Consider the following 500,867-nt stretch of genomic DNA (forward strand, 5'->3'; position numbering starts at 1 on the left):
TCTTAAAAAGAAAAGAAAAGAAAAGAAAGCACATAGTGTCTAGTGGTCTCTTTCTAAAAAGTTAGCACCCACTTATGCTCCATGCCTCAATCAATTAATTCATCAGAGATTGCAAAATGTGGATATTCTAAAAAAAGAAAAATTAAGTACATTATAGAATGGGATACTACACAGAAATAAAAAGGAGCAAATGTTGTTACACACGTTGGATGGATCTCAAGGACATTATGCTGAGTGAGAAAAGCCAATCTCAAAGGTCACATACTGTATGATTCCATTTACTTAACATTCTTAAAGTGACAAAATTATAGAGTTGGAAAATAGAAATAGATTAGTAATTGCCAGGGGTTAGAGATGTTGGGGTGGAGGGTGGTCGATGTGACTATGAAGAGGTGCCTTGAAAAAATCGCTGTTGTAATGTAATAGCTCTGCATCTTGACTGCAACAGTAGTTCCAGGAATATGCACCTGGGATAAAATGACATTAAATGATATGCACATTATAGCAGCATCAATCTATGGTTTTGATATTGTACTAGAAGGGCATGTTGGAACTTTCTGTGAATCTATAAATATTTCAAAAATAAAGTTTAAAACAGTGAATGTATAGAACCTTATGTGTAGTATGAGTCCACTTACATAAAAACATTTTAAGTAGCAGTTATTATTTATTATTATCCTCATCTTGTATTTGAGAAAACTGAGGTCCAGGTTAAGGGGTGATTGTCAAAGTCAGCTTGTATTCTTTTTTCTTTTTTTTTTTTAAGATTTTATTTATTTATTCATGAGAGACAGAGGCAGAGGGAGAAGCAGGCTCCCCGTGGAGCAGGGAGCCCGATGCGGGACTCGATCCCAGGACGCTGAGATCATGACCTGAGCCGAAGGCAGACGCTTAACCGACTGAGCCACCCAGGCGTCCCTTCAGCTTGTATTCTTAACCACTATGTCATACCGTGTGTATATTTAGCCATACAATTGTTACATTAAAAAGTCTGGACAGGGGCGCCTGGGTGGCTCAGTCGTTAAGCATCTGCTTTCGGCTCAGGTTATGATCCCAGGGTCTGATCCCAGGGTCTTAGGATCGAGCCCCGCATCAGCCCCGCATCGAGCCCCGCATGGGGCTCCCTGCCCCGCGGGAAGCCTGCTTCTCCCTCTCCCACTCCCCCTGCTTATGTTCCCTCTCTCGCTGTGTCTCTGTCAAAAAAATAAATAAAATCTTAAAAAAAAAAAAAAAATCTGGACAAACATGCCCTCAGCAGGGAGGCCGCTTGAGACTCTCCCTCTGCCCCTTTTCGCCACTCCCCCCACCTCAAATAAATAAATAAATCTTTTAAAAAAAGAAAGTTTAGACAGACACACACCATTTGTTATGGTGGTTACGCCTGGGAAGGTAGAAATGGGGGAAGCGGGCTTTAATTTTCAGCTCATGGGTTTCTGTATCGTTTGACTCGTTTACAATACACATGTTACTTTTATAATAAACCTATTAAAGAAATTTTCACTTTGGGGGAAAAAGGTAAAGCCCGTGAGGCACCCCCTCTTTCACGCCTTAATGATGGACGTGGGTTATCCACTAGTCACCACCATTATTCTGAAGCATAAATCTTGGCAGCGTGCGGCCCCCGTGCTCCTCTCTTTGGCTATTCAGCTTCCTTTGGGACCAACCATCCGTCTAAATCCGCGTGGCTCGTGGAGTGCACGGGGGACCGGCTGCAGGGGGCACCGGCTGCAGGGGGAGGGCGCAGTTCGGGTGGGGGCCCGCCCCACCCCTCCCGAGCGCGGCAGTTGCCGGCGACCGGGGACCGGGGACCGGGCACGGGTCGGAGCCGGAGGCTGGAGGGAGGGGCCGGGCGGCAGAGGCTGCTTTCTCCCGCGCGGCTGATCCTTCTCAAATCCAGCCTCGCCTACCAGGTCCCCGTGCCTGGCGTCCCACATGGCTTACTTCTACTGGACCAAGAATCTTTCCCAAGGAATGCTTCTAGGGCGTCGGTCACAATAGACGTTTAAAATGTGATAACGTTCACGCGGAGCTTCACCGCCGAATCCCAATTCTTTCCCCCAGAGGAGTGCCGATGTTACAAGGTCGTGAGCCCATAGCATTAAAGTTTTGTCCGCTTTCTTGTTTAAACAAGATGGACTTCAACCAAGAAGTTCCATTTCCTCAGTGTAAATTGGAGGGCCATCAGCAACACCATCATCTAGACTGGGCACAACTGGCCTGAAGCCTTTGGTATGTTCTCACTTCGTGTTTTTTTTTTTTTTTAAAGATTTTATTTATTTATTTGAGAGAGAGAGAGAATGAGAGACAGAGAGCATGAGAGGGAGGAGGGTCAGAGGGAGAAGCAGACTCCCTGCCGAGCAGGGAGCCCGATGCGGGACTCGATCCCGGGACTCCAGGATCATGACCTGAGCCGAAGGCAGTCACTTAACCAACTGAGCCACCCAGGCGCCCTCACTTCGTGTTCTTTACCCACCCACCGAGAGGGAGGTAAGGCAGCATCAATGGGGTGATTTAGGAAACCCCAATGAAGACAAAGAATTTTTTTTCTATTTCTTTTGTTGTTGTTGTTTTTAATAAAAGCAAATCATGCTTATTATTTTAAAATGTAAATAATGTTTTACCTAAGTGGACTCATACTACACATAAAGTTCTATACATTCACTGTTTTAAACTTTATTTTTGAAATATTTGCATGGGACAAGTGAGGAATAAGTAATCACTGTTAAAAATTCGGTCTTCATCTGTCTAGATCTTTTTCTTTTTTTTTTTTTTAAAGATTTTTTATTTATTTGACAGCGAGAGAGACAGCGAGAGAGGGAACACAAGCAGGGGGAGTGGGAGAGGGAGAAGCAGGCTTCCCGCGGAGCAGGGAGCCCGATGCGGGGCTCGATGCGGGGCTCGATGCGGGGCTCGATGCGGGGCTCGATGCGGGGCTCGATCCCAGGACCCTGGGATCATGACCTGAGCCGAAGGCAGACGCTTAACGACTGAGCCACCCAGGCGCCCCTAGATCTTTTTCCTAAAATTTATTTCTTTAATCTCTGCACCCAACATGGGGCTCAAACCCACAACCTGTAGGTCAACAGTCACGGGTTCTTTCCCCTGAGCCAGCCAGGGGCCTCTGCTTAGCTAGATTTTTTCTATGCACATTCTAACATATATACATACAGACACACACAACAGAATTTCATGAAGATAAAAAAAAAAAACCCTTTTATTGAGGTATAACTTAAATTGTGCAAATCTCAAGTGTACAGCTCCATGACTTTTATATACATATAACATTGAGACATTTTTTTAATCCACCCAAAGGGAATTATATCAACTACATTTCACTGCAGTTTTTTTTTTTTTTTTTTAACTCAACAGTACTGTGCTATTTCTTCTGTAGTGGGACATACAGATCTAAGATACTTTTCAGGCTGGCATAGTATTCTATAGGCTGAATCTGTGATCAGTACTCTAACCTCTCCCAGTTGACAACTAGTTAGGTTGTATCCAAGTTTTTGCTTTTACACATTATTAGATTTTAAAACTTTTACTTTTTTACTTTATGTAAGAATAATACATGCTCAGTATAAAACACTGGACGTTTCAGAAATGTGTGGCTTAGAAAGCAGAAGTCCTTCATAATTCCCTCTCAGATAACCACCAAATACAGATGTTATTCTCTATGTATACCACATATATCATCTATATTTTGTCATCGCTATATGCTATTGAAAACACAAGCAGGGCTGTACTATACATCTTGTTTGCTGCTAAAACCATTGGGTCTTGAATTCTGGGTCTTCTCCCACTTCCCAGCAGTGAAAAGGCTGGGCCCTTTTAAGCTACAGATTGTGAGAACCAAATCCTCAGAACTCAGGACTTTACTTGGCTCTGCCACCTCTTCTGCCTCATTGTCCTTAGACATTCCCCCTCCAGGACAGCCCCCCTCTCCTTCTCTCCCAGGATCCCATACTCCTCTGGAATTCGGAGTCCTTTTCTGTTCTTATCTTTACAAATCTCCCCACCCCCTGCCATGCCCACAACATGCATGCTTGATATATATATGACCTGTGCACATCCTTTGCTATGTAAGCCACTTTTACAGATAGGTAAATCCTTTATTTATGCAGTAGGCTTAAAACCAACAGAGTCACATTTTAAAATTGTTTAATCTTTCTCTTTGAATAATACCAAATAATAATGAGTAAGAGAGGGGCACCCGGGTGGCTCTGTCGGGTCAGCATCTGCCTTTGGCTCAGGTCATGATCTTGGAGACACGATCTCGGGGTTCTGGGATTGAGCCTCGGATCTGGCTCCCTGCTCAGCGGGGACCCTGCTTTTCCCTCTCCATTTGCTGCCCCCCGCCCACTCGTGCTCTCTCTCTCTAATAAGTAAAATCTTTTTTAAAAAAGTAAATGACTGGGCGCCTGGGTGGCTCAGCCGGTTAAGCGGCTGCCTTCGGCTCAGGTCATGATCCTGGAGTCCCAGGATCGAGTCCCTCATCAGGCTCCCTGCTCAGTGGCGAGTCTGCTTCTCCCTCTGACCCTCCCCTCTCTCATGCTCTCTGTCTCATTCTCTCTCTCAAATAAATAAATAAATAATCTTTAAAAAAAAAAAAGTAAATGACTAAGAGAGTTGGTGGACATCCTGTATATGCATAGCCTTCCATTCAAGTGTTCCTTATCTTCCCACCTCCTCTCCAGGACATGGAGTTTGGGGGGACTGTCTTTAGATTGAATGACCAGTTGGTTTTCCAGGCTGAAAGCCCCCAAGAAAACCTTAGGGAGTGCTTGAGAACAGCTGAGATAAATTACTGTCAAAAAGTCTTGATAAGGTCTTCCTGATGAATTGTATAAGGATAAAACAGAGTGTAATTGGATAGCTAAATATTATAAGGAGGCAGAATTTAATCTTCAGAAAAGAGAAACTGTTGGTTACAACGAAACTTTTTGAGCTCCTTTGACTCTTCTGGCTCTCAAATCCTTCAGCACATTATTGATATTTAGTGTAAGAAGGTAGTCCTTATTTTATATTTAAAATAATATAGGGGCACCTGGCTTGCTCATATGGTAGAGTATGCAACTCTTGATCTCAGGGTTGTGAGTTTTAGCCCCACATTGGGTGTAGAGATTACTTTAAAAATAAAGAAAGAAGGAAGAATAATGAACTTAGTAATACAGTGCTTTATTTTTAAATATCCAGATTTTAGTGTACCATTACATTTTTTCCCATTTTTCTGTGAAGATCTGGTAAGCAGGAGAAAGTATAGGCCCTGAAAGGAAAAGTAAGCCAAAGATTTATTGGTCATACAATAAATCCCACAACTCACTATATATTATTTATTTTAAAAGTAGATTATCAAGGGGCACCTGGGTGGCTCAGTGGGTTAAGCATCTGACTCTTGGTTTCAGCTCAGGTCATGATCTCAGGGTTGTGGGATCAACCCCACATCATGCTCTGCACTGAGTAGTGAGTCTGCTGGAGATAATCTCTCCCTCTCCCTCTGCCCCTCTGCTCCTCTCTCCCCCCAGCCCCCGCTCTCTCACTCACACTCTCTCTAAAATAAAATATATAAAATCTATAAAAGTGATTATCAAAGATCTCACTATAAAAAAAAAGCAAGGCAACGGATATGTTCATTATCTTGACTGTAATAGTCATCTCACTATATATATTTTGTTTTTTAATATTTTTTTATTTTTTAAAGATTTATTTGAGAGAGAGGGAGCGGGTGCGCATGAGCGGGGCGGGGGCAGAGGGAGAGAGAGAATTTCAAGCTGACTCCCCACTGAGTGTGGAGCCCAACACAGGGGTTGATCCCACAACTCTGAGATCATGACCAGAGCTGAAATCAAGAGTTGGGCACCTAACTGACTGAGCCACTCAGGCGCCCCTAATATTTTATTTTAAAGTAATCTCTACACCCAACTTTGGGCTCGAAGTTACAACCCCAAGATCAAGAGTTGCATGCTCTACCAACTGAGCCAGTCAGGTGCCCCTATGTTTATGTATTTCAAACCATCATGTTGTAGACCTTAAATACATACAGTTTTGGTTTTTTTTTTTTACAACAGGCAGATTACCAAATAGTATTATGGCATGATTCTACTTTTTTCAAATAAAAGTATGTATTTATATGTAAGGAAAAAGACGGGAAGGCATAAACCAAATGTCCAAAATGGTTAATCATTAAATGATGAGAGTATGGTTGGCTTTATTTCCTTCTTTTTGCTCATCTATATTTCTTGCAAAAAATATATGGTTTTTCTAATACAAAAATGTTACTGTTGAAGAAAAGATTTAAAAAATCTGGCCAATGGGCATTTTTGTACCTATTCCATCACAATTCTTAGGATGAAAAGTTTTGGGACTGTGTAATGTTCATCTTCACCTCCAAGCTCAAATATACCCACCTTGGACGACTGGATGCAGTTTTTCCCTCCTTTGATTTGCTGTGCCCACTTGGCCTGCCCTATTCGTCCAACCTTTACTCAGTAGGTGAGGCAATATAAATTTTGCCACTGACATACCGTGCAACATTTGGCAGGACTTTTCCCTTAGGAGCTCCAGTTTCTAAAATCTGTCTAAGTTCAGGTTAGAATCAATGACCTCCAAGGTCCCTTCCAGATAGAGGAAAGAACACAGTTTTAGAATCAGAAACGCTTGGATGGGGATGCCAGTGTGGCTGTCAGTTAAGTGTCTGCCTTCGGCTCAGGTCAGGATCCTGGGATCCTGGGATGGAGCCCTGCATGGGGCTCCCCGCTGGGTGGGGAGCCTGCTTCTCTCTCTCCCTCTGCCTGCCGTTCCCCCTGCTTGTGTGTGCTCTATCAAATAAATCTTAAAAAAAAAAAAAAAGAAAGAAAGAAAAGAAAACCTTGGGATGTTGAGAATGTGGGCATCACCCACCAGGAAAATAATCCTTATTCTCCAGTGTGTCTCCAGGCAGGTAAGTACCTCCTGGCCTAGGCCTGGTCTTTTATCTCACAGGTCGTGACCTATGGCTCAACACATACTAGTTGCCCAGTGAATTAATTTTTGCCTCTACCTCCTAAAAAGCAACTGCAGAATAGGTTTTCTACGCTTGCTCCTTGACAGTGATCTGAAACCGTTTGTTTTAACTCCTGCGTGTTTTTTGAGGTGATTGGTGCAGTGCTTGTTTGTAACAATTCACCATGCAGAGCAAGGGCTGAGTACCTCTCCTATAAGTGACACGTCTGTGGCTAAGAGACATTCAAGTTGTCATCCTGCTGGGGCCTTGGTTAGAAAGGTCATCTCAGGGATGCCCGAGACATGCTCAAGGAAACACATTCCCAGCAGGTGCCCAGGTTGTTACCACGAGGCTTCTAGAAAGGGATCTGACAAGACCCTGGACTTCAGGGAATCCCAGCTTTGCCTCTGTGGAGCTGTGTGACCTTGGACAAGTCCCTTCCTTCTACGGGAACGTTGCAGTGGATCTAAGGACCTCCTTCCGGGTCAGTCTATGCTATGGCGCTGATCGAGTGATCAGGAAAACATTGGCCTTTAAACGTTTGTGGATCTTCGATGACACACGCGTGCGGTACCAGAGGCAAGGGACTCAAGGGTCCCCGCGCGCGAGCATCTACAGCCCGCTCCACGAATCTCGCGAGACCTCTCCCCTGCGCTTCGCGTCGTCATCCTCTCGGCAGCCGTGGCGGCGAAGGCGACCGCGCGTCAGATACTCACAGGGGCGGCCCGTATCCCTCCGCCGCCGGCGCGGTCCGGCCCTCCCTCCCCTAGCCCGCCAATCCCCGCGCCTCCCGACCTGCCCCTCGGCCTGGGCCCACCCCGCGCTCCGGCGGCCCCACCCCGGCGGCGCCGCCCGCCCGTCCGCCCGCGCGTCCCTCCGTCCACCTGCAGCAGACAGTCCCTCTGGCTGTCCGACTGAGCGGCGCCGGCCGAGCCCGAGGCCTGGGCTCTTGCTCCCCGGCGGAGGGATCCGCGGCGGCTGAGGAGGCGGCGCTGAGATTAGGTGGAAGAGGCAGCTACGGCCGCGGCGGCGGTAGCGGCGGCGGCGGCGGCGGCTCGGACGGCAGCGCATAAAGGGGCCGCCGCCGGGTGATGCGGTGACCGCTGCGGCAGGCTCAGGAGCCAAGTGGGCCCCGGCCCTCAGTCCGTCCTGCCGGACCCGCGCTCCCGAACTCCCCATCTTCTCCGGCCGACCCGCGATCACCGAGGCGGCCTCGCGCCCCCTCGCCCCTTCCCCGTCCCTCCCCTGTCCCCGTCCCCGCCCCGGGGGCCACCGCCACCCGCCTCCCACGATGGCTCTGAAGAGAATCCACAAGGTAAGCGGCCGGAGGTCGGCTGAGGGTTCCGGTTGCTGGGCGGGCCAGCTGAGCAGGCTGCGGCCTGCACTTCCCGCCGTCGCCTCAGCCTGGCTCGCGGCCTCTTCGGACCCGGCTGCCGGCGGCGATGGTCCTGCCGGGCGCCCTTCACACCCCACTCCCAGTGATGGCGCCCGTGGAGGCCCCGGCGCGCAGCCCGCGCTTAGGCAGGAGGTGCGCTAGCCCGCTCGGCGTTCCTCCCTGGCCTCCTTTCTAGGCCCCGCGTGGTGTGGAGTCCCGGGGCCTCTCCCCGGCTTGGGACTGCTGCGCTAGAGGGCCATTGTCCGGTCATGCCGGGAGGGGGAGCCGGGGCTGGGGCGTTGAGCTGCCCCATTGACAGAGGTCGAAAGGGCTCCTCGCCCCGTGTCTGCCCGTGTCCCCCTGCCCCCTCCCGCCCACACCCGCCCACCTGCCCTGGTTCCCCCCACAACCGCCTGAGCTTGGAGCCCATGTCTCAGGCAGACGGAGGAAGCCTTTTTGTCCGATCCACAAGTATTTCTTGAGTTCACTTACCCCTTGGCGGTCGCACACTTCAGTCCACTCTACTCGTCCAGAAACTCAGAGTAGGAAGTTCAGAAGAAAAACAAAACCTAACAGGACTCTTCTGAGGGAGGAGGGAAGTGGAAAGAGAAGCGTTTTGTTCTTTGAGGTTGCCAAATGTAGTGAGAAACTACACTTTCACAAATGGATCTAATAGAAAAGCTGTTAAATTTTCAAGGGTAGAGGTAGAAACCTGAACGTTGAAAACCACTGAAGGAATTACACAAAGTTTCCTTTTACAGTCTCTTCATACAGTGGATTTTAACGCTTAAATTACGTGATATGTTCAGGGAGATCGTTTTAATTTAGAAGGAATTTTGCTCGATTTTTCCATTTGAAAGGATGTCTTTGCCCTTTAAGATGAAGGGTTATTTAGTTGTATGAAGGTTTTCCTTATACTGCTTCTATATTATGGGCTTGGCTTAAAATTTAGGGGCCCCCCCAATATTGTAACACTCCTGGTGCCTCTTACTATCATGTCTTTTTCTTAAAGTTGGGGAAGTACTACTGGTGATTTTTGTTTGGTGTTTTACTTGACTACTTGGAGAAGCTCTATTAAATCTCTAGCCACTTACGAGTAGATTCTGGGGTTATCCATAGGGAGGAATGGGATGGAGATGCAAGGGGAAGAGAACTAATATTCACCTTGCCCTAAACTCAGGGAAAATGCGGACTGTGGGACAATTAAAACACCTCAGTTGGCAGTCGATCTTCATTTCACTCATGATCAGAGACCTTTAATGTGGAATTAATCCCAGTGGTTACTGGAAATTAGGTTAGATCCTTACCAACTTGTTTGGACTTATTTGATTTCTAACAAATGAAGAAGGGCAGACTTCAGACAGAGTAAATCTTGTATTAAAATGAAGCAGGTTATTTGTTAAAAGGAGCTTGAAACTTCACCGAAGATTTCTTAACTATTTAAGGGGCAGGAGCACAGTGAGGAATCATCATCCAAATAAAAATATATATGGATTTTTAAGACTTTTAGTAGTTAACTCAGTTCTTATACAGGCTAATTGGGAAGTTATCAATTTGAGATTATAACTGTAGAAGACTGTGCTTTTTTTTTTTTTACTCCCCTTCTCCCCATGTTCTTATTTTAAAACCTGAAAGAGAGTAAGTATAGATCAAGAAGTATACCCTTTAATCTCTACATTAATTGATACGTGTTACATTTTTTTGGAGAAGAAGGTAACTTAAAACAGGTATTTTAATCTTCTAATATACTTGCTCCAGTAATATGGTTTCTTTTGAGTTACTGCATATTCTGTAGACCTTCTCTAAAATATCTTCTTATAAAGATTTTAATAGGGAAAATCAAGTTTAGGCAATGATACTTTGAACTTTTAAAACTCAGTGTTAGCCTTTTTCCCCCTGGTTTATAACCTAGAGCCCTCCGCAAAGTATGGCTCAACTTCGGAGACTGCCAGGGATTAGAAAAATAAAATTTATTTTTAGTATACTGGTCAGTAAGATTTTGAAAACAAAATGGATATTTTTTCCCCCAATTTTTTGTGTAATACCAATTTTAAGTTGAATGCAGACTTACCTAGGTATGGATAAGACTAGTCCTTCCTATTTTCTTCTTTGCCCTAGTAATGTATCTACAATGGAATCCCCCAAAAAACTTAGTTGGCTTATATAATTGATGTTGGTCTTGAACCTTCCCAGTTATCAGTCTCTGAAAAAATAGTTCTACTTAAATACTCTGTTAACTTTAGATTCATGAACTGCTGCATCTTGGTTCTAATAAAATTTTGCTGAAAACAAACAAATTTGACATGTGGCATTTTTAGGAATTCAATATCTTGTTTCTTTGACAGGGAAATAGTGTTCTGTGAATTTGACAGTCCTTTCAGTGCATTGTCTTTTTGGCAGAAGCTTTTGATGGACTTTATTTTGATACACACTTTAAAGTCTCCTGACCTATGCTTTAACAGAGTGTACCAGAGAAGGTCATTATGAATATCCAGTATAGTTCTGTGCAGGGATTGGGACCTCTGGGCTTGTTTGTATCTACACCAAATGGTCCTAGCCTGCTGTGTTTTGAGGTTTTCTGCTGACTTTATAGGTCTTCAGCTTTGATTTTGATGCTTTGAGTGTCTGCCTCTTGCAGCACCACCCCCAGCCCTTTTCCAGTTGGCTGCATCTCATCTGTTGTGGGCTGGGAAACCAGATCACGGAGCTTATTAAAATTATGTCTAAAATAAGATCCAGTAGGCCCTGAGTGACGAGGGCTTCATGTGTTCTGTGAACTGTGTGGTCTCTTTGACTGATCAGAGACCTTTTTTACTTCCTGTTTTTCTTCTTTTGTTATACAGATGCAGGAGGCTTTGGGGTACTCTTAGAGTGCCATAATATTGAAACGGTTAATTTCTTTATTCTGTGGAAGGGTAAAAGACTGAATGTCTTGCTTCATTGAGGAGTTGAAGACAGACCAAAGTTAGGATACTAAAAGCTATTTTTTTTTTTTAAAGATTTTATTTATTTATTTGACAGAGAGAGACACAGCGAGAGAGGGAACACAAGTAAGGGGAGTGGGAAAGGGAGAAGCAGGCTTCCCGCTGAGCAGGGAGCCCCATGCGGGGCTTGATCCCAGGACCCTGGGATCATGACCTGAGCCGAAGGCAGACCCTTAACGACTGAGCCACCCAGGCGCCCCTAAAAGCTATTTTCTTAACAGAAGTAGTGCCTTGTATATTTTAGTGGTATCCTGTTATTTATAATTAACATTTAATATATATGGCTTTAATGCCGGGATAGTCACTTGATTTATTCTGTTTCTGTGATAAAGATTCTTATATGTAGCTTCTTTTTTTTTTTTTTTAAAGATTTTATTTATTTATTTGACAGAGAGAGAGACAGCGAGAGAGGGAACACAAGCAGGGGGGAGCGGGAGAGGGAGAAGCAGACTTCCTGCTGAGCAGGGAGCCCGATGTGGGGCTCGATCCCAGGACCCTGGGATCATGACCTGAGCCGAAGGCAGACGCTTAACCGACTGAGCCACCCAGGTGCCCCTCTAGCTTCTTCTAAGACCCCTCAAAAGATACCCCACCAAGGGGGGGAAAATCCCCAACACCTCAGTAGAATAAAGATTTCAAACTCTAATAGCTCTAAAGGCCAAGCAGGTAACCAAAGTGAGCAAAGAGAATTGGGCAGAACTAGAAATTACATGTGCTATCAGAAGAGGGCAGCTGCTACTCCACTCTCTCCAAATGTTGCTATTACCAGGATCTGTGGGCCCAGTGTTCCCAGATCTTCCCTGTTTCCCCCTTTAAAAGGAAACCCACAAATCCAGATTTTTGGCAACCAATTCAAATTAAAAACAATAACACATTTCTGGTAGGTTGGTAGGCACCAGTTTAATTTGTGAATTAAAATTAAAAGATGGAGGTTCAGTAAGCAATCAGGAGTATAAGGATTAAAAAAAAAAAGGAGTTTAAGGATTAAATCATTTAAACCATACTTGGTATCTTTTTTAAAGTTTCAACAGTTTATTGCTTTATGTAGATGGGTAAGATTAAGTAGTTTTTTTGTAAACTGTTAATTAACTTCCTTGCTGAGGTTTTACTTGGTTATGTGTGAGGTCATAGGGAAAGCCAATTTAGTAGATGCATTGATCCCATAGTAAAAGTTTGTATCTTACTCTTCATTATGCTCTTTGATGTTGTGACTCATCTTTCTGTATACTACATACTTTCAAAATGTTTTAAGATTAGGAGATTACAAAAGGATGATTCTTACCATTGTAACACTGTAATAGTACTAAATATAAAAAATAATTATTTTAGGAGTGCATGGTGGCTCAGCTGGTTAAATGTCTTTTTAGCTCAGGTCATGATCCCTGGGTCCTGGGATTGAACCCAGCAGGGAGTCTCCTTGTCCCTCTCCCTCTGCCCTTCCCCCTTCTCATGCTCTCTCTCTCAAATAAATAAATAAAATCTTTTTTAAAAGTATTATTTTAAGGGCGCCTGGGTGGCTCAGTCGGTTAAGCGACTGCCTTCGGCTCACGTCATGATCCCAGTGTCCTGGGATCGAGTCCCATGTCGGGCTCCCTGCTCAGCATGGAGTTTGCTTTTCCCTCTGCCCCTCACCCCGCTCGTGCTCACTTGCTCTCACTTTCTCTCTCAAATAAATAAAATCTTAAAAAAAAAAAAAGTATTATTTTAAAATACTGTACTGAAAGTTTTATTAGATGTAATGATAAAGTGAATTCCTGTAAAAATGGCAAAACAAATTATCAAACTGTTCTGTGGAGTACTGTGAACTTTAATAAATGGTTGAGTGAAAATGGCTGTTTGAATTAGATCTATCTTAGAAGGCAGATATACCTTCTTACTCCAAAAGATAAGGTTCTTAGAATCTCTGGAAAGATTTTTTTTTTTCCATTAAGAAATGATTCTTTGCTTTACCTAAGTTCATTGGATTGAGAAACTTTCTTTGGCTCTTCCAGGTTGCTATTTACAGCCATCCATTGAAGGATAACTGTTAATCTAGGTTTGCTTTAAACTCTCAGTGTGTATACTGTACTGCTGACTGAAAGGAAGAAGTTTTGACAAAGTCCAATTCTGGATATTTTAGGCCAGAGAGAGGGCTGCTAAAATATCCTAGGCAGTTCCCAGGATAGGAATACCTGACTCATGCCTGATGCTGCCAGAAACCTCTGCAGCCTCATCCCAGAAATGCAGGAGCATACTTGTTTTTTCTGTAGAAATAAAGTTTTGGTGGTTAGATTCCCAGGCTAACCTTCAAAATCATATTTAACTGTGACATAGGAAAATAAAGTACCATTTGTTCTTCTGTCTCAGAGTCAAGTGAGAGTTCAATTAATAGAATCATAAAATATTAGAACTGCAACACATCTCAGAGCTACTGTCTGAAAAGGCCATGTGACTTTCTAGGGCTGGATCAAGAACCTGGGTTTCTTGACTATGTCCAGTGTCTTTTCTGGCAGACAATGTACCTTTATGTAGCTGTTAGATACGTAAATCCAAGGATGCAGTCTTTTTCTTTTGTTCAAACAACTGGGTATTCAAACTGTGCCTTGGAACCAGAAGATCTTTTCCTCAACATCTCTTATTATTGAAGAGGTGTGTATGAACTCCCTTAAAACTATACAAAGTTTGGATGTTCTGTCCTCCATATATCTTCCATCAGAGTTAAATGGGTTTTTTAATCTCTGCAAGATTAAGAATCACTCTCTCTCTTTTTTTTTTTTAAAGATTGTATTTAATTATTTGACAGAGAGAGACACAGTGAGAGGGAACACAAGCAGGGAGAGTGGGAGAGGGAGAAGCAGGCCTCCTGAGGAGCAGGGAGCCCGATGTGGGGCTCGATCCCAGGACCCTGGGATCATGACCTGAGCCGAAGGCAGACGCTTAATGACTGAGCCACCTAGGCGCCCCGAGAATCACTGTCTTACGTCTTTAAACACTCTGTTTTAATGTGAGTTGGTGACCCAGTTACCTATTCTACAGAGAAAATAGAAATCTTCTATGTGAATTCTTTCAGATTTCCTTTGAGGCCTTTAAGAACAAAAACTAAACTCTACAGCTACCATCTTTATAGTACTCACTCAGTTTCAGAATTACTGAATCTTCTGAACAACCCTGTGAGAATTCTGTTCTCCCCAGGTTAGATGGGAAAACAGACACTTGGAGAAGTAAATGAATTTGCCTATGATTATATGATATGGTAAGAGCCAAGATTTAGATATATGCAGTCTTGACTCTAGCCAGCCATTACTCCAAATTTACCTTAGTCATCACTCTTCTTCCTTCTTGTCTCTGCAGAAGCTATACTTTTCCCTTTGTCAAGCTAACTTATGCTTTCCTATTCTTCCTGCCAGGTCCTTGCTCTTGACTATTTTTCTCCGCTCTCCTAGTTCCAGTCTCTTTTAAGTCCCCTCCGCATCCAAGCTTATTCAAGATTACCGCATCCTAAAAAAAAAAAAAAACCAACAACAAAAAACTTTTTAACTTCCCTAGTCCACTATAGCTGATTCCTTCCTCTTTATCCCTCCCATCTCTGGCATTCCAGTGCCAAAATTCTTAAAAGAATAGTCTATTCAGGGGCGCCTGGGTGGCTCAGTCGTTAAGGGTCTGCCTTCAGCTCAGGTCATGATCCCAGGGTCCTAGGATCGAGCCCTGCATCAGGCTCCCTGCTCAGCGGGAAGCCTGCTTCTCCCTCTCCCACTCCCCCTGCTTGTGTTCCCTCTCTCCCTGTGTCTCTCTCTGTCAAATAAATAAATAAAATCTTAAAAAAAAAAAGTCTATTCACTGTTCTGGGACTGCTTAGTAAGGCAATTACTTAATTGCCAGATTCAGTGGACACCTCCTCAGTTTTTATTTAATTTTTATAAGTCACGTTGTTATCACTCATTTCCCTTAGCTTCTGAAGATAAACTGCTGTCTCCTTCATATGTAGTGTTTCCTAACTTTATTAGAATGCTTTTCAAACTAATACTATTGATGGATACAAATAAGAGTTTGTGAAACAGTGTACACTTGGATTAAAATTGACAGGTCCTGGGTAAATTAATTAAAATATGTAATCAAAATATTATATCAGAAGCACAAAATTTGGTAAATTAAAAAAATATATTAAAATGAAACATCATTGTCATTTTGCTGTGAAGGAGCAAACTAAAAATGGTATTTTTTTTTTTTTTTAAAGATTTTATTTATTTGACAGAGAGAGACAAAGCAAGAGAGGGAACACAAGCAGGGGGTAGTGGGAGAGGGAGAAGCAGACTCCCCGCTGAGCAAGGAGCCTGATGTGGGGCTTGATCCCAGGACCCTGGGACCATGACCTGAGCCGAAGGCAGATGCTTAACGACTGAGCCACCCAGGCACCCCATAAAAATGGTAATTTTCTTAAATGATAAAAGAGATCTTCATCAAGGGCTGCATTAAATGTGTTACTGTATATTGTTTTCATTACAGTATAATATGAAAATTGGTTTCAAACAGGTGTACCGTAGCAAAAGAATACAAATATATATTTGGCAGTATTTGTGCAGTTAGGCTATTATCAATATTAATTGTCTCATGGGTAGATGTAGACGGGTCACCTAATTAAAAAAGATATGCTTTGCTCATGTTTGTTTCAAAATAATTTTATTTGGGAGGCTTACGAATCTGAAGACTTTTTCTTTTTTTAATAAAGAACTTTTTTTAAAAAAGATTTTATTTATTTGACAGAGAGATAGAGCCAGAGAGCACAAGTGGGGGGTGGTTTGGGGGGATGGCAGAGGGAGAGGGAGAAGAAGGCTCCTTGCCAAGCAGGGAGCCTGACTCAGGGCTCGATCCCTGGTTTCCCAGGATCATGACCTGAGCTGAAGGCAGACGCTTAACCAACTGAGCCACCCAGGCACCCTCGAAGGACTTTTTCATTTTAAACTTCCATATTTTAGGGACGCCTGGGTGGCTCAGTCGTTAAGCATCTGCCTTCGGCTCAGGTCATGAACCCAGGGTCCTGGAATTGAGTCCCATATCGGGCTCCTTGCTCGGGGGGAGCGAACTGCTTCTCCCTCTGCCTGCTGCTCCCCCTGCTTGTTCTCTTCTCTCTGACAAATAAATAAAATAAAATAAAACAATTTCCATTTTTTTTTTAGGGGCACCTGGGTGGTGCAGTCGGTTAAGCATCCAACTCTTGGCTCAGGTCATGATCTCAGTGGTGGTGGGATCAAGCCCTGCATTGGGCTCTGTGCTCAGAGCAGAGTCTGCCTAAGTGTTTCTCTACTTCCCCCTCTGTCGTCCCCCCTCCCCTTTGTGTTCTCTCTCTGGAATAAATAAAATCTTTAAAAAAGAACTTTGATATTCTAGTTATAACTCTATGAGGAATGGGTTAGTATAGTAGGAATACTTAGTATATAGTAAGCTTTGATTAAATCTCAAATATATATTGAATTAGGGGGGCGCCTGGGTGGCTCAGTTGGTTAAGCGACTGCCTTCGGCTCAGGTCATGATCCTGGAGTCCTGGGATCGAGTCCCACATCGGGCTCCCTGCTCAGCGGGGGGTCTGCTTCCCCCTCTGCCCTCTTCCCTCTCGTGCTCTCTGTCTCTCATTCTCTCTCTCTCAAATAAATAAATAAAATCTTTAAAAAAAAAAAAAAAAAAAATATATATATATATTGAATTAGGACAAGAAACTAGATAGATCAGTGGAGTCAAATAGACGATAATACCCATGATTAAATGCAGTTTGTGCATCACAACACAGATGGACACCGTGTGCTTTGTGTTCTAGTGTCTTGAGGCAAATTATTGCCTTAAATCTGTAGAAATATGTAGTATTTCTTAAAAACATGTATTAAAAGTGGATAAAATTTAGGACAAAAAATATTGCCACCTTTATTCCTGTAATACATATTAGTGTTTCATGAGAAATACTGCTGTAATTCAAACAGTTCTAATTGATCCTTTTCAGAATCATTTTCCTGTAGTCTTTGTGCTTTTCCTTATACAAAGAATGTCTTCTCACCCCACCCCCTCCTCTGAATTCTTTATTCATCCTTGGAGACCTAACAGAAATGGCTTTTCTGTGTAGCATGCCCCAGGCATGCAGGCAGTAGAGTTCCACTATAGAACTATTTCTTAGTACGTAGACATGATTAATTATTCTCCTTCTCTGGACTGAGCTCTCCTGGGCAAAGTCCTTGTCTTACTCATTATATTCCCAGTATCTGATGCATAGTAGGCATTCAGTTTTTGTCAGCAACATTCAGTGAATGCTGACAGCAAGTGATATGGTAGAAAAAAAAAAAGGATTTTGGAGTAACATGCCTATTGAGTCATGTGCTAGCTTCCTTGTCTATAGAATGAGGATAGTGTCACCCTGCAAACCTGTGGGGGATGAGTAGAAAGGAAATATGGACTATATAAAAAGTAGTTTTTAATATTAGTTGTTAACATGATGTCTCATCGACCCAAATACTTTAACGTATATTTCTTAGAAACAAGGACATTCTGCCACATAATCACAATATAGCATTCAAAATTAGGAAATTTCCATTTAGATCTTATTGCCATATAGTCCTCAGACCCCATTCGAGTTTGCCAGTTGTTTTATAGGAAAGGATCCAATTCAGAGTTATTTGTTCCATTTTGTTAGCTATCTGTGGTCTCTTTTAATTCCTTAGTCTTTTCTTAGCTTCATGACTTTGACACTTTTCAAACATTAGAGTCCAGTTGTTTTGCAGTGTCCCTCAGTTTGGGTTTTTTTCCTTCTAATCAGATTTAGGTCATGGGTCTTTGGCAGGAATGTGACAGAAGCGATGTTGTGTCGCTCTCTTTCCATCCTATCAAGTGGTGTGTGATTTTGGTTGGATTCTTCTCGTTGCATCCTGTCAAGTGGTATGCAATTTCAATTTGACCCACTACTGAGAATTTTCACTTCCATCACTTGATTAAGGTAATGTCTACCAGGGTTCTCTACTATAGAGTTAATTCTTTTTCTCTTTGTAATGAATAAGTAATTTGTTGGGAGGTACTTTGAGAATATGTACTTATCCTGCTTGTATTATTTATATATTGCTATAGAAGAAAGTACCCCAAAACTTAAACATTTACTGTCACACAGTTTCTGAAGATCAGAAATCTGAGTGAGAATGGCTTATAGCTAGATGATTCTGTCCCAGGGTCTTTTTTTTTTTTTTTTAAGATTTTTTAAATTTATTTATTCATGAGAGACAGAGAGAGAGAGAGAGAGAGAGAGAGGCAGAGGGAGAAGCAGGCTCCCAAGGAGCAGGGAGCCCGATGTGGGACTCGATCCCAGGACCCTGGGATCATGACCTGAGCCGAAGGCAGACACTTAGCCATCTGAGCCACCCAGGCGCCCCCAGGGTCATTTTTGAGGTTGCAGCCAAGCTGTTGCCTGAGGCTGCAGTTCTCTGAAGGCTGGAGGATCCCCTCTAAGCTCACTTCCATGGTTGTTGGCAGATCTCAGTTCCTTGTGGGTTATTGGACTAAGGGATTCATTTCCTTCCCACATGGGTCTTTCCATAGAGCTGCCTGAGTATGCTTAAGACATGGTTTCCTTTAGAGAGAGTGTAAGAATGAGCAACCACAGTATCTTTTATAACCTAATCTCAGAAGTGGCATACTATCACTTTTGCCATATTCTGTTGGTTTCAGAGACCACTCCTGATACAAAGTGGGAGAGATGACTAAAGGGTATGAGTACGAGGAGTCAAGGATCATGGGGAGCTGTTCTGGAGTCTGGGTACCACACCGTTATGCAAAAGTTTTAACTTACTCATTTTTAAATGTATATTTGTATGGACTCATGATTTCTTATGTTATTCAGGTAGATTATAATAATTTATTTATTTTAATGCTCAAGTTTTCTTTCTTTTTTTTTTTTTCTCATCATTCTTTGAGTACTTTGTTTTGGTACCACAAGATATCTCTGGCTTTTTCTTTTTTACCCTGCTCTAGTCTTGTAATTATCTATTTTTCCAAGGATTCCTAGTTCTGTTTACTGGAAAATGATATTTAGAAATCAAGATCTGGATGCTAGGTGTGCTCATTGCTCTTGGAATCTCACTGCTTTCAGGGTTTCTCAGTGTAATCAGTGGATGTAGTTAGGGAATATGTGTATGTATATACAGATACACACATAACAGTATACACATTTCCATGTATATTTACTTTTCTCTTTATATATAAAAAAACCCATTAGTTCACATTGGTACTTCTAATTCCTGTCTAATATCGTAGGGTTCACCCTATATTTCTTCCTTTCAGTATTCCTTTTTTTTTTTTTTTAAGATTTATTTGGGGTGGGGAGGGGCAGAGGGAGAGAGAGGATGTCAAGCGGAATCCCCACTGTGGCGCCTGATGTGGGCTCGATCCCACAATCCTTAGATCATGATGTGAGCTGAAATCAAGAATCAGACGCTAAACAGACTGAGCCATCTGGGCACCCCCCTTTTGATATTCCTAATTCTTTTCTGACAGTGAGAAACCTGGCTTCTGTTATTCTTTTTTTTTTTTTTTTTAAAGATTTTATTTATTTATTCATGAGAGACAGAGAGAGAGAGAGAGAGAGGCAGAGGGAGAAGCAGGCTCCCAAGGAGCAGAGAGCCCGATGCGGGACTCGATCCCAGGACCCTGGGATCGTGACCTGAGCCGAAGGCAGACGCCCAACCATCTGAGCCACCCAGGCGCCCCTGTTATTCTTTATATATTTACTCATTTGATCAGTTTCCCAGTATATAATCAACCTCCCACCGCTATAGTGCACCTGCATACATACCATTCTTGCTGTCCCTTCCCTGGGGATGCCCTTAATTGTCCTGACTTGTACATCCTGCACTGGGTCATGCCCATCCCCTTGTAGATGCTCGCAGAATTAAAAAATAATAATAATAAAATAAAGGGCTTCTTATTTGGCATAAATATTCAGATAAAAACTATTTAAAGTAATAGTGCCAGTCATGTAGAACATTACTTAAAATAGATACAGGAAGTTCAACCCAGTAATTGTAACCACATAGCACTTTTTCCAGTTAGGGAATATGGCTCTTCCTTCCTTCCTTCCTTCTTTCCCTCCCTCCTTCCCTCCTTTTTGCTTCAGTTTTATACCTTTATTTGATAATCAGCCATTAGTTATCATCCATATTAACTGTTTGTAGATTTTTGAAAGTGGTGACAGGTACATAGGGAACCAATGTATAGAGCTTGTTTGGCAAATCTTCATCTTCCTGTGTTTTCTGGGCAACTGCACACAGATACGGTATTGAACATTCCTTATTCCTTTGGCCCAGATAGCTTTGTTGAGCCTGGTATCAGTGTGCACATCTGGAGTTCCCATCTCCATCATGGCCAGTTTCCGGATCTCTCTACATGCCCAAGGGGCTTGCTTTTTGAAACCCACTCCATTGATGCGCTTGTGAATGTTGATGGTATATTCTCAGGTCACTACCTTATTGGTGGCAGAATGGCCCTTCTTGCCACCCTTCTTTATGGGAGCCATTCTGCCAGGCCCTGGTTGGAAAGGGAGAGCGCAAGGTATTGTGGGGTGGCCTTTTCTACAGCTATTCTTGGAGTAAACCAAGACCATAATTTTAATTTAGTGTTATTCTGAGCTAATTTTGATAACTCTGGTATCCTATATAAATACACTAATCTCTATTCTTAGAACTATTTGGAAACAACTGTAAAGTCCTGAAACTTATCTTTTATTATGAAATACTTTATGCAAAAGTATAAAAGATTTTAGACACTCTTATGATCGACACCTGTGTACTTGCTATCCAATTTAACACTCAGAAGAACTATCTAATTTAGCTCTAGTGTTAAAGTTTATTTAAAACTAGAATCTAGTGTTAAAGCAATAACTTCTCTCTTTTTTTAATATTTTTTTTATTGGGCACCTGGGTGGCTCAGTCAGTTAAGCATCTGCTTTCGGCTCAGGTCATGATCTCAGGGTCCTGGGACGAGCCCCACATCAGGCTCCCTGTTCATCAGGGAGTCTGCTTCTTCCTTTCCCTCTACCATTCTGCCTGCTTGTGCTCACTCTCTCTCTCAAATAAATAAAATCTTAAAAAAATATATATATATATATTTTAAGTAAACTCTGCCCATCTTGGGGCTTACACTCACAACCCTGAGATCAAGAGTTGCACACTCCATGGACTGAGACAGCCAGGTGCCCCGATAGCTTCTCTTTTTAATTTATGAGCTTAGCATCTTTGCATATTTAGAAATATTATTTATGTTTTGATAAGGGTGGTTATTATAGGTGATGGGGAATTGCTTGTGGAACCACCCCTACTTCAATATATCATCACTGAGTTTAGTAATAGGCCAGTTCAGTAGTAGACCAGATTATTTCTTTTTTTTAAGATTGTATTTATTTATTTGAGAGAGAGAACACACACAGAGGGAGAGTGAGACAGAGAAGCAGACTCCCCGCTGAGCAGAGAGTCCGATGTGGGGCTCGATCCCAGGACCCTGAGATCATGACCTGAGCCAAAGACAGACACTTAACCAACTGAGCCACCCTTGCGCCCCAGATTATTTGTATCTTTAAGCATTGTGCTTCAGTTTTGTTGACTATAAATAGTAAAATCCACTTTGAAATTATTGAGCTTACCAGCAGTATATCATACATATTTGTGAGCTCTTTTTAAAAGTGTGAATTACCATGATATTTAGTATATCTACTTCAAGGGTGATTTGAAACCATTTTCCAAATGTTTAAAATACTGATTAAATTGGTTTAAAACAAAAATTAGAATTCTTTCTCAAAACAGAAATAGTTATACTCTTTATTTTCATCACTAGGACAAATCTTGAATAAATAAAATCTGTTTAACTTATAGTGGCAATCCCAAAACATGCTTATGCAGTCATTTGTTTTTTAGTATACGTGTCTTATTTTAGTTCCTCTTTTGTTGAATCTACAACTTGATGTGGAAATTAAATTGAATGAGGTCACATGCAGCATTAATATAAGGTTAAGAAAAATTGTCCAGACTTTGAGGAACAACTTGAAACCAGCAGTGTTTATTGGCGTTTGGAAAGGAGCTGTTAGTTTCTTAGGCTGGACTGTAGACATGACCTGACCTGTAATCTTGGAGTCTGGGGTAAGGCCACTACTGTGGCACTGTTTTTACTTTTACAGTCAGTATTTTCATTGTCTCTTAGCTTCCAGTATTGCTGTTAAGTCCAAAACTATTCTGATTCCTGATCCTATATATGTGGCCAGTTTCCCTTCTGGAAGCTTATAGGTTTTCTTTGTCCCACATGTGGGAAATTTCGTAAGTGGTGGTGTAGGGCAATTTTCATTTGTTTTGCTCAAAATTCAGTTGGTCTTTTTGAGATTTATTTTATAAGATTTATTTATGTATTTGGGGTGGGGCAGAGGGAGAAGGAGAGACCATCTTAAGCAGACTCCACACTGAATGGGGAGCCCTACATGGGGCTAGATCTCATGACCCTGAGATCGTGACCTGAGCCGAAACCAAGAGTCGAGGCTTAACCCACTACACCACCTAGGCACCCCTCTTCCTTTTTTTTTTTTTTTAAGATTTTATTTATTTATTTGACAGAGCTAGAGAGCACAAGTGGGGACTAGGGGGGGGAGGCAGAGGGAGAAGGAGAAGCAGGCTCCCCGCTGAGCAGGGAGCCCGATGTGGAGCTTTATCCCAGGACCCTGGGATCATGACCTAAGCCAAAGGCAGATGCTTAACCAGCTGAGCCACCCAGGCGCCCTTCTTCTTCCTTTTTTAAAACTTATTGGATGTTGGACTTCCTGGACTGCTCTCCCCCTGCTCCCCCCACACCCTTTCTACTCATATGGATTTCCCTATTCTGGACATTTTATATAAATGGAATCATACAGTATGTGACCTTTTGTGTCCGGCTGTATCCAAGTTACAGTTTATAGAAACTATGTCCAAGTTACAGTATGTATCAGTACTTAATTCTTTTTTTAAGAGAGAGAGAGAATGTGGGTGTGTGAGGGTAGGGGGGAAGGGAGGAGCAGAGCGGGAGGGTGAGGGAGAAAGAGAATCTTAAGCAGGTTCCACAGGAGAGCTGGAGGTGGATGCTGGGCTCAATCTCACAACCCTGAGATCCTGACCTGAGCTGAAATAAAGAGACACTTAACCAACTGAGCCACGCAGGCGTCCCCTTAATTCCTTTTTATGACTGAATAATATTCTTTTGTATAGGTATACCACATTTTCTTTTTTCCATTTATCAGATGATGGGCATTTGGGTTGTTTCCTTTTTTTTGTTTTTTGGGTTTTTTTAACTGTTAAGAATGATGCTGCTACGAACAGTATTTTTCAGATACTTTCAATTTTTGTCTGAACATATACTTCCATTCTTCTTGGATATATACTTAGGAGTGGAATTGCTGGATCATGTGTTAATTCTGTGTTTAACATTTTGGTCTTTTTGTTGTTTTTTTGGGGGGGATTTATTTATTTGAGAGAGAGAGAGCGTGTGCTCTTGTGCACATGTGAGTAGTGTGAGGAGCAGAGGGAGAGGGAGAGAGAATCCTTAAGCAGACTCCCCGGTGAGTGTGGAAACCTTCACAGGGCTCTATCTCACAACCCTGAGATCATGACCTGAGCCGAAACCAGGAGTCAGAAGCTCAACCCACTGTGCCAACCAGGTGCCCCCCCTCCCGCCGTGTTTAACTTTTTGAGGAATAAACAGGCTGTACTATTTTACATTCCCATCAACAGTGTATGAGGTTTCCAGTTTCTATACATCATCATCAACACTTGTTACTTTATTATTTTGATTATAGCTTTCCTAGTAGGTATCAGGTGATATAGTGGTTATGATTAGCATTTCTCTTAATTACTGAATGATACTGAGCATTTCTTCATGTGTTCATTGGCCATATATATATCCTCTTTGGAGAAAAGTATATCCTTTGCCCATATTAAAATTAGATTGTCTTTATTGTTGAGCTATAAGAATTCTTTGTATATTCTATATATTAAACCATTATCACATAATTGATTTGCAGAATTTTTCTCCCATTTGTGGGTTGCCTTTTCACTTTCTTCATGGATATACAGAAGTTTTAAATTTTGATGGAAGTCCAGTATATCTAATTTTTCTTTTGTTGCTTGTGCTCTTGGTGTCATAGCTAAGGAGTTGTATCCAAGGATACAAAGATTTACATTTATGTTTCCTTTTAAGAGTTTTATAGTTTTAGCTCTTACATTTAAATCTTTGATCTATTTTTTCAAAAATTTTTTTAAAGATTTTATTTATTTATTTGACAGAGAGAGAAATCACGAGAGAGGGAACACAAACAGGGGGAGTGGGAGAGGGAGAAGCAGGCCTCCCGCTGAGGGGAGAGCCCGATGCGGGGCTTGATCCCAGGACCCTGGGACCATGACCTGAGCTGAAGGCAGATGCTTAACGACTGAGCCACCCAGGCGCCCCCCTCTTAGCCGTTCTTAAATAGACATTTCAGTGGTATTAAGTACACTCATATTGTTTTACAGCTGTTACCATCATCCATCTCTAGAACTCTTTTCACCTTTCAAGACTGCAACTATACCCATTAAACAATAACTCCCTATCCTCTTTCTCTCCATCCCCTGGCAACCTTCCTTCCACTTTTTGTCTCTATGGTTTTTTACTAGGTTCCTCATATAATTGGAATCATACAGTATTTACTTTTGTGTGACTCTCTTCTTTCACTTTAGCACAGTATTCTTAAAGTTCATCCATGTTATCAGAATATCCTTCCTTGGGGCACCTGGGTGGCTCAGTCGTTAAGCGTCTGCCTTCGGCTCAGGTCATGATCCCAGGGTCCTGGGATCGAGCCCCGCATCCGGCTCCCTCTCGGCGGGAAGCCTGCTTCTCCCTCTCCCACTCCCCCTGCTAGTGTTCCTGCTCTCGCTCTCTCTCTGTCAAATAAATAAATAAAATCTTTAAAAAAAAAAAAAAAAGAATATCCTTCCTTAAGGTTAAGTAATACTCCATGCCACATTTTACCTATCCATTCATCTGGTGATGGACACTTGGGTTGTTTACATGTTTTAGCTATTCGGAGTAATGTTCTTAGGAACATGGGTGTACAAATATCTCTTCAAGACTCTGCTTTCAGTTATGTAGGTTTATACCTAGAACTGGAATTGCTAGATCATATGGTAATTCTATTTTTAATTTTCAGAGAAACTGCCATACTGTCTTCCACAGTGACTGTACCATTTTACACTCCCACCAATACAAGGGTTCTAATTTCTGTACATCCAGACAATACTTGTTACTTTCTGTGTTTTTTTTTTTTGTTTGGGTTTTGTTTTTTGTTTTTTTAATAATAGCCTTCCTAATGGGTGTGAGATTGTGGTGTCCGGTCCATTTTTAGTTAATTTTTGTATATGATGTGAAGTAGGGGTCTAGGTTCATCTTTTGCATGCGAATATCCAGTTGTCACAGAACCATTTGTGGAAAAGACTATTCTTTCCCCCAAGTGAGTTTGACAACTGTGTAAAAAACCAGTTGGCCATAGATGTATGGGTTTATTTCTGAACTTTCTGTTCCATTGATAAATATGTCTATTCTTATGCCAGACTGTTCTTATGTCATACTGTCTTGAATACTATGGTTTTGTATTGTTTTAAAATCCTTGGGGCGCCTGGGTGGCTCAGTCGTTAAGCATCTGCCTTCGGCTCAGGTCATGATCCTAGAGTCCTGGGATTGAGCCCTGCATTGGGCTTCCTGTTCCGGGGGAAGCCTGCTTCTCCCTCTCCCACTCCCCCTGCTTGTGTTCCCTCTCTCACTGTGTGTCTCTGTCAAATAAGTAAATAAAATCTTAAAAAAATAAAGTAAAATCCTTAAGTGTGAGTCTTCTAAATTTATTATTTTCCATGATTGTTTTGGTCTTTGGGTCCCCTGCATTACTATATGAATTTAAGGATCACCTTGTCATTTCTGTAAAAAAAGGGGGGGGCATTTGGAATGTTGATAGAAATTACATGGAATCTGTAGATCAAGTTGGGGGAGTATTTGGATTACTCCTCCTATATTTTCTATTTTCCATCTTTGTCTTTTATCTATTTCGTAGAAGACTTTCTCATTCTTAGTATGTTTTAAGGATTTTGCTCTTTCATAGAAGCAATAACTTCTCTTACCTTTTAGGATATTCATGATAGTTTTTCTTTTGTTTTGACTTTTTGTCTTTGCATGGTCTTTGTTTTCTTTTGCTTTTTTCTATACATTGTTTTGGTATTTATCTTTCTTTCTATTCTTTTTTTTTTTTTAAGATTTTATTTATTTATTTGACAGAGAGAGAGAGAAACAGCGAGAGAGGGAACACAAGCAGGGGGAGTGGGAGAGGGAGAAGCAGGCCTCCCGCCGAGCAGGGAGCCCGATGCGGGGCTTGATCCCAGGACCCTGGGATCATGACCTGAGCCAAAGGCAGACCCTTAATGACTGAGCCACCCAGGCGCCCCTTGGTGTTTATCTTTCATGTTGAAGATGAATGATCAGATGGCTGATTTATTTCTTCATTGTCATTTATACTTATTAGGATTGGAGTACTAAAAAATTGATGAAAAAGTCTGAGCATATACAGGTGAGGTTTGGCAACTGTGGAGTTCAGTTTACGGTTTGCTGGCTGGGCTATTTCTCTGGATGAACTATTAATATCAGTGAATGGTAAAGCTCTTTATCTTGTGCTGGTCACATTTTCCTGAGGATCTTGTAATCTCCTGCCTAGACAGTACAGGCCCAGCTTCCAGTTTTCTCAGAACCACTGGAAACAAAGTTTGTATGTAAATGTTCACTCAACCTTCCCGTTTTTTGTACATCATCCATCCCCTTGATTGTGCTTATAGTTTCTCATTCCTGAGGCGTTCTGTTTTATTCTTTCCAGAGAACAAACCTCTAGCCTGTGGCTTGAGAGGAGAGGCATTCACTGGAGGAGTCCAGAGTCAAGGAAATGATCTAGACATTACTCTTATGAGTTTTAAGTTTTAAAGTTTTATCTTTATTATTCTTAAGATTTTTAGCCATAAATAACATTAACTGTTTAGTTGTCAGAATTTATATAGATGTTATGGAAATGTATATATTTTCTTTTATTTTATTTCATTTTATTTTTTAAAGATTTATTTATTTGAGAGAGCGAGAATGAGAGAGAGAGAGTACATGAGAGGGGGGAGGGTCAGAGGGAGAAGCAGCCTCCTCGCTGAGCAGGGAGCCCGATGTAGGACTCGATCCCGGAACTCCGGGATCATGACCTGAGCCAAAGGCAGTCGCTTAACCAACTGAGCCACCCAGGTGCCCGGAAATGTATACATTTTAAAGAACATGCATTTTCAGTGCATACAAAGGTACCAACAAATTATTATTTTTTTAATTTCTTCCGCTGTGATAGGCATTGTTTCCAAGTTTTTGCTACTACAGACACTGAAACATCAACATTGGTGCACATAGATGAAGGTTTATTTTTATAGTCATTAGAGTTGTTCGGTTATAGAGTGTGAGCCTTTTCGTTTTGGTAAGATACTGAGGAATTGTTTTCCAACGTTTTTAGACACCCAACTAACAAGGTACAAGAGTTTCTGATTAACTTTCTTTCTTTTAAAATTTACCTTATTGGGGCGCCTGGGTGGCTCAGTCGTTAAGCATCTGCCTTTGGCTCAGGTCATGAACCCAGGGTCCTGGGATCAAGCCCCGCATCGGGCTCCCTGCTCCGTGGGAGTCCTGCTTCTCCCTCTCCCACTCCCCCTGCTTGTGTTCTCTCTCTCTCGCTGTCTCTTTCAAATAAATAAATAAAATCTTTAAAAAAATAAAAATTAAAAAAATAAAATTTACCTTATTATGAATATAACACACTATAGAAAAATGCACAAAGTAGATGTCTAATAAATTTCCAAGCACCCCATCACCCATCATTTTGTGTTATTTCTCAGTTAACTCTTCTACCCTCACTGGATTATTTTGAAGTCAATCCCAAATATCACATCATTACATCTGTAAATAATTCAGATGCATTACTAAGAGATAAGTCAGTGGTTTTCAACTCTGGGTGATTTTGCCCACTAAGTGACATTTGGCATTGTTTGTAGACATTTTTGGTTCTCAAAACTGGGAGGCTACTGGGTGCTACTGGCATCTAGTACGTAGAGGCTAGGGAGCTGTTAAACATTCTACAGTGCATAGGACAGCTTCCAACAACAAAGAATTACCCAGCCCAAAATGTCAATATTGCCCAGATTGAAAAACCCTGAGATAAGAACTCTTTAAAAATCATGTGCATGGTATAGTTATAACATCTTTTTTTTTTAAGATTTTATTTTAAGTAGTCTCTACCCCCAACATTCATCACTCTTGCCTTTTACTTTCCCAAAATTTTGTTGCTATTGACTCTTCTCCCATTCTTTGTCCTCTAGTGGGTTTAAGCCTTTTAAAAAAAGGTGTTGACTTCTTAAATATAGAAAATAAATAGGTGGTGACCAGAGGGGAGGTGGGTCAGGGAATGGTTGAAATAGGAGAAGGGGATTAAGAGTACACTTATCTTGATGAGCACTGAGTAATATATGGAATTGTTGAATCTCTATATTATACACCTGAAAGGAATATAACACTGTATGGTTACTATGCTGAAATTAAAAATTTTTTAAAACTGTTGACTCTTTTAATAGGATTTTGGAGAGAGTAAAAGTTACATGTTCAATCTGTCATTTTGCCTGAAAGTTTGAGATACTTTCAGTGGTTCTTATCTTTCTAAACACATGCTGTATTGTTAGACCAAAATCTGTATTTCTAGGAATTGTAACTTAAACAGATACTTCAAAAGTCATAAAGTACAGAAACCCTGTAGATCTAATTATTTTTATGTAGCAGATGAAAGTATTGGACATGTACAGTATTCTAAAAATATTTCATGATTTCCTTCTAGATCAATATATAACATTTAAAAATGGCTGTCTTCTATATTTAGCTAAGATGGCTAGCCTATTATTTACTTCATTTGAGGTTTTAGATGAATATTTATATCTACCAAGAATATTGTTTGGTGTTGTAAAGGACCCTGGATAATTTATTAGGATGTCAAATCTGGAGGGAAGTGGAAGTGGATCACTGGAAATAAACTACTTTTATCATAACTTCCTACCCTTAACAATATTTTAAAATATTAACAATTTTTCTTTTCAGCAAGTAGCTTTTGGTAACAAGGCAGTTGTGGGTTGGTTTTGTTTTTTTATTGTTTTAGTATTTAGCAGAATTAGAAATTTGTGACTATTTTGGGGCACATGGGTGGCTTAGTCGTTAAGCAGCTGCCTTCAGCTCAGATCATGTCCCAGGGTCCTAGGATGGAGCCCCGTATTGGGCTCCCTGCTCAGCAGAGAGCCTGCTTCTTCCTCTGCCTGCCGCTCCCCCTGCTTGTGTGTGCTCTCTCTCTTTCTCTCTGACAAATAAATAAAATCTTTAAAAAAAAAAGAAATTTGTGATTGTTTTGCTGAGAAACTGCTGTGGTAATAATTGGCAGGATCTATATTCAGAGTCCTATTTTTTTTTTTTTAAGATTCATTTATTTTAGAGAGAGAGAGGATGGGGGACGGGCAAAGGGAGAGAGAGAGAGATTCCCAAGCAGACTCCCTGCTGAGCATGGAGCCCAACGTGGGGCTTCATCTCATGACCCCCAAATCAAGAGTCGGACGCTTAATCTTAACCGACTGAGCCACCCAGGTGCCCCAGTGAGGGAGTTTTTAAAAGTTAGATTATTTGTGTCCTTCTCTTTATCCCTTCCCTTATCCCCCTCACCCCCACCATCTTCCTGGTTTCCTAATCTCAGGTTCTGACACTATCAGCCCACCTCTGTCAAAGCCAGATAGCAAGGAGGAATCAGTCTACTCTTTCTCCTTTATCCTCATGCCTTGCTCATTTGCTCTTTATGCTCAGATCTATTTTCTTACCTTCCTCTACTTTGCTCTTCCTGCAGAAGGCAAGCAACCTTTCTCAAGCTCCCTTGCCAACCAGCTCCTAGTCAGGGTTGGCCAGTGGGATTAAGAAGACCAGGGGAGGGCATTTCTTCCCTTCCCTCTTGTTGCTTGAGATCACTGCATCTCTTTCATGGTCCAGCTCCCTCTAGGCAGTCACAGCTCCTGGGTCCTGATGATACGACCTGCCTCTTTGGTCCCTCCAGTCTCAGGGATAGTAGCCCTGCTCTTCCTAATCTCGGGGTTTTCAACTGTTTCCTATTAGCCCTTTCATTTTTCTGACACCTTCAAAAATAGTTCCCCATGTTAAATTTCTTCTGTGAAACTCACTGGCATGGGTTCTGCTTTCCTGATTAGATGCTGACCAATGGAGTCCTCTGTATCCAATTAGTGACTGTGCCTTGCCAATTTTTGTCTCTTTCTCTTCATCCCTTTCTCAGTGCCCTAATTCAGGCCATCGTCTCTCACCTGGACTAATCTATTGTCCCCATTTCTAGTCTCTTGATTTTCAGTCTAGTTCCCTGTAAAGACTTTTTCCACATGCTGCCAAAGCTAGCTTTCTAAAACACAATCACCTTACTGTGACCTTGTTACTAACCTTCTTAAAAACCCCAGAGTGGCTCTTTATCTCATACAAGAGCTTTGAGCACCTTTGCATGGTGAGCAAAGCTCTTCATAACCTCTTGACCCCTGCCAACTGCATCTCTGGTTTCTCAGTCTTCTGGTAACACCAAATTGCTTATAACATTGAGTCACATATGCATTCACACATATGTATGCACCCAACTCCTCACACACAAACATCCTGCTTTTCCCCCTTTCTGGTGTTTCTCATACTGTTTCCTTCCTACCTGTCTGGCTGACTAACTCTTCTTTAAAGCTCAGCTCAAACATGTCTCTTCCAGAAAATTTCTGTGATGATCCAGCCTGGGCTTCCTCTGAGCTTGAGTAGCATCTTGTGAATACTTTTATGAGTACAGTTACCATATTTATTAACATACCCTGCTTATGCATCTCCTTTACCCACATGGAGTGCCTCAGGGGCCTTGACCATGCCTTCCTCATTCCTACTCTCTTTAGAGACTATATAGGGATATTTATCAGTTAGCTTTGCTGTGTAATAAATGATCCCAAAGTTTAGTGCCTTAAAACAACGACTTACTATTTCTCAGGATTCTTTGGATTGATCAGGCAGTTTTGGCTCATGTATTGTCAGCTAGGGTAATTTCTGTGGTTGTATTCAGCTGTCACCAAAGTTAGAAGGTTCAAGAAGTCATCCCCCACATGTCTGGAAACTTGATGCTCGCTGTAAGCTGAAATGTACATTCCCAGCCCTCAAAGGGTCTTTCCAGCAAGATGGCCTGGACTTCCTATGTGATGGCTCAGAGCAAAAGAAGAAAAGCTGTCAAGCCTCTAAAACACTAGACTTAAAACTGACACAGTGTCATAATTTGCTCTACTTTTTTGGTCAACCAGGGTGCTCAGCCAGCCTGGATTCTAGGGGAACGGAAATGGATTTTTTTTTTTTTTTTTTTTTTTAAGAGAACAGGAGACGGGAGGGGGCAGATGGAGAAGGAGAGAGAGAATCTCCAGCAGGCTTTCCACTGAGCACAGCACTCAACGCAGGGCTTTATCTCACAATCCTGAGATCATGACCTGAGCCGAAATCAAGAGTCAGTTGCTTAACCGACTGAGCCATTCGGGCGCCCCTAGATGATTTGTTGATTAGAGGAATAGTATGTTCTTATAGGGACGGAGAGATTGTCGATAGCCATCTCTGGAGATTATTTATTGCAGGAGAAATTATAATAAATGTCTTAATGTATTTACTTCTTGGATAAGGTCATGTGTTATAAATTTAATTTAGTTGAATTTTTTTTTTAATTTTTTAAAGATTTTATTTATTTATTTGACAGAGAGAGACACAGCGAGAGAGGGAACACAAGCAGGGGGAGTGGGAGAGGGAGAAGCAGGCCTCCCGCCGAGCAGGGAGCCCGATGTGGGGCTCGATCCCAGGACCCTGGGATCATGACCTGAGCCGAAGGCAGCCACTTAACCGACTGAGCCACCCAGGCGCCCCTAGTTGAATTTTTTTTGATTCATTAAAAAGAATTATAATGGTTGAGTAATATTAAATTAACATTTTCCCAAATGTTAATTTGAAAGTTTTTCTGAAGATTTGTTAAGCCAGGGCGCCTGGGTGGCTCAGTTGGTTAAGCGACTGCCTTCAGCTCAGGTCATGATCCCAGGGTCCTGGGATCGAGTCCCACATCAGGCTCCCCCTGCTCTGCCGGGGAGCCTGCTTCTCCCTCTGCCTCTGCCTGCCACTCCCCCTGCCTGTGCTCTCTCTCGCTCTCTCTGTCAAATAAATAAAATAAAAGCTTTAAAAAAAAAAAAAGATTTGTTTAACCAATCAGTAGTAGGAAGAAGGAAAGGAGGAGGAATAGATGAGAAGGGAAAGGCTTGTTGGAATAAAACCTAAAAATGTGATTGTTTTGAGGAAAAAGATAGTCATTTATTTATAGGGGCCTGTTTTTTTCCTGTCAGAATAACTTCCTAAATTGCTTTAGTTATTTTTTCTTTTTTTCTCAGCTTTATTGAAATAGACAAATAGATAAACTTAGACATTAACATTGTCTAAGTTTAAGGTATACAGTGTTGATTTGATACACTTACATATTGCAAAATAATTACCACCATAGTGTTGGGTTACCATCCCCACATGTCACATAATTACCATTTCTTTCTTGTGGTAAGAACATTTAAGGTATACCCTTTTAGGAAGTTTTAAGTATATAATACAGTATTACTAACTATAATCACCTTGCTGTACATTAGATCCCCAGATCTTGTTCATACTATAACTGGAAGTACTCTAACCAACATCTCCCCATTTCCTCCATCCTCTCCCTCCTCCAAGTTGCTTTGTGTAACCTAGTGCTGGGAGACTAAGAAAAGGAATTAAAAAGATAAAAGATAACTAGCATTTAAGTTCTAAAAAGCTATATAGGTATTGGAATTAAACTATTTCTTGTAGCATTAAAATGTAATTACTAGGCTCTTTTGTGTTTTTTCACCTTATATTCTTTAAGTTTTTTCTGTAAGACTTTAAAAGCCTAAAGATCAAGGAGGTGGCTCTCTTCATGGTTGCCTGTTTGGAAATTGTTGGATAAAATTTGAATTACAGGGAGAAGGAATTTCATACTACCAGCCTTGTTCCTACCAAAACTGTCACTTAACTCATGGTCTTGATAGCACATGTGTATTGAGAAACTTGAGGCCGCACCTGAAACTAATATTACACTGTATGTTAACTAGGGTTTTTTTTTTATTTTAAAGATTTTATTTATTTATATGACAGAGACACAGCGAGAGAGGGAACACAAGCGGGGGGAGTGGGAGAGGGTGAAGCAGGCTTCCCACTGAGCAGGGAGCCCGACGCAGGGCTCGACCCCAGGACCCTGGGATCATGACCTGAGCCGAAGGCAGACGCTTAACCAACTGAGCCACCCAGGTGTCCCTAACTAGGGTTTTGTTTTTCTTTTTAAGATTTATTTATTTACTTATTTTAGAGAGCAAGTGCAGGAGGAGGGAGAGAGGGAAAGAACCTCCAGCAGACTCCCCACTGAGTGAAGAGCCTGCCGCAGGGCTTGATTTAACAACCCTGAGATTATGACCTGGGCTGGAGTCAAGAGTCTGAGGCCCAACCGACTGAGCCACCCTGGTGCCCCCAACTAACTAGAATTTAAGTAAAAACTTAAAAAACAGAAAGAAACTTGAGGCTGACTAGCTGTCCTTTTTTTTTTTTTTCACTTGATTCATAATGTTTTCATACTCTTCCTATTGTCATACCAAAGACCTGCTGCTCTGCTTGCTACCCCTCTTTGTTAATCTCAAAAATGCTCTCAGAATCCTCAAGTACACCTCTGTAATAATTAGATGGGTTAAACATTCCCTGCAGGTTGCTTGGTCAGATCTGCCATGTTAAAAACTGCCTATGAGAGTTCTGCTTTGTTCTTAATATCAGGAAGTATAAAATGTTCTTAAAACAGGTAATATGGGTGCCTGGGTGGCTCAGTCGGTTAAGTGCTTGTCTTTGGCTCAGGTCATGATCCCAGAGTCCTGGGATCAAGTTCCGGGTCAGGCTCCCTGCTCAGTGGGGAGTCTGCTTCTCCCTCTCCCTCTGCCCTTCCCCCTTTCTCATGCAGTCACGCTCTCTCAAATAAATAAAATCTTTTTAAAAATAAATAAAAAATAAAACAGGTAATATTTATTGGTCCCAAACCTTTCCCCAGCCTAACTATAGACTTGAATTTTGTCTGGCCTTTTCCCAACTCTTGCTGCTGATGAAGTGGAAATTCTTTTATAGAGTGTGAATTTCATCATTGGAAAACAGGAACTGTTCATTTTTCTTGTGATGGTTCTGTAATATCTTCCCCCAAGACACTAATAAATGCTTCTATTACTGTGTAGAAGATACTTGATTAGATGGCATCTCAAGTGATTTCAATGTGGACAAAGAGCTCCTATCTCTAAGCTTACATAAAATGTAATTTTGAAAAGACATTTCTTCAGATGTACCTATTCACACTTTTGTTAATACTGTCTAGTGTCTAGTTTTGAAGGTTGGACTATTACATAGAGACACAAAAATCTTTTTCTGTCACTTGGTATTTTGAATAACTTGGTTTGGGCTTTTTTTTTTTTTTTTTTTTTTAGTGAATTGTATTTTCTGTGCCTCGATCATTACATGAGGCAGCTTTGCAAATATGTAGCCAGTCTTCTAGCATAGTAAAATTTAATAGTTTAGTTGACTTTGATCATCCATTTTATATCAGAGATTGTCAGTCTGTAGGAAGGCTGATTTAACTGGACAAATTCACCATTTTGAACTCCCTGGGTTAGTGTTAGAGAACTTGTGAAATGGAAACTGACTATGCTTTGGGATTGAAGAGTAAAGTCTATGAGTATTACTTTTAAATTTCAAGGATTTGGGGTGTCTGGATGCCTCAGTTGGTTAGGCCTCTGCTTTTGGCTCACGTCATGATCCCAGAGCCCTGGTATTGAGCCCCGCATCTGACTCCCTGCTCACTAGGGAGTCTGCCTCTCCTTCTCCCGCTGCCTCTCCCCCCTCCTCGTGCTCTCTCACTCTCTCTCAAATAAATAAGTGAAATCTTTAAAAATAAATAAATTTCGGGGCCCCTTGGTTGACTCAGTCATTAAGCGTCTGCCTTCAGCTCAGGTCATGAGGTCCTGGCTCCCCGCATCTGGCTCCCTGTTCCACGGAGGCCTGCTTCTCCCTCTCCTACTCCCCCTGCTTCTCCCTCTCCCACTCCCCTCTCGCTGTGTCTCTCTCTGTCAAATAAATAAAATCTTTAAAAATAAATAAATAAATAAATTTCAAGGACTTACAGTTCTAGGTTAACAGTTTTTATATATTTCAAAACATCAGAGAACCAAAACTTAATCATATGCTACTTACTAAAAATAGTACATGTATTTTTTTAGGGGGTGGAGCATAGTTTTACAGAGTATAATGGGACAGGGCACCTGGGTGTCTCAGATGGTTAAGCGTCTGCCTTCGGCTCAGGTCATGATCCCAGAGTCCTGGGATCGAGTCCCGCATTAGGCTCCCTGCTCCTTGGGAGCCTGCTTCTTCCTCTGCTTCTCTCTCTGTGTGTCTCTCATGAATAAATAAATAAAATCTTAAAAAAAAAAACAAAAAACAGTATAATGGGACATAAGATGTCATTTTTACCTCTTTTTGAGGTCCCCATTGTTCTGCCACTGGAAGTAGCACAGAAATACACCAAGATTAATTATATTAGTATCAGTTCATTTCCCTATTTTCTGTAGCGTGGGACTATGGTACATGATTATTGTTATGGAAAAGTGTGGTGGTGATCTTTGACAAAATAAGTTCTTTAGGTTTCTAGTTTGCTACATAGTTGTCAATTGAGGTGGAATCAGCTGGTGGGGTGTACAAGATTCTGGTTACCTGGACGCTAGGAAGGGAGCTTTTCCTGGCCTTTCAGTATTTTCTTTGGAGCAGCTTAGTGAGTGGTGGAATCTTTTGGCATAGGTGCTCTACTAATTGTCTTTTAGCTCATAGACCCTTCCCATCTACCTGGCTATCTGCCACCCTCATTTTGGACATAGAGTACTGAAGAGCATTGACCACTGCTTTAGTAACTGAAAGGAGAGGAAATTTCAAACTCTGATAGGTACCCTGTATACAGTCTAACCTGCCCCGACAACCTAACTACCACTGCTCCTCAGCTCCAGGAGTTGTTAACTGTTTTGCTTTTGGTACCATGTGTGCCTCCTTAATATTTTTGTCCCCCTGTTACCTAAGTAGTCTTGTAGAAGAGTTGTGCTTTCCCTGTCCTAACTCTGTCATTTACTAAGTCATTTTCTCCTTTGGCCCTGATTGCCAAAATTCTAAACTTGTGCTTTGTTAGGTATAGGATCCTGTGGCTGCAGTATCAGAGAATATTATTGCTTTTCCAAGTACTTTACTTCATTGAATCTGATGCTATCAATTGAAAGATGTATCGTTATTGTATATACTACTAAGAAAGAAAACATACTGCCAATTAAGCTGACATGCCATTGATTGTAATATGCAGTTGGATTTCAGATATATGTATTTTTAAGTATCTTACAAAGAAAGATCTTGTGTTTCTCCAGCTACTTATAATTACTTTGTGTAATTGTAACTATTCTTCAACAGACACTTAGTGGGCGCTTCCAGTGGACCAGGCATTGTGCAGAAAGCTAGGTCAAGTCCTTATTTTTCATTTAATGTCAAGAGACATTAAATAATCACACAGATAAAAATGAAGTAGGATGAGTTACTAAAGCAGCTTGCACTTTTCCATGATAGTATTTAACAAGAAATTGAATGGAAATGGGGGATTTCCTAGAAGCACTTCTCCAAAGGCAACATTTGAGTGACGACTAAAGATGCATGATGTGGGGGATGCAGATTGTGGAGTATTCCAGACAGACTGTTCCTAGGATCTTGGACTGGTTGAAATTTTTTTTTCCAAGTTTTGAAATAAGTAAATGGTAGTTCATAAAGATAAAATATGAAGTCTAGGGGCACCTGGGTGGCTCAGTTGGTTAAGCGACTGCCTTAGGCTCAGGTCATGATCCTGGAGTCCTGGGATCGAGTCCCACATTGGGCTCCCGGCTCAGCAGGGAGCCTGCTTCTCCCTCTGACCCTCTCCCCTTTCATACTGTTTCTCTCTCTCAAATAAATAAATAAATAAAATCTTAAAAAAAAAATAAAGTCTAGGGAAAGTTCTTGATCTTCAATAATGAACAAAGAATATTGTCTTTACTTAGAACATTTCCATCTAAGTGGTTGCTGCCAAAGTGCTCAAAGAAACTTCTTGTTCTTTGGTGTCATCCAGTCTCACCCAAAAATACCTGTTCCAGGGATGCTTGGGTGGCTCAGTTGGTTAAGTGTCAGCTCAAGTCATGATCTCAGGGTCCTGAAATCAAGCCCCACGTCAGGCTTCCTGCTCAGTGGGGAGTTTGCCTCTCCCTCTCCCTCTGTCTCTCCTACCCTTCCCCCGCCACTCTCTCTCTCAAATAAATAAGTAAAATTAAAAAAAAACAAAAACCTGTTCCATTCAAGTTCAGTAATTAATATATTTTGTGTATCACTGTGGACTATTTGGTGACATTATCATTGACTAAGCCAAATAGACTAGACTTCCTCTGGAAGTTTATGCGCTTTTGTTTATCTTCCCATTTGCAAGTGATTCTGTTTGGTACTGTGCTAGGCATTCATCCATTCATTCAAGCATTTGAGTGCCTCTTACATTCTAGTCTCTGGAAAATGGAGTAAAGAATATGATACATCTTATCTCTCACTCGAGGAATTTATAATTAAGGATTCAAGGGGTAGATGTGGGGGTATATGGAAGTTAACTTTTGAAAGTTACAGATGAAAAATTGAACATGAAATATTACTGTATGGTACTATATATGATACTAGATTTGTATAGTACACTTAATGAATAATATAGCTGCTTGGAGAAAAACGGTTGTCCCTGGGAAATAAAAAATATTTTTTCATCCTGGGGTGCCTGGATGGTGCAGTCAGTTAAATGTCCTACTCTTGGTTTCAGCTCAGGTTGTGATCTCAGGGCTTTGAGATCTAGCCCTGCATCAGGCTCCACACTCAGCTCAGCATGGAGTCTCCTTAAGACTCTCTCTCCCGTGGGGTGCCTGGGTGGCTCAGTCGTTAAGTGTCTGCCTTCGGCTCAGGTCATGGTCCCAGGGTCCTAGGATCGAGCCCCGCATGGGGCTCCCTGCTCAGCGGGAAGCCTGCTTCTCCCTCTCCCACTTCCCCTGCTTGTGTTCCTTCTCTTGCTGTCTCTCTGTCAAATAAATAAATAAAATCTTCCAAAAAAAAAAAAAAGGACTCTCTCTCCCTCTTCCCCTCTCCCCCTCAAATAAATAAATAAATAAATCTTTAAAATATGTGTAATGGTGCGCCTCGGTGGCTCAGTCGGTTAAGTGTCTGCCTTCAGCTTGGGTCATGATTCTGGAGTCCCGGGATCGAGCCCCACATCAGGCTCCTGCTCAGCGGGGAATCTGCTTCTCCCTTTCTCTCTTTCTCAAATAAATAAATAAGATATTTAAAAAAAAATAAAATAACAAAATAAGATATATATTTTTTTTTCATCCTAAAAAAAACCCAGTATGTGAATATTAATTTTCTTAATTGGAAGTGTTTAGTGTTGTTGTGTTTTAACAAAACCATAACTGTGCTATTGTGAAGACAGGTTAAAGTAAACTGAGTTCTTGCCTTTTTAAAAATAATTTTTAGGGACACCTGACTGGCTCGATTGTTGGAGCATGTGACTCTTGATTTTGGGGTTGTGAGTTCAAGCCTCACTTTGGGGGTAGAGATTACATTTAAAAAATAAATAATTATTTTTTAACTTTTTTTTTTTTTTTTTTTTTAGATTTTATTTATTTGACAAAGAGAGACAGCGAGAGAGGGAACACAAGCAGCGGGGAGCTGGAGAGGGGGAAGCAGGCTCCCCACTGAGCAGGGAGCCTGACCTAGGGCTTGATCCCAGGACCCTGGGATCATGACCTGAGCCTAAGGCAGACGCTTAACCGACTGAGCCACTAAGGAGCCCCATAAATAATGATTTTTAATCATAGACTTATAATTGGGTTAATTATATACATTATCAGAATTTCATCTAGGTTTCTCCTTTGTGAGACTTTTTTTAAGTTTATGTAAGTAATCTCTACACCTAACATGGGGCTTGAACTTGCAACGCCGAGATCATGATCTGAGCTGAAATCAAGAGTAGGTTGCTCAAAATGAACTACTAGGACTTCATCAAGATAAAAAGCTTTTGCACAGCAAAGGATACAGTCAACAAAACCAAAAGACAACCGACAGAATGGGAGAAGATAATTGCAAATGACATATCAGATAAGGGGCTAGTATCTAAAATCTATAAAGAACTTATCAAACTCAACACCCAAAGAATAAAGAACCCATTCAAGAAATGAGCAGAAGACATGAACAGACATTTCTGCAAAGAAGACATCCAAATGGCCAACAGACACATGAAAAAGTGTTCAACATCACTCGGCATCAGGGAAATACAAATCACAACCACAATGAGATACCACCTCACACCATAAGTCAGGAAACAACAGATGTTGGCGAGGATGCGGAGAAAGGGGAACCCTCCCACACTGTTGGTGGGAATGCAGACTGGTGCAGCCACTCTGGAAAACAGTATGAAGGTTCCTCAAAAACTTGAAAATAGAGCTACTCTACGACCCAGCAATTGCACTACTGGGTATTTACCCCAAAGATACCAATGTAGTGATCCAAAGGGGCACATGCACCCCAATGTTTATAGCAGCAGTGTCCACAATAGCCAAACTATTGAAAGAGCCGAGATGTCCATCAACAGATGAATGGATAAAGAAGATGTGGTGTATATATACAATGGAATATTATGCAGCCATCAAAAAAAAAAATGAAATCTTGCCATTTGCAACTATGTGATTGGAACTAGAGGGTATTATGCTAAGTGAAATAAGTCAATCAGAGAAAGACAATTATATGGTTTCACTGATATGTGGAATTTGAGAAACAAGGCAGAAGATCATAGGGGAAGAGAGGAAAAAATGAAACATGACAAAACCAGAGAGGGAGACAAACCATAAGAGACTCTTAATCTCAGGAAACAAACTGAGGGTTGCTGGAGAGGGGAGTGGGAGAGATGGGGTGATGGACAGTGGAGAGGGTATGTGTTGTGGTTAGCACTGTGTATTGTATAAGACTGATGAATCACAGACCTGTACCCCTGAAACAAATAATATACATTAATAATAAAAAAAAAAAAAGAGGTTGCTCAACTGACTGAGTCAGCAGGCACCCCAGACTCTTGAATTTTCTTATAAGGATGTGGATTATAAAATTTCCCAAACTTTTTGACCCCTACACTTATAATTAAACCATCCTGTGTAAATTTCTGTTACAGTTTAACTTCCTTGTTTTACAGTTGTAAAACTCTGGTCTGGAGAAGTTGAATGACTTGCTTAAAGTTATCTAAGTTCAGAATAATGAAAAAGCATCAAAGAATGTTAATTAAGACTTAGAAAACCTGAATTCTGCCTTTTGTCCCTACTAATATTGTCAAGAACATAAACAGGTTATGGGATAACTGTTATCATTCTTACAGAAATTTATTTTCATTAATATGCTTACACATGAGATGGTTGGTTTTCAATACTTGTAGTATAAAAATATCCATGTGATTTTTTTGGTAGACCTATTATTGAAGGGAAGGACATGTAGAATTTTTTACAAACTTAGAAAATAGCCATCCGTGTAGACATTTAAAAGAAAATTCCACTTTAGTCATTGAAACGTTAACTATAGAGTTGATAAGACATTTATAATTAAAAAGAAGTTTCCCTCAAGCACCAACACATTTTCTGGTGATACCTAAGAAACATATATCCCAGATATCTGTAGTAGAACGTGATGATTAAAGTGTTCTTACACATTTAATGATTGTGGGCAAGAAATGTGCTGCTAATCTGGACCTGAAGAAGGGTTACCAAATGGTGGTGAATGAAGGTTCAAATGGGGGACAGTGTCTGTCATGTTTATCTCCATGTTTTTGGAGGTGAGCAGATGAATTGGTCTCCTAATTAAGCATGTTTTAGGGGTAATTTTCCCTTCTCTAGACATTGATCAACTTTGCAAGTTCTAATTTGTTGAACAGTGAGTACAGCACACTTATTTTTGCATATGTGTATAGATTGAGGAAATAATTTTAAACACCCATACATTATAAAGAGCATTATTGCATGGTTTAAAGTGAGACGTGGTACTTTTTCTAGTTAAATTGAAGCAGTATTTAGAAAAATTTGTATATGCAAGAATAAGAATATTTACCAAAGCATTGTGATAGTGAAAAATAGGAAATAAATGCCAGTCATCTAAAGAAAGAAACTATTGGGGTGCCTAGGTGGCTCAGTCAGTTAAGCATCCAACTATTCATTTCTGCTCAGGTCATGATCAGGGTCATGAGATTGAGCCCTCCTCCGGCTCTGCACTGTCTCTCTCTGTGTCAATTAAATAAATCTTTTAAAAAAATAAAAAGAAAAAAATACCCACCATGAACCTACCAAGTTTTGCCCAATATTAATATTGCCATATTAACTTTTTTAAAAAGATTTTATTTATTTATTTGGGAGAGAATGAGAGAGAGAGAGCATGAGAAGGGGGGGGATCAGAGGGAGAAGCAGACTCCCCGCTGAGCAGGGAGCCCAATGTGGGAGTCGATCCTGGGGCTCCAGGATCATGACCTGAGCCGCTTAACCAACCGAGCCACCCAGGCGCCCTGCCATATTAACTCTGATCTTTAAGAAGCTCCCTGTGTATCTGTGAAGTAATGATCACCTTGAATTTAGTATTTATCATTTCCTTGCATTCTTTTTATTCTTCCATGTGTCCTTAAACAATGTAGTGTTGTTATCATGTTTTTAAATGTTTATTTTATTTTTTTAAAAGATTTTATTTATTCATTCAAGACACAGAGAGAGAGAGAGCACAAGCAGGGGGAGAAGCAGAGGGAGAAGCAGGCTCCCCGCTGAGCCAGGAGCCGGATGTGGGGCTCAATCCCAGGACCCTGGGATCATGACCTGAGCCAAAGGCAGATGCTTAACCATCTGAGCCACCCAGGCGCCCCTAAACGTTTATTTTAAAAGTGTCACATTGGGGCACCTGGCTGGCTCAGTCAGTTAAGTGACTGCCTTCAGCTTGGGTCATGATCCAGGAGTCCTGGGATCCAAGCTCCGCGTCAGGCTCCCTGCTCAGCGGGGAGCCTGCCTCTCCCTCTCCTGCTCCCCCTGCTTGTACTCTCTCATTCTGCCAAATAAATAAATAAAATCTTAAAAAAAAAATTTTTTTTAAAGGAGTATAGACTTTAATCTCGAATAAGGTTACCACTTCTACTTATAGAAGGGAAAGATTGAAATTGTTAAATGTTTGCATCATGTCTGTCTTTATAGTAGAAGGCAGCACTAGAAAAGAGAAATAGAAAATATTTGACAGTGCCAGGGAATTAAGTCTATCATACCAGATAATTTGAGATTTTATAATTTGATATTGTCAGAAATTACATATTTCTCTTTTAAACTCATCTAGGATAACTATGAGTTAATACCTCCCAATTTTTTTAAAGATTTATTTATTAGCGCGAGCAAGGTGAGGGGCAGAGAGAGAGGGAGAGAGAATCTCAAGCAGACTCCATGCTGAGTGTGGAGCCTAATTCAGGGCTCGATCCCATGACCCTGAACCGAAATCAAGAGTCGGGTGCTTAATGGACTGAGCCACCCAGTTGCCCCAATAATATCTCCCAAGTTTTAAAAATGTGTAATTTTAGGGGCACCTGGCTAGCTTAATCAGTGCAGCATGTGACCCTTTTTTTTTTTTTTTTTTAAGATTTATTTATTTGAGGGACGCCTTAGTGGCTCAGCTGGTTAAGTGGCTGCCTTCGGCCCAGGTCATAATTCCAGGGTCCTGGGATCGAGTTCCCCATTAGGCTCCTTGCTCAGCAGGGAGCCTGCCTCTCCCCCTGCTTGTGCATTCTCTCTCTCTCTCTCTCTGACAAATAAAAATCTTTTAAAAAGAGAGAGAAAGAAAGTGAAAGGAAAACCTACATACCCCTTGCAGGACTCCATCCCGTCTAAAAGTTAAGAAGGTTCCTTCCTTTCTGCTATAGTTCTATAATACAGAAATATCTGAGGCTTTCAGAGGTTTTAGTGTTCTATTTAGTAGTGATTCATTTTAAATCCTCTGGAAAATAGATAGTCTTCAGGAATACTGTAAGTCACTGTTATCCCTGTATATCTCTTCATTGGAAATCCTATTCCGGAGCCAAAAAAGATAGTAGTAGGAAATGTATTAAAAAGTCCATAGAAGGGGCGCCTGAGTGGCTCAGTTGGTTAAGCGACTGCCTTCGGCTCAGGTCATGATCCTGAAGTCCTGGGATCGAGTCCCGCATTGGGCTCCCTGCTCGGCAGGGAGTCTTCTTCTCCCTCTGACCCTCCTCCCTCTCATGCTCTCTGTATCTCATTCTCTCTGTCTCAAATAAATAAATAAAATCTTTAAAAAAAAAAAAAAAAAGTCCATAGAAGAGCTCCTGGGTGGCTCACTTGTCCTGGGATTGAGCCCAGGGTCTGGCTTCCCCACTCGGTGGGGAGTCTACTTCTCTGTCTCCCTCTACCCCTCCCCTTTCTGCTACATGCATGAGTGTTCTGTTTCTCTCCTCTCTCTCAGATAAATACATAAAAATCTCTTTAAAAATCCACAGAGAATTAAACTTTAAAATAATTGGTATAAGGTTATAGGGCTGTTTGAACTAAGATGAAAAACACTTAGGAAAGTTGCAGAGAATCAAAATTGTTTATAACCTTTGATCTTTAAAAATACAAGTTCTGCTATATACCTAGAAATAAGGGGAGTATATAGCATCAAATAATTTTTTTAAATTGAGAACTATACAGTAAGATCTATAGTTTGCTCCCATAATAAGACTTTCTTTTAATATTTTTTAGATTTCAAGGGGTGCCTGGGTGACACAGTCAGTTAAGCATCCAACTCTTGGTTTTGGCTCAGGTCATGGTCTCAGGATCGTGAGATTGAGCCCCACCTTGGGCTCCATGCTCTATGTGGAGTCTGCTTAGGACTCTCTTTTCCTCTCCCCCACCTCTCCCCACCTCTCAGAAATAAATAAATAAATCTTTACTATTTTTTAGATTTCAAGGAAAGTTCGAATATAAAATCTTTTTGGAAATGAAGTATTCTTGGGGTGCCTGGCTGGCTCAGTCAGTGGAGAATGCGACTCAATCTCAGGATCATGAGTTCAGGCCCCACACTGGGCATGGAGCCTACTTAAAAAAAAAAAAAGGAAGAAAGAAAAAAAAAATTGAGTATTCCCTACCTTAACTGTCAGAGTTTCCTCCACCCTCTTTTCCTTAAATTTTTAAATATATGCTTTATTCCTCTCTTGTTCTTTCTACAGAAAAGTTTTTCAGTAAACAGATTCCTTGATTTTTGGTTTTGTCTTAGCCCCACTTTCATTCCCAGTAATGTATAATTTGCTGTTTGATATATAAGATGAATCTAAATACAGTTTCTTTTAGAATAAGAAGTCAAAGAAATTAATATATAGATATAAAGCCAAATGTTAAAAAACTCTCTGATATATTATGGTATTTCTTCTGCCAAAGTTATCTGTTTAGATCAGTGCCTTTATTAAATTTTAAGATTCAATTTCAGTTTCATCTTGATGCAAAGACATCAAATTGTGTAGCTTCTATATTTATTCAGTGTAACTGGGTTTTCACTATTTGATTACCCTCTAAATGGTTACAACTTTTAATAGCTGTTTTATTTTAATCCAGATTTACAGTCAAAACTGGTAATTTCTTTTTCAAATAGGCAATAAATACACTTGTTATACAATTTAAAAGGTATAAAGGAAATACATAGAGTTCCCATTCTTACCCCTAAAGCAGGCTTTCCTTCCCGAAGGCAAATACATAATTAGCTTTTGGGGGCAGACAAAATTTATGTGCAAATTTTCAGCTGTGCAGGGGGTCGGTACTCCTAACCCCCAAGCTGTTCAAGGGTCAGCTGTACTGTTAACTAATTTCTTGTGTATTCTTAGGAGATATTTTATGCATATAGAAAAATGGATGGAGGAGTGCCTGGCTGGTTTAGTCGGTAGAGCATGGGATTCTTGATATTGGGGCTGTGAGTTCAAGCCCCATGTTGGATATAGAGATTACTTTAAAAAAAATAAAATCTTTAAAAAAAAAAAACAAAACCTTTGATTTATATATATTACATACAATAAAATTCAACAATTTTAAGTATACAGTATGTTTGAGTTTTGATAAATATATACACAGTTATGCACTCTGCCAAAATTATCATATAGAACATTTCCATCACCTCCCAAATTTTTCTCATGTCCTTTTGTAGTTAGTCCCCTCCAACTCCCTCCAGCCCCTGGAACTATTGATCTGTTTTCTGTCTCTATAAGTTTGCCTTTTCTAAAATGTCATTATCAGTAGAATAATATAAAATGTAGTCTTTTTATATCTGATTTCTTTCACTTAGCATTATGCTTTTGAGATTCATCCATATCAGTGCCTTGAACCAAGGAAATGTTGAATGAGTGTTAAGTGTCTATTAGCATAAGTTTGGATGAGGTTTTTAAAATTAATTATATCATACTGGCTCATGACACGGACTGATGGATCTTATATTCAACTTAGAGAAGTCTTAGCTCTTGGTGTTAAACCTTGCTGTTCCTTCAAGATGGAAAAAGATGACTTAATGTGAGAACAAAATACTAAAGCACAAATAAAATTCCATTTAATGTACATGGTAGGACGTCAGAATAACTTGTTTGGTTCAAGTTTTATTTATTTATTTATTTATTTATTTTTTAAGATTTTATTTATTTATTCATGAGAGACAGAGACAGAGAGAGAGGCAGAGGGAGAAGCAGGCTCCCGAGGAGCAGGGAGCCCGATGCGGGACTCGATCCCAGGACGCCGGGATCATGACCTGAGCCGAAGGCAGACGCTCAACCATCTGAGCCACCCAGGCGCCCCGGTTCAAGTTTTATTTTAATAGCAACTTATTACTATATTTAAAAAAATGGGCACCTGGGTGGCTCAGTTGGTTAAGCGTCTGCCTTCGGCTGAGGTCATGATCCGAGGGTCCTGGGATCAAGCCCCATGTCGGGCTCCCTCCTCAGTGGGGAGTCTGTTCTCCCTCTCCCTCTGCCACTCCCCCCGCTTGTGCGCACTCTCTCTGTATGTTAAATGAATAAATAAAATCTTTAAAAAAAAAAAAAAGATAACTGGGACACCTGGGTGGCTCAGTTGGTTAAGCATCTACCTTTGGCTCAGGTCATGATCCCAGGGTCCTGGGATTGAGTCCCACATTGGGCTTCTTGCTCAGCGGGGAGCCTGCTTCTCCCTCTGCCTGTCACTCCCTCTGCTTGTGCTCTCTGGCTTGCTCACTCTCTCTCTCAAATAAATAAATAAAATCTTAAAAAAAAAAAAAAAGGGTCGCCTGGGTGGCTCAGTCATTAAGCGTCTCTGCCTTGGGCTCCCGTCATGATCCCAGGGTCCTGCTTCTCCTTCTCCCACTCCCCCTGCTTGTGTTGCCATTCTCTCTCTGTCTCTCTGTCAAATAAATAAATAAAATCTTTAAAAAAAAATAGATAATTTTCGGGGCATCTGGCTGGCTCAGTCAGAAGAACATGCAACTCTTGATCTCGGGGTTGTGAGTTTAAGCCCCGTGTTTTGTATAGAGATTACTAAAGAAAATAATTTAAAAAATAGGTGACTTTATGTTTTAAATCAAGCAAGTGTTCTTAGTTATACTGACCTGTATTAGAAGTAACATTTGGGAATGGGAACTGTACAATGGGTTTTTTCTTTTTTTAAGACTCTCTCCCCCCAACTTAGGGCTCAAACTCACAACCCCAAGATTCAGAGTTGCATGCTGTTCTGACTGAGCCAGCCGGGTACCCCAGTTATTTTTCTTGAGATGGGCAAGGAAAAAATAAATAAACTTAAAAAAAAAATACAGAAGTAACTTTCTTTCTTTTCTTTTCTTTCTTTCTTTCTCTTTCTTTCTTTCTTTCTTTCTTTCTTTCTTTCTTTCTTTCTTTCTTTCTTTCTTTCTTTTAAAAGATTTTATTTATTTATTTATTTGACAGAGAGAGAGAGACAGCGAGAGAGGGAACACAAGCAGGGAGATTGGGAGAGGGAGAAGCAGGCTTCTGGCTGAGCAGGGAGCCCGATGCAGGGCTCGATCCCAGGACCCTGGGATCATGACCTGAGCCGAAGGCAGACGCTTAACGACTGAGCCACCCAGGTGCCCCCAGAACTTTATTTCTGTAGTCTATGCTTTGTCCTCCAAGCTTACAGGTAGGATACTACAGAATAACTGATGTACCAAAATGACTGGTTGAGTAAGTTAACTCAGAGGAAGGGGCTTATAGAAATAACTATGTGCTGTACATTAAAAGCTATATAATATTTGGAATGTTAAATCATACCTTCATAGAACTCATAAGCTTCTAAATAGTTTTTTTTTTTTTTTTAGATTGAAGTTTAGGCGACATACAGTATTATATTAGTTTCAGGGGTAGAGCATAGTGATTAGACATTTAAATGCATTATGAAATGCTCACCATGATAAATGTAGTTACCATTTGTCACCATACAAAGTTATTACAATATTATTGCCTATATTCCCTATGCTGTACTTCACATCCTTGTGATTTATCTGTTTTATAACTGGAAGTTTGTACCTTCTAATCACCTTCACCTATTTTGTCCACCTCCCGCACAACCCTCCTCTTACAGCTTCAGGTTTATTCCCTGTATTTATGAGTCTGTTTCTGTGTTGTTTTGTTTCTTTATCTGTTTTGTTTTTTAGATTCCATGTATAAGTGAAATCATATGGTATTTGTCTTCCTCTGTCTGACTTATTTCACTTAGCATTACTACTCTCTAGGTCTGTCCATGTTGTTGCAAATGACAAGATTCCATTACTTTTTTGGCTGAATAATACTCCATTGTATATATATATTCCACATCATCGTTAGCCATTCATCTATTGATGGATACTTTGTTCGTTTCTATATCTTGGCTATTGTGAATAATGCTGTAGTAAACATTAGGGGAGCATGTATCATTTACAGTTAGTGTTTTCATTTTCTTTGAGTAAATACCCAGAAGTGAAATTGCTAGATCGTATGATATTTCTATTTTTAATTTTTTGAGGAACCTCCATAATGTTTTTCTTAAAGTGGCTGCATCTGTTTACATTCCTAGCAGCAGTGCACAACAATTCCCTTTTCTCTGCATCCTCACCATGTTATGTCTTGTCTTTTTTTGTTTTAGATTTATTTGAGAGAGAGAGTGTACAACACACAGAGGGAGAGGGAGAAGCAGACTCCCTGCTGAACAGGGAGCTCTGTGTGGGGCTGGACCCCAGGATGCTGGGATCATGACCTGAGCTGAAAGCAGATACTTAACGGACTGAGCCACCCAGGCACCCCTGTCTTGTCTTTTTGATACTAGCCATTCTGATCAGTGTGAGGTGTTAGCTCATTGTGGTTTTGATTTGCATTTCCATCATGATTAGTAATATTGAGCATCTTTTCATGTGCCTGTTGACCATTTATATATCTTCTTTGGAAAAATACCTATTCAGGTCCTCTGCCCATTTTTTAATCACACTGGGGGTTTTGTGGTGTTGAGTTGTATGAATTCTTTATATATTTTGGATATTAACCCTTATCAGATCAGTCATTTGCAAATACCTTCTCCCATTCAGTAGGTTGCCTTTTTTGTTGTTGTTGATGGTTTCCTTTGCTATGCAAAAACTTTTAAGTTTGATATAGTCCCAGTTGTTTATTTTTGTTTTTGTTGCCCTTGCCTGAAGATACAGATCCAAAAAATATTGCTAAGACAGATGTCCAGGAGTATACTGCCTACGTTTTAGGAGTTTTGTGGTTTCGGGTCTTAATCTTTTAAGTCTTTAATCCATTTTGAGTTTATTTTTGTGTTTGGTGTAAGAAAGAGGTCCAGTTTCATTCTTTTGCATGTAGCTGCCCAGTTTTCCATTTATTGAAGAGACTGTCTTTTCTTCATTGTGTATCCTTGCCTCCTTTGTCGTAGATTAATTGACCATATAAGCATGAGTTTATTTCTGAGCTCTGAATAGTGCTTTGTTGTTGTTGCTGTTGTTTTAGAGGGAGAGGGGGGCGGGAAGGGGTAGAGGGAGAAAGAGAGTCTTAAGCAGGCTCCACGCCCAGCACGGAGCTTGATATGGGGCTCAATATCACAACCCTGAGATCATGAACTGAAATCAAGAGTTGGAAGTTTATGGGGCGCCTGGGTGGCTCAGAGTCGTTAAGCATCTGCCTTCGGCTCAGGTCATGGTCCCAGGGTCCTGGGATCGAGCCCCACATCGGGCTCTCCTCTCAGCGGGAGGCCTGCTTCTCCCTCTCCCACTCCCCCTGCTTGTGTTCCGTCTCTTGCTGTCACTTTGTCAAATAAATAAATAAAATATTAAAAAAAAAAAAAAAGAATCGGACGTCTAACTGAGCCACCCAGGAGCCCCACAGGCTCTGAATACGTTCTATTGTACTTTTAAAATGTTAGATTTTACTGTTTTTACTTTTGTCATTTAAAAATATAATCTGGGGTACCTGTCTGGCTCAGTTGGTTGAACATGCAACTCTTGATCTCAAGGTCATGAGTTTGAGCCCCACGTTGGGTATAGAGATAACTTTAAAAAAATTTTTTTTTAATTAAAAACATAATCCAGGGCACCTGGGTGGCTCAGTCGGTTAAGTGTCTGCCTTCGGCTCAGGTCATGATCCCAGAGTCCTGGGATCAAGTTCCGCATTGGGCTCCCTGCTTGACGGGGTGTCTGCTTCTCCTTCTACCCTTCTCTCCTGCTCGTGCTTTCTCTCTGTCAAATAAATAAATAGAATCTTTAAAAAAAATCGGGGCACCTGGGTGGCTCAGTCAGTTAAGCGGCTGCCTTCAGCTCAGGTCATGGTCCCAGGGTCCTGGGATCGAGCCCCGCATCAGGCTCCCTGCTCGGCAGGAACCCTGCTTCTCCCTCTCCCTCTCCCACTCCCCCTGCTTGTGTTCCCTCTCTTGCTGTGTCTCTCTCTGTCAGATAAATAAATATTAAAAAAAAAAATCTTTAAAAAAAATCATAATCTAAAACTAGCCCTTGTTTTTAATCTCTAATACCAAGCCAAGAGGGAAAGGAATAGAATATGATTTCCTGCTTTGTGGTTTTTTCAGGAATTCCCACCCAATAACAATTCTCAGGTTTGTGGGCTCTTAATGTTAAAATGGCGAAGAAGCTGGTCTCTGGTTGTAGAGCATTACTACAGGTAGATCTGTCTCTGACTACAAAATTTTGTGATGGGCTTTATTACTTCAGCCTTTTTAATATATCCAGCCTTTTCAATATATCCCTTTTTAAATTTTTTCAACGACCTTTGGGACCCTGGTAGTCCCTATCAGCTGAAAAGATACCAACATCTTGTCAGATTGTCTCATATCATTTGAAACATTGATGACTTCAAGAACTCATCCTAAGGGTAACCTAATAGTTTTCTGGTTCAAAAACTAGCCTTGAAATGCAACTTCTTTTTTGAAAACTAGTAATTTTTTTACTTTAAAACCATTGTTATAGCTCTTTAGTATATGATACATGTTTCTTTCCTTATAGTTACTTATTAAACTCTGAACAAAGCAAAGATGACCCACTTTTAAACATACATTTGCATTCAAGAATCCAAAATACTGGGGCACCTGGGTGGCTCAGTCATTTAAGTGTCTGACTCTTGATTTCGGCTCAGGTCATGATCTCAGAGTTGTGAGATCGAGCCCCGCATTGGGCTCTGTGCTGGGTGTGGAGCCTGCTTAAGATTCTCTCTCTCTGGGGCACCTGGGTGGCTCAGTCATTAAACGTGTGCCTTCGGCTCGGGTCATGATCCTGGGGTCCTGGGATCGAGCCCCCGCATCGGGCTCCCTGCTCAGCTGGGAGCCTGCTTCTCCCGCTCCCCCCTGCTTGTGTTTCCTCTCTAGCTGTCTCTCTCTCTGTGTCAAATAAATCAATAAAATCTTTAAAAAAAAAAAAAAAAAAAGATTCTCTCTCTCCCTCCCCCCCCCAAAAAGAAGAAGAATCCAAAATACTCTGGTTTCTCTTCAGATCATATAAATCTTTCGCCTTTTCCCAAAATGCTTTAACTTAAAGATTCGCAAATCCATCCCTGTCTGACTTTGGAGGAGTATTCCTTAAAAAAAATTTTAATAGTGGGATAGACAATATTGGTATGAGTGAAAATTTTATTAATTGGTTAAAGTTACATTTATGTTGAATATATTTCTTTCCTTTCTATTTTCTTAAGGAATTGAATGACCTGGCACGGGACCCCCCAGCACAGTGTTCAGCAGGTCCTGTTGGAGATGATAGTAAGTATTTAAAAGGAATGATGGAGTAAAACTGCATAACCATCTGCCTCTGGGGAACTCTGGGACTGATGAATATATCTCAAGATTATTTTTTGTGTGAAAAAACAATTATGCTGCAGGAAGAGGCAGTGTTTACCCTTACTTATCCACGAAAGATGCAGTTCTATATGTATCCCATCTTCGGGGCACCTGGGTGGTTCAGTTGGCTAAGCGGCTGCCTTCGGCTCAGGTCATGATCCCAGGGTCCTGGGATCGAGCCCCGCATCGGGCTCCCTGCTCAGCGGGAAGCCTGCTTCTCCCTCTCCCCCTTCCTCTGCTTGTGTTCCCTCTCTCGCTGTGTCTCTCTCTCTCAAATAAATAAAACCTTTAAAAAAAAAAAAAATACTGTATATATGTATCCCATCTTCTTCTGTAGTATTAATTTTGAACATTTTTTGCCAGATATTGTCTGTGTAGTTGTTCTAACCCCTTCCTACGTATCCTTCAACTCTTCTGGGTATTTTCCTGGGGTCAAATATTTGAGGTTTTACTTATAACTAGCTCTTGTTCTTTAAGTAAAATAGTAACAGGATGATGGGGGGTAGTGTAGTGTGTGTGTGTGTTTGTATATGGTGTTTGTCCTTCCACTGGTTCATGCTTGTGAAGACAGGTAGTTTATTTCTAATGTCCAGTTTATCTGCTTAATCCTATATAAAATAATTTATCACACATGTTGGATAATAATTATCCTTTTGTTTAACTTTGTCTCAACAGTTTTTCCCCTTATACCATCTTCTAGCCTCTTTTAAAAGGAGGATATTTGAACCAGACTGTGCTTTATGACACAAAACTGAATCACAAAAAAGTAATATTTAGCAAATAGGAAAAAAGAAGATACTTGGAAACAATTTTGTAAGAGAAGTATATACATTAAGACAATAAGTAAGAGGTTATATTAGCTTGTGTTTAACATTTTTTCCTGATTTTGCTTAAGAATGTTGGTTTTGGTTTGCTAAACTTAAGAATCAAAGCAAGGGGACAGGAAGGAAAAATAAGATTAAAAACAGGGAGGCAAACTATAAGAGACTCTTAACTATAGGAAACACAGGGTTGCTGGAGGGGAGGGTGTGTTGGGGGGAAGGGATAATTGGGTGATGGGCATTAAGGAGGGCACTTGATGTAATGAGCACTCGGTGTTATATGCAACTGATGAATCACTAAATTCTATCTCTGAAAATATTATAACACTCTATATGTTAACTAAATTGAATTTAAATAAAATTTTCATTTTTTTAAATAAAATTTATTTTTTTAAAATAAAATTTTTTTTTAAGATTTTTTTTTTTATTTATTTGCAAGAGAGAGAATGAGAGACAGAGAGCATGAGAGGGAGGAGGGTCAGAGGGAGAAGCAGACTCCCTGCCGAGCAGGGAGCCCAATGTGGGACTCGATCCCGGGACTCCAGGATCATGACCTGAGCCGAAGGCAGTCGCTTAACCAACTGAGCCACCCAGGCACCCTAAAATAAAAAAAAATAAAAAAAAAAAGAAAAAGAAAGCAAGGCCCTTTTACAGGGATTGCTTTACATATAAACAGATAGGTGGTAATAAATTATAAAGCTAACTACATATGATAAAAAAATCCCATTTACATTATCCATATTTGTCCAGTATGAGTAACTATAGTGTTTGATACCAAACGGATAGGCCAAGTAATTTAACATGCATTATCTCATTTAAGCCTCACAATTGGTCATTTAGGTGAGTGGAGTAGAAATTGTAAACTATTTTAGAGAAGAATCTGTGAGTGAGAGAGGCTCATGGTGGTTTCCAAAGTGGGCTCATTCTCAAGTTTTCTTTTTTCTTCTCTCTTTTTTTTTTAAGATTTTATTTATTTATTTGACAGAGAGATAGAAGAGCACAAGCAGAGGGAATGGCAGAGGGAGAGAGGGAAGCAGGCTCTGCACTGAGCAGGGAGCCCGATGCGGGACTCGATCCCAGGACCCTGGGACCACGACCTGAGCCGAAGGCAGACGCCTAACCATCTGAGCCACCCAGGCACCCTCTTTTCTTTTTTTTTAAGATTTTATTTAGGGCACCTGGGTGGCTCAGTCTGTTAAGCATCTGCCTTTGGCTCATGTCATGATCCCAGGGTGCTGGGATAGAGCTCCACGTTGGGCTCCCTGCTCAGCAGGGAGCCAGCTTCTCTCTCTCCTGCTCCCCCTGCTTGTGCTCTCTCTTTCCCTCTTTCAAATAAATAAAATTTTTAAAACATTTAAAAAGTATTTTATTTATTCATTAGAGAGAGAACATGAACACATGAGCAGGAAGGGCAGAGGGAGAGGGAGAAACAGACTCCCCACTGGGCAGAGAGCCCGATGTATGTCTCCATTCCAAGACCCTGAGATTATCTGAGCTGAAGGCAGATGCTTAACCGACTGAGCCACCCAGGTGCCCCTCATTCTCAAGTTTTCTGATTTTAGTTTTGTCGTTTATGGTATCATACAATCCACCTGCATCATTGTGGTCTTTCAGTTGAAAAAGTGATTTTATTTCCGGTACATTCCTCAAAGTTGAGAGTGGCTTATCTTTCTTTTCTTTTTTTTTTTTTTAATTTATTTATTTGAGAGAGAGAGAATGAGAGAGAGAGCACATGAGAGGGGGGAGGGTCAGAGGGAGAAGCAGACTCCCTGCCGAGCAGGGAGCCTGATGCGGGACTCGATCCAGGGACTCCAGGATCATGACCTGAGCCGAAGGCAGTCGCTTAACCAGCTGAGCCACCCAGGCGCCCGAGAGTGGCTTATCTTTCATTAGAAGTGTTTGAAGTCTGGGGGCGCCTGGGTGGCTCAGTCGTTGGGCGTCTGCCTTCGGCTCAGGTCATGATCCCAGGGTCCTGGGATCGAGCCCCACGTCGGGCTCCCTGCTCCGCGGGAAGCCTGCTTCTCCCTCTCCCACTCCCCCTGCTTATGTTCCCTCTCTCACTCTCTCTCTCTCTCTGTCAAATAAATAAATAAATAATATTAAAAAAAAAAAAAGAAGTGTTTGAAGTCTGGGGCATAGAATTCATTTTTGAAGTTCTCTTCAGTGTGCTGAATAATTGGCCTTTGCTTCACATAGTTGTTATTATCACATTCCTTTCTCAGATAGAAAAGTTATTATCCTTGAGAGTTAAATAAAACTCCCCCAAAGCATAAGCAATTAAAAGAAAAAATAGGTAAATTGTACATTTTAATGAAGTCTAATTTAGGTGCTGCAAATGATACCATCAAGAAAGTAAAGAGACAACAGGATGAGAGAAAATTTGTGCAAGTCATCTCTCTGATAAGGAAATTTATTCAAAATATTTTAAAACTCTTTGTAACTCAACAATGTAGAGATAAACAATCCATTATTGTTTTTAATAAGCAAAGGATCTGCTAAAGAGGATGTGCAGTTGGCCAATAAGCACATGGAAAAGATGCTCGGTATCATTAGTCATCAGGGAAATGCAAATCACATCTGTGATGAAATAGCACTTTTTATGCCTTCTAGGATGGCTAGAATCAAAAAGTCAGATAATAAGTGTTGATGAGGTTGTGGAGAAATTGGAACCTTCATACATTGCTGATAGTAATGTAAAATGGTACAACCAGTTCAGAAAATGGGTGGTTCCTCAAAAAGTTAAACAGAGTTATCATATGACCCAGTGAGTTCACTCGTAGGTATATATCCAAGAAAAATGAAAACATGTCCACACAAAAACTTGTGCATTAATGTTCATAGAAGCAGCAGCTGTAATAGCCAAAATGTGGAAATAATCCAGATGCCCACCATCTGATGAAGGGATATAGATGGTATGTCCATACAGTGGTATATTACATGTCAATAAAAAGAAGGGGAGTACCGATATATACTACAACATTGATGGGCCTTAAAAACATGCCCAGTGAGAGAAGCCAGATATAAAAGGCCACATACTGTATGGTTCCATTATATGAAATATTCAGAATAAATTCATAGGACAGAAAATAGATAATGGTTGCATAGAACTAGAGATTTGGGGGGAATGTGGAGTAACTGCATATGGATATGGGGTAGGAATTCCTTTGGGGGTGATGAAAATTTCTAAAATTGTGGTGATGTTGCCCAACTCTGTGAATGTTCTGAACACCACTGAATTGTACACTTTCAGTGGGTGAATTATATGGTATATGGATTATCTCTCTACAGCTATTTAAAAAATAATAGCTCTCCTTTAACTCCTAGCCTTTCTACTTAAGTGTCTTGATTCACCTACCACTGAACTGTCAACAGTACCTACCTTCTAAGAGAATAAGGAAAATCTCCTTAGGAACAGAATAACTTCCTTATACATGGTCATCTAGATAGTCTTTGCTGATATAATACTGAAAACTTCAGGGAGTGCTTGAGAACAGTTGAGATAAATTACTGTCAAAAAGTCTTGATAAGGGCGCCTGGATGGCTCAGTTGGTTGGGCGACTGCCTTCGGCTCAGGTCACGATCCTGGAGTCCCGGGATCGAGTCCCGCATCGGGCTCCCTGCTCGGCAGGGAGTCTGCTTCTCCCTCTCCCGCTCACCCCTCTTGTGCTCTCTCTCTCTCTCAAATAAATAAAATCTTAAAAAAAAAAGTCTTGATAAGGTCTTCCTGATGAATTGTATAAGGATAAAACAGAGTGTAATTGGGTAGCTAAATATTATAAGGAGGCAGAATTTAATCTTCAGAAAAGAGAAACTATTGGTTACAACGAAACTTTTTGAGCTCCTTTGACTCTTCTAGCTCTCAAATCCTTCAGCACATTATTGATATTTAGTGTAAGAAGGTAGTCCTTATTTTATATTTAAAATAATATAGGGGCACCTGGCTCGCTCACATGGTAGAGTATGCAACTCTTGATCTCAGGGTTGTGAGTTTCAGCCCCACATTGGGCGTAGAGATTACTTTAAAAATAAAGAAAGAAGGAAGAATAATGAACTTAGTAATACAGTGCTTTATTTTTAAATGTCCAGATTTTAGTGTACCACTACATTTTTTCCCATTTTTCTGTGAAGATCTGGTAAGCAGGAGAAGTATAGGCCCTGAAAGGAAAAGTAAGCCAAAGATTTATTGGTCATACAATCTGCTTCATTTTCTTTTGTTTTGAAATTTTGGTGAATCTGACTCCCTGGAGATCTGTACTTGAATTCAAATGTAGTTCTCCTGAGATTCAGTCTCAAACTATAACAAATATTCTTGTTCCCTTTTAGCCTTAAAGCTTCATCTTTGAGTATCCTAAAGAGTAATCATTGAGCTGTGAACTTCACATTTAAACTCTCATAAAAGAGGTTGTAGCTTTTAGTTTCTGTAATTTGGTTTTCATCGTCAAACCAGAGTGGAGTTTTTGTTTGCTGGTTTTGGAACTAACAAAACTTTGTAATTCATTACCATTTTTTATTTCTAACAGCTGCTAAGATTGATCCTTAAATGAAAGGTTTTTGAGGTATAGTTGTTCATATAAAATACAACAATATTTTATGCTTATGGCCACATATTTTGCTTAGTAACTATTTCTGGAGAGTTCTTTCTACTTGGAACCTGTAGTGATTTTTTTTTTTAATTTAAAAGATTTTATTTGAGAGCACGAGCGAGGGAGCACAAGCAGGAAATCATGAACAGGGAGAGCAGCAGAGGGAGAGGAGGAAGCAGAAAGCACGATGTGGGGCTTGATCCCAGGACCCTGAGATAGGAACCTGAGCTGAAGGCAGACGCTTAACCGACTGAGCCACCCAGGCACCGCATAATCTGTAGTGATTCTTGGAACTATTTACCAAACCATAGAATTTGAGTCAGGATTAGATATTCTCCCACTACCTTCTTCCCTTCTTTTTGATACTTCCAGAAGGAGATCTAGGAGTGTAGGAGAGCTCCAGAGAGAAACCTAAGTCAGTGATTCCAGTAGGTATTCTTATAATTGACCTGTGTAGCAGAATACTCAATTAAGATTTTAATGGTAGGTCTTCAAATGCTTTTGTTAATTAAATTCCATCTTAATGTGGTTTTCGTTTAGTTTGTCTTTCTCTGCTTTGTTGATGTTGTAGATTCTAGATCATTTTAAAAAGAGACATAATTATTGATCTTTCATCTATTAGTGAGGGACTAGTAATTCTAAAGACCAATACATGAGTGCTCTCAGAAATTTTTTCTTGCTGTAAAAACGAGTCCTAATTTGAATATTATCTACTTTGACTTTACAGTCCTCCTCTATACCAGTATTATAAAAGGAGTATATTATATACTAATGTGTTGGGGAAATGACATAACAAGTTAAAGAGTTGAATCTTTTGGTTCTTTTTTACCCTTATAGGTAAGAAATGCCTGTTTAAAAGTGAAACCTTGGGCCTTGTCAAGAATTTTGTCTCCCTGATAACAAATTTTCATGATGTTCTAGCCAAAATACTTTCTCTTTGAGTACCTTATCAGTGTTCTAGACTATACTAGTCATTTTCTTTTCTCTCTTCAGACTCAAACTTGATTTAGATTCCTCATCTTGCCCAGGACTTATCATATTGCTTATAAATGAACTGGGTTAGACAGGGAATGATATGTCATTATGGTGTAGGTACATCGGAGATATTGCTTCATGGTGATTTTTTGTTCTTTTTCAGTGTTCCATTGGCAAGCTACAATAATGGGGCCAGTAAGTATTCAGATTGATTTTAGAATAAATGCTTATATAATTCACTCATTTTAATCCCACTTTTCTTGTTATCAACAGAATGACAGTCCCTATCAGGGTGGAGTATTTTTCTTGACAATTCATTTCCCAACAGATTACCCCTTCAAGCCACCTAAGGTAATTGGGATATGGCACTTGTTTTCTTAATGTACATTCTATGATATTAATAAACCATTTTACCAAAAGTTTTCCTTTTTTCTGTAGGTTGCATTTACAACAAGAATTTATCATCCAAATATTAACAGTAATGGCAGCATTTGTCTTGATATTCTCCGGTCACAGTGGTCTCCAGCACTAACTATTTCAAAAGGTAATGGAATGGGTATCTGATATTAAGATAAAGCAGTAGTGTTTTTTGTCTTTTATTTTTTACTTACTTGTTTTTAAAGATTTATTTATTAGAGAGAGAGTGTGTGCACGATCAGGGGGAGGGGCAGAGAGAGAGAGAGAGAGAATCTCAAGCAGATTCTGCGATGAGCATGGAGTCCTACGCCAGGCTTGATCTCACGACCCTAAGATCATGGCCTGAGCTGAAATCAGCAGTCGGACACTCAGCCAACTGAGTCACCCAGGCGTCCCTGTTTTTTGTCTTTTAAAGGTTACTTATTTTTTGAAATGATTATTCGTATTCCTTTTAAGAGGAGGTAGTGGTCCCTGTTATTTTTTTTGAGTAGACCTCGAGACCACTGGAGGGAGTTGGATTTTCAGGCATAGGTATTCTGGTGTCTTGACAGCTCTGTCCGTTACGCTGTTCAGGCATAGGTTGGAAAATGGCCACTTGGTTTGAATTTCTTCTAGAGCAAAGTTAAAGTAGAAAAAATTAATGCCTCTTCCAACCTTGAGATCCGTAAATGATAAGGATAGATACTGTTCCATAAGAGGAAATAATAGCCCTTTTAGAGGAATGCTTGTGATATAGATACAGACTTTAGGTTCTTGAAGAACAAGGTATAGGTAAATTCATATTCAAACTCTGTAAGGTTTTACCAGCTCTTGTCTTGAGGTTTCTGTCAGAAACAGATTCATTCTCTTAAGGTGACCAGTTTAATAAAAAAAATTTTATTTGATCCTCTTAATCTTTGTGGTATATAGTCTTGTGTGTTTGAAAATGTGTATTAAAAATTAGTTACTAATTTTGTGATGAAATATCCAATAGTTCTAAATAAAACCTAATTACTTGAGTAGGTTGGGGATTTTTTTATGTCCATGAACTGAGTGGTTAACAAACATTTTCTTATATGCTGATTTGAAATTGTACAGCCCCTCAACATTATATCCAAATGAAATCACAAGTGAGATAAAAATTGTCAAAATACAAATGTAAGAAGTAGGCTGCAAATGAGATAAATGGGCTAATATGTTTAAAATATATATATAAATATATAAAAATCAGTAAGAGAAAAAGATCCCAACAGATGAATGGACAGAAAGGAGCAAAATAATCAAAGAAATGAAAAATTTCTTTTTTGGGGCGCCTGGGTGGCTCAGTCGTTTTGCTTCTGTCTTTGGCTCAGGTCATGATCCCAGGGTCCTGGGATCGAGCCCCGCATTGGGCTCCCTGCTCGGCGGGAAGCCTGCTTCTCCCTCTCCCACTCCCCCTGCTTGTGTTCCCTCTCTCACTGTGTGTCTCTCTGTCAAATAAATAAATAAAATCTTAAAAAAAAAAATTTCTTTTTAAAAAATTCCCATTTTTCACCTTTTTAAATAACCAAGATCTTGTAAAAAGAAAAGCAAATGCTGGTGAAGTACATTGAAATGGGTGCTTACATACTACAGACAGAAGTATAGATTTGTATAGCCCAGTCTGTCAGTATGTATTTCAAGATAAGAGATTTAATCATTACTTCCCTTTGATCCAGTAATTCTAGTTTCGTTCATTTGTACTAAGAAGACGGCCTCAAGTGCTAAAAAAAATTTTGTGTCTTGCCCGCATCGGGCTCCCTGATCAGTGGGGAGTCTGCTTCTCCCTCTCCCCCTCCTACCTGCTTGTGCTCTCTCTCTCTCAAACAAATAAAATCTTTAAAAAAAAAAAAAGTTTTGTGTGGAAATACATTTGTGACAGTGTTATTTCTGAAAATTAGAAGTTATAGGCCCAACAGTAGAGGAAGAAATAAATCAATTCTAGGACACACATTTAAAAGAGTATTGATCATTACAAATGTTGTGAAAAATACTGTGTTTGAAAAAAAGCAGAAAAGGGGCACCTGGGTGGCTCAGTTGGTTAAGCGATTGCCTTCGGCTCAGGTCATGATCCTGGAGTCCCGGGATCGAGTCCCGCAATGGGCTCCCTGCTCAGCAGGGAGTCTGCTTCTCCCTCTGACCCTCCCCCCTCTCATGCTCTCTATCTCATTCTCTCTCTCAAATAAATAAAATCTTTTTTTAAAAAAAGGCAGAAAAGAGCTAAATTTGTATACATTGTAGATTGAGTTATATAGAAAAGTATGTTAAGTAGCTAGAAAGAAATAATTTGGGTAGCTAGAAAGAAAAAATTTGCTGTATGAAAATTCTTTTTTATCCTAAGTTATATTTTATCTTTTCTTTAATGTATAGCTTTAGACAAGAGGCAACATAGTTCTGGTAAAGAACATAGATTCTGGACGAACCATGAGAGACGATGGACTCTGAAAAACAAACTGAGGGTTCTAGAGGGGAGGGGGGCGGGAGGATGGGTTAGCCTGGTGGTGGGTATTGAGGACGGCACATTCTGCATGGAGCACTGGGTGTTGTGCACAAACAGTGAATCATGGAACACTTCATCTAAAACTAATGATGTAATGTATGGGGATTAACATAAGAATAAAAAAAAAAAGAACGTAGATTCTGGGGGTGCCTGGGTGGCTCAGTCAGTTAAGCATCTGCCTTCAGCTCAGGTCATGATCTCAGGGTCATGGGATTGAGCCCTGCATCGGGCTCTCTGCTTGGTGGGGAGTCTGCTTCTCCTTCTCAGTCTCCCTCTGTTCTCTCTCTCAAATAAATAAATAAAATCTATATTAAAAAAAAAAAGAACATCGATTCTGGATCCAACTGCCTCTATTTGCATCTCAGCTCTATCTCTTATTGGATGAGATTTGAGACAAAATAGCTTCTCTGTTCCTCACTTTGCTCATCTGTAAAATAGGGACGATGATTCTAATTAATTCATCATTATTGTAAAGTTCTAAAAAAACAAAATGCACAGTTAATTGGTTTCTTGTAAGCACTGAAATAACTAGGGTAAAGACACTGTTGTAAAAAGTGTTGGATATTTATCATGTTAACTTTGATGTTATAAATGTGATAAGACTTGTATGCTTTGACAAATTTTTTAAAGGAAACAAAATATTCTGGGGGCATTAAATTAAAATTTATGGGATCCTAGCCAAAAATATAAACAAAAAACTAGAGGAACACATTTTTAAAAGTCGTGGCTGAGGGGCCCCTGACTGGCTCAGTCGGTAGAGCGTGCAACTCATAATCTTGAGGTTGTGAGTTGGAGCCCCACGTTGGGTGTAGACATTGTTTAAAAAAATAAAACCTTTAGGGCGCCTGGGTGGCTCAGCTGGTTAAGTGACTGCCTTCAACTCAGGTCATGATCCTGGAGACCCGGGATCGAGCCCCACGTTGAGCCCCACATCGGGCTCCCTGCTCAGCAGGAAGTCCTCTTTTCAAAACTCTGACCCTCCCCCCTCTCATGCTCTCTCTCTCTCAAATAAATAAATAAAATCTTTAAAAAAAAAACAAAAAATAAAATCTTTTTAAAAAAAAAACTGTGTCTGAAATAGTTTTCCAGATAAGTGGGTCCTTTTCTTATGTAGGCCCCCTTACAATTCAAGGGCTGCTTATGAAAATCTTGTTCTTATGATTTACTGGCGTGGTTATTCTTCCTTCAGCAAGTAGCAGTAAAGATAGAAATCTAGTAAGGGACCAAGAGAGGTAGAATTGTGTGTGTGTGTGTATGTGTGTGTGTGTGTGTGTGTAGGAGTGAGAAGTTCTAGTAACTGGAATTGTTACCGAACATTTTTTCCTTCCCCCTTGTGTGCCTAATGTTGATTTTTCAGTTACTCTAAATCATAAGGGCTCTTAGTTTATTTGACTTACGTTCTATCTGGAAAGCTATCTTTAAAAATAATTGCAGTTCCATTTTGTTGAATTTGATTATATCAATGTACCTAAGTTTAATGTTTTAATGACTCCCTTTTGTAAATTGAATGTGTGGGCAAGCCGGTCTGTGAAAGGCCTGAATCCTGTATGTGATGATAATTACTCCTTTTTTGAGGGCAGTAGCTTTGACCTAAAATTCTTTCCACTTTGAGTATATATGTTAGGGATCTAAATACACAGAAAGCTTAAAAGAAGCAGTTAAGTGTGCCATAAAGCCACTTGATTATATGTTTTTAGAATTGTAAGTGACAGTGGGTTATGACACTAATGAAAATGAGTGTATACTGATGAAAAATGTATATGTAGGTAAAAATTAAGTCACTTCAGTGGAGAGTCTCTGCAGGTTATAGAAATAGGAGTAATTCTCTTTATACAGAAATAGTACTTTATAAAACAAAATCATTTTTTAATGAAATAAAGGTCCCTGAGTAGTACAGTAAGAATCCTTTTACCATGTCCAGATAACCATCACCCCACCTTTCTTTCCTGGAAAGAAAGTTAGAAAAGTTATCTCTTCAAAAAAAATTTTTTTGGGGCGCCTGGGTTGCTCAGTTGTTAAGCTTCTGCCTTCGGCTCAGGTCATGGTCCCAGGGTCCTGGGATTGAGTCCCACATCGGGCTCCCTGCTCGGCGGGAGGCCTGCTTCTCCCTCTCCCACTCTCCCTGCTTGTGTTCCCTCTCTCGCTGTCTCTCCCTCTGTTAAAAAATAAATAAAATCTTTAAAAAAAAAAAAGTTTTTTTTAAGATTGCCTTATTGGAATAATTGGAATAGTAAATAAGGGAATTTGTAACAAATACTAACTTAGTAGCATGTCTGATTTTAGGTGAAGATTCAGTTGAACTCTTGCCAATTTGATGGGCTGGACAGGTTTCTTCTTTCTATAATCAATAATTTCATGAACATTCAAAAATCTGTAACTTCCTGTTGTCATTTCCAGGAAATACATGAAATCTTTCCTTATTGCTGTTAGAATGTTCTGTGCTTGAAGAGGGCATAGGTGATACACCTGACAATGGGAAGAGAAGATGTTTTGGGAATGCCATCTGCCAGAATTGTGGGCAACAGGAATGAAGAGTCAGAAAACATCTTTCCTGATGTTTTTTATTTTCCATATACTCTTAAGGCAAGGAAATAGCTTTTTTGTTAACAAACTGAATGATTAAGGGCATGTGAACTTTTTCTTCACCTCTCAGAAGCCCTTGATCTCTATAGAATAGGTTTGGTAGGAAAATGAATAAATTATATTCCTGGTGAATTTGATGTTTTGGGAATAAAGTGGGCTCAGAATCATTGTCTCCTGCTGCAGAATATTAGAGAGAAATAAGACAGCTAAGTTGTGTTGCATCAGAATAGAAGAATTGGAATTTATTTCAGTATGTCAGAGGCTCCTGGATTTAATGTAATTAGTGGCCTTGGCCTCCTGTTTGCATCCAATAAGGAATATATAAGTTTATAACAAATTTGAACAGAGGCAATTGTACTGTTGAGATTTGTCTGCTATGTTTGAGCTTATCACTGAGGAAATGGCTTCGTTGAGATTCTAAAGTGTCACTGAAAAGAATTTGAGACCTTGGTATGTTGTATCCTGTGTAATGAGTGTGGCCAGCCCCATTTGGGGGCAAATACTGGCCTTCATGTTCTTAGACTAAATTGTTTTCAACTAAAAATGAAATAAATCTATTGCATCTGAATGTAATACTTGTCATTGAGAAAACAGTGATTGTTGGGTTTCATGGTTGTCAGTTCTAAGAGCATTCAGTAGTGTGGTTGTCTTTGGAAATTTGAGAACCATTTATCTTTGTACATGGATTTCTAAAAATTGAATTTTACTGCCTATGAAAAGTATTGTTGGTCTAGGATTTGAAAGACCTGAATTCTAATTCCACTCTAATTACTCACTAACAGGAACATTGTGCAAATCACTTCATCAGCCTGGGCCAGCATCCTTAGGGGTTCAAGAGAAATCTTACATGAAAAAAAAAAACAACACAGCTTACTTTATATATAGATATAGATATATATAGATAAATCTTATATGAGTTTTTGTTGATTATTGTAACTATCAAGTTAGGTAGAGCTCACAAATCTACTAGGCACTACAATATGAATAGGTTCTTAGAATTTTCTCATGTGTTGTTATCTCATGTTTCTTTCAACCTTTTGCTTTTATCCTCTACTAATTTATACTTTTTTTTTTTCCCCATTACAGTACTCTTGTCCATCTGTTCTCTGTTGTGTGATCCCAATCCAGATGATCCTTTAGTGCCTGAGATTGCTCGGATCTACAAAACAGATAGAGAAAAGTAAGTACGACTAGAAAAGTACCTATGGTGGGATGCAGAGGTTTGTGTCTCAGATCTTAACTCAGGGCTGAGTATGGGTCAGATATTTAAAATGAAGTTCTAGTATACTCACCTGGGGACAGAAAGAAGAGTGTTTGCATTGGATATCATTATAAGTTGAGGATGCTGATCTTATTTCTAATTTTTTCAAATGACTCCCACTGTCAAAAAAACTCTATAGTGTATTTTTTAAGAGCCTTATGTCTTTTGCTTGGCTTTTTAAAGATTTTTATTTTATTTATTTGAGAGAGAGAGAATGAGAGAGAGCACATGAGAGGGGGGAGGGTCAGAGGGAGAAGCAGACTCCCTGCTGAGCAGGGAGCCCGATGCGGGACTCGATCCAGGGACTCCAGGATCATGACCTGAGCCGAAGGCAGTTGCTTAACCAACTGAGCCACCGAGGCGCCCCTCTTTTGCTTGGCTTTTGACATTAAAGCATTTTGCATCAAGAGCCCATCTGTCTTTGGTGTAGGTATTTGTAAATTAATGGGAATTGATTTTCTGCCATTTGGCATAATCTAAGAAGAAAGGGAGTGAATGCAACAAGACATGAAAGCCCCAAATTTCCTTTAAAAACAAAACTTAAGGTAGAATTTACATATTTTAGAATTGTACTATGAATTATTGAAGAGTGGTCAGGATATCGAAAAAGATAGTAACTGAAAGTGTTCTAATTTTTTTATTTTGTGTATTATTCGTTCAGACTATAGGAGAAAATAGGTGGGAGAGAGTGGATAATTTTCTAAAGTTAAAATATAAAGGATTAAGAATTACTTCTGTTGGATTAGAGAGGCTTATAGATGGTATGTTTTTATTTTTTATTATTTTTACTTTTTTTAAGTTTTTATTTAAGTAATTGCTATACCCAGCGTAGGGCTTGAACTCACAACCTCAAGATCAAGAGTTACATGCTCTTCTGACTGAGCCAGCCAGGCACCCCTAGATAGTATATTTTTAAATGGAGCTACACCAAGAGTGGGGGATTGGAACAGCAATTGGTTCTTAGTTTAGTTTTGTCTGTGTTTAGCTCTGAATAGTATCTATAGTCCTGTATTTCTGGCTGCATTCAGAATAAAATTAGATCATACTTTTTTCTATTTGTGTATACATTCACAAAAAATTTTTTCTAAGATTTAAAAATTTTTTTTTTATTTTATTTTTTTAAAGATTTTATTTATTTGAGAGAGAGCGAGCAGGAGCGGGGTGAGAGGCAGGGGGAGAAGCAGACTCCCCACTGAGCGGTAAGCATGATGCGGGGCTAGATCATGGGACTCCAGGATCATGACCTGAACTGAAGTCAGACACTTAACTGACTGAGCCACCCAGGCGCCCCTTAAAAAATTTTTTTAAAGTAATCTCTATACCCAACATGGAGCTTGAACTCATAACCCTGAGATTAAGAGTCACATGCTCTGCCAACTGAGCCAGCCAGATGCCCCACACAAATTTTTTGATGAGAGAACCATTTTGTCCAGTATCTAGGTGAGCATGAATGCCTTCCAAAAGGCATTTCCCAAGTCATTTGCTCATTAGAAATTCAGAAAGAGGGGCACCTGGGTGGCTTAGTCAGTTAAGCGTCCCACTCTTAATTTCGGCTCAGGTCATGATCTCAGGGTCGTGGGATCAAGCCCCGCATCCGACTCTGCCCTCAGCACAGAGTCTACTTGTCCCTCTCCTGCTTTCCCCCACACACTCTCGCACTCTCAGTCTCTCTTTTTCTCTCACTCAAATAAATAAATAAGAAGGCTTTGCTTGAATAGTACTAGTTGCTCCCCTCAAGTTTCAGATGGGATAATGAATGAAATCTGTTGCTTTCTGACTGACTCCTCACCTGTGTTAAGCCAAGCTTCTCTTTGTGTGTACAGGTACAACAGAATAGCTCGGGAATGGACTCAGAAGTATGCGATGTAATTAAAGAAATTATTGGATAACCTCTACAAATAAAGATAGGGGAACTCTGAAAGAGAAAGTCCTTTTGATTTCCATTTGACTGCTTTCTATGAGCCCACGCCTCATCTTCCCCTGTGCACATGTTTACCTGATACAGCAGTGCTGCGTGTTGTACATACTTGGAACAACAAACTAGAAATACTGTACTTCTGTACCAACATTGCCTCCTAGCAGAGAAGTGTGTGTGTGACAAGCCAGTTCTCCAGGCGTAACCTAGGTGTGAGACTAAAAGTTTTCCTTATTGACTTAAATTTGGATAACGGCAAGGTGAGGGGTGGTGGGTATGGTGTGTGCTTGGATGGGGAAGAAAAGCTCCACTGACCTGTAGGAGATTGTTTTTAAGTGGAATCCTTTTAAACTCAGAACAGTTATGAAAAGCAAGGTGAAGAACACGAAGCTGTTTCTGTATTCATTTTTTTCTGAAGGACCTACGTCTTAGGTGAAAGTTATGACCAACCAGATTAAACTCTACCCACATCCTGTATTTTAAGGTCTAAGTTTAACTGGTCAACATTTAAATGGATTGGAGCTATTAGTACATAAAGTGTGATGGGCTTTGGTCCCACATCTTTTGCATCTCCCCACCCTTCAACCTTTGTCCTTTCAGCCCCTTTTTCTCTTCCACATTCTTTGGTTTGTATGTGGTTTCTCAGTTAATACATAGCTAATAGCTCTTATTTTTCTTATGTTTTTAACTGCTTAGGTCTATCTGGATGTAAGGGTGAAAATTCATTTGATGGAAATACTTGTGTATATTTAAAGACCCAATTGCTCCTCTGGAGCTTGTACGTTCAAGAATGATTAATCTGTGTAATAAACTGATTACTACAGTCATTACATATAATTTTGTGTGAATAGGCTTTTTGATTTTAAGAACTTTGTCTAGCAGAGATTAGTGGTGGGTTTTCCCCCCAGTACCTAAAATGTTTTCATTTATACTGGTTGCATTTCAAAATCATGAAACAATTCCAGTTTACATAGTCAAAAGGATATCTTGAAAGTAATTTTACTGAACAAGATAAGGGCATAAGCTTAAAAGCATTTCCATGAAACTTACATGTGCAGTATTCCAGGAACATGACTGTTAAACTAAATAAGAAATCTGCTTTATTAATGAAACTAAGCTGCATTTCACCAAAACCTTGTGACATTCCCTTGGTACATAGGACATAAAACAAAGGCATTGCTATTTGGTAAGTTAAGCTTCTGTGATTGTGATTGTAAAAGAGCAACATTGACCAAACCTGGGAAACATGAGCACAATCTTGTATTGGAGAGTCTACATAATTACTTTGCACTGACATTGCAGGATATTCATCCAATTTTAAATTGTACTGTATGTGGCTTTTGAAGTCTTCCCTTGACTCTAGTAAATTGTAGTTTGAAACTTGTAAACAACTGTGTTTGCCAGAAACATCGTTCATGTGAACTAGGCAAGTTACCTTTTTTTCCCTCCTTCTCTTAATCTAATTGTAAACCAGGCCAGCCTGAAGGCCATGGCTGATGCTCTCTAGCCATCAGGTTCTTTCAAATGCATCTTTACACTCTTGCACAAAAATTGAGGAATAAATGTCCACTGCTTTTGGTTTTAAACTTGTTTAACTTGTCTTATCTCTCAGTGTCACTGTCCCTCCATCTCGGAACTAAGGAGTGCTACAACCTGAAACCTCTAACTGCTGCTTCGCTGATGGCTAGTTACTAGCATTTCTAGCATTCTTGACCTTGCAGAGAAGGTTTGACTGTTAACAGGTGTGGGGAAAGGAGTTAGAATTGAGCTCTAACCTAGAATTACCCTGTATTGTCAGTATCATGGGCAGATGTGAATTCATCAGTTTTGGACTTGGTATTAACTAGACTGGTGACTGAGGTCAGTTGAACAGATCCTGAAAGCCCGCTCTTTGTCATCTTAGAGAGTGTAGCTAGCACATTACCAATGATTAGATCATAATGTAGATACTTTCACAGGAGTGCTCTTAAGTATTTTTAAGTGCTAAATAAAAGCCATCGTAGTGGCGTATAGGTGCCAGATGAAAGGGTTTGAATGGTCACAGACACTATTAGGCTCTTGAATGCAGTTTGGTTTTGCGTATTTGGATATAGAGCATATTTGTTCCAGTCTGCATGCATATGCCTTGGCCAGAACAAAGGCTCGGTGAGGGAGGCCACGTTCCCCACTCATGAAGAAAAGTGTGTTAATCCGGGGTGGTTCTCATCTGGGATCACATTGCTTTTTTACGGGAATGTTTCTGGCTTTATCACATGTGAAAGCTTATTTGCAGTAACCTTGATAATCTTGGTGAGGCAGTGGTTACCAGGTGTATCAATATTGGAATATATTGCTTTGCCTCTTAATTCTTAACATGGAGTGTTGGGACAAGTTAGAGCTGGAGCAGTCCCTTTTGGTTACATGATTTCAGATACTTGCGTGCTCTATTGGCCAGTGGTTAAAGGTTAGCATTGTCCTGGTGGTTTCTACACTTTGGATAATACATAGACTTGGAAGGAGGGTTCTTGGGTTAGGGAATGGCAGGGAAGTATGTAGAGAGAAGGATATGATAGTGGTCAGAGTGAAGGGACCGTGTCCTCTGCCCTGACCTAGCAATGGAGGCATTCCTTTCCCGCTTCCATTGTCTACAATATTCCACTTTTTGAGTCATTCCTCTTTTCCTCAACAGGTTATTTTGAGCCTTAGGTAGAGAAATGAGTTATTTCCAAATTACAGTTGGAATGCCTATAAACTGTCCCTTGTCTGCAATTAAGGTGAAACTGGCTTTTGTCTCAGTCTGCTGTATGATCCCTCCTAACACCCAATAGCTTTAATAGAAGAACTTTAGTTCCTGGGTCTTCTGAATCATGACCATATCTTTCCTTCCTTCCTACTCAGGAATAAGCATCTTTATTACCCTGCAGAAAATTGTCACTAGTGTTAAGGACCCATCTCCTTTTAATTCTCTTTGTGAAACACTTTATTTCAAGTGATGGGCTATTTTGATGGGTGTGCGGTTATACAAGAGAAAGATTTTTTTTTTTTTTAAGATTTTATTTATTAGACAGAGACACAGGGAGAGTGGGAGAAGCAGGCTTCCCGAGGAGCAGGGAGCCCGATGCGGGGCTTGATCCCAGGACCCTGGGATCATGACCTGAGCCGAAGGCAGATGCCTAACTACTGAGCCACGTAGGTGCCCCAAGAAAGTAGATTTTTTTTTTTTAAGATTTTATTTATTTATTTGAGAGAGAGAGAATGAGAGACAGAGAGCATGAGAGGGAGGAGGGTCAGAGGGAGAAGCAGACTCCCTGCCGAGCAGGGAGCCCGATGCGGGACTCGATCCCGGGACTCCAGGATCATGACCTGAGCCGAAGGCAGTCGCTTAACCGACTGAGCCACCCAGGTGCCCAGAAAGTAGATTTTTAATAGAAAATAACTGAAGGTAGCAAACTTCCCAAGTATATGTTCTTAAATGTCCAAGAAGAGAAAATAAATTTCCTTTGGGGTGCTTCTGGAGCCTTTTTTCCTATTTAATTTTATCTTATGTTGTGCACACACTTGGATAAATGTGGCTGTGAGTTCTCTGTGCCCCACAAAAACCTGCCTTAAAAGCCTTAAAAGCCCAAGCTGCTAAATAGTTGGTATTCAGGCTCCTCTGAATATTTCCAGGCCAATTCCTGGGATGGGCCAGTTCCTGGGACTGGCTGTGGGATCACTTTGTCATGTTTAATATTCATTTTTGCCATATTTTCCCTTAGTTGATACAAGTGGGAAAGCTCAAAGGTTGGACTCTCTAAACCCTTAAAGCCTTGGGCCTTAGTGGCTCAATGTATAACATGATCACCAGCCAGCTTTGGCCTTTCTCAGTGACTGCTCCTGGGCTGGTTGAGTCAGAGTTAGACAATTTTTGTGACAAATGGTCACTTCTCATCTTTGAATTATTTGTGGAGAGCGGCACCTGATTAGAGGCAGAGTATAATCTGCCTCTTAACACATGTAAAACTGTATGAATATCTTAGCACCAAGAGAGCCGCTTAATAGTTTTTAATTGAGTGGGATTTATTTGTTTTTAACCTCCTGTGTAAGTTGCTACTCGTAGAACGGCCTTTTCCAGGGCTGGGGGTCCTGAGTGCCCAGAGTAAGCTGCCAGTGACTGCTGTCCAGGAAGAGCAGCGCCAGCCTTGATGAATATGCTCTGCTCCTTTCCAGACAGAATTCTAAGGATATTAGGGGATGTAACTACCATTTTCTCAGGCACCTCTCTCCTTGCTTTGAGCTACTTGTTCTATTTGAATGTCTTCCTAAGTACTTAAAAATCTTGACTTTTAAAAGGTATTCCCCTGATCTAAATTGTAGGGCCTCTAGTGAATGAGAGTGAGTAGGGAAGGTTTAGTTTTCCTGACCATAGGATCAACTGCTCCCCCAAATTGTGCTTTCTCAGCTTTTAAATTTTCCATAGGAAGTAAAGTTAACTTTGGAAGCTCCAAAGCTCCTTGGGCCCCCTTACTTGGAGGTTTCTAGAAATAGCTCCCAAATACAATCTGACATTTGAGCTTCAGAATCAGCACCATCTCATGGGTGAGAGAGACGTGCCATGCTTGCGGTAGTTGGCAAAAGCTAGGCTATCTACTGGACTGCAGGGGTGTCTGGAGCTTCCCCCAGCTAAATAAGGAGCAATACTGTTTAGGTCCTTCTGGGCAGTTTCCCCAGTCAGCACCTGCTACCATCTTTGAAAGGTGTGGCTGGTTAAAGAGGGCATCCAGGATTTCCAGTCACCTGTTCCCCTGTGATGGAACCAAGGCTTTCTCAGACCTGCCAGATAAATGGAGCTTTTCTAGAATTATGGCCCCAGGCCATCTCATCCGGGTCCTCTTTTGGAGGAAACAAGAAGAGGGCATAAGAGAAGAGGTGAAGAGAGGTTCTGGTGCATTGTAACAGGTTATGGGGCAGGTATTCTTTCCATGAGGGTGGGTTCAACCTCTAAGTTGGATAGAAAGGGCACTTCTTTTGAAGTTTAGGATATAAATTTTGTGGAGGTGGGGGGCAGGATTCCTTTGTGATTTCTCCTCTGACACACTGTCCCTGCTTATCCTGCCCGCCTGCCACCCTCTAACTTTAGGTGACAGTTGGATGGGTTTAAATTTCTGTGCCCACAGATGGAGGTGACTAAAATGCATTTGCTTGGGTAAGGAGTGAGTTGGTATCTAGAGTGGATGCTAGTGCCTGAGTGGCCAGCAGAGGGCAGCGGTGACCCACGGCTGTGACAACTGAGAGGCGGGTGGTCAGTAAATCTGCTTGGACAGAACCTGAGAGGGGCTTTTGTTGGGGTGGGGAGGCCTCTTTTGGGCTTGGCTTTGTTCACAGTTTATGCAGAACTGGATGGGCCAGTGCCTAGCTCAGTCAGGCTCCATCATAGCCTTAATCACAGTGAGGGAACAGGGCCCAAGGCCTGCCAGAAGTGTCAAGCTACCAGCTCCTCTCTATCCTTCCCATTGGTATAGTAGCCATATCCCTGGGTTGTGGACAGATGAGTAGGGTCTAAGCCACGGCCTTTGCCCTTTGCCCACCTGGCTACAGGTTGCATGGGGGCAAAGGCCTGTCCATCACTTCATATGAATAAGGAGATCTCATATTTTTTGGCAGCTCTCTGCCTGGTGCCCACTGTTGCCTTTCCCCAGAGGCAGGCAGTCCCTGTCACCCTGGCCAAGCAGCCCAGTCTCATTTACCTGCCCACCTACTCTGGGCAACTAGGACATAGTTTTTCATACCCTGAGGGATGGAGGCCTGGACACAGAAACAGGGCTGTCTTGTCTTACCTTGTCCTTTTTATCCTTTTTAATTTCTCTTGTATTTTGGGGCTCCAGGCTCCCCAGTCTTCCATCCCAACAGCTGTGAGCCTCCAGGGCCACTACCCAGAAGCCAGCTGGCTCTTCTTGGGGAATTCTTTGAAATTCCAGTCTTGGCCATCTGGATATGCAAATATCTCCAGAATTGCTGAACCTCCAAGTGGCTACACCCCAGACAGAGTTGTGAGAATTAACCACCACTATCCCCAGATGGGGGAAACTGCCTAGGGGTTGTTGGTGCCTGGAACCCAGGTTTTCACCTACTGAGAAACCCACTGTAAGAGTGGGGGAGAGAGAGGAGTCTTGATGGCTCCCCAGGTCCTGCTCTAGTTCCTAACTATGTAAGGAATTTTGCATTCAAAGGAGGAAGTGGGAGACCCCTGGGGTCCCTTTCTGGAGAGTGAGGCTCTGGGCCTAAGAAAGTCCCCAGAATAAGGACTGAAGCCTTGGGTCTATACTGGCCAGAGGGGTGGGGGCTACCTGCAAGGAAAGCTCCTGACTTCCTACCAGGCCAGACCCAGGCAATAGAGCTGAACTTAGGCAACCCAGAGTAGGGCCAGCAGCCTGGCCCCCAGAATGCCTCGCTCTCCCCCAGGCCTCCCCCTGGGGCTGGTTATCTGGCTGCAGCAGGAGGAATGTGTGCTCTGAGTGGGGAAGGCGGGGGCTCAGGGTCAGGGCGGAAACCTGGGAATGTGGACTCCCTGCCTGCCCCTGTCCCTGTTGGAGGGAGGGAGCCATGGAGAATGTGGCTGACAGGCCCCAGGCGTGGGAGAGTGTAGGTCCGCTTGTGTATGTGAATATGTGCAGGAGGGGGCTGCCCATGTGTGTATTAACTTGTGAGAGAATTGTGAGCAGGGACATTCCTTAGTGTTTATGCATATGGGTGTGAGCCTAAGCTGTGTAGACTTTGAGAAACAGGAGTCAAATCTGTGTTTGAATCACAGGCCATGACTTTTCAGTTGTATATTCTTGGGCAACTAGTTTTTCTCTCCTTTGCTTGGTTTTCTCGTCTAGAAAATGGGCAGTTGGCCTCCAACCTGGCCCTTAGGCAATGCTTGGTGGAAAATGGCCTTACCAAGTTGAAGGCTATGGGTTTTGGGTGTTTATGGGTTCTCAAGGAGGGTATGCATGGACAATGGGACATCTTTCCTGGATTTCTGTACAAGCCAGACCTTTTCCCCTCTTTGAGCAGGGCCTGCTCCTGGGACACCCAGGGACTTGGGGTGGGCTGTGCGGGCCTCTTTGGGGCCCGCAGCTCACACACCACTTAGCAATGCCTGTAAAAATGTACCAGTAAACAGAATGGGTAGACTTTTGGATGGACATGCCTGGCCAGCCTGTGTGTCCCTGCCCAGGGTTTGTCCCTCTACTTCTCTTGGGGGTCAAAAAGGGGGTCCAATTACCCCTCTGGTGAATAAAAGCCTAGAGAGATGGTGGAAGGTGTTGCCCCCAGCCACCTGGGAGTGGGAGGTCCTGTGGAAGGAGGCCAGATCTCTGCCAGGTGTTTTGCAGCCCTACCTGAAGGATGAGGGTGAGGGGTGATTATAGATTTGCACACAGCCCAGGATCCCTAGTTTCCCCCATCCTAGGTCAGAGGCTACCTAGTAGTCCTACAACTCTCTCCCTAAAGAGTATGTGCACGCACGCACACAAGAGGATATATGCATGTATATGTGCTTGTACACACACGGGATTTGGGGGTCACGAGGTTATTGGAGTCTGCAGACAGAACTTGGGATCCTAGCACAGAGAGGTTAGGGAATTAGCCAAGGCCACACAGCTGGGCAAAACTAGGGAGGGAATGTTGGGAGTCTTTCTGGGTAGAACCTTTAGGGGGAGCTCCCTGGCTGCAAGGGATTCTTGAAAGCCCCTGGGAGGGCCCAGGCTTTCACTGGAGGAAGTGAGGGCTACAGCCCAGCTGGCCCTGTACTGGAACCACAGGAGTGGCCTATAAGGGTGTGTTGAAGGAATGACAGATCTTGGCCCTGCTCCCACACACATGCACTGCTGGGAATGGGGGTTGAAATGGCTGAGATCAGTGGCCAGCCCTGTTTCCTGCTTTGGATTTGGAGTAGAGAGGGCTTTTCCGAGGGCTCTGGAACTGATGTCTCAGTTTCTGTATGGGGAAATGGAGAAATGGAGAAATGGATTGATTAGGGATGGGCCTCAAGGAGCTTATGTAAGAGGTCTGGGACCCTATGTAACTAAGTGGATCACTGCTGGGTGGGGGGTTCTTTGTGTTCTACAACTTTGTGAGAGTGACAGGAAATGGGGCCAGTAGCTATATACTAGTTGAGTTGCACCTGGTGAGAGATTGGGGGTGGTTTCCCTGCCAAAGCCCCAGAGCGTGTGGCAGGTCTGGCTCTCTAGTAGGGGAAGTGATAATGTGTGGCCCCTGTTGTGACTGAGTGTAGCAGTGTTAGTTGTGTTTGTGACACTTGAGTGGTGTTTCCCAGGTGTGTGTAATGGCAGAACAAGTTTGGTTGCTGGGGTGAATCAGGTTCCTGGAGAGGAACGGACCTATCTGGAGAGCGTGAGCTACTATTAAATAGTTACAGTCATTATATTGATAGGCCATACTCGTAACTATTAATGCTCCTAGGACCCTCTTTGTTTCGAGTGCTCACGCCCTGCCTGGCCCTGTGCTTTGCCCGTCCTGTCCGAACCCTGTGAGTTCACGCTATTCTGCCTGTGCCGCAGTGTTTGTTGACTGTGCCACATTATACTCACGTTTGGGGATGTGATGTAGCTGCATCTGTGTCTTATCCGCTGAGGTGCCACCTGTAGTGCTGTGTGGACTCGTTACGTGCTCGGGCTCTTGATCCCGTTCTGTTGCCAGGATGGGTTGTTGCCTAGAATGACACCCAGTTTGACAGCGTTCTTTGAAGTGGTGGTGAAGACATATAATTTGGCTGTGTGACTTTTTCGCTTTGTTGTGTGACTTTGTTGTGCAGCCAGAATATGTAACTCCCTCCTGTTGCCTGGTTTGAGACCAGCAAGTGGAATGGATGACTCATTTTGTGTCCTAGTGATATTGTGGGTGTCTAGTGTAGGGTCATAGGTGGTGGTGGTGGGAGGGCCTGTTGTAGCAGGGCGAACTGGTGGTACGATGGTGTGTCTGACTCTGTGGTTGTTACGTATCTGTGACACTACTGTGCGTGTCCAAAGGAACCATTTGTTTGACCCCGTTGTGTTGAGACTTATGGCACAAACTGTTGTGTGGTGTAACTCCCGTGTAGTGAGTGTGCCTCCTTTGTGGTGGCAGTGGCCCTTAGTGGTGGTTGCCTGTACGGATTGTGTGTCCGTGTGACCCCTCTGTGCCGCTGTCCCCCTGAGCAGGTCTGTGTGTTGTTTGACCTCGGTGCGGATGCCCCCACCTCCGCCGGCCCCGCCGCCCCTCCCCCACGCCGTCCGCCAGCGCCGCTCGGCGATCGATCGCCATTGATTGTCCCTGACGAGCTGCTCCACTTTCCAGCCAATGTCAGGAGGGGGGATCTCCGCCGCCCTGGCGGTGTCATTTCCACACACTCCCTGGGCTGCCGCCAGCGCGGGCGCCGCCAAGAGCCGGCCTGGATCGCCTGGAGCGCGGACCGGACCGCCCACACCTAGCCAGGACGCCCCCGACGGGGCGGCCCAACCCCCCCGCTGCCGAGCCTGTGGCCCTGCACCCAGGCCCCCCACTCCCCGGGTGGGTGGATGGTGTCACTGCCGGAGTTTGAGCTGAGCCCGAGGAAAAGGAGGAGGGGGGCCCAGTCGGTGCGGCCCGGGGGTGGGGGGCACCGCCGTTTCCTGCGGGGCGGAGGCGCCGGCGGGCCAACTTTGCCGGGGCCCAAACAGATGCTAATGATTTTCCGGGAGGCGCCGGTTATCTCTGGCCCCAGCCAGCCGGCCAGCGCTGCCCAGGCACAGACACCTCCCCACCCTCCCTCTCACCCCCAAGAGGCCCGCCAAATGACCGCCTGGACACTGGGGGTCGTAGACTCTTTGAGGAGCCCCCAGAACTCTGGCTGTGGGGTAATGCTTGCTCCCTGTCCACCCAGGACGTTACTATACATTCTTATGAACCCTTTCCCAAAGCCGCTTTTCCAAGCAGGGGAAAGTAAGGCTCAGAGAAACCCTGCCCAAGGTCACACAGACCTAGCAGCTGCTCAGCTGAGTGGGTTACCCTCTCTTAGAGCCACCCTGTTGGGGACTCGACAGTCCCTCATCACCCAGGGGCTGAGCCAGTTTCCAGACTCCCCGGTGGAAGTGCTGACGTGGCTCTGGGCAGCTGTCTGGGGCCGGGAAGCAGGGCAGATGTCACAGAGCCCAGGGGAGGAGGCGGCTCCGCGGGGAGGGCCAGGAGGGGGAGGGCAGGCAGGGCCTCTAGCCTGGCCAGACACGCCTCCTCCCCCTAGGCCTGGCTGTCTGTCTGCGGCTGGGGCACAGCCATGGGCCTGGCTGACCCGCCTCCAAGTCTAGCTCCAGGTCCTCTGTGTGGCTATTGACAAGTGCTGCAACCTCTCTGGGCCTCGTCCTCTCCTGTCAGAGCATAACAGCACCTGCTTTGCGGGTGTGAGCCTCATACGAAAGCAAAGGTGTGCAAAGCCTCCAATCCAGTGCTGGGCACACTGTTCCTGCTCAATAAAAGTCAGCTATTATTGTTGTTGTTGTCTTTGCAAGTGGGAATTCAGTGTGTCCAAAGGCAAAACTGAGTCCTGAGGGTGCCAGCTGGCTTCAGAGGTCATTCCAGCCAGCCTCCTGCCTTGCTGCCCCCGGCCCTCTGCATTTCTCATGCCTGTCTAGCTTTGTTCCTTCTTACTGAAGTGTCAGCCCCCCTCAGCTCTGCCTGCTGCCAAGCTGCCCCCACTCCCTCTTGTTGGTGTGGTTCCCTCCTATCTGGCCGCCACATTGGGTCCCTCAAACAGCACAGCCCCCTGGGAACAGCAATCGATGGGGCGGAACAGCCTCCCTGACAGATGGACCCACGGAGGCTGGGCTGCTTCAGCAGAGCTCCCTAGGAAACCAGAGATAGGAGCTGAGCCACCATGGCTGCCTCCTAAATAGAAATGAGAGGGAGCGGGGAGATGAGGAGGAGGCCAGAGCTTCCAACCAGCTCCAGACTGGGCCAGGCCTCCGGGAACAGGCTTGGAGGGGCAGGGCAGCCCCTATGCTTTGTCTTGGGCCCAGAATCATCTTGGGGAGAGGGCCCTGTGGAGCTTACTTGGTAGGTGGGATGTGTCTGAGTCCCCCTTCATGGGCAAGGGAAGAGTTTTTCCAGGCCCCCTATCATGGGCAACAAACCCAGAGGATGGTGGGTATGTAGGTGGACAGGCAGGAGGCTAACCACCATTCCTCAGGCCACAAGGGGCTTTTAAAGCTAGAATGGCAGAATTACCTTCTCTCCCCCCGGCGGGGGGGGGGGGGAGTGTGATAAGCCTTGACCTCAGAGAGAGAGAGAGGGGTGTGTGTGTGTGTGTGTGTGTGTAGAATGACTCCTGCCTCCTACCAGGCTCCCAGTTTAGTTGGGGAAGGTCTTTCCAGGGTTTTTTCAACCTCAGCACTATTGACATTTTGGGCCATTTAATTATTTGTCCCATACATTGTAGGATGTTTAGCAGCATCCCTGGTCTCTACCCATTAAATGCTAGTAGCAGCGGTTGTGACAACCAAAAATGTCTCCAGACATTGTCCAATGTCCCCTGGGAAGCAGAATCAGCCCCAGCTGAGAACCACTGGTCTAACCTCAGGGCCAGCCCCCTAGGTTGGAAGGGGTGGCCAAGACCCACGGGGATGCCAGAGATCCTCTGCAATAGTGGAAGGGGAGGTTTCCAAAACGGCTTTGTCCCCAGCTGTCTCAGGCCCAGGAGGGTGGGAGACACCCCCCCCCCCATGGCCCTAACTGCCAGGTTGGAGGGAACCATGCTCGCCTGAGATGGCAGGGCTGTTGGCGTCACTGCTCAGCTGCGCCAGGCTTCATGCCAACACCTCACTGCTGAGACTACACAGCATGGGGGCGGGGGAGCGGGTGCGGTCATGGGGGGTACTCAGGCTGCCTGGGCAGCCTTCTGTCCAGCCAGTTTGAGATGGGGGGAGCCAGTTTAGATGATCAGCCTCCTCCCTTCCCTTCCCTTGGTGTCCTGGCAATGTCTCTGCTGCCTCCTTGTAGGCTGCTGTTGGGCTGGGGGTGGGGCTGGCAGGCCTCAGAGCCCGTGGGGGCTACTGCCTGGAGTAGGAGGATTGTGGACACAAGTCCAGTGGGCCCAGCCAGCTGACAGCTGGTCCACCTGAGTGCTGAGCAGGCCCCTCCAGGAAAGGGAGGGAGGAAGGCTCTGTGGGCTGGCTAAATGGTGCCTGAGTCTCCCAACCCACAGGCCCTAGAGCCAGACGACTGGGGAGGGGGCTCCCTCTGGAGTCATCTTCTTCCTGCACAAGCAGGCAGGCAGACAGGCAGACAGGCCTTGAGGTGAGGGAAAGTTCTCTGGCGCAGTCTCACTGCTGGGAAGTCCCTACTTATGTCTAACCTACTTCCTTTTCTCCTATAGCATCTGCCCTATCCTGGACTGTGTGCTCTGGGTCCGGCAGAATAAGAGCCCAACATTTTGGGTTCTCTGGCCAGCATGTGTCCTTATTCCCGGGGAAGAGAACCCTTACCTATAGGGAAAATTTCATTCAGAATACAAGTCAGCGGGTCCTTGTGTGGGTAGAAGAGGGTGCCTAAGGGGCACGGCAGAGGGGATGGAGAGAGGCATTGGTGCCAGTTGACATACCAAGGCCCACAGAGAGCAAGGTTTCCCCAAGGCACACTGAACCCAACACCCAGCCTAGGGGGTCCCGGAGTGGGGAGGAGGAAGTGGCTGGGAGAGGGGCAGTGCCTTTGTAACCAGAGATGACCCAGGCGGGCTGAGGTGGCAGCTTGGGGCTGGGGTTTAAAATAGCGCCTCGGCCTGGCCGGGATCGGGTTCGGGTCACCCACAAGGCAGCGTGGCCACAACCATCCAGCTCGGGTTTCTTGCCTTTCTTGATTTGATGGAGGACAGGACTACACAGGTAGATGGGCCTAAGAAAAGGGGTCCAGGCACTGCCACAACAGTCCTGACCAGTCTGTGGCCTGTCTCCTTTCTTCTCCACACCCAACCCCATGGGACACATCGTCCCAGCCAAATTCTGATGCCCTCCCTCCTCTTCAAAAACCATTTATCACCAGTTGGGGCCCAGGCCCTTGACAGAGCATGGAGATGAGTAAAGCCTGACCCTGTCCCAGGCCCTAGGAGTCCTGGCCCCCTGGGAATGCACAGAAGGGGGAGGGTGATTAGTATTTAGCAGAGACCCTCCATGTTTCACTGAGGTCCTAGCCTCACCCTGGAAGTCCTAGGACAAGGGAAGCAAGGGGCACAATGATCCCCACAGGCTGTAAGAGAAGAGGGTTAGACTTCAGATAAGCCTTCCATTGGAGAAATGGAGGCGGATACGATGGGGAGGGGAAAATGTCCTCTCAAAAGCTAATGATTATCCTTGAAAACTCCCAGGGCAGTTTACTCCCCCAGTGTTCCCTGGAGAGAGGGACCAAAGAGAATGACTTGTCCCCTCCCTCAAGGCAGAGAGCCCTCAGACACAAGTCTGAGAGGGCATTCTGGTCCAAATAGGGTGTCTACTTCCTCAGGCTGACCCAGGGAATAGGAAAGGGGTCAGGAGATAGGAAGGGGGAAGTCCCCTTTTTAGTTTTTCAAAAGAAGTAGTTAGTTCTAGCCCTGCCACACCCCATAATGCTATTGGAAAAGGGGAAAGCTACCTCGAACAATGAAAAGTTCTATCTAACCAGAATCCTTTCTGCCCCACTCTCCCTTGCTAGAGTTTCTGGGCCCCTGGGGGCACTGGCAAGCTCTGGGCAGTGGCTCCTGGGGCCTGGCAGGTAGGCTTTCTCCGAGCTTTCCCTTCCTTCCGCAGCCGTGGGTTTGAGTGGGAGGCAGTGACACAGGAGGCCGTTAGCTCAGGGCCCAGTCCCCTCTAATGGAGCTCACGTATGTCTAAAAAAGTCTTGTATATCTTAATGATTTCTCAACAGCCCCTGATTGAAGCATGCCCAATTTAGCCGTGCCGTAAGTAACTTTTTATATTTCCTTGGGGAATCATTTCACTTATGAATCTTTTCTGAATCTGCAATCTCGATTAAAAGTTGACTTTTTTTTTTTTTTTTTTTTTTTTTGGTCTCCATCTCCTAGCGAAAGGGGTGGTAGCACCATCAATCCTCCCTCATTAGCCTGTCTAAGGCAGGAGAATTCTTGGGGGGGGAGTTGTGTGTATAACAAACAGCGAAGTCTCCCTTGTTGTAGCACCTGGGGGGTATGTGGCCTGAGAGGCAGCTGCAGGAGGGGCTCACAGAGGTGATGGGGGGCACTGCCGGTCTCCTGCCCAAATCACACACATACACGCCCCCCCCCATTGTTTCACTGGGGAGGATAGTCCAGCCCATTCTGCCTTAAGGTTGTCTCTTCACCTGTAGCTTAGGAATTTGAGGAGACAGAGAACCCTTCAAGGGCTCAGCTTGAGAGCACAGAGCTGGTTCAAATCCTGGCCCTGTTCCTGTATTGCTGCCTCAGCTTCAGTAAGTCCTCTCTTACAGCCTCCGTTTCCTTATTTGCAAAACGGGAATGTGATTACTAAACGGATAACCAAGCACAGCGCCTCCAGAAAGGCAGCCTTTCTTATTTCCCTTGGGGGACCCCACCACCAGGAAGCAGGATGGGAACAGTGCTGAGGGTCCTATTCCAGTTCTGAACAGTATCTAGCTCTTTTCCTCAGCCCATTCATTATCTAGTCCTGGGGACACTCCTTGAGGTGGAGTTGGTGGGACTAGCATAATTACCTCCCTGGGGAGAATAAGGTCTGGCGAGGCTGGGACTCGCCCAGGGGCTGCCCCAGGAGGCCCACCCCGAGCTCCTGCCTCTCTTCCCTAAGAGGCAAAGGTCAGGGCTGCAGCAGGAAGGCTGGAGGGCAAACAATGGGGAGCAGCTCTGAACTTTGAGAAGGGCCTCCCCATAGACACCCTCCTTGACACCCCCCACACCTCCCTCCGGATAGTCAGGGGAGGGACTTCCCCAGGTGCTGGGGCCTCTGGCTCTGACCTCTCACCTCTGACTTCTGGCCCCAGGTAGGCGCTCTGAGAACCAGAGTCACGACTGAGGAGACCGGAGAGCAGTGGCTGTGGCTCTGGGAGTTAACGATTTACAAGGGGCCCCTTCCTGAGGCCTCCCTCCTCCCAGGCCCGGCAGGCAACCCGTGACTGCCCAGGCGGCTAGACACAGAACCAGTCCCGCCAGTTCAAAGAGGAGTTCGTCCCAGGCCCATCCTCAGGCACTTGCCTGAGCACCCCATTCTCTGGAGTCTGAAGGCGAAGGCAGAGTAGAAGTTGGTGGGTGGGGTCCTCTGGTCTGAGGCTAGGTCCTGTTCTCAAAAGTCCCAGTGTAAGGGGCATTTCTGACCCTGCTTTGCTCTCAGGGCCAGGTCTGTGAGCCCCACCCCTCCTCCTCTAGCAGGGCTTCCCCATACCACCCCACCCTAGCCCGCAGCTCTTGGGTAAAGCATTTTCAGGCCAGGCTGGCTTCTGGATGCCGAGGGCACCCCTTCCTTTGGGCTCCGTGTAGGGCCTCCAGGTTTAGGACTCTCTGCCCTCCCCCCTCCAACAAGGCCCCATTCAGTCACCTTCTGGCCCCTCCCTCTTCCTGATGGGGTGGGGAGGGTGCAGGGAGCCATAGCTTTGGCCTCAGGGACCTCGCAGTCACACTCCCATAGTAGAGACAGTTGAACCATGAATGTGCCTAGAGAAGTCAAGGGCGACTCTCAGAGGCCTGATGTTCCCCAAACTGTCTCCACTCCCTTTCTTCCCTCCATACACAGGCGGAGTTCCCTGTGCCTGGCAGAGAATGGGCCTATGTCTGGTTGTCTGGCATGTGCGTAGCATGTCTGCAAGTCTGTGGCAAGGGAAAATACAGAGTGTGAGTGTGTGTGTTGGCCTGGTCTCTGCTCCCTATCAACTTCACCCCAGAGTTATTTTGTTCTGTGACTGGAGTTCCCCCTGCCCCCCACAGTGCCCTCCTCCCTTCTCGCATTTATACAGCTTAGGTCCCAGCTGGGGTCACCAAACTGACTTCTCAGGGATGAGTGGGCCTTGGCCCCCTAAGAGATAGACCTGGCTTTTCTGAAATTTCTTTTTAGTTTCACACCTCTCTTGTTCCTTCAAGGGTCATGGTGGCAGGACCTAAGGGCCAATAGTCACTACATGAGGGCTGAGACCCCAAAGGCCCGAGCCTATGTCTCAGCAGTTAAGCCTCTTTCTTCCCCTGCCCATGTCTGCACCCCCCAGTCCTGCCCTGGGATTTTGGTTGAGGTCACAATCCAGTGTGACCCCACTGAAGGTTATCCTGTACCCTGCCCTGAGATAGGGCGCCAAATGCCCTTGCTCCATCTTCTTTGATACAAGTGAGGGAAGCAGGGCCCAAAGAGGGACAGACATTAGAGCAGGCTTAGGATTGGCCATCTTGATTGGAGACCCTAAGGCCTACACCCCTCCCTGCGCAGCCACTTCCTAGTCTTTGGGTGTTTAATCAAGGACCATCATTAGTTGATAAATGACAGTCCTGGAAAAGGCAGATCCCTCAGACAAGGCATGGATTTAAATCCAACTTTTGCTACTTTGTAACCTTAAGCAGGTGTCTGAGCCTGAGGATTAAATAAGCATATGCCCAGAAAGCAATTGGTGTGGGGCCACACACATAGAAGGTGCTCAGAACGATGTGGGCTACGATTGTTACTACTGTCACCAACTTAGTGCCAGGCTTTAAGTGCAGGGCAGATAGAAGATTCTCCTTTTCACTCAGAGCTCTCATGGGTGCTGGTAGTGAGGGGACAAGGAGACAAAGGAACAAATAAAAACTATGTGCAATGTGGTCACTGTGGCCGCAGGAGGGGACAGATGAGGGGCCCCGAAGCCAGGCCACAAACTACAGTTCTGCACATGCACCGCAAGAAGGCACCTGGTAAAGAGAGTAGCGACACTGAAAGACAGTCCATGATCTGCCTTCAAAAGGGTGTTCCTCAGGTGGGGCAGCTGGCTGGCTCAGTGGAAAGAGCATGCGACTCTTGATTGCCGGGTTGCGAGTTCAAGCCCCATGCTGGGTGTAGAGATTCTAAAAATAAATAAATAAATAAATCAGAGATAAAAAATAAGTAAATAACAGATGTGTACCTACATCTGCCAAAGGAGGGTACTTCTTTGCGTGTGTGCTAGGTAGCCCTGTGAATACGGGGCCAAACTGAGGCTGGGAATGGAAGTCAAAGAAGTGGGAGGTGACACATGCTCTCAGTCTTCCGTGAGGAGTTCCTGAGATAGGCTTGATTAAGACCCTCCTGGCCGGAGGGAACAGTACATGCAGCCACAGAAACTTGAATGGGACTTTTGGGGAGGCTGAGGGGCACCACCAGTGTTGGGTGGTGTTGGTCAGCGGGGCTGATTAGGGAAGCCAAGCTGTGCCGGTGTTGAGGGGTGGGGGGTAGGGGCTTGGGCGGAGCCTTATGGGTTCTGAGGATTCACTATAGGAAGCGATGCAGGTGAATCCCAGGGCAGATGTGTATGCAAGAAGCTTCACTAGGAGCAACTTTGGGGCCAGTCTCATGTACAGTTCCTCATCAGCTACTACTGCTGAGACTGAGGCAAGGATTAAATGAGCTAATGTACCTTAGCTGTTTAGCCTGATGCCCTGCCCAGGGTAGGGCTTCATAAACACCAGGTAGGGATATTATAACCAGGATCCAGGGGAGCAGTATGCAGGGTCCTGGACTGATAGGGAAGGGTACAGGGCTCCTTTCTCTCCTCAAGGTGCTGGAGACTTAAGAAATTTGATAGCTGAAGCTAAGCTGATTGGTTGAGTAACACTGTGAAACCTAAAGATTCCTCTTTGGAGGCAATGAGAGAGAATAATGAACCAGGGTAGCTTCAGTTCTTGTAGAAAGGGTCTGGGGTAGGGATGATATCCCCCAAGGCCAGAGACCTCCCAGCAGTCCTTCCTGGGTGCCCCCACTTGTCTCATTTGTTATGGGGAGAGTTCTATGTGGATGGCTTGTGATGTTTCCTCTTCATGTTGTATTCTCCATACGGATGATTCTGCCCCTCTCCTTTCTGGTCCTACCTGGGTTGAACTGGTGAGGGTCTGACCAAGTCTCCCTGCAGTTCTTAATTTCCAGGAGAAGGGGAAGGCTCCAAGATCCAACTTCTAAACTGGGCCTGGCATATGCCAATACCCCTTGCCTGAGAAAGTCACCATCGGGATCATTTGGCTCATCTTCATTGCAGCCTGCAGCCCCTTGGCCTTTGCCCTCCTGACTTGGGAGGTTGGGGGGAGGGAGAGGGTTGCAGAGGTCTTTAAAAAAAGGGGGGGGATAATTAATAGTAATTCCCTTAGTTGGGGCTACTACCCACTCTCCCCCATGAAACCCAGCATGAAGCTTTTTTGGGGTGTGCAGAACCTGATTCTGCACTGACCCTTGACTGGAAGAGCCCTGCAGGATTGAGTTTCATTTCTTTGCTCCTACTCCTCTGAGACCTGCTGCTAACTCCTGGGGAATAGGTCTCCCCTCACAGTCAGTGCTCAGCTTCCCCAGAAAGGTAGGTAGAGGTAGGCTAAGTACTCGGAGATCCTGGAGCATCCAGACAGGGGACCCTGCCTCCTTTTTCCTTAAATGGTCACTGCCCAATACAGTACCTGACATTCAGAGTGCTTAAACTCTTTAAGCAGTTTAGGGGTGATAATCTGGAGGTGTTCAGTTGTCTTAAATCTGTGTTCCCATAGCAAGTACCTTGCTTTTTACTTACATGGTATGTTTGCTTGGGGTGGCTTTGAGGAAGGGTGCTGGAGAGAAGAGGGGAGAGGAGTGGAGAGGAGAAGAGAGGAGGGGTTAAACACCTTCCTTTGGTGCCATTCTTGGCATTTGGTTAAGGGTAGTAGGACACTTCTCAGCATTTGTGGAAGGGAGGTAGTGTCCATGATGCGTGGAGAGGGGTCTCTGCCTGTGGCTTGGGAGGCCAGGATGAGTAGAGAAGTAACACATTTCAGATGAACTCTGCCCTTGGACACCTCCCTAACTCCCCTATGCCTGGCTGGGTCAAGGTCCCAAGGCCAAATTTGGAATGCTTGGAGAATGGGCACCAGTGGCTGCTCCCGGAAGACCCAGGCCCCAAGGCCCTCTCCAGCCTTGGGGACAGGCTGGCCACATAGAGCAGGAGAGGAAGCAGTGAGGTAGGAGCTGGTTTCGGTTCTCCCACCAAGGCCGTGCCTGTGGCTGGAGGCACCCAGTAGAGGCAGTTAACTCCCTGTTATCTGGGCCGCAATCGATTTGGGGCTGTACATTTAACCCTAGGCAGACTTCCCCAACTGCCCTGCCCCTCCCCCATTAGGGTCTCCAGTCTTTTTTTTTTTCCTGCCTGGAGGAAACATAAACCCACCCTAGGAATTCCACAGATTCAGAGAAACTTCCCACTTTGGGATTATCTGCAGTTTGGGATTATATGAGCCCGGGTGGGGCTTGCTCTGTGGGTCCCTGAGGTGAAGAGAAGACATCTGCAGCTTGAGGATTAGCCCAAGCTGGGCAGATACAGGGGGCACTGAGTGAGGGCAAGGATATTCGGGCACAAATCTGTACCCACTGGGCTTTTGTTCTCTTTCAACCAGTTTCTATTGAGTGCTGCTTTGTGCCAGGCACTGTTTCAGGCTCTGAGTTTGTAGGCCATGGTCTCAGGGAACCACAAGGTAGTTGCCTTAGCCCCAGGAGTCAGGGCTGGGGCTGGGGCTAGCGTAGGAGACAAATTGTCCTTCTCAGGTCGGTTTTCTCATCTGTAAAATGGGGACAGGAATCTCCGCCCCTTGTCTCCCAGGGAACTAGAGCCCACTGAGTCCCAGACAGCGCTAGGGGAAGGGTGGGGTCTTTGAACCCAGTGTCGCTCCAAGTGCCCTAGGCTAGGAGTTCCAGGCCCATCGCGCACCTGAGCTGAGGGGCGCGGCCAAACCCTCCCTACTGGTCCCTGTCGCTTCCGGCCCGCCGAAGAGAGGGGCCAGAGGGACGGCGGGTTCCCCCGTAAGGTAGGTTGCCAAGCCGTGCATCCCTCACAAAATAGGGAAGGTCCTTTTATTTTTTGTAAAGTTGCGGAGAAAAGAGAGGAAGACGGGGCGCGCTGGGGGAGCTGAGCCTGGGCCGACCTCGTCAGAGCGCGGGGAGCTCGAGGCGCAGTGGCTGCGGCTCCGGCCTCAGAGCCTGCGGCGTCCAAGTGGCCAGAGCTGCGCTGGGAGGGAGGCGGAGGGAGGAGGGAGGGGAGCTGAGGTGGAGGGGGGGGAGGAGGGAGCGTCGAGTCCGGTCCGGGTTTTGCCGGCAGCCCCCGGGCAGCGTTCAGAGCTCCTGCCCGGGCGGGCGCGCGGCGGCGGCGGCGGCAGAGGCGGCGGAGCCTGAGCGGGGATGTAGAGGCGGCGGCACTGGCGGCAGCAGAGGCGGCGGCGGCGGCGGCGGCGGCGAGAGCAGGCGCCCGAGCCGAGCGAGTAGATCGGCCAAACCTTGCCCCCCGAAGCCGGGCCCCGCGTCCCAGCCCTGCCCAGCCCGCGCCCAGCCATGCGCGCCGCCTGCTGAGTCCGGACGCCTCACGCTGCGCCCTCCGCCCGCCGCGCCGCGCTTCGCTCGGGGGTGATTAGTTGCTTTTTGTTGTTTTTTAATTTGGGCCGCGGGGAGGGGGAGGAGGGGCAGGTGCTGCAGGCTCCCCCCCCTCCCCGCCTCGGGCCAGCCGCGGCGGCGTGACTCCGGCCCCGGACCCGGACACGGCGGGCGGCGCGGCTGGAGCGGAGCGCACCGCGGCGGCGGTGCCCAGAGCGGAGCGCAGCTCCCCGCCCCACCCCTCCCCCTCGGCCTCGCGGCGGCGGCGGCGGCCGTGGCGGCTTGGACGACTCTGAGAGCCGGTAGGTGTCGGGCCACGGCCCTCCCCCGACCCCCCCGGAGGCCGGCCCCCTCCCCTTCCCCGCCTACCTCCCTCTCCTCCCCCGGGGCCCGGTGCGCGGCCGGGGCCGGAGTTCGCTGCAAGTCGGCGGAAAGTTTGGCGGCGCGGGCTCCCCCGAAGTTCAGGTGCGGAGAGCCAGGGACGGGGAAGGAGGGGTCCGTGTTTGGGAGGGGCGGGGGGCGCCCGCAGCCTGAGCCACGGAGCCCTGGAGCCCGGGAGCCCTAGCGCCGGTGATCGCTCGGTGGCCGCTGCTATACCCAAGCCTCCCCAAGCCGCAGTCGGCTCGGTCGCAGATCACTGAGTACAGACAAAAAGAGGGGTTTTAGGGTCGGGGACTGCGGGTTGGGCGCCGTGCGTTGGGGCCGAGGCTCTCCCTGCGGGGTTCTGTCCCCTCCCCAAGTACCCGAGCTTGAGGGCTCTGGGGCGGCGGGAGCTCGGGTCCTCACCTCTCGGTGTTGGGCGGGCGCTCCGCCTGCGGGGGCGGCTGATTGGAGATCTGCGGCGCACACTCCCCCCGTCGGACCCCTCGCAGCCCTGTGTTTTGGGGGCTACGGTAACTGCTGCCCTGGACCACGCGTGGCTGAGTCTCTCCCCCCCCCCCCCACTTGGAGGGGGCGGCGGCCACTTCTACATTTTCCCTCCGGTTCCTCGCCCCCGCTGCCCGCGGGGTGCCTGGCGGGCTGATCAAGTTTGACCTTTTTTTTTTTTTTCCGTCAAACTATCACCCCCCCCCCCCCACCTCCGCTCCCCGCGGCCTCTCTTTCCCGTCCTCACTAGCCTTGGGGAATCTTTCAGTCTCCCGAGCCCCGCGTGGCCAAGCAGCGTGCAAAGCCAGGGAGGGAGAATGGGGGTGTTCCTCTAGCTGCGGAGTGTGGGAGGCGGGTGTCCCAGGCGCCTGCTTCGCTGCACTGGCCCCAAATTTACCCATGAAGTTCGGCCCCAAGCCCCCCTCCCCTTTGCTTCCCTAGAGCGAGGGGCTGAACCACCGCGAGAAGAATGTGTTAATTTTCTTGCTGGGGGAAGTTGTCCTCTCCCGGAATGGGCTGCTTTCCGGCGGGGAGCGCGGGGTGCGCCTGGCTTTGTTTATTTGTAGGATCGACAGAAAGTGAGTGACCCCAGTTTATAAATGGGGGGCTGCCTCCGGGATCTGTCAGAAAAGCTGAAGCGCCTAGTGAGGGAGCAAGATAGCTTCCCCCCCCCCCCCCCAGCTCGTAAGGGGTGCGCGGAGTTGGGCTGGTGCCATGGGCTGCAAGGAGGCAGCAGCAGATTTGGGGGGTTCTGTAAGGGACTCATCCGGAAAGACCCACACCTTCCTCCAACTGAGACGGGGGTCTGAAGGGCTGGCAGCCGCGCCCTACTTTGCCCCCTGGATCCTGGGTGGTCTTCGAGTCGCATCTTCGCGTTGGGGGAGAGCTGAACCGGGATCCCGCGAGCCAGCCTCTTGACCTCCGCCTTTCCCCGAGCGGCGGGCGCTGTTCGGAGTCCTCGGTTTTGTGGTGGGCCCCCCCCACCCCCCGCGCTTGCTCAGGAAGCGCTGGGGAGGGGGGCTTGTGTGATCGTTCGGCCCTCGCCCCCGCCGGAGCCGCCCCGGGCGGCTGGCAAACAGAGTCCCTTTCAAGTTTTCCGCTGGGGCCGCCTGGCGGGGGCTGCGTGCGCGGTCGCTGCGGACTTGTTTGGAGCGCTATTTGAACGCCCGGCGCCACCTCAGCTGCCCCGGCCCGCGGGGGCGGGGGTGTCCTTCCGTGCAACTAAGAGCATTTAAATTAGAGGTTTTTACGGGTCGTACTGGCCTAAGCTTGGCGTGAGCCCCCCTCCCGAAAGACCCCGTATCCTGGGTCCCAACTGCCGCAGGAAACCTAGGAACTGGTACCCCAAATCTTTTCCCAAACCCCTTTTTGAGAGCGATGAGGGGGAGACTGAGGTCGGTGCTACCTACTACTGCGTAGTGTTGATTTAGCAGTTTCCCTGGATGAGACTCAAGCAAGAGCTGGGGGGGGGGGGGTAGTGGCCCGCTCTGCAGCTGTCACCCCCCTCCCAGAACGGAAATCGTTCTCTCCTTGGGGAGGAGGGAGAGGGGGTGATTTTTGTCCTGGGAAGGAGTGGGAACAGCTGAGGAAAGGTTGGCCTCTGAGTTCTCAGTCAGCCCTGGGGAGCTTGGTAGAAGCACCCCCACCTCGTCTTGGCATGAGCTGGGGCTCTCCCAGGGAAGCGCCTAGCCAGCCTTGTGGCTCCCTTTCCCAAGCCCCCTCCCTTTCCGAGGTGGGGGCAGAGGTTCCTCTGCAGAAGACAGACCCTTGGCTGACTGGCTGTCCGTTGGCGCCTTATTTATGTGTGTATTTGGGCCCCGCTGTTTTCCCGGCTCAGCAGGTGACCCTGGCCTGGGCCTCCTATCTCTCCCCCGACAGAGCCTGTTGACTTACCCGTGGGCCAGCGGCCTCGTCTTTATCACGTGAGGCCTGGAATGTCCACCCGGCTGGGCTGGGCCGGGTGGGGGAAGGGAGAAGGAGGGGAGGATTCTGCATCCAGGGCCCAGGCCAGCCCAGGGCTCTGTTCCATGGGCTCCCACTGTGAGCCCCCACTCTTGATCCCTCCTTCAGCTTCTTGCCTGCCTTCTACCCATTTGGCAAGTATGAAACTGAGGCTTATAGGAGTGTGGCAAGCAGGGTTGTATCTGGATAAAGAACCAAGTCTCTGGGAATTAAATACCTCCACCTTCTTTAGAGCCCCACCTAGTTATTTATGGGAGAGTGGAAGGGAATGGGGGGTCTCTCTGGGGGGTAGGGGTGTGGGCTGGGCTGAGGTCAGCTGACTTCTAGGATGCAGAATAGGGTGGAGGAATGAGGGGGTGTACCGATGAGCCAGGCCCAGGCCTGCTGTCTGGTGGGGTGACCATTAAGGCAGAACTAACTCCCCAGTCATGGTGCTCTGGAGCATGGCCTTATTGACCAAGGATGGGGCAGGGCTCACTTATTGTTGTTACTGTTATCATTACTGTCTATTTTTTATATGTAAATAACTTATTCATTGCCCCAGTGTGTATTTTTTGAGCACCTACTGTGTGTCAAGCCCCACCTTTCTGGGGCTGCTGAAATGAATCACTTACTGGGCCCTGCTCTGGAGGCCGGCCCAGGGTAGAAGCTCCTCCCTCTTTCCCCACCCCCTGGGGCCTGAATTGGGGCTTCCCCCCCTTTATTCTGGTGCTCTCCCTCCCTGATCCCCACCACCTGGTGCTGTCCTAGCCTGTGTATGTGTGCCTGTGTGTGTGAAGTGTCCTTGATTAAGTGTATTAATAGTTAAACTCTCACTCATAGCTGGAACTCACCAGACCACAAAAAGCCTCCCCAGTTACTCACGCGCTACTGCCCAACAAGAATATCCCACTCAAGTTTTTTTTTTTTTCTTTCTCTTACTTTCCCCTTCATTCCCCCCAACTCTGAGCCCACCTCCCAGGCTACAGGCAACGAGAAAGGGCTGGCCCCCTCAAAGACCCAGGAATCCCCCAACCAGTCCACCTGCCCCCTAAAACCCAAGGCAGTGCTAGATGAGGTTGTGTGAGTCTAGTCTGTTGGTCTGGGATTTGGGAAGCTAGGTGGTATGTGGGCTTATGACTCAGGGCATGTCCTATCTGTGAATCTGTGTGTTGAATGTGTGTCTGTCTTGCGAGGTGGGAGTCTCCGCCTATGTATATTTGTGCATCAGGGCATGTGTATCCGTGGGTCTCAGAGTTGTGTGGGTCTGCATTGCATCTGTACTTGTGTGTTTGTGAATCTGAGTATCTGTCTGAAAGTTGGATTTACCCTTGTGAATCTGGGAATGTGCATATTCTGAGTTGCATGTGCTTAGAATTTTGGAGTGTGTACTCGTGATTTGTGTATATCTGTGTGATTTGTATATTCTTGTAAATCTGGGAGAGTCTGACTCCCTGAGTAGTGTGTCTGAATTGGGAAAGTGGTGTGTGAATCTGGGAGTGGGCATATCTGAGCTGTGCGGGCTGTGAGTGGTCTGTGTCTTTCTTTCGTGGCTGGTGTCTGTGTTCCTTTCTCTTTCTCTATCTGTCTGCCCGGCTGTCTTTCTGAGTCTCTCCCTCTCTGGTTGAGGCCCTGAGTGTGTGTGTGTAGCATTGAACCTCTCCCACCCCGTCCTTCCCCTCCTCTGCCCTCCCTGGCAGTAACTGGGCAGCCTCCCCGTCTGCCTGCCTGCTGGGAGTTTTGGAAGCTGTGGAGGGAGACAGGCTGGGGCCGGGGTGACAGCGCGTATCCACGGCGATGGCAGCCTGTGATTATGGGAATAAAAGGATTTTAAGGTCATGGGTGTATTTTTTTTGTTCTGTTTTGTACCCCCTCCCCCCCCGCCCGCTTTGGTGGAACCGGTGGCAGCAAAGGGCCAGAGCTGTGTGTCTGCAGGTTGGGAGTCTGTCCCCATACAAGTGAACGTGGATATGTGGTGCTTTTCTGGGAGCGTGAACACGTGTGTACATGCGTGAGCAGACCCTGTGAGAGTGTATGTTCTTGGTGTGTCTGTCTGCCTCCTCCCCCTGTGAGAGTCCACAGGGCTGCCCCCTGGGGGGAGAATTCCCAGGAAAACTTCTTGCTTCTGGGTGTGACATGGAGCTGGAAGTCTACAGTCCTCTATGTCCTGAAGAGCTGCCTGGCCCCAGTCCTTGCCTACCCGACCTTCCCTCCACAGTAGGGTGTCTTTTGCCAGAGACTGGCTAGGCCCGGTCACCTGGGCCAGGCCACATCTTGGGGTGTCAGTGCCCCTGGACCCGCTCCAGCCCCTGTAATTGCATTCTGCTGCCTAATCCCCCGCCAGCTCAATTAGATCGCAAATTCTTCTTCATTTCCTGCCTCTGATGCTGGCCTCCCTCTGGGCTCGCGGGGCCTGGGAGAGAGGGAGGGGATCCTGCCCCCTTTCCGCCAGCACTGGGGGCTCTTACAGGGGTGTGATTAGTTGCTGGCACACTGGCCCTGGGGTGCAGGTTGGAACCCTGGGGACCAACAGGACGGGCTTCCGGTGGCCCTCTTTGGATGAGGCTCAGTATCCCCATGCTGGGGGAGGGGCTTGCGTTATCTGGTACCTGGGCTCTAGGTAGACCAGGCAGATCGCTCTATGCCAGGCCCCTAGGCAGTGCCCTCACCCCGGGTTCCCACGGGCTCCGCTCATGTTCTGTTTCCAGAGCAGTTGCCGGTCACCCCCTAGCACAGCAGTTGTAACCTTGTTTTCGACCTTTTAATGGTGTGTGTTCTCGGGGTCAGTAGGACCACTGAGCTCTTCTCTACTGGGTCCTCTTTAACGCCCTCCCTTGACCTCACCCAGACAAGTGTGTTTGAGCACTGGCTCTGGAGCCAGATGTGGCTCCCAAGTTCTGGCCATGCCACTGTCTAGCTGGATATGTGACCTTTGGGTGGGTTGTCTCACTGATCCTCAGTTTCCTTGTCCCTGAAATGGGATAATAAGAGTGCCTGCCTCACAAAGCCCTTTTCAGGTGGACACAGGGACGGTTGCTTAGTGCCCAGCGCCAGCGGCTAACCCACAGCATGCAATAAAAGTTGGCTTCTTTGGTGACGAGGACTTCACATCCCCCAGTGAAAAGGAAGAAAATAATATGTGCCTCACCCTTAGCATTTCTGTCTCCGTTCCGCTCATTACCAGGTGTGTGATGTTGGGCACATCACTCTGCGTCTCTGGGTTTCTCTTCCTCATCTGTAGAATGGGACTGATAAAGAGGCCTGACCTCACAGGACACAGGGGAGGGTTATCCACGTGCAGATGCTTGGCCCCAGGGGCCCGCCCTCGCAGGTTTTCAACATATTGCTTGCCCTCTTTCTCCTTTCCTCACACCAAGCCTACGGTGGTATGGGGCTGGCAAAGACACAGGCTCAGGAACAAGGGGACTGGCCAAGGTCATGAGGCTGGTAATGGGGCCTGGGTGGGGTGGGAGGGCGAGGGGATGACCTGCTGGCTTGCTCGCTCGCTTACTCGCTGGCTCAGCTGAGCTGTGAGGCATGGACTTCCCTCCCCGCTGGTCTCTGTGGAAAGTGGTGGCTTGGCTGATTTTTTTCTGTAAAGGGGAAGCTAGATGTCTACCCCCTCCTTCCCCAGGAGGCACCCGTGCCAGTGGCTGTGCTGACAGGCCTCCTGGCCTTCTTGCTAGGGTAGCTGGCAGTTCTGGAAGGCCGACTGCACACAGACCAGCCAGAGGGAAGAGGGAACCGCAAAGGTCCCCTGCCATCCCTAATCCCCACGGCCCCTTCCACCCTCAGCCTGTTCCTTTTGGATGGGAAGACAGAAAGGAGCCCCAGCAGGAGAGTTGGGGAGACTGGCTCTGCTGGAGGTGGTGGGGAGGGATGGGGTGGGGGTGGGGAGTGAGGCGCCCTCTGCTTCAGGGTCCCGGTAGCTCCCTGGCTAGTCTCCTTATTTCTATGACCTCTGTCCCTCACTGGCCTAGGCTCTTTAATATTTCATGGCCCATGGAGCCAGCCCCCTGCCCTAGCCCCCTTTGTCTGTCTGCCGCCCCCCCCCCCCCTTGGGGCATCCCTGTCGCTGAATTGCTGACCCCAAGAGGCTGCCTCTGCCTTCCCCCAACTGGCCCTAACACCTCTGTCCCTCCTGACCTGCCTCCCCCACACCTCTCCTGGTCACACCTTCCATCTCTCCTACACACCGTCTCCCCTTTTCTGACATCTCTGACCATCTCTCTGCCCTTTTCCTCCATTTTCCTCTTTTGTTGGCCGCCTCCTTCTCAGCGGAACAGAAACCGTGGCAACTGGTCTGTCTGCCTGCTCCCCTGTCCACCCCTTCCTGCCCCCTCCCCCTGGCTGCGCTGGGCGTGAGAGCTGGTTTTATTTATTTTTCTGTTTGTTTGGGAAGAGGGCAGTGGCAGTTCTGGGCCCTGGCAGAGCAGCGGGCAGGCGGGCCGTGCTGGCCTCCCAGGAATGTGGCCGGGACGCCCCGCGCTATATTTACTCCCCTCCAGCTGCCGGCCCCAGCAGGGCAGAGCCAGGCCTGCCCGGTGGCCCTGGGGGAGCCCTGTACCCAGCCTCCCCCGTCCAGTAGACCCCACGTAGCCCTGGAGCCCCGCCCCCCCCCCCCCCCCCCCCCGCCGTGACCTCTCCCGGCCTGCCGGCAGGGACACCCACATGCCGTGCTGGCCTAAGTGTGGACGCTTGGGCCTGATCCCCGTGGGGCAGCACCTGGCAGCCCCACGCCCCCACCCAGGGGCCCAGCCCAGGCCTGTAGTCTGGTGGCCAGAACTATGCAAAGCATCTTTCCGGGGCTCTCCCCGCCAGGCCCGGTCCCTGCTCTTGCCGCAGTCCCCTCGGCTCTGTGCTCAGCTCTGCTGGCCGGGGGTAGGGGTGGGGGGGCTGGGGCAGCCTTGAGCAGCTGTGCTCCCCGCACGGAACTTGCCGCCTGCTGGACCTCCCAGGTTCCTCACACGGACGTAGGCGTGCACGCCCAAGCGCTTGGACGTACGTGTGCAGCACCCATGAGCACGTGCTGGAGCGCGCCTTCCTTAGAGCAGGGCCATGCCTCCTGTCATTGGTTCCCTCATCCATCAGATGCTTGGAGGGTTTTGTGAGCCCGCTCCTTGCCAGGCTTGCGATGGGACGTGGCAGTGACTGCTTCCTGTACCCCCAGTGCCTGGCACCAGCTGAGTGTTTGAAGAGCTTTAGCTGCTGCGCTCATCAATTGCTGTCCTCCAATTATTACTATAATAATAATAATATGTTGTCGCAATGGTGATGGCCACGGCTAACATCCTAAACCCTGGCTGGGGCAGGCACTATGTTCGTGGCTTTCGAGCCTTCGCTTCCTTTAAATCCCCACAGCAGCCCCGTGGCTGGATGCTGTTAGCGTCCCCATATACAGATGAGGAAACTGAGGCCAGAGAGTTCGTGACTCGCCCCAGGACTTGCCCTGTGGGATTGGGTCCTGGGAGAGCCCTTGACTGGCTGTGAGCACCGTGAGCACAGCCGCGGTTGGTCTGCTTGGGTAGGGCACCTTCCACGCTGCCGGGCACACGGCGGGCCCTCCCGTGAGTTTGCTGACTAGAAGCCTTGCTCTCTCCTTCTTGAGGCCCCTCATTTCCCTGGGGAGGGGCCTGGCATATGGTGGGGGGGTGATTGGCCAGTTGGATGAATGAAAGAATGAACGAACCAACGAATGGCCTGGGAATGAGTGCTCTCAGGAGACCGTGGGGTAGGAGATGTGCTCGTGCTGGTGATCCCACTGGTATGTGGAGATGCGCTGTGCCTGCCGAGGGTTCCCATAAGTGAGGTGGGGGCGGGGCTGAGAGATGCGGCCAGAGACCAACAGGCTGCTGGGGCCTAGCCCTTGAGCACATCATGTCATCTCCCAGGACCTCAGTTTTTCCATCTGTCAGATGGGCTCGAGAGCCTTTGTCCTGGCTGGCTGTCAGCTGGCCTGGCCGGGATTGGCCTGGGAGCCTGAGAGGTGAGGGCCGGTGGTGGGAAAGAGGAAGCGCAGTGGGTGGTGAAGACAGGAAGATGAAGCGTGGAGCTTGGCTTGGAACCTGAGAAGCAGGGAGACCAGCCCCGACCTGACACCCGTCCTCCCTCCGAGCTGCAGGGTGGAGGTGCAGGTTCACAAACCCCTAGCTACCCGCTCTCGTTCTGGCAAGGGCTGGGCTTCCTGACATCTGCAGCGTCAGTGGGTGTGTGTGCCATGAGGGGGTGGCCTGCCCTCCGGGACTAGACCAGCTCTGTCTCCAGGCCCAGAGGCTCCCCCAGCCTCATTTCCAGTTCCTGTTGACCCTGATGGGAGAGACCCAGGCCCTCTCCTGCCTGACCCACCTTCTCCAGAGCTGGATGGGGAATCGGTTAGCTGGGCCCATAGCTCCAGGTGAGAGTGGGCTTGGCCCCCTTTCTTCCTGGGAGTGTTAAGATCTGGGTGGCCTAGAATTTTTAGTCACAGGAATTTACAATCAGAATGCTTGGAGCAGAGGGATTCTTTTCAGGATTCTTGTCGTGTTGGGATTCTAGAATCACAGAACCATGAGTTTTACTGCAAAGGAAGCGTGAATGGTCATGTTTCAATCTTGTTTGACGCTAGGGGACATTGAGGATCTGAGAGGAGGGGCTTCCCTGTGGTGCCCTCAAGTGACATGAGTGTATATACCTGAGACAGAAACCCAGTTCTGCCTCTGTCTGCCCTGCTTTGGAGATTTGGCTGGCGTGGGGAGTGGGCTGTGCGGGCCCAGTCAGGGAGCAAGGGGTTGCGGCTGGCCCGTAGGCACAGGAGGGGTCCTCACGGCGGTGCCCACCCACCCGCTGCCCACCGCCTGCTGCCCACGCTTCCCGAGGCACCAGTGTGAGGAGGAAATGCCGGCTGTTGCTTCCAGCGACAGCCGGCAGGGCCGGGCGGCTTCCCAGCTCCCCCTCTGATTCATGGCCGCCTGCAGCTCCCCCCTCCCCTGGGGGCCTCGGCAGCCCCATCTGTGCAATGGGGACAGGAGGCTCTACCCCAGAGTCTAGCGTCACAAAGACAGTATATTGGGGGTTCTTTTCAGGACCACCATGAAGCTTTGAGAATGTTGGGAAGCTTTGGGAATGTTGGCATTTGGACCCAAAGCACTGAGCAGTTCTGCATGGGGTTACCCTAATGCCTCCAGGAGTCTGGGGATGCTGAATGGGTTCCTGGGGCAGAAAAGTGTGGTGGTGGTAAAAGGAAGAGCACTGGATGGGAGGCCTAGGTCACCGGGCTCTCTCTTGACCTCAGTATACCCATCTGCAACATTCCATGAGGTCCCATTCAGTGTCAGCTCTGCCTGGGTAGGTGCCGGGTGGTGGAGATACTAGGGAGGCCGAGGCAAGTAGCAGAGCCGTGGGGCAGGGAGGGGGCCTCTTTGGCTGCAGACACGGGGTAGGAGTGTGATTTGGCTGCAGGGGTGGCTCTGGGAGAAGGAATGAGGTAGGGGGGAGATAAGGAGCCTGCCAGCGAGGCAGTGTCCAGCGGAAAATCCCAGCCATTCTCAGGAAGTGTTTCCTCCACTGGTCTCCTGGGAGGGAGGCGAGGCAAAGCCGGAAGGAGGGTAGTTGGGGGCAAACAAAGTCCTCCAGCCAGTCCAAGGCCCAGGAGATGGCCCAGGCCTGGCAGCTGGGCGGGTGTGCCCCTCGCACTGCGGGAGGGCTGGAACGCACCCCCCACCATGCTCTAAGGCTGGGCCTGTGGTGGGAGGCCAGGACTGCCGGGGGGGGCCGGGCCATAGTCCAGATTTCAAAGCCTTCCCCAGGGGCCTCGTGGTGCCCTCCGCCCTGTCCTGAGCTGCCGCCGCGGGGGTGGCAGATGCTGTTTCATCGGCTGAGGCGAGTGGGAGGCCTCCGGAAGGTCCTCCTGGGAGGTTCCGGGGGGCAGTGGGGGTGTCGGCAGCTGCCGCCCAGCCAGAGCTGGCTCACAGTGGCCTCCCAGGTCCCTCAGTGCCCCAGGCTTGGGGGCCGGGGGTGGTGCTTTGGAATTGAGACTGGTCCTCCCTGCCTTTGCTCCCCTCCTCCCCTACGCCCCCCCCCCCACTGCCCACCAAGCTTCTTGGCTCTGGCCCCCTCCCATCCCTGGCTGCGTCTGCAGAGCCCCCCGGGGAAGGCAGGGGAGGAGGCGCAGCGGGCTCAGAACAGCGGGTGCCCGTGCAGCCAAGTATTTGCGCGAGCTGTCAGAGACAGACAGGCATGTGGGGAATTTGGTGCGTGTGGGGCTGGGGGAAGCAGCCGGGTGGGCAGGCAGGCAGGAGGGAGGGAAGGTGGGGCCGTCTCCCCCGCCTGTTGAACCCTGCGGAGACCACCATTCTCCCCAGCCCCAAGCAGAAGGTACATCTGGCACTGTCTTCCTGCCTGTATCGGTACAGCGAGATGGGGCCCCTGGCTGGGGTCTGATAGGGTGCTGACGCCGGGGAAGGGGCTGCCATGCTGAGGACCGGAGCCCGGGAGAGGCTGTCTGGTGGAGTGTGGAGCCAGGCAGGAATCCGGGTTGTGCCCGACTGTGGCCTCCAGGAAATAGCAGCTGTCATGCTCCCGTGTGTCCCCCCCACCCCACCCCCCAAGCCTGGCACAACTTGTTTCCTGGCCGGGGTCCGGCTGGGGCAGATTGGAGGAGCCTGGTATTGCCCAGTCTGGGCAAGGAACAGGCTGGGGGGAGGGGGCTGTGTTTATAAGCCTACAGGTACTTGGAGTGCTGGGGAGGGGTCCCCCGAGCCATTCTTTTGCGGAAGCAGGTTGGAGTCACTTGGAGGAGGGGACCTTGCCCCTTATTTCCCTGGACAGAGACCCCCAATTTAGTCACCTCTGTGGTCTGCTCTCCGCAGCAGGACCAGTTAGGCGTGTTAGGGCCTAGAGCTGAGGAACGCTTGAGGTTTCCTATCTGAGAGCCCAGAGAGGGGGATACGCTGGCCTAAGATCACACCTTCTCCCTGCCCTCATGTGGGTGGGACCAGTGGGAAGAGGTGAACTTTGGGGGTTTGCTGGAGTTGGGGGGACTATATTTAGTCAGCCCTGCAGAGCCAGGGGGCCCCTGGGAGCAGCTGTTAGTGGGGGGGGCAGACAGAGGCCTGAAGCTGCATTTAGTCTGGACAGAAATATCCTCCCCCCACCCACCACCCACTGGCTGGGCGGCCAGGCTGCGGGCTTGTCCCCTGAGGGGCAGCTTGCCTGGGCCTGGCGGCCGGCGGGACAGGCAAGATGACCCGATAGGCTTTTCCTAGCTCAGGTTTCGATGAAACAGGAACCGGAGCCGCAGCCTGGGCTGTGGGGGCCAGGGCAGCCGGAGCCGTGCGGGCCGGGGCCGCCTCCCCCTGCTCCCCCCCTTCTCCCGGTGTTGCAGCCTCCCATTCTCCAAGGCCTGGGGAAGCAGCAGGTTATTTATCAAGCCAGCCTCCCTGCCGTGTCTGCCTGCGCCTCCCCCTACCTTACCCCCCCCCGCCCCCCCCCCCCGCCCCTTGCGCTGGCGGCCATGAGCCCAGCAGAGCAGGGTGAGCTGGGCGGGCAGGCGGCAGGATGAGCTCAGGAGACGTGAGTCACCCCATCCCTAGCAGCCCCACGAGGCCCTGCGGCCTGGCAGGCAGAGTGCACTCACGCACTCCCCACACGGCACACCCCGGGGCACACGCTTGGGACAGACACGTTCACTCAGCGCACGTAGGCCCCCACAGCCCGGCACACAAAGCTGACACCCACACGGCGCGGCCCGGTCGCATCAGCTGTGGACACCCCGGGAGCGCGCACGCACGCCGGCACGCACGGAGGCAAATGGCCCCGCAGAGTCGGGGTGGGCGTGCCGCGCTGCCGGGAGGACCCCAGACCCCGCTCCGGCAAAGCAGCGGGAGGGCTGCTGCATCCTCAGGCCGCGGCCGCTCGCTTCCGTAGGGTTGGGCCGGGAGCCCCGACGCCACAGCGCCTGGTGTGTGCGCGCGCACGTGTGCACGCGCACACACACGACGCAGTGGGGGCTCCACTTACCCACATCCCCCCTTTAGGGTCACACACAAGAGGCCTGATCCTTGGCCATGTAGAGTCAGCTGGGTTCTGTCGGGCGGGTGCGGGAAGGGAGCTGTTCTTTCCGCCATTCCCCGGGCCGGCTTGGCCTTCTTTGGGGCCGAGGCCCAAGTCTCGGGTTTGGAAGTGATTAAACCCACCCTGCCCTCCAGGATGGGGAACTCTGACCTGGGCAGAGCAGGTTGGGGTAAGTGGGGGAGAGGTGCAGAGGAGCCAGGGAGAGGAAAGGCCTGGCAAAGAAACGCCGTGGAGAATCCATTTTCTGGGGAGTGCCAAGTGGCCAGCTGCTGCCCCCAGTAAGGGGGCCGGTTCCTGGGGAGATTGGGGGGTGCTGGAAATTGGGGAAGGGCCCTCCTTGACCTACTGGGCTGTGCCCCAGGAGCCTGCCTGCTCACCCTGGCACCTGCTTTCCTCAGTTCCCTTGGCTCCCACGTCTCTCATTATCTCCCCCACCTTGCAACCAGTACCCTGAGACTTAGAATTCAGACATATTTCCTGGTTCTTAGTCTACTGGCCTGCAAAATGGGTATAGAGCTGACCTGAATACAAGGAGGGGCTGAGCTGCTGGGTTGGAAGGATGCCCTCAGGGGGCCTGTAGACTTCTGCGCAGTGGGTCTGGGGCTTGCCTTCCCTGGACTGGGCAGAGCTGGGGGCATACCTCTTTTTCATACACTGAAAAAAACACCAGTTTTCAGGTGAGAGAATGGAGTCCGATGGGTCTGACCTCATGGTCATGAAGGGCTTTAGACACAGCCACCCAACACCCAGACTACAGATCATTCTGCATCTACAGGATTGAGAGAGCCCAGGGAGGGAGGTTCAAGGGGCGGGTGACTGTTAAGGACTCAGGCCCAGGCCAGCTACCCCCCTCCTGGCCACACATATCTCCCTCATAAAGGCCTAGACAATGGTCAGGGAGGGGAGAGGGGCCCAGGCATGCTGAAGTAAACAAACAGCAATGGTCAGTCAGGAGGACTGGATGTCCCCTGAGCCTTGGACTCTGGAGTTGGACAGGCCTAGGCTCCAAACTTGGCTTGATCACTGCCTACTTTGCAGTCACGGGCTGCTCTGACCTCACTTTTGCCACCTATAAAATGGGTATGAGCCTTATCTCTGTGTCTCAAAGCTGCAGGACCTGAAGTAGGTGGTGGGGTATGGTTCTCACTGTGTCACACACCTGGATCTCCAGGTGAGTCCGGACCTCCTCCTGACCTGACTGCTCCACCAAAGCTGGCATTTTCCTGGGAGTGGTACCCCACAATACGGACTCCTTAATTAGACTGTCTTGGATTTAGTCTTCTTTAGGGCTGTTCTCAGATGGGAATGCTCAGATGCGGGACTGAAGAGGCTGATCCTGGGGTCGCAGAGAGGGGGGAGCATGGGAATGGGTTGGATCCAGGGAGAGGAATGTGGAGTCCTTGGGTGTCTGGACATTCCTGGGGGCTTTATGATATGGGAGGAAACAGAGCCAACCGTAGATCCCAGGCATTCTCAGCTCCCCAACCCTCAATACATGGCAAGACCACAAGTTAAACTCAGCAGGGACTTCCAGGTGCCACATGGGTTCTTTGCAGTGTGGTGAGGGACTTGGCACACACCTGTGTGAAGGGGCGGTTGGGACCATTGGAGATGGAAGAAGGAGTGCTGACATAGAGCGGGCTGTGCTAGGGCCTGGGAGGTGGAAGGAAAGGTTGGCAGGATGTATAGGTGGGTTCTTCCTGTGGCCAGAAAAGGCATGCAAGCCTGGGCAGCGGAGTGCTGCCCTCCTTGCAGACTTTAGACCTCTACCAGCCACTCCTCTTCCTATGTTCCTGCAGGTAAGGGGACGGGGGAGGAGTGCTCTCCGCGGGGCTGGGGAAACCGAAGCACAGGGATTGGCTCAGACTCAAAGGCAGACAGTGACAGAACTGGGGCCACAACCTTGGTTACCTGGCACCCCTGGCTTGAAGCGTCCTTGCCACTCTTTTGCTGGCTTATGATGGCGGTAAAAATAATAACGGCCATCATTTGTTGAGCACCTTCTGTGTGCTGCCCTGCATTGAGAACTTGTGTCCTCTCCAGGACCCTGACGAGGGTGGGGCTGTCATCGTCTGCATTTCACAGGCCAAGGAATGGCCTTAGCAAGGTCAAGCAAATTCTCTGAGGTCACCTAGGCGGGGAGCTACAGAGAAACCCTGATTCCAAAGCCCACTTGGACCCTTTTGTGACCCGACCTGTGCCTGGGGGCGGGGGTGGCAGGTCCTACCCATCCTCCATAATCACATGATGAGTAATGTTCCTAGTTGGGCCAGCCTCCTCCCCACCTATGCCCAGCCTCTGGCTGTCCTGGGGACCTCTGCTGTCTCAGGGCACTCCCCAGGTTTGGACCCAAGGCCCTTGGGACTGCTGACTCCTTAGGCCTGGGAAGGGTGAGCCTGATGCATTGGGAGTGCGGTAGGGGGCCAGGGGATGCACCAGGGAGCAGATTGATACCCCTTAGGGTTTGGGGGATCTCCTTGCAGATAAGTTCTGGGAAACTTAATTACTAGGCTTGTGGGAGCCACTTGGGGGCCTGGTCAGGGTCTAATACCTCCCCCATCCCCCAAGCTCCCATCTTCCTGGGGACTCCTTTCCCCTCTAGGGAGCCCTGCACAGAGTAGTTGAGAAAGTGTCCTTGAGCTGGAGATATCTTCTATATACAGGGGCAGCCCCGGCAGTGACCCCAGCTCCCCCTCCCCCCAGCGGTGTGCCAGTTAGCCAAAGAGAGCACCAGGCACAGTGTGGCCCTAGGTCGGGGCTCACTAGAGGTCACTGAGTCAGGTTTGTGTTCTCTCAAATGGAGGGGCAGACTCTGGGTTTAGGGTCCTGGGCTGTGTGGTAAGTCACTTCCCCTTTCCGGTCTGTTTCTGCATTTGTGAAATGACTGAGAGTCTGCCATGCACGATCTCTGGGGGAGGGGAAGTTAGTCAGACACACACCCACATGCCTTCGCCTGGCGTTCCCAGGTCCCCCCTGCATAAGGCTCCTGCAGCCCTCACACTGGCCAGGGGATCCAGGGGGAGCAGGGCAGCCTCTAGAGTTGGGCCAGCCTGGATTTTTTAGTCTCCCCTCCACCATCCACACTTACTGCCCCACTCCGCTCTGAGAATCAGTGTCCTCATCTGTGAGATGGGTGGACCATGGTGCTTACCTCTTTGGGCTCCTGTGGGGATAAAACAAGATCGTGTAGACAGAGCACCTGGCACAGACTCCGCTGATGGTGGTGACAGTGGAACCCCCACATACACCCTGAGCTGTCCTCTTGGTACCTCGGTCCTCGGGGATTCTGGGAAGGAGACAGCGCCAGTCTGCTGGCTCAGCCGGCTTGGCCACTGACCTTCAGAGCACCCAGGCTGTCAAGGCCGCCTGCCTGCCGGGCGGGCAGGGAGGGGCGCCAGCCAGTTCCTCGCCTGGTGCTCCCCGCCCCTGCTCCCACTCTGCTCTCCCTCTCTGCGCCTGTGTGTGAGCTAATTAATCTCAGCCCCTTTGGGAAATTAGAGCGCTGCAGCCGCGGCCTTCTCAGCCTCGCATTGCCTGTGCTGCTTGCTGCCGGGCCCTGCGAAGACCCACCGTGGTTTGGGGGCATGGGGTGGGGGATGGGGGCAGCAGGATGAGCTGGGCAGGCATGAGTCTCCCTGAGGCCCCCCACCTTCTGACTGGGGGGTGGGTCGGGTGGGCTCTGACTTCTCACCTCTCTCCCCTTCCAGACGGCAGTCATAAGGACATCAGGCAATTGCTTTGCTGGGGTGAAACCCAACCCCCAGCACCTCCCTGCCCTGGTCCTGGGGCTGGTGTGGTCATCCCTCACCCACATCTGATCTCATTGCGGGGTCCTCTTGCCTGCCCAGTGTGGCCTGATGGAGATAGATGTAATTATGGAATTTTGCTTGGGAAATTAATTTGAAAAAGTTAATTAATTGGTGGTTCCGGAGGTGGCAGTCTCCACGCCCAGCCAGTCCTAATGACGTCAGTGCTGACCCGCCTGAGACGCCGCTTCCTGGGCAGACTGGGGGGGGGCGGGACCCCAGTGACCTGGTTGGGTGGTCGTGGTGGACCAGGCAGAGGCACGGTGAGGACGAAGAGGCGGACTAGTACCCTGCCTCAGAGTAGGCACCTGGCAAGTGTTTGTTGGCTGGGCCAGCGAGATGCACTTGGGCATCCTGAGAACTCAGCCGCTTGTTAGCATGTTCGACAAGCCATTGTCAGGCTTCTGTATACCAACTCCAGTGGCTCAAGTGCCCGCAGCCAGCGCAGACAGCTGAGTGGTGTGTCCACTTCTTACAAATCCCTTTTTTCGAAACCTCTAAACTTCTACCCAGAGGGTTCAAGGGACGGTATAGGTCCATTGTGCAGATAAAGTAACTGAGGCCCAGAGAGGATATGACTTGCCCACCTCTTCAGCTCTGTCCTCCAGCAAGGTGGTGTAGGGGGTGTATAAAGCTTAGGCTTCTTCCCAGGGGAGGAATGCTCCCACAGGCAGCCCTATCCCAAGTGTGGGTGATAGGGGCCTTAAAGTTGACTCTGTTCCCAAAGGAGAGGGCCAGAGAACGTGGCCAGCCCCCCAACCCTGGCGCGCCTGGTACCGTTGTGCCTCCTCCCCCAACCCTACCATCAGACATTTGTGTTGCCCTGTGTGTCCAGTTGGCTGAGCCAGGGCTCCCCTGGTACATAAGGACCCCATTGCTAGGACCTCCCGGCAGGGCCCCTGACCACAAGAGTCTGACCAAGTTCTAGCGTCCGGAGGAGTGTGGGCTCTGTACAGGCTTTGTCCAGACTGAGGAAGGGTCAGGACTGGGGCAAGAGGTGGCCATCTATAAAACAGGGAAAATGGAAGCCCTATGGATCCCCATAGGACACGTCAGGGATACTGACCTGCGGGAGGCCAGCAAGGTGAGGAACATGGGCTTTCAAGAGGTTTGGACCTGGGTTCCTTCAAGCTGTGCGGCGTTAGGCAGGTACCTTAGCTTTTCTGAGATGTTTTCCTCATTTGGGAAATGGGGATGATCACATAAGCCACTCATAGGGCTGTGGTGAGGCACAAGGAGGTATCATCGCTTGAAGTGTCTGGCCTTGGTACCAGGCTGAGTGGGAGAGCGGGGAGCCAATGGGACGGGGCTGGCACCAGGGCCTGAGAAGGCCAGCGGGTTTTTGGAGGGGAGTGTGGTGCATGTAGAGTTGGGGCAGAGGAGCTAGGGGACTTGAGAGGAGATGGTACTTGTGAGGCCCCCAAAAGCCAACAGCTAGCGGCCCAGAGCCCTGGGGCCCTCTAGGGGGAGTCATTCCGTACAGCATTCACTCCCAGATTGGTCTAGCACATTCCCTCAGGACGTCCCCAGGGTCCCAGTGGGCCCTGCAGTTAATTGTGTAAGCCTCACCTCTGATAGCTTTTCAGAATAAAAGTGACCATCATAAGGCAGGATGAGCTGGGCACTTTGCATCGCACATCACTCCGATGTGGTCTGTAGTTCTGAATTTCTTCAAGGCCTGACTCTAGGCTTGGGTTTAAGCGGCCACACCCATTCCCGGAGCCTCCCGTGGAAGCTGGCTATAGGGTCAGAAGGGAGAAGCTTTTTCTGCCCACCTCACCTCCAAGAAGCTCTGTGGTACTGCCCTCCAGCACATTAGGCCATAGGCTGAGTGCTCAGGGCCCTGTACAGGCTGTTAAACCCTTCTGCGTGTGTGTCTGTCCATTTGTCCCCTAGACTGGGAGCTCTCTGAGGGTGGGGTCCATGGCATCTCTGTGTTTCCCATGCCCAGCACAGAGTTAGCACTAGACGGGGCTCATAGGGCTCCTGTGTTCCTATTTTACAGATAGACTAGTTAAGGCCCTGTGAGGACATCGCTTAGCCAAGACCACCACAGCCTTTTGAGGGGCAGAGGTAATCTGGCCCAGGTGGGTGTGGGGCTGCTGGTGCATCCCGGGGTCTTTCTGCAGGCCTCAGCACCTTCCCCGACCTCACTGGGGCCTGCAGCTCCAGATCCACCTGGCAGGCAGCGTTCCCACTCTCCAGCCTTGAGCCCTGCGCTCCTGAGAGCGGGGAGTGAGGAGTTCTGGCATCACAGTGTCAGAGGGCAGACCTTAATTTCTCCAAGCCTCAGTTTCTTCATCTGTAAAATGGGGGTCTTGGTACTTCTCCCTGGTGCTTGGGGGTGGGAGAGTGGTTAAAAGAACGCATTTGTCCTTAGTTCCGTGCCTGGAACTTCTTAGTAAGAACTCCTTAAGTGTTTGCCATGGTTATTATTATTGTTGACACTGTGACTGTGTTATCATTACATTATTATTCATGCTCCCAGGGCCCCAGCAGCTGCAGTGGCTCTGGGCCTGGACACAGAGCTTGGTCTGCAGAGAAGGAGTTGCAGTTTCTAATTAGTGCCCCAAGGAGAGGGCCTGGGTTTTTATTTTTGCTGGAGGATCCCACCTGCCCAAGGCTTCCCCAGCTCCTGTCATCCCCTCCCCAGCCTCAGGTAGGGGGCCTGGCTCCAGGCAAAAGCCTCCCCAAATTTCCCCTGCCACTCCCCCCACGCCTGGCAGACCTCCGGGGCCATGAATCATTTATGAGGCAAAAATGAAACCAATTAAGGACAAACTTTGAAAGCCTCTAATTGCTGCGCCTGGTGGCCCCGAGGAACGAGGGGAGGCAGGCCCGCTCGGTGCGGAATCTCCTCGGCCCAGTCCTTCCCAGGCCGCCTGTCCCACCGCGTCTCGGGGCGCCGCGTCCTCCCGGCTCCCCGCCGCCTCCCGGCCGCCGACGTGCCTGCGCGGCTCTGGCTGCGGCGTCTGCCGCCCCGGCGCCCGCCCCGGGTCCCAGGCCGACTAATTAGGCCCGGCTCCCCTCCCCGCGCCGCCCGCCGCCCGCTCCAGGCCCGAGGTGATGGCGGCTGTTCCTGCCGTCCTGGGGCCTCTGCCCCAGAGCTGGCCGCGCTTCGCGGGGCGGGAGCCAGCTCTGCTCGCCTGGCTTAACCCAGACGAGCCCAGGACGCCCTGTCCCCGAACGGGGAGGCTGGGGCGCCCCCACGCCCCCACGGTGGGGTCCAGGGGAGGGGGGCAGCTCTGGGCCGGGCCGGGGCACACGGTCGGACAGCCCCGACAGTCCCGTTCAGTCTCAGGGAGAGAGCCACTCACCGAGCGAGCGGAAGGAGCTGGCGGGGAGGGGGGGGGGGGCTGATGAGAGAGGGAAGCTGGGAGATGCAGGGGAAGGGGTGGGGGGGGTTACTGAGCTCCTGAGGGGTTGTTGCACCCGGGCGGCGGAATCCGGTTCCTCCTCCGCTTTGTCAGGAACACAGTGACCTTATGCAGATTCCTTAGCCTTAGTTTCCCTGTTTGTAAACTATCAGGACTGACCAGTTTTCTCCTGGATTTGGGATTTGAGGAGCTGGGTTCGCCATGCCCCTACTCCCGTCTCTCGTGAGCTGGGAGAGGGTGGTCCGGGTCTGGAGTATGGACCCAGCAGGGCCGGCCTCACTGCCATGAGCTCTGGGCACGAGCGGCCGGCCTGCTCACTGTGCTGATGGGCCAGGCAGGCCCCGGGCACTCAGGCACGTTGTTTGCTGAAACCAAATTTCTGTGCTTGTGTTTTTCCATAATTATATTAGCAGGTGGGATTTTTTCCTCGGGGAGGCAGTGGGAGGGGGAGCGCCATGGCAGTGTCCCCGCCTGCTCTGAGCGTGAGCTCACACTCGGCTCTGCCCGCCCGCCTGTAATGATTTTTTAATTATGCAGCCAGTGCTCGGAATTGTTAATCCGCCTCCAGCCCAGCATCCCCTCCCGCAGCTCACACCCAGTCCCTCATGGGGGTCCCCAGAGTCGTGGTGCCCAGCCCGGTGTCCGTCACTGATGCCCAGGACCACCACCACCGTGGGAGGGAGAGTAGGCCAGGGAGGGCCGCAGGGGCCGCTCGGCTCCATCCGCATGTGACAACTTGGTTGGGGGGGGGGCTGTGGCTCTCTTTGTCCTCCTTCCCTCTTTTGGCCCCAGCGTGGCTTGCACCCTCCAGGACAGCTGTGGCTCTGGAAGGGGGCAGGGGAGGGGTCGGTGCCCACCCCTGAGTGGTGTGGCCACACCCATTTCAGGGACCTCAGCCTGACTCTCCAGCCTCGTGTGACCCCAAGGACACACACAAGTATGATCTTTGTCTCTGTCACACACACAGTCACACTCTGCTTCCCTCCCGCGCGCACACTCAGCCTCGCAGCTACGCAAGCACAACAGCACGCTCTGTGTGTCTCACACACACGGCCACACCTGAAGGCCACGGCGCCCTCAGGAGACCGCACTGCTGCCTCCGGGCCCCGCCGCGCCCTGCCCCCACTCCCGCGCCTCCGGGCCCTCCCACCGCCACCCCCCCCAAGCCGGGACGCACTCTGAGGCCTCCCTTCTCCCACCTGGTGGGGTGGCTGCCTGTGGCTGGGGCCCCCGCCTGGACGTCCATCGACCTGGCCTGGGGGAGGTGGCAGGGGGTGGGGGGTGTTGTGCTGCACCGTGGCTCCTCTCCCCGGCGCCCAGCTGTGGCATCTGTCAAGGTCAGATAGCGACTCCGGAACCAGCCGGCTCGGCCCCATGCCCCCTCTCGCCTCATTATTTTTGTGTTCCGGGGCTGCGGCGACACCTCCCTCCTTCCTCCTCAGCCTCCTGCCTCTTGCCTGCTTCCCCCACGCCTCTGCAGGGAGTGCCTGCGGTCTGGGGGCTTTTGTTTTCCAGTTTTTTCCATGCTCAGGCCAGGCGGGGCGGGTAGACGCTGGTCCGAGCTGTTCCGTCTTGAACAGCACACAGGCAAGGAAGGTGCCTCCCTCGTGGCTGGGACGGGCTTTCGGCTGCTGGAACCCTGGCTTGGTTTCTCAGGGGGACAAACTGAACGTGGGTGGAGCCCAGCCCCCACCACAGCCCAGGCACACCTGTGGGCAGCTTCCTGTTTCCCTAGGGGCCCCAGCACCTGGCATCAGTTCCTGTCTGCGCTGTCCCCATCCCGGTTGGGCCCCACACTCACACCTCAGAACCCCCCGAAGCCCTGATACAACTCACAGTGTGTGTGCACGTGCGTGCACGTGCACACCCACACACCCACACACCCACACACCCTCGTATACACATGGCAACAATGTGTTGACGCTCACGGACCAGCAGAACCCACAGACATCCAGCCATCGTGTAAACCACTGTAGCGCGCACACATGCGCACTCAGGCGTATGCTTACATCCGGGGATGTAGATGGCACGCACTCCACGTGTACACACAAGGGGGTCACACAAAGACCTTCACCGACACTGGCATGTAAGCCCTGTGTAGACATCAGTGTTCAAACCCACCGGGTGCCATCTGAGTCTGTGCACATACACTTGGGCACACGCACAGCCCCCACCCCCAGACACACACACACGCACACACACTCGTGCGTGTGGCATGTACGGTATCTGACGCACCTTCTGGGTGGACACACGCAGTCCTACCGGTCTGTGGTGCTACTCTTCACGATACGCGCTCCAGCCAGAGCTCACTCCCCGGGGCCCAGTGTTCCTTGAGCACATTTATACCACCCAAGAGGCTTTTGTCCCTGACATGCTGAAGGAAGCCTGAGGCCTCCCCCTCGATGTGCTCTCTGTGTCCAGGGAGCCCCTGGAGAGTGGGAAATGGTGGTTGGCAGACAGACTGCCCTACCATCCTGGCCAGCCTCTCCATGTACACCAACCTGGGCCCAGTCACCAAGATGGAGTGAGATGGGGGGTTCCAGGTACATCAGGTGGACACGTGGCTTCTGGCAGAGAGGCCGGCTCAGGGGGATGGCCTCTCGGGTTCTCCCTGGGTCCCTGCCCGCCGCCAGCCCCCCATTAAGGTGTGTAAGTGTTGGGGGTATGAGACGTGGGCAGACTCGGGGCCCCCCAGAGTCTCTGGGCTAGCCCTGGCCATCCACTCCCTTCCTCCACCAGCTGTGGACCACTGTGGCCACCCTTGAGAGGGGGAGGTAGCTGGAGGTTTAGCAGTGACAGGGCCCCCACCCCCCCAGGAAACTCAAAACCCTGGGCCAGCCGCGGGTGGCGGGTTGGGGCAGGCACAAAGAGGGCCTCTGTGCGGCCCGGCTGGGCTGCCCACAGGATTCTGGGGGAGGAGGCAGGAGCCGGTTTCCGTCCCATTCTGCTTCCTGCGGAGGCCGCCGGAATGCCCGGAGCTCTGGCCCAGCCTGGCCCGTCCGGCCCACCCGCAGCCCCTTCCCCTGTCTTTTCCTGGGCCTTAGGGTACAGCTGCAGACTTCTGCAGCAGTGCCTTCACGTGTTTTGCCCAGAGCCTGAGAGCCACTCCCCCTCACCCCAGAACCCCTAGGCTGGCTGAACTGGTCCTCAGCCTCCCGCCATAAGCCCTCCTTCCGTGTCCCTCAGAGCCCTTGGCCAGTGTGGGAGAGCCAGGCCTTGGAGGCACACACACCTGGTTCCAGATCCTCGCTTTGCTGCTTATTGACCTTGTGACCTTAGGCAGGTGACTTGACTTCCCTGAGTCTCAGTGGCCTCATCTGTAAATGGGTGACAATATGAGTTAAAGAGTTACAGAAAAAATTCAGTGAGAAAATGTGTGTAAAGTGCTTAGCACCATACCGGTAGAGTGAGTGTGTGTTATGAGGACCTGCTATCATCATTTCTTCTGGGGGGATGGTAGCATTGGGAAGGAGCTAGATGCTCCTCTCCCCAATAAGCCTGACAGGGTCTCAACCCTAGGACCTGTTCAGGACCTTCTCTCCAGACTTCAGTTTCCCTGTCTGCAGATCACTTCATGGGCAGATTCAGGTCCTCTGGGATTTGGAGGGTGGGAGGGGGTCACTATCTGGAGTCTTTTTTTCCTGTGTGTCTCTACTTTTTTCCTCATGGACCCCCTCAGGGATCTACAGTTCGGGGTAAGAAGTAAGAACCATTCTCCATTTTACAGATGGGAAACTGAGACTCGTTGTAGGGGAAAGGCACAGTCAAATCAACAGGAAGAGACAGGATGGAGCCACAAACCTAGACGTTAGGATTCTAGTCCCCTGGATGGTCCTGTTAACACCCTTGCTCCTCACACGCAAGCCCTAAGAGGACAGATCCCCCTCTAGTTCTGTGGCCCAATTATCTCTGAGCTAACCTTCCTGCACTGTCCACCGGGAAGGAGGTCCTAAGTCAGTGTGTGGCTCTGACCCCAGGTTGATGTCAGCTCAGACATTACTTTGGGAAATGTTAGTCTAGATCCAGAGGGTCCCCAATAGAGAGGGCATCTGTTTTCCCTGCCTCTCAACTGCTTATCGAATTGCTTGCTCTAAATGGGCCAATAATCATCTTCCTTCGGAAGGTGTGTAGGAAGACTCATTGAGACAAAGCATATAGCGTCTGGCACACAGGAAGTCCTCCTTAACATAGTAACTCTTATCCTCCTGGTTCCATGTTACAGATAGAGAAATAGACTCTGAGGCCATATGCCAAGGTCACACAGAGGAAAGGGCCCTCCTGATCCTTTGACTCTTGTAGGGAGGGAACCTGGCCTGAAGGAGGTGCCTGGTGAGGAAGCCTTGGTCTTTATCAGAGGTGTCTGGGATCACTCCCTAGAACCCCAGGTCAGGGCATACCTCCTGCCTGGGCCCCTCAGTGTTCCTTTGCATGGAATGGGCTGACCCCCTCCTCCAGCTGTTTTTTGGGAGCTCTGTAAGGGAGAATAGAGCCCCATGGACTCCTAGGGTTTTCTTCAGCATATTTCATTCTTCAGGCAACGGGGTTGTGCCTGCCTTAGGTGGAGGGGTCTAAGAGGGTCAGGGAAATAGGACTCCAGCCCCCTGTTCTGTCTTGGGGAGAGTCTAGTGGTGCTGAGGGCATGCCCTGCCCCGGGCCATCTGCTGGGTGTCATCAGGGGTGTGTGCTTTTGTGTATGTGCTCGTCTGTAGCTGGGTATGTGCCCTGTGCTCTCGGGCGAGGGCTGCCTTTCTCCCAGCTTCCAAGACCAGTGTCTCCATGTGCATCGCCTTGGGCCTGAGTGGAGCTTTTTTTTCTTCTGGAAACTCCCTAGGCTGAATCATGGAAATCAGAGACGACGCCCCCACCCCCTGACCCCCGCTTGCTCAGCCTCAGCTCCGCTCAGCCACCAGAGCCTGTGGTCTGTTCTCTTCGCCACCACTGGCTTGCCCACCATCCGTCTGTCTGTCCATCTCACCTCCCTTGGAGGCCAGGAAGGCCAGCCACCAACGTGGGTGGAGGGGCGTGAAGAGGATGTAACAGGGATGTCAGGAGCGCACAGGGGAGTGTGGGGAAGAGTGTGAAGAGCTGGAGTGTGCAAGTCGGCAGTGTTGGCCCGCCCAGACGATGGCGGAATGGTGTGCCCTGCTGGGCCAGTGGCTCGGGCTCCTCAAGGCCCCGCCAGAATGCACCCTCCTCCAGGAAGCCTTCCCTCAAGCAGGAAGGACGGCTGGAAGTTTGTTCTAGCCAGCAAAGGAGCAAGAGAGGGATGGTGCCTTGCTCAGACTCTGGCCTTGGCAGCGGTGGTGGTGTGGCACGACTCTGTAAGCTTATTAAAAATCACTGAATTGCACACTTACAAATGGCTAAATTTTATAGTGTGTAAACCATGCCTCAGTAAAGCTGTTTGAAAAAAATCCTACCCTTGGCCCCAGTGCCCTGCCCAGTTGGGACCCTGCCAGCCTCACGACCATACCTCACACCCTCTTACCCCTTTTTTTTTTTTTTTAAGTAAACTCTGCCCTCAGCGTGGGGCTCAAACCCGCCACCCCGAGATCAGGAGTTGCATGCTCTACCGACTGAGCCGGCCAGGCGCCCCTCTTCCCCTTTTCTTAAGAACCGTTTCAGGCTCATGTCCCCTTTGGTAACCACTCCTCATCTTTAACTCACAGGCTAACATTTCCTCCTCCAGAAAGGCCCCCAGTGCTCCACTTGGTCACCTTCCCGCTCTCATTTCATACTGGTTCATGGGACCTTGGGCCCAGCACCTGTGTACTCCTCCAGGGCAGTGCCGAGTCCGGATCCTGCGCTGTCTCCCCCGTACCCCCGGGCATGGGGCAGCTGTTGGGGAAACGGGAGGGGGATGTGTGCAGCTGAACTTCTAGAACATCTCACTGTGGGCCACCTGTGTGCGTGTCTGTGTGCAGACGGCACCATCGCTCCCACTGGGGCCCCTGCCCCCACTGCGGTCTGGCCCGAAGGGCTCAGGCTCTGTCTGGGGGTGAATCTTGGCTCCCCTGGGGCTCAGGGTGGGAGTGAGGGCATTACTATCACCTCTGGTGACCTCATTGTCGGCTGGCATTATGATGTCACCGGCCCAGCATTCTGGGTTCCTGCCTGGGCATCTCCAAGTCCCCCAGGTGAAGACACTCCCTGGGGTCTGTGACAACTCGCCCCCCCCAATCCACATAAAGGTGACAGGCACGGTAACAACCCTGGGGTGTGGGGGCAGCCTTGGGACGGCTGGGTCACCTTGCCCTGGGCTACTTTGTCAGTTGCATAGGTAGAGCAAAGGTGGTCACACAGCAGGGTGACACACTTGGGCTCTGGGTTCAAATTCTAACCAGTCATTTGACCTTGACCTGACAGTTTGATCCTCTTTGAGCATCAGTTTCCTCATCCCTGAAACTGCTTAATAGTTTCTATTTCCCTGGTTTCCATGTAAAGCTTAGGAGCACAGAGCCTGAGATCTAGTCGGTGCTCAATAAATGCTGACTGATAGGGTTAGTAAGTTAAGGGACCCTGAGCATCGCTTGGTGCTGGGAGCTGGTTGGAGAGGGGTGGGTCTGTGTCTTCTGGGGCTAGCTAGAGCCTGGGAGGAGAGGCAGGGGGATGGTCCCAGTGTCAGGAGAGAGGCCCCAGCTTTGACTTCCTGCCTTCCCAGCTTAGCCTGTGAGCTAGAGCCCATAGGAGGTTGGGTCCCATGGCCAGGCCCTGAGGCCAAGAACCCGCTGACCCTCAGGCTCCTCCCTAGCAATCTCTGCTTCCCCTGCCGTGGGCCAGAGTGGGCTGGGGGCTCTTAGAGCCATGGGCTCTGCATGTCCAACTGCTTTCTCTTGGTCCCTAGGTCCCTGAGTCTAGGATTCTCCTCAGCGCTGTTTCCGTGTCTGTCAGAACCTCAAGTCTCCGAGCTGGGCTAGGAGCCTTGGATCTCTCTGAGCCCGGTCCCTCTGTTTCCTGCTTCCCATGAGGCTCTGTTCTCTAACCTTGACCCTTTGCCCTGTCCTCTCCAAGTTCCTCTTTCTCTGACCCGCCCCTCGAGTTCTGTCTCATGATCCTCTATCTGCACCACCTGTCTCTGTTCTTCTGCACCCCCCCCCGTGTCCCCCTCTACCCCCCAGCTCTCCAGGACTGGTTCCCCCCCACCCCCCTCCCTCTGGGTTCTGTCCCCGCCCGTCAGCCCCTGGTCCCAGCTCCCGGCCGGCCCGGCTCCTGCATGGACAAAGGGGTCCTTTGTGGGCTGACCGCGGCTGGCGGGGCGGCGGGGCGCTGGCTCCGCATTGCTGATGAAACGGAGCCCTTTGTTGTCCCTCCTCAGGCGCAGTATTTCTTTTTGGGGGCTGGATGCGTTCCTGGCAGGGCCGATGATGGATGCGCCCGCCGCCGCCCGCCTGCCCGCCAGCTTTCCCTCCCGCTCATTCCCGCTCCGCTTCAACGCAGCCCCAGCTCCTCCCCTGCTGCCTGGGCACTGCCAGGCCCTTCCTGGCCTGCGAGGGGGTTGCTGTGTGCCTTGCAGTAGAGGGCTGGGGCCTGGGAGAAGGTCTTACGTCCTCTCTGCCATGAGGAGGGCAGACAAGCCCTGTGGTCCATGGTCCACTGGGACCAGGGCATCAGCTCTTCCCAGGGTCTAAATGAGATGAGCCAGGTATAGGGGCAGATTTTGAACAAGCTTAGAGACCGGGCCTTGGGGACTAACTAGATGTTGGTATCTGCCCACTCTGGGGTTTGAGGACAGAGTTAACCTGGGTGCCAGTCCCCCTTGTGTACTCCCCACCTTCAGTTTCTGTGGCTGACAAACCAGTGTTCTGCCTGCGGCACCTGTTTGATGACATATCCCGTCCTCTGCTCCATAGCTCAGTAGGTCCCAGGACCTGGGGGGCTCGGAGAGGGAAGTCCCTGAGGAAGGACAAAAAAAAAAAAAAAGAAAGAAAAGGTTAGAGAGATTCAAAGAAGGGGCCACAGATGAACAGAACATGAGGTTTGGTCCCTATGACGAGACTCAGGATGGAGACAAAAGCAGAGAGAGACTCAGCCAGAGCACCAGCCCTGAACGCCCGCCCGTGTTGGAGGGAGCTGACTTCTAATTGACCTGCCCGCCCTGCACACAGAGCCAGATCCTGGAGCTGGGAGGAGGGAGGGAGGGAGGAGAGCAAGAACAGCGTTAATGCAGCTATCGATTTCTGCCACCAGCCAGCAGGCCGCAGAGGCGGGGACACACAGGGGGGCTAGGGCACGGACTGCCCCCCTCCCCACCTCTCCCCCACCTCTCCAACCCAAGGGCTCCTGCCTTCTCCTGTCTTCTTCCCTCACCATGTCTGGGCCTGCTGGCACCGTGCGCTCCAGGGCAGGGTAGTTGAGCTCAGATGGGCTGATATGGTCACTGGCCCTAGTCTCCGACACCGCGCCAGGGTCACTGCCACCTAGAGGGGTGCTAATTTCTGAGGGAGGGCCTGAAGAGCCACCCTGGGCTTAGCTCTTAGCAGGTGGGACAGAACACGGCTATTGTACCCGATCCCTACCTCTCAGTACAACTCTGACCTCTGTGGTACCCCCAGCCCAGCCTGGACACCCTGCCAGGCCTTCCTGGGTTTGTCCTGGTAGAATCTGCCAGCTTGCCCAGCTCTTCCTTGCCACCCATCTGCCTTCACTAGAAAGGAGTGTACGTGGGCCATTGCCCTCTGGGGAGAGGCAGGGAGCGTCTGGCTGTCTGCTGATGCCTGCCATTTTTGCCTCACTCAGGAGACAGAGCTTTTCCCTCTCCTACACTCGCTCCTCCTTGTGGCCACTCCTTAGCAGTCCCGGAGCAGGGGGCCCTGCCGGCTTGGGCCTCAGTTTCCCCCTGTGGAAGCGCAGAAGGTTGGACTAGATGACCTCCTGGGACCAGGGACCAGGCCTGGAAGAGTCCTGTGACTGGGGGATGGTGGGGTTGCCTGGGGACAAAGATGTATGTGTGCCGCCCCCAAGCCTAGGGCGGGACAGCCCTGGCCAGATGTGCGTGCCCCTCCACCCCCCCGAGCCACCAGCTGCTCAGGCTGGGCCCTCCCTCCCGCCCCTCTCCCAGGGGTTGCTGGGCCAGGCAGGCAGGCAAGGAAGGGATGCTAGAGAGCCAGGGCCGATGAGGAAACTGCCATTCCACTCCTTCTGGACAGTTCGTTCCAGAGCTCCTGACCAAGGAGCCTGGCTGCTCATAAGCCTTGATCCTGGGGCTTGAGCAGAGCAGGCTCTGTCCTAGGAAGGGCACCTCAGAAATGTGGATGTGGCTGAAGAACAGGCTCTGTTCCCTGGAGGGTCACACCCACTCTCAGTCCAGCCTGCACCAGCCAGAGGCCCCTCCTGCCCACAGCCTACCCCAGCTCTGGGCTCTCGCTGGGACCTCATCCCAGACCCATCTGGGAGCCAGGCCGGAGCACAGCAGGGAGGCCTGAGTAGAGACAAGAGTGGGGTCTGAGGTAACGACGACTGTGGTTTGAGAGTGAAGAGGGGGCGCCTGGGTGGCTCAGTCGGTTAAGCATCTGCCTTCAGCTCAGGTCATGATTGCAGGGTCCTGGGATCGAGCCCCGCATGGGGCTCCTTGCTCAGTAGGGAGCCTGCTTCTCCCTCTCCCTCAGCCTGCTGCTCCCCCCTGCTTGTGCTGTCAAATAAATAAATAAAATCTTTAAAAAAGAGAGAGAGAGTGAGGAGGAAGCGTGTGCCGATATGTGCACAGTTTGTTCTCCCACTCTTACAGGAGAAGGCTTATCCTCTGGCACAGTGCTGCCTGCTCTCAAGCAGGAGGATACATGCTCCTTGAAATACGGATTCTGTGCTCTATTTGGCAACCTCTTTAAGTCAGTTTCCTTTCCCTGCAGGACTTGTCAGAGCCTTGAGATAATCCATATGTATTAGGAATTGCCAAATGAGAGTCTGGGAGCAGCTTCCCAGACTTTTTTTTTTTTTTTAAGATTTTTTTTAATTTAGAGAGAGAGCACTCACAGGAGTGTAAGCAGGGGGAGGGGCAGAGAGAGAGAATCTCAAGCAGATACCCCGCTGAGCGCAGAGCTCAACGCAGGGCTGGATCCCACGATCCTGAGATCACGTTTTGAGCCGAAATCGAGTCGGATGCCCCTACTCAGCCACCCAGGCATCCCAACTTCCCAGACTTCTGGTCTAAACCTTCAAGCTTTGCAGAGGCTGTTCCAAATCCTTTTGTAGATGGGTCAGGGAAGGAAGATTAGGAAGCAAAATGTGACTCTGTAACGCTCCGAGGTTAATAAACATCTCAGTTGTTTCCTACCCCCCAGCCCAGGAAGAACGGGCCGGAGATCTGGGCTGTACAGACCCTGGCTGAGCCTCCACCGTGACACTCGGCAACTGTATATCCATGGTCAAGTCTTCTAAACCTTGCATTCCTCATCTACAAAATAGAGAATTATTAGCCACCACTTCAAAGGGTGCTTGTGAGTCTTCACTGAGATAGTACAAATGGGGCGTCTGGGTGGCTCAGTCAGTTAAGCGTCCGACTCTTGGTTTCGGCTCAGGTCATGCTCTCAGGGTTGTGGGGGATCGAGCCCCGCATCGGGCTCCGCGCTCAGCGCAGTCTGCTTGTCTGCTTGTCCCTCTCCCTCTGCTCTCTCCCCACTCGTGCTTGCTCACTCTCTTTCTATCTTCCCTCTCTCTAAAATAAATAAATAAAACCTTAAAAAAAAATAGTACACAAAAAATACCTAACCGTGTTGGGTCTGGCGCGTAATAAGTGCCCAGCAGGGCTTGCGGTGGTTACAGTGGGCTCTCGGAGATACCGTTGTTGGTCGTGGTGGTGGTGGTGGTGATGTGGGGGAAGGAGATGTCTACCGCCGCCCTGACTCTGTCCCCTCTTGTCCCAACAGAGTGAAGACCCTTCCCGTGCACACCTGACCATGAGCCTGCCCTGAGCAGCAGGGCCCACCAGGCATCTGTGCTGTGGGCAGCCGGGCCGGTGCTCGTCTGTGGACGCCCCGCGGTTGGCAGCCCCCCCCCCCGCCCCCAGCAGTGGGCTCTGGGCCTCGGCCCCACCATGTCGAGCCTCGGCAGCAGCCCCCAGGACAGCGGTGGCAGTAGCAGCAGCAACAGCGGCGGCGGCCCCAAGGCGGGAGTGGCCGACAAGAGCGCGGCGGTGGCCACGGCCGCGCCAGCCTCGGTGGCGGATGACGCTCCGCCCCCCGAGCGTCGGAACAAGAGCGGCATCATCAGCGAACCCCTCAACAAGAGCCTGCGCCGCTCCCGCCCTCTCTCCCACTACTCTTCCTTCGGGGGCGGCGGCGGCGGCGGCGGCGGCAGCAGCCTGATGGGCGGCGAGTCTGCTGAAAAGGCGGCCGCCGCCGCAGCTGCCGCCTCCCTGTTGGCCAATGGGCACGACCTGGCGGCGGCCATGGCCGTGGACAAAAGCAACCCTACCTCAAAGCACAAAAGTGGTGCTGTGGCCAGCCTGCTGAGCAAGGCGGAACGGGCCACGGAGCTGGCAGCCGAGGGACAGCTGACGCTGCAGCAGTTCGCGCAGTCCACGGAGATGCTGAAGCGCGTGGTGCAGGAGCACCTGCCGCTGATGAGCGAGGCGGGCGCCGGCCTGCCCGACATGGAGGCCGTGGCGGGCGCCGAGGCCCTCAACGGCCAGTCCGACTTCCCCTACCTGGGCGCCTTCCCCATCAACCCGGGCCTCTTCATCATGACCCCGGCGGGCGTGTTCCTGGCCGAGAGCGCGCTGCACATGGCCGGCCTGGCCGAGTACCCCATGCAGGGAGAGCTGGCCTCGGCCATCAGCTCGGGCAAGAAGAAGCGGAAACGCTGCGGCATGTGCGCGCCCTGCCGGCGGCGCATCAACTGCGAGCAGTGCAGCAGTTGTAGGAACCGAAAGACTGGCCATCAGATTTGCAAATTCAGAAAATGTGAGGAACTCAAAAAGAAGCCTTCCGCTGCTCTGGAGGTAACGACGCCTTAGAGGGAGGTGTGTGGGCTCTTGTGTCTGTCTGGCAGTCCAAACCCACCCCACCCCCCCAACCCTCCTTTTCCTACCTGGGCCAGTGTCTGGGGGGTGCTCAGCCAATCCCTGGGCTCTGGGGTTCTGGAGCAGGCTCCCAGACACCAGTTCATCGCCCAGAAAGTCAGCACCACATCCTGAGATCTCATTAGGTCGTAGTTCGCAAGGCAAGCATCGAGTTCCAGGCGGGGGCCTCGCATTTCCGGCCAGGCCCAAGGATTCTGAACCCCTTCCTGGAGTTTTGGGCCAGCCATTGAGGTCCCAAGTTTCTGACTTTCAGACGTATCCTAAAGTTTCCAGTCTGTGCCCTAAGATTCTGGGGCTTTCCCTTGCCCCACCTGAGGGGTTCTGTCCTGTGGGCCATGTGGCTTTAAGGGGTAAAGCCCCTCACTCACCCCTTCAGAGCCCAGCCTTTCCCCTAAGGCCGCCCCGGTGCTCACTGCCCTGCCCCGAGGCCTGGGAGAACCCTGCGTCTAGATATCTCGTTGACGGATTTGGGGTTTCTTGGGGCCCTGAGGTCAGTCTGGCTGTGTAGGTAAATGGCCAGGGGTCCTATGGGCCTAGGGTGAGGGGGTGGTTGTGATCTTGGGGTGTAGGCCAGGCCTGTCCACTGTGGGATGATTGGCTTTCCGGGGAAATCACCACATAGCCGCATGGTCTAGGCCAAGGCAGCCTGCACAGGAAGGGGCTTAGAGCAGGCAGAAGGGTTCCCATGCTGCTTTCTCTCCACGCTCATGGCAGAGCTTGTCCCTGTGCCCCCAGCCGTGGCAGCCTAGCGGTGGTGCCAGGCCTGGTACAAAAGCATCTTTTCAGCCTGCTGTCCCGGCCCCGGCCCCGCCCCTCTATGAGTGGGCTGGACGCAAATGTTCAGAATGGTTGGAAAACAATGACATCCCAGCCGTGGCTACTCCCCACCCCCAAGGCCCAAACCTCATATATCTGCTCTCCTGCCCAGAGAACACACCTATATGCACGCAAAGGCACCCGCTCTCATCTCTTGTAGACAAACACACACACACGCACGCACACACCCCTCCCTGCCCAGTCCACAGTCTTTCTATAGACGTAGCCTCTTAACACAGCCGGTCTCCCTCGTCCCCACCCCAGCCGCACACGCACTAGCCACCGTGGCCCAGCTCGGGGTGCACATCCACACGGGCAGCCGGTGCGCACGCTGCCACGCTCGTTCGACAGAACCACGCACACAGCCCCCAGACGCACCACAGCCACCTGGCGCGCGTGGCCTCTGGACCGGGGGAATGGGTCTTCCTGTTTGGAAGGAGGAGGGTTCCTGGACACAGTGGCTCAGGGGGCCTCGGGGTGCTCCGGGCCCTGCAGCGGCCCCGCGGGTCAAGGCTTCTTCTCTGGCCCGGTCAGGATGGCAGGAACTCCACGGGGTGGCTGCCTTTACTCCAGGCCCGTCCCTCCGCCACGAGGCCCTCCACGGGGGAGCGTCTTTGCACCAGGCCCCGCCGGACCCTGACTGAACTCTCTCCTTGTTTTTGTCTCCCGCCCCCGCCTTCAGAAGGTGATGCTTCCGACGGGAGCCGCCTTCCGGTGGTTTCAGTGACGGCGGCGGGAACCCAAAGCTTGCCCTCTCCGTGCAATGTCACTGCTCGTGTGGTCTCCGGCAAGGGATTCGGGCGAAGACAAACGGATGCACCCGTCTTTAGAACCAAAAATATTCTCTCACAGATTTCATTCCTGTTTTTATATATATATTTTTTGTTGTCGTTTTAACATCTCCACGTCCCTAGTATAAAAAGAAAAAGGAAAAAAAAATTTTAACTGCTTTTTCGGAAGAACAACAACAACAACAAAAAAAGAGGTAGCGACGAATCTATAAAGTACCGAGACTTCCTGGGCAAAGAATGGACAATCAGTTTCCTTCCTGTTGTCGATGTCGATGTTGTCTGTGCAGGAGATGCAGTTTTTGTGTAGAGAATGTAAATTTTCTGTAACCTTTTGAAATCTAGTTACTAATAAGCACTACTGTAATTTAGCACAGTTTAACTCCACCCTCATTTAAACTTCCTTTGATTCTTTCCGACCATGAAATAGTGCATAGTTTGCCTGGAGAATCCACTCACGTTTATAAAGAGAATGTTGATGGCGCCGCGGCGAAGCCCCTCTGTACCCATCCACGCGGGCCGAGCTGCGGCCAGGAGCTCACAGAGGGGGAGGGAGCAGCCCCCCCACCCCTGCGCCCGGGCTGCCCACGCTGCACTCGCGGTCCCCAGAATGGGATCCCCCACCCCGACAACAATGATTTTGCGAAAATGAAAGTTCTGTTCCTTTATCCATTGAGATCTGGGGAGCCCATGTCTCGATATTTCCGATCCTGGCTACTTCCCTTAGAGAAAATAAGTCCTTTTTTTCTGGCCTTGCTCATGGCCACAGAAGAAAGGGCTTCTTTGCGTGGCCCCCTGCCGGTGGGTGTGGGTGCCCCGGGGGGGGGGCCCTGCGGCCTGGGCCCCCTTGCCCACGGCCAGCTTCCTGCTGATGAACATGCTGTTTGTATTGTTTTAGGAAACCAGGCTGTTTTGTGAATAAAACGAATGCATGTTTGTGTCACGAAGCACCGCTGGCTTCTTGCTCTCCGGTTTGAGGGGGCTGGCTTGGGGGCTGTTGCTGGGCAGGGGTGATGTGGAGCCACCCTGGGAAGGAAGAAGGATGGCCCGGGGACACTGAGAGTCGGGATCTCTTGGGGAGTCAGGTCTGGCAGATCCTGAAAGGGGGGGGGTCAAGCAGAAACAGCCAGCCCGGCTGGCGTGGTGAAAGTGCTGTTAATCGGGAAATGGCTGGTTCTGGAACATTCTTGCCTGCCCGATTGTACCCTCTGCCTCAGAACCCGGACCTCCAGGGACCTTCTCTCACCTGGGGCCACCTTCTCTACTGTCGTCAGGGCCTGGCCAGTGCAGAGCAGCCAGCAGGACAGGAGGTGGGGCCCGAGCGGCCTGTTCGCTTTCTTTCGTTCTTTCTTGCAGGGATCTGTTGCTCCCCCAACCACTGAGGTGATCCCCAGGGAGCAGTTTTAACCCACATTTGTAGGGACCTGGCTGTGCCCAGAATGCACACAGAAAAACCCCTACCCCCCCGCCGCCCCCCATATCCCTCTTCGGGCCTGAGGGCGGCTGGACTGAAGCTGGGAGGGGGGTATCCTTGAGCGACTTTCCCCACCCCCAGAAAGTTTGTTGGCTCAAGGTTGTCTGCGACCTCGGAGGCCAGATGTCTGGGGAAATCACCACATAGCCACATGGTCTAGGCCAAGGCAGCCTGAACAGGAAGGGGTGACAGCTGCATGGCCCCCACCCCTGCACATCACAGAGGCCGGCCTGCAGGATGAGACCTATCATCCACTTGACGGGCAGACATTCTTCCCACCCAGCTGCTTGGAGCCTGGCTGAGATGGAGGCTAGACTGGAAGAAGGACTTCCTGACAATGTCAGGGGCCTCGCTTCAGGTGGGTGAGGGCTTTCTGGGATGAGGGAAGGGGCAACTTGTGAAGGTGAGTGGGCAGTGAGCTGGGGCAGATGGGCTGCCCGCCTCTGCCATTGTTCCTGGGAGGAGGAAAAGCAGCCTGTATTGGGTGGGGGCTCTGACCCCCAGCCCCCTCCCTGTGTCACAAACTCCCTTAGAGCACCGGGAGCTCAGCAGCCTGGCCTGGCACAGCGGGGGCAGGCGGGGGTGGGGGGAGGCAGCTTTCAACTCCAGCTCTGCCTGGGAAAAATTCCCTTTCATGTGGCTGCCTGTGATCTCTCCAGGCGGCTCTGCCGGAGGGGGGCGTCCAGCGGGGAGTAGGGGGAGGTGTTGCAGCCAGGGGCACCCTCGTCCCTTGCCCAAGGCACGCTGCAGCACCTCCGGATCCTCGAGTGGGCAGGGGCGGTCGTCCTTGGGGTCGGCAGGGTGGGCAGCCTGGCCAGCAGGGGGCACCCAGGCAGGAGGCCCCGGCCTGCCCCCCGCCCTGCTGCTGGCAGTCCACAGGCCGCAGATGGCCTCGGCCAGCCCTCGTTGGCATGCCTACAGGTATGGGGTGGACGGCTCCAGTGCCAGCCCGGAGGGGGTTGCTGGGACTCAGCCAGCCTGTACCTTTTGAGTGTGCCAACCCACAGCCCAGCCATGGCTCCTGGGCCTCCCCCTTGACACGGAAGCCCCTCACGTCTCCCAGTTTGGCCTCTGTGCTCCGCTTGTGGAAATGGGAGGCCAGCCCCTCGGTCTGGAGGAGGTCCAGGCAAGGGTGGGGATAGCTGTGGGCTGAACACATGATGAGACCTCAGTTACCTCATCTGGGAAACGGGGACAATAATTGTCTCTCCTCCATAAAGTCGCCTGAGGATGAAATGAGATCACTCTAGGGAAGGGCCTGGCTCATCATAAGCACTCGGTCAAATGGCAGCTGGTGCTGCTATTTTAAAGCTATTCACCTAAATCTCACCAAGATGTCCCCCCCCTTCTGCCCAGGCTGTGGGTCCTCCCTAAAGCCCTGGCCGCCTCATCTTCCGCTCCCACGCCCCCCTCCAGTGGGCTCGCTGCCGCCCCGTCCCCCCGCGGGCTCCAGCCCTGGCCAGGCCCTGCTCCGGCACGTCCACCTCTAACCATTTCTGTCTGGCTCGCTGTCTCTGAATCTCTCTCTTGATGGTCTCCTGGTTTCTGACGCTGTGTCTCTGTGTCTTGTCATCCTTCCACGTGTCTGAGTCCGTGCGTGTCTCTCCCTGTACCTAGCACCTCGGTGTCTTCTGTTGCGGGCTCACCCCTGCTGCTCTCCTGCTGACGGAGAAGTACTCAGAGCCAGGCTCCCTGCGGAGCTGTGCGCCCAATTCCCCTCCCTAGGGGTGCCCTCCGCTCCGCTCCGCTACCGTTGGGAGCCTGACCTCCTGGTGACCTGAGAGCCTTCAGCCCGTGCTCTCCTTCCGCCCCCCGATGGCAGGGGTGGGGAGGGGTTATGCGCAGCCATGTGCGCGTGCGTGTGTGTGTGCGTGAGAGACAGATTCCAAGGCCCTGACAACCGTGTGAGGCCTTGTGCAACAGTGTGGCTGTGTGTGACACGAAAGCAGGTCTGTGACTGTGTGGCAGGCTCTGGGAGACCTCATGTGGCTGCGGGTTAATGCACGATGTCAGTAGCCGCACATTGGGGTGCTCGGTGACATGGCACGTGTGATCCGATGACATTGTGCAGTCCTGTGGCAGAGCCCGTGTGATGTGTGCGACACGGGCCAGCTCCGTGTGTGTGACATTGGATCTGTGACACTGATGTGCGGCATGCATGGGCCTGTGACACACTGGGTGAGTCTCGGTGGTTTGTGACATTGTGTCTGTGTAACCATCATGGGTGTGGCCCTGAGACTGACGCCGGGGATTCCATGGCCGGTGACCAAGCTGAGACCCCGGGACACCCACTTGCACAACCCTGGGTGTGTGCTTGTGACATCGTGTGTCAACGTGCACCTGCGACCCTCTCAGGGATGCTGACACTGTGCCGTGTGTGGCTGGACGTGCAGCATTGCCTGGGCCTCTGCCCTCACAGCATGCAACTCTAAGGACAGAGTGGTGTCCCCGGCCGCCCCTCTTCCCTGCAGCCTGGCCCTGAGGCCCAGTCTGGGGCGGGGGGGGGGGGAGCTGGCGTGGGGGCAGCAGGCGCAGTTCCCACGGCTGCCACGGCCCCTCTCCCGGCCCTACCACCAGCTCCAGCTCCACAAAATCTCCTGGCAACCCCAGCCTCTTTGTTCTCTGTGGCCGCCAAAGGCCTCTCCCCACCCCAGCCTGCCCAGCGCCTGCCAGGCGCCCCCTCCCCTCCAAAGCCGCGGGGCTCGGCCTGACCTGGTCCCCCGGTGTCCTTACACCGCCCCCCGGCGCTGGGGCCCCTGTCTCATACCCTGACCGGACTCGGCACCCCGGCTGGGCCCCAGGCTCTGCGAGGAGCTTGCTGCAGTCCTGCTGTACAGCAAGGAGGAGGTGGCCCGGCCCATGCAGCGGCCAGGTGTTTGCGGGCCGGGAGCTGGGCTCTCCGCACGGGCACGTCCCTTTGCCCCAAGGCTGGCTGGGGGCTGTCTTCGGTCTGGAGTGGTGTCCGATTGTCGAGTAAGTTTGCTTCTTTGGCTTCAGAAAATCATCAGGATAGGGATTGTTACTACCTATTTTACAGATGTACAGCTGAAGCCCAGAGAGGGTATGTGACGTGCCCAAGTCACACAGCAAGATGGTAGCAAGGGTCTGATTAGAACTCGGGCTTCTGGCCTCCACCCCTTGCACCAGGCAGCTGTGGGAGGACCGTGTGCCTCCACAGAAGGGAAAGGGGACCTGGGAGTCTGAACACATGGGGCCTCTTCACTTCTTGGTCACCATGTGTCAGTGTGTGTGTGTGTGCGCGCGCGCACGCACGTGAGCACGCATCTGCATGCACCCTTGATGGATGACCTTGGCCAACCACCCTTGCCTGTCTGTCTCTAGGAAAGAAGGGATTGTGGGGTGGGGCGGGGCACTTGGCGGGGTGCTTTGCAGAGCAACAAGTTCGCCTCACGTGCCAAGACCCACAGCATCTCCAGCAGGGACAAGGGGCTGTTGGCCCAGGGGGCAGATTCCGACTCGGGGCCTTAGCCTCTCTTCCCAGGCTCGACTTAGCTCTATGCAGTCACAAAGGAGGTGGCGATGGCCACCTGGCATGGCTGCAGTCAAGGCTGCTTAGGCCTGACCTGATTGCAGCAGCAGCTCCCAGGTGCCAGAGATGGATGGATGGAGGTCATTGTGCAGCCCGCCCGGGTCCCCCACTGCCCACCCGTGGCCCTATGCTGACAGGCCGTGCTGACAACAGCCAAGGTGAGGGAGGGACAGGCAGCCACCAGCATGTTAATGATACAGATCTTGGCCCAGGCACCCTGCAGGCAAGTAATGGGCACAGAGAGGCCCAGCTGCCCCCCAAGGTCACACAGCCCTGCAGGGAGTCCCGTCCCCAGAGGTCCACATCTTCCCTGAGGGCCCCTTGAGGGCTCTTCGTGCCACACAGAATGGAGAATGGCTGGGGAGGGTGGGGGGGGCTGCAGGAGGGTCCCCCCGAGGCCCCGACCCGGCTGCCAGAGCGGACACTTTCATCTCTCTTCGCCTGTCGACCTGCCATCCCTCAGCGGCATTAAATTCCCCTCCTGCCAGAGAACAAGGGCTGCCTCAGATTCCAGGCAGCAGGGCGTGAAGATGGGGCGGGCCCAGGGGAGGGGAGCGGAGGTCCTCCAGGGCTCCAGGCCTGGGTGCGGAGTGACTGGGGGGAGGGGGGAGGCTGGGGCTGGGGGCTCTGGCAGCCAGCTCCCCGGGCCTCCTGATGCCCCACGATGGGTCAGATGCAGCTCCATTGCCTGCTGCCTTCTCCCTTCTGACTGATGCCTTCCTCTTCGGGTGCTACCTCCTCCGGGGCCCTTTGGACCCCAGCCGGCCAAGTTTAGTGCCCCTGCGCCACCCCCATCACCGTCCTGATCACTCTGGGTAGCATCACCTGGCTTCAGGGCTATGGCCGGCAGTTGAGTGGGGGTGGCATTGGAAACCTCTGTGGGCTGAATAAACACATGATCTCTTCTTTCTGGGGCTTTTTTTTCCTCTCATGCATTTTCAACCCTAATTGGAGTGCTGTTCACAGGTGGGGGAGACTTACTAGAAAGAGCCCCCTTTCCTTAGCCCCTTGGAACCTCCATACTCTGCATCTCTACCCTTGGTTAGAGGTGCTAAAGTCTCCTGCCTCACACTGCATGGAGCCTGTGGCCCCGTGTGCCAGGCCTTGGGCCGGCCCACGGCACTTACTCGCTCACCTAAGCCCCCCAGTAACCCGTGAGGAGGGCGTTGATTACTTACCCCATTGTTCACATGAGAAAGTTGAGGTTCAGAGAGGTAGAAGTGGAAAGACACACAAGGTCACCCAGCTGGGTTCCTCTGGTCTCAGAGGCTAGCCCTTAAACACCTGGTTATGCTTCAGGCTTTGGCTGGAAGGAACCTCCCACCCCCACCCCACATGCTGCCTGTGATCATGCCCAGATGTGGGATTAAGGTCAAGCATTACTTCCTTAAACTTTTCTGCACTTTCTGACTTTTTTTTTTTCCACTCTTTTTTGTTTTTGTTGTTGTAATAAATATATACTGCTTTTCAAATCAGAAAACCCCCCAAAATTCTTTAACCAAGAAAGGTTTGGAAACAAAGAGCACTGTGTGGAGTGAGGGTGGAGGATGAGAGGGTAGCCCAAGATCACTGCCCCCTCCCCTGGAATGACAGGGTTTGGGTATTTGGGGGGCCCGGAGTGGGTGCAGCTTGAATCTACGAGGTGGTGGCCTCGCGGTGACTTGCCACCACGCTCCCAGCCCCTCACCCGGGTCTGAGGCCTGCCCAGATCGGGGCACTGCCTGTGGCGGAAACTTGGCCCTGCTGCAGCAGGATCCGTAGGCAGCTGCTGGGGTCCGGGGGGAGTGACTGCGAGGGTGAGGGCCAGGGCAGTGCCCGCTGTTGATAAGGCGACAGATCCCTCGGGAGCCAGGACTCAGTGAAGCCATGGAAACGTGGCTGAGGTGTGAGGCTGGCTCAGCGCTTCCCTCAGGTGGCCACCTCCCAGGCCTGGCTGGGCCCCAGCAAGACAGGCCCATCCACTCCCTGACCTCCTGAGGACCAGGCTTGGGTCGGCCGCTGGGCAGGCTTGATGTTGCCCCTGGCCACCTTCCCCAGGGCCAGGCTGGGATCAAGCCTCGGGTCTGAGAGGGGAGAGCTGAGGACAGAGGTGAGGGTGCTCTGAGTCCTCTGCCCCAAAGTCCCCTGACCCCATTCAATCCCTCCCACCTTCTGTTGCCCGCTTCCTTTCCTATAAATTGTGTGCATTATTTACCTTAAGCATTTTGATAAATCATAATAGCAGAGACATCTGCTGTCAAAACTGCAAACTGCATTTGGGGCTCAGCTGGTGGCCGAGGGCTAGAGGCTGGGGGTGCAAGGGTTCTGATGGTCCAAGGGAGATAATATGGATGCCCCCCACTCTTCATCCAGGGCAGGGCCTTGAAGGGGGCCCCAGGCCCCATCCTTTGGGACCCCATCCTTTGGGACTTCCCAAGGAGGCTATCCACCCCCCCCCCATCTGTGTTCCCTCCTTCCTGCCTCCCTCTGCCTCAGAATTAATGCAGCCATGACAGCGGCTGAGAAGTCCCTGGAGCTGAGATTAACTCCCGGGGCAGCAAGGTGGGGTTGACCATGGGAGGCTCTGGAGGGGGGGGGCTGATGCACAGTCCTCATGAGATTAATCGCCCTGCAGCCGGCTTCATCACGACGGTGCCCAGTGCCCTGACCCCCCACCACTGGCAAGGGCACTGGACTCTGGGTCGGGAGACTGCCCTGCCTCCTGCAGCCCCCATAGCCCCCAGTCCAACTGGTGGGAGGATTTTGGCTGCTGGGACTGAGTCCCCTTCTCATTTTCTCTTGCCTTCCTGGTGGCCATCGGGAGCCCTGAGGACCAAGCGGCAATCCTGTGGCTTCTTTCTCTCCTGTTCCCAGCTTGGCTCAGCAGCCCGGGGAGGGGGAGGCTTTGACCCTTTCCTACCTCCTGCTGGTTCTGCGGGCCCTACTGTTCTTCGGAGAGCAGAGCTGGGGGATGGGGGGCCCCAAGAGGAGTGCGGTGGATCTGCCAGCTTTAGCCTAACGAGCCTGCTGTCCAGCCAGCCCCTCTACCCATCCCGGGAGTCTGTGGAGATGGTGGAGAGAAGGGATCGATTCCGGGCAGATAACAGAGTAAGGTTGCTGGTTGATAAAGCACGGGGGTCAGGGACCTGGGTATTGGCCTTTCTCAGCCAATCACCCACTTAAACATCTTCTAGGGCTGCAGCTAGTGGGACTGAGGTTGGATAGGGGAGTAAAATTCCCAAGGCAGGCAGGACCTAAGGGAGGCAGAGCTGGTTGGAATCTGCCTTGACTCTGCAATTCTGGCTGAAGAACCCTCGTCTGTGCACCCACTGCCCCGGGTGCCCCCATCACAACCCTGCTGGGACCATACTTGTTCACTTGCTGGCCTACCGGGCTAGAAGGTGAGCTCAAAGGGGGAAGGGCTTGTCTTGTTAGCACCTGTTAGGTGCTCAGTAATGCTGAAGAACTGGATGAGTTGGAGGCGGAGGACATGGGTTGGCCCTTTGTTTAAGGAGCGGGAGGAAGAAGCTGTTGGGTCTGAGCTTGAGGATCCCAACTGCAGTCCCACAGGCTGGGAACTGCCAAGAGGGGACGCCAAGAGAAAAAAGGGCTTGCAGCCAGGTCCCAAGTTGATGCTCACAGGCTGTATGACCTTCTCTCTCTCTCTTTTTTAAGATTTTATTTATTTATTTGACAGAGAGAGACACAGCAAGAGAGGGAACACAAGCAGGGGGAGTGGGAGAGGGAGAAGCAGGCTTCCCGCTGAGCCAGGAGCCCGATGCGGGGCTCGATCCCAGGACCCTGGGATCATGACCTGAGCCGAAGGCAGATGCTCAATGACTGAGCCACCCAGGCGCCCCTGTATGACCTTCTCTATGGAGATTCTTCTCCAGGCCTCAGTTTACTCATCAGCAAGTAACATCACTTTTCCAGAGATGCTAGGAGGATGGAGTGAGAAGTCATGTGTGCAAGGGACATGTGAACTCTTAAGCCTTGTACCCGTTGGTGAGTAAGAGACCTGCGTGGCTGGGAAGAGCCGAGACGGCTTCTTGAAGGAGTGTGAGTGGAGCTGAGCCTCGAAGGACTACGCTGCTTACCTAGGAGGCACGGAGACTGGTACTTTTGGAGCAGTGAGGAGACCATACCAGAGGGAGCCCCAGGGACTGCAGAGTCAAGCCCAAACTCCAGGATGAGTGTATATGTTCTCTCCTGGGGACAGTGGAAGCCAGTGATGGTGCTGGAACCTGGGCAGCCTTTGAAGGGACTTAGGTCTGGAGTGAAATCTGCAGTCAACCTGGGTATGTGGGGCAAATGCCTGACCATCCCCCAGCCCCTGCACCAGGGGTGGGGAGTCAGCAGGGGGTGTGATCCTTGTCAGGCCCCCATCCAAGGAAACTGAAACATACCCTGTGCTAAAAAATGGGGGGCTAGGCTTGACAAGAAGTGATCTGTCAGTTTTGGGGCCCTGACCCCTCATTAGAGGATAAAGAATCCAAGCCAGGCTGGTTGGAGGGCTGTAGAACCTGTTCACTTCCTGGAGATGGGGATATAGGGTCATCTGGACCCCAACTCTTACTGCCAAGACCCTAGAGGCAGCAGAGTGCTGGGCTGGGAGGCAAGGGGCTAGGATTTCTATCCAAGCCATACCCTCTAGCTGGCTTCGTGATCGCATGACCAAATGCATAGCCAACCCTTCCTTTGCCTGGCTTCCCCAGTCAGTGCAATGGAGTCCCTTTCGGCATCAATCAGGCAAAGTTCTAGGCCTTTCCTGGGGTGTTAGGCCTCAGGAGGGAGCTGTAATTTCGGGGTCCTTCACTCCAGCCCCCTCCCCCACCGTTGTGCTAGGCCCCCTCCCTTCTTCTGCTCTGCCACCCACACCCCCCTCACCCCTGACCCTGTGGCCAGCAGCCTCTGCTGCTGTCATCCGTTGTCATGGGAACCTTGCAGCTCTGACCTGGCAGCGCAGGAGAAAGCTGGCCCGGAGCTCCTAGCAGGGGAAGCCAAGGGTAGCAGGGGGTGAGGGGGGGGGTGCCTATCCCTGTCAGGTTGGCTGGGTTCTGATGCACCCCATGGGAAGGGGGCATTGGAAAAATAACTCAGATTGGGGTGGGGGAGGTGCAGGGTCTCAGGGTCTGACTGCTCGCACTCCCTGGGGTCTCTGCCCCTTTCCAGGCTACCCCCCCCCCAAACCTGGCTCCAGGCTGGCGGTGGTAGGGAGGGGTGGCGGGGACCTTCCCATTTCCCTCACTGCCGATGGTTGTTCAGAGCCCTGAGCTCAGCTCATTCTCAAGGCTAAAAATACCAGGGAGGCGGCAGCGGCAGCTCCCCTGACACCCTGTCCGCTGCACCCCCCCGCCAGCAACACACACACACACACACACACACACACACGCTCGCACGCGCACAACCTGGACCAGGTGCCAAGGTTCAGCTTAACCGGCACAGTGCAACAGTCCATGGAGTTAAGTGCAGTCCTGCCCCCGTGTGAGACCCAGACCCGGGTTCCACTACCGCCTCTGACCTCAATTTGCTGGGTGATCTTGGCGTAGTCCTTTGGTCTCTCCAGGCCTTGGTTTCCCTTTCTGTGTAATGAAGGAGCTACCAAGGAGAGGGGGTGCTCAGGAATGGAGGAGAGTCTGCCCCATCTCATTTAATGATCATAATAGTCCTGGCAGCTCCCTGAAGTATGCAGTGGGTCATAATCTCCCTTTTCTATCAAGCACATGGACGCTGGAGAGGGAGGGGTGGCTCAAGGGGTGCTAATTGGGCCTTCGTGTTCCAGGGTGGCCCTCTCCTATCCTGCAGTGGCGAGCTGAGCTTTTAGGACCACAGGCGTTTGGTGGAATACAGGTCTATGTCCCCACAGTAGGGTGGGGGTTAGATGCCTCAAATCTCACAAGAGTTCCCAGTTCTGTGAGCCTGATCTGGACTGAGGAGGAGTTCACACTGCCCTCCGCCCAGGGTCTGGCAGAGGCTTGAGTTGAGGATCCACACTGCCCACCCAGGGTGTGGTTGCCCTTCAGGTGAGTGTCTACATTGTCCATTTGCTCAAAGCCTGGCTGAAGCCTGGTGTCACTGTCCATAGTGCTCACCCCTTGGGCTTGACCAAGGCTGGGGTGAGTGTCCATGCCACCTCTCAGCCCAGTCTTGGCTAAGGCCGAGGTAAGGGTCCAAAGTGCCCACAAGGAGCTGGGTTCCAGATGAGTATCCGCACTGCCCATTTGCCTTGGGCCTATGTCTTCTTTCCACCAGCCCTGGGCTCAGACTTCATTTTGGATTTCACACTCTCTCTTCTCTCCTGGAAACCAGAATTTTTGCTCATCTCTTCTGCTTTAGAGGAGGCCCAGTGTCATCGGTGGACCAATGTGGGAAAGAAACACGGGTGCCCCTGCTATTTCCAGGACCTTCCTGGAGCCCATGGAATCCACCATGGAAGTCACAGCCTTTAAGTACTGAAAGGCCTGGAAAACCAAGCCCAGCTCTCAGGGAACCCTGGGGGTCCGCTGTTGCGATACCGGAGTCACTGAGTCCTTCTCCTTCCCTCTCGCCCTGCCACCCAACTCCACTGACATCTTGAGAACCACAGGGCATACTTCCCCATAGATCCAAGGTCTCCTGCAGGAGCAGGGCATGGAATTTCAGAGGGGCCATCCAATCCTGCAGTGCAGAGGAGACTTTGAGTCATGCAGTCTAGGTTTGCGATGCCAGCTTGCCTTCTATTACTGTGTGACCTTGGGCAGGACACTTCGTCTTTCTGGGTCTCTTTGTCCTCCCATAGAACAGGTGTTTTTCTCCCTTTCTTTCTTTCTTTCTTTCTTTCTTTCTTTCTTTCTTTCTTTCTTTCTTTCTTTCTTTCAGAGAGGGAGTGAGAGGCCACCTGGGTGGCTCAGTTAGGTTAAGTGCCCGACTCTTGGTTTCGGCTCAGGTCATGATCTCAGGGTCATGAGATTGAGCCCCATGTCGCTCTCCATGCTCAGCGTGAAGTCTGCTTGGCATAAATTAAGAGTCAGACGCTTAACAGACTGAGCCACCCAGGTGCCCGGAACAGGTGTTTATAGTATCTATTCATAAGGGTTGCTGCGAGGATTAAATGAGATATTTCTTTTTTTTTTTTTTTAAGATTTTATTTATTTATTTGACAGACACAGCGAGAGAGGGAACACAAGCAGGGAGATTACGAGAGGGAGAAGCAGGCTTCCCGCGGAGCAGGGAGCCTGATGTGGGGCTTGATCCCAGGGCCCTGGGATCATGACCTGAGCCAAAGGCAGACGCTTAACGACTGAGCCACCCAGGCGCCCCAAATGAGATATTTCTATGAAGTGTCCAGCAGAGTAAAGCACTCAGTAATCATCCTTTCTGGAGGCTAGAAGGGGAGATGCATGCTCTGAAAGGGTTCTGGGATCTTTGTTTATTAATTATTCCAGTGTCAAGAACTACGTTGATTGCTAGGTCTCAGGGCTCAAGGCCCCAGGTGGGGTCCCCCACTCTGAACTAGGGGCCTCCAAAAGAGAAGCATTACCCATTCATTTTGTGAACATATTCTCAGCCCATAAATGGATGCTCTTAAGTAAAACATCCATGAACTGCATCACATTGGTGGGGAAAATTAAATGTAAATTAGATAATTAAAAATGAAGCTGATGCCCGCTGCTCGACACTATTACCTCTTATTAAAAGTTATGAGGGACGGACCTAGGAGAGGTGGGAGGTCGGTGGGAGGCATCTGATAAGGGACGGGGGCTGCAAGGGATTGCCTACTGGAGCTGTTTGCTCTTTGGAAGAGTCAGACCTAGGGGACGGTCCTGCATGGGCTCTGGAGAGTTCTGGAGGCGCTGGGACCAGAACCCTGGGTGGGGGCCTGTGTTCTGAAGACTGTGGGTCTCCGGGTCAGTGCCTTCCCCTTGACAAGCCTCAATGTTTTTTCATCTGTAAAAGAAGGCTAATAGCAAAACCTACCTCCCAGGGCTGAAGGAGGGGTGAGGTGAGATAACATCTAGAAAGTACCCAGCCTGGGACGTGGCACATAGTAGGTGTTCACTGAATAGCTGTGATGAGGAGCATACCATCACTACCAGCATTGCGAGTGAGCCCCTCTCAGCAGCAGGCCCTGAGCTGAGGACTTTGCAGGCAAAAGCGTGTACCCAGGTTGCCCCTGTTAGCGCATGGGGAGGGTACAGTTATCCCTACTGCATCTGATGAGGAAAGCAAGGCGCCCTCAGGAGAGTAAGGGATCCAGGGTCACACACCCTGTGAGGTAAGTGGCACTGTTTATTATTCCCAGGTCAGAGAGGAACCTGAGGAACAGTGCTCTGCATACAGTGCTCTGCTTCCCAAACTTAACAGGTTACATGACTCCTTCCTTTTTTTGTGCACCTGCCCAGTGCTCTTGGTCCAGGCTGGGTGTGCGGCCAGAGGGGAGTCACTCTGGAGTGAGGAAGGCAGCCGGAGAGGCTAAGTCCCAAGGGAGTATTCGAAGTCCCAGAGCAAGAGTCCAGAGAACACACAGGCCTGGGAAGGGGGGTCTGAGGACTCCCGGGGAGGTGCCGTCGGGTTCAGTAGCACAAGAGATTGGAGGAGACTGGAGGATGGGCAAAGCAGGTAACAGGAGCAGCCCGAGCAAAGGCTGGGAGGCTGGAAAGCCGGCGGCCAGGCCTGTGGTGGGCTGTGGAGGGTGCACGATGAGGGGGTGGGAACACGGAGCGGGTGAGTCACCGTTTCTGAGCCAGGCAGGCGGCTGCTGCGGAGCGGGGGGCGCATTCCTGGCTGGCAGGGCGGCCGGCACTAATGTCTTTCCCACATGGCCCCGAATTCCCGGCTCTCGGCACGATCACACGGGCGAGACGCTCCCGCGGCCACCCCCGCCCCAGCTGCCTCCTTCCCACAGAGAGGGGAAGGGGGAGGGAGTGTGGTGCAGGCGGGCGGAACTGGCCTCTCCCGGGAGGGCTAGGGGTCTGGGGGGCGCGGGCTCGGCCTCCCGAGGGGCCTGCGCCCACAGCGCACCCTGCGCCCTGCGAGCCACTAGCAGCGCGGTTTTAATCAAAATAAGAGCGGGGCTGGGCCTGGGAGGCGGCGGACGGAAGGAGGCGCGGACCGGCCATGGGTCCCTGGCCACATCCCTGCTTCTCTGGCCCCCATTCACCCACCCCCGCCCTGCGAGGAGCCCTGGCGGAGAGGGAGCGTCGCTGCAGGGCGCCCTGGCCGATTGGCGGCGGGACCGGCCGCAGCTCCGGCCGCCTCCGATTGGACGCCATCTACACCCTCCCCTCCTTCCTGACCCTTGGGCCCTGGCTGGGGTGGGGGCCTATCGGAGGCTGCGGTGCATCCGGTGGGGGACTGGGGCGGGGGTTCCTGGAAGAGGCCACACCCAGGCTCTCATTCTGTGGGGCGGACAGCCCGCGCTCAGACGAAGGCGACCGTGAGCCACTGCTCTCCCACGCAGCCCCTGTCGCTGGGCCAGGCCCCTGGGGGGAAACTGAGGCTGCGAGGGCGGAGGGGCCCACCCAGAGCTCCCTGTCTGCTGGGGAAAGTTGGCGGGTGTCCCTCCCAGCTGGGCTCATAGGCGCTAATGAGAGTTAAATGTGGGCCGTGAGTCACCTCGGGGGGAGGGGGGGGCTGGAACCACCCCCAGATGTGGATCCTGGGTGGAATGGAGGTTTGTCCAGACCATTCAGCGTTTCCCTCACTTTCCCCCTACTTTCCCCCCTACTCCTTGGCAGATGGGACATGGATTCCTGACCTAGCAGATCAGGCCCTGTCACCAGGGTCAACCTCTCCCAAAAGGACAGCTGCCTTAAGGAGTAGGATGGGTGTGCGTGTCAAGAACTATGGAACCACAGGGGAATTCCAAATCCCAGGATGGGGTCCAGTACCCCAGGACTTGGGGGTTGGACCAACACCCGGGATTGTCTAGTGGCTGTGAGCCTTGGGGTATAGTGATGTATCTTGGGGTGGGGGGGTGGGCAAAGGGCCCAGGCCACCCGGGAGGAGCCCTTCAACCCGCTACGGCCCATCTGGCCTCACTCAGACCACCAGGCTCTGACCACACAGGGTGTCTGTCCCCCCCACTTCCCAGCCCTGACCTCAGGCCAGCACAGGGACTCCAGTCTATGGTCCTTATGGCAGGGCAGACCGTGTGTATGTATGTGTGTACATGCATGTGCCCCTGTGACTGGGTCTATTTGTGCCGCTGTGTGCATTTGTGACCGAATGTGCAGTTGTGTGTATTTATGTGAGACTGGCTGTCTGTGTGGGTCTTAGCGTTGCAGGTGGCTTGAGAGGGAATGTGGGTTTCTGCATGTCTATATCTGTGTGTCCCCTCTGTGTCTCATGTGGGTCTTTCCGTGTGACTGTGTCTGTGTCAGCCTAGCCCCATCCACAGGATCCCTGGCTCCTCCTTGAGCACCCTATCACCACCACCACCACCACCACCATCACCACCGCCAGGAGTCACAGGGTTAGAGAAGTGGATCTGGAAGGGAGCTCTGGGGAGATGCGGTGCCCGCTGTTCCCAGAATGTAATGGCCTGGCTGGGTGGGCAGCACCAGGGGGTGGGCGTAGGCGTGGGCAGCCACGGGAGAGAGAGAAATGTGGACAGGGGAGGGCCCCTGCTCAGCAGTCCCCTCCCAGCTCCCTCTGCTCCCAGCCCAGCGCCTCCTGGCAAGAGCTTATTTGCATGGTATTTACATTTCATTTGCATCGCGTTCAATTAAAAACCTGACCAGCTCCCGCCTGCCTGGCGCTGCCCGCCCAGCCTGGTGAAAATGTTGGTTGGGCATTGCCTGCCGTCTTCCCACCCCCCCACCCCCCCACCCCCTTGGGTTGACTGATGTGGGAGGGGTCTTCCCCTCAGTGAGATCATCCAAGTCACCCATCCTAGGAGTGAGAGGACTGAAAGTACAAATGGAGAAATTGAGATCCAGAAAGACTGCCGGGATCTCCGGGCTAAGGACCAGTCTTGGACAGAACTGGAAGAATGTTAGTAGTAACAGCTGCCCTTTATGGAAGAGTCGTTGTGCCAGGAGGGGAGCCAACACCTGGACACAATATCTCATTTGAGCTTTGCTACCTGTTGAGGTCAGGCCTTGCATTATTTCCATTTTGCAGATGAAAAAACTAAGGCTGGAGAGGGCAAGCCCAAGGTCGCTCAGCTGATCCAGAATTGAAATCTCTGTCAGTATGACTTCCAAGTCCGTGCTCCAGATGCTGAGCATGACCGCCAAAAGTACAATACACTCCTCCTGGTGAAGCAAACTCACTACCTCCAGAGTCCTTAGTTCTAGGACAAGCTAATGCAGCTTTCACCCTAACCTGGGGGCTGGCCCAGTCGTTGCCGGTTCTTTTGCTTCCTCACACTGACCGCCATGCCCATGCCTGGTTACAGGGTGCAACGCTCTCCCAGTAGAAGTCTTTCCTGGCACCGGACCACAGTCTTTACTGTTGCAAGATTGCCCTTTTTGGCAATCAGAGCACTGACTTTGTAAAAGACAGTTAAAGACCCTGATAATGAAACCAACTTTGGGGGAAACTTAGAGCCGGGCTGAGAGTGAAGGATGGGTGGAGAGATCAGGCTGGCCTTTGGAAACATCAAAGGCACCAGAGCCAGCTCGGGCACTGGGAACCCTCAAGGCCTCTCCTGAGCTGGATCGGGAGCATTCTTGGAACCCCTCTCACCTGGCCACAGCTGGTGGATGTCATCTACACAGGTAGGAAGTGGAATTGGGGAGAATAGTTTCTCAGGCTGTCCATGGAGGCGTCATCCAAGCCCCAGAATCCAGCTCTGGAACTGGGGAGCCGTGGTGTTGACAGGCCCAGTGCCCTCCCTCCAACAAGCACCATCTTTCCCTTCCCCCACCACCTTTAGGGCTCTAGAGGGACTCCACCTACCCTTGTACTGGGAGGGGGGTAAGGGGGGGCTGGCCAATCAGCAGACACCTCCCCTGCACCCGGTGATTAGTTCAGAGATGGACACATGACCTGCGCTTAGCCAATTAGGTTGAATCCCAAGGTTTGGGTTGGAATTATTGTGGGGGGCAGGGGTGTATGATCTGGTAGTGGGAGAATTTTTGGCCACCACTGCTTGAGAGCTATCCATGACTGAATCCAGCAAAGGGAAACTGATCCTTGTATTTGAAGCCAAACACTCCTACTTGACCCTCAGAATGAACCAATAGGTTCTAATTTTGCTTCAGCACGTGTGTGTTGGGTTTCTGTCACTTGTGACCTGAGGTCCTTATCATTTAGCACATGCCTTGCCCATTTCTGCCTTGATGCCTTTGCCCGTATTTCTTTGCCTGGAATGCCCTCCTGTTGCCTTCTCCCAACTAGTCATGCCTTTGTGTCAAGGTCCAGCTCACCTCTTCTTCTCTGGATAGCTCACTTCCATTCTGTACCCACCTTTCCTGTCTGCGCCCTCCTGGGAGTGTTACCTGCAACTTCTGACCCTTAGCCTGGCACTTAGTGTCTATGCTTCTTCTTCTTATTCATAATGACTGCTATGCTAATTCTCTTTTCCAGGGCTTATGTCTCATGGCCCCAAAGTGGATTGTAAATTCCTAAATGGCATTCCTAGGGAGCGGAGTGATATATAGTGCAGTGGTTAGACCCTTGGCTTTGGAATCAGATAGCCTCAGTTCAAATTTTAGCCCATCTGTATGATCTCTGAACCAGTCCCTCCACCTCTGAGCCTTAGTTTCCTGTTCTATAAAATGGGGATGTTGTGAGGATTGAATGAGTCTGAATGAAAAAAAAATTATTTAGCACTGTCAGTTCAGAAATGTTTACCGCACACCCACTCTGTGCCCAGGACTGAGGGTGCCGCGTGAAACACCCACGGTTCCGGTGTAGCCCCTTGCCCTCAGAGCTGCTGGGGGTGGAAGTTGGGGCAGTGGGCCCAGCTGCAGTGGCCAGTCAGGAGAATGGGGGCCGCCCTCCCCAGTCTGCTGGCACTTCTTTCTGTGCACGGCCCCCCCACCCCCAGCCCCTCTTCCTTCCAGGGCACTGGGGGCCCTGGGTAGGGGGAGGCCTGGTCATCCCCTCCCCCTTCTTCTCCCCTCCCTGTCGTCCCTTGGAGCCAGTGCCGCTCAGAGTTAATCTCCTCGCCCGTCAGGGGGTGACAGGAGGTGTCTGTCATTCGGAGCCGAGGCCGTCAGCCTTGCTGGCTAATTGGGGCGCGGGCGCCGGGAGCACGGGAAATGGCCGGAGGGAAGGAGCTGGAATGAGGGAAGGGAGGCTGCCCTCACCTCCTTTCCGCTAGGCTTGGGGCTGATACACAGGGCTCCTTAGGGGAGGGGAAGGCCAATCAAAGGAGGAAGGGGCTGTGGGATGGGGACTCTGTGACCTTGGGCATATTGCTATTCCTCTCTGGGCTTCTTCTTATTATTCATAATGACAACAGCTAGCCTTTATTGAGCAATTACTGTGTAAATCACTTCCCAGCATGCCTGCCAAAAACCCTCCAATGGTTTTCTATGGCCCTTGGAATTAAAGCCAGACTCCTTCCAAGATCCTTGAGGACCCCTAATACCCAAACCTCTGCCCCCGCTGCTCCCTCTCTCTAGCCACAACAGCCTCCCCACAGGGCAAGCTCTTCCTGCCTCAGGGCCTTTGCACTTGCTGCTTCTGCTCCATGGAACCTCCTTCCTCTGCCTCTTAGCATGACTGACTCCTCCTCATCCTTCAGGTCTTGGCTCAAATGGCACCTCAGAGACAAGGTTCCTGAGTTCCTTATCCAAAACCCACCCTCCCCTATCTCCGTTTACACTGTCATCCTAGTACATTATCCTAGTTATACTTTCACAGTATTTGTGATGATGTGAAATTCTCTCATTTACATATTTGTGGTTTATATTCATTCTCCCTCTCTAGAATGGAAAACCCCGAGAACAGGGGACCTTTTCTCTGCGATTTACTGCCGAAACCCCAGTGCCTAAGACAATGCCTGGCACATGGAAGGCACTGAATAATGAGTAAGTAAATGAAGTTCAGGCATTTTATTAAGGACTTCATTCAACTTCTCGCCAGAATCTTAGACAGTGGTTATTATTTCCATCTGAGGTGAGGAAACCGAGGCTCAAAGAGAATCTGTGACCGTAAGTTCTGATAACTGGAGTTGCCCCAGGACTGTGACCCTTGAGGTATAAGGGCCGTGGGGATAATTTTGAGGGGCTCTGCCAGCCCGGTCCCTCAGCTGACCATAGGCCAGTGATGGGAGCATGCACAAGGAGAAGAGGCTGGGGGCCAGGAGAGGCCACACTGGCACGGAAAGTTCTGGTCTGCTGAGGGCAGCCTTGGGCACCTCTCCTGGGTATGGGGGCTTAGTCCATTCAGGCTGCTATAACAAAAATACCACAGATTGGGTGGCTGAAACAACATTTTATTCCTCACAGTTATGGGGACCAGGAAGTCCAAGATCAAGATTACGCTGGCAGATTCGATGTCCAGTGAAGACTGCTTCTCAGTTCATAGCTGGCTGTCTTCTTATTATGTCCTCCCATGGTGAAAGGGACGAGGCAGCTCTCTGGGGTCCTTTTCATAAGAGCACAAATCCCATTCATAAAGGCTCCACCCTCAGGACCTAAACACCTCCCAAAGCCCCTACTTCCTAATACCGTCACACTGGGGGTTAGGATTTCAACACATAAAGTTTTGGGGGACACACACATTCAGTCTATTACAGAAGTAGAACCCAACATGCTTTGCAGTGAGGTGGGTACAAGGAGTTGGTGGTGCATGGGGGACCTTCTCACAGTACTAACACTCCCCTGCCCCGGGGCAGGGGTGAGGTGTGAACTGTGAGTTAGGGTGGCAGTTAGGGTGGCAGTCTTCTCAAAGTCTCTTTCTCCCATCCTACCTTGTATGCCCCTTGCTGCCTGGCACAGTGCTGGCTCCTGGGCCTGGGACTCAAGGCCTGGCACAATCTGGCCCTCGCCTACCTTTCCCTTCTCCTCTTCCCCTGCTGTCCCTGACACCCTGAAGCAGCCCCTGCCCACCTGCCTTTAGGCACATACCTTGTCACTTTCTCTACCAATCCTTTGAAGCCCAGCCCCTTGTGCTGCCTTCTCGGGGAAGGGCTCCCAGGGGAGTGTTTGTGCAGTGGTCGCTGTCGGTCTGATGTCTGCCAGGCTGTCAGCACCCTGTGGCATCCTCAGCGCCCACCCCATGGCTGGCACAGAGCCACTCGGTAAGTATCCTGCTTTCCCCCTATCCATCCGTGGACCCCAGGTGAGCCCCCCATTCTAAGTTCCCTGGTCTCTGGTTCCTCTTCAGCTTCTAGGTGCCTCCAAGCCTGAAATCTCAACCTGGAGTGGAGGAAGGGACATGTTTGGACTGCAAGACGATGTCTCTGCAAATCAGTCTTCAACTGCTGATACCTCACAGCCAATCAGACCCCAAGACACTCCTTACAATGATGTCTGGGTCCAATGAGGGCAGGTTATTGGCCTCTCTTAACTCATGTGGGTCATGCCTCTGGAGCCAATCACAGCTGCTCCCTCCTCCTGCGTTTCCCCGTCAGGATCTCTCAGGAGGGCCTGACCTGGTGCGAGGTCCAGGCTGAGGCCCGGCTGGGCCTACTCTCCCCTCCTCCCCCATGATCAGGGCCACAGCTTCCGTCTGTCCAGTCCTTGCTACGGCCCCATTCCTGGCATCTAGTTCTTTCTGTCCCTGGCGGCCCGTGTCTCCAGCCCCAGTAGCCGTATCAGGAAAGTGTATAGATGTGAGGTGAGCTGTCAGAGAGGCAGGCTGGCCCCATGTGAGGGGAGGCTGGGCCCGAGATCCCACTGGGGGCGGGGGGGGGGCAGCAACAGCAGCGCTCCAGCGGCACCTCCTTTCCCTTCTTCTCTACCTCTGTCACCACGTGGCAGGCACCCGACCCCAGATGTTTCCTGCTGCACGGCTCTCGCACGCGTATGTGTGTTTGTGTGGCTGTGCGCGCGCATGTGCATGCACGCTGGTGTCTGCCCCAGGCTCCCCTGCCCTGACCCGCTACCCTCCCCGGGAAGGGATGGAGGGGAGGTGGGGATGAGGGCAGGCAGGAATCTTCTCATCCCTGTCCCCACAGCACTGGAAATAGACAAGCTTAGGTGAACCCTGAATGGGAACACTCAACCCCCACCCCCTGTTCTGGATCAGTGGGTATGTGTGTGGGGGGGACACCGAGAGGGGGAATAGGGTACCAGGGCCTGGCCTCTCTGCCTTTTAATGTAATGTGAACAGCATGCAAAGCAGATGCAAATATTATGCAAACTAGAACTTTTCTTTTTCTAGTCAACAGCTCTGACAGACTCTGAAATGGGCTACAGGGGGTCCAGAACCCAAGGGGAGGTGTGGAAGTGAGGGCAGCCATCATCACTGCTTTGTCGAGAGAGAGCATGCTCTGTTCAAGCAGTACCCGAGCACCTACTGTATACCGGGCAGCACGGTATATGGTATACTGGGCTCCTGAGGATTCAGATGAAGACTAAGGCATACAGGGAAGTTTAGGGAAGTGAGAAGAAAAGCCAGCTCCACGGGACTTTGATTGAAGGCCTTTCAGAGACATCCTAACATTTATTTATTTATTTACATTTTTTAGAGGGGGGAGGGGCAGAGGGAGAGGGAGAGAGAGAATCTTAAGCAGGTTCCCTGCCCAGCACGGAGTCCAACACGGAGCCCAACACGGGGCTCGATCTCACAACCCTGAGGTCATGACCTGAGCTGAAACTAAGACTTGGATGCTCAACCATCTGAGCCACCCAGGCGCCCCGAGACATCCTAGCATTTAATAGCATGTGAGACCAGATAGCAGAATGGTTAAATTCTCCTGTTCTGGCCTCAGCTACTCCTGGGTTTGATTCCCCGCTCCACCGTTTAACTTCTCTGTGATCTCAGGCAAGGCACTTTACCTCTGTTTCTGTTTATTTGCTCATAAATTGAGAACAGTAATAGTATAGACCTCATTGGGTGGTCATGAGGACTCAGTGACACGTGTGGACCAGGGCATGGTGCCTGGCCATGTTACCCAGGAAAGTCTCCATAAAAGGGAGTTGTGATTATAGGAACTGCTTCCCCAAGGGAGCCTCCCACCCCTTCACCCTCTCCTGCCCTGCTGAACTCCTAGAGCACAAAACGTCATAACCAAGCATCTGTCTGGGGGCAGGGCTTGGGTTTGCTTTTCTCTGTCCACAGAGCAGTCTTGTCTGGAGGGTCACTCAACTGGCTGAATGATAATTGAATGGTCTCAACGTCTCTGGCAGAGGCAGGGAGGGCAGGCCACAATTGAGACCACTGAGGGGTTCACAGGATAATCCCAGGGTTGGGGTCCTGGGATGAAAAGGGATTCCAGGGGTCACTGTAGTGAACACCCACTAGGTGAGTCTCTTCCTAATGATCCCCACCCCAACATCCCTCCAGACAAAGGTGTTGGGGGGAGATGGGAGGAGGCGGAGCTTCTGCTCTCAGCAAATGAAAACAAGGTCAGAGGTTGGGTGGAAGGCCAGGGGATGGTTCTGGTACAAAGAGGTAGGTGGGTGTGTGTGTTGCCAGGTCGGCCTGGGGGGATGTGGTGTTCAGGGCAGCCGTGGTGGAGTAGTAACAACACCCATACTAAGACCCAAAATTTACTGAGAACCTAACATCCAGTAACCTGTCCTCCACCCCCTTGCTCCCTCCAACCCCACCCTTTTTCCTCCTCCCTGCTTCTACTTTTGCCTTCCTCTGATCTATACAGTAGCCAGAGGGATCTTTTAAAAATTTAAGTCAGACCACGTCACTCCCAGCTTAGAACCCACCGAAGGCGCCCATTGTACTTTGCATAAACCCTGACCTCTCACATGGTCTACCAAATCCTGCTCCCTTTTGGTTCCCTTTTGGTTCCCCTTTGGCCTAAGGTCACACCCAGAGGGCTATGTTCTGCACCCTCTCCTTTGCCTGGCTGGTTCCTCCCAATCTTTCGGCCTCAGTTCCGATGTCACCCCCTCAGAGAGGCCCTTTTGACTACCGTAGCTAATACGGTCCCCTCCGTGAAGTCAGTCTCACATGGCCTATTTGAATATCTTCATGGCACTTCAGACTCTTTGAAATGATCTTGTTCAACTATTTGTTTACTTGATTATGCTCCATCTCCTTGAATTAGAATGTAAGTTCTGTGAGTCTGGGGATGAGAGTATTTGTTTTCTGGTGGCTCCCCTAAACAGTGCTGGACACTTAGTAGGCACGCAAAAAACCCCCAACAAACAAACAAACAAACAAAAAAACCACCACCACCACCAACAAAAAACATCTGAAAGGATGTGTGATCTGGATCAAGAAGTCCTGGCCCCTCTCTACCTCAGTTTCCTTTTTCTGTTGGGTTCTGCCTCACTTAGCTCAGCCTCCCCAGGAGTGCTCTGGATGAGATCAGAGATGGCAAAAGGCTCCCTCCCGGGGAGGGAGGGCACGATGCCCGCCTGAGGATGAGGTCAGCGCGGCGGGCACTTCCCTGCTGTGCAGGAGGCCAGCAGAGCCGGAAAGATCCTCTTGGCTAGACCCCTGCCCCGGCCTGGGATCCTTAGACGGGCAGGGGAGGGCGCGCAACCCCTTCCTCCGTTGGGAAGCTCCTCCCGGTGGGGCCTCCTCTTTTCCCCCTCCCCGGGGAGGCAGGTGGAGCTGCGTCTTCATCTTTGTTCCCATCTGGAGCGCGTTTGGCGCGGCGTGGCGGGGGCGGGGCTGCGCCCCCGCGGTGCCCGGAGAGACGGGCCCGCCCGCTTATCTGATCTGCGGCTAATTGAAACTCCCTGCTCGCGAAGGTCAGCTCGGTCCCCTGACAGCTGCCGAGCCGAGCCGGGCCGGATGGAAAACCCGGGCTGTGCAGGGCCCGGCGGGGCGCGGTGGGGAGGGGTTATGGGGGGCTGCTTCTGCGGCAAAGTAGACAAAGGCGGCCCCTCCCTCCTCGTGCGCGCTGCTGGGGGTCCCAGAGGTAGCGGCCTTCACCCTCACCCAGCGGGGCGCTCCGGCCGGGTCACAGGGCCGAAGGCCACAGAGGAAGGGGGGGCGCCCTTAATCCCTACGCGCCCGCCCACCCCGCTCCCACGCCGGGGCCCCGTCTGGGGTCTCTGGGAGAGTCACCCCCAACTTCCTGCCCCTACCCCGCCTCCACGCCCCGGCTCTGAGACTTCCTGCCTCCCCGGCTCCGGGCAGCTCAGGCTGTGGGAAGCCGGCGGGGCGGGGGCGGCCCGGTCCCCTCCCCCTGCGAGCTCGACGGGGCGCTGGGGGTCCGGGAGGAAGTGTGCGCGGTGGGGGGCACGGCCTGGCCCCGGGGAGGCCATCCGGTGGGGCAGGTGCGGTCTTAGCCCTGGGAGGGAGGGCAGGCAGGCTTGTTGCTAATGGTGCTGCTACGGGGGGAGGGCACCGCGGGGAGCCCCGTTTCCAGGGTTCCGGGTGCGGATGTGGCTAGCTTAGGAGACTCCAACCCCGCCCGCCGCGCGCTAGGCGGGCCCAGGTCCTGAGCAGCCTGCACGCGTCCCCTCACCTCCCACTTTCTGGGTCTAGGCTGAGGTGCTGGGAGCTTCCAAGGTGTAACTCCCGGCCTCCAGGCAGACCGCGCCCTTGAGCAAAGCCTTCCGGGCCTCGGCTTTCCGAGCCTGAAAAAATAAAATAAAATAAAATAACCCCAACCACTGCTAACCATTTTTCAGAACCTCTTGCCAAACACAGTGTTAAGCGTTTAACGTACTTTGTCTCAAGGCTCACGATTCCATTTTGCTGATGAGCAAGCTGAGAGGCAGAGAGGTTGTGACTTGCCCGAAGTCACAGAGCTAGTAAGTTACCCCGGAGGGACTCGGCTGACTCCAGAGTCCTTCACCACGGGTGGTCTCATTTTAGCCAGAGCCCTGGAGTTGTGCGCCTATATAGGTCGATCCCCCAGGGTATTCACAAGCGCAGTGAGCCCCTCGGCGGCGTCTTGCCGCACATGTTCCCGTCTTGGAGCTAGGCACGTGTTTCTTGGCGCACTCCCGCGTGCTAGAGCCCGGGGACAGAGGCACAACAGCCTAGCGCGCTGGTGCCCAGGTGCGCCGTTCCCGGTTGGGACCCGGCAGAGTCATATGGCTTGAGCCGCGGGCTGACTGGAGCGGGGGCGGGGAACTCCGAGTAGAGTCCACGCGGGCCGCGGCGCCTGGGAGGCCGCAATCCGGGCGCCTGCAGCCGGCGAGGCGCGGGGTGACGCGCGGGGGCCCAGCTACCGTGACCTCCTCCGCGGTTTCCATGGAGACGGTGCACTATAAATAAAAAAAAAAAAAGAGGAGGAATTTCAAACCCGTTTTCTACGGCGCTTGGCGGGAGGGGGGAGGAAAGCTCTCTTTGAATCGAGTTTCCCATTTCACCTTCCCAGGCGGTGGGAGCGCTTCCCCCGCAGCCCAGCCGGGAAATTGCCGCCCCTCACGCCGCGTGGCGCCCCCCGAGGAAGCTAATTAGCGCTGCCCGGGGAGCTGGGGACTGGGGACCTGGCCCCGGGGGGCCGGGTCCCGCCTCTTGGGGAGGGGCGCCTACAAATTGTCACCCCCCCATCTCTCTAGGCGCGCACGCAGCCCGGCGCGGGCCGGGGCACAGGGCGCAGGCGGGAGGTCGCATCTGCAGCTTTGGCGCAATGAATCAGGCGCGGCCGCCGCCGCCGCCGCGGAGCGCGTCTGGCATCCGGAGTCTCCCGGGATCGAAAATAATTTGGGCAAAGCGGTGGGAGGTGTGTGCGCGCGCGCTCCGAGGGGAGGGCGGGGGAGCAGGCCGGGCGGGGTGCGCGGGGCGGGGGGAGGTGCCATCCGACAGCCCCGCTGTGGTGAGAACAGAGTTGACACTTCTTTCCTTTCCACTTACTGCGGCAAGTACGAAGAGGAAGCTTAACCCTCTCGCTGCTTGGAAGATTAGAGGCGCCGCGAGCGCCCTCATGAGGGCGCGCCGGGGTTGGGGGGCAGGTGTGTAGGCTCTTTTGAGACGGGTCCTTGCTGCCTCTTGGGTTCAGCATTCTAGCTCCTTAGACGGGCGTCCCCACCTGAACATTCCTCAAGGCATCCTCCCCGGGGCTTTTCTCGATCCCTCCTTTTATCTTCTCCAGATCTGGCTAGTGTCAGCGCTATGGCCTCAGTTTCCCAACCTATGCCAAAGGGTGGGGGGGTTCTTCTGTAGCAGTTTCCCTGTCTGGCGACCCGTTTTGTGACCCTCTGGGTTGGGCACTGGGCAGAGGCAGGGGTGGGCGTTTAGGGCAACGGGCGCAGGAGTGGGAACCCCACCCTCCTACATCTCCCGCTCGCACTCTGGTCGCCCTTCATCAAAATGGCCGGGTTCCTGTTTTTGCTTCTGACGGCAGAAATGTCACTGCCGCCGCTGCATTAAGCACACTCGGTGGGAACTCGGTTTGGCTCCAGGAGCTGGCGCTCAGCACTGCCAAGCTGCCTGCTGCAGGGGTTTGGGTGGGTCGGCTGGCCAATTGGCCTGGCTGGGGTCAGCCTTTGTGTGGATCCCCACCTTCCTGCTTCTCGGCACCCCAGGCTTCCCCTCCCTCAGCTGTGCTCAAGTTTCTTGGGGAAGGAGGCATCCGTTAAGACCTTGAGGCTATTTGGCTCAAGGATGGCAGGGAGAGATGATTGGGGCAGAACTCTCTTCTTCCTCCCCATCATCCCCATGATGGGGAGCTCCTCTGGAATTCAGTCATCTCCACACTGGAGGAGGTTTGCCCATTGGATGAGGAAGTGATAGCCAAGCCTCAGAGCTTCCTCAGCCTTGTGACCTGAAGTTCCCCCAGCAGGGCCTAAGCAGGGGTGCTTTCCACTTTCCTTTACCTACTTTCCAGCCAAGGGATCCCACCACTCCAGGGATTCTCAAGCCTTGGTGCACAGCAGACCACTTGGCCTTGTGAGCTTGTAGATATGGGGAGGGAGGGCAGTTGTGGGGGATATGTAGAGAGCCTGATTCACTGGTGTGGGGTGGTCCTGTCACTGCATGCTTCACAAGACCCCAAAGGAGGCCTTGGCTCTCACTTTGAGGCTTGACCCTTTATGACCTCAACCAGGAGTCAGAGCTGGGAGTCCTACAGAGATCAGAGGTCATGGCAATTAGCACCCTCACTGCACAGACAGGGAGATTGAGAGAGGAGAAGGGACTGTCTAGGGTCACCCCATAAGGTAGGGTTAAGAGTGTGGGCTCTTGGGGTGCCTGGGTGGCTCAGTTAAGCACCTGCCTTCAGCTCAGGTCAGGATCCCAGGGTTCTGGGATTGAGCCCCGCATCTGCCTCCCTGCTCAGCGCGGAGTCTGCCTCTCTCTCTCCCTCTGCTGCTCCCCCAGCTCATGTTCTCCCTCACTCTCTCGCTCGCTCTCAAATAAATACATAAAAATCTCAAAAAAAAGGAAAAAAGAGTATGAGCTCTCTTGGCTCTGCCACTCATCAGCTGCATGCTGGAGGACAGATGAGCTAAGCTGTACCTTGGTTTCCTCAGTTGTAAAATGCAGATGACACTGCTGGTTATAACATACCAAAACAATGTGCAGCTTCAGGGGGGCCCTGCATGGCAAGTGCTGAGTGCAGGTCCAGGTATTTAGTAATTGCGCGATAAATGTGAGCCTTGATTATCACTGTTAGCACTATTAGAACCGGGACTGGAACTCAGGTCTGTGGTTCAGATAGTAGTTTTGGGGGCAGAGAGCCAGGCCCAGCTGTCTCTGGCTCCCCATGTCTGGTCCTTCGGGGACTCCACCTGGTGCTGGGCAGGGAAGAGTGGGTGTGGGGTAGGAGGCAGTCCCCTGGGGGTGGTCTCATCTGTGGGTCTCCGCCAGAAGCCCTAGTGCCTGTGCACAAGGGTATCCTTTTTCACTCTCAGGAAGTCTTTCCCTCACGCAGCTCTAGCAGTTACAGATGACCATCCGGCACTGGCCGGGTGAGTTCTGGAAGCCATGCCCCTCCTAGACCCATGTCCAGCTGCACTCCTTCTCCTCCTCCTCCTCCCCTTCCCCCTCCTCTTCTTCTTCTTCTTCAAGTTTATTTATTTATTTACTTCCTTATTTAAGTAATCTCTTCACCCACCATGGGGCTTGAATTCACACCCCCAGGATCGAACATTCTTCTGACTGGGCCAGCCAGGCGACCCCCAGCTATGCTTCTCTGTCGGATTCTGTGCTGGTGGGGAAAAGCCCAGGTAGCTGAGCCACTTCCCAAGGGATGGTGGTGGGACCGGGAGTGTTGATGTTGGGCATTTTGGGGGCAGGAACAGGGTGGGAAGAGGGTACCTAAATTGGAGAGGCCTTTGGGGATGTAGGATCCCACCTCCCTTTGGAGCTGAATGAGGACATTGGACCAAAATATGCCTGGAACATGGGGCTAATGTCTGCTTCATTCGGGGGCTTTGGGCCTACTGGTTTCTGAAGGAGGGATTGTGGTCAGAACGCTGGAAGGACTTCCTGTAAACCAGGGCTATGTTCCGGAGAGGGTCCTTAGGTGGTCCCTGGACGCAAGAGCATTCAAGTCTGACTTTGGGAAGGGGGTGTGTGTTTACTTGAGGCTGGGGGATGGCTGAGATGAGCTCTCAGAGGTCCTTCTTGAGCCATAGTCAACAGAGGGCACTAGCTTTGGGCACTGCTTTGCTCACACACAATTGCCCACACATCTACCCCTGCTCAGCCATACTGGTCCAGTTTCACAATGGCGCACGTGTTCTCATGCGTCCACAGGCACATCTGTACACACACACATGTGCGACACACGCATGCACACCTGTGCATGAGCACACACAGGTGTGCACTCGGGTACCCAGATGCACAGAAAATACCGTGCACGTGCACATGGGTATCCTGATGTCCCCATACACACACCAACACCTGTGTGCACACGTATGCCTACCTTAACACCCATGTGCAGACACGTGAGCACACCTGCGCATAGGCCTAGGCATTTGTTCTCTCATCAGCTAATTTGTGTGTATGTGGTTTGTCTGTTTCCTGCGAGGATACCCCGGAGGACAGAGATTTGTTTGACTACGCCTAGTGCTCAGAAGGTGTACGATACGGTGTTATTTGGAACAGATGAGTAAATGTATAAGTGTGTACGGTCAGTGACAACCAGAGAGTAAAAGCACCCCCCATTTACTGAGCATGTGCTCTGTGTCTAATCCTGGCCTAAGTTCTGTCTTCGCAGATACCCTCTCATCTGAGCCTTGTAGCAAGCTAGGAAGCAAGTACTATTACAGTTTCTGTGTCGGCCTATGGGAACTGAGGCTCTGAGGGCACCCAAGGCACCCCGACAAAGTACCACATGCTGGGTGGCTTCACCCACAGGCATTTATTGTCTCACAGTTCCGGAGATTAGAAGTTCGAATCAAGATATTGGCAGCCTCCTTTAAGGGCTGTGAGGGAAGGAACTGTTCCAGGCCTCTGTCCTTGACTCGTAGATGGCCATCTTCTCTGTCTCTTCATATTGTCTTCCCTGTATGCGTGTCTGTCTCCGAATTACCCCTTGTAAAGACACCAGTTGGATTGGATGAGGGCCCACCCCAATGACCTCATTTTAACTTGATTATCTCTGTAAGGGCTCTTTCTCCAAATAAGGTCACATTCTGAGGTACTGGGGGTTAGGGACATCAGCATATGAATTTTGGGGAGGACACAATTCAACCCATAACACTACCCAATGTCACATATCTAGGAAATAGGGTAAGCAGGATTTGATCCCAGGTCTGGAATGCCGGAGCCCAGGGTTTCCTCCTATTCTGTCGTGCGTGCGTGCGTGTGCTTGTGGTCACTCTCCGTGGTGCCCCATCTCCCACCAGCGTGTGGGCACCTAGTGCCTGCTCGCATGAAGGAGTTGGCCCCTTGCGGCCCTGCCTCACGGGCATGCCGTAGTTTTAATGCTCCTTTGGCCATGATGTGGGCACCCGAAGCCGTTGGGCAGCAGGTATCGACCCTGGTGGCTGTAGCTGCTGCCCGACAAGTCCCCATTGAAAGGGGTGCTTGGAGATGCACACAGGGGGCCAGGGGCTGCCTGGCGTGCCCACCAGCTGCCATCTCAGATGCTGCGGCCTCATTTCAGAGGCTGCTGGCTTTGAAGCGCTCAGCCCAGTCAGGCGGGAAGCTGGAGCCAGTGTGGGGGCAGGGGGCAGTCACGAGGCCTTCCTGCGTCAGCTGGGGCAGCTAGGACCAGGCCGGCCCTGTGCCGACCTTTGTCCACAGCCTGAACCTTTCCTTGTGCTGCAAGAAGGCAGAGGGGCTGGACCTCACCCCCTCCTGCTCCTCTGAGCTTGGCTCGAGGTGCTAAATAAGAAACATGGCCCTCTGGCCAAATGAGGGAGAAAAAACCGCCAGTCTGATGGGGGAGGCGTAGCCTCAATCTTACAAGGACCCCAGACTTGGGAGGCATGGCCTCTGCCTTCAGGGATTTTTCAGTCTGAAAAGTCTTAGTTTTTCTGAGTCTCAGTTTGCCCTTCCGGGAAGTGAGGATGATAGTCCAGTTCTCTGTGAAGGTTCTGGGAGTAACTATGGTACAGAGGGACCAGGATTAACATGGGCATCTTACCCCCTGCATAGCTACAGCATTCAGGGGGATGGTGATGATGATGATGATACAGCAATGGGTAATAGTGAGCACATAGGGCGCCTGGGTGGCTCAGTTGGTTAAGCGACTGCCTTCGGCTCAGGTCATGATCCTGGAGTCCCTGGATGGAGTCCCGCGTCGGGCTCCCTGCTCGGTGGGGAGTCTGCTTCTCCCTCTGACCCTCCCCCCTCTCATGTGCTCTCTCTCATTCTCTCTCTCTCAAATAAATAAATAAATAAAAATCTTTAAAAAAAAATAGTGAGCACTGACGGGGCCTCAAGCTAAATGCAAACTGCATTCTTTACTTAATTATCTCATTTAATCCTTCTGAAAAGTCCAGGAGGCAGCGGCCATCATCATGGCCATTTGCTAGATGAAGAACCTGAGGTTCGGTGAGGTGGACTTGCCCAAAGTCACCCAGTGAGGGAGTAGAGGTTCAACCCTGCTCTTACGGTTTCACAGGAGGTCTTTCAATTGCATGAAGTTGGGGGTCCCCAGATGGAAGGCCTGGGGGTGAGACTTGACCTTGACTGGTAATGGTTCTGGTTTTGGGGTCCCCGCCCTCCGAGTCCTTCCTCGCCTTGGTGGGGGGAGGGCTGAGGTATGTTCATAATGATGGTGATATGTATCCTGCATCAAGGTGAGCCAAGCACCTGTTTCCACAACTTTGACCTTGGTCCTCACAGCAGTCCTGTGGGAATTTTCATTACAGATGATGATACGGTGTTGGAGTCAGTCTCTGGAGCAAGTCAGAAGGGGTGTGCAGGTCTCAAACTCAGATCTCCTGACTCCATGGGGATATTCTTTCTTCGAGAGGCAGGCAAGTATCTTTGCGTCGTTTCAGAACAAAAGTGTTTTCTGGTTCCCTTTCCTACCCCTGGGTTGCTGGAACTGTGCCTGAAGGTAGGGGCAGGTAAAGAGAGCTCGCGGGTTCCCAGGGACCAACTCCCAGTAGCAACTCCAATGTTAATAGTTGACATGTAATGAACCCTCACTTTGTGGCAAGTGTGATGCTTATGTGCGTTTTTGCAGCCTCAGAATCCTTCTTAACAGAATTCTTGAGGCGGCCACTGCCAGCCAAGATGAGTAGACACAGGAATTCAATTCAAATAAGCCAATATTAGGGAGCACCTACCATGAGCCAGGCACTGGGCTGGGCCCAAGGGATGTAGGGGAGATCAAGGGCAACATCTGGGAGGCAGATGTGAGACATTGTGATAATGTAGGGGAACAGCAAGACTGTGGGGACACAGACACTGGGGCTAGAAAAGGTTCACAGAAGTGATGTTTAAGCTGAGAGCTGAGAGTTAATAGGATTTGGCCAGGCAAGAAACGGTTGGGGGGAGGGAGAGAGTTCAAGGCTGAGAGAACAGCCTAAAACCAGAAGCCTGAAGGTGGCAAGAAAACAGCCCATCTGATGAACTTAAGGAGGCTCACTGTGGCCAAGGGGGGAGTGTGCGAGGGTTGCGGGGAGGGCAGGGCCTTGGTTCAGGGTACCGCCGGCCAGGGTGAGAGGTCTGGTTTCCACTGTGTGGTGTGAGATCCCCTGATTCAGCTTCTGTGCCTGCTTCCACATGGTACGTTCCTATCTCCAGGACCCTGGCACATCGATCAGATCTGCTTAATACTCTGAGCAGTAGGTGGAGTAGGGGTCACTGTGCCCATTTTATAGATGAAGAAACTGAATCTTAGGGGTTAAGGGTCAGTCCATTTTACCTGGTAAGGCTGGTAAGAGGGGCACTGGGCTGCGGCCTCAGACATCTTCAGTCTGGGACTGAGCCCAGGACCTAGACTATTTGCAGGACATCATTGTGGATTCTGGGATGATGGTTGCGGGGTGGGGTAGGGGCACAGTTCAGTTTGGGGAAGCCCTGGGGCTGTAGAGGGAGGGTGGGGATTCCTCCCCCTGAAGTTCCAGGCTGGAGAGGACTGCCGCCACCTCCCTCTTGCAGTCCATCCCCAGTGGCTGGCGGCGGGTGAGTCAGCCTGGATGAAGTCACCCGCTTCCACGCAGCCTGCGCCCCCTGACCTGGGAGGCGCCTGCCAGGGGCACCAGCCGAGCTGGAGGACAAGCTGGGCAGCTCTCCAGGCTGCTCCCTTGCTGTTGATTTAGGGGGGCTGGAGGTGTCCGGAGCCATCAGAAGCAGCTGGATGTCTGGGGCTGCGAGGCCCATAAGTCATGCTGCCACCCGACGTTCCCTGCAGTGCTCCCCGAGAGGTCTATGATGAATCGCTGGGGACTGGGCTCATCAAAATCAGTTTATGCCAAAGGCAAATTAATTTCTGTTTCTCTGAGATGGGGTGTGGGGAAGGGAAGGGCAGCTCCGGAGGCAGGCCTGTGACAATGCTGCAGGGAGGGGATGGAATCCTCGTGTGGCCACGGCGGTCCCTGGGCTAGAGGCCCTGCCCATTCTGCAGAGCGGGTGACTGAGGCTTCAAAGGAGCCTCTTAGTCTTGGGAGCAAAACCCAGGTTTTGTTCTTTATTAATTCTCTCTCTCCTCCTCCCTTCTCTATTTCTGTATTTGTCGAGCACCTCCTCTGTACCAGGTAGTGGGAACAGAGTAGTGCATAGGACTGGGTCCTGCTCTCCTGGAGCCCCCCCTTCTGGTTAGGCAAGACACACAGACCGGTAACAGACACATGGACGGCATAAGGGGAGAGTGCCAGGCCAGCATTCAAATAAGGTGATGTGACCAACTTACCTAGCTGATCCAGTGGTCAGGGAAGACCTCTCTGAAAAGTTAGGTAAGCTGATACTTGAGTTTAGGGACGAAGATAGCCCACCAGTGGTTAAGCAAGTTTCCTCAAAATCTAGCTCTCTTGGGGCTGGGGCTGTGGTAGGAGGAGAGTGCGTTTCAGAGGAAGGAACCAACTCCTGTAGGGGCAGGATCTTCCAACCAAGCCGTCCCCTGGTGAGGCCGTGTGCTCAGCCTGGGGCCTGGTTGTGTTGGTGGCTGGGGGGCAGGCCCCGTACATGGCTCTGCTTCCTGGAATGTCTGTCTTACTAGGAGGAGAGTTCAGTAATTGAATACATTATTTTTATTAGAAACAAGCATGAATTGCTCATAGGGAAATTCATAAGATTCTTTAAAGATGAAAGAGGAGATGTCAAAGAAGCATTGGGTGGAACAGCTGGCCCGGGCCCACCGATCTGGTTTCACTGCTCTTGAGCCCCGGGGCTGGCTTGTGGTAAGTTATGAGCCGTGGTGCCAGACCTTTCCTCGCCCAGCTTTACTGGGGTCCCTCTCTCTGTTAGGAGCCCTCAGTGGCTCCCCAGGGCCCAGTACCAAGAACAGCAGTTGTCAGTTCTTAGCCTGGGCAGAGTGCCTGTCTGAATTCTCAGAACAATGCTATTAGGCAGATACTTTTATTATTTCCATTTTGCAGATAAGGAAAGTGAGCCTCAGGGAAGGGAAGAGACTTTCCCAAGGTCCCCAGCTGGTCAGTGGCAGTCAGGATTCAAACTCACAGCCTGAGCCATTAATCTCCTCCGCTTCCTCCATAGCCGCATCCCTCTCTTACCTACTCTTGACCCACTTTGCCGTGATCCTCTGCTCCACCATCCGAGCACACGGCCCCTTGGCTGCTCCCCAAACATGCTGCACGGGTTCCCACCTTGGAGCCTTTACCTGTGCTGTTCTCTCCGTTTGGAGTCCCTTCCTTCTCCATCTCTTTGTTGTAACCCTAACCATTCTTCATGGTTTAGGTCAGCTTCTTCCACCCCCGTGAAGTCACGTGTTTATTCTCACAAACACGGAGGCTGCCCTTTATCTCTTATGTCCCACAGTCCTATTGGGGCTATTCTCTGGGCCCTTATCACACGTGGTTTGTGTGCCCAGGGGTTGGAGTATGATAGTCCAGGATTTAGATTCTAGTCTCATTTCTGTCACATATTGACTCTGCAATCCTGGGAGGGCAACAACCTTTGTCAGCCTCAGTTTCTTTATTAGTAAAGTGGGGTTATAGTGGGGAGCAAATAGATGATGAATTAGAAGCTCAGCTTAGGGTTCAGTTAGCACTGAATAAATGGTGACTATTTTGCTACATAGCCGTTCCCAGCCTCAGTTTCTTCATCTGTAAAGTGGGGGAAATAGGGAAAATGCCGTAATTCAATGCTCCCTTGTAGGGTGGTCATAAAAGGGCATCCAGAGTGTCTGCCCCCCAGCCAGTTGGTGCTCAACCAGAGAGGGCAACTCTAGTGACTCTTCACATCTCTTTCCCACCCGGGCTCAGCCCAGGGCTCTGTGGCTTGGAGAATATTTTTTTAGTAGAAGTTGAGGTAGACTTACATTTCCAAGGGATGTGGCCTCCCTCAGTCCAGGCAGCCCTCCCACCCAGCGTGGTGGGAGAGAGGGAAATGACTTGGTGCCCACAACATCTCTTCTACCATCATCATCATCATCATCATCATCATTATCATCCTTAATTTTTTGATATGGGCAACTGGTATTTTCTTCATTTGATGTAAAGCATTTGGGAGAACTTTGCTCTTACCGATCTGTAACCTGGTATTTAAGTACAGTTCGTGCTTGCACTTCAAGCCAAACCTCCAGGTCCCTTCCAAACAGCTGCCTGAAGTCCTTCCTAAGTTGCAATTTGGGGTCGCCCTCTATCAAGCCGTCCCACTACCACTGGCTTCCCTTGGTTATGAAGCAAGTTCTCCAGAAACTTTGTGTTTTTAGTGTCTGGGAGTGGGAATGAGGGAAGACCCCAGCTCCTCACAGAAGGAGGCCTTGTCTTTAGCCACCTTCACAGGGGAGACTAGGTGGGAATAGCATTAGCAGAAAGCTGGGCTGACCCAGGGACAGGCTGGGAAATCTACTTTGAGGTGGGGGAAGGGGCTCTCCTTAGAAGGCCAATGGGGCCTCCTTCCCTAAAGACCTGCAACCTTTCCTACCCATTCTTTGGGGCACCTGTCAGTTCCCTTTCAGAGCTGGGAAGACTAAGTGCCAGTGGTCCCCATCTTGGGGCTATTTCTCTAGGGAGTGGGATTGATCCTACTTCAGAAGTACAGAGACAGCCAATGGGAGGCATGACTGTGTCTCCTTTTTGGGTCACAGCCATGGAAATGGAACTTTTCAGAGGAAGAGGCTCTGTCCAGAGGGCAACTCTTGAGTGTGGAGGTCCCTGCAGACTGGTTGGTCTACTGGATGGATGCCCAGGTGTCCTTCTCTACTGGTTGGGGTCTGGGCATCAGTTTGTAAACATTGACTAGGAGCCAGGGAAACTACCTAATAGTTTGGCAAATCATATTCGGACGAGAGAAAGGGGGCAGCAGATCCTGTGAACTCTATCTTCTTGGTTCATGGTGCCTGAGAATTTTAACAGACCTTTTGCCTGGAGGGACATGGAGACCTGGGAGCAGCTGGGCCTCCAGGTGGCCCTGTAGGCCTGGTAGCCTCGTCCTCCCCTCTCCAGTGTTCCGTAGCCCCATGTACCCAAGGACGGCAGAGACTGCAGTGAGTGACAAAGCAGATGTTGTGTGGTATCAGGCGGAGAGAGAAGTCCTTGAGCCTTTATGAGCAGCCTCTACCTCTTCTGCCCTTGGGCATTGGGAGCCCAGCCATCCTTATTGTATATTCGGTTAGTCAACAGTGTTTCTTGAGATCCCCATGGCCCAGGTATTGTGCTAAGGGCTGGACCCCTTGGCCCCCCAACCCCCAAAATATGTCCTCATGAAAGCCCTCAAGGGGCTCACCAACAAGAGAGATGGGTCTGAGGTTGGAGATGCTCACAGCAAAGGCCCTGATCTGGGTAAGAAGCCACGGTTGATTGCCTGGAAGTGACTTGCTGGGTTCCTGTTATTAGCACCACCACTTACTAGCTGTGTGACCTTGACAGAGTTCCTTGACCTTGCTGTGCTTTATTTTCCTCATCTTTAAAATGGGAATAATGGGGCGCCTGGGTGGCTCAGTCGTTAAGCGTCTGCCTTCGGCTCAGGTCATGATCCCAGGGTCCTGGGATCGAGTCCCACATTGGGCTCCCTGTTCGGCGGGAAGCCTGCTTCTCCCTCTCCTACTCTTCCTGCTTTTGTTTCTGCTCTCGCTCTCTCTGTCTCTGTCAAATAAATAAATAAAATCTTAAAAAAAAAAAAAAAGAAAAATCAACTTACTCTTAAATAAATAAATAAATAAATAAAATGGGAATAATAGGTGCCTGGCTGGCTCAGTTGGTAGAGCATGTGGCTCTTGATCTCAGGGATGGGGCCCCACGCTGGGTGTAGAGATGACTTAAAAGTAAAATCTTAGGAAAAAAAAAAGAAAAGAAAAGAAAATGGAAATAATAATAGTACCTACCTCAAAAGGCTGTTGTGAGGATTTAATTAGTTAATTCCTGTAAATATCCCTTAGAATAGTGCCTGCCACACAGTAAGTGTTCTGTAAGTATTAAATAAAAAATAAAAACTGCTGCCACTTGATGAGTAAGACTTGGCAAACAGATGGGAAAGGGTGTCTTCGGCAAAGAGAACAAAGGCCTGGATGTGAGAAAGTAGGCTCCTCCAAGGAACTCTGCTCTGTGTCACCTGGTGGGGATGACTGATGGCTGGTTGAAAATTGGGGCTGGTAACTCCTCTCGCATCCCATCCACCACCCTGGTGTGGTCTTGGGGCTGGTCAGGCTTGGCCCGGCCACACCCTCCCACCCGGTCCTCTGCCAGTCCTGCAGCTGCGGTCTGTGAGCTCCGCTCTGGCTGGGTCCCGGTGCTGGGCATTCCCTTGTGGGCCTCTGGGGCTCCCTGTTTGGTAGGGAAGCCCCAGGGGCAGGAGGGCTTGGGGGAGCTGCTCTCTGAACTGTGCCCTGAAGGAAAATGAAAACTTGCCCAGGCAAGGGGAGGAGGGAGGGAGTTCCAGGCCGAGGGGCCAACCTGAACAAATGTTGGGAGGGAGAGATCTCCCCTCAGAGGAGAAACAAAGACTTTGGGTCGAGTTTAAGCTCTGGGCTTGGGGGGCCCTCTTTGGGTCTGTTTTACCAGGAGGTTCGGATTGTCCTCACCTTGCCTTCTGGCCCCAGCATGGGTGGTGGCCTCCGAGGTTAAAGTCCAGTCTTGTTCCAGGGCCAGCCCAGAAGCTGGGGGTAGGGCTGCCAGTTGCCTGGGTTCCTCCCTCCCACTCCAGAGCCAGGAGGGGTTGGCAAAGCAACAAGGCAGCCTTTGTGTCCCTCCGTGGGTCTAGGCAGGTCTGGCCCAGCCTAGGCTGCTGCTGGTTTTAGTGCCCTGTGATCCTGTCCAGGCGGTGCAGAGCGGGGCGGGCCGGGCGTCCTCAGGGTTCCCGATGGGGCTGCCTTGTGTCCCCTGCACCTCCACCAGGGCTCCCCGGGGGAGGACACCTGTGCCATGGAGTACATGGGTGTGTGTGGGGGGTGGCAGTGAGGACCCAGAGCAGGTCGTGCGTGGGCGGAGGAGCTGTGCACAGAGGTGGGGGGTGGGAGCTGGGTGCATGGGAAGGCTCCTGGGTGCCACAGCGTGTGCCTGAGCGGTACCCCAGGGTGAGTCTGTGAGTGCGCACCAGGGTGAGGATGTGCTTCTGAGTGTGAGGGTCTGGGCTGCAGTGCGTGAGCAGCCCCCAGCCTGCTCAGAACAGAGCCCCGCTGTCTCTCAGCCACGGCAACAACGAGGCCTCTCTCTTGGCACATAATGTCCCCTCTGTATTGTCTGCTGTGCAGTGGTGACGATAATTTTAAGGCCTAAATCCTTTTAGTGGGGGTGGGGGGGGTGGGGGAGGATGGAGGCGTCTGGGGAGGGCTGGAGCTTCTAGGCGGGTTTCAGCCTGTGTGCAGGGAGGTCTGTTGTGTGTTTGAGGCCTCCCCCTACAAACTGACAAACCCCTACAGGGGCAGCAGAGGGAAGTACGGACTCCCAGAAGCCTCTGCCAGAACCCCCACCCTGAAGTCATACCCTTCCCGCTCATCTGCCTGGACTTCAAGGCCTGGGGCCGGGACCTCTTCAAAGGAACTGGCTCTGATAGCCCCTTTCACTCGCTGCCTGTGTCTGCTGATCCAGATGTTTCTTCATGTCTACCCCTAGTCTTTCCTGCTGTGGAAGCACTAGGCCAGCAGTTGTCAACCTTTTTGTTGTCAGCACTCCTTTACAGGCTTAATAATTACTGAGGACCCCAAAGAGCTTTTCTTTTTTCTCTTTTTTTTTTTTTGAAAGATTTTATTTATTTATTTGACAGAGAAAGAGAGAGGGAGTGAGCTCAAGCAGAGGAAGCAGCAGCAGAGGGAGAGGGGGAAGCAGACTCCCCGCTGAGCACGGAGCCCGATGGGGGGCTTGATCCCAGGACCCTGGGACCACGACCTGAACTGAACGCAGACGTTCAATGGACTTAGCCGCCCAGGTGCGCAACCCCCCCAAGAGCTTTTCTTTATGTGGGTTATATCATCAAGATTTACCATATTAGAAATTAAAACTGAGAAAATTTAAGAATGTGTATTTATTCATTTATTTTAAAGTAGCAGTAATGGTTCATTACATGTTAACGTAGATAATACACTTTCATGAAAAATAACTTTATTGGGGCGCCTGGGTGCCTCAGTTGTTAAGCGTCTGCTTTCAGCTCAGGTTATGATCCCAGGGTCTTAGGATCGAGCCCCGCATCGAACCCCGCATCGAGCCCCGCATCGAGCCCCACATCAGGCTCCCTGCTCAGCGGGGAGACTGCTTCTCCCTCTCCCACTCCCCCTGCTTGTGTTCTCTCTCTCGCTGTCTCTCTCTCTGTCAAATAAATAAATAAAATCTTAAAAAAAAAGAAAAAAAAGTAAAATAACTTTATTTTCCAGAACAAAACAAAATTAGCAGGAAGAGTGGCATTGTTTTTACATTTTTGCAATCTCATTAATATCTGGCTTAATGGAAAAAACAAGCCCCTTGAGGTTGGATTCTAGTATCTGCTCTTGCTTTCAATTTATTATGGTATGTTTGTTTTTCTGTTGTTGAAGTATAGGAAGAAAATCTGGCCTCACACACATCTCTGACTGGAAAAGTGAGGAGTATTTTCATAGCCTTTTCAGATAATTTGATAGTACACCAAAACTTGACAAGTAGCAGTTTCTTAAAGGTCAGTTGCCATGTAGAATCTGAAACCTCATCAATGAACTTCTCATATTCTGTTACATGAAGCTCCATTTGTCTATCTTGCACTTTAAATGGATCTCCTGCCCACGCATGATTTTATAACACCATGCACTGGCCATTTAGAGAACATTGGGTCACTGGGTTATGCAAATCTCTCAAATGTTAACACATTTCATTATATAATATTTAATAATCACATCCATTGATACCACCACAAATTTCATCAGAAATGTATCAGGAAGCAGTCAAGCTTATGGTGACCTATACAAGTATTCCAAAATTCAAATTTTTGCTTAAAAAAATAGAATTTTATCATTGGCAATAAATACTATAGTTATTTTCCTTGAAGTGACAGGCTCACTTGATTACTTTTGAGAGAATATCTGCCAAATACCCAAGTCTAAAGTTTGTCCGTCTTTATTTATGGGTTTCCATAAAAAAAGCAGCTAGTTCAGCTTGTAACTCAAACAACTGCATGATTGCTTTTCCTGGAGGCAACAGTCATACTCTGGTATGTTACAGAAGTACTTCGTGTGAATTTCCCACACACAACATTAAATAGATATGTACACAAGCGTTGAGATTTAATATAATTACTAATTTTATTGCCTCACTTCAACAAGGATATTCTCTCTCTCTCTCTTTCTTTCTTTCGTCTTTTTTTTTTTTTTTTTTTAAGTAGGCTCCATGCCCAATGTGGGGCTCAAATTCATTACTCCAAGATCAAAAGTCGCATGCTCTATTGACTGAGCCAGCCAGGCACCCCCAACAAGGACATTCTTAAGTGAGACTAGCTATTTTTTGTTTTTTTAATGGATGCTTCTAACACTGTCAAGTATAATGACTCCTAGTATAGTTTGGTGTTACCCTCTTGATTTGTGCTAAGGCACCAACAGTTTTACCCACCATTGCTTTTGCACCATCGGTGCAAATCTCAACACGGTAAAAAGGTCAACTAATGTCTCAGTATTATTAGTAAAATAATTTTGACTTCACCTACCCCTGAGAAGATCTTGGAGACTCCCAGGGCTTTGAGAACTGCTGCACTAGGCTATGCGGCCTCACGTTGTTCCTCAGTGGCGATGGGCACGTCTCATGTATATTTCACTGATTAGGACACTGAGGCCCAGTGGAAGCCCACATGGGTCCTCATCTCTCATTCCAGCACTGGAGTGAGAATTTTTTTTTTTTTTTTTTTTTTCTGGCAGGCACTAGGGAGGCTTCTCAAGGGAGGTGGCATAGATCTGATGAGTGGGCAGGATGCCAGAACGTGGGGGGTGGGCGCCTGGGAGTGCATTCTCTGTGAAGGGAACAGCATCGGCAAAGGGCTAGGGAAAAGAACACAGGATGAGTCCAGATGACAAGGGCTTCAAATGCCAGCCCCAGGCAATGGCACCATGGAACATGTTGACAGGCGAAGCAGCAGATGAGATGTCCCCAGAGATAAGGAGGGCCCCGGTCCTCACCAGCTGGCCTTCCCAAGTCAGCTGGCCTCAGGGTTGTGTCCTTAGGGTAGGGTTAACATAGGGCTACTCAGATAGACTTACCTTTCGTGCCCATGCCTGGCAGAGTGTGGGCTCCTGACCAGAATTTCCTGCTGGAAAGTGTCTCCATGGGTTTCTGCGCCCACAGTCAGCTTCTCTTTTCCTTTGTTTTGGCTTTTGTGGTGAGAGTAAGTAGCCTCACCCAGTTTCTTGAGCCAGGCATGAATGTGTCGGTGACTTGGGCAGAGGTGGCCGCAGAAGTCCGTAGTGGGGGTGTGTCCGTGTGTTATGAGGGCCTTGGCCACAAGGCTGTGAAAGTGGGGTCTTCAGAACTGACCCTGGGCAAGGGACTGCCTCTTCTCTCCACTCCAGGCCTGGCCTGCCCTCCTCCTCCTCCAGCAGGCCTGTGTCCCTGCCCTCCCTTGTCCCCCTGAGCTGCAGGAACTCAGGTCCTCGCCAGGTCTGACATGAGGAGCCAGACCTCAGTTTCTTGCAAGACAGGCCTCTACAGCCTGCCATGCACATCTGTGCTCCTGGGCTGGGGGCCTGGGCCTCTGTGGGTGTGACACACGTGTGGTCGTGGCTGTGCTGTGGGGGCGTGTAGGGATGCCGTGTGCCGTGTTGTGTTTGTGACTGTGGCATATGATGGGCTCCGCAGCACACGTATTTGTGAGCTTGTGCACCCTGCCATGTGCACTGAGTCGTGCGTGTGTTTGTGCCTTTCGTTGGGTGGCGTGTCTGTGTATATAGTCTTGTATATGTTTTGGGGGTGCGAGGGCCACTGCGAGGGGTGTATGTTCCTGTGCGATGGTTTGTCAGTGCAGATCTTGGCCCCGCCCCAGAAGAAGGCCCGCTGAGGCGCTGGGGGTGGGGACTGTGCCCGGACAGGGAGCCCACAGCCAGAAGGTCTGACCGGGAAAGGACATGTCCTCACTGGCCCAGAGAGCATTGCAAGCCCTCAAAGAGCCCCTGTCCAGCTTTCCTGCCCCTGGCCAGGCAGGGTGGGTGGCTGGAAAAGGGGTGTGAGGGAACCCAAACAACCTCGGTCCACCTCCCACACCTTGCTGGCACTTGAGCCTAGTGGGGGTGGCCTGGGGCCCTGGGCCTGCCCTCCTGCAGCTCCAAGCCCCTTGTGGCAATAAACACTATAGTTATTTGTGGTGTGGGGGGTTGGGCAGGGGCCAGAGACACACTCAGCTTGGCCCTTGTGGCCAACTTCAGCTCACAATGGACCACAGAGGCAAAGCAGGCCCCAGGCGTTGTTGGGCCCTGGGGCTGGGGCTGCCGGGAGGACCAGCCCCACTGAGCCAGGCCTGATGCTAAGTTCATTCTGCGTGTCATTCATTCAACAGATATTGATTGTACGTGTGCCCCGTTCCGGGCCCGGCTTTAGGGGTTGGGACTATAGCAGTCACCTCACTGAATTAGCTGGGGAAGGAGAGACTGCTGCTGTGTATCTCACAAATGGAGAAACAGATCCTGAGAAGTTAAGTGATTTGCGCAAAGCCACAGCAATGCTGAGATTTGAAACCAGGCCTGTCTCATGCCAGAGCACCCCTCCCCCTGCCCTTGATTTTCACAATTACAGTCCATGTGTCCACTGAGCTAGGAGCAGCAGGGTGAGGGGCTGGGCAGCTGATGCTCGGCTAGCCTTAAGCTCCAAGCTATATTGGCTGATGCAGGAGAGTGGGCAAAGCAACTAAATTGGCTCCTAGTTGCTCTGCAGGGAAGGCGGTTTGCCTGGGGTGGTCCCTCCAGGTTGTGCATAGAGGTGGTCAGGTAGAGGTTCAGGTGTGGGAAGGGAGTGGAGAGTACACCTTGTGCCTCTAGGATGCATAGGACCCAAGGGAACACCTCGTCGCTGGCTGGGTGAGCTGGGCTGCTTCACTCTGAGCCTCAGCTTCCTTATCTGTGAAGTGGGCACAATATTTGCCCCTCCCAGTGGTACAATGCTCATGGCCCGCTACCTGGTGCACAGTAGGGCAGCTGGGGGGACTGGGCAGAGCTGGAAGTTGGCAAGGCCTCCCCAGGGCTCTCTACTCAGTCCCAGGAAATGGGTAGGGGGTAGGGAGGAGGAGGAGCAGATGTGCCCATGGCTCACAAGAGCAGCCACATTTAGCCACCGAGTCGGGATTGAAATATTCCTGAGGGAGAAGAACCCTCAGGCTTCAGGGCTGCAACAGCTCGTCAGTGGGGAGCGGGGAAGGGATGTTGTCACCATCTGCCTCGTGTCTGTCTGCGACTAAAATAATACTGGGGTGAGACTCGCCGCAGGCACGGGCCCAGCCGCAAGGTTCCCCGGAAGAGGGAGGGGCCAGGGGGTGCTGGCAAGCTCCTGGCAGGGGGGATCAGCCTCCTGAGTGTAGGGCCAGGGGACCCCCGACACCAGGCTGGGGTCTGCTCCAGAGGGGAGACGGAGCATGTGCTGAGATCCCAGTAAAGCAGGGGCAACAACAGAAACAAAACAGGAGGGACAGACAAATCGCCTGATTCAGCTTCCATGAACTGATCCAGAATATTGAAACCAGAAAACGTAGCAAGAATCTATTTTAATTTCAGCCGACGTATAAGTTTTGGGTCTATGGTTTACTGTGGTTTTTATTTTGAATCAAATATGGAGAATGCTCCATAATCTCTTCAGAGCTCAGGGCTCTGGGGACTGAGTGCCTGCCTTTCCCACTGGGCACAGGAATCATGTGCCAGCTGCCTCTGGGTGTTGGTGCCCCTGGGCCTGGGCAGGTGCCCCTTTAGATTGGGACCTGCCCGGGAGCCTGATGCTTGGCCTCTGGGTGGTGAAGCAGTCACGTCTGGTCTTTTGCTGTGGGTCTCACCAGACACGAGCAGTTGGATATTTTTGTTTTTACAGAGAGAACAGACCCATGACCTCAGAGGTTTATTTTAACTGCGGAAGCACCCTAACTGCTGGTGGCTGTGTGCTGACACGGTGCTGGGCTGTCAGTTCAGCAGGCAGCCCTCGATTACCTACTGTGCGCCGGCCGTGAGCTCGGACAGGCTGGGACCGCTCAGCATACAAGGCCAGCCACCTGAGTGCCTGGGAGGGGGCGGGGGATGTCACTGAGGGGGGCAGGATATGGCAGGAAACCATGTTGTTGTCCTAGAGAGGTGACAGATGTACTCAGGCTTGAAGAGGAGAAATGTGGTGACAGCAGAGGGAGAGGGGAAGGTGCCCCAGGCAGAGGGAACCTCCAATACACAGACCCCCACCACTCTGTGGCTGTCTTTTTGTGGCAAGGCTTTGCATGTCTTCTCTGCAACGTGGAGCCCTTCCTGCGGGTCTGACCCCATGCTAACTGCTTTACATGTGTTTTCCCAGTCAGTGCTTACCAACATCTCAGGAGGTTGGTACGCTTAGTGCCCGTCTTGCAGATGAGGACACTGAGGCTCAGAGATGTCTCTTCTCTAGTGGTGGAGGCATGGCCTCGAGTCCCGGTGTGCCACCCCTGCACAGTGTCCTCGTTCAGCGGGCAGCACCTGAACACCTGCCATGCCCTGAGCCAGGGTGCTTCCGGACGCACACTCCAGAATGTCCTCGGATGGCTGGGGTCTCTCATCTCCCTCTGGGCGGAATGACCAAAGGAAACTCTCCAGGGTGTGTGAGTGTGTGTGTACATAGGGGAGAGGGTTGCAGGTGGGAGCCTGGAGACCCCCGCTTTACAACCTTTCGTAAACCTCTTTATCCTCTGAGCCTCAGTTTCCTCATCTGCGAAATGGGGCTATAGTACCAGTTGTGCAGGCTCCTGGAGGCGATTAAAAGTGGAGGCAGGTATGAGAAGTCCTCTGTGAGTTCAGTGAGCCTCCAATCAGGACTGATTCTCCTCAAACACCAGGAGCCATCTTCCCAGAACAATCCAGCCACCAAGATTTCCCTGCAGCTGACAGGCTCCCGCCACCACAGCAGCCACCACCCTGAATTATTCAGGACCCTCCAGGCCTCTGTGGCAGCCCCTCCCCTCCCCCTGCACACCAGGCTGTCAGCACCAGCCTCTGAGCCTCTGCCAGGGCTCTGCTGACTCAGGGCCCCAGAACTTCAGCTTGTTCAGGTGTGGCAGTGAGTGTGACAGGGTTCGAGAGTGTGAGGTGGCTGAGTATGAGAGAATGATAGTGAGCGTGTGGTTGCACACCAGCGTGCGAGCGTGCGGGTATGAGCGCGTGATGGAGTGTGTGATTCACCCGGTGTGGGTAAGGCTGGCAGCATCTGGAACTGGGCCCTCCTCAGGTGCAGGGAAGCCAGGCTCAGGGCTGGGGTCCCTCTGGCTAAGAGCACACAATGACCTAGGAATCAAATTCCAGCCTAGAGAGGGAGGGGGCAGCTCCCCTCTACTTCCAGAGTCCCTTAAGGGTTGGGTACAGGGGGGGAGAGGTTTGGGAGAGATTGGATCATGGACTGGAGCTGGAGTCCACTACCTTGTGGGGCTCAGACCATGGCCAGACTATTCCTGGTGTGTCTCATTTCCTGACGACTTGAGACCCTCAGAGGACAGGCAGTTCTGTCTCCCTGTCCCTTTCCTCCCCGTGAGCCAGGGGAAGCTGAGAGCCCCTGGGGGTGAGAGGTGGGAGACTGTTCTCTTAGATCTGTGGCCAGATGGCAGCACTCCAAGTCTTAGGGGGGCTGGGGAGGGGGCAGGTGTCCACTGATGCTCTTGCTGGAGGGCCCCCACCCAGAGGCAGGAAAGACAGAGCAGACTTCTATCTGCTCGACCTCCACTCCTCCCTCCGCACTGGCCTTCCTGGAAGGTTACTCTCTGGTGTGTGGCAAGGTGGGGCACCTGGGGGGTGGGAGTGGGACTGAGGAACTAGGAGCCTGCAGTGTGGAGGTTGGGGGTGGTCTGTGTGTGAGCTTTGCCGTGAGTGGTGAGGTCTATGTGTTGGTGTGAGGATGTGGGTGGCTGTCTGAGTTTGTGTTTGTATCTGAGAGTTTATATGTGTATAAGCACTGTATGTGTGACTGCTTATGTTTACCTATTCATTTGTGTGTGAGTACCTGTTTGTGTGGCTGAGTGTGTGCCCTCTCTGTCGGGGCCTGCGTGTGTGTAGAGGGCGTGAGAGCTGACTGACAGGGAGAGGGGCAGGTGGGGGCCACACTCAACCCCACAGCTTCATCCTTCCTCGGGGCCTGTTTGGTGTGGCCTGACATCCTGTCGGACTGGCTGGGACCATGCCCCTAGCAAAGTGATTGCCTGGCTTGGGCTGGAAGAACCTTGGAGATGCATGGGGGCAGAGCTGCAAGTAGGGGAGTTGAGGCAAGTGAGAGACTTGATGGCTGTAGGGGACAGATACAGATAGAAATGGGTACAGAGGGAGGGTTGCTGGAGCCTGATGCCTGGGTCCTAGTCCAAGCTCCACCCTGCACTGGAGTGAGGTGGGTAAGTCCCTTCCTTCTCTGAGCCTCAATTTCCTCATGAAAACAATGGGGATTATGGTGGTCACTAGACCTTGGGGTGCAGGGCCCACACACCAAGCATTACCCACCAAATATTCTATGAGCCTCTCTTGTGGCTCTGGGAGGTTGGTCACTTGGTGGCCTGGACACTGGCCTGCCAAAGGCTGGGGAGATGGTTCCTCCTCCCCCTCCCCAGGCGCAGAAGGCCTGACTTGTCCCTACTGCACCCTTTTAATCAGAGGGACACGTATGCATGTACTTTTGGAGGGCTCATGGGAGCGTAAGTCAGCAGGTCACCTGTCCATCCCCCTGCATTTTGGGAGGGTCAGTCCCCAGCCCCTGGACCAGGGAGTCTTTTCTATTCCTCTCCTCCTCCCGTGGTCTGAAGCAGGAATGGAGTAAGTCCTGTCCGCCCCCTTTCTGGCCTCACTTTCTCCCCTCTGGCAGGTAAGGCAGGAGTGTGTGGAGTGGGGGGACCGAATATGTCTGCTGCCAGGGCCTGAGCTAGCTAGCTCCCCTAGCGCCCCACACCCGCTCCTCTGCGGAGCTGTGGCCCGGGCAGCTGTCCACTGGGCTGAGCGGGTTAGCAACACAAGACAGATGGCGAGGGATTATCTCTGCTTCTCAGAGTGCAATGGCGGCAGTGGTTGGGGGGTTGGGGGGGAGGCTCTCACACTCTCCCCATGTGTGTATACATGCACATTCACCAATGCATGCAAGCACATACAGTTCCCCACTCCTGCCCCCGCCCCAGCCCGGCCTCCTGATATTTATGAGGTGGGCAGGGAGACAGGAGGAGGGATGAGATTCTGAGAATTGGTGAGAACCGTGGGACCTGGCAATTTTGTCCCTATCCCACTTGACTCGGACCAGCAGGGCCTCTGAGCAGGCCCTCCCAGGCCCCTCCTGGACTCTGCCCTGCTTCCAGGGTTTTCTCTGCAACTGCCTCACTGAGAGTGGTATGTTTAGGAAAGCACAGACTTACAGAGAAGCCTGGGGTTCAGAGATGTGTGAGCTGCGCCCAAGTCACACAGTAAGTTTGGCACGTCAGTGGGCTGAGCTCTGGGGCTTGGCAGGTATCTGCACGGGCTCTTCAGTCCCTGGGTCTTCTGCACTTGCTGCTGCCCAAGGTCCAACAGGGGTGTGTGCATAGCCCATTGTAGGAGCAGCGGCTACACTGGGGACTCAAGTGGGGCCTCTCCTTTGCATACACTTCAGTCTCTGGTGAAGGCTATTTGGAGTTGACTGACAGAGCTGGGTCTCCAAGACATGTCACTGGGAAAGAATTAGGGTGGGGTTAGGGCCCTACCAGAGTGAATTCTCCCACCTGTCCCCCAGTTTGTCATAGGCAGATGGTGGTGGGGCTTTCTCTTCAGCTTCAGCCACAGATTCAGTCCCCCCATCCCATCCTCCCTTAGACACCCTCCCCTCCCCCCAGGTCTGAGTCATCTGTACTGGGCCCCAGGGAGGGGTGTGGGCCGTGAAGCTGGGCTGGATTCGCACATGGTAACCCCAGGGGACTCTTTTCCCAGCATGGGCAGGAGGGGGAGGGCAGAGTGGAGGCCTCAGGACAGAAACTGGTTCTCTACTCATAGCTGCCAAAGTCCAGACCTCTTCTCCCGCCCCCAGAGTGACTCAAGGCCTGCAGGGCCCAGGAGTGTGGATTAGGGGCAGTGCAAGGCTGCCAGGGTGGCCTGGTCCCACTCTCTGCAGAGTGAACTCACTCCTCTAGGCCTCCCAGGCTTCAGCCTGTCACCGGGATCCCATGGGTTCATGTGTGCCTGTCTAGAATTCAAGGTCAGGCTGGCTTGGGGGTGGGCCAGGGAACCAACTCGGCCTACCTTTGAAGCTCCATTATTTGAGAACCTGCAGAGCTTGGTGACACCACCTACACTGTTCCTGTCACAGACAAGACTCTCTGCACCCCAGGCTTCCCACTCCCAAGCCAAGCCAGGCCTTTCTCCTTACCCCCTCCAGTCTGAAATGACCTCAGACCACACATCTGGGTATCTGGAGGTGGGCACATGGAAGGGTGCAGGGTGGAGCCCAGGCGCGGGGTTCAGGCCAAGCTCCACCCACCTTTCTGACCATACAGGCTCAAGTGGGTTATATGTATCGTGAGGCTTGGGCGACACCATGTCTAAGCTCCCCACCTCTCCTTAGAGCTTGGCCTGGGGGGCCCTACATGAACCTGAGGGGTCTGAGCTTCCCGCATCTCTCCTCGGTGGGATTTCTCTCTTCGTTTTCTTAATGTTTCAAAGTAACATTCTAAAGAGGCTCCGTGAGAGCCAATCAGAGAGCCTATGTAAATGAAGACTCGCTGATTGGCTGTCTCTTTCACGCCCTTTACGAAACTTCAACTTCATCAACTCAGCAAAGATTTTTTTCCTCTGGCCTCTGGTGCCCCGCAGGAGGTGGGGCTGGGGGTGGTCACCGGGGCCATCCCCCTGCAGCAGGCAGCCTGGCCCGCCAAGTCGGGCCGCTTAGGGAAAGGAGTGCGCAGCTCCGGCGGGGGCTCTCGGGGATTTATTCTGGCACAGAATCGCCACCGGGGCGGCACGGGGAGTGAGCCCCCTCCTCTTTGTAGGACCGCTGCAGAGCGGGCTGCAGGCCGCGGGTATCGAGCTTGGCTGGACCAGATCGATATCTGCCCGCTGGACTGATGCGCCGGGGAGTCGGCTCGACAGGGTGGGCTCTGCGGCAGAGTGATGGCTGTGCAGGCCTCCCCCTTCCGCCATCCTCTTCACCAGCACTCCTGGGGAAACCGAGGCGAGAAAGCGGTGTTGGGATGGAGGGCGCGGCCTGGGGCAGCGACTGTCGTTCTGGGTCGCAACCCTCATGGTGGGGGCGGGGTTAGACCAGGGCCGCGCCCTGCTCCCCAACTCCGCTCTTCTCCTACCCCCACGATCGCCCACGGCTAGAGGTGGTCCCTGCCTGTATCTCGTCCCCTCGTCCTATCCTTCGCCTTCCTCCCACTCTCTTTGTGTGTCTCCTCTCTGGCTCTGAGGTCTCTCCCTCCCTTCTCTCTCTGTGGGTGTCTCTGTGTCTGTCTCTACATCTCAGTCTCCATCTCTTTCTCTGCCTGTCTCTGTCCCTCGGTCTCAGCTTAGGTCTCTCGCATCTTGCTCATTTTCCCTTTCTCTCTTTGTTTGTCTTTTCTCTCTCCCTTCAGCCGCCCCCCCCCCCCGCCCCAACACACACCTCACATCCCTGTTTACGACATCCCCAGGGTTGGCAGGTGGGCGGGGCTGCAGCAGAGAGTGGGTGAGGGAGGGAGACGCAGCCTCCCCCCCAGCTGTTAACCTTCACGCTTCAGGCCTCTGCGGATGGCAGAGGAGGGGGAAAGCCCAGCTGCCAGCTTGGCGGAGGTGACCAGGCGGGGGCTGGGGGCTGCCCCTCCCTCTGGGCTCGTCTCTGGGGAGATCTAGGGCCGGAAGGAGTGCGACGGAGGGCGCCTCCGGCATAGAGAGGCTATTGGCAGATGAGTGGCCTCCCGAAGGTTTTTGCTGGCCGGGCGGGTGCCCAAAGGGGGCTCTGAGCGGCGCCGGCCCTGCCCGCGGCCGGACCGGACGTGGGGGCCGGCGTGAGAATCCCGCCCATCTGTGAGCCGGCCTCACGCCGTCAGACCCAATTTATCTCGCCGCCAAAGTTTCACAGCCATCTGCTCGAGTGGAACGGCTTCCAGCGCTGGCCCCACCGGGCCCCCCAGCCAGCGCGGGGATGTTTTCCAATACGGCAGTATCGCAGCCCCCCCCCACCCCGAAGCAAGGAGGGGGTGTAGGGGGAGGCGGCAGAGCGCGGTGCGTGGGGCTGGCAGGCAGCCCTCTCCGGCGAGCAAGCCGACCCTGAATTTTAAGCGATTGATCAGGAAGCGCAGGCCGTTCCCATCACTTAGAGCAGCCAAATGCGACGGCGCAGGGATTTCAAGGGGCCTTTGCGGAGGCAGTAATGAGGTCACCATCACCGCGCCAGCCTGAGGGCGGCGGGGGCGGCGGGGGCGGGGGGGGGGGTGCGCCTGCGGGTGCAAATGCCTGTGAACACAGCCACACCTGTATCCACATAACCCCTGAGGCCCCAGCACTGACCCAGGAGAACTCAGCATTTGGATATGAGCTGATCACTAGCCCCCCTACCCTCACTAGCACTGTCAGAGGGACCAAGCTAGGGCCTGGTCCCTGTCCCATCCATGATCACCTCAGACAGCTTCAGCATAGGAACCCCAGATCTCCTCCCCTCCCCTCTATGTGACTAAAATACAAACGTCTGGGCACCTGCCCATTGCACTTCTGAAGAAGCCTGCAGAGACAGGTGTACCCCAGGCCCCAGGTAATCACACAGGTGCATACATTCCGATTACACACCTGACCTCAATACTCATGCAATGGTACAGTCCTATCCCCCCCCCCCCAAACACACACACAAACATGCACACAGGAGCTCCACCATTCTCAGCCAGTACCAGGGGACATATGAGCCCCCACACACCCCTCCCCAGGACATGCACATGTGCACACTGGCTCCCACGACCCCCCAAGCTTGCTGCTGTGTCCGCAGGGTGGGCGCCTTCACTGCCTGCCAGGCAGCTCGGGTGCAGACCTCAAAGAGAACAAAGGCCGGCCGGGTGGGTGGGAGGGAGGGGGGCTGAGCCCCCGGCCTCGTCCTCCTTGGCGATGCTCGTCTGTCTCAGCTCCCCGGCCACTGCATCGAGCGGCTCTGATTGCCAAGTAAATCACCGCGATGATCTGAATAATTATCGTCTCCTGAAAAGGGGGGGGAAAACTGGGAATAAATAAACAGAGGAGAGAGCAGCCACCTGATTTCTCAGAGCCCTGGGTGGGGGGGAATACATTGGGGTGGGTGTCACTGGTTCCCTGCAGATCATCTCTAAGGGCTTCCTTGGGATGCAGAGCAGGTGTGGATGGGGTGGGCCTCAGGGAAGAGTTCTTCCACAGAGGTGGCATGGGGTACTGTCCCCTCTCTTCATTCTTCTCCTCAGGCCAGCTCCCATGCCCACCACACCCCATCTGGCCTGTCTCTGCTTCTCACAAAATCGGGCCCACTTGCCCTGTAGAGCTCCCTCTTGTCTCCAGAGCTTGGCTGAAGTCCACCTGCCCCCTGGGACACCCTCTCACTTCCACTTCAGTTTGTCTGACTCTCCGTTTCTGCAGGATGAACCCTATGCCATTTCCTCTGGGAGGTTCTTCCTGACTGCCCAGCCCTCCAGCGTCCTCCTCTCCTAACATTCCAGTGTCTGATTCCACATAGCCTGACTGATTTGGGGGTGTTCACCCAGTCTCCTCAGCTGGATGGAGAGCTTTGGTAGGAAGCAGCTAGGTTTTAAACAAAATAATGCTAATAAAAAGAGAAGCTGCTGCCCTGTCCCGAGCATTGTGTATGTGCTGACCCCATGCTAAAACATCCTTTCACCATGGATCCTCCCCAGAATCCTGTGTGTAATATTCCCATTGTGGTAACTGAGGCTTAGCTAGAGTAAAACTTGGCCCTGCCCTTTTCTCCAGGATTAAAATTCTCTTCATGGGGCCCCTGGCTGGCTCAGTCTGTAGAGCAGAGTTGGTGATTCTTGATGTCAGGGTCGTGGGTTCAAGCCCCACATTGGGAATAAAGCTTGCTTAGAAATAAATAAATTAATTAAAATGCTTATCATCTTCTGGATCCTTTCTGGAGTCCCCCTGATCCTACATGTTGGAGGGGCACCATGACATAAATACCTCAACCCCATCCTACCCATTCCTGCTCCCCCCTTGCCCCCATTTTCCTATCCTCAGGAGGTATGCCATCCATGAATTGTGACCCCCGACCTCCCAAAGGGCACGACCCTTCCCCACAGCCCCAACATCAAAGGAGGGGCAGCTCAGTCCTATGCTTCTCCTGCCTGAAATGGTTCCAGATGTGGGGCCTGCAGGGGCCTGCAGAAGACGCAGGGTGATGTTTGGCACATGGCTAGGTTTCTTCCTGGAGGCTGCCCTGAGGGAAGCCCATCTACCTCCCTCCCCTGGCACCTGGTTAGTAAATGGGAGCAGAACGTGGTTTAAGGAGGAGGTCTCCCAGGAGGTTGGGGCAGGAGAGAAGCTGAACCCATTGTGAGTTTGTATTCTACCTTCCATGGGGGGTAGGCTGTTGGATCTGGGGCCTGGGAGCCATACCCATGGCTGGTTCTCCAAGCTGTACGGGGAGGCCCAGGACTTAATGGTTTAGCTCCACCACACTCCTCAGAGCAATGCCATTGTAGATGGGGGAAACTTTTCCGAATCAGGGGTCCCAAACTGGCTCCTGGCTAAGGGTGCCTGTGCAGACCTCTCCCATAGGGGTCCTGATTCAGGGACCCAAGTGTTGCTAGAGGAATGGGGAGGGGGATGAAAATCTTTGTCCGTGGGTTGGGTAGAGAAGAGACAAGTGAGACATAGTGTTATCTGGAGAGACATCCAGGTAGTCCCATCTCTGTGTGTGGGTGAAGATGAGGCAGGGCCCAGCCTGGCTCTGGGAAACTCTCAGCCCCTCCTCTGCAACTTCTCTGGAGCAAAGGGCAATCCCTCCTCTCTGGGAGGGAGGCAGAGGTGGCCAGTGCCCATCCCGTGGTTCATAGGTAGTCCCACCCCAACACCTTAGTCAGCTACTCTTAGCTTCAGAACAAAACGGGGTGTCTTGGCTCCCTGCTTCCTCCAACAAATAGATACTTCTTTGGCATTTGCTATGTGCTGGGCACTGGGGACACAGTAATTGGGGTTCAGAGAGTACTTAGGTAGATGGGGAGGCATACCCACCCACCCACACATACACACTCTCCTCCCCTTTTCCCCCAGAGTGTGACCACTGGGAACCTCGGGAGAGGCAATAATGAATGTGGTAAGAACTTTGGAATTAGACAAACCTCGGTTCAGAGTCTGGCTGTACTACTTGTTAGCCATGAACAAGTCAATGAACCTCAGTTTCCATATCTGCACAGTGGAAATTCTAGAAGCCCATGTTTCCTAGGTGTCTGTGAGGGTTCAGGGAGATAATCTGGCTGAAGGCTGTAGCATAGGACTCAGCCCATGGTGACAGCTTACTAGAGAGGGCGGGAGAGGGGAACTTCAGGCCGCCCCTTGGCCACACTAGGGCACCCCCTCCATGGCATGGTTGGCATCCAGCCTCTCTGTTCAGGGTTGGAGGTTGTTGGTCTTGGCAGGTCATCTGAACTGCACAGAACCCCCACTCTCATGAAAGCTTAGTTGTCCTATCTGTCACAGCTTCTCCCTCCTGGCCTGGCCCGGCTCTCACTTTCTCTCTGCCTGCCCCTAATTCCATCTCTCCGTGTCTCCCCCTCCAAACATAGAGCTCTCCCCCACACAAGAATATCCCTCTGCCCCCACCCCCATGTCCAGCTCAGCTCATCAGGCCAACCACATGACAGTCACAAACATATGCACTCTCAGCCGGGTGCACACAGGCAAGGGGACATGCACAGCAGTGAAGTGGTGGAGAGATACAACCATGCACACCCTTGTGCTCGAGTGCACGTGGGCACGAGGGCACGTGCCCCAACATACACACACACAGGTGTACACACAGCACAAATAGGTACAAACAGGTCCATACAGATACGCTCAGTGACAAACACACAAAGATATGCGAGCATATTGCACACGCAAGAATTCACAGGCGTATGTGCTCACCACCACGCACATGCATACGTGGAACAGACAGACACAAACAGGTACATGAGGACACACACACAAGGACACACAAGCATGTCTGCACAGTATGTCACACACACATGGACACACACATAGGCACACACCGGCTCTCGCCCCCACCCCCTGCAGGGAGCTGGCTGTCTGCCAAGCTCAGCGCTTTCTGCTGGGTGTGCACAACCTTTCACAGGCTCTAATTGAGTTGAGGGTGATTTATAACACGGCAGCGCCCCTGCCCGAGTGGGTTGCCCCCTCCTGCTGCAGCCTTGGCCAGAGCCTTCGGCCACCCCCACCCCAATCCTCATCACATTGGGTCACACACACTAGTCCCTTAGAAGGAGAAGGGGACCTTCCCTTCTAGCCACCCTTTCTTTATTCTTGCCTTGCTCCTGGGCCAGGCACTGGCTTCTGAGAGGTTTTGCCCCTCCCCGCCCCCCCCCCCCCCCCCCCCCCCCAGCCACCAAACTCATTACACAGCCCAGCTACCGGGAGACCGACCACAGCCTTTCTAACCTGCCTGTTTAGGGACAGCCAGGACCTTGACTGCAGATCCCATGTGCTTCCTGAGCTACAGCAAGAGAAACTGGATTTAGATGTGAGAAGGGACTTCCCCAGTGAGCTGGGTGTGGGGGTGGGCTTTGGTCAGCAGGGGCTGGGGGAGCCTGGATTCAGGGTGATGGGGGAGGGAGAAGCCATTGAGAATCTTGTTTCCTGCTTCCCCATCCTTTTGGGTAAGTGAGCTGACTGTCACCCCCCTCCCAGCTGTCCCCATGGCCTGTGCGGCTGGGCTTGTGATTAATCGCATTAATTAGGCCTTGAGGTTTGGCTCATAAAGTCCCCATGTCCACCTAAGAAGAAGCTGCAGGGAAGGCCTTTGTCCTGGTGTGTGGAGGGGAGTATGAACCCTGACCCCTCACCTCTGACCCCAACATAGACTAGCAGCTTTACCTTGGCCTATCAGCTCAGCCTGAGAGCTATTTCATCCTCCCAGTCTCCTGTGTTGGATGCTGATGCTTTTAACCCATTTGACATTGAAGGCACCCCAAGACTCAGGCCAAGTCTTTGCCCAAGTTATACACCTGGTTCATGGTGGAACTGTGATTTGAAATCAGACAATAGAGCAAGGCATGCCTGACCCAGAGCCTGACTTTATGATGAAGCCCTATTCGGGGTTCTGGACTCCTGGTGCTCAGTGTGCTGGTTTTTGGAGAAGAGGCTTCTTGGAGGGGCTAGCCCTCTCTATTCTCAGAATTGGAGTTAGCTTACAGCATGAGGGACTCAGATTAGACTTAAGAGGGACCTCCCTGGCAGTAAAGTGATTGGGAGCCAAGAGATGTATGTGTGTGTGTGTGTGTGTGTGTGTCTGCATGCGCGCGCACACGTGTGCTGGGGAGATGTGCAGTGGAGAACCTGGGCTGCCCCTAAGGGAGTCCACATGGTAGTGGCATTCAACATTTCGTACTTTCCTATTGCCTATTGACTCACACAATCCCTTGGAGAGGAGTTGAACCCCATTTTATTTTATTTTTTATTTTTTTAATTTTTTAAAAAGATTTTATTTATTTGACAGAAAGAGAGATAGCGAGAGCAGGAACACAAGCAGGGGGAGGGGGAGAGGGAGAAGCAGGCTTCCCGCCGAGCAGGGAGCCGGATGCGGGCTCGATCCCAGGACCCCGGGACCATGACCTCTGCCGAAGGCAGACACTTAACGACTGAGCCACCCAGGTGCCCCATGAACCTCATTTTAGAGATGAACAACACTGACATTCTGACCATTTAAACCATCTGCCCCAGCCTCATGGATTCAAGGCAGCCACACCCCCTCCCCTTCCCCCACTGCCATGTTGTCTGGCTTCTGTGGCCCAGTGACCCCACTTCATCTCTGTCTCTGCTATGGGTCCACCTAACCCCTGGCCCTCCTGAACCCACTTGAACACGTTTGAACAGTTGTTAGTGAAGGTGTGAGATGCGTGGCCTTGAGGGCATGGGGTGTGTTTCAGAGACTTTGGCTTGGATGCATGTGTCACTGTGTGTGCTTAATGCGACGCAGGTCTGTTTGTGTTTCGGGCTGCTGTGTGGCTGTGTAGCTATGCGTGTTTGTATTTGTCGGTAGATCTCAGTGTCTATCAGTGTGTCTCTCTCTGCATGGCTTGTGTCATGTGTTTGTGTATCTGTGAATTTCCTCCAGGTTCGTTCAGTGTGTGTGTGTGTGTGTGTGTGTGTGTGTGTCTTTGTATGTCTGTCTCCGTTCCAGCTTTTGGGTGTATCTCTAGGTGAGTATCTCTGTAGGCCCTGCTGGGTGTGTGTCCGTGTGGTTCCGTGTTGGTTTCTGCGAGTGACTTCAGGTGTGACACTGTGTCCATGTGTCTATATCTCTGTGTGACTGTCTTTCCTGTATCTGTGTGTATGAGGCAGCGTGTGTGCGTGTCACTGAACAGTACTGTCTGTGACTGTTTCAGAGCTGGGACTAGGGTGGGCACAAAATTTCTCGGTCATCAGAACAATCATTTCAGGGCAATATTTTTCAAAAAATCACAATTAATGCAGAAAATCCATGATGAAAAAAATTACAAATGTTAAAGGCAGGATCGGCATGTGTGCACGTCTGCGTGACTGTGTGTGTGGCGGCGACTGTGTGTCCTCCCCCCCCCCCCCGCTCCCCGCCAGGTGAGCCCACCCCCCTCCAGTCACGCTGCGCTGGGCTGAGCCGCGGTAATTTCCGAGTCGGCGGCGGCTTTGTGTGCACTGGCCGCTGTCTTGGGGGCGGGGATGGAAGGGAGGGTTATTTCTCCCCCCTCTTCCTTTTTATTGGGTCATTAACAACGGCCCGGACTGCCGCTGCGCCCCCCCCTTTCATGTCTGCCGCGCCTCCCGCCATTATCTCCCTCCGCCGCGCGGCGTAATTCGATGCCAATCAGGTTTGGGACGCGGAGGCAGCCGGATCAAAGACCGGGCCGCGGCGCTGGAGGGAGCGGGGTCGGGGGCAGGCTGTGCTCCCCCGAGGCCGCGGCACCCTCCGTGGGTCCCGCCCCAGCGCCCAGGGTCAGACGGACGAGGCCCCGCCCAACCTGTGGGGGTGTGTGTGTGTGTCACAAGACCTCGTGGGGTGACGAGGTGGTGGGTGGTGGCCGGGCCGGAGCCCCCTGGACCGGTCGCGGGGTCCAGCGGGGCACCGGGGCGGCTCGTGGGCTGGCAGGTCTCGGGGCACGCTCCCTGGAGGGCGTGGCCTTTAGGCGGAGCCTTGGAAGAGTTCGCTAACAATTGAGGAGCTGGTAGAGAAATGGCATTCTAGGCGGAGGGACCGGCTTGGGCAAAGGCTGGAAGGCAGGAACCAGCAGTGTTTTAGGAATAGAGGAGAATTCTTCCGGCTGGACATTTGTGCTGTGTTCCATGGACACGGAGGGTTCTTGAGAGGGGAGGCACAGAATCTCAGGTGGCCTTCAGGATAATTTATCTGATGATGTCTTCTGCTCGCTGGAAGCTCTGCCCACTCCGTTTCTTCCTCTGGGAAATGGGGAAGCTATCAGCTCCCCCCACCTCTTCTGCAAGAGATTAGTGAGAAGGTGAACATGACAAAACAAACGCAACTCACGTTTCTTGAGCACTTACTGTTGGCCAGGCCAGGCCCCACTCGTGGTTCATCTGCATAACCAGCCCTACAAGGCTGTAATTCACGTTACAGAAGTGCAAATTGAGGCACAGAGAGCTAAAGTGGCCTGCCCAAGATTCTATAGCCGGTGGAGGGCATGGTTGAGATTTGAACCAGGCTTACAGATCCAGAGCTCACAGTCAGAGGGTCTTCCCCTGGGACGGTCCCTGCCCCAGCTATCTGCCCTATTCCCATCCCACCTGGGCCTTGGGGAAGGATGGGGGCAAAGGTTTCACAGCCACCTGCCACCTGTGTGGGGACACAATGGTTCCACAGTGGGCTGGGGGAGGAGTGGGACCAGAATCATCCTCTGCAGACTCACAGCCACTTCCATTGCTTACAGCCCTTGGCCTGGGGCAAGTCACTTGCCACCTCCCCCAAGTCTTCTTCATCTGTAAAATGGAGCTAACAGATTTCTTTTGTCCCTGAGGAGTCAGTGAATGAATGCAGCAAAGGGTGCTTTGAAAGTAAGATGCAGAATAAATCAGAGTTTTTATTATCACCATTAGCCAAAGACTTGGAGGGTGGGTGTCTGGAAAGCCCCGTTCTCCCCCTAAGAAAATGCCAGTGTTTAGTCCTTGGTTCTGGAGAGAGTGTTCCCCTACCACCACACCTGAGACACAGAGAAATAGGTTTTTCTCTCCCAAATAGTACTGGGTCTTCACAACTCTAAGTATATATCAGACCTGAGAATGTTCTGAGCAAACTGCAGTGTACGTAATCCATGCTTCTGTTCTGAACAGGACGCAGGCCTCTGGATTGCCACGGTGCCTGCCAGGAAGGGTCTCCACCTCCGCCCTCTACTCCTCAACCCTCAGATCTGGGCTCTGGTCAGTGGGTATTGGGAGTTGGGGGGAGTGGGGAGTCAGGGCCCTGAGTCCTTGGCGCCTTCTAAATAGTTTCCCCGAGTAGCTGCTTGGGCTGGGTGAGCACCAGCGCCCGGGAGATGGAGGTGGAAGGCCCACAGCGAGTGGTCCTTCTGGCGCAGGAGGCCTGTGAGAGCACACTTCTTGCACACGGGAACACCCTCTTTTCCTAGAGGGACAAACAGTTGGATTGAGAAGAATGAATAGAAGTTTACCAGATGAGGGCTGCGGAAAGAAAGCCTGGAGGCCTGCACCAAGAATGGTGCACAGTGAGGTTTTCTGGAGGTGGGGAGGATGAGCAGGGGGGCTGGACTGGAAAGGGCAGGGCCTGAAGGCACTTGGCAGTAATCCTGAGGGTACTGGGGATCCAGGTCAGCTTCAGGCAGGAAGCCACCCTACCTCAGCCTCTTCATCTGTGCTGTGGGTACAAGACACTTGCCCTGCCCCTTCCCAGGGCCTAGATGAAAGGTAAATGAAAGAGAGGAAGGGTGGGCACCTGTGCTTTCATATCCCCTTCCCATTCAGGGAACTGAGGCATGGTCAGGGGGTGGAGGGAGGAGGCAGGGATGGGGGGCTCTGTCCCCACTGTTCTCCATGCACAAGGAGACAGACCAGGGATCCAGAGCCCCCTCCCGGACCTGATGTAGACTGCCAGACGGAGGTGGCCATGATTAGCAGCCCCAGATGACATGGGCATGTGACTTTGGCAGTGTCTACCGCTGAGGATGTGGGAGGTTGGTTCTCGCTCTTGGGTCAGGCAAGCTGCTCTCACTGGGAGGCTCCGCAGGGCAGGCCTCAGACCTGACCACGTTCTTTTTGCCTTCTCTTGGTTCCACATCTCCTACCTTCCTGAAGGAGGCCCACTGCCCCCTGTCCTCCACCGTTCTTGGGGAGGCCCTGCCTGGCTGGAGCTGGGTGCCTGTGTGTGTTGGGGAAGGGGGTGGTGGCTGCGCCACACACGGCAGATCCCAGCTGCCTCTGGACGCTGAAAAATCCAATTTTCTTCCTAATTGCCACCGCCCGCGCTCTCTCTCCCCTCACAGCCTACTTCTGCTTGGCGGCGCCTGGTCCCCCACGCTCCCCCTACTCCTGCCTCCCGCTGCCCACCCCACGGCGGACGCTGCCCCCCCCTCGCGGTCACCCGTGTCGGGACGCACCATATATCATGTCCGCAGCCGGGAGGGGCCGGGGGGGGGGGGAGCGGACAGGCCCCTGCCCTGGGCTCCCTGACGAAATCGTCCTTTTCCACGGCGGCGGATGACAGGTTGTGGGAACAACAGCTTGAATTACGGAAAGAAGTTTCCCCACTGAGTTAATCTGCAGTGGCTGGAGGTGACCTTCTGGAGACGGCGATTAATCACGGGCCGTGGCGGGCGCCGCGCCACGCCGGGCCCTTTGGGGGAATACTAATTCCACTACAAGATAAATCATAATTTGACAATAATCATCTGCCCTAATCACTCCAATTCTTCTGTTTAATTATTTGTATACACCGTGTTTCTTCCGCGAGGACCCCTGTGCCTGTGGGTGGGGTGGGGACAGCCGCCTGGGTGCAGACCCCTCTTTGGCCCCTCGGCCTCTTGGCCCTGCTGGTATGCCCGGGGAGGCCCGACTCTGACCTGCTGGGCAGAATGTTGGAGCTCAGAGTTACGACAGCACGACTGGGGAAACTGAGACTCAGAGAGAGGCCAGGCCTCGCCCGAGGTCCCACGGCAAGCTTCGGGGGGGGGGGGCAGGCTGAAGACTAAGGCTTCAGTGTTTAGTCCTAGGCTGTACCCCACCCCACCCCCACCCCCCTGCTGAAGAATGGCTCAGAGTGCCTCCCTTCCACTGCCCTACTCCCTGACCTCTGTGCCCAGTCTCCTGTGAAACCTGGTCCTGCCCTCCATCTGCCAGTGGGGACAGGGGTGCTGCAGGCTTCCATTCCCCTTCCCTGAGCCCCGGGCCTGGCGGGCCACTCAGGACATGAGGATGGGGGTTGTGGGCACCTGAGCAGGCGTCGATTGCCCCCATCTACCAGGTACCATGTGGCCACTGCAGTTGATGGGACCTCTCTGTAGCCTTTATCTGGGAATTGGGTGCGGCGCTCTCTCTCCCAGGGTGATAGAGACCTGGCCCCATGCCAGATCCATAGGGGTTCTCACAGATACTTCCTGCGGCCCCTTCCTGTTCTGCCAGGTCCCAGCCACTAGCGTCTTAGGTTTTCTACCTCTACCCACCCTCCCAAATCTGGCTCCTGGGGCTGCCATGTTCACCCCTTGGGTTGGGCTGCCTGGAGAGTTCCAGGGGCCTGCCTCCGCCCCTGACGTCCCCCCATGGAGGGGCTGGCTGGGCTGCTGCCGGCTCTGGCTCCCTGAAGCAGGGATCAGAGTGACTCCCTTTCTTTTTCCAGGCCAGCCCCTGGCACCCCTCATGGGGGGTATGGGTGAAAAGGATACTATGGGGGCTGTTGGACCCAGCGTGGCCCCCTGACCTGGGGCTCATGTGGGAACTTTGGTGTGCCTTTGTGGCAATGTCGGGGGGTGGGGATGACTTCCTTCAACAAAAGCCAAGAGCCTAGCTGGGTGTGTGCTGCTGGGCCTACAGCCGTAGGGAGTGATATACTGATGATAATGGAAGTACTGATAACGGCGGTGAACATTCATTCCCGACAGCAGCCTGCCCGGGTACCTTCTGGTCCCAAGGACAGTTGATGAAAGGCTGATGGTAGAAACAAAGCCCTTATCCTCAGGATGCCCCAGTCTTGGGGAAGAGGTGTGGCCCCTTTGCTCAGATCAGAGAGAGAGAAAAGCAGCAGGGAAAAATACAAACCTGCCTGGGTTTATGGAGCTCCTGCCATGTGTCAGGCCCCAGGCTCCGTCCTCTGCCTGTTTCACAGCTCGAAGTTCTCATGACCACCTGTGAGTGAGGTGTGATGTCGGCCCAATTTACGGATGGGGAAACTGAGTCTCAAGGAGGAAGAATCACTTGCCTTGTGTCACCAAGCTTATGAGCACAAGGCTGGGATTTGAACTCCATCTCCTGTTCCATCTCCTCCTGTTTCCTAGAAATCCTGACAAAGCCACTTCATCAGTATGGTAGAATTTCTGGTCAGAAGACCGGGGAGAAGCTGAGCTAGTGTCTTCACTTGTCAGAGTCCGTCTTCCCAGCTGTGAAAAGGAGCCTGGAGCAGTTGAGAGGCTGGGGATGTGGAAGGGCAGCTGGTCTCTGCCTTGGCTCTCCACACCTGTAAGTCCCTCATGGAGTCTGACTTCCCTCCCTTTTGCTGCAGTGTCCCTTCACCAATCCTCTGTGGTCCCGGGGTTCCCTTCTTCTCTGTGTTTGGCTACCTCTGCACCCTCCCACTCCAGTTCCTCAGTGACCCCTGCCTGGAGGAGGGGATGTGTGTGGGATGGGCAGCGTCTTGGACTTACTGGCTTCCATCTGATGCTCTCCCCTGACAACCCTGGGGCAGATCAGCCATGGCCTTTGGCCAACAGGGACACAGCTGGCTTTCTGAGAGGTGTTTCCATCAGGCACCCCCTAGCTATCCTGTGGGCCTTACTCTACCCAAAATGCCTTTTGGGGTATTCCCGCACACTGGGCAGGAGCACCCCACCTCAGCTGTAAAGATCTGATTCTCACAGATGCTTCCTGTGGCCCCTCAGAAAGGCAGTAGCCTTTCTGAGCCTCAGTTTCCTTATCTGCAAACCAGAAGTAGTAATACCTGGCACACGTTAAGTACTCAATACTTGTTACCTATTGTTAGTGTAAGTATCAGACTGCGTGGTGAGATCACTGAGGCACTCTCCCTTGGCCTGGTCCCACCTTTTGGGGGTGTCCAAGAGGGGGGGCATCCCCCTGCAGACAGCACTCGGCTCAGAAAGCCGCTGGGTCAGCCCCCTCCCACCTGGGCTGCCTCTTTCTTGGGGAGGGGGTGTCCCGCCACTGCTTGGGGATTGGGGACTGATAAGTGAGGGGAGGGCTGGCGGGAGGGGAGCTGTGGCAGAGGAGAGGGGAGCCAAAGGTTGGCCGAGTGGGGGAGAGCTGGCCTGGGGGGAGAGTGGCTGAGTCGCTGGGGAGGGTGGGAGGCTGTCGTGCTATAAATACCTCCCAGGTAACAGGACCCATAAATGAAGGGAGGGAATTAGTCACATTCCGCGGCGCCTGGGAGAGAGGACAGGGAGCAATGACCTGAATCCACGGAAGGGAAAAAATTAGGCTAACCTTGGGGGGGGTGGTTAGGGCTGGATACTGGGCCTCCTCAGAGGGGTGCCCTGGACTCCATATGTTGGACAGGGTCCAGGAAGGAATAATCTTGGCAGGAGGGGTCTGGAAGGGACAGCTTTCTACCCCATGCCCAGATGTGTGAGGGGCTCCTTTCTTCTCAAGGATTCCTTGGCCTCTCTCACAAACTCAATCCTATTCCTCTTGGAAGTTCTTCCTGGGGTCTGTCTAGCCTTGGTCTTTCTTCATGTCCCTCTGAAGCGTGTTCCCATTTGCTGCCCTCCTGAAGCCCTTGCTCTCCCTGAAGCCCCTGCCTTATCATGCATATACCTCTGTCATTCCCTGGGTTCCTGGTTCAGGCAGAAGATTCTTTGCTTGGGAAGGCAAGAAGGATGTGTCCTGCTTCCTCTCTGGACCCCACTGTTGGGGCTGGGTCCACTTGTCCCTCCCTGGGCTGATGACCATGGCTGCTCTCCAGTCCCCCAGCCCCCTGCCCCTTGGTTGCCAGAGCAACAGTCCATACATGTCCTGCCTTGCCCATACCTTCTCCATTCCTCTAGGAATGGAGTCCAGGCCCCTTGGCTTGCACATTAAGCCTGCTGGATCCACCTTCAGGCTGCTTGCTAACCACGTCTGCACCTGCTCTCCCTCACACCCAGCCCGCCACTCTCAGTCCTACAGGTCTTTGCACGGACTGGCCTTTCAGTTGAGGGTGCCTCCCCTGGCTCTGCCTGGCCGACTTGAGTTTGCTCCCAGGCCCCAAGTTCTGATTCTCCCAGCTGCCTCCCCGGCTGAGTTGGGTCCTCCCTCATCTATGCTCTGGAAACACTTCTGGCAGGGGGAGTGTGGGAAAGTGGTTAAGATCCAAACGGGAAGGCCAGCCCTGCCTCATACTATGCAGCCTCTGGTGAATAAATGAGCTCTCCTATGCCTCAGTTTCCTCATCTGTAAAAAGGGGTTCTCACAGTGGCCTCCCAAGGGTGGTAAACTTCGGGTGAGCCCCTACATGAGGAGGGCTTAGCACACATTCAGCGGGTGGCTGTTGTTGGGGTCACAGTATCGATCGCACTGTTTCTGTGTCTGTCTCCTCTGTGGGCTGTGAGATGGGGGGGGTGGCGCTGCGTCCCCGTGTGACTCGTCGCCGAAGCCGCAGTGGCCAGCTCGCGCCTGGCACTGAGACGGTCGGCAAATGTTTGCTGAATTAATGAGTGGGGGCTGCAGGGAGGGCTTGGGCTGCAGTTCCGCCTGGGCTGCTGCAGCTGGGGCGCCTGTGTGCATGTGTGTGCGGTGGGAGCGTGAGCGAGGGGTGTCTGTGGGTGGGGGAGCCGTATCCGTGTCCCGTCCCGGGGGTCTGGAGGCGCCGTGGGCAGCCTGGCGCGCCCGCTCCCTGGGGTCCCCGCCCAGCGCCTGCCTGGCTGCGGGACCCCGTTGCCAGGAGCAGTCAGGATGCGGCAGCGTCTCCATGGCAACGCGGCATCTCGAGCCGCGCGCCGCCCTCCCCCGGCGCCCCGCTGTGGGCAGGAGGCCGAGCCTGGCAGCCCCTCCCGGCCCAGCAGCCAGCAAGCTGGGCCAGGAGGCCGAAGCCTGGTGGGAGGGACTGAGGAGGGGGCTCCTTATTTTTCTAGAGATGAGGGGCTGACCTGTCTTTACTTCCCTCTCCATCTGGGGGAGGTAGACAGCATGAGGGCTCTGTCCTCTGTCCATGTGCAGCGCCCCCCCACCCCTTCTGGCCAGGAAATCAGGAACAAGTCCTAGTCAGGGCAGGAGACCCTCACTGGGCAAGGGACATCTCTGATCTAAGTCCTGTCTGTGAACATGACACAATGATCCAGGCTCGAGGGGCTGTTGTGAGGGGGCACTGAGGTCCTACTGGGGAATTGCCATCCTGGTCCATGGTATGAGTGCAAGCCTGGTGACTTCCAGTACCTACCCGATGTCCACCAGAATCCCCACTTCTTACCGATAATGCCCAAGTCCCCAGTACCTTCCAAGAACTGTCCTAATGGCCTTTACCCTCTCGGTCATGCCATATTCCCGAAACCCACTCAGAGCTTCCCACTGCGGGCTCAGTGACACCCCCAGTTCCCATCCAGTGCCTCTTGTACTCCCCCAACATCTTTCCAGTGCCTCCCAGTACTTCCAAGTACCCACTTGCTGTCTAATTGTTGTCCACTCTCCCCTTACCTTTACTTAGTATTTTCAAATATCCATTTAGCACCCTCCCCAATTACTATCCAGTAACCATATGGTGCTTTCCTTCCAGTTTAGGCTTGGTGCCCCTTAATATTCCCCAGAGATGACCCACTGCCCCTAGTACCTGCCTATTTGGCCCCTAGTGCCCTTGTTATTCACCCAGTACCTTGCATATCCAATGTGGATCCCAGTACCTTCCCAGTACTCCTGTTCACCCAGTGCCACTACAACCTCAGTCTGCCCAGTACCTACCCAACTCTGCTTCCTAGTAAATCCCTCTTATCCTCCTGCTCCCCCACTCCCCCAGCCCCAGCTCCGCCAGACCGCAGTGTTCACTGAGGTCAGTAGGGGGCGCACGAACGGTCAGCCAAAGACGGAAGCTCGGGGCGCGGCCGGGTGGAGGTCGAGGGGCTGCATCCGAGGCTCTTGTCTTACGGAGCCTAAGTCCAAACCCAGGATGGGGCTGCATTTCGGGGGAATCCTGCCAGGAGTGACGCACCAACCCCCCCCCCCCCCCTCAATCCTCTGTTAGCCCCGCCGGGTCCATCGCCACAGCCGTCGTGGCTTCGGCTCTGGGAGGGGGCGCGCGCCCTCTGGTGGCCACAAAGCAGCGCAGCTCTCTGGGTTGCTGCGTGGGGACAGGGAGATGCGTTCCTTCCCTCCCTCTTCCGCGTCCTAGTTTATTGGGCCTGTCCTTGAGCTGGTACGCAGAGGGGTCGGGCGGGGGCGGGGGGGGAGCGGAGCGTTGGGGTTATTGGCAGTCTAGCCCCCTCTATGGGAGCAAGACAGAGGGACTGGAGCTTGGGATGAAGGGAGAATATTGGTTAGGGAGCTTGGGACTGAGGGTCCCTGAAAAGGGACTGTGGGAGCAGGATGGTGGGGAGGGGGAAGGGGAGCACTGAGTCTGCCAAGAAATGGATCTCTACTCATGGATCAAGCAGTTTGGGCTTTTATCCTCGTGTGCTGCCTGCAGAAGGGTGGGGGGATCACATGGGGGTGGTGGTAGGGTGAGGCGTCTCCATTCCAAGCCTGGCAGATCCTGCCTGGCCCTAAATCCATAGCATTGGCATCTGCTTTGACCTACTCCCAAATGACCCCATTATGGCCTCTGCCCACCTACCAGCCCTCAGTCCTCTGCCCACCTGTCTGGACCTGTTCCCTAATCTTCCACAGTCCTGGAGGGGTGGGGGTACCCTCTCCCCCTCCCACAATGTGAGGTTTCCTCTCCTCTGTGTTTTGCGGAAATAGATGGAGCTACAGCAGGAGGGACCCAAGTTAGACTCCTGCAGTCCGTACTGGATTGGGGTGACCTTGGCCTGTGGGACCATCCATGGTCAGGTCTGTCATCTCCTGTCCATATGTGGTCTGGCATTAGGACAGCACTCAGCGAGCCTCTGCTCAATGGATTAGTGAGTGAAGTCCTTAGAGATGTCTCCTCCCTCCTTCTCCTCATTGCATGGATGAGGAAACTGAGGCACCGAGGAAGTAAAGAATTATTCCAGGATCACCAAGAACGGAGGGTTTGGTGGTGAAATGATGAAGGGCACTGGCCTGATCTGAGTTTGGTCTCAGTTCTGATACTTGCTGAAAGAGCTTGACCCACCCCTTCTTTCTAAGTTCAGTTTCCTCATTTATGCACGGAGAATAACCACTCTATCTTCTTCCCAGAATCGTTGTGAGGAATCTGACGATGCTGCTGCTGGGGAGAATTATAATGGTTCTAGGCACTGGTGGCTGACTGCTCTGTGCCAGGTGCCATGTCAATTGACTCAGCACATGAGACCCAAGACATTATTATCCTAGGTTGACAAAGGCTCAGGGCCTTCCTGAAGAGGCTCTTAGGAATGACCAGCTCACAGGCAGAATGACAAAGCCCCTACCAGGCCTGGTGCCAGACTCCAGGCCCCCAGGAGGAGGTCCCCCCTACTAGTGCTTGGGCTGGAGGTGGGGCGAGAGATGAGATGACCTTGGGCTGTCTCCTGTGCAGTCCTCCCATGTTCCCTAGGCCTGGATCAGATTTCCGGCCCCCGGGAGGGCAGAGGGGGCTAGCTGATGGAAGAAGCATGTGTCCTGGCCAGGGCAGCTGGACCGAGGGGCCTTGCCCCGGAACCTGGGGCCTTTCCTGCAGAGGGTATATCCAAGAGCAGGAAGGAAGGAAGTGGGGAGGGGGAGGAAGGCGGGGAGGGAGAAAGGATGGGACAGGCCCCAGCTGGGAGTGAGTCCTCTCTGAGACCGGCCAAGGAAAGAGGCCATCTGCATTGGCTGGGCTGAGGCTGTTGGGCTGGTCACCCTGGCTGGGGCTTGGATGTGTGTGTGGTGGGGGCGAGAAAAGAGGATGAGTCCCCTCATTTGTGTAACAGGTAGAACACTGCCTTCCTGGGCTGGCTGGGAGTAAATAATAAAGTCAGAATGTAAAGGAGATGGGGCCTGGAATGGAGCAGGTGCCTCAAGTCTCTCAGCTCCTCCTGGCCGCCTGCTCTGGGAGACAATAAATAGCTCAAACAGACTGCAGGGTTTCCACAGCCTGTGAACTCATGCATCCACTCAACAACCACTGCTGAACGCAGGGGCTCTTAACCTGACTACAAGTCAGTCCTTGCCCTTAGAGAGCCCATTGGTGGTGAGGGAAAGGATGTGATGGGGGGAGGCAGGCCAGGCAGTGATGGGGGGAGCATGGGGCCTGTGACAGGCCAGGGGAGGTGGCTGACCCGGCCTGGGAGGTGAGAGAAGGCTTCTTAGAAGAGGTGATATTCATGTCTGCACCCAAAGGATGAGTATGCATTAGCCAGAAGAAGGGACGTGGTGGGGAAGAGGGTTCTAGGTAGAGGGAAGGGCTGGCCCCGAGCCCATGGTTCAGGGAGAACTGGGCTATGGCTGCAGTGGAAGGTGGGGCAAGGAGCGGTGGTGGGAGGGAGGCAGGGCCTTGGTGCTCAGGGATAGGGCTGGGGATTTCATCCTGAGGGCGTTGGGGAGCCACAGAAGGTTCTAGGCAGGCATGGCATGGTGAAAGTTGGAATACGGCTCCATGGAGGGCACTCAGGGCCTCCGTGCTGTAACCTGCCACCTCTGGGCCCTCATCTCTCATGGCTCCTTTATGGGGAGCAGGCAGGCTGGAGCATTCTAGCCCCCTAGTAACTCCTCAGGTTTTCCTACCTGCTTCTTTGCCAAGGCTCCTCCCCTACCTGGATAAGCCAAAACCTTACTCTGATCAGGAAGCCACAGCACAGGGAAAGATCAAGCAACCCACAGTTCCTTTTCCTTTCAGTCCTTCTTACTTATCAGTCAGCCAAAGGTAGAGAGCGTTGGTAGAATGTGCGTGAGTCAAGTGAAATAAAATCAATTGAGTTAGTTTGTGCAGTGTTTCCACTGCTCAGGTAAGAATGAAATATGTGGATATGCATAAACTTCAAAATACAAATTGCATAATTTTGATGATTCTGCATATGAGTGCAATGCTCTTATATTTGCATTTTAAAACTGGCATTCACGATGTATAGATGAGTGGTAAAATTCATGCTAGTGGTTTAAATTTTTAATTTTTCTTTACTTAGAATGACATTATATAGCAAATAAACATCATGGCAAGTCGAGAGACCACATAGGAAAGGAAAAAGCTTTATATATATTTAGGGTTTTTTTTTTTTTTAAACATTTGATTTATTTATTTGAGATAGAGAGAACAGGAGCAGGGGGAGGGGCAGGGGGAGGGGAAGAAGGGCAGGGGAGGGGCAGAGGGAGAGGAGAAGCAGGCTCTCCACTGATCAGACTCTGTGGGGCTCCATCCCAGGACCCTGGGATCATGACCTGAGCTGAAGGCAGATATTCAACTGACTGAGCCACCCAGAGGCCCCTATATTTAATTTTATATTTGAGTGCCTTTAATATTTGAGTGCCTTGAGTGCATTCCCTTGCTTTTTGGACAAGGGGCTCCATATTTGCATTTTGTGCTGGGTCCTGCAATGTAACCAGTCCTGGGTGAAAGACACCTCATGTCCACCTTAGGGTGTGGACCTGTGAGGGTGACACCTGGGACTGCCCACCCCTGGGCATTCCCTCTCTGATGCAGCCGGTGTGGTGGGTCAGGCCCTTTATTCCTGGAGCCCAGGACTGCAGGTTGGAATGGATGCGCCTCCTTTTGTACAACATACCTCCCAGCTGGTGAAGACCTAAGCCCTCCCTGGGGTTCTGCTCTCTCCTGGTGTGTCATGGTCCAGGCTTTGGGGCAGTGGAGGCATTTGGGGGAAGCCAGCCCCCTCAAGCCTGAAGGTGATGCCGTCTCTGGCCTTGGAGGGCATTTTCACTGACTACCAAGCTGCCCTCCAGCCTGGCAATCCCCATGGGTTCCTGGTTCCCTCCCCTTAAGATGGGCTACCCAAGGTCAAGGCCTACAGATGGGCCTCAGAAAAAGGCTGTGAATAAGCTGGAGATGGGTTTCTGTCCCCAACTGGGTGAGGGAGAGGAGGGGGTTCTATCTACTTGGCTTGCTTTTGAGGGACAGAGAAGGGAGGAAGGAAAACCCCTTGGCAGGGATCACACCTGGGGCGGGGAGCTAGGTGGGAAGAAAGAGACCCCTCAGACTGGGTCCTTGAGGAAGGCAGGGGAGGAGTGGGCCCCACAGTGTGGTTAAGACTCTTTTGGTGTGAATATACTCTGAGGTGATCTGCAGAAAGCATTTTTTTTTTTTTAAAGATTTTATTTATTTGAGAGACAGAGAGAGCACAAGTTGGGGAGAAGGAGAAGCAGGTTCCTCGCAGAGCAGGGAGCCTGATGTGGGGCTCGATCCCTGGGATCACGACTGAGCCCAAGGCAGACGCTTAACTGACTGAGTCACCCAGGTGCCCCTGCAAAAAGCATTTGGTGCACTTCGAGGTTGCCATTCACAGAAGCTCACTGGTTGAGGAGGAGGAGGTTGGTGAATTGGTGGGGCCTCCCTCCTCTGCCACCAGGATGCCCTCCATCCCCTCTTCCTCTCCCAGGTCTTCCTTCTTTCCTCTCTACCCTGGCTCCCCCTTCCTCTTGCTGTTGTTCCTTTAGCTCACCTCAGGGTCTTTGCTTTTCATTTTGTCTGCAACCGTGGTCTCCCAGATATTTGATGACGGACTTGATTGTTTCTTGGGCCTTTGCATAAATGTCACCTCCTCCAGGATGGTGTGCCCCCAGGCCCAGCTGACCTGTCTCTGGTGAAGCCACTCTGACGTTTCACTGTTCTGTTTTTCCTCACGGTACTTGAGAGGTGGTGATTTTGTTCACTTGTTTGTTCGGTGTCTTTCTCCCCTTCCCGAAGGCTGTGAGCCTTAAGCCTTCACCTTGTCCATCTGGCTCCCCATGTCCTCAGTGAGTGGCAGCACAAAGTAGGTGTGCCCCACAGACACAGCCCTGCTTTAATGGGGTTCCCAGTTTAATGAGTGAGGTGGGATGGAACAAGCAAACGCATGTTTGCTACATAATTTTTGTTATTTTTAATTGTGGTAAGATACAACATAACATAATAGTTACCATCTTGGGGAGCCTGGGTGGCTCATTAGGTTCTGCCTTCGGCTCAGGTCATGATCCCAGGGTCCTGGGATCGAGCCCCGCATCGGGCTCCCTGCTCGGCGGGGAGCCTGCTTCTCCCTCTCCTTCTGCCTGCTTCTCTGCCTACTTGTGCTCTCTATCTCTCTGTCAAATAAATAAATAAAATCTTAAAAAATAAATAAAAATAAAATAAAAATAAAATAATCACCCTTGGGTGCCTGGGTGGCTCAGTCGTTAAGCGTCTGCCTTCGGCTCAGGTCATGATCTCGGGGTCCTGGGATCGAGCCCCGCATCAGGCTCCTTGCTCGGCGGGGAGCCTGCTTCTCCCTCTCCCTCTGCCGCTCCCCCTGCTTGTGCGCTCTCCCTCTCTCTCTCAAGTAAACAAATAAAATCTCAAAAAAAATTACCGTCTTAAGAATTATTTTTTTATCTTAGCTGGTTTGCAGTGTACAGTTCAGCTGTATTAAGCACATTCACGTTGTTAGGCAGCCATCACCGCCATCCATCCCCAGAACTTTTCATTTTGCAAAATTGAAACTCTGTCCCCCTTAAACAATAACGCCCCATTCCCTCCACTTCCCTAGCCCCTGGCAACCGCCATTCTACTTTTTGTCTCTATGAGTTTGACTATTCTGTTTATTTATTTATTTTTTAAAAAAGATTTTATTTATTTATTTGACGGAGAGAGACACAGCGAGAGAGGGAACACAAGCAGGGGGAGTGGGAGAGGGAGAAGCAGGCTTCCCGCTGAGCAGGGAGCCCGATGTGGGGCTCGATCCCAGGACCCCGGGATCATGACCTGAGCCCAAGGCAGACGCTTAACAGCTGAGCCACCCAGGGACCCCTATTCTGTTTTTTAAAAAAATATTTTATTTTTGGGGCACCTGGGTGGTTCATTTGGTTGGGCATCTGCCTTTGGCTCAGGTCATGATCCTGGAGTCCTGGATCAAGTCCCGCATCGGGGTCCCTGCTCAGCGGGGAGTCTGCTTCTCCCTCTACCCCTCACCCTGCTCATGCTCTCTCTCAAATAAATAAATAAATAAATAAATAAAATCTTTAAAATAAATAAATAAAATGTTTTATTTTTAGGTAATCTCTACATGCAACGCAGGGCTAGAACCCACAACCCTGAGATCAAGTGTCCCACGCTCCACAGACTGAGCCAGCCAGGCACCCCAAGTTTGACTATTCTAGAGAGTTCATATAAGTGGAATTATACAATATTTATATTTGTGACTGGCTTATTTCACTTAGCATCATGTCCTCAGGTTCATCCATGTTGTAGCCTGTATCAGAATTCCCTTCCTTTTGGGCGCCTGGGTGGCTCAGTTGGTTAAGCGACTGCCTTCGGCTCAGGTCATGATCCTGGAGTCCCGGGATCGAGTCCTGCATCGGGCTCCCTGCTCAGCAGGGAGTCTGCTTCTCCCTCTGACCCTCCCCCCTCTCATGCTCTCTCTATCTCATTCTCTCTCAAATAAATGAATAAAATCTTAAAAAAAAAACAAAAAACAAAAAACAGAATTCCCTTCCTTTTTAAGACTGAATAATATATCCATTTTCTGTATATGCCCCATTTCGTTTATCCATTCATCCATCGATGGACACTTGGGTCGTTTCCACCTCTTGGCTATGGTGAATAATGCTGCTATGAATGTGGGTGTGCAAAAATCTCTTCGAGACCTTGCTTTCGATTCTTTTGTGTCTATACCCAGAAGTGGAACTGTGGGATGGTATGGTAATTTTATTTTTAGCTTTTTGAGGAACCACCATACTGTTTTCCACAGCAGCTGTGCACTCTTACCTTTCTACCAATGGTGCACAAGGGTTCCATTCTTTCCACATCTTTGCCAACACTTGTTCTTTTCTTTTCTTTCTTTATTTTTAATAGTTGTCACACCCTAGTGAGAGTGAGGTGGTATCTGTGGCTTTGATTTGCATTTGTCTAATGATTAGGATACACTTTTTGAAGTAAACATGTTTTGAGAGAATGAAGGGGAGGGAGCCTCCTAACTCTGGTGGTCTGGAAGGAGGTAGTATTTGAATTAAGGAGGCAGCCAGTGGTGGATCTGGAGAGGAAGGACATTTCAGGGGGAAGGACGAGTCAGAGCAGGGGACCCGAAGTGTGAGTGAGTGCTGCATATTTTCGCTGGAGAAATAGTGAACAAATAATGGGCAAGGGGATGGTGGCGGGAGAAGTGGTCTGAGGGGCGGGGAGGGCTTTAGGCCATGGAGAGGAGTTTATATTTGCAATTTATAGTATGGTCAGTTTCCTTAAGTCCTGGGGAGGAGGGGAGACACAGGGGACAGAGGGATGGATGGACGAAAAATGGGCTGATTGGGCGGCCGTGTTGCTGTGAGTAGGAGGACAGTGTGTGGGCTGGGGGCGTGGTGCTTGTGGCTGTGTGCACGCGTGTGCACACGGAGGCCTGACGTATGTGGGTGCGTGTGTGTGTGGGGGGCACCCCCAGAAGCTTCGGATCACTGTGTGATCTGTCTCGAGAATGTACTGTGTCTACTTCCCTCCGGCCCACAATGGCTGTCCCAGCCAGGGCGGCGCAGTGCGGCTTCCCAAGCTCCTACCGTCGGCCTGGAACCAGCAAGAAGGATGCGGAGCCATACCTAGGGGTTGAGGCTCGTCTCCGAGAATGGCTACCAGTATTTGACATTTTGAAGGCGAGGGCTTGCCTGCCTGAGACCAGGAGACACGTCCAAGCCCCACCTTTGCGAGGCCCAAGGGGCGCGCGGGCCAAGGCCTGGGCAAACCGGGCCGGCTGCTGCAGTACCGATAAGGGCCGCACGGGGGCAGCAGAGGACGCCGAGTCGGGGAGAAGAGGCGGGTGGGTAAGGGCTGTGCGAGGAAGGGTCGGGTGGGCAGAGGGGCGGGGCTCTGCGGTTTGTTTCCAGGTGGCCAGGTGTGAGAGAATAAAATGAAGCCAGGAGCTCGTCGCCGTCCCAGAGACGTTGCATTTTATCTTCACGGGCCCAGAGAAGTGGAGTCACTTGCCCAGGGTCTCTCAGCACGGGGGGATTCAGACCCAGCCTGCCTGACCTCTCTGCTCTAACCACTGCCCCCCCCCCCATGATTTCATCCGCAGGTGGGGTGTCGGTTTGTTCATCTGTCTCCTGGCCTCACCTGGCCGTCACCACTCCCTGCTTCATCAGAGCACCCTCCCGCTTTGGGCAGGGCCATACAGGCTGGGGAGGGGGGCTGGGGCTTGAGACCCCACCCTGAGGCCCCTGGGGAGGAGGGGTTCAGGGGCTCTAGGGTGAGCTCAGCTGTATGCCCCCATCACCAAGGTAACAATGGCATAGTAACGTCAGGTCTCTTCCTGACCTTCCCCCTATGCTTTGAGCTGGGGAGGAAGTTCTAGAAAACCTGACTGAACCCCTGGCCTGCCTCTGGGGCCCCTGCCATCTCTGCTGAATCTCCTCTGAGCATTAGACCCAAGAAGTCCCAAGGACTGTAAGCTGGGTACAACGAGGTTCACCTCAAAAAAAAAATACACCAACCAGGGGCGTCTGGGTGGCCCAGTCAGTTAAGTGTCCGACTCTTGATCTCGGCTCAGGTCATGATCTCAGCAAGATATTCAGCCCCGCCTTGGGCTCTGCGCTCTGCTTGGGGCTCTCTCTCTCTCCCTCTGCCACCCCCTCATCCACATGTGCTCTCTCTTTCAATCTCCCTAAAAAAACCAAACAAACACAAAAACACCAACCCTCACTCCCCTTTTTTCCCACGTAAGTGTGTGACTAGGAGTTTGGCCATCCCTGGAGAAAAAAACATGGATGGTTTCAGCTGAGACCATTGAAGAGACGGGCAGACTGAGGCCCAGAGAGGGGCAGGGAGTCATCCAGGATCATGCAGCAAGGCAGAGACTGAGACCCTATTCATTTTTACCCAGAAAGGACTCCAGATAAGGGAGTCAGTAAAATATTTGCCCACAGGTTGGAGATTGAGGGGCCAGAAGGACAGTGACCTGGCTTTCTCCTCCAGGAAATCCACCCTGACCACCTCCTCTGCAACCAGTATGAACAATAGCCTCAGAGTTCCCTTGACCCTTTGTCAGGGTGGCTGACAAGCTTGTCTGAATTGCTTTAAGTGACCTCAGAGACCTTCAGGCTGTTCTCTTGGTCAGCCTAGAAACCCCCTCTCTAGCCCTCCTAGCAGACAGCTGCCCATCTTGCTTGCATGCCTCAGATGATAGGGAGCTCACTGCCTTAAAAGGCAGCCTGTTCCACTGTAGGACAGCTCCTTTCAGTGAGACCCGGCCTTCTTGTGCTGTCCAGTTGTTGGAACTAGCGCCCCCTGTGGAGCACAGAGCACGTACCTCTGCTGCTTGTAAGCTCCAGCTGGCTGCAGAGAGGTCTCTACCCTCCCAGCCCCACGCTAGCCTTCCCTCTAGCTTAAATGGGCCCAGCTCCCCATAAACACCTTTTCCAGGCCTGCATCCCCTGAGCAGCTCTCCCCTGGGTATACTCTGGGTGGGTATTCTGTGGTGACTGTTTTTTCCTCAGTACAGAAGAGAACATGTGTTTGTTATAGAGGAATTAGAAAATACACACAAGGAAAAATTACTCACAGTCCCACCACCCAAAGGCAGCCCCCTTTAGCTCCTTGGAGCCTTTCCTTTCAGATTGCTGCCAGTGTGTGCTAATAAAGTGGGAGGCAAAAGCTGGTGGGACGGGAGGCCCTTTAGGGGAGGAAGGTAGTTTCTGTTTGACTTAATACCTTCCAGGGTCATCTGCTTGTGAAGACAGGTTTTCTCTGGAAGACTAAGGGAAGGGACAAAGAGAATGAAATCGTTCTGATAATAAAGAACAATGTTGACTTTCCGAGGGCCATGCTAGAGGGGTGGGGAAATTTTCCTGGAGCCCTGCCCTCCCCACAAGCTCCCAACAGCCATTTGCCCTGCAATCACCTTCCTCCTCCCAGCTCCTGGGGCAGATGCCGTGGGAACAAGCCAAACCCAGGTTCCAATGGGCAGCTGCCCCCTTCAGAAAGGAGGAGTGAAGTCTGCAATCCTGAACCCCCAGAGAAGACCCCCAAAGATCCAGCTACACCACAAACTCTCCCCTTACTCCAGCCTCAACTGGTGGCATTGGAGGCGTGAAGGAATAAGGGGGTGTATCCCCAGGGAAACCACAAGGGGAAGTGGGACAGTGTGTGGGAAGGGGAGGGGCAGATGGGAAATGGAGATTTCCATGGAAATAGGACAGCAGAGCCAGTTGTGATCAGGAGAAACTAAAGCCCCCAAGAACTCCCAGGGATTAGGATGGGGTGGTGCGAGTATCCTATGTTACCGGATGGGGCCTCTAGTGAAGGGCAGTAACCCCAGAGATCTGCTTTTCCTTCTCAACTACATACGTAGAGAGAATGTCTTCCCATTTCAGCAAATATGTGTGATGTACCATTTTAATTGCTGCATAATACTCCAGGGCATAAAGACACCATGATTTCTTTAACCAATGCCCTATTTTAGGACATTGAAGTTGTTTACAACTTTTTGCCATTATAATTGATTTTGTAGTGAACATCCTTATAGCTACATCTTCGCCCACATCTGTCTTTCTTTTCTTTTTTAAAGATTTTATTTATTTCTTTGAGAGAGAGAGAGAGAGAGTGAGTGGGGGATGGGGGCAGAGGGAGAAGGAGAAGCAGGCCCCCTGCTGAGCAAGGAGCCCCTACAAGGGGACCGATTGATCATGAGATCATGACCTGTGCCAAAGGCAGACGCTTAACCGACTGAACCACCCAGGTGCCCCAGTAGTTTGTTCCTTTTTATTGTCGAGTAGAATTCTATTGTATGGATGTGTAACAGTTTGTTAATCCGCTTGCCTCTCAGTGGACACAGGTCTGGTTTCAGTTTGGGGCCATTGTAAATAAAGCTGCTACGAACATTCCTGTACAAGTCTGTGTGAACATATGTTTTCATTTCTCTTGAAATAGAAGTGGAATTGCTGGGTCATAGGGTAGTTGTATGTTTAGTTTTATTAGAAACTGCTCAACTTTTCTACAAAATGCCTGTCCCCCGCGCCCCGCCCCACCCCGACAAAGGATGATCTCCACCACTGAGTTCGAAGCTCATAACACGATGGGGTTGTCACCTCCTTGGTTTTGGATGCTGTATCTCAGTGAATACCACTGAAGGTCATAATAACAGGGGTGGATGCAATTGCCCTGGAAATCACTGGACACCTTGGGCTGTTTCTCATGGACAGATGAATGGATGGATGCCCAGCCAAGTCTTCTTGACCCTGAAACTGTACAATTGCTTTGTTGGAATCTGAATGTCAGCTTTTCTATTTGTCCTCATTAAATTCCATCTTGTTAGTTTTGACTTAACCCTCCAGCCAGGCCTGATAAGGATGAGAGTAGCACACTCCCATACACTTACCTCATGGAGCTACGTCACTCAGACTTCTGAACAACCCTACCAGCGGGCTGCTGTTAGCCCCATTTTAGAGGTGAGGAAATGGAAGCACAGAGAAGTTAAGTGACTTTCCCAAGTTGACCCAGTCATAATTGAGCTAGGATTAGAACCCAGGTAGTCTGGATCCAGACATTATGATCTTAACCACTCATTCTGCTGCCTCTTTCTGCCTTCTGATGTCATATCCCTCCATCTTCCAGTTTCTGCAAACATGTTGAGCATGCCTCTAGGTCTTCATCCAAGTTATTGGTTAAAAAAACAAAAACAAAGGACGCCTGGGAGGCTCAGTCGGTTAAGCGTCTGCCTTCGGCTCAGGTCATGATCTCAGGGTCCTGGGATTGAGCCCCGCATCGGGCTCCCTGCTCAGGGGGGAGCCTGCTTCTCCCTCTGCCCGCTCTGCCTGCCACTCAGCTATCCTTGATTGTGCTCTCTCTCTCTGACAAATAAATAAATAAATAAAATCTTTAAAAAGTAAAAACAAAAAAACTATGGACCAGGTAAGTCCACAGAGCTTGGTGGTACGCTTCTAAAGATCTCCTTTTGTGCTTGCCCTAGTTTATTTCCCCCTAATCTTTGATGGTGATGACTCCACCAGCTGCAAAGCCATGGAACTTGGATCCAGCTGTGGTTTTCCACCATGGTCTCAGGACAGCATTCATCAAACAGCCTCTGGAATCCCCACACAACCAGCATTTCAAGTCAGTCCCCACATACTTGCCCAGGGGCCCAAAGAACAAAGGGAACAAAGATGGGGCTGGGGTAGCACTTGTTTGAGCCCATATGGGCACCCAGTGGCCCTTTACAGCTCCCAGGTCTTGGCCCAGTGTCTAGCATACAGTAGGTGCTTAACAAAAATTTTTTTTGATTATTTTTTTGAAGGAGGCCACCTTGTTTTTTATTGTGGTAAAGTATACATAACATAAAAGTTAACATTTTAACCATTTTTCAATGTGCAATTCAGTGACATTAGGTGTGTTAAAAATGTGCAGCCATCACCACTATTTCTAGAACGTTTTCATCCCAGCAAAAACTCTGTACCCGCTAGATGATAACTCTCCATTCCCTCTCTCCCAGCTCCTGGTAACCTCTATTTTACTTCCTGTTTCTGTGAATTTACCTATTCTAGATATTTCTTATAAGCAGAAACATACAATATTTGTCCTTTGGTGTCTGGCTTCTTTCACTTCACATAGTGTTTTCAAGGTTTGTCTCTGTCTTAGCATGTGTCAGAATTTCCTTCCTTTTTTTTTTTTTTTTAAGATTTTATTTATTTGTCAGAGAGAGAGAGAGAGAGCACAAGCAGGGGGGGTGGCAGGCAGAGGGAGAGGGAAAAGCAGGCTCCCCACTGAGCAGGGAACCAGAGATGTGGGGCTCCATACCAGGATCCCGGGATCATGACCTGAGCCAAAGGCAGACGCTCAACCGACTGAGCCACCCAGGCGCCCCAGAATTTCCTTCCTTTTTAAGGATGGATAATATTGCCTTAGACACCACATTTTGTTTCTCTATTCATCTGTCAGTGGACACTTAAGCTGTTTCTACCTTTTGGCTACTGTGAATCATGCTGCTCTGAAGCTTGTTAATTGTTATTTCATAGTCTCTTTCTAATCAGGTTGCCCCAGCCCTTCCCATTCAGATGGCTCTTGCAGAGGCCCCCGTGACTTCATGTTGTTAAATCCAGTGGTCTCACTCGATCCATCAGGACCGTTTGACCTGGTTCATCTTCCTTTGGCTTATAGGACCCCCCATTCTCCTGCCGTCCCTCTACCTCTAGATGCTCCTTCTCAGTCTCCCTTCTTGTTTCTCCCCTTCCTCCTCCCCGACCTCTGAATGTGGGAGGCTCTCAGGGCTCCATTCTTGGCCCTCTGACACATGCGCCCCCACTCCTGGGTGGCCTCATTACTCCTCCCAAATGTACACCTAGCCCAGACCTTTCTCACGTCTCTATCTGCCTACCTGATGTCTCCGCTTGGGTGACCAGTTGATACCTCAAATTCCACCTACCCGAAACCGAGCACTTGCTTTTCCTCCTCAGACACAGTCTTCCCCACGTCTGCACCTTAGTTCCTGGCAATTCTGTCCTTCCCATTGTTCAGACCCTCAAATTTTGCTTCACTCTTGACTTCTCTTTCTCTTATACCTCACACCCAATCCCCCAACTCATCTTATTGGGTTTACCTTCAAAATATATCTAGAATCTGCTTACTTCTCCCCAGCTCTGCAGCTACTACCCGGGTCCTGGGATTTGGCAGTAACCTCCTAACTGGTCTCTAGGCTCAGCCCTGACCCCTCCAGTCTATCCCCAACACAGCAGCCAAAGGGATCCCTTAAAAATACAAGTCACATCAGGACAGTTCTTTGCTCCAGATTTTGGGTGGTTCTCCATGTCACTAAGAGTCAAAGCCCTAGCCCTTACAGAGCCGACAAGGCTCTACATCACGGGGCCCCCGCCATCTCGGTGACTCGTCTCTGCCTACACTCTTTGCCTGTTCCCTTTGCTCCTTGCTGTTCCAAGAACATGCCAGCTCAGAGCATTTGTGCTGGTGACTCCTGGTCCTAGGAAATCACCCCCCTCCATATATACATGACAAATTCCTTTACCCCTTTCTTGTCTTCACTCAAATCCACCTTCTTAAAGTCTTTTGGTAGTGTTCTATCTGAAGTTGCCATACCTGTCACTCTGTCCACCCTCCTTATCCCCATTATGCTGCCCTATTTCCCCCTGTAGTACTTGTCACTGTCTCTATTATAAATTTTACTTATTTCTTGTGTTTATTGTTTCTTTTCTACTCTCACTCCCACAAGAAATGATCCTGGGGGCCCCTGGGTGTCTCAGTCGGTTAAGCGTCTGCCTTCGGCTCAGGTCATGATCTCAGGGTCCTGAGATCGAACCCCACATTGGGCTCCCTGCTCAGCGGGGAGCCTGCTTCTCCCTCTCCCACTCTCCCTGCTCATGCTTGCACGTTCTCTCTAACACACACTCTCTCTCTGAAACAAATAAATAAAATCTTTTTTTTAAAAAAGAAATGATCCCGGAGGTCATGGATTTCCTTCTCTTTTGTTTACTGATATGATTCACCTGGAACAGTGCTTGGTACATGTAGGGCCTCAATAAAAATTTGTTGAAAGAAGGAATGAAGAAAGAAAGTGTGATAATTTGGGAAGTGGCCTGCAATCTAAAAAGGCGTTGGGGCCAAGAGAGGGTGGGCTTTGGCGTGGCTGGGTGTCACAGACATTAGTGCTGTTCGCTGTGTAGCCACGGTCCTCCTGCCCCTGGTAATTCTCCCCTTGTGGGCCTTTGGGACGTATCTGCTCCCCCCAGCAGTCCACATGGATCTCCTGGGCTGACTCCACTCCTCCCTCCCAGGGGAGCCACAGTGATTGGTTCAGGGCCTATTTCTCTGGCTGGGCCAATGAGACTGAATTCTGAGACTTTCGCTTATATTCTTGGGATAGGGAAGGCTGCTTTCCTCAAAGGTTGACGTAAGCTCAGAGCTGCCTTACCCATTTTGCTACTTTGTCGGAAGATCCTGCCTGGAAATGGAGCCACCACAGAGAAATACTGGGCTACAGATTTGGAGAGAGACATTTGGGAGCCTAGATGCAGTGCTACCTGCAGCTGGATCTGCCCCCGGACTTTTCAGTTACTTGAGCCTCTTTTCAGGGAAGCTGGTTTGTGTCCCTTGCAATCACCTACACCCTACTTGCCTAAGCTCATGAACTGAGAAGCGAGGAAGGGGCTGAGTAGGGCCTGCAGCGTGTAGGGGTGGGTGGCCCCAGGGGCAGTCTCAAGTGAGGGGGCCTGAGCTTTCAATTATTAGTGCTGAGTGGAGGGAAAAAGGGAACAGATTTGCCTCGGCCTGCACTAGAGGAGTCTCAGTCTGTCGGGGGACATGGGCATGGACCCTACTGGGGCAACACAGACGGATCCTTTTCTGCCAGCAGCAAGCTAGGCTGAGAGGGATTGGGTGGGAAGCAGGAAGGCGGAGATCTTCCCCATAGAGCTCACTCCTGATCTGCCATTTCCCTCCCGCCCCCGTGCACGTGAAATAGGCCAGCTCAAGTACACACTCGGGCGCTGCCACTTACTAGAGGTGTGTTCTGGGGTAGGGCACTAAACTTTCCCAGCTTCAGGGTCCTCACAGGCAAGATGGAAGGCATGCTGTCCACCTCATCGGGTTTCTGCGTGGATGAAATGAGATAATGTGTGAAATGAGATAATGCCAAGAACTCAGTATGAACCTGGCTCCACGGAACACTCTTAATAAAAATCAGCTGCTGTGATTATTATCGGAGGTTTTTGCTGCCTGGCCAGTGATCGTGCCTGGCGGGGCAGGTGCAGTTCTTGTAGCCACCAGCAGGTGACGCCCTGACCCCAAAAGAGCTCATTCTCGGCTAGACCGCTTTTAGAAGGGCTCCGGAACGGATTGGGCAGGGCGGCCTGTCGATCTCGGCCAGTTAGACTCCTGCTTTCCCGGCTGCGGCGGGGAGAGGTATCTGCACTCCCCTCAGTTCCAAAGAAGAGGGGGCCTGGGTCTCCATGGGATAGTCAGTGGAGCCTCAGTTTTCCATCCGTATTTTGGAAGAGCGTGGCCTTCGGGGACAGCTGGGTCAAGTTGAGAAAATACTCAGGTTGGACCAGGTAAAGGACTGCCAGAAAGAGCGAGCGTCCCAGCACGGAGGCTGGTTAGAGAGCCTGCGGCTGGACTTCGGGGCACGGCTGGGCCTGGTGCTGAGGCAAGGGGATGACCCATACGACCTCGAGTCTCTTCCTTTCTTGGTAAGAGATTGGGAGGGGGGCTGCCCGCCGCGGAGCGCCCAGGACCCGGCTTGGCCTGGTGACGCGGGACGCTCTGGTAATTCTGGATCCTGCCAGCAGAGGGAAGCAGAGAGCCTCCTGGGCTGCGCACGGCTCCGCTCCCAGCCCCGAGCTCGCCCTCCCGGGAACTTGACGCTTAAGGCGCCTCCCAGGCCAGGAGTCCGCGGCTCTTAGCTCGCCCCCCTCTCTCGGGCTGGGCTTCCTGAGGGGAGTGGGCGGGGGGAACGCTGGGTGAGGGGAGGGTCAGCTTCAAGCCGAACTTTGAGCATCCTCTAGCGGAGCTGCATCTTCCCTGGGCCTCAGTAACCAGGATGGGATCTGCTGGCCTAATGCTATAGGTAGTGCCCCGACTTCCTGGGATAGGGTGGTGTTCTCGCCCCAGGGATAAGGATTTGGGCGGCAGATGGGGATCCTCCTTCTAGCCCCATAACCCAGCCCTGGAGGGTCAGATGGACCTTGGGAAGCAGGACAGTGCTCACCCCATAGCACCCTAGCCAGTTCCCGGCATCCTCCTGGACAGGCTCCCAGAGGCCCACAAAGGCCTTCAGACAAAGTTCTGGGCCAGGCTTTGCCTGTGCCCTGGGCCCGCAGCCGACTGGCTCTAGGTACTCCAAGTCCCTGGCACTCCTTATGGGGTTTTGTCCACTAGCCCTGGGCCAGTGTTTTCACGGCCCTGTTTGCTGGGGGGTGGGGGTAGGACAGGCAACTCTCAGAGGTTGAGCAGTCTCCCTTCTCCTTTTCCTCCTGCCCCTGGCCTTGCTGTCCTCCCGGAGACCTTCCTGCATCTCAGGCCTGCTCAGCTGTGTGGCCTTTCCCATTGTGTCCTTCGCTTGGCTGCAAGCCCAAATCTTTACCATCCTTAGGTCCTGCTTATATTCTCCCACTCATTTCTTCATTCATCCATTTGTTCAGCAAGTATGTATTGAGCTCCTACAATGCTCCAGGCCCTTGCTAGATGCTGGGGACCCAGCAGTAAAAAGACCCAGTTCTTGTCCTCTTTGGAGTTCCCAGTCCAGGGAGGTAGTAGGTAGGAGACTAGTAAAACTCATACTTAAAATTTGATCTCATTTTGTGATAACTGGCGTGAAGCAGAGAAGTTGCCTGTTCCCGGCAGCTCTACCTACCTATAGATAGATAGAAGAGGGGCTCTTTCCTCTGGGAAATCATCTGATAGGCTGTGAGCTGTAGAAGGAGGGACTTTGTCTGGGCCCTGCCCACCCTCCTCCCATGGCCTGGCACAGGGCATACAGTAGTTGCTCAGTAAATGTTTGTTGAACAAATGGATGAACCATCATCCTCATGGCCACAGGATGGCCAGTGAGAATGGCTTTTCCTCCCCACACTCCCACTCAGCTAACAGAGGAGTCATGGGTGATGCGGGGGATTATACAGAGAAGACCCCGAGGTCCCAGGGATTCCATCCTAGGCCTCTGTGGCTTCCTGCCTGCTCCTCATCACACAGCTTCCCTACCTTGGGCTCTGTCAGAGTCCTATGGCTCATGCATGGATTTGTCCATGATCTCTCATCCATCCATTCTTTGGCTTTATCACCCTTTGAGTGCCTACTGTATGCTGGCCCTGGGCTCTGGAGGAAGTGGGGATCCAGAGAAGAGTGGGAAGGGTCCTTGCCCTCATGGACTATCCAGACAGGAATGGCAGAGCGTGATGTGTGCTGTGAAGGGGGAAGGTGGTGTGTGCTGGGACTGGGTGTGCCCAGTCTGGGGGCACATCCTCAGGGAGGCCTCCTCTGGCCACCTGGCTGAAGGCGCTCCCACTCTTCTAACTAGGGGCCGTCACATCCCCGTTTCTGTTTTCAGAGTACACTTTAGTATCTGTAGTTATTTCCTTTCTTTATCTGCTGGTGTGTTCATTATCTGAGCACTTTACTGAGTGCCTGCTATGGGCCAGGCAATGTTCTAGGCCCTGGGTGTACAGAAGTGAAAGAACAAATTTCCAGCTCTCCTGGAGCTTATGGTCTAGTGATGATAGGGGTGGTAGGAAGACAGACAATAACCAGCATAAGCAAGTAGGCATGTAGGATATAAAGATGTCTTCTGGAGGAAAAGCAAGCCTGCCAAGGGGAGACTCATATTTTAGGCAGAGAGCTGAAGGGGGTGAGGGCTAAGCCATGCAGCCACCTGGGGGAGGACTTTCAGGCAGAGGGCATAGTGAGTGCAAAGGCCCTGAGGTGGGAATGTGCCTGATGTGTTAGAGGATCAGTGAGGAGGCCCCCTGTGGCTGGAGAGGAGGGAGGTCAGACGGGTGGCGGGGCCCACATCATGTAGGAACTTATAGCCATTGTAAGGCTTTGCTTTAACTCTCAGTGACATGAGAGTCGTTTGAAGATTTTGAGCAGAGGAGTGACATGATCTGGCTGACATTGAACAGGATCTCTTTGGCTGCTGTGTTGGGAATGTCGGTAGCGGGGCTGGGGGCAAGCAGGGGGACCAGTGAGGGGGCGATGGCGGCTGCGGCCAGGTGGTAGCAGTGGAACTGATGGGCAGTGGCCAATTGGAGACCTGTTTTGAAAGTAGATCCCATAGGGTGTGTTGAGGGCTAGCATGTGGGGTGTGGGAGGCAAGGACGGCGCCTGAGTTTCAGGCTGAGCTGATGGAAGGAAGGTGGTGGCATCTGCAAAGAGGTCACTTTTGGTTGGGATGAACTGGAGCTGCTCTTTGCATATCCTTGTGGAGACCTTAGGTCAGCTGTTGGGTATGACCTGAGAGGGACGAGGTTCAGGCTGGAGAATCACATGGGAGGATCCTTGGGGTTTAGATGGGCTTTGAGGCCAGATGGGATCACCATGGGAGAGGGAGCTGGAAAAGAAGACAGAGGACTGACACCTGGGGCCTTCGGTACTTGTTGGCCAGGGAGTGGAGGAAGAATCAGCAAAGGAGGGTGAAAAGGTACAGCCAGGGATATAGGAGGGCAGTAGGAGTCCTGGAAGTCAGCGGGAGGAACCGTTTCGAGGAGGAAGGCTGATCAAGTGTGGCAGATGCTGGCAATAAGTTAAGATGAGGTGTGAGAATTGACTTTTGGTTTTGACATCACAGTGGTCCCTAAGGACCAGGCCCCAGTAAGTCTATCTAATCCCTTTGTATAAAAAGGAGAAAGAGCCGGCTCCTCTAGGTGGACCCAGTGTACGGGCATGCAGAAGGGAGATACCTTGGTATAAAGGAAAAGGTGTCTCCCCCCAGCCCGATGTTGCCTTGTTCCAGGTACAGCATGGTGAGGGGACAGCAAGCTGGATTTTAGCTCCTTCTCCACCCCTTGTGTACCCCAGGTGCCTTTGTGCAGTGCCCAACCTGTACATCCGTACTCATTAGCTGTGTTGGTGACCTTGATGAGCAGTGTCAGTGGAAGAAGTGTGGGTGAAGGGATGAGAGTCAGATGGGAGTGAGTTCAAGAGAGAATGGGAGAGAAATTGGAGAGCATGGACAACTTTCTTCAAGGAGCTTTGCTGTGATGGGGGAAAAGAAATGGCATAATAGCTGGAGGGGGGCTGGAGGGTTGAGAGGAACTAGCGAGAGAAAGTGAGTGAAGAGAAGTCATCCTAGGCAGGGGACCAGCATAAGCAAAGTAAGGTTATTAGAAATGGTCAGGGTGTATGAGGGTGGGTGGGGTCCTAGGGCATCACATTTGAGGTGTGAGGTGTTGGGAGAGGACACTGGACAGGTGGGCTGGGGCCTTTATGTTGGGGGTGAAGGGGCAAGGGCAGGGTTGGTGCATGGCTGGGCACACAGTAGGTGCTCACCGAGTACTCCAGGATTGGCCTGGGGAATCCCTACACAGCCTCTCATCTCCTGGCCTCAGTCCACCAGGTGGAAGATGGGAGCATTGGGTGTTGCAGATGCTCTCTGGGCCAAGCCTCCTCTGGATCCATATGCTTTCCTCCAGGCGGTGGGTCTCAGGTCCTGGCCTCTTCTCCTCCCGGGATGCCCCACTCTGCTCAGGCTGAGGAAGAGGAGGAGGCCCTGCCTGGGTCAGGCGGGGCAGGAGGTCAGGTAGAGGTCTCACTGTAGCAGGGGCTGTGCTGGGCTAAGTGGGCTGGGAACTGGGCCCCATGCCCCTGTCCAGCCTCCAGCACCCGCCTTCCTGAAACTCACCTTCAGGTGGTGGGGAAAGGTGGGGGAGGAGGAGGGGGGAGAAGCTGCTGATTTTCTTTTCCCCTGGAGGGATGCTGAGGAATGTAGTGCATTTTGGCTGCTGGGTGGGGAGATGCTGACCCTGTACTCTTTCAGGAGGCAAAAGTACCTACGCGGAATAAGAACCGTAACTCTGTCTCCTGTGTCCAGTGCACCACAGCACTCTCTCTCACAGGGACCTTCCGTGGGCTTGCGACGGCCCTTCGAGCCCTTGGGCTAGTTGCACTTCGCATGGGGCAGTGAGTTACAGGGAGGGGATCTGGCTGCCCGTGGTCGCACAGCCAGGAAGCAGCAGGGTTAGATTAGAGCCCAGGCCTCTGGCCCTGGCCAGCCCATGCCTAGTGCAACAGGCTCCCAGAGCTGCCAGCGATGGGGAGCAGACCCAGGCCAGGGACTAAGTTCTGTGCGCCAGATGAAGCAGGGAGACAGCTGTATCTCCCTCCCTGCCTCTATTCTTTGCTCCTGCGTATAGTTATCGCATTAGGTACTGACCACACATGGTGAACAAGAAAGACCTTGCCTTCAGGGGGCTCACAGTCCATCTAGGTGGACAGAGAGTGAATGATCCATCCCATGAGTAAGTCACTCATTATGGTTGGAATAACCACAGCCTGTTGAGTGCATCTGGGGGTCAGGTCAGGTGGGTGGGCACTGAGCATAACAGCTCCTTTCATCCCACCCCAGGCCCACAAGAGAGGGGTTATTACCATCCTTACTGGGTAGTTGAGGAAGTGGAGGCTCAGAAAGGTTGTCTGGCTGTGACTTGAGGTCATGGTTCCAGAGCATGGGGAATATGGAAGCAAAGCCTTGTCACCTCTCCTTCGCTCACGGCTCCTGTTGGTTGCCACCCATCCCTGCCTACAGGTAGCAGAGGGCAGAAGGTTAAAAGGCAGGACCGCAGAGAAGCCGTGTTCCCTCTGTGCCCTCCAAGAAGATCCTGGGCACTTGCAGTAGAGTGGACCCCTTGTTTTTGGGCTCTGTGGCAATCTCCTTGGGTTTGATGGGCAGGAAAGCGGTGTGGCCCAAGTGCCCTCTCAACTACCCAGCTCTGTCCACAGGGTCAGACCTCCTGGGACCTTAAGCAAATGGCCAGTGCTTTTGGGCCTCAGCTTTCTCATCTGTAAAATGGGTTGCAGGATTGTTCTGGGGGTTAAATATAACACATGGAAGGCATTTACTGTGTACTCTGGCACATGGTGGATATACAGGTAATAACAGAAGTGTCTACCATGGTTGATAAAACCCCAGCTTCAGCTGTGGCCCAGCTTGAAGAGGGAGGAGACTAATCACAGCTCACACCCTGAATCTCCAATTACTCCATCCTGGACAGCTTAGACACCCCGAATAGGTCAGCAAATTCTCTCCCTTCTCTCACCCTCTGCTCTCTAAGAAGAGGGCCCCTAACTCTGTGTGTGTGTGTGTGTGTGTATGTGTGTATGGGTAGAAAGAAGGTCACAGAAAGCTTCTTGGGGGAAGGGGCGTTTAAGCAGGGATTTGAGGACTGAGTAGGAGTTCATTGAGCACAGCAGGATCAAGGCCTGACCTGGCAGAGGGTGGAACGCCTGCAAAGATCTGGAGATGGGAAGGAGCCCAGGGCAGTGAACAGACCCTGGGGGCTGGAGTGGAAGGACAGTTGTGGAAAGTGGCCTTCGGTGGTAGGGCTGACTCTACCCTGATCTCTCTCTGTAGTGGAACTAGACCTGCTCCCCCTCCCCCGCTCCCCCCAGCTTCTGGTCTCTGTAGATCCCTACGGGTGGGGGCCCATTATTACCTGTGTGAGAGGTGGAATCTTGCCCTGTATGAGCCTCATGGCTAGGAAGTTCTTCTGGGTGTCTAGTCCAAATGCATTCTTGTCACCCTTCTTCTTCAGAGCTAGTGTCCTGAGTGGGGAAGGTCTTCGAGGTAGTGACCAGCATGGAGGGAACTGGGGGGCAGATCCCCTGGGAGATGGTTTTTACAGCCCACAGCATCCGTATCTCTCTGCCTAGGTAGCCTTCCCCTGACCTGGCGCCGGGAGTCTGCATTCTTGACTGGATCCACCTTTCCCCTCTCCCTCCCTCAGTGTATCTCTCCTTTGTCTGATCTTCTATCCTGAGTCCCCCTTCTCACCCCAAACCCCAGGTCTGTCTGTGCCTCCCTCTGTCTCTGTAGGTAGGTAGGTAGGTAGGGCAGGCTCAGTTTACTGATCTCTGAGATGGGCCACCATGTCCCGCATTCTGGGTGGGGGGAGTAGAGTTAGTGGAGGAATAGACCTTTGGAGCAGGGCAAGGACCTGTTCCCTCCTTCACCTGGAGGAGGGCTGAGCTGAGCCTGAGGGCTCAGGGTCTGATGCTGAGGGTCCTGCCCCTCGCCCCCCAGCGGTGGCTGGGTCTGACCCGGGGTTAGAGGACAGCTGGGGCCCGGCTGGAAGGGGGGGTGGTGGTGCGGAACCTCGCAGCGCTCCCCTCCCCCACTTTCTTAAAGGGCCGGGCGCGGGGCTGTGCGGGAAGGGGCTGGCCGCACCCTCCCCGACCGGCTCAGGGCGCACATTGGGGACCTGGGAGCGGAGGCGTGGCGGGCGGGCCGGCCAGAGTGGCCGCTGTCGCCTCGGGCTCCGCTCCCGCTCCCCGCCCGCCTGCAGTCCCCCCGCCCTTCCCCGCCCTTCCTGCTCCTCCCTCCCTCCTTCTCTCCTTCCTTCCCTCCCTCCTGCCGTCCGTCCCCCCATTTCTGCTCAGCTTCTCCACAGCCTCGGCTCTGACACCTGAAGGGACTGGAGCGGGCGCGGGGAGTCCCGACAGGCGGCGGCGGAGCGGGACGGTCAGTCCAGCGGAGGCCTCCGCATGGCCCCGCCATGAGAGGCTGGACCCAGCGACTGGGAGCAGGAGCGGTGAGTGGGGCCGCGGGGCCACCTCGTCCCCAGGGCCCTCGTTCCCTGGGACCCCGCCTCTCCCGAAGTCGGGTTGGGGGCCAGGAGGGGATGCTGGGGGTGGGGGAGGTAAGGCATGCTGGAGGGCGCCGCCCTCCGCCCTCCATGCCCGCTGGGGTCTGCTAACAAAGCTACATTTTGAGATCAATTCCGTGGCGGCTGGAGCATCCGAAGGATACGGTTGTCATGGAGATGGGGCCGTGAGAGGAAGCCCGGGCCTGGCCGGGTCTGGGCCAGGGAGTGGGGGCGCCACCAGAGAACCCCAGGCCAGCCTGCAGGGCCATTTAGGGCCAGCCGGCCCGATTGCCTTCTGGGCTCTGCCTCCGGATCCCCCCTTTTGTATAATCTGAGGTACATGTGTGCATTGATGGGGTGCCAGTGGCAGCTTGGTGGCAGGGGACCCAGGGTGTTGGGTGGTTGCCGGGGCCTGCTGGCAGCTACCTTTACCACGGAGCAGCTTTGAGGATTTATTTCTGTTTCCAGTTTCCTAACTTTGACAGCCTGGCTTGGCGGCCAGGCCTTCCCCGCTCTGGACTCTGCTGCTGGAACAGGGGCTTGCATGGGGGCGTGGCAGGCAGCGGGCAAGGCTGAGAAGGCACATAATGGCCGTGGCAGCCTCAGGGAGGGAGGGGTCCTTAGAGCCCGCTGCTGGGGCTGGGTGGGGCAGGGAATCCAGATGTGGGGACCACCCTGCCCAGCTGGCCCCCTCCTAAAAGGAGGTGTTCTGACTGTTGCTGTCCCTGGAGGATCTGGGGACTCCCTGAATCAGAACAGGGAACATTGTCTCCACACAGGCCCCGGGGGGGGGGCACTGCCCCAGCCTACCCCTTTGTCTTGGGGCCGTCTTGGGGGGACCCTGGAAGGAAACTAGGGACAGAAGCACTAGCCACAATGGAAGTGGGTCTGAAATTCCTGGCAGGCTCAGGAGAAGCCAAGCTGAGCTTGATGGGTGGGTGAATGGGGAGCAGGGAGAGGGCTCAGGGCTTGGCCAGGGCAGATGGGCAGCCTGGGTCCAAGAAGAGGCATTTGAACTTTCTTAGGTTCCCTAGCTCCTTCTTCCAGACCCTGGATGCAAGAGCTACTTAATGGGGGGGTATTCAGGCAGCTTGAGGGAGAGTGGGTACGAGGCATTATGACTACCTCCAAGCCCACCCCCTATCCCTGGGCAAATACAGTCATTCTCCACCCTCTTCCCTGGAAGGTTAGGAGCCCTACCTCCCAGGGAAGCTACAAGTTCTGTGACCTGGGATCTCTGAATCAGTAAAATGGGCCAGCTGGCCTCCCCTACTCACCTCCTGTCTCTGGAGGAGAGGCCTGCCCACCCAAGAGCCCCCTTTCCCCAGTGTATAGGAAAATATATTGACAGCACTGAGAGGGAGGGGCTCCGAGGGGGGGGACATTTCCTTGCCGAGTTCCCATGCATGGAGCACTACCACTGGCCGAGTACTCTCATACAACCACGTTTAGAGGGAGATACTACCAGTATTCCCATTTTGTGGAGGTGGATACTGAGGCTCAGGATTTGTACCTGGGCAGAACTGTCTGCTGCTTGGAACTGTGTCCCCAATCTCATTCTTCCCAGAGATGCAGTTTAGGAGGGAGGTGACTGCGTGCATTTCCACGTGGAGCATGGGAGTGACCTTGGGGGAAACTGAGGCACTAAGCTAGGGTCTTCTAGAGAAGAAGTCCCATTCAGGACGTTTGCCTGCAGGAAAATGACACGGCCTCCCGTGACAGAAGATGTTCTAGACATCCTTTGCCAGATGGTCTTTTCCAGGAAAATCTGTTTTGAGCAGCATCTTAATGTCTGGGGCTCCATATTTAGCCTGGCTCCTCACACAGGAGGATACACTTAGACTGTTGCCCCTTGAGGGGTGTTTGGGGGGAGTAGTGAGCCTGGGCCGGTCCTGGCTTCTTGCCACAGCTCAGGCAGAGGTGGGGCAGGGCTGCGTTGCTGGTCTCCCTGGGACCCAGCTGTTTCCTGCAGGGTCCTTGTCCTTCTAAGTGGGTTTGCTCACGGGTAAGTCTTCCTAGGGATCTGATCCTTTTTAGGTGGTGAGCCACTCCAGGGCTGTGCTGGCCCTGACTGACTCTGGCATCCAGCCGTGGCCTGCTGGAGTGCAGGACTGCCTCTCTGACTCATGCCCAGGCAAGCGGGGCCTTGAGCTCCCCTCTTTGGAGTGTGTCCCTCCACTCCTTTCCTGCCCGCCTGGCTTTTTGTCTCGTCACACCTGGCAGTACAATGAACACCCACCTATATACCCTTCACCTAGAGACCTAGATTTGCCAACTGTTGACATTTTACCCACATTTGTGTTTCTCTGTCTGAACCTTTTGGAAGTAAGTTGTAGACATCATAACATTTCACCTCTGAGTAATTCAGCATGAATTTCCTGAGACAGGGACGTTTTTCTATATAATGACTATATATTGTCATACTCAAGAAGTTTAACAATGACGCAGTTTCACCTAGTATGTAATCCATATTCAAATTTCTCTCGTTGTACCAGTAATATCCTTTATAGCTGTTGTAAAAATAAGTTTTGATCAAGAATCACACATCTCATTTAGTTACTTCTCCTTTAATCTGGAACAATCGCCCTGCCCCCCCCCTTTTTAAAGTCTTTTATAACATTGTCAATTTTAAAGAGCCCCAGTCACTCTTCCTGTAGAATGTCCCACATTCTGAATTTGTCTTGTTGTTTGCTCATGAGTAGATCCACCTTAAACATTTTTTGGCAGGAATATCCCATAGGTGATGTTTGCCTCCTTCTCAGTGCTTCTCATCGGGAGGCAGATGTCCTCAGCTTGTCCTGTAATAGGTGGTCAGTGAAGTGAGGCCACTTGGCTAAGGAATCCCTTTGTTTCATTCCATTCCTCTCTCTTTCCGCTTCCAGAAGCTTCATCCACTTGGTCATCCACGCACCAGGTCAGCAAAACTGACTGAACCCCTACTTCAGACCACATACTGGAGAAGGGTGATTCAGCAGAGCCTGATGAGGTCTTCAGGGAACTCCCAACCTCAGGGGTGGTGTGGGGGTGAGCCACAACTGGGGGCAGGAAGTAGTGAGGGAGAGGGGATGGAGGGGGCCAAGGCAGGAAGGAAGGGGGCGGGGCCTGGAATGGGGGATGATGAGCTAGCCCTTTCTCTGAAGACCCTGGGAGCCACCAAGGGCTTTAGAGAGGAGAGTAATGGGACAGGTGTGTGTGAGGAGGATGGAGGGGGACTGGCAGGGCCAGTGTGGTGGACAAGGACCGGTCCGGCTGCCATGATGTGGCCCAGTATGAGAGGTAGGGCACTGGATTCGGGGCTGCTGCGTTTGGCACGCAGAGGGAACAGAGTCGGTGGTGTGGTGGCCCTGCTAGGACCCAGATGTGGCAGGTGGGAGGTGGGGAGGAGGATAAGGAGAGATTGAGGAGGCCGAACGGATAGGCACTGGCATCTGACTGGCACTGGGGGGGAGAGCTGTCTTGGATGGCCTGGGAAGGGTGATGGAGGATGCAGTTTTGAATGTGTGGGGTCCACGTTACTTTCCAGGTTAGGGGAACGGTGTGTGAGAAGCTCATTTCTCAGGTTTTGGTGACCACCTGTGACCGCCCTCTCAGAAGCTCATTTCGGGATGCGGGCAGAGGGAAGGCCACTCATGACTCACAGCAGGGGACAGGTGGGGGGCTCTCAGGCCCCAGCAGGGGAGGGAGTTTCAGCGTGGGCCCAGGGGCCACCATAAAACTCAGGATAATCCCTCCTGTGCAGACCCCCAACTCCCTTACCTCATTTGCTTCTTCATACTTCCTTGGTGAAACCCCAGCCCTGGTTAAATCCAACATCCCGCCTGCTCCACATCTGTACCTGTGCAGCTGAGCGGGGCTGAGAAAAACCACTACCCTGCCTGCTGTCACTTGAAGTACAAAACTGTGAGCTTCAGGAGAGTCCTTAGTGCTGTCCACATTCCCACCATGGGTCCCGAGTCCATCTCCTCTCTCCCTACCTGCCGACTGTTTCACACTTTGCCTTCTACCCTCCATCCTTGCCCCTCTTTCCCCATCCTCCCTCTCAGCTGGTGATACTGCTTCCTACTTCTTTGAGAAAATAGAAGCAATCAAGACTTTCTCAGACTCACAGTGCTGCAGTCACCCATCTACCGCACCTGCACCCACAGCTCTGCCTTCCTCCTGTCGCTGGGGGTGAGGCGTTCCTGTCCCTGGTTAAGGCTACCCCTCCCCTTGTGCGCTAGATCCTGTCCCCTTGTGCCTACTCGAGGGCATCGCTGAAGCCAGGGCCCCCTCCTGCATAAGTTCCTCCTATACTGGGTCCTTCCACCAGCAGATACTTGCTCTTGTCTCTCCTGTCTTACAAGATGGCTCTCTTGTGTTCTCCGTCCAGCTGCCACAGCATCTCTGCTCTCCTTTGTAGCAAAGCTCCCCAGAAGGGTTGTCGGGACTCATTATCTCCTGGTCTTCTCCTCCCATTCTCTCTCTCTCTCTCTCTCTCTCGACTCCACTCCAACTGGGCTTTCACCTCCTTCCACCAACTGTTCTTTTTAAGGTCACTGCTGACCTCCATATTGCTACCCTCAGTGGCCAAGTCTCAGTCCTCATCTGAAGCATCTGACACATTCAGTTTCTCCCAATTCTTGAAATATCCTCTTTCACTTCCAGCACATCCATTCTTGTTTGCCTCTGGCCTCATGGTTGATCCTACACAGTGCCCTTCTGCTCACCACCCCCCCCGCCACCTCTGAACCCTGCAGTGTCACAGCACTCAGCCCCTGCATGGCTGGTCTTCCTCATCTACATCCACTCCTGTGCTGATCTCATCAGGTCCTGTGGCTTTAAGTACACCTACCTACGTGCTGCCAGTTCCCACATTTATATCCCCACTTTTGAGCTCTCTCCTGAGCTCCAGTAGTTCTTTTAGCATCTCAGCTGCCATGTCTACTAGACCCTTCAAACTCAACTTATCCAAAGTGGAGCTCCCGATCTTCCTCCCCAGACCAGCTCCAGCCAGTCTTTCCCATCTCAGGAATGGCAGTTCCACCCTGCCCAAGTGCTGTTGTCATTCCTGACTCCTCTCTTTCTCTCCTGCCCCATGTACTGTCCATCAGGGGGTGAGGCTGTTTACCAGGCACCACATCTTCTGGCAGTGGGCTATGGCTGAATAGGAGGGACTCTCTCGACGATGGGCATGGGCGGCAATAGTGGAATGGCCCACTACAGCCCATTTCACACCTGCTGGCTTCATGCACATGCTGCTTCCTTCATCCAGCCTCAAGGAGACCACAACCTTTGTCACACCCTGTGCTGAAGTCCTAAAGCAGAGACAGGAGCAGGCGGGCGAAGTGGGGGGGAGGGGGTACTCCGCAGGGGTGGGGTCAAGTGGGGCAACAACATCAAGAGGTTGGGGAGGGGTGGGGGAAAAGTCAGAGGGGAAGATGCAGAGAAGTAGAGAGGTTTTGGGGAGTGGTGGACAGACAGAATATGAGGGTCTAGGGAGTAGGGGATAAGTAAAACTTGGGCAAAGAGAAGGGACGATGAAGTTTCTTGGTTCATCTCTCTTGGCTGTTGAGCCAGACTTGGAGACAGCAGCTGCTCAGAGATGGAGGCCCTGAGATCTGCCCTCAGTCAGGTGTATCAGCTGAGGCAGGGCTGACTGGGAGGACTTGTGCTTGCTCAGTCCATTATAGCCCTTGGTGTTGAACTCTCAGTCTGCAGGCTCATGGGTCAAATGGGGCTCAAGAAGCAGAGTGAGTCCCAGGTATCCTATGAAGCTCCAATAAGACAGAGCAATGCCAGTCACTTAGCCAGAACAGCCAAGTCCCACGCGGTCCCAGATAATGGAGGGCTCACCCTGTAGGGAAGTCAGCTGGGGGTAGAGTCCCCAGCTACAAAGCTAACTTGGGATTTGACAGCAGATGTGAGTTTCATCAGGGTTGAGGGCCCTCCAAACCAGCATGCAGATGTATGCAGATGCTAAGCAAAGGAGGGTGCCAAGTGGCTGGGGAGTGGGGAGAGAAGCACATGGGGAGATATTAAGGAATGACTTTTGCAGAGTTGGGCCCAGGGGCGCTTGAAAGTCCCAGCAGGCTGAGGGGTACATACAGATAAGATGCAAATGTGCACCCTGCCCTGGGGACCACTGCCTGCCCAACCATGAGAAAGAGAAGGCCGTCCAGATACCCACAACCCAAGGCAAAGCTGGTTCCCCAAAGGCCAAACTGAGTGGAAGAAAGCAGGGTGATGCTGGGCTCCTTAATAACCCCTGGCTGGCACCACCTGAAGGGCTTGGGCACCTTTTCAGGGAAGCCTGAGGCCCTGGCCTTGCCCTGTACCTAGGGTTGCTCTTTTGCCTTGAGATGGAAACGAGGAGGGAGCCTGGCCTGGGGTGGGAATGTTGGACTATAGGGTCCTCACCTGCCTCAGGAAAGGGTGGCACTCTCTCTGGCCCACTTCCTGGGCCCTGAGGGAGCCATTCTCCTGCCTCCATCCTCAGGCTGGGCCCCTGAAGCCCTTGCCTCAGAAGCCACTTGACAGGCTGCCAGGGACCAATGTCTGCAGGGCCCACTGAATGTCTAGTGCTGCTCTCTGCGCATTCCATCCCCAGTGGGGGCAGCCAGCCCTTTCCTCTGCAGGCCTGAGAGAGGGTTCTGGGAAGCAGCGCTTGTGCCCGGCTCTGAGCTGAGCGCTGCACCCACACCATCTCCTTCAGTCCTCCCTGCAGCCCCACAAGGCAGATGCTCTTAGCACCCCGCATTTTACAGAGGACGGCCCTGAAGCTCTGAGAGGTGAGCTGCTTTCCTGAGCTCACACAGCCTGTGGGTAGTGGAGCTGGGGTTCGAAGGCAGGTCTTTCTGACTGTACAGTCAGGGCACTGACCCACTGTCCTGGACTCCCAGTCTGAGGCCCTTGTCGCTGTATGAGGTGCTCCAAGTTGGGCAGACCCAGTAGGTTTGGAGATATTAGGGTCACCTTGAGGAATGGAAGGGGGAGGTTCCCAAGGCTCACCCCTTCCTATTATCCTGGTTACTCCTCCTGCCCCAAGCAGCTGGGACGTTGAAGAGGCATGTGACCAGGCTGGTCTGTGCCTGGAGATAGTGCTTAGAGCTCGGACCTCCAGACTCCTTGGCTGACAGAGGCTTGGGGGGAAGCATGGTGAGCATGGGGGACCAGGGCCTCCACTGAGGCTGTGAACTTCCTGCTGTCAGTGGCCCAGCCCTTTCCTGGGGGAGTCCTGGAGCTTAACCTGGACCCCGTGAATGGCATGGGGCACAACTGGCCAAAGTCTGTTCTGAGCACTCACCACATGCCAGCTCTTTTCACTGATCATCTTACTTAACTCTTCGTGTGTGTATGTGACAATCCCAGCCCATGTGCAAAAATCTAGGTGAGCTAGGGAGTCCATGTAGTAGGAGTTTGGGGAAGGGCAGTGGGACTAATGGGGGTGTCCAGAGTGGGCTCCCAAGGGGCTGGGAATAGCTCTGACAATGGAAGACTTCCAGCATTTTCTTTGTCTTGCTAGTAGCCCTTATGGAACTCACTGTGAGTGTCCAGTGTCAGAGGTGGGAGGTCTTTGAAGACTGTCCTATTTGTGGAGTTCATGCCCAAGGCATATGGATGGGCTTCAGGGGTCCTCGAGCCTCTCAAAAATACTCAAAATCTTGCGCACGTATGTGAGAGTCTGGGTGGGATCCGCAGCGCCATCAAATGCTCAAAGTCCAAGACTTGAAAATGGTTCAGAATCTCTGATGTATATGGGAAAATGAGGCCAGAGAGGGATTTCGTTTACCCAAACTCTGCTAGCACATTGGAGGCAAAACCTGTGTCTCAGATTTGCCACTATAATGACATTCCAGAATGATTTTCTCTGATCCCACTCCCCTCTACATATAGCCTGCCTGGCCTCTAAGTACCCTTGGACATCCCCCAGGCTCTTAGATTTTGCCTGTTCTCGGTAGTACTCAGCATGATGGGTTCCCCACCTCAGCTCTGCCTCCTGTGTTCCCATCTCTACCAAGTGGGCCTGTATTCCCCATCTCCTCCCAAATCCACCCAGCCACCTGAGGCTACTGGGTGCTGCTGTGGTCAATGTGGGTGCCTATCTTCCCCAACCCCCACCCTAACCTGAAGCAATGAGTTGTCTCTTTTCTGCTCCTGGCTTCTCCCAAAGCAGAATGATTTTAATCCGAGCTGCCCAGTGATGTTGGTCTAGCTGGCCTGAACCTTGCCCTTAGGCCTGTAGGCTCCTCATCTCTACCCCATCACCCAGGGGGACTGCCTCATGAGTGGCTGCCCAGCTCCCGTCATGTGTGTTTGTGTGTGTGTGCATGTATGTTTGTGCCCCAAAATGCCTGCACCCTATGCTTGCTCACAGACATGAACACAGGCCTCAGTACCCATGCATTCTCCCCTCTATCTTATAGAGCATGTTGGGTCCTGGAACCTCTTTGCTGGGCCCCCTTCTCCAGACCTTCCCTTGGGCTTCCCACAGTCCCTGGCTTGGATTTCTACATGGAAGTGACCATACAAGGTATTCCTATGAGAGTCCAATGTCATTCCAAGCAGAATGCCTTGCCACTTTCCAGCTTTGTGACCCTAAGCATGTTCCTCAACGTCTCTTAGCCCCTGTTTACAACAGTGATGATGATAATCTCCAGGTTATTCATTCATCAAATATTTAAAACAGTGCCCGCTGTTTGCCAGGCTTGGTGCTAGGCTCTGGGGGAGACAGTGAATGTGACATAGTCCCCACCCTCCTGAACTTACATCCTACTGAGGGAGATGGGCAGGAAATAAGGAAGCAAATAGAAAAAGGAGTTTCGGTTCTGCTAAGTGATGCTTAGCAGACCTGATGCTCGGTGGAGTAGTGTGAGAGTGCAGGGTGGTGAGAGAGGGCCTCTCTGAGGAGACAGCACTGGAGTTGAGCCCTAAGTGACAGGAGGGGCAGTCACTTAGAGATCTAGGGAAAGAGCATTCTAGGCCAAGGGTACAGCTGGTGCAAAGGCCCTGAGGTGAGAATGAGCTCAGGGAGCAGAAAGAAGGCCAGTGTGGCTGATGGGGTGGGGGCCGGGGAGAGGGCAGTGAACCAGCTTAGACAGGCTTTTTTAGGCCATGCTAAGGAGAATGAATTCTAATCGAAGGGCAGTGAGAGACATTGGAGGGTTAAGAGTGAGAGAAGGATATAATATGATTTATGTTTTCACTGTTCATTCCAGCTGCCATGGGGAGAGTGAGGAGGGGGACAGGGTTGTCTTAGGCACAGCTGAGACCCAGAAAGTGGCTAGTTTGGCATTTAGCCCTGGCCCTGCCAGTGTTCCATTATCATCCCGGGTCCACCTTAGTTGGAGCTGAAAAAGAAGCCACTGAGCCCAGGGTCATCTCAAGGGCAATGGGTAGCAGGAGCCCCTGCTTGGAGCAGGGCCTGGTTTATGCTGAGAGAAAATGCAGGGGATCTAGCCACTGCCAGCCTGTCATTTGTAGGCTTCTGCTTGGGATCAGTGCCCTGTGGCCCAGCTGTACTTCCTCCCTTGCTCTTGCCAGCCGGGTTGGAGGGGGCAGGGTCACTGCTTTGGGCAGAGTCTCCTGGTTGAAGATTTGAGCCCTTGATCTTGTGGGAGGATCTGATGGAGGGCCTGGGAAACTGGGGGCTCATCCTGCACCTCCAGCTCATCCAGGTGCAGAAGGAAGTTATTCCTGAGTTCTAGAGCCAGCTCCTCAGCTGTGTGACCTTGGGCACAGCCTTTCCTGGTTCTGTGCCTCAGTCTTTCCATTTGTCAAATGTAGTGGTGGAAAGAGTGGATCATAGCTGCCTTTTCCCTTGATCTCTATAGGAGTTTCTTCTTCCTTGGATTTCTGCTTTCTTTGCATTCATGACCTTAAGCTCTCCTACCAGCCTTGGGGAAGGAAAGCAGAGGTGATGCTCGCTCCCACTCTACAGATGGGTTCATAAAGGCCAGTGATGCATCTCAGGCACATGATGGTTCAGAGTGAAGGCTCGGGGTATTGTTTCGCACCTCTGACCTGAAGCCCCCCTTTATGCACCCCTCTCTTGGGCTCAGAAAGAGAGGGGGTGTCCTGGCTCAGCTATTTCTGGGCTCAGCTGGCCCTCAGCCCAGGCAGGGACTCTGGGCCCCCCGCCCAGAGTGGAGCTCAATGCTGCCCCTTGTCTGCCCACCCCCAGAAACTGAGGAAACGGCCCAGTGCCCGGTGTTGGCAGAACCTCTATCCCACTCCCAGCTGCAGGAGGACAAGGCAGGGCAGGTAGGGCTGGAGCCAGCCCAAGGCAGCTGCTGGATGTTGTGGGGGTGAGGTAGGGGCCTCCCAAGATGTCCTTGATTTGTTCATAACCTTGGCTTTGGGGTTGGTGTAGCATGAGTATAAGGGGAAATCACTTATGCTTTCGAGTCTCAGGCTTCACTGAGACCTCAGACAGAGCCCTTGCCAATGGGGAGGCACTTGGTCCTGCTGGGCTCAACCTCCATGTGTGGTGTGGGAGCTTGAGGCACCCTGGTGGAATTGGGTTGAAGCCCTGTGCCCCAGATCCAATGGGCATCCAGGCCCCTGGACTAGAAAGCAGGCCAGAGGACTAGAACGCAGGCAGCAAGCCAAAAGTCCCCACTCTCCCTCCTCTTTCCTTTAGAAATTCTCCCCCCTACAAAGTCTCAGTTGAGGAGGTGACCTCCTGTTCTCCCCGCTCTGAGTACACAACCGGAGGGAACAGATTGAAATAGCAACTGCAGCATCAGGGATTTAGGGCAGACCAGAAAGAAACCCTCACTTAGGGCCGAGCCCCTTGGGGTCCCCGGTGTCCTAGGATCAGGGCCCAGATAGCCTACCGCCTGGATTCTTCAGAGTTTTTTTGAATCTGTAGATGTTCTTTTTTTGTTGTTGTTTCATTTTCTTTTCTTTTGTTTGTTTTGTTTTGTTTGAAGTAAAATCTTACACTCGTGCACTCTTCAAAACTCTAGGAGAAATGCTCAGGGTGGGTGGGCTGAGGCCCCAGATCCCTGTCTACCCTGCCCTCTTTTCTCCATGTGTGAAAACCGAGGGTTAAATGAATCTTAAGTGGTCCTGTAGTGGCAGATCTCCCCTCCAGGGCCTGGAAGCCCCCAGAGAAGTAGACTGACCTTCCTATCCAGGCTCATCTTCTTTAAGGGGAAAGTTCCTCTTGGAGTCTAACTCATTGTTTACTAAACTCTTTTTTTTTTAAAGATTTTATTTATTTATTTGAGACAGAGAGAATGAGAGACAGAGAGCATGAGAGGGAGGAGGGTCAGAGGGAGAAGCAGACTCCCTGCCGAGCAGGGAGCCCAATGCGGGACTTGATCCCGGGACTCCAGGATCATGACCTGAGCCGAAGGCAGTCGCTTAACCAACTGAGCCACCCAGGTGCCCCTGTTTACTAAACTCTTTAAAAACAATAACAGAGTGCTGTATCTGACCCCTATAGATTATAGTTTAGGAGGTTTGGGGGAAGGCCTCATAATCTGTATTTTAACAAGTCCCTCAGGTGACACTTCAGACCAGGCAAGTAAAAGAGGGATGCTCCTCACTTAAATTCTTATTGCTGTACTTGCAACTTATTCTGCTGCAGCCCAGAAGGCTGACCGGTCCCTCTCCTCCAGACTCTCCTGAACCCTCAGGACCCTTTCTCCAGAAGAGCCTGGGGGTATTGGAGGAAGCTGAGGCCTGAAGAAGGAAGGAAGTTGTTTGGAGGGGCTGGTCTGTATCCCTGATAACAAAGGTCATGGGTAGGGTGGGGTGATGCAGAAATAGCTTACACTAGGTGGGGCCAGGGGCAGAGACAGGGTTGAGGGGGAGCCAGAACGCATCCCATTGCATCTGCCCTCTCATCTGGGCAGGAAACCTCTGGGAAATGTGGGCCAGTTTTGATCAGCTTTAAAAGGGGGAAGGGATGGAGATGGCAGGTGAAATGCGTCTCCTCATTTTAAGAGGAGGTACAGACCCAAAGCAGGGTGGAGGGGAGTGGGGCTGGCCTGGCTGGGGCAGTAAGGAGGCCCAACCTGGACCCACAGGCGGTCACACAGTGAGTCAGGCAGAGCAGGGCCCAGCTCCCCTTCCAGTGCTCTCCCCAGAATGCTCCATGGCATCCCTCCTCAAGGCTGGGTAAGCTCTGGGGGCCCCGGTGTGGAGGGGAACCCCGGGCCCACTCCTCCTTTCTCCTTGCACAGCCAGGGCGCTGGGCTCCTGGCGGGGAAGTCAGGCTGGCTATAGGCGAGGAGGGTCCTGGGTGGCGCCTCACCCGCCCAGCACCCTGGACAGCGCCTCATGCTGTGCCTGGGGATGGCCGCCGCGGGGCCTCAGGTTGGTTTCTCTGGGTTGGCGTCTGGTTCTGACGAAGCTGTATTTCTGTTGACTTCTTTGCCTCCTCTCTTAAATCTCCCTATAAAGGCAGCCCCAGCTCAGTTCCCTCCATTCACCCACAGATACGCTCTTTTCTGGCTTCTGGAGTTAGGGTGAGAACATGGAAAGAAACAAGGGGACTGGCTGCTGTCAGCCTGGAGTTTTGTCTGCCTCACACACCAGCAGGAAAGGGATGGGGTTTGGAGAAGTCCTGGACCCTTCCCTAGCTCCTCCCAACCTGGATCTTTCTCACAGGGCTTTGGTGGATTCTGCAGGGCACAACAGAGACACGTAAGAGGTAACAGGGAGGGCAGGACTGGGGCACACAGGCTGAATGCGGGTCAGGGAGAGGTGAGTGGGGCTGGCCCGAGCGGGGCTATTGCCTGAGGACACCACAGCCCAAACCCATATTCCAGCCAGGAGGTCCTGAGATCATCTCCGCCATCCTCCTGTCCCCAGGCAGGCTGCCTGGTGCTGGTTCTGCTGGGCTTTAGACCCCTCAGCACCTGCCCTGTCTGACTCACCTCTTCATCTCTTCATTCGCTTCCAGATCTAGGCGAGTCCCGGAAGCAGTCAGCACAGGGAGGAAGTAGCGGCTACCATGGATGAGGATAAGCTTCCATCTGTACTACCTGGGGAAGGTGGTGCTACCTGGGACCCCAGCTTGGAGCCTGAGGAAGAACCTGGGGTCCAGAATGGAATGGCACACAGTCAGGACCTGAACAGTAGCTACAACAGCCCAGGGCATGAGATGAGGGGCACTCTGGTGGACACTGAGGAGTCCACACAGGGCCCGGACATGGCCCTCCATGGCCTCAGCCTTGGCCTTTCCTTCACCAATGGCCTAGTCCTGGGGCTAGACTCAAATATTCTAGAAGATTCTGCAGAGTCCAGGCCCTGGAGGGCTGGTGGGCTGGCAGAGGGGGACAATGCTTCCAGGAATCTCTGTCTGGACACTGAGGACCCTCAGCTGGGGTAAGTGGGTGCCTTGGGTTGGGGGCTCACTACATTTGGCTGCTCCAGTGTTATGTGGCCTGGGTCTAGCTACTTAGCCTCTCTGGTTCTTGTTTTTCTCCTCCATAAAATGGTAATTTCATATTCCTGTTTTGTCCAGCTTCTGGGTGTTTTGGAAGGATAGAGCCGTTAGATTTCAAAGGCCAGCAGGCCTGTTGTGCCTCCCACCCCCAAAGCCCTCCAAACCATCATGGGCTGTATCCGTGTGGGTTTAGAGGACCATACACCCTCCAACCCAGGCTGGGCAGTAGAGTTCCAAAATGCTTTGATGTGGAAGGTCATCTGGTCCATCCCTCTGTTTCCCGGAGATGAAGATCCCCCAATTCTGTAACTGACCTCAGAAGAGTAGGCTTTGTGGATTAATCCCTGCCGGCTACCTCTCACTTGAGTACCCTCTGGAGGTTCTACCAGGAATCTCACTTCAGTCCTACTTACTGGAGTTACTGCCCTATTTCTATTATCGTCAGCAGGAGATGGAGAGACCTGCATGTCTTGGAGGTGCTAGTTGGATGAGGAGGAGGGGATGGGACAGGGGAATGTCTAGAAGACCTCAGGGTGGGCTGAGAAAGAAAGTGTATAGAAGTCTTAGTGTGCACAGCTGTGGGTCCTGGCCTGGACAAGCAAGAGTGCACAGGTGGCATGCACATGTATGTCTGGCCTGTGCATTGTTGTGGATATAGGAGTGTGTGAACAGGTGGATGTGCATGGGTCTGTGTGGTTTTGTGGGGGGGGGGGTTGTGTGTGCCTGGCGTGTGCAGCTGTGGGTACACACTTGGGTCTGCACGTCCAGGTCTGGGGCTGAGTGTGGCTAGCTCTGCGGATAGGAATGTGAGTACATGAGGTTGGGTGCCTGTGTGTACCGGGTATCCCGTGGCCGTGAGTGTTTCCATCCAGACAGGTCCTAGGAAAGCCACCTGGCTGGCAGTGGGGTGCAGACAGGGGTCTGGGACTTCTTGGAGCGTACTGTTGGTGTTTAGGTGGCATATTTATTGGAGATGGCTGAAGGTGGGGGCAGATGGAAGTTTGGAGATTGGGCTAATGGTCTTCAAGCCTGTATCAGAACCACCTCTCAGGTCTGCTCAGGTGCATGAGAGGGTGGGAGATAGTGGGGTGAGGGAGACCATTCATGGCTCTGATAGCGAGATGAGAGCTCCCCCAAGGGCAGAGATATGTATCTCTTGATCTCGCTCTTTTTCAGTGTCTCCTCTTCCTTAACTGTCTTCCCTGTACATCTCCCCTGTGGATAAGAATCCTCCCTGGATGCCTCAGTTTATCTCTGTGTGATGCTCTATTCTAGGTGCTGGGGATACATCAGTGAACAGAACATACAAAAATTCCTATTATCACAGAGCTTATGGTCTGGGGGGTAGATAATAATTCATAAAAGTAATAATTATGTAGTATGTAGGAATGGGGGGTAAGTGCTTTGGAAAAAATGAAGTAGGAAAAAGGGGCTGAGGCGTTTGGAGGTGGGTCCCAGTTATAAATAGGGTGCTCAGGGCTGACCTCATGGAGAAAGGGATGAGGAAGGAGGGCTTCAGCATGAGGGAAGGGCACTGTGGCAGAAGAACTGCCAGCCCAAAGGCCTCTTGCAGGGACAGGCCAGGGCCCTGCAGTGGCTTTGGTGGTGTGGTGGGCCAGGGGGGTGACAAACATCTGTGCATTCAACCAGCACACCATTCAGCAGGGTTTACTGAGCATGTGCTGTGTGCCGGTGTTCCCTGGCCTTGTGGGGGGTGGGGCTGGGGAACAGATGGGAAACAGGGAACACACCATGCGACATGCTGACGGGCTGGGAGGAAGTCAGGAGATACCCTAAGGATGGAGAATAAGGAAAGGGGCCACTGGGGCGGGTGACATGCTCCTGCCCTCCTCAGTCTCTCTGGGGAGGTGACGTTGAGGCCAAGCCTGAGAGCTGCAGGGTGGTCGGCCATGCCGAGAGCCTCCCAGGCTATGTGGACAGCAAAATTTTGAGCCAGCATGACCCTAGTTGTGCTGGGGGATATCCACATGGCTCTGGGAAGCCTGGAGGCAGAGCCCCCGGGCCACAGTGGGGGAAGAGGCCTCCCATTCATTCATCTAGACAAATAAATGATGCCTACTCTGGGCCAGGCACAGGGCGGGCACTGGGGAGGACCACCCCTGTCTTTTTTCATTGCTGTACCTTAGTACCCAGCCCAGCATCTGGCACCCAGTGCCCAGTAAGTATTGGCTGAAAGAATAAACAGGACACAATCTATGCCCGCTCCTGCCCCCGAGGAGCTCCCAGACACAGACTGGTGCAGTCCCAGCCCCTGTAACGGGGGGCCCCACAGCAGGATGGTGACTGGTCCTTGCCTCCCACAGGCTGGGCGGCCCCGGAGAGCCAGATGTGCGGGATGGCTTCAGTGCCACGTTTGAGAAGATCGTGGAGTCCGAGCTGCTGCGGGGCACCCAGTACAGCAGCCTTGACTCCCTGGACGTGCTGAGCCTCACGGACGAGAGTGACAGCTGCATCAGCTTTGAGGCCCCCCTGACACCCCTCATCCAGCAGCGGGCCCGTGATAGCCCTGAGCTGGGGGCTGGCTTGGGCACTGGGGACATGGGGTCCGAGGGGGACATGGGAGCAGCTGGTGGTGATGGGGGGCTGGGCAGCCCCCTGCGGTGCTCCATCTCCAGCAGCCGATCAGAGAACGTCCTGAGCCGCCTGTCTCTCACAGCCGTGCCCAATGGCTTCCATGAAGACGGACCCCGGGGTCCAGGTGGGGACGAGGAGGAAGAGGAGGAGGAGGAGGAGGAGGACACAGACAAGTTGCTGAACTCAGCCAGGTGAGGCAGAGCCTAGGCTGGGAACTGGGAGAACCTTTGAGCAGATGGGGAAACAGACTGAGAGGAGGCACAGCAGGTCAGGGCAACCCAGTGCCCAGAGGAGCAAGCCCTCTCCAAGGTCGTGGTGTCCTTCCTCTATACCCAGACTCCCCACCCCGGTCCTGAGGTTCCAGTCTGCCCTTCCAGGCCTTTCCAGCCCGGGTGGGGCCAGGGAGGTGTGCTCTGTGGGTTGTGTAGCTTGTAGTGATTTTGTTGAGGGACTCTTCTAAAAGTCTGACTTGATTCCCTCCTGATACAGTGGAGCTTCTCCCCCTGCTCTGGCCCCTGCATGGATTTTCAGAGGCCTGGGGAGACTTCCCAGACTCTTCCTGGGCCTCTGACCTTGGGCCTCTGATCCCCTTCTCTCTGCTCCCACCTTCCTTGTGCAGCGACCCCAGCCTAAAGGATGGCTTTTCAGATTCGGACTCGGAGCTGAGCAGCTCGGAGGGGCTGGAGCCTGGCAGCACAGACACACTGGCCAACGGGTGCCAGGGGGTCAGTGAGGCTGCTCGCCGGCTAGCCCGCCGCCTCTACCACCTCGATGGCTTTCAGCGCTGTGATGTCGCCCGGCAGCTAGGCAAGAAGTGAGTCGTCTCCCGTACCCCCCACCCCGGGCAAACCCTGTGTCTTCCTCAGCCTGAAGGAGGTGTGGGTGACTTCTGTCAGGGGGGTCTGATGCCTGGGTGGGGCTCCCAATAGTCCCAAGAGCTCCTCCTCCTGCCACTGTCCTCATTCCTGGTCTTGCCCTAAATCTGTTTCCTTTCTGGGCTGCCTGGGTGAAGGCCCAAGCTCTCGGGGAGGGGAGGTGGTGGCGGGGTGGTCCCTCAGGGCTGGGGGGTGCAATGTGGCCTGGGTTATGGGACCATGATGATGGTAGTGAGGACAGAGCAGGGGGGTGGGGCCGGGAGGAGGAGAACCTGGGCCTGGGCTGGGTTCCTGGCCCTCATTAGACCCCATTCTCAGTCTGTTGGGACTGGCTCAGGGGGCTGAAGCCGCCAAAGCACAACCCTGGCCTTGGGACTGGGGAAAGGGAACTAGCCAGATGGGAGTGCTGGGGAGGGTGCGGGAGATGGAGTGGGGTGGGGGGACAGACAGGGCCTCTGAGACTGAGGGAATCAGCAGGCACCCCCCGAGTGTTTCTGACTATCAGGATGGCCACCTGCCTTTGCCCTTCCTCCAGGGGGCCTCCCATCCCCACATTTAGGTTCTGGGATGGGGAGGCAGTCACCGCTCTCAAGGCAAAGGGGCAGTCTAGCCCCTAGGCCCCAAGTCCAAACTGACTGAAAAAGCTGAGGTCAGCTCTGCTTGGGACCCTTCCCTAGTTTCTCTCCCCCCTTCCTCCTCTACCCTTCTCAGCCTCCACGTTGCTCCGGCCTGCCTCCCAGCCCCAGCCCAGACATCACATCTGACTTCGAAGCCCTACCTCTCCCACTGGGCTGCGTCCCCCACCCCCAACCAAATGACATTCTCCAGGAGCCTAGGTTATGGTCGATCTGCATCCTCCGGTCCTTCAGCCTCTCCTCTACAAGAGTAGCCATCAGCACTTAACTGCGCCTAAGTCTCTCCCATCTGAAAACAAGAATTCTTCCTCAACTCCCCCAGCCCCTTGGCAGCCAGAATTCTTGAGTTTTCTGCCCTGGGTGGCCTCGGTCCACTCCCCCTCTCCACATTCAGCCCCTGGGGCAGGCTTCTCCCCCACCCTCTGCCTTCAGCAGCCGGTCTAGGCCAGGGCCAAGTTAGCAGCCTTTGTCTTTGAATCCGGTGGCTGCTACCTGGCCTCAGTTTACCCCTCCTCAACATTGCAGACACACCCCACTCCTTTCTTTTTCCTTAAGTAAAATTTTTATTATGCAAATTTCAACCATACACAAACAGAGAAAATATATTAAACCTCCACATAACCCATTACTCAGCTTCAAAGTTAACAACATTCCCCCCCCTGCCATTTTGCTGGAATATTTTAAGGCATATTTTAGGCACTCTATCATTTGATCCATAAATACTTTAGTATGTGTCTCTAACTGATAAGGATTTTTAAATATGATCATCATTCCATTATAATTTTTAACAAAACTAATGAAAATTCCATAGAATCTCTAATAGTTTAATATTCTGTCTCAGAAATGCTTCTTCCTATCAGGATGCAAACAAGATACATGCTTTACCTTTGGCCAATATGTCTCTTGAGTCTCTCTCTCTCTTTTTCCTCTTACGTCTCTTAATCAATAGTCTGCCAGGCTGCCTCCTTTTTCTTAAGGCCATGTATCTGTTGAAGAAATGGAGCCATTTGTCAGGAAGAATTTTCTACGATTTGGATTTGGTGTCCCCATGGAGTTACGTCATGCTTTCCCTGTTTCCCCAGTCCCAAGTCTCCTGTAAATGGGAGGGAGAGCTCCGGGCTTGGGTAGGTTCAGGTGGAAATTCATTCTCTTTTCCGACAAGAATTCATCACTCCAATCTTCTCAAAACACACTCTCTCTCTCTCTCTGCCTCTGGGACACTGCATCCCTAGCTCTCTCCAGCTGCTGTTCCTCAGTCCCCTTCAGTGGCTCCCTCTCTCTCCTCAGTTGGCCTCCGCCCTAAGAGGGGCTTCCTCTGATCTCCGTCCTGGGTCTGCACCCTCCTCTCGCTTGGGCTCATCCCCGTTCTCCAAGTCATTAACCAGCTGACATCTCTCACGTGGGTACATCCGGCCCCACCTGATGTCTAGCTCTGGATACCTCCCCCCAGGCCCACCTCCTGGGTCATGCACTGCACCATTCCCTCACCCATGGATTCTGCTTCTGAAATCCCTCTCCTCCCCAAACTCTGTCTCTCCAGGAACCCACCCCTGCAGCCCCCAGGAGTTTCCACTCAGTGGGCGTGTTGCACACACAGATCTGATCCACTCGCTCAACTCCTCCCTTCTTCACACCCTTCCCAAACACTACTGATCCTTCCCTTGGCCCTTGGGCCCTGCTCCCTACCTCATCTCTTGCTGCCACCGGTCCTGCTCTCTGGCTCTGGCCACATGGCCCTGCTGATAGCTACTTGGACATGTGCAGTTTCTTCTACTGGGGATGCTTTGCATCACCCCTCCCCCTACTCCCTTCACCTCCCTGGCTCTTACTGGCCTATATTATAGGTCTGCTGTCTTCACAGAGACATTATCTCCTTTAGGAAGCCTTCCAGATCCCCCAACCCAAGGCAGGCTGGACTGTCAGAGCCCAACTGGCTGGCAGGGGGAGGCAGCCTAGGGACAGGCAGGTCGGATGGGTGGGTCAGGGTGCCCCAAGGCTCACTGCGCATGCGCCCCTGTTGCCGGAAGTGCTCTCTTCTAATGGACACCTCATGCTCTCCTGACAGCAATGAATTCAGCAGGCTGGTGGCCGGGGAGTATCTCAGCTTCTTCGACTTCTCGGGCCTGACTCTGGACCGAGCGCTCAGGTCAGTGGGGCTGGGATGGGGCGGTGTCCCCATGGGGTACAGGCCACACACCTGGATTCTCATGCCAGCTCTGTCATAAACTTGCTTGTACAACCTTGGGCGAGTGTCTCAACCTCCCCGGGAAGGCTGTGGAGAAGGGGCCATGAGCACGGCAGCAGCCCGGGGCCCCAGTGAGTCCTGGCTCTGTGGTGGGCTGAGTGCAGGAAGGTGGGAATGCCATGATGTGAGGCTTTGGGAGCCGAAGGGCATAGGGCTTGCCTGCATGGAGTGCTTCCTGTTTGCCAGAGGCAATAGGTCTTTCCGCACCCTTCCGACTTGGCCTAACTACACCCCTGGAGGGTAGGTGTTATTGCTGTTCACAAATGAAGAACCAGCCATTAGGTGAAGTGATTCCCTGCAGTCACTGAGGGAGGAGATGGCAAAAACGGGATTTGACCTCAGGTCCTCTTGGTGTTTGGACACAGACAGTAGCCTTCAGGAGGGTCAGGTGCAGGCTCCGGGGGGTGGTGGTGGTGGTGTGTGTGTGCGTGGAATAAAGTGCAGCCCGGTGTCTAGCAGCCCCTGGTGGCAGGGCCCACAGGAGACAGCATGCCGTGGTCCTTGGGGTGTGGGGGGACAGCGATCTCTGAGCTAAGTGGTCCCCAAATGTTAGATCTTCTGTGTCCCACACACATGTCTCTTACACTTTAAAAAATGTATTTTCCATTCTTGTTTCTCTACTTCACTTGGGATATTTTCTGTTGACCTGCTTTTAGTTCACTTACGCTTTTTTCTGTGTCTAATATGCTGTTAAGTCCACTTACTGAGTTTTTACTTTTTATTATATTTTTCAGTTCTAGAATTTTCATTTTGTTAAAATTAAAACAAAATAGATTCTAATTCTCTGGGGGAATTTCTCATTTTTTCACTCATTTGCTCCATCTTTCCCTCTCTTTTTGAACATATTAATCCTAGTTATTTCCAAGTCCTTATTTCAAAGCCTGCTCATCCCAATATCTGTATCATTGGAATCATCTATATCTGTTTCTGTTGTCTCTTCTCTTAGTTTTGTGTCATACATCCTGTCTCTCTGCAACCCAGTAATTTCTTTATTAGATGCTGTGTGCTTTGTATAGAATTAGGCTCGAGATTATTATATCTTCCTCCAGTGAGGGCTTACCTTGTCCTTTGCTAGGCAGTTAGAGGGGGGCAGGGGTTGCACTCCTAATCCAACCACGGCTGAGCTGAGGAAAGGCTGCACCGAAGTTTGGTAAACTCAGGGATCCCCCATCGTCTTTCCACTAGAAGTCTAGTGTGTTCACTGGGGCCTCTCCCTTTGGTGGGTCCTGAATCCTAATTGTGTTTCCTCAGTGTGGCAAGAATGTCAAAAAACAAAACAAAACAAAACAAAACAAAACCCAGTCCCTTTACTTCTCAGAGGCTTTCTGCTTAGTTTTTTAGCATCCTGCCCCTCACATCTTCAGAACTTGGCAGACGTCTCAAAGGGAAAACCGGCTGTATAGTCACGGTCCCTTAGGTCTCCAGGTTTGTGTCTTCAGCTCTGTGAAGCCACCAAGTCTTCTGCCTCTTGCCTTTGCCCATAATCAGCAATGCCCCCAAGGAAAAAGCAGCTATAGATGAACCCCTCACCTCAGCTCTCTCCTCTCCAGAAGTCTAGCCCTGTGGTCCTTATGGCACCGGTGGCTTCCAGAGAGCTTAAGAGAGATGTATTCTGTCTGGCTCATCTCGGGTTCTCAGGGGAGGTGTTGGTCTGCTGCAAGGTGCTCTATCCTGAGCTGAGTCTGAAGTTTGCTTTGGGATGAGGGAGAGTGGTGGGAGAAGATGTTCAGTGGGTCAGGTCATGATCAGAGGCCTGGGTGCTGTGCTGGAGAACCTTGTATGCCAGCCCAGGAGATACAGGCTCAACCGCAAAGGCACTGGGGAGCCACAGAAGGTATTGGGTGTAAAGCAGTATTTTGGGGGGTAGTGCTGGCAGCCTTTGATCTGGAGGCATGCAGGCTTCTGAAGAAGGTCTAGTGGGAGAGGATAGGCCTGAGGTGGGCAGTGGGGCCAAAGGAAAAGATTGGTGTGAGAGGTCATTCAGAGGATTGAGTAGAGGGATGGGTGGTGCCAAAGAGCAGGGGAGTGGGTAGGCAGTGGTGAGGCTGACCCTGGGGGCCACCTCAGAGTTTGGTGGTGGCTGTGTTACACTGGGGCTTGGTGAGGACCCTTGGGGAAGGAATGTTTGGACTGGGGAGTGGGAGCTGGGATGGATGGCTTGTAGAAAGGACAGGTCAAGGCTGGGATGGGGGATGGATTTTAAAAAGTCCTAGTGGAGTGTGGTTAGAGGAGGGAGGGGCAGAGCTGGGTGCCAGATGGGAGGAAGAGAACAGGGAACAGGAGAGACCAGGGCGGGGAAGGGGGGGCTAGATGGCAGACAGCGTGTTTTTGTATGGCTGTTAACTGACTGGGATTGAAGAAGAGCGTGGTCTGTAGTTTGGGATGCCTTGGGAGGCTCAGAAGGTAAGGGTTGGCCAAGATGGGCTCATAGGGCCCAGGGTGCCTTAGGAGCAGCAGGAGAGAGCATAAAGCAAAGTGGGCTTTCCAGAAACCAAATGAACCATAGTGAAATTAGGAATGAACTAGTCTCAGGAACCCTGGATAGATAGAGGCTCAAATTCGCGCAGTTTGCAGTTTTTCTTTCCAAGAAGTGTGCCTAGGCCCCATCTCCCAGCCCCTGTGGTTTTGGGATCAACTCTTAGGGCCCCTGAGAGCCAGTGGCTTTTGAAGTGGGCCAGGAGAGGGGGGCAGAGCTGCCCAGGAGAGGAGGGAAGGTCCTTGCAGACAGCTTCAGCCTCCCCAGAGGCATGGAGCCGTGAAGGTGCCTGTCCTGTCCAGGGTGTGAATATGGTACGGGAGACAGGTGAGGGGGAGGTTGGAGGGAGGGGAGGGTGGTGGGAACATGTCCTGGGAAGGACAGAGCAGGAGGAGCTTGGTGCTATCCTGAGTGCTCTGGGGAGCCAATGACAGGTTTTAAGCAAGGGTGAGTCTCAACTGCATGTGTGTTTAGAAAGGCCACTCAGTGTCTGCAGGGAGGACGCATCGGGGAGGTGCAGGGGTGCCCCCGTCTGGAGGCCGCTGTGAGTGTGCTGGGCATATGATGAGGGCAGAGGAGGAGGAGGGTTTGAGATCAAGGATGAAGAACAAGTCACTGGCAGCTCAGACTTGGGGTGGGGGAAGGCTGAGGGAGGCCCAGATGGGGCTTGGGGCTTGGCCGGTGGCACATCTGGTGAGGAGCAGGAATGACTGAGGAGGAGCAGTCTGCGGGGACAGGTGTGGCCTGTGCAGACCTCGCCAGAGAGGAGGGAGAGAGAAGTGGGCATTTATCCTGAATAAGGGCTGACGGCAGCGCTGAGGGGCTCATCTGCCTTTGTTCTTCACACTCTGTCCCCTGCCTACTTCCTGGAGGACATTGAGGGCTGAAATTCTAAAGCCCCCTAGCCTCCACACCCCAGAAGCTATCCTGGGGAAGGTGCTGGGGCACGGGAGCCCTGGCTCCTTCTGGCGGGTTTATGTGGGGTGCGTGCGTGCGCGCGTGCGCCTGGTGGTGGTGGTGGTGGTGGTGGTGGTGGTGGTGGTGGTGGTGGTGGGGATTCCTGCCCTGGGTGAGGAGCCGTACTGACTGAGGGACTCTAGAGGTCGTCAGCATCCTTGAATTGCCCTCCAGAACCTTCCTGAAGGCCTTCCCGCTGATGGGGGAGACGCAGGAGCGGGAGCGGGTCCTGACGCACTTCTCCCGCCGGTACTGCCAGTGCAACCCGGAGGACAGCACCTCGGAAGGTACGGCTGCCTGCCCTAGCTGCTGCTCCGCGGGGCCGCGACTCCCCCCCACCCCCGCCAGCTGCCACTTCTGTCCTGCTCACTATACATGGAATACAGGAACTGCGGCACCTGGAATGGGGTCTGCTTGCTGGACAAGAGACCTTCCAAATGTCTTGCCTGTGGTCATTCTCCGTGCCTGGAAGTCCTCTGTCCCAGATTTGGTCTTGTGGTGTTTCGTTCTCCCTGGTCCTCCCCATCGCGACGCTGATTCTTGGTGCGGTGGGAGGCCTGGTGCGGAGGCCTGGGGTGGGGCCCTCTTAGTCCACTTAGCAGCAGGACTTTCCCTGTGGACGGACCTGAGTCCCAGGACCAGGGGGACGGGGCCACTTATTGGAGGAGACACAGGCCACGGTAGGGACATAGTCCAGGACCCAGAGCCACTCCCGGGTCTGAGTGTCAAGATGAGTTCGGTCACAGGAGGCAGGAGTCTGGCCTATGGCAGGCCCAGGGTGCTCACCTCCCTCTGAGGGGAGGGGTTGGCCCTGACCTGGGGCAGGCAAGTGACTCTGGTGCTGTGGTGGGTATGGGGCAGGGAGCATCCCATAGGTCCTGGGCCCTGAGGTGCATTTGGCTGGTGGCTGGCCTCTTCCTGTCTCCAAGGCTACCAGGTTGGCTCTGTCAGGAGACAGTTGGGTGGCTGGGTTTGGAGAAGAACTGGGTCCTTACACTGAGGATGCCACCATCTCTGATTTAGATGGGATCCACACACTCACCTGTGCTCTGATGCTGCTCAACACGGACCTGCACGGACATGTGAGTTGGGGGAGGCAGGAAAGGGGCGTGTCCTCTCACTGACCCACCCCATGTTGTCCTGGGGCTCGCCCTTTCTCCAGCCCCCTTCCTGACACCTGCTTGCTGGCCATGGTTCTTTAAGCAGACCTGGGAGTTGGGCAACTTGGCTTCTAGACTTGGCCCTGTCTTTATCTATCTGAGATCTGCCTGGGTCCCTGCCCCCAAGCAGGACAGTGAGAACAGCTGAGGCACGGGGGAACTAGGGTGTGCTAGATAAGATGTGCCCCCCGCCCACAGCTGTGTCGACTCCAGGCATTGCTAAAAGATCTCGTGCTCTACCCCTACCTACAAGAGCCACCCCCGGGGCTACCCTGTCCTGCAAGTCCGAATGTGGCCCTCCTTGGCCCAGGCAGCCCCTACCCGTCAGATGGTAGGTCATGACCTCCCACCACCAGGCAAACAGTGATGTGACAGGTGGGTGCTCCAGGCTATGAGGCTATGTTCTCTCAGCCCCGGGCTTCCTCAGTTTGCTTGTGGCTCAGTAACTCCTTCTTCTTTCCTCCATCTGCTCCGGGGACCCCCCTCTTTGGGCTCTCTTGCCCTCCTTCAGGTGGTAAGTGTAGCTGGTGGTGTGCATGCCCTGTGAGCCCAGACCCCCCATCTCCATGTTCCCCTTCTGTGTTCCCCATCACCTCATCTGGCCCTACCAATCACTGCCCCGTCATTGCTCACCTAGCAGTACTCAGAGCCCCTCTGTTGGGTTGGGGATCTTTCATTAACTCCTGGGGACAACAGGCCAGCAAGTCTGGTTCTGGAGTTAACCAAGAAAGCCCAGGGCACAGAGTGGAAGAAAGAGCTAGGACAGACCCAACTTCAGATCCTACTCTTGCCTCCATGTGGAAGCTCTGTGACACTGGCCCTCTCTGCGTGTCAGGTGGGAATAATGATTTCCTGACAAGTGTCCTGGGCAGAACGGAGAGAATTAATATGCACAACACCAAGTGTCAGGGTCTGGCACCTAGTGAGGATTTTATCATGAATAATGTCATTACATAAGAATAACAGTGGTATCCATTACTGATATTAAAATTTGAATGATGGAGAGCCCCAAGGCCTAGCCTCCAGATCCCTGCAGGGTCACGAATATGAAGACTGCAGCCTGACGGCAACCTCAGCAGGCCTGGGTACAGTGGGACACCTGGCCTGGGAAGGGTGACAGCCTTGGTGACCTCAGCATAGTCATCCTGTGATGACTTCCATGTGTCTGCCTGGGCTGGCAGCCTGAGCGTGGAACAGGAGAGGAAATGTATATACTCCATGGGAATGTCACCGGAGCTACTGCCCATCAACCAGCTAACGTTCTCCCAAGAGGGCTCACTCTGTTTATGGAGAGCAGGTGTCGCTAGCATACCTCAAAAGGAGCCCTAAACATGCCTCCTGCCCCCCAGCCCCATCTTTGGCTGAGCTTGAGGGCAACCTCAAGACCCAGTTACAGCTGTGCTAAGTTCTGGAAAGCCTGCTCCATGGTTAAGAACGGCAGTAGCCACTATCCAGTGACCCCTCAGGCCACGGATACCCCTAAGCTGGGTGGGCCCTAGCTGCACCACCCCCCTCCCCCCACCCCCCTGCCCCACATCATTGCCTGTGGCTGAAAAGAAACATCAGCCCCTTCCCAGAGCAGAAGTGGGTGGGACAGGATGGTGGTATCTGCAGCCAATAGACCTTGAGGATCCCCGCATTGTCTCTTGAGGCAGTATTGCAAAAGGATCAAGAGGAAGGGTTTTGGTCAGAGTCCCCCGTATTTCCCCACACAACAGCTGTCTGGCCTGGGGCAAGTTACTTACCTCACTAAATCTCAGATTGCCCATCGCACACTTGCTGTGGCTTCCGGAGACCGCAGGTAGCCCAGGGCTTGTTGCAGTTCTGTGAGCTCTCCAGAGGCCCCCCGCGGGAGCAGAGCTCTCCCCTCTGCTCTCGGCGGCTCTTCGGCATCTCAGGAACGTGGGGCCTGCGAGGGCCCCAGAAACAGCTCCGGTCAGAGAGGGAGGCAGTAAGGCCGCTGACGGAGGGTTGGGTGCATGTTCTTCAGATGCACAATTTTAGTAGATGTTTCATGTGGGCTTGAAAAGAAAGTCCATTCTGCAGCTGGTGGTTGTCATGTTCTGTATGTGTAGATAAGGTCAAGTCTTTTAATTGTGTCGTGCAAGTCTTGTACATCCTTAATAACTTTTTATTGTGGTAAAGGACACATAATATTCCGTTTTAGCCATTTTGGAGTGTGCAATTCAGTGGAATTAAGTACATTCACGTGGTGTGCAATCATCGCCCCTCTGTACTTCCAGAACTTTTTCATCACTCCAAAAGGAACCCTGTGCCCATTAGCAGTCACACCCCATTCTCTCCTCCCTCCAGCCCCTGGCAACCACTGATTTGCTTTCTGTTTCTATGGATTTGCCTCTTCTGTGTATTTCATGTGAATTCAGTCATACAATATGTGGCCTTTTGTGCCTGGCTTCTCTGACTTAGCGTACGTTTTCAAGGTTCGTCCATGTTCTAGCATGTGTCAATACTTCATTCATTTTTAGGACCAGATAACATTGCACTGCATGGATAGACCACAGTCTGTTTATGCATTTACCTGCTGATGGATATTTGGGTTGGTCTGCCTTCTGGGTATTGTGAATCGTGTTGCTGTGAACATTTGTGTACAATTTTTTGTTTGTTTGAACACCTGTTTTCAATTCCTAGGAATAGACTAGCTCCCTCACATGTGAATTCTGTGCTTAACTTTTTGAGGAACTGTGAAAATGTTTTCCATAGTGGCTGAGACGTTTTAAATTCCTGCGGCCAGTGCACGAGGCTTTCTGTTTTTCCACATCCTGATTAACACTCCTCCCTCCCCCTTTTTTTTTTAAGATTTTATTTATTTATTTGACAGAGAGAGACACAGCGAGAGAGGGAACACAAGCAGGGGGAGTGTGGGAGGGAGAAGCAGGCTTCCCGCAAAGCAGGGAGCCCGATGCGGGGCTTGATCCCAGGACCCTGGGATCACGACCTGAACCAAAGGCAGACACTTAACGACTGAGCCACCCAGGCGCCCCAGCACTGCTTTTCCTTTTTACTGATTGATGTCCTAGTGGGTATGAGGCGGTATCTCATTGTGGTTTTGGTCTGCATTTCCCTGATGACTAGTGACGTTGGAGTATCTTTTTGTGTTTTTGTTGGCCATCTGTACATCTTCTTTGGAGAAGGATCTATTTGAGTACTTTGCCCAATTTTTTTTGGATTTTAAAAAATTTATTTAACAGTTGTAGTAAAAAATATTTTAAATTGTGGTAAAATACACATAGCATAAAAGTTACCATCTTACGTAGTTTAGTTCCGTAGTGTTAAGTGTATCACGTTGCTGTGCAACTAATCTCCAGAACTTTTTCATCTTCCTTGAAACTCTCTACCTAGTAAACGACTACTCCTCAACACCCCGCTCTACCTTGCCCCTGGCATCTACCGTTCCACTTGATGCTTCTGTGAATTTGACTACTCGAGGTTCCTCAGACAAGAGGAGTCAAAGAGAATTTATATTTTTGTGACTGATTTATGCCACTTAGCATAATGTCCTCGTGGTTCATCCATGTTGTAGCCTGTGACAGAATTTCTTTCCTTTTTAAGGCTGAATAATATTCCATTGTCTGCATGTATCACATTTTGTTTGTCCTTTCATCTGCTTATGGACACTTGGATTGCTTCTACCTTTTGGGTTCTGTGACTAATACTGCTATGGACATATGGATGTGCAGATATTTCTTTAAACCCTGCTTTAAATTCTGTTTGGGCAGGGGGCACCTGGGTGGCTCAGTCCTTAAGTGTCTGCCTTCTGCTCAGGTCATGATCCCAGGGTCCTGGGATTGAGTCCTGCATCAGATTCCTTGTTCTGCGGGGAGTCTGATTCTCCCTCTCCCACACCCCCTGCTTGTGTTCCCTCTCTCGCTGTGTCTCTCTCTTTCAAATAAATAAATAAAATCTAAAAAAAAAAAAAATTCTGTTTGGGTATATGCCCAGGAGTGCTATTGCTGGATCATATGCTAATATTATTTTTCACTTTCTGAAAAACAGCCATACTGTTTTCCATAGTGACTGAACCTTTTTATACTCCTACCAGCAGTACACACATTTTTCAATTTCTCCACATCCTTGCCAGCACTTGTTTTCTGTGTTTTGATAGTAGCCATCTTAATGAGTGTGGAGTTATATCTCATTGTGATTTTGATTTACACTTCCCAAATGATTAGTGATGTTGAATGTCTTTTCATGTGCTTATTGATCATTTGTATATCTTCTTTGGGGAAATGTCTATTTAAATCCTTTGGGGCACCTGGGTGCCTCAGTTGGTTAAGCCTCTGACTTTTGGTTTTGGCTCAGGTCATGATCTTAGAGTCGTGAGATCAAGCCCTGTGTCGGGCTCTGTGCTCTGTGGGGAGTCTGCTTGAGATTCTCTTCCTCTCCCTCTGCCCTTCCCCCTCCACGCGCATGCTCTCTCTCTCAAATAAATAGGTAAAATCTTAAATCCTTTGCTCACTTTTATTTTTTATTTCTCAAAGATTTGATTTAAAATTTTTTTTTTATTTAAAAAAATTTTTTTAGAGAGCACACACATGTGGGGGGACAGCTGGGGGTGGAGGTTGGGGGAGGGCAGAGCAGGAGAGAGAGAGAGAGAAAGAGAATCCTAAGCAGGCTCCACATTCAGCACAGAGCCTGATACATGGCTCAATCTCATAACCCTGAGATCATGACCTGAGCTGAAATCAAGAGTCCTACACTTAACCAACTGAGCCACCCAGGTCCCCCTTAAAGATTTTAAGTAATCTCCACACCCTTCGTGGGGCTTGAACTCACAACCCCGAGATCCAGAGTCGCAGATTCCACCAGCTGAGCTAGCCAGGTTCCCCAAAGGATTTGCTCATTTTTAATTGCATTGTTTGTGTTTTTGTTGTTGAGTTTATATATTCTGGATACGATACCCTTATCAGATATATGGTTAACAGAAATTTTACCCATTCTGTGGGTTGTCTTTTTATTCTCTTGATACATCTTTTGATGCACAGAAGTTTTTAATTTTGATGAAGTCCAATTTATCTGTTTTTTTTTTTTCTTTGTGCTTGTGCTTTTGGTGTCATTTAAGAAACCATTGCCAAATCCAAGGTTATGAAGATTTACTCCTATGTTTTCTTCTAAGAGTTTTATAGTGTTGGCTCTTACGTTTAGATCTTTGACTCATTTTGAGTTAATTTTTATATATGGAGTAAGGTAAGGGTCCAGTTTCATTCTTTTGCTGTGGATATCCAGTTGTCCCAGCACCATTTGTTAGAGAGACTATTCTTTCCTCATTAGATGGTCTTGGCCATGTTAATTGACCATAATATTACAATATGTAAATGTATCAAAGTAACACACTGTATGCCTTAAACGGATGCAGTGCTTTATGTCAAATTTATTCAATAAAAAAGTCGATTGTCCATAGATGTATGGCTTAATTTAGAGATCTATATGTCTATATTTATGCCAGTGCCACACTGTCTTGATTATGTAGGTCTTTAGTAAGTTTTGATATCAGGAAGTGTGAGTCTTCTAACTTTGTTCTTTTCCAAGATTGTTTTGGGTATTGGGAACCCTTACAATTACATATGAATTTGAGTATAAGGTTTTACAGTTCTATAAAAAAGGCCTTTGGGATTTTGATAGGGATTGTATTGAATCAATAGATCAGTTTGAGGAGTACGGTAATAGTATTACCATTGTAGCTATATTAAGTCTTCCAATCCATGAACACGACAGGTCTTTCTGTTTATTTAGGTCTTTAATTTCTTTTTTTTTTTTTTAAAAGACCCAGGCGCCCCTAGGTCTTTAATTTCTTTTAGCAATCTTTTATAGTTATTAGTATACAAGTCTTTTATATCCTCGGTTAAATTTATTTCTAAGTTTTTAATTCTTTTTTTTTTTTTTAAAGATTTTTATTTATTTATTTGACAGAGAGAGACACAGCGAGAGAGGGAACACAAGCAGGGGGAGTGGGAGAGGGAGAAGCAGGCTTCCTGCAGAGCAGGGAGCCCGATGCGGGGCTCGATCCCAGGACCCTGGGATCATGACCTGAGCCAAAGGCAGTCGCTTAACCGACTGAGCCACCCAGGCGCCCCTAAGTTTTTAATTCTTTTTGATGTTATTGTAAATGAAATTGTTTTCTTAATTTCAGTTTATGATCATTCTTTACTAACATTGATTTTTATGTGCTGATCTTGTATTCTGCAACTTTGCTGAATGTGTTCATTTTTTGGTGTATCCTTTAGGATTTTCTATATACAAGATCATGTCATCTATGAATAGAGATAGTTTTACTTCTTCCTTTGTAATTTGGATGCCTTTTACTTCTTTTGTTTGCATAATTGCTCCGACTAGAACTCCTAGTACATGTTGAAGAGAATTGGGGAAACGGCACTCTTGCCTTTTCCTAATCTCAGGGGGAAAACTTTCAGTCTTTCACCATTGAGTATGATGTTAGCTGTGAGTTTTCATAAATGCCTTTTATCATATTGAGGAAGTTCTATTCCTAGTTTGTTCGTTTTTTTTTTTAATCATGAAAGGAGTGTTGAATTTTGTGAAATGTTTTTTTCTGCATCAATTGAGATGAACATGTGGTTTCCCCCTCCCTTCATTCTTAATATTTATGTAGTGTATTACCTTGTTAGATTTCTGTATGTTGAGCCACACTTGCATTACTGGGATACATTCCATTTGATCATGGTATATAATCCTTTCAAAATGCTGCTGGATTCTGTTTGCTAGTATTTTGTTGAGGGTTTTTACATTTATATTCCCAAAGGATATTGTTACATAGTTTTCTTTCCTTGTGATGTCTTTTTCTGGTTTTGTTATCAAGGTAATGTTGGCATTATAGAATGAGTTAGGAAGTTTTCCTTCTTCGTCAGTTTTTTGGAAGAGCTTGAGGAGTATTGGTGTTAATTTTTCTTTAAATGTTTGGTGAAGTTTACTACTGAAGCCATCTGGTTTTGGGCTTTTCTTTTGTGAGGTTTCTGATTATTGGTTCAATCTTTTTACTTCTTTTTTTTAAAGGTCTTATTCATTTATTTGAGAGTGAGAGAGAGTGAGAGAGAAGAGAGAGCATGAGCAGGGTGAGAGGCAGAGAGAGAAGCAGACTCCCTGCTGAGCAGGGAGCCTGATGAGGGGCTTGATCCTCGGACTCTGGAATAATGACCTGAGCCGAAGGCAGATGCTTAACTGACTCAGCCACCCAGGTGTCCCTGAATCTTTTTACTTTTTATAGATCTATTCAGATTTCCTATTTCTGCTTGAGCATTTTTAATAGTATGTTTCCAGAATTTGTCCATTTTATCTAATTGTTGTTAATGAATTGTTTAGTATTTTTGTTCTTTTGTTACTGAGAGAGCAGTGTTAAAATTTCCAACCAAGATTGTGAATGTGTCTTTCTCTTTTTGGTTCTGACAATTTTTGTCTTTTATTTTTTGAGGCTATGTTATTAGGTGCATATACATTTAGGATGCTTATATCATCTGGTAGATTGGCCCTTTTATCACTATGAAATGTCTCTTTATCTCTAGTAAGGTTTCTTGTCTTCAAGTCTATTTTCTCAGATATAGTGTGGTTATGCTAGAGTTCTTTTGTTAGTGTTTGCATGTGTCTATTGCCATCCTTTGTTTTTAAGTTTTCTGTCCCCTTATATTTAAGAGATATGTCTTTTTTTTTTTAAAAGATTTTATTTATTTGCGAGAGAGAGAATGAGAGACAGAGAGCATGAGAGGGAGGAGGGTCAGAGGGAGAAGCAGACTCCCTGCTGAGCAGGGAGCCCGATGCGGGACTCGATCCCGGGACTCCAGGATCATGACCTGAGCCGAAGGCAGTCGCTTAACCAACTGAGCCACCCAGGCGCCCAAGAGATATGTCTTTTATGATACACTTTTAAAAAAAATTAAGTCTGATAATCTTTACCTCTTAATCTGACCACTTAATGAATTACTAATATAATTAAATTTAAACATACCAGGATACAATTTGTTTTCTCTGACTTATCAGTTCTATGTTCCTTTTTTTTCTCCTTTCTTGCCTACTTTTGGATTATTTAAGCATTTTTTAGAATTCCCTTTTATTCCATTAGCCTGTTAATTGTTTATTCTTTGAAAATTCTTTTTGTTGTTTGCAGTGTGCATCCTAAATTATTAATGTACTTTTTCCAGTTCCCAGGCAATGACATCATCTTAAAACACCTTAACTCTATTTCTCCATTTATTGCCCTCTCAGCTTATATATTACTGTTGTCATCTTAAACTATTAGATCTTTCTCTATACTTTATTTCCCAGAAAACTTTCTTTCTTTTCCTTCCTTCCTTCCTTCCTTTCTTTCTTTTCTTTCTTTCTTTCTTTCTTTCTTTCTTTCTTTCTTTCTTTCTTTCTTTCTTTCTTCCTTCCTTCCTTCCTTCCTTCCTTCCTTCCTTCCTTCCTTTCTTCCTTCCTTTCTTTCTTTTCTCTTTCTTCTTAGTCTTAGTCTTAGTCTTATTCTTCTGTAGACTCTGTGCTCAGCGTGGAGCCCAACACAACCTTGAGACCTTGAACTCACAACCCTGAGATCAAGACCCAAGCTGAGATCCAGAGTCAGACACTCAATCAATTGAGCTACCCAGGTGCCCTTCCCCAGAAAACTTTCTTATCATTGTTTTATATAATCAATATTCATTTAGATTTAGCCACCGTTTTTGTTGCTCTTCATTCCTTTCTGCTTCTTCATGCTTCCATCTGGGATAATTTTCCTTCTGCCAGAAAAAGTCCCTTTAGTATTTCCTTTCTTAATTTCAACACTTGTGTTGAAGTGTGAGTGGGGTGTTTCCCCAGAGGTGTTTCCTTGGTGGGCCTTGAATTCTAATTTTTGTTCTCCAGTCCTACTGACTGCTCAGTTGCTCAGCCTTTTGGTCACTGCTTGTGAACTGGCAAATGCTTCAGGTAGGAAACCTGCTCCTTATGGGGCTCACATCTCCATGCTTCCCTTCTCGCAGGATCTTTACCCTTGAAGTTCTCACTGCTCTTACATTTCTCTAGTGTCTTCACATAGGTGTTTTAATATTTTGACCAGCATTTGTTTCTGTTAGGAAGATTCATTTGCAACAAGATAGCCTGTCATTTCTGGGATTGAAAATATTGCCTGGTTATTTTTTGATTTTGAACTCCTGACTGGTGGCTGGGGAATGTTCAGTGCGTGAAACCCAGACATTATTGCCTCATATCCCTCTATTACGAATGCACACATAAGTGGCTACATATGAAAATACATATATGTACATGTAGAATATACACATAAACATATGAAACATACTATATCAAGGTATATGTAGGATTTTGTCTCCTTAATCTTTTGGAAAGGTGTAGAAAATTCTTGTTTGTCAGCTACTTATAAAGCCTTATATCCTTGTTTCCTAGATTATTTTCTGTGGTATATGAATGTTCCACATGATGTTAATAGATTCTCTCTCTTAAAATGCTGACAAGGTCAATGAATTTGGGAGCCTGTACATGGAATCCTTCCTTTGGAGACTCTCAACACACAAAGCATATTAAAGACTCTGAAACATGTAAATAAACTTATTTGATTCTGAAGTCTTTTTGTGGGGGAATACCTATTCCCATCTGTAGGTAAGTCTTGGAAAACACTGTCTTATAGCCAACCTAAATCCACAAAATCCTACAGCAATAAGTATCTGGTGTTCAAGGGTCTTCGTCTTCACAAAGGTGAAGTGCCACCCAGTGTGTCCTCAAACATGGATATTGCAAGAAGAGTCTGAAAGTATGCACATCAGGTGTTGGGTTTGGAGGGCTGGAGCCCCTCTGCTATTCAGTGGTTTAAAAAAGGCAGAACTTGGGGTACAGTCGTTTCCAGCTCTTTGTCTTTTTGTGCCTTCTGGCATGAGACCATCTGCTCGGGTTCCCTTGGTCCCAGCCCAGCTCAGCATGGGGTATCCATGTGTATTGGTGGAAATTGATTTTTGATTCTCTTAAGACCAACCTCTCCCTCACTTCACCTACCTCTCGGAGGTCTTGCCGCCCCTCTGTGCAGGTGAGAGGGTGAGACAGTTGTGACGGAATACACAGAGCTTCTGCTCAGCAGCCAAGAGGCCTGGGTTCAAGTCCTGGTGCTGTGTGACCTTGGGAGAGTTAACCATGGAGTAGCGGGTGAGAGCATGGGCTTTGGTATCAGACACACTCAGCCCTTCCACTTCCTTGCTGTGTGATCATGGGCACGTCACTTCACCTTCCTACACCTCAGTTTCCTTACCTGTCAAATGGGGATAATAGTAATACCCACCTCACTTTCTCCTTGTTATGAGAAGGAAATATAATAATGCATGTCAAGTACAATACCTGAAACATACTAGGCACCTGGTAAATGTCATCTGTTACGTTATTTAATCCAACCTGACTCTATCTGGGCTTGAGGAAAACTCTAACTCCTCATTGAGGATCATGTAGAATCTTGAAAGTAAAAAAGAGTTTTGTAAATTCTTGGACACAAAGGGAACTCTAGGCAGTATTTTTCATTACTACCCTTGATGCTGCTTCATCCCTTCCGGCTGGGCAGGGCAGGGTGTGGGGATCATACCAGCCTCCATCCCTACTCAGGCAGAACCATTTCTCCATTACAGAACATTGGCAAAAAGATGTCCTGCCAGCAATTCATTGCCAACTTGGACCAGCTGAATGATGGCCAAGACTTTGCCAAAGACCTGCTGAAGGTAAAACCTGTTAAGGGTTCCCATGCCCCCAACTGTACCTGGAGTGGGTGGGGAGGAGAGAGGTCTCTGCTCCACTAAATCCTGACAGTGTAGATTTAAAAAAAAATCTCTACACCAGGTTGCACCTGGGTGTCTGACTCTTGATTTCGGCTCAGGTCATGATCTCAGGGTTGTGAGATCGAGCCACGCTTTGGGCTCCATGCTCAGCAGGGAGTCTGCTTAAGATTCTCTCTCTCCCTCTCCTTCTGCCCTTCCCCTCCTCAAATAAATACATAAATCTTTTTTAAAAAGCAAGCTCTGCACCGAACATGGGGCTTGAACTCATGACCCCAAGATCAAGAGTCACATGCTCTACTGACTGAGCCAGCCAGGCTCCTCTGACAGTCTACATTTTTAACACTGGGGTCACGGTTACCATGACTTTGGGATAGAGTTAGTGACCATCCAGTTCAACATTTGACTGTTGCATGTTCCCTGAGTTAGGCAGAGGGGTAGGCTTTATGAGATTTGTTTTTAGCACTGCATTCTCTTCATTGCTGTCATGATAAGCCTCAAAGCTACCAACAGTTGTCATAGCTGCCGCAGCCATCACTGACTACCTCTCTTTCCACCACCGTCACCACAACTGTCATTGTCATCACCGCAGGGAGAAACCCACCCATTTCTCCAACATCACCAGGAATTAAGGGATACTAGTTTACTCCTGAGGCTGAAACCCAGGGTGGAACTCTGGCCTTTCAAGCCTGGTCAGTTCTCTGCCTTGGAGGAAGAGGAGCAGGTTTTTTGGAGGGTAAATGAGGAGTTCAGTTTTATTTTTTATTTTTATTCTTTAAAGATTTATTTATTTGAGAGAGAGAGAGTGCGAGAGTGAGTAGGGGGAGGGCCAGGGGCAGAGGGAGAGAGAGAATCTTAAGCAGGCTCCATGCCCAGCTCAGAGCCTGATGCAGGGCTCGATCTTACCACCCTGAGATCATGACCTGAGCTGAAATCAAGAGTTGGATACTTAATCGACTGAGCCACCCAGGTGTCCCAATGAGTTAAGTTTTAGATAGTGAGTTTGAAGGATATGGTGATACCAGGTAGGTAGTTAGATAGTGAGTCTGGAGGCCAAAAAATAAAACATTGTCTCCATCACTCTTATCATAATTATCTTCTTCTTCATCAAGAAGGGCTTGTTAAGAATGTATTTGTAAGTGAGATAAAATAATCCCAGTCCCAACAGCCACCTATCCACTTCTCCCCATCTACCTATTTACCCAACCTCCCATGCCCCCATCCTTTTATCCATTCACCTACCCAGAAACTCATTCGCCTGCCCCTACCCTACCCATTCACCCATCATCCACACATACACCTCCTACATCCTTGCACCCTCACCCACCCACTAATTACCCCACCCATCCACCTACCCACCAACCTATCTACCCAACTCTTCCTCAAATCTATGCACCCATTCATCTAAACAATCATCTACCTACCCATCCCTCATTCATTCATCCATTCAACAAACAGCTGTGAATCAAACACCCATTTTGCCCCACTGGCTGAAAAGATGCTTCCTCACTGCATCCACATTACTAGAGGTAGATGGAGATTTCTTTGACTCTTCATCTGAACTCCTCTCTTTCTCTTTTCCCCTGCCCTAGACCCTTTACAACTCCATCAAGAATGAAAAGCTGGAATGGGCCATGTGAGTAGTGCCCATGGGCACAGGTATGGGGAAAGTGAATTACTGGGAAGCAAAAGGGGGAGTGGCTGACGGTGCAGGGAAGGCACTCCTGTCACTCTCCATGGTGCTGATTTCTCCCAACCCACAGCTCTGGTGACCCCTGTCCAGCTGGCCGCACCAGGTGTTGAGTTCCCCTTTGGGTACATTTTCTGTCTTGATAAAAATGTTAAACTCGTATGGAATTGATTAAACTGTGACTTTAGTTTCATGATGTCCACAACTTATTTTCTGTACTGGGGATATTGCCACTATTACCAATGACGATAGCTCTTTCCCTTTTGGGAGGTAGGTAGACAGGAGGCACGAATCCCCCTATAACACCAAGAATATGACCATGTTTAGGTAGTGACTGCTCTTGGCAGTGGAGAGAGGTGACTGCCCCCTAACTTCTTCCCCTGCAAAGGCAGTGAGACTTGGAAATGCCCAACCATCTGGAAAGAGGTGTGGTGACCTTGCTGGGTGGGGAGACTGGGAGGCTCCTGGGGAAAGTGGCTGCCCCACCCTCCTGTGCACCCCCGGGCAGCCTTGGTCTTTGGGTCCTTGTAGAAATCACAGGTAACGATTGTTAAGAACCCCACAAACCTTGGGAAGAGCTGGCATTCTTCTCCCAGGGCTCTACTGGGGATCCTAGACTTTAGGGCCCTCATCTACTGGCCCAGCGTGTGTCTGTAGGGCTTGGGCAGATGCTTCAGTCTGGCTGTGAGTCACTGCTCCCCGGGACTGGGCTTTCAGGGTTGGAGAGAGGAGAAGAAAGACCAGGAATAAAACTAGTAAAGGTCTCCAACTTTGTGGTCAGTGGTGAGGATTAGAGTTTGGAGGCCAAAAATCACAGCTCAGATGACAGGGGTCAGAATTGAAGACTGAGGGCAGGGGTCAAAGATATGGATCTGTGATCTGGAATTGGAACCTCCTTATCTCTGCTCTTCACCTCTGACTGTTTCCCAGAGAGGGGCTGGTGGGGAGAGAACATGTCCATGTGGGGCTAAGGCTTCCATGGAGGTGGTGCTCAGGCCTAGCATTTTCCTAGTGATGAGGACGAGCTGAGGAAATCACTCTCTGAGCTGGTGGATGACAAGTTTGGGACAGGCACCAAGAAAGTGACACGGATCCTGGATGGTGGCAACCCCTTCCTGGATGTCCCGCAGGCTCTCAGTGCCACCACCTACAAGCATGGTGTGCTGACTCGGAAGACTCACGCCGACATGGATGGCAAGAGGAGTGGGTGTCAGGCGGGGGAAGGGGCACGGGGAGGGATGCTAGTTCGGGGGAGAGGGCCTGGCCCCCGTGGTCACTCCTCTGGGGTTGCACATCCAGATAGACATGTAGGGGCATGCAAGGGAGGAGATATCGGGGTGGGTGGTTGTGGCCACACTACCCATACCCCCATCCCTAGCACCCCGTGGGAGGCGTGGCTGGAAGAAATTCTACGCGGTGCTCAAAGGGACCATCTTGTACCTACAGAAGGTGAGAGACTGCCCCAGAGTCCTTACCCAGGAAGGGCCAGTGCAGTCCTCCAACCGGCCCCTGTTTTGTGGTGCCCAGAGAGTCCCTGGCAGGACCTGGGGCTTAGGCAGATGCTGGGTCCTTCCCTCATTAAAGCCTGACTCGGGCTCATAGAGCTTTGGGTTTTCAGGGAGGGGTCTTGCAAATGCCCAGGGGCTCAGAAGATACGCAGTGGAAGCTCTTTCTGGGCCTTGGGACAAACCAGGGTGTGGAGCAGAGTGGCCGGCAGGCTTTGTTGGGTGGGCATGGCACTACGGGGGCAAGAGCTGAAGAATGGAGGGAGTGGAGGGATAGGAGGGACAGCACGAGGAAGTGTGGGTTAGTGAACCTGAGCCTGGTGATGACAGAGGCTTGCCTGCCCCTGCTCCACCTGTCCAGGATGAGTATAAGCCCGACAAAGCTCTGTCTGAGGGCGACTTGAAGAACGCTATTCGTGTGCACCATGCTCTGGCCACCAGGGCCTCTGACTACAGCAAGAAGTCCAACGTGCTCAAGCTGAAGACGGCTGACTGGAGGGTCTTCCTCTTCCAGGCACCGTAAGTAGGAGTGGGAGTCCCCTCCCTCCCACCTTGGGCTCAGGGCCTGCAGCACCGAGCCTGGACCGCACCCTACTCCACATCCGCTTTAGGCGAGGTGCTGTCAGCTTGCCCTGCACGTCGGCCATAAGAGTGAGTGTATCTGCTTGGCACAGACCAACTGCTGGGGTCCCCTGAAATACAGGTTCTCAAGTGTGGTCCTCTCAGCATCTCCAGGAAATGCATTAGAAATGCAGTTTCTCTGACCCCACCATAGACCTACGGAATCAAACTCTGGGGCTGGGCCAGCAGTTGTATTCTAACAAACCCTCCAGGCGATTCTGTTGCACACTGAAGTCCCTAAATTGGGGGCAGATGGAGCCTTAATGAATCATCCTTCACTGTAAATCGGGGTGGGGAAATGGATGGGAAAGACTTGTCTCATAGTTTCCCTGGAAGGCCTTCTGTCCACTCCTCTACACCCTATCCTGTGACTTGAGATTGGAGCTTCCATGTGTCAGACAAGCTTAAAAGGAGGGAGGCTGGTAGGTGACCTCTTAGGATGGGAATGTGCATTGTGGGCGAGATAGTGGGGCACGGACAGGAAGCCTGAGTGGGGATACCACTTGCCTGTTGCCTCTAGGATCCAGAGATCCAGGGATCAGCCTGGCCCACTGGCTTTAGGGCCTGTTACTCCATGGCTATTAACTCTGGACCTGGACAGCTTTTATTTCATGGTAAAATCCAGGTCTTGCCTAGAAGCTGGGACAAAGGCAAGCTCCCTACACAGACTTGACTGGGTCCATCGAGCCCCCATCCTGCCATCCTCCTTCACTCCTTTGTCCCCCTTTGTGAAGGAAGTGGCTCCCTCCCTGTACCAGGCTAGCGGTGGGTCCTGGGTGCTGGGTAGGGGACAGGGAGTCCTATTGTGAGGAGCTGGTGCCCTCTCCCCTCTCCCCTCTCCTCCTGTCCCCAGGAGCAAGGAAGAAATGCTGTCATGGATCCTTAGGATCAACCTGGTGGCCGCCATCTTCTCAGCCCCCTCCTTCCCTGCTGCTGTCAGCTCCATGAAGAAGTTCTGTCGGCCCCTGCTGCCCTCCTGCACCACTCGCCTCTGCCAGGTATGAGCTCCTGGGACCCCAACGCCACCTCCTCAGGCTGCATCCAGCCAGGCCCCCTCCATTCAACAGCCTCTACCTCAGCTCCTATATGGTACCTGGCCTTGGGCTAAGAGACAAGGTGAAGAGACAGATCTTCTCCTTCATCCCCATTGCACCTCATCCCCATTTATAGATGGGAAGACAGGCCACACGCCACACAGAGGCCTGTGTTCTTCTCTGCCAATGGCATGGTATCCTGTGGATGTCATTTTGGGTCTGTGGGCATGGTGCGTGTCTGAGCATGAATGCGAGAGAATGTGTGTGTCACAGGAAGCCAGAGACGGGTGAGATTTGGCTGGCCCTTCATCAAGTGCTCTTTTGCTGCCTTTACCTACCCTTAAGTATTTTATTTGTAATCCTAAAAAAAACTCTTACTCATCAATACTTGAGTTTTTCAGGGTTTTTTTTGGAGAGGACAGGATAAATGGTGGACCACCACTTGGGAGGTGGAGGGCAGGAGGAGCGCCGTACTTCTTGTCTTTGTCAGGGCCCTTTTCATACTGGGCCCTTGGCCTGGGTCTCTCCGCCCAGAGCCCCTGCGCATGCACAGGCAGTGCGCGTGCCCACACACATGCACACCCCCACCCCCCAGGCACACGTATACCATACAGGCACACGCGTATGTGCATACACACCTGCTGTGTACCCACACCCCCACTACACACATGCATCACACATACGCACACACATGCAGCTCGTTGCCCACACAGCAGCAAGTGGTCTGGCTGTACTTCAGTGGGTGGGACGTGTGTGCGCACTTGTCTGTGAGTAACGGTGTCTCTGACTCTCTGGGTATGATCCTGGGTCTGTGACCATCGTATGAGCCTGGGCAGAATCCGAGAGAATGTGTGCATCGTATGGAGCCGGGGTAGCTGAGGCCAGACCCTTCCTTGGTCCACTGTGTTTGTGTGTGCATGTGAGAGTCCATATGAACCGGTGTGGGGGCGTTTCTGGTGGGATTGTGTGTCTGTGTCAGGGAATGTCTATGTGCACATTCTCGTGTGAGGGTCTCTCATCTCCTGAGCCTGCCATGGATTTATCTCGGAGGACTGATGCCAGTGAAAGCAAGGCAGGAAGGAGGAGGGTGGAGGGGCACTCCCTCAGGTCCCCCACATATTTGATGACCCTGGCCAGGCTTCAGTTTCCCTTTGTTGAAGCAGACCCAGCATGACAGGTTTAGACCCACGCCTTTGACATCTTGAAAGTGGAACCTCATAGTCTGGGACTTGTCTATGCAGGAGGAGCAGCTGCGTTCTCATGAGAATAAGTTGAGGCAGGTGACTGCAGAGCTGGCTGAGCACAGGTGTCACCCCATCGAGAAGGGCGTCAAGTCCAAGGAGGCTGAGGAGAACCGGCTGAAGGAGCACTATCTCACTTTCGAGGTGGGTTCTCCTTGGGGCTGATTGCGAAGGACAGGGCTGGGGCAGAAGGAGGAAGCCAGCTCTTCTCCCTCCTGTCACCAACATCATTCTGCAGCCAGGGGCTCCTGGTTTAGGGGTTCTCCACTTTGGGGGCTCCCCTGAGGCAGTCGTGAGCCACGCATGGCCTCCTGTGGGCCAGTCTCCGCACAGTCCGGCTGCCAGTTGTTAATCAAACAGTTGTGCCCTCACCTGTGTCTCTCAGAGAGCACCAGGTGGGCCTCACCCTTCTCCAAGCCACTCCTCACCTCCACTCCCCCCATGACCCAGCCTCTTGGGGAGCTGTTACAGCTGAACCATAAACAGCTCAAGCCCACCTGCGTGACCTATCCCGCGTTTGTCTCCTTTTCCTCTTCCACAGATGTTTATCGAGCACAGCAACTAGGTTCTCCCTTCTCTCCATCTTGTCTCTCCCTGCCCCCCTACCCTGATTCTGCCTCCTGATGCTCTGTAAATGGGGCTGACGGAGCACCGCCTTCATTGGGTGAAGGAAAGGGGGTCAGCTTGGAGGAGGGAGGCAGGAACCACTTGTCCCCTTTGGACTGGTCTTTGTATTGACCTGCAGGCGGGGGTGGACAATATGAAGGCTGAGATTGAGCCTTTGGGGCAGGAAAGGCAGGAAGTCACCCATCTCAGTCTCTGGATTTCTACGTTGCTTTTCTATTGAGGTGTGAGGAAGAGAGGAGAGTTCCCAAGAGATATCCTGACCTTTTGAAAAACAAAACTGTACTGCTTTCAAAGTCTTCTCAGACCCACTCTTTCTGCAGTGTAAGAAAAAAAGGGTTGGCAAAAGCTACAGTGGACTGATCACTTGCCAATTGTCAAGCATGATCACCCTCACTCCCTTGTACTGATGGATTTAATCCTCATGTCAACTCTGTTGAAATGGGTTCTGTTATCCCCATTTTACAGATGGGAAAATTGAGGCTTAGAGAGGGCAGATCACTTGCCTGAGGTGACAGTTAAGAAGTGTAGGAGCTAGGATCCTAACCCAGGCGATTGATTCTAACTCCAGCACTCAGGTCTTTCTCACTTCCCCCTGGCTTAACTGGGGGAAGGGGGTGTGTAGGGGAGGTGAAGCCCAGCAATGAAGGGTCTTTCTGCTCATGTGGCAGAGTTGCATGAGAACAGTGTCTCCTCACCTTTAGTCTTTGCTTCTTCTAGGACCTCAGCCTCTCCTGACTGTGGTGAGGTGTGGAAGCTCAGAGTCAGGCTCTCAGACATGGCCGGCCAAATTTCCCTCCTAAATGTTTACCAATTTATAACACATTTTTTTAAAGGGTGGGGAAGGGGCAGAGGGAGAGAGAGAATCTTTTTTTTTTAATTTAAATTCAATTAGCCAACATATAGTACATTATTAGTTTCAGATGTAGAGTTCAGAAATTCATCAGTTGCGTATAATACCCAGTGCTCATCATGTCACGTGCCCTCCTAATGCCAGTCGCCCAGTTACCCCATCCCCCCACCCACCTCCCCGGGAGAGAGAGAATCTTAAGCAGGCTTCACACTTAGCATGGAGCCTGACACAGGGCTTGATCTCACAACCCTGAGATCATGACCTGAGCCGAAATCAAGAGTCTGATGATTCACGACTGAGCCACCCAGGTGCCCCCCCAATTTATAATACTTTAAATAGCTTATGAATGTACTTGTCTGTTCTTGCCCTCACCAACACTGGACACTCCTGAATGTCTTAATCATCATCAATCTGATAGGTTTAATAAGGGGTATCTCATTGCTATTTTAATTTGGATTAAAAATTCTTTAATTGTGTGGGGCACCTGGCTGGCTCAGTTGGTTGAGTGTCTGCTTTGGGCTCAGGTCATGATCCCAGGGCCCCAGGATCAAGCCCTGTATCAGGTTCCCTGCTAAGCAGGGAGCCTGCTTCTCCCTCTCATCCCTGCTTGTGCTCTCTATCTCTGTCTCTCTCTCTCAAATAAATAAAGAAAATCTTAAAAAAAATTTTTTTTTTAATTGTGGTAAATACACATAGCATAAAATTTATCATCTTAACCATTTTAAGTGTATAGTTCAGTAGTAGTAAGTCTACTCACACTATTGTGCAACCGATTTCCAGAACTTTTTCATCTTCCCAAATTGAAACTCTACACCCATTAAACAGCAACTCCTCCCCACCTCCCCCTGCCCCACCCCTGGCAACCACCATTTTATTTTCTATCCCTGTGAATTTGACTCCTCTAGTTACTGCATATTAGTGGAATAATACAGAATTTGTGTTTTTCTGACTGGCTTATGCTCAAGTTTATCCATGATGTGGCATGTATTAGAATTTCCTTCCTTTTTAAGGCTGAATACTATTCCATTGTATGTAGATATCACATTTCTTTATCTTTTCATCTGCTACTGGATATTTGGGTTGCTTTCATCTTTGGCTTTTGTAAGTAGTGCTGTTATGAACATGGGTATGCAAATATTTCTGAGACCCTGCCTTAAATTCTTTTGGGTATATACTCAGAAGTGGTATTGCTGGAGCACAAGGCAATATTATTTTTAACTTGCTGAAGACCAGCCATACTCTTTCCTTTTTTTTTTTTTAAAGATTTTATTTATTTATTCATGAGAGACAGAGAGAGAGAGAGAGAGGCAGAGAGAGAAGCAGGCTCCCAAGGAGCAGGGAGCCCGATGCGGGACTCGATCCCAGGACACTGGGATCATGACCTGAGCCGAAGGCAGACGCTTAACCATCTGAGCCACCCAGGTGCCCACTGTTTCCTTTTTTTGTGTGTGTAAAGATTTATTTATTTATTAGAGTGTGGCAGAGAGAGAGGGAGAGGGAGAGAATCTCAAGCAGACTTTCCGCTGAGCACAGAGCCCTGTGTGGGGCTCCATCTCATGACCCTGAGATCATGACCTGAGCCCAAACCAAGAGTCGGATGCTCAACCAACTGAACCACCAGGTGCCCCCAGACTGTTTTCTACGGCGGTGTGCCATGGTTCTCACCAGCAGTGCATGAGGGTTCTAGTCTCCCTCCATCGTCGCCAACACTTACTCTCTGATTTTTCTTTGATAGTAGATGTTCCGAAAGGTGTGAGATGGTAGCTCATTGTGGTTTTGATGTGCATTTCCCTGATGATGACTGATGTTGAATATCGTTTTGTGAGCTTATTGACTGTTAGTATGTCTTCTTTGGAGAAACGTCTATTTAAGACGTTTGCCCTTTTTAAATTGGGTTGTTTATATTTTTGTTGTTGAATTGTAGGAGTTTTTTTATATATTCTAGATATTAGATCCTTACCAGATATAGGATTTGCAAATATTTTTTTCCATTCTGTGGATTGCCTTTTCACTCTATTGATTGTCGTTTGATACACATGAGTTTTTTTTTTTTAAGATTTTATTTAAGGGCACATTTATTTCATTTAAAGATTATTTTTTATTTATTTATGAGAGAGAGAGAGAGAGAGGGAGAGCACAAGCAGGAGGAGGAGCAGAGGGAGAGGGAGAAGCAGACTCCCCACTGAAGCAGGGAGCCCAAAGGGGGTAGGTCAGTCCCAGGACCCTGGGATCATGACCTGAGCTGAAGGCAGACCCTTAACTGACTGAGCCACCCAGGTGCCCCTGATACACATGAGTTTTAAATTTTGTAATCCCATTTGTCAGTTTTTATTTTGGTTGTACTTTTGCTGTCCTACTCAAGAAATCATTGCCACTTAATTTGAATTTTTAAAATTATGAGTAAAATTATGAGTATGTCCCTTGCCTGTTTTCTAATTGGATTGTTTATCTCCTTTTTATTGATTTGTGAGAGCTCTCTGAGTATTAAGGAAATTAGTCTTTTGTCACATAAGGTCCAAATACTTTTTTTTTTTTTTTTCATTTTGTTGTTTGTCCTTTGACTTTGTTTTTGGCCTTTCTCTGCCTTTTTTCTAGAAAAGCCGATATGAGACCTATATCCACCTCCTGGCTGTGAAAATCAAAGTGGGCTCAGATGACCTGGAGCGGATTGAGGCCCGGCTGGCCACTCTGGAAGGGGAGGATCCTTCTCTCCGCAAGACACACTCAAGCCCCGCCCTCAGTCAGGGCCACGGAACTGTGACCGGCAGCAAAGCTACAAAGGATACCACTGGGCCTGATACTTAGCTGGCATGGATGGGCAGGCCCCAGAGGCAGGCAAATGTCCCCAGAGGGGTCAGTGAGCACAATTCCAGCCAAGGGCCACTTGTGCCAGCTCCAGGCAGTTGACAGGCAGCTAGAGGGGTGTGGAGAGCCCCGTGGGCCAAGGAGATGGAGACGCTATTCGTGGTGTTGATCTTCTTGCATCCTGGGGTTTATCTGGGCCTCAGATCTTCTCCCCAGCCCTCACATTCCTCTCCACCACTGAGCCTCATTTTGTAGGCCAGTTGTGTGCATGCTCTAGACACAATCTCACTGGAGGAGGAGGAGGAAGGGCAGCTGGCTTCCCAGGCCCTCCTCCCCTTCTCACAAGTTCCTTCCCACATCCCCCTTGTTCCCAAGGGTGGGTCTGGACTCCAGCTGTCAGCTTGGATCCCCACCTCTCCTCCTCCTCCTTCCTCAGACTTGACCAGCCACAGGTCTGCGGACCACCAGCACCATCCTCTCCTCCCTCCACCCAGTAGCTTCTGGAACCATGCCCTGTTCTCCTGCCTCGCTTTGCAATAATCCCGGACCCGGGCCTGCTCCCTCGATGTCAAGCTGTCTACTCACATGTGCGGCCACCTCACCTTCCATTTATGGAGGCCACTACTGCTTTCTTTTATATGGACAAAAATGTATATATACAAGAATTGTATATATAAATAAGGGACCCCTTGAAAGATGATTTCGGAATTGATATCAAGATGAAATAAGATGAAGGAAAAGCCTATTTGGGAACTCCACCTGTTAGCAAGCAGGGCTGCTCTCTGGCCCCTTGGTGGCCCAGACACTCTGGGAGAGAAGGTGGAGATAGTGCTGACCTCCTCTTACCCCCTTTTCCCCTCTTCCGGCTGACCTGTGACTTACACTGCTCTTACAGTTGATGTTTGGAATAAATAGACAGTGTGTGTGTATGCCACCCCATCTGTCCCACAGGCATTCTGGGGTGTGAGTGGGATGGGACCATGGCCCTGTTTATATTTTGGTCTTTATGTTGGTGCTGCTAGGTCTCTGAGCTCCAGAGGTGGCCTCTTGTACAGACCTACTGCTCCGGGAATAAAAGACACTCTGCCTTGCAAACAGCCACTTGTCAACAAGCCCAAAGATGTTTGGTGGAGGAAGGTTATGGAAGCCATTAATTCCTGATCTTGGGAAAAGGTGGAGTAAGAAGTTGCTGATTGGTTTTTAAGCTGATATTTCTTTCACTCTTCTAGTGACTCAGAAATGCTAGCTAAGGACATGCCTGGGAAGGATAGAAAAATTTGCCACGTGATGATCACAGACTAGTATCTTGTAAACCCTGAATTCCTCAGATGGACCAGTGGTGGAGGTGATGGGCCTTCAATGAGCTATGATGAGCAGATCCTTTATATTTTTAAAATAGATTAGTTTGGGCAGCAATTTGACCTCAGTGGTAATATATTTAGTTAGTGGCAAGGTTGGCTTATCTTATTAAGTACCTAACAGTTCAAGCACGCTCACATTTGATGCAAGGGACATATGAGTCTGTGGAAATATGTAGTGATTTAAATCCAGATGATTTAATTTGGATCAGCTGAAGTGTATTTTACACCCAAACCATCTGGCCTCTTCGTTTTGCTGAGCGGAAGTAAATGTTCATTTAAATGAAGTTGGAAGAGCAATGTAACATAAAAGAGCTCTCTGTACTTTCTCCATGCTGGCTCTAAGGTCTTGGATTTTTGGGGTCAGCTTCCCACCCTCCACCTCATGAGGGTGGGTGAGTGAAAGCAGAGGAGCAAGCTTCTGTCTGCTGCAGACAGGCTTCCCTGAGCACTAGTGATGTCTCCCATCAGTAAAAAAATCTTTAGTTCACTTTCTTAATTGTATAATTATTTATTGTAAATTATATACATGTACTACTGTACTAAAATATTATGTACATTATAAAACATACACAAAAATAGAAATTTAAAAAGATGAGATGAAAATAAATCTAAATCAAAGTTCTAATATTTTTTTTCCTGCATTCTAATGGACCATCATATTTCCTCCCCCCCCACCCCCAACTTCTGCCCCTAATATGCCCATTTTCCAAGACTGTCCAAATCCAGGGGCTGGAGGACCACAGGTGAGATGCAGTAAGTGGTTTGCGCCACCTGGTGGTCCTGGGAAGTGGCTTCTGGGGGGCTGACCCTTGACCACAGTGTTTCTTTTCTCATTCAGTGAAGGTCACCAGTGCTGCACCCTGTGCTAGGTGCTGAGGACAGTGTGGTGAGAAAAGGACCGAGCAGCTCCCTGTCCCACATGGGGCTCACAGTCTAGTGGGGAGGGGACAGGCAGTCACCATTACCACTGGGGACCCTGGGAGCACTGGGGAGAAAGCCAAAACTGACCTGGGAGAGAGAAGACGACAGAACTGGAGTGGGGAAGAAGACTCTGACTCAGGAAGCCGCCTGAATGTCCTAAGTGCTCCTGGGGGACAGGGTGGTAGTAGGGAAGTCACTTAACAGGGCTACACCTCTTCCTGATGGGCCAGACTAAAGACACCCCAAGGCAGAAATTTGAGAGGCAAAGTGGAAAATGAGCCTCTCTGGCCACACCTCTCTCAGGTCCCATTCACACCATATAGACTCTTGGTAGGTGTTTTAGAATCCAGAGCAGATAAGCAAGCTACCAAATTATTTGATACAATTACCTGGGGTCATGAAAAGGCCAGGGGGTTCACCAAGAGGTCAGTCACAATTACTGGGGTTCACATAGAGGTCAGTGGGTTCACTGGAGTCCTAGAATGGTTTCTGACTGAAAATTTAGATGGTAACAGCAACTCAGAGCCCTCAGAAGGGTCAATTTGACACTGAGGGGTCGTGAAAAGGCCAATGGGTTCACCAAGAGGTCGTTCACAATTATTGGGGTTCACATAGAGGTCAGAAGTCACATAGAGGAATTATTGGCTGTCAGAAAATTTTAAAGCCAACAGCAAACTAACTCAGAGCCAGGAAGGGATTTGGATGAGATCTCCAGATGGGGCCTGGGAGAGATAAGTGATTTGCAGGTTTAGATACCATTTAGTTCACTATTTTCCTTTGTTTCTTTGTAACAGGTGCTTTTTTTCCCCAGCACCCCCCACAGTGAACACAATGACTTTAGTTCTTTACTTTTTCCTATCACCTCCCTTTCATCTAGTTTCTGCCACTCTCTGTGTGATTCAAGAATGCAAGGCACAGGATGCCATCATCATCAAATTAGCCATTAATAGGCATCATATGCCAGAAGCAGTCCTGGGTGCTTTATATATAATCTCCACAGCAACCCTTTGAGGTAGGTATCAGGATCACCACTTAATAGCTGAGCAAAAGTCACACTGCCAGAGAGGGGCAGATCTGGAACTGAACTCAGCCCCTCTCAACCTTAAGCCTCTCCGGCCCTCCCATTGGTAGGTCTCTAAACTGACCACACACATTCTGGGGGGCATTTGCGCATATGCGCGCTCAAGTCAACTACCTGAGCCCTCTGAATAGAAGACTCCCTTGTGTCTGGCTGGAAAGTAAGGGTTCCTGGCCCTGGGCACTGGTTTAACAAATCAATCAATGAGTGAAAAGGCTTCTGAACCCTGGACCTCCATCTGCCTTCTCCATGCCTTCATCGGGGCTGCAGGTTTAGACAGGCCCTGGCTCTGAGGGGCTATAAAGCTGGGAAAAGCACAACACCCTGTGGGCTTACAAGCTGCAGCAGCTGTGGTCTTCCTGGCAGCCAAGGGTACCCATTATGCCATCTTGCATGTCCGGGCTTTGCCTGTGAAATGCCTGAGGCCCCAAGGGTCATCTTGCCTCAGCTGCCCCAGTGCCAACTCCACAAGCCTTCCCTCCTCACCCACGCATGTGGGAAATTGCTGTCTCAGTGCAGCCCCAGTAGCTCCAGGGCAGGAACTGGGCCAGGGTTCTGAGGCTGAGCTCCAAGCAGAGTAATATGCATCAGCCCCTTGGCCAGGTTCCCCAGCAGGTGGGGGGATACCTTGTGAATATTCTTGGAAAAGGGAGGAGGGTTGCAGCCTGTCCTAGGAGCTGAAGTCAGGGAGATTAGAGGGACGGTCTCTTCCTCCCTGGGACTCCCCTGGCCCTCTCCAATCTCCACACCAGCATCCATCCATCTCCACCCAGGTCCTCATTCTCTGTCTTCTCTCCTCACCTGGGGGCTAGGCACACACAATCAAACATGAGTTATTTCTGATTTTATTTATAATATAAAAATGTTCAAGTGTCAACAGTCAGGTGTTTGGACATTTCAGGGCAGGGTTCCCATTTGTTTGTTCGGGTTTTTTTTTTTAAACAATTACCTTTTTGACAAATTAGCAGTGGACCCAGTTTTGCGGGGGTGGGGAGGACAGGGCTGGAGAGGGAGTGGAAGTCATAGGTGGCTTGGGGTCTGGGAGAAATGGTGTTACTTTATTGCTAAAAGGGGAATCAAATACACTGTGGAGTGGCTCTTCTCGGTCCCAGCGTGACCATGCATCCAATCTAAAGAATCTGAAATGCAAAGGACATGCAGGCATAAAATAGAAAAGACAACCTGTAAACGAAGGTGCTGCAGAGGACGGAAGGGCATCCTGGAGGCCACAGGGGAGGAGGAGCCGGAACTTCGGGGCCCTGGTAGAGCTGCCCCCTCCCTGGGGCCGGGACTGTTGGGAAGACCTCTTTCTCAGTGCCCCCTCCCTTAGCAGCTGTAAGGAGTGGGGAGGCCCCCTCCCCATTCTGGTTGCTGTCGCTGGGCCTTAAGTCTCCCCCTGAATGTTACCTGACCCCGACTCTAGCTCCAAGCCTAGGATCCCTGCCTTCTCTTCAGGGGGGTTGGGGACTCAAGATCCTGTCTGGGGGCAAAGAAGTTACTCCTGTCCTCATTTCCTTCCTCAGGGCCAATCCCCTCCCTGCCCCCCCCAGCACCCAGCAGCCTCTTCTTTGCCGGCTCCCTCTCACCCCTGCCAGCTTGGGATCCTACATTCCCCTCACCCCCACCCCACCCCACAACCCGACTTCTCTCCAGGAGCTCCAGAGTAGCGTACAGCAAAAGGCACCACAATATAGGTTTCTATTAAAGAGTCAAAAAATTGGCCCATCTCTTTTTTTTGTTGTTTCTTTTTTTTTTCCGAAGCTGTAAATCAGGATGTTACATATAAATAGTTTCCCTATAAAAACGTCTTTGCCGTTAGCTAGTATTATAAGACAATTTTTGCTAAAATGAAAATAAAACATTTTGTTATACCTTTTTCCTTTTATAGAAAATAAAAATATTTTTATTTCTTTTTTTCCTCCTTTCTCTCTCCAGGCGATGGTCTCTGTTCTCCTTAAAGACAGTGGGGCAGGCGAGGCGGAGGGGGCGGCGGGCGGCGGGGGCCCCTAGAGGGGCGCCGAGTCCTGCTTGCCCCGCGGGGGCGGCCCGCGGCTGTGTCTGCTGCTGGCCCGCGTGCTGTGGCTGTCCAGGGAGTAGTAAGTCCTGCTGTCGGCCGCCGGGCACAGCGGCGGCGAGTCCGAGCGCAGCGCATCGTGCGCGGCGCGCAGGCCGAGGAAAGGCGTGCTCTCGGCCGCCAGCGCCCCGTCCGCGTCGTCGTCCGAGGCGGAGGCCGAGCCGCCACCCGAGCCGCTGCTCAGCGACAGCGAGTCCCGCGCCGCGCGTGCGCGCTGCGCCGCCAGCCCGTTGAGGCGCGAGCGGCGCCAGCGCCGGGGCCCCGCCGACGTCCTGCGGGACGCGCCGCGGGCGCGCGGCCGCGGCGGGGGCGGGGGCGCGCACTCCTGCGTGGTCTCGTACTCGTCGTCCTCCGGGATGCGGAAGGGGCTGGCGGGCAGGCTGCCCAGGCTGCTGCCCAGGCTGCCGCCCAGCGCGCAGGCCCCGCGCCGCGGCCCCGGGCCCGCCGCGGGGTAGTAGTAGCTGTCGTAGCTGCGCTGCATGTCCGCGCCGGGCCCGGGCCCCGGGCCGGGGGGCGCCGGCTGCCGCAGTAGTGGCTGCTGCTCCGCCAGGCGGTAGTTGATGGGCGCGGCCGGCGGCAGCGACACTGCGTGAGCCGAGTTGGGGGACGTGATCTCAAAAGTCGGCACCTGCGTGGCCAGCGAGTAGTGGAAGTCCACGGGAGAGAGGCGCGCGGGCGTGGTCAGTGCCGACACGTACCTGCGGGGAGAGGCAGAGGCGTGGGCGGGGGGGCTACGGGTGGGGTGAAGGAGTGGATCCCGACGGAGAGCAGTGGTCATGCCTGGGATCCCGCGTGCAGGAATCGTGGTGGCACTCCCCACTGACCTTAGACAATTTCCTTAACCTCTCCCAGGCTCAGTTGCCTTATCTGTTAAGTGGAGATAGCCACAGTGCTCATTCCGTGGCGTCGTTGGGATGATTCCATAAATGTATCAGATGGAATGCAAGTGCCTGCCTGACGATCCTCCATGAATGATCCTTTGGTGTGGGGGATGCTCACAGCCACCAGGTTTCTGAATGGTTACTTTGGGTCAGGCTCAGAATGGGGCATTCTACACGTACTATCTCATCTAATAACAACGATTCTCTAAGACCTTTAGGTTAGTCCCATACTACATATGAGGAAACTGGGACTCAACATTTAAGTGGCTTGTTCAGGGCTCACACTACCAGGAAGTGGTAGAGTTGGGATTTGAACCGATGTCAGGCAGGAACCAGGACTTATACTTCAGTGCTCTCCAGAGTCCCCATTACTCTCTTTCTGAATCTCCTGCCTTCCCTCTTTGCCCTCTCCCACATGCACATCCAATTAGCTACCATTCCCCATCTCCTGGAACACACCCTGTGCCCTGCTCTACCCCATCCCGGGCCTAGTTGTTTGCTCTGGTCATTACCCCACTCCAGGGCCTCTCCTCTCCTGTATGCACTTTCCAGAGCAATCTTTTAACGTCACTGTTTTGCTTAAGGAGGCCCTTCTGCTTACCCATCCAGGGCCCACATTCTAAGCAGAACCCAGGGCCATCAGCCATCTCCCTGGCCCCAGCCTACCTGTTCAGACCCAGCTCCACTCTCCCTACAGCTCACCCTGCTCTGGGCACCTCACTCACTAGCCATTCTGAAATGCCTCTGTTGGAACAGGATGCTCCCCTTGCTTGGAGTGCTCTCCCTGTCTCTCTACCTCCCAACCATTAAGGAGTCCTATTGCTACTGAAAACAACAGCTAAACCTAGCATAGCTGGGTAGGAGGCAGAGAGCTTCGTGCATATGATCTCTGATGGCCTTCACGAGAACCATGCGTGACAGGTGGTTTTTCATGATTTACAGCTGAGGAAACAAGGCACAGGGGTGATCAGTCTGCTCTAAATCACACAGGTGGTGGAGTTGGGCTTTGAAAGGTTGGTCTGGGAAAACCTGGTTGCTTCCTAGAGCCTGGAGTCAGACTGGGTCTCTGCCCTGGTAAGATGGCCTGTCCTTAGCACGTTCCTTCGGCGGCTGTGAGCTTCAGTGGTTTGTGTCTGTGGCTTGGAGCTCCTCGGGAGCAAGAACCAGGTGGGCCATCTCTGGGTGCCCAGGCAGGCCCGCTCAGCGAGGGCTGGCATGGAGTAGGCTAAGTTAGAGCAAGAGAACATTTCCTCTCCCTCTACTCCAGCCTGGAGTTCCCAGTACTATGCGCCTTCCTCTGCTCTCTTCCCACAGACCCCACTTGCTAAGGGCCACTGGAGGGCTGAGCAAGGTGATGGACTGGCCTCCTGTGACTCCTGGTGGGGAGAAGGGGAGTTTCCTGGTTCTCACTCCACCCATTGCTCGGAAACTCAATGGTGTCTTGATCCCTGGGCCTTGTTGCTGATACTGCCAGGGCCTGCAGTCGTTCTTGGCTCGTGCCCAGCCTGCACTGGTCAGTCTCCTTGCAGACAGCCTCCCCTCCCACCCTCCAGTCTGCTCGATCTTGGTGTCTTTCTGTTCCCGCTGGGCCATGGGGCCTCTCGGTGACACCAGGGTAGGCCTACCATATGGTCTGGTTTGTCTGGAAGAGCCCCCATTTGTTCCTGATGTTCTAGTGCAATTATTAACATCCCCTCTATTTTGGAAAGTGTCCTAGTGGGACAATTAAATTAGATGGTCACTCCACACCAGTGTCCATTGGCTCAGCTGCAATCCCAGTCTGTCGTGAACATGCTGGTGACACTGAGCAGATCATTGAACCTCTCGGGGGCCTTGCTGGCCAATCGGAAATATGGACAGGAGAATCTTTGGGGTGTCTCTGAGGTGCCCTAAGGGTCAGCCCTGGGTCAGTGGTGCCCGTTCTCTGGCCAAGGTGGGGCAGAGGGCATGAGGCAGGAACTGACCTCTCGCTGTGTGGGGAGTCACGCAGGGAGTCTACGGAGTCGTGGTAAGATGGCATGGCAGCCCTGCGCCGCTCCTCCAGGCTGTAGGCTGCTGCCCGCCGCGCCCGGGCCTCCACGCACGCCGGGCTATTGCACTTGCTGGTACCCACTGATGACAGCATGATGCCCGACTGCGAGTCGGAGGTCAGGCTTTCAGAACGTTCCATGCTCCATGTGTGGCTCTCATGCCTGCAGAAAGTGGGTGGGGGAGAGGTGAGGGATCAGGAAGGGGCAGGACAGCCCAGCAGGTGTGGTCCCTGGTTCTTCATTTCATTTCAGGCACCCTCAGAGTACTGCCCTTCTCCACTCTGAGCCAACGTGTCATATCATGATCTAGGGAGAAGGAGGGCTGAGTGTCCTGTGGATGGGTGAGCTGCCATGTGCGCGAGCCTCTTCTTTTCCTCCGTGCAACCATCTCCCCCCACCAGCCTCGGCCCGGGGCCCCCTGTCTGGGACCCTTCCACTCCCATGGTCCTTAGCCATCTATGTCAGGAGCGCAGCCCCACGGGCCAATACCTGGGGGCCCTGCCTAGTCCGTACCGCTCCCCAGGGAAGAAGGGGGCCAACCATGTTATTTCTTGAGCTCTATGAACCTTCGTCCTTGGCCAGACAGACCTCTCCACTCTAAAGAAAAGGAAGCTAAGGTGGACTAGGTTCATATGGGCAAACTCAGGAAAGGGCATCAAATAGGTGTGGGCGTTGAACGAGGAGGCACTTTATGCCAGATAATGTGGTGCCGAAACTAAATGTCAGGTGAGAGCACAGGGATGCTGGTGTCCCTCTGGGGTCGGTTTAGACTGGAAAAGGGAATCTGGGCTGCTGAGGATCTGGATGAACGTCTAGTGGTGGGTTCTGGTCTAAAGCTCTCCACCTCCCTCCTCTGACTCAGGGGGACCCTCAATACAGAGGCGAGCCTGGCTGGGGGGTTTCTCTGTGTGTCTCCAGGCAGACACGCGCCTGGCTGGTGCCCACCTGTGGCTGGAGGTGGGTGTGACTGTGGAGCAGTGGTGAGAAGGAGAGCAGGAGTGGCTCCCAGAGAAGGTGGTCTCGGTTTCCCTCCGGATGACATGGTCCGTGGCTGGCACGTTCTTGGAGATGTACTGCGGGAGACACAGTGTGGCAGGAGTTAGTGACAGGTCCCCGAGTCGGCCCTCCTTCCTGGTGGGGATGGGGGAGCCACACGCTAGGCTTCAGGCTGGGGAGTGGTCCGCTGGATAAGTGACTCGGTGTTAGGGCAGCGATGGCCCCAGCAAATCAACCCCTTCAGGAAGTGGGCAGAGGGAGGCCAGCCGTCCTGGTGAGGCTAGGCTAGCAGGCAAGGCTGAGCGTGGTGTGGGCTGGCTGCCGCCCTTGCCTGGCCCGGCAGGGGGCACGACAAGGCCGGCTATCCAGTGAGGGCTCCAGGGGGGTTCTGGGAAGGCCACTCACATCTGCCATCTGGATCTCCTCGGGGTCCAGCCGGGGGTGGCTGGGCCCATTGGCCAGGCTCCGGTTCTGGTGGGCTGGGCACATGTTCTGCCGGAGGTGGTTGTGCATCTGCTTCCGCTGTTTTCTACCCGGGAGAAGGGTGTGTTAGCCTGGCGTGTCCCCCACGCCGTGTATGAAATTCCCGCGCTGTCCCTCCAGGAGAACTCTTCTAACCTCTGGCCGCGATGCCTCCGCCCCCCGGCAGTCTCCGGCTACTGCTCTCAGCCAGGGACCCACCCACCTGCCACCTCCACCGTCACCACCAGCTTGAATTCGGCAGGACCGGAGCAGAGCGCTTCTGCGCTTTGGCTCTGCTGAGAGCCTAGACCTCCACTACTTCCTAGCTGTGTAATCCTGGGCCAGTTACTTACACTCGCCATGCTGTGCTTTGCTCATCTTAAAGAGGGTGACCACTTACCCACTGCAAAGTCCACTGAGAATTAAGAGCTGATAAAATACTCAAGCACTGGTCCATTCACTCATTCACTCACTATTTCTTGGGTTTTTACTATGTGCCCGATGCTGTTTTGGAACAGAAGGAGACGGACACAATCCCTACCCTCATGGAGCTCGAAGGCCAGTAGGGGAGGCAGATTAATAAACATATAAACAAATTAATGAGCAAGGTACTTTCAGGAAAGTGCAACGAGGACCATCAAACGCAGAGCTGTGGTCAGGGGCTCGTGGACCACTTTACTTTGGCCATATTAAGTGCCTAATACGTTTGTTCTGTAATGATCAAGTTTAGTCACGTCAGTCCCCTGCTGAACAGCCTTCACGGGCCCTCTCCTACGGCCCTCTCCGCAACCCAGCTTGCCGTATCCTTGGGGGGCTTGCTTCTGATCCTCCCCTGTGCTGGCCTTCTCTGGTCTCAGCAGCTCTGCACATACTGTTACACCCCCTGGGACACACTCAGCCGCTTCACCTGCCAATGCCTGCTCTCCCCCCAGGCTCAGCCTAAAAGGTCCCTCCTCGGGGAAACCCTTCTTGCCCTTCACCTGAGGTTCGGCCCCCCTGTGACGTATCCCGTTACACTGGACATCTTGCTTAGAGCCCTGGCCATGCGCCTGGCAGAGGGCCTGGTATCCAGCAGGCATTGAATGCAAGTTTGTTCAAGAAATGAATAAATGTGCTGGAGGTTAGAATAGGGGTTTGCTTCTCCCCCAGTTCTTGACCTCAGTTTTCCTTCTTGGGCCCAGTCTCCTCTGGGCTCCTTGGGCCTTAACTCCCAAGGCTGGCAAGGCCTTAGATCCCAGAGATGGGCGTAGCAGGAGTCAAGACTGAGGGACTCAGTACCCTAAATGGTGGTTATGCCCAGACCCTTGCTTTCTAGGTAAGAATGGATGGGACAGAGCTATCATTTTTTTCCCTGTATTACGTCACTGTACAGCCTTCATGAGCTCCCTGTCATTTACAGGATAAACCCAGGCTGCCTAGCTTGGGATTCAATGCCCTATGATACCATCTGGGTTCCAGCGGTCTCCTTAGACTCATGCCTCTCTTTTTTTGACCCCAGGCCGTTGCTCCAACTGGTCTGGGCTGCTCATGCTCTAGGAACACAACTGATCCTTTCTGGCATTTGTCTGTCAGCTTGCACTATTCTCTGGGAACTGCCCAGCCCCCTTTCTGCACCTTTCTTCCCTTGCCCCGAGGTTCTGCCCTCACTTTTCCTCTGCCCAGAGGTGACCTGGCCCCATCTTCTCTGTGTTGTAGCCTAGACCTCTCCCAGGTGGGACTAGACAGTGCCTCCTGAGGTCTCTCTGTCACCTGGGAATGTAGCCTTCCTTTCTGTGCTTCCTCACCACCAACACTGCCCCCGCGCCTGCCTACTTGACAGGGCAGATGCTCCTTCACAGTGCCCTCCGAGGTACCTACTAGGATCATCCCTACTCTATAGATGAGGACTCAGAGAGGCCCATCAGTTTGCTCGGGGTCATGGTACATGGGAGAGCTGAATTCGCACCCAGATCTGTCTTCTTCCGACACCTGGGCTCTTGCTGATTCTTGTTCACTCCTCTGGGGCCTGCCTCCTCTACCCTCTGCTCCTGCTTCTTGGCCGAGCCCTTTGGCCCCGCACCAGCTGCAGAGGCCCCTGAAGGGGCTGTTAGGGCATAGGAGGGTGGGGAGGGGGGGTGTGGGGGGCGAAGAGAGACTGTCCTCACGAAAGCCACCCTGGAGGCGCATCGCTGGCTGGCCTGCCACAGGCCCGGGTGTCTGCCACTCACTTGGTCTTGCAGTAGGCGACCACGCAGACGATGCCCACCACGAGCAGAGCCACGCAGATGCCGGTGATAGTCAGGACCCTCTTCTGGTACAGCTCCTCGGCTTCTGCAGAGGCAGAGGCAGAGGATGTGAGGGGGCAGGGCAGGAGGCAGATCTGTGGGGACAGTGATGCAAAGACGCCCTCCCCTCCGCCCCCAAAGCTTCGGGCTCCCTCCAGCTCAGGGCCTCCCAGCTCCTTTGCATCTCCTCCTTCCCCAGCTAGCCCCTCCCTCCTGGATTGCCTTCTGTTGCCCCGAAATCTACCCACTCGTGGATCTGGTCCCAGGTGACTACCCCTGAATTCACCTTCCCAAACCCTGCCACCTGCCCAGAGCGTGTGAATGGCAAATGCAGGGGGATGGCGGTGGGTGGGATGGAGGCGAAGTTCCAGAGGCCAGAGGAGAGGGCAACCAGCTTGACCAGCAACCTTGCCCTACTGCACAGTGGCCTGATGGCTTCAAAGGGCCTGGACGGGTGGGGGAGAGCTGTTCTTCACGGGCAAAGGCCTGGCTTGCCATTTCAGCTTTTCCAAGAAGTGGGAGAGTGGCTTGTTCTGGGCTGGTGACAGGACATCAGACCCGGAGGCTGGACTCAGGAGGGATGCCAGGAACAGGGACAGAGTGGACTAGGCCCATGGAGTGGGGCATGGAGAGAAGGGCCTTGGTTGGTCCCTGGGCCTGGACAGCACGTGGCCCTGGCCCGCTTCAGCCTTTCCTTTTGCTTTCGAGAAGCCAAGAGGCAGCAGAGCCCCTGGTGCCTAGGACGGTTCTTGCGCTCGAGGAGCAGCCCCTTTCTGAGGAGCTGAGCCAGGCTGGGCTTCGAAGCCCTCAAAAAAGAACCAGCTATCCCCTCCACCTCCACCTCCCACTTCTTGGTGGGGCAACTCCTGCCCTTCTAGAGCAGAGAAGACCAGGAGGAAGAAAAGGCAAGAGGCGACAGCAGCAGCCTGGACACCCCCTGCCGCTCCCTGCACCTGCCTGCTGGCCCCTCCACAGGGGCACGCCGAGGCTAGACCCCAACACCCAGGTAGAGCCCCGGGACATGTCCCTAAGTCCTGGGGCTTGCGGCACCTCCTGCGTACACCCACCAGCAAACACTGGGAGTACAAACCCTCCAGACGCACATACCTTTAGGACTATGCCTATCTGTACACAGACAGACGCCTTCACAAAGGTACACTCGCACGTGTCCGGAGAAGCACACGCACACACATGATCATGCGGTCTTGAACAGCCCTCCACCTGGACCCCCATCTCTGGGCTCTGTGGTCCATGTCCTGCCTCCAGTTCTCATCCCTGCCCACCCCCCAGTCCTCTCCAATGGGGCATCTGTCTCCTGTCTGCTCCGAGACCACTCTGGTCCTGGTCACCGACAACCTCCTACTGCCAGGTCCCCCGGTCATTTGCTTCCCTCCCAGCTGACTCCCCCTGTTGGGTCCACTCCCCTCTCGCTCCTGCATATCCTCCTCCCTCACTGGCTGACCTGTTCAGTTGCTGCTTCCTACTCTTCCATGTGGGCCGCAAGGTAGTAGAAGGGGCTCTCAGGCTTCTTTCTTTCCTCCACCTGCCCTCTCTCCTCCCATGATCTCACGCAGCTCAGAGTTTAAAACCTTCTGTATGCAGGTGACTCTCAGATTTGTATCTCCTGCCCTGATTTCTCCCTGAGCTCCAGACTCCTCTACCCAAGGGCCACGGCCAAGCAGAAGCGCTGATTCCCCAGCCTCTTTCCAAACCTGCTCCCTGCCCGTCCCATGTCGTCAGGGGCAGCACCCCCTCTCCTGTTGCTCAGGCCCCAGACCTTGGAGTCACTGCTGATGACTCCTTCCTCCACACCTGCTCTGACATCTGAGGCTTCAGCCAGTCTTCTCAGTTCCGCCTCCACCACTTCTAGCTCAGTCCAGGATGATGTCCCCTCTCACCTGGACAGGTGGGCACCTCCTGACTGGCTTCTCTGCTTCCACTCCTCCCCAGCCCGTCTCCCAACCCTGTCTGTTCTCTGCCCCAAAGCCAGCAGATCATTTACTCCTCTGCTGAAAACCCACAATGGCCTCCCCCCTGCAATTCGAGTCCAGCCCACACACGCACCATGGCCTCGGAGGCCTGGGTTACGGTCCCAGCCTTGCCTTTACATCTCATCATTGGTCCAGTCCCCATGTCTGCTGTGTCCAGAGGTGCTGCCATCCCTTCCATCCACTGAATCAGGCAAGCCCACCCCACCCACCGTCCCTAACTTGCCACGCCCCCTCCTCCAACACTCCCCTCCACTTGTTGGCAGGGCTGCCTGTTTTCCATCAGGTTTTAACCCAGATGTTAGCTCATCGCATAAGCCTTCCCTGGCCACTCGGCTAAGGTCACTCCCTCCCCTGCTAGGCACCCTCCCATTACCTTCTTTTATTTTTGGTATGGCACTTACCACCACCTGAAATCTTTCCTGTTTGTTGACTGTCCCATCCTGTGAATTTGAGCGCCAGGACAGCAGGGACTCTGTGCGCCAGAGCGCCATAGTCTGGCAAATTCTGGGGTTCAGTAGATGTTTGTTGAGTTGGTGCATGAACGGACATCCAGCCCACCATCACAGACACACATATCTGCACACGCGGCCGCTCACCTCCACACCCTCACAGTTGCACCTGCACGACGCTCAACCTTCACACAAAGATGTCCCGGCGCGCGCCTTCGTGCACGCAGCATCCCGCACCGGGGGACCTAACAAGGTGTGTGATGTCCACCCCCCACAGGTTCACTGCACGCATCCTGCCACGATCACACACACCACGCAGACTCGGCCCCTCTCCTCCCAACCCGTCAGCATCAGCAGATAGACACACTCTTCACAGACCTCGAGCCCTATCTCCTGAGAAGAGCTGATAGGGGCGAGGCGGTGAGGGAACCAGGGCCTCTCCAGTCCTGCCTCGAGAACAGTCTTTTCATACTGTAGGCTCTGTACCGCATCTGAGGTCTGACCCCACTGAAGCCTCGACTCCTCTGAGCCCCTGCCTCTCTCCTGCTGTAACATGTCTGGACATTTGAGGCCAGGGCAGAGCCTCCCAGCACAGAGAGAGGACAGACCGACCCCTCCAAGTCCCTTCCCACTCAAGGTGTCTCCCAGGGGCCCGGGGGCAGTAGTGGGAGGGAGGTAAGGTTCTGAGCCGGGGAGCAGGAGGGCAAGCACCAGAGGCCAGCCCACCCTAGACCCTCGCTTGTCTTGCCCACAGACGAAGAACACGCGTGCCATTGTGGAGATAGATCATGGAGGGAGCGACAGCCCCAAGCGGATGGCAAAGCCCGGCAGACAGACACAGGGCAGGGGGCAGAGACAAATGGGTGAGATCAGCTGCCAGTGCAGGTGCAGAATGAAAAGCAATGGAAATGGAAGTGGGAACAGGAAGGAGGATTAGAGTCGAACTGAAGAGGATGCCTCTCTGCACAACTCTCCAAGCCAGGATGCCGTGGCTCCAGGACACCAGCTCAGGAGGCTGCTCTCCTGGGAGGCCTCCCAGTGATTGGCCTCAGGCCAGGGGGTGCTGCTGTACCCTGGGGTGAACCCCGGGGTGCTCTGCTCTTCTGAGCTTCTTGTCTCCCCCAAATCAATGTAGTTTATGATAGGACATCTTGGTGGGGCCAGGGGAGATTTTTGGACTCATCCCTTTTCCATGTTTTGGAAAGGAGACTCAACGTCCAGCGAGCATGGTGTCAGAGGCTGCGGAGAGGGGCGGTGTGCGTGGCACTGACTGATACATAGAGCTCCGTACCCTTTAGTTCAAATCCAAGGTGCTCTGGCAGAAGAGAGGAGGGTCAGAGAGGGGAAGGGATGGAGGGAGAGACAGAGATGGGGGAGCGGGGAGGGTGGGGGAGGGCGGGGGGAGAGAGAGAGAGAGAGAAACGTTGGTCAGGACGCTTCAGACACCAGCAGCCAGCCTGTGAGGTGAAAGCAGGTTAGTGGTGTCCCCTCCCGGCCTCCTGAGCCCCTGCCCTGGCACCCAGTCCCCGAGAGCCCTGAGGGGGTTGGAGAGAGGAAATGTTAGGATCAGCAGGCAGGGCAGGTTCTTTAGAGATGAGCTGTGGGGTTAGTACCTGGTGGGGAGGCAGAGGCGCAAAAGTCAGTTGGCAGATGTCCCCAGGGAGGAAAGGTGAGTGGGGGTGGCGGCCCGAGGAGTCCCTGCTTTCCCCCCAGCTCCAGTGCCAGGCCTTCCACATTCTCACGCCCCTCCTGGACACCCCTGCTTAGCCCTGCGCTCATTCACAGGGCCCTTTTCTCTGTTCAGAACAAGGGCGTGGGGGGGCCCAGACTGGCCCTTGTCCTTGTCCTGCCTCCAAAGGCGTGGTTGGTCTGCCCACCTACTGGGAGCCCGGGCATGGAGGCTCCTGAGTTTATGGGGAGGGGAGGAGGCTCCAGGCAGCAGGTCACTTCTCCACGTGATACCTCCAACACCCTAGAAGCCTATGGAGGCCTAGGCCTTGGGGTTTGAGCCTGATTTCATTCTTTAGGAAAGCCAACTGCAACTTGTAGGAAGAGCCAGGTGGGTTCAGCTGCGGAACACATGTGTCAAATGCGGGGCCAACTGCACTTTCTGAAGTGGGATCTTATTGTAAATGTGTACTTTCAGAGCCCTGTGAAGTGGGCACCCATACCCTAGAGGGGTTAGATCAAAGGGCTCTGCCCAAGGATCAGCCCTGCCCCAGACCCACTGCATCTCCAAGTGCTCTCGGCCTATCCACCTCTCAGGCTCTGTTAAATTGGATCTCTGGGAGCTCTGCCACCCGGCTACGCTTCACAGTCATCCCAGACAATGGGATCAGGGTCTCGGGTGGGAGCCCAGAGTGTTTCTGAAAAGCTCACCTACCATTCTCATGTGACCAACACCTGTCTGCAGGCTCCAAGTCTTAGTTTTGTCCCTACTGTGCTGTGTGCACATGGGCAAGTCTAGTCTGGTTTCCTCATCTGTCAAAAGGGGCCACGCATAGTGAGAGGAAGAGGCAAGAGGCCTGGACAGCAGGAGGCTCGGTGCGTGTACAGGAGCCCAGTATATGGCCTCCCCGCGGGCACAGTCAGTTCGTGAGGTCCAGGGAGGAGGTGAGATTGTGTTCTGACATTCTCCTCTCCTCTAGAGGAAGGAGAACCTGGGGGCCATGAGCAGGAAGTGCGGTGCCCTTCCTGCCGATTGGGTCTCTGGGCCCGACCGGCTAGTCGTGAGGAAAATGACCACCTGGAGAAGCGCGTGGGGTCCGAAAGCCATTGAAGAGTTTTCTTCTGCTTTCCTGGTCTGGGAACCAAGCAGCAGCGTCTGGGCCTCTTAAGGGACCCCCCCTTTCAGTCAAAGGCCAGTCCTGTTTGGGGTGGACCGACAGGACTGGTGAGGTCACTGAGAGCTTGCCCAGTCTCCAGGAAGGCAGCCCTGCTTCCCTCTCACCGGGGATAGAGTCTGAGGGGCCTGTGGCTAAGTCCGCTCCTGTCAAAGATGTTTCCCGCTCAGCATGTTCATAGGCTGCCACTCCGCCAGGATGGAGCGGGGCCACTGAATCACAGATGGGTCCTACCAGGTACTGACCAGTGACCATGGCAACCTGATGCTGGACTCCCACGAGGGCCAGGTTTACCAGACAACAAACGAAGTCATCATCCTGGCCATGTCCAATGACACGCAGTTACAGGGGCCTGGCCAAGGAGGCCATGATGCGGGCCCCTGATGAGAACATGTGCTCATGCATTTGCACAGGTGTGTGCGGGGGTGAGCAGATGTGTGTTTTGCATGAGTGCAGGCATGTGCTTGTGTGTCTGAGTACGTGTGAGTACATGCGTGTTTGCACGTGTGCGAGTATATGCTTGTGTGTGTGTGTTCTTTCACTTGGGGGGCATAGAGATGCACAAGGTTTGACTCTTGGGAAATGGAGGGGCTGTCAGGGGAAGAGGAGAGGCTTCAAAGTGCTCTCATGGCCACGGGCGCCGTTTCCGTGGCCCGCTGCCAAAGGTAATCTGGTTTACAGGCTGTCTAGGTGGAGGGGAAAAGTCAGACGCTGCTCAGGACTGGGAGTCAGCCACCAGGGCACTGGTGCTGGCCCTCCCGCCCCCCGCCCCCCGCCCCATACCAGCTGTAGCTGGGAGAGGTGCTAAGCTGCCCTCCAACCATGGCAGCAGGCTCTCTGCCGAGCCCTTCCTACACATCACTGCACTTTCTCCTCACGGCAACCTTCGAGGCATAAATATCACTGTCCCCATTTTGCAGATGAGAAAACAAACTCAGAGAGGTTAAATGAGGCCCCAGAACTGGTAAGCTCAGCAGCTGGCTGCCATCTTCATTCACATCTGTCTGAATCCAAAGCCCGAACACTTGAGCTAGCATTTTCTACTGCCTTTGCAATAAGTATCTGATAGAACAATGCACGAAGTGCTCTGGGCCAAGTGTGTGAAGAATATAAATCCTCCCGAAAAGGTAACAGCAAGGAACCTGATAACGCGAGGCAGAAAGGCCTGTGGAAGCATTTCTAGGCCTTTTCTGGGCTCCCGGGGCCCTGCTGACCCTCTGAGCAGCTCTGAGCTGAAAGCTGAAGCAGCCCAGCTGGCAGAGAAGCTTGGCCAGTGGCCGAGTTCTGGAGGCTCTGCTCCTCGATTCATGATGGGCTGGGACTCCCTGTCCAGGACAGTCCCGTAAGCCAGGGAGGCTCTGGGACTGAGGGTGCAAAGGAATAGGTCCTCCACTGCCTCTCTACCCTGCTCCTTAGCCTCGGCCTGGCTGCTCTCTTCCCTCCTGAGGCCCCTCCTGACCTCTGGCCCTCCAGTGGGGCTGGATCTAACTCTGCAGTTCTTCCTGGAGCCTGGACTCCAAAGAATTCTGTTGGACCACATGCCCTGCCCACAGCTCTGCTCTTAGCCCCACAGCCTTCCTCCGTGGCCTCCTACCGGAGGGGCCTGGGCAGAGTGCTTCCTCCCACACTCCGTCAAGACAGTTGACCATCTGGGCCGCCCAGCCCCCACCTCCCTGGGGCCTCTACTTTCCTCTTCAAGTCTTGGCTTCCAGGCTCTAGCAGGGAGGAGGTGAAGATTTCTAGGCTTTTGTGCTGTGGCCTAAGGAGGACTGGGAAGACTCATTCACTCCACCCTGAGACCCAAACCCACAAACCCCTTTTCTCCCAAGGGCCACCTAAATGCACCCCTCCCCCCCGCATCCTGCTCTTGGCTCTTCTGGATGCTCCATGTCTCTGGGCCCAGGCACCGCCACTTTGGTTCCTCATTCTTCATAGGACTCAGCTGTCCTCCTTGGAGAGGAGGAGGTGGGGGTGGGCCGAGCAGGAGCCTGGAGTGTTCTGGAGGGTGGCTGCCTGGGCGTGGCCTCCAACAGACTGTGGGCCCCACGTGTCGCCCCCCTCCCCCCCCCCTCCCGCCCCGCCGCAGCTTGGCCTGGTTCCGCTCTGCTCCACCTCCACCTGGTGGCACTTGAAGCAATTGCTCCCAGCCTCAAAACATTCCACAATTACGTTCTCTTTCTGCTGCAGGGCTCACATTTTTTCCCCAGCTCACTATGCAAACCAGAAAGCTTCAGCCTCTCAAGTCGAAGAAAGGAAGGGAATGAAGTTCTGGATGGGGACTGAGACCAGAGAGGGCCTAGAGAGACTCACCCATTATCCCTTGAATCCTCATTCCCTCTATCTTGCAGCAGGCAGCAAACCCCCCTCCCACCCTATCCTGGAGCCACAGAAGGGCCTCTGGTCTCTGGCCTCCACGGAAACCACTGCCCTGGGGCTTGTTCTCCATCAACCCCCCCTTCCCCACCCTCCCCCGTCACCCCAAATCAAAACCAGACAAACTCCGGCCAGACCCGGAGACAGGCTCTCGGAGAACTTGTTTCTCTCTCCAACACACCGGCCCACACGTGCACCCACTCGCTGCCGGGCCCCCTCAGCACGTGGCCGCCTCAGACAGGCCTTAAAAGGCAGGTGCGGGCCCTGCCCCGGCTCCTCCCCGCTGCTGGCCGGGCTGCCCGGAGCGCGGCTGCAGCCGTCTGCGGAGCACGCAGTGATATTGCGCCCAGCGCCCCGCAAAGAGGAAGAGGCGGGTGGGGTGGGGGTGGCAGGGGGCATATCCGTCTCCTCCAGACAGGCTTCCAGTGAGCCCTGAGGGCCGAGAGGAGCCCAGGACGACCACCACGCCCACGCCCTCCCCGGCCCCCTCGAAGTCTCGCTAAGCAAGGCCCCAGCCCTCCCGCGTGGGGCAGGTTGTCAGTCACCAGGGAAGGAAAGAAATAGAAGAAAGAGACATACTGGAGAAGTTGACCATTGCGAACTGCTGACACCTGTCCCCGGTGTATCCCACAGGACACCTACCAAAAGAAAGAAAACCAGAAAGAGCGCGCCAGGATAGCGAGCCGCAGGCACGGCAACCCCCCAGCACGGACTCCTGCCGCCGCCGGCTGGGTTCCTTGCCACGGTTAACGCTTTCACTGGCCTCGCCACTCTGCCCCTTACCTGCAGCCCTGAACTGGCAACCCAAGGATTAGGCCAAAAATGAAAAACAAAGCAAAACAAAAACAAAACAAAAGAACTAACAAACCAAAATACAAAAAAGGAAAAAAAACCAAAACAAAACAGCCAAAGATCAAAACAACCAACACCCCTGGCCCTAGGCCCTACGCTGGGGGGGACTGCACCCGGAAGCTTTCTAAGGAGCGGGGACTTGTGTTTGTATCTTCAAACATACTTTGCTTAGGATCTGGCATGTACAATCGCAAAGGCAGTTTCTCCAAACATCTCTGTCCGAAGAATCCGTTTGGACATCTGGAGAAGGAAAAGGGGAAAAATCACAGAACAAACTGGCATCATCCGCGAGGCTCAGGTTAGAAATCAAAGTGCACAGTGATGAATGAGAAAACCAAGTCGGGCGCGGGGCACACTCATCGCTGCAGGGGGCTGGAGTCAGGGCTGGGGGGAGGGCTCAGAAATCTTCCAAATCTCTCTCATAGATGTTGCTCCGTGGGTGGTGGGGGGCAGGGGCGGGGTGGAGAGGAGGATGATTTAGGGAAAGTGGGTGGGGAGATTGGGAACCTCATGCCTAATTATCCTGTGGTCGGTGAGACTTCCCTTCTGACCTGCCTGGGACCCCGTGAAGCTGGAACGGTAGCCCTTTGGAGGCAGGCAGGCAGGCAGGGTGCTGGGAGCCTTCCAGAAGACCAAGTTCTGGGAAGCCACGCCTTCCAGACCCTACCAACGGCTTCTCTCCAGGGCCCCGGGCAGGTTTTCTCATCCACGAAACAGCCCCCAGAAAGCTCAAAGGAGACCTCCGGAATGCTGTTTCTAGACTGTGTGCCCATGACAAAAGGGACCTTGGAGATGTTCCATCTGTTCTCTCAAAGAGGGTTCTGTGGCCAAATAAATTTAAGGAATCCATCCCCGGGTTTCCTTGTAGAGCTGCAATGTGCACTGGCATATGAAAGGCTAGGAAAAGTTTTGTAGGAGGAAAGAGCTGAATATTCCAGTATGTCCCAAATTTATTTGACCATGGAAGATGTTTTTTGAGGAACCCTTATGAACATGGTTTGGGGAAGGCTACCCTGAAGCACTACATATGCAAAAAAAAAAAAAAAAAAAAGGCTTAGTGAGGAACAGGTGTGTAGAGGAGCCGGAATTTACAGCGTCTCAAAGCCGGCCAGCCGGGACCAGGGGTGGGGCACCTGCCTTCACATGGCAAGAACCACAGTTGCGGGGGAGGGCCAAAGCAGGCTCCCCGAGGGCCCCGAAACCTCTTCCACTCGGGGGTCCCCTGGCTGCCTGGGCCGCCTGTCCTTTCCCCGTGACCTGCTCCTCCATCACTGTCTGGCTCTGGTGGGAGTGCGTCCTCCCCTGCTGGGTCCTGTGCAGCTGCTGAGCACCATCCCTGCTCCCTGTCTTTGTCCTCCCCCCGCGGTACACTGTCTTCTCTCTGGCTGCCACTCTACTCTCAAGTGAGTCCCTGTCCTGCAGACTTCTGGGACACATGCCCAGCCCTGTACTATCTTCTGAACCCCGGCAAGGCCAGATACCTAAGGGAAGCTTAAAGACCGGGCCAGACTGACCATCCCACCCCAATTCCCCTGCTCAAAGATGGGTTTGGGCTGCCTCTTCCTTATTGGGAAATTAGGTAACTCCATCGCCAGTGTTCCCTCAATAATAGGTCAGGTGTTCCCCATGAATCAGTAAACCTCCTCAAGAGGTGAGTGTACTCGACCTCTGAACATTCTTGTGTAGACCAACCATCAGCAACCCCTTGAGCTTATAGGGGATGGTTGCCGTTGGCTGTGATAGACCCTCGCAGAACTCCTGTTGCCCGGTCTAGCCTGAGGGACTGGGAGTGGTTGGTGGGCTGCAGGCAGCTGGAGTTTCTCTGGCCTCAGTGGCGTCTCCCGCAGGGGAGGCAGGAGGCTGGTCCTTGCAGGGCTGGTAGTGGATGTGTAGGAATGCCTGGCCAGTGCGTAGCCGTGGAGGGCTGGGGAGTGTGTCTGGAGAACGTGGCGGGAGGTGGGGGGGTTACAGGGGGCTTGATGCACGCACATCCTGTGGAACAGGGTGGCTCAGAGAAGGAGGAGGCTACCACCTTGTCAGTGCATCCTTCTCTGGTCTAAGCATCCCACCCGGGAAAATGCAGGTCATTGCTAAGGCTTCCCAGCCAGCTCCAGTCAGGCTCAGCTCTCCTTCCTCAGCTCTCAGAGACTGATGTCCACTTGGGGTGGGGGCTGGAGGGGAGAGGTGGTTATTAAAGCAGCAGCACCTTTGGGGACGGAGAATAAAGACCCAGGAAGTTGCCAAAACGACTCTCAGAATCCTCAAAGGAATAGGAAAGAGATAGGTTTGGCTGTGTCCGATGTCTGAGATTAGCCCGGCTCTTGTGTGTGTTTAAGAGAGTGGGGTAGTGTAGGGGCAGGAGGGGGCAAAGGGGAAATGGATTCCCACTGCTGACAGTCAGGGATGCTGTCCCATGGCTCTTGGAGACCAATGATAATAAGTAAGCACCTCCCTGCATTGCTGATCCCACACCCAGCCTGGACTAACCGGACTGTAATCTCCTATCTTTCATGGCCACTGAGTTGTACAACTCCAGGTGGCACCGTGGGTACGGTCTCTAACACGAACGTGGCCCCTGGCGTTGTGTAATCTGGTCCTAATCTTCCTATCCTGGGAAAGTGTCTTCCCCACTGGCTGAACAAAAGAGGGCAGTGGGGGATGGGCACCCCATACTGTTCTTTGGGTACTAGATCTTTCCAGCAGCCTCCTGGACTCTCCTTACTCCTGCTTGGTAAGAATGAGCCACGTCCAGGAGCCTGGGGCTTCCTGGGGATGGTTCTGGGGGTGGGCCTACAGCCTTGCTACCCTGCGCTCAGGACCAGGTAGCGGGGTATGGGCTGCATAAACCTATCAACCACGAGGGGGGGGTCTGACTCCATGTGGGGAGCTGGCTGGTAGTGGGTAGGTTCCCACTGAAACGGGGAGTTTCAGGGGCCCAAGGGACAGATGAGAAGGAGCGGCAGGTCCTAGCTTTCTCAGCCCTCCCCCAAGTCATCCACTGTGACTGTGGGAAGGTCTGTGCCCAGGGCTGGAGAAGAGCAGAGGTGAGACGGGGGCAGAGAGGAGAGCCCACGGGCTGTATCTGGGGTGACAGAGAGGTTGGGACTCTGCCTCCCCGTTTTCCCACCCACCTCCCGGGCCTCAGTTTCTCCTTTTGGTAGCCTGGGGATAATGCCATGCGTGCTGCCCTTACCCGGGGGAAGGGGAGGATGAAGGATGAGGGTGTGCCCCAGGCACTGGAGGGGGGTGGAGGGTCTCTGGCCTCATGAGGGGTGGGGTGGAGATGTGGAGAGGATGAGCAGGCAGATGGGTATGGGATGGGAGAACCACCTGGACATGGGGTGGGGCAGGTGGGGGGATGAGCTTGATGGGAGAGGGAGGCATGCCGCTGGTATGTGCACAGGGCTGGAAAGAGTCTTGTTCTGTCATCATCCCCTGAACCAGTCCCCAAGAGTCACGCACCAACCGTGCTCAACAAAAACACGGAGAGAAGAGGAGAAAGCAGCGAGAAGAAGTGCAGAGGCCCCTGTCTGATCCAGACAGGGGACAGTCGCCTGGATTTGGACCCCCATTTTCCAATCCCCCTAAGTTTTCTTTTTTAAAACAAAATTCAGTATCCGTGATACTGTTTATTTTGGCTCTGAATTCCAGAAAAACAGGAGGGATGGAGTGTGCCTGCTTCCCAACACTCCCTGCAGGGCTCAGAACCAATACACAACGACAAGTGTCAGAAAACCAGGAAGGAAAACTGATTTTTATAGAAACTGGAATGAAACTGACCAGTCTAGTTTCATTATCCAAGCTAAGCGGAAATGCAAAAAAATCAAAATAAAAAGTAAACAAACAGCACAAATGGTAAGACGTGAGTTCCATTTCCTAGATTCTTTCCTTTTTATTCCATTCAGGTGTCATCAGGAATCCCAAGAGGCCTGCCCCCCACTTCCCTCCTGGCTCGCCCGCCCCCAGAATGGCCTCTGGGTTCTGCCCTGCCCCCCTCCCCCCTGTCCTTCTCCAGCACAGCTCTGAGGACCTGCCCTCCTGAAAGTGATCCTCACCAGGGACGCCCCTCTCCCCTGAGGGCTCAGGGAGTCAGGGAAAGTTGGTTCCAGGAGCCCTGGCTGGGGCTGACCTAGGGCAGGTTAAAATGGGGAGGTCGTGGTTTGGGGTACCAACATCAAGTTCTAAGTAGTGAACCCCAGTTGCCCACAGGACACCATCTTCACAACGATTGAGGCTCCTGCCCTCTGTTTCTCTCAGATTTAGCTGGGTGTGACTCAGAGGGTCCTAGGGGTACAGCCTTGCTGGCAGGACCCTGTGGGAACCCATATAGCTCATCACACCCCTTTCCACACTAAACACTAGCACTGGAGCTCTGGGCCCCCATGGCCTTCCTCGGCCCTGGCACCTGTCCTGGGTGGCTGAAACCTTCCCTGCCTGGAGCCAGGGCTGATCTCAGTGATGCTGCTAGATTCCTTCAAGGTTCCAGGGTCCGAGGGGCTAGGGAAGAGGAAAGGCCTGGTATGTGTGTGTGTGTGTGTGTCGGGGAGTAAAAGAAGAGGGGCGTACAGGGCTGGGGGATGTCTGTGAGGTATATCAGAACCCTTAGGAGTTTCTATAGATCTCCTGCAGAGAGCTCAGAGTGTTTTCACAGCTAGAATGTTCCCCAGGGTCTGTTGCATGAATGTGGCAGCCTCCTAGAGGCAGAAGAAGGGGAAAGATGAGGGGCCGAGTCCAGGCTGAGAAGTTCCCTGGGGGACCTGCTGTTGCTGCTGGGACAGTCCCCGGAAATTCAGGATGGGGGAGGCCAGTAAGGGGATGGCAGCAGGCGAAGGGTGGGGCTGGGGGGAAGCCAGCAAAGGAGGCCAGATCTGCTTGGCAGTCCGGCCCACCCAGCGCAGCACGGAGGGGAGAGTGCCAAGGAGGCACCCTCATTATCACCTTGTGAGGTGGGGGGTCCTGGGCTAAGGCTGTAGTCAACGGGGAGATGCAGCTTTGGAGCTGGAGTCCAGAGGCAGGAGAGCTGAGAAGTGCTGAATCTGACCTTGTCTGTGGGGAGGGCAAATGCCTCTCTCTGATTTGCCCCCGTACTCTGGTGGCCTCTGCCCAGATGCCATGGGAATGGGGCAACTGTGGCACCTCGCCAGGGTCCTAGGCTTGGGGTGCTTTGAAAACCCAAAGCTGTGAACTAGTGCCCCCCCCCCCCCCCCCCCCGCCTCGATCTGGCCAGAACCTGCACTGCTCTCATCTCCGGCTCCTCATTCACAACTGTGGGCCCGGCTGCGTGAATAGGACCCAGCTGGACCTGCACAAGCCCTGGACTGCTGTGTTCCCGTCTGCCCTGTTGGCTAAGGGGAGCGGGATGGAGATCCTGCTGGGGAGCCCTACCTGGCTGGAGGTAGAGGGGCCCCAGCTCGAGCTTCTCCTCAACCCTGACCTCCCCCATTGGGCCACACCCAGAGCCGTATCCTCACTGGTGTCCTTTCACTCCACAGAGGGGGGCTGGGGTCGGAAATGGAACAAGCAGCACCCAGGGCATAGCTGGACACTGGGCAGGGGGAGCGGCCAGGTCTTGAGGTGAGCACTGGATGCAGAGTCCTTGTCTCCCCTCAAGGCTAGGAGAGCAGACCCTTCACTACCAAGGGCACTGGGAGTTGTGCTTTGCTTGACCCTGCCAAGCTCTTCACTGCTGGGGAAGACACTGCTGGGAAATGTTCATCAGAACACAGTTTGGAGAGTTCCTGAGAGATGGGGGGGAGACGGGGGGGGGAGAGAGAGCGCAGGAGGGGAGAGAGAGAGAGCGCAGGAGGGGGAGAGAGAGAGAGAACCCAGTGCCCAGTGCCTAGGGCATAGACTGGCATCCCCATCTCCCTAATAGGTGTTAGTGAAAGGGTGGACACTGGGAGGTGGGGTGGGGTGGGTTGGGGCCTGAGGAACTGGCACTGCAGAAGCCCCAAGCTCTTGAGGGTCGACAGCTCCCTCGATGCCCAGAAAGGGCTAGGGAGAGGGGCAAACCTCCCTGTCTACAGCCCCTGGGGACCCCGTGTCCGTGGCTTGAAGCGCACGTTTCCTAGAGCCCTCGGCTTCTGCCCCAGCCTCTCTCACCCTACTCTCGCCCCTCAGCCCGCCCCCAGCAGTCACTTACTTGCAGGACAGCTGGTTGATGCCCTCGATGTAGTAGCAGACCCCGCCATTGACACAATAGGACTTGGCCGTCTCGTTGCACTTCCGGGCGTGCCCCGACCAGGATGACAGGGTGGTACTCACTGGAGGTATGAGAGACACGTGCCCGTGACCCACTGAGACCACCTCTGGGCCCCAGGAACCACCTCTTTGCTGGCCCTTCGTGGCCCATCTCAGAGCTGGAAGATCAGGAACCGCAGGAATAACTTGAGAGGGAAGGTCTGGCGGTTCCTCCCAGTCACCAGCAAGGCAAAGGGGAGGCCACCAGGAGCTCTGACCGTTTGCCCAGCGCCACCCTGCACCTGTACTCCGGGCCGAAGTACCCAAACCTCCAAAGGCCACGACGATTTTCTCTGTTTGGGAAGAGATGAGAAGCTAGCGGGAAATACTCCTTCTACTGGAATAAGAGCCCACTTCATTCCTGCCTTTCTGGGGGCTCCACCATAGGTAGATGAGACATGCGGTCTTTCGTGGGGTGCAGGGAGGAGACCTCTACATCCATCTGCACTGCTTGGGATCTCAAGGTGGCCAGGAGGTGGCTGGAAGGGAGCTGGGCTTGGAGGGGAATGGCCCCTTCTGGAGACTCGTTCTCTAAGATCTCAAGAGACATGAGGAGAATCTTAGCTCCCACGTCTTCCTCCTTTGTCAGAGGGGACAAGCCTCTCAGGACTGCTACAAAGGCCACTATGCCCCTCTCCATAAGCACCCAGGGTTTTCTTTGCCTCTGCCCCCATCAGGCAGCCCCATCCTCCCCGACTCAGGCAGCGGCTGTGTCTGAAGGGAGCCTCCAGGCCGCGACGGCCCAGGCTATAAACCCTGGAGGTCAGGTTGCTGGAGGGGAGGTGGGCTGGGGAGAGGCCTGCAGGGTGGCTGGGACGTGGACACTGGGTGAGCGTGAGACGGGGCGTTTAGGCTGCCAACCGAGACCGCCCATCTGATGGCTCAGATTCATTTGCTAAATGAAAATAACTCAAATTCTGCTCCCCTCAGGGGATGGCATCCAGAAACCTGGTTTCAAGGGAAAAGTCTTGCCCCCAGTGCTGGTTTTCCTCTGTTAGCTAATGCCCGAGGCCACGCATCCAGACTGGGTAGCACCTCAGCCTCTGGGGCTCCTAGCATCTCTTGCTCCTGCTCAGCAGCGGCCTCCTGCCTGAGGTGGCCCACCCTACCTCGCCTGCTCCTGTCTCCTTAGGGGTACCGAGTCCCTCCCCGCCCCCTCCCCGTGGTGATGGGGTTGAGAGGAGGAGGAAGAGGAGGAGGAGGAGGGCAGGCACTTGGCGCCCTCAGTGTTTAGACATGTGGGAGACAGATGGAGCGCGGGGACTGGGGGTATATACACAGCTCTGCCTCTGTATATGTCTGAGGAGCTCGCTGATAAAACCCGGCGGGCAGGGCCAGCTCCCACCTTCCCCTCCACACCGTGCCTGTGGCCGCTCTGGCCCCCCCGAGCCCCACCCCTGTGGAGGTCTCCTCCCACACACACCACCACACTTAGCTGGGACGGGAGGCCTCTGCTGGTCGCTGCCCACGCTGGGTCAGGGAGACCCAGGGAACCAAGAAAGGGACAGAGAAGAGAAATAGCTGAGGTGACCCTGCCTGCGAGTTGCAAAATCCATTGCTCTGGAGGACACCAGAGGTTGCCCTGCCCTTCGGTTACGTTGCCAAGGAGGAGTGAAGGAAAGGGGCAGGGGAATGCCTGGCTAGAGTCACTGTGTGTGGTGACAAGGCCGCAGGGCTCCTGACACCTGGTTGAGCATTCTCACCAGCCAGCTAGACCCCCGTGGAAGAACATGAGGCATGTCATGAGCAGGCGAATGCAGATACGATGTGGACCACAGGCTTGGGTCCTCTCGTGGGTGTTGGCTAAGGCAGAGAAGTCTCGGCTTGTGGACCACAGGCTTGTTTACCTCTGTGGCCGTGGGTGGCAGAGACTGCCCACAGCTACGCTGAGTGAGCAGTAGACAGCAGGGAGGATGGTGGCCGGGGCCACAGCCGTATACTTGGGCCTGTCCACATGTATGTCTGTGCTCATGGAGGCCTTGGGAGGCAGACAACGGCTCCTGAAGGAAGATGGGGCCTCAGCTGGGATGCATGGCCTGCGCTGGACTCCCCGCAAGGCAGCATGGTCTATGCTCCCTTGTCAGCATATCCGTCTTTCTTCACTGTGTCCGCCCACGTTTGGGGAAGTAAAGGTGACATCTATACTCCAAGTTGGAGAATCTGGCTGCTCCCTTGACCCCCCAACTGGGATGGCCCCTAGGCTTCCCAAATGGGGCTTCTGATCATCTGCCAGGCCACTTGCTTCCCCAGGCTTACTCATCCCACTGACTGAGCAGCATAGACCAAAGACCAAAGATGCTGGGACCAAAGCATCTTTCATTTCTTCTCCCCCTTTGTTTTCCCCATCCATTCATCCATCTCCGAGGCTGTCTGTCTACCTGTTCACAAGGCTCCGGCCACATGTCTCCACCACTTCCCAGCCCAGGCCTCCACGGTCTCTTTCTTGGATGACCGCAACAGCCTCCTCACTGGTCTTTCTGCCCTCACTCTTGCCTTCATTTCTCACCTTTTTGCCTTCCTGCTGTTAAAGTGGTCTTTAAAATAGGTAAAAATGATCAATCACTTCCATTCTCAAAATCCTCCAATGGCTTCCACTTTCCCTCAGCATAAAGGCCCCCAACTCCTCTCCCACGTCATGTCCTGTCCCTCTCTTGAAGTATCTTCTGGGGTGAAGATAAAAAATATCTTCAGACTGTACTGGCTTAGTCCAGCTCCTCTAACAAGCTAGGGGTCTTCCTGTCCTGGACTTCCAAAATACCAGTGTGTCAGAGAGGCTGCCCGGGCTCCTCCCTTTCTCTTTCTCTTAGCTGCATACACTTGTACTTAAAGTACTTATTCTAACATGATTAAATGCCAAGCTCCTCCACCAGCATGTAAGCTCCATCTAGGCGGGGTCCATGTCTATCTCGTTCACCAATGAACTCCAGTGTTTAGAGTAGCGCGTGACCCGTAACAGGTGCCTAACAAGGATTTACAGATATCTGTCAGGAGCAAATGAACATCTGATTTTTCCGAGTAAGGTGCCTTCTACCATCCAGGAGCTTGTCTGGTCAACTTGGCCTGATGATAACTTTTCCATAGACTAAAGCATTGTCTCCTATTACACGCAGATCTTCCCAGAAGGTCATCGGGGAAATGCAACTCAAAACCACAGTGAGATGCCGCTTCACACCCCCCTTGGATGGCTATAATAAAAAAGACGGACCAGAACCAGGGGGGTGGTGAAGATGTGGAGAATTTGGAATCCCTATACCTTGCTGGGGGACGTATAAAATGGTGCAGCCACTTTGGAATACAGTCAGAATTAAACTGAGTTACCATATGGCCAGGGAATTCCACTTCTAGGTATATACCCAAGAGAACTGGACCCCTGTGTGCGCACCAAAACTTGTTCTGCATGTTACAGCAGCATTATTCATGAGAGCCCAGATGGGGAAAAACTTGGATGACCCAACAACCCAAATCACTGACTGGGATAAACAAAATGTGGACTAGCCACGTAATGGAGTATCATGCAGCCACGAAAAGGAAAGAAGTACTGGTATGTGCTACAGTATGGATGAACCTCAAAACCATTATGGTAAGTGGAAGAAAGCAGTCCTCAAAGGCCACATACTGTATGACTCTAATTATATGAAAAGTCCAGAATAGGTAAATCCATAGGAGCAGAAAATAGATTTGTGGTTGCCAGAAGCAGAGGGGTGGGGGCATGGGGAGTGAATGCTAACGGGCATGGGGTTTCTTTTTGAGGTGATGAAAGTGTTTTGGAATTAGTGGTGATGGTTGTTCAACCTTGTGAATATACTAAGAGCCACTGAATTATATACTTTAAAAAGGGTTAATTTTGGGGCACCTGGGTGGCTCAGTCAGTTAAGCGGCTGGCTTCGGCTCAGGTCATGATCCTGGGGTCCTGGGATCGAGCCCCACATCTGGCTCCCTGCTCAGCAGAGAGCCTGCTTCTCCCTCTCCCTCTGCCTGCCACTCTGCCTACTTGTGCTCTCTCTTTCTCTGTCAAATAAATTTAAAAAATCTTAAAAAAAAAAAAAAAGGGTGAATTTTATGGTCTGTAAGTTATATCTCAAAAATTTTTGATTTTCCCCGGGGGACGTCTGGGGGGCTCAGTCAGTTGAGCGTCTGCCTTTGGTTCAGGTCATGATCCCAGGTCCTGGGATCAAGTCCAGCGACGGGCTCCCTGCTCACTGGGGAGTCTGCTTCTCCCTCTCCCTCTGCCCCTCTCCCCACTCGTGCTCTCTCTCGCTCTCTGTCTCTCTCAAATGAATAAATAAAATCTTAAAAGTGCCTGGAAGAACGGCTAACATCAAAAACATAAGGAACAGCATGTGTTGGTGAGGTTGGGGAGAAAAAAGGACCCTAATGCACTGTTGGTGGGAATGTAAACAGGGGCAGCTGCTGTGGAAAATAGTATGAAAATATTAAAAATAGAATTACCATATGATCCAGTAATTCCACTACTGGGTATTTACCCAAAGAATATGAAAACACTAATTCAAAAAGATATGTGCACCCCTATGTTTATTGTAGCAGCATTTACAATAGCCAAAATTGGAAGCAGCCCAAGTATCCATCCATAGATGAATGGATAAAGAAGATGCGATATAGAATGGAATATTACTCAGCCATAAAAAATGAAATCTTGTTATTTGCAATGTAGATGGATCTAGAGGGTACAAAGCTAAGTGAAATAATACAATCAGAGAAAGACAAATGCCATATGATTTCACTCCTATGTGGACTTTAAGGAACAAAACAAAGGAACAAAGAAAAAGACAAAAAACCCAGAAGTCTCTTAACTCTAGAGAACAAACTGATGGTGACCAGAGGGGAGGTGGGTGGGGGGATGGGTGAAATAGGTGATGGGGATGAGAAGTATATTTGTGGTGAGCACAGGGTAAGGTACAGAATGGCTGAATCCCTCTATTGTACACCTGAAACTGATATAATGCATGTAAATTACATTGGAATTAAAATTAAAAATGCCTGGAAGGGTAAACCCAGGAGGCCTCCCCCAGCCATCAGCGTCTTGGTGGGCGTGAGCTTTCGGAGGCTCTGAGGGAAGAGCCAGGAGACACTCTCCCTGCTGCTGACTGCCGCAATTCCTCTCCACTGCTCATGGGGGAAACTCCACTTACCTTTTCGGGCCCCGATCAAGTGATCTCCCTTCATCAAAGCTCCCACCCACCTGCCCAGGATGCCCCCTTCGTGTGGGTAAAGTTGCCTTTCCTCTTTCATGTGTTAGGACAGGCAGATGCTTTCAGTTTGGGTTTGGCGTCCTGCCTGGAACTTTGAGGGACTTCACTGGGAGCCAAAGCTATGACTCCCCAGAGCTCTGAACCTGGTCCTTCTGAGTAAGGCCTTGCTGAATAGGTGAGCGAGAGAGCAGGTGTGTGTGTGTGTGTGTGTGTGTGTGTGTGTACAGAGAACCTTTCTAAGCTCCCAGGTGAGGGACAGGCCCAGAAGCCTCTGCAGGGCTTCCGCGGTCCTGTGACTCCCCAGGTCAAATCTGCGTCCGCTCTGGGGCGGAGCGAAGCCCAGCTGGACATCCTGGGACTGGGACAGCCACCTCAGGACGTTCCCAAGTTCTCTTTCAGTTGGGGATGAGGCAGCTGGTTTCTCGAACTCCGAGGTGGGCTGGACCAAGCTGATTGTTTTATTAAAAGCCCCACAAATGTCCTGCTGACTCCTCCTCCTCCCAGGCAACCAGGGAGGCGGTGTCTTGTGAGCTGGCAGAACTGTGACCGTAAGCAGGGTCTGCTCCGATTCGGGGAAGGAGCCTCACGCTCCGCGGCAACAGAGCCCAAGCAGGCCGCCAGGGTCCCAGCGATGCCCCTGGCACGGCCACTGCTCCCTGCGCCCTCCCATGCCCTCTTCTGGTCACCCCACCGCTGTGGCCCTGGCTTCCCTGGGGCCTGGGCGGGCCAAGCCAACCCACCTTGGGATGAGTCACAGGGGGCAGGCACAGCTCCCCACTACCCGCCCTCCACCTCCGCCCCAGGGTGTGGTTGCTGCAGGTCTTCTGGGCTCCATGGGTAAACAAGGAGCCTGGGCATCTCTGCCTGTGGAAACGGCGCCCCCACAGGGGCCCTGTTCGTCACCCCATGTCAAGGGTAGGGGCCTGCCATGGACTGAACAGGGCAAGGAAGAGGTGGGGTGAGTGTGTGAGTGTGTGAGTGTGTGAGTGTGTGTGTGTGTGTGTGTGTGTGTGTGTGGTGGGGGCTAGGTGCACAGGATGTCCGTCTCGATACCAAACTCAGAATCTTCAGATTTTACGGGGCAAGAGTCTAGAGATCATCCGGCTCAGTCTCAGCTGGGGAAATGGAAGACAAGTGATGTGGAGTAAGTCTCCCAGGCTCACAGAGCTCGGAAGAGACCAAAGCTCGGGACTCTGTGTGGCTCAGGCCAGCTGCTCTCATGCTGGGCTGGAGGGCAGAGAGGCAAGGAGCCCTTGGGGCAGCCCCCCGGTCCCTAACCGATCAGAACGGGCTGCTGAGCGCAGACAGGAGCTCCTGTGGGGCGCGGGGATCTTCCAAGGGTCTCCAGCCTCAGACCCCAAGGCCAGCACCGCAGCGAGGCTGCTACTGTGGTTTTCTGCATGGCAGCCCTGCCCTCCTCCTCTGCTTCTTCCTAGAGCACCCCTCTAGGAAAGCCCCCCCCCCGTGTAGTTTGGGCAGGGCCACCCCTCACTGGACTCTGCCTCTCTATCCCCTTGGCATGCTCACAAGCCTGGCAAGGATACCACCCCTATCCCCTGAGGCCAGTGACTGGGCCAAGCGGGGCACATGAACTAAGCAGGACCCACTGGCACCCATCCTTGGGGTCATGTGAAGGATGCAGAGGAGAGCTGTCTGTGTTCCCTGGGTGGGAGGCCGGGATGATGTGAAACCTGGAGCTGTCTGAGGCCATGGTCTCTTCTTCCCTATCTGTTCCCCAAACACGGGAGAAGCCCATTTTACAGAAGGAGAGAACGAGTACAACACACCGTGGGAGAGGGCATCCTGAACCCTATTTGAGTACTTGGACTCTGTCGTGTCTGAGCCCGGTTCTACCTCTGGATTTCTCAGTTTTATAAACCAATAAGTACGTTCCTTAAGTAGTTTTAAGTTGGGTTCTTGTTGGGTATTTTTTTTTAATTATTTATTTATTTAAGTGATCTCTACACCCAACAAGCTCACGACCCTGAGATCAAGAGTTGCATGCTCCACTGACTGAGCCAGCCAGGTGCCCCTCCTGCCCGTTCTAACCAAGAAAATCTTGAACAAAACAAGAAACGTCAAGTCCAAAATGGATTTAAGAATGTCTGCCCACTATGGCTAGAGGTAACGGGTGCTGGACACCTAGCATGGTCCATTTTCCTGGGCTTGGGACAGGTGGGGAGGAGCGGTGGCGGGGGGGGGCACGTACCCCACCCCCGGGGCCTGTGGGAGTCGGTAAAGGCCTTGGAGCAGGTTATAAGTCCTTTTCTATATTATTTACCAGGCGCTGACTATGAGCCAGACACCGTGTTAGGCCCTGAGCGAGAGCGGCAGTCAGGCGAGACCTAGCCCCACGGAGCTCACGGTCTCCGTGTTCGCTACCTACTTTTACATGGTCTAGACCTCTCCTTAACCATCAGTTAGACGTGCGGCAGAATATTTAACCTCTTTGAGCTTCAGTCTCATAAATGATGAGCTACACCATGGGTTTGTCAGAGCTCAAGAGATCGTATAGAAGGGGGCACGGAACAAGCTCTCAGTAAACAGTAGCTCTCCTTGTAACTCCTGGGGAGAGGGCACCATCCCCGCTCTCCCCACTCCTGGCTCACAATTCCACCTGGGAGCAGGACCTGAGCTGGGAATGACACTGTGGTGGGAGGGAGGGGTCGGGGCGGACCGTAGCCTGGGAGAGATAGCACGAGAGGAAGAATAAGAACAGGAAAGATCGTTAGGGCCAGGTTGGTGGGTTCTAGGCTGTGGGACGAAGTTCTTGTTCTGTGGCACCACGGGGTGGGGGCATGACAAGACGAAAGCATCTTAAGAGGCCATTGCTCTGGTTTAGGTGAATAGGGCTGAAACCTGGGCCGGGTTGCCTCTGAGGTAGGGTTGGAGTGGGAGGTACAGATGTGAGAAAGATCCAGAAAGAAGACAGACCAGGACCTGGAGGCTTGGACCTTTAAGAAACAGCGGCGAGGGAGGCGAGAAGCCTGAGGGGCTGGGAGAACACAGAGAGCCCCTCACGGTACGGGACAGACCGGGTCTGCACCAGGTTTTCCTCTGAGGGTCCCGGGGCAGGGAACGTTCCACATTCTCTTTAGATAATGCTGGATTTCGGGAGTCCTGGAGGGCTACCTTGTACAGGCAGGCGAAGGCAGCTGCAGGATTAGACTGACAGGGGCAGGACTGGAAGTGAACCCAAAGAACCAGGTAGCCCAATGGTATGCTCAGTGTGTGGGTGTTGGGAGGGGGAGAGCGATCTGTGGGATTTGGAGTTCCCGGGCTAGAGTGGAAGTGTGCGGCCTGAGGACAGGCAGCTCTGGCCACTTTCCAGCCAAGGGAAAGCAGGCTGCCTGGGTGCCGACACTGGACTGCCACGGGGGAGGTGGGAAGCTAAGGGTGCCGTGGCGGCCGTGGGCTTCTGACCTTGCATGTGTTTAAGGGAAAGGCCCACCTGTGGGAGAAGGGTCTGCTGCCCGCAGGAGCCCACACAGCCCAGCCTCCTGGCCGTGGCCCCGGGGAGACGGGCTGCCTGAACCTGGGGGCCCGGCAAAGCAACAGGCAGTCAGCTCCCACACGCCCAGGGCCTGCCTCTCCCTGGAGCCCCGCTCTTGGCAGCCCAGCCTCCCATAATTGCCTTCTAAAAATATCCTTCCCCTGCCCCCACCTCCTGATTTCAAAATGTTTAGTTTTCAGGATATTTAAAATGAGAGCTGGCGGCTCTTCCAGGCCCAGATAACAAAGCTAAACATTTATGCTTCAACTGCATTTCTCTGAATCGGCCCAGATCCTGGGGCTTGATATGGCAGCAGCAGGAGGGAGGGGAGGCAAGTGCACGATGGATCATGTGCGGGCCTCCTGAGGGCTGGGGGCAACTGGCCTGCCCCCACCAACCCCCTGCAGGACCCCTCCCTTTGTGGGGGGACCACCTACCGCTGTTGACGTGGAGCCGGCCCCGGACCGTGTCCTTCCCCAGGATGTTCTCAGCCTCGCAGACATACTCCCCAGCATCCTCCACCTTCACCTTGTTGAACTGGAGTCGTGAGTTCTTTCTGGTTAGGGAGGGGATAAGAGGGGGAGAGATGTGAGCCAAGGCTCAGGCTGGCTGTGGTTCCCCAGCGGTCACCCAGCGGTCACCTCTCCCTACAGAGCGACAGTGGCTGCACAGGGTGGATCGGAAGAAGGTTCTGGGCTCCAGGTGGAATGCTGAGCTCCCCGAGCTGCAGGGAGACCTGGGGGCTCAGGAGAGCACAGGGTAGAGCTAGCGGCTGCATGTACGTTCTTCATCTGCGAATCCTCCTGTCCACTTTCCCGGGGCTGGACCTTCTTTGTAGCCTTTCTCTGGGGGAGGAAAGTGGGATCTCCTGAGGCAGTCACATGGCTACCTCTCTCCTTTCCGTTCAGGGTCCCTTCCCCCAGTCCCAGTGTGCCCCTCTCAAAACAGGGCAGCCACTGCTCACCAGTTCCTCAGCCTTCCCTTGGGAGTGGCAGCCTGCCGCTCTAGACACGGAAGGCCCGTCCCCAGGGCCCGGGGCAGGCCCCTGAGCTCACAGCCTCCCGTGGCACCTGTGTCCAGCCGCCCAGTCCCAACCCGTGGCTCCCCCGCCTTCACCTCAGCCCTGCCACTAGGGGTACTCTGTGGCTTCTCCCCGGGGCTTTAGCGTCCTTCCTTCATGCATGCATGCATTCCTTCATCCATCCATCCATTTAATAACTGTTTACTGAGTGCCTTCTATGAGCTGGAAGCTTGGATCCCTCAAGGGAACAGACAGATCCTGGTCCTTATGGCCTGACTGGACCCTCCTGGCTAACCGGGAGATGGATAGGCAGTACAGATGGGGAAATTGAGTCCTACAGGGGCTTCGGGACTTGTGCGAAGGGGCCTGGCAAGACAGAGGCAGAGGTGGACGAGGCGCTGGAGCTGGTGAGGGGCTCATGGGCTATTTCCCAGAGCCAGAGGCTGGGGGGCTAGCCTCCGTTGCGAAGGGCTTTGCACCCCGTCCCTGCATGCCGAGAGTTGTGGGGCCAGGCCTGGGCAGGGACCATGGGCTGTGTGTGACTCCAGGGCACCAGGCCCTGGTTCCCCTCTTCTTTCCGAAGACCCTGCCAAACCTCTCCTTCCTTTCCAGGGTTCCTCTGCCCCTGCCCCAGGGTGCCTGGGCTCTGCGGGGTCTGTTCACCCTTCCCATCCCACCCTCTGCCCCAGTGCTCCTCAGGGGCCTGGGGCCCCTCTGAGCTCTGGATAAAGCCTAGTGGCCCAGCCTGGGCCCCAGGGGGAAACAAGAAGTAGCATGAAAATTTCTTTACATGATGTAACCTCCTCTTTTTAGTCCCAAATTAAGACACCAGATTCCCAGAATATGTGTAGCGTGTTAGAGGGGTGGTGGAACAGGAGGTAGGGTAGTCCAGCTGCCACTGTCCTAAGCCCAGGGATGAAAAATAGAGCCGTGATGCTGATGGGGGAAGGGCAGGGGAGGCGAGGCTGGGCCGCGAGTGCAGGAGCCAGAGAATTGACCCCCATCCCCACTGGGGCTGTGCTTTGGGAACCTGTTTCCTGGGCTCACTGCTGCCTCGGGGGGCCTCTTCCCCGACCTCCTCACTCCAAGATCCTCCAAAGGAGGGTCCATGGGGTTGTCTTGTCAACAGGCCCTGTTGCTGTGGTGATGTCCTCACCGATGTTTCGGCCACAGCTATCTGACCGCCCCGTCCCTCCAACCCTTCCCAGCTCAAGCCAGTCTCTGTCTCCTTGGCCTGGTGTCTGCCTACAGTCCTCTTCTGTCAATTCAAGTCCGTTCTCTTCCTTAAACGGAGCCTTGGAGGCTTCAGCTAATCCGCTGCCTTCCTGGCTTCAGCTAATCTCCTTCCTGGCTTCAGCTAATCCGCTGCCACAAAGCCCAGCGGCCTCAGGACCAGGCTTCTCTCACTTCTTGGCCACCAGCAATTCCCCGACACTAGATGAGCAGAGCAGGGGACCACCTGAGGGTCGCAGGGTCAGAGGATAGGGGGCACAGAGCCAGAAGCTCCTTGTCACCCACAGCTGAATTCACAGGAGCTCCCCTTACACCACATCCTAGGTAGCAGGAAAGGTGGAGTTAGGCTCCAGATCTCTGGAGGGATAAAGGCTGGAAATGGGAGGAAGGCCTTCCCACAGAAGGTTGTGAGGCCTGTGGAAAGTCGGTCCAAGGCTCAGGGAGATGCCTCTCCTTTGAGGAGCTGACAAGAGGCGAGTGGACAGAAACAAGGGCGCCTTGGTTTGCTGGCTGTAGGCACCTTCGTTCTCAGCTGGGTGGTGATCTGGCCAGTGCCGGGGAGGGCGCCCTGGACTTGCAGAAGAGGTCCTGGGGTCAGAGCTGCAGGGTAGGGGCTCTCTGGGTCTCTCAGCCCTGAAGGAGCAGGGGCCGCTACATTCTCTTGTCACTCCTAGCTCCAGTCGGAAACGCTGAGGATTCGGGACTCTGTCCCACCTTCCTGGTAGGCCCGATGCCCGCCTGCCACACTGACTCAGGTCTGGCCCTGCGACAGATGCCCCCCCCCCCCCCCCCCGCTAGTTTAATGCCGGCAGGGACGGGATCTGGGCGGCCGCATCCTCCACTCGCACATTTTCCTCCATGCCTACCTCCCGCTGCCTGCCTGAGGGGCCTGTTGTAGCTTGTCCCTCATAAATAAGGGAACATGTGGTTCCGCAGGGGAGGGCCCTGCGCCCAGGGCTTGGGGGGGCTGGTTTTCTTCTGGCACAGGACGGCCTGGGTGAGACACCTCAGTGTGGTGGCCCCAGAGACAGCACCAGCTATTGGGGGAGGCGGCCTCTGTAGCCCAAGAGCCTGGTCACGACGGATTGTGGCCTGGCAGATGGAGTGCTACGATGGGCAGAGAGCAAGCTGTAGTGTGGGCGGAAGGAAAGAGAAGATTCTGCCAGCAAGGAGACTCCTCCTCATGTCCCTGGCTCCCATGCCAGGTGAAGTGTGTGTGCGTGTGGAGGGGCGGCCGTCTCTGCCACAGCGAGGGAATCCGAAGTTCTCCATCATGGCTCACTCCTCCACCCCGTCAACTCACTGCTGGGAGCCCAGGGGTGGGATAGGTGGATCGAGGATGTTTTGGGACTGCAGCAAATGAGACAGGGCCCTAATAGGAAGAGGGCAGGGGGCACACTTCAGGCTCTTAGGGGTCCCCAATACCCAGGACAGAAAGACCTGACAAGGCCCTGTTTCTGGACCGGGTAACCCGTTTGTCAGATGAGACTGAGGCTTGACCAGGACAGGAACTTGCTCAAAGTCTAGGTCAACCCAAAGGCTGTCCAGTCCTAGTGTCACCCTGTACCCAGGAGAGGGGGGCTGGTCCTGCAAGATCCTCATTCATTCAACACTGACTGCAGGTCCCTGCCAGGCCCTTACAGGGCAGAAGGGTGTATATGAGCGGCATTCAGACTCTGAGGCTCTCTCGTGCTACAGGGAGAGACAACCCCCCAAAATACAATGAAACCATTTCCAAAGCACCATGAGAGGGGACCATAAGAGCTGCCTGGAGGGTTCAGGAAGGTGTCCCAGAGGATATGACATTTAATCTGGGCCTGGAGAACTTTGCTAGGGACAAAGTTGGGGGGGGGGGTAGCTGCCAGCACGGGAAACAGCGTGGGCCCAAGTCCGGGATCATGAAAGGAAAAGACCAGGGATCAGGAGCACTGGGGGGTTGGGGAAGAGCATGGCAGTGACTTAGAGGTGAGGAAGAGGGGAGTTGGAAGGGCCTGAGGCCTGGGCTCTAGCTGACATACAGCAGGCTCTCAAGATCTGTCACGTAAGTGGGTGAATGATCAGATATGCATCCATGTTAGAAAGATCATCCCCTGCCAAGGTCACAGGGGCCAGCGGGCCTCTAGAACTGTAAGCAAAACCGGGTGGATAAGGCACCTTTTTTTCGGAAGACAGGGTGGAGGCCTCTACCACCTTCTGGACTGGGAGCTAGACTAGAAGCTCTGTGAAGGTAGGGAGGGACCATGTGTGGTTCAATTTCTGGTGTAGGCCCAGCCTTGGGCAGAGTGCCTGGCCCACAGCTGACGTTCCATGTGCGTGTGTTACGTACAGCGAACTCACAAAGGGGCCTGTGGCCCAGGAAGAATGGGGACGGCCAAGAGTGGGACAGCGGGGGAAAAGAAGCTGGAAGCAGGAGAGCAGGGAGTCTCCTGCTGGTGGGGATGGCATGGGGGCAGGTGCCAGGCAGTGGGCCGTCTGATTCTGCCGCTGCCGAGAGGGGAGACAGGAGGGTGCGGCAGGGCCCGAGACGACGCAGGGGAGAGGCTAGACTGGGGCACACAGGGTTAGAGCTGTCTGGGGGCCTCTCAGGGGTGGGATCTAGTGTTTAGTTGGCAGCATGGGTCTGGAACTCAGATATATATATATAAAGGCATCCAACTAGGGACAAGGTTATCAGCTAGGAGAGGGTAAAGTCACCCCCAAGCGGAGAGGGAGGTGGGAGGGAGAAGAGGGAAGCCCCCAAGCCTGGAAAGTTCCAGCACTGACGGTGATGGAGAGAGAGAGTGGTTAGAGGCACAGAGGGCCCAGGGGGCAGCCCCAGAGGCCGCAGAGCCAGCGGCTGCAGAGGCCTGGAGGCCTGGGGCCCGAAGTAGGCAGCGGAGTGTAGTTAGAAGGCAGATTCCAGCAGGGCAGGGAGGCGTGGAGAGGACCACAGGGTGCAGTCAGCGGACAGGCAACTGACCCTACTTGATGGTGGAGGGGAGAAGCGGGACGGACGAGAGCTGGAGGAGGGACAAGCACTGGACGTGGAGGGAAAGCTTCTAGAAGCGAAGTGATGAGAGAGAGTTGGTGGTAGAGGAAGGTTGGAGTCATCACTCGTGACTTCCCAGATGCATCCTGGAGTCCGTCTTCCACCAAAGGTTGCCAGATGGTGGGTTTCAGACCCTGAGGCAGGTCCTTCGAGAAGTTTTAGGGACAACAGGGGACTTCCACAGGTAACGCTGAGTTTGATAATCAAACTGCCTTCAACCATCCAGAGACCTTCATTAAGCATCTACAGTCGGCAAGATGCTGGGCTGCCATAACCAGAGGGACCCAGAGCTGCAAGGAGGGCTGCGGTGTAGCCAGGAAGGGGGACCGGGAACTGGCCCCCCCCTTTTCAGGGAGGAGGCAGGGCCGCTGGTCGGACAGAGGGAGGGGCGTTTCTCACCTGCCGTTGCCGTACTTGATGCGAATGTCCCGGCTGCGGTTGAGCTCCTTGCCGTCCTTGAACCAGCGGTAGGAGGGCTGAGGGTTGCCCGCCGCTGCCTCGCACTTCAGTGACTGCTTCTCACCCACCTGTCCCGTCTGGCTCTTCATCTTCTTCAGCTTGGGCCGGGTGGCTGTGGGGTACAAGGCGGGGAGGTGAGCATGGTGGCGGGGGCGCGGAGCCAAGCGTGCGCAGTGGAGGGAGGGCCACTGTCTTTAGGAGGGGGAAGGGTGGCCTGGGGAGCCACCCCTCCCGGGGTCGTTTCCCACTTCAGTCCGCGGTCACAGAGGGTCTGCGATGCTGTCAATGTGGCTACTACCTATGGAGCTTCCCTCCCGCCTGGAATGACACTAGGAGCTTTACATACATTAGCTTATGAAAAAAACCCCCAGGAACTCACTGCAAGTGATGAAACCCCTTTACAGATGGGGAAAACTGAGGCTCAGAATGGTGAAGGCACTTTCTCAGGGTGCACTGGGATTCAAGCCCAGGTCCCCTTGACTTTGGTGCTCATGCTCTAACTCCTGTCCCAGACGCCCAGGCCTATGCTGGGCCCAGAGGACACAGGGGACCAAGATGATAGACCCAGCTCCTGCCTGCAGAAAGTTCAGCGCGTCAGGAGAGCTGTAATCTGGCCCTAACATCACAGCATGGTACGCGGAGGCCTGGAGGCGCTGAAACCTAGAGGAGCGACCCCAATCCAGGCTGGGGGAAGAGCTAACTTAGCTAAGGGCTAAAGGATGCTAAGGTGCTAGAAGGGGCAGGAAGGGAGGTGAGCCAGGCAGCGTCAGCACGGTGGCTTCGGAGAATCACGTGGTCCAGAGAGGTGGGCTGACTAGAATGGGTCCAGTGGAGCAGCTGTCCGGGGGACAAGGCCTGGGGCTCCACTGGCGGACACAGGCCCAACTAGGGCTGCAGTCCTGCAAATGCCAAGCAGAGAGGCTTCTCCCATTTTTCTTATACAGAATTCTATTTCCACGTGCCCAGATCTCCCATACCTCATCTCCTTGCTCCCGTCCCCCCAACAACCGAAAAAAAAAAAAAAAAAGGAAAAAGTACTCTGTTCTCAGGAAGGTAAGGGCAAGCCCGTGTTCCCTACTGGGGCATATAATAATTTCCACAGGGACAGCCCTTTACAGGTTACACAATGCCTTCGTGCACGCTCTCGTTCGGTCCCTGAGCTCTGTGAGGCAAGTGTCATTGCTGACATAGATGGGGAAGATGAGACTCAGAGAGGTTAAGAAACTTGCCCAAGGTCACACAGCCAGGCAGCCACAGAGCTGGGACTGAAGCCCAGGTATCTGCATTTGCAACACATCAGGCCCGTAGAAGGCTGGTACCTGCTTTTACAGCCTGTGTCTCTTTTGGGGAAATGGAGAACATAACTGAAATTCTTCCAGCAGCAGAAGCCAGGGTCTGCTAGGCCAGGGAGTTGTCTGGGGACCGAATGGTCCTGGCCCGGCTGACTCTGGACGAAGGCCGCCAAGAGGGCCTGGCTATGGCTAGGCCTCCCTCCCTGAACCTACCCCTGAATGGCTGCTTGTAAGCAGGCAGTAGATGGGAATGGGGTGCCCGGGCTAAGAGAGCAGAAAGAGAAAGGGCTCCTGAAGCTTCAAAATGATATTGCATAGACTCAAAAACAACAGTGCTTGTGAAATGATTTTGTTCATTTTAGAAAATTTAAAAATACAGACGGATAAAAGAAGAAAACCAAATCATCCACCATCCTAGTACTCAGAATTAAAATACACACACATACACATGCATTGTAAATAAATAGGATCGGCATCAGTAACACGTTTCTTTTGTTTAATGAAAGAAATGTAAGCCTTTGAGCTCTCGGCATTAACTATTAACGATAGCATTTCCCAAACTGACTTCTATAGGCCACGAATATCCAGAGAGATGATCATAGACGTTACTTGAGAAAAGGGTTCCCTGAGCAAACCAGTTTGGGGAACAGGTGGGTAACAGAGTTAAAGAAGTAGCATCACCGACTTTGGGATGATTCTCCAAGCAAGGGTCTTAGAACTTTTTTTCTCAGAATCCTTAGCAGCATTTCAAGGAAATAAAGTTACATGGAATAGCTCTAGAACATAACTTACGTGTGCGTGCACACATACATATGCCTTTTATTTTTTTTTAAATTTTTTTTTAAAGATTTATTTATTTATTTGAGAGAGAGAGAATGAGAGAGAGCACATGAGGGGGGAGGGTGAGAGGGAGAAGCAGACTCCCCGCCGAGCAGGGAGCCCGATGCGGGACTCGATCCCGGGACTCCAGGATCATGACCTGAGCCGAAGGCAGTCGCTTAACCAACTGAGCCACCCAGGCGCCCTACATATGCCTTTTAATAATATCTTCATATAATTCAAAATTTAAGAAGTGTAAAAGGGGGTGCCTGGGTGGCTCAGTCGGTTAAGCAACTGCCTTCAGCTCAGGTCATGGTCCTGGAGTCCCTGGATGGAGTCCCACATCGAGTCCCACGTCAGGCTCCCTGCTCAGCAGGGAGTCTGCTTCTCCCTCTGACCCTTCCCCCTCTCATGTGCTCTCTCTCTCTCTCATTCTTGCTCTCTCAAATAAATAAATAAAATCTTTTTTTTTTTTTAAAGAAGTGTAAAAGGGTATATGGCTTGAAAAACAAGTCTCCCTCTGACTTCTGACTGCAGGGGGCAACCAATTTCCATTGCTTTTGTATCATTTCAGAGACATTTTATGCACATACAAAACCCCCCAGTGTTCACATACATACTTTTCTCATTTTTCATGGTTGCATAATATTCCTTTATTGGCATATCATAACTGATGTAACCAGTTCCTATCCTGGGGTATTCAGCGTGTTTTCTCCCCGTTGCCCCCTCATTACAAATGGGCCCAGCTTGGTCCAGCATATATACGCATCGTGCCCCTTCAGTGCACGCGGTGTTCACCCTTCGCACACATCCAGCACGTCCTGGTGGATGGGCAGTGTGGCTCTTGACTCAGACCGCCTGGATTCAAATCCAGGCTTTGCTACTTAGTAGCTTTGTGTCCTCAGGTCACTGACCTAATCCTTTGGTGCCTCAGTTTCCTCCCCTGTGAAATTCGGGTGATAATCATAGCTCCTCCCTCATGGGATGGTAGCTGTAAGCCTTGTATGAGACAATGCACGTAAAGTCTGGCTTGCACAGAGCATTTAACAAAGGTTAGCTATTATTGTTTATTACTATCCACAGTAATTTCCTAGGGCAATCTTGCTAAAAGGGGAATTTCTGCATCAAAAGGGTATGCGATCTTCCTCAGCTTTAAGCCTTGCCAAATTGCCTTCTGGAAAGGTTACACCAATTTGCACTCCCACCAGTGAATGACAGTGCCTGTTTTTTCCACATCCTCACTAACATGAGGTATTATCACATATTTAATCTTCGCCAATTAGCTAGGCAAAAGATAACGTCTCTTTGTTGTTGTAGTTTGCATTTATTTGATTCCTGGTGAGGCTGACCACTTTTCATAAATGTATTGGCTCATTGTATTTCTTCTTTTTGAACTGTCTGTTCATGTCTGTACTCTGTTTTTCTACTGGGTGCCTATCTTACTGATCTGTAAGAGTTGTTTTTTTTAATAAATATTAAGGCTATTAACCTTTTGCTATATATATATTTCCCAATTACCTGCTTCTTACGGTTTTGAATGCTGGTTTGGGGGTATTTTTTTGGACACCCAGAGGTTTAATGTGTATTAACCTATCAGTCTGTTGGACTTTCTGGAACATCATTATTCTAAGTGTGACTGAAGTCCTGTCTCAGCATCCTTGCCCCTTAACTACATCACACTCTTCTTCATCTTCTTGCTCTGGGGTCCCTAGTAATTCCTTATTAGTATTTCTTTTTTTAAAATGATTTTACTTATCAGAGAGAGAGAGCACAATCAAGGGGAGCGGCAGGCAGAGGGAGAAGCAGGCTCCTTACAAGGAGCAAGGAGCAAGGAGCCTGATGTGGGGCTCGATCCCAGGATCCTGAAATCATGACCTGAGCCGAAGGCAGACGCTTAACCGACTGAGCCACCCAAGCGCCCCTCCTTATCAATAGTTCTTAACCTTAGATGCCACTGAGAATCACAAAGGAAGCTTTAAAATGTATGTAGGTGCCTGGAACATATCCTAGACGTTCTGAAGCAGAACCTGTAAGAGCGAGTCTGGGTGTGTGGGTTTTAAAAACACATATAACATAAAGGAACATGCACATATTGTAAGTATACAGCTCAATGACTGGTACCAAACTAAAAACATCTTCATGGGTGGCTTTCCTCTAAAGTTGGGTTGACATCCAGTGATCTAACAGCCTCTTGGTCAATTGGTGACCTCCAACTAGTCTCCTCCTCCTTCTCGTGAACTGGGGACACAGAGAGCTCTTCTCAAGTTCTAGGGTGCCTCCCCCCACTGCACGGGGAGTGTTGACCTTTCTTGCAGTTCTGAGACAAGGGGGCCTCCTGCCCTCCACCCACCTGGTGGGAAGAAATGGTGGTCACTCTGCTACCTTGTTTCCCTACACGAGTCCCAGTATGATACTATGCACAGAGCCTGGGGCCGCTGCTTATGGTGGTGGTGATGGGGAGGGCATGGTGACATACAGACTGACCCCAGAAACAGCAGGCATGACCCCAAGTTAGGGGGCCTGAGGAACTGGTGGCTCCAGAGGCATTCCCTGTCACCAAGGGAAAATCCAGATCACAAGGAGCCCACTCTGTCTAGTGAGAATTCTGTGTGACCTGATAGCCATTTCTTGATAGTCTCCTCACTTCAGAACAACGCTGTCTGGTTCACTTCTTCCTCATTTGTTCATTCATTCAACCTACTGTATGCCAGGCACTGTTCTGAGCCCCGAGTATACGGTAGTGAACAAGACGGATAAGATTCCTGCTCTTAGGGAACCTGAGTTTTAGTGAGGAGGAGAGACAACAGCAAATGATCAATGGGGACTATGAGGCAGTAATAAGCAGCTGGATAAAGGCCTCGAGGTGGGAATGAGCTTGGTGAGTTCAAGGGCTAAAAGAGGCCCATGTGGCTGGAGGATTCTAGAAGGCAGGGCTAGTACGAGGGGAGCGTGGAGAGGAAGGCCCAGTGACTGATGTGGGGCTGTGTGAGCCAGGGTGAGAAGTCTGGATTTGTTTTGCCCCCTCCCTTTTTTTTTAACTCATGTGCCTACTAGAAAAGTTCAAATTACATATTTGGATTGCATTATATTCCTCAGTCAACAGGACTGGTCTAAAGGATGACAAAACAACCCATACATTTGAATCATGCCATGTTCTTTTTTTTCTTTTTGCCATGTTCTTTACAAAGAGTCTTCTTTCGCATCTATTAACAGTTCCTCACAAGACTCATCTAAAATACTAAAAACCATGCCTCCTGCTCAGTGTCTAGTCCTGGTCCCTGTTCACAGAAATCTTAGTTCACAGCTCTCTGAAAGCCAAACATGGGCTTTCTAAAAGGGACTAGGACTCTGAGAACAGGCTGCATTTTTGTTGTTGTTGTTTGGTTTTGGGTTTTTTTTTTTTTTTGCATCAGGCAAGTCCCTCGAGGGGAAGCGGCTCAGGGGGCCGGAAAGAGAAGACCCTTGAGGTGGCACTCACGACAACACCCACGGGACCTGTGCACCCTCACTCCTGGGCCCAGAGCCTCCTTAGGCTTTCTGTGTGACGAACATGGACAAGCTCCCCAAGATGGCCCGGGTTTGTTTGGTAGATGTGATGGGAACACATCAGAGGCCTACAGGTCGGGGAATGACCTGACCTCACCCTGCACATTTTAAGGTCATTCTTAAGCTGAGCCACCACGGCTTCTCCCACTGTAGCTCCCAGCCACTGGATCCAGTACCAGCCCCTGGGGACGTTCGGGACAAGGCTAAGAGGCCGTTCAGTCAGGAGCCCTTTGAGGGCCCAGAGGTAGCGCTTATGGAGCGGAAGACATGAGCGGGTCGGCTCTGACTCCTGCCTGGGCTCTCTCTCTGAGCTGGGTCTAGTATTGTCTGGGTCTATTCTATGGCCCAGGGCCCAGAATGCAGTGCTAGTGTGAGGGATGGAGATCACTGTACCATGTCCCACGAGTGTCTTGGGGCAGAGCTTAAACAAGCAGAGGAACAGGCTTCCTGGGATGGATGGGATTTGTCAGGGCAGGCGCTCACTGCAAGTCAGTTGGCATGCATTTACTGAGTGCCTACTGTACGCCAGGTTCAGTGCTTTGTCCCAGACAGAAATGGTCTGGCCATGTAGGACGCAGCCCCTCCCACCCACCCACCAAGGAGTTTAGTTTGTCCCTCTCTGTTATTGTTTTGTTACATAAGAAATACATTTTTATTGTAGAAAAATTACACAATACAAGTCAGGAAAAAGAATAGCACATTTAAATCCATTCAGTTACCACCAGGGGGAAAAAAAACCACTGTCAACGTTTACAAATACCTCCTGCAAGACTTTTCTGAAATGTTTTATATCCTGCCCTTTAGTAAATATATTGTAAAAACATTTTCCCGAATCTAGAAATACAAATCTAAATCATTTTAATGTCCGTGTATCATGTGTCGCTGTTCCGATGAATCGGTTAGGTTGTCTCCAACATTCTGCTAATATTAACAATACTGCAATAAACTTCTCTACAAATTCAGCTTTGTAGCCAAAGCGAAGAGCCACAGTCCAGAGGATCTGTATTTCCCCACACAGAGAAGGGACTCTCAAAGGTCCCCCAGCACCTAGGAGAGTACCCAGATGAGAGACGTCAGGCAGAAGGCAGCGGAAGATCTGTGTGCCCAAGAAGGGGGTCCCGTGACTGTCCCTGATACCCTGCTTGCCTGTGGTTGCCCCTTCCCCACAGGTGGAAGGGCAGGCAGCAAGCTGATGGCCTGGGTGGCCCTTGGCTGTTGGGCAGCCCTCCCTTTACCTCCCCTAAGGTCTCCTCCTCAGACCCAGCCCTCTCTGCTGAGCTACCCTGCTCCCTGAGAGCTCCTCAGCCATCCAGCTCCCTTCGTCCTGGCACAGTGCCCACCCGAGCAGCAGGACTAGGGCTCTCCGGAGGGGGGCTGTAGGGGACATCTCCTTTGGCAGCTTTATAACAATATGAGGAAGATCTCTCAAGGATGACCCAGACTGCCACAGAAATATCTCCCTTGAGGATGGGTCCTGTAAGCCTTCAGACAGACCTCCACAGTTGCCATAAGCTGGGCCACCCATGGGGTATCTGGTGGCTTCGGCTTCCTTATCCCCTGATGCCAAGCCAGGGCAGCTAGGCGGTATCTGTTTGAGAGGGAATCCCCACCCAGCATCACGCTGAAGATAACAACAGCAACAACAACCAGGGCTGCTCCTTTCCCACATCCCAGCCCCGAGGCCAGGAGGTCCCGCGGCTGCCACAGCTTGACCTCATTCCTCCCGGCAGTGGGCGGTGGGTGCGGAGCCTGCTGAGATCTGAGAGCAAGACAGACGCCCAGGACAGAGCCAGGCAGCCCAGCCAGGGAGGACCTGGCCCGGCCTCCCTCCCAGCAACCAGGGGGCAGGGGCAGCGGACTCTTAAAAGGGTTAATGATCCTCACCTCATGACTAAGGCTGAGCAGTCCCCTTTGCAGGGCAACACCTGGAGACAATGCGGCCAGCCTGCCTGGCATCAAAGTCTCCCACTGACAGGCTGCCTGCGGGCCGCGGGCTGGCCCCCTCCCCACCCCCTCCTACCCGTAAAGTGACTGCAGCCTATTGGAGGTTAATTACAGACTCCAAGTTCAAATGAGAAAGAAAAGAACAACTAAAAACACAGCTGGTTTAAGTGGGCACAGAGGGCCTTCTCTGTGAAACAGGCAGCCAGGTATCCTCCCTGTGGCGTGCAGAAGAGCCGTTCATGCTCATGGGTCAGGCCTCCCAAAGGGAGTATGCACCCCGCCGGGCCTCCTGCCTTGCCCCGGGCCAGCTGGGGATGGGAGCTAAGAGGGGAGGCAGACCCTGTTCCGGGAGGGCGGATGCAGAGGAAAGGAAAGGGAAGGGAAGGGGGAGGAGGAGACAAAACTTGGGAGCTCCAACATCCACAGAAACCGTTCCTGCCTTGGAGTTTCCCCTGCCCATCCGAAACACCCATCCACTGACACCCAACCCTACCGTACGAGTGCAGGGCACCAACAGGCCTGGCCTGACCACCAGGGCCGACACCATGGCCACCCCAACCCCCAACCCAGGCCAGAAACGCTGGCTTCCTTGGGGCCCGGCCAAGGCAGAGATGCTCAGCCCCTGGAGTCAGGCAGGTACGTGCCGCAGTTCCTCGAGTGGGCTCAGGGCTGCAACACGGGGACATGAGCAGCAGAGACGGCGGAGTGAAGGGATGTCACCGATGTCTGGGGGACACCGCACAGGGTCACAGGGCAGCCTACGGTACTCCTCACAGACACGCAGTTCTTACCAGTACTTGGGGCGTGGGCCCCAGACGCCCAGAGTGGGCACGGATGAGGCAGAGAGGAAGCGGCACAGCAACAGAGGAAAGGGTGGGGGCTGGAGACACCGCAGTTCAGCTCTTTGTCCCCGTCGCCCGATTTTCTAGCTTCTGCCCTTAGGTAAGTGGTTTAGCCTCTCTGGGCCTCCGCTGACTCATCTGTAAACCACTTTCTGTCTACTTTAGAGGAAGGGAGGAAGAGAAAGCTCTCTATGGAGGAATGGAAGGCTTCTTACCATTATCACCGCTCCACGGCTGGGGGTGGAAGTAGGGACAGAGCAGAGATGACATCCCTGGAAGGCTTTTACATTTGCCCAAACTCTGTTTAATCTCCCCACTGGGGAAGGCTGGGCTCTGGGCCCAAGTCTTGGGCCCAGCCCAGAAGAAGCCTTGGTGGGGAGCGCCTGCAGCTGCTGCACGAGGCCGCCCCTTGCTTGGGGAACCCAGGGAGAGAGCCAAGGAGGAGATCCCAGAGCCTCGATCCCCTTCACGATGGGCCTGCACTTCCCACCTCCTCAGCCTGGCTGGAGAAAGTTGTTTCTGAAGCTCTGGGTCACGAGGAAGTGGAGTGGGGGTGGAGAAAGGGGAGGCACCTCATAGACCAGACAAGACCGGCTTCTCAGCCTGGGACACATGCAAAGCCGAAGGATGATCTCAGGGCCGCTTTCTGAAGGCTCCGCCAAGCTCATTAGTTAAGAAAAAGCAACATCTTCGTATTAAAGCAAACAGACATATGATGGGGATTTTGAAGATAAGAATAAAAGAGTTCCAAGAAACATTGGCTTTCAGCGGGAAGGTCTTAGTAGGCACGATACAAGAAAGGTACAGACAGGCCCATGTGCTCAGCAAATGCAGATACCACAGTGGGTGCGGGGCGGGGTGGGGGGGTGGGGGTCAGGTTGCCAGAGGCCCAGCCTCCTCCCCTGCAAGTCCATCAACAAGCCTGGAGGGCCCAGCATAGGCACTCTGGGGTCTTGGAGGGCTGAAACACGGGCCTTGTGGTCCAGGCTAATGAGAGCGGGGGGCCTGGAAGGAACTCACCCCAAAATGAATGACTGCCTGGATAGTCGGTGGCTCAAACAGAACATGTGGGAAACCAGTCTCACCATCTCTCTCCAGACCACCCTTTCTCCTGGGTTCCCTCTTCCAGTCACCTTGTCATCTGTGTGACAACTGTGTCTCTTGACTCTCTCCACAGACCCAGACCATTCACCTTCCACCAAGCCTCTTACCCTCCTAACCCTCCCTTGTCCGCCAGGTCCTGCTTCAGCTCCCACTAGCCCCAGGACGGATCCACTAGCAGTGAACACGGGGCAGATTCACCTCTATGTGCCTCTCTCCCATTCCGAAACCTCCCTCGGCTCATGATGTCTGTAGAAGAAAGGCCACCCGCCTGCCCTGGCTGACAGCCGGGGCCCTCGGGGGAAGCTTGCTGGGTCACTGAATAGGCCCCCTTCCCATACACACCTGTCTGCTTTTCCCCCTATCACTTCTCATCAGGAATTGTATATTCCAGGTAAACCAAATTACTGGCCGCTCCCCAAATGTGCCTATTCTGTACTCCGCCTGCCTCCGCGCCCTCTGTTGCCCTCCCCCCCACCATGCCATTCCCCCCACACAAGCATAGCTGAGAGGGTCAGACACACAGCCGTGGGGTCACACCGGGCTCGGTCACATCCTGGCTCTGCCCGGTGTCTTGTGTAACTAGTCAAGTTACTTAACCCCTCTGAGCCTTTATTTCCCTGTCTATGAAACAGGGACAATCTTGCCCACCTCTTAGGGTTGCGGCTGGAATTAAGTGGGGGTAAGGTCTGTCAAGAGCTGCACAGTACCAGGAATAGAGAGCTCCCTAACCGGCCACTCTTCTTAATCTAGAAGCCTCAGGATCTCCTCCGGGGCCACTGCCCTTCTCTAAACCACCCAGCCAGGAGCAACCTCCGCCTCACGTAGGCTCCCTGAGCATCTCCCCTGCCCTATTTGGGGTTTCCTACCTTGGAGGAAACGGAGTTGCTAACTTTCTAGCCTGTGGGGACCTTGGGGATAAGATGTGTTGGAGAATTGCTCTATCCCTGGCATCTGGCACCGAGTAGGTGCTCACTGCTCACGGCTCGCTGGCTGAACAAATGAATGAATGATGTAGGGCTGTACTGTGACTGCTGGTGATTCACAGTGGCCCAGAACAAGACTGCTGCGAGCACTCAGGGGAGTGTGGGGCCCCACCACAGCTCAGCTCAGAGCCCTTACCCACCCAACACTGCCCCGACTTAGCCCTCTCCTTCCCCCTCAGTCCAGACAGGTATCTGCCCCAGAACAGCAGAGCAGGTGATGGGAACCATGGGTGGAGCTGGGCAGCTAGCCTCCTGGAGCAGAGTGGGGATAAGGTGACAAGGTGGGGACTTCACCGAGGACTACTCTTGCTGGCCCACCAGGCTGCCCAACCACCGAGGGGCCCCTGGCCGCAGGCGGGAGGCTGCCCTCTTCAAATCAGAAAGGGGCTGGAGGGGTCTCCGTGTACAGGAGTGAAAGGGCTTGGGAATGTTCTCCTTCGTTCCTAGACTCAAGACACTTGGCACATGTCAGGTGCTGAGGGTCAAGCTGACGTGGTCTTGGCCCTGGTGGAGATTCTGACTGAGTAGAGTGTTGCCTGTATAGCGGGATGGGCATGGTGATGGGGAGGTGCTGGGGGCGGGCACAGAGGATGCCCCTCACCCTCTCTCCTCATCTTGGGGCAGGATGCGTTTTTGTGGAGGAAGCAAAGCTGAAGGATGATGGGAGTTAGCCAGAAGAAGGAAAACAGCACTCCAAGCAAAGAGAACGATAGGTTCAAGGGGCTGGGCAGGAGACCACGGGGCACTCGAGGAACCGTGAGAGATTCTCTCTGACTGGATCACCGTATGTGAGGGTGGAGATGGGAGGCTACAGTGCTGGGGAGGCGCCAGCGCCTCCCAAAGCTGTTGTTCTCCTTCTTGGCCTGGAGCTGCCAAACCCCTTTGCCTCACTGGTGTGTGGACTTCTCTCTCAGGGCCTCAGTTTCCCCATCTGTACAGTGAAGAGACTGCACCATGAGCTCAGATCCAGCCTCACCTGACTGCCCCAGAAATTGCAGATAAGGCTGTTTCAGATAACTCTAAACTCGCTAGGCCGACCTTCAGCGAGCCCACGGTTGGGCCCGGTTGGTCTCTCCCTCTCACACGCTGTGTAGGGCAGCATGTCTTCAGGACTGCATGTTATTTCCCAGCACCCTCTGTTCACATTTGTTCAAGTGGTTTCCTTAGCCCAAAGGCCCAGCCCTTTAGAGCCCTCCACCATAGTCCTTTTATCCTCCAAAGTCTACTGAAACCCCATCTCCTCCAGGAAGCCTCCCAGATTCCTCTGATGGGAATGAGTCTCTCCTCTCCATTCTGTGTCAGCCCTGGCCAGGGGCAGTCTTGCAACTGTAGTTAGGTCTGTCCACACCTACCTTGTCCCACAAGGTGGCGACCCATGCCCCGAGGACGGCCTGTAGCCCCCAGGCACCAAGGCTTGCACTGATGCGTTGGTTCAACACCCGCGGGCCCGACAGGCTCCCTACGGGGCTCTGCTCCAGGAGGCTAGCTGCCCAGCTCCACCCGTGGTTCCCATATGTCAGCACCACCACAGTCAACCAGAGGACTTACTAAAACATACATACTGGCCCGCAGCTCCACGGTTTCTGTTTCAGTAGGCCAGCGGTGGGACCTAAGAATTTGCATTTCTACCAAGTCCCCAGTTTATGCCTTAAATCAGCTCCTGCTGACTTGAACATTGACGTTTTGCACAAGGGACTCAGTAGGACCAGAAAACTACCCAGACTTGTGCAAGATCTAGCTGGACTCTCTGGACCCCTTTCTTGCTTTCTGGCTTGGCCACTTGACCCCAGTAGCCTCAGTCTTCCCAGGAACACTGGCCTAGGGGTGCAACCTCAGGGCCTTGGGGCTGCCTTCCTGTGTCGGCGCTCCACGGTTCCTCTCCACATCTCACTGCCACAGTCATACCGCGAGCCCCTGTTGAGAGCAGGGCCGCAAACCTGCTCATCTTTGTAGCCCCTAAGCCCTGCCCAAGAGCCCAGAAAGCTCATACCTGACCGGCTGATGTGACGGGAAGGACCTGCTCCTATAAGTGGCCTAACAGGGCATCCTAAGCCCCTTGCTGGTGTTTCTTGAGGGACACAAACTGTTAGGGCCCAGAGACAGGTGACATATGCATTGTGAGGCAGGGCAGGGGGCAGACCTGGACCTGGTGAGCCTGCCACTAATTCATGGCCATATCCCAGGCAAGTCATGAACTCTTCTTGCCTCAGTTTTCTCATCTGTAAAGTGGGGACGATAAAATAATACCTAGACTTCATAGAAGCAGTCCCGGCACGTAGCAAGTGCTCAGTGAATGACAGCTCCTTCCCCTTGCCCCCCAGTGCAGGACATGATCCTATCTCTTGGATCCTAGCCCTTTCTCACCCTGCTGAATTCCTACTCACCATCCAGGCTCTGCTCAAATGTCACCTCTTCTGTGTAGCCCTCCCTACACCCTCCCAAGAGGGCAAATTATCCTTCTCACCATACACTGGACATTTCTCTGGCTTTACACTTGGTTCTAATCACAGGTGTTTGTGTCAAGATCTGTCTGAGCTCTTGAAGGCAGAGCCTGTGATTTGTTCACAGAGTGGGAGCTCGGTGGAAGTTTGCAGAACTGAATTTATAAAACTAAGTGAAAGCACATGCAGTTTGTATAGTTACCATGTGGCCAGGACCTGGAAGTCCTGGTAGATGATTACGCCAAGGCTGGGTTAGAAGACAGGGAGGACATACTGCATTCGACTCTGCTAAGTTATTATTATTATTTAAGAAGCTGCATTATCTTTTTTTTCAAGATTTACTTATTTGTCAGAGAGAGAGAGAGAGCATGAGCGGAGGGGAGCAGCAGAGGGAGAGAAGCAGGCTCCCCACTGAGCAGGGAGCCCGATATGGGACTTGAACCCAGGACCCTGGGATTGTGACCTGTGCCGAAGGCAGATGCTTAACCGACTGAGCCACCCAGGCGCCCCCGACTCTGCTAAGTTATAAATGGTGTGCTACAGGCTCAGAAATGGTGAGAACACACAATGCGAACATGATTCTGATGGGCTCCAGGTCTCAAGTTTTGGCAGTGCTTTGCCAGCCTTAAAAAAACCAACCAACCGGGGCACCTGGGTGGCTCAGTCGTTAAGCGTCTGCCTTCGGCTCAGGCCATGGTCCCAGGGTCCTGAGATCGAGCCCCGCATCAGGCTCCCTGCTCCGCGGGAAGCCTGCTTCTCCCTCTCCCACTCCCCCTGCTTGTGTTCCCTCTCTCGCTGTGTCTCTCTGTCAAAATAAATAAATAAAATCTTTAAAAACAACAACAACAACAACAACAAACCAACCAACCAACCAACCAACCCTCTCTTCTCTGTGCCAAACGTCCTTTCAGGCCAGCCTTGTCGGCCGGAGAGCAGAAGAAGCCAGAAAGATGAGTGGGGTGGACGAGGCATGGGTGTCCACACCGGGAAGCCCACCTTAAGCCAGGGCTGGGGCTCGCCCATGCGGGGCCAGCACCTTTTCCTGCACACACTCTTCACTCTGGCATGACTCCAGGTCAGGGCTGTCCTGACTTGGCCCTGGGGCTCCTGCACCAAGGGCAGAGGGCAGTAATAGAGGTCACCTGGGATTCCTGCCACTATCTGCATCCAAGGACCTCTGCTGCCCACGAAGCCAGCCCATGGAGTCCGCACAGGTCAGAAGGGACCAGCTCCTTTTTTTCGAAGGGAGAACATCCCCTCCGTGTGCAGCCTGAAGCCCTCGGTCCAATTCTACTTCTATCCCAGACCTAGTGGCCACCCAATTCCCCCACCCCAGGTGACTCACTGCCTTCCTCCAACCTCACTGCCATGCCAGTCTCCCTGTCCCCTCGTCCCCCCCTGCTGAGTGCCTGAGCCCTGGGCTGAGGGCTGATGAGTCCTGGTCTGTAAACTGCTTTGAGCTGTAAGGATGAAAGACTGCTGGCAAGTACAAAGTCACTCTCTGCGTGTTGTTATTGATCCTAATGAACTCCCCGGTGCCAGGGAGCTGGAGCAGAGCGTGAGCACATGCTGAGCCCCGGACTGGCAGGAGGACCACTCTAGGTGTCTGGCTCAGCAGAGTAAGCCTGGGGCCAAGGCCAGAGCTGGAGACGGCCGGAACAACCAACAGATGCGCCTCCGACCTGTGCCTGTGGGCACATGACCACCTCTGACCTGACCCTCTACAGCCTAAAGAGTAGTCTGTCCTAGAAGTCTGGGTGCTATTTTTTTTTTTAAATCAGAGGCAGGAGATGGGAAAGATGGGAGAGAAAGACCTTGCAAGGATTTCTTTGTGCCCATTCAAATGAGAGGTGTCCAGAGTTCTCAGCTGGTGATGCTAATCCACCTTCATACTCTAGGACCCAGCTCAAGACCTAAGTGTGGCTTCTGCCCTCCTGTGGGCAGACACAACTTCCCAATTCACAGGAAGCTCAACAGAGGGGACCTTTCCAACCATCCCTGACTGGTCTTTCAGGGGGCACCCAGAAAAGGCCGGTGACTTAGAGTCTGATTCCAAAGTCCTTCTTCAAAACCAGATAGCACCTTCAAGGGTTATCAGTTTCTTTGGGGCCAGCTCCTCACCCACCTCAATCTCGTAGCTCTCCTCCCTTGGGATTCTCAGAGACACAGGGCCTAAGGGCTGAGGCTCTGGCCTTGCCATGAAGAAAGTAAGAGTTGAGAGCAGAACCCACTTCCAGGGGCCCAGATAGAAAGCGGGCAGTGCCTGGGGTCACACAGAGGCAGAGCAGGGGGTAGACCCCAGGTACAGGAGTGGGTTTATTAGCCATCCCCCAATACTTCTGCCAAGGCCGGCAAGGCCATGCCAGCCAGCCCCCTCCCCAAACCCCGGGGATAAAGGGAAATGGGGGGAACTGGCCCCAGGTAGGGATACCAGTTTCAGCCCCACTAACTCATTGAGTCACCCCTGCAGCTCAGCCCCACCTGGCACTCCTGCGCTGAGACAGAAGAAAAGCCTATTTCCCCATGCTGGCCTGGGTGTGTGTGTGTCTGGGGGACTCCTCTTGCTGTTTGCCAAGGAGGAGATGGACGCTGCTCGATGTGTGCTGGGTGGGTGGGGAGCCAATTAATTAACATCATCTTCTCTTTCTTCCTTTCTCCCTCCCACTTTCCAGATCCCACTGCCAACCCTGCCCTGCCATCTAAGGTGAAGATTTTTGTGGATAATGTGCTCACGCTCTCCATGTCTGCACCTCCTAGTTTTTCAACCAAATGTGGCCCCACCCTGGCTAAGACCCCCCTTCCAGCTGCCCAGTGCCCATGTTCTCTGCCACTGGGATGCTCTGAGCATGCAATAAGAGGGCCCTGCCGCCTCAGGTAGGCCTGGAGGGGAACTGTGAGGGAGGCCTCCACCTCTATAGGCCACTGTTGACTTAAGCACTGATTCTACTGGGTTTGAAATAGACCCCCTAGTCACATCATGGACTTAAGACTGTTACTTCTCACCGACATGGTACCTTCTCTTGATATCTGGTTTTGGAGCATGACCCTCCCCCTGACTTCCCCATTCCAGAGTGTCCCAGGTCTCCAGAGTTCCTCTAGCCCAGGCCTTGGGTCTGTTTGGTATCTGCTCACCAGCTAGCTCCCTGAAGGAAGGCATTCTGAAGAGCTGGCTTCCCACTGGGAAGCAAGGAATAAGATGAAGCAGAGAAGAAAAAAGCAGGAAAGATTATAGTTAGATATCAAGAAGGACTTTCTCACAGGGGCAGAAGATTCTGGAAGAGATCATTGAGAGGTCTATGGAATCTCCTACTCATAGTGCACTCCCACCTGTGCCCGAATGCATACTCTACCCTTGGCAGTAGGCATTCTCATTTCCCTGGCACTGATTCTCACCCATTGAAGCCTACCCAGTGGCTTCCTTGACATCGGGGAGGTACCCTTAACTAGTCAGCCTTCCAAGGTGCCCATGATAAGATGTGTTTGGGGTTGGGGAGGGGAGGGGGAGAAAACAGGTGGCTCACTGAGCCAAATCCATAAATTTTGACCCTGAAGATAGGCACCCTGAATTTCTTCAGGTCTCAGATTGGGAGCTAATCCCACCTTACACATGCCCAGCTTAAGCTGACCCACACACTACTAAAAGGGCAGACCGACAGTGTCCGTTTCCTTAGGGTGGACTCCTAGACACAGTTGCCTAGCAGAGATGGGCAAAGAGGCATTCTTTTCCTTCCTTCCTTCCTTCCTTCCTTCCTTCCTTCCTTCCTTCCTTCCTTCCTTCCTTTTAAGGTTTATTTGTTCATTTGAGAGAGAGAGAAAGCGTGAGCGTGGGGTGCAGTTGGGGTAGAGGGAGAGAGAATCCCAAGCAGACTCCCCACTGAACATGGAGCGTGATGCGGGGCTCGATCCCACGACCCCGAGACCATGACCTGAGCCAAAATCAAGAGTAGGAGCCTTAACTGAGACACCCAGGTGCCCCAAGGGACGTTCTTGATAAAGAAGACAATATAGCCCTGGCCTTTAAATTTCCCTGGCTCCTACTTTCTACTAGGTTGAAGGCAACATTTGACTCCTGGGCTCTCCCCAACAGAGACCTCAGAAACTACCTTGCCACCCTTCCTCCCTCATTATATAGAAATTCAGAAAAGGAAAGGGATTTGGCCATATCCTCGACCACCATTGAAGCCTCCCAGCTCCCAATCCAGTGCTCTTTTGAAACCATTTTTATGTCGCAGCTCTGGCAGGAACTCTAGTGAGGGGACAGAGATCCAGCAAAATGGACATCACTGTCCAGAGAATGCGGGATTTGAAGCTTCCAGACCTATCTCTGGAACTTAACTTTGGGCCTTTAACCTCAGGAAGCCTCAGTTGCTCCCTCTGTAAAATGGGGTGAAGACCACCTGCCCCCAGAGTTATTATGAGGAGAAAATGGAGTGAAGCCTGCCAAGCCTTCTGACCAGTACTCTGTAGTCATTGATAACACGCTTGCCTGAAGAAAAGTGAGAATCCAGGGTTTTCCGATTGTGCCCCGATATCGCAAGCCTCGTTGTACAAGGGAGGACCTGCACACCCTGGACCCACCCTGAGAAGCCCCAGACCAGTGCCCTCAGTGGGATTTTTCCTCCTTTACCCTGCAGCTGCTCAGGGAGGGCACCAAAGTGGGTGTCAGCATAGGGCTCTGCTCGCGCAGGGCACCTTCTCCCCTCCTTCCCTGGGACAGACCCCAAAGGCCCAAGAGAGTACTCCTGAAGACCAGAGGGAGACAAATGCCTGGTGCCGGGGGCAATACCAGTCACAGAGCGGTGGCTCCCTACTCCCTGGAGCTCGCCAGCTGACAGGGCATCCATCCCCCCCCCCCCCCCCCCCCAGCCTGCAGAGCTAGCCGACGCTGCTGCCCTTGCTCCAATGGCTGAGCAGGACACAGGGAGGTGTGGCACGAGGGCGGGAGCGCGCCCAGAGCACACTCGGAGGCAGGAGACGCAGTGACAGCTCCCTCAGCGCTCCGGGCCAGGCCAGGCCAGGCCCCGCGGCGACTGGTCCGCTTTCTGTCCGTGCCCCCCAGCTCCATCCTGCCACTCACGCAGGGCTCCGCGTCTGCAGGCCGGTCCCCGGGGGTGGGGGGTGGGGGGTGGGGGCAGCGCCTCTCGGCCGCCCCCTTCGCTGTCGGCACGCGGCGGCCCGGGGACAGGCGCGCACAGCCACCCGCGGACTCCGGGCGCGCAGTCCCACGCCCACCCGGCCACGGAGCCCCGCTCGCCCGCAAGCACTCGGCTCCTCCGGTGCCTGTCACCCGGGCGGCGGCTCGCACAGCTCCAGACTCGCCAGCGCGGAGCTGGGGGCGGGCGAGCGGGTGGCAGGTTTCTCCCAGTGAAACGGGCTTTCGGGGCGCGCCGAGGTGCCCTACCTTTCTCCCCGGGTTCGGGCTCCCGCTCCCGCTTCCTCCCCTCTCGGTGCTTCTTGCCGCGGCCTCGGCCCCTCCTCCTGGACTCCGACATTCTGCCCGGGGGTCGCAGGCGGTGGGACGCACGCGAGGCGCGGGAGGCAGGGACGGCCTCGGCTCTCCGCTGGCGCGCTGCGCCCCCGCTGCCTGCAGCCCCAGTGCCCGAGCGCGGAGCCTTTCTTATAGGGCGGTCACACCCTCCGGGGGAGGGGAGCAGCCAGCCTTAACTCTTCCCCTCCCGCGCCCGCCGCCCTCGCCCCCCCTCCCCACCCGTGCGGGCTGCGGGGGGCTGCGGGCGGCGGCGGGCAGCCGGGTCTGGGCCCTGGACGCCCACCGAGCGAGGCACGATCGGAGCCCAAACAGAGCGCCACAGATCTCATCACCGGAGAGGGGGCTCCGCTGGGCTGGGGGGCGGGGGCCGGAGGCGAGCCACGACTGGGCAGGGGGGGAGTAGAGATCCCCCAGCGAGGGCCAGGCTAAGGACAGCACGGGGCTGGGAAGACAGCCAGAGTCGGGGCCAGGAAGGCACCAAAATGAAGCCCACTGGCCACCCCAGTAAGGTAGGACCCGCTCTTGATCCTTGTAGTCTTTCTCCACCTCCTTGTGGGCCCCGGGAGTCTTACAGGCAGTTTGCCCGTGCCTCCTCAGCCCTGAAGGTCTGACCTCAACCCCGTGGCATATCACCATCTGGGGGAATACTTTTTATGCGGGGCTGTGGGAGTCTGCAGCCCGGGAGCCCCTCCCAGCCAAGGCAGGCTGCAGCCTGAAGCAACCTGGGTGCCCCAGGTGGCTCATAACCCCCCCCCCCCCCCCCCCCCCCCCCCCCCCCCGGCCCAACACACACACACACTCTGAGAGCCCTAGCGGCCCGGCAACAGCTAGCTCCTCTCTTCAAGGCCTGTGGAGGTGAGTTCAGACACTGACACCCCTCCACCCCTCACCCTCCACCCATCACAAGCCACTGGGCAAGAACTGCCAGAAAGGACCGTGTCCTGGCTCCAGCCTGGGTGTGGCGCTGAAAGGGTTACACAGCAAAGTCTTTCCCTCTTCTGGCTCCCAGAAAGCCTGAGCCTGCGGTTTGCCTGCCTCTCTCTGCCGGAGGTGTCCCCTTACAGCCATCCCAACTGGAATCCGAGTCAAAGATCATCTCAGCCACTCCTCTGCCTCACCAGGACAGGGTCCCAAGGCTTCTCGGCAGTGTCCTCCTTAGGAGAGACTGGGGCAAGCTAGGGCTCTGGGTCAAGGCCAGGGACTGGGGGGCTCCAGGGCTGCGGGTGGCGGGGTGGGGGGTGGGGGGCTGGCCAGCCCTTGAGGCCAAGCTGAGGATGAGCGAGTGGACACAGAAAGGGAGAAGATGGAGGCAATGCCCCTGCAGAGGGTTGATCCCTGATGCTCTTGGGCCCTCAAGCCCATCCCACAGGGGCCGGTTCTGGAGAGACCAAGCAAAAGAGCTATCTCCCCTCCCACATCCCAAGGTGAGCGCTCACCTTGATTCATGTAGCACGGCTCCCTGTGAGGTGGGCAGTGTCCAAACCCAGGTCTCACTCCTACTCCAATCTCCTGTTTATTCGGCCACTCTAAAATGGCCCTCCACCCACCCCGCCCCAGCCGACCACCACTGCCTCAGTTCACTGCCTCCTCCTGTCCGCCACACTTTGATCTCCTTGCTTGAAGTCTTGCCCTTTCAGTTCTGCCCTCCTCAAGGCCATCAGACAGAACTTTCCAAAACACAAGCCAGATCACTCACTATTACCTGCAGGTTCAGCCTAAGCTCCTCACTAGTATTCGGAGCCCTACTGCATTGGGCCCCAGCTCACAGCCCTCTAGCCCCGAATCCTATGCCTCAGCCACATTTACCTATAAGCCACACACACTATACTGTCTCCTCCCTTATCTTTGCACATACTAATCTCTCTGCCCAGAATGGCCTTCCCCCTTCTTGGCCTGGCCAACCTCTCTATGCATTTATTTAGCAAATACGTGGTAAGGCTTACTATGTTTCAGGCACAGTGCTGGGGACTGGCGGTGAGCAAGACAGACAGGGGCCTACTTACACACAGGTTACAGTCTTGGTGGGGAAAGACAAACAATTACACAAACAGCAAATTAATGAAACTTTGTGTTAAATATTAAGGGGACATATTCATTCAACAAACATTTCTTTATCTTGACATATGGGTCTACAGAGGAAACGGTGCAGTGAGGGAAGGCTTTCCTTAGGAAGCATTTAAATTGGGAATCGAAGAATGACGAGGAGTTGGCTGGACTCAGGCGAAGAGCCTTCCTGGCAGAAGCAACACCACATCCAGGGCTGTGGGGCAGGAAGGAGCACTCTTGCCTTTGTAAAACAAAAAGATGGCTAGTGTGCTGAGGAGAGAGTGTGTGGGGGGGGGGGGGGTAGCACACACAGAGCGAAAGGAACATGGAGAGCAGGCAAGCGGTGGTCAGATCAAACGGGACATTGTAGGCTCATTAAAAAAAACAAACCAGAACCCTGGGCATACAATGGGCTTTAGCCTAAGAGGAATGGTCTGCTACCACAAGCTTTTGAGCAGGGTGGGAGAGGTCTGTGATCAGCTCCTCTGCTTCCTTAGTAATGTTCATATATCTTTATAAGAACGCATCATTTTGTGTTGGTTTTCGTGACCTCTGTCTCTCCCACTGGAGTCAGGCCCCTTTAGGGCTGGGAGCCCATTGCCCGGCCCATGGTAGGTGGTCAGTACCTCCCTGGAGGGCAGATGAGTGACGCATCCTGCTAGTGAAGAATGGCCAAGGGCTGCAGCAAGCCAAAATGGCCCCGCGTGGAAGGCGCAGGCCGGCTGGACATCACGTCTCCTGGGTACAACGCTGCCGGCAGTCCAAGACAGCTCATGGCTTTGTGTCAGTGCATGCTACGAGTCAGAAAAGCCATGGTAATTTGGGGCGCCCGGGTGGCACAGTCGGTTAAGCATCCGTTTCTTGGTTTCGGCTCGGGTCGTGATCTCAGGGTTGTGAGATCCAGACCCGTGATGGCGCCACGCTCAGCATGAAGTCTGGTTGAGATTCTCCCTCTCCCTCTCCCTCTGCCCCTCCTGCTCTTGTTCTGTCTGTCTCTCTCAAATAAATAAATCTTAGGCGCCTGGGTGGCTCAGTTGGTTAAGCGACTGCCTTCAGCTCAGGTCATGATCCTGGAGTCCCGGGATCGAGTCCCGCATCGGGCTCCCTGCTCGGCAGGGAGTCTGCTTCTCCCTCTCCCACTCCCTGTTTGTGTTCCCTCTCTCACTGTGTCTTTCTCTGTCAAATAAATAAATAAAATCTTTAAAAAAAAAAAAATAAATAAATAAATCTTAAAAAAAAAAAAGAAAAGCAAAGCCATGGTAGTTCAAAGGGGGCACAAGCACTCTCCATGGGCTGGGGTACCCAGATGCAGTGCCGAGGGGAGGGGGTAGGGCTTGAAGAAGGTCTTGAAGCAGGGGGAGGATTGTGATGGGGGCAGGCGAGGGACTGCCAGGGGGTGACAGGTAGCAAAGACTCTGGGGATGCATTCCCTGGGCGATGCTGGCTCAGGAGACCATGTGCAGAGCAGACTTATGTTGGGAAACTATGGGAGCCACTGATAATGAACACAGCAAACACGTTCTGGACACTTAGTGTCCACCAGAGCCCAGAGCAGAGTGCTAAGCATGCTATATACGTCTTCTCTCCTGCAAATCCCCACAACGCTCCTGTGAGGCAGGTTCATCTCCCAGTTGCACGAAGAGGAGACCAAGACTAGGGCTGAAGAGATTATTCATTCAGAGTCATGTGACCGGGAGGGTGCCGAGCAAGGACCCGTCCCACTGCAGCCGCCTCACGTGGGCCCGCGCCCTTCATCGTTACACTGTGTTGCTTGCGTGCAAGCCAGAGACACGCTCTGCCTGCCAGGCTGGTGCTTGTGGACTCTTAGGAAATCATGGGAATTCACTGATGATTTCTTGAGCAAGGGAGGGACGTGTGCATGAGAAAAATTAATCTGACTGGAGTGTGCAGGACGGATGGAAAGGGGAAGAGAGTGGAGGCAAAGGGAGCCAGTTAAGCAGATCAACCATAGGGGCGCCTGAGTGGCTCAGTTGGTTAAGCGACTGCCTTCGGCTCAGGTCATGATCCTGGAGTCCCTGGATCGAGTCCCACATCGAGCTCCCTGCTCAGCGGGGGGTCTGCTTCTGCCTCTGACCCTCCCCCCTCTCATGTGCTCTCTCTCATTCTCTCTGTCTCAAATAAATAAATAAAATCTTAAAAAAAAAAAAAGCAGATCAACCATAGAATCTTTCTGGGGAGCCTACTACTTGCCAGGCCACGAGCATCGTGAGGGTCAGTCCGGTAAGGAGGGCCCGGAGCGGGCGCTAAGGGAGTGAAAACACTAGAAGTGAGAGCAGCCAACGTTACATGCTTAGTGTACGCTTCTTAGCAACAGCATTGTGATGGAAGTCCGCTGGTAACCCCATTTTGCAGATGATGAAACAGGCACAGATCATTGAAGTAATTTTTATTTGTCCAGGTTGAACAACTAGTAAGTGGCAGAGCAGAGTTAGGAGCCTATTCATTTAGGCATCCAGAGCCCAAACCCCTAAGCACAGGTCCATGGTTTCGCTCAACAAGATGTGGAGAGGGGCAGAGAGTAGAGAAAGGGCCTCTTCAAGGCCAGCCACTGGCCTCAGGACCTGCACAGTCCCCACAGCCCTGTGAAGGCTCAGTGCCAAGGTCCCAGGCAGGTGGAGAGGGCCACATGGTACCGTGAGGCAGGCCTGCCCCTGCGGCGGAGGCTGCTCGGGTGAAGAAGGATGGCAGGCACTTGGAGCTCCCCCAGCCTGGACCAGGGCTCCTGCCACAGGCCTGAAAATGACCCAGGGAGAACCCCTTCCTCCGCCCACAGGTTGTGCAATGCCCCGCACAATCTTCTAGGGGCGGGAGCTGAACCCTGGATGGGCCTAGAGACCACATCGCCCAGAGAAGAAGCTTCCCCCCGCCCCGACCCTGGTTTCACAATGACACACCAATAGTAACATAACAAGTTAATTCAATTCCTTTAAGGAGCAAAAACACAATGTTTAACTGGCTTACAAACTTCTTTTTTCCTTTCTAACGTTTTCCCCTCCACTTTGAGGCTGTGCCATGGGCAAACTTTGAAGTTTAGGAAAGTTTAGACTTGTTTGAGTCATGTGCAAAAATGCCTTTGAGTGAAAAGAGGGAAAAAAAAAAACCAAACAAGAAAACCACACTACCCTTACCCCGACCTGAGACTTTGGGGCTCCAGGAGGACTATCTATAAGTTTTCCTGAAAAGGGGTCTTGGAACCAAGCTGGGCTTTGCCCCCTCCCTTTGGACCCATTGCTCAGTGGGAATCCTCCAGAAGTAAGTCGGTGACCTCAGGCTAGGGAGACCTCGAAGCAGTCCTTTAAAGACCAGCTCCTGCCCCAGGAAAAGTCATCCCTGAGCTATCCCAGAGCCACAGTATGTTTGCCCGGGGGTTAAAAACCCTTGAAGATGAGGCTACCCTCACCCCCAGCCACGCCATCTCAGTGTCTCCAAGAAGTCACGAGGCTCCTGAGTCTCCTCTCTGTCACTCCCCACCCCTCGAGGCTGCCAGAAGAGGAAATAGATCAATATGCCACTCCCTGCAGGATCAGAGAAATCCCTGCTCCCTGGGGGATTATGCCCCAGGGAGCAAGCGAGGGCGAGGGCCAGGACCTGCTCACCAGGCCTGGAGAGCGCCTCTTGCGGAAGCTGCGCCCTGGCCCTTGCTTCAGCAATCCCTGATGGATTTCTTCTCCTTCCCCACAAGTTCACTCATGCCTCCCTCTCCCTCACACAGCCTGCAGAGAACAGAGCAACCAAAAAGAAGGGGGCTGCAAGGTCTGGACAAGAAGGGCTGGGTTAGATGCTAGGACATCCGGGCTTGGCCCCAGTTTTGCCCCTGAAATTAGGTTAACCTGAACAGATCACTTTCTATACCAGGGACTCAAACTGCACAATGAGAAGTGCTCCTAGATCCCTCTGTCCACCAGCCCGGGAAGCCTGCAAGAATCTAGGTGATTGAAGGAGTAAGGGGCTTGAGATCCTTGGAGAAAAGCCCTTGATTGCTGGGTGTGGATGCTTCTGGAGCCAAAACATAGACCTGTACACCTTGGATATTCCCCTCAAAATTGGGCCTACCTGCTCAGCACATACACTTATGCTCACACCTTGGTGCATGAACTTCACTGAGCCTTGGTCCAACAGAGAGCTTGAAATCAGTCAACCCACTCAGGCTCCAAAACAGACCTCCCTAGACTGTGACATTCTGAACAAGACTTGATTTCTCCATCCAAAAAAGAAAGGGGGGGGGCGGTGCTCCATAGGACTTTCCCATAGGGATCTCACTAAGTGGATAAGGAAGTCATTTCTGGTCTTCCAGAAATGCCAAGGCTGGCCCTTGGGCAGCAAACTAAGCTCAGAGGCCATGCCAATGGTGCTAAGGTGATGAGCCGTACCTTCCTGCCATGCCCTTTTGACCCCGTCCCCTTTCCTTTTGTTCCCAGGGGACACAGATGAGCTGGGCCAGAGCCTGAGCTGGGCCCAGGCTGAGGGGAGTGGGGGGCGGTGCTGCTGTGGGGGGGGTACCTCTGTCTTCCTTCTCACCACTTAGGAGGCTCCTCGTGCTTCAGCCCACCCAACCCCAACCCCAAGCCCAGAAGGGACTTCACACTCCCTGCTTGAGAGTTTAGTGTCTTTCCTTCATTTTGGACCCTCTTAGGAGAGAGAAGGAGGTAGAAGGAAGGGGCTAGCCCAACCCAGGATGAGCCCTGGGAGGGACCAGGAGAGAGAAGAAAGCATTGGCCAAAGAGAGGGTGGGGAGCCTCCCCTGGCTCCAGGGGCCGGGAGAAGAAAGCCCAGGCAGCAATGGGAGAGCAAAGGAGGGGAGAGGTGAGGCGACAGGCAGGCCTGGGCAGGGCTGGAAGCAGGAGAGGGAGAGGAAGTGAGAAAATAGAGCAGCCCAATGATGAGGGAGGGGTAGGAGGTGGAAGTGCGATTGATGGAGAAGACAAAGGAGGGAAGCTGAAGAGAGGCAGGAGGGAGGCAGGCCAGGCATTACAGCCAGTGTCCCCAGGGACCTGCTGGGTGCTCTTGGGCAAGTCTCTTTCCCTCTCTGGCCTGCCTCCTCATCTGGAAAATTCGAGGTTGGACTAGATGATCTCCAGAGCTCCCCCATCTGGGGTACCTGAGGGTTCCAAGCTTGCCAGCAAGAGGGGAGACGGCTGGGAGTAGGTGAGGGAGTGGTCCCCAGGCCCACAGATGGAGAAGAGAGATTCTGGGTTCACTGACCCTTCTCCCAGCCCCATGCTCTCCCTCAGCCCTTTCCTGTCTGGCCTCTGGGCCTGGCAGAAGCCCTGAGTTGTCTGTGAGCCCCTCTGTTAGGCTGTGGGGATGGACTGTGCTGGGAGAAAGCCCGAGGCCGGGTATGGGGCCCGGCGGCAGGTGAGTAAGCCATCCCGGTTCCCACTGCCGGCTTCTTCCAGGATAAGGCCTTGGGGTAAGTCACCCCATCTGCACTGAAATACCTGGGACACGACAGCACTTCATCTTCGGTGACCCAGAGCCACATTCCCCCCTGGGGTGAGAGGTGGGAGCCTGTGCAGCTTTCCTAGGGTCGGGGGTGATTCAGTCCTCCTGCCTGCCTCCCTCTTCAAGTTAACCTCATAATTACACAGCAATAATAATAATGGCACTTACACACCAAGTCCTAAGTACGTAATTTATTTATGTAACGACATAATGACTATGTGCTGGCCTGGGGGCTGTGGGGACCGTGTGCAAGGGCTTAGCTGCTTGTCTGTACCCCCTGGGGGACGCAGTGACTACGTGGATCAGCACCCCCGGGAGCCGTATTTCCCAGAAGCAGTTGTCCTCATCCCTGGGGGTCCTGTCCCAGCATAGCAGGGGTAATGAAGAGCAGCCCTCTTGCTTGCAGTTTGCTTCCATCTCTCCATCCACTCTAGGAGGTAAGGCTGGGGGCACCAACGCCCACACCCATCACCTTGAGGACTGAGGGGGCTCCTCCAGAAGGCTGCAGTCCCTTTCTGGGCAGAGGGAGAACATTCATGCCAGGCTGGCAAATTTGGAGAGACTCCTGGTCACCGCCCAAGGAAACAAGAGGCCTTGCCCAATATAGGCATTTATGAGCCCGGAGGCAAAAAATTCTCTTCTCCCTCAGCCCTGCCCAGCCTAGCCCTACCCAGCTCAGCCCTGACACCCTAGGCTTGGCTGGTCCTGGGACCACAGCCCAGCTTGCCTGGCCTGGCCTGGCCTGGATACTTGTTCCTATGTAGATCTCTTGGGAATTCCCAATGGCCAGCTTCACAGACGCTAAATTCCAGGTGGCTATGGCTGGCCTCAAGGAGCCCAAAAACCCAACTCTGGCTCTGTCCTTTTTCTTCTTACTACCCCAAATCAGCCCTCTGCTTTTCCTTAGAGCCCCTACTCACAGCTTACGGAAGTTCCAGCACTAACTACAAGGCAAGAGCCACCAGAACGCCTAGGTCATTGGCTCTTGGAAAACCCCAGAGCTGTGACTAGCGTAATTCACCCAAGCGCAGGATCTACAAATTCCAAGTAGGTATGCTGTCAAGATAGGGCCAGGAAACCTGAGTTCTCTTTTCAGCTCAGCCAGATTTTGCTGGTGGTTCCTGGGAAGTAATAGTCTCCCCTTGGCCTCAGTGTCGCTTACCTGTGAACCAAGGGAAACTGAAGTACTCTCCAAGGGGCTGTTCTAGCAATAAGCCTTCAGAGAAGAGCTCTGAGTCTCCAAATCTGTTCCCAACTCTGGGAACCTCATCCCTTGCCATGAGCTGCGGCCCTTGTAGCCGGCCGTCTAGAAGCCTCCCTCCTAGTTTTGGAAGGTCAACCACTGGTTTCCAGAAACCTCTACTCTTCTATGCCCAGCCTGTGGATGGATGCATGTGGGGATGCCCATGGGAACTGGCATGCCCACATATGGCCTCAGGAGCTCTGAGCACCGCACTTGACCATTGGACATTGCAGAATTCCTGTAGTCTCTATAGGGCTCCAGGCTACAGCGATGAGGAGGAGGAGGAGAATGACAACGATGGTGACCTTCATGGCCCTCTTGGACCCATATTCAGCCCTAAATCTGTTTTCTGCACCCTCCCCCAGTCACACCCAGCCTTCTGGTGATTCTGACTCCCTCTCACAGCCACTCCAGAGCAGTGGGTTCTGGAAACCGTGGTCAGTGAAGTGTCTCCCACAAGCCTTTGTCTAATTATGCATATTGTTCTGGGGTTCCAACTGATGTCCAGCCAAGTGCTTCCTTTATGTGATTTTATACACAATCCTCCCCTTTAAATCAGTGCGCAGCTCCACCACCCCCAGCCTTAGTCTCTGGGGCTCACCTAAGCAGCCACTGGCTTCGACAGCTCAGCGGCTGCGGGGAGCCCCACCGAAGCCTCTGTGCCCTCTCTTCTGCCTTGCCTTTGCTCCTTGGGGTCAGACATTGCCCGCCCAGCACCTGCTGCATCATGGGCACGGTTCTGGGCACCGCGGGGTACAAAGGCCCTGTCCTTGGGAGCTCGCACCCAGCGGCAGCAATTGATGGACAACTTTCTGCCAAAGGGTGAGACCAAATACCCTGGAATTTGCTTAGGAAGAGCGCTGAGAGTGACCTGGGGTCGTCAGTCCAAGTGGGCTTCCTATAAAAAGAAGGGGAATATTCCATTTAGCAGGAAGGGCTGGCGGTGGGATGTGAGCTCGGGGTGGGAGCAGGGAGGCCAGAGGGAGGTGAACTGACTTATGAGGGAGACTGGTGCCTCAGACGCCTACTTGTGCCCTTGGGCCATGTCCCTGTCCCTCCTGCCTCGGAAACAGGGAGCCCACACATTTGGAGTAGGCTTAAGGCCACCCCAGGCATGGAACTCAGCATCGCAGAGAAGAGTGACACCCACTCCCTGATCTGCACACATACACACATGCACAGCCACCCCACAGACAGCAGCTTTAGGAGCTCCTCTGCCAAATCCCCTAGGATCCTCCCACTCCATCCTCCCCTGTCCCCTCGCTCCTCACCATCTCATTCACTCAAACTGGTGTACACCTCACCCCTCCTCTCCTATCCCTCCCATCCATTACATAACTCCGGGATTATTTTTGCCCAGAGGCATGAGCTGCATTTCTGCATATTTAAGCTGTCCTTGATTCATTCCTGCTCCTTGCTTAGTTCTGTTTGCCCAGGTGCCCGCCCGCCCCACCCACAGGCTCCGAGGCCCCGGGAACATGCCCACGTTGGGTTCAGCTGGCTCCACAGCTCCTGGCTGGTCCACTCCAGGACCAAAGGAGTGGACACAGAGCCCTACCAGGGCCCCACGACTTGGGTCCGAGGCCACGGGAGGCCCCGGGGCTGGTCACACTGGAATCAATCACAAAAATGCTGGTACCTGCCATCACTCTTCATTCCTCCCTCCCAGGGAGCCTTGGCTCTTGTATCTCCTAGTCTTCTCGACCCCCATGGTTGCACCCTGGCTCTAATTCAAGGGGGGATGGGGCAGTGGGAGGAAAGACAAAATGCTAATTAATGGTTTGTTTCCTATTAGCTTCTTACAAATAGAACGGCTTAATGTAATTACTGAAATGGTTCCAGGGGGCTCTTGCTGCACTGTAAAATAATTATCTGACAATCATTATTTTATTTTTAAGAGCTCGTTAACAAATTGGCTGTAATTCACTCTCCAGCCTTCTCCCCTGCCACGGAGACGGGGTGATTTGGTGGACAATGGGGTGGGGAGCCTTTGTGCTCGGGGTCACCGGTTGAAATGAGGATTCTGCTTAGCTGTTTCCAGCTACCGTAAGGACCCGGCGCCAGCTGAACCATGGTGGCTTGAAAGGCGTGGTGGTGGCCAGGGCCTCCCGGGTCCTGCCCACATGACAGTGGTGTCTGAGGCGGGCCCCTGATCTCTGGGTCCCCGGGGAGGACACTGAGCTCCGTGGGAGACCCTGTCCGTCCCTCCAGTGCCGCTCCCGGCATGCCAGTGCCCCCCACCTCCGTGGCCCTGTCCACGTGCTGCCTGTCGGGCACCACGCTCCTCTCGTGTGCCCGGCCGGCTGCCTGATCGACACATGTGCTCTGGCAACAACTCTGAGTCTTGCTGTCCGACTTACCAGCAGAATCACATAGCTTAAATGTTTATGAAAGGCTGGGTGGTAAATTCCAGATGATATCTGGCTAAAGTGAAAGGATCGTGGTAACGTTTGTTTTGCAAAAGACCAGAAGGGAGCCCGGGAAAGGCCTTCCTGGAATACGGCAGAGCCGAGGCGGAGGCCCACGAGTGGGAGCCCACAAAGTGGGGTCACGGAATGATGAATGTTCCAGCCTGCCTGACATAAAAGACTCATGTAGGGAGTCATGGGAGATAAGCCTGGGCCGAGAGGATGGGGACCAGATGGCTTGGAGCTCTTAGAGCTCATGCCAAGAAAAGGAGAGGACACGGATGGTTTTTAAGCAGAGGTGACCCAACTGGAGTTCTCCTCTTGGAAGCTCATCTGGCAGCAACGTGCGGGGCAGAATGCAGCAGGGGGAATCTGGAGGCAGCAAGTTTGGTCGGGGGCACCAGTTTTCACAATGGTAGCCACCGTTCACTGGGGCGCTCGCGGCAAATGCGGTATCCTGATCCCATACAATACCTTCTGAATCACAGTGTCTCTCGGGTGGGGCCAGACTTGATCTTTGTAGCTATTCTGATGCAGAGGGTATGTGAAGGTCATCCAGTCCCCGCTGCTCAGCTTGGCATTTAAAGCGTTCTGTAACCTCTCCCCACCAACTTTTTTCCCACTTAGGATTGTATTTTTAAAGTTAATAGAGATATTATGTACATACCATACAAGTGACCCACTTAGAGTGTACAACTCACTGTTCTCGGTATAGTCACAGAGTTGTATGACCATGCCACATTCAATTTTAGGACCTTTTTCATCACTCCCAAAAGAAGCGCTCTATTCTTTAGTACCTCTCTTCCCTCATTACCTGCAGCCCTAGGGCAACCACAGATCAGCTTTCTGTCTCTCTAGATTTGCCTATTCTGGAAATTTGATAGAAATGCAATCACATCCCACGTCCTCTTTTGTGACTGGCTTCCTTCACGTAGCATTACTGTTTTCAAGGTTCATCCACCCTGTAGCACATCATTCTTTTTCATGGCCAAACAATATTCCACTGTATGGATATACCTTATATTTTTTCTTCTGTTACTTGTGCTTTGGGTGTCACATCTTAGAAACCATTACCTAATCCAGGGTCATAAAGATTTATGCCTATTGTTCTTTCTAAGAGTCTTGTACTTTTAGATCTTACATTTTTATCTTTGATCCATGTTAATTTTTGTATATAGTGTGAGGTATTCTTTTGCACGCAGATATCCAGTTGCCCCCGCACCATTGTTAAAGATACTACAGTTGCATTCGTCGTGAGTTCCTCTCAGTGATTCTTAGGTGGATTGCAGTCTGAGGACCACTGCATTTGAGGATACAGAGCCAGGCTAAGCAGTGCGTGAAAGGGCTTAAACTAGGTGGTCCTATCAAGAAGAGATAAAAGGATGGATGATAGAAAGATGAAGGACATGGTAACAAAGGTGATGGGGTGGTTATAGTGACCCCTAAAAATCCAAAGATGATAAAACCATGATTATACTTTTTCCTGGTATGCCCTTCCACAGCTTAAGACATGTTTCCATATCCCTTGTCTCACTCAGTCCTCTTGCTGAGGTAGAGAGGGCATTACTGTCTCCATACAACAGATGAGAAAAGTGAGGGTCCAAGATGTGCTAGGTCAGCAGCCCAGGCAAGCACCATGACTCTGGACGCTGGTGATCGGAACATTGATGGAAGCTGGGAAAACGCGGGCCAGAGCTGCCTGAGCTGTTTAGAAGGTTGGGTTTGGGCTGCCAGCCGGACATGCGTTAACAGACCTCTGAAAAGGCGGCGCTGGAGTGGGCTCCAGAGGTCAGGGTTGAAGATAGGGTTTGAGAAGTGGCTACTGAAGAACATCATTAAAGGGACCAGGGCAAGCAAGCCTGCCGGGGAGAAAGTGCAGACGGAGAAAGGAAAACTGAAGCAGGCCCATATTTAGAGGCCAGGAAGAATCAAGACAGTGGGTGGGAAAAGAGCTAAAAGAATTCTCTGAGAATACGGTGGGTTGACTAGTAGCAAACGTTGAATAAATAGCCAGAAGAGTGAAGACTTCCAAAAGGGGATGGGTGGGTGGAGGGGGCTGGGAAGGAAGATCACAAATCGTTGCTCTGAAGAGTTGGCCCTGGATCACACTTCAGTGCCCAATGGGACTGTGTTACTTTGAAGGAAACCCTTCTTGAATTGTTTCGTAAAGCAAATAACTGCTCTCTAATATCTCTTTTCCCTTCTCTCAAAATGAGTTTTCACATAAAACTTTTGCTTAAAGCTAGTTATGCCTGCCTGTGGAAGAGAGAACAACAGTGCGTTTCCAAAATGCTTCCCCTCCCAAGGGCAGAGGGGCCAGGCCAGGTTTCTTCAGTCTGCGTACAGACGAAGCAGGCAAAAAGTCAGGGAAATGGTAGGTATGGGCTCACTAACTCTCCCCTCCCCATGACCCCCAGGGCCCCATATGGCTCTGTGTTACTAAGAGCAGAAGCACTTGCCAGGGACCTGGTCCTTATGTTTAGTTTGTATGCATTAGCTGCTTGAGAAAATGATCTTCAAGGTTCCTGAATCCTTGTAGCTACATGATACTCTGGGGGCGGGGGGCATGGGAGGTGACAAGATGAAGGATGCAATGTTAGAGTGATCAAGCATCTGGAAAAGGGTACTGGATATTCTCTTGTTCCACACCTTAGCCCTTATGGGTTTAGTTTGTATCAGGGTAGAGGTGGGGGGCAAGTTACATGGCTAAATGCCTGGCTTAATGAGCATTTACTTCAATTGAGCAGGGCTCTCTGAGCACCCAGCATGTGCAAGCTAAGCACAGTGGGGGATACAGTGATGTTGAAGATAAGCCCAGTCTTGAGGCTCTCACAGCTGCCATACTCACAGACAAGAGTTGTGGTCTCTTGCACATACTTGACATGCAAATATTTGTGAAAACAAAATTGAATTAGAATACACAATGCAGGGCTCTAAAAGAGAAGCAATGAATGTACACCATGGAATACTAGGTAACCACTTCAATGGCAAATATGTTGGCCACATCGATGTACAAAGACTGTAAATAAAATACAGCAATTGAACAAGGCAGAGACCACACCATTGGCAGAGACAGCCATTCAAGGCTCTTAGCCAGAATCAGAGGGGCTGTGGAGGGCAGTAAGGATTTACATGTTTGGTGTTTGGTGTTCTATAAGTTTTCTTCCTGCAAACTGGCTTAGGTTCATAATAAAAATGAGTGGTCTAGAAAATGAGTGCTATGGAACTATGGAGGATGGAGTGGTCATGGAAGAATGAGACCACCTCTGGGTCCTTATGGATGGGTAAATTTCACCCAAACCAAAGAGGGTAGAGACTATTCCAAACAGGGAGAATAGCATATACAAGTGTTCAGAGATAAGAACGTGCAGACTATAACAAGGTATAGTGAGAAATTAGCTTAGCTTAGCTTGGAAAAGTAGATGTGGATCCTGATGTGAAGGTTTATGTGCCAAACTAAGGTGTCTGGATTCTATTTTATGGGCTAAGGAGGATTCCAATTCTCATTAATCCTCACTTTGGTAAGGGTTAAATGAGCTAATTCAGGCAAAGTCTTTATTATTTATTTATTTATTTTAAAGAGAGAGCGAGAGAGAGAGCACAAGCAGGGGGAGCGGGAGAGGGAGAAGCAGGCTCCCCACTGAGCAGGAAGCCCGATGTGGGGCTTGATCCCAGGACCCAGGGACCAAGAGCTGAGCGGAAGGCAGACGCTTAACTGACTGAGCCACCCAGGCGCCCCAGGCAAAGTCTTTAGATCAGTGCTAAATGTTTGTTTATTATTATTATTTTCATCTTTGTGGCTTATCTCCCAAGCAAACCATAAGTCTGTTGAGGGCAGGGATTCCATCTTTTAGAGAAGGAAGGAAGTAGGGGGTGATCAGTTAACCCAGACTCACCAGGGTAAGGGAAGCCTTCTCAGTGTAAAACACGGCTTCTCTGAGACTTGAAGACATTAATCAAGCATGAAGAAGAGTATATCTGGAGTAGAGATTGAAGGGAGGAAAAGGAGATTGTTCCAGGCAGAGGAGACAACATATAGGAAAGCTCAAAGAGAGGAGAAAGTACATAAAACTAAAAAAAAAAGTTTAGCTACCATCCTCTGAGGAGGTTTCTGTTTTAAAGCAAATGACAGGGTGAGTGCTTCCAGGCAGAGGAGACAGCATATAGGAAAGCTCAAAGAGAGGAGAAAGTACATAAAACTAAAAAAAAAAAGTTTAGCTACCATCCTCTGAGAAGGTTTCTGTTTCAAAGCAAATGACAGGGTGAGTGCGAGAGAGAGCACGAGCAGGGGGAGGGGCAGAGAGAGAAGCAGACACCCCGCTGAGCAGGGAGTCCAACGATGTGGGGCTCAATCCCAGGACCCCAGGATCATGACCTGAACCAAAGGCAGATGCTCAACCAACTAAGCCACCGACTAATCCATTAATAAATAAATAAATAAATAAATAAATAAATAAATAAATAAATAAAACCTTAAAAAAAAAAGAAACAAATGACAAAGTGGTTATAGTAAGGGTTTAGGAAAACAGGGTTCTTTTTTTTTTTTTTTTAAAGATTTTATTTATTTATTTGAGACAGAGAGAATGAGAGACAGAGAGCATGAGAGGGAGGAGGGTCAGGAGGGTCAGAGGGAGAAGCAGACTCCCTGCCGAGCAGGGAGCCCGATGCGGGACTCGATCCAGGGACTCCAGGATCATGACCTGAGCCGAAGGCAGTCGCCTAACCAACTGAACCACCCAGGCGCCCCGGAAAACAGGGTTCTTAATACACAAAAGTCAGTCACTTTTCTCTATACCACCAGTGAACAAGTGGAATTTGAAATTAAAGACACATCACCATTTACATTAGCACCCTTCCAAAATGAAAAACTTAGATCTTGCCCATATTTTTGTTAGATTTATACCTATGTGAGGAAAACTACAAAGCTTTGAGACATAACAAAGAACTAATTAAATGGAGGGGTATTCCATGTTCATGGATAGGAAGATTCAGTTTTGTTAAGATGGCAGTTCTTCCCAACTTTATCTATACATATTCAATGCAGTCCCAATCAAAAAATCCCAGTAAGTTATTTAGTGTATATTGACAAACTGAATCTAAAGTTTATATGGAGAGGCAAAAGTTCCAGGATAGCCAACTCAACATTGAAAGAGAAGAATGAAGCCAGAGGACTGACATTATTCAAATCAAGACTATTTATAAAGCTACAGTAATCAAGACAGTGTGAAATTGTAAAAGATAGACAAATAGATCAGTGGAACAGAATCCACATAAACATAATCTTTGACACACACACAAAAAAGGCAATACAATAGAAAAACAATAGTTTTTTCAACAAATGGTGTTGGAATATCCACATGCAAAAAAATCAACCTAAGCATAGATCTTACACCCTTCACAATGGTCTCAAAATGTATGATATATCTAAATGTAAAATGCAAAACTATAAATTCCTAGAAGATAATACAGGAGAAAATCTAGATGACCATGGGTTTGGCAATGGCTTTCTAGGTACACCACTAAAGGCTTGATCCATGAAAGAAATAATTGATAAGCTGGACTTCATTAACATTAAAAACTTCTAGATGTTCTCATTATAAAAAAATGATAATTATGAAGTGATAGATATGTTAGCTAATGCTATAGCGGTAAGCATATTGCAATATATAAATGTATCAAATCAATATGTTGAATACCTTAAACTTACACAATGTTATGTGAATTATATCTTAATTAAAAAAACAAAACAAAACTTCTGTGAAAATGTCAAGAAAATGAGAAGACAAGCCACAAACTGGGAGAAAATATTTGCAAAAGACACATGTGATAAAGCACTGTTATGCAAAATATACAAAGAACTCATAAAGATTTTAAAATGGGCAAAACACCTGAACAGATCTCTTATCATAGAGGATATGCAGATGGCAAGGAAGCATATGAAAAGATGTTCAACATCATATGTCATTAGGCAATTACAAATTCACGCACTGTAATACTACTACACACCTATTAGAATGTCCAAAATCTGGAACACTGACAACACCAAATGTTGGTAAGGATGTGAAGCAACAGGAACTCTCGTTCATTGCTGGTGGAAATGCAAAACGGTACAGCCACTTTGGAAGACAGTTTGGCTGTTTCTTACAAAACCTAATACATTCTTACTACATAATACAGCAATCGTGGTCTTTGTTATTTACGCAAATGAATTAAAAGCTTATGTCCACACAAAAACCAGGATAAGGATGTTTATAGCAGCTTTATTCATAATTGCCAAAACTTGGAAGCAACCAAGATGCCCTTCAGTAGAGGTGAATGCATAAATAAACTGGTATATCCAGACAATGGAACATTATTCAGTGCTAAAAAGAAATGAACTATCAAGCCATGAAAAGACCTGGAGCAAGCTTAAATGCATTTTGCTGAATCAAAGTAGCCAATCTGAAAAGGCTACACCCTGCATGATTCCAACTATATGACATTCTGGAAAAAATAAAACTATGGACACGGTAAAAAGATCAGAGTTGCCAGGGGGTAGGGAAGAGGAAGGGATCAATAGGCTGAGTACAGAGGATTTGGGGGGCAGTGAAACTATTTTATATGATACTACAATGGTGGATAATTGTCATTATGCCTTTGTTAAAACCCAAAATATGACCAACACCAAGAGTGAAACCTAATATGAACTATGGACTTTGGGTGATAATGCTGTGTCTGTGTGGGCTCATCAACTGCAACAAAGGTACCACGGCGGCCGGGGAGGGGGTGTGTGTCAATAGTGGAGGAACCTCTGCATGTGTGGGTAGGGGGTATAAGGGAATTCTCTGTATTTCCTGCTCAAGTGCTGTGCACTTAAAACTGCTCTGAAAAATAAAATTTGTTAACTTAAAGCAAATGACAATCACGAAACAGTGTTTATACCACCTTCTCTCTCATTAAAATGTATCTTGTATCTTCCAGTGGTCTTTTGGGCATGTCTGTGGTGGACATTCCTGAAACAGGACAGAGCATGAGCACGGGCCAGAAGTGAGCGACCAGGACTTGCGAGGAAACCTCGGTGCCCGTCCTGCTTAGCCACTAATTAGCTCTGTGGTCTCAGATAGGTCTCAGACTCTCTCGGGGACCCAGTTGCCTCCTCCCCAGCAAAGAGTTCGGACGGATTATCCCCTTGGCAAGGCCCCTTCCAGCTCTCACGTCCCATGCCTGTGCCAAAAATCTTGGGCGCTCTGGCTCTCTGGTACTTAACTTGAGAAACAGACCTTGGAGATCAACCTCCAAGGGCTCAGCCAAACCCAGAGCCCCAGTTGTAATTCATAAGGCCAACGAGAGACCAGCAAAACCCTAAGGGCTGATAGGATCCTTTTGGTCTGCTAGGGACGGTCACACTTGGGACCTCTGAGCTCCTCGAAGCGGGCAGCCGCTCCCATACATAAGCTCTGCCCCAACAAGCGGATCCCAGGCCCCTCTGAGCAGAGAGCTCCATGCTACCCCAGCAGTCCTGTTGGTCATTTCCCCTTTGAGCTGGCTGCCAACAGGGCTAGCTGGAAAGACTGGCTCTGACACCTCCAGGGAGCATGTGTGGTGCCAAGGATTCCCAGCTGCAGCATGGTAAGAGGAAGCAGAGAAAAGACCGCAAGCAGGCCTGGTCCAGCCCTGCCCGGGATCTCTGGGATGGTTGAGGGAGGCCTCCCTGCACCTCCCACCGCCACCACCTCCCATAACCCTGCAGGCCTGGCATTGAAAGGATCTTTGAGGGGCCCGTGACCCTGGAGAGGGGAAGGGCCATGGCCATCTGGGCCCAAGGGCCTCTGGTGGCTTTCCATCTCTTGTGATCAGAACTGAACTCTTTTTTTAAATTTTTAAAAATTTTTAAAAAAGATTTTATTTATTTATTTGAGAGTGAGAATGAGATAGAGAGAGCATGAGAGGGGGGAAGGGTCAGAGGGAGAAGCAGACTCCCTGCTGAGCAGGGAGTCCGATGCAGGACTCGATCCCGGGACTCCAGGATCATGACCTGAGCCGAAGGCAGTCGCTTAACCAACTGAGCCACCCAGGCGCCCAGAACTGGACTCTCTTTAATAAAATATCCTGGTGCTAAATCAATTAGGTTTTGACAAGAATAAATCTTTTTGGTTTGCGAGACAATATCAAGAGTGCAGAATTTCTGGTAAACGAGAAAAAGAAAAAAAAACCTGAATATTTTTCTTAAGGGCGATGAATTATGCCTTCCTTGTGTCCTACAGACGGAATTACTCAACCGGCTTGTTCTGTTTTAATTAACCCAGCTAATAACTTCCCTGCTGGATTCCCTTGTTCATAACTTCTTGGTTTCACATAATAACGTGTTTGTTTCTTCCTTTGTGTTCTAATGAAATGATAATAACCTTCTCTGGCATTCATTTCATCCTTAATATCCGGAGATTTCATTAATATAAACCCTCTCTCCATCTGCTCTTGCTCCCTTTTAAAGGAAATATTTCTCCGTTTTCTTTACTTGTCTTCTTTGGGGAGGCTCAGCTAATCTCCTCTTTCCTCCAGAAAGAATCTTTCTGTAAGGCTTCCCCGGGCCGCCGGGGCTTGGCACGGTTTCCACCGGCTACCTCCCTTCCCGGGGCCTCACTGATGTCTCCTCACTGCTGTTTCTGGGACAAAGACTGTGGCTCACTTGGAGTCCATCCCTCAGAGGAAGGCAAGGGCACTGAGTTGCTCACACCTTTTTGGTGCGGGGTCAGGTAGAAGAGTGAAAATGACACTAGTGTGGGGATCCTGAGAAGATGTGGTGACCGTAGGATCTGGGAAGACCAGGAGGAGCCCACAGGAAGGCCCTGGGAGGCAGGAACAAGGGGATGGCCCAGAGGCCAAGGAAGGGTGAGGCCAACCAAGGTATCCAGAGCAAGTAGGGATGGTGCAGTCAGTCCGTCGGTTCATCAGTAACTTCCAGGGTCTGGTTGTCTTTTTTCTTGTTTTCTTTGTCAGGAGCTAAATCCTGACTATAAACCAGTGTCAAGATAGAAGAATTCCTACCGAGTGGAAGCCCTGTGGTCAAAATGATGCTGCGCCAACGGATCTACTGGGTACCTGTCTGCTCCACACACACTCAGCACAGCTCTTGCTGCTGTGTGGGGGGGACCCCCACTTCTGCCTTCAAGGAGTTCCTACATGGGTGGGAAAATGCTCCCCAAGCGCTAACAACCCCAGATCCTGAGGTCTGGGCCCCAGTGAATGTGCCGACCCTGACGGTCATGGGGAGGGAGACCTGTAGCTGAGGGGCCAGGAACAGCTTCCTCTCTCTCCTGGTGAATATTTTCTTTGGTTTCCACTACCATCCAGACTAGAAGCCTCTCCAGAGGTCCTTCTATTCTGTCCATGCTGTAGACCCCTGGAATGTGTCGGGGGGCCCCTGAGAATAGAGCAGTTCCAGCCCTCGAGCCAACCAGTTGAGGAGAAATAGTAAGGGCCCTGCTTCCAAAGCCAGCTGAGGGAAGAGGTGAGCGGGCAGAGGTTTCAGGCGGAGGGCCCCTTGAGGGCTCTGCAGGGGTGGAGCACTCGAGGGAGATGGCAGGGCACTCTTCTGCCAGCCCAGCCCAGCAGGCCCCACCACTCCACCCCCTACACCGGGTCTTCCAAACCACCATCCATGGATGCAGGGAGGCTGCTCCCCCGCCGCCCCCCTACCCCCCCACCCCCCTGCCCCTGGCTGGCAGAGCCCATTCTCGCTCCCCAGGACCCCTGCACCCTGTTTCCTTGCACCTCAGTCACCCAGCAGGTATAGCAAATGTGGCTACTGCAGCCTCTGAGTCATCCCATCACCCCTACCATGGCCGCAGGGGATGGGGGGGCCAGGCCTTCCTCTGACACAGGAGGAGAGTGTAACAGCCTTCACCACCCACACCGGATTGACTTCTTCAAGTCCCCAGGAGATGATGTGCCGGGTCCCACGTGCTTTGGCGGGTCCGTCTGCAGGGGGGGTGGGCATTTCACTCTGCCTTCAACATTGCCCTCCGTGCCATCTGAGGCTGGCACGGGTGTCACCCAGGAAAGAGGACACTACAGAGGCAGCCGGGGAGGAAGGCCAGGCGCCTGAGCCCTCTGCAGGCAGCCGTGCACCCGGGGCAGGCGTGGTTCTGCCCAACCACGTGTGATCACAGAGCCTGCCTCTCACTGGCCCTCCACGGTGGCCACCTCTGCCCATCCTCCCGGCTGCTTGGAGCCCGGGCGGGCTGCAGTGAGCCATGGCGCTATGCTGGCGACCTCGGGAGCGTGGCCCCTGTCTGCTCTCGACAGAGGACCCAGGCATGGCCTGCCCCGGCTGCACGGCAAGCCGGGATGAGCGGGGCTCCTGTGCAGGGACACCTCTGGGCAGGAAAGCCATCTCACCGTGCTGTTCTACGTTCCTACGTCATTCTGCTAGAAGCGGTCAGATGCCGCGCTCAGGCAAGGCGGCCTCTAGCCCAAAGGTGACCTGTGGATGCTCAGTAAACCCCTCCAGGGATGAAACCCCTGCTCCCTCTGCTCCCTCTGCTCCCTCTGCTCCCTCTCCTCCTGGAGGTCTGAAGTCACTACTTAGAAATACTTCCGTGCCGGGCGCCTGGGTGGCTCAGTTGGTTAAGCGACTGCCTTGGGCTCAGGTCATGATCCTGGAGTCTCGGGATCGAGTCCCGCATTGGGCCACCTGCTCAGCAGGGAGTCTGCTTCTCCCTCTCCCGCTCCCCCCTCTTGTGCTCTTTCTCTCTCTCACTCTCTCTCAAATAAATAAATAAAATCTTTAAAAAAAAAAAAAAAAGAAATACTTCCGTGCCAAAGTGAATGCAACGGGCCCCCTCCGTCAGGTGTATGACCTGCGCTCACCTGCCAAGCACATTCCACCCGGGCCTTCTGCCAGGCAGTTGCACACAGCACCCTCTGTGACCGTGGCAGGAAGAAAAGCTGCTTGGCTCCTGAGGGGATGGGGCCGAGGGCCTCGTGCCAGCTACCCACTACCAGACTCCACTGCTGGGATGTCCCTCCTGCCGCCTGACCTTCATTTCTTCTGCAGAGTCAAGTTTTTCTAGGGGCTCTTCCGAGAGGCCAAGAAGAACCTAATAAAAGGATGTGGTACCTGGCAAGGGTCACAGCTGCGTCTCTGGGGGACCATAGTGGAGAGCTGGCGAGTGGAAGCAGCAGTCTCTCCTCCCCGCCCCGCTCCCTGCTGTGGTTATTCTTGGCTCACTCTGGGCCCAGATGCCTCACCCCTGTCCTATTACCCCATCCTATTTGGAACCTTTGCTGCATTGAGTTCCAGGCAACGAGTCTCCCCACCCCCCTCCCCTCACCCCTCCTTCAATCTCCCTCTTGTACCTGAAGCCCTCCACTCCCTGCTTAGAGGCTGTGGGATTGCTCCTCAAAGAACACACCGGACAGGAAAATGAATATTATAAAAAAAGAAAACTGGCAAAGACGATAGGACAAGTCTTGAATACTCTCTGGCCCCAATTTCCCCTTCTCGCATGTCCAAAGAAAACCATCCCCAAAATGATTTCACTGGCCTTGGATGGGATGGCTACCAGCTCACAGCTTTGTCTACCCTCTCTCTGGGATGCCAGGATGTGGACTTTGAGAGCTAGGGGCTATGTCTCTACTCTGCCCCTTGCCCTAGGAAAAGCTTCACCGTGTTCGAAAATGGAACCATCCCCATCCTCACACTATCACCCCCTGCTTGCCCTACAGTCCCCCATCACTGGCAGAGGCAAGAGGCATAGAAGAGCCCTCTGGCCATCAGTCCACGCCCCATGGCCAATACTCTCATGCCTGGGGCCATCCTGAGAAAGCAGGAAAGGTAACAAGATGACCGTGAATGTCTAGGCCCTGAGTCCCATCACTGAGGCAAGCTATGAGACTTGCCCTATTCATTGAAATGAAGCCAGCCACCTTGACAGCCTTCCCAGGATCTCCAATCTTCTGCAACAATGAACACCATGGGCCACCTCCTTCCTGAAATTTCCCCTCCTACATCCTCTTCTCCCAGGCTACTCCCCTGGTTCTACTAGTTTTCTGAAAGCTTATTCTCTCTCTTCTTCACTAATAGACGATTCCTTTTCCTCTCATTCTGTCCATGCAAGTGCTTCTCAGGATTCTGCCCTTGGCTCATTCACCCATTCACTTCTTCCTCCCTTCCATAAGTGTTTCAGCCTGGCACTGGGCCAGGTGCTGGGCTGGGCATTGGCCACTTACTTCTCACTCCACCTCTCCAGGACTTCTTCAAGCCCCACAGCAATAACCACCACTTCTCCTATGACAACCCAAGTGTGTCTCCCACTCTGGCCTTTCCTGATGGTCAACCCTGTGTTCTTAACTCCAGCTGAGTACCTGACCTGGAAGATGAAGCTCAGACACTACAAATGAAACTTAGCATCTTCTCCTGGAGGCTCACTCCTTCTGATTCTTGACTCTCTGACTTGTATTACCTGCCTCAGCATTTTCTTGGCCACTGGAGCTGGAAATCAGGAGCTGTCTCTGACTGACAGCTTGGTATCACACCTAGTCACTGGCTGTGTCTGGCGAATCCTGCCAGCATGATGTTCCTCTAACACATCTGCCCCTGCCTCTCTCCTTATTCTCATCACAACCACCACAATCAAGCCTTCCAGTCTCCCAACTTCCCCACTTCATCCAGGCTCTCTAGTCCACTACAGTCCAAAAAAATCCCATACAAAGTAGCTGGATTAATCTTCCCCCAAAGAACTTTCATCTTGTCACTCCGCTGCTCAATAGCATTTTTGAACGCTCCATCAGCCCTCCTAGGTCCATATCCTGGCTTGCCATTCAAGGCAACCATGCTGTGTCTTCTCTCATTGTTCTGGCCACATGGTTCCCAAACACACCCTATGCCTTCCCAACATTGCTTATTCTGGTCCCTAGACTCTTTATGCCCTCTTGGCTCTTTCTAAACCTACCCATCCCTGAAGAACAGGATCAGCTCTTCTTCCCTCCAGTGAAGCAGGTCTTGCCTTCAACTACAATGATTCCTGTGGCCTCATTGCTCTAAGGAGACTATAATCTTAAACTTACAGAAACTTTTCCTCATTCTTCATTGTACAACTAGCACCTTACACGGTCGGGGGATGGTGGTGGTGTTCACAGTGCTTGTCAAATGAATGCATTTATAATTTCTGTTTCCTGGGGAACGCAAGGGAATACATGAGATTGGGTGTGGGCTACGAGCTCTTTAGAAGGAAGGTGTGAGCAGTCATCACAGTTGTACGAAAATGTCTGCCAAGCAGAGAAGCCACACTTCCATCTGAGGACTGAGGAAATGGTACCCACAGGAGGCTACTTGTAAGTTTTTCTCTAAATGTTTTTAAGCACAGAATTGCTTCTCCTCCTTGTCAAAAGATTGGGTACCATAGCTTCTCGAGGATCTCTCTAACGCTCAGCCTCCTTCCTCTGGATGGGGCTTGGCATCTCATGAGCCCCTCATAGGTTAGGTCTCTCATCAGCTGCTGGGTCACTCTGTCAGCGAGAAGAGTTGTCTCCATATTCTAGTCAATTATTACTCTACCTTGGGGACAAAGGAAGAGAATCATCAACCGGGACATTCACTGCTCACTTGTTGAATACATCATGGCACTTAGGTTGAGCCATTTCAACATAATTCTTAACCCTAGATATCCCATTAGCTTCAGAGAGGGCTACTGTGCTGACAATTTAATAAGGTTGTTTGTGGGACAAACCAGGATTAGAGTGTTTTCCCATAGCACCTTTCCCCTTTCCTAAATCTCTCCCACTCCTACTTAGGATTGGCTTTATTCCCCCTCAAACCAAAGCCTAAAGTATGCCTGGCCTGTTGCTAGAAATGTGCTGTTTCATGCTTTCCCTGGGGGAAGCGAGGTGAGTGAGGTAAAAAGGAGGTTTTCTTTTCCAGTTTGCTGGTGTAAACCAAAGGACTTGGCTAAGCAGTGAAGAGGTGATCACATGCACATGGCGCTGAAAGCAAGATGTTTCCTATTCTTTAGGAAGCTATCTGAGAAGAGATCGTTAATGTTTTATCTGTTTTAGCCACGTGTAGGGTATGTTTGGAAAAGGATTCAACAAGAGAACAAAAGTCCTCCAGGTCTCAAAGACAGAAAAGTAGCAGAGTTCAGTTCAAACTTTTAGACAGGTTCCCTTTGGTTTGTGTTTCTTTTCCTGGCAGGGAGTCTGCTTTCCATCTCTGTAGATCACACTTGTGCTTCTGATGATAAAATGCATGCCTCACTGACTTCCAGATACTCACTGTCCGCTGCTGGCCCTGCTCGAGGCCCCACTTGCCAAAAATGACTGGGGAAACCCACCAGGGGACAACAAAGGCCATCTGGGCTACCAAGTAGGGGTTCAGGGAGGGGCAGCCCACAGACGGATCCTGATGGAAAGGATAGTCTGGACTAAAGCAGACCTGTAGGCCATGGGCTTCTATCTGCAGTGACAAGAGGTTTGCAGAGAATGCTGGGCCACCAGACACCCCCCAAAGAACCAATTTGTCTGGTCTGCTCCACTGGTGACAGATAGACTGGTGGGCAGCAAGAGCAAGAGATTAAAAATCCAACGAGAATAAAAAGCCAAGGGCACACAGGCTTTGAGTCAGAAGGACCTGAGTTTGAATGCCAACCTTGTCATTCATTCTCACTAGCTGTTAACTTAAGAGTGACCATCTAACCTTGCTGAGCCTCAGGTTCCTCATACGTAAAATGAGGAAAAGGATACTTTACAAGGCTGTTGAGAGATGAAATGAAACAATAGTATAAAGTGCCTAGGACAAGGTCAGTCACACAGAAGTAGCTCAATTTGCTGATATTCTAGAGAAAATATATATATAATCACAGATCCTCAAGGAGTTTATTATAATCTCGCTGGAAATACAAATTACATGAACATTAGCAAGCAAAACAGTATATGATCAAGCACTAGACTGCGGGGCACAACTTTAAATGTAGCAGTTCAAAGATGAGATCTCTGGGGGTCGCAGTCATCAAGAAAGCCAATCTGGCCAAAGTAGGATGAGAGTAAATAGGTCCTTGAATGCAGAGTATAAAGGCAAAAAGTAGAGAGCGGGCCCTCCCCCTCTTCCCAGGCCATAGGGGAAATGCTGGAGCCAAGTTTAAAGAGTGAAGCCCCAAAGGCCAAGAACAACTAAGTTATTTTGATGAAGAACAAAGTAGAGGGAGACAAGGTTTGTAGGCCTTGTTGCCAGGTGTTGGGAGTACAGCGATGAATATGAGTCTAGTGGGTAAAGCAAGCCATGAAATGGGTGCTGTGACAGCTCTCATACCTTGCTGGGGGGATGTAGATGGGTATAACCAATAAGGAGGGAAATCTGGTAATATCTACAAAAACTTTAAATGCACATACCCTTTGACCAAGTACTTTTCACTTACAGGAACTAATGATGTTCAGTGATAATTTTAATAGCAAAAGATTGGAAATAGTGATCAACTAGAACAAAACCCCAATAATCCTAATGAACACTCATGGAACACTCCACTGAACACTAATAGAACATACTCATTTCAAGTGCATACAGAATATTTACCAAGCTAGATCATATTCTGGGTCATAATACAAATCTCAATAAATTTTAAAGAGTCACATCATACAAAGATTCAAATCATACAATTCAAAAAAGAATTAAATTAGGAACCAGTAACAGAAAGTTATATGGAAAATCCTCAAATACTTATAAATTAAACAATTCACTTCTAAATAACCCATGAGTCAAAGAAGAAATCATAAGGAAAATTAGAAAATATCTGGAATCAAATGAAAATGAAAATATGACATGTCAAAATTTGTGGGATGCAGTTTAGGCAGTACTTAAGAGAAAAAATTATGGAATTAAGCCCTTATGTGAGAAAAGAAGAAAGGTCTCAATCAATGACCTATGCTCCCACCTTAAGAAACCAGGAAAAAAACAGGTTAAATCCAAAGTAAACACACACACAAAAAAAGAAATAATAAAGATTGTGTTCATGAAACTGGTCAGCCTCATGCAGAAGAATGAAACTGGACCACTTTCTTACATCATACACAAAAATAAACTCAAAGTAGACTGAAGACCTAAATATGAGACCTGAAACCATAAAAATCCTAGAAGAGACCACAGGCAGTAATGTCTCTGACATCAGCCATAGCAACATTTTTCTAGATCTGCCTCCTGAGGCAAGTGAAATAAAGCAAAACTAAATTATTTGGACTACCTCAACATAAAAAGCTTCTGCACAGCAAAGGAAACAATCAGAACTAAAAGACAGCATACAGAATGGGAGAAGATACTTGCAAATAACATATCCAATAAAGGGTTAGTATCCAAAATATATAAAGAACTTATACAACTCAACACCTAAAAAACAAATAATCTAATTAAAAAATGGGCAGAAGACATGAACAGACATTTCTCCAAAGAAGATATCCAGACAGCCAATAGACACGAAAAGATGATCAACCTATCACTCATCATCAGGGAAATGCAAATCAAAACCACAGTGAGATATCACCTCACACCTGTCAGATGGCTAAAATCAAAAACAATAAACAACACGTGTTGGTGAGGATATGAAGAAAAAGGAACCCTCTTGCACTGTTGGTGGGAATGCAAGCTGATGCAGTCACTGTGGAAAGCAACATGGAGGGTCCTCAAAAAGTTAAAAATAGAGCTGCCCTATAATCCAGTAATTGCACTACTATTTACCCCCCAAATACAGAAACACTAATTCAAAGGGATACATGTACCCCTATGTTTATAGCAGCATTATTTACAATAGGCAAATTATGGAAGCAGCCCAAGTGTCCATCGACTGATGGGTGGATAAAGAAGATGTGGTATATATATGCAGTGGAATATTATTCAGCCATAAAAAGAATGAAATCTTGCCATTTGCAACAATATGGATGGAGCTAGAGAATAAAATGCTAAGCAAAATAAGTCAAGAGAAAGACAAATACCGTATGACCCAATCATATGTGGAATTTAAGAAGTAAAACAAACAAGCAAAGAGAAAAAATGAGAGAGAGGGAGGGGCGCCTGGCTGACTCAGTTGGTGGCGCATGTGACTCTTGATCTTGGGGTTGTAAGTTCGAGCCCCACATTGCGTGTAGAGATTACTTAAAAAAGAAAAAGAAAAATATAAGAAAGAGAAAGAGAGGCAAACAAGAAACAGACTCTTAACTATAGAGAACAAACTGATTATTACCAGAGGGGAAATGAAGTGGGGGGATGGGGGAAATAGGTGATGGGGATTAAGGAGTACACTTGTTGTGCTGAGCACTGAGTGATGTATGGAATTGTTGAATCACTACATTGCACACCTGAAACTAATATAACACTGTATGTTAACTACACTAGAATTAAAATTTTAAAAAATTGTGTTCATGGATCAGAAGACTTAATATTGCTAAAATGTAATTCCTCTCTAAATTGACCTATCAATTCCATGAAATCCTAACCAAACTCTGAGGAGACTTTTCAGTAGAAATTGACAAGCTGACTCTAAGATGCATGTGGAAATGCAATGGACCCAGGATAGCCAAAGCCAAGGTTTGGAGAAAAAAAACCATTAGGAAACTTACACTACTTGATTTCTTATAGACTTCTTATGAAGCTATAATAATCAAGACAATGTGATATTGGCCTAAAAATAGATACATAGATCAGTAAAATGTAATAAAGTATCCAGAAATAGATCCACGCATATATGATCAATAGATTTTTGACAAAGGTCCCAAGGCAATTCAAGGGAATTCTTAGGGGGAAGGAATAACCTTTTCAACAAATGGTGCTGGAACAATTGGACAGCCATACACAAAAAAACCAAACCTTGACTCTCACCTCACATTATATATATAGAAATTAACTCAAAATGGAGCACAGACATAAGTATAAGAGCTAAAACTATAAAACTTAAACCCAGGGGAGATTCTTAGTAACCTTGCATCTGGCAAAGATTTCTTAAACAGGACTCAAAAATACAAAATGCAAAAGAAAAAATAAATTGGACTTTAAAATTAAAAACTTCCACTCTTTAAATGACAGTGTTATGAAAATGAACAGACAAACCACAGATTGGGGAAAAATCTACAAAACCTACCTGACAAAGGGATTATATTTAGAATATAAAAAATTCTTATAACTAATATAAAGACAAACAACTCCACTTAAAAAATGGGCAAAAGATTTGAACACTTTACCCAAAAAGATGTACCAATGGCAAAGAGGCACATGGAAAGATGCTTAACATCATTATTCATCAGGGAACTGCAATGAAAAACCACAACGAAAAAAAAACACAATGAGATAACACTGTATATCCACCAGAATGGCCACAATTAGAAAGAATGATCACGGAAAAGGTTGGGGAGGATGTAGAACAATTGAAACTCTCATGAACTTCTAGGAAAGGAAAATGGTGCACTTTGGTAGTTTCTTAAAAGATTAAACATACACCTCCATGCCACCCTGGCATGTCATTCCTCTGTATTTATCCAAGAAAAATAAAACTTGTACACACATGTTCATAGTAGTTTTAATTGTCCCAAACTGGAAACAATTAAAGTGTCCATCAACAGGTGAATGGATAAACACATTGTGGCATATCCATACAATGAAATATTATTTAGCAATAAAGTGGAAGAAATGTAATGCACATAATAATATGGATGAATCTCAAAAACATGCTTATCAAAAGATACCAGACAGAAAATAATCTATATGTGGTGATTCCACTGAAATGAAATTCTAGAAATAAAAATTTAAGCTATGATGACAGCAAATCAGTGATTGCCTGGGGCAGGAGGGACCTTTCTGGGGTAATGGAAATGTTCTATAACATGACTGGTAGTGTTTCACATGACTGTATACACTTGCCAAAACTAATAGAATCATACGCTTACAATTGGTGTTTATTGTATATAAACTCTATTTCAAAATATTTTCTATCTTAAATTTTTTTAAAAGGATGATGCAGTTCTGTATATGGAATAAACTTCTAAGTTTATAGTAGGTGGGTGAAAAAACATCCAGATTCAGAACTATGTGTATAGTATGCCATTGCTTGTAGAAAAAAAAGAAAAAGAAAACATATGCATGCCTTACACAGGCTGAGAATCTCTAGAAGGATCCCCAAGAAAATGTAATAGTGGAAGCCTCTAAAAAGGAATTCAGTGTCTGGAGTCTGAAACGGGCAGAAAACTTTATTTTCCATCATGCGTTCTTGTACTTTCTGCCATTACATTTTTAAAAAGATTGCTGAGATTGGGGAGGTACAGGATGCTGTGGAAATTCATATGAGGGGATATCGATCTCACTTTGGTGTGAGGGGTCAGTAAATAAAATTTCTTGAAAAAGTCATATCTAAGGTTAAGACCTAAAGGACAATAAAGAGTCAACCAATAGAAGGGGGGGAGGGGGAGGGGGAGAGCATTCCAGACAGAAGGAACAGCATATGCAAGGATCTCAAGAGAGAAAATGTAACAGGGCACCTGGGTGGCTCAGTCACTTAAGTGTGCGATTCTTGATTTCAGCTCAGGTCTTGATCTCAGGGTCATGACTTCAAGCCCTGCATTGGGCTGCACACTGGGTATGGAGCCTACTTAAAAAAAAAAAATGTGACATCAGGCAACTACAGGGTAGAAGGTTAGAAGGTTAAAGGACAAGGATGAGGTTGGGAAATAGGCGGGGGCTGAGTTTTCATTTTGCAAGCTAAAGGTCAGGAAACTTTCTATAAAGTGCCAGGTAGTAGATATTTTAGACTTTGTGGGCCAAGAGGCAAAATCAATGATATATTGTAGGTATTTATACAAGAAGAGAAAAAAATTAATTTCCATACTTGAAAAAAAAGATTTATTTAGAAGAGAGCACACACGCACAAGCGGGGGCGGGGGGGGGGGAAGGGAGAGAGAGAATCTCAAGCTGACTCCCAGCCTGGCACAGAGCCCAATGCAGGGCTCGATCCCATGGCTCCAAGATCATGACCTGAGCCGAAATCAAGAGTCGGACACTTAACTGACAGAGCCATGCAGGCGCCCCTCCATACTTCTTATTGATGCAATTCAAAATATAATAATTGAGTACAATATTTGGTAGTACAGGTCTACTAATGACAATGATAGAATTCTTTCCTGGGGCGGGGTAGGGGTATAACACTTCACTTAATTGGGATGCAAAGTTAGTGGTTTTACCATCAAAACCGATAGCAAATGTTCACCTGGTGATGCTGATCTGTAATGAGATTTGATGTATTTCATCTTTGAAAACGTCTTTTCACACAGATAAGTGCTGCCAAATATTGATATCAATTCATGAGCATATGATTTTACTTGAGCATATTCATCACTTGGAAGGTATTTATAGAATTCTGTTAGATTCTCCTCTTCCTATTTGCCTCTTAGCCTGTCATTATATTGCAGATCAGTCACGTCCAATTGAAGGTTAGGTGGAAGCTCCTCAATTGCACAGTTAAATGAATTTTGAAATATGGAAATTTCCTTTGCGCTTGCATCAATGTTAGGTGAAACACAGATGGGACTATAATTTGAGCTCAGAAAATACTTCCCCGCACATTTGTGTGGGAATGGAGATATCCTGCTTCGAATTTCTGATAGCATGAGAGGTATATAAAGCAGCTTGACATTACTTGTGATTCAAACACCCATTCGTTGTGGTCGAGATTATTTTATCAGAACAAAAATTTCACAAATAACTATTGTTTTGCCTTGTAATTTTAGGCTCGATTCACCAAAAACTATTATCAAGGCTGCTGCAAAAGCTAAATCCCAAAACCATTCAGTGTTTGAAAGCAGTGCTGGGGGACAGTTTTTCTGATGCAGAAACATTTCTATCTCAGCTCTGAACTCAAAAATATCACAATAAAGCCTTACTACTGTGAAGCCATCAAACTGCTGTATGATAGGAGAGGTTATAGATTTGGCTCTTATTTCTGATGAAAATTTACAGATGTCAATGGTTAAATTCACAAGACTGCAGATATTCTATCATCTATCTATCAATATCTATATTTATATCTATATAGATAAATATACATATGAAGTCCACTGTTGACAGTACTGGTTGGTTAACATATGATAGATTAAATCATTTCCTCAAAGTACCTGCCAATGAATAATACAATGGATAACTAGGCTTTAAACACCTTTTACATTTTCACAAGTTTTGTGAATTTGCCCAACAAAGCCTCTTCATGCTCCGCACATATATTTAAAAAAATCTTTTTAAGTAGGCTCAATACTTAGCCAACACGGAGCTTGAACTCATGACCCTGAGATCAAGACATGAGCTGAGATCAAGAGTTGGACGTTTAACTGACTGAGCCACCCAGGTGCCTCTTCCCTGGACATATTTTTGCCATCACTAGTTATAACACATCTTAGCAGATTCCACTTCAGGTTGTACTGAATTAGTGTTTTCTCAATATTCTCACCTGTATTTGCTCTATGCAGACTATTCTTTGGGGCCAATTCCCCAGTCACTTCAAACTTGGCCTTGATTCCTTAAATAAACAATAATAACTGGGCAGTATCACTAACATCTGTCAACTCATTCAGAGCCAAGGAAATCCACTTGAAGTCATTTGCCTTGTCTCTTAAGTTTACTAATTACGTTGTTGCCAATGTCCTCAGCTCTTTGAACAACTGCTATTGCAGAAAGGCTAATAGTCTTTAAGTGTGTTTATTTTCTCTGGACATACTCTTCGGTTGCTACAATCAAACACGATTTAATTAACTTGCCATTTGTAAACAGCTTGCTTTGCTAACAAATGAGCCTCTTGGAAACTTTGGTTGCAGCTTGATTTTCATTTTTTATTTTTGTGAAGAATTCTGCTGTGATGAGATATTCCATTTTAAATTTTCTAAGTTTTCTGACCATTGTTTTCCTGTGACTTGGGGATCTTGTGAGGAATATGTAGTTTGGTAATGATGTATATTGTATTCTTTTAGCATAGCTATAACGTCACGGCATAATAAATATTCTTCATCATTTAATTTGATAACAAAATAATCCAAGTCCACCGTGTCCTCAAAAGTATGACATTCAAAGTCCACTTTTCTTTTCTTGTTTTGACATGACAAGTGTGCACTGTTAATAGTAAATAAAATGGGGGTGCCTGGGTGCCTCAGCCGGTTAAGTGTCTGCCTTCGGCTGGGGCCATGATCCCAGGGTCCTGGGATCGAGCCCTACATGGGGCTCCTCACTCAGTAGGGAGTCTGCTTCTCCCTTCCTCTGCCTGCCGCTCCCCCTGCTTGTGCTCTCTCTCTCTCCTTTCAGATAAATAAATAAAATCTTTAAAAAAATAGTAAATAAAATGCCACACAATAGTGATACACATGTCACTTGAAACACTGTCAAATTATAAGTGAATCCCTGGTTTGAAATGGAGTGGAGCCAAGTGATGGCAGTATCATATATGGTCTGTATTGCAGTGGCTCAACTCTGCTATTGTAAGGCAAAAATGGTCATGGAAAATGTGTGAACAAATGGGCAGCATGCATGGCTATGAATTCCAAAATAACTTTATTCGTGGGTACTCAAATTTGAAGTTCATGACATTTTCACATGTCACAAATAGTATGCTTCGATTTTTTTCAGCCACAAAAAATGTATAGGTAAGAAAATTTGATAAAAGTCACCCAGATTGGAAAGGAAGAAGTAAACCTATCTCTATTTATACATGACACAATCTTGGAGAGAAAATCCTAAGGAATCCAATAAGAAAAACTATTAGGGCTAATGAATGAGTTCAGCAACTTTACAGGTACAAGACATAGATTCCTTGTATTCGTAATAATATATGTATATACATATATAAGTTGTATTTCTATATACTTGCAATGAATAATCCAAAAATGAAATTAAGAAAACACTTTCATTTATAATAGCATCAAAAAGAATAAAATATCTAGGGATAGATGTAACCAATCAAGTGCAGAACTTAAACTCTCAAAATTACAAAGTACACTGCAGAAAGAAATGAAAGATCTAAATACTAAATGGAAACACATCCTCTGCTCACAAATCAGAGGTCTTAATACTGTTAAGATGGCAACACTCCCCAAATGTACACATAATGTTTACAACTCAATAATAAAAAGGTAAACAACTCAATTCTGAATTGGTCAAAATTAAAAAATTTTAAATGGGCAAAGGGCAACTCAACAACAAAAACAAACAACCGGTTTAAAAAAGGAGCAAAGGACTTGAGTAAACATTTTGCCAAAGAAGATAAACAGATGGCCAATAAGCATATGAAAAGATGCTCAACATCATCAGTCATTAGGGAAATGCAAATCAAGACCATGAGATACCACCTCGCACCCACTAGGATGGCTAGAATAAAAAAGACAGGTAATAACAAATACTGGTGCCCATGTGGAGAAACTGGAACCCTCACACACTGCTGCTTGGGAGTAGCTCCTCTGGAAAACTGCCTGGCAGTTCCTCAAAAGGTTAAACACAGAATTCCCATATGACTGAGCCATCCCACTACCTGATGGGTACACACTAAAGAGAAAAGGAAACATATATTCCTACAAAAACTGATACATAAATGTTCAAGTCAGGATTATTCATAATAGTAAAAAAAAGTAGAAACAACCCAAATGTCCATCTACTGATGAATGGATAAACAAAATGTGTACATATACACACACAGACGTACAATGGAATATTATTTGGCAATAAAAAGGAACAAGGTACTGATACAAATTACAACATGGACGAACTTTGAAAACATGATGCTAAGTGAAAGAAACCAGTCACAAGAGACCACAAATTGCATTAATTGCATTTATAAGGAATGTCCAGAATAGACAAATCTGTAGCAACAAAAAGCTAATTAGTGGTTGCCTAGGGCCGGAGGTGGGGGTGGTAGGAAGATAAAAAGTATGGGTTTCTCTTTGGAGTGATGAAAATGCTCTAAGATTGATTGTCGTGATGGTTGCACAACTCTGTGAAAATACTAAAAACCACTGAATCTTACTCTTTAAATGGGTGAATTGCATGGTATGTGAATTATATCTCAATAAAGTTGTTCCCCACTCTACCCAATGTAAAACTGTAGCTTTCTGGGCCATACCAAAACAGGCAGCAGACCCCTCTCCTGGGGCCAATACTCTCCACAGCCAGAATTGAGCCAGGATCCACACAATCCCACTGCACTTGACACCTGGTCACATCCAACTTCAAGAGTCTCACATATCAATGCTTCTAGTAGTGGGGAAGAGGTTCACCTGTGCATGACCCGAAAGAAGACCTCACCTGAATGGACCCCTCTTGACCCCAAACCAGAGGTTCACTTCACAAATCACTGTTACCATCACTTTAATTATCACTGCCACCGTTCCAGTGTATCATCTCAGCCCCTATCCCAGCCTACGTTCTTTTTTTTTTCTCTTTTAAAGATTTTACTTATTTATTCGACAGAGAGAGCACAAGTAGGGGGAGTGGGAGAGGAAGAGGCAGGCTGCCTGCTTCCTGAGCAGGGAGCCCGATGCGGGGCTCGATCCCAGGACCCTGGCATCATGACCTGAGCCGAAGGCAGACGTTTAACGACTGAGCCACCCAGGCACCCCCCAGCCTACGTTCTGATGACTAGTCCAGCCGATATCCTGGCCTCTGCTGCCAATAGCAGCTCCCATTTATTGGGCACCTGCTATGTTGTCTCTAATGTTCACTGTAGACCTGCACACCCAGAAGTCTGGACTTTATCCTGAGTGCTATGAGAAGTACTGAACGGTTTTAAGCAGTATCATGATAAGGTCATAGCTGCATATGAAGACTTACTCTGACTGTAGCTTGGAGAATAGATGTTAATACTGGAGTTAGACCAGTTAGCAGGCTACTTCCGTAATTCCAGGTGAGATAAGGTGGTGACAGTGAGGATGAAGAGAACTGGTTGAACAGAGGGATGTTCAGAAGGCAGAATATATAGAATTTGATTTCAGATTCTCCCAGCACAGGCAAGTTAGATGATCAAGGGCATCCATGTCCCATGAACTCTCAAAGTGTGTGAGTTCTGCTGCCCTTGAGGCTCCCAAGACCAGACCACTCAAGTCTATCCATAGGGTTCCCCAAAGATCCATAATACAGGCATTTCAGGGAAGAATGGAACTGATAGGACTCATTTGACCACCAGAGAAATGGTCTCCTGTCTCCTTTTTCCCTTTAAGAGAAACCAGTCTCTACTCTGCATATCAAAGGATCTGCAGGAGGGTCAGTCTTTCCTCTACCAAATTTCTATCCTCTCCACCTCTTTATCAGTCCTTAAAAATCCATCGCCAATTAATTCCACAGACATTTGATGGTCCTGTTATCTACCAGGTATGGTATACCATATTGGGTTTAAGGATTCAGAAATGATCTTCATCACTCTAGCTTATCCTGCTCTTAGGGAAAGACCCAGAGCTAACTTTTACTGAAGCACAAATGAATGATGTCATAATGTGATCTTCCTTTAGAGAAATTTGAAATAAATTCTTTTCTTATGTCAAAAGTAATTCACAGGGGCGCCTGGGTGACTCAGTCGGTTAAGCGACTGCCTTCGGCTCAGGTCATGATCCCAGGGTCCTGGGATGGAGCCTGGAGTCGGAGTCGGGCTCCCTGCTCAGTGGGGAGTCTGCTTCTCTCTCTCCCTCTGCCCCTCTCCCCACTTGTGCTCTCCCTCTCTCTTGCTCGCTCGCTCTCAAATAAATACATACGATCTTAAAAAAAGGAATTTACAGGTAAATACAAATAAGACATAAAAATCACTAGAACTTCTACCACCTGAAGATAATCGTCATAAACCTGTCTTGCCAGACTACGATGCTATTTCCTTCTTCTATGCTTCTATTTTATTTTAACTAGGGAACTTACATTTTACTTAAGAGCATCTTGGGCTAAAGAATGACCCAGTATGGCTAATATATGGTGCAGAGAGCTTTCCTCAAGCCCTCAAAAGTCCCATCTCTCAGGTTTCCAGCATACGTGATTGTTTCTAAATGAGGTTCTGAGGGCTATCTGGCCATGGCTATGTGTTTCTGTTTACCAGCTTCCTCTACCCAAGCCCTGCCCACCTCAGTTTCAGAGTAGAAGAAAAGGAAAAAATAGACACATTCAAAGCTAGGGCTGGTAAGTGGGGAAGGTCTCCCAAAGGGCAGCTAGAATTGCTACATTCTTTGCATGGCTCCTGCTCTGTCTAAATAGCAAATTGTTGCTAGGACTGCCCCATGTGTGACAAAGAGACAAGTGAAAATTTGTTAAGAAAGTGGCGTCCCAGACTCTTCCTAGGGGAAGCCTGATTAAAAGGATTATTTCAAAGGATCATTAGTAGAAAAAGAATTTCAGGCTCCCCAGGGTAGAGCTGCCTTTGAGCCAGGCTATTTCAACACTTCTACCATGTCCCCCAAAAGGTCAGCTAGAGTGAGCTGCACACCAGAGACCAGACTCCCGATGCCGGGGACACAGATGGTCAATGCTGGCCCTGTCCCTGATTGGCTGAACCTTCTTGACCAGCCCCGGGGGAGAGCTGGAGAGTTCGCCCATCCCCTGGGGGATGGAACGCACCCCTAGAGGTACCAATATTTCCCTCACACCAAGGGTATAATATGCCTTCTGCAGTACATTTAGCTTCTTTCCAAGTAGAAAATTCCCGAAGTGGAGAGAGCTAAAGTCTCTCACTAAAACCTAAGAGCACCTCCCCATTCCCACCTCTTTAGAAACGTGCTGGTCCCAAAGCTGTGCCGTGGTGTTCCAAAGCTGGGGACCCGGGGCGGGGGGGAGTTGTGGACATCCCCGGGCTGACCATTCGTCCTGCAGATGCCTGCAAGCACAGCTGCTTCCTCTTCGGGGGCAAATTACTCTCCGCAGCCAGAAATGAATGAGGGTCCAAACATCTCACTGCACCTGACCTCTGGCCGCACCCAAACTTGGGGCTGCCCTATACCAACACACGTGGGGGTGGGGAAGAATTCAGCTCCGGACTTCCTAAGAGACCTCACCTGAAGGGACCCCTCTCGTCCCCAAAACAGAAGTCCACAAAGCATTGTTAGCAGCCCTTCGAATATCCGTGCCGCCGCTCCAGCCCAGCATCTTAGCTGCATCCCAGCTACGAACCCAGCCAATACCCCGGCCACTGCTGCAAACGGCAGCTCCTATTTCCTGAGCATCTGTACCGTTGTCCCCAATCCTCCCCGCAAATGTGCAAGTTCACCGAAGAGGAAACCGTGGCTCCGAAATGTTGAGTCACAGCGCAGCGAAGAGGTAGGGCTGGGTTTTCAACCTTGGCCGGATGACTCCCCCGCCTGTGCGGTTCCCACTGCCCCTTGGTGTCTCTCTATGGCGGGCTGGGCCCTGGGTGCACGTTGGGAGGGTAACAGGCGAACTTGCTGGCTATGTGACCTTGGACAAGTCACTTGCCTTCTCTGGGCTTCAGCTTCATCTCTACAGTGACAGTTCTGGTTGAGGCAGGCAGAGATACAGAAGAGTGGTTTTACTTGGGGGTGGGGAGGGAATGCGTGTGTCCGTGGCTGTGTACTGGGATCAGGTGAGGGAGGGGTGAGGCCACTCTTCCTGCTCTCCAAGCCCAAGGCAGCCAAGTACTAGAGCTGCCACGGGACCTGGTCAGTCATGGTCAGGCTGGAGGCTGCCTGTCCACAACCCCCCCACCAACTGCTGTCCCTCTAGGGTCCCACATTCTGAGGTCAGGAAGAGGCACCCCTGGGAGGTGCTGCTGGAATGTTCCATCTGCTGGGAGCCCTTTGGAGGCTGATGGAATGATAAGGCAACAATAGCAGCCTGGGCTCTGTGGCTCCCTCTTTCCCTCTAATGAGGTGCCTTCTGCCCCATAGCCATGGAAAGCTCCCGAGTTCCCCACAGATGCCTCCTCGGCCCATCTGCCTGCCTTTCATCCTACACCACCCAGTTTTCTCAACTCCTAATTGTGTTTGTGAGACCTCAGTCCCCGGGCCGTTGACCAACCAGGCAGAAAAGCCACTGGTCACAAACAACACTACAACTTCAGCCCAGCACCCCTGGCTGATGCTCCGCCCCCCACCCCCCGGCTTACCCTGGCCCTGCCCGGCCTGGCAGGAAGGCCAAAGCTCACAGCCTCAGCGTCTCGGCTATGGAAGATGCAGAGACTACAGTGGCCAAGAAGGAGGACGGGCGGGTGGGTAGAGGCACCCACCAGCTGAGTTGCCAGGGAGGCATAAGGGCCTGTAATCTGCAGTCAAAAAGCCTAGGTTGAGGATTCTGGCTCTGCCTCTTCCTAGCCATGTCACCTTGGGCCAGAGACTTAACCTTTCTGAGCCATGCTTTCCTCACGTGTAAATCAGAGATAATAATAGCTACCTTGAAAGATGGTTGCAAGGATGAACTAAGATAATATATTTAAAGCACCGAGATCAAAGTCTGATACACGCTTGGCACCCGGTCCATGCCTGTCTCCTTTCCCTTCCCGGATCTGCCTGCCCAGCCTCTGCCAACACCAGCGGGCGAACAAACCTGGCAGATCACCTCTCAGTGATTTGAGGGTCTAGGGTGCTTAGTCTCTCTCTGTACCCTTGGTCCTTTAAACTGCACGAGCTGTGGACCACAAAAGGTGGCAAAGAGGAAAATGATACAAGGGTGGGAAGAAGGTGGGTGAGCCGCAGAGGGTACAGAGCGGAGCCTCAGCATGAGACAGGGGAGCTTGCGTGGCTTAGGGCCCGGAGTGTCTCCAAATAAGTGCCCCGGGAACTTCGGTTGAGAGCGGCTGGCCCTGCAGGGGGTGGGGGGTAGGCTCCAGACTCAGAGCCCGATTTCAAGCAGGTCCCTCCCGCTAGCTCGTCTGGGCTGGGAACAGGGAACCTGATATTTGCATACCTCCACAGATGCATCCCAGCAGCCTGCCTGCCCCACCAGGAGCAGGAGGAACAACCGCACCAAGGCCAAGCTCCCCTTGGAGAGCCAGATGACCTCAGTCCTTCGATGCTCCAAAGAGAGGGGGGTGGGGGTGTGTGGGGGTGTGTGCAGCTCCAGCCCCTAGCAGAGGAGGCTGCAGGCCTGGGTTCAGAGGGATGCAACATCTGGCCAGCTGTGAGCCTGAGCCAGATGTGCACCGACCAGATGTAGGGCAAGCTCCCCTGGGTGGGGGCTGCACAGGAGGGAGTCATAACCTCATTGTGCGGCCTAATCCCAAACATATTACTCTGGAATATGCGCACCATCAACAGCATCGCCATAAAAAAAGGCCTCAGTGAAGAGAAAAGAAGAAAGAGCAAGGTCCTGAGAGGTGTCAGCAGGCCTCTGACACACTTTCTGGGGTAGGGGCGAGCTGGGGAGAGAGGCTGGGCTGGCTAGCACTTAACCCTGGGCTCTGGCAGAGCACATGCTTGTGCGGACTGGGGGGCTGAGCGGGGTGGTGTGGCTCCCACCCGGCAAAGGAGCTACTGAAAGCCCAAAACAATGGACAGGGCCCAAAGGAGACTTTGTGCCTGAGCTTTAAGAGTTAATGGATCTGAGGGAAGGGGGCGCCTGAGTCTGGGAAGAGCTAGAAATGAGCCAGAGAACAATTCTGGGCCTCTTTCCTCAGCCTTCCTGAAACTAGGTATTCTGGATGCTTCCAGCAGGGAAAGCACTGGAATGTCTGTGTACTCATCCCATCTGCACTCCACCCCTCTCCCCACCCTCCCTAACCTGAGAGAACTGTCCAGAGGAGCCACAAAGATGCAAAGCCAGGATATCGAGGCTGGACCGCCTTCCCACCTGGGGGCATTGGGCCTGGGCTTTTTCTGGAGCACTGACAAGATGGGGTGGTCACGGCAGGCTTCCTGGGGGAGGAGTCTCAAAAGATAAGAGAATTTGACTAGATGATGAGAAGAGGACAAGACATGTCCTCTTCAGCTAAGGAGGCCCCAGACCCCTGAAAAGCTGCAGTAGAGAGGGGAAAACAGAGAAAGCAAGATGCAAGAGAAAAATCACGTGAGAACCAGAAGGACCTCAGAGCCCATGTGGCCCAAGCCCTTTATCTGACAACGGGAAGAAAGAGGAGAAAGAGGCAGACAGCAGGAGGAAGTTGTGAAAGGGATCCCCGACAATGGGCTTACAGCCACTCGGGAACCCCACCCCCACCCCCAGGCAGCATCTTTGCCCTGGAACCCCAAAGAGAGCCTTGAAAGAATGGGCCAGCATTGAGGGCAGGCAGGCTGCTGACCTGGGGGGAACGAGGAGAGGCCAGCTGGAAGCTGCTGAAGAAGGAGACCCAGAGGGTGGGAGCGGGGGGAGACCCGCAGGAGTGAGCAAGGGGCTGGGCTGTCCTTTCTCTCCCTCTACCTCCTACATGCTCGAGGCAAGCACAACTGCTTCTCATTAGCAGGAGTGACCGTGGAGGAGAAATCCAGCCCAGCCCAGGTCACGGTCACAGCCCTGAGCAGCCAGCCTCAGCCAAGCCAGGGAGGAGGCAGGCTGGGGCCGCGGGAAACCCGCCGCTGCTGTCCAGCCCTGGGGTCCCCAGGCCGCCCGTATCAGCACCTAGAGTGGGCAGTGATGAAAGGGAAGAATTTCAATGGTCGGAGGAACAGGAAGGGAGGGAAGTTATGCCAACGCCCTCCTTCTGGCCAGCTTGCCTGTTCTTTCCCTCCTCATTCATTCATCAACATCACGGCCAGACCCGACCCCACCAACCTCCTGCTGAGAAAGTGGCAGTGGCTTTCCAAGGCCTAAATCAAGACCAACTCCGGAGCCCAAATGTGAAGATTCTCTGTGATTTAGCTCCGCTGGGCCTCACCAATTCTCACTCCCATGGTTTCCTCCAGTCCTCGGCCCCAGCCACTCTTCCCAAAGGTCCCTCCGTGTGTCCTACCAAGTTCCTCTGTATCTCTGCTCACGCTGTTTTCTTAACATAAAATGCCTCTTTGTCTCTACCAACTCATGATTATTCCCCTTTTATACCCCAATCATCTCTAAAACCAGAGTAATAGTGCCCCCCCATAGGATTTTTGTAAAGATAAAATTAGAAAGTGCTTGGCACAGACCCTGGCACGGAGCAGACGTGAGCTCTTCGTATAGTGATCACTGTTCTCTTCATTCTCCTCTCGGTCTGAGCCCAGGATCTACCCTCTTTATAGAGCATCACCTCCCTCACCCGCCCACCCATGACTCTCACCACCCTCCTTCGTGTATCTGCCAGCTCAGCTTACTTCTGTTCAAACAGTACGTGTCAGGCGCCTACACGATGCTGGGGACCATACTGGGCAGCAGGACAGTAACCATCCTGCCCTCAAAGAGCTAACAGTCCAGAGAGAACCAAACAAGCAAAAGGCAGTTAGTTACAAGGGGGTGTGTGGGAGCTGGGCTCAGGGTACCTACGCACACAGTGCTATGGGAGAAGAAGTAAGACCAGCACTGAAGATCAGGGAGGGCCTCTTGGAGGAGGTGATAAATAAGCGGCCATCTGAAAGCTGAATAGGAGTTTGCAGGTGGACGGAAGGAGAGGTGCTGCAAAAGGTAGGCACAGCATGAGGGGAGGGAGGAAGAGGGATTTGGAAACCGCAGTGAGTTCCTTAGGCTTATGATTGGGAGAAAGACTGGGGAACGCTGAGGCCAGAGAGATTTGGCAGGAGCGGGATCTGGAGAGGCCGCGTCAACTGGACTGGGACGCTGGGGCCGAGTCCTGTGCGCAACGGGGAATTGTGGCAGGGGCTGCACTGCTCACTTTGGCCATCAACGTATGTGCCTGCAACTATTTTAACTGTTTCACATCTGTCAGACTTGAGTCTCAGATTCATAATCTGCTGCCTCCTCGCGTGGCTTTTGTCAATCTATAAATAAGTAGGTATCTCTTAGAGGCTCCCAGGGCAGACCATGCGCTGCTCGGGCTGTGCCGGGGCCAGGTGGTGTAACGGGAGCATGCCGCACTCAAGAGAGGGGGGTGGAAGCTGGCAGCCTGGGGACAAGCGCTCAGATGCCCTGACACTCAGTTTCTTCCTCTGTAATCTGAGAATCATGCCACCTGTCGCCCCACTGGCCACCCGTGGGAGTGCGGATGGAAGTCCTGCAAAGTTACCGCAGAGGAGGCAGCAGATGCCGAGACAGGGACCGGAGGGCTGGACCCCACTTCGGGGCTGGCTTGGGGGGCTGCGGAAGGGAACCTAAACCAAGAAGAACAAGAAACAAATGTGTGCATCTCAGCAACTCGCCCACCCATCCACAGCGCCCTCTGTGTCCACCTGTCTCTCCCCAGCTTGTGGGAATCACTGTCAACCCTGGAAACCGCCCAGTCACCCTTGCCCAAATATATATTGCAGTAACTGGGGACCTGCAGGGGTTAGGAGGATCCAGGCTATTCTGTCTTGACCAGTTAGCACCTCTTCCACGAAGCGCCCCCCCGACCCCCAACTCATAGGGTTCTCTCCCTTCTCTGACTTTCTGGACCTTCAGGCATCACCATTCATGAAGTACATGACTATGACTTCCCTCTAAGGGCTCTCAGTCCTCTGAGGGCCCCTCTCATCCTCAAGACTCTAAGCTCCATGAGGGCAGGATCCAGCTGTTACCTCTCCTCCACGGTCCATAGACCAGGCTTCTCAAAGATGTCGGGTTGTTGCTTCCTGCTCCTTCCTCTGTGGAGCTGAGGAAGAGGATGGGAGGGTCTGGATGGGCCACAGCTGGGTCTGAGGGATGGAGGGGGGGGGCAGAAGAGTGGCCTCTCCTGACATACACCTACTCTGCTTTCCACAGTCAAGGGTCAGCAGCTGGGGGCTGCGGTCATGTGGCCGTCAGACGGAAAGGCTCACGCAGCGGGGCACCAAGAGCTGGAGTGGCAGCGGACAGAATGTGCAAGTCCCAGGAGGCAAGGCCAACAGCTGCCCGGCAGGAAACTGAAATGTACTGCGGGTTCTAGCACCTGACATGGGGTCTAAGGCACAGCCCCGCTTCAGGCAGGTGCCCCGAACCTCTCCCCCACTGCAGGGCTCAGTGGGTGTGCCCAGAGGATCCCAGCTGAAATATGGGCTACCATCTGGGGATGACGAGCTCTAGAGACAGTGTCACCAAATGGCCTTCTCCCTGAGGCAATCGGGGCAGGCCTCATCAGCACTTTGAAAGGAGCATCTGGCTGGTTCCAGATGTGGGACCAGATGTGAGAAAATGACATCCTGGCATTGGCTGGTAGACAAGTTCAGGGTCCATCCTCTACCCTCTCAGCTGGCAGAACCTTCTGACGTTCTTTCCATCCATGCCCCTGCCCGCTTAACTCCCTTGGTCTCTGACCCTTGGCTGCAGGACTCTCGGGGTTGGCCAAGCGGCTCCTCATGTCTGGATGTGGCCCACCCCAGAATCAGTTTATTCTCTCGCTCCTTGGAGTTAGGAACTCGCGGGTCCCCATTCCCCAAAGGTAAAAAATCTGGTATGCACGTGTGTGCACACATGCATATATGTGTAAGCACGTTCACATCGAGAGCCCTGAGAGCATGAGGCCAAGTCAGATCCCTGGGCCTGAAGGGGGCTCTGGAGAGGGTGCAGTACCCCCCATGTGTTGTTCAGGTAGGGAAGCCAAGAAGGAGAGGAGAGGAGAGGTCTGTCAGGGGCGGGGGGAGGGGAGGCAGGTGGTGGATCTAGAGGACTTGGGTCTCAGGCATCAGGCTTCCAAGTTTCTTCCCACATGGCCACCTCCTGTCACCTCCACTCCACCTCCACTCCAGGCCGGAGAACACCCAGCTCCAATCCCTGTCTTGGGAGACAGCCCGTTTCCAGGGGTCGAGGCTCTCCCTGCCATCCGGGCCAGGTGTGAATGTGCAGATAACACCGGAGTGAGCAGGAGCGTTCAGAAGACACCATGTCCTCTTCCAAGCTGGAGTAGGCAGGGCTAGGAAGAGTTTGAAAGAAGCCAAGAGGGATTGGGCGAGGGGGACGTTGAGAGGAGAGAGGCCCCCAACACTAGTTTCTGAGGGATGGAGCCCAGGGGTTGTGGCCTGACCGGGGGTGGGGGAGCTCCCTTGCTTACTCAACGGAGAGGCCCCTCTTCCTCTGGGCACGTGAGCCATCACCACTTCCCTCCTTAGAGGCCGGCCCTTCTGGATTCCTCCCTCCCCAGCCCCCGCCCCCGCCCCCTGTGGGTCCCAAGACTCTGGAACTAGTGACTACTTTAGACTATAAGGTGCCTCCTGGAAACTTCCGGGGGTAAGGACCTCAAACATAAGCTCTCCAAAGACCGGCTCGCTTCATCCTGCAAAGCAGGGCAAGGCCGGACCCCAGCTTTGCTCAGCCTCAGCCCGTGAGTCCGTGCAACAGGCAGAGACCCCAGGGCGTAGGAGCGGCAATGGTTGGCATCTTCAGGCAGAAGGTGTGGCCGCCTCCCTCTAGAACCGCTCCCACGTGGGCTACAGTTCTAGACGTGGGGTCCACACTGGCTTTATTACGAGGGGGCTGCCGTCTCGGGGCGAGGGCCACCAAGCAGGAAAAGAGTGCAGAATTTTCCTCAAGCGTCAATAACCTTCAGAATTTGGAACCACTCTTTTCCCAACTTCGCACAGCACGCCCTGTACGGTCCCCTTCGTTGAGGGTTAATTACTAGCCAAGTTTGAAGTCGTTGGAGTTGTTTGTGAGTTATTTGAGCTGAAAAAGAAAACAGAACTATGCTGCTGTTTCTTCTAAATGGAAAAAGGATTTTTTTTTTTTAAAGATTTTATTTATTTATTTGACAGAGACAGAGACAGCGAGAGTGGGAACACAAGCAGGGGGAGTGGGAGAGGGAGAAGCAGGCTTCCTGCCAAGCAGGGAGCCCGATGCGGGGCTCGATCCCAGGACCCCGGGATCATGACCTGAGCCGAAGGCAGTCGCTTAACCAACTGAGCCACCCAGGTGCCCCAAAAGGATATTTTTTTTGTGGGTGTTTGCAATGCTCACAAACAGCTGAAGGGGTTTTTACTCTATCTTTCCAAAAATCATTGCTCCGGACCATGACCAAATATGGAAAAAATGATCAAAAAAACCCACAAATTCCCCAAACCATGAACTTTTCAGAAAGTTGCAAATAGCTGAAATAGAAGCATGCACTAGAAATGGCCAGCAGCCTTGCCTAGCACAATTTCCCAGTATTTCCTGCCCCCACCTCCGCCTACCACCCAGGTCTGCGGGGCACCCAGGCATCTCTCAAGAGACTTTCTCTTCTGGACATCCAAGAGCCAAGCTGCAGGCACAGCACTGGATTCACATCCTCATTTCACAGGTAAGGAAAAGGAGGCCTGGCAGAGGACATAAGTGACTTGCCTTAGATCCCACAGCAAGCTCTGGCAGAACGAAATCCCCAGGCTAGCTTTTATCCCGCTGTCACCCCCAGCCCCAGAAATGCTGCAGGGAAAACTGCAGCAGGGTCTCTGGGCCTCTGGGAAGCCAGCACAAGAAGCCACCTGCGGCTGCGCTTGGCTGTGCGCATCCCTGAGGAGAAGGTAGGCATCGGAGACGGGAGGGCTGGAGACGGGGACAAAGACTCCTTCCCTGTCTTAGATGGAGAGGGCGGCTGGCTCTCATCAAAGAACACACTCATTGTACCCACCCCCCCCCAGTTTGCTCCGACCTCCCCTACCCCCCCAGGTAGCTTCGACTCCCCCCAGGTAGCTCCGACCCCCCCTCCCCAACTCCTGGACAGCTGGCATTGAGGGAACATGCAGAGGGGTTGGCGATGCTGCACCCCATCCCCTCGGTCCCAGGCTCTGATTCACCAGCAACAGGGTCAAATCAGGAACCTCTGCTACAATGTCCCTACAACCACCGTTCAGGCCAAGGCTCCTGGGACGTCACGCCCCAGACCAATTTCCCCAAGGTGGCAGAAGGGGAGAGGGGCTCTCCTCTCCTCAGAGCTGAGGTTGGGGTCCTGCCTTGGCACGACTGGCCTGCCCTCGGTACAAGCCAGAATGGCAATATAATTCTGAGGTTCAAACTCTGGCACTAGACTTCCGGGGCTTGGATCCTGATTCTATCGCTTACTAGCTGTCTGACCTGCAAGTTACCTAACCGCTCTGTGACTCAGTTTCCTCATCCGTAAATGGGAATAATACCAGCACCTCCAGCCTCTGATTCACAGGAAGTGCTAGGCAAGTTGTGGCCATCATTACTGCTGTTAGCTGTTCAACATCGGCAACGTGGGGAAGAAAGAACAAACAGGCGGATACCCAAGAACCCAGAACCTACTTCCCGAGCTGGACAGAACCTGCCCACTTGTAGCCTCCTGCCACTTCCTCCATTTAAGCCTCAAAAAGTTGCCAGGCTCGTCTGGGCCTTGGTTTCTCCACTAGTAATATGGGGATAATAGAACCCTTTGCTGTTCTGTCAAGTTCTTTGACAGGCTTGGATGAAAGCACGAGCAGCAGGCTGAGATGCTGCTATTACAGCTAATGACAGAAGCAACACGCTCGTAAGCTGCTGCCCAGCTCTGACTCAGGCGGTTTACGGTTCTAGGCCTTGCCAGCTGGGGTGGGGGGGGAGTGTTGCTGAGTGGGTCTGTGGTTTGGGGAGAAGAGGGAGCCCTGGCTGGTGCCCTCACTTGCCCTACTGTATTAGTGCATCTGCCGTGACCAAGCTTCCCACAGGGTGTCCTCTCTCTCGGTTGAACCCCTACTGCCCTGTCACCCTGAGAATCCCAGCCCCCTTCACCCCCAGGGCTGCCCCCCTCCTCCCCTTTTGCCAGGACTCGGATTCGTCTGTGACACGTGGCTCCGGAGGACAATCAAGCCTGCTTAGAAACATGTGGAAGCCATGGTCTTGGGCTGCAGCAGCCAGGTCCTCCCTCTCTCACCAGCCCAGGGACAGAGACCCAGAAGGGGACAGTCAGCATGGGCTGGACTCCCTCCATGACCTCCCTATCTGGTCAGATGCTGCAGGTCCCTCCCTCCCCCTGGGGAGCTTCTAATGGGAGGCTGAACAGGGAAGGGAAGCTTTCATAAATAAGCCCCCCTCCAGAGGTCCTGCTGGGCCACTCCTGTTTTGTATCACCACTTTAGTTTCTAGACTGGGGTTGGCCCCTTGGTCCCTCTGGGAACTGGAGGTAAAAGGGGGGCTGGTGAAGCCAAACAGCAGCTGATGTCCCCAGCCCCCTGTAAGAAGCACTCTTTCCTTGGCAGCTCAGTCCACTTCCAGGAAGCCTCTGCGATAGCCACCGTCCCCACCTTAGCCCTAGCCTGGGGAACGTGCAAACTCGTCCTCCTGGCTCCCAGGATGACCTGGGGGCAAGGCGGCCCTAGGCAGATGCCAGCTAGCCTTCCCAAGTGTCTCCTCCTTACCAGAGCTCTGGCTTTTCTAACCAACCCCAAGAGCAACAGGTGACTGGATGGCCACATGGCCAGATGGAAGGAGGCACTGGCCGCAAGGGTCACCTGCAGGGCTCTTCCAATCTATCCATCTCTCTGGTCCCAAGAACTAGTCTTTGACCTCCCGGGACCTGTCCCACCTCTCCACCCGCCTCAAGCTCCTGCTGTGCACAAGCCCAGGTCCTGACAGTCCTTCCTTCCATCGATACTACTAAGCCCCAAGAGCAGATCACGTGGCACCCCTGAGTGCCAGGACTGGGCATAGCTAAAGCAAGCCTGGAAAGAGGACCGCTGTTTTGGAGACAAGCTATGGAGGATGTGGGGGCGGGGGGGAGGACTGAACCTCCAGTGGGAAAAGGGCTGGCCCCAAATCAGCAGGTTTAAAGCAGACTGGGGAGAGCATGCTAGGCAGGGGTCACGGCCGCAGTGAGAAATGGAGGAGGGAAGTCGCTTGGCATGTCCAGAAGGACCCGTTCCTATAGGGCACACAGGCCTGGGGGAGATGGAGAGCGCTTTGGGAATCCTGGACAGTGAGTGAGGCACACGGATTCAGGGTGTGGGGTGAGGATAGCCAGAGAAGTCAGCTCATAGAAACTCCCTGGAGTTAGAAATAGGGGCCTCCTCTTCAGAAATGTAAGCAACTTTACAGAGGTGGGCTCCTTGACCTTCCCAAGCCCTGGAAGGCAGGGAGGAACTGAAAGGAAACACTCCCATCACGATTTAACTGAGGCTCATTAGTGCTTAGTCATCTGCCCATCTGCCCAAGTCATCTGCCCAAGGTCTTAGAGTAAGTCAGCAACCAAGCCAGTGGAATATTCGAGACGCCCGGGTGTGGAGGGGTCCTCAAGAGGTCACCTACTCCACTGCTTGCCCCAGGAAGGCCGGATCCCAACAAATGGGGCATCTGACTACGCCTGACCATGTCAGGAAGCTATTCTTTACCTCCAGTGCCAAGGATTTGTTAAATTCAAATCTAGCCTGAATCCTTCCTGCTGCAGTTTTAATATGCAACTTCTCTGGTTCAGAGGCAAGATGGAGTCCTCCAAAAGCCCTCTATGGACTAGAAGGTTCTTTGGGGCTCCCCACCACCTCCAGATTTCTGTTCTCCAGTTTCGATCTCAACACTTTCCTTCTCTGTCGGCCCACACCTCCCACGAGTGACGTGGCTTATCCACGAGGGCTGCAGAGCCATCAAATCAACGAAAGGAGAGTGAGTGAATGAGCAAACGAACACTGGTTTCCAGATGAGCACAACATTTGGACCCCTATGAGAAAGATCCCAAACAGCCGCCTCCCGGCACACCTGAACTCACTTAACAAGCTGACATGACAGACCTATACCCACTGCTTGGGTCATCTAGAGAGCTTCTCGGGCCGTATTCTTCCTTTAAAAACACAGGTATTAAAAAAAAACAAAAACAAAAAACACCCCAACCAAACCAACAAAAGCCATGGGTATACTCCCTCCTTAACTTTCTCAGTGCTGTTTCATCTTCAGAGCCTCGTACACACGTGTACTTGTGTGTATAGATAGGCGCCGGGCTCCATGAGTAAACCCATCCCCATCCTAACCAGGTGGGCGTCTCTGCTGGCATCTTTTGATATAGACGGTTGCTTCTGCAGACTGTTGAGATCTACATCGCCGAAAATTGTCCTCATCTTCACGCCTTTGATCCTGATAGATGGAAAGAGCCAAGCCCTAACCGTATATGTATAACTGATGCTCACAATGTGCTAGGCACTGTGCCAAACACTGTGTGTGAATGTTCTCGTTGGGTCCTCACAACCACCGTATGGGTCGCAGAAGAGGAAGCCAAGACTCAAGAGGTGAAGTCTGGCTGCTAAACCACAGGTCTGCCTGACTCCAGAGCCCGCCCTCTAATCTCGCCTGCTGTCCTGCCTCTCCCTAGCCCGGTGGTGAAGGGGAAGTTGAATGTCCCCCGCACCGCCCCCTGCTCCCCCACCCTGGCATGCAGAACTGCATCTAGGGAAGAACACTCAATCGCAACAGGGAGTGATGTCTGCGTCCAGCAACTCGTCTTTGTTCAAACTGGTTCCTTTTCTGGTTGTTTCCTTTTCTCCTAATCTCAGATTGAAGACCTATTATTTCCGAGCCAGGAAAAAAGAATAAGAAAAAAAAAAAAAAGGAGCTCTGTTCCAGGAACTGTAATCTCTCTCTCTATGCTGTCCAGTTTCTCACTTCTCTGACTCTCAGACAAGCCCAGCCATGCCTGGCCCCCAAATCTGGCAGGAGCATTGGTCACAGCACCTTTTTAGGGTCTTCTCTTCCTCCATATACCTCAGGCCAAGACTAGGGCGAGAGAGCAAGGAAGGATGGGAAGGAAAGCAGATCAAAGAAAGGCAAAGTTCCCACACTGGCCCTGCCCTGTGTACCCTCCCCTCTCGGGACTCTGCCATGTAGCCCCTTCCTGGCCTAGAGAAGCAGCTCCAGAGAGAATGTGTGGTTAGTTACACAGAAACAAAGACACGCACACATGGGGGTGCCCACACCAGACCATCATAAACACACATCCCAGCCTCGTCTTATTCACAGAGGCACTCAGAGCCTCAAGGGACACACATCCCCTTGAGGCTGAGACACGTATAATCATGAGCACATGCACTCACGATCACATGTTTCCAAACGCTACCAGAAACATGCCCTTTCCCTGAGGCACAAACATCATCACATGCACGATCCGGGAGTGCCTACCAGCTCTCTGGGCACAGGCATTTGCAGACAGGACCAAAGGACAAAGGAGGCTGGACCCAGACCCTTGAATCGGGGGGGGTCCCCAAAGTTTATGGGACCTCTAGTTCTCAATCTCCACTCCATTCAGTCTCTGAAGTTAGTGACTGGCTGGGTCCTGTCCAGACCAGGGAGTGGGGCGGCCCCTTCCCAACTTGCCGTGTGGCCCCTGCCCCAAAGCACAGCCCAGCCACCCTGAGCCAGGAGAGGCCAAGCTTATGCCAGGAGGGATGGCTTTTGTCGGAACGTCAAGAGACGTCACTGTGTCTCCCTGGGAGAGAGCGGTGTTTCCGGCCTCAGGCCAGCAGGAGCCTCTAACCTGCAGCTGGTGGGGACACAAAGGCGCCTTGATGCAAGGGCCCTGTGGGTGGTGGTGGCAGGAGACCAAGTCCGCGCTGCCCCGGGGCAGGAACTCTGCCGCCCCTCCCCCCCCCCCCCCCCCCCCCCCGTTAACCCCACCGCTCAGGCTGCCGCTCCAGCCTCCCCACCTGCACCAAGCAAAGTGCCCTTCGCCCTGGACACAGGCTAGCACGTGCTCCCCTCTAAGACCCCAAGACCCCCAGTAATCCAGCACTAACTCCCAAGCCAGGGGAGAGCAACCCAGAGGGACACCCCAACTCTCGCACAGGAGTTCACCCAAGCACAAGCCACCGGTTTTCCAAGAAGGCAAACAGCTGTGTGGAGGAGGAAGTAGCCCAAGCCAGCCGAGCCGCAAGCAGACCTGGAGGGACGACGTTCCCCAGCCCAGCCTGGGCCCACGCGGCCGCACGAGGCTTCTGGAAGGCGCCGGCGGCAGCGGCCCCATGTGCCACCAGGAGGCCACGGCTCTCGTGCCAGCCCCACACCAGTCCCACCGATGCTCCAGTGTGGTCAGCTGGGCCTGAACATTGCACCCAACCAGACCCCAGATGGAAGGACCCTGTCTCTTCTGCAGCTGAGTCCAGGCCTTCCGACAGCAAAGCAAGGGGGTTATCCTTGCTGCCCAGACCCATCGGCCTTCCCACCCTGGAGAGTCCCTCACCCCACAGGCGGTCAGCGCTAAAAGGAAGAGCTCCTCAGAGTGCTCAGCAGCATAGCTCTTGCTGAGGACAGAATGACTCCGACATGAACCCAGCAGAGGTGGGAGTGCGGGGGCTCAAGGCCTCTGCAGAGGAAGAGGTGTGCTAGCCCCCCGGGGGGAGAGAGCTTTGGGGGCACAGCCCCTCCTGTGATTGTCCTTGCACCCAAGCCAGCCTACGCAGTCCTTTCTAGGACTGATCACTATATGTAATTGTGTTTTCATATTTGCTGGTTTAATTATCTATTTCCTCCACTAGGATATAAGTTCCATGAGTTTAGGAGCTTATAAAATAAGACTATGTCTTATTTTACTGTTATGTCCCAGTGTTAGCCTGGTGCTTGGCACATAGGAGGGGCTCTGCAATATTTACTGAATGAATGAATGAATGAATGGTCTCTGCCCACAGAACCTCCATTGTCCAGAAATACAGGAATGAAGTACCTAAAGACCCAGACAATCCAGGTCAGGAATGGAAGGCAGTTTTCCAAGGAAGGCCTACCTGTTCCTCACCCACCCATCAGCTCATACCCTATTCCACAAATCCATCCTGAGCACCTATTATGTGATCCTGAAAGCTGAGGGCACCTCCACAAAATTTGAAAACAAAAACCAGAACCTTAGCCCCTTCCCTTAAGAACATAGCATTTTGGTAAGAAAACATCTCAGGAGACAGTTACAACTCAGTCTGACAAGTGCCAACCGGGAGGCAAGAACAGAGGACTAGGCCAGGCTTAGGGAGCTGGGAAGGTCTCCCGCAGGAGGGATTTCTAAGATGAGCTCTAAGGAGTGGTGTGAATTAGCCAGCAAAGGTAGGGGGAGGAAAAGGGGAGGAGGAGATTTTATAAAGAGGGATGAATACACGGAATTGTCTAGAAGTGAGAGGCCGTGGGGCTTCCACAAGGAGAGAAGGGAGGTTCCGTGTGGCCAGTGATGGTGAGGAGATGCGGGGAGGGCTGGAAAGGCAAGCAGGAGGCCCTGGAGGATGGTGTGGAGAGCCACCGAGGGGCTGTAAGCAGAAAAGTAAAAGAATGTAAGCTGGGATTTAGAAAATTCCCCTAAGTACTCAGGAATGGAAGCTCAGAGCACAGCTGCTCAGCAGAAGGTGAGTGGCCCTTCCTCTAGTCCTAAGGGAGGGCAGGAGAGTAGGGAGCTGCTCGGAAAGATGGGGTCGTGCAGGGCGCCCAGGCCGCCCCCGTGGCTCCAGGTGAATAGATATTCTGTTGCCCTTTGCTTTGAGAGGTCACCCCCCCAAGGTTGGCAGGAGACTCGACAAGTCAGTTCCGTGGGCAATGAGAGGAGGGCACGGGGAGGGGGCACGGAGTGGTGCTGGGCCCAGGATCGCGGGAGCCACCAAAGCGATTTAGAGTGAGCCTCCTCCCTCAATTCCAAGCACCTCCAGGAACCACTGCCACTGACCTCATGTGCCCTGGGCACAAAGTAGAGGCCCAAGAAGTGTTCCTCCTGGGCAGAGAAAGAGAAGCCCCTTCAGGCAGTCTTGGGACACAGATCACTCCCCTTGCGTCAGGAGAGCCTCCGTACTGAAGATAAAAAGCAAGACCCTCTCTCCTTCTTCCATATCCTGCAGTCCGTAAAGGCCACCGTGGCCAAAGGCGTTCTCCCCCCAGGTTAGAGAACAAAAGTGGCAAGAACATGCCACTGTGCGTGACATGGGCCCAGGAGACTGTTGGTGACCCAGTGCGAGGAAAAGCAGAGACACTTCCAAGGAAAGACTGGTAACTTAAGTTCCTTCAGAAGCCAGGCCCCATCCGAGATGAGGAAGGCCTGAGCTCCCATCAGAGATCAGCCACCAGCCTATCATGGAGCTTTGGACCATGTTTCAACCCTGCCCTTGATTTTCTTACTACAAAAGGAGAACAGGACTACATGGTCCCTCGTGTCCTTACGGTGCTTCGATCCAGTGGGGAGGAGGCTGTGTGGACCGCCAAGGCTACTGGGTGAAATACCTCTGCCTTCCTAGTAGGCACTGACAGCCTCATCTGACGGCTTCCCTCTCTGATGGAATGCCTGGATGGAATGCCAAGGTCAGGCCCAGGATTATGTCCATCAGACTGCCCGGGAAGAAGTTCGGAGGGGGACACGGAAGCAAGAGGTTAGAAGCAAGCCATTGACGGAACACAGAAAGAAAGGGACTCCGTGCATCTGGGCCCTGAGCTGAGAGGGCTGGATGAGGGGGGCAGCTGGGACCTGGCGCCCCAAGAGTTTAGAGGCAGCCCAGAATTTGAACACCCTCCCCAGGGAAGAGCCCAGAAGAACTTGTCTTGTATCCAATCCTGCAAGGCTGCCCCAGGACTGGCCTTTATCCCAGTCGAGTGAAGTCGGGAATCTGGTAGATCAGCACCGAGGAGGGCGGGCCAGAGAGACAGCAGCAGCTTGCCCTCCAAGACCTGCAGGGATCTGGAAAGAGCAAGGCAGGCTGGAAAGGGAGGAGGGGGACTTCTGAGCCGGGGGCAGCAGTCGCCCATCCACACCAGGAGATCTCCGTTCAGCTAACCTGCAGTGAGGGCCTGCTCCCATCGGGCTGTACTCTAGACACCACTCTGATGAGCAACATGGTCAGTCTCTGAGAGGCTGCAAGGCCACCACGAGCCTGCTCCTTTGCCTCCACAGGGCAACAGAGGCATCAGCTGGCCAGAGATGGGGAGGGAAGCAGGAGACCTCCAGGAGCACCTACAGCCTGGTTAGGCTGTCCCTGTCGCCTTTGCCCAGGAGGAGGGGATACCCTTCCAGAGGGCAGTGCAAGACAGGATACAAAGGCTGCCCCGCCACCTGGTGGAGAGAGGAGGAAGGTGCTGGAGACTAGGCTCCGACAGGTAGAGCCCCGCCACCTGGTGGAAAGCAGGGGCGGAGGATCTGGAGCTCTCTCTCTCTCTCACACACACACACACACACACACTCTCTCTCTCTCTCTCTCTCTCTCTCTCTCTCTCTCTCTCTCTCTCAGCCCGAACTGCTGACCACCTGGACTCACTCAGCCCCTTGGCTGCCTGCTGTCCGAGGTTAGAATATGAAGGATGTAGCCACTGAGGGCATGACCCTGGTCCTTAATGATCACAGTCCTCTGGGGGTGAAACAGCTCATTTACATGAAAGCTTAAACAATACAATGTTAGACAGTCAATCATTCAATTCAGTTCATTCACCCATCCAAGCACCCGTTCATCTGTGCAGCCAGCCCCGAACTTAGAACAGCTTACTATCTGTGAGGCATTGTGGAGACTGTGACAGGAGGAAATGACTAGACTCGATCCCGGCCCTCAGGGAGCTAAGCTCTATTAACCTAACCCGAGTAAGGCTTTTTTCCCCCTAGGACTTTCCTCTTTAACAAAGACTTTCACATCTGTCATCTCCCTTAGCCTTTCCAAAACCCAGAGAGGTTATGTAGTATTTCCACATTGCACATGGAAACTTTCAAGGTCCAAGGAGTTACATGACCTGTCCAAAGTCTCACAGCTGGTAAAGTCTAAATACAAACCCAGGGCTTTTCATTTGTCAAACATTCCTCCAGTTACCTGCTACATGCCAGGCTCTGTGGCAACAAAAATGAATGAGAAATGTCCTTTCCCCAAGGGATACTCCCAGTCTGGTGAGTGACGGAGGATACTGGGCAAGCCTAATGTAGAAGTTTACACAAAATTCTCTCTATGGCAGGATGGCTACAGTTCTAATAATAATAGTACTAGCTAATGTTTACTGAGTGCTTACCATATGCAAGGCACTGTGCTCGGTGCTTTACGTGAACTAACACCCTGAAGCCCCAGGGAGAGAGGGAGTATTTTTTTTTTTTAAAGATTTTATTTATTTATTTGAGACAGAATGAGAAAGACAGAGAGCACATGAGAAGGGGGAGGGTCAGAGGGAGGAGCAGACTCCCTGCAGAGCAGGGAGCCCGATGCGGGACTCGACCCCGGGACTCCAGGATCATGACCTGAGCCGAAGGCAGTCACCTAACCAACTGAGCCACCCAGGCACCCCGGAGAGAGGGAGTATTAACCCCACATTGCAAATGAGGGCGCTCAAACCAGAAAGAGGTTAACTAACTGGCAGGGCCAAGATACTCATCCAGGCAATCTGGCTTCAAAGCCTGCACCCTTGACCATGAAGCTGTATGGCCCTAAGGCTATGGTGAATGGGTCACACATGCTGCTGGACTGACCTGGGGTAGCAGGAGGGGAAGGTGCTGGAACAGAAGCCCCGAGGCTATGTCATAGTCTTCTGACCCAGGGAGTAGACCCCAGCCCTAAGACAGTGGTGAGAAAGGACCATTCTTTTTTTTTTTAAGATTTTATTTATTTATTTGAGAGAGTGAGAGAGAGAGAGAGAGCACAAGCCGGAGAGAGAGGAAGAGGGAAAGGGAGAAGTAGGTTCCCCGCTGAGCAGGGAGTCCGATGCGGGGCTCGATCCCAGGACCTTGGGATCATGACCTGAGCCGAAGGCAGATGCTTAACCGACTGAGCCACCCAGGTGCCCTGAGAAAGGACCATTCTAATCGAAACCTCCAAGATTAGGGCCAACTTGCTCGGCTTCTTTTCATAACCCATTATGACTGACACAGAGTTTCCTACAGCTTTCCTGAAGCAAGTTCTAGATTTGGCAGAAGGAAGTAAGGAATGAGAGCTATCTTCAAATATCTGCAGGGCTGTTACCTGGAAGAAGGACTAAATGTATTCCCATGGTTCAACAGACAGACATGAGACGAACAGGCAAAAGTTAAGGGGCAGCAGATTCTATCTCAATAGAAGGAATATTCCTACTAATTAGAGTTGGCCCTCCGCCCCCACAGCCTTCAAAAAGAGTGAGCTTTCAGGCAGTAGGTGCAGTCAAGCAAGGCAGAATCCCTAGTTGGCAGAGAAGCTAGAAGCCCATTTTCTGCACAGGGATCGTACTGTCCCTTCCAAAGCTGAGATGTGACAACAGCTTATTCCTCTCCCCTACCTTTCTTTGTAAACATTTACTGAATCAGCCTTATGCTAGGTCACAGAGATTGCCAATGTCAGGCGTATCACTTGCCCTCAAAGATTTTAGACTTTAGAAGGGTAGTGAGCCTCGAGGCCCACCCCGAATAATATATGATGGCCTTTGGCTTAGACTACCTTGGCCTTTCAGACAGGAAGGGCGAGGGAAATACATTTCCTTTCTATCCTTATTGGAACAGGAATTCCATTGCACATGGAAACTTTCAAGGTCCAAGGAGTTACATGACTTGTCCAAAGTCTCACAGCTGGTAAAGTCTAAATACAAACCCAGGGCTTTTCATATGGAAAACTGGGTATGCTATCGTGATCTAAGAATAACAGTATAAATAATGGCAATAAATAAAACAAGCAACATGATTTTACTCTGCACCAGGCAGTGTACCCATCACTTTACAAATACGATTTTTACTTAATTGCTGGCAAAAGTTCAAAGGCAAACTTAATCTTTCAAGTCCCTAAAGGGTTCTACAGAAAAAAGAAAAAGTGTCTGTTATCCACATTGTCTAAGTCATGCCACAGGATGATGGTTTTATTTTGTAAGAAGACTAGGCTAGCTGTAAAATGGGATATTCTAGAAACAAGATGGTTCAAAACACTGGAGTAAAATACCAACCAAGTCTGTGGAAGACTGGGAGAAGGGCATGGATTTCCAGTGGGTTCTGGTGGTAAAAGGAAAGGGAATAGAGAAAATGACCTGGTTTGGGCACCGGATAGGTCTGGGCACATGACCGGACCTTTAAGGCCAGGTTGATAAAACTCTGTATCATAAGGAGATGGCCTTTATAGGACCACCTGGACCAGAGCAATGTCCCCACCTCCCGCTAGAGGGACACTCAAAGCCAGGCACCAGAAAATGCAGGCAAAGCTTACTTGGGCCCTGCCCCAAATCAGCGTTTTAAGTTTCACTCCCCACTCCAGCCCTCCATGTCCATGTCCATGCTCCCCTCCCCTCATCCCTCCACATCTTTCCCTAACCACTCTAGCCCCTATGTCCTTCTGCTGGCTGACCTTCTCTAGGGCACCTCTGGGGCCATCTTTTTCTCTGGCATCAGCCTATGCAGGAAAGACCAGAGAGCAAGGAAGAGAGGGTGTGGCTGGGGGGGCGCGGTGTGGGTGCAAAGGTAGGAGGGTTGAAAAGGGGGTTCACCACTGGGAAATAACCCCAAGTGGTAAATCAGAGAGAAACGGCATCGTCAATCTTTACATTTAACCAAAGAAGAATGTGTAAAACCTGGTGGGATTCCTCCTTAACGCTCTCCACTTTCAGATACGTTTGCTTCAGACATAAAAATGAGGACAAGCCGTTTTCCTTCTTTGCCTTGCCTTTCCTTCCTTGCCTTCTTTGCCTTCTTTGACGTCCTGAACGTCAACGAGTCTCCCTCCTTCTTAGAGGGAGCACACAGCAGCACCAGCACCATCCTGGAGTCCATTCAGTCGGCCTGACCCCAGCTTCTCGAACATGATGAGAAAAGAAGTTGATCCGCCCCTGCCTTTGAGTCACAGTAAAAACCACCTCAGATGCCTTCAGCCAACCCAGATGCCAAGCATATGGCATTTATAGGCCCTGAAGTGTTTCCTGAGAGCTCCCAGGGTTGGCACCGAATGTAATCTAAATACTACCTCCTCCGTGGTCTCTCCGCCTGCCGCAGCTTGGATGCATGCACCTCATTTTTCACTAGATGGTAAGTCACTTCTTCCCCGGCATCCAAATGGCTGGGGCCGGAGCAGGGAAAGAATGCGGTGGGCATCTGTTTCCCAACACGCCCGTCCTCAGAAGGCAGCTGACAAGGAGCCAACTGGGCCGGCCATTCCTTCCCCAAACTCTATGCTGCAACTGCGGGGAATAACAGGGAGGAGCTACAGCCCAGATCCAGAAGGAAATTAAATAGCCTTAAATTAGGTCAAACACGCCTTTGGCACAAACCCACCAAAGGAAAAACCAGAAGACAGCATGTTTCCCTTCCAGTTACAAAGTCAATGTATCAAAATCAAGAATCCTCATGTCCATAAGCAATGTACATTTAGAAAATATGATGGAAAAACCATTCCATGAACAATGTCAACAAAAACATAAAATGACAGGAATGAAGTCAGTAAGGAATGTACAGGATCCACCAACAGAAAGCCATGCTCTAACTCTCCTCAAGGAAACAAACAAAAAGACATGAATTGATAGAGAACTGTAGTGCTTTACAATGTAAATCTTCCCAAGCTAATCTCTAAATTTAACACCATTCCAATCAAAATCCCAAGGGCATAATTGATTCTCAAACTCATCTGGAAGAATAAACGTTTGAGAAAAGCCAAGAAAATTTTAAAAAGAGCACTTGCACTGTCAGATATTAAAATGTACTATAAAGCTACAAGAATGTAAAAAGTGTGGGTGAGGCAGGGAAATGCAAATCAAAACTACCACCTCAAGACACCACCTTGCCCCTGTCAGAATGGCTAAAATCAACAACATAGGAAACAAGTGTTGGCGAGGATGTGGAGAAAGGGGAACCTTCATGCACTGTTGGTGGGAATGCAGGTGACTGCCGCCACTCTGGAAAACAGTATGGAGCTTCCTCAAAAAGTTAAAAATTTAACTACCCTACGATCCAGTAACTGCAATACTAGGTATTTACCCAAAGGATACAAACATACTAATTTGAAGGGATACCTGCACCCCGATGTTTATAGCAGCTTTATCTATAATAGCCAAACTATGGAAACAGCCCAAATGTCCATCGATGGATGAAGAGATAAAGAAGATGTGGTGTGTATATATGCCATGGAATATTACTCAGCCATAAAAAAGGAAATCTTGCCATTTGCAACGACAAGGATGAAGCTACAGAGTATAACGCTAAGTGAAATAAGTCAGTCAGAGAAAGACAAATACCATATGATTTCACTCATAGGTGGAATTTAAGAAACAAAACAAATGAGCAAAGGGAAACAGAGAGACAAACCAAGAAACAGACTCAGAACACACTGAGGGTTACCAGAAGGGATGTGGGTAGGGGGATGGGTGAAATAGGTGATGGGCATCGTGATGTGTGGAAATGTTGAATCACTGTATCATACACCTATAACTAACATTACACTGTACGTTAACCAATGGGAATTTTTTAAAAAAGTGCGGATGAGGCATCAGAATAGATTGATCAATAGACTATATTATAAAGGCAAGAAACAATTGTGTCTTCATTAAGGGAGCCACTGCTTATATAAAATGTAACATTATAAGGGAGCCTGGGTGGCTCAGTTGGTTAAGCACCCAACTCTTGGTTTCAGCTCAGGTCATGATGGTTAGGGGTCATGAGACTGGACCCCATGTAGGGCTCCAAGTTCATTGCAAAGCATGCTCAAGGTTCTCTCTCTCCCTCTCCGTGTCCCTCCCCCCATGCGTGCTCTCTCTCTCTCTCTCTCAAATAAAATCTTTAAAGTGTCATATTATAAATACATATAGAATGTAAATGAAATTTCATATTAAGAGAGAAAAGATGGATTGTCCAATAAGGTGCTGGGATAAAAAATTAAGATTTTTAAAAATACCATTCTTACAACACACAAAAATAAATTGTGGGTAGTTAAAAGATTTAAATGTTAAATAAAACACTAGAACATTTAGGTGGATGTTTATGTAACACAGAAGTAGAAAAGTCTTTTTAAGCATAGATCAAAAGGCAGCCCCAAAATAAATCTTAAGATGTTTCCCACTTTAAAAACATGTAAATCTTCATGTCAAAAAATATCACAAAACCAAACACAAATGATGACCTGGAAAAACTACTGAATATAACATTTATCAAATGAAATAGGTTAACACCCTTGTTAGAAGAAACTTGTAAAACAGTAAGAAAAGATAAATACCTCAAGAGAAAAATACACAAAGACATAAACACAAAATGTTAATAAACATATTAAAATATTCAATCTAAATGGTAAAGCAAATTAAAATGAAATAACATTTTGCATATCAGATATTAAAGATAAAAAAGAACACTAGTAAGGTATGTAGACCAACATGGGTGGTGAAGCATAAATTGGTACAATTTTTCTGATTTGTAATTTAGTTATAAGCATCACAAGCCTTAAAAGGTGTATATCTTTAGTCCCTACCGTTCTATCAGGGAATTCATCCTGAGGAAGTAAGAATATGCCAAAAAAAAAAAAAAAGTCATCTAGAAGCACAACTGGAATAACAAAAAAATTAAAAACAAACTAAATTTCTAATAAATAATTGAGAAAATAAATTATAATTGTATCCATACAATGAAATACTATGAGACTTTTTTAAATGATGGCATAAAAATACGCCTGTTGGCAAGGAAAGATGTTCCTATATACTTTTAAATGAAAAAAGGGACAGGTTATGAGACAGTAGGTATAGTATTGCACCGTTTTAAAAACAGTCTTTAAAAACATTTAAAAACAGACACAGCAAAGGTCTGGAGGAATTTACTCCAAAATGTTTCCAGTTTCACTGCTGGGTGGTAAGATGATGAATGTTCTGGGTTTTTTTCTGTTTCATCATTCATACTTTCTAACTTATCTCAATTAAGCACTTGTGTAATTTTTATTTTTTATTTTCTTTTTAAATTTAATTAAATTTTTTTTCAGTAGGCTCCATGCTGGGCCAGTACGGGGCTCGAACTCTCAACCATGAGATCAAGACCGGAGCTGAGATCAAGAGTTGGATACTTAACCGACTGAGTCACCCAGGTGCCCCTCTTGTGTAATTTTTAAGTTAAATTTTTAAGTAAAAAAAAAGGAAAAGAAAAATTAGGAGCTGGCATTTCCCAGATACACAGTCCTCCCTGGCCCTGTGTGGTCTGGGGGATAAAAAGGTTTCACGAAGGAGAAATGATCCCATGGCTTAGACATACATGCCCCCATCCCAAAAAGTTTCATCCCAATTCCTCACTCGGGTTCCCCTCCTCACTGAGAAAACGGCCACAAGAGGTTATAATGTAAAAAGGATTCCAGCTTCCCCTCTTTCCTCTTCTCCTCCCCCCATCCCCAAGGGGGGTATCTCTGTCCCTGGCAAACTGGGGACAAAATCGGCCATGGAAGGCAACAGGGTACTCCAAAACGCTTCAACCAAACGAGTGACGGGGAGAAGGCCCTGGGCCGGCAAAGGGGGAGCTGGGTTAAGTTGGCAGCATATGAATCTGAAGGTTGTGAGCGGCCATCTAGACCATAAAATAGCAAGGGGCACGGTCCCTGAGGGCTGGGGGCAGAAGCAGGACAATCACACTTTCAACTAGGGTCAAAATTATGTATTTCTTAATAGAATAATTTACCAGTAGTTTTTTTTCTGCCAGTCGAGGTCTAAAGTATTAAAAATTTCCAACTCCATACTGCTTCTCTGCCTCAGCTGTTGCCATTCCCTATCTCTTCTCCGCACGGGGCAGAGGTCTCAGAAATGGCCTAATCCTCCACCCCAGCCTCGGGACCAACCGTTCTCAGCACTAAGCCTGGGGACAGCAGCTCTCCAAATGGCACCGGGCCTGGGGCTCCTGCCGGTAGAGGGCCTCTGCTGCCAGGTCACAGGTCCAGGTCACTTCCGCCCTAAACCCAGAGGGGGGCAGACCCATAGAATGACTCCTTAGATGCCGTAAATGTTCCCTGGATGTGGAAAACCCATTTCCTGGTCTGTATGTGGGCCACGGGCCTCCAAGGTGGGCTGGCAGCCAACCTGTCTCTGGAAAAGAGGTTTCTTGAAAATGCTGATACACAAGTGCCTCGTGTGTGTGTTACGAATGTCTATTTATCATATGCACTACGTGTGTATGAATGCATAGGCCACCCTCAGTAACATAGGAACATCCCTGTACCTCTTCCTTCTTAAATCTCTTGGAATCACTCAGCCAATTCTAACCCCAGCAGCCTTGAACTTGGAATCAAAATCAAGTCCAGCCTCTCTAATGCTCTGCCTTCTGGTAAAAAGGAAGAAGGAGGAAAACAAAAAAGAGCTGGTCTAAACACCTTTCCCAGCTCTGCAAGAACTCACAGTAAGGTCCCTCTGTCCCTACTCTGCTAGCTCCCAGGGCCTGAGTGGCACAGATGAGAGCCTCCTGCGAGAGGAGCAGATCCTGCTGTGTGGCCCAGCTGGGCCCAGGCTTCCACCCTGGCCCTGGTTCTGCTGTCATGGCATCTGCTGTCTGCGAACCCCCCTGAGCATGATGTCGAAGGCCCCAGGCCGGTATATAGCACTCGAGCCACGTCAGAGAGGCGCTGACACAGAGCCAGGTGCCAGGTCTGGGAGGTACACTGCAGGAGGAACCCTGTGGACAGTCCTGTTCAGCTCAATACCCGGGGGAGGGTGGCTCTCCCGAGCCCAAGGGCCATCTGGGGAATTTCAGGCAGCACCGAGGCAGGTTGGCTGGGGCGCTCAGGACTGGGCTGGGACTGTCCTGCCAAGGCTACAGGCTTCTTTTGCAGCTGGTGGCGAAGGAAACAGTCAGTGGGGCTCAGCAGATCCTCACCCCCACCTCAGTACATTCGAGTAAAGCCCTCTGTATCCCAGGGCTGAAGGGCTTCTCAGCAACTGGCGCTTTCTAATTCCTTAGAACTCCAAAAGCGAAACAGACCTCAGAGTCAAAAAAGACTAATTTTTGGAACTGCCAGTAAAATAGATCTATTCAAACAAATCCTAAAAATAACTGCCATTTATTAAGTATTTATTATGGGCTTAAGTAATAAGTATTTTACCTAAATTACATGTAATCTGAGAAACCACTCCCTGAGGTAGCGATCCTTATATTTTCCTTACATTACAGATGTGGAAAGAGACACACAGAGAGGGTGAGAAACGTGTCCAAGCTCACCAGCTTGTGAGAGGCAGGCCGGGTCTACAGGACGTTCAAGTCCACGTTCTTCGCCACTCCGGGCCACGGCCTCTGGAATCCTGACAAGTCACCCTTTTTATGAATACGTGAGTTCTTTGTGTAGAGCTTATGCTCCTCAAAGAGTGGGTTTCTGTGATGTTTCAGGAAAAAAAAAAAAAATAACAAACCACTGCTCAGAATGGCTTCCCTAGAGGCCTTAGCCCTGCAGGCTCTTGGAGCAGTTAGGGGCAGTCAGCTCAAAAGCAGGGAGGCACAGCATCGGGATCTTCCCTTGTAGGGCAGCCAAGTGATCGATTCTATGTGAAGGCAAATCTACCCCACTAACCTTCAGGCTCATTCCCCAGATGCCAGCGACGCTGGGTGCCTGGGGAGCAGCTTGGGCCCATTGCCTCCCCAGTTTTCCCACCGGCGGCTCCCAGATCCTCTGGACAAAGGCTCTGGGACAGACTGACAAGGTTGCAGAAAGTCAGCAGCAGAGGAGAACCCAGGGTCATTAACCTAATCCCATCATCCCACAGATGAGAAGGCTGAAGCTGAAGAAGGTCATGAAAAGACTGTCAGACTCCTGGCATCTTCTTATCTTTCCCGTAAGCTTAGGCCCTAAGGGTACGGCCAGATGTTAGTGCTTATGTGTACAATTCCTTTTGTAGAAGCAGGAGTCTGAGAATGAGAGGGAGGAAGAAAAGCATAAATGGTTAAGAGCACTGCATGGGAGTGAGAGAGAACACAGTTCAAATGCTCACTTTGCTTCTGCACACAGCTCTGTGATCTTGCCGAGTGACTTAATCTCTTTGTGCCTCACTTCCCTCTTCTGCAACAAAGAGATAATAATAGTGCCAACCTTATAGGACTGGTCTAAGGATTCATCACAGTGATGTCTAGCCCAGTGCCTGGCTCAACTACAAAGGAGTAGTAAGAAAATATGGATCAAGGATGGACTTCGGTTAATAATGTGTCAATACGGCTTCATTAATTGTAACAAATGTAAGACGTTAAAAATAGGGTAAACTGGTTTGGGATATATGGGGACCCCCTGGCTATCTTCACAATTTTTCTGTAAATCTAAAACTTCTAAAATAAAGGGTTTACTTAAAAAAATTAAAAGGCGTATAGTAGAAATTGTGCTTGTTATTGAAGGAAATGATTATGAGCCATGTTCCTGACACTCTGGAAACAGCCAGAAAGCACCAGGCGGCAAGTCGCACAGCAAAGCCCCCAACAGTTGCCCAGTCAGCTCAAGGTTGCTCCAATTCCCAAGCACGAATATCAATGGGCAATGGGATTGACAGGCAGCAAGGCATCAGGGTAAGACTACTAAGTCGGAAGTCAGATGGACACCACGGTTAAGGTTCCAATTCTAATCAACCATTTAGTATCTCTGTGGTCCTGGGCAGAGGCGCTCCCCTCTCAAGCTCCTTTCTTCCTTACCTGTGGACCGTTTCTCCCTCACTAGTGCAGAGGTGCCATGGGGCTGAAATGAGAGGTGTGGCAGGCAGCCTCTAAAATGTCCCAGATAGGCGCCCGGGTGGCTCAGTCGGTTAAGCGTCAGCCTTCGGCTCAGGCCATGATTCCGGAGTCCCGGGATCCAACCCCGTGTCGGGCTCCCTGCTTAGTGGGGAGTCTGCCTCTCCCTCTCCTTCTGCTCCTCCCCTCACTTGTGCTCTCTCACTCTCACACACTCTCTCTCTAATAAATAAAATCTTAAAAAAAAATTAAAAAATGAAATGTGCCCAATAATCCCCGCCTCTTGGCATTCACACTCCGTGTAACCTCATCCCCATAGGTGTGGGTTGGACTTACTGACTTGCTGCTAACAAACAGAAAATGGCAAGTGACAGGATGTCAGGTCTGCGATTAGGGTATAAACAGACCAGCGTCGTTCTTGTCCCGGGGAAAGCTAGCTGCCGGGCAGTAAGGGAGCGCGGCGGAGAGTCTCGCTGGCTGAGCCTGGAAGCAGATCTCCTAAAGCTTCCCGACAACATGGGAATGAGCTGCGAAGCCGACCCTTCAGCCCCACTTGGACCTTGAGAGGCCCGTGGTGCTGGACGTCCGCGGTGCTGCCCGTCCCCAAAGGCCTTGAGCCACAAGCACCTGGCTGAGTTGTACCTGGATTCTCACAGAAACTGCCAGATAACAAGTGTTTTTTGCTATTTGGGGCCACTAAGTTTCGAGGTAATTTTCTTTGTTTTTAGATTTTATTGATTTATTTGAGAGAGAGTGAGCGAGAGAGTGAGAGAGAGAGAGCACAAGCAGGGGGAGCAGCAGAGGGAGAAGGAGAAGCAGGCTCCCGACTGAGCAGGGAGCCCAGCGTGGGGCTCGATCCCAGGACCCTGGGACCATGACCTGAGCCAAAGGCAGACACTTAACGACTGAGCCACCCAGGCACCCCTCAAGGTAATTTTTTAATGCAATATTATATAACTAATATGAGATTATCTGTGAGAATACTTTATGGAAAACTGCAAAGCTTAGGAAAGCAGAACAAAACAAAATCCTAAGGCCCATCATCTTCCATGGCGGCCCTTCCACATAGCCACCTCCCAGGCCATTTCTGCTTATCGCTGTCTCTTCCTTCCTCTTGCTCCCTGAACATCTGGAGGCAGGTGGGTTTAGTGACAGCAGCCCCTGAACTCTCCCCACACTGGGAAGAACTCAGCCACTGGGGGGTCCAGGGACACTCAGGTGAGGCAGCCTAGCTCTCCCGACTCGAGGCGGGGGCCTGGCCCCAGATGGAGCCAGTTGTCCCAAAGATATTCAGCCCCAGCAATTTGGGGGGATTTCTCTAATTCACAGCATGTTCACTGTATCCCCCAAAATACTCAATCTTCCTTCTTTAAAAAAAAATTTTTTTTTAAATTTTATTAAGTAGGCTCCATGCCCAGCATGGAGCCCAACATGGGGCTCAAACTCACATCCCCGAGATTGAGACCTGAGCCGAGATCAAGAACTGGACACTTAACCACCTGAGACACCCAGGTGCCCCTATTCTATCTTCCTTCTACTTTGCTGTGTTCCTTCCAAGTCTGTCTCCAAGATAAAGAGAACCTCTTGAAAGTAGACCCTTCCACCCACAGGAAAGAACAGGCAAAGAAGCTCTGCTCCCAGCACAAGGCAGGTTGCAGTCTGTTCCCTTGGGGCCAGCCACTCTACTCCCATGGCCACTATTCCTAGGCAGATAGCCTTGAAGGGTGAGGAGCAGGAAGACCGTCCATCTTCCAAAAGTCCGAGTTCTCTGGCTGCCATTCGGCACCCCCAACTCCAAAGAGCTCTGTGGGGAAAGAATGGCTTTGAAAGGTTGGGGTCACTGTGGGGAGAAAACCATCTCTTCAGACTAGAAGGACTCTATGTAATGCCAACACCAGCCTCCACAGTCCCTTGGCGTCAATACAGAATGTTCTTCCCAGTTTCTTTCCCTGTCTCCTCTCCCTAGCACTCCTCTCCCCAGACTTTCTGCGCCCGCCAAGCAGCTCCTTTTCCCTGGGGAATCTCCCTCCTACTTGCCTTTCCCAAATGGCTGAACTCAATGTAACTCTCAACTTGATTACCCCCTGCAAGCAGCTGGTCGCGCAGAGAAGAGGTTTCTGTAGATGCTTCTCCGAGGGGGCAGAAGAGGGATGGGATGGAGATGCTAAGCTTCAGCTCCTGGGGTGCCACCGTGGCTGTGAAGAGTTGGCAGAAACATCAACAGTGGTGGCAGCTCCCCGGGAAGGGCTTCCTGTGGAGTGACTGATCCAGAAATGAGGGCCCAGAAGGGAGCCAGCGGGATTCAGGCTGGGCTCGCTGCACGTGCTCTCGGGCCTGGCAGAGAGAGGGGCAGCTGAGCACGTGGTGGCCGCTCACGTCCAGCGCCAGCCTGACAGTCCTGCTTATCTTGGACTGGGCCATGCCCCCTTGGCCATCCCTGCTCCTCCAACATCCCCTTCTCCCAGACGGGGCTCGAACCATTCTTCCCAAACCCCCAGCGCTAGAGTCCGCAGGCCGGAAAATGTAGCTCACCCACCCGACACAGCTGTGGGGGAGAGTGCCAGTCTTCCCAGCAGCCATTTCCCTCCCCGCTCTGGATCGCCCTCGAGTGGGACTCTTCTAGAACCTTCACCTACCGCGCTTCATGGTGTCAGTCATGCCGCAGCCACCTTCCCCCTTCCCTCAACCCAGGGGTGCTCATCTAGAGAGCCCAGGTGGCTGTGTAGAGCCAGGCTGAAGCTCTGGTTCTAGCCCAGGTGCTTCAGAAGTAAGGAATTAGTCAAGGAACAGGTCTCAGAACTCGCAGGACTCCATCGAGGGCTCCATGGTTCCAGCATGCTGTGAGGAAGACTCAGTTTGGCGTTGGAGGCAGGCAGCCACCTATCACGCTCTCCATGTGGTACTTCATCTGGTGCCACCAAACTGTGAGCTCCAGCGACAGAGCCTGGGTCCTGCTCAGGTCCGTGCCCCAGCACAGAGCCTGGCCCAGGGCAAGTCCCCAATATGTCTGTCCTCTCCCCTGCCCTGAGTGCTGACAAGCCCCAGGCCTCCAGCCTGGAGGAGACACTAGTGCGGAGAAAAATGAGGACCAGAGCAGTATCTGGAGGCGCGGCTGGAGAAGGGAGGGTTTGCACCTACCCCCAAGGCCGTGGCAGCCACAGAGCATAACAGAGCTGTACAGCTCAGCTCTCAGAGGAGGCCTCTGAGGGGCTTAGCAGGCCTCACTGAGGGCAAAAAGGAATTAATTCAGTGGGAGTAATCAGCAAGGCATGGCTTCCTACATTTCCTCTCACTAGGGGTTCTTACTACTCTCTATTTGCTATAGAATCAAGACGAAACTCCTCTGCCTGCAATTCAAAACAGTCTACAATCTGCTGCCTCCCCGCCCTCCTACCGTTCCTCTACCCCCAGCATCCCTGCTGGGTCCTGGGTACCCAGGGCGCCAGCCTCACTGCTCTCCAGCTTGTTCCCATCCACACTAAAGGCCCTCCTTGCCTCCTCCCTCCCTCTCCACAGTGGGTCCAAACCTGTGAGCCCTGGCTCCTGGCCCCGTTCTCTGGGCAGCCTGTTCTGATCGCTTCAGCCCACACCGATCTCTGCCTTTTCTGAACTCCTACAGCGCTCCTAGCCTGCACCACATGACCGAGCCCATTTATAGCATCTCACATTGCTCATTAGTTGCTTTTCTTCTCGTCATAGTCAACTAGAACAGGAGAGGGGCACGAGGACCAGCAGAGTGCCCATCAGGACCGCACGGCCAGGTTCAAGTTCTCTGGGAGTTGGGACCTATTGGGATTGTTCTGCGTGTCTCCTGGTTCAGGGTGGGCTCAGTAAATGCCAACAATCATTTCTTTTTGGGTTTCAGGTACTATCCTACCCCTATCCCCTGCAAGGTGCCTTGCTTTCCCCGTGTATAGCGAGCTGGGACACAGGCTCTGAAGACCAGCCCCTTGGCGTGGTACTCTAAATAGGCTGAGAAGGGGTCTTGTCCATGGGTGGGCTTTTATCATCTGCCTCAGTCAGAAACTGCCTTTCCAGGGGTGCGCACCACCCTGTCTGCCACGCCTCTGCTCTCACGCTCCCCTTCATCAGGCGTTATCAGCCCCGCTCCCATCTCTACCAGGCCAAGCTCTGACGTCTGGAGGATTAACTTGGCCCGACTGCTCAGTACCACAGCCTCTGTTTATGACACTAGGTCTCTGGCTGCTGCAGGCCGGGGAGGGTTGCACATTCCTGTGGACAGGGAGGATCCATTTCATGCAAGATGTTTTGTCATGATTCTCACAGTCTCTGTGCTGAATGAAGGTAAGCAGATGGGTCAGAGTAGCCTCCTCCTTTCCTCTCCCCCATTCCCACAGGGCAGCAGCCAGCCTATCTTTAAGATTTGAAAGAGAAGGTGGCTGTGAGTTTGACCAGACAAGCCACTAAAACTGCCTTCCAAAGAGCTGAATCCCAAGGTACCCAGTGTCACATGACAAGGTCTCAGCTTCGTGGGAGGCATCATTGTCTCAGTCCGGGAATGGTCCCCAGGACAGAGTGGATCCGGTGCAAGGCCCAGCCGAAAGGCCTGGCCCATCCTGGGGCTGCTCCTCTTGAAGGTTTTTCCATGTGGAGCCTCTAGGACACTCCTCGTGAGGTCTCCTAGCCTCACATCCCTCTCGTCCCTCAGACAACTTGCCTTCATCACCTCTGTTTCTCCTGCCAGCCCTCACCTCGTGATGAGAAAGGCAGAAGAACAACCTTGACCACGTTGTGATTATGTTCAATGAGTTCACACGCACCCAATTTCATTACATGTCCCCAGCATTCCTTCGTGTCAGAGAGGTTAAGGATTCGTCTCCCCAAGCCCAAGAAATAACGTGACTTGCTCATGTTATTAACAAGTTATTTGGGTATTGACTGGACCCCAGAGTTTCAAACACTTAGGTTTGCTTGTTGTTGTTGTTTTTAATGATATGTGGCCTATACTCCCTGCCCTCTCATACTGAAAACTTTCTTACCATAAATGATTTGTTTTCCTGGCATTAGACAATTCTACGAGAGAGAAGTAGGCACTAATTCTATTGTAAAATTCTATCCCCACTCCTAGAGCCCCACCAGGGTCATGGAGACATCTACCTCAGACACCCAGAAATTCCTCAATTGCAATAGGCATATGAGGATATTAAGTCCACATGAATTCATCATCATTCCCATCAATGCCTTGCCTGGGTGTGTGTGTGTGTGGGTGAACTGTATCAGCTTTACACTTTGGCCCTAAAAGCTCAATTCTAAGAATTTATTATAAAGAAAGAAATGAATACTAAGATTTATATACAAAGGTGTTCAACAAAGCATTTATTTATAATAAGGAAATATTTGGAATGGCCTACATTATGAATGGCCTACACTTGGGTAAATTTCTTAAAGTTTGGTTCTTTCAAATGATAGAACATCAGCCATTAAAATTCAGGGGTTTTTTTCCTTAAGATTTTATTTATTTAAGGGCGCCTGGGTGGCTCAGATGGTTAAGCGTCTGCCTTCGGCTCAGGTCATGATCCCAGGGTCCTGGGATCGAGTCCCACATCGGGCTCCCGGCTCAGTGGGGAGCCTGCTTCTCCCTCTGACCCTCTCCCCTCTCATGCTGTTTCTCTCTCGCTCGCTCTCTAAAAAATAAATAAAATCTTTAAAAAAAAAAAAGATTTTATTTATTTAAGAGTGAGAGAGAGAGTGTGTGCACACAGCGGGGTGGGGGGGGGGGAGCGGTGGCACTCAGAGGGAGAAGCAGATTCCCTGCTGCTCAGGGAGCCCAACGTGGGGCTTGATCCCAGGACCTGGAGATCATGACCTGAGCCGAAGGCAGACGCTTAACCAACTAAGCCACTCAGGTGCCCCTAAAATTCAGGTTTCTGAAGAACAATTAATGGCATATATTTATATATGGCCAATATATGGTAAATAATCACCATATAATAATAGGTGAGAAAAAGTAGTATATAAAATTATATATAAAATTATAACATTAAGATCTAGTAAGGAGAAAAAAATATATGCATGGAAAAATAATTTGGAAGGAAATACCAAGACTTACAAGAGGATGTATTTTGGCGTGGTAAAATTGTGAGTCGTTTTTCTTTTTTTCATGATGTGTTTCTGGGTTTTCAATATTTCCGACAATGGGCATTTATATTTTAAAAAAAAGGAAAACATAACAAATGCTAATTTTTGTTAAATTCTTTTTTATTTTCCGTAACAGCCACTGTCAGTATTTAGGACAGGGCAAGTTAACCCATTTTACAGATAGCATAATAAACGCAGAGAAGCTAAGCAACAATCAGTGTCACAAAGCAGTTGAAGGTCAACATCAGGATCTGGACCCAGGTGTCCTCAGACCTAGCTTATGACCCTTCTGCTGCACTCCACGGCCTCTCTAGGTGACCATTTCCCTATAACTTGGGCTTTTACCTTCAGCCTGGAGACTTGCTCAGCTTACCTTACTTGAGCACAGGCACTCCACCTTTGTCTTCTGGGATGTGCCCACACAGACACCAACCTCACTCGGGGCCAAAAATCTGGGACGATCAGACCTCAGGGGTAGAGGATGGGAGCCAAAACGCATTTCGATTTCACCTCAAGGGCCTACCCTAGTGTGAGGCAGTCGGTAGGGGCTCAGTGTGTACTTGGCCAGCGGGCCCTTCTGCACATTTGTTCTCAGAGGGGCTGCAATCTGACCGTCAGGACTTCACTGCCCCTCCCCAGGCAAGAATGCATCTGCTCTCTTCAGCACCCAAGAAGGCCAAGGAGTGGGGCCTCCTAAGGCAATGATTCAGAACCTTTTGGGGTTACTTAACTCTCCAAGAATCTGACGAAAGTTATGGACCATCTGCGGACAAATGCATGCAGGCCGGTACCCACATACTCTTGTACATAATTCAGGGAGGTTTACAGCCCTTCTGAAGCTAACCATAGATCCCGGCTTCTGGGCCTAAGCAGGCAGAGTGCCTGCGCAGCGAGAAAGCTAGGGCCCTCCTCAGAGCCCCACTCTAGTCCCACTCCTTCCATTGCTCTTTCAACTTGCCACTTCTCTGCCTCAATGAGCCCTAATTAGCTCCTCTCTGGGAGGTGACTCAGGGCCATTATCCTTCCTCCACCCCTGATGACCCATTGGGAGGAGAGGTGACTTACATAGACTCATACTATGAGTCAGTGCACAAGTCAAGACTAGAATATGGAGTTTGGGGCTCCCAGGGCTATATTTAGGTCATTGGGAAGAGGGCTTCTCACAGCAGGGTCTGGGCATACACAGGGAAGGGACATAGGCAGACGCTAACGAATTATAGCCCCAGGATCGTAGAAAGAAGACAGAATCTGGAGCTTCATTACCCTTAAGCACCCCTTTCTTGCAACTCTAGAATGCTTAGGAGCAGTGTCATTCTCATGCTGTGTGAGAAGAAACTGAGGTGACAGGAAGGAATGAAGAACTCTGAGTCCCTGGCTCCGCTATAACGTTCTTCCCTCCAGCCAAACAAACCCAGGCAGAACCAAAGCCGGCCTGCGCGTCAGACGCTGCCCCTGGGATTTCCTTTCCAGGCCCTTGCGCTAGAGGAAAATGGCTTTGGCCTAGGTCGGTCAATGTCATGAACTAGACATCAGATTTCTCTTATAAAATATACATACACACAGTTCTTAAGGCATAACTGTCACAGAACTAGAGTCCCCTGCTCAAGGACAGAGAGGAACCGGTAAAAAGAACCTAGATATAATAAGAACAGATTTCCAGATCAGCAAGTAACTATCTACCTAGCAAGTCATGCTGATACCAATAACTTTCACCTACCCTCACTGAGCATTCCAATCCTACATCTAAAAGGACCCCTGCGGGAGCACCTAGGTGACTCAGTTGGTTAAGTGTCTGCCTTCAGCGTAGGTCATGATCTCCGGGTACTGGGATCCTCCCTCTCCCTCTGCGCCTCCCCCCCACTCTTGTGCATGCACACGATCATTCTCTCTCTCCCCCCACAAATAAATAAAATAAATAAAAAATAAAAGGACTCCTAAGAACATATCCTGAGTAACCCAACTTCTGCAGTGCTGTCCAATAGAACTTTCTATGATGATGGAAATGTTCCAAATCCGTGTTGTTCAATATGATAGCCATTAGCCACGTGTGGCTACTGAGCACTTGAAATGTTTAGTGTAACTGAGGAACTGAAATTAAAATTATTTATTTTTAATTAATTTAAATTGCCTCCTGTGGCTAGGGGCTACTATATTTGGATAGTGCGGCTCCAGATGCTCTGAGGGGACATGAACTTGAGTAATTAATTGATTAATTCTTTTATATGCCTGCTTAACGTTTACCCAAATGACTCAGAAAAACTGCCAGGTTTGTTAGAAATCCCCAGGGCTCTCTGAGGGTTGGGGGTAAGCAGAGTCTGAGTGGAAGACTCTAGGCATCAAAGAAGGGAGAGTTCTCTTTGATCCACGTGGTAAGGAGACTTTCCCAAGGAAGAGATTATGCCATCTCATATCCGAGACTGTATGCTCTGTAGAAGGACCAAATGCAGGAATCCAAAGCCCTAAGCTGCCCACTGAAGGAAGCAGAGAAATGTTCTCTGGATGGTTAGGATCCTGGCCACAAAAATCATTCCAGGGGAAATTGCTAGAAAGATACACATTCCCCCTGACTGCCAGTGAGACCACTCTGAATACAGAGCTCTGGACAGAGAAAAAAAGGAAGGATGGGTATGGCCTCATACTGCTTGTAGTAGCTAAAGCACTACAACCCTTCAGGAAGGTAATTTGGGAATATGTATCACGAGCCTTGTTAAATGCACATATCCTTCAGTATAACAATTTCACTTCTGGAAGTTGCCCTTAGGAAATTAATTTAGATATATGAACATTAAGCTATAAGGATATTCATTTTAGACCTTTTTATGGAGCAAAAAATATTGTGAACAACCGAGATAACAAGAGCTGATTGTTAAATAAATTATGTTAGCTTCATAGGATAGAATATTCCTTACCTCCCACCTCTAAGCCATCAGAGCAAGTCTTCTATCACCTCCCAAATATATTCTGACTCTGTCCATTACTCTCCATCGCAACTGCCACCATCCGGGTACAAAGCACCAACCCATGTACAAAGCACCACCCTTCCCCTGGACTACTAACCAGCCTCCTAGTTGGTCACCCTGCTTCTACTTTTACCCCCTTCAACCCATTCTCCACATAGCAGCCAGAGCTGGCTAGCTTGCCAAATGGCTACCTAGGTAACTATTTTAACACAATAAGCACTCGTAAATCGACCACCTGAAGTGAAAGCTAGGAACCTGACAATCACCTGCATCTAACCAGGCACTGGGCTCCCCGGGCAACCCTATCTCCTTACCTCCTCCCATGCCAGGCAGCCCTCATGCTTTGCTTTCCTTTTTATGTAGTTTTGTTGCATCTATAAGAATGCCTAAATATGCATGTTTTTATTAGAGCTATTTCTAATTTAATAAAAAAGAACATCATGTGGTATGTAGTATTTTTTGCACTTACAGTATTCTGCTGAGATTCATGCTTATTGTCGCATATCACCGTAGTTCATTCATTTACATTGCTGTCTAATATTCCATTGTGTTTATAGAACTAGTTTATCCAATCTCTCATCGACAGGCATGTGAGACTTTCTAGGTTTTTATTATTGTAAATAATGCAGTCTGGCCCATGTCCTTTATTGTACATGTGCAAGAGCCCCTCTTGGACATAGGCCTAGGAGTGGAATGTCTGCATTACAGGGTATGTGGATATTGAACTTTACCTGTTCAACAATTTACACTTCCATCAGGAATTTTGAAGATCCCGTGGCTGCAATTCCTTTCTGACACCTGGTATTATAAAACTTTTCAATTTTTGCCGTTTAAATGGGTGCTAGAAATTTTCTAGTTGTCGTCTTAATTTGTACCTCCCCGATCACTAATGATGTTGAACATCTCTTCCTGTTGATCTTAAGTGTTTCCTGATCTGTGAAATGCTTGTTGATGTCATTTGTCCATTTTTAAAAACTGGGTCATTTGGGCTTTTTTTTTTTTTTTAAGTAGGCTTCACACCCAGCGTGGAGCCCAACACGGGCTTGAACTCAAGACCCTGAGATCAAGACCTGAGCTGAGATCAAGAGTCAGACACTTAACCGACAGAGCCACCCAGGTGCCCAAATTTGGGGCTTTTCTTATTAATTTCTTGATATGGTTTGTGTGCATCCCTGACAGGAATCCTTGGCTGGTTATGTGTGCAGCAAAGATCTTTTCCCAGCCTATAAATTGCTTTTTCACTTTCTTTAAGGTGTCTTTTGATATATAAAAATTCTTTTTTTTTTTTATTTTTAAAGATTTTATTTATTTATTTGACAGAGACAGAGACAGCGAGAGCAGGAACACAAGCAGGGGGAGTGGGAGAGGGAGAAGCAGGCCTCCCGCCGAGCAGGGAGCCCGATGTGGGACTCGATCCCAGGACCCTGGGATCATGACCTGAGCCGAAGGCAGTCGCTTAACCAACTGAGCCACCCAGGCGCCCTTGATATATAAAAATTCTTAATATTACTATGGCCAAACTTGTCTATTTTTATTTTGTAGTCAATCGTTCTTGTGTCTTATTTAAGAATCCTTCCTTACTCAAATTCTAAAAGATAATCACCTACGTTACCTACTAAAAGGTTTAAAGTTGTGGGGTTTTTTTATATTTCAATACTTAAACCATCTGGAGTTGATGTTTGCATATGGTGTAAGGCAGGCGTCCAATTTCACCTTTTTGCATATGAATTTTTTTCAAGTTCCATTTATTATATAGTTTATTTCCCTACCGATTTAACATTCCACTTCTGTCATATGCCAAAGTTCCCTATCTGTGTGAATCTGGTTCTGAACCCTATAACCTACTGTATTGGTGGTTTTGTTTATTCTCATGCCAAGACCACACCGTCTTGATCACCTTAGTTTCATACTGAGTCCTGGTGGCTGGCAGAGCAAGTCTTTTCTTTCTACTTTGTCTTCAAAATTTCAGAATCCCTATCAAATAAGAGGAAAAACCCTGTTGGGGCTTTCATTGGAATCTGTAGGTCAAACAGAGGAGAAATAAAGAACTGCCATCTTTACGTGTATTATGTTTTCCAGCCTAGGAGCGTAGTATCTCGCTCCATTTATTTAGTTCTCTTTTTAATACCTCTTAATGAAATTACACACTTTTTTTTCCCTGTGGATAACTTGTACACTTTTTGTTAGATTTATTCTTAAGTATTCGATGTTCTCTGACAGTATTTTTAATGCATCTTCTCTTGATGTTTTCTAGCTTGTTGTTGGTATACAGAATGCAAATTACTTTTACATATTAATCTTATATCAAGTTAACTGGCCAAATTCTATTTCTAATAATCTGTATATTGTTTGGAGTTTTCTATGCAAATAATGACACATAATGCAAATAATGACTTTTATTTCCTCTCTTCTAATTCTTATGCCTCTCATTTCTTTCTCTTGAATTTTTGCACTGGCGACAACGAGCATATTTGCTTCAATCCTGGTCTTAAAGTGAAAACTTGCAACATTTCCCCCATTTAGGAAAATGTTTACTCTAGTATTTTTATAGTCACTCTTATCTGGTGGAAAAAAGTTCCCTTTCATCCCGTTTTATCATGAGTGGCTGTTGAGTTTTTTAAAACATTTTTTTATAGCTAAAATAACACAAATACAGAAAACAGCACAAAACAAATATACAGCTTAATTATTATAAGACTAACACCGTTGTGACCACCATTCATGAAAGGAGACAAAACCAACCACCCCAAAAGCCTGCCACGTGTCTCTCCTCAATTTATAGGCCCTTCTCTCTTCCTACCTAAGAGTAACTGTTCTCCTGACTTTTTGGTAATCACCTCCTTACTTTCTTTTATTTATTTATTTATTTATTTATTTATTTATTTATTTATTAAGATTTTATTTATTTATTTGAGAGAGAAAGACACAGCGAGAGAGGGAACACAAATGAGGAGTGGGAGAGGGAGAAGCAGACTCCCTGCCGAGCAGGGAGCCCGATGCGGGACTCGATCCCGGGACTCCAGGATCATGACCTGAGCTGAAGGCAGTCGCTTAACCAACTGAGCCACCCAGGCACCCTCACCTCCTTACTTTCTGAGGGGTAGTTTTATCATCAAAATGTGAATCTCTAAACACTATGGTTTGGTTTTGCCTAATTTTTTTTTTTTAAGATTGATTTATTTATTTGAGAGAGAGGGAGCACGAGCAGGGGGAGGGGGCACGGGGGAGGGAGAGGGAGAGAATCCACAAGCAAACGCCCCACTGAGCACAGAGCCCATTAGTGGGGCTCAATCCCAGGACCCCGAGATCGTGACCTCGGGCAAAACCAAAAGCTGGCCGCTCGACCAACTGAGCCACCCAGGCACCCCTAGTTTTGCCTAATTTTTTTTCAATCTTTTCAGTTTTTATTTTTTTATTAAGACTTTACTTTTTTCGAGCAGTTTTTAGAATCATAGCAAAATGGAGGGGAAGGTACAGACGGTTCCCGTCTGCCCACTGCCCCCACACATGCACAGCCCTCCCCACGATCACCATCCTCCACCAGTGCGGTACATTTGTGAAAGTGATAAACCTACACTGACATATCATTATCACTCACAGTCTGTAGTTTACATTATGGCTCGCTCTTGGTGGTGTATATCCTATGAGTTTGGACAAATGGTTGATAATATGTATCCATCATGATGGTATCGTACACAGTATTTTCACTGCCCTAAAAATCCTCTGTGCTCTGCATATTCATTCCTTTCCCCACCCAACCCCTAGCAACCACTGATCTTTTTATTGCCTCCATGGTTTTGCCTTTTCCAGAATATCACATAGTTGGAACATGCAGTATGTACCCTTTTCAGATTGGGGTTCTTTCACTTAGTAACATGCATTTACCTAATGTTGAAATATGTCTTTTGAATCCTTTCCCTCCACCTCTTCACAATCTACTCGGTGAAGACACCAGATCGCTTGTGTATTGTTTTCCTCTGCTGGGTGTTGATTTTTATCAAAAGTTTTCTTTGAATCTACTGAAATGATTATGTGGGGTTTTTGTCTCTTTTAATCTGTTAATGAGAAAAATTACATTTATGGAGAGCAATATTTCTAAAACAGATCAGATCATGCCCCTTCCCTCCAACAGCTTTTCACTGACCTTAGAATAAAATCCAAACTTTTGACCATAGTCTACAACGCCCAACATAGGCCCTATAAAAAGTTCCATCTACATCTACCTCTGTGACTCAATACACAAATTTCCCTCTTCCTCACTGTTTTAGCCACCCTCGCTTTCTTATGGTTCTTCAAACGTGCCAAGTTTATTCCCAAGCTTTGGTCCTTGTATTAGCTGTTCTCTCTTTCTGGAATGTTCTTCCCCCTATCTCTACATAGGAAGCTCCCCTGTCACTCTCACGTGGTTTTAATAACCCTTATCAGTATCTGGAATTATTCTGTTTGTTGGTTCATTTTACTGTCATCCCCCCCAACCCCTCATCTCAACCCACAATGCAAGCTTTAAGCAAGTTTTGTTCATTGCTTTATTCCTAATGTCTCAACTGGTGCCTGGCATATTAAAGGAATTTATTGACAGGCAAAGATATTCAAGCCATATTAAGCAGATCAAAGGAGCGTATTTTATTTTTTATATTTTATTTACAAATAAAATCCATGATAGGATTTTATTTTTGTTAAAAAATACATCTGTATGTGTGTCTGAATCTGAAGAGTCAAATATTTAGAAGGACAGAAGCACAGAATTAGCAGCAGTCATCTCTGGGACAGTGAGACTCTATCTATTACTGGTATTGATGTTCTTAGCTTGTCTGTATTTTCGGTTTTTTAAAATTTCTTCGACAAGCGCATATTATGTTTATTATAAGACAAAACAATAAAAGTAACCTTGTTATGATGAAAGAACACACAAAATTCTTTCTTTAAAAAAGTCACAGTCGGGCGCCTGGCTGGCTCAGTTGGTTAAGCGACTGCCTTCGGCTCAGGTCATGATCCTGGAGTCCCAGGATCGAGTCCCACATCGGGCTCCCTGCTCGGCAGGGAGTCTGCTTCTCCCTCTGACCCTCTCATGCTCTATTTCATTCTCTGTCTCAAATAAATAAATAAAATCTTTAAAAAAAAAAAGTCACAGTCTAGTTAAAAGCACATAAAGACTGCTCGAATCCTCAAGAATCAGCATCAGCATATGCAATTAGCAAATAACGCGTAGTAAGCATACCCATCCTGGGTTCATAGGAACCCAAGGACTACGCCTGCATGTATTTAGTCACAATATTCTGCCTTGTTCCCAAAAAAGGAACTGTTGTGGCTCATAGGGAGGTCCCTCTCTTATCACCTGTTGAGGGAGGGAGGAGACATAGACAAATGATAAAGTGAACTCTTCACGTTTGGTGGCTGTGTCTCCTCCAGTTCATACTTCCCTCGAACCTACTAAGGATTTGCCTGGAACACCGGCGCCCACTGAATGCTGGTTGAAAGATACAGTTCGGCATCTATGAAATTGCAACACGGTCCTTGATAAAATGCCAAGCAAAATTAAATGAGGACTTGGTGTGTAATGGGTATAGGGTTTTTAATTTTGCAAGACGACAAAGTTCTAGAGATCGGTTGCGTAACAACGCTAGCCAACTTCACACTACTGAACCACACTTAGAAATGGTTATGAGGGTAAATTTTGTTATTTGGTTTTTACCACAGTTTTTTAAAAATATGCCAAAGAAAGCAGTACAGACCCTCGTGCTGAAAGTGTTGGGCCGAGGAGGGATCCCTGTGCACTCCAGGGGTCTGGGAAGACTTGGGGAGGGAGGACTGGAGCTGGACCGGGAAAGAAGAGGAGAACTGGCTTGCACAAAATGAAGAAGGACGGTTCAGAGAGGAGGCACAGGGGAGCCAGCATGCAAATGTACTGGGGGCCCGTGAATAAATGGTTTGGCTCTGACGAACCACAGAGGGTTTAAGAAGGTCACTAGTTGGAATAAGGCGTATGAAGGGGGGTTGGGTCGGAATGTGAAAGGCCTTTGGATGCCAGGCGGAGGAGTCTGGACTTGAGCCTAGAGGCAATGAGAAGAGAGGGAAGGTTTTAGTTTTGGGAAATGAGGTGATAAAAAGGGGATTTTAAAAACACTAATTAGCATTCAAATTAGAATATAGTACACATTAATCTCAAACCTGCTGACGGGGAAGGAAAAGGAAGCACCCAATCTCCTAATGTGACATTCAGATGACAGCTATTACTGAGACAGACAGAGTCTAGACCAAATAGGTCATCTGAAGGAGCTTTTCAGGGAACAGAGACCCTGTCCCCTACCGCTACTGCGAAGAGATGGATTCTGTCACTCTTGTCTCGTAACCTTCTCCCAGAGAGGCTCAGAATCTTCCCAGCACTGTAATTAGCTAGACAGTGGGCAGCAGTGATTCCCTGACTAAAATACAAAGCACGAAGAAGGCTGGACTTAAAAAATATGGCTCCCACATACGCCGACAGGGCAACTCAGCCTCAGCTGCCGCGTGCCTAGGAAGTACGCAGGCTTCCAGAACTAGAGTGAACACTTAGTGCTTCCTCCCAGACATGGCTCTCTGAACCAGAAGGAAGCCGGCTGCCCAGTGCCCCCCATTCCCGGCCAGCTAACTTGTCTTTTCAGGAACTGAGGACCAGAGTGAGCCAAGGGCCTGTCCCCACAGAATAAGGGACATGTGACCCCACTGGACTTGTCCCCCCACAATGGCTATAGGACGTTCCAACTCTGGTACCTAGAAAAAGGGAAAACATCAGAAGTTATTTTATTTTATTTTTTATTTTATTATTATTATTTTTAAAGATTTTATTTATTTATTTGACAGAGAGATCACAGGTAGGCAGGCAGGCAGGCAGAGGGAGAGGGAGAAGCAGGCTCCTCGCTGAGCAAGGAGCCCGATGCAGGGCTCGATCCCAGGACCCTGGGATCATGACCTCAGCCGAAGGCAGACACCTAACCGAATGAGCCACCCAGGTGCCCCCAGAAGTTAGCTTATTTACTAGTTAATGCATATGTAGCAAAAATCATAAAAGGGATAAGCAAAAAGAAGATGAATGAAACGGTCATGTTTTAGCACATTATTATATTAACAAATATAAATGGACTCATACTGGACATACTATTCTAGAACCTAATTTTTTTTTTCACTGAGCAATTCACTGTGAACATTTTTTGATGTAAATAAGTAAAATTCTGCATAAACGATGCGTGATGGTTGCCTGGTTTTCCACAACATGGGGACTATTAGAGACCACAGTCTAATTAACCAATGTCCCCTTGTTTGATATTTAGGTTGGTCCCAATCTTTGGTTATTATAAACAATACTGTGGTGAATATCCAGGATCTTGATAACCTCATCCCTAGGATCCTAACGTTGTTGGTGGTGAATGTGTTAAAAATGTGCAATAAAGTCCTACTCCAAAAGGATATACCTCTAACACTTACTCTAAGAAAAGTGTGTGGGGTGGCTGGGTGGCTCAGTTGTTAAGCGTCTGCCTTCAGCTCGGGTCATGATCCCAGGGTCCTAGGATCGAGTCCCGAGTCAGGCTCCCTGCTCGGCAGGAAGCCTGCTTCTCCCTCTCCCACTCCCCTTGCTTGTGTTCCTGCTCTCACTATCTCTCTCTCTGTCAAATAAATAAATAAAATCTTTAAAAAAAAAAAGAAAAGAAAAGTGTGTGACTTCAGGGATCTGACTGAAATCTCATTTCTGCCAGGAAGGCTTCTCTTGTCCCTATCAATCTAAAGTGCTTCCTCTCCCTTCCAAGTACTCTGATCTCCTCCTCAGCGGTCGTGCCCTTCGTTTGGCACTCCAAACCTGCCTGGCCTGGTCTTCATCGTGCGTCCTTGTCTCTTCAATTATACCAGAAGCTGCTCAAAGGCAGAGAACCCACTGAACACTTCTTTGTAGTCCCCAAATGATGGCACCTGTGATTAGCACTCAATAAGCTTTGTTAAATTATTTCATTTAAAAGTCTGATGGGAGGGGCGCCTGGGTGGCTCAGTCATTAGGCATCTGCCTCTGGCTCAGGTCATGATTCCAGGTCCTGGGATCGAGCCCCGCATCGGGCTCCCTGCTCCGCGGGAAGCCTGCTTCTCCCTCTCCCACTCCCCCTGCTTGTGTTCCCTCTCTCGCTGTGTCTCTCTTTCTGTCAAATAAATAAATAAAATCTTAAAAAAATATATTAAAAGTCTGATGGGAAATGGTGTGTGTGTGGGGGTGGTGGAGCGCTTTTAATTTTAATCAGGGCTTGTGGGTAGAGCCTAGGAATGAGGAACAGGCTAAAGAGCCCACGCTTCCTTTGCCCATCCAAAGGCACTGCTGGAGCTCAGCACCCCACCTCGCCTCCTTGGCCCTAACCACTCAAAGCTCTGACAACTCAAAGACCAACAGGAATAAATGGAATATTCTTACAAAGACCATCTGACACATGGTTTGCCAGCACTGCTCTAAGGGTGTCTGTCTAAGCAGCGAGTCACCTCCGTCCCCAGTCAGCACTTTCCATGCTCTTTAGTGAAGGAGGGAGGAGAAGAGAGATTAACAAAGCAGACCTGCCCCCAAAGATTCAGGGACAACAGCACTGCCTAATCCTGGGCGAAGGACAGATGCAGCAGGGCACCTCTGCTATGGGGGGCATCATGTGCCAAACAGCAGAAATAGATGGAAATCAGCCCCCCAGAGCAAGGGCTCAGTGGTCCATGAGGATGCCCTCCCTTTGCCCGTGAACGAAGCGAACGCCCAGAAAAAGGTAGCAGGTGAATCCTATTTAGTGAGAAGGCAGAACTTCCAAGCAAGGGCTCCCGATAAATGGGCCTATGGAGTGCGGTGGGCTAGATCCGACCTGGTGAGGGGCCAAAGTTAATCCTCGCTTTTGGTGCTCAGTTACTCAGAGCATTCTACCTCCAGGGACATGAGGGAGTTTTTGTTAAACGCCTGCACTGCCTAGACCTGGGCTAAGAGCAGTGAGTTATGTGAGAAATAAAGCACAGGCCCTGTCCCCACAGAGCTACAATCTGGCTAGAAGTCTGAAGTTAGAGACAGAGCCAGGAATAAAACGCTGAGTTTCTGTGTTGGTGGGCAGGGGTTAGGGGGGAGGTGGAGAGTGGAGAGTCAAGAACTCAAGGAGGAAGTCAGGAGGCCCAGGTTCTAGAGCGCTCCGCCACCAGGGAAAAATGACACAGCTTCCGGTAAATCACTCAACCCCTTTGGGCCTCTAGTTTCTATACTCGGAGATTGACACACTAATCCCAGTGCTGCCCACAAAAAAGCCAAAAGGTCAGAACACGGTTCTAAAAAAGCCTCAGAGGGCTGCAGAAATGTCCTCACTGTGGTCAATACTTATATATTTAAACCAAACCAGAAGCCAAGAAAGCCCTGGAAAGCCAGCCATCGCTCCATCTCAGGTACACTCAGATATTGGTAGGGTTTCCTGGCAGACCAGTCCCCCAGCAGAGTCCCACAGGAACTGCTCCATAGCCAAACTGGAGGCCCCCACACCCCCCCCAGCCGAGGACAGCAGCTCAAGATAACTTGTCTCCTCCTTCTACTCTCCCCATCCCTGTCTTCCTCCAATTCTGGTCTCAAGCGGTGATGCGGCAAGAAGAGCAGAACTCAGTCACTTGTGGGGAACTGCAGGGGGCCCCCGCCCTCCCCCCCCAGCCCCCGCCTCCGGTGGGGGAAATTCTCAGGAGGCCCAACCCTTGCTCTTGACAAGGCTCAGTAAGAATTATGGCTAAGGATTTCAGAATTTGGGAGTTACTAAAAAATAAAACAAACAGCATCTGCCATCCAGAGTCAAAGAAATATACTGTCACTTGGAATATGGGGTAAGAACAGAGACATGCAGGAATGGGGAAGATAGGAAGAGGAGCTAAGACAGGGGAAAGTTGAGGGAACTTGCTCAAATCAGTGAAACCAAGAAGGATTCTAGATTTCTAGGTTGTAGCAGAAGGCATTCAAGCTCCACACCACACCTCCTTGGCCCACCTCCGATTTCTGCCCTCCTGTTCTGTGTGAGCTCAGACCTACCTCCTGCTGACAGGGTCCCACCTCAAGCCCATAGCCCCTTGGGGTCTTTGTTGACACATAAGGACAATGCCCAGTCAGTGGGGAATGGGAGCTAGTGGGTAAATGCTCCAGCCGTGCATTCTGCCAGCACACGATTCCACGAGGCACTCTGTGATGTCTGGAAAGTGCTGGAAGAACTGAGTCCCCATTGGCCATGGTAGGATCCCTAAGTACTACACCCTCATGTTGGCCTTCCCTGCTCCCCTGCCCCGCCCCCCACTCACGCTGTCCCCTTATTCCTGCTTCGTGGCATTTCCTCTCAAATAAACTATTTGTGTCCAAGTCCTCACCTCAGATTCTGCTTTCAGGTGAACCCACACCAAAAACATCAGCAGAGAATCTGGTGCTTACAAGCTGGCTAGAGAGTTCTGGGGGTGACTTGGCATCTTTTATTCAAGGGATGACACATTACTCTGAAAAGCTTTCTCGTAATTCTTGGCTCTCTGTGCACCACCAGTTCTGGTTACTCAACTGGATGGCAAATCTAGCTCGCTGCTGCCCTCCTGAGCAAGGCTCACAGAGGAAAGGGACCCAAAGTTTGTTGGTGCTCTGTGGCTCCTTGGAATCATTATTCAGCAGGCAAGATTATGATACAACCTCAATTTCATCTTCCCCACTGCACACCGTCCCATGCTGAGCTCTGCCAAACATCACCCTTTCCTGGAAGAACCAACAGTCTTTTACAAGGAGCATGATTTCATTTTGGAAAAAGAAGGAGAGTCGTAGGAGGGAAATCTCCCAGACGACATGGGAAATACATTCTGGGTGAGAACACTTTGGGGCTGAGAGCCTGTGTCCCGTTCTGTACCCATTCAAAGAAGCCTGGGGAAAGACGACATGTACGTGTGCCCCCCCACTCACACACACCCAGGAAATACACACATGGGTGTGCAGGAAAAGACGGGTTATCAAAACCATTAGTTCCCTCAGAGTAATGGGATTATGGGTCACTCTGACTCTTTTCTTTATACTACTCTCACCTATTTCTATAATGAACGTGTAACACCCTTAAGTTTTTAATTATAAAAGAATGATGCTTGTCCCTTGCACACTCTATTTGCAAAGCCCTAAACATGACCTATAAATGTCCATGGATTTGATAAGGGGATAATCTGGGACAGCAGCAGACTCCAGATCTTGTGCCAGGAGGCTCTTAGACGAGAGATGTGGAAACACAAAATATTCCCGTTTATCAAGCATTTCCTCTCTCCGTAACTTGGTGTCTCAGAGGAAGTGAAAAGTCAATTGCCTACACACCTCTGTGCCTGAACTCTGCCATTCGCCCTCCCCACCCATCCGTCTTTGCTTCCAGCTTCTGCATCTCTCAGTTCCCCTGCTGAAGAGCCTGGGGTGACCAAGTTTGGTATTCTGGTCACCCCAGGGCCTCGGGCATCCTGCTGAATGGTGACGGGCCTGGAGGGCAGCAGTTAGGGAACCAGGGAGCCCCTGAACCAAGCCAGTTGTTAAGGAGGCATGAGAACCCATCAGCTGGAAACACCGAAGGCGGGCAGGCAGGCGGAATGATTCTGGGTGAAGGAACATTGTAAATGTTGTCACCCAAAATAGAGCTGAGCTGAACTTGGCTCCCAGGCTCTGCAAGCCTCCTTCCTGCTCCTTGTCGGCTCCCTTCGGAGGCCCCAGAGATGCTCCCCAGGCGCCACACCTCCTCCTGCCTGCTGCCAGGATTAGCTTTATCCGTGCTGCTCCTCGAACCTGGAGGCAGTGGGGAGAACAGCAGCTCTGATCCAGGGCTCGCGGAGTCAGCCTGGGGGACAGACTCACATCCCCCTGGTTCAGCAACCATACAAATTCTGTAGCACATCAGGGAACTCAGTGAGGTCAGAGCAGACCTCCCAGGATGACAGCTTGGACCTCCTTCTCTCTCCCATCACCTCCACCCTCCCCACTCCTGCACTCCTAACCTCCAGCCCTACCCTTCCGTGTTCTGAGAACCATGCAGTCATTCAAGTCAGAAGCCTCAGCATTGCCTGCAATAAATCCTCCCTTACCCCACATGTAAATCTTCACCTAGGTGTACCGACTGTCCCTTCAAAGTGGCTCTCCAATCCATTCTCTTCTTTCTTTTTTACACCTTCTGTTGTGCTTTGGGCTTCATCATCTTTCCTGGGTTACTGCAGGTGCTTCTGAACTGCCCTCCCTACCTTCAGTGCTCTCTGTCATCGGATGTGCTCCCATACCACAGGGTACGACGCCAATCCCCTCTTCCGGCGCTTTTTAGGGGCTGCTCACCCCCTACAGAATGAAGCTCAAACTCGAACACAGCACACAGGGTCCTTTGCCACCTCTCCGTGACCTACTTTGCTAGCCTCATCTTCTGCCTTTTCCCCACCCTCACACCCTGTGTCCTGGCTACATGAGACCTCTTGGATTCCCTGGATTTTTCTAGAGCCAAGGTGTTATGGTGAGACCTTCCATGTAGCCCGCGGCTGCTGGTCTTGCTGATGAAAGCCCCCACCCCCAGCGCATCCATATCATACAGCAGGCACTTGGCTCATCCAGTTGGGTAGAGTTTGTTTTCCTTTGGGTCAGCACCATTAGGCTAGAAGAGCTTGAAAGAAGAAACTGTCTTACATATTTGTTTGCCCTTGTACCTACCACTGGGTCTTATATGGTATTTAATATACATTTATAGCTCATGAGGATGATACCATGAGTCATCTTTTCACACATGGTTATCTTATTACCCCAACCAAATTCTAAGCAACGTAAAGACAAAGAGCATGTCTTAAAATTCTTTTTGTCTGCTTAACTTTAAAGTGTAATGCCTTGTATACTCAGAAAGCAACTGATAAATACACAGCCCAACTCTAAAAGCAGATGTTCATTCATTCCACGAGTATTTATGGAGCACCTGCTATTTGCCAGGCACTATTCTACACAGGAGAGGTGTGGCAGAGAACAAAAAAGACAAAAATCCTTGTCCTCCTGGAGTCTGTAATTTGGGGGGAAGGTGACAGACATTTAGAGGGTAAAGCAGTAAAATATCCAGGAATGTTAGATAATGATAGGAGCTAAGGTGAAAAATAAAACAGAAAGAGGGACAGGAAGTGACACAGGAGATGCAACTGCAGATAGGATGGCCTGAGAGGTGCTTGTTGAGGAGGTAACATTTGAAGAGTGAAGGAAGTAAGGGAACAGGCACGCAGATTTCTAGGTGAAGCATAGGGCGAATACAACCACAGAGCAGAGCCGACACCAAATACAAAAGTGCAGAGGCTGGAAGAAGCCTGGCAGGTTCAGAAAACAACGAGGAGGACCATGAGTAGTGAAGAGGGAGAAATGAAGGGAGAAGGCAGACCGGGGCGGGGGAGGGGGGGTGGTCAGAGATAACGGACCAGAACATGCACGTGGGCCTTTAGTCACCTTGCTCTGAGTGACAAAGAGAGCCAGATGAGGCTCCGAGCAGAAGAATCATATGAGCTGGCTGATATTTCATGTTTTGGTCAATCTTGTGGCTGTGTGCAGAATTGACTGCGGGGGGCGTGGGGGAGTGGTAAGGGTAGAAACAGAGAGACCAATTTGGAGGCTATTAAAACAACAATGCGGGCGCCTGGGTGGCTCAGTTGGTTAAGCGACTGCCTTCTGCTCAGGTCATGATCCTGGAGTCCCTGGATCGAGTCCCACATTGGGCTCCCTGCTCGGCAGGGAGTCTGCTTCTCCCTCTGACCCTCCCCCCTCTCATGTGCTCTCTCTCATTCTCTCTCTCTCAAATAAATAAATAAAATCTTTAAAAAAAAAAAACAACAAGGCAAGAAATAATGGCAGCTTGGATCAAGTGGGTAATTGGGGAGGTGATGAGAAAAGGGGAGTTTGTCAGTTGATGGGCACAGTTGCCTGGCTGGCTCTTGTAACCCTCCCCAATTCAAGAAATGGCAGGACCAGTCATTCAGGTCAAACATCTTGGCGCCAAAGTGCACTCCTCGTCTCTCCTCTCACTCCACATCCAGTCCTTTCACAAAGCCTGCATGTTCTACCTCGAAATATGTTCAGACTCCAGCCACTTCTCAGCACCTCCGCAATTATCCACTTGGTCCAGGCCACCAGCATCCCTTGCTTAGTTGTTGTAATAGCCTTCCCATAAAGTAGGTGATTTCCTACTTGTGCTAATTCTACTATGGCTGTGTAACATGTTCACATTAGGGGGAGTCAGTGAGGGGTGTACAGGAACCCTCTGTACTGTTTTTGCAAACTTTCTGAGAGTACCAATAGGCAACTAATATACAGAGGTGTAAAGATAAATAGATCACATTTTGGAAAGAGCTCCTGCTCTTGAATGAAGACTTAATCAAGGAATAATAGATCCCATCAAGACGATGTCTTTAGCTCTACTTTATAGTAGATAGTATTCTACAGTTCATACATGCAGAAATAGAAAAGCACCATCAGGCAAACACCACAAACAACTCTTACCAACAAGATCCACCAATGGATGCCGAAATTAGCAGTCACAAGCTGGAAGAGCAAAAGAATATGCATTGCTTTGAAGTATATCTCCAAGATTTTTATTGACTATAAAGGGAAAGATAGTAACTTTATAGTGGAGAAATTCGGCAGACACCACCCAACCAAGTGATCCACACTTGAGGGCACAACGTCATCTCCGTGGTGATCTTGTCACTTCAGCGAGGTACATTCTTCAAAATAACGGAGCAACACTCTTCAAAAGTGTCAAGATCATAAAACACCAGGAGAGATTGAAAAACTGTTTAAAAAAAAAATTAGAGGAGACAGAGAAGAACTAAATGTAACGTGGTGGGATCCTAGGGAGGCCGGGGGAGCAGGAAAAGGACATGAGTGGAAAACTGAGGACATTTAAATAAGGCATCTCTTGCAGGGTACAGAATCGTATGGATGTTAATTTCCTAGTTTTGATCATTTTACTACAGTTACGTAAGATGTGAATAATACGGGAAGTTGGGTGAGGGGTGTACGGGATCTCTCTGTACTATTTTTGCAACTTTTCCATGAGTCTAAAATTAGTTCAAAATACAAAATTTTAAAAGATAGATTATGTGTCTCCAGAATGAAGCTCAAACTTGAACACAGCCATTGTGTTCAACGCCATTGATTGATTAAACACCACCCCACAACTTCAGGCACCTTTCCCTCGGTTTTACTGCAGAACAAGGTGAATCGGATACTGGTAGTCTCAGGAAATCTGGCACTGGGTGGGTCTCCCCCCCAAAATGTCTATTACACCTTGAGCTCCCTAGGGGCGGAAGTAAGAATTTGAAAGGCAAGATCCCTAAGCTTTAAATATCCCTCTTCCCACATAAGAGAGCTCCCGTGAATATCAAAGGACCTGATGATGGAGGTGTAATCACCGTTAATGAGCACCGGTTAGCAGTTCACCAGAGACCTTCATCTTCTCTTCCACGAGCCAGAGAAAGGTGGTCAGGGACTAGAAGCTGGTGCTCGCCCAGATGCGGTCACCCCAGCTCTGTGGGAGAGCCAACACTGACCTTCCTTCAGGCATCTGCCCCTATAACAAAGGAGCAAGCCCTAGGTCTCAAAACCTGTCTCTCTCTCTCTGACTGCATCATGCCTGCCTCTGTTTACCTTCCAGTCCCACAGTGACTACATTCTTAGACAGAGACAGCCATGGCAGGAGTGCTTTGGGTCGCCGAGACCAGAAGGGCCATCAAGGTCATGCCCACAACTGCATGGACCCAGTATCTCGGGCGCCACGTGCCCAGCCCATTGCCCAGTCTATCCCCAGCACCTCAAGCATCTCAGGCACACGTCAAGATGAGAAATTACACCTTCTGCATGTTCTTCTACTAAGAGTGCCCCGAATGCGTCCAGGAGGCTGGGGGGAGGAATGGGAGAGGGTAGGGTGCAGGTGAGGGGCAGGGAGGGAATGCTGACACTAGTCAAATTCCCTCTAGCCAGCTCCACCTCAGATGTGACCCTCTAAGCCTTCCACGTAGGCCACTGGATTCCTACTCTAGAAAACCACGTCTGGGTCAGAGGCTCTGAAAATCAGCGGCCCCTTCAGAAGACTGGTTAGGGCAGGCTCATCGGAGCACAACACCCCAGTCCTGGGGCCAGGCCGAAAAGACAGGATTCTCATATGGCTGTGGGCCCCCTAGTCTTGGGTCTTAGTTCCGTCGATAATTCTAAAATATGCCATCTGTCACCCATCCTGGTCAGTACACGTTCTGCCCAGCGGTACCCTGACAGCAGACCACCACTGTGCTTTCAGGGCTCTTGTGCAATATCACAAACCAAATGGGGATTGTTCAGCTTCAGCAGAAGCCTGGGGTGTTGGAGAAAGCTTTGTTTAAGTACAGATTGCCCCAATTCGGCTCTCTCATACACTGCTGATATGAAATGGCACAGCCGTTCTGGAAGGCAACAGGATAACATACGCCCAAAGCCTTAAAAATGTTCCCACCCTTTGAGCCAGCAATTCCGCTTCTAGGAATTATCCTAAGGAAATCAGAGTTGCACACAAAGACTCATGCACAAGGTTGCTATCCCAGTATTAGCTCTTGGCGTAAGAAATTGATACGATAAATGCCATAAACCAAAAATTGATTAAATGAAATACATGGCATTCATAAGATGGCCTTCTATGTGTCTGTTAAGAATCACATTTCCCAAGAATGGTTTGCCTTATATTCTGATATGATCCTGATTTGGTCTCTATGTGGCATGGGAGGGGAGAGGTATGCAAATTAAAAAAGTAGGAAGGGGCGCCTAGGTGGCTCAGTCGGTTAAGCGGCTGCCTTTGGCTCAGGTCATGATCCCAGGGTCCTGGGATCGAGTCCTGCATTGGTCTCCTTGCTCAGTGGGGAGCCTGCTTCTCCCTATCCCTGCCGCTCCCCCCGCTTGTGCTCTCTCTCTCTCTGACAAATAAAATCTTAAAAAAAAAAAAAAGTAGGAAGAAAACACCTTAATAATAGTTATCTGTAGGTAGTTGAGATGCTGACAAATCTTTTTAGATTGTCTTCTTTATACTTTAATGCTGCTTCTAAATTGTTTTCAACAAACATCTATTACTATCCTAATAAGGAAAATGGATGGCCCCATTTTATAGGTGAATAAACAGAGTTATGGAGTCTCATCGCCCCAGGATCTTTGCTGAGTCAGAAGTGAAACCAAAAACAAGACCAGGACTCTCAAAAGCCTCGCTTGTGTCACAGGGCCCAGCGTGTGAGCGGTAGTAGCTTGAGGACAATGGTTCTTAACTGGGGCGATTTTGCCCCCCGGGGCCAGTTGGCATGTCTAGAGACATTTTTGGTTGCACTAACTGCAGGAGGGGGGGCGTTACAGCAGCTCAACATCTTACGATGCACAGCACAGCACCCCCTCAACGAAGAATCATTCGGCCCAAAACGCCAGTGCCACGGTTAAAAACCCTGCTCTAGGGAGAAGGGGACCACAGATTTATTCCCTCACCAATGCACTTTGAAAAAGTTCAGGTGGCTCAAAAATACATCGTGAACCTCCAAGCTGCTGCACATCCTGCGCGAGCGGTAGGGCCTCCTGCTTCAGACGGGATCTGACTTGGCAGTTAACGCGCCCGGGAGTGCAGAGCACCAAGGACGTTATTACTCATCTTAACCAACCTTCCACTTCCAGCTGGAGAAAAATAAATTGCATTTTACTCCAGAGCCATAACGGACACCAATGGGACACAGCTCAGGATCAAGAACTCAAACAGACGAGATGAGCCAAGGGAAAGCGGGGGCAGAGGTGGCATCTGGAGAGCGCGAGGCTGCCCGATTGAGCAGTGGAGGCCCATCTGCATGTCCTTCCTCTGCACCTTCACTTCCTGCACCTCAAGAGTCCCAGCTGACCATGCCAGACTTAGCTTCCAAGTATCTTTAGAGTAGTCGAAAAGGAGCGAGTCCCACCCAAAGCCTGAGAAAGATTCTTCCCCCTCTTGGAAACTGTCCTCCATCGAAGGGGCCACCTGCTTGGACTTATCCATGGGTTTCCAGGGGAGACGAATGTGATGTCAGCATTTCCTTCCCTATGACCGTGGGCCCAACCTAGCAACTCATAGGACTCAAGAGCCAGGAGGAACCTCAACCAGACTCTGCCCTTTACAGATCAGGAAACCAAGTCCCAGAGAAACTATGTATCAGGCCCAAGTCACATAGCTCTGACAGACCCAGTACCTGAACCCAGATCCTCCATCCATCTGGTCCTTCCTTTTTTCTAGTTGCCAGGAAGTCCAGTGCTGGGGGACCACAGCCCGTCAGAGGACGCTGTTACTCTCTAGTGACATTTCACACGAGAACAGGTGTGGAGGGACCCACACAGGAATGTGGACACAATGGGCGGATGGTCATCTGTGTCTCCCACTTGGCCACAGCTCAGAGTCTAGGCAGAAGATGTGTGAGGAAATCAGAGATGTGTCCCCCAGCAAGTATGAGTCTCAAGTGTTGCTACTGCTATATCCTTTGAGGAGCCTAGCAACCTGATTTCAGTGGAAACAAAAGGGCTCTGGTCCCCCTGGGGCCGCAACAGGTCCCTTTCACTGGATAGTGGGCCCCTCAACTGTTTGCTGCACGTACTCAATAAGTATTTATTGAGCAGCTATTCTATGCCAGAAACTGAGCTGGGCACATGCTATTTGGGTCTGATCTAGTCTCTGCAAGGTCCAGCCCTGTGATAGGTCGGCCTTTTCATGGATTGCTTTGCGATCCCTTACTTCTCAGCACTCCACAGTTCCCTCCAGTAAGCTCATCTTTTTTTTAAGATTTTAGTCATTTATTTGACCGAGAGAGAGGTGGGGGAGGGGGGGAGAGAGAGCACAAGCAGGGGGAGCTGCAGGCAGAAGAAGAGGGAGAAGCAGGCTCCCCGCTGAGCAGGGAGCCTGATGGGCTCGATCCCAGGACCCCGGGACCATGACCTGAGCCGAAGGCAGACGCTTAACTGACTGAGCCACCCAGGTGCCCTGGTAAGCTCATCTTTACCTGAGCTAGCTTAGGAGAATCTAACTTTGGCTTGTGACCAAGGGAGCACAACCAAATGAAATGTATATATAAAAACTGCAATCAATTCCAGATGGGTCAGCACTCAATGCCAAATTAAAACCTACAAAGAAGAAGAATAACCTATTTACCCCAGCAGCAGAGGGAAAATAATCTTCTGACAAATGACAGGATCACAGACAAGACTGATGGGCTCAAAAAAATAAAAGCATGAAGACAGGAGGAGTATGGTAATACGGTTAGAATATGGGCTCTGCAGTCAGACAGGCCTGCCTGTACTTCTAACTCGCTGTGTGGCTTTAAGCAGGTCACTTAACATCTCTGAGTCTCACTTGCCCATGTAGGAGAAACAGAGGATATGGTTATAGGACAATAACAATAGTACCAACTTCCTAGGATTGTGGTGAGGACTGAATGAGATAATGTGTGCCAAACAATTACATAGCCCTGGCACATCAGCAGCAATTCTCTGTGGCACTTTGGGGCCACTTAGAGCTCACTCTCCCTTCGGCTCCTACTCTTTCCCCAGAAGAACCTGGCAAAAGGGCACACAAACTTCTCTACGCTTCAGAGTTCACTGCCACGTGCATTAACACCACTGTGTCGCTCCACCCTCTCAGGCACAAGGAACCCTGCTGGGGCCACATGCTAACTTGGAGCCCAGGGCTCTCTTGGGCTGACACTCCCTGACCCAGGAGTCCCGGGAGGCTGTTCTGGAAGGTGGTAAGGCGGGGATGAAAGCCCTTACCACACCAACGGAAGTGGAAGCTCAGTAGTCCTCCAGTACTGTGGGGGTTCACCCGTCATCGAAGACCCCTGGAGAAACCAGTAGCATCTCAGGGTGTCGCTGCTGCTGCATGGGGCACGTGGAGGCTCTCACTTGCCCTGCCTCACCGTGACGGCGTCCTAAATCCCAACCTGATCTCTTCTTCCCGGAACAAGGCTGAAGGCTCTTCAGGAGTAGAGCCTGGGACTCTATATTCCCCATAACACCCTGACATCCTACACACAGGAGGCGCTTAAAAAAAAAAAGACCTTAAACTAAATATTTCTTTACTGTCAGCAAACAGAACTAGCAATGCGTGCCTGGGTTCACAGGTGAAAGCAGGGATGGCAGCACTGACTCCCTGTCCCATCCGCAAAGAACACTGCCTTACGTACCTTCACTTCCGGCCAGGACACTCCGTGATCCAGGTGGAGAACTTCAAAAGCATCTGATACATCCTTGCCCTCCCAGGAGATTCTCCAAGGCTTGTTCGTTATTGTCTAAATATCCTTTGAGCCGAGCTCCCCTTCTCAAGGCCCCCCGCCATTGCCTTGATTCAGGCCCTCCTCGCCCACTGGAGGGCGCTCTCTGTCATCCGTCCCTCCCACTCCAAAACGTCCCCCACACAGCTGGAGACCAAAAACTAATTAGGTCACTCTCCTACATAAACGCCTTCAAGGGACTTTCTCCTGGTGCAAAGAGCAAAGGCCAAACTTCACAGCATAGCACGCAAGACCCTTTCCAATGGGTATTAACAGGGGTATCTTCCGCCACTTTGGACACTTAGTGCATTGCGCGTCTACGTGTCATTGCCCGTGTCACTCCCTCTTCCTTAAAATTCTTCTGTGCCATCTTCTCCTAGTTGTTCCTCATCTCTCTGGCAACTCCTTAGCCCTCCTTCAGGCCTGTGACGGCAGCCCCTGGATGGCCCCTAATATTGCTGCCCGTATCCAACATCTCCCCTTGAGTGTGGGCTGCACCTAGTGACTCACTTCTACTAAATGGAATATAGCAAAAGGGACAATATGTGAACTACCGTGGTTGGGTTATAAAAAGACTGCAACTTGAAACTTGCCCACTCTCTCGCGCTCTCGCGCTCTCTCCCTTGCCTGCTCTAAAGGAAGTCAGGTGCCATGTCGGGAACCACCCTGTGATGACACCCATGTGGCAAGGAACTGATGTCTGTGGCCAACAGCCAGTGAGGACCTGAAGCCCGCCGCTGGCTGTGCGAGTGAGCGTGAAAGCCTCCTGTTGTGTCCTGAGGCGACTGTAGCCCTGGCTGCCACCTTAACTGTATAGTCTTGTAAAATTCCTAGGTCTGAGGACTCAGCTGAGCTACATCTGGATTCCCGACCCACAGAAACTGCGAGAAAATAGACGTTTGTTGTTTTAAGCCACTAAGTTTCAGGGTAATTTGTTATGCAGCCATAGACAGCTCATATGAGGGCCCAGCTCAAATGTCACTCATCTATTAAGCATTCCTCAACCTCGGCTTCCATCCCCTGGTCCCTCTACACCTCTTCCACTGCTCATGGAATAGAGCCAAACTCCTTACCATAGCCCCCAAGGCCCGACATGATGCTTCCACTCACCTCACCTTCTTAACCTCATCTAGCACCACTGCACATGCACCTGCAGTAATAGATCTTCTTTCCATTACTCCAGCGTGCCCCGGCTTCATGTTTATCCCTTTGCACATGCTGTTCCCCCTTTCTGGAGTACTTCTTCCTCTCCCTTTCCCTAGTTAACTTCCATTTGTTCTTCAAAGTCCCCACACAATCTCTTTCCTCCAGGAAGGTTTTCCAGCCCTCAAGGCTGGGCTTATGTGTCCTCCAGTTGTGTTGCCCTTCCCTGCACATTTCCAGTCACAGCATTTTTCACATTACGTGGTCGATGCATTTGACTTGCTTATCTCCTGGGCTCGACTGCAAGCTCTTCGAGGGCAGGACACACGTCTATTAGTCATATGTGTATGTATACTAGTCCTATCTTAACTTTTAGAAATGTAATTACCCTGACCAAGTGGTCCTGCCAATATCTTGGCTTCTCAGTTCCTTGAGTTCTTCTCCAGTGATCTTGTGCTCCTCTCTTCTCTAGCAACTGTAGTCCTTGTCATCACCAGAAATTGCAACCATGGTCTTGAATGTACACATTCCGCTCTCCAACCACTTTCCAGCTCAGTCCTTCTAGGATTGGGACCCCAACAATTCTTCTATCCTAACAGGGTCTCTAGTCCATTGATGCTACCATCTTTCCACTGGTCCTCAGAGGGATATGGTGCCCCCTCTTCCCTTCTTTCCCAGCTTACATTCATGATCAAGCTTTATAATAATTCCCTTTCTTCACTTTGTTAAACCACAATCCTAGTTGAATCCAACCCAGTATTTGTATCCATGCAATTGAATGCAGCTGGAGACGAGCCCACACCCAGGTAGGCTGGTCTCACTGTAAATTCATGACCATGATCCAAAGATGGGCACTTACAGTGGGCCCTACAATTTTACTGTAACTCCCTAGTTTATTCACTCACCTAGATGACTATTTTACACCTTCTTTCTCCTCAAACCTCTAATACTCTTCCCCCAAACTCTCAGCCAATGACTGTTTCCTCCTTCACTGAGAAAATGGGAACAACCAGAGGAGAATTTTTATAGACTCTCACAACAGCATTTATGTACCTTTCAGCATCTGCTTTCCTTCCTGTTACTAAGATGAACTATCCGTGGTCCCCCAGCCAACCCCTCTGCTTGTACTCCAGATCTCACCACTTCCCTACTCTAGGAAATCATTCCAACAATCTCCCCCTCCCTCACCTTCCTACATCATTAACTTCCCCCTCTCAACTGAGTCATTCCCACCAGCCCAGAAACATGATGTTAATTCTCTCATCTTAAAAAAAATAACAGAGTTTCAGTTTGGGAAGATGAAGAAGTTCTGGAAATGGATGGTACTGATAGTTGCCCAAATGTGTGAATGTACTTAGATCCACTGAACTACATGCTTATTAATGGTTAAAATAGTAAATTTTATGTATATTTTACCTTAATAAAAAAATAATAAAATTAAAACCCCCCTGATTCCACTTCCTCTATCAGCTTCCAACCTTATCTCATCCCCTCCTTTGCTACCACAATACACAGAGCCCCCACCATCTCTTTCCTAGATGTTTGCAGTGACCTCCTAACTGGTTTCTCTGTTTTCACCCTTGCTCCCAAAAGTCTATTCTCAATATGGGAGACTCTGTGATCCCTTTCAAATATGCGTCAGATCAAATAGCTCCTCTACTCAAAACCCTCCAGTGGATCTGGATTTCACTAAAAGAAAAACCCGAATCTTTATAATGGCCTACAAGGCCCTATAAGGCCCTACGTGATCTGGCACTGAAATTGCCTGTCTAACCTCAACTCATTCCGCTCCAGACATAGACATATGGATTTTTTTGCTGTTCCCTGAACATGCCAGGCATGTTTCCACCTTAGATGGAAGAACCTCTGCCTGAAATTCCTTTCACCAAGATAGCCATATGTCTAACTCCCTTGCCTCCTTCAAGTCTCCACTCTATATCACTTTTGTAAGTTAGGTCTATCATAACCACCCTACTTAAAACTGCAACCTACGCCGTGCACTCCCTTTACCCCTTTCCATTCATTTTTTTTTCTTTTTATAGTATTTACCCCTTCTAAACACTATTTAACTCACTTATTTATTATGTATAGTCTATATGATAGGTCTTTCCCCATTAGAGAGTAAATTCCATGAGGGCAGAGATTTTTTTGTTCAATATTCCAAACACCTGGAAGGAGTCCTGATATACAGGAAGAACTCAAACATTGCTGAATGAGTGAATAAGCCCAGCATAACGCGTAGCCCGTGATAAATGCCTACCAAATATTTTATGAATGAGTGAATGAATAAATGAATGGCCCATCACTAAGCTATGAGCTTCCCATAGGCAGACATGTGACTTACTCATCTCCATGTCCTCCGTACCCAGGATAGTCATGGAGATTTAATGGTTAAATAAAAGAAAAAAAACAAAACCTGAAAATGAGTGAGGGGAGACTGGAAATGTGAGGGGCCAGCATCCTATGGTTTATATTCTAAGTATCCTGTTTCCTGCACAGCCGCTCCCAGCCGGGAGCTCTCCATCTTTAGATATTGCAGGATGGACTTCTCAGTGACTAGCAGGACAGGGTCAGGTAAACACGATGGAGGAAGGGACGCCTCACTGCAGACGCGCTGCCCCCCATGGCTCCATGAAGGCTTCGGCCTCAGACCACACAGCTGGGGTTCCCAAGCAGGCACACAGCGAGCCCACAAGTCACAGACGCAAACCAGGCTCCCAGAAGTTTTAGCTCCACTGTCAGGTTTCCAGTCCCCAAATTCTGACAACCCAGAAACTGGAAAATCAAGTTACTTCAACAAACACATCCCTTGTGTTTCTCCTTTCAGGGCTCCCCATCTCAACAGGTAAGCCTGGCCTTGGCTCAGATGCCCTTGCAGCCCATCACTCATCGCTAAGCCTGGGGGGAGGGGAGTGTCGGGGCTGCTCCCACCTGCCACCCTCACTTGCAGAGGGAGGAAGCAATCGGCCTTCCTGACTCCAGAGCCCTGCTCGCTACTGGGGAACATACAGGCTGTCCCTTGTGTGAGAGGGAGGAAGAGGGTGGTGCAGATGACAGCGAGGGCCAAACTGGAAGTCGGGCAGGAGGAGTTTGAACTCTTCCTACCTCATTCTCTGACCTTGAGCAAGTGACTTCAGTCTCTGGGCCTTCATCTCCTCATATTTAAAACCAAAATTCTGAACTAGGTAAACTAACTATGTGATTCTTAGCAACCTGAACTATTAGTGACTTCTCTAGCTTGAGAGTTCGGGAGGACAACATTGTCTGCATACACCTCCCTGCAAATTCATCTCAATCCCCTTGTTCCCAGCTCACTGTCATTCATTCATAGGAAGAACCAATCCTGGGGCCACCCCTGTGCCAGGCACTGTGCTAAAGTCTTAGTGTGACACACACAGTCTCTGTTCTCTGGAGCTGATGGCCTAGTAGGGAGACAGGTATCCAATGTCGAATGACGTCTTGGTGATTCAGGAGTAAGCACTAGAAGGATAAGGATAATGGCAGCTGTGAGCAGATGTGGCCTACCTGTCGCCTAGCCTGGGGCTTCAGAAAGCCTTCCTGAAGGAAGTAACATCTCAGCAGAGTGCAGAAGGACGGAAGGAAGGGCGTTTCCGAGACAGGGAAGAACACATACAAATGCCCTGAGGCAGGAGTCATGTCTTGTCAGGGCCAGGGTGACCCAAGCACAGAATGAAGAGAAGGGGGCGGAGATGACGTTGGTGATGTTGACAGAGGCAAGACCACATAGGGCCTGTAGGGCATGAGAGGAATGTGGTTGTCATATACGTGAAGGTTAAAGAAGAGGACTGGAGGACAGGAGGGGTGGCAGAGTGAAATCTGACTGGATTTTTGTTTTTAAAAGCCCACTATGTGAAAAAAAAAATTTTTTTTAATTTTTAAGATAATTAAAAAAAAAAAAACAAAACCCAGCATGTGAAGAATGACTCTAAGGGGCACAAATCGCTAATTAAAAGGCCTGTAATGAAGCAACTCCAGTAAAACAGGTGAAAGACAATCATTATTTGATATGGGTGATGTCAGTGAAGAGACAGATTCAAGAAAGATTTAGGAGGGAAAAGTTAACAAGAAGGTTGGGGGCGGGGGGGGGGAGGGGACTGTGTTCCAGTAAGAAAGAAGAAAGTCCAAGTGGTTAAGCGAAGAGACACTTAGAGGTTTGGGAAGGAGGTGATGTTATGAGTGCGGTCTGGGACAGGTGGAGTTTGAGATGGTTGTGAGACGTCAAATAGAGAAGATGAGTACGAAGACGAAGAGAATCTGGAGTTCAAAGGGCTCCAGCTAAACACATGAATTTGAGGGTCCTCGCAGACACATTACCGGAGGCAGGAAAGCTGCATACAGAGAGACAGCAGGGGCAAAAAAGAGCACCTAGGATGGAGACTTGGAAAACTCCCACATTCAAAAATGGGGTAGAAAGGAACGCTGAAAACCGGAGAATGTGAAGGGATGGCTAGAGCTGCAGGCGGGCAACTACGGGTGACAGGATGGCAGCAGAAGCCAGGGTCAGTCCGTGGGGTCAAAGTGCTTGAGAGAGGAGATCAGATGGGGAAGGACCGTGGACATGAGGTTCAGGGACTTGCAGTTCACTTGGAGTAGTTCTGATGGAGTGGGGATTGAGGAGGACGCCAAACAGGGGGACAGGGGAGCTCGTGCAACAGAGACAAGGTGTAGAAACTGTTCTTCCTGCAAGTCTGGCAGAAGAGAGAACAGAAAGCTGGGCAGGAGCTGCAGATGCGAGAGACGTCAATATGTTGAAAAGTGGATAGAAAGGATTCAGCAGAGGTGTGGAAAGAAAAAAGTGCACAGTGTGTGGATCCTGAGAAGGCGGGAGAGATGGACTCGGGCACCAAGGGCAGCTCCTCTGTGCATCAGCGGGGAGGAGGTGAGGATGAGTATGCAAGTCGGGTTTTGTTCATCCCTCCAAACATGCAGCCATCAGGGCAGCCCTGCTATTGCTTTCCAGAGAAAACACCCAAAGCTAGAGGCCCATGCGTGCCTAGTGAGCAACGGAGACGCCAGGAAGCAAACCACCTCTGCAGGCCCCATTTTGATACCTAGTCCAAAGCACACGCCCTCCTCTGCCTTGGGCTTGAATCAGAACATGGCCAAACGGGAGCTGCTTCCAGCCAAGCCGTCTGCAGGAGATGCCAAGGGATCTCTGGGAGATGGCCCCCGTGTAACCAGGTCCCATCCGGGGAAACAGCTGAAAACGGCAGTGGGGTAGAACAGAAGTCATAAAGCCCCAGCACACAGACAGAGGGCTCTGATGGGCGTGTTCGGAGGGAAAACGAGCCCCACTTCTTCCCGCAGTAATTTTGGAAGGGGGCGGAGGCTGCCCTGCGGCCTAACAGACCGAGCTCTTGTTTCACACATCACAGTCCTGAGTGCGATGTCTCTCCTGTCACTGCCCAGGCACCTGACCTCCCAGCTTCCCCCAAGTCTGGATTCTGGGGCAGTTGCTCCAGTTTGCTGTCTTGTAACTCTGGCTATGACTCTGGGACCAGAACGCCGCAGTAAGCATCTCTTAGTGCAAAGTGCGCAAACGGCACAAGGACGCAAACATTTAAAAGGACAAGTGCTTGCCAAGGTCACGGGAAGCCGAAGACCAAAACACAGAAGCTGCCAAATCCCAGGTCAGCACTTGACCCCCGCAGATCCAAACCAACCCGCTCCCCCTCCCCCTCCAGACCCCTCCCGCCTGCAGTTTGCTCTCTTTTCAGTCCTTTGAGGCACTCCTTCCCTGGACCACAGAGAGGATCCTCATTGACAGCGCCAGTGCTTCTAACAAAAGCTCGTCCCCAAGGGAAAATCAACAGAAAAGCTTAATTCCTAATGAAGAACTGTACAAGGAACCTATTTAGAGTGCTGCCTCCTGGGTCCCTGTTGCCCACAGTCCTGAAAACACTGGGGAAGACAGGGAGAAGAAGAGGCAGGGGAACCACGGGGAAATGATAGCTGACACTTAGCAGACTGCTTATAATAAGCAAATGACATAATAGAAACAAACACAGCTTGGGGCAGGGGGAGAAGTGCTGCAAGCGCTGGCCTAGCAGGCCCAGGGGCTCCAGGGAGGCACGCTGGGCTAGAAACCCCGTTATTTCTAGGGCACCACGCAGCATCTGACCTGAATCGGGAGGCCCTGGAAGTGGAGGCCGGAGGGCCAATCAGAGGCTGAGCGACCCAGGACAGCTCCAACCAGGGGCCATGGTCACCAGCCCGTGCCCAGAATCGGGCAGGGAAAAAACCCCCAGAACTCTCAAAGAACCCTGTCCAGTCATCTCTTGCCTCTCCGCGTTAGCTGGGGGGCCAGGGGTGGGGGAAGAGAATGTCTAGGTAATCAGTAAGTGCTAGTAATCCCCTTATCACCGCTCTTTGTTTTCAGACTGGCTCTGCCTGCAGGGCCTGGTTTCAGATTAGCTCCATCCCCTCTAACTAGCGTGGCCGGTGGTTCTGGGCCTCAGGTTCCTGGATGTACCATCTGGAAGAGAAGGCCACCTTCCTAGGTTGTTGGGAGAATCCAGTGAAGTCATGTCTGTGAAAGTACATGCTCAGCAAAGGTCAGCGCCTCTTTCTTAGCCACCTTTACCTGAGCGTTTGCATTCGTAACTGCAAGCTGGCCACGCGTTCCTGGAGCCTGCAGCAGCCCGCCAGAGGGGCGGTGGCTCGGGCGTCTCCTTGCCAGTCGACGGAAAGGTGGAAAGTCTGCACCCACACCCTCAATAAAAGACTGAAACCACAAGAGTCGGTACTAAGAAAGGAGCGCTGACTTCGCAGTTGAATGGTACAAGAAAACAGGAACAGAATTCATCCTGAAGAGAAGCTCCACGGAGGGTGTAGTGGTTGTCCTGGCGCAGGAAGCGTTTAGGTTCGGGGTCTGAAGGAAAGAGAGAGGAGACCCAGCTCCTCACCTTCTAACACACCAGAGCCCAACACAGTCCAACCCCGAGGAATATAAACCGTCCCATTAGCCAAAACGCATCTTGCCTTCCACTTTTTGAGGAAGCGGAAAGTGATGACAAAGTTGTCATGAGAGATTCCCCACCCCACCCCCCGGCCCCCAATCAGGAAGCAGGAGACGTGCCAAGATCAAGAGAGATACGTTCCAGCCGAACTTCTGCCTGCAGAGCTCTGGACCACGAGAAAGGACTGACCATGACACCAGGCAAGATCCCCAAGGGCAGCGGGAGCTCTGCAATGCTGAGGCGGCACAATGCCCCCTGCACTTCAGCGAGATCTCCTCTAGCAAAGGTTGAGATAAAATAGCTTTTCATGTAGGACAAAAAGAAGAGTTTGTGTATGTGGCTCGCCTGGTTCCAAGACAAGAGTTAGCTGATTTCATCACATCCACCATGCCATCAGCTGTCGGCCACGGCCCAGTTTCCCAGATGTTGCGTGTTCAGGGTACGGGAAGTGCCTCCCAGGGCCAATGGAATGGGATACGTCTGCCCGAGGAGACACTGCATGCCGTGCCTCAGACCCCCGCTCCCTGGCCCTGCCCTTTCAGTCCTTGGCAGGGGCACTATGAAGAGGTTATGCAAAAAGCACTCTCAGGACATTAATCTGCAAGACTGAGTAAGCAGCTAGTAGTTGTAATAATAACAGCACATTCTCATACAGCACTTTGCAATCTCAAAGCGCTTTCACAGACATGATTTATACCCTTGTTAGGAAAGAAAAGCAAATGCCATCAACCCTATTTTCCAGTTAAGGAGACGGGCTCTTAAAGGTCAGTCGTCCCAAGGTCACAGAGCTAGTAAGTAGCAAATTGGGGAGTTTAAAGTGACATCTTGCTCCTAGGACTGTGCTCTCTGTTTCATGAGATGAAGTGTGAGGTTCGATCACCCCAGCATGTCCACTGAAGAAGTCCACAAGCAGTGCTTGTCCTCTGTATTTTCAGGCTCTGTCCCTACTCAACAGTTTTCCTTAGAATGATCCTTCAAGGGGCGCCTGGGTGGCTCAGTCGGTTGAGCAGCTGCCTTCGGCTCAGGTCATGATCCCAGGGTCCTGGGATCGAGCCCCGCCTCGGGCTCCCTGCTCAGTGGAGAGTCTGCTTCTCCCTCTCCCTCTGCCTGCCTCTCTGCCTACTTGTGCTCTCTATCTCTCTGTCAAATAAATAAATAAAATCTTAAAAAAAAAAAAAAGAATGATCCTTCAAGGCCTAAGGGGCTATGGAATACTAGAAGTCACTGCCCATGATGTCAGAGAAAGCAATCTCAACCATGTAAGTTTCACACCACACAGGGAACCCACGAGTCCCTGAACTATCACCTCTGCACCCATAACGTGCCTATGGTGTCATATATTCATTCTTTCCTCAGTCCAGGCAGAAGGGGCCTAGGATCCAAGTCTACATCTACTCCGGGAACAGTGACAATGAGAAATGCACTTACTCCCGGTGGCTGGGAGACCTCTGAAGAGCAGAGGCAGAGAGCTGGAAATGGTCTCCCCATCTAGGAGATAAACAACCACAGCCCGCAAGCCAATAAGCCTTATTTTAGGAACTATTGGGGCTCATCCCAAAGGAAGAATAGCTTCCTTATCTGCATGCATGAAACAAAAAGGCTCCATCCTCAGCTCTCAGCTTCCCTCCAGGAGTCCTCTGCTCTCAGGGCATCAGCCACCCCACCTCCTCATTTGTATGCTGTGGACTTGCAGTTTGATGTCTCCAACGCTCCTCTCCCATGGGCTCCAGGCCTCTCTCCAGGGAGCCAGCCCTCTCTCCGTGCTGTCCAACTCTATGTTGCAGTCGCAACTTCCCATCCCAGGGCAAACATTTACTGAGCTAGGTACTGTGCCCTGTGCTGGTCCCAGAGGATGTTCTGAACTTTCTTTCTTCCATGATGTTATTCAAGCTTTGCTCTCTATCTGGAATGGTCTTCCCCTACTCCAAACTATCAAAGTCCAACCTGACCCATCTTTCAAGGTATATCTACAATCCCATCTCCTTCTTGTTCAAGTCTTTTCTGATATCTCTAACCACATATGCATTTGCCCCCTGCTTCTTGATGTGCTACCTTCTTGTAGCACAAAACTTAGTGCCCTTTGACAACCACTGGACAAATGCCCTTCCCTCCCTAGAACTGTACCAGCTCTTTAATGCTATATCCACGTCATGCCCATTTTTACATTTCCTGCAAAGAATTCCGCACAAAAGATGCATTTAACAAGAATTAGATGTCCTACTGTCTGTTACAGTTTCTGCCTGGGTCTCCCATTAACAAGGGGGAGCCTAGAGTAATGGCCTGGGTTCAGAATATTTATTGATAGCTTCATGACACTGGGCAAATTATTTAACCTTGCCACGCTTGAGTTTTCCCCTTTGCGATAAAGAAAATAGCAAAGTATTTCTTTTATATGGTTATGATGAAAGCCAAATGAGTTAACATTTATGAAGTGATTAGTACAGTGTCAAGGTCATAGTAAGTGTCACATAAGTGTTCGTTAAGTAAATAAAATCATTGCCAACTCATCCTTTTCCTCCTTAAAATTACTTTTGTTCACAACTTCTCCATTTCTGCCAATGGCACTGTATTTTTCCCGGCTTTCCAAGGTTAAACCTTGACCCCTTTCTCTGCTTCATGACCCCCTTCCCAGCTGCTACCCAGCACCTGATCAAATCTTAACAGATTCTGGAAAGGAACAGTGTAGCTTCCCTGTCTCTTCCCCCAGTTGCCACGGCTTCAAGGACTGTATAACTCCCTCCTTGATCTCTGGAACATATATCTCTCCCCAACTCCAGTCCACTCTGAATTGTGTATATAATGTATTTGCAAACATTCCTCCCTTCATATCATATCTCTGCCCCAGTACCTACAATGGGGCCATATCACCTCCAGAACCAAGTCCATGCTCCTTAGCCTGTCTCTGGAGACCGTCTTTAATCTGGTGCTGCCCTGCTTTCCTAATCTTATCTCCCCTGTATCTCTACCCCAACCACACTTATCTCCTGACGGTCCTGTAAAGACATCTTGCTTGTCTCTACCTCTGTTCATATTGTTCTTTGGGCCTAGAAGCCTTTCCCTTATCCTCCTAAATCCCAAAAACCTATTCATTCTTCAAGACTAACCTCCAGTCCTAACCCTGTTCTGGAAAATATCAGCCCCAACGGATCCTCCCTATTTCTGAATTCTATAGTCTGTTTTCCCTATTTGCGATTATTATATATCTTTTGCTTTATGTCACGTGCTATTGATTCATGTTAATCTGATATCCTCAACTAGACTGTAAATCTCTCAAGTGTAAGATACATGACTACCAGACCTCTCTAGCTTCCTTCAAAGAAAATAACAATAAAGGAGCTGAAGTATATATCTATCAGCCAATATTCGATGGCAAACTTACCTCTCCCTCTGCTTAGGAGGCAGGGAGTGAATGAGAATGGGACCGTATACCCATCTAGCTGATCCTATATGCTGTGCTCACAGATGGTGTGGCAACCCTACCTGGGGGATCTGCTATAGCCAAAAAGCCTGCTCTCTCCGTTAACAAACGCCAACAATCACTGTAATCTAGGCTGCCATATGGTTCACCCAGTCCTGTAGCAAAGTCGGTTTCTCGGGGATAGGAAGAGACCAAGCAGGCCAACTCTCCTATCTACGGAACGGAGAGAGGTCACCTTGAGCTAGCCCTACAGAAAACAGGCAGGCAGAGTCTCCAAGGACAAGCCAAAGGTCAAGCAGATGCAAAACCCACATGCCCTGAGGCCCCTGTCAACTGAAACTACCCCACCCCTGGAATCCAGTAACCTGGACCCAACGAGTCCCCTCTCTCAAGACCACTGAGGCTTCCTCAGAGGAGCCCACGGCCGGGCAAGGGCAGAGAAGAGGTTAGACTGCCCTCCCTGCATGGAGAGAGCTGCCCAAAGTCAGAGTTTAACTTCTGTTTTCACAGCATCTGGTCCTGGGGGCCATTAACAGCAAAACATTTTCATCATCGAGCCAGCTGCCTCATTTAGGAGGGGCACTCCCCATTTTCTGATCAACTATTTATCATTTTCCCCATTTTCCTTCCTCTGTGGATTTCAAAGGCAGGAAGAGGTCAGGCCCCCATCATCTTCCTAAATTGCCCCAATCCCTCCCACCCAATTATCACAATCACAGACTTAGGGAGGCTGCTCGGATTTGATCTCAGAATGGAAGACAGGGAAGTCCAGCTTCAAGAGAGAAATTCAGCACTCTAGACGTCCAGATTGTCCCTCAGTCTGGGATTTTGCTAAAATTTCCAAAGAAAAGCTAGAAACCCAGGCAGGCTCTATTTGGATGCCATGCCACTTACCTAGTTGGCTTGTAACACTCTCTCCTCCCCAGTTCTCACAGCTGAAGGAGAAACCAGCATTTGTCAGCTCAAAACAAAGCCCAGGGTGTGAGCACAGGCTGCACAAGGTCATACAGAAAGCAGTGGGCTGAGACTGGGCCCCGGAAGACTGATTTCCAGGAAGGGCTCTCATCATTTTTAAAAGCACAACAACCAAACACCTGACAATGTCTGAATAGTCTCCTCTTCCTGGACTAAGGACACAGCCCAAACTCTCCTGGCCACCTAAAAGAACCTCCTGTCACTTCCGACCGCCTGATTTCGATTGCAATTCTGCCATTCACTTGCCACCGGTCACTTATGTCTACATCCGAACGCCCCATTGTCCCCCACTCATCTGTGGCAATGCAGAAAGCTCTGAGTATCAAGAGGACCCCGAATAAATCACTCGTGAGGAATGAGCCTTCTCTTAACTTTGGCTGATTTTGAACTGGCTCTCCAAGCTAGGATCCTTGCAAATGGCACATGTAGGTACCCTAGAGTCACAGGGGAGGAGAAATTACTTCTTCACTCACTCTCCCTTCAACTAGTATTTGTTGAGATCCTATAACATCCCAAATACCATGGCGTACACTGGCATACAAAACAGCCAAATTCTCCTATCCCTGAATAATCTTCGGTCCTTAGGAATTAGCACCCCCAATAATCAAGGTGTTTCCCACAGAGGCTAATAAAACATAGCCTCTAGGCCACACATCAGAGATTTGGTTTTTATTGTTATAAACAGCAGCAACAATACTAGTGAAGAGTCCAGCATAGAGCTCTGTAACTAAACCAACCCCCTATTTTCATCTAAAGTAGCTGCCTCAATTTACCTCTTTCGTGTATCTCTGCCAACATATAATACACCTAGGCCAATCTCCTTCCATGAACCAGATGCTTATTCTAATGGCCAGTTCTAATCCTAAAGTAAAAGTCATTCTCTCTTCAAGTCATCAGGCAGTTGTTAGCCATCTAATTTAACTAAGGCACAAAAACATAAGTCAGATACATCCTTTGCTGCAGTTCCATCTCACACTCAAGAAGCTCATAGTCTAGGGACCACACACACATACCCTGCTTCCCGATTTGACTACGCTAAATGATAGAATAGACCGTTACGATTACAGAAGAGCTATGAACCACTACAGAAACATAAAGGATGCCATGATTCATTCAGACCGAGGGGATCAGAAGAAGCTTTGAGGAGAAGTGGGATCTGGGTTGAACTGTGAAGGATGGGGCGGCTAGCAACTGACTGAGAAAGAAAGGAAAAGCGCACCAAGCCAAGGAAACAGAATGCACAAAAGCGTTAAGGAAGACAAATGTAAAATGTCTCCCCAAATTTTCAAAACAGTCCATCCTGGCTGCAGCAAAGACTAAGGGTATCAGAGTGGGCTGCAGGTGGGATCACACTGGAAGTACTTGCATGTCATGTGAAGGCATTTTCACTTTAGTCTATAAGCAATAAGAAGCTAATAAAGACTTATGGGTCGGGCAGACATAATTACTTTGTTTTAGAAAGCTAATTCCAGGAAAGGTGATAGAAGAGAGCAGAAACTCTGAAAAGGGGGAATTCCATTTAGCAGCTCCTGTGACAGTCTAGGCGACATAGAAGTACCCAACTAGAGCAACACGAATGGGAAGAATTGGATTGAAGAAACTTTGCAGTAGTAAAAACTGTCGTGAACTTGACAACATACTGGACACAGGGGATGAGGGTGAGAAAGGATCCAAAGACAATGGATTTTGAGGTTCCCAATGGTTTGGAAGACTAGATCAATGTCACTACCTAAGATGGGGGTGTCCCATATAACATAGGATATGGTAAAGGGATAATGAACTCAGTCTGAATTGTATCATTTGTTAAGACCTCAGAAAAATCAAGAAGCAAACGTCTCCAAGAACCTTTGAGATAGACAAAAGGCCCTCTAAGGATCTTAAGGACATGCCTCCCAGGTCCTTTCCATTCAAGAACAGGGATTCCACTAACCTGAAGGGTGTTGTCTAATAGCAGTCCCCAGGGAGCTCAAGGTAGAGAGCTTGTCTTGGTAAGATTTGAGAGTGTGGCTTTTGTCTAACGTAGTGAACCCCGGTAAGATTCATAGGCAAACCGCACATTTTTCCAAAAAGTGTACTAGTAGGAACACGGTCTCAAAGGGACCAAGCACTACGAAATGAAAAGCCTTTGGGCCCCCAAACATCTATAAGTAGGGAGCTGGCTGAGTGTACTTCATAGAGTTTTTGGTTTTTATATATGATGTTTTGACATCTTAAAAACCCTTTCTGTCTGGAGAGACTGCACCATCAGGGCTAGCCACTGCCTGGAGATAGGGAAGCACTCAATCAGGAGCAAGCCTTTGATATGCAAGCTAACCAACTCAGAGCCGTACCTCTTCTATCTGCCCCTTAATCATCCCAGGGCCAGGGACCAGGCAAGCGGGCACCAACCACCCCTATAGCTTAGAGTCCACTAGAATTCTTCCAACTAGCCAGTCCTAAACAACTCACCCTGCCCTGCCTCTCTATTCCCAAGGAAATCCCAATAAGGTCTCTGGCCTAATGCTGTCTGCCCTTTTCTGTCTTGAGCCACCTGACCAAAACGTGGCACTTCCTCTTGACCCTGAGTGGCATACAGTGACTCCTTCTCTAGGACCGGTGACTATACCAACCTCTGTGGGTTTTTTGCGCCTTTCCTGTGTCTCCTCTCGGGGGCTGCACCTGACTGACCATCACCTGAAAGAACACAGAACACTGAGACAAGTCCTTAGCTGCGGACACAGGCCGTATTTTATGGAAAAGGAAGGATAATTTAGAGGGCAAAACGAGGAGCCCCTAGGGTGTAGAACCAAGAATAGTGGAGAATCATTCCCAGACGTGAGCCTATTCACGTGCCCAGTGGGATTTCAGAACTGCTAACGCACCAGAGGCTGCATTTTCCCCCTTTCTAAGTGGGAATATCTACCTCAGATAGAAGGCCAAGGAAACATGACAGCTAATTGTGATAGGAGATTCTAGATTGGATCCCAGACTAGGAAAAGGCCATTAGTAAGACAAGTGGCAAAATCTGAATAAGGTCTACAAATTAGTTAATAGTATTACATAGATAGTACTATTCATTTCCTGGTTTTGATAAATTCACAAGGTTGTATAATTTGGGGAAGCTGGGCAAAGAAGTATCTTTGTACTATTTTTGCAACTTTCTTGTAAGTTTAAAATTATTTCAAAATTTAAGTCACTCCAGGGCGCCTGGGTGGCTCAGATGGTTAAGCGTCTGCCTTCGGCTCAGGTCATGATCTCAGGGTCCTGGGATCGAGTCCCGCATCGGGCTCCCTGCTCCTTGGGAGCCTGCTTCTCCCTCTGCCTCTCTCTTTCTGTCTCTAATGAATAAATAAATAAAATCTTTAAAAAAAAAATTTAAGTCACTCCAAAACGTTTATGTATTACCAATTTTTAAAAAGGGGCCTCTATAGCAGTTTCCCTACGTCTATTCCAGCACTGTGTGGCAGTGGAGGGTTGCGGGGTGGGGAGTCAGATCACTTGTTTCTATAGTTCACTTCTTCGAGTCAAGAGGAGCAAGGCTCAAGTTGCTGTACCCACGGAAATGACTTAGAGAAGCCTCATCTGCACCTACACCTGAATCAGAGAGTGAGACCTGGCCCCTGAGCCTGAGCCTGGTGCCTTAATAGATGAGACTTTTTTGAAGGAGGAAGATTTGGGGTGAGGTTGAACGTATTTTTCATATCAGTAGTTTGTGACCAGAAAGCACACTGTAGGGGCGCCTGGGTAGTGCAGTCGGTTAAGCCTCCGACTCTTGGTTTCGGCTCAGGTCATGGCCTCAGGGTCATGTGATCGAGCCCTGCTTCGGGCTCCACGCTCAGTGCAGAATCTGCTTGGGATTCCCTCTCCCCTCTCCCTCCCCCTCTGTCACTCCATCTCTGTCTCTCTCTCAAATAAATTTTAAAAAGAAAAGAAAAAAAGAAAGCCGACTGTAATGGTTTCAAAACATACCCACAAAGTCTTTGACAATCCCTCCACCAAGAAATAGTCTAATTCTGCTCCCCTTGAACCTGGTCAGGGCTTAGTAACTAACTCCCTTCTAACAAACAGAATGTGCTAGAAGTGACTTCTGAGGCTAGATCATAAAAGACAACTCAGCTTTTGCCTGGCCCTCTCTCGGGATACTCCCAGGCGAGGTCCCTGGCCCTTAACCCCAGCTAAGCTCCCAGATGAGAACAGCCAGCAACAACTTCTAGACACGTCAAGAGGAAACTTTGAAGTGACCCAGTCTCAGCTACAGTCAGACCGCTCAGCCACCCTGTGACCACAAAGGACATGAAGGAGACTAACCTCCTAGCTGAGCCCAGTCAGTCCCCGGGACTGTGAGAGAGAATGACAAAGAATGGTTGCAGTCCGAAGCCACTGCATTTTGGGGTGGTTTGTTATGCGGCAACAGATGCCTGAATCAATGTGCCATGGGTAGCTGGAAATGGGGACTCAGAAAAATCAAGCGACTCTCCCAAGTTCCCAGAGCTAATGAGGAGCAGAGCCAGGATTTTAATAAGTATCAGGCTGAATCCAAAGCCATTTTCTTTCCACACCAGCAGCGCATCACTAAGGGTGATTTTGCCGCTAGCCTGCCGGCAATGTCTTTCTCCAGGCGGCCACTTTTCAGAGCACTTTACACCCCCGATGTCATGAGGTAGGTATTAGTATTAGCCCCATTTTATGGTTGGGGAACCTGAGGCAAAAAAAAAGGTTAATTAATTTGCCCAAAGTTATATAGCTAGGAAGTCAGAGGGCCGAGATCCACCCTTCAGAGTCGGCCCCGGAGCGTGGCGCCCGTAACCACGATGCTGTCCGTAGTTGAAACTTCAGCACAGACTCCTTACGTTGAGAAGGGAACCAAGGACAGCCCCGGAGGAACTGTACCCTTTCCAAGGCGGTCAAAAGAAGAGCCAGTGATGGGACGACAGAAGGAAGGGGGAGGCGAAGAAACCAAACACAACCAGCCCAACGTCCCTGGAGGGACCCCTGGCAGGAGCCACAGAGCGGCTTCGACCTTTAAGGGTGAACGGGTCAACGGCAATCCAGCCATGACCCCTTCCCCAAACTCAATAGTCGTCAGTCACAAACCCTCCCGAAGAAAGGAGTCTCTGACCCATAGAATAAAGAGTAGCGCCCGCAGAGGGATTACCCTCTGAGACATGGGGCCAGGGCAGCATTAGTGCATGCTTCTACTTTCCTCTTCCGACGACAACACGCACCAGAGGGCCTGGGGGCCTCAGTTGGTTCCACGTCTGACTTCGGCTCAGGTCATGCTCTCTGGGTCCTGGGATCGAGTTCCGAGCTGGGGGCGGGGGGAGATGTGGTCCCTGCTCAGCGGGGAGTCTGCTTCTCCCTCCCCTTCCGCCCCTCCCCCCACTCGTGCTCTCGAGCTCTCTCAAATAAATAAATAAAATCTTAAAAAACAACAACAACAATGACAACATGCACTCCTCCTCTGGAATGGCTAGGTTATTACTTAGCTTCAGAGATGAGAAAAGTAAACTTGTGTCCTTACTTTAAAAAAATATGGTTTGTGGGGCGCCTGGGTGGCTCAGTTGGTTAAGCGACTGCCTTCGGCTCAGGTCATGATCCTGGAGTCCTGGGATCGAGTCCCGCATCAGGCTCCCTGCTGGGCAGGGAGTCTGCTTCTCCCTCTGACCCTCCTCCCTCTCATGCTCTCTGTCTCTCATTCTCTCTGTCTCAAATAAATAAATAAAATCTTAAAAAAAAAAAATATGGTTTGCGAGCTTGGCCCAGTGAAGACCATCAAACCTCTGGGACCTTTTATCTACTTGATGTCATCCCTTCACGGACAAATCTAAAGTCAACGCCTTTAATCCTTACTCTGTACAACAAGCTCTAGGCCTAGGGCTCGTTCACCAGAGGCCCTGAGCCTGTGACACCACCCAGAAGAAGCAAGGAGCCCACATCCAGTGTGGGCAAAGTAGAAGCTGAGGGGGAAACTGGGAGAGGTGAAAACAATATTCCCAAGGGAACCTGTCTTCTCAGCTCCAGCTCCCATTTGCCCTCCCAGTTAGATGAGCGCACACCCCGCACAGCAGAAACCTACTCAAATAATTTGCATAATGAGAAACAAAGACAGGAAGTTCCCTCCGAATCTGGGGGCCTTCCATGTACCTCTCTTCAACTTACATGTTAGATTCTTTCCCAGTAGCAAGAAGTTTCTCTCAGAAGTGGTAATGTTTTGCTTGGCCCAGAGTATGATCCTACCTGGCTCCACATCCTACGATCTTCTCAGTAATGGCCTGAATCACTTGGGCCAAGCCCTGGGAGGTGCCATCCAAAAGGATTACTACCAGTACTTGGCCAAGACAATTTAACATGCATGTCACCAGGGGGCCCCACGAATGTTACTAACCTTTTTGGAGAAAGCATTCCCTTTTGCAAATGACACCTGGAAGTACGGGAGAGGCTTGCTTGGGGAAAAAAACAAACAAACCATGTTTTATCCAAAAGAACTGAGCCTGAGAGGAACTCAGCCAGATCTGTCATATGTGGTTCCGGCCTCATAGGTCCCTTTCCCAGGCCTTGTTCATTATCTTTCCACTAGGTCCATCAGACCTAAAGTCCAAGGAAGTGTTGGAAAGTTTGCACTAGAAATTTCTGGAAACTTCTCTGGTTCTTAGGATTAGGGGCTGAGGACCAGCTATTACGATGAAGACAAAAGCAAGTATGACAGCAGACCTAAGTAGGGAGCACAGAGGAGTAAGGTAGGAGAGTTGGAACCCCAGAGGTTCTCAGAAGTAAATCCAAATGAATAGACTATGAAAAGGAAACCAACTAAGAGTAAGCAGTCAGACAAGCTGCCTTCGGAAGCTCCAGTGTCCTTTGAAAGAAACTCTTCACTTGTAGGCCTTAGCTTCACTCTGGGACAGTTGGATCGTGTCGTGGTCCAAGATTCATTTCTTCCTTTTAAAAAAATTCTTCTTCTTTTCATTATTTCGTTCCCTGAAGCCCAATCAACCAATGACAATACTGGGAAAGTTGCACTGGATATAGGCCTGCTGTTCTTTTTCTCATTCAGAGACAGAAAGTCAGACATGACAGATCTCCTTAATCTACCTGTTCCATCCTGACTGGTAAATAAACTCTCCTCTTTAAAACCATACACAGTTCCTCCAAAAGAGAGTCCTCAATTGGGCAGTGTTTGTGAAGTTCCTCACTGGCCTAAGGAACTGTAGTGAGTCACAGTACTGAGATTATACTTACGGCCACAGGCACCAGGGGAAGGGACTGACTCTAGGAAGCTGCGTGCCACAGCCTTGTGCAAAGTGGCAATGAGTCGTCCTTAGGCACTCTGAGCTAGAAGAGAAACTCCCCTTGAGAGCCCCCCCCAACCATCACCCAGTACATTAGCCAAGCAGACAGAAGAAAATGCCTCATTCCAAGGACATGGGAAAGGATGAACATGCCAAAGAGAGACATGAAGAAACACTAGGATCCCCCTCCCCACCCTCTGAGGAAACAACGATGATGTAAGAACCAGTCCTGGCCTCCAGAATCCCCCAAGCTGCCTACTAGGCAAAGAGGTACAACAACACCTAATTTGTGGTCTCCGCTTACTACAGATGACACCTGGTCATACGTCTTACCTCTCAAGGTATTCAGCCTGCAGCACGAGCAGGTCAAAGTAACCGAGTCCAACTGGACACTCCAGTGAGAAACCCGAATGGGGAACATCCCAAAAGCTCCTATGGCAAAGTGAAACTGGAGAATTTTTTGCAGGATGCCAACTAACCAAAAGACAGAAGGAAACACAAGCCAAAATATTAACGTGTGAGGGAAACCACCTAGTCATAACTCTAAAACTCGAGAAAAGAGAAGCATTACCGGCAAAATGCTATGAACTATCAAGGGGAAAAAATTGAACAGAAACATAACAGAGAAGCCAAATTCTGCCCTTTATCAAAAGGTCTGAGGATACTTTCTATGATTGCTCTAGTCCCTTAGTCTGGGCTGTCATCTGAGGAACCTTGAAATTTATCTAGGGCAAAAGTGGGCAGCAGAGAAAGCAAAAAGACCCATTCACTCCCTTCTTTCTTGGCAATGGCCATTAATCAAGTATTTACTTTATCATATGTTAAGTTACTGCCCCCAGAGATCTTACAATCAGGTGAAAGAGATAAGATACTGACCCATCAAAAGGTAATTAACAATGCATGGCATTAAATGATAAGTGTCAAATACGTGATACAGGCCATAAATACTAAGATTCTAAGAATAAGAAAAGAACGGGGAGAACTTGAGCTTGGGGATGTGTGGCCAGCCCAGAATCTGAGCGTTAATAAGACCCAACAAATATTTAGAGGAAGAAGCCAGAGCAAGAAGTTTCTGTCCTACAAACATTTAAGAAGCAAAGATTCATACTTTTCATCAGGTTCCACACATCAATCAATTAAGTAAAATTAAAATTCAGCCCCACAGACTCCAAAAATGCCACCTGTTATATGCCCACACCTCTACCCCTCTGACCCTGGTCAGCCATGAGATCCACACCAACCCAGTATAGAAACAAGGAAAGAGAGAATATGAATGATGCAGTGTGAACATATCCCCAGTGCTGGAAACCCCCAAATCAAAGCAGGATGAATCAGGGACCTGCTTTCTTTGGGGGGAAAAAAAAAGAAAGAGAGAAAGAGGAAGGAAGGAAGGAAGAGAGAGAGAGAGAAAGAAGGAAGGAAGGAAAGAGAGGGAGGGAGAAAGAAAGAAAAAGAAAGAAAGAAAGAAAGAAGGAAGGAAGGAAGGAAGGAAGGAAGGAAGGAAGGAAGGAAGGAAGGGAAGGAAGGAAGGAAGGAAGGAAAAAACGGACGGACACTTTCAGCCATTTTCCAGGACTTTGAGCAGTTCCTCCTGAGAACATTTGGAGTATGGATCTTAGTCATCCCATTTGTGAAACAGAGAAAAGCAGTATCTATCTGTGGGCCTCTCAGAATATTGACAAACAAAGACCCATGGATACAGGAAGATTGATAGCCTACTTGGGACTTCCACAGGACCAGCATTCAGACCCTGAATTCACATGAACTTCCCTACACTGAAACCACACACATAATCCACTCCTTTCTCATCACCACTTCCACCAGCCCAGCCCAGGGACTCTTAAGTTGAGATAAATGGAATATCTGAGTTAAAAATAGAGTGGTTGGTGAAAATTTTCCCCTTGCCTGCCTGTAGTCCACTTCTAGAACTTAAAATTTTCACTTACTAGTCTTCCTGCTCACATTGGTCTAGTAAGAGTTTGTTAATAATTAACTATTTTTAAACATTTATTATTGAGTGCTGTGTTAATCATTCTACATGTATTATCTCATTTAATACGAACAGCTATCCTGTTAAGTGCTCTATCATTATCCCCATTTTACAGGAAACTAAGATACAGAAAGTAATTTACACATCACCCAGGTAGAAAATGCAGAAGATGGTTTCCAAATCCAGGTCTATTTGGCTGTAGAGCCCAAATTCTTAGTCATTACACACACTTAGTAGACTTCTTTTTTTTTTTTAAAGAAGGACATCTATGAAAAACCTTCAGCTAACGTCGTACTTAATAGTGAAAGTCTGAATGCTTTCCACCATGACTAGAACAAGGATGTTTGTCCTCACTACTCTATTAAACACTGTCCTTGGCAGTCCTAGCCAGTGCAATAAGGAAAGAAAAAGAAATAAAGGCAAACAGATTAGAAAGGAAAAAGTAAAACTGTCTTTTTTTCACTGACAACTCAGCCATAGGAAAAAATCCTAAGAAACCTACCAAAAACAGTTACTGGAACTAACAAGTGAATTTATTAAGGTCACAGGATACAAAGTCAATATTTTATATATTATCCTTCTATATGCTAGCAATTAATAACTGGAAAACAAAATTAAACAAAAATACCCTTTACAGTAGCATCCAGAAAATATGAAATACTTAGGGATAAATTTAACTAAATAAGTGTAAGACCCATCCACCAATAACTACAAAACATGACTGAATTGCTTTTAAAATAAGCCTTCAAACACTACTTACATAATTACAAATAAAGTCATCAGCCTAGCATTTGAGACAGTTGAAAATATTACCCTTATCTACCTCTCCAGACTCCTTATCCAGTTCTCCCTTTCATTCTGGTTATTTTCCATACTTTAAGTATACTCCTCTGCTGAAGAGAATACTGCTCTCTCCGCATGCAAGCAATTTAATCAATCATTTCATCTCTCTCTATCCCTAAGCCACCTCTCGCTCAACTATCTCTGAATATTAGAATTCCATCTCAAACTACTTCTCCAAGAAGCTTTCTCTAAATATGATCTTCTTTTCCTCTAAGATGCTTTCCCTGATCCCCAAAGCACTATGCTGGTATATCTTACAGCATTTATCGCATTCTGGATTGAAGTGCCACTCTACCTTTGTACTTCTAGATCGTAAACTGCTTGATGAGAGGGACTGTGTCTGATATAACTACCCTGAAATACCTAGTGCTTTAAACAGAGCCCCTATATTAAATATTTGTTGGGGCAAACATTTGAAAGATGGAATTGAAGCAAAGCTCTTTTATGAATACAACTTCAAGACACCAAAAGGCATCATTGTCATAATCGAATGAATGATGTCCTGACTCTCCCAGGGGCTGGACCAGGAATTTAGCCATGTGGTGACTTTCCTTTCACTCAGTTCTGAGGCATGTTAGCTCAGTTTGGCTTCTGTTAGTTGGACCAATATCAAGATCAAGACGAAGTAAAGCATCCTAGCCTAAAGGACAAAGACAGATCCTCAGTCTGAATAAACAGATCAGGGAGGGAAAGAAGGGGGAAGCCAATGTCATCAGCACAAGGCAGGAAATGTATGAGAGCAAAACAGAAGCATTAAAGGTTGTTTCTGAAGACAGAATAAAAAGCAACCTGAACATCACATCTTGGGGGTCCGTGTTGCTAGTAAAAGACGGAAACCTCTAGGATACTCTGCCACTCTGGAAACATCTGCAAGGGTAAATGGAGGATTAACCACCTCCAGCCCAGCCCAGGAGGCAAGCAGCACAATCAGGTCCTGAGCAGAGGCACAGGGAGGAGCTAACTGGCTCTGTCCCAGAGAAGGTCCCTGGAGAGGCTACTTGGATCTCACTCCAAGCACAGAGTGGGAAGGGAATGTTGCTGCAGAATGGAGCTCATATGCCTCACTTGGCCAGATGCAACTAGCCAGAGAAAGAAGGCTCCTTAATTTAACCTCATTTCATAATTATCAAAAAATATCACAGCTGATTAACAGCAAATGCTCTCCGTCAATGTGAATGTGTCTTTTGACCCCAGATTGGCAAAAGCTTCCCAGCTCTTTGCTTGAGTACAGGATGTCCTCTTGCAGGTCATCCTAACGCCATTTAATCATCCTCCAGGTTTGCTACGGTTCCTATAGCCTTCCATGGAGCTCTAGTTCACCAAGATTCACCTGTGTGCACTGTTGTTTTTAAAGCTGTCTAGGGGGTGCCTGGGTGGCTCAGTCAGTTAAGCATCTGCCTTCGGCTCAGGTCATGATCCCAGAGTCCTGGGATCGAGCCCCACATCAAGCCCCACATTGGGCTCCCTGCTCAGCAGGGAACCTGCTTGTGCTTCTCCCTCCCTCTGCCCCTCCCCCTGCTTGTTTTCTCTCTCTTTCTTTCTCCCCCACTTTTGTCAAATAAATAAATAAATAAATAAATAAATAAATAAATAAATAAAATCTTTAAAAAAATAAAGGAGTCTAATTTCACAAACTTGTCATAATTCAGCATTTCCACCAGCCAATTCACCTACCTTCCCCAGTTTTCTAAAGCTTTCTAAAATTCCCTATATCGTCTCTTGAAATTCATCACCTGACTTTATTTCTATATGCTAATTCCAGTAAGTGAGTGGGAAAGGAGGGTTAATTACTAGAAACAAGAAAGACAAACATCCACATTTCATACGCATCCATCCAAACTCAAAATCTGGAGGGAAATTTCTTTTACTTTTGGTTCAGTTTATACTACCACCACTTCAGACCTTCAAAATAAAGACCCCAGAACCGGTTGTTGAAGACGACACAGGGGAAACTTCACTGATATTGTCATTCCTTTTCCAAATCAATGTGCAAAATTGCCAGATGCCACTAAGCCACCAGGATTTAGAGGGTTAAAACTTTCCACTGCTGGATTTCCATACTTGCTTTTTTTCCTCAGTATTCAAGTGGCAATTCCCTGACACTCTGAAATTTTAACACTGTGTTCAAATCGGTTACCTTAAACGTACTTCAAAGTAGTATTCAAGTGGATAATTCCCCCTAGAATTGTACCAGCTGTATAGGAATACGGTCAAAATCAAACTCTTCATCAGCAACTGGAGTCTTTGGCTCGACTTCTAAATGAAAATCAAAGCAATCACGCACTGTGGGGTTTTCTCTTTGCACATATGGAATCATGTGATTTTCCACATGGACTCTGTTGTGAGGCTATCGAGAGGGTGAAACAGTAGGGATTGTGGAACCGGCAGATCTGCTGCCCTAAAGCTCAGGGACAGATCCTTGCATCTCTCCTTTGAGCATCCCAATGAAGACTCCTCACAAAATTCACTGTCAGAAAACTTCTTAATGGCAAAGTATCTGAAAAACAACTTGGTATTTTCATTCCTGACCATAGGGTTATATTTGTGAGGTAGGGTAGTGATTAAGAACTTGGGTTAGGTCAAATATATATATATAACTTGGGAAGAATTTACCATGAAATTGACTTAACGGCAAAATTAACATTCTCCATCTGTTAAGAGAAAAACATAAGACTGCTTTGACAAACCTTTTGCTCTTAGAGAAATACACATTTCAAGAATATGTTATTTTTCAATTGCCTTAGGGATAGGTAGCTGATGACAGGGGTAAGAGGAAGACTTTTGACCATATATTCATATGCACTTTCCAGATTGAGGCATATAAATATATTACACATTCAAAAAAGTAAATACAATTTTATAAAGGAAAAAAAAAAAAACCCTAACGATGCATTTGCTATTAGGAAATAAAATGAAAATGTCCTAGATGATAAAAGATGGAAAAGAGGATTGGGACCAAGAGGTTAGTCACCTAGTTAGTTAATATACCACCCTCTCTAGCTCCCAAAATATTTGTTAATTCAAACGGATAATTGTTTTATTTTTGTTTATTTTTGTTTTGAGGGTGAGGGAGTGGTAATCTACTCTCAAAAAAAAAGACGGTCCTCTCCAGCAAGACCTTTATTCTCCGCTGCTCAAATCCCATTAACACTAATCAGCACAATGATTAAGCACATTGTGGTTAAGTACTCTAGTTGATAACGACTCCTTTGGAAAAAAGGTTCCCATAGCTACAGGTAAAGGCTATCATCAAACTCAGCTTTTCAGAACAAGACTTGGTGTCACAGATCGGAGAGTTAAGATTGTTTTAGTATTAATCCGGAGGCTTGCTTTTTTAACTTCACTTGACTTCATCCATTTAAAAGACACTTCGGAGAGTCCCTGCATACACCGGGCACAGTACCAGCATCGGGGGGAGGGGGGGGTCCTGGAGAGGTAGGAAAAAGACCTCAAAGATAAGATATGGCTCCCGCCCCAAGAACTGCAATCTGCTGAGGAAAGCAGCCACCAAAAGAACTAATGACATTATGATGGTAATTACGCCCCTTAACTCTATAACCAAGCCTTGTCCTCATCACTAGGAATGGTCAGTTTCTAGACTAGTTTCACTTTCCCATCTTCAAGCTGCAGCACAGCTGGGTTTCCAGCTGGCTGGGGAAGAAAAGATTCTTTAAATAAACAGCATTTTAAAAATATGCAGTCGCTTTTGCTATGCTGAATTTTGTGAACCACCTTCCTCTAATATGTGAATCTGGTTGTCATATTAATTAAAAACTATCCTAAAGGATGTAAAATCTCCCCCCCCAACCCACTCCAGAGATACACCTTTTCCATCTTTACAACAAAGACCACTATACGTTGGAAGAAAACTGCATATCAGAAAGTCCCAAAGGAAGAATGATTTTTTTTTATGCTATTTGCTCTATGTAACAAGGAAACAGCTTAAAACCATATATATAGGAAAGCAACAAGATAGGGTGTGATTATACCAAAATATATGCAACCATCATTAAAAATGCAGGACTATTTGCAGAACAGGATGCTTTTATAGCATTGTACAGAGTTGCTAATCCCTAAGACTCCTTTCTCTTTTTCCTCTCCTTTCCACAGAAGGCACAGAAAACACCTCCCTGTATGCAAGCTTCTTAGAAATGCAAAGATTTTACTCAACTCTTTACCACCAGAGGTAGTAATTTTGGATGAATGATACACATGAGATCTATAAAAATACCCCTCAGATATTCAGCCAGAATTCACAGGCTTCAAATCAATATTTTACAGTTGCAGTGAAATTAGCCATTCATGAGGGCCTTCTAGAAAGGGTCCAGTAGGACCCCTCACTGATGCTACTGAGGCATGTGCTAGCTTTTAATCTCAATATCCCTCCATATGATACATTGTCCCAAAACCCTAACCCACGCTAACACACCTTTCTAGATGATCTCCCTAGGAACCACCACTCTCTGAATCCAGACACATTGGGAGCTGAAACTGGCTAAACAAAGTAACAATTGAACCACAATTGCTCAATGTAACGGGCATGATGACAGTTTCTGAGTGCCAGTTTCCCTATTTTGCAATGGGTAAATCTGCTCCAAGGAGAAAATGTTCCCAATGACCCCGTGGCCCAGAGGGCTTTCTTTAGAGATAGAAAACAGAAAATGAATTTGTTAGTTATTTCCTGCTGAGCACAAGGAAGGTGTTGTGGTTAGTTAGGACGATTTTGTTTCCTGATTTAATATACCATCACCACTACATGTTTTCCTTAACCCCATAGTAGAAAATAAGAAAATGCAGTTTATGCTCTTCTGGCATATAATCACCAGTTCCACAAGTTTCCTCTCACAAATACGTCCTTTAATTTCGAATCCCCTTATATAAAGTACCCCCCCCCAAACTGACAGAGATCTAGATGCTATCAACTCAAAGCCAAATTGCATTCTGAAGTGTTTACTTCCATACTTGTTCCTGCTTCTTGACATTTTGCAGTATGTGAGGGCCTTCTCTTTAGCTGGGATTGTGGCACTCTCTGAGAACTGGACCCACACATGTTACTTCAATAAAATGAAGTGATCGTAACCTGAAAGCAGACAATAGTTCTGACCTCCACATCTCTCATGATCTCCACATTCAACTATTCAACTCCTAAACTCTCACCAAAACAAACAAGGTTTGTTTTGTGAAGGAGGGAAGTGGGAAAGTAGAAGGAGGAAGACAGGGGATTATCTGACAAAGACCATTGGGTCTCAGTGGACCAGACTAGGGATTATGTGGTGATGTGCACTGTGCATATTCAGGAGCAGCTCACCGAAAAGCAAAACAGAAGCTGTCCTTGGACAAGGTTCAATAAATGTTTTTACTATCTATTTCCCACAGCACAATACACAGTTCCACAGCTCCCCACGGGATCTCAGATAAAATACTTAACAGAATAAAAAATTAGAAATTCTTAACTGGTCTCGACTTGTCATCATAAAACAGTGAAGAGCATAAAACCAACATTAAAGAGCAGTCAATAATATTCCTCAGAACAATGTCAGAGAGATAAATCACCGTTACCACCAAAGTTTTTCCCTCCTCATTAAGATACCTCAAGATTCTTCTGATTAAAGTGGCCACGGTTTAACATAATGCCTGGATACACTACCACTGCTAAATTAAAACTTGTTTCTTGAAAGACAGGGGTGGGGGAGGGGCAAAGAGGAGGAAAGTTTCCAAACGTCAAAGGCATTGATCTAAAAAGGTGAGGGCAGCAAAACTTCCTATGAGCTGTTCCACATTCTTTGCTTCCCAAAGCCTATCTAGAACCGATTGGTAAACTGGTAAACATGCCAACTTCAGTGACGTCCAGGGCATCTATCGTAATTCAGTCATTACCCAGCCCAGAGTCACACAGCAAGCACCACATTCAGCCTTAGCCGGGACAAAAGGAAAGAAACCCCAACAGGAATAAGCACAAGACCAGCCAGCACCAAATACTCCAGTATGGGGACGACTGGGTTTGAAATATCTCACTGAGAAGTAAGTCCTGGGTTCAGGGAGGAGAAACAAAAGCTCTCAAACTGGTATTTCTTTTACTCTGGCCGTGGGAGACCTCCACTCCCTGCTACAGAGATCTACAGACTTCAGTGTTGATCACCTGCATTCCTGTGCAGCGCCCAACATCATGAAGAGGAGAGATGCAGTCAACACATTCTGCCAGTAAGATGTCAGAGCCTGAACTTAAACGGCATTCAGCAGAAGTAAGTTACTCTATTTCATTGTCATCACAACCAACAGACCTAGTCAAATCTCCCAGAGACGGCCAAAAGAGGTGTCTGGTCTGCTCCCCGGTTCCTGGAGGGTAAGAGAAGGCTGGGCTAACCCGCTTAGCAGAGACAGGCAATCGCAATGGAGAAAACACCCCGCGCCACATGGAGGACAGAAAACAGTAGCAGAAAAAAGTCCAACTCTGCCTGCGCCAGCGGTGTGGATGAGCAGAACCCGGAGCCCAGGAGAGGAAGGAGGGGGCGGGGGGCCATCATTCCCTGGGCGAACTTGTCAGCGGAGGCCTTCACCACCTGGGAGTCTGCCCAGCTGCTCCTGCAGACCCCGGCCAGCCTGCGCGAGGCAGGCCCCTCGGAGCAGAGCGCGCAAGGCCTCCGAGTGTCCCTCCTGACTCACCGAGCCTCGGGCCAGCACCACCCGGACTTCTCCGTTTTTCCTGCCGCTCCTGGGCTATGATGGCAGCTTTCCAGCTCCACATGCCATACATCAGCCGCAGATCGCTGCTGGCACAGGCCAGCGCCTTCCCCCGCCCCCCACCCCTGGCACACTTTGAGCCTGATCCTCCTTCTCCCCAACCCCAACCCCCTCACCCACCCGTGCCAGGTGCCCTGCCCAGGGGCGGCCCCACCCCCCAGCCCCCTCCCCCCTCCCCCGCAGCCGGGCGCTGCCAGGCCTGGGCACCTGCAGCACCTCTCCGCCCTACCCCCATTCTCCACCACCTCGCCCCTCCCCCCTTCCTCTAGCAGAGGGAGGGGGCGACTCACCGCAGTCAGTGCACAGGATCTTGCCCACCTCTTTCTTGAGGTTTTTGCCGTTGGTGTCGATGGGGGCAAAGGCCGTCTTAAAGACCAAGGGCTGCTCCGTGGGCTCCAGGAAAAAGATGTAGCGCTGGTTCCTTTCGAGCGGCGCACAGGAGCCCACGCTGATCACCTGCTCGCGCTGCAGCCCCCCGCTCCGGAGCGGCCACTTGTCCAGCACCTTCACCAGCGCCACCCGGCCCGAGGCGGGCGGCTCGCGGGTGCTGTTGGAGCTGGAGCCGCCGGCTGGGGCCAGCCCCTGTACCTTGCCCTCCACCACCACCGGTGCCTTGTACGCCTGGTCCTGCACCGACCTGAGGCTAGGCGAGTAGCAGGCGAGCGACACACCGAAGAGCAGCATGGAGAAGCCGGGGGCCGGGTCGCGCCTCATGCCGCCGGCGGCTGCGGCTCGAGAGCGGGCGGCGGCTCTCCGGGCTGCGGGGCTGCGGGGCTGCGGCTGCTGCGGCGGCCGCGGCTCTGGGGGCGCAGCGGGACGGGAGATGCTGCCGCCGCTGCTGCCGCCGCTGCTGCCGCTGCTGCTCCTGCTGCCGCTGCTGCCGCTGCTGCCGCTGCTGCTCCTCTCGCTGCTGCCGCCGGGGCTGCTGCTGTCGCTGTAGCTGCTGCACCGAGCCTTCTCCAGTGGCGGCGGCGGCAGCGCTGAGCAGCAAACCTGCCGCATCTGGCCAGGCCATTTGGGGGGCTCCGCCGCTCCGCCGCCGCCGCCTTGGGAGGGGAAACAGAGCCCGCTAGAAAACCGGAAACAGCGTAACGTTAGCGCCTCGGAGCCCTCCACCGGCAGCCGGGGGAGGCGGCCCAGCGAGGGCAGGGGGCAGGCGGCAAGCGGGCCGCGATGCGCAGCGCGGCGCGGCGCTCCCACCCTGCGCGCCGGGACCTGGAGGAGGCTGCGGAGAATAGGACGCCCGCCCACTTGCTCTCTCGCGCCCCCTCAACCCCAGGACCGAGCGAGGAGCGCGGCTTCTGCAGGGGAAGCTCGGGACTGCACTGCTTTAGCGCCGGGTTTCGCGGCCCGCAGGGGCGCGGGAGGAATCGTGCTACCTTTGCTCGTCCGATTTATGGGCAGGACAGCGGGACGGTGCGGGAGGAGAGGGCGGAGTAGAGAAAAGGGATTCTGGCACCGTCCTATGAACGTGGGAGTGGGTCACAGGGCGGGCCCCTGCCTCCGGCCGTGGGCTGCAGCCGCCAGGGAGAGTACCACGCTCGGTGTGGCGGGCCAGCCTTCCGCCTCCTAGGTTGTCCCCTTCCCCGGGAGGACCCTAGAGGCCGGCCCCTAATGGAGCCCACGTGTTCGGCTCTGCCACCGCCTAGTGAGCTCTAGGGATTCGAGTTGAGGTGGGGAAGGGTTCCAGTCGGTCCCGTCATTTTGGAAAGAGTTAGGGCTACGTGCAGTCTTGTCTCGGCATTGAGGACATCTAACTAAGGGTGGTGGCTGGGAGAGGGTCCAGTCCCCAAGACTCTAGGCTTTCTGCAGCGGCCAGGCTGGACCAGGCTACACGCTGTACGACCTCATCTTCCTTTAAAAAAGCTGTTCCCTAAGGGAAGTGGGGGCTTCTTGGGAGCCAACTCAAGATCCAGAGCCTGTCAGGGCCAGAGGCTGCTCCATAGGAAATGGTTTCTCTTTTAAAAGTCTGGAGAGTTTGATCCACTGGAGCCAACGTCTGAGTTTAAAAAGGAAATCCACGATCCGTTCGCCTCCTATCGATAAGGATCTAGGGCGTTTTCAATTACCAGCTTACATCCTTGAAGGATATGGAACTCAGGAATTCCACTCAGGTCTTGGAGAATTTTATCCCTGCCTGGGCCTCGCAGGAAATGGGCCCAGGGATGTCTGGCTCAGGCTTGGACTGCTATTCTGGAAAGGAAGGACACAGCTAGACCTTGCCTGCTGGCTGTCTAAGAGCCACCTCAAACTTAACATATCCAAAGCCAACAGCATTATTTCTCCCACCCCACTCCAAATTCCCTATAATTGTTAATGGCAGCATTTTATACTTGGCCTCCTGATCCATTCCAATAAGTCCCTTAGTCTCTTCTTATTCTCCCTCATCTAGTCAATCACCAAGTCCTTCTGCTCTACCTTTTAAGAAAATCTCCAATGTATCCAGCTCCTCTCCAACCCTGCTGTGAAGGAACCCTGCCTTAGGTCCGAGTGCTCATCATCTCTCACCTGGACTACTGCAAAGCCTCCTAACTAGTTTCCCCACTGTTTGCCTCATCAGCCTCCTCCAGTCCCACCCCTGTCAGAGTCATCCTTCAAAAAATAAAATGTAAATATCAGTTGGCCATGCCACTGCTCTCAGGAGTCAAGTCCAAACTCTTCAGCCTGACTCCTCCTGGGCTCCCTCTACCTAACCAGCTCTGTACTGTGGGAGCCAGCCCCCTACCCTAGGAATCCAGCACAATCTTGCTGTGCTTCTGCCTACAACGTCTCTGGTGTCCAGAAGCCTCACCTCAGCCTTGTCCATCTGGAAGGGTCCTCTTTCCCCAAGGCCCAGCTCAGCATTATACCTCATCCCTCCCTTCCTTACACCCACCTTCCTTACACCCACCTTCCTTACACCTCCCTTCCTTACACCCACCTTCCTTACACCTCCCTTCCTTACACCCACCTCCATCCCGAGCACCATACAAAGGAATCAATTCCTTCCTCTTCCGTGTAACCACGTGCCTCGTACATATTCCTATTACGGCACTGACCTATACTAAAAGCAGCTGTTAGTGGGTCTGCGTTAGACCCATCGGACCAGGCACCTTACCGGCAGGGACTATGTCCTATTGGTCTTTGGAGCCCTATCCAAAGGGACGTCCAACACAGTGCCTGGCATAGAATAAAGAGCAGCAAATCTTCCATGAGGAAAGGAGGGAAGGAAGAAAAGAATCGAAAGTCATCTCTCTTAAAGGCATCGGGCCAAACTTGTTGGCCCCTTCAATGTCCCCCTTTACGTTTTCATAGATCACGATCTCCTACATCACAGAACACCACTATGAGGAATATTGCTAACTTTACCCTCCCATTTTCCCATGGAACAAACAGTCCTAGGGAGGAAAAGGGACTTACTCAAGATCACACATGGCCAGGACTGTATTCAGTCTTCCATTTCTTTTTTTTTTTTTTTTAAGATTTTATTTATTTATTTGACAGAGAGAGACAGAGCGGCAGAGAGAACACAAGCAGAGGTGGGGGGCGGGGGGAGAAGCAGGCTTCCCGCTGAGCAGGGAACCCTATGTGGGGCAAAAATATGGAACGCTTCATGAATTTGCATGTCATCCTTGCGCAGGGGCCATGCTAATCTTCTCTGTATCGTTCCAATTTTAGTATATGTGCTGCCGAAGCGAGCACCAGTCTTCCATTTCTGACAACAGAGTAGTGGTAAAGAGCTTGTTCTCTGGGGTCAAGCAGAGCTGGGTTTCTTTTCTTTTTTTTTTTTTTTTTTAAGATTTTATTTATTTATTTGACAGAGAGAGACACAGTGAGAGAGGGAACACAAGCAGGGGGAGTGGGAGAGGGAGAAGCAGGCTTCCCGCTGAGCAGGGAGCCTGATGTGGGGCTCAATCCCAGGACCCCAGGATCATGACTTGAGCCGAAGGCAGACGCTTAACGACTGAGCCACCCAGGCACCCGCAGAGCTGGGTTTCAAACCAATTTTGTAATTTACCACCTTTGGAATGAGCCTGTTTTTCTCCCTAGGCCTTGGTTTCCTCATTTGTTTACAGAGAAATAATAGGGTCTACCCCATAAAGTTGGTTTTTGCTCATGATATACTTAATAAATACCCAATGAATAGCTCCTCTGTGCCAAGCACTGAGACACAGTACTGACCGCTGGATATACTGCAGGGAGCCGAACTGATTCTGTCCTTGCTCGTAAGACACGTACTGTTGGGAAGACAACAGTAAACAAGCACACAAATAGGTAACTAATTACATATGATTCATCTCCTGAAGGAAATAAACAGGATTAAATGCTAGGGAATAATGGAAAGGGGAAAGGGCAGGTATAGTTGGATCATAGAGAGCTTCTCTAAGGAGATAACATTTAAGCTGAGACGAGAAGGATTTGAAGGATTATGTGAGATAACAAGTGTAAAGTGCTTAGAACAATGCCTGGTACAGAGTAGGGGCCAAAATTAATGTTGAATATCATTGATAACTTACTTATACCGGTGGTTCCCAATCTCAGAGCTGAGAATCTCTAGGTGGTGTGTAGTTGATGTACTCTTGGACTTTCTGTATATTGATAAAGACAATCTAACTTTTCAATAGTAGATGCCACTGTGAGGAATAAAAATACACATTCTTCTTTTTTTCCACATTTCCCATTTAAAGTATAACAAGACATTGTTAAGTATGAAGAACAGTGGAAAGATGTGTTATCATTTTGACTTTTTTTAGAGGATAAATATGAAAGTATTTGTAAAATATAGATTACCTTTGAAAGACACAGCAGAAATCGAAACAACTGGCTCTGGAAAGGACACTGAGTGACAGGAGTAGAGTGCAAGTACTATTCCCTTCGGTACCTTGTAAATTTTCTATCAGGCTCATACTACCTACTTTCTATCAGGCTCATACTACCTACTCGAAAAAAATGTTTGAGAGGATCCTCTAACTTTTCACCATTGCTAAATTTTTTCACGTATGTTCTCAATCAAAAGCTACTTAAAACAGAACTGTTATTTTATGGGATTCCTTGAAATTATTTTTGCCTTAAAATGAGATTCTCGGGCGCCTGGGTGGCTCAGTCGTTAAGCGTCTGCCTTCGGCTCAGGTCATGATCCTGGGGTCCCGGGATCGAGTCCCACATCGGGCTCCCTGCTCGGCGGGAGGCCTGCTTCTCCCCCTCCCACTCCCCCTGCTTGTGTTCCTGCTCTCGCTGTCTCTCTCTGTCAAATAAATAAAATCTTAAAAAAAAAAAATGAGATTCTCATGCTAAAAAGCATTGGGAATTAGTGCATTATAATTTTACCCTCTTTAGAACGCACGGTAAGTTTTGAGATCCCAACAGACTACCAGAATTCCTGTGGTCAAAGAAGTGGGGGACTTAGGCAGAGGCTTCTAAGGGGAAGAGAAGTACCTGTCCAGGTTTTCTCAAGGTGTGATGTGTATGAGGATAAGCTTCCAGAATTAGCCCCAAGCATTTAGTATAGAAAAACACGGGATTGAGTTTCCTAGAAGGACAGCCCAATTCTGTATTGGCTCTTTCCTGGGGATCAAAGTGAATGAGTAGGCATGTTTTAGAAAATAAATCTGCTAACTATTCATCATAATTCAGTAATTGATAATAAAAATAATAACAGTCACCATTTATTAATGGCCTCTTGTCTGTCAGGAGCTTATGTTTCTCCGTACCTCAACAACGTTGCATTTTACAGATTGAAGAGACTTCTAGAGATTTAATAACTCGCCCAAATGACAGAGTTGGGTTGCCACGCAGGCTTGTCCATGGCCAAAACACCTGCTTTGTGCGCACCACCGCGCCAGCCCTCCGCCTCACCGCAAGGTCACCTGAGAGGTCTCTAATCTCTCCCAACCTCTTCTGTCAGGGGCAGACTATTTGAAATTTATACCACTGGAGAGCAAGGGGTGTAGGCATCACTTGACAAAAAGATGAGGAAAATTGAGACACTGAGAGAATTTAAGTGACTTTCCCAAGATCACAAAGCCGTGGATAGGGCCAAGGTTTATCACAAACTCAAGCTCATACTTTCGGGAGGTTTTTTGGTTTGTTTTATTTCTTTTCTTTTTTATTTCTTTTTATTTTTTCAGCTTTATGGAGGTATAATTGACAAAACTGTAAGATATTTAAAGTGTACAAGGCAGGGGCGCCTGGGTGGCTCAGTTGGTTAAGCGACTGCCTTCGGCTCAGGTCGCGATCCCAGGGTGCTGGGATCGAGTCCCGCGTCGGGCTCCCTGCTTGGCGGGGAGCCTGCTTCTCCCTCTCCCACTCTCCCTGCTGGTGTTCCTGCTCTCGCTATCTCTCTGTGTCAAATAAATAAAATAAAATAAAAAATAAAGTGTACAAGGCAGTAATTTGATACACATATACATTGTAAAAGAATTCCTATAATCGAGTTAATTGACACATCCTCACCTCACATATTTACTTTTTTTGGTAAGAACATTTAAATTCTATTCTATTAACAGATTTTAATTATACAATACAGTGTAATCAACTATAGTCGCCATGTATACATTAAATCCTAAGAGCTTATTCATTTTATAACTGAAAGTCTGTACCCGTGTACCAATCTCTCCCCCTTCCCCCACTCCCCAGCCCCTGGCAACCACCATTCTATTCTGTTTCTATGAGTCTGACTTGCATTTCATTTTATGTCATTGTTTTATTTTGTCTTGATTTGTTTTGTTTTGTTTTGTTTTGTTTTAAGACTCCACACATAAAGGACACCATGCAGTATTTGTCTTTGGCTCATTTTACCTAGCGTAATGCCCTCCAGGTTCACCCATGGTGTTGCAAATGGCAGCATTTTCTTCTTTTTTAAGGCTGAATAATGATTTTGTAGAGAGAGATATATCCCATCTTTATCTACTCATTCATCGATGGACACTTGGGTTGTTTCTATACCGTAGCTACTGTGAACAACACTGCAATGAACAGGGGAGTATAGATACGTCTTTAAGATAATAAATGTATTTCCTTTGGATCAAGCTCACACTTTTGAACAGAATAACACGGGGAAATGGAAAGACAGACCTGTTGCCTGCAGCATGGCTCCCCACCAGGTTGTGAAAAAAACTGGTTCATGGTAGCAGTAGGGCTGTGTCACTATATAATAATCACTGAGAATAAAAACAGAAGTAGACAGAATGGTATAGACATTCTGAATTCAAGATAGAACACCCACATGAAAAGCTTGGCTTCTTCTTCCAGATCCCTCCTACATAAGATGGGCTTCGTCCAGCTTTAGTCGATTCATTGGCCAGAAATGGCCACTGGACCAGGTTACATGAGTCGCTATGACCAGGAGAACTGGCTCGTCAAGGAGATGTGTACGGCCTTTATGTGGTCACCGAGTCTCACCCATCAAGCCCAACACGACAGGACAGTCTCGTTTTCTAAATAAAGACATTTTTGTAAACTTCTTTTTTTCTCCTTTTGAGATCTGTTTTCTAAATTTGGCTTCCAGAGTCACTCTCAGGTTCTGTGTGGTTAATTTCTTTTCCTCCAAGGATTTTCAAACAAGGGACTAAATAGAAAACAGATACTGAGACTCTGAGAATATTAGCACTGGGAAGGACTTTGGCATCAATGTCGTCTGAAGTCATCCTTTCAAGAGGTAGACAGAGGCCATAGAGATGATTTGATTTGCTCAAGGTCACACAGCCTCGTTAGTGGCAGGAACAGCTCTAACAGCCCAACTCCTTGCTTGGTGCTGCTCTGTCCACGGTTCAAAATCCTGGCTCCGCCCCTTCTAGAACGGGAGCTCAGCAGTTCGCTTCACCTTTCTTAGCCTTGGATTCCAGCCCCCAGCGATACTGGGGCAACGGTGTATCTACCTCTTAGGGGTTTTGTGAGGATTCAGTGAGACAATTCATGCAACACGCTTTACAGTATCCAGCACAGAGTCCCTGGCCAAGCATGTGGGCGATGGGCTCACATTGTCTACGTCTGAATTCCAGCTCTGCCACTTGCTTGACTGACATTTTGGCCCAGTTACTTTACTTCTCTGTGTCTCAGTTGCCTCCACTGTAAAATGGGTACAGTGATCATAGGTTCTACCTCATTACAACTATAGCGAGTCTTAAATATAATAATATATGTAGCCTACTTAAAATAATGCCTGGCTCATGTTAGCTATTATTAGTCCGCCTAGACTGACCATTTTTCTTATTTTAAGTAGCTAGACTTAACTCCGAACTCAGCAGTTTTAAAACCACCCATTTTCAGATGTTTTGAATACAAGCTAAAATTCTTAAGAGTAGAGCCTGATGTTGTACTTTACATATGTATGTATATATGTATGCATGTATGCATTTATAAGAAGTCACATCATTGATAGACCCAGCTGCTAATGAAGAGAGGGCATGATTCAGTCATTTCTAACCTAGGGCTATGTCTGGAGTCCAAGGGTTTCCACTGTCCCATTTGCTGAAAAGGGCAGCAACCCCTCTGTCTGCGTTTTTCCATCTGGGATAATAATAATTATTTCTTTGTAAAGTGCTTGGAGACCTTTACATGAAAAGTGCTATGTGAGCCCAAATTATTATCTCTTTTCCAGAGATCACTTTTAGATTCAAATCCAGAAGCTCCTTAAAATAGACCACAGCAGAGGTATCATCTGGACACAGACTATCGGGTGGATAATACGTTCGCACTTCACCCCCTCAGTGGTTTTCTTTTACATGTCTGGGCATATCTAATTGGGATTGGGGGGGAAATGAGATGTCCTCAGGCTAGATGTTCTTACTGGTTAGCATTCAGAGATTTGCCTCCCTCTGTTTTCCTGATTTGTGTATTTGGAACCCTCTCCTGAGGTCAACAGGAACTCTGAGGTTGATTCAACTCTGGGGTCGTGAAGTGGGACGAGAAGAAGAAAGTATTCTCTTATTCCCAAATCCTCAGGCTAGTGTACCTTAGAGTGCCCAATTCAACCTTGTCTCTACCTCATAATTCCCAGGTCAGGAATGTTAAGACTTTTTCTCTCCTGAATTTTCTTTCCAATTCATAAGCTCATTTATTCATTCTACCAGAAAGCATTTGTTGAAAACCTACTATGCATACTGACCTAGATGTTAAAGAAATAATTGTCATGGTTCCTTTTAGCTGGAGCTAAAATCTAGGCAAAATTAAAGTCAGGAGCTAGCACTTGCCCTTGACCTTTCCCTGCCCCCTGCCAACACACACACTTTTCTCCTATAATGTCACCCTCTTCTTTGCCTCTCAGGCTCAGTGACCCACCATGCTTTCAGCTCTCCTAATTCTGAGGGCAGAAAGAGTTTGCCGTGCAAATGCTAGGCCCTCAATGTTTGCTGAACATGACAAGCTCAACTCCACTAAGGGATTAATATCTATTAAAGTCTAATGCATCATCTCCTTAAGTTGTGCCTTAGTTTCTAAAACATTCTACGTTATTCATTCCAAAATGAAGTTCCTTATTCCCAAAAAGGTTTCATTCATTCTTTCTTTTAAAAAATCCACGCTCTTGAAGTGCTTAGACTCTTAAAGGGGGATAGATGCTAAAAAGGAAACAAGGACTCAAACATTTTAGGAAGAGAAAGAAAAGAGGAAGAGAGAGTTTGTGAGTATGACTAGATTGGAAGTGACTTGGACAGACTGCAACTTGCAGGGATGATCTCTGTAAGGAAGCAGTATTTGAGCTGGGATTTGGAAGGAGGAAGAGGAGTTGCCATATGAGACTCTGGGAGCAGAGCGTTTGAGGCAGAGGGAAGAACACCATACAAAGGGCCTGAGGTAACATGATCAAAGTATGGAAGGAAGGTCAGAGAGGTGGGAAATTGCTACAGCAAGGGGAAAGCGTGGCATGGAATGAGGTTAGGGAGATTGGTAGGGATCAGACTTGGGCTGAGCCTTGTACACTAGGATAGGTTTGGATTTTATTCTAAGTACAATGGGAAGTCACTTGGGGGGGCATAAGTAATGGGAATGACATGGTCTGGTGTATGTATAAAAGAGATCACTCTCAGATATGGGGCAGAGACTGTAATGGTTGAAAGAGTGGAAGCAAAGAGAGCAGTAAAGAAGCTGTTACAGTACTGTGGGTAGGAGGTGACAGTGGCTTAGAATGGGGTAGTGGCAGAGGAGCTGAAAAATGGGTGGAATTCAAAATGTAATTTGAAGGTAGAACCAACAAAACTTGCTAGAAGATTGGGTGAAGTGAGTGAGTATAGAAGTGAGTACAGAAAATAAAGTGACTGAGGATGACTCAAATTTTGGCTTGAGTAACTGGACAGATCGGGATGGGAAACTTAGCAAGCAACATACTGGGGCTGGAGGAAATAGAAAATTCCAGTTTTGACATGCTAACATCTCAGAGACCTGTTAGACGTTCAGATGGAAGTTCAAGTACCAGCTGCACAGGTAAGTCTGGACTTCAAATGAGAGGTCAGAGTTAAAGGTCTAAATTGGGACGTCAACATACAGATGTTACGTAAAGCTATGGAATTGGATAACAATGAAATGAGAAACCTGGTAGGGAAAATAATCTCGAACTACTGTCCAATATAAATGTATGTCAGACACTATGTAATTTTGAATTTTCTTATAGCCCTATTTAAAAAGTAAAAAGAGGGCGCCTGGGTGGCTCAGCTGGTTAAGCGACTGCCTTCGGCTCAGATCATGATCCTGGAGTCCCTGGATCGAGTCCCGCATCGGGCTCCCTGCTTGGCAGGGAGTCTGCTTCTCCCTCTGACCCTCCCCCCTCTCATGTGCTCTCTCTCTCATTCTCTCTCTGTCAAATAATAAATAAAAAAATAAAAAATAAAAAGTAAAAAGAGACAGATGACATGAATTTTAATAACCCAATATATCCAGGGGTGCCTGGGTGGCTATGTCAGTTGGGCATCTGACTTTTTATTTCTGCTCAGGTCATGACCTTGGGGTCATGGGATTGAGCCCCTCATGGGGCTCTGCATTGGGCATGGAGCATGCTTGAGATTCTCTCTCTCTCTCTCTCTCTCGCCCTGCCCCTCCCCTTGCTCTCTCTCTCTCTCTCAAAAAAACCCCCAAATATATGCAAAATATTATTTCAATAGATACTTATAATAAATTTTAATGAGAGGTTTTATGTATTTTTTTTCACATTAAGTCTTCGAAATTCAGAGTGCATGTTATGCTTACAGCAAATCTTATTTCACAGTAGCCACATGTGGGTGGTGCAAGTATAAAACTTAGCCCTGGAGCAACCCAACCTTTAGAGATTGAATAGAAGAGGAGGAGTCAGGAAAGGAGACTGGGAGAATGGTGCCATGGAAGCCAAGAGAAGAAAGTATTTTAAAGACAGACTGGTCAACTGTGTCCAATGTTTATCAGAAGCTAAGGATGAGAAAGAGCGATAGAATTCACCAACATGGAGTTCACTTGTGACCTTGACTAAAGTTTTTTCAGTGGAGTGATGGCTTCCTGGAAGGAAGCCAGGATGGAGTCAGTCAATGAAAGGTAAGGAAGTGGTGACAGCCAGTAAAAACAACTTTTTCAAAAAGTTTTGCTGGGCAGACAAGCAGAGAAATGAAGCACTAGTTGGAGGGGGATGTGGAGTCAAGGGAATATTTTTACCAAAACAGGAGATGCTAGAGGATGCTCGTATGCTGATGGGAATGTTCCAATAAGAAGGAAGAAATTGCTGTGGGAAAAAGGGCATAACTGAAGAGGGAGTTCCTTTAGAAGACAAGAGAAGATGAGTGTAAGAGCACAGAAAGGGGGCTGTTCTTTGACAGGAAAAGTGATCCTTCTATTATAACCAGAATGAAGACAGGAATGTAGATACAGTGTCAGAGTAGAGAACCAGATTAGCTTATAGATTTGGGTAGCAGAAATCTTCATTTTAACATAAAGCTCAAGCCGTAAGCAAAACAGAACAACAACAGCAAAAGAACATATTTAAGAAATGCAAGCCAGAAAGTAAAAAGGTAGTAGGCGTGTGGAAAGGGAAAGATGGAAAACTGTATTCTTTTTCCTTCCCTCTTTCACGCTGTAAAAAAGGCAGATGAGCTATCTCTGATACCTATAATAGGATACACCTGTTTGTCATACTCAGAGTCTCTCTCTCCCCTGAATGGGGTTGGAAACAGAGTGATAAAATCTCATGATCCAATCTGTGGGACAGTCTACCTGAAGCCTATTTAATCTTACACCTATTTGGAAGTCCAGGCTTCCTCCATGCCTTTAAGAAATTTGAAAGACTGCCAAGGGGGAAATAGATCAAGCAGGATCCCAACCAGGAAATAATATTCTACTTGAAACAGTTTACTGAAAATAATTTACTAAGGGGACTATTTATAAGGATGTGGGCAGAGTTAAGAGAAACAACAGGTAGGTCGAGGCACCCAGGGATGGGCAAGAGTTTGTTAAAACCTTCCCTAGACATGCAGGGGCTAGGGGAGGAAGGGGTTACAGGATCCCAGGGAGTGCTGGACCAATGTGGGAGGTGTTGTTGGCAGACAAGAACCTGGCACCAAAGTAAGGGGAAAGGGGGGAGAAGAAATCGCCCATCTCTTTCTTCCTCTTCTTCCTACCCTATGCCAAGCTTCTGCTGAGCCCACGGGAAGCCAGAGTTGATATCCCACAGAGGCTGGTGCTCCAGGGTTCAGAGCAGGGCTGGGCAGGGGGGAGAGTGAATCTGGTGGAGGGTGGGGTGGTATGTGGAAATGGTTGGGGGGCACGCGGAGTATAATTAGCACGGGAAGAGGAGATGTCCTTACACGAAAAAATTAAACAACTAAATAGGAGTATCAACTATGGACGATGTATGGAGCACTAAGTATGTGATAGAGTTGAGGGGAGGGGTGGAGGGAAAGCTAAATAAAACTAGAATTTACAATCAGGCTGTAGTAACTCTGAGGTTTCAAGCTTTCGTTGATCTTTCTTACTAGAACGGAGATTTGGAGGGGTGGGGGTTGATTATTTTGTGTTTTGTTTTTATTAAAGAAAAGGGTTTATCTCCCCTTGATTATGTAGAGGCAAAAAACCCTAAAAGTAAAAATATTTGTTTGATTGCTTAGAAAAGAAATCCTGGGCAGATTTTCATATCCTATTATTCTCGGTTCTACTACCCCCACCTCCTTCCACCTGCACCACTGGAAAGAGGCCTAAACCTCCAGGAGACACTAGCTTACTGAGGCTTAAATTTAGACAAAAGCTTGATGCAGACATTTGAGGTCACTAAGCTTCTGTCACCATATGGACACAATCAAACAGAAAGCAATACAGCACTGTGGTTAAGAAGGTAGGCTCTGAAGTCAAATGGCTTGGATTTGAATGCTGCTCTGCTGCTTACCTTGGTTAAGTGACTCCTCTTTTCCGGATGTGCCATCTGTAAATGGGGATAATAATAGTACTTATTCCGCAGGGTCATCTTATGAGGATTACATAAGGTACTTCATGTAAAGTACTTGGATATTGTCTGGCATATAGTGAATGCTTAAGAAGAGTCTTGTTATTAATAAAGCCAATTTTCTGATTCCAAAGTACTCTTGTAGCCAAATCTAACTCTGTGATAACCTGGCCTTGGTCTCCTGTCCACAGCTTTAGATCCTTCTCTAGAAACCTCTCTGTCTCGGGGCATCTGGGTGGCTCAGTTGTTAAGCGTCTGCCTTCGGCTCAGGTCATGATCCCAGTGTCCTGGGATTGAGCCCCACATCGGGCTCCCTGCTCGGCAAGAAGCCTGCTTCTCCCTCTCCCATTCCCCCTGCTTGTGTTCCTGCTCTCTCTCCCTCTCTGTCAAATAAATAAATAAAATCTTAAAAAAAAAAAAAAAGAAACCTCTCTGTCTCTGTCTCTCTCTCTCTCACACACACACACATACATGCACACATACAGTAGATAGTGGAGGCATCATTTATACCAAAGGTATACGGATACTTTTAAATTCATTCATGTACTAATTTATTTATTGAATATCTCTTATGTTCCAGCAACTGGACTAGGTGCTGAGCATAACTTAAAAGTGAGAAAAAACAAACTTAGCCTTTGCCCCGAAGAGCTTGTGATCCAATGAGGGATAGAAACATTAATCAAACTACTACAAATAAAAACTATGATAGGGCAATGTCCGTTACTGAATTATGATATTGCAGCTCAGTTTTTTCAGATTCTAAGGAAAAGGAGGTGAGCAGAATTTTGTGAGCGACAAGTGAGACACCAGGCTTTCCTGTCCAATATGGCAGCCACTCCCCACATGTGGCTCTTTAAAAATTAACTATAAGTAATTAAAACTAAATAAAATGTTAAATTCTATTCCTCATTTCCACTCGCCACATTTCAAGTGCTCAATCACCATATATGACTAGAGATCACTATTTTAAACAGTGAAAATAAAGATTTCCTTCCTTGTAGAAAGTTTCATTGGACATGCCCTTCAGGGCACCTCAAATGTGAAAGAGATTCATATGGTCTGGAAAGGGGATTTTGCAGGCAAAAGTAGAGAAAGTGTTATACATTACAGAAACTGTGGCAGAGATAAAGTTTTCCAAGTCGGAACCATAATGTCTAGTAAACGTAATGGTACAGGGTATGACATGATGTCTACAGTACCACATCGACTATCTCTCCTACCAATCACTTCCTCACCAAAATGACATGTTTTCAGTGGAACTTTATATTCAGTTTCAGGCATTTTTTAGTTTGCAGTTTTGTGATATACATCCAGGGGAAAACAGAATGCCCTTTAAAATGAATTATAATGCTTAAAATTCAGGGGTTTTTTTGAAATGGAAAACTATAGGGGCCAAGTGGCTCTTCCCAGAAGCTACATTTTCTTATATCTATCAGTTAGCTCTCGTTCATATTTTCCTGACTCCACTGTTTCTTACTGATGAACATACAACTTTTTCACCTTTCCTTTTCACCATTCTCTCAGGAACACAAAGCTTTGAGTCTAATTTCACATTGACTGTGTTTCTATCCATGGAGACAGAAGCAAGAGCTTTTCATTCCCTCTGTGCGCAGTCATTCTTTAATGCTCCCCTTATTTTTTGTATATGACAAGTCATCCAAAAAATGCTGTAACTAGTATGGGAAAAAATGGGACTTTAAAATTTTGCATTCAGGATAAATCTGCCACGTGCACAGAAAAATATGAGGAATCTTGGTGACAGGTGGTAGTTTTCTACCTGGAAAAAGAAATGCAAGTCACCAAAGGAGAAGTGAAGCTTTGTTTATTTTCTGGGTCTAAGAAAAATCATAGCTTTTTTTTTAAGAATTCGTGGGGCGCCTGGGTGGCTCAGTCCGTTAAGCGTCCAACTCTTCACGGGTAGTGGGATCCAGCCCTGCGCTCCATGCTCAGTGGGGCGTCTGCTTGGAGAGGCTCTCCCTCTGCCCCTCCCCTTACTCTCTCTCTCACTCTCTCTAAAATAAATAAATCTTTTTTTAAAAAAAGACTTAATATCAGACAGTTTTAATTAGCAAGACAAAATACGGATATGGCTTCCCAGCTATAGATTTTATGGGTAAATCTTAAAATGTGGCCCAAAAGCTGAAATTTCTCCACTACTGAATGCCTTCCAAACCACCAAGCGGTTCGACACGTAAGAAGTCCTTCTCCCTTAAAATCGTCGTGCTGTGAGGAAGCCTAAGCATCTGTGTGGAAAGGTCCACAGGCAGGAAAAGCAGAGCCCCTGGCTGACAGCCCCATTTGAGCTTCCAGCTAGTAGCCATCACCAACTGCCAGGCATGAGATTGAGGCCATTTGGGATATCCCACCATCCTCAGCACCTCTGCCAACACCACATGAAGCAGAAGAACCACCTAGTCAATTCATAGAATGGTGAGAAATAATAGTTTTAAGCCCCTAAGTTCAGAAGTAGTTTGTTAAAAAGGCAAGAGATACTGAAATGGTATCTTAGGCAAGACTATCTAGAGACTATGTAGCTCACTTCCTTTATGCACCTTATAGGTAATGGTAGGCATATCTTTTGTGTTGATGAACTCAGCTATGTTGTGATAGAAGAAAACTGACAGGCCTTCCCCCTTCTTCCCACCACCAAGCATACCACCCTCTCCATAGCTAGACTCACATTCTCTGCCTTTGCTCTCTCACACTTGAACAACTGTTCCCTGTTCCTGTCAAAAGCCAACGCTGCCGGTTGTGTTCCGGATCCCCTCCTTTCTTGTCTTTTCAAGGACTCACTCAGTTATCTTTTTCTTCCGCTACATCATCAATTTTTCCCCATCTTTTGACTCATTCCCATCAGTAGACAAACATGCCTTCACATCACCTATTTAAAAAAAAAAACAAAACTTCTTTGACTCCATATTCCCTTCACCCATTGTCCCCTTTTCTTGTCTCCATTCATAGCAAAACTTCTTGAATCAGTTGTCTCCACTTTTCTTTTTTTCTTTTTTTTAATGATTTATTTAGTTATTTGAGAGAGAGAGCAGAGGGAGGGGCAGAGGGAGAGAGAGAATCTAAAGCAGACTCCATGCTGAGCATAGAGCCTGACGTGGGGCTTGATCCCATCACCCCAAGATCATGATCTGAGCTGAAATCAAGAGTCAGATGCTTAACTGACTGAGCCCAATTGTCTCCTCTTTTCATCTACTGTGGCCCCAACTCCTGCTGGGTTTCTATCCATACCATTTCACTTTAAGTCTCCTTTCTGGCTCTTCCTCGTCTGATCAAACTCCAATTGTTAGTATTCCCCAGGCATCAGTACAGAAGATGAATTAACTCCCTCAAGAAACACAAAGGAGGTAACGAGGAGGAGAGTTTCTAAAGGATAAACAGGATCTTATCAGGAGGACAAGGAGAAAAGAATACCAGGCAAAGACAACCTCAAACTGGCTTTCCTAAAGGGACGCAGGTCCCTGGATAAAACACTCTGTGTCATCTTCCGTCAAATTTTTTACAGATACTATCACCTTTGAAGAAATGGCATCAAAAGCCTTGGAGAAAAAGTATAAACAAAACATAAAATTTAAGTTAGTTTTTGCCATCCAGTTAGTCTTGGGGATGGGTTGTGTGTATGTGTTTGAGCTTCTATATAACATATACAGGCATATTCTTCTCTGTCACTAATTGACCAACACTGAGATTATGATACAGTTAAGTAAAAAATTACCTATACAAAACTTTTATAGAATGCCCTCTTGCATAAAAAAAAGTATAATAAATAAACTTTTAAATTTCATTTTGAGCAAGATAGGGCTCAAATTTAAAAAAAATTTTTTTAGTAACATATAATGTATTATTTGTTTCAGGAGTACAGGTCTGTGATTCATCAGTCTTACACAATTCACAGCACTCACCATAGTACTTACCCTCCCCAGTGTCCATCACCCAGCCACCCCATCCCTCCCACCCCCCTCCACTCCAGCAACCTTCAGTTTGTCCCCTGAGATTAAGAGTCTCTTATGGTTTCTCTCGCTCTCTGGTTTCACCTTGTTTCATTTTTCCCTCCCTTCCCCTATAATCCTCTGTCTTGTTTCTCCAATTCCTCATGTCAGTGAGATCATATGATACTTGTCTTTCTCTGATTGACTTATTTTGCTTAACATAATACCCTCTAGTTCCATCCACGTCGTCGCAAATGGCAAGATTTCATTTTTTGATGACTGCATAATATTCCATTGTATATATATACCACATCTTCTTTATCCATTCTTCTGTTGATGGACATCTAGGCTCTTTCCATAGTTTGGCTATTGTGGACATTGCTGCTATAAACATTGGGGTGCAAGTGCCCCTTCGGATCACTACATTTGTATCTTTGGGGTAAATACCCAGTAGTGCAATTGCTGGGTTGTAGGGTAGCTCTATTTTCAACTTTTTGAGGAACCTCCATACTGTTTTTCAGAGTGGCTGCACCAGCTTGCATTCCCACCAACAGTGTAGGAGGGTTCCCCTTTCTCTGCATCCTCGCCAACATCTGTCATTTCCTGACTTGTTAATTTTAGCCCTTCTGACTGGTGTGAGGTGGTATCTCATTGAGGTTTTGATTTGGATTTCCCTGATGACGAGTGATTTTGAGCACTTTTTCATGTGTCTGTTGGCCATTTGGATGGCTTCTTTGCAGAAATGTCTGTTCATGTCTTCTGCCCATTTCTTGATCGGATTAGTTGTTCTTTGAGTGTTGAGTTTGATAAGTGCTTTATAGATTCTGGATACTAGCCCTTTATCTGATATATCATTTGCAAATATCTCCTCCCATTCTGTTGGTTGTCTTTTGGTTTTGTTGACTGTTTCCTTTGCTGTGCAAAAGCTTTTTATCTTGATGAAGTCCCAATAGTTCATTTTGCCCTTGCTTCCCTTGCCTTTGGCGATGTTTCCAGGAAGAAGTTGCTGTGGATGAGGTCGAAGAGGTTGCTGCCTGTGTTCTCCTCAAGGATTTTGGTGGATTCCTGTCTCACATTTAGGTCCTTCATCCATTTTGAGTCTATTTTTGTGTGTGGTGTAAGGAAATGGTCCAGTTTCATTCTTCTGCATGTGGCTGCTCAATTTTCCCAACACCATTTGTTGAAGAGACTATCTTTTTTCCATTGGACATTCTTTCCTGCTTTCAAATTAAAAAAAAAAAACATTAAAAACTATGTCCTCCACTTTCTAAGTCTCTATGTTCTCTCATCTGTGAAAGTGTGTTAATGAAAATGCAATCTTTCTATTAAGGCTGTAAGATATACATATGTACAAATATTGTTTGGAGCCTAGGCAAAGGAGAAAAAGAGATAAAATTAAACCTACTGCCACTTTCTCTGGTCCAGGTTGGAACATCTGAATCAACCAATAAGTATACCACTATTTATCTGGCACTGTTAGATACCCTGAAATGTTCAAGGGTGTGTAAAAATATTTACCATATGCAGTCAAGTAAAAATTGGAGAATTTTGCCCAGCAAGTATATGCACACTTATGAGATACCCAGCCACCATAACTTTAATCAGTAGTTTTGACCTCATAAAATCCACAATAGAAATAAGACAAGAAAGTGTAAATGAAGTCCTAAGCTATGCCATACAAACTATAGGCACTCTCTGTGTTCTGAAGACGAAAGCAATGTTGATGGGATTCATGACCCTCCAGAATGCCAATGTCCTTGTTACAACTTTATATTTCTTTTTAAAAATTTTTCCTCTTCGGGCGCCTGGGTGGCTCAGTTGGTTGAGCGACTGTCTTCGGCTCCGGTCACGATCCTGGAGTCCCGGGATCGAGTCCCACATCGGGCTCCCTGCTCGGCAGGGAGTCTGCTTCTCCCTCTGACCTTCCCCCCTCTCATGCTCTCTCTCTATCTCATTGTCTCTCAAATGAATAAATAAAATCTTTAAAAAAAATTTTTTTTCCCTCTTCTGTCAGAAAAAGGGAAAGTTTTATTAAGGAAAACTTGGAAAATAGAGAAAAAGAGAAAAGAAAAACAAATTCAATTGTTCATATTTCAAAGAATTATCTTCTAATTGTGTTGTTGTTGGTTTTTTTTAAGTATGAGAGCCTTTTGTTGGGGCACCTGGGTGGTTCAGTCAGTTAAGCATCTGACTCTTGATTTCAGCTCGGATCATGATCTCGGGGTCATGGGATTGAGCCCTTTGACAGGCATGGGGCTCAGCATGGAGTCTGCTTGGGATTTTCTCTCTCCCTCTCCCTCTGCCCCTCCCTCCATGCGCTCGCTCTCTCTCTCTATCTCTCAAATAAATAAATAATAAAATCTTTTTTAAAAAAAATGAGAATCATTAAAAAAAAAAGTAAAATGATACCCATTCTTCACACCATGCACAAGAATAAACCCTAATGGATCAGAGCTTTAACTGTAAATAAATAAATAAATGCTATACAAGTTCTAGAAGAAAATTTGGGTGAATTCCTCTTTAACTTCTGTCTAGGGAAAGGCTTTATACCTGTAATTTTAAACCTAGAAGCAAGAAAAATAAAAGATCGATAAATTTGACCACATAAACATAATTTTTTTTTTTTTAGATTTTAATTATTTGAGAGAGAGAGGTGGGGAGAGCACAGAGGGAGAGTGAGAGGGAGAAGCAGCCTTCCTGCAGAGCAGGGAGCCTGATGCCGGGCTCAATCCCAGGATGCTGAGGTCATGACCTGAGCTGAAGCAGACGTTTAATCAACTGAGCCACCCAGGCACCCCCATAAAAATGTTTTATATGACAAAACACTATAAGCAAAGTCAAAAGACAAATGAAAAAATGGGATATAATATTCACAATATGTATCAAGATAAAGGGCTAATATTTTAAATTTACTTCTTAAAAACCTCCTAAAAATGGAGACAAAGATGGCCAAAAATACTATAGAAAAATAGGCATGAGTCATGAACAGAAAATCCAAAGAGAAACACACAAAGATGGTTTTTAAGCATATAAAATGATGTTCAACCTCGTGGATAAAAAGAGATAATTATTTAAGCATATTGAGGTATCATTTCTCACTATATTGGCAAAAAAATTAAAAGTTTGACGAAGCATTGTGTTGGTAAGGATATAGGAAAACAGATGTTCTAATAGATTTCTGGGGGGAGTATGGCAAAACTACGTATGAATTTCCCCTTTAATAGCAATCCCACTTGTAGAAATTTATCCTGAAATACAACTCTGATAATATAAAAATATCCATGATCAAGAACATAAAAATGCACATGAACAGTGCAGGATTATTTGTAATTTCAAAATATTGGAAATGACCTAAATATCTAAGTAAAGGAGGTTATTTCAAAACAATAGTACATCTATACATCGGAGTACTATGCAGCTATGAAGAAGAATGAGGACAATCTCCATGAACTGATCTGGAATGATTTCCAGGACATATTAAGTGCAAAAAGCAACATTCAGGGGCACCTGTGGGGCTCAGTCAGGTAAGCATCCAACTCTTGATTTCCACTCAGGTCTTGATCTCAGGGTTGTAAGATCTAGCCCTGCATTGGGCTTTGCACTGGGTGTGGAACCTGCTTGTCCCTCTCCCTCTGCTCCTCCCCTTGCTCTCAAACAAACAAACAAACAAACAAACAAAATCTTTCCCAAAAAGGCAACGTGCAAAAGAGCATATATAATATGCTACATTTTGTATAAGGAAAAAGGATCAATAAGAAAATACACGTTACCATTACAAAAAGAAACATAGGAGGGATAAACTAGAAATCAGTGAAGTGTGTTTCCCACAAGGAGTAAGGGTGGGGGAATGAATGGAAGGGACACAGAAGGGAGTCACCCTTCTCCGAGTGTAACTTTTTGTATAGTTTTGACTTTTGAAAGCATGTTAATATCTTACATATTAAAAAATCAAATCAATAAGAAGGGAAGACAAAACTAAAACCAAAGCCAAATGAAACAAATGAACGTAATTTATTTCAAATGACTGCTATGACCCCACTGAATGGGGAAAAAATTAAACAAAATGAACTAATCCAAGGAATTTATGAACACAATATATCTTCAGTTTTGAAGGGAGTGGAGAGAAAAAAAGTGGAAACAAATCCTGAACTCTTTGTAGTGGGGCTGTTCATTGTCCTGGAATGGGCAAAGCATTCTGAAACTATTTTAGATGTAATCTAGGATTGAGCAAATGAGTAAATGTGTTGCTACTCTTGGGAGCCAAGTTTCTCACTGTAGGAGGGACATGGCAGTATGGAATGGGGGAAGGCAAGAAAGAATCCTGTGGAGATGGGTTGGAATTAAGGCAATTGCTGTGAATTCATGATTTCTAAAATATGAACATGTATGGGTATATATGTGTTTATGTATGTGCCCTCGTATGTGTGTATGTATATTTACATGCCTGTATCTCCCAGCTCTGGCTGTTCAAAGTTCCAAGAAGCAATACAACCCAATAGCAATGAGCATGCCTAGTGCCCAGATCTTGGTTTCCAATACCATTCCCCACTCAAGAGAACCTGGACTCCTTCAAAATGGCTGATTCCAGGGCTGGGGCAAAGTAGGTAGAATTGGAACCCAGAACATCTTATTATGCCAGAAAATAAGTGAGAAAAGATGATAGGAGTGTGTTGTGAGGACTTGGGAGCTAATTTGAGGCGGCTCCCACTGGCCAGATCTGGGACAATTTAAGCACCAAACTAAGTAAAAATAGTAATGAATGAGAAGCTATTTAAAAATAGCAATCTGGGAGGCTACATCACTAATAGATAGATGATAAATAGATAAATGAGAGAGAAGGGAGGTCTCTTACTTAGAACAGAATGCTCAGAGCCCAGAGCCAACTTATCCGTTTAACACAGTTTTTAAAGCCCATGTTACTTATTTTTTTAAGTTGGCTCCATGCCCATCGTGGGGTTTGAACTCAAAACCCAGAGATCAAGACTTGTGTGTTCTACGGACTGAACCAGCCAGGCACCCCAAAGCCTGGGATACTTTTAAAGGCCCACAAAAGTGTTTTAATTTTTGTTTCTTTTAAAAGGAATCAGAAGACTGGGGCACCTGGGTGGTTCAGTTGGTGAAGCGTCCAACTCTTGATATCAGCTCAGGTCTTGATCTCAGAGTCATGAGTTCAAGCCCCACGTTGGGGTCCACACTAGGCTGTGGGCCCTACTTAAAACAAAACAAATAAACAAAAGAAATCAAAAGAAAAATAAATGTAGTAACAATAAATCCAGGCTGGATCATAATCATCTTTATACGAACACAGTCATAAAATATAATTTAGCCAAATTTTTATGGAGAAAGGGGCCCACGAGGCAAAGAAGAGCATAGGGCTCGTGAAAATCATAAAGTAGCCCTGTGGGGGATAACTGGTATATGTGGACAGGGTGCAAATTGGAAAATCATCATTTTGCAACCTTCATGGTAAAGATTGGATGAAGCAAGAGCCATCGAAGATGCTAAATCTAGGGGTGCCTGGGTGGCTCAGTCAGTTGAGCCTCCAGCTCTTGATTTGGGCTCACGTCATGATCTCAGGGTCCTGGATCAAGCCCCATGTTGGGTTCCGTGCTCAGCAGGGGGTCTGCTTGGGGATTTCTCTCCCTCTCCCTCTGCCCCTCCCCTCACTCATGCACGTGCTCTCTCTCTCTCTCTCTCTCTCTCTCTCTGGAGTGAATGGATAAATCCTTAAAAAAAAAAGATGCTAAACCTAGAGGAAATTTTTGGTGAAGATGGAAGAATAGGATATTTGCATGGTCTTAAACCATCTCACCTGCCCTTCCCCCAACTTCTTGGTAGTTGAAAGAAAGAAAAAGAAAAGATAATCATACAGTGGGGAATTCAAGCACCACCTTGACTGGGTGATCAAATTTAATATCCCCTACGAGGGACAGATGAACACCATGCACCTCCAGATGTAATACCATGAGGTTAGAACAGCATCTACACAGTATTCCTGCTAGAAGTGTATAAACTCAATATAATCATAATTTCCTTAATAGTCAATATAAACAAAAAGTGTTCTATTTTCTAAAAGGGTGGGGGTGCGGAGGAATTATGTACTTCAAAAATGTCAATGTCAAAAAAAGACAAAGAAAGCCTGGGAAGTCTTCCAGATTTAGGAGACATGACAACTAAATGCTCTACCTGATCCTAAAATTGAACCTACACTGGAAGGGGAAAAACCTACAAGGAACATTACTAGATCAACTTAAAAATTTGGAATATGGGCAGTAAATTGAATAAAAGTATTACACCCATGCTAATTTATGAAGTAAACAACTGTACAGCAAAGCCCTGTTCTTCGGAAATCCATTATGAAGTATTTAGGGGCAAAATACTATAATGTATATAATTTACCTCAAATGATTCCATAAAAAACATTGTGTGGGGGGTGTGAGAGAGAGAATAAATGATAAAACAAATGGGATTAATGGTAACAATAGGTGGATCTTTGTGAAGGGTATACATGTGTTCCTGTACTACATTTATTTTTGCTACTTCTTGTAAGTTTGAAGTTATTTCCAGGTAAGTTTTTAAAACTTAAAAAATGAAAAAACATGCTAGAGTATCACATATTGATTATAACTAATATGGTATGAATAACATTGGCTGGATTTTTCATATTATAAATAGTTTCTCGTGTTATTACATAATCTCTGAATATCACTTAAAATGTCTGTGAACCGGACACCTGGGTGGCTCAGTCGGTTGGATGTCTGCCTTCGGCTCAGGTCATGATCCCAGGGTCCTGGGATCAAGTCCCACATCCGGCTCCTTGCTCAGCAGGGAGTCTGCTTCTCCCTCTCCCTCTGCCCCACCCTGCTTATGCGTGCTCTCTCTCTCTCTCTCTCTGACAAATAAATAAGTAAAATCTTTTTTAAAAGAAATGTCTGTGAACATTCTATCAAATTGCATGCTAGAGTTTGCGGGCCATTTCCTTATTGTTAAATATTTAGATTATTTAAAAATTTTCCTGATTTAAACAATGTTTACAGCACTTAAGCTTAAGAGTTGCAGAATCTTATTACATATTTTGAAATCTCAACTGTTATTTACTATCTATGTAGGCCTGAGTCAATTATTTATTTTTCTATGCCGCAATTTCTTCAAGTAAGCATAACAGTATTCACAGGGTTGTTGTATTAAATGAGATGTGCATGTAAACAACTTACGATTGTGCCTACCACATATGTAAGCATGTAACAAATATTGGCTATTTGTATAATTTTTGTGCATTAAGGTTTTATGTTCAGCAGAATCTAACCTTTTGCAATATTAACAGTTTAATGTAAATGCAATGTTAATATTTGGAATAGGGGAAAGAATTCATCATGTAGAAATAGGAATGGTGGTATTCTGAACAATGACACCAATGGTTTTCCAATCCTTGCTTTCTTCAATTAAAAAAAAGTGTACAGGAGTTCATCTGATGAAAAGACATCTCCTGCTATCCTAAAGTGTACCACAAGGTGGCAGCATAATCAATTAATTGGCAGTATTAATGTAAATAGGTGATTTTCAAACTCAAATTTACAAAATCCCGAAATAGAAAGAGGGCTCTTTGAAAAGAACTGTGGTCACAGCAGACATCTATGGCTGGTGAATCAGCTGAGTTACATCTGTCCCAATACCTCATTAGATTGGCCAGACATCCCTGAACTTACTCATCATTGCTCCAACTTCATTTCCATCCAGCTTAGAAACCTTTTCCTCCTTCAGACCTTCCCACCTCAGTAAACAACACTATAGCACTACCATCCACCTAACTGCTGACGGCAGAAACTAAAAGTCATTCTACTGTGGCATGGAGCTTTGTGTTGCTGATCTCTAGTTCTGTTATATTATGGTAAAAAAAAAAAAGTAGTCTGTATGATATCAACTCTTTTGTTATTTGTTGAGACTGGCTTTGCGGTACAATTTTGTAAGCGCTCTATGTGTACTTAAGAAGAATATGTACTCTCTTTTAGGTGAAGGATTCTGGCTATCTCCATTAAATCAAGCTTGTTAATTGTGTTGTTTGTATCTCCTATATTCTTAGTAATAGTTTGTCCATTTTTTTCTGTTTCTGTATGAAATGTAGTTAAAAAATAATCTGCCAATGCAGTTAGAGATTTGTTAATTTCTTGCAATGCTGTCAATGACATTTTTGCTTTATATCTATTGAAAAGATACTGTAAGTTACATACAGATTCAGAATTGCTATAGCTCCTGGGTAAATTATTCCTTTATTGTTTTATTCCTTTAATTTTTTAAAAATCTTTACTCTTAGGGTACCTGGGTGGCTCAGTCAGTTAAGTGTCTGCCTTCGGCTCAGGTCATGATCCCAGGGTCCTGGGATCAAGACCCTCATCGGGATCCCTCCTGTTTTAGAGTCTTCATATTACATTTTTATCCTTTTGGTAATTATCCTTACATTTTATTTTTTTATTTTATATTTTTAAAGATTTTATTTTATTTATTTGACAGAGAGAGAGAGACAGCTAGAGAGGGAACACAAGCAGGGGGAGTGGGAGAGGGAGAAGCAGGCTCCTGGCCGAGGATTTTAAACATATATATCCTTACATTTTAAACATATATATTAGAGAGTTTTATCTATTCTCTTCCTTGAATAATCAAGAGCCTTAGGTGAGGCACCTGGGTGGCTCAGTTAAGTGCCTGCCCTCCGGCTCAGGTCCCGATCTCAGGGTCCTGGGGTGGAGCCCCGCATGGAGCTCTCTGCTCAGCGGGGAATCTGCTTCTCCCTCCGTGTTCTCTCTCTCTCAAATAAGAAAAAAAAAAAAAGTCTTAGAAAGCTTTATCTCCAATCATCCTCCCTCCCATCTTGTTCATTGCTGTTATCTAGTATTTTCATTTCAACATCTTCTCAAGTTAGGCTTTAATATCACTGTTAATCTTGTTTACAATCAATGCTTAAAGATGCTGTCATGTTTAACGATTTTCTTGCTTAGCATTACTTTTTGAATTATGTTATTCCCTTGATTAAAATCCTTCAGTAGGTTCACAGTAGAAAGACTAGTATCCAAGTCCTCCTCCATAGCCTACAAATCTCAGCATGATCTAGTCCCTGTGCGCTTCTCAAGTCTCCCCTATGCCACTCTTCCCCATTGCTCACTGCCTTCCAGCTACCATCGTCTTCTTTCAGCTCTGGGAACAGGCTATAACTGAACACCAATTTCTTCCCCACCTCAAACCCTAGGCACATTGTTTTCTTCAATTCAGTTTGGTGTTCTTTCTATTCTTCCTATTGCTGGCTTCTCTCTCCTTCTTCTTAGCCAAAATGATCTTAAATGGTAATGATCTTAAATGATATTCTCAAAGAAGTTTCCCTTTGCCACCTAGAGAGATTAGATCCTTCCCATCTCATAATTCTATAAAAGCACTCTGTTCCTCCATGTACTTATCGCAAGTCATAATTAAATATTTGAATATGTGTTTCCTTGTTTGGTGCCTGCCTTTCTTGCCCAGATTGGGCTCTATAAGAACATCACTGGGAATGAAAAGCCAATGAGAACGAGAAACATTTTAAAAGAAGGAATTACACATTTTTATATCAAATGAGATAAGAGAGCAAATAGAAGGAAAACTTAAATGCAATTCTAAGGTTCTCCTTTGAAAGTCTGTAAGAAGAGAGATACTACTTTCAGAAATAGAGTAATTGGGAAAAGAATTCCATTTGAATGAAATTGAGGAAGGGGGGGAAATGACTCCTGCTTAGAAATATTAGGGCTAAAGTACCAGTAGGACATCCATGTGAAGACATCACAAGGACAGTAAGCATGATGCTGGTGGAACGTAGATTAGAGGTCAGGACCACGGATGCAGGTGGGGGGATAACTTACACATTTTGTCATCCCTTTTCAATTTAATATTCAATTTCTCATTGAGCCATTCCAAACCTTCTGCTTTGTCCCCATTCATTCAATAAATAGTCTTCTTGGCTCTGTGCTCAATGCAAGGATACTATAGTTAAGTAAGAAGGATGCTATTTGTGCCCTCATGAAGCTTGCGGCATAAAGGGGGAGAAAGACCATTCAATATGCAGTTACAATAGAGCCTGACCCACCCTGCCGCAGGGATTAGATGTAAGAGTGCTATTAGGAGCACCTAGCAGGAAAAATTAAGCTAACCTGTGGAGTCAGGGCAAGCTTTCCAGGGGGAGATCATGCTTTCCTGAAACCTCAAGGAGAATAAGGAGTTCTTCAGGAAATAAGGTAAAGGGAGACGCTTTGGTAGAGGAAACATGTATGCAAAACTTTAAAGCAAGAAAAAACCTACATGCTCAAGTGTTCTTTTGTCAAGGAAATATTCTCTACCCAGCCCTTTAAAAAATTTTTTTCAGTTGATTGAGTTATAATTTATATATAGTGAAGTTTACCCTTTTAATGTGTATAGCTCTATGAATTTTGACAAACTTATACAGGCATGTAACCATTACAACGATCAAGATACACAGTATTTCTACCACCTTACAAAGTTCCATCGTGCCTCCTTCTACCCTTCCTGGCCTCAGACACCTGGCAACTACTGATTGGATTTCCGTCTCTATAGTTTTTCCTTTTCCAAATATCACATAAATGGAATCATACAGTATGTAGACTTTTCAGTCTGGCTCCTTTCACAGCACATAATGCTTTTCAGAGTGATTTATGTTGTCCTGTGTATCAGTAGTTTTTTTCTTTTTATTGCTGAACAGTATTCCATTGTATAGGTGTACCATGCTTTGTTTCCAGTTTTTGTAAAATACAGACAAAGCTGCTACAAATATTACCATCAAGGTTTTTGTGTGGGTATAAGTCTTCATTTCTCTTGGGTAAATAACTAGGAGTGGGACTGTTAATTCATAAAGTGAACGCAAGTTTAACTTTATAGGAAATTAAAAAGCTGTTCCCCAAAGTGGCTGTATCATGTTGCATTCCCACCAGCAATGGGTAAGAGGTTCAGCTGTTCCACATCCTCACCAGCACTTGACATTATCAGTTGTTATAATTACTGCGGTATTAATTTAAGCTGCTCTTCCAGGTGCTTAGGGATAGCTCATTGTTATTTTAATTTGCATTTTCCTATTGATTAAAAATGTCAAACATCTTTTCATGTATTTATTTGCCATCTGTCTGTCTTCTTTAGTAAAGTGTCTGTCCAAATGTTTTGCCTATTTTTCTTTCTTGGATTGTTTGTTTTCTTATTATTGAGTTTAGAGAATCTTTTACATATTCAGGTTACCAGTCCTTTATCAGTTATGTGTTTGTTTGTTTTTAAGATTTATTTACTTATTTTAGAGAGAGTTTGCGGGGAGGGGAGGGGGACAGGGAGAAGGAGAGGGTCTTAAACAGACTCTGCACTGAGCACAGAGCACAATGGTGGAGCATGATCTCACAACTCCGAGATCATGATCTGAGCCCAAATGAAGAGTCAGTCGCTTAACCGACGGTGCCAGCCAGGTGCCCCTCAGATATGTGCTTTTTAAGTGGTTCTTCCCAGTGGGTGGCTTGTCTTTTCCTTTTCTCAGACTATCTTTCAAAGACCAGATTTTGTTTTTATCTTGCAAAACCTGATTTATTAATTTTTTCTTTTTCTACCCAGCCTTTTAATCCTATTCCTTCCTACCCCTTTCCAACATGGTCTTCTTTCAATCATGCAGAAGTCTCCCACTTTTCCGCAAAAATCTTCACTTGCACTTCCTGCCCTTCCCCCATTGTTCCCGTCTGTTTTCTCTTTATTTCTCTGATGTATTTGGAATGGATAGTCTCTGGAAGCCTCCATTTCCTTACTATTTCGTCATCTCTAGATCTCTGAAATTTTGCATCCTTTCATACCACACTACCAAAACTAACCTCTGGATGTCACCAAAAAACCTCTTACGTGTCAATTCCAAGAATTTTCCAGACCCTAATTCTCTACTTCCTTTTGGCATAATCCTTCCTTCCAAAAATTACTTTTCAACCTCTTACTTTCCACGTTCACAAAAAACTGATTGAAGGTTGTATAGTATTCCCTTAGGGATTAATTCAGTTGTTATTTAATGTCATGTAAACAAGAGTTTATTTACTGAATAAAATCAACTTTTTTTGTTCTTCTGAATTCAAACTGAAGTAATAAATATGAACTTTTTAGGTGCTAAATTGCTCAGAGGTAGCTAATTCCCTTACATGAGCTGAATAGCGCCATTTCTTTTTTCAATGACTTCATTGTCTTTTTTTTTAAATCTATATTTCCAGTGATGTAAATTTCAGCACAACCTATGGTAGTGATTTTTATTACACATTTGAATTATTAGAGTCCAAATCAGTGAAGTTTTACCCTAGTTTTTTCATTATAATATGTATGTTCATCTACCTGCTAATCATGGATTAGGAAGAAATACAATCCAGGGGCTTCTGCTAGGACAGGAAGAAAAGTCGTTATTAGAATCACAACATTGTGGGGCACCTGGGTGGCTCAGTTGGTTAAGCGACTGCCTTCTGCTCAGGTCATGATCCCGAAGTTCTGGGATCGAGTCCCACATGGGGTTCTCACCTCAGCGGGAAGCCTGCTTCCTCCTCTGACCCTCTCCCTTCTCATGCTGTTTCTCATTCTCTTTCTCAAATAAATAAATAAAATCTTTTTTAAAAAAAGAATCACAATGTTATCTTCTATTATTTATTGGGTGGAGAAACTGAAATACAGTAAAATAGATTTTCCCCTCTAAAGTCAAATCATAAAAAGGGCACAGCAAAGAAATTTCAGTTTTGATTTCTGCCTTGTTGGAACCATAAATAGCAATTAGTTTCATTCGTCTTAGTTATCCCCTAATCATCAACCCTATCCTTTCTTTTGCCTTCTCTTTCCTTTTTATCTCCTCTATTTAGCATAATGACCAGAGAATGTGGCTTAATTAAATCACCCCGTTTCTCTCAACTCTAGGTCAAAGTAATTATTTTTGTTATCCCATCTAGCTCTTCTGCTAGCTTCCTTTCACCTGCTGCAAAGTCTGTTTTCTGATGGACAGCTCCTACTTCTTTTCTTCTTGGACAGAGCAAAACAGAGCAATGCCTAAAATTTTCCTGAAATTCCTTAGTGTCACAAAGCCAATGCAGGGAAATCAGTGCCCTGAAATCTTCTATGTTTCTGTCTTGAGAATATCGATGCATTCTGAGCACATTGGGAGGCAGCATCACATAGAAGAAAGAGCTTTGGAGTTAGGAAAACCTCAATTCAGATCAATTCTGAGCACCGCTTACCAGCTTTTTGACCAGAAAGTCAATATATCCTCTGAGCATATTTCCTCATCTGTGAAAGAGAAAATAACATCTATTTGAACTGGAAGCATGAGGAAAGAATCTGATACTTAGTAAGTACCTAGTACATTTCTGTCCCTTTCTTCCTCTGTGCCACAATAATTCTTCTTCTTTTTCTTTTTTTTTTAAGACTTATTTATTTTAGAGAGAGAGCACACAAGCAGGGTGAAGGCAGAGGGAGAGTCAGAGAATCTCAAGCAAACTCCTTGCTGAGCACCGAGCCAGATGAGGGGCTCAATCTCCAACCCCAAGACCATGATCCAAGCTGAAATCAAGAGTGGGATGTTCAACCCACTGAGCCACCCAGGCGCCCCCCACACACAGTAATTCTTTTAATCAAGAATGACTCTTTGGGGTGCCTGGCTGGCTCAGTCAGTTGAGCATCCAATTCTTGATTTCAGTTCAGATCATGACCTCAGCACAGAGTTTGCTTGAGATTCTCTCTCTCCCTCTTCTTCTGCCCCTCCCCTGCTCACTCTTTCTAAATAAATAAATAAAATTTTTTTTAAAAAATCACACAGCAACTACAAGTCTGTAAACAAAGTTCAAGGATGGGACGCCTGGGTGGCTCAGTCGTTAAGCGTCTGCCTTCGGCTCAGGTCATGATCCCAGGGTCCTGGGATCGAGTCCCGCATCGGGCTCCCTGCTCCTTGGGAGCCTGCTTCTCCCTCTGCCTCTGCCTCTCTCTCTCTCTATCTCTCATGAATAAATAAATAAAATCTTTAAAAAAAAAAAAAAGAAAGTTCAAGGCACTTTATATCCTTTTTTATCCCGAAATTTTGTTACATATACTATGTGAAGTAATTTAACTTTATTTTGAAACTCTTTTGTCACAGAGCACACGTGATCTTTGACTATTATACTTCTAGGAATCTGCCCTAGAATATACTCACGTGTGTGTGTATATATGTATATGTATATATATATTTATATTTATATATGTGCTTACTGCAGCTTATTCGTACTAACAAAGACTAGAAACAATTGGTTCAATATTATAGCATACTCATATGATGAAATGTTATCAACTCATTAAATAATAAACAATTGGGGGGCACCTGGGTGGCTCAGTTGGTTAGGAGACTGCCTTCGGCTCAGGTCATGATCCTGGAGTCCCGGGATCGAGTCCCGCATCTGGCTCCCTGCTCAGCGAGGAGCCTGCTTCTCCCTCTAACCTCCCCCTCTCATGTGCTCTCTCTCTCTCTCTCTCTCATTCTTGCTCTCTCAAATAAATAAATAAATCTTGTAAAAAAATAAACAATTGGGGTACCTGGGTGTCTCAGTCAGTTAAGTATCTGATTCCTGGTTTCAGCTCAGGTCATGATCTCATGGGTTGTGAGATTAAGCCCCTCATCTGGCTCTGTGCTCAGCAGGGAGTCTGCTTGAAGACTCTCTCCCTCTGCCCCTCCCCCTACTCTCTCTCTTTCTCTCTAAAATAAATAAATAAATCTTTACAAATAAATAAAAATAAATAACAATTAATAATTAAATAGCAACTGCATGCCTAGAACCTTATTAAATGATAAAGGAGAATAAAAAGAAGTATAAGGCATGTCTTATCCTGGAGGAGCATATGACCTATTTGGAAAGGTCAAAGACGCACATGTCTCTGGCTTTAAATTTTATGTCTTATGTGAGACTCAACCCTTTGATTTGTGTTCTTGAAAAATAATCTTCGGGGTGCCTGTAGAGCATGCAATTCTTAATCTCAGGGTTGTGAGTTCAAGCCCCATGTTGGATGCGGAGCCTACTTTTTAAAAATAAATAAGAAATAAGAAAAAGAAAAAGAATCTTCTGGGTTAGGGGTTGGCAAACTCTACTTTGTGATGCATAATCCAAACTCCTTCCTATTTTTGTAAATAAAATTTTGTTGGAGCCCAGCCATGGCCATTCATTTACCAATTGTCTATGGCTACTTTCCTGATGCAGAGTTGAGTACTTGCAACAGAGACCATATGGCCCAGAGCCAAAAATACTAACTGTCCCTTTACAGAAAAAGTTTGTCACCTCCTGTCGTAGGACTTAAAAACAAAACAAAAAACCTTAAAAATGGTTTGGAATTAAGCTTGGTGGTTTTAAAATCTGTCCATAAATTTTTTGATACATTTTTTCTTTAAAAGGTAAAGCTTAATTCTCCTTTCTTTGCGTGTGGATCAAAACTTGGTGACTTCCTTCTAAAAAATAGAGTATGGCATAAATAAGGGTGTGTGACTTCTGAGATTAGATCATAAAAGATGTTACAGCCTCCTCTTCGCTCTTGTTCAGATCACCTGGTGAGAGGAAGCTAGTTGCTATGTTGTGAGGACATTCAAGTAATCCCGTGGAGAGGTCCATGTGGCAAGGAACTGAAACTTCTTGCCAACAGCTAGCCAGGAAATAATGCCTTCTACTGACAGCCACGTGAGGGAAACATCTTGGAAGTGGATCCCTCAGCTCTGGTCAAGCCTTCAAATAACTGGAGGCCTAACCAAGTCTTGACTACAACCTCATGAGAGACCCTGAGTCAGAATGAACCTGTTAAGCCACTCCTGAATTTTTTTTTTTTTAAGATTTTATTTATTTGAGACAGAGACAGAGACAGAGATAACGAGAGAGAGCAGGAGTGGGGAAGAGAGGGAGAAGCAGCCTTCCCACTGAGCAGGGAGCCCAATGTGGGGCTCCATCCCAGGACCCCAAGATCATGACCTGAGCCAAAGGCAGATGCTTAACAAACTGAGCCACCCAGGAGCCCCAACCACTCCTGAATTCTTGACCCACAAAAATTGTGAAACACTAAATATGTTGTTTTAAGCTACTAAATTTGAGGGTAATTTGTGATTCATCAATAGATAACTAATATAAAGCTGAAAACTTTAGATCCTCTAGAGCAGGGGGTTCATACCTTTTTCTTAAAGGGCCAGACAATGAATGTTTTAGGCCTGTGGGTCATATGATCTTCATTGCAGTGACCCAACTCTGCCACTGTGGCAGGAAAACAGCCACACACAACAGGTACACAAATGAGCATGACTGTGTTCCAATAAAACTTTATTTACAAAAACAGGTGGCAGGAAACTCTGGAAAGAGCCCAAATGTCCATCAACAGATGAATGGATAAAGAAGATGTGGTATATATATACAATGGAATATTATGCAGCCATCAAAAGGAATGAGATCTTGCCATTTGCAATGACGTGGATGGAACTGGAGGGTATTATGCCAAGTGAAATAAGTCAATCAGAGAAAGACAATTATCATATGATCTCAGTGATATGTGGAATTTAAGAAACAAGGCAGAGGATCATAGGGGAAGAGAGGAAAAAAATGAAACAAGATGAAACCAGAGAGGGAGACAAACCATAAGAGACTCTTAATCTCAGGAAACAAACAGGGTTGCTGGCGGTGGGGGAGAGGGGTGGGGGGACAGGGTGGCTGGGTGATGGACATTGGGGAGGGTGTGTGTTGTGGTGAGCGCTGTGTATTGTGTAAGACTGATGAATCACAGACCTGTACCCCTCAAACAAATAATACATTATATGTTAATAATAAAAAATAAGTAATTAACAAATAAATAAATAAATTGAAGCTGCAAACAAACAAACAAAAAAACAGGTGGCAGGCCTATAGGCCAGTTTGCCATCCTCTGGTTTAGAGAAAGCAATTTTAATGATATTAAGTAGTGTTTAGAAAAGAGTGGTAGAAGATGGGGGAATTTTCAGCTTCAGGTTGCAAAGCCAACTACCAGGGAAACCCATGATTGGGAAAGGCAATGTGCGCAATGTCATCACGATTCTCTTTTATCTTTCCCTGCTAGTTTTTGCCAAGAGGTTAGAGAAATAAAATAATTGCAAGGTGATGGGACTTTTCCCCCAAGAAATCTGATAGAATGAAGACTGAGCACCATCCAGAAAATAGGAAAAAACTCCTCTTCTGGGTTTTGTCAACCTCCTAGAGCCTGTGAGCACCAGTACCAGAACTGGTGTTTTAAACATGCAAAACAAGCTTATTTAGGGTGGGAGGAAGATTATTTCCCATTAACACCTAGAAAGAAGAACAAAGGACTGATAACTATTGGTGGAAATTAAAAAGGGACCCAAACTTTATTTAAGTCTATTTCTTAACATTATGCTCTAAGTATATCATATTCTCTTCATGGTCCTTAGAAGTCAAGAATTGTTCAGATCTGTAAATTTACCAAATACATCATCATCAGTAGTAGTAGTATTTTAAGTAGGCTCCAACATGGAGCCCAAACTCATGACCCTAAGATCAAGGCTGAGCTGAGATCAAGAGCCAGACGTTGAACCAACTGAGCCACCCAGGCACCTGTACCAAACACATTATTATGAAAAAAACTCCTACCTAACCAGAACCACACGCTAACGAGATGTCTGTTCGAAGGAAGCCTACCTGGATCTTACCATCCTAGTCAGAAGCCATTATTTTTAGGGCGCCTGGGTGGCTCAGCTGGTTAAGCGACTGCCTTAGGCTCAGGTCATGATCCTGGAGTCCAGGGATCGAGTCCCACATCAGGCTCCCTGCTCGGCGGGGAGCCTGCTTCTCCCTCTGGCCCTCTCCCCTCTCATGCTGTTTCTCTCTCTCTCAAATAAATAAATAAATAAAATATTTAAAAAAAAAAAGAAGCCATTATTTTTAGTGGCGACTCCTCACCCTGCAGCCATGCCACTGCGGACCTATTGTGATCAGAGTTCATATTTACTGAGCATCTACTAAATACCAGGTGCTGGGGTGAGCACGTTATAGACACTCCTTCATAATCCCCCTAATAACCCTGTGTGGTCCCGTGTTGTTATCCCCAATTTATGGATGAGAAAAAAGCTGATGCTCAGTAGCTCATCCAAGGTCACTCAGCTACTAAGTGGCAGAGCTAGAGTTTGAACCTTGGCAGTTTACTTCTGGCGCCCGGGGTCCTAACTATCACTCTTTGCCAGCCCTGAGGAGAAAAGGTTAAGTGCAACACTGTGATAGCTGTGAGCTCACATTTGCTTTCAAAGAAGGTCAGCTTGGTTGAAGGAAGAGAATTCAAATGCATGAAACAATTGGAAAACACCTTTACAAGACGCCATAGCAAACGATCATTATCACACCGCGGAATAGCATCTAATGGGGGCTGGTTCCTAAAACAGCACGTGAGCGAAAAACTACACTAGACAGATACTCCAAAATTCCTGAAACCTGCTCCTAAAGGATGGTTCTACAGACACAGTTTTATAAAGACACAACAGGTTCACGTCTCCCTTCTCATGCTTACTCTGGGATGTATCCTCAGTCAGGGGAAAGTTCCCTTCAAAACTTCGAATCTCTCTCCTCCCTTTCTCTCCTTTCCTCCCTCTCTGCGGTTCTGGAGAGTTGAATGTACATAGTTTAAAAAAACATGTGGTATTACTCCACTGTAATGCAAACCTAGAACAGAACGTAAATGCTAAGGTAACCCAGAGTAAAGAATATTAATAAATTCTTTTTTTATAAACACAGCACAGGAGTTAAGTACCTCGGGGGGCATTTTGACGGGTCTCTGTCATGGTGTAAACACGTCTATTTTTCCTTAGCCACCGTAGCCCACCCTGTGCATGGACATGAATCAGGCATAAGAACCTCTATCGCAAGCAGAGCGAATTACCCTCTCTTCTAGCTGTCTAGAATCAGTACAGGAATTGAGGTGCTTTTGGAGACAACGATGACAGAACATAGCTGGGATCGAGAAATTTAGGAACCACTGCCTGGAAAAGAAAAGAAAAGCCGCAAGAGGACAGGAAAGGACAATTAAGAATGTTCTCCCAGAGGGGTGCCTGGGTGGCTCAGTTGGTTAAGCGACTGCCTTCGGCTCAGGTCATGATCCTGGAGTCCCGGGATCGAGTCCCGCATCGGGCTCCCTGCTTGGCAGGGAGTCTGCCTCTCCCTCTGACCCTCCCCCCTCTCATGTGCTCTCTCTCTCCTCTCATCCTCTCTCTCAAATAAATAGATAAAATCTTAAAAGAAAAAAAAAAGAATGTTCTCCCAGAGAACTGATCTCAGAGAAAGAAGACAAAAAAGAAGACAGGATGGGAAAAGCTTTTTGCAAAAACCAGTACCTCCTGCATATTTCCAGTTCTCATATCAAGCCAATTTCGGAAGGGAGCTCGTTCACAAACAGAATCATTACAAGGTTAAAAAAGCAAAAACGAGGGGCTGAAACAGAGCCAGAGCTAGGATAAGCTGAGTGACACACTCCCCTTGGGCACCAAATTTAAGAGGTGTCCCCCAAAACTCAGCGATCCAATAAATAATATTGTAATGCAGTGGTTTAAAAAATCAAACTGGCAAACTACAGCCAGGCACCAGCTTTGCAAATAAAGTTTTATTGGAACCAGGGTCCGGTTCAGGGTGAAGTGACTGAGGCAGGATAGGCAGAACTCGGCAATAGAATTCTGTCTTTACTTAAAATGTTGACATTTTATTCATCGTGGATTTTTTGCACCGATTTTGAATTTTTAAAGACCATTACATTAAAACATTATTTATTTTGATTGCTGGGGGTTTTGGGCTCCCCTTAAATTTTGTGCCTTCCTCACCACACCCTAGTCCTGCCTGGGTTGTAAAAGAGAGAGAGGAAGCAGGAAGGGACAGTGGTTTAAAAACTCATGCAGGGATTTGGGGTCAAGACCTAAAGCAGAAAAGTGGGAGAGTCCGTTTTATCCTGCTGTGTGCATTCTGTGCCCTGGGCGCCCTCATGCCAGTGAAGGCCGTTCTTTCATTGAGCTCCTTCCCTTGGCTTGGCAGCTGCACTCACTTTCATATGCAGGTTCTGGAATGCTGGGAGCTGTATGGCAGCCAACATCTCTCCTCTCCCTTCTCAAACATGACGTTCTCTGTAATTCAGTTACAGACACCTCTTTCCTTAGCCTTCTCACCCAGGGAGCCTGATCAAGGAATCTAAGAACGAAGCCTCATTTGCCTTCTCTGGGTATGCAAGTGAATTTGCATATATCTTGTGTCCATTTGCATTCCCCTCACATGGGGCATTTAGAATAAAAACAACATTCATGAATCAAAATGAAGCTTGTTCCATTCTTTCTCTGTCAAAGTATGGTGTAAGTAAAAGGATACCACAGTGTGAGAAGGAGCTGAAATTATATTTGCCAGGGTTATGTGTAGTTTTAAAAGCAAACCAATTTGGTGGCATTTACCACCACAAAATTGGCGTTTAATATTTATGGGATTAGCCTTGGAGAAATCACCCATGACTGAAATAGCCACCCCCACCACTACCATTCTTCTAGAAATTTGGGCCGAGAGCCCCTAGAAGCTAAAACTACTTTTCCTTCTCCAAGTCACCACTTAGAGGGTGGGAAGCCTGATGGTTCTACTTAACTGATTTCTCCATTTGGGGTGAAGTGGATGAAGAACCAATTACAAAGGAGAAAAGGAAGAAGGACTGTTGCTCTTCATCCTCCCTCAGCCCTTCTGGAAGCTGAAAGAACTCGGGAAAGGAAAAGAGCAGTCTGGTATGAACACTGCACAGAACTTCATCTAAAGAAACAAACCAGTGGACCAGGACTACGAATGCAAAATAAGATGGAGCTCAAAATGATGAAAATTGGTATCACAAGTAATAAGGGCAAGTTCATTACAGAGTTGTTTTAAAAAGTGGAACAGATAAGTAAGAATACACCAACATGCTCCAGCACTGTCTAAGAGAACCAGAGGGTGTGAGCCTTGCAATCTGTGTGACAGGTAGAGAGTTCAGTGAAGAAGCATGACTCAAATCCTTCACAGCTTGGGAAAAAAATCCCTTAGTTCATTTAACCTTATTTAAAAATATCCAATTCTTGAAGCGATTTTCCGGCTATTGGATGATTTGTAACCAAGAAAAGGGGTGCTCTGGACAATGAACTTCTATTTTCAAACAGATACACCTCTGTATAATTTAATGTAGTGGCCCTGGTTTATAATTCAGTTTTGTAAATTTGGTTAGTAGGAATTGATGCCCAATTCAACTCTTGGTTGAATTGATCAAATCAAGCTTCTGACCAACCTGTCACTAAGCCTTATCATTTCTTCCTTTAAAATGTCATATGTGGGCGCCTGGGTGGCCCAGTCGGTTAAGGGTCTCCCTTTGGCTCAGGTCACAATCCTGGGGCCCTGGGATCGAGCCCCACATCTGGCTCCCTGCTCAGCAGAGAGCCTGCTTCTCCCTCTCCCTCTGCTGCTCCCCCTGCTTGTGCTCTCTCTCTCTCTGTCAAATAAATAAATGAAATCTTTTTTAAAAATTTCAAAAATGTCATTTGCATCTAGAGAAATACTATGACAAGCATGCAGAGGTAGATGAGCAGATGGGCTCTCTTACCACTGTTCTCATAGGCACTAGAAAAATCTTGGAAATAATGTAATGTCCATCATTATGAGACTGGTTAAATATATTATGGTAAATTCATACTCTGTGAAACTCCCGACACTACTAAAGAGAGTAAGATAGATTTGTATGTAACAATATGGAAATATTTCTAAGATGTATTATTAAATAATCTACATTTCAGAACAGTTTAAGTATTATGATCCAATTTAAGTAAAACGAAGTATACATACATATATACACATACATGTATGTGAGTGTATGATATTTGTTTATGATCAAAACTTTCTGAAACGATATCAGTATTAGTAGTTACTTGTTGAAAGTGGTCTTGGGAAGGACTGTGGGACCAGTAGCCTTTTATAAAGGAAGAAGGACTGTTGCTCTTCTTCCACGTTTACAATGGTCATGCAGTCCTTTTATATTGAATATTAATTTATAGTGATTAATGTATAGTAACTGAACTAATTAATATATTCTATATACAATTTACTAATTCACACACACACACACACACAAAGTGAGTGCAGGTGTAAGCACTAATACATATGAAAGAAAACATGCCAAACAATTACAGTATTTCTCATTAAGTAGTTGGATGCTAGGTGCTTTTTATTTGCTTCCTTAAATATTATTTTTCTAGATTTTTATGATGATCCTGGGATAGTTTCCTTGCTGTAAATATATTCATTGTTTATTCTTTTCAAGTTACAAAAGTAACTTGTTTTTAAAGTACAAAACCTAGAAAATACACATGGAATTAAAGGAACACTATGAAAATTCACCTATAACCTCAGCAGCCAAAAATAACCATGGCTAACCTTTTTGTGTATGTCCTTCTAGACCCTTTGCTGTGTTTTTTTGTCTTGTTGAAAAGATGATCATTATAGGGGCACCTGGATGGCTCAGGTGGTTAAACGTCCGACTCCTGGTTTCAATTCAGGTCATGATCTTAGGGTCCTGGGATTGAGCCCCATATCCAGCCCCATGCCAGGCTCTGCGTGGAGTCTGCTTGTCCCTCTCCCTGCCCCTCTGCCCCTTCCCACTCTCTCTCTCAAATAAACAAAATCTTAAAAAAAAAAAAGATGATTATTATATCTGTTCTGTGATTTGTGTTTCTGTTTGTTAGACATATTATCCAGAACATTCCCCTAGGTACATAAAGTATTATCCAATATTATTTTTGATAACTTCACAGTATTCCATTTTATGGAGATATCATAATTTACTAGGTCAACTCTCTACTTCTGGACTATCCCGACTGGGCATTTTTTTTACTATATCTTTATATCTACCTCATTATTTCCTCTGGGTGGATTCCTAAAACTGAAATTCCTGGGTCAAAGGGTAAGGTGTTACTTTTTCTTATTGTGGTAAAATATATATAACATGCAATTTACCACTTAACCTTTTAAAGTACACAACTCAGGGATGCCTGGGTGGCTTAGTCAGTTAAGCGTCTGCCTTCAGCTCAGGTCTTAATCCCAGCGTCCTGGGATTGAGACCTGCCTGGGGCTCCCTGCTCAGCGGGGAGCCTGCTTCTCCCTCTGCCTGCCGCTCCCCCCCACTTGTGCTCTCTCTCTCTCTCTCTCTTTCTCTGACAAATAAATAAATAAAATCTTTTTTAAAAAAAAGTATACAATTCAATGGTATTAAGTACATTTATGATGTTGTGCAACAATCAACATCATCCAATTTCAGAACTTTTTCATCATCACTAACAAAAATCTTGTACCCATTAAGCAGTCATTTCCTTTTTTATATATTTTATTTATTTATTAGAGAGAGAGAGAGAGCATTAGAGAGAGAGCAAGCACGAGTGGGGGTTAGAGGGAGAGAGAGAAACAGGCTCCCCGCTGAGCAGGGAGCCCGATGCGGGACTTGATCCCAGGACCCTGGGATCACGACCTGAGCTGAAGGCAGATGCTTAACTGACTGAGCCACCCAGGCGCCCCTCATTTCCTTTTTTAAAATAATATTTTATTTATTTACTTGAGAGAGAGAGCATGAGCAGACTCCACACTGAGAGCAGAGCCCAACATGGGGCTCAATCCCACGACCCCGTAATCACGACCAAGCCAAAGCCAACAGTTTGACCCTCAACCGACTGAGCCACCCAGGGGTCCCAAGCAGTCATTTCCTATTCCCTCCTTCCCTTAGTCCCCGGCAACCACTAATCTGCTTTCTGTCTCTATTGGGCCATAGAGACTGACTTGCCTCAGTATCCAGATTTGCCTATTTTAGATAGTTCATATACATAGAATCTTACAATATTTGGCCTTTTGTGCTTAGCTTCTTTCACTTAGCATAGTGTTATTAAGCTTCATCCATGCTGTAGCATATATTAGTATTTTATTCCTTTTTATGACTGAGTAATATTTCATATGGTTATATTTTGTTTATCAATTCATCTGTTGGCGGACATTTGGGTTGTTTCTACCTTTTGGCTGCTTTGAACATTCATGTACAATTCTTTGTTTGAACATCTGTTTTCTGTTCTTTTGGATATATATCCAGGAGTAGAATTACCAGATCATATGTAATTCTATATTTAACTTCTTGCCAAACTGTTTTCCACAGTAAGCTTCACCCACTTACATTCCCATCAGCAACGTAGGAGAGTTCCAATTTCTTCACATCTTCATTAACACTTGTTATTTTCTGTTACTGTTGTTTTAAATTCTTTTTTTATTCATTTAAGTAATCTCTATACCCAACATGGGGCTCAAACTCATGACCCCAAGATCAAGAGTTGCACACTCTTCCTACTGAGCCAGTCCAGGTGCCACCTCCTTTTTAATTTGCTGTTGTTGTTGTTTACTGATCACCCCAGTGAATGTGAAGTAATATCTCATTTTGATTTTGATTCACAGTTCCCTAATGACTAATGATGTTGAGCATCTTGTCATGTTCTTGTTGCCCATTTGTATATATCCTTTGGAGAAATGTCTATTCAAGTTCTTTGTCCATTTTTTTAAAAGATTTATTAATTTTTTTGTGAGAGAGAGAGAGAACGGGGGGAGGGGCAGAAGGAGAGGGAGAGAGAGTCTTTAAGCAGACTCTGCACTCAGCATGGAGTCTGACCTGGGACTCGATCTCACCACCCTGAGATCATGACCTGAGCCAAAACCAGGAGTTGGATGCTTAACGACTGCACCACCCAGGTACCCCTCTTTGATCCATTTTGAATTAGTTTTTGCCTATGGTGTGAGGTAGGGATCCAACTTCGATTTGTTTGTTTGTTTGCATGTGGCTATCCAGTTTCTCCAGCACCATTTGTTGAAAAGACTCTTCTTTTCCCCATTGAATCATTTTGGAATTCTTGTTGCAAATCAAAGTATTACTTTAAGATTAGAAAACAAAACCAAAGTAATAAAAAAGTACTTTTCATTAGATTCTTATGCCCTCATGCTCAGATTGATGTAATGGCCTTCTAATTATCTTGTTTATCAGTGACAGAGCAGAGTAATATCTCTTTTTGTTTTATTTTGTCTTAAGTAGGCTCCACACCCAGTATGGAGCCTAATTTGGGGCTTGAACTCACAACCCTGAGATCAAGACCTGAGCTGGGATCTAGAGTTGGACACTTAACCAACTGAGCCACCCAGGTGTCCCATAATATCTCTTTATTACCACCATGTTATTAAATCCTTCATTTATAAATATTTATTGATCGCCTACTTGATGTAGACAAAGAATTTTCTCAATTGGTTGGGATTGAGTTATATAGCTGTAAAGCTTTCAATAACACTCTCCAAGTGAATCAGATTAGTATTAACTGGTGACTAGACCTCAGAGCATAGTTACCTACCAAACTACAGTCATCTGTACCTCTTAGCCTAAAATGATCAACCAGCCTTACCCATTGCTTCTACTATAGATGGATTAGAAGGAAACTTGAGTTAAAATCTATTCAAGAACAAAGGAGTAAGGAGATATATCCTTTTTAGCAAGGAATAAAAATAATATTTTAATCCCCAAATCAACTGTCATTTATTCTTTCCACACATTAACTGGATGCCTACTATGTGTCCCAAGATTATAAGAAGGAATAAGATTCAGATGCTGTGCTCTAATTGTTCACAGTTTAGCAAAGGAGACAGTTATTTTTAAAGATAAATTATAATCCAACATTGTAAGTGCAATTAAAAAAATGTGTATAAAACACCGTAGGAACACTAGAGTGCAGCAAGTTTAATAATAGGAAGATTCCTTTTTTTCCTTAATAGATCTGTTAAATTTCCACTATAATTATCTGGAAACTATTTGTTATAGTATTTCCCCATCACCAGTTTATCTTTTAATTCCTTCATTTACAAACATTTATTGATTACCTACTTGATGCAAAGAAATTTCTCTTCTGGTTGGGATTGAGTTACATAGCTGTAAAACTCTCAATAACACTTTCCAATCTTGTGATACATTTAAAAATTATATAAAATTAATATATTAGAAAAAATAATACAGGGGCGCCTGAGTAACTCAGATGGTTAACCATCTGCCGCTGGCTCAGGTCATGGTCCCAGGGTCCTGGGATCAAGCCCTGCATCGGGCTCCCTGCTCAGCAGGAAGCCTGCTTCTCCCTCTCCCACTCCCTCTTCTTGTGTTCCCTCTCTCGCTGTGTATCTCTCTGTCAAATAAATAAATAAGATCTTTAAAATAATAATAACAATATAGTATGAGTTAACAACACAAGAGCTCTGACCTAAGACAAGAACCAGATGATTAGTCTAGATTAGCAGTTCTCGGTGATGGGGTCTCAGTACAGTAACTATAAATTGTGCAGCATGTCACCGTGTACCCTTAAGAGTTAAGATGTCAGAGTTTGTACATTATTTCACAGAAGCACACATACAGAATTGAAGATAATTCTTCAATAACATCATTTTCATTTATTTGCATCCTTCTATATACTTACTTGAGAGGTTTAGTTACAAAGTCTCAGGAGGGAAAGAATGATGTATCCAGTATAGATTCCATGAAAAATTCAAAGAATGGGTAGCATTTGGAGATAAACTGGAGGAGAGTACATCCCCCTATGTGGGAAAGTTACAAATGTGCATGATGTATTAGGAGAAATAATTAGACTGGCTTAGCTGAGCGGAGATTTATAGAGGAGTAATGGTAATGTGATAAGGATACTGTTAATACTGTAAAATGATAATACCAAATTTAAGATACAAAGAGATTTCAACAGGGCCTTGACCATCTTCATCTATGTTCATCAGGCACTTGAAGAAGAACATCAGGCAAAGCCACTCTGGGAATATAGTAATAATAATAAAAGTTAAAATTGAGTATTTACCATTTTTTTCTAGGCATCATTCTAAGTGTTTTACATGTATTAAGCCACTTATGGCCATACAACAGCCATATGAGGTAAATATAATTATTCTCCCCATTTTGCTGAGGCTTAGAAAAGTTACAGTTCTTGCCCAAAAGCCCAGAGCTAGCCATGATTTGAACCCAGGCAACTCTATAGTGCCTTTCTTCTTATCTTCTTCCTATCTAATATTATAATAATCTAGAATAGAATAGTTAGTATGAAGGAAAAACCTGAACAGCCAAAAAAGATGTTAAAACTTTTTAATGTCTTTCATTTTGCCAGAAGGAATTTCCTCAGGCTCAAGACCTATTGACTTTTATCTTAGGCACAATTTTAACAAGTGTGTTATTTTTAAAACCCATGGGAGCTGGTAAGGAACAAATAAACATGCTGATTTCTGAGAGAAAAGTCAAGAAGGAACAGCAAAAATTAGAATACTGACGAAATTTAAAATGCACAGCAAGTCTGGGTATCTTTTAGGTCACAACAAACACGCATACCTACTGTATCACCAATGAGGGTATCACTGTGCCAGAACATAGAACTGATATTCCTAATAATTATCCTGAGTCATCAATTAAGAGTTAAATTATTGGGGCACCTGGGTGGCGCAGTAGGTTAAGCATCTGACTCTTGGTTTCGGCTCAGGTTGGGATCTCAGGATGTGAGATCAAGCCCCACATTGGGCTCTGCACTCAGCGCAGAGTCTGCTTGAGTTTCTCTCTTCCTCTCCCTTTGCCCCTCCCACCCTACCCCTCCACTCTCTTTCTCTCTTTCTCTCTCATTCTCTAAAATAAACAAATAAATTTTTTTAAAAAAGTTAAATTATGGTCGGGGCACCTGGGTGGCTCAGTCAATTGGGCATTTGACTCTTGGTTTCGACTCAGGTCATGATCCCAGGGTCGTGAGATCGAGCCCCCTCATAGGGCTCTGCGCTCAGCACAGAGTCGGCTTAATATTCTCTGCCTCTCCCTCTGCCCCTCCCCCCACTCATGCACACATGCTCTCTCTCTTTAGATAAAATCTTTAAAAAAAAGTTAAATTATAGTCAACACTCTGTTTAAGAGAGGGTCAGACCTCAAACCAGAGGCTCCTCTCCCAGAAACTTTATCCCAGAGAAAGATTGTAATGAGAGGAAACCTAAGGTCATGGAAAGACTATTTCCTTTTTCCAGTATAATTAACTTACAGTGTTATATTAATTTCAGGTGTACAACATAGTGATTCAACAACTCTATATTCAGTGCTCATCACAATAAGTGTACTCTTCATCCCCTTCACCTATTTTACCCATCCCCCACCCCACCCACCAGCTACCCTCTAGTAGCCACCAGTTTGTTCTCTATATTTAGCAGTTAGCTAGAAGACTATTTCCAACCAAGCAAATGGAAAGGCCAGAATCTTCTGACAGAGATAAACTTCTTTTCAGGGAATTTTTCACTATCTTTGATGGACACGATCAGGAAATGTGACTTAAGTTGAGAGGAACCTCAGGGGTGCCTGGATTGCTCAGTCCGTTTAGTGTCCAACTCTTGGTTTTGGCTCAGGTCATGACCTGAGGGTTGTGAGATCCAGCCCCGTGTTGGGCTCCACATGGAGTCTGCTTGAGATTCTCTCCCTTTCCCTCTCTCTCCTCCTCTCCTCCTCTGCCCCTCTCCCTGCTCATGCGCTCTCTCCCTCTCAATAAATAAATAAAATCTTAAAAAAAAAAAAAAGTTGAGAGAAACCTCAGCCTCAGACAGTGGAGAAAAATATGGGCTGAAATAATCCTGGTTCCAAAAACTAGAGCAAACTCTTCTCTTCTGCTTACAAAATAAATCTAGGCTGCCTTGAGGGGGGGAAAAAAAGACATGTATTTGTTTCAATCCAAAGTAAATACAAGAACAAAATCTGACAAAGCTACAGTTTTTATATAGCTACTGAGAAAATATTAACTAAAATACTAGCAAATAAAATTCAGAAGCATTTTTTAAAAATTAAACACCAGACTAAATAGGATCACATCAGGAATGCAAGAATAGTTCAACATCAGGGAATTTATTGTAATAACTAACCATATTAACAAATCAAAAGAGAAAAGGCATATTATCATCACTTTTGAGTGATTTATTGATTGATTTATTCAGCCAACAAATTTTCATTATGTATCTATTGTGTACCAGGTGCTGAAGATATGGCAGTGAGCACAAACAGAAAAAGTCTTTGCTGGTAACAGCTTACATTTTAGTCAAGGTAGATATACAATAAACAACTAAGCAAATAAATAAATAACATCTGTAATTACATGCTATGATGAAAATAAAGCAAGTTAAGATGATGGTAAGAAGGATGCTATTTAATATAGGGTGATCAGGGAAGGCTCTCTGTTAAGATTACTTTTTTAAAAATATTTTATTTATTTATTTGACAGAATGAGGGAGAGCACAGCAGGGGAAGGGGTAGAGGGAGAGAGAGAAGCAGGCTCCCCACTGAGAAGGGAGCTCAATGCAGGGCTCAATCCCAGGACTCTGGGATCATGACCTAAGCCGAAAGCAGACGCTTAACCCACTGAGCCACCCAGGTGCCCCCTGTTAAGATTACTTTTGAGCAAGACCCAAAGGAAGTGAATGGGCTAGCCAAGAGAATGTCTGGGGAAAGAGGGTTCTGGGTAGAGAAAAGAGCAAATACAAAGGCCCTGAAATGGGAAAGAGCCCATATTTTTAGGGATGCCAATATGGCAGGCATAGAGTAAACAAAATGGAGACTAGAAGAACATAAGGTTAGAGAGGCAGAAGGCAGAGAAGACAGATCATGTATGACCTGTAAGCCATGGTAAGAACTTTGGTTTTTATTCTGATTGAGACCTGTAATCACTAAAAGGTTTTGAATAGAAAAGTGGCATGATCCGACATCCATTATAAAAAGATTTCTTCTGACTACTAGGATGAAAATTTGCTCTAGGGTTAAAGGTAGGAAAGTAGGTGAGCAGATAGGAAAATGCTGCAAGAGTCTAAGTAAGGAATGGTAGTAGCAAGCCCCAGGATGGTGGTAAATGAAGGTGGGGAAAAGTGGTTATACCCCGGATATGTTATGAAATCTATTATACTATGAAGCTGGCTTTTTTTTCTAATTAGGAATTCTTGGTATATATATTTTCTCTGTATCAGTTCAATTTTCCAGAGAAAAATCCTCCTATTTCCTCCCTGGAGATCACAACAGTCTGGCTGCAAGCTTTCTGGAGTTGGGTAGGGAAAAGAGCAGAATGTCCTGTTTAGAATACAGACTTCTATGTCTTCATATCATACCTTTGTTTTCTTTTTTTTTTTTTTTAAGATTTTATTTATTTATTTAGGAGAGAGAGAATGAGAGACAGAGAGCATGAGAGGGAAGAGGGTCAGAGGGAGAAGCAGACCCCCCGCTGAGCAGGGAGCCCGATGTGGGACTCCATCCTGGGACTCCAGGATCATGACCTGAGCCGAAGGCAGTCGCTTAACCAGCTGAGCCACCCAGGCGCCCATACCCTTGTTTTCATACCCAGTCCTCAGAGCCTGATACCAAAGTCCAGAGCTTTCCTAATTCAGTTTTTCCAGAGAAGGTGACTTCCTTCTGCCTGGTGAGGGAAAGGAAACATTTGACTCCTTGGGGTGAGAAGGGGGGGTGAGTATCAGCTAGAGCCCAGATTTATTGCACTTTGCTTTATTGTGCTTCGCAGATACTGTGTTTTTTACAAATCAAAGGTTTGTGGCAACCCTGTGTTGAGCCAAGTTATCGGCACCATTTTTCCAGTAGCATTTGGAAAAATTTCACTTCACCTCTCTGTGTCACATTTTGGTAATTCTTGCAATATTTCAAACTTGTTCCTTATTATATTTGTTACGGTGATCAGTAATCAGTGATTATGACTCACTGAAAGCTCAGATGATGCTTAGCATTTTTTAGCAATCAAGTATTTTTAATTAAGGTATGTACATTGTTTTTTTTAGACATAATGCTATTGCACACTTACAGTATAGGATACACATAACTTTTACAGGCACTGGTTAAGAAAGTATTGGGATACTTACTTAATGCAGCAGTCTGGAACAAAACCCACAATATCTCTGAGGTGTGCCTGCATATATTCTTCACCCCTCCAATTCCTGTGGTTTTCTCAGGTTCCATGGGACAAATCTGTTTGCTTGTTACTGGTGTCTTCTTCCTCTGCAGTTCCTAGGTTTTACCATTCTCTGACTTCTTAAGTCATTTCGTCATTTCCCCATCCACTTTTAGCCCTCACGTACTATAACCTGGAGTTAAAAACATCTCCTAATGTCATTGAATATGGAGTTCATGCTTATATCTCTTGTTATCCTCCTACAAATGCCTTTAAACATGTTAAATATGCTATGGGGCGCCTGGATGGCTCAGTCGGTTAAGCGGCTGACTCTTGATTTCAGCTCAGGTCATGAACTCGGGGTCGTATCAAATGAGCTCCACATTCAGTGAGGAGTCTGCTTGAGGATTCTCTCTCTCTCTCTCCTTTTGCCCCTCTCCCTGCTTGCCCTCTCTCTGCTTGCCCCATCTTATAGATCACCACTTAAAAAATAACAAAAGCAAACAACAACAACAGCAAAAAAGCTCATGTACACAGCATAATACAAAGAAAAAGCTCTCACTTAGAGGGAGCTTTGGCAGGAAGTCAGTCTTACTTCAGCAGAACCTGATGTCCCTTGATCAATACAGAAAGTGAGTATCTGGCATCATGGGAATGAGGAAATGAAGCTTAACACTTGGTTTTAAAAGAAACCAATGGCTGACAGCAACTTGACTGAATACAGCGTTAGCTATATAAATAAGGTTGAAAAACACTCACCTGGCATAAGTGTATTCACCCTGATGAATGATTATTTCCAATAATAGCTACTGTACCATAGGAAAGAAAGTAACTGCAGCTTTCTTATGGTTTGGTCATGAATATTCACTCAGTCATTTTGTTAGTCAACAAATATTAATGGTACAGTGGGGACTTTTGCACTCTATTAATATTCTGAGTTCCCCTTCGAGATATGACACTATATTTAACAATATAATAAAGAAACATAGAAACATAAAACAAATACACAGTCCCTTCCTTCAAAAATCTTTTATTCAAAGGCAAGAAAAAAATAGACAAATGACAAAACTGGTATTTGTTTCTAAAGACAATAAACACAAGGGGCTATAAAAGTTCTTCTTTAAAATATACATATATTGGGGCACCTGGGTGGCTCAGTCGTTAAGCGTCTGCCTTTGGCTCAGGTCATGATCCCAGGGTCCTGGGATCGAGTCCCGCATCGGGCTCCCTGCTCCTCGGGAAGCCTGCTTCTCCCTCTCCCACTCCCCCTGCCTGTGTTCCTGCTCTCGCGGAGTCTCTCTGTCAAATAAATAAATAAAATCTTTAAAAAAAAATATATATATATATACATATATTGCTATTTGTCTTGAATTCTCTTTTTTCAACTCCATATGTTTTTAGTTATTGATGAAAATTGTTTATATACCAGATGGTTTTTTCAATTAAAAAAAAAAAGCACATTTTAGGGCACAGTGTAGCAGCACCATCTGTTTGGACTTATTTCCCTGGCTGACATGTGTAGGTCAGCTCAGTGGGTAACAGTAGTAAGATGATCATTTGGAGTTTTAAAATTCCTTTGAGAGATTAATTTGTGTTATATCATGTAAATGTAACCACATCAAAAGAAGGTAAGTTGGATCTCTTTGGTACAATTAAAATACAAAGAAATACACAAAGAGGAGAGCCTGGGTGGCTCAATGGTTAAGTGTCTGCCTTTGGCTCAGGTCATGATCCCAGGGTCTTGGGACCCAGCCCTGCACTGGGCTCCCTGCTCAGCAGGAAGCCTGCTTCTCCCTCTCCCACTCCCCCTTGCTTGTGTTCCTGCTCTAGCTATCTCTCTCTCTGCCAAATAAATAAATAAAATCTTTTTAAAAAAGAAATACACAAAGATATCTTTACTAACCTTGATTCTGTGGAAATATTCCAGATCAACAGATTGAAGAAAGGTTTTATTTAAAATAGTTTTGCAGATAGGTGTGAACTCAAGATCAGATTAATCTGTGATGGGCCAATATTCAAGAATGTAATTTCCATTTCTGTAGAGTATTAACAAGAAATTTTAGTTTGTGTATGCAAGGTCAACTTAAAAGCAACATGCAAACTACCCAGTTAGCAGCCTCCATCCCATCTCAGTTTCTATACCATTAACAGAAACTATCTCACAAATAAATGCTTTCTCTCAAATGAACTCCCAGGCACAGTAATGTCAAATGAGGCTCCAAGCTTTTAATATAGAAAGGAAGAGGAAGTTTAAAAAGCTTTAAGCAGGGGCACCTGGGTGGCTCAGTCATTAAGCGTCTGCCTTTGGCTCGGGTCATGATCCCAGGGTCTTTGTATCAAGCCCCGTATCAAACCCCACATAGAGCTCCCTGCTCGGTGGGAAGCCCGCTTCTCCCTCTCCCACTCCCCCTGCTTGTGTTCCCTCTCTCACTGTATCTCTCTCTGTCAATAAAGAAATAAAATCTTAAAAACAAAAAAAAAATAATAAAAAAATAAAGAGCTTTAAGTAAAGATGACTCCTTCTTCCATCTGTAAAAAGCAGATATATAACATTTTACCCCCACTAGATTGGCGAAATTTACCTGTAATAATACCAAATATGGACAGTAAGTAGAATTCTTGTAAACTGTGAGAGAATTGAAAACTATTTGGTATTAAATACCTCACAAAGTTGAATATTTGTATACTCCCCAACACAGCAACCCTACTCCTATGTGTACAACCAAGAGAAACACTTTGCATGTGTCACCAGGAGGCATAAGAATTTTTATAGCAATGATGTTTATAATTTTTTAAAAGGCTGGAAACAACTATTTATCAACAGGAGAGTAAATTGCAATATATTCATACAATAGAATGATATGTGGTACTGAAAATCAACAATCATTATATACAACAACATGAATGAAACTGGGCAACACAGTGTCGAGTAAAAGGGGCAGATCCCAGAAAACTATATTTTGGATGACAGCATTTTTCTTTCTTTTTATTTATTTAAGTTAAATTAATTAACATAGAGTGTATTATTAGTTTCAGAGGTAGAGTTCAGTGATTCATCAGTCTTAAAATACACCCTTAGTGCCATCCTTAGTGTCCATCACCCAGTTACGCCATCCTCAACCCCCCACCCCCAGCAACCCTCAGTTTGTTTCCTATGATTAAGAGTCTCTTATGGTTTGTCTCCCTCTCCGGTTTCATCTTGTTTTATTTTTCCCTCCCTTCCCCTATGCTCCTCTGTTTTGTTTCTTAAATTCCACATATGAGTGAAATCACATGATAATTGTCTTTCTCTGATTGACTTATTTTGCTTAGCATAATACCCTCTAGTTCCATTCACATCATTGTAAATGGCAAGATTTCATTTTTTGATGGCTGAGTAATATTCCATTGTATATATATACTACATCTTCTTTATCCATTCATCTGTCGATGGACATCTGGGCTCTTTCCATAGTTTGGCTATTGTGGACATTGCTGCTATAAACATTGGGGTGCAGGTGCCCCTTCAGATCACCACATTTTTATCTTTGGGGTAAATCCCTAGTAGTGCAGTTGCTGGGTTGTAGGGTAGCTCTATTTTCAACTTTTTTTTTTTAAGATTTAATTTACTTATTTGACAGAGAGAGCAGGAACACAAGCAGGGGAGTGGGAGAGGGAGAAGCAGGCTTCCTGCCAAGCAGGGAGCCCGATGTGGGACTCGATCCCAGGACCCTGGGATCATGACCTGAGCCAAAGGCAGATGCTTAACAACTGAGCCACCCAGGCGCCCTCTATTTTCAACTTTTTGAGGAACCTCCATACTGTTTTCCAGAGTGCCTACACCAGTTTGCATTCCCACCAACAGTGGAAGGGGGTTCCCCCTCACCAACATCTGTTGTTTCCTGACTTGTTAATTTTAGCCATTCTGACCAGTGTGAGGTGGTGTCTCATTGTGGTTTTGATTTGTATTTCCCTGATGCCAAGCGATGTGGAGCTTTTTTTTCATTTGTCTGTCGGCCATTTGTATGTCTTCTTTAGAGAAATGTCTGTTCATGCTTCTGCCCATTTCTTGATTAGATTATTTGTTCTTTGAGTGTTAAGTTTAATAAGTTCTTTATAGATTTTGGATACTAGCCCTTTATCTGATAAAACATTTGCAAATATCTTCTCTCATTCTTGCAGCATTTTTCTAAAGCTCAAAAACATACAGGTCAAACAACATATCGCTTTAGCATAGATACATTTGTCAATAAAACTAAATTTTAAAAGAAAACAGCAATGGAAAGATAAGCATAAAATTCAGGATACTGGGTACGCTTGAGGATGGAGGAAGAGATAGAGGAGGAACCCAGGCAGAGGTAGATACAAGTTACTGGGAAATGTTCTAGTTCTTTGTTGGGTAGTTCATGATATTATCAAGCTTTACAGCTAATACATGTGTTATATAGGTCTTTTGTATGTATTAAAAAGAAAAATGTTAAGAGAGTGATCTAGTTCATCCTGACCTACTCCAAGTGAGAGCTGATACTTCTTCTTTTTAAGATTTTTAAATTTTTTAAAAAGTAATCTCTACTCAAACTCACAACCCCAAGATCAAGAGTCACATGCTCCAACAACTGAGCCAGGCAGGCACCCCAAGCTGATGCTTATTCTGCATATAAAGAAACTGAAATTATGGCCCTATCTTCAAATAAGTAATGAGACAAAGAGTTCTGCAAAATAGAAGCCCTCTCTCAAAGATATGGATAGATTTTATTTTATTTATTTTTAAGATTTTTATTCATTTATTTGGCAGAGAGAGATAGAGATACACAACAGGGAGAGTGGCAGGCAGAGGGAAAGATATGGATAGATTTTATTTTATTTATTTTTAAGATTTTTATTCATTTATTTGGCAGAGAGAGATAGAGAGAGAGAGAGATAGAGAACACAACAGGGAGAGTGGCAGGCAGAGGGAAAGTGAGAAGCAGGCTCCCCGCAAGCAGAGAGCCCGACATGGGGCTCTATCCCAGGACCATGGGACCATGACCCAAGCCGAAGGCAGATGCCCAACCGACTGAGCCACCCAGGCGCCCCAGATATGGATAGATTTTAAAGAGAATAATCAACCTAGCTAGAGCCAATTAAATTAAGTGAAATTTAAATCTAGATGAACTAAATGGGAATTTTCTTTCTAACATATGGATTGTGTGGCAAAATGAATCTCTTACCTGTCAGTTAGAAAACTGTGATGATCCAGGATGGGATCTCAGCATCACCAGGTGAACTTAAAATTTCCAGAGATAAAAGGAGCAAGAGAACTTTCAGGAAAACTGGAGGTTCAGAATAGAATACCCAGGATAAAATAGGAAAAAAAGTACAAAGCCTAAATGAATTGATTTATTTATTCAACAAACTTCTTTAGCATAAACTATGCAGCAGGGAGGGGGTAAGGACTGGAGTAATAGAGTAATTGAGACAGAGTCTGTACCCTCAAGGAACTGATACTGTAGTAATGAGGAAAAACCTTTCAATGTGTACATGAAAGACATACTACCTGGAGAAGCCATAAAAGGGTATTCAGATAGAGAAAGCAAGTTATAATGGTCCAAAACCAAGAAAAGGAAAGAATACTTGAAGGCTTTTAAGAACAATGCAGTTGATGAATCTAGTGGTGAAGAAGAGGACAGGTTTTTTTTTTTTTTAAGATTTTATTTATCTGAGAGAGAGTATGAGTAGGGGGGAGAGGCAGACGGAGAAAGAGACTCCCCGCTGAGCAGGGACCCCCGATGTGGGGCTTGATCCCAGGACCCTGGGATCATGACCTGAGCCAAAGGCAGCTGCTTAACCAGCTGAGCCACCCAGTCGCCCGAAAAGAGGACAATTTTCATCTTAGGTCAAGGTCTGTGAACTTGAAATCTGAAGCAGAGAGAGAGAGACAAAGAACTTGGCTTGGTTCTTGAGAGAGAGCAAGAAAAGTTAGTCCCACAGGGGGTGGGAGTTCACATTTAGTGAGCACTTACTATGTGCCAGATCCTCTCTAAAATGCTTTTTATGAATGAACTAATTTAATCCTCATACTATACCTACGTGGCTGCTGGTATCATCATCCTTATTTGATAAATGAGGAAACGGACCTATAGAGATGAAGTAATTTGCCCCAAATCACGTAGTTAAGTATTTGAAAGCAGAGTTTTGAATCTGAAAGATTGATTACCTCGACCATGTTTTTGACTGCCACACTGAATAGAGGAGGGATCTCCTAACTAAAGCTTAGGAAAAGCAGAAGAGCTAAAACAGTTATTCATCACTTGAATTCATTAAAGTGTGTTTATATTCACTTGAGTTGAATTATAAATATGAAATTTTTATCCCTAAGACATTGTCACACTTTGGTAAATATTAATGGTGTGCCTCAAAGTTTTTGTATTGGATGCCATCAATGTAGAATATTGCAGAGGAACCAGTTGGAGAAAAGCTGTGTCTCCTGAACACGGTCTTAGGAGAAAATGTCATCTTCTTTATCTCCCAGGAGATAGAGGTAGAAAGGTAATCCTTCACAAAGCCCTCGATTTTTCATATAATAAACCGATGTACTTTATAACCAATCTCAATGCACATATATGCGTATTTAGTCTTTTTTCATTCTCAGCAATTTAATAACTGACTTGTTGGCTCAATTGGCTCAACAATATGCTAATGAGGTAAAATTGATGGGTTTAATTCCCTTTGAGCTCTGATAGCCATGAACTACACCCCTAAATTTAGCAAACATGAGCTGTTGAGTGACTCCTAAGAAATTATGTTTGGCTCAGAACAAGTCTATCAACATTACACAAAAGATAATACTTTCTTGTGTGTCAAAACCTTCATCTTTGTATTCAAGGGCAACACATTAATTTTCACAGAGAACAACTAAAGTGAGTTGTTTAATGTCTCACAATGGATTTCTAGGATGATCAAGAATAGATACTTGGGGGCACCTGGGTGGCTCAGTCAGTTAAGCGACTGCCTTCGGCTCAGGTCATGATCCTGGAGTCCCTGGATCGAGTCCCGCATCGGGCTCCCTGCTCAGCAAGGAGCCTGCTTCTCCCTCTAACCCTACTCCCTCTCATGTACTCTCTCTCTCTCATACTCGCTCTCTCAAATAAATAAATAAATCTTTAAAAAAAAAAAAAAAGAATAGATACTTGGGAAGTTCAATATAATATACTTGCTCAAACTGACCCTACCTATGTTATAGTTATAATAGTCTTTGCCCAACTTCATAAAATATACTCAATCTTGCAATCAATCATTGAATCAATACAAAAACTATCTCAGTTTCTAATTACTTATGGAGAATTCTTACCTGAGGACACACTAATGAAACCAAGTCAGTTCTAATTCAAAAATATGAATTTAATATGCCTAGAATATAGTTATCTGAAGCAGTTATGTAATTCATTGAGTGCAAGAAACCTACAAATCAGTGACAGCTTTATTTAGTTGGTGGTACTTCTCAGTAAACGAGATGCAAATTTTTAAATGTGATCTGACTTCTGACAAGGTCATAATAATAAGGGAGGTGCCTCACAATTATGCAAGGATATTCAGTGAAGAAAAGGATGGTGAAAGATAAGGTTAACATGAAAACCTATCAGACTGAGAATGAGGATAAGTAAATCTGTGATCTCAGTTGAGAATAGAAATGGCTGAAATTATACCAGGAGCAAATAAAATAAAATGAAAAAAAAAGTTGAAGAATATTGGTAAAGAAAATATAAAATTTTTGATGTCTGATATTTCAGATTATAAGTAAAAACCCATGTTCTTGGAAAGGGCTGATAATTTAAACTTCTCCAAAGCAGAGGGGAGGGACAAAGGGATAGGGAGAGGGAGAGTTAGTTTATTGGCAAAGAATGCAAGCTAGGAAGGAAAATTGTCTAGGTTCAATTCTTAGCTCTGTCACTTAGTAGCTGTGTGATTTTGGCAGTTTCCTTAATCTGTCTGCACCACAGTTTTCTCATTTGTAAAATAAGGAAAATAAAACTTACTCATAAGGCTGTTGTAAGGATTTTATGAGCTAATATATAGTATTTACATAGTGCCAGGTACATAATAAGAGCACTATATAAACATTACACTTTGAATAAAAGATATCTAAAGATTAACATCAATAGTGATACTTAATCAGATAATCAAGAAGAAATCTTGTAGATATGCAATCCTTTATCCAAAATCCTTGGGGCCAGCCAGATAGGTTTCTGAATTAATTTTTTTAATATACTTTAAGAGTGTAACATATTATGCTATCTATATTTTATGTAGCCAGTGTTGTCCTGGGCAGTGGCCTCTAATCAAACACATATTTCCATAATGAAATTCATCAATAGTCACACCAAATGGCATAATGTAGAATTTAAATAGAGTCATGTCAGTTCAGATCAGTTTTTACACCAAAAATTTAAGAAAAAAATGTTTTGCAATTTGGAATTGCACATAAGGAATTCTGAAGCTTTGTCTACCATAAATCTTACTGTATTAAATAATGGAATAATAAGCATGGGAAATATAGAGCAATAATGATATTAAATGATAAACATTTCTGAAAACCTAAAATGTACCCAGAAACTTGATGAGTTTTTCTCTCTTAAGAAAGAAAAAGATGTATACATAGTTACCACATGGAATGTTACCTGGATTATAGTTGGGTGACTTTATGGGGCATACATTTTTCATGATGCCTAAAACATCTCCCTAGATATTCGCATGACTGACTATTTCAGGATTCTGCTCAAAAGTTACTTCCTCAAGGAGGATTCCTGATCACTCTATTTAAAATATCAGGTGGGAGGCATGCACACACACACAATCACACAGTGAACTCTTGCCCCTTTACTGCATTCTTTTTCTTTTTAGCACTTATCACTATTCAGCATTATATTATATATTTGTTCACTATCTGTCTTACTATACTGGAAACTCGATGGGAACAGGGGCTTGGTTATGTTCAAGCACCTGGAACAATGGTTGACAAACAGGCAGTTGATAGATATTGTTCAATAAACGATTTAAGACAATAAGCCTGACTGGTATACAGTGGTGGGTTCTAAGAACTAGTTCTGATATAGCAGGTAATACTTACTTTCCAAAAGGAAATTCAAGGCAAAATAAATAAATAAATAAAATGCCATCTAAACATCAGCTGTAATAAGTTTATGGTAATATATATATATATTAATATAATTCCAGAATAGTAATTTTAAAACATTTCTTCTTGGGGTGCCTGGCTGGCTCAGCTGGAAGACAGTGTGACTCTTGATCTTGGGGTTGTGAGTTTGAGCCCCATGTTGGGTGTAGAGATTACTAAAAAGAATAAACTTTAAAAGTAAATAAATTAAAAAAAATTTCTTCTCTATACATATACTTAACAAGTAAATATTGATTTGTTATCTAGGAAGTAAAAACTAATCATTACCCTTACATTACATTTACATTTAATAATTAATTTTCAGTATTTAGATAAGAAGAAAAAGTATACTTAAAGTATACTTAAAGATAAGTATAATAATTATTTAATAATAATAAATTAATTATAGAGATAAATATAATAAGTTTTCAGTATTTAGACAAGTATACCTAAAAGTGTACTTAAAGATAAAAATAAAAATACTTAAAGATAAAAATAGAGCACAAAATATTAAAGAAAGAACTTACTTTGTATTTTTCCCACAGAGGATTATCTTGATTTTTCCCCTGACATATTTCACTCACCACTGAAAGAAACCAACTGATCATCTAATTGCAAAGTGCTACTGCATTTAGTTATAAAAATGGTCTAAATTAGCTTCAGAGGGCAGAGCAATCTGGTTGTATGTACACATCCACCTACGTATGCATGTATTTAGTCTTGCTCCAGGTAGTAAAATTACAACACATTTATATTTTAAAGTAAGCAAACAGAAGAGTTTTGGGGTCACCATAAAATGTGCAACAACATTCCATAGTACTTTCAGTCCAGATAGATTCACTTTTTGGAAAGGCCCAGGTTTCTTCTTCCTTTCTAACCTCGTCCATAGGTCAGTTTTGACTTGGGAAAGGTGCAAATAGGAATTTATGTCACACTCTTGGCAAAAGTATCAAAAATAACTACTATTTTCAAGTTACCATACTGTATCTTACAAATTGACATTCCATTGATCATGGTGAAAAGTAACAGTATCATTTCAACATCTGTAACTTTTACTTTTGTACTTTTTCCTTTCCATTACTCCTAAACCAGGAAAAAGAAAATGAAAAAAAAAAAAAAGAAAGAAAGAAAGAAAATGTTCCAATAGCAGTTTAATGGCTTTCAAAAGGTTACCCTGGATTATGCAAGGATTTTCTACGAGGATTATTTGAAAAAATAAAGGAAATTGAGAATGTATGTTTCCCACAGGAAGAGGGACCCCCGGAAATGACACAAATTAGCACATACAACTGGACCAAGTGTTGTTAACCAATGACTCCAGGATGGGAAAAAGTAGGTAAAAAAGATAAAACCAGACAACTAATACCAAAAAAGATCAGTGGCTCATAGTTATATATGACAGTGAAATCAAGTTTAAAAAATTACTGGCCTCTTTGCTCTCAAGTGGTGTGAGGTGGTATTGTAGGTAGGAGGATGAGGAGTGATTTGCCACAGCTCTGTACCCTCAACAGAGGGGGTTCTACTTACCTGCTTTTGAGAACTGGTTCAATATCATGTTAGCATTTAAGGAGTAAACTAAGCAGTGCACTTCAATAAATCCTACACCAACAAAGAAAAAGCTGCCCTTGTTTAGGTGGAAATTCAAGATCACTAATGTAGTCTGCCAGGGCACATATGAACTATACAAGTCTCATGCTTCTGACTCTTGTCTTCAAGTCCCCAAACTGGAAAAAAAACAGATAAATGCCTGAGGAACCACTTCACACCCCAAACACGTGCAAACTTTGTTCAACAGAACAGTTTACTGCCAAAATGGAGTTGGCAGAAGTTTGGAGCAAAGGCCCCCAGGCTGCATGATTTGCTGGCACCAGAGAGCTTAAAAATCTTAACATAATACTGCTGAGTTTGAGCTCTACCAATTTGCTTGGGACTCTTTCTCCAAATTTGACCTGAGAAAGATGGAAGCTGTCATCAAGAAAGACTTTATTAACACTTCATTCTCTACCCAGAAATAATTTGATTTCCCACTCCTGATGGTCATACTTCTACATTCTTTGGTAATTTTGTTTATACTGTAAATCTAACATAGTCTATTTTGAAATGCATGTAAATTCAATTTTGTTTGGTTGCTTGTATAAAGGGGTACAGGAAGAATTACTGTAAATACACAAAATTAATTATGACAAAGTTCTACTTAGAGAATACTTGATCCAAATAGCCCCCCATACATCACAATTTATTACCCTCAGACACTGTGGCAGAAATTAAGATATAGAATATCTGTAAGTTGCTATCAGTTTATATAGTTTAGTTTGTATTATCACTTCTCTGAGTTTGAGTAATGGTGGTTTGGTTTGTATATGAACAATTTAGGAAGGGAGGAAAGGAGCCAAGAAGAGTTCTTCTCTTCCACAAGGGTCAACAATAAGGTGTTATTTGGGATCCTCACAAGCTTGATCCAATTTAGTGAAGAAAACTGCACCCCAATTTTAATTGTAGTTCAGGGTGCCTGGCTGGCTCAGTCGGTAGAGCATGCAACTCTAACTTTGGGGGTCATGAGTTCAAGTCCCATGTTGAGCATAGCACTTACTTAAAAAATAAAATAAAATTGTAGTTAGAATACTGGCAACAATACAACTAGCAAGTTTAAACTTGTAAATTCTTAACATACAGTATTAAGAAAGTACGGTTTACTTTGGAAGGTAATATTTTGTGCTGGTTCAATACAAGATCAGGTTTAGAGTAAAGATGCTACTTGCTCCTCATACAGCTAGAAAAAAAAAGAAAAAGCTTTTTATGAAAATTTTTAACTTTCAAATATTTTCTTTCAGTAGCTCCATGTATTAACCTCTTTTGAAAGCCTTTCTGTTCTTCCTCCTCTAGAACCTCCTAAGTATTCTAATTCTCAGGGATGATTTCATATTTCTAATCTCCACAGTAGAGTTGGATGCATTTAGGACAAAACTCTCTTCTAGGATATCAAGTTGCCGAAGACTGTAGTTTTAAAGATATTTATATAGTAGTGCTGCCACCTAAAGATGAGGTGAATAAAGAAGCAATTCAAAAGAATGACCCATCATTCTTAAACCTGTCTCAAAATTTTTCTTACCTCTAACTAGGGATTAATAAACATTTTGCTGTTAGTATGGAATTTGAATTGTTTCACAATAACTTATTGCTCAGCTGTAGTTTCCTAGGGCAGAAAATTCTAATCTCAAACCTTTTAGAGTCCTCTCTGATTTGGGGTCTCCAGGAATACCTCCTAAGTTTATTTCTCTCAGACATTAGGCACTGCCTATAATACATGGTGGCGCGGGGGGCGGGGGGGGGGAGCATCCAAAGATACCCGGAAGTAAACAATTGAGGGATTTCTGGCTTAGTGGATAAAGTAAGCAATAATAGACCTAAGGTGTTTCTATCGGTGACAGACTCCTTGCAACTCCGAACAACTGACTTATATTTTTGTAACTCGACTTTATCATCTATAAAATGGGGTTAATTTCATCTCATTCCTACTTGCCTCAGAGGCTTAACTAGATAAGCTTCCTTAAAAAAAGGTCTGGTCCTATAATAAATTAGTGACGTTAAAGGTCTAATGTTGCCTATTAAAAGGGTATTTTACTGTGTATTGCAAGGTAACTTCAAAATAAAATATACTCAGTTAAATGAGTAAGGACAGTGACTAAATTTTCCTAAACTACAGATTGACTTCTCTGAGGCCTATTTAAATAAACGATAAAGATGGTACGGCAGCTATTTATTTGCACCTGATAATTTTTAATTGATCCATCTTCCACGTACGCAATGTTACAGGATGGAGATGTGACAGCATACAAA

At 49.4% G+C, this 500,867-nt stretch overlaps 4 protein-coding genes, 1 long non-coding RNA gene and 1 other non-coding gene across 10 annotated transcripts; 3 read left to right on the top strand and 3 right to left on the bottom strand.

Moving 5' to 3' along the window:
• Positions 1 to 7,800: 7,800 nt before the first annotated feature.
• Positions 7,801 to 68,580, top strand: UBE2D2 (ubiquitin conjugating enzyme E2 D2). Of its 2 annotated transcripts, XM_045893538.3 has the most exons (7): positions 7,801 to 8,294; positions 51,852 to 51,915; positions 58,536 to 58,567; positions 58,646 to 58,723; positions 58,811 to 58,916; positions 64,956 to 65,049; positions 66,954 to 68,580. In XM_045893538.3, exons 1-7 carry the CDS (start codon positions 8,271 to 8,273, stop codon positions 66,997 to 66,999), a joined length of 444 nt encoding a protein of 147 aa, XP_045749494.1. In that variant the 5' UTR covers positions 7,801 to 8,270; the 3' UTR covers positions 67,000 to 68,580. The 2 variants fall into 2 exon arrangements, with proteins under 2 accessions (XP_045749494.1, XP_064452054.1); XM_064595984.1 differs by lacking the exon at positions 58,536 to 58,567 and having other exon boundaries at positions 7,810 to 8,294.
• A 6,665-nt stretch (positions 68,581 to 75,245) lies between these two features.
• LOC123857097 (uncharacterized) lies at positions 75,246 to 89,525 on the bottom strand. Its single transcript, XR_010413023.1, has 4 exons — positions 88,327 to 89,525; positions 87,910 to 88,177; positions 83,883 to 84,035; positions 75,246 to 75,722 (listed from the first exon to the last, which is right to left on the bottom strand). It is a non-coding gene; the product is annotated as an uncharacterized LOC123857097 (long non-coding RNA).
• On the top strand, positions 87,274 to 122,148 carry CXXC5 (CXXC finger protein 5). Of its 2 annotated transcripts, none has more exons than XM_045893551.3 (3): positions 87,274 to 87,842; positions 118,444 to 119,516; positions 121,096 to 122,148. In XM_045893551.3, exons 2-3 carry the CDS (start codon positions 118,611 to 118,613, stop codon positions 121,138 to 121,140), a joined length of 951 nt encoding a protein of 316 aa, XP_045749507.1. In that variant the 5' UTR covers positions 87,274 to 87,842; positions 118,444 to 118,610; the 3' UTR covers positions 121,141 to 122,148. The 2 variants fall into 2 exon arrangements, with proteins under 2 accessions (XP_045749507.1, XP_045749517.1); XM_045893561.2 differs by lacking the exon at positions 87,274 to 87,842 and adding an exon at positions 87,876 to 88,005.
• An 87,669-nt stretch (positions 122,149 to 209,817) lies between these two features.
• Positions 209,818 to 258,113, top strand: PSD2 (pleckstrin and Sec7 domain containing 2). Its single transcript, XM_045886613.3, has 15 exons — positions 209,818 to 210,061; positions 223,008 to 223,432; positions 225,818 to 226,279; positions 226,708 to 226,902; positions 229,664 to 229,744; positions 233,451 to 233,563; positions 234,300 to 234,358; positions 245,056 to 245,145; positions 246,792 to 246,835; positions 247,902 to 248,092; positions 248,268 to 248,338; positions 248,756 to 248,913; positions 249,869 to 250,013; positions 251,291 to 251,434; positions 255,363 to 258,113. The coding sequence occupies exons 2-15, from the start codon at positions 223,059 to 223,061 to the stop codon at positions 255,570 to 255,572; spliced, it is 2,337 nt and encodes a 778-aa protein (XP_045742569.1). The 5' UTR covers positions 209,818 to 210,061; positions 223,008 to 223,058; the 3' UTR covers positions 255,573 to 258,113.
• A 2,402-nt stretch (positions 258,114 to 260,515) lies between these two features.
• NRG2 (neuregulin 2) lies at positions 260,516 to 441,374 on the bottom strand. Of its 3 annotated transcripts, none has more exons than XM_064595990.1 (10): positions 439,839 to 441,374; positions 296,772 to 296,943; positions 291,528 to 291,646; positions 282,290 to 282,410; positions 275,875 to 275,933; positions 267,583 to 267,685; positions 265,319 to 265,442; positions 264,863 to 264,990; positions 263,852 to 264,079; positions 260,516 to 261,704 (listed from the first exon to the last, which is right to left on the bottom strand). In XM_064595990.1, the coding sequence occupies exons 1-10, from the start codon at positions 440,548 to 440,550 to the stop codon at positions 260,939 to 260,941; spliced, it is 2,532 nt and encodes an 843-aa protein (XP_064452060.1). In that variant the 5' UTR covers positions 440,551 to 441,374; the 3' UTR covers positions 260,516 to 260,938. The 3 variants fall into 3 exon arrangements, with proteins under 3 accessions (XP_064452060.1, XP_045749537.2, XP_064452059.1); XM_045893581.3 differs by lacking the exon at positions 275,875 to 275,933 and adding an exon at positions 276,311 to 276,387 and having other exon boundaries at positions 439,839 to 441,373; XM_064595989.1 differs by lacking the exons at positions 275,875 to 275,933; positions 439,839 to 441,374 and adding exons at positions 276,311 to 276,387; positions 315,204 to 315,373.
• Positions 441,375 to 443,122: 1,748 nt separating this feature from the next.
• Positions 443,123 to 443,229, bottom strand: LOC123836295 (U6 spliceosomal RNA). The gene has a single exon (XR_006788931.1). It is a non-coding gene; the product is annotated as a U6 spliceosomal RNA (small nuclear RNA).
• Positions 443,230 to 500,867: the final 57,638 nt, after the last annotated feature.

The sequence above is a fragment of the Mirounga angustirostris genome, unplaced genomic scaffold (genome assembly GCF_029215605.1).
Source record: "Mirounga angustirostris isolate CCGP_5_RB_7025 unplaced genomic scaffold, mMirAng1.0.hap1 SCAF_7, whole genome shotgun sequence".
NCBI classification, from domain to species: domain Eukaryota; kingdom Metazoa; phylum Chordata; class Mammalia; order Carnivora; family Phocidae; genus Mirounga; species Mirounga angustirostris.

Bases quoted from the DNA above. Each gene is read 5' to 3' on its own strand.
- UBE2D2 (XM_045893538.3), top strand. From the start codon at position 8,271: ATGGCTCTGAAGAGAATCCACAAG. The intron at 51,916-58,535 runs GTAAGTATTTAA...GTTCTTTTTCAG, and splicing joins AGGTCCTGTTGGAGATGATA to TGTTCCATTGGCAAGCTACA. The intron at 58,917-64,955 runs GTAATGGAATGG...TCCCCATTACAG, and splicing joins AGCACTAACTATTTCAAAAG to TACTCTTGTCCATCTGTTCT.
- CXXC5 (XM_045893551.3), top strand. From the start codon at position 118,611: ATGTCGAGCCTCGGCAGCAGCCCCCAGGACAGCGGTGGCAGTAGCAGC. The intron at 119,517-121,095 runs GTAACGACGCCT...CCCCGCCTTCAG, and splicing joins AGCCTTCCGCTGCTCTGGAG to AAGGTGATGCTTCCGACGGG.
- PSD2 (XM_045886613.3), top strand. From the start codon at position 223,059: ATGGATGAGGATAAGCTTCCATCTGTACTACCTGGGGAAGGTGGTGCT. The intron at 226,903-229,663 runs GTGAGTCGTCTC...CTCTCCTGACAG, and splicing joins GCCCGGCAGCTAGGCAAGAA to CAATGAATTCAGCAGGCTGG. The intron at 248,339-248,755 runs GTGAGAGACTGC...CCACCTGTCCAG, and splicing joins CCATCTTGTACCTACAGAAG to GATGAGTATAAGCCCGACAA.
- NRG2 (XM_045893581.3), bottom strand. From the start codon at position 440,550: ATGCGGCAGGTTTGCTGCTCAGCGCTGCCGCCGCCGCCACTGGAGAAG. The intron at 296,944-439,838 runs GTGAGTCGCCCC...TGTACCCCACAG, and splicing joins GATCCTGTGCACTGACTGCG to CCACCCGGCCCAAGCTGAAG. The intron at 261,705-263,851 runs GTCAGTTCCTGC...CTCTCCCCGCAG, and splicing joins GACTCCCCACACAGCGAGAG to GTACGTGTCGGCACTGACCA.